Genomic DNA, 576,716 nt, shown 5'->3' on the forward strand with positions numbered 1-576,716 from the left:
TGAAGCCATGTGGGCTGGGAGCAGGAGGACAGTCAGCGTGTGCCTCCCGACAGGATGTGTGGGCCTGGGAGAAGACCCCCCGGAGTGATGTGTGCCCGGGACGGTAACCAAGGGTGAATACGTCTCAAAGGTGAGAAGACGAACTGTTGATGTGAAAGAAACAAAGGACTGTGTTGCCCTGTGAAGCTATTATAAAAGGACTATTGAGTGTCCGCTGTAGGACAAGGAAGTCTGCCCGACGGTAGGTTGGAGACAGACACTTAGGCAGGTTCCAGTTGTGAGAAGGTAGCCGCCCACAGAGGCAAGGATTTATTTTCTGTTTTATTTTATTTTGGATGTTTTGCTGCATACAGCCTGGTGAAGAAAACACCATTTAATAAACCACACTGTTTGTTTGCAAGCACTTGTCGGCTACCTCTCTGGGAAAACGCACCCCCCAAGGGGTCATCCACACCCGCCACCGAGCTAATCCCTTACATATGGTGGAGGTATGCAGTGGGCATAAGCAGAGATCCCTGCAAGGAAGTGCATATGTTTGATGAACTTTATCTGGTGCATGAGATTGCACAATCTATGTGTGCAGGAGAGAAGATCCTGACAAAAAAAAAAAAAAAAGTGTTTTAAAGAGACAGCGGTCTCAAAATTATTTGGTGAACTTTGTTGTGTCTGGTGCAAGTGACTGTACAAACTGTGTGTGCAGGAAAAGAGATCTTGCAAGAGAGAGAGAAAAACTACATGTGTTAAAGAGACAGTGGTCTGAAAAATTTTTGCTGGACTGTGAAAAATTTGTTTGTGGAGTTATTGAAGATGGGGCGTTCAAAACGCCTGAAGAATGCAAAGATAGATGAAATGAGAGACCGGATTCTATGGATGGAGGGGATGCTACCGTCTGAACCAGCCCCATCCATGCCTAAAGAGAGTCTACTAAAGAGGAAGGTTGTTGTCCCTAGCAACACTGATGAAACTGCTATGGAGACGCAGTGTGCTCAGATGAAAAGTAAACTCAAAATGGAGGAGATGTTGAAACATCTGATTATATCAAATGCAGCTCAACAGCAAGCAAATGCAGCTCAACAGCAGGCAAATGCGGATTTTCAGCAGAGCTTTGCAGCTCAACAAAAGGCTCATCAAGAGACCATGGCAGGCTGGAAACAGAGACGCCAGCAGCCAATGGAGGCCATCGGTTTGGAGGAAACCGAGTATGTGTGCAGGGCTGAGTTGGATGCCTTGCAACGGAAAATGGAAGAAAAGGAACAAGCCTTGGAATTGCTTAAAATGGAGCATAGAAACTTGCAGGAAACGAATGAACTACTCAAGTCTCATGTGTCACAGTGGGAAGAATCCACTGCTCTTCTTTTGGTCGAGTTGCAAAAACGCAGAGAGACTATAATGGAGAAAGATACCATCCTCATGGAAAAGGAAAGTGAAATTCAGACTTTGCAGAAGCAAAGTATGGTTGATATGTTGGAGTTGCGTAATCAGCTGAAAAAAAGTCTTCAGTGTTTGGAAGTTACAAAAATAGACCTGCAGGAGTCGCAGGAACAGAATGTCGCTCTGAAAACGACATTGTCTCTCAGCGACAACGAGAAAAGTGAAAGAGAGGCTAAATTACTGAGTACTGTGTATGAGCTCACCACTTTGAGCAATGTGGTAGATGAATTACGTGCAGACTGTGAAAGTTGGAAAGGTGAAGCCCAACGTTTCCAGCAGCAGTTAAAGGAGAAAGAAGCCTGTGTGGCAGAATTACAATCTCATTCCCAGAAACTAGCCAATGAGGTGAAGGCTCTTATGCAGGGAAAAGGAGATTGTGAACATAAGAGGGAAAAAGTAGAGGCACAGCTTCTGGAATCGCAAGTCAAGGTGTCAGAAGGTGACCGATTGTGTGCTAAGCTGTCAGAGAAGGCAAACCGACTGCAGGTTGAGTTGGACAATGTTATAAATCAGCTTTCTCAAGCAGACAGAAAATCTAGAGAAATTGCGGAAGATTTTTCTATCTTGGAATCGCAGCTGCAAGACACGCAGGAACTCTTACAGGAAGAGAGGTGTCAAAGGCTGAGTTTTAGCACAAAGCTCAAACAAATGGAAGATGAGAAAAATGGCTTCCTGGAACAATTAAAAGAGGAGGCGGAAGCAAAGAAAAACCTATCAGAGCAAGTCGCAACATTGCAAGCTCAGATAGCGGTTATGAAAAAACGCATGGAAGAAAGCGTTGGTTCATTACAGTGTGTTGAAGATGTGAAAAAGAAGTTTGATCAGATGCTTGGTGAAGAGAAGAATGTGTCTGCAAAATATGCAGAAGAACGCGCACGTGCAGAAACGGAGGTGCGTGATAACGAGAGCAAAGCCCTGTTCTTGGCTCGCTCTTTGGAGGAAGCTCTAGAGTGTAAGGCTGAACTAGAAAGTGTTAAACAGCTGCGTACAGAAATGGAAGAATTGGTCAGCTCCAAGGATGATGTTGTGAAAAGCGTTCAGGAGCTAGAAAAGTCTAAGCGAGCCTTAGAACAGCAAGTAGAAGAGATGAAGATTCCGTTGCAGGAACTGGAAGAGGAATTCCAGGCAACAGAGGATCTGTCCCAAAGAGGGGATAGTGTGCCTGATGCAGTTTTTAAAAGGATCAGTGTTTTGGGGTCTGTCCTGAGTGAGCCTCAGAAATGTGACGACATGTGGCTTGAATCACCCCTTTGGAATAAACCGTTCCTTCAAAAACTTCAAGCATTGGAAAATGTATCATTAGAACTTCAGCAAACAAAGGAGCTGAGTAAGAAATGTGGTGATTTCTCAGTTCAGGCTGAAAACCTAGTGGAGAAAACTAAGGCTGTTGGTGAAAACGTGAAGCAAATGAATAAGTGCCTTTCAGGGAGTGTTTCCAAAATGGAACTGGTGAAAGACGGGTGGCAGAAGTTTGATCGTGATCTTGAGATGCATTCCATGTGGAATTCAGATAGAGAAAAAGAACTAGGTGACCTTGAGCGGTCAAATAGTTCAGCAGAAAGTGCATTGAAGAAACCTGTAAAAGAATGTGTTGCAGTTCCATGCTTCTTCACTGATGCAGAGAGGAGGTCTATAATGGATACCACCCAGATCGCTGGGTTCAACTGTGTTGTTGCCTTTGACCCCTATGTTGGTGGAAGGAAAGTTGATGATGTTCTGGTTGGCTACTTCTGTGAAGAGTTTGGCAAGAAATATAAACTGAATATCAAATCAAATAGTAGGCCTTTACTGCGACTCGCTCAGGAGGGCGAAAAGTTTAAGAAGTTGATGAGTGCAAATGCTTCAGATCTGCCTATGAATATGAAATGTTTGAATGATATTGATATCTCTGGGAAAAGGAACAGGGGTCACTTTGAAGAAATGTGTGACAGCCTGTTGTCTCAATTGGAAAATCCTCTGCACAGCATCTTAGAGCAAGCAAAGCTCAAGAAGGAAGATCATTCCCTTTTACAACAAAAAGCCAATGATTGTGTACAGCTGTATGGAGAGGCAACTCAAGTCACAGAGGGATGTCAAGAGTCCCTACTTGGAACAAAACTTAGTGAAGCAAAGGTTCTCAAAGTTTTGTGGAAAACATTTATGGATCGCAGAGAGAGGCGTCTTAAGAATGTTGAAGACATTAAGACTAGCCCAATTGAGTTGCCTATGGATCACGGTCCTCCGTGGTGGATTGGACAGACGGTTATGAGGGACAAGCTGTCTGACATTTATGAGAAAGCTGTCAATGAAGATGACAGAAACGAGAAGGAGCGAAATGATGCCAAAAATGCAGTTGAAAAATGTGTATATGAGATGAGAGACAAACTGTGTGGCATTTATGAGAAATCCGTCAATGAAGATGACAAAACAGTTTCATCCGGAAGCTTGAGGATAATAGGAGGCTTATCAGTGAGTCAGCAGTGCTTGACACATGCGTGCCTGGAAATCTGTGTCCCAACCCTAGGGTTGAAACAAGAGGGGGGGGGGTATGTAACAGGAAGTCAGCTAAATCTGGGAATGTAGTCACAGGAAGGAGATACATTTCCACCTGATTTAGAGAATCCATTAATTAATTTAGGGTGTTGGCTACAGAGCTAGCCAGCAGGAAGTTGAAAGGCCTTCACCTGTTCAGAATGAGGGAGTTAAGGCTCTATAATTTGTTCAGAGAAATTCCTATTGTTTGCTGCCTCCAGAAGCTGCATCCTGAAGCCATGTGGGCTGGGAGCAGGAGGACAGTCAGCGTGTGCCTCCCGACAGGATGTGTGGGCCTGGGAGAAGACCCCCCGGAGTGATGTGTGCCCGGGACGGTAACCAAGGGTGAATACGTCTCAAAGGTGAGAAGACGAACTGTTGATGTGAAAGAAACAAAGGACTGTGTTGCCCTGTGAAGCTATTATAAAAGGACTATTGAGTCAAGGATCAGGAGATTGAGGGCTATGTTAGATGATTACAGTCACACACACCTACACAGGTTGAACTGGATGGACTATTGTCTTTATTCAACCTCGCCTACTATGTAACTATGTAACTATGAGTGTCCGCTGTAGGACAAGGAAGTCTGCCCGACGGTAGGTTGGAGACAGACACTTAGGCAGGTTCCAGTTGTGAGAAGGTAGCCGCCCACAGAGGCAAGGATTTATTTTCTGTTTTATTTTATTTTGGATGTTTTGCTGCATACAGCCTGGTGAAGAAAACACCATTTAATAAACCACACTGTTTGTTTGCAAGCACTTGTCGGCTACCTCTCTGGGAAAACGCACCCCCCAAGGGGTCATCCACACCCGCCACCGAGCTAATCCCTTACATAAGCTAGAGCAAACTGAAGGGTTGAGCTGGGGAGTAGAGAGATAGATTTGGGTGTCATCTGCATAGAGGTGGCCATAGGAGTTTATCTAGTGACCAAGGAATATGGTGTAGATGGAGAAGAGAAAGGGTCCAAGGACAGAACCTTGGGGGACCTCTACAGAAAGAAGAAGTGGAGAGGAGGAGGCAGAGCTGTAGGCAACATAGAAGAAATGCTGTGTGTAGGAGGAGAACTGGGAAAGAGAGAGTCTTGAAAGCCAAGACAGTGGAGTTTTTTTGAGGAGGAGTGGGAGGTTAACAACATCAAAGGCAGCAGAACAGTCTAACAGTATGAGTATGGAGTAGTGGCTGTTGGTTTTTGCAGTTAATAAATAATTACTGAGTTTTAGTAGGGCAGTTTCTGTGGAGTGTTGTGAGCAAAAGCCAAACTGTAAATGGTCAAGAATGTTTTTGTTAGTGAGGCAGGAGCTCAGACAGTTAAAAACAAGGTATTCTAAAAGTTAAGAGGTAAATGGGAGCAAGGAGATGGGTCTTAATTTGTTCAGGCTGGTGGTGTCTAGTGAGGGCTTTTTTAAAATGGGGGTGATAAGTGCATGTTTTAGAGGGGGAGGAAAGGTGACAGTAGAGAGGGAGAGATTTAAGATGAAAGTGAGCATAGAGAAAACAATCAAAAGGATAGAGCCAATGTAATACAAGTCAGATACTGCACCAACATCCCCATAATGTTATTAGAAGAAAGAAACAAGAGGTATCGTAGGACTTTAAAGGTGCATATATTTCATTAATATTAACACTTAACAAGACACAGGATAAAGTTTAAAAAGAGGAAAAATTATTTTCCAATTTTTTATTAAATAACTATATTAAAAAACATTTAATATGATAAATACAGACACAATACAGATAAAGGAATGTCATGCCTTTACAAAGGGCATGCAAGAAGGTGGCTTCTGAACGCTATATAGTTTTGACCGGTTTCGCCAGATCAGGCTTCCTCAGTAAAATTAGCGTGAAACAGGAATCCTTCTATCAAGTGAAACAAATATGTGTCATTACAAGCGAATTGATACATTACCCAAACATTTATATAAAGAAAACATCAAATTACAATGATGTTTATGCATAATGAGCAAGTTCATCCCATAGAGACCAAATATGAAAAAACTGATCCAAACCTGTGATTGGAGCAGATATGAAGAAAGTTGGTGTATGTGGGCCCAAGATTCTGCAGAACACAAATGTCCAGGAATCAAGCAGGTGTAACTTCTAAATGGTCTACTGCAGAGGGGGGTAGTGTAGGAGCAGGAATATAAGCTTGATATCCTAATGAAGCACAATATATTGAAATCAGCCCTTAGTATAACTACAGTTAACTAAATTTGTATAATTTGATGTAAAAATACATGTGTATATATATAATGAGAGTTACTTACTGGGTCAAATTGCATGCAACTTACATGAAAGGTTTGCTGGTCATAGAGCAGGCCATTAGGGTATTAGGGTATTACATAGTTACATAGTTACATAGTTAGTGAGGTTGAAAAAAGACATCAGTCCATTCAGTTCAACATATGATGTGCGTGTGTGTTTGCTTTTAACTGTACATTGTATACCCCTGTATGTTGTGGTCTCTAAGGTGCCCATCTAATAGTTTTTTGAAACTATCAATGCTCCCTGCTGATACGACTGCTTGTGGAAGAGAATTCCACATCCTTACCGCTCTTACAGTGAAGAACCCCTTGCGCACTTTAAGGTTAAACCGCCTTTTCTCTAGTTTTAGTGAGTGGCCACGTGTCTTATTGTATTTCCTTTCTCTGAATAGTTTGTTCCTTATGCTAGGGTCGCCAGTACAGTATTTGTACATTGATATCATATCCCCCCTCAATCGTCTCTTCTCCAGAGAGAATAGGTTCAGTGCTTGTAGTCTTTCCTCATTTTTTCCAGCTGATGTCCTCCATTCCCCTAATTATTTTTGTTGCCCTTCTCTGGACTCTTTCCAGTTCCAGCACATCCTTCCTGAGGACCGGTGCCCAGAACTGGACAGCATACTCCAGATGTGGCCGGACCAGAGTCTTGTAGAGTGGGAGAATAATCTCTTTATTTCTGGAGTGAATCCCCTTTTTTATACATCCCAGTATTCTGTTGGCTTTGCTTGCAGCGGCTTGGCATTGCATGCCACTGCCAAGGCTGTTGTCTACCAGTACCCCCAGGTCCTTTTCCATCCTAGACTCACCCAGAGGTCCCCCACTAGTGAGTAGCTTGCTTTCTGGTTTCTGGCCCCCAAATGCATTACTTTACATTTTTCAACATTAAACGTCATCTGCCATGTAGTTGCCCACCCCGTTATTTTGTTCAGGTCCGCTTGCAAGGTTTCCACATCCTGCATAGAAGATATTGGCAAGCCTAGTTTAGTATCATCTGCAAATACTGAGATTGTACTCGATATCCCCTCCTCTAGATCATTTATGAATAAATTAAACAGGATTGGTCCCAGGACAGAACCCTGGGGGACCCCACTTTCCACACCCGCCCAATCCGAGTACTCCCCATTAATCATCACCCTCTGGACTCTCCCCTGGAGCCAGTTCTCTATCCATGTACTCAGCTTATGGTCCATACCTACCTTCCTTAGTTTGTACAGTAAGCGTTTGCGGGGAACGGTGTCAAAGGCCTTTGCAAAGTCCAGATACACCACATCCACAGGCTTTCCTTTATCTAGGTGGCAGCTCACTTCATCGTAGAAGGTTAATAGATTGGTTTGGCAAGAACGATTTTTCATGAATCCATGCTGATTACTACTAATAATACCGTTTTCATTACTAAAGTCTTGTATGAGGTCCCTTAACATCCCCTCCAAAATCTTGCAGACTACAGATGTTAGGCTGACCGGCCTATAGTTACCCGGGATACATCTCGGCCCCTTTTTAAATATTGGTACCACGTTGGCTTTTTTCCAATAAGCTGGCACCATACCCGTCTGTAAACTATCCTTAAAGATCAAGAATAATGATCTGGCAATCACCTGGCTGAGCTCTTTAAGAACCCTCGGGTGCAAGCCATCCGGTCCCGGTGATTTATTTATGTTAAGTTTCTCTAGTTTAGTTATAAGTCTATCTTCTGTTAGCCATGGTGGCACTTCCTGAGGTGTGTTGTTTAGTTCGGCCTTACAAGCTGGGTTCGTGGTCTTGTATTTTTTGAAGGCCTTTTCTTTAGCACTAATATGCATTTTTATGTTGGAGTTTAGCCACCCAAGGTTTAGTTTTGCTCTTTTAAATTTATTTCCCTTTGGAATGCACTGACCAATCCCCTTGTTATGTATGCTGGTGCCGGTGTAATAATGCGAGATTTCGTCACTAGGTGATACGCAAGGGCTGCTGGGAATCGCCTAGTGACGTAATCGCCTATAAGCGGCCAGACCCGGAAGTGCGGATGAATAAAGAAGAAAAAAAGGTATTTCCTTGCAATGTAAAGTGAACTTGGTGTTGAGTTGTTCACTTTAAGGTCAACACAGAGGACAAGGGGGCACTCTTTACGTCTAGAGGAAAACAGATTTTGTCTCCAAATACGGAAAGCTTTCTTCACCGTAAGAGCTGTGAAAATGTGGAATAGATTCCCTCCAGAGGTGGTTCTGGCCAGCTCACTAGATTGCTATAAAAAAGGCCTGGATTCTTTCCTGGGTGTACTTAATATAAGTGGGTACTAATATTTATAGGTAAAGTTGATCCAGGGAATATCAGATTGCCTCTCAGGGGATCAGGAAGGAACTTTTTTTCCCCTGCTGTATCAAATTGGATCATGCTTTGCTGGGGTTTTTTTCGCCTTCCTACTGCCTTCAACTGCGGGTATAGGATTGTGTATATGGGATTGTATCGTTGGGTTTTCATTACTTTTTTTTTTTTTTATTGGTTGAGCTAGATGGACTTGTGTCTTTTTTCAACCTGACTGTGTAACTATGTAAGTGTTTCCTGTGAGTGGGTGAAGCTGCTCTCTCTCAAATGTGCTGTCCTGAAAGGCGAGGGGAGAAATTATATTTTTGGAAAGCAGATTTATATTGAGTGAAGGCTTGCAGGGATTTGGTTTTTACACCACAATCCCTCCAGTGCACGGCTTTATCTCCTAAGATTTCTGGTGTCATCAGTCTGTCAAGGTTGTAATGGTTGGGGCCTGATTCTGTATGATGAGAGGAGCAAGTGCATCCAGTTAGGATGACAGTAAACTGGTAAAGCAAGTGCATCCAGTTAGGATGACAGTGAACTGGTAACAACCTTGACCTTGTATTCTCCCATCTTTGCACTCCCATCCCTGCCACCTCACCCACACGCCTTTCCCTTCCTCTGATCCCAATCTCATTACTTTCACAGTGTCCCTGTCTTTAACCACCTATCGCTCAAAGAAGCAAATCACCTTTGCTACTTTAACCCCTCTCTTTTCTACTCTGCTACTGACCACTTCTATGAAACAATCTCACCCCTGCCCTGGCCACTTCCCCTTAATGTAATGGCTGCATAAGCAACAGAGGTTGTCCAAGCTTCATATCATTAATGGTAGATAGAAAATTATAGTTGAGCTGCACGACACGCATGTAGATTTTTTTTTGCAGTTGCCCAAAAGGCAGGAGGCAACTGTGGTTGTAACCCTATAATTTTTAAAGATAACATGCAATGCTAAATGTTAAATGTCAAGGTGGGATATAAAAAATAAGTAATCTCATTACTATAGTAACTGAGAAAAGCAACCAATTAAATGGAAAAGGGCACAAATAAAAAGGTCATGATATTATTGAAGATATAATAAAATTATATATGAAGTAACCCCTGTACACATGAATGACCCTCACCAAAGCAATTTGTGGCAAACAACATTTAAGCAAAGTAAAGAATGTTACATTTAAGTAAAGTAAAGTGAAGTAAAGAAAAAAAGATGTGCTAAGTAAAGTAAAGTAAAGAAGATGTGCTAGATATATCATCATGTTCAAATAAGATGTATAAATCCAAAACATTCATGTAAAAAAAAAATATTAGAAGTTCTACAGGTATACAAACAATGTTCAAATTATACAAATAATCAAATGTGTGAAAAAACTAAACATAAAACTGAATATAAAAAAAATCTATATACTGCATAATATATAAAATATGCAAGTATGTATAATATAGTTGTTACAAGTTGTAGAATTTGAAAGTATTTAACTACTTGACGTCCGCACTATAGCCAAATGATGGCTACAGCGCGGACCTGAATTGCCGGGGGGGTGTACGTTGACGTCCTCTCAGCAACGAGTGGCCTGCGTGCTCCCTGCGGAGTGTGCACGGCTCACTCTGTGATCGGGCGAGTCCATGAGACTCGCCTGATCACAGATTTGAGATCGGGGTCGATCCCACCCCCTTACTACGTGTTCAGCTGTCAGCCAATGACAGCTGATCATGTAAAGTAAACAGCAGCCGGCGATTAGCTGTTTTTTTTCTCCTCACGCTGTCAGTGTGAGGAGAAATAAACAACAATCGCCAGCTGCTGTCAGAGGGACATCGGTCCGAAGAGGAGAGGGATTATTTGTGCCCCCAGTCCACCCTACCAGTGCCCACAAGTGCCCACCAGTGTCGACCATCAGTGCCCACCAGTGCCCCCCTACCAGTGCCCACCAGCGCCACCTACCAGTGCCATCTGCCAGTGCCCACCAGTGCCACCTACGAGTGTAACCTATCAGTGCTCACCAGTGCCACCAATCAGTGCTCCATCATGTGTCCCCTACCAGTGCCTATCAGTGCCCAACAGTTTCACCTATTAGTGCCAATCAGTGCCCATTAGTGCTGCCTATTAGTGCCCTTCAGCGCCACCTACCAGTGCCCTTCAGTGCAGCCCAGCATTGCCCATCAGTGCCACCCATAAGTGCCACCCATCAGTGCTGCCTTATCAGTGCCGCCTTATTAGTGCCCATCAGTGTCGCCCTATCAGTGCCCATCAGTGTCGCCTATCCGTGCCCATCAGTGCAACCTCTCAGTGCCCATCAGTGCAGCCTCTCAGTGCCCATCAGTGCAGCCTATCAGTGCCCAACAGTGCAGCCTGCCAGTGCCTATCAGGGCCCATCAGTGCTTCCTCATCAGCGCACATCAATGAAGGAGATAAAAATGGAGAAGCGCTCGACCCGGTCCACAAAAGCTGACTAATTTCTATCCACCAGCGGGAGAAAGGCCTCACCAACATGGCGGCGACAGCTTCTTCACTCACGAGGCAGGCTAGACTTCTGCAGGAGCAGAGAGCAGACAAACATCGGTGACTCACCCCACTGAAGGAGCTCTCTCAACACATTCCAATGGTGAGTCCTCACCCCCTGAATCCCCAATAAGCCCTGCTAAACAAAAGAAATCCTGACAAGATCAGGAAAATGGTAGTGTGCAGCCCTTACTCAAAGTCCAAGCTGTCTCACAGATTATGAGACCATTAGAGGACTACCCCTTTTCTTCTCAGCCTGCCACCTTAGCAAACCTCAAAGAAATGCATCTTATCCCTAAAGAATCCCTGCACTTAAATATGTCAGCCATGCTTACTAACGTCACCACGGCTGTCCAGGATCTCTCAATCAGAGTGTCACATGCCGAAAATAAAATTGCCGATATCTGCCACGCACATAATGACCAATCTTCTCCTCATCCTTTGGATACGGCATTTGTCTCCTACGCCCGCTCTACTCGCAACTGTCCATCATGATACCTGCCACACATCGGGGGACCACACCCTCACTTTACTTTCCGTGAATATAAAAGAGATCAAATTGGATAACCAGTGTTTACTCCACCTGTCTAGTCAAGCAAGCATAACCCATACATCCCAATGCCATGGGTCCTAAGTTTATTTAATGTAAAAGGCCTTTATACATTATAGATAGCCCATATAAAAGAAGGGCATTAAAAAAAGAAATGATCTCCCTCCACAGAGACTTCACTTCAATTTCAACTGAGAAAATCTTTACTTCATGATAAGTGTAGATTTATAGTGCTAGTATGTGATATTGATGGTGTAACATACACATTGGTTAACATTTATACTTCCAACGTAAAACAGACCATTTTTTTTCCAACATACTCCTTAAAAACAATTCTGAATGTCTCCAGGGACACCTAATGATTAGTGGAGACTTTAATGCAGTTGCAGATCCCTCTATTGATACCACAACAAAATCAAGAAGACCCTCAACATGTCTAAATTCCTTTTTTATAAGAATGGTCTGTTTGACGTCTGGAGATGCCTCCATGCAGAGGAAAAGGATTACTCCACTTCTCACAGGTCGTTTTAAGAATCGATATGTTTGTTGTAGATCATTGGACTCTCCAAATTGTGGCCTCTTCATCAATTGAAACCATCACTTGGTCAGATCAGGCCCCCATCACAATCCAAATGACCAACTCAGAATCTCCTAAAAACGTTGCACTTTGGAGACTTAACAGATTTCTTTTATCTAACCCAGACTATAGTCAAATGCTTGAAAAAGAGCTAAAATCCTATTTTGATCTTAATGATACAAAAAATATAAACAAATTCACACTCTGGTCTGCCCACAAGGCATTTATTAGGGGTATATTAAAAAAATTAGGTGCTATGGAGAAGAAACGCAGATCTCAACGGTTTGATAATCTGACCAAAATGATTCTAGAAATTGAAGAGGCCAACAAGCGGGACCCTTCCTCTAAAAACTCTAGCAAACTCCTTAGGCTCCACAATGACCGAAGGAGCTGCTATTGTATGACCATGAGAAATCTGTCAGATACTTCAAAGTTAAAAGATATGCCCTCAGCAACAAATCCGGAGCCTATTTAGCTAAATGCCTAAAGCGTAAAACAGTAGCCACCAAAATACCCTTTTCTCAAATGCCCCAAAACTGGTGCGAAAATCCACAACCCTGCTCACATAGTTGGAATCTTTAAAGACTTCTATTCTGCCTTATACAATCTCCAAAATGACTTAGACACCCCTCAACCAACAGACAAACAAATCAACAACTTCCTCGACAACCTTTCACTACCAGCTTTGTTCCCTGAACAAAGACTACACATTTCCCAACCCTTGACATCATTTGAAATCCATAAGGTCATCAATGGACTTCCCCAATCCAAAGCCCCTGGCATTGATGGATTCCCTAATAATGACTACAAAAAATTTGCAAACACTCTTGCCCCCCACCTAACAACTATTTTCAATGCAGTTTTAGCTGGAGACCAATTCCCGAAAGAGATGCTTCAAGCAGTGATAGTAATAATCCCCAAACCAAACAAAGATCCTTCCCTTCCAAGTAATTATAGATCAATTTCACTCTTAAACTCGGATTTGAAAATTTTCGCAAAGGCACTAGCTCTCCGAACCTTGGAATTACGACCCTCACTATATCCTGATCAATTAGGATTTGTGAAGGGGCGTCAGGCATCGGATGCCACTAGGTGTATGCTTCAAACATATTGAAAATCACAACATTCTGGCTTTAGATGCCGAAAAGGCATTTGACAGAGTGCACTGGGGATATCTCAAAGCTGTTCTACAAAAAATTGGCCTTCAAGGCCCCATCCTGGCTGCCATTATGGCACTATACACACACCCTTCTGCCAAGGTCTATATATCCAGAACGCTATCAACAGCATTTGACATTACAAATGGCACAAGGCAAGTGTGCCCATTATTGCCACTAATATTCGCTGAGTCCTTAGTGTACTCGGTCAGACGTTCACCAAATATCACGGGAATCCGAAAAGATCCTATAGACAACAAGATAGGCCTGTTTGCAGATGATGTGATACTCACCTTATCAAACCCACTCAAATCATATTAGAAGTTAAAACACTCTTGGCACAATTTGGGAATATATGGTACTATAAAATCAATGATACAAAATCGCAAATCTTAGGCCTAAATATCCCCCCACCTCCAACACAAAATACAATCCAATGTGTCACACCAATAGACATCCCTCCATATCAAATATTTAGGTGCCCTCATTCCTTCGACATCTGCAAAGCTTTTCACTCTAAACTATAAACCCTTTTTGGATAATCTTCCTACAGAACTAACCAAATTGACGATTACAGAATTATCGGGGATTGGCAGAATAGCAGCCTTCAAGATGATGATCCTCCCTAAACTACTATACCTCTTTCGCACCTTTCCCATCCCTATTCCCCACATCTTTTTCACCAAAATACAAGCCCTACTTGTACTGTATATGGAAAGGAAAGAAATCAAGAACCGCTTTTTCTATCTTAACTAAGCACACCTTAACGGGAGGCCTATCCGTCCCACAAATTTTTTACTACTACTTAGCATCTCTACTGTGTTACCAAAAATATATGAGAGTTAATCTATCTCAGACAATATTTGGGTTAATAATGAGAGTTCTATGACTGTGTGAAAACTTTAACACAACAATTATTTATTCGTATAAGGTTTGCACAGCCTACGTAATTTACAACAATAATAACTATTGTACATACTACACAATGTATAATTTCCCTAGTTTAACTGAACAAATACAATGCATAGAGTATATACTCATATACACACACTATGACCGACACACAAATAAAATATACAATGTAAACTTACTCCTTAATCCATAATTGCCTCTAGTGATGGCTCTAGCTTTCCCATGCCAAAACAGGAAGTCACCCTGTCTCACCGAACCTAATATAGACCCATATCCCATAGCCTTGTATAGGGCCATTCTCATTGGTTCAGCTATCTTGCTTGTCACTTCCTGTGGGCGTATCTCTTCCCAGATTGGACCATTTCCCCCTCCCATAGTTACGCCTCGTTCTAACCACTCCTCTATGTTGGTGGGGGCCATTATTCATAACTGCGGAGTGGCTCTGGCTCCACAAAGTCTCGCTTCCAAAAATGTAATCACAGGTAATACTATCCGTAGTTGTTTATATGTAAACAGCAGTTGCCTGCATTTTAAATGGACTGGTTAAACCGGTTTCTTTAACTGAGTGCCAACTGGAAGTCACACCACTTTATATAAGTGACAATCATCTCTCAACTAAATGTAAAATCCAAAACTCAATATATCATACCTGTATATATTTACATACATATTTACAATCTCTACAATAGAGATTTATACATAATCTCCTCATCATCACAACACGGTAAAAGAAATTACGCCTAAACCCCATATGGCAACAGATGCCCGCTTGGGGCCTGCAGAAAGCAAAGGCCCCACATAACATAATGGTTTAGGTGTAATCTCCTTTTGAGCGTTTGTCACTCTATCTGAAATAAAACTAGTTGGAAAAAAAACTATAAACTCTCCGTCTCTACAGACCCACATTCCTGGATCTCAGTGTCATCAGTTCATTACTTGTTCTGGATGTAATACCTCCATAATGATGGAAGGAAAAAAAAAAAAAAAAATACTAAGAGTCCAAACCACACAAAAAAAAACAAAATGAGGATAAGAGTTCTCAATAGTCCAATAATAATAGTATGAAAGTCCATAATGCAAATCTGGTCCTGTTGCTCTTGCTTCTGGGACGGCCTTCCATGGAGATTCCAAATGGAGAAAGCATATTCCGTATAAGGCTATGGACCAGCTTTCCTGGCTTTCTGTGATTATACTTTATTATTGTGGACACAGGTAGGGAGAGAAACACGTGTACTTTTCAGACATATGCATTCAACTGACTGCTTATCTGGTAATTATGAGTAGTAAGGACCTTTGTTTAGCCTTGCTATAGATTTACTGTGACCTAATAGTGAGACCCTTTTTCCTTGAAATGTTTTTTTATCAATTTGAATGGTTACCCCCTTCAGCCAGGTGCTTCTAGATTTTCATCACCCCCTTTATTCATCCATTGTCATATGCCTGCAGATAACTCTGCCCTGCCTTCTGCTGGTTACCACTGTGTGGTGTGTGACCCTTCAAGTCTCCAGGGGGGTTCTGTTGCTACCGGCAACTCACCACTGACTCTGTTTACTGAAACTGTGTTCAGTTATCCAAACCCCGATGGGCTCTTCGCTGGTGCCACACAATTGTGGCCGTAGTTTTGTCCTTTGCTAGCGTATGTAGCTACAGTAGGAGTCATGCCTTTTGGCAGGCTGTGAGACAGAGGTCATTCCTTTAGCAGGCTCCGAACAGAGTAGGCAGTGTCAACCAAGCAGACAAAATGACGTAATGTCAAAATGCAGATAAGTGTGATGTCACCAGTTACTCGTGGCTTCAGGAATCACTAAACTAAATTACATTACTTTTAAGTACAATTGTACTATGCCGGGTCAGCTATTTGCCAATCACTATGAGTCTCATAAGTCCCAGTATATCTATATGATATGCAAGCGATGCTCTTTGAACTTCATCATGGCACCCAAAAAAATTGACAAATGATTTTAATTTGGAGAGAAAGAAAAAAAAACTGACTACATGTGATGACTGCCACATATTTGAGCTGTAGAGCGGACTTTGTGTACCATGTACAAAAAAAACAATTGTTGAGTGACTGTTGCCCAAAACCTGGTGTTATCGTTCCTATTGCCATAGTTGGTAATAGCTAAATGACAAGAGGGAGCTTCAATAAATGTATACAACACAATTATTCCATGGTGGAAGGGATACAAAACTGTTGTGAACTGGCCCATAAACACAATGCTCTATGGAAGCTTTAATATGCTATACCCATATTTCAATGTTGTCACTATAATGTTCCCCATACTCCCCTCTTTTTTTTTTTTTTTTTTTTTTTTTTTTTAGCAAAAACCCAAAATATGGAATCACCCTACAAATTAAGGTGATAAAGGAAAGAAAGAGAAATAGTTACCAAAAAAATTAGAATAAAAAAAAATTAAAAATAAAATCAATAATAAACAAATATATAAAAATTAAAGATAAAAATAAAAAAAAATATTAAAAAAAAAATAAAGATAAAAAAAAATTAAAATTAAAAACGTACAGATTTGGTGCTGGCTCTAGCTTTCCCATGCCAAAACAGGAAGTCACCCTGTCTCACCGAACCTAATATAGACCCATATCCCATAGCCTTGTATAGGGCCATTCTCATTGGTTCAGCTATCTTGCTTGTCACTTCCTGTGGGCGTATCTCTTCCCAGATTGGACCATTTCCCCCTCCCATAGTTACGCCTCGTTCTAACCACTCCTCTATGTTGGTGGGGGCCATTATTCATAACTGCGGAGTGGCTCTGGCTCCACAAAGTCTCGCTTCCAAAAATGTAATCACAGGTAATACTATCCGTAGTTGTTTATATGTAAACAGCAGTTGCCTGCATTTTAAATGGACTGGTTAAACCGGTTCCTTTAACTGAGTGCCAACTGGAAGTCACACCACTTTATATAAGTGACAATCATCTCTCAACTAAATGTAAAATCCAAAACTCAATATATCATACCTGTATATATTTACATACATATTTACAATCTCTACAATAGAGATTTATACATAATCTCCTCATCATCACAACACGGTAAAAGAAATTACGCCTAAACCCCATATGGCAACAACTGGATCAATCCAAATCCTGGTGGGAAATCAGTACCAACAAAACATGGGCCCAATTAGAAGCCGGCTCACTAGCGCCTCTAACTGCTAAAAGCATTTTACTAGCCTCGTTAGCAGACCATAAAATCCCACAATCCCCTTTTCCAGCTATCCAAGCCCCCATTCAGGCAATTCGTTCCTCCTCCAAGGAACTAAGACTAAAAAACCCACACCAGAACATACAAATTCCAATTCAATACCTACATATATTCATACCTCACATTACCATGTCATTTTGGGAAAAAGCAGGTATACACCATTTTAAAGACCTACTAGAGAATAAAAACCTCCTACCCTTTTCTAAACTCCAACACAAATATAACCTCCCTTCTACTGAATACTATTGTTACATCCATATATATCACCTCCTTAAAAAATCTACACCCCTAGCAGAAGTCACTCTTTCTCAATCGGTCTTTAAATTCTATCATAAAGAAAATGAACATACCAAAGGCATTTCCTTATTCTATAAAATCATTAGCGGCGCCTATGATTTTCAGAAAGCCACAACTATTGAGAAACGTGAAAAAGACATAGGAATCACATTCCCCAACACCACATGGCAAAAAGCTATAGCACAAACCTACAAAGTGACACTTTGCTCCGACCATTGGCAATTATACCATAAAATACTGTAGATGGTACCTCACTCCATATAGACTTTCCAAAATGTACCCTACCTCATCAGCACTTGGTTGGCGCCAATGTGGAACTTCAGTATCCTTGGTTTTGCCCATCTATTACCTCACACTGGAACCAAATCTTCAAACTGATCTCCCCGAGTTCTCCCCCCTACCCATATCCCCCAACATAGCCCTGTCACTTCTACGTCTGAACATAGATTATATCCCCAAAGAAATTAGAACTCTAACATTTCACATACTTCTATCAGCTAAATTAAGCATAACAAGAAATTGGAAATTCTGACGACCCCTAATGTTTCAGACGTAATCTCTGACCTAAATTATATATGCTCCCTGGAATGTCTATATGCTCTAAAAAATGACAATTTCCAAACATTCCACTCTGCGTGGTCATCATGGATGTCACATAATTATCACTCAAGTTTCTAAACCCTAAAATTCACATCCTTAAAAACTAATAATATCTCACATTGCCCTCATATTTATCTGAATATTTCAGGCCGCTTGACAAGAAGTTAGACCCATCCAGCAACGGACACTGGTTAATATTTCTACTACTCAATCTTCCACCCACTCATCCCTCATGGACAGCTTGCCTCCATTTCATATATGCTGTATCCCTAACCTCGGACCTCTTTGTTCATATACAATATCTAATTTCTTAATGTTTGGGCTTAATTGCATTACAGCTATAGGTAAGTCACAATATACAAAATAAGCAAAGGAAAGAGCACACTTGAAAGAGGCCCCTAAGCTTCTGGGCAGAAAGGTCTATCACCTTTATTTCCTGACATGGCAGGTCCTACTAGCCAAAAGGAGAGACTAGTAGAGGGCTTGCTACTCAGGCCTAGGCAGATATGACCTTTGCTCCTTAGATGATCTTATCAATGCTCTTCTCATTGCTGTAAATGCTGTAAGATAGGCTGTATATTGTGTACATACTGTTTTACTACGTTTTTGTTACTGTATGTTTCTTAAAACCTAAAAAAAAAAAAAAAAGATTGAAAGTAAATCACTCCCCTTTGCATATACTGTATATATGCTACAATGTATACATATCAACCAAAAACAATCACTGTCTTTTTACATATAAAATGCTACAGTGCATATACACTAACAGGCCACTTTATTAGGTACACCCACCTGTTCAATTGCTTGCTAACACAAATTGCTAATCTGCAAATCACATGGCAGCAACTCAATGCATTTAGGCATCTAGAGGTGGTGAAGACGACTTGCTGAAGTTCAAACCAAGCATCAGAATAGGGAACAAAGGGGATTTAAGTGACTTTTAATGTGGCATGGTTGTTGGTACCAGACAGGCTGCTCTAAGTATTTCAAAAACTGCTGATCTACTGGAATTTTCACTCACAACCATCTCTAGAGTTTACAGAGAATGGTCCAAAAAAGAGAAGATATCCAGTGAGCTGCAGTTGTGTGGATGAAAATGCCTTGTTGATATCAGTCAGAAGAGACTAGGCAGACTGGTTCGATATGATAGAAAGGCAACGGTAACTCAAATAACCACTTGTTACAACCAAGGTATGCAGAATACCATCTCTGAATGCACAACACATCGAACCTTGAAATAAATGGCATACAGCAGCAGAAGACCACACCAGGTGCCACTCCTGTCAGCTAAGAACAGGAAACTGAGGCTACAATCCGCACAGGCTCACCAAAAGTGGACAATAGAAGATTGGAAAAATGTTGTCTGGTCTGATGAGTCAAATGACATTCAGTCATTTGACTGAATGTCAAATGAGCGTCAGAATTTAGCATAAACAACATGAAAGCGTGGATCCATCCTGCCTTGTATCAACAGTTCAGGCTGATGGTGTAAAGGTGTGGGGGATATTTTATTGGCACACTTTGAGCTCCTTAGTGCCAATTGAGACTTGTTTAAACACCACGGTCTACCTGAGTATTGTTGCTGACCATGCCCATCCCTTCATGACTACTTCCAGCAGGATATGCATCATGTCATAAAGTTCATATCATCTCAAATTGGTTTCTTGAACAGGACAATGAGTTCACTGTACTCAAACGGCCTCCACAGTCACCAGTTCTTGATCTAATAGAACACTTTTGAGATGTGGTGGAATGGAAGATTCGCATCATGGATATGCAGCCGACAAATCTGCAGCAGCTGCGTGATGCTATCATGTCAATATATACCAAAATCTCTAAGGAATGTTTCCAACACCTGTTGAATCTATGCCAGGAAGAATTAAGGCAGTTCTGAACGAAAAAAGGTCCAACCCGGTACTAGCAAGGTGAACCTAATAAAGTGGTCTGGTGAGTGTATATTAATACCCAATTAATCAAGTGCATCCATAAATGATCAAATCTTATAAAAAAAATCAAAATGTCCAAATCAATGTGTCCACATAAAAATGATTGAAAGTGTCTGTTTATAAAAATGCCACTGTATAAAGTGTTCTGTTTGCATTTAGTTCCTTTAGTGACCCGGACTTAACCCGAACTTTTCCCCGATCCCGAACCCCATTGAAGTCAATGAAGACCCGAACATTTGAGCACTAAAATGGCTCTAAAACAAACTTGGAAAGGGCTGCAAATGGCAGCAAAATCATCTTAAGAGCATGGCAAGTGCTTTGCAAACAAATGTGGATAGGGAAATAACTTAAAAATAACATAAAAAACATAAAAATAAAAAATAATCATCTTGAATGATGTAGGAGGAGGACGAGGGCCATATGGAGTAGGAGGTTGAGGTGGCGGAGGATATGACGGTGTAGGTGGAAGCAGCGGCAGCAGTGGAGGAGGAGGACGAGGCCCATATGGAGTAGGAGGTTGAGGTAGTGGTGGATGTGGCAGTGTAGGTGGAAGCGGCGGTGGAGGAGGACGAGGAGACAATACTGGTTTTTGTTTTTAATTTTATTTCTTTTTAAATTAGGGTACACCCCAAAAGAGTGAGAAAGATCAAAAATACAACAATGGCTGGGTAAGGCCGGTATACATGTCTATTCTGCACAAGGTACGGACAAGTCCTGTGGGATCCATGCCTGGTTCATTTTAATGAACGTGAGCTTGTCCACATTGGCTCTGGACAGGCGGCTGAGCTTGTCTGTGATAACGCCCCCAGCTGTGCTAAATACATGTTCAGGTAATACACTGGATGCAGGGCAGGCCAGCACCTCCAAGGCGTAAAGGGCAAGCTCAGGCCATGTGCCCATTTGGAGACCCAGAATTTGAAGGGGGCAAAGGAACTGTATATGGTATATGGTAAGGAATGGTGATGGCGGCAGGGGGACTTTTTTCCCCCTTCTGGGTTGAGTCTGGCCTTGGAAAAGGTATGTGTCCCTGGTTGTGGGCCGGGCTCTCCCAAAGCTGTCTAAGTTCTGAGACCTTCTGGTAGGGATGGGGCTGCACTGGTCTTGCCAGGGACCGGGATTCTGAAAAGCCTGTGGTGTATGTGCCCCTGGAGTGGCAGTCCAGGGGTGCCATAATTCACGGTGGATGGCAACACTATGAGTATGGCACCAAGGACACTGCACTTCCTACACACGTTTTTCACACCTACCTCTGGGGCCGGGCCTTTTGGTCAGGAGTCAGGACCAGAGGAATTTTTTATTCCTGGCCAGAGTGCCTGCTATAGTATTGCAACATGGCACTAACCTTGCACTTCTCCACTATCCCTTTCCCCACTGTTATGTGTTGTGTGTCCCACGTTTTGTGTTTTTTATTGTGGCGGTACACTTTATTTTGCACAGCGTGATTAGTAGGGTGTAGGTCCTTGGGCCTGTCCCTGAAAGTCTTGGGAGGGGGTGGATATGGCCTTCTGGCTTGGTGTGCCCTCTCTCATGGGGTCTCTCTTCGGGAGAGCCCCACCTAGTAGTTGGGGTGGTCTGTTTCAGCAGACCTCCTAAAGAACGATGCTGCCTGGTTTCGGCCAGGTTAGCCAGTGTAAGTACCCCAGTCCCTGTCAGGAGCTTTGCGCCCCTGAGGATCAGGGTCAAGGACCATGTGTACACCCTGTGCACTTTTTGTGTTTCACTTTTTTGGTGTGCACTTTTTTATGCACCCACCGGGTGATAGTCTGAGTCACACCACGGGCTTAAAAAAAAACAGCTGGTGGTCCTGGTTGTTGTGGCATGCCAACAAAGCTTTTCCACATTTCATATATGCTAAGCCTGCCTTATGAGGTGCTGGCGGTGCCCTGGCTGCGTTGGCGGCCTCCTCCTCCTCTGCCTTCGCCTTGTGCTTCCACTGTGCCCCCGCTGTCAGGTGGGAATGCCACCAGCATTGCTTCTCGACCTTTTGGCTAAGATCAAGTGTAGTATCTGTTGTTATCAGTTATCTGGGTGCCACCCTGCTGTGAACATGGTTCATCCTCCTCCATCTCCTCCTCCTCCTCATCCTCCACCTCGTCATCCTTCAGAACTGTGCCCTTGCTGGACAATTGTGTACCTGGCGTTTGTGGGTGCAGGAACCCACCCTCGGAGCCACTTGTGAATGACTGCCCTGAAAGCCTTGGAAATGATCACTGCTCCGGATGCGGAGGCGGTAGAGGATGAGGATGAGAAAGCGGAGTAGGAGGAGTTAGCAACAGGAGGCAAACTGAAGCGCCCTGCAATCCTCGGTGGTGGAAGGAGATGCGTCAAACAAATTTAAAGGGTATATCTCACAGTAACATAATCAGCAAACACTGCAAAATTATTAATTTTCCCCTAAATAGGTGTTTATTAAATAGCAGAATAGAACAACAGTATCCAAAGGGTGTATCTCACACGTACAGATACAGACTAAGCCGCAATTTAATATCTTTCTGTCCCCTAAATGGGTGTTTATTGAATAGCAGAATAGAACAACAGTATCCAAAGGGTGTATCTCACAGTAACATATGCAGACTAGGCCGCAATCTCATATTTTTTCCCTATATGGGTGTTTATTGAATAGCGGAATAGAACAACAGTATACCAAGGGTGTATCTCACACGTACAGATACAGACTAAGCCGCGATTTAATATCTTTCTGTCCCCTAAATAGGTGTTTATTGAATAGCAGAATAGAACAACAGTATCCAAAGGGTGTATCTCACATGTACAGATACAGACTAAGCCGCAATTTAATATCTTTCTGTCCTGTAAATGGGTGTTTATTGAATAGCAGAATAGAACAACAGTATCCAAAGGGTGTATCTCACAGTAAAATATGCAGACTGGGCCGCAATTTCATATTTTTTCCCCTATATGGGTGTTTATTGAATAGCAGAATAGAACAACAGTATACAAAGGGTGTATCTCACACATACAGATACAGACTAAGCTGCAATTTAATATCTTTCTTTCCCCTACATGGGTGTTTATTGAATAGCAGAATAGAACAACAGTATCTAAAAGGGTGTATATCACACGTACAGATACAGACTAGGCCGCAATTTAATATCTTTCTTTCCCCTACATGGGTGTTTATTAAATAGCAGAATAGAACAACAGTATCTAAAAGGGTGTATCTCACACGTACAGATGCAGACTAGGCCGCAATTTAATATATTTTCCCTAAATGGCTGTTTATTGAATAGCGGAATAGAACAATAGTATACAACGGGTGTATCTCACACGTACAGATACAGACTAGGCCGCAATTTTTTTTTTCCCCCTAAATGGGTGTTTATTGAATTGGCGGAATAGAACAACAGTATCCAATGGGTGCATCTCACAGTAACATATGCAGACTAGGCCGCAATTAACTTTTTATCCCCTAAATGGGTTTTTATTGCAAAGCGGAATACAACAGTATGCAATGGGTGTATCTCACTGTACCATATGCAGACTAGGCCGCAATTAACTTTTTTTCCCCTAAATGGGTTTTTATTGCAATGCTCAATACAACAGTATGCAATGGGTGTATCTCATTGTACCATATGCAGACTAGGCCGAAATGAACTTTTTTTTCCCCCTAAATGGGTTTTTATTGCAAAGCGGAATACAACAATATGCAATGGGTGTATCTTACTGTAACATATGCAGACTAGGCCGCAATTAACTTTTTATCCCCAAAATGGGTTTTTATTGCAAAGCGGAATACAACAGTATGCAATGGGTGTATCTCACTGTACCATATGCAGACAAGGCCGCAATTAACTTTTTTTTCCCCTAAATGGGTTTTTATTGCAAAGCGGAATACAACAGTATGCAACGGGTGTATCTCACTGTACCATATGCAGACTAGGCTGCAATTTATTTTTTTCCCCCTAAATGGGTTTTTATTGCAAAGTGGAATACAACAACAGTATGCAATGGGTGTATCGCACTGTAACGTATGAATGAAAATCTGAAAAAGAATTGTCCCCTTGATTGGTGCTTGTTGAATAGCCGATTTGAAATGCAGTGTCTAAACACTGTAAGTCACAGTAAAATAAAACTAAATACTAAAACGAAATACTGAAAAATAATTATTTTCCCCTTACATTGGTGCTTTTTGAAGAGCAGGTTAGAAAAGCAGTGTCTGTCTAAACAATGTATGTCAAAGTAAAATATGAAGGAAAACAGTTTTTTTCCTTTTTAAATGCAGATTAAGCAGACACATATGCACTCAGCTTGCATGAAATGGCCGCTACACACCGCACGCCTAACAGGTTTGATACTGTTGTTGTTCTATTCCGCTATTGAATAAAAAAAAACATTTGAATGAAAAACTGAAAAATATTTTTTTCCCCTAAATACTGAAAAATAATTATTTTCCCCTTACATTGGTGCTTTTTGAAGAGCAGGTTAGAAAAGCAGTGTCTGTCTAAACAATGTATGTCAAAGTAAAATATGAAGGAAAAACGTTTTTTTCTTTTTTAAATGCAGATTAAGCAGACACATATGCACTGAGCTTGCATTAAATGTGCAGCACCGCACACCACCCACCTAACAGACTTATAAAAGGGTTTTTTTTCTCCTTTATCCTCCTCACTGGGCTCAGGTCAGGGCATAGAGATCGTGCACTGCACCCCCACACAATACAATCAATGTAGATCAATGTCTGATTAACCACTTTACCACCAGAGGATTTTGCTGTCTTACGTCCAGGACACTTTTTGTGATTCGGCACTGTGCAACTTTAACTGACAATTGCGCGGTCCTGCGACACCGTACCCAAACAAAATTTATGTCCTTTTTTTCCCACAAACAGAGCTTTCTTTTGGTGGTATTTGATCACCTATGCGATTTTTACTTTTTGCGCTATAAACAGAAAAAGAGCGTACATTTTGAAAAAATAACAATATTTTTCACATTTTTTATATGAAATTCCCCCCCAAAAAAATGTAAAAATCTGAATTTTTTTTAATTTTTGGCCAATTTGTTTTCTGCTACCTATGTTTGGTAAAAAAAATCACAATAAGCGTATTTTGATTGGTTTGCGCAAAAGTTATTGCGTTTACTAACTAAGGGAAAGATTTCTGTCATATTTGGTGTTTTTTTTTAACGAGTAATGGCGGCGATCTGTGATTTTTTTTGCGGGACTGCGACATTGCGGCGGACAGATCGGACCCTTGACTGACATTTTTGACACTTTTGGGGGTACCAGTGACATTACTACAGTAACCAGTGCTATACATATGCACTGTTACTGTAAAAATGACACTGGCAGGGAAGAGGTTAATTTTATTGGAGAGGGAGGGGTTAATGTATGCCTGGTGCTTACTAACGCGTGTGGGGGGAGGTGACTGAGTGACACAGGGACAGATCGCAGGTTTAGCTATGCTGAACCCTGCAATGTGACCCTGCCTGTCACTTAGGAGATCCGCCCGCTTTGTTTACACAAGCGGGCGGATCTCCAGATTCGATTCCCCAATGATCGGGGAAGAGTGGCGGTGATCACCGCCGCTGCTCCCTGGCCCGACTCCCGCTGTGACTGAAAACAGCGGGAGCGAGCCTCCGGCGGTGCGCGCACGCCTCCCACAAGGGGAGAAGTCCAGCGACGTAGGTCTACGTCGCTGGACGGGAACAAGCCACTTTGCCGCAGTACAGTCAACGTGACTGGTCGGTAAGTGGTTAAAGAAGATTCTTCCTATTCTTTTGTCCAAAGCAATCTCCAGCCTGCCCCTACAATAATCTCCTATCTCTCCCTCCGGGCAAAAATATTGTGCACTGCACCTCTACACAATCAAATCAATGTAGATCGCTGTCTGATTAAAGAAAATTAATTCTTCCTATGCTTTCCCTCAAAGCAATCTCCAGCCTGACCCTACAATAATCTCCCTATATCTCCCTCAGCAGCATCAGGGACCTCTCCCTAGTAGAGTTTGAGCAGAGTGGCACGCAGCGCTATGTGACTCCAGCTTATATAGACTATGGGTCACATGCTGCACTGGCCAATCACAGCCATGCCATTAGTAGGCATGGCTGTGATTGCTTCTAAGGGCACACTAGTTAAACGCTTGCTGATTGGTTGCCTTGCACCTGTTGAAACCGCACCATTAAAACCGCGCCAAAATATCAAATAACATTACCGAACAACAAACAGTAAATGTTCGGGTCCGTGTCCGGGTACCGAATACCCAAAAGTCTGGTATGATCCCGAACAATACAGTCCAGGTTCGTTCAACCCTACTAGGAATTCTAGGCACTAGGAACTAGTCAGTTTGCTCCTATGGGTCCAAGAGTTCTTCCGGATTACGACACTCTTGAACCTATGCAGGTGGATGCTATTAAAAGTTTTATTTCTACACAGGAGGAAGAAATATGATGTTCAGAGAACTTATGCCTGGATTGTGAAGAACCTGGACATTATGCAGTTAACTGTCCAAATAAATGTAAAGAACAATTGCGGCAATTGATGTTACACTGTCCAAACAAATAAACTCAGTCTCTTAGTCTGTCTCTCCTTTGATTCAGGAAGCAAATAAAGTTAATTCTTTAACATCCCATTTTGTCATCCCTATGAAGCTACTAATTGAAAGTGGTGGAATCCCTTGCCGCACTATGCTGGACTCTTGGGCTGTGGGAAACTTCATGGGCATTGAATTTGCCCAAAATAATAACATTCAAATAAGAAATAAACTCGCTAATATTGATATGAATATGTAAAGGACAAAGATGCGCTGATCAAAGAATGGGGATTGCTGCACCTATAACTCCTGAATATAGGAATAATGGAAATGGAAAAATAAAAATAAAGTGCGCTATCCTAAACATATGTAGCATCAATTAAAATCAATGAGTGTATATGTGAACAACATTTACCAGATGGTAATGTGAAAGCATGGTGTAAAAAACCAACTAAGGTTATTTGTGCAAAATGTGTTGATTCGGTGAAAAGAATCCTAAGCCTGCATGTGTATCATCAAGAGTGATCAATAAACGTTTACATAATGGTTATCTAATAACATAGTGAAAAAATCAAAAAACATAAAATTATTAACAGGTTAACAATGAGATGATTCTGTAAAAAATCTGAATCCTGTGCAGATATTTCCTATAAACAGGTTAAAATGACACTGAGTTCATGGAAATAATGGAAATAGTGTTCTGAATAAGTCCCATATACAGTCCTACTCAGTAACTCCTGTTGGATACTGACATATGAGACATCCAGGTGCTCTGAATGTGTGTGAAAAAGGTAATGGCCACTTACCAGCTGGCTGCAGGAAAGCAGCTTTAATCACCCAACTTCACAGTTCAGGAATGCGATCCCCCTCCGTTTGTATTCTTAAGTAGAGATGGATGAACATCGGCCGGGGCAGTTTGCGAACGCCAGCCGCAAATTTTCTCAAAAGTCCGTGAACCACGAGTTTGCGGCGGGCCCCATTGACTTTAATGGGAGGCGAACTTTAGAAACCTTTAGGTCATATTTGCAGCCACAAAAGACGTACTAGCTGTGCACAAATAGTCCCAGCACATGGACAATGTCATAACAGAAGTATTGCAATTGGAAAAGTTGCCCTAATTTTTTTTTTTTTTTTACAGCAAAAAATATATATATTTTTTTTTTTTTCATAAATCATCCAGAACTGACAGCAGCCGGTAAATACATGTCTAATACATATAGGGTCCATTTACACATCTGTAAAATGAGTCCGCATCCATTCCACAATTTGGCGGAACCTTTACAGACTCATTGATTTTCAATTCCATTCTGAAAAATTAGGCATTCACAGGATAAAGAAGTAACTGTCGGCCATTCCAGGCCCCAAAAATTAGCCCACATGGGTTTAACTGACAGCAAACAACGTAGTATTTGATGGCTAGAGGTACATTATGCATTTACACAGGATACAGAAGTAAGTGTCAGCCTGTATAGGCTCCAAAAATTAGCTCACATGGGTTTAACTGACAGCAAAGAACGTAGTATTTGACGGCTAGAGGTACATTAGGCATTCACAGGATACAGAAGTAAGTGTTGGCCTGTATAGGCTGCAAAAATTAGCTCACATGGGTTTAACTGACAGCAAAGAAGGTATTATTTGATGGCCAGAGGTACATTAGGCATTCACAGGATACAGAAGTAAGTGTTGGCCATAAAAGGCCCCAAAAATTAGTCCACATGGGTTTACCTGACAGCTAAGAACGTAGTATTCTGTGGCTGAAGGTACATTAGGCATTCACAGGATACAGAAGTAAGTGTCGGCCTGTATAGGCCCCAAAATTTAGCCCACATGGGTTTACCTGACAGCTAAGAACGTAGTATTCTGTGGCTGAAGGTGCATTAGGCATTCACAGGATACAGAAGTAAGTGTCGGCCTGTATAGGCCCCAAAAATTAGCTCACATGGGTTTACCTGACAGGTAAGAACGTAGTATTTGGTGGCTGGAGGTACATTAGGCATTCACAGAAAAAATAATTGTCGGCCCTGAATGGCCCCAAAAATTTACCATTCAATGGACTTGAAATGCCTTTTATGCCGCTGTATGTAGCGAAGCCAAGGACCAGGAATTGCTGTGGGTGGATGGTGGACTGGCGGATATTTGGGGCCTGGCATGAGGAATTTCAATGAAACATGGTCTACTGGTCACATGTGTTGAATTCCTCAGAGATCCATGCCTCATTAATTTTTATAAATGTGAGGTAGTCTACACTTTAATGAGCTAGGCGAGTGCGCTTATCGGTCACGATCCCCTCTGCTGCGCTGAACGTCCTTTCGGACAGGACACTGGATGGGGGGCAAGCCAACATTTCTATTGCAAATTGTGAAAGCTCTGGCCAGAGGTCAAGCCTGCCCATCCAGTGGTCCAGGGGTTCATCACTCCTCAGAGCGTCCACAACGGCCGTTAACCCAATGTAGTCGGACACCTGTCGGTCTAGGCGTTCCCTCATGCTGGATCTGGAGTACAGCTGTCGATAGTTCGGCTGAAAGAAGGATCTCATATCTGAAGTGACCAAGACATCTTCAAACCGCCCTCTTCTTGCAGGCGCTGTTGGATTGCTACCCGCAACTGTCTCTCTGTGACTGGAAATTCCTCTGCCAGTGCACGGAAAAGCAGAATGCAGCATTTCACGCAGCAAGGCCTGGAAGCCCTGCATTCTGACCGCCCTCTGTGATTGTGGTAACATTTCCGCCATTTTGTGTTTGTAACGGGGGTCTAAGTACGTTGCCACCCAGTACTGCTCCTTGGACTTGCGTTTTATACGGGGGTCCCCCTTAAAACACTGGAGCATGAAGGCCCCCATTCGCACTAAACTGGAAGTGGTGTAGTGGCCTGCTTCCAGCTCATCATGCAGGATAATGTCATCCTCGTTCTCCTCCCCCATCCACGGATAACACCAGGGATCCCAGAAAGGTTTAAAGCATGCTCTTCTTGCTCCTCCTCAACCTCCCCAGCACCATCCTCCTCTGACTCCTCTTCAGACTCCTGCTGCTGATTTGTCTCAGATGGAGTAGCACCCACTGGGAATTCATCTAACATTGCGACTTCCTCATCTTCCTGCTCCTGCTCCTGCTCCTCGACGGCTTGATCAATGACACGACGCAGAAAGAAGGCGTAAGGTATGATGTCACTTATGGCGCCCTGGCTGTGACTGATCAGTTTGGTGATCTCATCGAATGGCCGCAAAAGTCTGCATGCATCCCGCATGAGCAGCCACTGGCGAGATGAAAAAAACCCAAGCTCCCCAGAACCTGTCCTGCCGCAGAGTTCGAACAGGTAGTCGTTAACTGCACGTTTCTGCTTGAGCAGCCTATCAAGCATATGCAAAGTTGAGTTCCATCGCGTCGGACTGTCACAAATAAGACGCCTGATGGGCAGGTTGTGTCGCCGTTGAATCTCAGCAAGGCGAGCCACGGCTGTGTAAGATCTTCAGAAATAGGCCGAGATTTTCCTGGCCTGCGCAAGACGTCCTGGACCCCAGCGTATTTGCCAACGAATCGCTGCACCACCAAGTTCAGGACATGTGCCATGCATGGCATGTGTGTTATTTTGCCCTGTTTCAGCGCGCTCAGCAGATTGGCACCATTGTCGCACACCACATTACCAACTGTCAAATTCAGTGGTGTCAGCCACTGATCTGCCTGTGAAAGCAAAGCTGAAAGGAGTGCAGGACCAGTGTGGCTCTTGGCTTCCAGGCACAACAGACGCAGCACAGCATGGCAACGTCTCACCTGGCAAGTGGAGTAGGTTCTGGGGATCTTGGGCGGCACAGTGGAAGAGACGGTAGCAGCGTAAGAGTAGGAGTCCGCTGAGGAGGAGAGGGAGGATGGAGGAAGAGGAGGAGGAGAAGAAGAAGCAGGCCTGCTTGCAATCCGTGGCGGTACAACTAAATCTACACGGGTGCCACGGTTACATGCTTGACGGCCTTCAGAAGGTTTACCAAGTGGGCAGTAAAAGTGATATACCTTCCCTGCTCGTGTTTGCTAGACCATGTGTCTGTGGTCAGATGTATTTTGGCACCAACACTGTGTGCCAGAGATATATTCACTTGCCGCTGAACATGGCCATACAGCTCTGGAATGCCCTTCTGTGAGAAATATTTCCTGCCGGGGACCTTCGTTTGTGGTGTTCCAATGGCCACAAATTTACGAAAGGCCTCCGAGTCCACCAGTTGATATGGCAGTAGTTGGTGGGCTATCAGTTCCGACAAGCCAGCAGTCAAATGTTGGGCAAGAGGGTTATCCGGTGTCATCATTTTTTTCCGCTCCAACATTTGTACCACAGAAGCCTGACTTTTTCCAGAACAACGTGACAACAGAATCATGAAAGGTGGAGTGGAGGGCAGATGTGAGGAGAGAGGAGAAGGAGAAGGAGAAGGAGAAGGGACTAAACAGTGAGAGCATGGAGTGTTGCTTTGTGGGTTCTGAAGGTGTTGCTCCCACTGGGCTCGTGATGGGAGTTCAGGTACCTTCTTAAGGCGGTCGTCCCTAGGTGAGTGTTGGGCTTACCGCGACTTATGCGTCGAAAGGCTGCAGATGGCAACACTGTTGTCAGCAATGGACACATTAAAAAAAGCCCACACTGCTGAGCCATGTGCCGGCATCCTGGGAGCACCAGATGTGACTGCACATGGTTGATGGCTCGCTCCTGATACATTTGCAGTCTGCTTTGTACCTCTTGTGCAATGCAAGTTCTGCCTGCCTCTCCTCCCTATCTGCCGGTCCGTCTCTCCCTCTGAACTCCCTTCATCTTCCTCTCTTGTGGCCACCCACGAGACGTCCATAGACTCATCATCATCCACGTCCCCCTCCCCACCACTAACATTCGAGATATCGGAGTAGGCAGCAACAGCGGGGACCAACCTCCTTGGGCTGATGTGGGTACCTTCATCAGACTGCTGAGTGGCGGCTGTTGCTACCTCCTCTTCCTGATCCGATTCCAACAATGGCTGCGCATTGCAAATGTCTTGTGATGGATCGGAAAATAATTCTAGTGACTCAAGCGGAGGGTATGTGGTGGTGGTGGTGGTGTCTTTGGGAGTGCACACAGCAGAGAGTGAAGAGGGTGCAGATAGAGAGGATGAGGAGGGTGCAGAAGAGGAAGGCTGAGTGAGCCACTCAACCAAGTCTGGTGCGTCCTTTGACGTAATTACATGCGGCTTTTGAAACTTCACAGTTTGGCTCCGGCCTACTGCTCCTGCCCTACCCCTACCACCCCTGCGTACGTGTCTGCCTCTTCCTCTGCCTGTCATGTTTTTAATCACCCTGTGACAAAAGTCTCTAGAGAATCGCAGTCTATCTGGAAAAAGATAGATAACACCCTGCTTCCATCTAAGGTATTGGGGGGCCACAGGTTTATCACACCAGTTCTACAAATAATTGGCCAGTAACTGTTGTCACTGTGTGTAGCACAGTCAACACAGCAAGAGAGGCCACATTTTTGCAGGACTAAAATAAACTCTTAGAAAAGAATACTGTTAAATAACACCCCATCTCAATATGTGGTATTGGGGGGCCAATGGTCTTTCACACCAGTTGTTGAAAAAATTGGCCAGGTAGTTTGGCACTGTGTGTATCAGACTTAACTCAGCAAAAGAGGCAATATTGTTGCAGGACACAAATACACTTGTAAAAGTATACTCAGATAACACCTCACTTCAATATGTGGTATTGGGGGGCCACTGGTCTATCACACCAGTTGTTGAAAAAATTGGCCAGGGAGTTGGCACTGTGTGTATCAGACTTAACTCAGCAAAAGAGGCAATATTGTGAGAGGACACAAATACACTTGTACAAGTATACTCATATAACACCCCACTTCAATATGTGGTATTGGGGGGCCACTGGTTTATTACAACAGTTCTACAAATAATTGGCCAGTAACTGTTGTCACTGTGCAGTACAGTCAACACAGCAAGAGAGGCCAAATTTTTGCAGGACTAAAATACACTCTTAGAAAAGAATATTGTTAAATAACACTCCACTCCAATATGTGGTATTGGGGGGCCACTGGTTTATCACACCAGTTGTTGAAAAAATTGGCCAGGGAGTTTGGCACTGTGTGTATCAGACTTAACTCAGCAAAAGAGGCAATATTGTTGCAGGACACGAAAAAAACTTGTAAAAGTATACTCAGATAACACCCCAATTCAATATGTGGTATTGGGGGGGGGGGGCACTGGTCTATCACATCAGTTGTTCAAAAAATTGACCAGGAAGTTTGGCACTGTGTGTATCAGACTTAACTCAGCAAAAGAGGCAATATTGTTGCAGGACACAAATACACTTGTAAAAGTATACTCAGATAACACCCCAATTCAATATGTGGTATTGGGGGGGCCACTGGTCTATCACACCAGTTGTTAAAAAAATTGGCCAGGGAGTTTGGTACTGTTTGTAATATTGCTGCAGCAACGCTCAGTTACCACACCTGTCACAATGCTGCACAGTGCACAATAATACTACTAATCCATTATAATATGCTTTCTACAAAGTATATTATACTATGGATTACCCCCCTCCCCCCCCCCCTTTTTAGTGCACTGCACAGCAATACCAAAAAATTTGCAGCCCTTTAAATGACTTGTGGATATTAACAGAGCGATTTGTGTCACTGCAGATGCTGATTAGGGATGATCGAACGGTTCGGGTCGACCATCGGTTCGACCCGAACATTGGCTGTTCGAGGTTCGGCCGAATTTAGAACTTTTTGCCCAAAAAGTTCGGTATTCGGCAACCAGAACCGACCAAAATGCAATGGGACAGGAAATGGGCTTTAAAAGTCCATGATTGGACCAGAACCATTAGCAAAAGCCAATTGAGGGGGCAGGAGAATGCTAGGAATGTGATTGGAGTGACTAGGGGGTCCATAGGCCAATCATTAGTGAATACACCCCCCAGTATATAAGATAGCCCCGCCAAATTCCTAGCATTGTAATACAGGGACATGGAAGAGAGCGCAAGCAGTTCGTGGACTTCTGCTACAAAGTGTCATTTAGCATTTATTAGTGTGAGGAAAGGGATATCTAGTGTAGTTAGGGTGCTCTTTTACACATTAGTTAGCTTTAATAATTTAGTTTCTGTAGGGAAAGTGTTAAGTGCCAGGGTGACCGTAGTGTAGTGTAGGGTGAACTGACAGTGACTGCTATGGCAGGGTGACCAAACCCTTCCATATCAGGGTGACCGCTATAGAGAAAAGCTAGTTTCTCTGAAGTCACTTTCGCTGCAGTAATATGGCTTCGCCCCTGTCAGCTTGCTTTTTGGCTGCAGGCATCTATAGGGATTTTTTGAGCACATGTTTGGAGTCAGGCATGACATCTGAACATGTGTATAGGGGGTATATATACACACCCACGTATGTATATATACACCTGCACATATATAGGTGTGAAAGGAGCAGAAAACACTACTTGCACTAATGAAATAATTAACACCAATATAGTTACGCTCCTATCACACCTATATATGTCTAAGTGTAAAATACATATAAGTATGTGTGTATACCACTATACACAAGTTCAGATGCTTTGCCTGCCTCCAAAGAACCCAAAAAAATGCCCAAAAAAACGCTAGCGCCAAAAAAAAACGCCCAGGTGTGTTGTTGCAGGCATTTTTTTGGGGTTTTTGGAGGCAGGCAAAACATCTGAACTTGTGTATAGTGGTATATATACACACATATTTATATGTATTTTACACTTAGACATATATAGGTGTGATAGGAGCGTAACTATATTGGTGTAAATGATTTCATTAGCACAAGCATATATTTCTGCTACTATCACACCTATATATGTCTAGGTGTATATATACATATAAGTATGTGTGTATATATACCCATATACACAAGTTCAGATGTTTTGCCTGCCTCCAAAGAACCCCAAAAAATGCCCAAAAAAACGCTAGCGCCAAAAAAAAAAAAAAAAAGACCAGGTGTATTGTGGCAGGCATTTTTTTGGGGGTTTTGGAGGCAGGCAAAACATCTGAACTTGTGTATACGGGTATATATACACACATACTTATATGTATATATACACCTAGACATATATAGGTGTGATAGTAGCAGAAATATATGCTTGCGCCAATTAAATCATTTACACCAATATAGTTACGCTCCTATCACACCTATATATGTCTAAGTGTAAAATACATATAAGTATGTGTGTATATATACCACTATACACAAGTTCAGATGTTTTGCCTGCCTCCAAAAACCCCAAAAAAATGCCTGCAACAACACACCTGGGCATTTTTTTTTTGGCGCTAGCGTTTTTTTGGGCATTTTTTTTGGTTCTTTGGAGGCAGGCAAAACATCTGAACTTGTTTATAGTGGTATATATACACACATACTTATATGTATTTTACACTTAGACATATATAGGTGTGATAGGAGCGTAACTATATTGGTGTAAATGATTTCATTAGCGCAAGCATATATTTCTGCTACTATCACACCTATATGTGTCTAGGTGTATATATACATATAAGTATGTGTGTATATATAACCGTATACACAAGTTCAGATGTTTTGCCTGCCTGAAAAGACCCCAAAAAATGCCCAAAAAAATGCCTGCTACTAAACCGGCAAGGTGTGAAAAGAGAGAAGCCACTAACCTGTTCTATAAGTGACAAAATACAAACAATCTTTTTTTTTATGGTTCTGGACATGCTACAGAGCTGAAACTTCACAGGTACACTTTTTAGACCCCCCAGATACTAAATCCAAATAATTTTTTTTTTTTAAATTTTTTCAATAATTGTCTCTCTATCAAAAATGACAATTTGTAAGAACTTTTTTTTGTGTGATTAATAGTCCCTGGGGTATGACCCAGAACCCTAGGCACTTTTTAGGGGCATTTATTGGGTTTTACGGCTTCAAAATGGTGTTTTTTGATTACCAAACTTCGGGTCCCATTGATTTCAATGGGGTTCTGAAATCCGGGCCGAACTTTTGGGAGGTTCGGGTGTTCTGGTCGAACCAAACTTTTCAAAAGTTCGATCATACCTAATGCTGATCTCTAACTGCCCCTAAAGCACAGACTGGATACCTGAGCCTATACTGAAGAGACTGTAATAGACCTATACCGACATTGCAGCCCTTTAAATGACTTTTGTGGACATTTACAGAGCGATTTGTGTCACTGCAGATGCCAATCTCTAACTGCCCCTAAAGCACAGACTGGATACCTGTCACGTACCTGATCCGAGGCCGAGATGCAGAGAGGGCTCCCCTTGCGGCTGAGTGCGACACACCCCTGGGGTTGAGACAGAGGGTGTAGCGCCCACAGAAGCACTGGTTGCCAGCAGGGTCCTGATGGTGAACAGGCGGTCTCTAGCAGAGTGCTGGGCAGGAATACACCGGACAGTCCAAGGAGGAACCAGGAACAACCAGGCAGTAGGTGTAAGACCGGCCGGGGGTCAAACACAGGAAGCTGCAACAGGTGCAAGCCAAAGGTATGTTAGGAAAGCCAGAAGCAGACAAGTCCGTGGGGAAGCCAAGATCAGGTACTGGAGGGCAGGTAGACAGGAAGCAAGTCCGTGAGCCAAGCCGAGATCAGATAACAGGAGAGCCAAACTGGAGCAGGGATGGTCAGACGAAGCCGAGGGTCAAAGCCAGGAGAGAGAGCAGACAGGTCAGGAACAAGCCGGGTCAAACTGGAATCCAGGAAGTAGCAATGCACAGGAAACAGGAAGAGCTGAAGACAATCCAGCAATCTGATGGGCTGAGCAGAGCCCTTTTATAGGCCAGTGAATTAGTCTATGGCCTGAGTCCATTGCGGCCATGGGAAGTACTGGAAAGTTGCCAGTTTGCAGCACAGCCATTTCACTGACAATGAGTCTATGGCCTGAGTCCATTGCGGCCATTGGAAGTACTGGCAGAGTCGCCAGTTGCAGCATGGCCGTTTCTCTGACAGTGCCCCCCCCCAAGGGGCAGCCTCCGGATGCCCAACCGGGCCACGCTTCCCGGGAATCTCCTGTGGAATTCCTGTACCAGCCTGGGGGCATGCAGGTTACTAGCGGGTTCCCAGGAATTGTCTTCAGGGGGGTAACCTTTCCATTTAATAAGATACTGAGTTTGTCTCCCTTTCTTTCGGCAATCCAGTATGGACTCAACTTCAAATTCTGTCTCCCCTTCGATTGAGACAGGAGGTGGAGGTAGCTCGTCTCTCCCAGGAAATGGACTGGGGACAACTGGTTTGAGCAAGGAGATGTGAAAAACTGGGTGTACCTTAAAGGAGTCGGGAAGTGCCAGCTCAAAAGCCACAGGATTGATCACCCTCTTGACTTCAAACGGACCAATGAACCTTGGCCCGAGCTTCTTGGATGGGCATGAGAGTTTAAGGTTTAAGGCTGACAGCCAGACTTTGTCTCCAATCTTGAGATTCGGACCCTTCTTTCTTTTACAGTCATGAAACCGTTTATAGTCCTCCTGGGCTTTACGCATGGCTTCCTGTAGGGTTTGATAGTTGGTTTGAATGAAGCTGATCCGATCTTGGACAGCAGGAACTGATGCTTCCGGAAGGGTGTTAGGCAGAAAGGAGGGATGAAATCCATAATTTGCCCAGAAAGGGGACTGGTTGGTGGATGCATGAAGAGAATTGTTGTAAGCAAATTCCGCACAGGGGAGGAGCGAGACCCAGTCGTCTTGGGAACAGGTGCAAAAGCATCGTAAGTATTGTTCTAGAGTTTGATTAGTCCTCTCTGTTTGCCCATTGCTCTGAGGATGGTATGCAGAAGAAAGAGAAACTTCAATGGACAGGGATTTACAGAGATCCCTCCAGAACCTGGAGGTAAATTGCACTCCTCTATCTGAGACAATGTTATCTGGAAGGCCATGTAGCCTGACTATCTCCCTTATGAATATGTTGGCTGTGTCCAGGGCTGAAGGTGTGCCAACCATGGGTAGAAAATGGGCCATTTTGGAAAGGCGATCCACTACCACCAAGATGGTGGAAAATCCTTCTGAAGGGGGTAGTTCAACAATAAAGTCCATAGATATGTTTTTCCAGGGTTGCTCAGGAATGGGAAGTGGTCTTAGCAAACCCCAAGTCTTGGTACTTGACCCCTTGTTACGTTGGCAGATGGTACAAGAGCCGATGTAATCCTTGCAATCCTGCCCAAGGTTGGGCCACCAAAAAGAGCGTTGGATAAGCTCCGAGGTCTTCCGCACCCCAAAATGCCCAGCAAGTTTACTGTCATGAAATATTTTAAGAACTTGAGGTCTTACTTGGGCAGGGACAAAGATTTTATCCTGATGCCACAGCAACCCTTCCTGTTTTTTCAGGGAGGGTACTTCAGGATCCAAGCAAAGGGCTGAGGCCTGTCGGATTGCCGTCATCAGGTCAGGCTGGATAAGGAGAAAATTATGGGCAGAAAGGATGGTATCAGGTTCTGCTGTTTCTGGGGTATCTGGAAACATCCGGGAGAGAGCATCTGCTTTCCCATTCTTGGAGCCAGGTCGATAAGAAATATGGAAGTTAAACCTGGAGAAAAACAGCGCCCATCTGGCTTGTCTGGGTCTCAACCGTTTGGCAGTCCTGAGGTACTCCAAGTTCTTGTGGTCCGTGAAGATCATAATAGGATGAGTGGCTCCTTCCAATAGATATCTCCACTCTTCTAGTGCAAATTTAATGGCCAACAGTTCTCGGTCGCCAACGTCATAATTCTTCTCCGGAGGTGACATTTTCCTAGAAAAGAAGGCCACAGGATGTAGGAGAGATTTGGGCCCTTGACGTTGCGACAGGATTGCCCCGGTGGCCACTTCCGAGGCATCGACCTCCAACACATAGGGCAGAGCCGGATCAGGGTGTTGTAGGACAGGTGCAGAAATAAACAGCTGTTTAAGTTTGTCAAATGCCACTTGGGCCTCCTGAGACCACAGAAAGCGGGACTGATGGCGGGTTAACTGGGTGATGGGGGAGATGATGGAAGAAAAATTTTTCACAAAACGCCTGTAAAAATTAGAAAAGCCCACGAATCTCTGAACACCTTTCTTGTCACAAGGAGCAGGCCAATCTAGGATCGCTTTCACTTTTTGTGGGTCCATAGCGATCCCATCTGTGGAAATAATGAGTCCCAAAAACTGAATGGACCCCTTTTCAAAGTCACACTTCTCTGCCTTGGCATAGAGTCCGTGTTTTCTCAAGGTAGAAAGGACTTTTTTAACGTGAACCCGATGGAGTTCCAGTGAGGCAGAAAAAATGAGGATATCGTCAAGGTATACGATGACGAAGTGGTCAAGAAACTCCCGAAAGATATCATTTACCAGGTGCTGGAATGTGGCTGGGGCATTACACAGGCCGAAGGGCATGACAAGGTATTCATAATGTCCAAAACGAGTTCTGAATGCGGTCTTCCACTCATCTCCCTCCCGTATCCGGACAAGGTTATAAGCTCCCCGCAGGTCTAACTTGGTAAAGAGCTGGGCGGTCCGGAACCTCTGGAAGAGTTCGGGGACAAGGGGGAGCGGATACCGGTTTTTGATAGTGACCTTATTCAGCTCTCTATAGTCCACACAGGGTCTCAAGGTGCCATCTTTCTTTTCCACAAAGAATATACCAGCACCTGCAGGAGAAGAAGATGGGCGAATAAACCCCTTTTTCAAATTTTCATCAATATAGACCCGTAGGGCCTCCAGTTCCTTTTCAGAAAGGGGGAATATCCTTCCAAACGGGATCTCGGCTCCGGGAAGCATTTCTATAGGGCAATCGTAAGGCCGATGGGGAGGAAGGACCTCGGCTTTTTTCTTGTCAAAGACGTCCCTGAAGTCCTGGTAAGCAGGTGGGATATCCAGGAGTGGCTCAGGTGTTGGTTGAACAGACAAGCAACTAGCAGGCCCACTAGGTCTTTGAGGGAAGCAATGCTGCTGACAGTAGGCAGAAGAAAAGTTGAGTTCCTTCTTGGCCCAATCGATTTGGGGGTTATGGGCTTGCAGCCAAGGAAGTCCCAGTATGACGGGAAACATGGGGGAACAAAGGGCATCAAAACGGATGAACTCCTGATGACCGGAGTCTGCTGTGGTGAGGATGGGTCCAGTCTCTAGGATAACTGGTCCGGAACTGGGTAGGGACCCATCGGCGAGATGGACCTCGAGCCTTTGTGTCTTAGGGATAAGAGGAATATGGAGTCTCTTGGCCAAAGAAATGTCCAGAAAACAGCTGCAGGCCCCAGAGTCAACGATGGCTCGAAGTTGGACCTCCCCTTCCGCCACCTGTAAGGAGACCGGGAGAATAAGGTGAGAGAGCGAAAGCTCAGAAACTCGGCAGTTAAATGGGGGCTGAGAGTAAGGCTTACTGGGTCTCACGGGGCAGTTCCGAAGAAAATGTCCAGCCCCGCCGCAGTAGAGGCATAGGTTGGCCTGCCGACGACGTAGTCTCTCATCAGGAGTCAGGGAGGAACGGACCAGGCCCAGCTGCATAGGTTCCCCTTCAGATGCTCCCATGGGGGAAGAGACAGGAGGTGCAGGTGGAGCAGAAGAGATCTTGGGAAGCATGCAGGTGGGCCGGAATGTTTGGAGACGCTCCGAGCGTCGCTCCCGCAGACGTCTATCAAGTTGAATGGCGAGTTGTATGAGACCCTCAAGGGTAGCGGGGGTCTCCCCTCGAGCCAGCTCATCTTTTAATGTCTCAGAAAGTCCTTGGCGAAACTGATACTTGAGGGCAGCCTCATTCCAATCAGTGTCAGCGGACCATTTACGGAATTCAACCGTGTAGTCCTCCACTGGGCGCTTGCCCTGTAGCAGGGAGTGTAGGGCGACCTCTGCGGTGGCCGTGCGCTGGGGGTCGTCGTAAAGCTGAGCCATAGCCTCAAAGAATGTGTCCACAGAGTCCAGAACAGGGCTCTTCTGTTCCATTAAGTTATGAGCCCAGGTTTGGGGTCCTTCAGACAGCAAAGAGATGATGAACCCCACTTTCACAGAGTCCAGAGAAAAGGTCCGGGGTTGCAAGGCCAAGTATAGCAAGCAGGCGTTCTTAAAGGCCCTGAACTTCTTTCGATATCCAGAAAATCGCTCAGGCGTGGGTACTCGTGGTTCAGGAGGCGGGACTAGCATGGAATGGGCGGAGCTAGCGTGTCCTTGTTGTAACGGGGGTGAAGAGGTGCTGGCAGGCGATTTATTGGAGTCTGTAGGAGGCGAAACGGCCAGGTGTTGCAGGCGACCTTCCAACTGGAAATAACCCTCCTGGAGTCTTTGCACTGCCTGAGTGAGGGCGGTGACTTGCTGGCACAAAGCCTCAATTGGGGAAGCACCTCTGTCGGCCTCTGACATGGCTGGATTGTACTGTCACGTACCTGATCCGAGGCCGAGATGCAGAGAGGGCTCCCCTTGCGGCTGAGTGCGACACACCCCTGGGGTTGAGACAGAGGGTGTAGCGCCCACAGAAGCACTGGTTGCCAGCAGGGTCCTGATGGTGAACAGGCGGTCTCTAGCAGAGTGCTGGGCAGGAATACACCGGACAGTCCAAGGAGGAACCAGGAACAACCAGGCAGTAGGTGTAAGACCGGCCGGGGGTCAAACACAGGAAGCTGCAACAGGTGCAAGCCAAAGGTATGTTAGGAAAGCCAGAAGCAGACAAGTCCGTGGGGAAGCCAAGATCAGGTACTGGAGGGCAGGTAGACAGGAAGCAAGTCCGTGAGCCAAGCCGAGATCAGATAACAGGAGAGCCAAACTGGAGCAGGGATGGTCAGACGAAGCCGAGGGTCAAAGCCAGGAGAGAGAGCAGACAGGTCAGGAACAAGCCGGGTCAAACTGGAATCCAGGAAGTAGCAATGCACAGGAAACAGGAAGAGCTGAAGACAATCCAGCAATCTGATGGGCTGAGCAGAGCCCTTTTATAGGCCAGTGAATTAGTCTATGGCCTGAGTCCATTGCGGCCATGGGAAGTACTGGAAAGTTGCCAGTTTGCAGCACAGCCATTTCACTGACAATGAGTCTATGGCCTGAGTCCATTGCGGCCATTGGAAGTACTGGCAGAGTCGCCAGTTGCAGCATGGCCGTTTCTCTGACAATACCTGACCCTATACTGAAGAGACTGTAATAGACCTATACCGACATTGCAGCCTTTTAAATGACTTTTGTGGACATTAACAGAGCGATTTGTGTCACTGCAGATGCCGATCTCTAACTGCCCCTAAAGCACAGACTGGATACCTGACCCTATACTGAAGAGACTGTAATAGACCTATACCGACATTGCAGCCCTTTAAATGACTTTTGTGGACATTAACAGAGCAATTTGTGTCACTGCAGATGCCGATTAAGCACAGACTGGATACCTGTCCCTATACTGAAGAGAGACTGGACCTATACCGAAATACCAGCCCTGAAAAGGACTTTTGTGGACATTAACAGAGCGATTTGTGTATGACTGCTGCCAATCTCTAACTGCCCCTAAAGCACCGACTGGACACCTGCCCCTAACCTGAGAAGATACTAGTAGACCTATACCGAAATACCAGCCCTGAAAAGGACTTTTATGGATCTTCACAGAGCTATTTGTGTCTGGCAATCTCTCCCTCATGAGCACAGCAGACCTCTCCCTACACTGGCAAAAAGCGGAATGTGAAATGGCCGACAGCTCTGGTCTATTTTTAGGGTAGGGGGCATTTCCATGTGCTGAAATGTTTTAATTGGCTGTCCCGTTCCACCTGACGGCTGTGTCATGGGTCAAAGTTCTCCCCAATGTAAACTAATATGGCCGCCGCGAACAACGCCATGTGTTTGCAAATTTGGCGGGTAATGAACAGCGAACTGACCGCCGGGTGAACCGCAAGGCCATCCCTATTCTTAAGCAGGCATCTTCTCCATAGGAAAAGCTGACATGAACCTGAGCTGCCCCACAATCCGTTCCCAGTTAATGCCTGCCAGAGGGGAAAACGCATCAGACGGATTAGCTAGCAGCTGTAACATTCACATGGTCTGCACTGCAGGCGGCCGTGTTTGCTTCATATCCACTTAGTTTGGCTTTAAATCACAGCTTTTTATCATGAATGTGACCCCCCCCCCTCCTCCTGCTGCTACCACCACATCTCTGCCCTGTATCTCCTCTTCTCTGTCATCTCTCCCAGCACTCTACGATCCTCACCCCATCCTCACCATATCAACCCCAGCAGCTTCCATATTCTCCCAGCTGCTCTGATCATCTGGCACCCCCCCAAACAGAGCTGACCGCTTTTCCTCCTCTCCATCCTGTCAGCTGTCAGAAAGTGGGGAGAACCACAGGGGGATAAGGTATCAAATATCAAAAATAGATCCCAACTGCTCCAATCCCCCCTGACCAGGTCCCTCCTTTCCGCAACACCGATCCCCTGTGTCATTCCCCCCCAGCAGTGTTGCTACCACCACTGCTCTGCCCTGTATCTCCTCTTCTCTGTCATCTCTCCCAGCACTCTACGATCCTCACCTCATCCTCACCATATCAACCCCACCCCCAGCAGCTTCCATATTCTCCCAGCTGCTCTGGTCATCTGGCACCCCCCAAACAGAGCTGACCGCTTTTCCTCCTCTCCATCCTGTCAGCTGTCAGAAAGTGTGGAGAGCCACAGGGGGATAAGGTATCAAATATCAAAAATAGATCCCCAACTGCTTCAATCCCCCCTGACCAGGTCCCTCCTTTCCCCAACACCGATCCCCTGTGTTGTTCCCCCAGCAGCGTTGCTGGCTTCTCCTCATCTCCCTCCTACCAGCTGAAGCTGCCTCTGGGGCTTTGGAGGATTGGTGTCAAGATGGAGAGCGAGAGGGCCAGTAAACATATCATATTTACCAATCACTTCCTTTCCTGAAATAACACCGTGAGTAAACGGTATAGATTATATACTGTATAAAATATATACAACGTATTTTAGGAACTCTCTGATATATTTACATATTTATTAAAGTCACTTTGTACAAATGTTTTGGAATGTGGTGCTAGAACTAATAAAGGAGGAGAAATACACAATTTTAACATTTATAAATAGACCACTAAAAACATATGAACAATAGATAATAAAACATACAACCTATGCATTGTATAATAGGTGGCCTTTGAAAAGTAATCATGTAAGTTCTTATTTTGAATATCACAAGTTTGATTGCTTTGCCAAGATAACATTTATTTTTGTTCACAATGTACAGTAATATAAGCTGCATAGTAGAAGAAACAGAAAGAAGGGTCACAGGAGAGAGAATATGAAGTGGACGATTTTAATTATTATTTACTAGGCTATCAGAGACTTGATAGCCTACTGCAGATGCCGATCTCTAACTGCCCCTAAAGCACAGACTGGATACCTGACCCTATACTGAAGAGACTGTAATAGACCTATACCGACATTGCAGCCCTTTAAATGACTTTTGTGGACATTAACAGAGCAATTTGTGTCACTGCAGATGCCGATTAAGCACAGACTGGATACCTGTCCCTATACTGAAGAGAGACTGGACCTATACCGAAATACCAGCCCTGAAAAGGACTTTTGTGGACATTAACAGAGCGATTTGTGTATGACTGCTGCCAATCTCTAACTGCCCCTAAAGCACCGACTGGACACCTGCCCCTAACCTGAGAAGATACTAGTAGACCTATACCGAAATACCAGCCCTGAAAAGGACTTTTATGGATCTTCACAGAGCTATTTGTGTCTGGCAATCTCTCCCTCATGAGCACAGCAGACCTCTCCCTACACTGGCAAAAAGCGGAATGTGAAATGGCCGACAGCTCTGGTCTATTTTTAGGGTAGGGGGCATTTCCATGTGCTGAAATGTTTTAATTGGCTGTCCCGTTCCACCTGACGGCTGTGTCATGGGTCAAAGTTCTCCCCAATGTAAACTAATATGGCCGCCGCGAACAACGCCATGTGTTTGCAAATTTGGCGGGTAATGAACAGCGAACTGACCGCCGGGTGAACCGCAAGGCCATCCCTATTCTTAAGCAGGCATCTTCTCCATAGGAAAAGCTGACATGAACCTGAGCTGTCCCACAATCCGTTCCCAGTTAATGCCTGCCAGAGGGGAAAACGCATCAGACGGATTAGCTAGCAGCTGTAACATTCACATGGTCTGCACTGCAGGCGGCCGTGTTTGCTTCATATCCACTTAGTTTGGCTTTTAATCACAGCTTTTTATCATGAATGTGACCCCCCCCCCTCCTCCTGCTGCTACCACCACATCTCTGCCCTGTATCTCCTCTTCTCTGTCATCTCTCCCAGCACTCTACGATCCTCACCCCATCCTCACCATATCAACCCCAGCAGCTTCCATATTCTCCCAGCTGCTCTGATCATCTGGCACCCCCCCAAACAGAGCTGACCGCTTTTCCTCCTCTCCATACTGTCAGCTGTCAGAAAGTGGGGAGAACCACAGGGGGATAAGGTATCAAATATCAAAAATAGATCCCAACTGCTCCAATCCCCCCTGACCAGGTCCCTCCTTTCCGCAACACCGATCCCCTGTGTCATTCCCCCCCAGCAGTGTTGCTACCACCACTGCTCTGCCCTGTATCTCCTCTTCTCTGTCATCTCTCCCAGCACTCTACGATCCTCACCTCATCCTCACCATATCAACCCCACCCCCAGCAGCTTCCATATTCTCCCAGCTGCTCTGGTCATCTGGCACCCCCCAAACAGAGCTGACCGCTTTTCCTCCTCTCCATCCTGTCAGCTGTCAGAAAGTGTGGAGAGCCACAGGGGGATAAGGTATCAAATATCAAAAATAGATCCCCAACTGCTTCAATCCCCCCTGACCAGGTCCCTCCTTTCCCCAACACCGATCCCCTGTGTTGTTCCCCCAGCAGCGTTGCTGGCTTCTCCTCATCTCCCTCCTACCAGCTGAAGCTGCCTCTGGGGCTTTGGAGGATTGGTGTCAAGATGGAGAGCGAGAGGGCCAGTAAACATATCATATTTACCAATCACTTCCTTTCCTGAAATAACACCGTGAGTAAACGGTATAGATTATATACTGTATAAAATATATACAACGTATTTTAGGAACTCTCTGATATATTTACATATTTATTAAAGTCACTTTGTACAAATGTTTTGGAATGTGGTGCTAGAACTAATAAAGGAGGAGAAATACACAATTTTAACATTTATAAATAGACCACTAAAAACATATGAACAATAGATAATAAAACATACAACCTATGCATTGTATAATAGGTGGCCTTTGAAAAGTAATCATGTAAGTTCTTATTTTGAATATCACAAGTTTGATTGCTTTGCCAAGATAACATTTATTTTTGTTCACAATGTACAGTAATATAAGCTGCATAGTAGAAGAAACAGAAAGAAGGGTCACAGGAGAGAGAATATGAAGTGGACGATTTTAATTATTATTTACTAGGCTATCAGAGACTTGATTCTCAAATAGAGTTTGTTTGTTGGGTAAGATGAAAACCTGTCACTAGACGTTATTGAATAATTTTAGCTTTTAGAGGTTCTAAAAAGATCTTGGTTCTTTCAGTATTTCGCTATTGCGGTCTTTGAAGCTAGGAAAATATATGAAATTGCCTTTAGATTTTTGGGATTCATTGTATCTGTTTATTAGGAAAAGCTTCACCAGGGGAATATTGTAAGTTAACGTTGCAGATAAGGTTAATAATGAATATATACATGTCTAAAATTACTAAACTTTGAGATAGGTCAACAATGTATGAAATATTATACCTATTAGTCCATATCTTCTAACAAGTACTGAAGTTGCACCTTTTAGATTTACAAACAACTAAGCAGTGCAAGAGGCTGCTTAAAGTGGAGTTCCACCCATTTTAAATAACTTGGATTACATAGATGTATGTAATCCCCTTTAAAACTACTTTTACCAATGGAAACTTTTTTTTTTGCTAGGAAATACCTTATTTTCTTCTTTATTCATCCTCTCCTCACTTCTGGGTCCGGCCGCCAATCGGCGATTATGTCATTCGGCGATTCGCAGGGGTGCTGGGATGTATCTCATGGCATGAAATCTCGCATTATTACACAGGAGCTGAGCTGTACTGTTTGTATTGAGGCCGTGCTCTGCCCTGCCTCTGCCCCCCCTCAGTGAGCTGTACTGTATGTATTGTATTGAGGCTGTGCTCAGCCCCGCCTCCTTTCAGTGAGCGAGGACTGAAAGCATTATATCCTCACTGAGCTCACTGAGAGGAGGCTGGGCAGACCACAGCCTCAATACAATACATACAGTACAGCTCACTGAGAGGAGGCGGGGCAGAGCACGGCCTCAATACAAACAGTACAGCTCAGCTCCTGTGTAATAAAGCAAGATTTCATGCCATGAGATACATCCCAGCACCCCCTGCGAAACGCCAAATGACGTAATCGCCGATCGGCGGCCGGACCCGGAAGTGAGGATAGGATGAATAAAGAAGAAAATAAGGTATTTACTAGCAAAAAAAAAAAAAGTTTCCATTGGTAAAAGTAGTTTTAAAGGGGATTACATACATCTAAAGTTACTGAAATGGGTGGAACTCCATTTTAAGTAACTTATTTAATTTACAGTATATTCTTTCAGGTAGGCTATTTTATTTATAATATATCTATTTATAATTCTGTGTTCTGTAGCAATAAGAACAAACCCTAAGTGCATGTTGTGAAAAAGGCAGTTACATGGGTCATGCATTACATTCAGCTGCAATGTGCTGTCATTAGAAACAGGCTGACAGTGTCTTCATTGCTGTTTACATATTGGTACCACATTGGCATGGATTTGCATAATATATTGTAGCTCTATGCTCCAGGGATTTGCATTGTAACATATTGGTGGTTAATGAACTCTGAAAAAATTGATTTTCCACAGAGTAAATTAAGAAATGCATTATAGCTGTTAAAGCAATCTTAAGGGAAATCTGAGACTTCCACTGCAGCACCATGCTTAGTAAGTAATAAATTACATGTTATACTTATTTGCCTTAATTCATGCTAATTTTGTCCAATTAATGTATCACAGTAATTCAGAAGCCTGTCACAAGAGAGCTAATTATTTATTGGATTTTGTGTTCAGCTCCCTAGGAGTCTAGCAGCAAACAAACTTGCGACTGTCTACTTGGTCTTTTGGTAGCATTCTTATGCTTAACTGTGGTCATCTGGAAGCTGTAGCTGTCATCATCAGTTTAACAAAAGTGCTGCGTTTTATTTTTTTCCTTATATATATTTTTATCATGACAGATCGCTGTCACAACTGTTACAAAGTTTGCTGTCTTCTTAGTCAATATGAAAAAATAAACCATGTAAACTGTAATAAATAAAAGTAAAAAAATAAATGAACTAATATATTGATAACCATGTATACTATTTGACTGTTTTGATTTAAGATACACTGCTCACATAAATAAAGAGATGCAGGCCCATTCCATCATCTTGAGTATCGAACATCTGCGTTTCTTTGCTTATGTGAGAAGTTTTATGGTAAATAAAATGTTTTTAAAGGGGATTTCTGCACTATGAGCTTCTTTTATCCTTATAGGTGCTATATATTATTCACCCATTGGGAGTCTGTGCAATAAGGGAATCCAAGTAGTGACATCTAAGAGGATTATTAGATACAATATCACCCAATCCTGAGCCTTAGTGGCTGAGTTTGGTAAGTTTTGTGCACATAGGGATAGTATATGATGGTATGTCTTGATGGACTCACAACCTTGACACTTTATGGAGCACAGTTTAAAGTGAGCACAATTTATTTTGTTTACATTAGTTGTGGTGATACTATACTATTTTAGCTATTTTCTTTTTGAGTGATACTGAGAAGAGTAGGATTTTGGAGGGGAAGGTGGATTTGGAATGTAATGATCAACCTTTTAAAGTGGATGTTTGGTAAGAAGATAAGCAGAAGGGGTGAAAAGTCATGTATCGCTGGTGATTTTCACGCATACATGTAGGCACAATATAGTAATTCTTATGGTAATCACTGCACTATATGATTTCTTACATTTTTGGGGGGATATGCACATGATGAGATGTGGAAACACTGAAAGGAAAGCACTATTGGAAGGAACAGTGGACACAGAGACGGCAGTGTTGCAAAGCTTTATAAGACCCATACATGTGGGTCAGAAAATAGGGTAACAGTCTGGGGAAGTGAGTGGCAGGAGACCACTTAGGGTAATCCTGAGGCACCAAACTTTTATTGACTTTGACATGCCAGGGGGCATTGGTGTTTTGTTCAGCCGCTGGGGGTTGACATTGGGACCACTTGAGAGCTGGTGGCTATTTGAATTAAAGAGTTTATTGAGAGTTTCTGAAGATAGGAAGGGAAAGCCGTGGCCTCCTTCACAGCATTTCATAATTGTCAATAGTGGACATCTATTATATGCTGAGAAGGAGTGGCCACAAACAGATTCTATAGTTATTTTTCCAAATGTATATGTTGTTGGAAGTTTGAATGAAAATAATCCTTGTTTTTTTTACAGAAGAGGTTTTTATATGTTACTATATGTTACTATTCTGTATGGTATAGTACCCAATATCCACTGTATACTGTAATGTTATCAGTTAAAGTACACACAGAAATCAGTCTTAAATGCTGAGAAGAAATCTCATTTAATAGAAACTGTTCAGGTTTAAATATTGTATTGTATTCATCATTTGTTTTAAAATAAAATGTCCTTATGTATTTTATTAACCTAAAAGGTTTTTTTCACTTTCCATAGCAATTGTCAGATGAGGACTTGGCCTACAATGTTCAGAACATGAGGACATCTATTCTCAATACTTTAGTTGTACATCATTTTACTGCAAACTCCCCTTATCCATTTGAGTTAATTTGCAATTTCCCTTCCACAGTCACTCGGTTCTCCCTTCTTGACAGCACTTAAAATACACCTATCATAGCTGCAATATGTAGACTGTCATTTCCCCTTCTAAAAATACTAGGATCTTCACTTTAATGTTGATGCTTTGACTTATCACTGACCTAGAATGAGTGTGCAGACAAGCAGTTTCTGGGGGGTATTTTCAACTTTGACTTGCTACAAGGTTTTGTCTGTAACTCAGAAGTATTGGAAACAGACACAGTTAAGCAACTAGCATTTTTAGGAGGGGATCAGGAAAGTCAGCCCATGGTTTTCTCATGTTAAGTGTATTTTAAAGAGATCCTGTTAGAAACCTAAAATCCATACTTGCATTCTTTTTCTTTCCATAAATTATTTTTTATGACTTGCAATGTACCTTTGAATTTGCTAGAAAATGTAAATACAGTGGGAGAGTAAATTCCCTAGCACAGTCCCTTTCCTTCTTGCACATTATAGCCATCTCTGCTTCTGGGAATGTCTAATAACTCTTTGGGCTAACCCAGCTCCTCTGCCCCTCCCTCACTTTCTACAAATATTTTTTTATGTAGTTCTTAAAAAAGGAGCGAAAGGGAATACTATAGATGAATACTTGAGTAACAACTAAGATAGCAGTGCCTAGCAGTAGTCTCAGGGCTTTTGGATGCCTACGTAGTGGAGGCTTTTACAGGTAAATAATATGCAAAAAATATATATATTGAACACACACATAATTTTATGAGAAGGTTTTTGTTGAAAATAATGGTTTGGTGATGGGATTTATTTAATTCACCCTGTGAGCCACTTTTCTCATAGCATCAGTCTTACTTATCTTGTTGGTAGTCAATGGTGTATGCAATATGCACTACCTTGTAGCAGTAATAGTATGTTTGTGTTTTTACAGCCCAGCTTTGTAATTAAATAAATATTAAGCTTGCAATGTATTCAAATGCTTTATGTTGTATTCAAAAGGAAATCTGTGTATATTAGTGTCCTACAGTAACCTGACAATGATTTGGTATTGGTTTAATGCCAGTACTTTGGGTGTATTCAGTGATGAATTTATAACAATATGCAGTCATACACCCCACCTCAGTTCTAACATTCAAGGGCAAATTAAAAGCATCTGTTTTTGGCCACAGACAAAGAATTTAGATTACAGACAATTTACTACTTATGGGCAACTATATTATTATTAATATTATTACAGATTATATTTGATATATTGTTTTTTGATTGCATGTTTAATTTGTAATGTGTATTCTTCTGTGATGTTAGAATAACTGCTGTGCCGTGAAAATGGAATGTTTCTTAACAGCTTTGGCATGGATAATGGAAAACTGTTTTACTGAACTTGAAATGTATATTACAAAAAAATACCTAAAAGAAACTGAAAACAAAGTATAAAGGAAATAGCAATCAGCTTTTACTTTTAAAGGACTCTATCTAGCTTAAAAAAACATTGCACAACATTTTTATTTTTTTTAATAAAACCTTTTAAATATACTAATTATTTTATGTTTTGAAGAAATAAAATTTCATAACAAGAAGGATAATGAACTGATCTTTCTTCCAATTTATTTTTCCTATCCAGTGTTTTTCTTTCCCTTTTTAATATCAAAAATTTTCAAGGTACGTATTCACTGCTTTGGGCTGAATACACAAATGATGTCATTCAGGCACAGAGCACGGTTCTAATCAATTGAGCATGTAATCTCACGTGTGCAAGGGATTGCTTCCAAGAAAAGCCTATCAGGAATTATTGGAATTCCCTGTAAGCACAAAATTAAGGCTAGGGTTACAATCAAAGCTCTTTGCTAGTAAGAGATTTAAAGAGTAACTCCACTTCTGTTGAGAAAAAGACATTCACCATTTGGATGATCAATGTATATTGTACATTGTGCATGGTGAATCTGTATTGAAGTTATTTTATTATTATCAATCAGCTGCTGCACTTGCGGGGCTCAAATGAGGAAAGTGGCAGGGTTTGCATCCCTTTGGACATGATTTCCTTTGAGAGTATCTCAACTTTTATCTTGGTGCAGACTTCTGGGAAAATCAGAGGGCCAATAACACAAACAGGGTGGGGGGTGTTCTGTGCACCATTTGTGTACAGAATGCCTCCAGGTTTCCATATTGCATTGCATTATACATTGCTTTTTTTCCCATGAAAGTGGAGTTACCCCTTAAAGCAAACCACATTCCAAGGAAGTTCCCCTCATTTAGTGTAACACCCACATCCTTATTAGAACACATAAGTCGACTTAAAAAAAACACCTCTGGGGTAATTAAAGTTAGAAAATATACAGAACATATCTTTTTACCTGGCTTTTGTAGTGCAGGGGATGAGGTCACAATTCTGCCAAAGAGATGCTGAGGAGTGTTGAGTGTTTAAAATCTCAGGAGATTCTAACAAGCAATAAATCTTTCTTGGTAGTTTCTACAGTGCTGCTGCTGAAAAATAAAACTATTGTGGGGAATCTCTGGTCTTATATACGCTAGAATTGTAAAGTGTATATATTACTTGTACATATATATATATATATATATACATATTGTGGAAGATTAGTTCGGTGGCGGGTATGGATGACCCCCTCTTGGGGATTTGTTACACAGGGAGATAGCCGAGAAGGGGCTGCAAACAACAGTTTGGTTTATTCATGCAATTTTCTTCACACCAGTGCAAACGTCAAAACATCAAAATAAAAATAAAACACAAAATAAATCCTTGCCACTGTGGGCGGCTACCTTCTCACATACAGGAACCTACCTACGGAGTCTGTCTCCAACCTACTGTTGGGCAAACTTTGCTGATCCTACAGCAGACACTCAATAGTCCATGTTTTTCTTCACACAACAAATGTCCATTGAACATGTCCCTTTTCCTCTTCACATTGAACATGTCCCTTTGCTTTTCTCTTCACATAGAACACATTCCTTTGTTTGTCTCTTCACATAGCAACCATTCCTTTGCTTGTCTCTTCACATAGCAAACAGTGCATTTATTTCTTTCCACATAGAAATAGTTCACCTTGAGAAGTCTTCACACTTTTTACCCTCCTCAGCGCACATCGCTCCAGGAGGTCTTCACACTTTTTACCCTCCTCAGCGCACATCGCTCCAGGAGGTCTTCTCCCATGCTCACACAGCGTCGGGAGGCACACATCTGACTGTCCTCCTCTCCCCAGCTTCACACAGCGTCAGGAGGCAGCAATCCTTCTCCCAAGCTCACACAGCGTCGGGAGGCACACATCTGACTGTCCTCCTCTCCCCAGCTCACACAGCGTCAGGAGGCAGCAATCAATAGACTTCCTTTGGACAAATTATAGAGGCCTTAACTTCCTCATTCTGAACAGCTGAAGGCCTTTCAACTTCCTTAAGCCGTCCTAGCTAGCTTTGCAGCCGACACCCTATAGTAATTGGTGATTTGTCTAACCCAAGCAGAAGTGTATCTCCTGTCTGTGACATCATCCACAGATTTACCTGACTTCCTGTCACAATATATATTAGCAAGGCAAGTTTGGGGAGGAGGAACTTGACTGGTCTGCACAGAGTCCTGATAGAATGCCTTTGGGATGAATTACAACGGAGGCTGCGAGCCAGGCCTTCTTGTCCAACATCAGTGCCTGACCTCACAAATGCGCTTCTGGAAGAATGGTCAAACATTCCCATAGACACACTCCTAAACCTTGACCTTGTCGACAGACTTCCCAGAAGAGTTGAAGGGTGGGTCAACTCAATATTGAACCCTACAGACTAAGACTGGAATGCCACTAAAGTTCATGTGCATGTAAAGGCAGGCATCCCAATACTTATATAGTGTGTTTGTGTGTGTGTGTGTGTATATATATATATATATATATATATATATAATATACAGTATCTCACAAAAGTGAGTACACCCCTCCCATTTTTGTCAATATTTTATTATATCTTTTCATGTGACAACAGTGAAGAAATTACACTTTGCTACAATGTAAAGTATAACAGTGTAAATTTGCTGTCCCCTCAAAATAACTCAACACACAGCCAATAATGTCTAAACCGCTGGCAACAAAAGTGAGTACACCTCTAAATGAAAATGTCCACATTGGGCCCAAAATGGTACCTAGGTATGGTAATTCCAATGATTCCTTTAAATATGTTTTTTTTTACCACCTACTCCTCCCAACATTACTCAGCTAAAAAGATATTGCAGAAGCACTGGGAGGTGTTGCGTAGTGATAGAGTTTTGGGTTGGATCCTCACCTTCCTGAGACCCCCTCAGTTGTTTATGCCCCCCTTGAGGTTACAGGTAGCGCCTAATGTGATAGTGCCCCCTTAGACAATTTCCTTTTTTCAAAATATGGGTGTTTTTTTTTCCTTGTAGGAAATGTTCTATCTGTAAAACTAATGCTCAGAGAAATAGGAGGGTTGACTCTTTTGAGTCTAATACTACTCCTAAACATTTTGCTATTAATCCTTTTATTACCTGCACGTCTAAAAATGTGGTTTATCTTATCCGCTGTCCATGTGGCCTTGAGTATATTGGTGGCACTATTCGCATGCTCCAAATCAGGTTGTGGCAAATATTAAAAAGGGCTACCCTAAACACAGTCTCTCTAAGAAATATGCTATCCATCATAATAGAAATCCTGGTGAACTATGTTTTTGGGTAAAGATAAATTCACTAGCAGCTGGAGAAGTAATAATGCGATTAGAGAAGTCTCTTAACTTTAAACTAGGTGGATTTACATGGCTAGAACCTACAACCCATTCGGTATGAATATTGAATGGGATGTGAATGCTTTTATTAACAATGCTTAATTACTGGGACCTTTTGATATTGATCTTTTAATAGGAGTTGTATAAAAAAAATTTTAGGTTTTGGATAATTTTAAACATATGAATTTTATTAGTGTGAGATATTATAATGATGGAATATGTTTTGAGGCAGCAAGATGGCGCTATACCCCGGTATGGTCCTTTCAATTAAGATTAAGGTAATAATAGATATTGCCAATAATAATTTAGATATTTGTCTATTAAGGGATAATCCTAATAAATATGTTTTGGTCTGTGTCTAGTTTTATATTAGTGATCAGATGATATACGGTCTTGTATTTTAAATTGCTTTCCATTTTCGAGTGTGATTCCGGCCTTGAGCAGGTGGAACGCATCGCATGTGTTATGCAAGTGGAGGCTTCCCTGTTATGGGGTTATATTCCAAGTTCCGGTTGGTGGAACGCAATTACAGTAACAATCCCCACCCTACATAGTTGTCCCACACACATATACGGCTTAGGCGTCCGTTTGACCACGCCCCTAATGACGTGAGGAAACCCGTAGGGAGGAGCTGGAGATGCACAATCCCATTACATGCTGGGATGTGGCAGCCATCTTGTTGGCTTGAAACTCCAATTGTTTTTATACGGACATGCGAATTGGCATGCAGCATCCTGCATTTTTTTGAGTATGGATCCCTTAGTCTGATTCCCACATTCCAATCTACCTGATACATTTCCATATTAATTACTATGTTATATTTTTTAAATCATTTTACTTTATAGATTATGTCTATGCATCTACCCTTGAAGAGTGAGACTGAACTCATGAAACCGTTGGGTTACCACAGATGCTATGACACATGTACTATGTACTATTTGATGACTGTATGTACCAATGTAATGGATTTGTATACTTCGGCTAACTGTTTTGCATTATGACACCTTTTCCCAGTTTTATTGCTGGTATATATTTAATAAACATGTACTATGTTCTTATTACTGGTTGTGTGGCGCTTCATCTAAAGTACCAATGGGCAAAACTCTGAAATTGTATGTATAATAGGGGTGGAGGCGCTTCGCAGGGCACTACCAACCATATTTTGTTTCTTATGTGAAGTCCTGGAGGAGAACGATTGAGTGAGCTGGAAAGGAGGTTGCTGTTATTAAATGGCCCATCGGATTGCTGATCACTGCGCATTTAGACCTTTGTAATGAGGGTCTGAAGTGGATGGCAAGAGGCTGTAAGATCGGGTGTCAGTGGTGACCTCTGCACATATATTCAGCTACACTTTGATTTATGAATTTGTTCGGACTTTCTCTTTGGATGTGGGCTCTTTGTGAAATTTCTATTTCCTTGATTGCATAGCGCTGCACCTTTCTTTTTAAATCTCTTCAATATAGACTTGCATTCAGGATAATATACGCTACCTCCAAGGTTAGGCAGAAAGAGCTTTTGAGACTCTGTTTTTTAATGACACATGGAATTTTTACCGTTACACCATGTGAATATTTAAAAACGTTCCCTACTATACCCCTGATGAAGGAGATGCACAGCCTCTGAAATGCATCGGATGGCAGGACAAGGTCTGCATAATTTCAGTTATAGATTCCATGTATAGTTTGCAATTCTTGTTTTTTATTGATGATTTATTAATAAAACCTGTTTTATGAATATATTTGCTATAGGATTCAAGTGCCTACAAAGTCCCACAATAGGGGTATTTCCACTTCTATAAACTATCTAAAACAAAGCCTTTTTTTAAGTTGTAATGAAGTGTATTTAAACCAAACAATAATATAACAGTAAATAGAATCCATTACATGCTATATGCAAAATATACAATGTCAAAATATATTGTAGCTGATGCTGTCTGTAAGAATCTTACCATTCTGTAAGACCATATACAGATAAGGCATCTCCCAAGTACTTACCATTCCGTAAGACCATATACATGTAGCGGACCCCTGGAACCTCCTAGGGCCTGGTGGTGACCCTCAGAGGCAGAGAGGGCCTACATACCTTCTTTGGGTGTGGATTGTCAGGCATGGTGGGTAATGATACAAGTAAAAGAAACAATTGGCACCAGTCACTTTTATGCTTGAACAACAGAAGAGTTTTATTTCTTCTCAACAGGACAAAAATAAATAAAAGGGAGAGAGGGGTAGGGCACAGGACACCCTTAGAACAATGTAAAAGGCAGACTCCATATTCACAAATGACAGCAATCAGACAGCGGTACAGAAAAACAGACCTTGAGGTTCAGGCTGGGTTGGGAGGAAACTCCTCTCCCCTGAGTCCAGTCCCTTTCAGTATCCATGAAACATCAGATTGATCTGGGAGTCAACTCCTCTCCCCTAGATTTTAGTGGTCTGCACTGGCTGGTCAGCTATCTTCTTTAGTAAACAGGCAGGTAACTCACAAAGGTTGCTGGATCTCTGTGGATGCTCACTTCTATGCAGATCACTGGCTCTTCTCAGCAGAGTCCCAGGCATGTGGCTAGGCCCCAGGCTTCAGGCCTACCCAGCAGCAGCAGAGTGGCACACACCCACCCCAGAAATGGGTCCGGGTGGCAAGAGAGGGATCATAGGACTTCCCCCCAGTTGAATAGCCTCCCCCAGCATGCACCAGTTGCAATGTAATTGGCTAAGAGAGACATAAATATTCATAGCCTGTTAAATTGTATTTCTCACTCTAATGTCAGAGGCAAAAGTGCCACCTACTGACAGAAGGGCGAACTACAGCCAAACCCAGATTAAGAGGAAGTCCAATTTACCACAGTGCTATAAATCAGCCAAGCTAGTTACTGCCCAGCAAACTAAATTTCACAAGCAACCTTGCTTAAGACAAGTTACATAGTTACATAGTTACATAGTTAGTGAGGTTGAAAAAAGACATCAGTCCATCCAGTTCAACCTATGATGTGTGTGTGTGTTTGCTTTTAACCGTACATTGTATACCCCTGTATGTTGTGGTCTTTAAGGTGTCCATCCAATAGTTTTTTGAAACTATCAATGCTCCCTGCTGATACGACTGCTTGTGGAAGAGAATTCCACATCCTTACCGCTCTTACAGTGAAGAACCCCTTACGCACTTTAAGGTTAAACCGCCTTTCCTCAAGTTTTAGTGAGTGGCCACGTGTCTTATTGTATCTCCTTTCTCTGAATAGTTTGTTCCTTATGCTAGGGTCGCCAGTACAGTATTTGTACATTGATATCATATCCCCCCTCAATCGTCTCTTCTCCAGAGAGAATAGGTTCAGTGCTTGTAGTCTTTCCTCATAGCTGATGTCCTCCATTCCCCTAATTATTTTTGTTGCCCTTCTCTGGACTTTCTCCAGTTCCAGCACATCCTTCCTGAGGACCGGTGCCCAGAACTGGACAGCATACTCCAGATGTGGCCGGACCAGAGTCTTGTAGAGTGGAAGAATAATCTCTTTATTTCTGGAGTGAATCCCCTTTTTTATACATCCCAGTATTCTGTTGGCTTTGCTTGCGGCGGCTTGGCATTGCATGCCACTGCCAAGCCTGTTGTCTTCCAGTACCCCCAGGTCCCTTTCCATCCTAGACTCACCCAGAGGTTCCCCCCCTAGTGAGTAGCTTGCTTTCTGGTTTCTGGCCCCCAAGTGCATTACTTTACATTTTTCTACATTAAATCTCATCTGCCATGTAGTTGCCCACCCCGTTATTTTGTTCAGGTCTGCTTGCAAGATTTCCACATCCTGCATAGAAGATATTGGCATGCCTAATTTAGTATCATCTGCAAATACTGAGATTGTACTAGATATCCCCTCCTCTAGATCATTTATTAATAAATTAAACAGGATTGGTCCCAGGACAGAACCCTGGGGGACCCCACTTTCCACACCCGCCCAATCCGAGTACTCCCCATTAATCACCACCCTCTGTACTCTCCCCTGGAGCCAGTTCTCTATCCAGGTACTCACCTTATGGTCCATACCTACCTTCCTTAATTTGTACAGTAAGCGTTTGTGGGGAACGGTGTCAAAGGCCTTTGCAAAGTCCAGATACACCACATCCACAGGCTTACCTTTATCTAAGTGGCAGCTCACTTCATCGTAGAAGGTTAATAGATTGGTTTGGCACGAACGATTTTTCATGAATCCATGCTGATTACTACTTATAATACCGTTTTCATTACTAAAGTCTTGTATGTGGTCCCTTATCATCCCCTCCAAAATTTTGCAGACTACTGATGTTAGGCTGACCGGCCTATAGTTACCCGGGATAAATCTCGGCCCCTTTTTAAATATTGGTACCACGTTGGCTTTTTTCCAATCAGCTGGCACCATACCCGTCTGTAAACTATCCTTAAAGATCAAGAATAATGGTCTGGCAATCACCTGGCTGAGCTCATTAAGAACCCTTGGGTGCAAGCCATCCGGTCCCGGGGATTTATTTATGTTAAGTTTCTCTAGTTTAGCTCTAAGTCTATCCTCTGTTAGCCATGGCGGCACTTCCTGAGGTGTATTATTTAGTTCGGCCTTACAAGCGGGGTTCGTGTAGCCCCCCGATTCCTTTGTGAAGACTGAAGAAAAGAAATTATTTAACACTTCCGCCTTTTCTCTGTCCTCTGTGGCCATTTTTCCTTTATCATCTTTTATGGGGCCAATGTGCTCTGGCCTCGCTTTCCTACTGTTTATATACTTAAAGAACTTCTTGGGGTTCTTTTTACTCTCCTCCGCTATATGTCTCTCGTGTTCTATTTTAGCCGCCCTGATTTCGTCTTTACATTTCTTATTACACTCTTTGTAGTGCTTAAATGCTGCCAATGACCCCTCAGTCTTGTATTTTTGAAGGCCTTTTCTTTAGCTCTAATATACATTTTTATGTTGGAGTTTAGCCACCCAGGGTTTAGTTTTGCTCTTTTAAATTTATTTCCCTGTGGAATGCATTGGCCCACCCCCTTGTTAAGTATGCTCTTGAAGCACTCCCATTTTTCCTCCGTGTTCTTTGTTCCCAGGGTTCTATCCCATTTGATATTTTCTAGCAGCGAGCGCAGTTTAGGGAAATTGGCTCTTTTGAAATTCAGTGTCCTTATATTACCCTTGTGTAATACTGTAATTAATACTGAAACCAATTGACCTATGGTCACTGTTCCCTAAGTTGTCCCGTATTTCTATATCCGTGAGCAGGTCTGTATTGTTGGTAATCAGTAGGTCAAGTACCGCATTGTTTCTTGTCGGTGCATTCACCATCTGACCCATGAAATTGTCCTGCAAAACATTTAGGAACTGCCGAGCCTTGGCTGAATGCGCGGTTCCTTCTGCCCAGTCTATATCAGGATAATTAAAGTCCCCCATTATAATGACATTTCCCATCCTTGCTGTCAATCCTATCTGTAACATGAGGTCCGCCTCACCCTCCTCCCTCTGGTTGGGGGGCCTATAGCATACGCCCAATATTACCTTCCCCACCGTGCCTTTCCTTTGAAGCTCTACCCATAGGGATTCTGCCTCGTCCATAGCTCCATTATTAATATCATCCCTCATATTTACCTGTATACTGTTCTTAATATACAAACATACCCCTCCCCCTTTTTTACCTTCTCTATCTCTGCGATAAAGGGAATACCCCTGAATGGTCGCCATCCAGTCATGAGAGCTGTCAAACCAAGTCTCAGTTATCCCCACAAAATCTAAGTCCTCCTCAAACATCAGCAGCTCCAACTCTCCCATCTTGTTGGCCAGGCTTCTGGCATTGGTATACAAGCCTCGTAATTTTGATCGGTTACATTTATCCTCATTTGATGTTTTTAGGCTGCTCTCTTGATTTTTCCCCGTACCCACCCTGGGTATAGGAGCTACGAACACCCTACTGCTAATGCCCCCATTTCTGCCCTCTGAAACTTGCTTTCCACTGGCTAATTCTACATCTGTACCCTCCCCCCCATTCCCACAAGGGTGCTACATACAGATTAAAGGCATCTCAGAAGCTCTTACAATTCCGTAAGACCATATACAGATTAAAGGCATATAACAAGCATGTAATTTCCCATGTCACACCCGAAGTTACATGAAAAGGTGGATCCTCCCACCATATTACAGTATTTTGTACATTTTTTTTTTTTTTGCACTGGTACATGTCCCCTATGCCAGATCCTAGCTTCCCATGGCCTTTTTGGCCAATTCTTTGCACTTTAGCCTTGAAAATGAGCAGAACTGATTTTCAAGACCCCCTATACCGGAGTTCTAAAACTGAAGTTAAAAAAAAAAAAAAAAGAAAGGGCCCTCCTACATTTATGATCTTCACTGCAATTCTGCCCAGAGACTGAACCTCTAGTCACGGCAGCACCAACTGTTTGAACACAGGCAGAGGACCTGCATCCCTGCACAAAAAATCTTCACGGGATCTAATCTAGTTGCCTGCATAATATGGGACATACTTCATTACTGCTGAGTAATGTCACTAAAGGTGTAGAATTTTGTTTTGTTTGTTTTTTTAGTTACACTTCAACTTTAAGTTTGCATTCTCTGGGCTTTGTAATTGTTTTGACACACCCGCTCATCCCTAATATATACAATATATAGCAACAGCGCATTTTTGGGGAGCCCTTTTATAAAATGTATGTTTTCCACATTTATTTGTAAATATATACAATCAAGACCCCTGTGTTAATTAATACTTTAGAAGCTGATTTTAATTGGAACTCCTTTTCTAGCTGGTAAAACTGAATGCTGTGTAATGTGTTTTTGCACTAGTGCCATTTGTTTTGAACCTCACAATTCTCAAACACCTATCTTTGATAATGCTCGGTCTTTGAAACCTAAAGCCTTTGTTGCTAACCAAACATAGAATAAAGTGTATTAAACAACATCATATTAGTTTTATTATACAAAGTGTTATCTAGGAACCAAGTTTTGGCACAAAGGAAGTTTTGAACTAATAATTCTTTTAAGAAATAGATGCTCTCTTTTACTGCTCATTAATATTTTAACCATCTACAAGAAACCATTATTTTCAGAGAGAAAGTTTTTACCTGTTGTTTCCTAACCAACAGGATTTTCCCATTCTGAGTCGTTGTTCAGCTAAGAAAATGTTGTTAGTAATCCATCAGTTTGCCACTATTTTCTAGCCTTTTTAACAAGACATACACTTTTCATTTCCTTTCAAAGTGCAGTTCATTCAAAGGCAAATGCAGTAACAATTTGTCTCAGATGAACAACTCCCTTTTAATTCACTTCACAGTTGAGTAAAGTCATCTTTAAAATATAGTGGAATGGCAGAATGACCAACCATTAATAAATTATTTATAGATAGATGGCTAAAAGGATCCTTATAATAAATCAATAGCACAGGAGTGCCCAAAACAAGCATTTCTTCAACAAAAACACATTTCAATAAATAAAATATAGCTGCATTTACTTTTACAGAAATTACTATGGTTTAAACAATATTAAAAAAGATACAAGTAAATTGATACATTTAGACTAAACAGCATGGAGCTAATAATCACTGAAAATAATGCTCCTGAAATATCCAAAGGATATCTAGTGGTATAGCAATTTAAAAGCAGCAATTGCTGATTTGTGTTTGAGATTCTTCCCCAGCCAGCCCCCCTCCTCTTCCCCTTTCTAGTCACTGCAAAAAAAAAATAATAATAATATAAAAGCCCTAAATACCAACCTAAATCTATTATCATGTGACGTGCCAGGTCACACCTCTTCTGTCACTCACAATTCCCCTTTTTGGGAGTCCTCATAACTGCTAGTTAATAAGGAATAATAAGGTTAATAATGATAGTTCTGATTGGCTGTCTTGAGGTTGGGTTCTCTCATGTGCCAGAAGACAGCATGAGTTCATGAAATTACCATGAGGCAACCAGTTGGCAGCAGGAAAAGGAAGCAGCACTGGATCATCGGCCTTCACTCCAAAAAAAAAGGCTTGGTGAGAAACACGTGATGGTTAGGGATGATCGAACTTTTGAAAAGTTTGGTTCGACCAGAACACCCGAACTTCCCGAAAGTTCGGGTCCGGATTCCAGAACCCCATTGAAATCAATGGGACCCTTCGGTAATCAAAAAACACAATTTTGAAGCCCTAAAACCCAATAAATGCCCCTAAAAAGTGCCTAGGGTTCTGGGTCATGCCCCAGGGACTATTAATCACACAAAAAAGTTCTTAAAAATTGTAGTTTTTGATAGAGAGCCAATTATTGAAAAAATTATTGAAAAAAAATGAGATTACTTTGGATTTAGTGTCTGGGGGGGGGGGGGTCTAAAAAGTGTACCTGTGAAGTTTCAGCTCTGTAGCATGTCCAGAACTAGAAATAAAAGATTGTTTGTCTTAGAATTGCAGTAGAGCAGGGATGGGGCTCCGCTCTTTTCACACCTGGGCGTTTTTGTTTCAGGTGTTTATTGGGCTTTTTTGTGGACGTCTTTGGAGGCAGGCATGACATCTGAACTTCTGTGTAGGGGTATATATACACACACACATATATGTATATATACACATACACACATATAGTCTTCTGAGCAGCATAAAAGATGGGTGGGATTAGAGATGAATGATTGTAAACAGGAGAATCTTAGAACTGTAATGATAGCTGTAATGATTGGAGCTGGGGTGCCCAATACTCAATCTATAACTATCCAAACAGCTCTTACAATGTGGGCAGAAACTTTTCGAATGCCCTTCGAATATGGGACAATATCTGAATTCCCTACTCCTTTTTCAGTTCTCCCATGCTTTATCCCTAATGTTGATATAAAATTGTGGTTGAGAAGCGGTGTTGACAGTTTGAAAGATTTGTATAACGAAACAGAGATCTGTTCTTTTGAGTATTTGGCCCACCAGTATAGAATACCATCATCAGCACTATTGAGCTACTATCAAATACGTTCGTTTTTACAGAAGAATAATCTTTCCTTATATGTCAAACTACCAATTTCTATACATAAGTTGTATCAGGAACCATTGACTACCACTAATGGTATTTCAATTATTTATGACATATTGAACAAGCATAATACCTATTCTAAATCCACTACTGTCTTAAAATGGGAGAAAGTACTAGGGAAATCTTTTTCCGAAATTAGTTGGTTAAAAGCCTTTGATGTCACATATTTTTCATCAAAATGTATCAACCATTGGGAATTATATAAAAAAAATCCTAAATTTTTGGTATTTGACTCCCATTAAGCTGTCCAAATTCTATCCTTTAACGTCAGCACTATGTTGGAGAGAATGTGGTGAACAAGGGTCGTTATTCCATATAATCTGGGAGTGTAAATCGATTAGAGCATTTTGGAACAAAATATTCTCCATGGTTTCAGAAGTTGTAGAAAAAAAACACAATTCCAAGCCCTGAGATGGCGATTCTTCATTTAAATATATATGAGATTCTCCCTAAGTACCGAGTAGTAATTATACATCTCTTATTAGCGGCAAAACTTTTAATTACAAGAAGATGGAACTCCCAGGAAGTACCAACTCCATCTGATGTGGTTGAATTACTTAATCAACAATGTGAGATGGAAAAAATTATGGCTACTATAGGTTCGACAAAGAAAATATTTGGAGTCAGATGGAAGCCATGGTTAAATAATTTAAGATGTATAGTAACAATGGATTAGAGATACCGTATGTGTGTCAACATAGGAACTGTTGAGTAGTACGAAATTTTTGCTATGTGGTAAAAAGTGAATATGAAATGGGGGGGGGGGGATAAATAAAAAAACGTACTTCCCATTACAAAATTGATGTCGAGTGATGAGAGACTCGAGATAAAGGGTATTCTAAATATGGGAATCTCTTGGGTGCTGATTAAACTAGACTGGAAGGAAGCTTCCTCTTCTTTCTCTTCTTCTTCTGTCTCTTTCTTCTTCTTTTTCTTTCCTCCTCTCTTCTTTCTTCTTTTTCTTTTTCTAATTTTTTTGAAGGTATAATGTTATAATTGACAAGTCTATTGTAATATTGTTTGTTTATAATTTACTGCTGTTTTTTTTTTTGTATGTATGTTATTTTGGTTTGTGGAAAAAATATAATAAAAGAGATATTGAACTGTATAGGTGTGAAAGTAGCAGAACCCTATGCCTGCGCTAATGAAATTATTTGCAGGGATGGGGCTCCGCTCCTATCACACCTGTATGTGTGTATGTGTATATATACATATATGTGTGTTGTTGCAGGCGTTTATTGGGCATTAAACATCTGAACTTCTGTATAGGGGTATATATACACACATATATGTATATATACACATACACACATACAGGTGTGATATGAGCGGAGCCACATCCCTGCAAATAATTTCATTAGCGCAGGCATAGGGTTCTGCTACTTTCACACCTATATGTATGTATGTGTATATATACATATATGTGTGTGTGTGTGTGTGTGTGTGTATATACCCATATACAGAAGTTCAGATGTTATGCCTGCCTCCAAAGACGCCCAAAAAATACACAATAAACGCCTGCAACAAAAACACCCACGGCAGGTTGAACGAACGATGTGAGAGAGAACGCCGGCGGTTGAAATAGCCGCTCTGCGGCGCTCGGCGATGACGTCATCCGTCTTAAAGGTGTATGCGTACCACCTAATTAGAAAGGTGGGACGCATATTTGAAAGAAAAGTGGAAAATAAGGGTACCAGAGGTACCAGAATCTTACAGTACCCCCCCCTTAAGGCCGGCTCCGGAAGGCCTATAGCACTGGTTTCTCCGGGTATTTCTAGTGAAATCTTCGTATAAGCCTAGGTGCGTGAACATCAGTGGTATCCAACCAGGTGTCGTCTTGGGGTCCATAGTTCTTCCATCTTATGAGATACTGGAGTCTTCCTCTGTGGATACGAGAATCCAAAATCTCCTTAATCTCATATTCTTCTCCGCCTTCAACTTGTACTGGAGGTGGAGGCAAGATGGTAGGCCTTATTCCCTGATTAGGAACATGGGGTTTCAGTAGCGACACATGCAAGATGGGATGGATCTTGAGATCTGCTGGTAAGGTGAGCTGTACTGCAGCTTTTCCAATAAGTTTCTTAATTGGGAAGGGTCCCAGAAATAAAGGTCAAAGCTTTTTGCTATAGATCTTTAATCTTAAATTTCTTGTCGATAGCCAAACGAGGTCCCCAATAGCATACTGAGGAGAAGGTCTTCTACGTAGGTCGTAGTACTTCTTTTGTTGGCTATGGGCGTGTGAGATAGTGGTATTAAGTAAACCCAGAGAGTCCTTTATTTGGGTAAGATAGTCTGAGGCTACTGGGTTACTTGATGGTAGGATGCGTGGTGGAAGAAGTGTGGGATGAAACCCATAGTTCAAGTAGAACGGACTTTGCTTAGTAGTACTGCGGGTTGCGTTGTTACAAGCAAATTCCGCCAGAGGGAGAAGGTCCACCCAATCATCCTGTAGGTATAATGTGTAGCAACGCAGATATTGTTCTATACACTGGTTGACTCTTTCAGTCTGTCCGTTGGTCTGAGGGTGGTAGGGAGAAGTGAGCTTTCGCTCAATCCGTAATATTTGACAAAGAGCTTGCCAAAATTTGGAGATGAACTGTGAACCACGGTCGGATAAAAGAGTCTCATGTTTCATCAGTAGTTCCGCTGTTTGTTTGGATGAAGGTAGTCTACGGATAGCGATGAAATGTGCCATCTTTGTCAGGTGGTCCACTGACACTAGAATGGTATTAAATCCTTTAGAAGGTGGTAGTTCTACTATAAAGTCTAAGGATACAACCTCCCATGGAACCTGGGGTATTGGTAGACTGCAGAGTAGACCAGATGGTTTTGTAGTGTCAATTTTGGACCTTGCACAGATGTCACATGAAGATACATACAAATTTTTGTACAGACGTCTTCATATCAGGCCACCAAAACTGCCTAGTAAGCAAATTAAGGGTTTTCGTCATACCCATATGTCCTGCCATGGGCACATCATGTGATAACTCCAAGATCTTGGTACGCATAGTAGGGGGTATGTAGAGTTTGTCGTTGTAGTAGAGGAAGCCTTCTGCATCAGTACTTAGTTGTGGTGGAGGTGAATCCAATCTTATACTGTGCAAAATCTCTTCCTTCAGGGAACGAACAACCCCAATAATACGTTCATAGGGTATTATAGGAATAGAAGGGATTTCAGCGCAGTTATCTTCGGTTAATCGTGATAGCGCATCCGCTTTTTTATTTTTGTCTGCAGGCGTGTAGGTCACTAAGAAGTCGAATCTTAGGAAAAATAATGACCATCGTACCTGCCGATGGGAGAGAGTTTTGTTAGTCTGGAGGTATTGAAGGTTTTTGTGATCTGTATATATTAATATTGGTAACCGGGTACCCTCAAGTAGATGTCGCCAATTCTCCAGTGCCAGTTTTATGGCAAGCAACTCCTTTTCATCCACTGGGTAATTCACCTCTGGGCTGCTTAATGATTTTGAAAAGAAAGCAACTGGGTGGAGTGGTGAAGTATTTGTTGATCGTTGGGAGAGAACTGCTCCTACTGCCATATTTGACGCATCTACCTCCAGAATATATTGGAGGGATGGGTCTGGATGGCGTAGTATGGGAGCAGAAGTAAAGCTTGATTTTAACAAGCAGAAAGCTTGATTTGCTTCTTCTGACCATTTGAATGGTTTCTTTATACTTGTCAATTGTGTGAGAGGTCTCACAATGGCAGAAAAGTTCTTGATGAACTTCCTATAGAAGTTTGAAAATCCAAAGAATCGCTGTAATGCCTTACGAGTTGTTGGTATAGGCAAGTCCAGAATACAGGATATCTTGCTCATATCCATCTTAATTCCGGTTTTGGATATGATGTATCCCAGGAATAATATTTCTTCTTTATGAAATAGGCATTTTTTTAATTTCACGTATAGATTGTGTGCGAGTAATCTGGATAACACAAGTCTTACATGTTTTATATGTTCAGAGAGAGATCGAGAATAGATAAGTATATCGTCCAGATATACTACAACACAGACATCAAGTAAGTCTCTAAAGATGTCGTTTATGAACCTTTGGAAGGCTGCGGGAGCATTACACAACCCGAATGGCATCACAAGATATTCGAATAATCCGTATCTGGTTCTGAATGCTGTTTTCCACTCATCTCCGTCACGGATTCGGATTAGGTTGTATGCCCCTTTCAGGTCTAATTTAGAGAAGTAAGTAGCCCCACGCACTTGTTCAATGAGTTCAGGGATGAGCGGTAAAGGATAGCGATCCTTTATTGTAATCGTATTTAATTCCCTATAATCGATAATAGGCCTAAGACTTGAATCCTTATTGCGGACAAAAAAAAGTCCTGCAGCTGTGGAAGAAGTAGAGGGTCTGATGAACCCTTTTGTCAAATTCTCATCCAAGAATTCCTTGAGATGAGAAAGTTCATCCTGTGAAAGAGGATAAACATGACCGAAAGGCAATTTGCTGTTAGGGAGTAGATCGATAGTGCAATCATAATCCCTATGGGGAGGCAACATTTGGGCATTTTTTTCAAGGAATACTTCGGACAGATCCTGATAGCATAGTGGTGCAATCTCATCTGACACCACAGACAGGATCTTCCCATAAGATGGGAGGTTACACGTAATCTCACAATAGTGAGAAGGGAAAGACAAAGTCCGTTTTTTCCAATCTATGATTGGTTGATGTGTGTGTAACCAGGGGAGTCCCAAAATAATAGAAAAATGGGGTGAAGATAGTATATCAAAAGTGGTGGTCTCCATATGAGACTCGTTAGTAGTGACGAGGAGTGCTTGTGTCTGGTTGGTGATTGGACCAGAAGATAGTGGGATACCGTTAATGAAACTAACAGAAACAGGTTTAGGTTTTGAAATAATAGGTATTTTATTTAAGGTAACAAAACATGTATCAATATAGTTTCCACAAGATCCGGTGTCGATCATAGCCTTGGTGGTAATCCTAGTCTGGTCCCACTGTAATGTCAAATGAACAAAGAAATAGGGGTTAGAAAAGGAAGTCTTTAATCCTCCTAGCAAAACATGTGAACACTCACCCTCTTTTTTGTGGACAAGGGGACAGACGCTTATCAAATGATCCGGGGATGCGCAGTACATGCAGAGGTTTCTGGATCTTCTTCTGGCTCGTTCAGTAGTTGATAAAGGTGGGCGTATGGTTCCTACCTCCATGGGAGTAGGGTCAACGGCCGAAATCCGAGAAGGACTAGACAATGGCATTCCCATTTTCTCAGCCCTTCTTTCACGCAGTCGCCTGTCGATGTTGATACTGAGTTGTATTAAGGCATCCAAGGTGCCAGGTAAATCTGCTCGGGCGAGCTCGTCTCTAACAGCTTCTGACAAGCCGAGTCTGAATTGAGTTCGCAGAGATTTATCATTCCACCCTGAATCAAGGGTCCATCTTTTGAACTCAGCTACAAAGTCTTCTACAGGTCTCCTTCCTTGTTTTAAAGCCATCAATTGAATATCAGCAGTACTCTGCCTGTTGGGGTCATCATATAAACTAGCGAGATCCGCTAGGAATAAAGAATAGGAGTTCAGAAGCTGATCATTTTTCTCAAAGAGAGAGTCTGCCCAGGCCCGTGGGTCACCCGTTAAGTATGAGATAACGGTACAGACTTTAATTTGATCAATAGGGTATGTACGAGGTTTTAACAAAAAAAGTAATTGACATGCGTTTTTGAATTCACGAAATTTTTTCCGATCACCTGTAAACACTAGAGGAGGGTTTATTTTAGGTTCAGGGGGTTGAGCAGCAGTGAGCCGTGAAAGACGGGTTACCTGCTGTATCAGAGTCTGGTTTTCTTCTTTTACTTCAGTAAGAGCAAGCATTAATGCATTTACTTGTTGTGTTAATTGTGTCACTTGAGTGGGTAATTCTGCTGAATCCATTTTTAGTGTTCGTTCAATCTGTAACGCTCCTGCGTTTTTGTAGTAGGCTGGATTTGCAGCTGCAGAATCTCCACTCAGTAGTCATGTAGAGATGTGTTGAATAACCAGATCCAACTCTCCAGACTCATCACTGTGGGCCTGTCAGCTTCAGCATACAGATATACACACTCAATAAGATGTTCCTGGAGTGATAGGATGTATATAACAGTATGAAGATGATGTGCTGAAGGGACAGGTGTGAACAGTGACAGAGATGGCAAGCACTTGATAGAAATGTTCAGGAGAGTATTAGATGGTATTAGGTAGAATGCAGATAGGTTAGTAATCGAGTATGGTAACAGGTGGTAAGGACAGCAGATGACAAATACAGGATAGACTAACCCAGTGCAAGGATAAATGGTAGTAGACTCAAGAGCTAGCAATCTATGTAACAGTGCAGATGATAGAATTAGTATGCATAGATAGTAACAGTCCTTATGTGCAGAGGTAGATAGTGTAAGTAAGGTTATGGAGGATTCCCCTGTGGGGTACTTATCACTAGTAAAGTTAGTAGTAGCAGGGTCCAGTAGTAAGGGATTGATCCAGTAGCGAGATACAGGGATCGGTAGCGAGGTTCCGGTCTGTTTCCAAGTAAAAGGGAATAGCTGGAGGTTCCGGTAGCAAGGTAAGCTTGTAAGCATGTGGACACACGGCAGGTTGAACGAACGATGTGAGAGAGAACGCCGGCGGTTGAAATAGCCGCTCTGCGGCGCTCGGCGATGACGTCATCCGTCTTAAAGGTGTATGCGTACCACCTAATTAGAAAGGTGGGACGCATATTTGAAAGAAAAGTGGAAAATAAGGGTACCAGAGGTACCAGAATCTTACACATCCACAAAGCTCAACCACAGTGTCAGTCACAGGGCTGTGATTTATGAATAACATAGGCAAGGGAGGTAAAGGTAAAAGGTATTTAGAAGTATATATTTACAAAAATAATTGCTTTTCCGTGGTCTGTGCACTGTGGGAGACCAGATATAGTGAATGTAGGGTCTTGGGTTTAGGAACACTTGAAGTTTATACATAACAATACACAGGTTCTCTTAATTACACCCCACCCCCCTTTTCCCATACACCCTATACTGCCCTGTTCATTTGTTTGAGCCTTTAGAATCAGAGCTAACAAACACTGGCTAGGATAGACACTAACTGACAATGATGTTGCTAGTGACGCTAATACAGTGATAATCCTATACACTGTACTAATGACATTGGCTGGGAAGAGGTTAAAATCAAGGGGCAATCAAGGAGTTCACTGTGTGCCTAACAAGAGTAATGAAAATGGAGGGAGGGTCATGAAATGTACCCGCCCTCCATATATGGGGCCGTTGCTAGACAGCTGCTGAAACCTGTAAATTCGAAAAAAAATAATAAATAATTACTTACCTGTAATTGGTCTATTCTTTAACAACTGACAAGTTGGCATGAGTCACTGTCTATAAAAAGGGTAAAAAGATCCATTACAGGCAGTCGGTCAGCGGAGCACAAGAGTAAAGTTCACATTTCTGCTTTACTCCTGTTTTACCTGTCATGGATTCCTTACTTAGGCAAGTGATGGAAAGGGCTGGCGGTGACGATGGCGAGGCCTGGATGTTGCGCTGTCTCTCTCTGCCTCCGGTCGTTCACGAGCCACCGATCTCCTCTCCGGTTGTTCTGCCTTCTTCCTCCATGGCTGGGTCGAATGACGTCCTTCCCCTTCCTGATGACTCTTCGGTCACCGCTGATGCGACTTCCTTTCGGGATCAGCCTATGGCGGCTACGGATCCATCTGACCCCAATGACGATGTCTGGTGTCATCACGTCCCCCTCGCGTCTGTTGCCGGAAGCGAGAGAGGCGGACGGCAGCGAAGAATATGTAAAAGGCCCAGGAGATTTGCATCGGCTTCCCCTTCAAAGACGGGCAATGCGGACCGGGCACATACGGGAAAAATAGGTATGGGTTGTGCTCGTATTTCTACTGCTGATGATGACGTTGCTGTTTTTCAAGGTGCAGTTTGTCCGCTGCCTCTACTGCCGACTGCTGGTCTTGGGCCTCAGTTTCTCCCTCAACCGGTTCCTGTCCTGGTTTCTACGGTCTCTTCAAGCCTTCAGCATCTGTCGGTTTCAACGGTTTCTGATGGCGCAGTTGCTGTTGGAGGTGAGCCTAACAACTGCTCTGCACTAATACATCTTGCTACTATCCTGTCTGATTTATGTAAAAAAGTGGCGCCCCCTAGTGCTGATCCTGTTCCGATAGTGTGTAATCCTGCTGCTAACTCTATTTGGGGCAAAGATTTTTCGTCTTCAGGTTCTTCTGCTCGAGATATTGATACCGTGCAAAATGTTTACCCTGTGCATGCTGTCCCTACACCTGTCCCTATTGCTTCAGGATCATTGCCTTCTACTATCCCTAGACCTACAACAAGCAGTGTTGTCCCAGAAACTTGCTTTAGAGAGGTGATGTCCTGCGAGTTGTTACCACTGGGTTTCCACTTGAGTACTGCGGTCAAAGAAAAAATATGGGGGGGTCATTTTGTTGATTTGTTATCTTTGTTGCCCCATAGCAAACTTCTTAAGTCTGAGTTAAGGGATTCTGATAGATCAACCGATGATAAGGCCAGATTTTTTCCTAGAAATTTTAATAATTGGCTGCAAGCCTATTGCATTTATGCAAGCGTCTTGGGTGAGAAGAAGCCTTTTTTATGCAGTGGCCTTTTCCAGCAACTAGAGATTATACTTGAGGCTTATAAAAATGTTCTTGGTTCTATTATGACGAATCATTCCATCAGAAAATGTCTGTCCATGTCTCTTTGAAGTGGGGGACTAAAGATGTGGGGCTCTGGTTGAACTTGCTCTTACCGCAGAAGCAATTTTCCTCTGTAAAAGCTACTGTTTCCAATACCATGCGCAAAGGCATTTGTTTCAGCTTTAACAAAGGGCAATGTAAATGGCCCAATAACTGCAAATTCCGTCATGAATGCTCTCACTGTGCTGGCTCTCATCCCGCTCTGCGTTGTTTTAAAAGATTGGCTAAAATTAATTCCCAATCTTCGAAAGAGCAGCTTTTTCTTAAGAGCGGAAATTCGGGTGAGATTGGAAAAAATGCTTCCGTGGCTTCATCTTTATCCAAATAATGAGTAAGCAAATATTTTATTTTTAGGTTTTAAGTTTGGTTTTACTCTTCCTCCCTTTACTGGTGTGGGTTGCGTGGTTCCGAGCAACCTGCCCTCTGTTTTACATTTTCCCAATGTTGTTCAACAAAAGATATTTAAGGAAATTTAATTGGGGAGAGTTGCTGGCCCCTTTTCCTCCCCTCCTTTTGCAAATTTAAGAGTCTCCCCTCTGGGTGTGGTTGCTAAAAAGGAGCCAGGTGATTTCAGGCTTATACATCATCTATCCTACCCCAAGGGGCTTTGGTTGAATGATGACATCGATCATTCCTTATGTTCGGTTTCTTATTCAATGTATGAGGACTCTTTGCAGAAGATAAGAGGTGTTGGTGCTTCTGCGTTGCTTTCTAAAGTGGATATAAAATCTGCGTTTAGTTTGTTGCCCATTCATCCGGTAGCGTTTAGTTCTTTAGGCTTTCATTTTGACAATCAATTCTTTTTTGACAAGTGCCTCTCCATGGGGTGTTCACTTTCGTGTAATTATTTTGAGATTTTTTCTACATTTTTAGAGTGGGTAGTTTCATATAAGGCGAGGTCATCTAATATTCTTCATTACTTAGATGATTTTTTGTTTGTAGGCAAGGCAGATTCTCCAGAATGCCTTTATCTTTTTACCGAGTTTAGGCTGGTATGTAAAGATTTTGGTGTCCCCTTGGCTGAGGAGAAGTCTGTTCTTCCCACCACTTGTTTGGATTTTCTAGGAATTCAAATAGACACATGGAATTTAGACTTCCTATTGACAAGATTATTAAGTTAAAATTTTTGCTTGATCTTATTATTTCAAAGCGCAAAGTGAAATTGAGAACCTTGCAATCTTTGTTAGGTTTGCTCAATTTTGCATCAAGGGTAATGCCTATGGGGCGGGTTTTCTCTAAGCTCCTCTATCGGGCTATTTCGGGCATTTCATCGCCTTCACATTTTGTTAGGATAAGCAATGATATTCGTGAGGACATTCTAGTTTGGTTTAGATTTTTAGAATTTTTCAATGGTTCCTCTTTGTGGCAGGTCCCTTTCTGCTCTGCGTCAGCTCTTCGCTTGTTCACCGACGCCTCGGGAGCTTGCGGTTATGGAGCATTTTGGAACGGCCATTGGTTGGCTTCCGCTTGGCCTCTATCTTGGTCTTCCCGTGGTTTTACCAAGAATATCGTTTTACTTGAACTATTTCCTGTTCTAGTTGCCCTGGAGTTGTGGGGATCTCAATTTAGTGATCGCAGAATCCTCCTCCATTCTGATAATAATGGCGTAGTTTAGCTATAAATTGTTTGTCATCACGCTCTTTGCCAGTTATTTCTTTGATGAGACATCTCGTTTTTTTGTGCTTGCGTTATAATATCTAGTTAAAAGCTGTTTGTACCTGGTTCCTCTAACCTTATAGCTGATGCTCTGTCTCGATTTCAGGCAGACAAATTCAGGATTCGGGTTCCGGATGTAGATGCTGTGGGCCTATCCTGTCCTCCACATCTTTGGCTTTTGATCTGAGGCATGTTCCATCAGCGATTTCTGGTTCATTGGCGCCTTCCACCTGGAAAAACTACCAAGCTGCCTGGGCCATTTTGTGTGCGTTTTTGTCCCGCCGTGGTTTGTCCCAGTTTTCATTTACTGAAAATTTGATTTTGCATTTCTTGGACGACCTTATGGGTTCCAATCTCTTGTATTCTTATTTGTTGAAGACTTTAGTGGGTATTTCTTTTTACAGTCGTATGTTTGGCGGGCCTTCTTGCATGAGCTATTTTTCTGTCAAATCAGCTATGAAAGGGTATCGTAAGGCTCATGTTAAAAAAGACATGAGTAGTGTCAATTTCATTGCTTAGGGAATTGGTTTTAGCTTCGGCTCATATTTGTTTTTCACAATATAAAGTATTGCCATTTCAATGCGTTTTTTTGTTTTTATTTTTTGGAGCCTTTAGAATCTCTGAGTTGTTGGCTAGTAGTATGCGTGCCAACAACTGCGTGGCTTTTGACAGGGTCCATCTTTCAGGGGACAAACTACGTATTTTTCTGGCTAAAAGCAAAACTGATCCCTTTGGTTCTGGAAGATGGATCGAACTTTGCCGTAGTTCTGACCAGTCTTTTTGCGTTGTGTCTTTGGCTGAGAGATTTCTTTGTCTTCGGCCAGTGGTGGTAGGTCAATTTTTTATTCATGTTAATGGAACCCCTCTGACAGTTTTCCAATTTAATGCAGTTCTCAAAAAATGTTTGAATTATTTACATTTAGGTCATATGCCTATTTCTTCTCATTCCTTCAGAATTGGCACTGCTACGGCAGCTGCGGGCATGGGTTTCTCAGATGGTTTTATAAAAAATTTGGGTAGGTGGCGTTCTGACGCATACAAGTTGTATGTTAGACCTGATAATATCAGTTAATTGCAGGTTCCAAGAAAGTGGTGTGGATCGTGGGTCATTCCTATATTTTTTGGGCACATAGGAGAGCTGAAAGGAGGAACTACGGCCTAAATTTGGGTTTCGATCCATCGTTTTTCGTGCTTTATTGGTGTGGTGTCAGAGGTATGACTGTGGGAAATTCCACTCATATTTTTAATTATCTATCCATACGTTGGCCTGCTCCTGATGTTTTTATTTTTCACATTGGGGGTAATGATGTAAATCGTACTAAGAATTTGGATGTTATTTTAAGTATCAAATCTAGATTTCAATTATTCTATTCTCATTTTTCTAAATGTGTTTTTGTTTTTTCTGAAATTGTCCCGCGTCCAATTTTGATTTCAGATACTGCTAAGTACCTGGAGAAGAACCGGAAACGTGTCAATAGGGCTATTTCTAAATTCATGCCCTCCATTAATGGTTTGTCCTTTCGGCATTCCAATTTGGAAGGTGGTGTTTTAGGTTTATTCCGATCTGATTTTGTCCATTTGTCAGATATTGGCAATGACATTTTTAATTTAGATCTGCAATCCTGTGTTGATTTGGCCGTGGGCTCTGTGGTGGTGCCATGCTCGTAGTTTTTGAGCATGGCTGGTGGGGTGTTTTATAATTGGTAGTAGTTTGAGCTGCATGGCTAAACTACAGGTTTTTATGTATATTTAGATGGTTAAATATATATATAATTGTAAATTGCTGATTGTTTTAATAAAATGGCCGCGGCCTATCATACCCACAGGTTCATTTTTGTCAGATCTCTTTTATTTTAATTAATTCATTTAGTCTTAGTTTTAGTTAAAATAGCTGTTCTGGCTACGGTACCATGTGTGTTGCTTGTACTCACAGATCTGGCTGCTTTTTCTCTCCGAAGAAATAGCCAGATCACAGAATTTGTACAGAGTTCTGTGTGTTTGACACAGAACCCTGTGCTGTGATTAGCCACAGCCATTCAGCAGGTATAGAGCCAAAATCATTGGCTGAAACCAGCTGATAAACTTGTGCTGTCCAATCACAGCACGAGTTAGCATGGGGCGCGCATAGCAAATGTACACTCGGTGGGCAGCAAGTTGTTATATCTGTTTGATGATTGTTGTTGTTCAGTCATGTCCTACTCTTCATGACCTCATGAACCATAGAGCGCCAGGCTTTTCTGTCCTCCACTGCTTCCCGGAGCTTGCTTAACTTCATGTTCATTGTTTCGATGATGCTGTCTATCCATCTATTTCCTGTTGTCCTCTTCTCATTTTTCCTTCTATGTTTCCCCGCATCAGGGTCTTTTCCAAAGAGTCCTCTTCTTGCATTAGGTAGCCAAAGTATTTGAGTTTCCACTTCAGAATCTGTCCTTCCAGTGAATATTTAGGGTTGATTTCCTTCAGGATTGACTGGTTTTATCTTCTTGCCGCCCAAGCACGGCTGGCCCTACCATAGGTCCCACTGGGTCCATTGGAACTTTAAGAGGGGTGGCAAATGGGTGGCTACGATTTTTTTTCCAGCATTTTTGTGTGTCATCCAGGGGTGGCCGCTCTGCTGCCCTGCAAAAAGGCCGCTCTGCTGCCCTCTCAACAAGCATACCCATAGTTTCTGGGTGCGAGGGTGCTAGCACACTGTCTAACACTGGCCGTTAAACACCCGAGCACAAATGAAGAGCTCAGGTGTGTGTGTTGCCAGGGGTAGAGTACCCACAGGAGAAAGAGAGAAATGAAAGATCCTTTCCCCACCGGCTCCGCCAGCAGCCAATGTTCGGACGGAGCTTGTGAAGCTTGCATTTCTATTGGGTGGAACTGGAGAAGGGGATGCAGCCAGTCTTGTGCCTGGCCTGACTTCTTTTGTTCTAATGCATGTGTGAGGCTAGGCACCGAAGACTGTAGAAGCGCTGAGAGAGAGCAATAGTGAGGTAATATAAGTTAATTCTGTGTAACAGGACACAAAGGGTGTCCATCATTTTTTCTAGTAGTGGCTGCTGATTAGGGATGATTGAACGGTTCGGGTCCACCATCGGTTCGGCCCGAACATTGGGTGTTCGAGGTTCGGCCGAATTTAGAACTTTTTGCCCAAAAAGTTCGGAATTCGGCAACCTGAGCCGACCAAAATGCAATGCTTCAGGAAATGGGCTTTAAAAGCCCGTGATTGGACCAGAACCATTAGCAAAAGCCAATTGAGGGGGCAGGAGAATGCTAGGAATGTGATTGGAGTGACTAGGGGGTCTCTAGACCAATCATTAGTGAATACGCCCCCCAGTATATAAGATCGCCCCCTCCAAATTCCTAGCATTCTTGTACGGGACATGGAAGAGAGTGGAATGCTGTTCTGTTCTAATGTGTTACAAAGTGTCATTTAGCTATTTTTAGTGTGAGGAAAGGGATATCTAGTGTAGTTAGAGTGCTCCTTTACACTTAAGTTAGCTTAGAAAATTTAGTTTCTGTAGGGAAAGTGTTAAGTGTAAAGGGACCGTAGTGTAGTGTAGGGTTAACTGACAGTGACTGCTATGGAAGGGTGACAAAACCCTTCCATAGCAGGGTGACCGCTATAGAGAAATGATCATTTCTCTGAGTTGCTTCGGGACAGGAATATGGCTTCTCACCAGCCAAGCATTTTTCATGCTGCAGGGGCTGCCACTGCCAGTGCTTTTTTGAGGACATGTTTGATGTCAGACATGACATCTGAACATGTGTATAGGGGGTATATATACACATATATGTCTGTATATATACCCCTAGACATATATAGGTGTGATAGTAGCAGAAATATATGCTTGCGCTAATGAAATCATTTACAGTAATATATTTCTGCTACTATCACACCTATATATGGCTAGGTGTCTATATACATATAATTATGTGTGTATATATACCACTATACACAAGTTCAGATGTTTTGCCTGCCTCAAAAGAACCCCAAAAAATGCCAAAAAAAACGCTAGCGTCAAAAAAATAATGCCCAGGTGTGTTTTTGCTGGCATTTTTTGGGAGTTTTTGGAGGCAGGCAAAACATCAGAACTTGTGCACAGTACCACTATACACAAGTTCAGATGTTTTTCCTGACTGCAAAGAACCCAAAAAAATGCCTGCTTTGAAACCGGCAAGGTGTGAAAACCGAGAAGAGAAGCTAACCCCCTGAGCTGAAAGTGTTCTAATACAAACAATCCTTTTTTTTTATGGTTCTGGACATGCTACAGAGCTGAAACTTCACAGGTACACCTTTTAGACTCCCCAGACACAAAATCACACAAAAAAAGTTCTTAAAAATTGTCATTTTTGATAAAAAAAAGCCAATTATTGAAAAAAAAGAGATTTTTTGATTTTTACTTTGGATTTCAGATCTGGGGGGTCTAAAAAGTGTACATGTGAAGTTTCAGCTCTGTAGCATGTCCAAAACCATAAAAAAAAGATTGTTTTTATTAGAATACTTTCAGCTCAGGGGGTTAGCTTCTCTTCTCGGTTTTCACACCTTGCCGGTTTCAAAGCAGGCATTTTTTTGGGTTCTTTGCAGTCAGGAAAAACATCTGAACTTGTGTATAGTGGTACTGTGCACAAGTTCTGATGTTTTGCCTGCCTCCAAAAACCCCCAAAAAATGCCAGCAAAAACACACCTGGGCATTTTTTTTTGACGCTAGCGTTTTTTTTGGCATTTTTTGGGGTTCTTTTGAGGCAGGTAAAACATCTGAACTTGTGTATAGTGGTATATATACACACATAATTATATGTATATAGACACCTAGCCATATATAGGTGTGATAGTAGCAGAAATATATTACTGTAAATGATTTCATTAGCGCAAGCATATATTTCTGCTACTATCACACCTATATATGTCTAGGTGTGTATATAAATATATGTATGTGTGTATATACACGACTATACACAAGTTCAGATGTTTTGCCTGCCTCAAAAGAACCCCAAAAAATGCCAAAAAAAACGCTAGCGTCAAAAAAAAAATGCCCAGGTGTGTTTTTGCTGGCATTTTTGGGGGGTTTTTGGAGGCAGGCAAAACATCAGAACTTGTGCACAGTACCACTATACACAAGTTCAGATGTTTTTCCTGACTGCAAAGAACCCAAAAAAATGCCTGCTTTGAAACCGGCAAGGTGTGAAAACCGAGAAGAGAAGCTAACCCCCTGAGCTGAAAGTATTCTAATACAAACAATCTTTTTTTTTTATGGTTCTGGACATGCTACAGAGCTGAAACTTCACATTTACACTTTTTGAACCCCCCAGATCTGAAATCTCTCTTTTTTTTTTTTTTTTTTCAATAATTGGCTTTTTTTATCAAAAATGACAATTTTTAAGAACTTTTTTTGTGTGATTAATAGTTAATGGGGCATGACCCAGAACCCTAGGGACTTTTTAGGGGCATTTATTGGGTTTTAGGGCTTAAAAATTGTGTTTTTTTTTTATTACCGAAGTTCGGGTCCCATTGATTTCAATGGGGCTCTGAAATCCGGGCCGAACTTTCGGGAAGTTCGGATGTTCTGGCCGAACCGAACTTTTCAAAAGTTTGTTCATCCCTACTGCTGATCTGCTGGATGGCCAAATGTTGCATAACCTGTCATGCTCAAAAATCACTATACAGCCCTAGCTTGCCATTATACCACCCTAGCCTGCCCCTATACTATGCAGGTAAGGGGAAAAAGCCGCTCAGTTGAGGCAAAGTGCTCCGGTGCAGGTCGGATCCGTCATCCAATAGTCCAACAATTCAAAGAAAATTTGACCGCACTCAGGAGAAGTTGAAGAAAGAAGTGTTTAATCCCCGTATAATAGAATACATACAGTGCTTTACATAGACAATGGACAGGTAAGCACGTTTCACGATTCTACAGATCGCTTAATCATTACCGAACCGGTAATGATCATTACCAAACCGGTAATGATTAAGCGATCTGTAGAATCATGAAACGCGTTTACCTGTCCCGTGTCTATGTGAAGTACTGTATGTATTCTATTATACGGGGATTAAACACTTCTTTCTACAACTTCTCCTGAGTGCGGTCACATTTTCTTTGAATTGTTGCCCCTATACTACCCTTGCCTGTCTATATACTACTCTAGCCTGTCTATATACTACCCTAACCTGCCCATATACTACCCTAGCCTGTCTATATACTACCCTAGCCTGCCCCTATACTACCCTATACTGCCCTAGCCCATCCTTATACTACTCTAGCCTGCCCCTATCCTGCCCTAGCTTGCCCCTATACTGCCCTAGCCTGCCTCTATACAGCCCTATCCCAGTGGCATATCATTCATGGGTGCAATTTGTTCATTGCACACGGGCCCTGAGGGGAGGGGGGGCGACTGTGCTAACACACACTGCACCCATGGATGCCCTGGGGCGCCAAGATGGGGGAACAGTGACATGGGGGCATGTCATATAATTTTGCATATAGACAAGGTGCTGTTGCATGTAAATCTGACTTCCTGATAAATCAATTTTAGTTTTAATTATCATGATATAAAATAATGGATGTGGGGGCCTTTTGGTGGGAGTTATTTTTTTTAGGGAGGGTGGGGGGCAGCATTTCATTCTTGGACCAAGGCAGCACAATGTCTTGGGTCAGTCCTGCGTCCAAGGGACTTTCAAGAGTCTTCCCCTGAAAACACTTTCTGTCTTAGGATGACAATGCTCCTCCTCCATTGATATAGTACATTCACCCACCCAAACAAATGCAGCCACTGCATCTAGGACTGGTACGCTGCAATACAGATATATAACTTTTTTGTTCTTTGCTTTTAGATTCTTTTTAAACATGCTCTGAGGCTATCATACTTATCTTTGCTTTACTATTTAGTCACTGATGCAGAACAAGCATGTGCAAAAAAGTGTCCTGATAAGCAATATGCACATTCTTGTCCTATAGGTCAGTGTCTCACCGAATAGTGAAGGAAGAGTATGAATGACAAACCTTGATCCTGCAGCTTAAAAGCTTAAATAGCTGCTCCCATATTTCTATTCTATGGTAGGGATGAGCTAAGGTTTGACTAGAACTGAGCTTGGCCAGAACCTATATATATATATATATATATACAGTATCTCTCAAAAGTGAGTATCCCCTCAGATTTTTGTAAATCGTTCATTATATCTTTTCATGTGACAACACTGAAGAAATGACATTTTGCTACAATGTAAAGTAGTGAGTGTACAGCTTGTATAAGGAAAGAAAACTTGTTAAACAAAGGAACAGATACTGGTCCTGCTGATGGTTTAAGGACCTTCTATGGCCTCATCCTGCTCTCCTAGAGTAACTGTCTGTCTCTTGTCACATGAAAAGATATAATAAAATACTTACTTTTGTGAAATACTGTATATATATATATATATATATATATATATATATATATATATATATATACAGTAGATATATATATATATATATATATATATATATATATATATATATATATATATATATATATATATATATAAAATTAAAGGAACACTTTGAAAACACATCAGATCTCAATGGGGAAAAATCTCATACTGGATTTCTATACTGGTATGGAGTGGGTAATGTGTTAGGAAGGAAAGGATGCCACATCATTTGATGGAAATGAAAATAATCAACCTACAAAGGGCTGAACTCAAAGACACCCCCAAAAATCAAAGTGAAAAAATGATGCAGCAGGCTAGTCCATTTTGCTGAAATTTCATTGCAGCAACTGAAAATGGTACTCATTCGTTTGCATGGCCCCCACGTGCTTGTATGCATGCCTGACAATGTTGAGGCATGCTCCCAATGAGATGACGGATGGTATCCTGGGGTATTTTCTCCCAGATCTGGACCAGGGCATCACTGAGCTCCTAGAGAGACTGGGGGAGTCGGATGGATCAAAACATAATGTCAGAGAGGTGTTCTATTAGATTTAGATCGGGCGAGCGTGGGGGGCCATTCAATGGTATCAATTCTTTCATTCTCCAGGAACTGGCTGCATACTCTCGCCACATAAGACCAGGCATCAGGAACCCAGGACCCACTGCACCAGCGTAGGGTTTGACAATGGATCATAGGTGTGTACAGCCTATTGCATTAGAGTGTGCACACCAAAGCTCAAACACACACTACCGATCACTCACAATGTTCATTCAGAAAGGGAATGGGCTGGTAAATAATATATTTACTGGTCCCTTTCTCCACTTATCCTAAAACATCCCAACAGCAACAGCTGGCAGTAGAGGAGAGAAGGGAAGAAGCCAGAGCTGCGGGGGGAAGGGGGAGGGGAGCCAGGGCAGTAGGGGAATCTGTGCTACACAGGGTGATTAGGGTGTGCCTGGGCACACCTGGCACACCCTGTGTGCACGCCTATGCAATGGATCAAAAGATTTCCAAGGATTTTATCCCGATACCTAATGGCAGTTAGGGTGTCATCCATGGATATACCTCCGCAGACAATCACTGACCCACCACCAAACCGGTCATGTTGAACGATGTTACAGGCAGCATAACATTCTCCAGGCGCCTTTCATGTCTTTCACATGTGCTCAGGGTGAACCTGCTCTCATCTGTGAAAAGCACAGGGAGCCAGTGACGGACTTGCCATTTCTAGTGTTCAATGGCAAATGCCAAGGGAGCTCCACAGTGTCGGGCAGTGAGCACAGGGCCCACTAGAGGATGTCAGGCCACCCTCATGAAGTCTGTTTATGAATGTTTGGTCAGAGACATTCACACCAGTGGCCTGCTGGAGGTAATTTTGTAGGGCTCTGGCAGTGCTCTTCCTTTTCCTCCATGCACAAAGGAACAGATACTGGTCCTGCTGATGGGTCAAGGACCTTCTATGGCCCCATCCTGCTCTCCTAGATTAACTGTCTGTCTCCTTGAATATCCTCTATGCTCTTGAGACTGTGCTGGGAGACACAGCAAATCTTCTGCCAATGGCATGTTTTGATGTGCCATTCTGGAGGAGTTGGACTGCCTGTGCATCCTCTATGGGTTTAGGTATCACCTCATTCTATCAGTAGTGACACTGACCCTAGCCAAAAGCAAATCTAGTGAAAAATAGTTAGAAAAGATGAGCAGGGAAAAAAAGTGGCCTCCACCTGTAAAACCATTCCTGTTTTTGGGGTTGTCTTATTGTTGCCCATCTAGTGCACTTGTTGTTGATTTCATTAACACCAAAGCAGCTGAAATTCATTAACAAGCCCCTCTGCTACTAAGCTGACCAGATCAATATCCCAGAAGTTTAATTAACTTGATGCTATACTCGGATTAAAAAGTGTTCCTTTAATTTTTTTTTGAGCAGTATATATATATATATATATATATATATATATATATATGCAGTATCTCACAAAAGTGAGTACGTCCCTCGCATTTTTGTAAATATTTTTTTATATCTTTTCATGTTACAACAATGCAGAAATGACACTTTGCTACAATGTAAAGTAGTGAGTGTACAGCTTGTATAACAGTGCAAACTTTCTGTTCCCTCAAAATAACTCAACACTCAGCCATTAATGTCTAAACCGCTGGCAACAAAAGTGAGTACACCCCTAAGTTAAAATGTGCAAATTGGGCCCAAAGTGTCAATATTTTGTGTGGCCACCAATATTTTCCAGCACTGCCTTAACCTCTTGGGCATGGAGTTCACCAGAGCTTCACAGATTGCCACTGGAGTCCTCCTCCACTCCTCCGGGACAATATCACAGAGCTGGGGGATGTTAGAGACCTTGCGCTCCTCCACCTTCTGTTTGAGGATGCCCCACAGATTTTCAGTAGGGTTTAGGTCTGGAGACATGCTTGGCCAGTCCATCACCTTTACCCACAGCTTCTTTAGCAAGGCAGTGGTCATCTTGGAGGTGTGTTTAGGGTCATTATAATGTTGGAATACTGCCCTGCTGTCTAGTCTCCTGAGGGGAGGGGATCATGCTCTGCTTCAGTATGTCACAGTACATGTTGGCATTCATGGTTTCCTCAATGAACTGTAGCTCCCCAGTGCCAGCAGCACTCATGCAGCCTCAGACCATGACACTCCCACCACCATGCTTAACTGTAGGCAAGATACACTTGTCTTTATACTCCTCGCCTTGTTGCCACCACATGCTTGACACCATCTGAATCAAATAAGTTTTCTTGGTCTCATCAGATCACAGGACATGGTTCCAGTAATCCATGTCCTTAGTCTGCTTGTCTTCAGTAAACTGTTTGCGGGCTTTCTTGTGCATCATCTTTATAAGAGGCTTCCTTCTGGGATGACAGCAATGCAGACCAATTTGAAGCAGTGTGCGACATATGGTCTGGGTACTGACAGGCTGACCCCCACCCCTTCAACCTCTGCAGCAATGCTGGCAGCACTCATATGTCTATTTCCCAAAGACAACCTCCGGATATGACGTTGAGCACGTGCACTCAACTTCTTTGATCGACCATGGCAAGACCTGTTCTGAGTGGAACCTGTCCTGTTAAACTGCTGTATGGCCACTGTTCTGCAGCTCAGTTTTAGGGTCTTGGCAATCTTCCTATAGCCTAAGCCATCTTTATGTAAAGCAACAATTCTTTTTTTCAGATCATCAGACAGTTATTTGCCATGAGATGCCATGTTGAATTTCCAGTGATTAGTATGAGAGAGTGAGAGCGATATCACCAAATTTAGCATACCTGCTCCCCATTCCCACCTGAGACCGTGTAACACTAACGAGTCACATGACACCTTTGAGGGAAAATGGCTAATTGGGCCCAATTTGGAAATTTTCATTTAGGGGTGTACTCACTTTGTTGCCAGTGATTTAAACATTAATGGCTGTGTGTTGAGTTGTTTTGAGGGGACAGCAAATTTACACTGTTATACAAGCTGTACACTCACTACTTTACATTGAAGCAAAGTGCCATTTCTTCAGTGTTGTCATATGAAAAGATATAACAAAATATTTACAAAAATGTGAGGGGTGTACTCACTCTTCTGAGATACTGTATCTATGTATATATTACCAAAAGTATTGGGACACCTGCCTTTATACGGACATGAACTATAATGACATCCCAGTCTTAGTCCATATGATTGAATATTGAGTTGGCCCACCATTTGCAGCCAAAACAGCTTCAACTCTTCTGGGAAGGATGTCCACAAGGTTTAGGAGTGTGTCTATGGGAATGTTTGACCATTCTTTCAGAAGCACATTTGTGAGGTCACACACTGATGTGGACAAGAAGGCCTGGCTCACAGTCTGCACACTAATTCATCCCAAAAGTGTTCTGTCAGGTTGGGGTCAGAGCTCTATGCAAGCCAGTCAAATTCCTCCACCCCAAACTCGCTCATCCATATCTTTATGGACCTTGCTTTGTGAACTGGTACAAATCATTTGATGGATGGGAGTTATGGTGTGGGGTTGTTTCTTAGGGGTTGGGCTTGGCCCATTAGTTCCAGTAAAGGGAACTTTTAAGGCACAGCATACCAAGTAATAAAAAATAAAAGCAATAAATCTGCGCTCAGAACAATAAAAACTATTAACAGCTAAAGCAACGGTTGAACTATAAGTTGAACTGGATGGACTATTGTCTTTATTCAACCTCAACTACTATGTAGCTATGTAAGGGCAGCCAGCACAGAATGGCTATATTACACGCCAATAAAACACATAGAAAGAAAGGATAGCAATCAATGCAAATATGTATAATTGATGGTATATAATATTCATAGTCCAGTTAAAAGTCCATTGTAGGATAATCAACTAACCTACAACTAACCTACAAACTACAAGATACAGCCGGTGAAAGGTGGTTCGCTAAATAGACTTCTGGATATGAGTAGTTTTGATCAACATCCTCTATGTGAATACATTGGATCCAGTATAGCCATTTCCGGTATCTGGTCACAAACAAGATATCTGCTATTATTGACCTCTCTATAGTTTGAGGGTCAATATTGTCCGGAAAGAGTCCAGTTCATATTCACATGGTGTGGTGGTTGTCATTTCTTCATCCTATCTCACGGGTGGTTGGAGAAGCTATCTCTACAATGGACTTTTAACTGGACTATGAATATTATATACTATCAATTATACATACAGTATTTGCATTGGTGCTGTCTATCCTTTCTTTCCATCAGCATACCAAAACATTTTGGACAATTTCATGCTTCCAACTTTTCTGGGAACTGTTTGGGGGTGACCCCTTACTGTTCCAACATGATTGCGCACCCGTGCACAAAGCCAGGTCCATAAAGAAATGGATAAGTCAGTTTAGGGTAGAGGAACTTGACTGGCCTGCACAGAGTCTTGACTTCAACCCGATAGAACACCTTTAGGATGAATTAGAGTGGAGATTGCAAACCAGACCTTGAGAAATAAACTAAGTCACTTACATACAGTCTCTGTTTATTACTCCAACTGAATTTATGGACCATTACTTCAATTAGCTACACCCATTGATGCACTGTCAAACCTGTTGATGTAATGTATCATGCATTGAAAATTTCAGATCACTCCAATTCCCATTTAGTAGTCCTCATTTATGTGGCCTACAGTAAGTTGAGAATAATTTTTGTATGGACTGTTTTTCTTCTATTCAAGCTTCTTATTTATTATCTAGTTAATCTGTAGTGAAATCAAAGAAATGCAACTTTTTCTGAGTGTTTAACATAACTAAGTCTTTATGCCTGGCTAATGGCTAAAATAAAGTGCTATACATCCATATTTCCCAGCGTTACTTAATTTAATGATGTCTTATAGTCATTTTTTTCTTTACACTAATCAGTAACTAAAATACTGTCAAAAGAACTTTTAGATTTGAAAATGCCAAATACAATCGTCAAAATCATTCCGTGAATAAATAAGGATGGTCAAGCAGCTGCTTCCTGTTATCAGCTTAGAAAATGAGTCAGTTGAAACAAACTGAGGAAGGAAATGTCTACATTTATTTTTTACAGCTTTTTTTCACAGTTTGTTAGAAATCATGCAGGTGATTGGACAAAATTGTTTGTTTCACATTACAGTCAGTTTCTTGTAAGCTACAAATAGAACTCACATCAAAAGGGGCTTTCTGTTAAAAGCAACAAACATTAGGAGCAATTTATAGAAAGAGATAATACAGTTGAAGGTATATGTTTTACATTTTATTTTGATCACTCCTAAATTTACTAGTAAGTTAAGGGCAAATCTTTGACTAGTGATCATGAAACATCAATGTAAAAGCAAACCAGTGTAAAGAAGCAGGAAAGTGCAAATATTGAAACCAGTTCTACTGCCTCGAAGTTCTGTTTCATGCACAGAAAAGGAGAGACACAAAAAAGAAAATGAGAATAGAAGGTCTACTTTACTCTCCTCCCCCCAATATAACTGGTAAAATAAATAAAACAAATGCCTCAGCTTCCGGCAAGGGGAGTGCATTCTCTGGGGTTTTGAGGTTTTGGGTGCCCAGAGACAGCGGTGAGCAGTGTCACTCATGCCTACCATAATTGTTGGCAAATATTATTTAAAAGAATGTTTTTGTACAAGCTTGATTTTGCAATGACTTTTACGTTATTGTTATTTTTTTTTTTTGGGAGTGGGGGCTGTAAAATAATTTTTTTTTGCCTGTCTGTGACCCATTGTGGAGATTTTCCCTCACTTATTGTGCTTGTGATGCTCATCCAGGAAATGGGAGTGGGGGTGCTGGCATCAATGGCACAAAAATGCTCAGACAGCAATAAAAACATTGCCAGAAGCTCTAAAACGTATCTACTTCACCCATCACTTCCTGTACTGTGGGTGAGTGCCCAATAGGGGCACAGAAAACAATAACAACCCGGCATAGATTCTAATCTATTGCTGCACTATTCAAAATTATTTTGTCTACACCAAAAACTATTATATACAGTACATGTTTTAAATTGATGTATAATAACTGTTTTGCTATCAAATTCATTTGCAGTTTTGGTAAACTCACCTCTGTTACATTGCACAGCACCTTCTAACACCTCCCCACCACCAGCCTGCCAATTAAACAATTAATTAGGGTCATCAGCTCTGTTCAATAGGCATGGAGACTGAACCAGGATACACTACCAGGAAAGACTGAACAAGGACAATCCTCACAATGCATTGTGGCAGAGGTGTATAAGTCAAATATATTTAGTAGGTAAAACAGCAAATATGATTTATTCATAATGGAATGCAAGCAAACAGTGTAGATATATCTAAATTACAAATAAAATAGTACCAGATAGTGCTATTAGAATTATTAAGTTTGCAGAGATTGCCTTTGTTATTTGTGACCATAATGTGTGAAGCACAATGACCTTTTTCCCAAATGTCATCTTCTGTTGGCATCCAATTTTAAGAATGAATATATTGGGCCATTTGTTCACCATTGCCTATTTTCATCAATGGAACTCACAAAAATTCCCCCAGACAATTGACCCTTGCTACGCCTTGAAGTCTGTTTACACAGCCACAGATGTAATGCATGCTGCTAGAACATTAATGCTACTTCTGTTGTTTTGTATGTGTGACCCATCCCTGTTTAGTCTCAACTGCTATGAAAATGTTTGTCAACAGGTTTGACAGCTAGCGACCATATATCCATATTTTCAATATCTATGATGATCTGAGGTTTCTTTCTTGAGTACTTTACAATTAACACATTTTCAGAAACTAATGCACTATAAAATAATCAAGGGGCATTATTCAAAGCAATAAAATGAAAACATTTTTCATTTCTTTTTCTATGGCTTCAGAATTAGTGTTTGATTTTTATTAAGTATGATTTAACAATCATCACATCAGATACACTTTATGTAACGATATGAGCAATGCATACAACCTAAATGATCTCACAGAAATGTAAAATATGTAAATTACAGCCGCAGAGATAATCAGATTATAATTAACATGTGATAGCACTATCTAAAATCTTGTAGGATGTGTATTATATATTTATGCAACAGGTTTTGTTGAAATTGTTGATAGACCACAGAACACTCTCATTTTTGTTTAAATATGTTCCAAATAACATTTGCTAATAAAATCTTGCTTTAATACTGAACAGGGTAATGCAAAAAAATGTTATATAATATACATTATTACTAAAGCCTCCAATGCCAAAAATTGTATCAGCAAGTGCTGCTTGCGTCTAATAGTTTCTTGGAACTACTTATGTTTTCCTGCAATGCTACTCAATAACACTAGGGGGACTAAAACAGAACAAACAACATATTTGGTGCAGAAACAACAGTATTCTGTACAGGAACACTTACAAATCAAATCATGCATTAACAACAAGTTGTTTTTTATTCTATATGTTAGAATATTTCATGTTAACCGACCTATAAAGTATATTTAGATTCTATTTAGGATAGCTTGTCAGATGATAGAGGCCAATAGAAACTTAAAAAGGCCTACTCTTAAACACTGAAAATTACAATATTTACATAATCACTTCCAACATACTGTAAGTCCAAAGAGAGGAATTTATATATATTATTTTAGGATAGTGGGTCTTAGCCATACAAAACATATTTTTATGTCGCAGTGGATAACCATATTATCTATACCCATTTATAAAGGTTTCCAACTTTGTGGCCTTCATCAGTCTGAGGTGTGGAATGTCTAATGTGGGGCTCAGAAAGAGACTAATCAGAAGTTCTAGTGACCAAGTCTAGTTAAAGCAAAACTTTGATTTTCCCATTCAAGTAAAGCACTGGGCTTGCTTTAATGTCCTCTCCTCATCTAAGCAGCACATACAGTACTCCTCTTTCTTTGCCCCCTTAATCCTCTGTTCAGCCATGTCACTTGGGGACAAGAGACTAGAGAAACACAAGAGTTACATAGAGTTGTATTTCTTTGTTGGCCATGGCTGAAGGAATAAGTATGTGCAGCTGGGAAGGGGGGGCTTTAAAGTGAACCTTTTGTTTTGGAGTTGCCTAGTTATATTAACTTGTTGTATGTGCCTGTTACAAATCTTCTGGTTTCATACCAACAGGGATTCTTCCAACATTACAAATATTTGAGAGACTGAATAGTTGAATCACTATGTACTTGTTTAACCTCAAACTTCAGAAAACTTTGAAATGATTACGGTAATAGTTAAAAGTTTTGTTTTATGGTCTAACTTATTCATATACAAAATATTCCAACAGCTTTGGAAATAGCAAATATACTGGCGCTGGTGAGGGACAGGACTGTTGGAGGGAAGGTGAGTAAGCCTCCCTTTAGTTTCGCTTTAGGTGAAGATAACACAATTTATTTCGTGAATATACAACATACAAAGTAAAACACGGGCGGCACAGTGGTGTAGTGGTTAGCACTTGCACCAAGAGGGTAGCTGGTTCGAATCCCAACCACGACACTACCTGCCTGGAGTTTGCATGTTCTCCCTGTGCCTGTGTGGGTTTCCTCCGGGTACTCCGGTTTCCTCCCACACTCCAAAGACATGCTGGTAGGTTAATTGGATCCTGTATAAAAAATTGGCCCTAGTGTGTATGTATGTGAGTTAGGGACCTTAGATTGTAAGCTCCTTGAGGGCAATCTCATCATATATTTACATATATGTAAAGTGCTGCGTAAATTGACAGTGCTATATAAGTACCTGTAATAAATAACACATACACAAAGTAAATCAATAACCAAGCAAGTGTGACACACATGCAACTGAGACAAATTACTAACTACAAGCTAATTATGTACAAATATTCTCAGGGGTACAAACAAGACGAAGTAAGGTCAAGCAAGTGAGGTTGGCTAAGGAAATAGCAGATCAAAGAAGTTACAGGGGATGCAGATCAGACAGAATGTGAACATGTGCTGGGGCAAGGAACATACAACAGGATCAGACTAAATATCCAGCCTTAGGTGGAGATTAATTACATTTGGCTGGTGCTGGGAGAATCTCACTGGTGAACACCAAGAATGCACCATTCCTGGCCATGAACTAAAGTTCTGCTGAAGGTTCCCTCAAAGGCATCCCGATGAGAAAATGCATTGGGCAGTGCTTCATCTGTGACATCCCTTGTATTTGGTGAACCACACAGATATCTTGGAAAACAGGACGTGTTTGGTTAATAGGCTTGATATGGTGGACTGGAGCTGAAAGGAGGGGAGGTCCATCGAAGTTGCCAAAAGAGGAGGTGCTGTTTTTGAATGGAACAAATAGCACTGTCAGACCCTTATTTAATGGGCATTATGATCTGGAAAGTGTAGCACATTGGGACACATGGAGAGGCACTTTTTGGTGAGTTTGTTTACAATTGCCCATTTACACAACAATGGCATGAATTAGTTGTATGGTTTGGCACAGAAATTTAAGACATAGTAAAGAGTGAAGGTTAATTTTATTTTCATTTTATTTTATCATATTTTAAGACTGAAATAATAACACTAACAAATCATAGCTTTTCTAAAAAGTTTAATTTGGTTTTATACATAGCTTATGAAAAGCTTTAAGGTATAGTGCTACACCTATTTCCACTTGCATTGTAGTTTTCGGATCAATATTCAAACATCAGTTAGGCTTTACAGTACAGTACAAAGTTTTATCCAAACCTGATCCAAGGATCCTGGCCCTCATAAGTACCTTGACCCACAAATCTGACCTAAGAGCCTTTCCCTCTACTTGTTATCTTCTAAATAGATTGTGCAATGTCTTGCCTAGTTGACGACTGCTGCCCTATATCAGTGTCATTGTCAATGGCAATTGTAATCACACATTGCATATTTTTCTTTTTAGTTGATGATATTTCATCGTCACAGGGTACAAATCAAAGAGAAATGCTCTAATCCTGCCAAAGTTTTTTGAGAAAGATCTTTTAGTCCAATTGTATCAAGACATTGAACCATGACCAAAAAGCTCTTTTGTGACTTTACCATTCCTTCTCAAAATAAGAAAAATTGTGCTATATTGTGGTTATTCCTCTGTTGCTTTCCCATTATATTTAAAACAATTCACAACCTAAATTTAGTCTTGGCTTTTCTCATTCATTATCCAACAGTTTTACAACCCCCTCTTTGACTGTCACACCCCCCTTCCCCCCAGGTCTATAAGTTTCTCTCTGTCTTATCTCACTAACTATCCTCTGAACTGTCCTTTCAGGCCCATATTAAAATTCCTGTCCAAATCATGCCACCTTAACCTCGGCAATATCTCTAGAATATGCCCCTTTTTAACCAACGACACCACAAAACTTCTAATTCACTCCTTGGTTATTTCTCGCCTCGACTACTGCAACTCCCTTGTCACTAGATTACCTTTGCATAGACTATCCCCCCTTCAGTCCATAATGAATGCTGCTGCAAGACTCATCCACCTTACTTACCGTTCAGTGTCCTCCACTCCTCTCTGCCAATCCCTTCACTGGCTTTCTCTCACCCAAGCAATACATTTCAAAGTGCTAACAATAGTTTACAACGCCATCCATGACTCGTCCCCCAGCTACATTACTAACCTGATCTCAAAATATCAACCAAGCCGCTCTCTTCGGTCCTCCCAAGACCTCCTGCTCTCTAGCTCTCATGTCACCTCCTCCCACACTCGCCTCCAGTATTTCTCCAGAGCTTCTCCCATCCTCCTAATTTATTAATCTTTAGACAATACCTGAAAACCCTTCTTTTTAAAGAAGCTTATCCGGCCTCTAACGAATACACTGTTTCACGTTCTCCATCAGCTCATCCCCCACAGCTATTACCTTTTGTATCAATTAACCCTCCCTCTTAGATTGTAAGCTCCAACGAGCAGGGCCCTCTGATTCCTTTTGTACCAAATTGTATGGTAACTGTAATGTTGGCCATCATTTTGTTAAGTGCTGTGTAAACTGTTGGCACTATATAAATCCTATATAATCATAATAACTATCCTAGTTTAATTACCATTGCTGTGTACATTTGTTTGTGTTTTTTACTTTTTTTTTCGTTCAGAGATTGTCTTTTTTAACATTCTGCTAAAACTTTGTGAATTTAGTACTGCTTGGACCTTGAAGAAGGGGACATACCCTGAAAGCTTGTCCTGAAAAAATGTATGTTAGTGAAAATAGTTAAAGTATCACAGAGAGTACTCAAATATTTCAGTCAGAAGGGCAGTGATACGGCTACAGTCACCTCAACCATTATATTTGAATACTTGAAGGAACATTTTCATAACTAAGTTTAAACTCCAAAAGGGGAATCTTACAAAAGAAGATGCTCATTTTAGTATAAAGAGAGAGAGAATAGAAAAAGCAGTAGGAACATGTTCAGTGTTTTTTTTTTTTTATATTTAATTATGGTAAAAAAAATAGAAAATGTTATATGTGAATGATTCCCAAAGGCTTTTTAAGCATTAGATAAAAGCTATTTTGCACACCTCCACTAACACCAGTGAGCCATAGAAAATTAGATGAAGAGATATTCTTCGTAGATAAACAGAAAAAAAGTAAGATACATTAATTAATGCATAGGGATCCCAGCTGTTTTAGCATAATAGCTAATCATGGAAACCTCTAGAAGTGATTGTTAAAATACTTGCCATGAACGTTCAAAAATGATTAAAAAACCCTTACATGAAGACAGTTCCTCCTATTTCCATAACTGCATCAATATTTATAAACTGGTTTGTTAAAATAATGTAATCTTGCAAAGTTAATGGATGGAATTCAAATCAAAACTTAGAAAAAGTTAGGGCAACATCACGCAAAGGCACTAGATGCCGTGATTGCTTTTAATAAAAAATACCCATACAGAAATTCCACACCACAGTAATGACTGCTGCTGCATCCCAGAGAACAGGTTAGTGGAAAAATTCTGATCCTGCCACACATGAAACATTATTCAGGAGATGGTAGGTACCAAATCACTGTCCGGAAAACTTCTTGCCTGACACTGTCCAAAGAGATATATTGTTAAATATACTGTATATATCAACAGAATACAATGGGGGAGACTAACTAAAACTGGAGCTCTCAGAATCTTGTGCAGCTGTGCTTGGTAGCCAACCAGCTTCTAACTTCAGCTGGTTTAATTAAGATTTGAAAATAAAACTTTGAAGCTGTTTGGTTTCTATGCTGAGCTGCACCAGATTTTGCAAGCTACAGTTTTAGTTAACCCCCCCCCCTCCACCCCCACACTGTTCAATGAAAGTGCTAGTACACTAAATGATTGCCCCAAAACCTTAAGAACAATGTTAAACAGTTTAAAAATATTACAAAGGGCAAAAGGTGGTGCTTTAAAGGTGTTGTCTCTCACAAATAATGAACAGATGCACTGTTAAAAGTGTTCCTTTTTTATTTATCCAAAGAAAGGAGGATAAAATCATGGGTATAAAACCTGTGTATTAAAAATCTTCATGTGGTTATTTTAGCACCCCCTAGTGGCCATTCCATAAAATCATTCTAAGCCCTTTGGACATAATATATACCTAATGACCAAAGATTCAGTGTAAATGTACTATTTACACAAAAGGAGGGTGCGTGACTCACCGCACCATAGCCAATTGGTCTAAAACGTAACCTTTATTTAACTAATATGGAAAAAGGGATATGTATGAATATATGTAAATCCACTTAAAGGGGAACACCTCAAAAAAGGATTAATGAGAGAACAACACGGTGGTCATTTGTCTGATATGCAAACAGTACATATATACACTGTCTGCTCTTAATAATCTGGGCTGACCTAATTGGTCTAGTTCCTAGCACATAATATTTCTCTGGATTCTCACTGACTGTATTTTGAATTCTACTGCCTCTTCTGCCGTTTGCTTTCAATCAAATGTAACCACATTGCCCGTTTTGAAAAAGCCCTTTGTTTTCTGTATAGACTCACTGCCAATACTATAAAATTCCTGACAGCAATTGTAAAGATTTCACTACCTGTTTGGTAAATGGCTTACCCTATACTGACAATTCCGCAGCTTTCCTTGAATATGATCACACTCCCTGTACTAGTAGTTTAAAATTATATCTCTAGATAAAACTACTACCTAGGCTCAATACAATCACTAGCTTTGGGTTACTGCTGCCCACTTGACTGACTATGTTCGCCCCTCATTAAACCCAGGTGCTAGTCCCCCCCCCCCATGAAAGCTATGTATGCTTGCAACCAAAGTGCTCCCCCAAAAAAGGTATACCTACATGTTTCGCCTATAAAAAAGCTTTGTCAGGGTTTTAGTGCAAAAAAAGAAAAATATGGGTGCGTAGTGCAAAGAAAATAATGCAGGGGATGTGAAGCTATCAACCAATGGAAAAATCCTAAAATGGCTGCTTGTTTGTAAGGAAGAGCTTGAAAGAATGTTTTGTAGAGTTTGTAGCCCAGTTAAACATCAACAACATAGGCAAGTACTGCACGAGTAAGATTCATCATGACAGCATACATTTTTTAGAGCTCACTATTAAAAGAGAAAAAAGTGGGGCTATTCAGACCAGCATGTATCATAAATCAACTTCAACTAAAGCCCTACTCATCTGGAATAGCCATCATCCAGGATCTAATTTATAAGGGCAAAACGTAACTACTCCACTGAAGAAGCCTTCCAAATAAAAAGTGCTTTATTAGTGGAACGCTTCCACAGAAGGGGCTTCAGAACACGTAATTTAGAGAACTCCTACATCAAAGTTAAAGATATACCTAGACACAAGTCTATTGGGCCCAAAGGAGAGGAAAGCAGAGCCCCATGTGGGTATGTGAATCATAGGAACATACTCAAATCAATCAGAACAGATTTTTAACATCATCAGGCGATACTGGGGGATTTTGCATGATGATAAAGATCTATGCAAAATCCTTCCAAAGAACCATATGGCTACATACATTTGATCAACCAAAGGGCTGCTTTAAATGTGGCCATTGTAAAGCATGCAGATATATCCCCACAACTAAAGAATTATGTAACCCCAAAAATGGTGATATAATCCAATTACAGTCTTTTTTTAAGTGTAGCTCTGAAGGCGTTATCTTTGCTGCTCAATGTACGTGCCCTCACCTTTATATAGGTAAGACATTTTGCTAATTCAGGAGACGTGTCTTGGAGCATATCAATGGTATTATATTGAAATAAGAGAGAACTCTTGCAAGACATACAGTATGTGGAAAAGGCATGGAGAGAAACCATTACATTTAAAATTCAGGGTCACTGAACAGCTAAGCTCTGTTTAAACTCACAAGCCCCACATGGGTTAAATAAGGGTTTAACATTTTTACCGTTTGTACATAATTAGGGTATGCCTTTAAATGAGCTAAATATAAATATATATGGACATACATAGAGAATAGTTGTTGATTATATTGTGTGGACCGTTAAGATATAACAAAAGAATGAAAAACATACACAATGGACAGAATACATATATATTCTTTATTAAACACGATGTGACTACAGGAAAATAATAACAAGCTAAAATTCCTGTGAGAAAAGATCACTTCCTGTTGAGATACATATATAAAGAACATTGAAAACTGCTTTCTCCTTTTTTTTTTACAAGATGGCACCAAAAAGTTGACTGTTCACGCATATGCGTGCGTGATTACGCCATGATGTATATATATTATTAAAAGCAGTTATTGTATATGTGTACTGCTTGCATATCAGACAAAAGACCACCAGGTTGTTCTGTTGTTAATTAGTGATGAGCCGAACACCCCCCAGTTCTGTTCACACCAGAACACCGTGAACAGAGAAAAAGTTTGTTCAAACAAACGAACCCCATTGAAGTCTATGGCACTTGAACCTCGAGAATCAAACGGCCTCACTTTGAAGGCTTAAATGCAAGTTATTGCCCCAAAAAAGTGTATGGGGGTCCGGGTCCTGACCTGGGGAACATGTAGCAATGAAAAAAAATTTTTAAAAATTATCATTTTTAACCACTTTCCCACCGGAGGATTTTGCAGCTTAAAGACCAGACCCCTTTTTTCAACTTGGCACTTCGTGACTTTAACTGATAATTGCTCGGTCATGCAATGCTGTACCTAAACGAAATTTACGTCCTTTTTTTCCCACAAACAGAGCTTTCTTTTGGTGGTATTTGATCGCCTCTGCGCTTTTTATTTTTTGCGATATTAATAAAAAAAGAGCGAAAATTTTGCAAAAAAATGACATTTTCAACTTTGTCTTTTAAAAAATATCCAATATACTCAATTTATGTCATTTTTTTTGCCAAAATATATTTAGCTACATGTCTTTGACAAAAAAAAAAAATCAATGAGCGTATTTTTATTGGTTTGCGCAAAAGTTATAGCGTCTACAAACTATGGTGTAAATAGTGAAATTTACGCAGCTTTAATTTCTGACTGCCAATCTCATTTCATAAAGTGCTAAAATGGCGGGGCAGTACAAAACCCCCCCAAACTACCACTTTTTGGAAAGTAGACATCCTAAGGAATGTCCTGACAGGCATGTTGAGCTCATTGAATATTTCATTTTTTTGTCACAGGTGTTTGAAAAATGACTAAAAAAAAATTTTTTTTTTTTTTACACAAAGTTGTCATTGAAATGATATATTGCTCACACATGCCATGGGTATATGTGTAATTACACCCCAAAATATATTCTGCTGCTTCTCCTGAGTACAGGGATACCACATATGTGGGACTTTTTGGGAGCCTAGCTGTGTAGGGGTCCCCAAAAACAAATCACCACCATCAGAATTTCAAAGGGCGTACATTTTTCATTGCATTTTCTCACTACCTCTAACGGTTTAGGAGGCCCTGAAATGTCAAGATACCACAAAACCCCCCCAAATTACCCCATTTTGGAAAGTAGACACCCCAAGCTGTTTGCTGAGAGGCATGGTGAGTCCATGGAATATTTTATATTTTGCCACAAGTTTTGGGAAAATTACAATTTTTTTTTTTTTACACAACGTTGTCACTAAAAGATACATTTCTCACACATGACATGGGTATATGTGGAATGACACCCCAAAATACATTCTGCTGCTTCTCCTGAGTATGGGGATACCCCATGTGTGAGACTTTTTGGGAGCCTAGCTGTGTACAGGACCGCAAAAGCCAATCAACACTCTCAGGTTTTCTAATGGCGTAAATTGTTCATGTCATCTCTGCACTACCTGTCACAGTTTCGGAGGCCCTAAAATTCCAAGATAGCACAAAACCCCCCCCAAATGACCCCATTTTGGAAGGTAGACACCCCAAGCTATTTGCTGAGAGGCATGGTGAGTCCATGGAATATTTTATATTTTGCCACAAGTTCCGGGAAATATATATATATATATATTTTTTTTTTTTACACAAAGTTGTCAGTAAATGATATATTGCTCACACATGCCATGGGTATATGTGAACTGACACCCCAAAATACATTCTGCTGCTTCTCCTGAGTACAGGGATACCCCATGTGTGAGACTTTTTTGCAGTCTAGCCGAGTACATGACCCCGAAAACCAACCTCCACTCTCAGGCTTTCCAAGGGCGTAAATTGTTGATTTCATTTCTGACTACCTATCACAGTTTCGGAGGCCCTAAAATTCCAAGATAGCACAAACCCCCCCCAAATGACCCCATTTTGGAAAGTAGACACCCCAAGCTATTTTCTGAGAGGCATGGTGAGTCCATGGAATATTTTATATTTTGCCACAAGTTCCGGGAAATATATATATATATATATATATTTTTTTTTTTACACAAAGTTGTCAGTAAATGATATATTGCTCACACATGCCATGGGTATATGTGAACTGACACCCCAAAATACATTCTGCTGCTTCTCCTGAGTACAGGGATACCCCATGTGTGAGACTTTTTTGCAGTCTAGCCGAGTACAGGACCCCGAAAACCAACCTCCACTTTCAGGCTTTCCAAGGGCGTAAATTGTTGATTTCACTCCTGACTACCTATCACAGTTTCGGAGGCCCTAAAATTCCAAGATAGCACAAAACCCCCCCAAATGACCCCATTTTGGAAAGTAGACACCCCAAGCTATTTGCTGAGAGGCATGGTGAGTCCATGGAATATTTTATATTTTGCCACAAGTTCTGGGAAATATATTATTATTATTTTTTTTTTGTTTTTTTTACACAAAGTTGTCAGTAAATGATATATTGCTCACACATGCCATGGGTATATGTGAAATAACACCCCAAAATACATTCTGCTGCTTCTCCTGAGTACAGGGATACCCCATGTGTGAGACTTTTTTGTCGTCTAGCCGAGTACAGGACCCCGAAAACCAACCTCCACTTTCAGGCTTTCCAAGGGCGTAAATTGTTGATTTCACTCCTGACTACCTATCACAGTTTTGGAGGCCATGAAATGCCAAGACAGCACAACCCCCCCCCCCCCCAAATGACCCCATTTTGGAAAGTAGACACCCCAAGCTATTTGCTGAGAGGCATGGTGAGTCCATGGAATATTTTATATTTTGCCACAAGTTCTGGGAAATATATTATTATTATTTTTTTTTTGTTTTTTTTACACAACGTTGTCACTAAAAGATACATTTCTCACACATGACATGGGTATATGTGGAATGACACCCCAAAATACATTCTGCTGCTTCTCCTGAGTATGGGGATACCCCATGTGTGAGACTTTTTGGGAGCCTAGCTGTGTACAGGACCGCAAAAGCCAATCAACACTCTCAGGTTTTCTAATGGCGTAAATTGTTCATGTCATCTCTGCACTACCTGTCACAGTTTCGGAGGCCCTAAAATTCCAAGATAGCACAAAACCCCCCCCCAAATGACCCCATTTTGGAAAGTAGACACCCCAAGCTATTTGCTGAGAGGCATGGTGAGTCCATGGAATATTTTATATTTTGCCACAAGTTCCGGGAAATATATATATATATATATATATATATATATATTTTTTTTTTACACAAAGTTGTCAGTAAATGATATATTGCTCACACATGCCATGGGTATATGTGAACTGACACCCAAAAATACATTCTGCTGCTTCTCCTGAGTACAGGGATACCCCATGTGTGAGACTTTTTTGCAGTCTAGCCGAGTACATGACCCCGAAAACCAACCTCCACTTTCAGGCTTTCCAAGGGCGTAAATTGTTGATTTCACTCCTGACTACCAATCACAGTTTCGGAGGCCCTAAAATTCCAAGATAGCACAAAACCCCCCCAAATGACCCCATTTTGGAAAGTAGACACCCCAAGCTATTTGCTGAGAGGCATGGTGAGTCCATGGAATATTTTATATTTTGCCACAAGTTCCGGGAAATATATATATATATATATATATATATTTTTTTTTTTTTTACACAAAGTTGTCAGTAAATGATATATTGCTCACACATGCCATGGGTATATGTGAACTGACACCCCAAAATACATTCTGCTGCTTCTCCTGAGTACAGGGATACCCCATGTGTGAGACTTTTTTGCAGTCTAGCCGAGTACAGGACCCCGAAAACCAACCTCCACTTTCAGGCTTTCCAAGGGCGTAAATTGTTGATTTCACTCCTGACTACCTATCACAGTTTCGGAGGCCCTAAAATTCCAAGATAGCACAAAACCCCCCCAAATGACCCCATTTTGGAAAGTAGACACCCCAAGCTATTTGCTGAGAGGCATGGTGAGTCCATGGAATATTTTATATTTTGCCACAAGTTCTGGGAAATATATTATTATTATTTTTTTTTTTTTTTTTTTACACAAAGTTGTCAGTAAATGATATATTGCTCACACATGCCATGGGTATATGTGAAATAACACCCCGAAATACATTCTGCTGCTTCTCCTGAGTACAGGGATACCCCATGTGTGAGACTTTTTTGTCGTCTAGCCGAGTACAGGACCCCGAAAACCAACCTCCACTTTCAGGCTTTCCAAGGGCGTAAATTGTTGATTTCACTCCTGACTACCTATCACAGTTTTGGAGGCCATGAAATGCCAAGACAGCACAACCCCCCCCCCCCCCCCAAATGACCCATTTTCGGAAAGTAGACAACCTGAGCTATTTGCAGAGAGGCATGTTGAGTATTTTGCAGATCTCACTTTTTGTCACAAAGCTTTGGAAATTGAAAAAAGAGGAAAAAAAATGCATTTTCCTGTATTTTCTTCATTTTCCAAAAAAAATTAGAGCTGTAAAATACTCACCATGCCTCTCAGCAAATAGATTGGAGTGTCTACTTTGCAAAATGGGGTAATTTGGGGGGGTTTTGTGCCATCTTGGCTTTTTATGGACTTCAAAAGTGTGATAGGTAGTAAGGAGTGAGATCAACAATTTACGCCCTTGGAAAGCCAAAAGGTGCGCATTGGTTTTCCGGGTCCTGTACGCGGCTAGACTGGCAAAAAGTCTCACACATGGGGTATCATTGTACTCAGGAGAAGCAGCAGAATGTATTTTGGGGTGTCATTTCACATAAACCCATGGCATGTGTGAGCAATATATCATTTACTGACAACTTTGTGTAAAAAAAAATAAAAAAAATTTTTTCCCCGAAACTTGTGGCAAAATATAAACTATTCCATGGACTCACCATGCTTCTCAGCCAGTAGCTTGGAGTGTCTACTTTGCAAAATGGGGTCATTTGGGGGGGTTTTGTGCTATCTTGAAATTTCAGGGCCTCTGAAACTGTGACAGGTAGTCAGGGGTAAAATCAGCAATTTACGCCATTAGAAAACCTGAAGATGTGGACTGGTTGTCGGGGTCGCGTACACAGCTAGGCTCCCAAAAAGTCTCACACATGGGGTATCCCTGTACTCAGGAGAAGCAAAAGAATGTATTTTGGGGTGTCATTTCACATATTCCCATGGCATGCATGAGCAATATATCATTTAGTGACAACTTTCTGTAAAAAAACAACAACAAAAAAAATAATAATAATTTTCCCGAAACTTGTGGCAAAATATAAAATACTACATGGACTCACCATGCCTCTCAGAAAAAAGCTTTGGGTGTCTACTTTTTAAAAAGGGGTCATTTGGGGGGGTGTTTGAACTGTCCCGGCATTTTATGCTCAATCTTAGCCACACATCACCCACTCTTCTAACCACTTGAAAACCAAGCCTTTTCTGTGCCTTTTTGTTTACATGAAAAAATATTTTTTTTTTACTAGAAAATTACTTTGAACCCCCAAACATTATATATTTTTTTAAAGCAGAGGCCCTATAGAATAAAATGGTGGATGTTGCAAATTTTTTTGTCACACGGTATTTGCGCACAGATTTTCCAAACGCAATTTTTGCGAAAAAAATACATTTTTTTTTAATTTATTGCACAAATACACTATATAATTCCAATTTTTTTGGTAAAATTTAAAAGATGATCTTATGTCGAGTTCATAGACACCTAACATGACATGCTTTAAAAATTGCGCATGCCTGCGCAGTGGCAAAAACATACGTACATTTTTAAAAACCTTTAAAAGTCTCTACAGGTTACCACTTTAGACTTACAGAGGAGGTCTACTGCAAGAATTACTGCACTCGATCTGGCGATACCTCACATGCATGCTGCAATTGCGGTTTACATATGACACTAGACCACCGCTTGCGTGCGCCATTGCGCGCAAGCACCGGGGGAAAGGGGGGGGGCTCAATTTTTTTTTTTTCTTTTGCTTTTTTATGTTATTTTGACACCTTTCCTTTAATTTTTTTTTTAAATCATTTTTATTGTTATCACAGTGAATTTAAATATCCCCTATGATAGCAATCTGTGGTGACAGGTACTCTTTTTTAAAAAAATTGGGGTCTTTTAGACTCTAGATCTCTCCTCTGACCTTAACGCATCTGACCACACCAAAATTGGTGTGATAAAATACTTTCCCAATTTCCCAATGGCCCTGCTTATTTCTGGCAAAACAGAAGTCATGAAATGCTCGTAGCCTCCGGCATCTTAGGCCATAGAGATGATTGGAGCCATTCTCATCTCCAATTAGCTCTATGGTTAGACAATTGAACCACCGGCTGCACTCTCGGGTTAACCGGTGGGACAGGAGAGCCCGAGAAAAACCACGGAAGGCTGCGGAAGGCGGCGGTGGGGGGGGGGGGAGGCCCCTCCCACTGCATGTAAAAGCAGTCTAGCGGCCAATTACCTGCTAGGATTTCTTTTACATGTAAGCCGACCGCTGGCTGTAAAAAACGATACCAAGATGATGCCTAAATCTGCAGGCATCATCCTGGTATAACCACTCAAAGTCCAGCAACGTACCAGTACATTGCTGGTCCTTGTTTGGCATATAGTTTTTTTTTTTTTCATGCAGCCTGTGGGCTGAACGGAAAAAAAGAGAACCTATCAGAAATCAGCACAGGAATAATGCGTAGTATTACTCATCATTTACCGCCCAAACAACCACCCACTGAATTTAATGATGGGTATACACGGCACTATCCACGTATACCAAAATAGGATTTTAACTGCAGTGCTGAAATCAGAAAATCACCACATCTGCTATCAGCAAAGGTATCCATATATGCTGAGCGCAAACACTGTTTGTGTCAGAATATATAAAATCAATGCGTGGTAGCCGACGAGTACCTGCAAGAGAAACAGGTCACAAAAGAATGAAAAAACAAAGGACATTAAAAAAAAGTACAGTAGGAAGAGTAGGACATATAAAATGACTGACACAACAAAAGTTTTTGGATTCTCATCATTAACCGCCCAAACAACCACCCACTGAATTTAATGATGGGTATACATGGCACTATCCACGTATATCAAAATAGGATTTTAACTGCAGTGCTGAAATCAGAAAATCACCACAGCTGCTATCAGCAAAGGTATCCATATATGCTGAGCGCAAACACTGTTTGTGTCAGAATATATAAAATCAATGCGTGGTAGCCGACGAGTACCTGCAAGAGAAACAGGTCACAAAAGAATGAAAAAACAGACAAAGGACATTGAAAAAAGTACAGTAGGAAGGAGTAGAAGGACATATAAAATTACTGACACAACAACAGTTTTTGGATCCTTTTATTTTTCTAACTGTTTCTTGATTTGGGACTGCGATCTTCTGCGATCTTCTCTTCCAGCTTGGGTCTCTCAAAATGTCGATGGACATCCAACATCTTTCGAGACCCTGTGTTTGTGTGCCCTACACTGTGTCGTGCTGTACCCTACGCTAATACTCCACTAGTGTATGGTAGCGCTCGAAACATTCCCCGATGCAGAGACCAGGTTGGTCAGGACATTTGGGACAATAATAACGGGTGTCACGCCTAAATCCGCGCCTGCTACAGACACGACATCTTTTTTGGGGGTATCTTTGGGTAGGGGTACTCGGGAGGACATAAGGAAAATGCCTCTCATGCAGCCGGCTCACTGCATCTGGAAGGGGAAGTTGGGCAGGCATGCCTCCTGGGTACAGGTAGGCAAGGATGATCTCTTCCTGGAATTCCCGGAAAGATCCAGTTCGTCCTGACGCCCTGTATAGGACAAAGGCGTTCAGCATAGCCAATTGGTAAAGGTAAACAGACACTTTTTTGTACCAGCGTCTGGCTTTACGGGCAACTAAATACGGCGCCAAAAGCTGGTCGTTAAGGTCCACCCTTCCCATGTTAAGGTTATATTCGTGGACACAGAGGGGTTTCTCCACAACGCCAGTTGCCGTAGTGATTTGGATCGTTGTGTCTGCGTGAAGGGAGGACAGTACATAAACATCCCGTGTATCCTTCCACTTCACCGCAAGCAATTTGTCCGTTTTCAAGCAGGCTCTGGCCCCCGACTAAGACGGGAATTTACAAGCCGTTGGGGGAAGCCCCGGCGATTAGGTCGCACGGTGCCACATGCGCCAATTTGTAAATCGAGAAGGTGACTAAATAGTGGCACGCTTGTATAAAAGTTGTCCACGTACAAATGGTACCCCTTTCCGGATAAGGGTGACACCAAGTCCCAAACGATCTTACCGCTGCTCCCTATGTAGTCTGGGCAGTTGGGGGGCTCCACACAGCTATCTTTTCCCTCATAGAGCCGGAAACTAACTGTATAGCCTGTGGCCCTGTCACACAATTTATACAGTTTGACCCCGTACTTGGCACGCTTGCTGGGGAGGTACTGTTTCATAGCAAGGCGGCCAGTAAATTTAATCAGGGACTCGTCAACGCAGACAACTTGTTCGGGGGTAAACAAGGCTGCAAACCGCTGATTGAAGTGGTCTATGAGGGGCCGAATTTTGTGGAGCCGATCGTATTCAGGGTCTCCCCGAGGACGACAGATTTCATTGTCGCTGAAATGCATGAATCGCAGAATTTGCTCGTATCTCCCCCTGGACATGGAGGCAGAGTACATGCGCATATGGTGAACTGGCCTAGTGGACCAATATAGCCGCAATTCACTCTGTTTAGTTATGCCCATGTGGAGGGAAAGGCCCAGAAAGATCTTAAATTCGGAAACCGTTATAGGTTTCCAGCCGAATTGTCTGGCAAGGTGTGAATTTGGGTTGGCGGCGATGAACTGTTGTGCATATAAATTTGATTGATCCACAATCGATCTGTAAAGATCTTCCGTGAAGAACAGCTCATAAAAGTTCAGGGGCGTAAAACCAGCTGTCTCCACGTGGATTCCAGGTTGGGCGGTGAATGGGGGAAGTACTGGCGCTGTAGTATCAGTGGGTTGCCAATTAGGATATGCCAGCGCATCAGGGAGGGCACTATGGGCTCTACGGGCCTGTCTACGAATACGCGGTGGCTGCGGGCCACTACTTGTGCTAGCCACCGCACCAGCTTCAACTGCACTTAGGGGACTCGCCACGTCACCAGGTGTTACTGCAGTGCTGGTTGTACTAGGTCCAGGTTGTACTAGGCCGCTGGCGCTTGCCAGGTCGCCAGAAAAATGAGCGGCACTAGTAACCACACTCTGCTCCATACGAGCACCCTGCGATTCCTGCATCTCAACAACTTCAGAATGGGGTCGGGTACGCCTGGGTCTAACAGGGACCCATCTGTCGTCAGAGCTGTCTGTCAGGGAGCCGCTGCTGTCATCAGGTTCATATACTGACACTAATTCGGTCATTGTAGCTTCCCCTTCGCTATCAGATGACTCGGTCAGCATATAACTGATAAGCTCTTCATCCCTGTACGAACGTTTGGTCATTTTGGTAACTAAATTTACCCGTACAGTGATGCGACTCACAGGTAATAAAAGCACCTGGTTGTTGAACATTATTTCAAGCGCTACCAAAAAAACTGCTAATGCTAGCAGGGATCAGGCCTGACTCTGCTAACACAGCGGTTTTGTGTTTAGTGTTTTTTTGCAAGTGACAGTAATCTATTGATTACTACACTTGCCTGGGTGAAAGGGTTAAACGCAGGTGCTGGCCGGAATCAGTGCTGATCGTGCAAACACCGCGTTTTGGGAACCCTAAACTATGGGGGCGCTAGTATAGTTCTGATCAGATCAGATATTGATCTGTTCAAACACTATACTAGAAATGGAAGTGTATGTGCGTGCGTGCGTGCGTGTGTGGTAATCAAGGGGTTACTTCTAAACTATGCGCTGGGGATCTGGGGGGGGGGGTGGCGGGGACCCTAAACCTCCTTTGGGAAAGAAACTAGCTAGCTAGCGCAACCTCAAGTCACAATGACACTAATACAAAATACAGTAAAAACAGTATATTATGTGTGTATTAGTGCTAATGTGACAGAGGGTGTAGGGGTTAACGGGATGTGATCAGGGGGGGATCAGGGGTTTAAATCTTTATTGGAAGGGGCTGGCGGGTATCCTAAGGATAAAAGGAACGGTGGCAAGCGCTAAACCTGGTCACAAGTCACACTTATACGGGTATATAGAAAATGCTATATACTGTATACGGTGTGTGTTATGGCAGGGGGTGTAGGGGTGATCAGGGGGGGGGTCAGGGGCTTAAATCTTTATTGGGCGGGTGGCGGGGACCCTAAACCTTCTTGGGACACAAACTCAGTCGCCTGCGCTAATTCTGATCACAATGACACTAATACAAAAATACAAAACACTGTATATTACGTTTGTATTAGTGCTGATGTGACAGAGGGTGTAGGGGTTAACTAGCGGTGATCAGGGGGGGGGTCAGGGGAGATCAGGGGCTCAAATCTTTATTAGGGGGGGTGGGGGGTAATTCAAGTGGAAAAGGGGGGGTCGCAAGTGCTACACCTGTTCACAAATCACACTTATACAGGTATATAGGTAACTGCTATATGCTGTATATAGTGTGTGTTGTGTCAGGTGCTGTAGGGGTTAATCGGGGGGGGCGATCGGGGGGTAAATGTGCCTATCTAGCTGTGTGTGACTGTGTTTGGTGCAGTACTTACAGTTAGAAGTGCTCTCTTCTCCAGATGAATCCAAAAGGGATCATGGGAGAAGAGGGCACGTCTTTTCTGAGTCTGTGTTTACATTTCACAGACTCAGAACAAGATCTGATTGGGCAGGACCGATCTACAGGTCCAGGCCAAAAATCATTGGCCTGGACCTGATGACTGATCGGTTCTGAACCCAATCAAGCCATCGGTGTCGGCGGGCACGCGCAGGAGCGCGCACAGGACCGGCGGCAAGTAGCGACGTAGACCTACGTCACTCTGCCTGGCCGGGGCCGACTGCCGCAGTAAATATACTGTGCGCAGTCGGCAAGTGGTTAAAGGAGCACTGATCTACTGATTTTAATGAGGCTTAAAGTGAAACTATAAAAATGAAACATTTCTTGAAATATTGTGCCTGGAGGGTCCCCTGAATGTGCCTGTAAAGTAGTGCATCTCTACGATGTATGTAGCCTGCTGCAGCTATACTGACATTTCTAAAGCAAAAAATGTCATATACAAATATACATACAAGTTTCAAATCGCATGTACTTGTCATACAGGTGCAGAAAAATTGGGCCTTGCTTGTTGATGGTGCCTGAACACCGTAACTCCTCGCAGTTACTCTTGGTGGGTACAGGAATGGGACCTGCTGGTAAGAATTCCATGCAAATTTGAAATCGCATGTGCTATACAAGTGCCAAAAATTGGGCCTTTGCGGAAGGTGGTGCCTGAGCACCATAACCAAGGCCTCGCAGTTACTATTGGTGGGTGCAGGAATGGGACCTGCTGGTAAGAATTCCATGCAAATTTGAAATCGCTCGTGCTATGCAAGTGCCAAAAATTGGGCCTTTACGGAAGGCGGTGCCTGAGCACCGTAACCAAGGCCTCGCAGTTACTCTTGTTGGGTGCAGGAACGGGACCTGCTGGTAAGAATTCCATGCACATTTGAAATTGCATGTGCTATTGTTAGGAACACTCTCTGTGCACACTGAAGTGCTGTCATGAATCTGCCACTAAAGAGTTAACTTAGTGCAGACTAATTGCACTAATTGGCAAAAGGCTGGCCTATTTAAACACCTCAGGAACACTGAGCCTTGGCTGTCTTGTCTGCAGCTTTACCTGTACTTCCTGATCCTGAACCTGCTGTTTCCTGTTGACTTCCTGATCGACCTCCCGGCTTGTCCACTACTTCATCTGCTTGCTGCCCGCCCTGTGACCACTCTCCTGCCTTATCCTTGTCGGCTTATCTGCTTTAGATTCTGGACTTGTTCACCTCCTGGTGGGGCAACCCTGAGGACCGCGACCTGGTGTTCAGCACGCAGCAAAATCCATCCTCACCATCAGAGGCCCTGGTGAAGACCTGCTGTCACTTAGACTCCGCACCTCAGACTAGCCCATGTCTACCACCAGTGTGACCTGTCCGTGTTCCTGTTGTACCAGATCCCACGGGGCTACCTCTGCACATCAGGCTCAGCCACCAGCACCATTACAGTACAAGACAGCCATGTCGGAGCCTGCAAGAGGGGCCTCTCCTCTGGACGAGATCTGCCAGCACTTTGCAGCATTGTCGCAAACAGTCAAGTCGCTCCAGGATGGCTATGTGCACTTGGAGGAATGGTTGCGCTCTGTGACTAACCCGGGGAACCCTCCTGTTTCTTTGGTACCCCCAACTTCCACAACACCAACAGATTCGGCCTCAGGACCCACAGTGGTGATGCTACCACCTGAACCCAGGGTTCCTACACCAGAGCGATTTTCAGGAAATCGGGGCAAATTTAGGGCGTTCCATAACGCATGCAAACTTTATTTCTCACTGCAGCCCCGGACTTTCTCCTTGGAAGCCACCAAGGTTGGATTTGTCATCTCTTTACTCTTGGATGAACCCCAGTCCTGCAGCCCACACCTAGACTCCTTGTCTTCTTTTTTCGTGCCATGGCTCAATTATACGATGATCCACAGTGCACTTCCACAGCGGAAGCTGCTCTTCATGCACTCCAGCAAGGCCGCAGAGCAGTAGAGGGGTACGTCACAGATTTTAGATGGTGGAGCACTGATACCCAGTGGATCGACGCAGCGCTACATCACCAGTTCTGCTCAGGCCTATCTGAGGGTCTGAAGGACGAGCTAGCCCGAGTTGGCGTTCCAGACTCCTTAGAGGCATTGATTTCACTGGTTATCCAGATAGATCGCCAGCTTCGTGAGCGCTGTGCGGAAAGGTCTGCCCAGCACCCCCGTCCGTTCTGGATGATGCCGCGGTTCGCAACTCCGGCTCATGTCACCTCCACCAGGCCAATTCCGGCCAACCCGGCTCCTGCTAGCTTCACACCAGATGCCCCAGAACCCATGCAGCTTGGAGTTATGCGAACAACCCTAACCGCTGAAGAACGACACCGCCGGCAAAAGAATAACCTCTGCCTATACTGTGGTGAAGCCGGCCATTACGTATGTTCTTGCCCAGTAAAGTTACGCAAGTTTCTCTCCATCTCTCCTTCAAGTTATCCAGCATCCGCTGCCAGTGCTACTCACTTAGAGCTCCCTGTTTCGTTTCAACTACCGGGAGGTACAATACCAGTCACCGCAATTATTGATTCTGGAGCGTGCAGCTGTTTTATTGATCTCACGTTCGCCATCCAACAACACATCCCTCTTCAAACCAAGACTCAAGGACTTTCCATTTTTCTTGCAGATGGGTCTCATATTAAGTCTGGACCTGTGACTCAGGAGACCCCTCCACTTCCTATGGTCACTTCTTCAGGTCACAAAGAGCTACTCAGCCTGGATGCTATTGCTTCCCCTTTATTTCCGGTTATCCTGGGATTGCCATGGCTGCAGGCCCACAACCCACAAATCGATTGGATGACAGGAACGATCAAATTTCAGTCTGATTACTGCATAAACTCCTGTTTACCGGTCTCTCTCAACCCTGCCAGTACCCTGCTCTGTTTGGACTCTGACACAGATCTGCTTTCTGCTGTGCCTAAGCCTTATCATGCCTACCTGGACGTTTTTAGTAAACGGGGGGCCAAGACCCTTCCTCCTCATCGCACATACGACTTCCCGATCGAGTTACTTCCTGGGGCCGAGATTCCATTTGGTCGTATCTTCCCTTTGTCAGAACGGGAATTGGAGGCTCTGAAAGAATATGTGGATGAAAATCTAAAGAAGGGGTTCATTCGTCCATCGACATCCCCAGCAGGGGCAGGAATCTTCTTTGTGGAAAAAAAAAGACCACTCTCTCCGCCCCTGTGTGGACTACCGGGAACTAAATAAGATCATGGTCAAGAACCGTTACCCTCTTCCCCTTGTACCAGAACTTTTCCAAAGACTGAGGTCAGCCTCCATTTTCACTAAGTTAGACTTACGTGGGGCCTATAATTTGGTCTGTATTCGTGAGGGGGATGAGTGGAAAACAGCGTTTCGCACCAGGTTTGGGCATTTTGAATATCTGGTGATGCCCTTCGGCCTGTGCAACGCCCCAGCAACCTTTCAACATTTTGTAAATGATATTTTCAGAGACTGGTTAGATATCGTTGTTATTGTCTACCTGGACGATATCTTGATTTTCTCTGCATCCCTGGATCAACATCGGGGACATGTCAAAAATGTCCTCGGCAGACTCCGCCAACACGGATTATATGCCAAGCCTGAGAAGTGCGAATTTGAATGCCAGAGTATTCATTTCCTAGGTCTCATAATTTCCACTGAAGGAAATTAGATGGATCCCCAAAAGGTCTCAGCCATCTTGGACTGGCCACCCCATCAGACAAGAAGGGGGTCCAGCGCTTCGTAGGTTTTGCTAACTTTTACAGGAGATTTATTAAGGGATTCTCTGACATAATTTCCCCCATTACACAGCTCACGAAGCAGAATACCCGGTTTAATTGGCCTCCTGAAGCCCAGACTGCCTTTCTAACCTTGAAAAGGCTCTTTACAACTGCTCACATCCTGAGTCACCCGAATCCTGCCCTTCCTTACCTTCTCGAAGTAGATGCATCAGAAGTGGCCATTGGGGCAGTTATTTTGCAAAGGCAGGGTACTAAAGATCTCATACATCCTATAGCCTTCTTCTCTCATAAACTTTCCCCAGCAGAAAGGAACTATGACATTGGCGATCGAGAACTTCTGGCCATTAAGGCTGCCCTTGAGGAGTGGAGGTACTTGTTGGAAGGGGCAACGCATCCTATCCTCATCTTCACAGATCACAAGAATCTTGAGTATTTAAGAGCTGCTAAACGGCTGAGGCCACGTCAGGCACGTTGGGCATTGTTTTTCTCAAGATTTTACTTCCATATTACCTACTGGCCGGGATCTAAAAATATCAAACCAGATGCGCTCTCCCGCATGTTTGATGATCCAAAGGAAGTGCCAGTACCCGACACCATCCTGTCCGCAGGTAATTTCTTGTTATTACAGACCAACCTGATGGCCCAAATAAAGCAAGCTTCTGCAAAGAATCTCTGTCTTCCTGAGGTGTCCCTGGTACCCAGAGATGGGTTATTATGGCTTGAAGATAAGATCTTTGTCCCTGAAGAGGTCCGAGTGACGGTTTTAGGGTTATGCCATGACAACCCTCTGGCGGGCCATTTTGGTACTCATAAGACCCTGGATCTATTACAATGAACATTTTGGTGGCCAGATCTGGAACAGAGTTGCAGGGAGTATGTGAAGTCTTGTACCGTCTGTACCCAGAGCAAGTCTGTAAGAAACAAGGCGTGGGGCCTGCTCAGGCCACTACCAGTCCCTGACAGGCCTTGGAAGATGGTCACCATGGACTTCATAGTGGAACTTCCCCCCTCAGAGGGCTGTTCTGCCATTTTTGTGGTCGTTGATCGCCTATATAAGATGGCCCATTTCTTGCCGCGCAGGAATACACCCACGGCCAAGGAGACCGCAGAAGTTTTTATTAAAGAGATCGTTAGGCTTCATGGGGTTCCTGCAAATATTGTTTCAGATAGAGGGGTCCAGTTTACCTCCCGCTTATGGAAAGCTTTGTGTGACGCGTTGAAGTTTGAGCTGTCCTTGTCTTCCGCCTACCATCCTCAGACTAATGGACAAACCGAAAAAACAAACCAGACGTTGGAACAGTATATCCGTTGTTTCACCACATTTGTCCAGGATGACTGGGTGGCCCTACTACCATTGGCAGAGTTTGCATACAACAATGCTAAACATTCTGCTACAGGGCAAGCTCCGTTCTTCGCAAACTACGGTTTCCATCCGTCCCTCTAACGGATGTTCCCGCTGAACCCACAGTTCCAGCAGTACAGGATATCATTAGTTTCCTCAACCGCAATTGTAAACTGCTGCAGGATGCTATAATAAGGGCACAGGCAGCCTCTAAAAAGATTTTTGACAGGAAGAGGAGAGGGGAACTAATCCTTCAACCAGGTGACTAAGTATGGCTATCTACATGCAACCTCCGCCTAGCCTGTCCCTCAAAGAAATTGGCACCCAAGTTTATTGGACCCTTCCCGGTCAAGAGGAAACTCAACGAGGTCTCATATGAATTACACTTACCTGATTCTCTTAAAATTCATCTGGTGTTTCATGTCTCCTTGTTAAAACCTACAGTCCCTAACTCCTTCCCGGGCAGAAGCTCGGAACCACCTGAACCTGTGATTGTCGATATGGAGGAAGAATATGAGGTGGAGGCTATTTTGGATTGCAGGAGGAGGAGAGGTCAATTACAGTTTCTCATAAAGTGGAAAGGTTACGGCCTGGAAGAAAATTCCTGGGAACCGGAACGGAATATCCATGCTAAAGAACTGATCTACGCTTTCTTTCCCAGTCACCCACAAAAGAAAGACCTATTGGGCACCCGGAGGTTGCCCTTAAGGGGGGGGCAATGTTAGGAACACTCTCTGTGCACACTGAAGTGCTGTCATGAATCTGCCACTAAAGAGTTAACTTAGTTTAGACTAATTGCACTAATTGGCAAAAGGCTGGCCTATTTAAACACCTCAGGAACACTGAGCCTTGGCTGTCTTGTCTGCAGCTTTACCTGTACTTCCTGATCCTGAACCAGCTGTTTCCTGTTGACTTCCTGATCGACCTCCCGGTTTGCCCACTACTTCGTCTGCTTGCTGCCCGCCCTGACCTTGGCTCGTTCCTGTGACCACTCTCCTGCCTTATCCTTGTCGGCTTATCTGCTTCAGATTCTGGACTTGTTCACCTCCTGGTGGGGCAACCCTGAGGACCGCGACCTGGTGTTCAGCACGCAGCAAAATCCATCCTCACCATCAGAGGCCCTGGTGAAGACCTGCTGTCACTTAGACTCCGCACCTCAGACTAGCCCGTGTCTACCACCAGTGTGACCTCTCCGTGTTCCTGTTGTACCAGATCCCGAGAGGCTACCTCTGCATGTCAGGCTCAGCCACCAGCACCATTACAGTTATAAAAGTGCCAAAAATTGGGCCTTTGGTGTTGGTGGTGCCTGAACACCGTAACCCCTCACAGTTGGCAGGGCACAGGGACAGGCAGGGCCTGCTGTTAAAAATGACATACGACATTTAAATTGTATAGGGAAAAGGGGTTTGGAGCTATCCCTTGTGTGCCATAATCCTATTGACTAGAAAAAAAATTTATTGATACAACTCATTTGTTCAATGAAAAAAGGGGGGTATATAGCGGACTTTACAGGCACATGTCAGGCAGGCAAAGTTTGTTTCTTAAAAAACATATATTTTATTGAACATATATTAAAAGTATTTTTCAAGAAAAAACAAGACAAGACATAACATACACACTTTACATGTGTTTAAAAGTTCACATTTTCTATGAATCAACTTTGGGTATACATGTAGTTACATATGTAAGATAATATGATACTGGTCTAAAGAGGTCCTCTTCAGACCAGTATCATATTATCTTACATATGTAACTACATGTATACCCAAAGTTGATTATTAGAAAATGTGAACTTTTAAACACATGTAAAGTGTGTATGTTATGTCTTGTCTTGTTTTTTCTTGAAAAATACTTTTAATATATGTTCAATAAAATATATGTTTTTTAAGAAACAAACTTTGCCTGCCTGACATGTGCCTGTAAAGTCCGCTATATACCCCCCTTTTTTCATTGAACAAATGAGTTGTATCAATGAAAATTTCCTCTTTTTTTCCATTTAAATTGTATACACCTGTGTGCATAAAAATTAGGCCTTGGGGGTTGGTAGTGACCTAAACCAAAAACATTGTTGGAAGCTAGCAGAATCAAGGTAGCGGAATAGGATAGGGAGCATATGCAGTGAACTATTGAGCAAGTTCTGGCCAGTGGTCCATCCTCAAGACCCAGAAGCCAGTAAATGCACAGCTGGAAAGGTCTCCAAGTCTGCTCTTGAGCCTAGATAATTATGCACCATATGATGGAGACGCTGATGGTGGTTGCTTAAACCTAACAGCCCTGGGTGCTGCCGAGGACAAAAGAACTGTTTATAGGCATCGGTCAGCCGGCCGCCTTCTCCACCGCTCCTCCTTTGGCTGAACGATGCCTCAGAAACATGTCAGGAGAATGTTGACCTCCCAGTGTCTGGAAAGGCGGTACACAATTTTTTTTCAAGGCCTCCTCAAGATGTTTCATCCTCTGCGAAGACAGGATGAGCTCTGCAACTTTACCCTTGTAACGTGGATCAAGAAGGGTTGCCAACCAGTAATTTATCCCTCTCCTTGATAGCACGAATCCTCGTGGCCTTTTGCAGGCTTTGCAGAATCAGGGAGCCCATGCAACGTAAGTTGGAGGAGGCATGAGCTTCTGAGTGCTCTGGGTCACTAAGGATGACATTGTCAGCAGGAGCAACCTGTTCCCAACCACTTACAACTCCTGTGGTTTCTGGGGAATCAAAACTATCCCTTGTAGACTGCTGTATGCTATCCTCTTCCTCTACATCAATGCTGCCGAAATCCTCATCCTCCCCTTCCTCCTGTGTGTTTTGTAGCCCTGCAGCAATGATATCTGCATAAAGGGGGCCATGTAAGGAAAGGAAGTCTTCCTCTTCCTGCCGCTGTCCTGTCTCAAGTGCCCTGTCAATGATTCCACACAGCATGTGCTCCAGCAGGTAGACTAGTGGGATGGTGTCACTGATGCATGCATCATCCAGGCTCACCATCCGAGTGGCCTCCTCAAATGGTGACAGGACTATGCATGTATCCTTAATCAAAAGCCACTGGCGTGGTGAAAAAAAAGCCAAGCTCTCCTGACCCTGCCCTTGTGCCCTACTCACACAGGTACTGATTGATGGTCCTCTGCTGCGTGCGCACCTGCTGCAGCATTGCCAATGTTAAGTTCCACCTGGTGGGTATGTCACAAATGAGGCGGTTGGTGGGCAGGTTGAATTCCCGTTGAATGTCAGATAAGCGAGCACTGGCATTGAACAAACGGCGGAAATGGCCACAGACTTTCCTGGCCTGCCTCAGGAGGTCTTGGAAGCCCAGGTATCTGTTCAAGAAACGCTGCACCACCAGATTCAGAACATGTGCCAAGCATGGAATATGTGTCAAGTGTCCCTGTCGGAGGGCAGAGAGAAGGTTGGTGCCATTATTACATACAACCATTCCTGGCTCAAGCTGTTGTGGCGTCAACCATCTCTGAGCCTGCCCTTGCAGAGCTGGCAGAATCTCTGCACCGGTGTGACTCCTATCCCCTAGACAGACCAACTGAATCACAGCATGGCATCTTTTAGCCTGACTGCTTGCAAAGCCCCTTGAACACTTAGGGAGCACTGCTGCTGCAGAGGAGAATTGCGCAGAAGAGGACATGGAGGAAGAGGAGGAGGTGGTGGTGGAGTAGCCAGATGTGGCAGAACCAGCACCAGCTTTTTGGAGGCGTGGTGGAAAAACAAGCTGCAAGACCAAACCCTGTCCTGCATCCTTCCCAGCTGCCAGAAGATTTACCCAGTGCACTGTGAAAGAAATGTAATGTCCCTGTCCATGCCTGCTGGACCAAGAGTGCACCTTCCTGCTGACTGCTTTGTCCAACGAAGCCAAAACACTACCTTCCACACTGTAGAGAGCCGGAATGGCCTTACGCGAAAAGTAATGCCTTTTTGGGACCTGCCACTGTGGTCCAGCAAATTCCACAAATCCGCGAAAGGGAGCTGAGTCTATCTGCTGAAAAGGCAGCAACTGTAATGCTAGCAGTTTGGCCAAGCTAGCATTAAGACACTGAGCATGTGGATGGCTGGGACAGTATTTCTTTCTACGGTTCAAATACTGGTGTAGTGAAATTTGCCTGCTGCTCAAATCAAGCGGTGGTGTACTGCTAGTAGATTGGGTGCAACTCTCTGTGTCACCCATTGCTATACCATCATCCCTCTCAATGCTGGTATTTGAGAAGGCATGAGGTATAGTAGGGTTAGAGATCGCAGATGAGGAGCAAGGTGATGTGTGCTTGTTTTGATCTGGTGCCTCTTTCAGGTGCTGTTGCCAACGGACTGCAGGCAGGCAGTCATATGCCTTGTCAATCATGTGGTGTCCAAGCGGCTGGTGTTCTGGCCGCGCTTGATCCGCTTTAGACAAATGCTGCAAACAGCAACACTGTGGTCTACTGCACAGGTGCTGAAAAAAGCCCACACTAATGAACTTTTTGTAGTCCGTGGGGATTTTGCAGCACCCTGCACCTGTGGAGCTCTGTGCTGTGACGCAATAGGTTGGCTACTGCTAGGCCGGCCCATGGAGCACATCCTGCCTCATTGCAAACTACTGGGAGCGTGGGTGTCAGAGGAAGAGGAGGATGAGATGGCTTATTGATCCACTCCATCAACTCTTCCACATGTTCTGGATGAATAGCATAAGCAGCACCGGAAATAAAGGACCGGCATGCCCCGCCTGCAGAGGATGCACTATGTGGAATGTGACCACCACTTTTCACAATGGACACAGAGGCTGCTTGCCCTCTTTTCGTGGCCTGTGAGCGTCGGCCTCTCCTTGTCGGCCTTTCGGACATGATATTGATACAGATCAAGGGTACAGTATACGCAACTAACCAAAAGATACTCAATGACCTAATATGATGTAATTGATAGCACTATAGATGAGCTGTGGTGGTTATAGATGTACGCAAATGACCGATTATCAATACTCTCACTGATATCTGATGTAATCTATAATCCTATAGATGGATGATCTGTGATCCCTATAGAAAGATCTACAAGTGAGCAAAGGTCACTGTGGCTTATATCTGCAGTGATCTCTATTCCTACAGGTCTGTAACACCTATAGAAAGATCTACAACATAGCAAAGGTTACTGTCGCTTATATCTGCAGTGATCTCTATTCCTACAGGTATGTGACCCCTATAGAAAGATCTACAACTGAGCAAAGGTTACTGTGGCTTATATCTGCAGTGATCTCTATTCCTACAGGTATGTGACCCCTATAGAAAGATCTACAACTGAGCAAAGGTTACTGTGGCTTATATCTGCGGTAATCTCTATTCCTACATGTCTGTAACACCTATAGAAAGATCTACAACTGAGCAAAGGTTACTGTGGCTTATATCTGCAGTGATCTCTATTCCTACAGGTATGTGGCCCCTATAGAAAGATCTACAACTGAGCAAAGGTTACTGTGGCTTATATCTGCAGTGATCTCTACTCCTACAGGTATGTGACCCCTATAGAAAGATCTACAACTGAGCAAAGGTTACTGTGGCTTATATCTGCAGTGATCTCTATTCCTACAGGTATGTGACCCCTATAGAAAGATCTACAGCTGAGCAAAGGTTACTGTGGCTTATATCTGCAGTGTTCTCTACTTCTATAGGTATGTGCCCCCTATAGAAAGATCTACAACTGATCAAAGGTTACTGTGGCTTATATCTGCAGTGATCTCTATTCCTACAGGTATGTGACCCCTATAGAAAGATCTACAACTGAGCAAAGGTTACTGTGGCTTATATCTGCAGTGATCTCTATTCCTACAGGTATGTGGCCCCTATAGAAAGATCTACAACTGAGCAAAGGTTACTGTGGCTTATATCTGCAGTGATCTCTACTCCTACAGGTATGTGACCCCTATAAAAAGATCTACAACTGAGCAAAGGTTACTGTGGCTTATATCTGCAGTGATCTCTACTCCTACAGGTATGTGACCCCTATAGAAAGATCTACAACTGAGCAAAGGTTACTGTGGCTTATATCTGCAGTAAATTCTACTCCTACAGGTATGTGACCCCCTGTAGAAAGATCTACAACTGAGCAAAGGTTACTGTAGCTTATATCTGCAGTGATCTCTATTTCTACAGATATGTGACCCCTATAGAAAGATCTACAACTGAGCAACGGTTACTGTGGCTGATATCTGCAGTGATCTCTATTCCTACATTTCTATAAATATTTTAGAATGTTGCAGAAACAGACCAATGAATACTACTCTGCTTGGTATCTGATGTAAAGAAAGACAGCTCTCCCTACCTCACACAGGGACCTTGGCCCTCCCTACACTGATAGAAATGTCTCTCTGCACTGTCTGACTCCAAAAAAACAACTCTCTCCCTCCCTGAATTGCGTGCCTATCCCTGTCTGATCGCCCGCACAATGACACTACATGCTGTGACTGCGCGAGCAGCCTTTATGTAGTGTGGGGCGTGTACTTGGCCCCTGAGCCATGATTGGCTAAAGGCAGCCTGCCTTTAGTCCAGTCATGGCAGAGATCATTTGATTTGCCAAAGCATGAGTTCAGGGTGCATGCTTTGGCCAATCACATAACGCGCTGCACACGCGGTGCTTGTGCAGTGCCTTATGGGAAAATCTAATTTCCTGCGAAGAAGCGCATTTGTTCGTCATTCAACAAACGATCTTAGTCTCGACTGGAACTCGAAGCTCATCCCTATTGTTAATTCTTTTTTAAAGTGTTCCCCTTTAAGTTGATATACATATATTCTTACACACTCCCTTTTTCTATATTAGTTAAATAAAGCTTACGTTTTAGACCAATTGGCTATGGTGCGGTGGGTCACGCACCGTCATTTTGTGTAAATAGTACTATCTGCCAGTAGTTTCTAGACATTAAGGCACTGTTAGTTGATTTAAGTGTAAATGTACAATGATCAAATAATAAAGTAGTTATGGATTAGGCCAAACTCAATATGTTTCACTTACTGCTTCTTCAGGATTGGGGTGCTGTAAAATAAACAGCATCAAGAAATTGCTAGTAACCTATGAACAGAAAATCTCATCTGTATTTCAACATGGAGCATAAATAAATAGAGTCACAAAATGTGAGAGTATCATTACCAAAAGATGCTATCCAACAACCTTTCAACATAAGAGGCACACATCATCCCAGCCAGTGGGGAGCATTGGAGAGACATGCATCAAAATTGCGGAAGTGACGTCAGTGGCTATGTAACCCCACCTTGATGTGTTTAGGGGCTTCATGGAGATAACGATGACAGCAAAACATGTTGAGGGGGGGTTACGTAGCCACTGATGTCACTTCTTGTGACGCAATATTCAGCCAGTGACATGCATGCAGATCCTCCATGTTGGGAGTGGGAGGCTGGCATAGTACGGACTGATACACTGTTGGAATTTGCTTGGTGTTGGCTAGGGCACCAGAAAATGTCAGTGATATTTTATTACCTTTGTCCATGATATTTTAAGTATTAAACTGGTTGCACAATTATCCTGTTTCTGGCCTTTAATCTCTGCGCTGATTAGTGGTGATAAGGGGACATTGAGGAGAGAGAGAGACGCAGATCTTGGCATCGCTATACAAGTGTATATTGACCTGTACAGCACTTGGGTCAAAGCATCTGGTAAGTTTTATTGTGCTAAGGGGGAGGTGTGGAAACACAGAAGAGCACTGTTTGAAGAGCACCATTTTTGCAGGATAAAATGTGGAACACAGTCTGGGAATGTTGGATAGAGCACTATTAACACCGCTGGTGGTCTTTATATGTTTTGGACTGTTTTATGGACACTTTAGTGCTTATTATTTATGGTTTGCATTGTAAGGTTTTTTAATTTTGATACATAGAAATTGTTGGTTAATATTGTTAGATACACCTGTATTTGGACACATAATAATAACAACACATAATAATACCTAACGCCCATACCCTATTTTATTTACAGCTACAGAACTGACCACACCATGTTCTCCTGCTTAGTGTGGTTAATTTTTAATAGGAAGGCAGAGGGACTTGCAGGAACATCAGGGATTTCACACAAAGGAAGCAATACAAAAAAGTACATGGTACAGCAGGCACATAAGGATTATGAAATGTTGGGTTTACATAGTCTTTAAATATGGACATACCCTTAGATACTGTACCAGCTTTCAATTCAGAGGTGTTACAAAATTTGTGGTTAAGAAAAGAAGACTGAAGCAGCACAATATAGCCCATATATCCCATCCTGTAAAAATAGTGATGTATACTAAGAGTGATATTATCCCCCTCCAACAAAAAAATTTGGCCTTAAGTGTTCCTGTTCCAGAAAGTGTTCCTGTTCCAGAACAGAATAAGGGCCATACAAATTGCCTCTGCATAAGTTGCAAGGTTGCTGGGTCAGTCAAAGTGTCCTAAATGTCAGTCAGATTGGTATGTAAGTACCAGATCAGGCTGGCTTAAAACGATGCTTATCCTGCCCACCACATCAGCCATGTCACAACTAGGGATGCCATCACTGTGTGGGCATGCTACTGGACATGTGCTGCCCCCCCCCCCCCATCAAAAATTTGCAGTACAGCAATGGCCAAGAAACTCCCTCAAAGAAGTCACAGATATGATGGTGGACATGACAAGTGGGCCAAAAAGATCCAAAAGTCTCTCCAATAAAACAGAAGACATCTACATGTCTTACTTACATCACAAAATAAAGCTTGTCTTGTCTTGTCTTGTAGGACAGTGTTAAGACAGATTTTAAAACGATCTACTGTATCTTTTATGATGCAATGCACATGCTTTTATATTAAATATGTTCTAACCATTTATGTTTGTGTTCAGCATCTTCATTCTGTAGGAATCATTTTTAATTATGATATTAATTATTGATGTTATCATAATGTAGCCATTGGCATAATATTAATTAAAGGAAAAGCAACCTAAAACATAATTACCTTTATGTTAATGATGACAGTAGATTAATCCTATGTTGCATTTCAAAGGGATGAATTCTTAATGCTTACGTTAATTTTATTTAACGTTATAACAGCAATGTTTCCTATTAAATAAAATAATTAAGCACTGTCATAATGCTGAAGGGCAAACAGGTAGGTAGCACTAAGTCCAGAAGACCACATGTTTTGGCCACCTTGTGATGCAGATACTAGATAGCCTGTATGTTTGGTGTGTATGGTCTGGGTATTACTGCTGGAATTTACTATAAAAAAACAATAAATATTCAAAATACTTTGCTACTCCTTACAAAGTTTCCAGTAGGCAATATTGCAACCATCAAATAATAAAAATCAAAATTGCAAAACATATTACAGATAAACACAAAGTGACAAAGTGCAATAATTAAGCATTCTTTAAAAAACAAAAGTCCATAAAGTAACACATAACATAATTATTTCCAAGGAAAAGTGATATACTTTGACATCAAATAAAATCTTCATGTGTCATTCCACCCAGTGTCCACTCCACTGTGTGATACATAAAATGCTTACCAGGAAATATGTGACTCTCAAGCTGAGAAGTCAAACAGCACTTGGTTAACATAAACCCTGGGGGATAAGGCTTCACCACTTTTTACTCATGTTTGTTAGAGATGTTTAATATTATTTAAAATGATAAAAGTCTCTGAAATACCTATGAATGCTGTATTGTAATATGTTAGTTTTGAAGGTTACTTCATTATGTCTTTGTGAAGGACAGAGAAGCCATTTACTGTAGCTATGTATGTATGTCTATTTTGAGTTTCTATGTCAGTATGTTGGGTGGAGTTGTGTCTTAACTATAGACTAAAACCATACAATATATGCAAAAGGGGGTGTTACTTTTACTGTATATTTAGAATTACTACCTTCTTGAGACATACTTTTTGCTGACATCGTCTTTACATACAGTATAAGAATACACTATGTTAGGACGTTCTAGAGAGAGAGATGAGAAAAGGACATCCTACACCCTGAAGACATGTAACATCTGTCATATATCTCTCTCTCCTTCTGTCCATTTCTGTTTCGTTCTGTTTCGTATGTTTTACTTTACTTTAAGAAAATAAACAACTTTCCTGAAGTATTATGACAGCTGAGAAGTCTATTTTGAACATTTTGGTGGAGAATGCAGACCTGGATGAAGTATATTCATTCTTGACTCCAGTTAACGATCCTGCAACTAGGGGTGAGTTTTTTGTCTGTTTTCTCACCTATTGACTGCTTGCGGTTCAGCAAGGAGAAGAAAAAAACAAAAAAACAAAAGACCCAGCTTGTACGAGGTTGATTGACATTACCATTTGGACAGTGGTATCAAGTAGTTTTAGATCTGGGTTGAGTAAAAGTGTGATGTTATGTACATGATGATTTCTGCCATGGTTATAGTCTCTGTCAGAGGAAGCTGGTAGCCAGGACAAGTGAGACGTTCTCACAGGATATCGGGTTGGAGGCCTGAAGATAGTACTGTAAAAGAGACTAAGACTTCACATTATTATTTGATTAAGGGCAAGCCCACCATTATAGGAAATCCGGCAGATGTTCCCAGTTGGGAGGTCAGATTCTAAGGATTGAAGACAGAAGCCCAAGGAAAAAAGAAAGAACAAAAGGCAAAAGAAAAAAATACACTACTTATGTCTTGTTTTTCTTTAGTGCACACAGGACTGTCATTCTTAACAGGGGTGAGTGTGTTTGTTCATATAAGCAGATAAAATGGAATGGTTAACATCTCAAGCTCAGAAGTATAAACATGTCCCTGTTCTATAGGGAATTGATACTTTCCATATATGGAATACATGCATAAAGTGGTTTATGGAACAATGTCAGAGTGTAGATACACTCTTTAATGGACAAACAACTATGTTTAATGCTGCATGTAAATAATTGTTATCTGTTTATGAGTATTTAAGCCCTGAAAATGAAAAGAAAATATGTGTTATTACATGTGATCATATCAAAATCCATACAAGGGGCAGAACAAACCTTACAGGAGAATCCATTAATTGAGATTGTGGAAAGAACTGTTTGCAAATTAGATAAATGGAAAATAATTTGGTGTTTAATGCTTAACAACAAACTTGGATTTGGTTATTAAATCAAAGGTAGCAGATTGTCCTAATTTACTTTAGGCTACGCAGCAAATGTTGAAAAATAAATGTTTTGTGCAATCTGACGTTTCTAAAAGTCAACTGTTAAAAGTTTTGCAATTAGCATTTCTGGTAAAAGTAAGAACTTTGGTTGTGGGAGGAGTCTTTCTTGGGGAATTGGCCAGTCGCAGTTCACAGGCATGCCCCAGTCTGTGAGTTTCACGAGAAAATCAGTCTCCAAACAATTTACTTGTTTTTGCTATAATCAGGAAAGTCCTTTTTAAAAAGCAGTGTACAAGTTTTTTTGCAGATATACAATCAAAATCTGTCAAAAACGATAAAAACGATAAACGAGAAAGTTACCCACAGTATATTGGGATACAAAGTGTGACAGCTACGACTGACGGTAATAGATTATCTTCTGTGCTCTCTGAAAAGAATGTGACATTTAAGGCATGTACGATCAGTCCTTACAGAGCAGCAAAGATCCAGTTACACAAACTAGCTAGCTATCCCATAACAGTTTCCATTTCTTCTGTGGCTCAGAGAATGACAGATTTTTGTGTCAATCCTTCCAGATACATGGAAGAGAGTCCATGGACAAAACGAAAAGAGAAAAACAACTATTTAAAAAGTACTTTTGCCTAATAATGTAACTGTCTTAAGAAGACTTTTTTAGGCCTTGCCAACTTTTCTTGAGAATTCATTGATTTTTTTTGCAAACAAAGCATCTGTCTGAGTAAATCTGAATGAATTATGGAGGCTTACTGAGGATATAGGGCAAATATTTTTAATAGGAGAGGCCTTGTTTACAATCATTTGAAGATCTAAAGAAAACCCTTATAAATTCAGTATTTTTGATTAATGTAGATCTCTCTAAACCATTTTACATTCACGTGTATGTGGGGGATGAGACAATTTTATCAGTACTTTTACAAAAATGTGTTAAATGTGCATGGGACAATGCTACAAGCTAGACACATTGTGAGTTTTGAACCACTTGTTTTGCTAACACCTCAGGTTACACTAAAATGTATTATTACAAAGAAAAACAAAAGGTGTTAATTCACAAAGTTTTGCCTAGTGACAATTGGGTCTTGAAGAGAAAGGCTTGTCAGTTGAAGTGAGAGATACATATTTCTTGACTCAAATGATGCAATGTGAGACACAGAGCCACAGTTGTGTAATTAATCATGAAAAAGTCACTCCTTCACGTACTAGTGGACATTTGTCGGGAAGAAATTTCCTGTGCCTATATAGATGGATCCAGATATCGGCACAGTAGAGCGTATGTGATGGGATTTGTGGTTTGGATTCCAGATCAGCATCTTTTGTTACAATATAAACTTCCTGGATATGTCTGCACAAAGAGCTGAACCTGAGGCTACCGTGTGTTTGTTTTGCAGTCAGAGTAACAGTGCAAATGTGGTTCATTCACTCACATTGTATCTATTTGGTACATGAGAGGCATGGTTCGTTCTAAAAAAAAATCCACTTCAACATGATCAAGTTTCTTTCAGAAATAAAACATATAAGAAAGATTAAAATAAATCAGTGGTCCTTTTGCAAAATTAAAGCAATTGTGAGTGTAGTAGTCAGAATATAAAAATCTAAAAAGGCTACTTCTTTACAAGATTTATTTTGGTCCCAGGATAAAGAGGGGGGACACTGATATTTTATCTTAGTTTGAATCAGTGCAGACTGATAGTGGAGATAAAATGTATTGTAAAAACTTTGAAGGTCATTTGGTTACTTATAATGGCTAGAATGCTATTGAAATTGAATTATTCTCTTTTTTGCACATCCAGTACCTGATTTTTTTTATGAACTAATGGAATACATTTTTTAAATACTTATTTTTAGAGCTCTTTGTCATCAAACTTTCGAGTCTTATTTTATTTATTTATAGAACATTCCAGAAGGTAAAGGTAAACCTAAACTAAAGATTGGGTGACTTATTTACAATGCTATATTTTAGCTTAAAAGCTTTAGTATTTTCTAGTATAGGTTTGTCACTTTTTGAGTTGATGACAGGACAAAGAATGTCTATTTTTCTATCTTTTGAGATTAGCATACTTAGTTATTTACAATCTGTTGTATAAAAAGAAGTGTGGTTACAAACATTACAACAACAGGTACAAGAACTTCAGAAGTTTGCTGCACAAAAAATGGCTAGACCCTTACTAGATTTAAATAGAAATGTTGTTTTGAATAAGATTTCTACTTCTGAGTATGTCAAGAAATGTATTCCAGGAACTCAAGTTATGGTTAAGAATTACAGATCTGAAGGTACCTGGGATGTCAACTGGGAAGGTTCCTTTGTTAAGTTAATTAAGTAAATTTTTTGTTCAAAGAATGGGTAAACAATGCAGAAATGTCTATGAGCCTAGGATGGTCCATATTGATCAACGAACACTACTTAAGAAAAACATATAATTTTTTTATAAGAATTTTATACTTGTTTTCATTTCTCTTCTAGATATGTCTTTCGTTTCTAAGTTTAAAGAATATTATTTTATTTTTATTATGGATTTTTGAATTCTACTATGACCATGAGACAAGCACAACTGAACCTCTATTTGTCACTATTTTCTTGTTTTTGCTTTCATCATTACTTCCTTTCTAATTGTGCTATCAAGAACTCTCTTTTTTTGGATGGACTTCAATATTTTTCTCAAATTGACTTGTTTCATAAGAGACATACTGATCGTTCGATCATTATGAGAGGGGGAGTTGGGATGCAATTCTCATATATTAATTTTTTTTATGATTTGTCTGATATAGGAGAATATGAGTGTATAGAATTTGAAAATATTTTACACATTGTGTTGCTTATTCAAATAGAATGGATTATTCAGTTATGAGAATATTATGTGTAAAATCTGCTGTATCAATCTTGATGGTAGTGACAAGATAGAAGAAAACATAGGTGACCCTGTGTTGACATTGAAATTTGATACATTCTCCTACAAACCTTTGTTAGTCTAGTAGATCCTTGGAAGATTGATATCATAGTAACAGCTAATAATAATGATAGTAGTTTACATTATAGTTGTTACATCTAGGTTTCTTAATTATTTTACAGAAACACATATTATGATAAACTTGTAAACATAGAATTGATTTTATTTTACTAATTTTGTTAGAACACACACAACTTGGGTAATTTAGATGGATGGGTTGTTATAACAAAGATGTACACAAATTGTACATTTGAAGCATTATTACCAATTAGAGCATATATTTATCTGATTTAAAAACAAATAATAGATTTAGGAATTTTACACGACTTATGGGTTTATACTTCTATTGAAGAAGATGCTAATTAAATCTAGAGGAAAAAAGATATAGTTAAAGTACATACAGGCTTGTGTGGAAGAGAAGGGTCTGATTTAATGTGTTCAGAGTTACTGTTGAACTAAATAATACGGAATGTTGGAAAAAGAGCATAGAAAAGAGTTGCTTGCTGGTGATAGATAGATAGATAGATAGATAGATAGATAGATAGATAGATAGATAGATAGATAGATAGATAGATAGATAGATAGATAGATAGATAGATAGATAGATAGATAGATAGATAGATAGATAGATAGATAGATAGATAGATAGATAGATAGATAGATTACTGATAAACATTTTGGAAAAAAAAAGATATTACTTATCATACTTATAATTGTTTGGTGTAAAAGATCACGTATAAAGGCTTATATTGTACAAATCATTTAGTTATAGAAAATTCCTGCGATAGAAGATATTTTATTTATGAATTAATAATTTATATTATGGAGTAATATAATTTTACATATCAAAGACATTATTTACTTCTTCCTTACATTGAAATAAGAAAATAGTTATATGATATGGTCAAAGATATAAAAGTTTTACAAAAACCTAAATAAAGCTATAAAACTGAAGGAAGAAAATCTTTGATGATATTACATCACTTGGACAGAAAACTAACTAAATTGAATAAATAATATAATAATTTATAGTCTCTTGATGGAATGAAATAGTTAAATTTTTTATAGTAAAATCTCCGGGTTTTGGAGAAGCGCTTATGTACATAAGAAGGCGGTTTGTTACATATGTATTTGAAATTGATTTAATATGTTTTGAAGCTCTTTTCCTCCATTGTCCCTCACCTCCCCCCCCCCTCTTTTTATACTGAGGACTGTTTACAGGGTTTTTTTTTTCCCTTCTCTTTCTCTTCTTCACCTTCTAGGAACATGACTGACTATTTGGGGAGTCTGTGGACTAAATATATGCTCCAAATTCAGATGGATGTAAGAGGATCAAATAAAGAGGACTCAGAGATCTCACAAAGAGCCTCACGACTTAAACAACTCCTGATTTGTAAGACCATTTTTTTTTTGGCATGTTGCGTATTTCCAACAATATATTGATATATAAAGTTATACCGATTGGACTCTGGATTCAATTTTTTTCCACCATTCACTCCGCATCATCTGATTTAAAGAACAAATGGGAGGATAATCTGATGCAGTGTTCAATCGGTATGATGCAGGTTTTGAAAGAGTACTATGAAGCTGAAGCCTTTATATTGGATAAGGAAATTCTGGAGATTGTCAATAAACTGGCAGCTTTCCAAAATAAACCAATCTTCAATGAAAAAAATCTAGAAATCAAAAATGTGGTTGAAAAACATAGCGGTGAAATTATTAAGAAAAAGGACAAGAAAATGAATAGGGATCTTATGGCTTTCTGCACAGGGAGATCCTAACACTAGGAAAGAAACTCTAACAGATTTGGCAGACCTAGACCTTCCATTCAGGTCAGATTCTTCAGTTGCATCCTCCGCCTCATCACCCTACTGGGGTACACGCTATGATAGGGGCAATAAGACTAGAACTGAACCAACTGCATCAAAAAGAAAAGTTTATGAACGTAATCCCCCCTCAGGACATCCCAAGCAGCTAAAATAGCCAAAGTAGGCCAAAATGTTACCAATCTTATTTCCAACCCTGGTGAGCACTTGTCACGTTCACCAATGACCTCTACTCAAAACCATCCCAAAACACACTGTGGTACTATCCCCAAAAATAGCAATACAAAAATACCAGATGATGTTTTTTTAGAGCAAATGACATTGGGACTCCTGGGCCCCTTGAGGAAACCTCCAATGGAGGATCCACCTCAAACAAAGGAATAAATACGCTATAGGTCATTAATATATCTGGTATTGAATTACAGGAGGAAGAAGTGAGGGTTCTCCAACTTGGATTAAATTTCTGTCCATCACGGGACCTCAATAAGTTTGAACTTATCAAGGACATTAACTTATTTGGTCGTAAACTCAGATTTTAGGAATTTAATTGAAGGCCCCAAGATCAAGAAAAAACAGGCTTCTTTGTGTGGAATAATAAATAACTGTCGAGAATGGTCAACAAAAAGATTACAGAATGTTAAAAATGCTCACCGAACTTGAGGCTGAGTCGGGCCCGGTACACCGGGTGGTAGACTCACCCTCCATTTCGGAGACGTCAACCAGCAATGGCTCTCCACACTCTTTCAAGAAGAAATCTACATGAATTCCAAATCAAACTAACCCTAAGGTTGATCTGTTTGTCCATATGGTAAACGTAAAGATCTAATAATAAAACCCGCTGATAAGGGTGGAAATGTAGTGATTATGAGTGATACACAATACACTGAGATGTGTATGAAGAACATCCTTAATAACAGTTCCTGGTACTTGAAGGTGGGAGTCTCTCTTTAAAGAAAAACCAGCATGAATTTCATCAACTGGGGAACCAATATCATCTATGGGGTGTCATCACAAAAGAACTTGCTGACTTTCTTGTCATTAAAGAACCATCTTTCCTCAATGAAAGAGACTTGGAACAAAGTAACCTCAATAAGTTCGTACTTGATCTGCTTTTCTTTATTCTGATGCATAATGTCTTTGTCTTCAATGGTTCCCACTACCTCCAGGTACAGGGAGTGGCGATGGGGACTAAGTGTGCCCCATCGTATGCGAACCTGTACCTGGGGGGGGACTTTGGCTCTTCTCCACAGAGTCTCTATCTCATTTTGTGTCCCACATTGAACTGTGGAGACGCTATATAGATGACATTTTTGTCCTGTGGTCGGGTCCGCTGGAGATATTGAAAGAGTTAATTTCAGCCCTAAACACTAACACTTTCAACTTACATTTTACTAATATAATTGATCACTTCAAAATTCCATTTCTCAATCTCAAAATCTACAGAGACCCAAAAAATGTTTTGGCTACAACTCTGTTTAGAAAACCCACATCTATGAACTCTTTGCTTCATGCCGACAGTGGACACCCGAAACACGTCATCCAAGGAATCCCAGTAGGACAATATTGTAGAATTCGGAGAAATTGTTTCCGAGGATGAGATGTTTGAAACTCAGGCACAGGACTTACAGGTAAAATTTCTGCAGAGAGGCTACAGTAAAAAGAGCACGAAAAGAGCATACAAATGAGCAAAAGATAGCACGCGAGATCTACTCTTATTTCAGGGAGAAACAGACACACTCTTTAACAAAACTAGGTTGATTACTAAATATTGTGCACAATTCAACCAGATTAGAAATATTCTGACTAAACACTGGCACTTATTCGCCGAGGATAATATCCTCGGCGAGTTTGTGGACAAAAGACCGAGTGTCACATATAAAAGAAATAGATCCATTAAAGACATGCTTACAGCCATCCATTACCATAGAGGTAACAAGAAGGACCCATGCGAGAGGCTCCCTCATGGAACTTTCTCATGTGGTCACTGTGGATATTGTACACACATTGCAAATAAGTCACAACAAACTCTTCCCAATGGGAAAAAAATTATTGCTAAACACTTTGTATCATGCCAAACGATTAGGATTGTTTATTTGCTGAAGTGTACATGTCCGGCATTTTATGTCGGTAAGACGAAACGCCATTTCTGGGAAAGGATCCGTGACCATGTAACATACACGAGAGTTGGTGATCTAGAAAGCCTGATAGCAAAACATATTGTGCAAGTCCATGGATACAAATTCCAGAATCTCAGATTTTTTGCACTTGAAAGGATCCACCCCGGTCCTCGAGGGGGACCTTTTGACAAAATTATCCTTCAACGTGAGGCAAGCTGGATTTTCAACTTGAATGCATGTACTCTTCCAGGATTGAATGAGCAAGTGAGCTTTGCTCCCTTCCTGGATGGGTAGCACCTAATGAGGTGATTTTCTATCATCCCTGCTGGATATAGTGTAGCCAGCGGGGAATTTGAATTTCCCCTGCAAGACTCTATATTATGACTTATTCCTGCATTATCTCCTTTTTTTTAATGTTCTGTTCCCCTTTTTATCCTTTTTCCCTTCCACTTCCCTCTCTCCTCCACCCCCCCTTTTTTTTTTGCCAATTGATATGTAAAACGATGCAGTCCTATATAAATCACTCAAAAGCTAGAAACAGATTTCTCAAAATGATAAATGTAAAAGACCCAATGAACAGAGTCAAATAAATGTGAAGGAGAGACAGTCCATAGCTTCAGATGATGCAGGAGAAAAGAGCCCACACGTAATCTGGTGAACATACAATATGGCGTGACTTCAGTGCTCAAAACTTCCCACCACCAAGCATTATCCGCCTCTCACCTCAATGCCAAGACCCTGCAGGGTCAGAACGCTTATCAAATCAGATTCTCAGGGAACACAGCTCCAAAAACTCAGTCAGCGGGCACTGCAAACCAATCTTCAAAGCAGAACATATAACTGCTTTAGACGAAAACTCCGGAATACCTCCCATGAAAAAAAACAAAGGGATCTAGTGCTCTCTGTATATCACTAGTTTATTATAGCCAAACAATTGCACTTACATTGTATCCGTTGTTAAAAAGCATTGGTTTTGCAGAGCGTGCAGCGTGCTGTGTTACTTCCTGGTTGCTAGAGATGGCCGTGGATCACATGACCTTCCCCCGTACGCGTTACGTCCGGGTGGGGGCGGGACTTCGTCGCTGAACGTAACGCATACGGGGGAAGGTCATGTGATCCACGGCCATCTCTAGCAACCAGGAAGTAACACAGCACGCTGCACGCTCTGCAAAACCAATGCTTTTTAACAACGGATACAATGTAAGTGCAATTCTTTTGGCTATAATAAACAAGCGACATACAGAGAGCTTGGTGGTGGGAAGTTTTGAGCACTGAAGTCACACCATATTGTATGTTCACCAGATTACGTGTGGGCTCTTTTCTCCTGCATCATCTGAAGCTATTGACTGTCTCTCCTTCACATTTATTTGACTCTGTTCATTGGGTCTTTTACATTTATCATTTTGAGAAATCTGTTTCCAGCTTTTGAGTGATTTATAGAGGACTGCGCTGCACTATTGTTTATTATGTATGCTAAAGGTGTTTAGATTGCCCTTGAGTGTCAGCTGCTGGTCCGTTCATTGTTGATTTATTCAGCGCTGAATCTTTCTTATATTTAAAATATGTAAAACGATGTTGATATTCTGGGGAATGGATTAGTCACCCCATATATATTTCCATTTGAAGTGATATACGGCTGTTGACTATGAAAGAAGTCTATAAATATATATGCATAGATACCCCATGTAGGAAAATTCAGCTATGGTTACATAGATAGAGTTTTTCTTTTTTAAATCAATTAATTTCAAAATTTTTAATTTTATTTTTTTCTCTTTCCATGTGAGGACTCATGTGCACTGGATCATTGTCCTGTGGATTTTGTTTGCCTGGTACTGCATAACATAAAACTATTTATCTGTATGTAATTATGTATGATTGTCCCTTTTCTAGACGTTAATCTATGAATTTTAGTATTTAGCTTTGTTTAAGTGCCATGTTTTTTATTTAATGGGCATGAAGGGGTTAAAACTATTCTTTCCCTTTTGCTCCTTTGTTATATGTTTTTGCAAGGCATATGTGACCCTGGTGTGCTTTAATTCATCTCTGGCTGCTGTGGTCAAACATTGGTTTTGGGCCATCGATATGGCGTTTCCATTGGGCAGGATTGCCGAGTGTTTGCTGCCTTGACAATATCCCTCCTTGAAGGGTGCTCTCCTTGCCACTCCTCGATCTGCTTCTGTGCGGCAATGATCACTTTCATCGGATGTTGGGCTATTTGCAGTACACGGTATGCACGGCCGCTTCACTTCCGGTTGTCACACCGGAAGTGATGCGCCGTATTCACAGGAACGTCCCCCGCATGCCCAGTACCAGGGCGGTTTGGCGAGTAAGTGTGGGAAGCGGGAGACGTGGATTGAGGGGAGGCCTTGCGGAGACCCCATACATTATATATATATTGACATGAACATAGTATGTGAGGCACACTCTCCTACTTGACACCAGCCCTTCCTTTTGTTTTATATGCACCACTATTGATTGTTTCCCGCTCCCTTGAGCGCCTAAGAGGAAGGTGGAGGAGACAGAGCACTAATAGTTGCAGCTGGAAATCCTGTCAGAGATCCTGCATCCTTTAGCCTTGAAGGAGGAAGGAGGTGTATGGCAATATTGATTGCTAAAGCTTGTCTGACTCATTGAGATATATGGGTCAGACGTTAAGGTGAGCTGCTACTGAGCACAGTATCACACAGATCACCAGGGTATGGAGTGAGCACCAGCACTTTATATTTATTCAGCACTAAAGGCTCATTTATTTATTTTTGATATTCAATATAGACTTTTGGTAAATCTTTGTACTTTATTGGTGCACTATTTCACTTTATGCACTTTATTTATTCACCATCTATTAATTAAGTGTTCTTGCATGGCAAGACCACTTACTGTTATGACACATATATATTCTAATTATTATAGCCAAATTTACCCCCCTACCTCCTCCCACAGTTTTTACACTACATAGACAGTAATATACTGAAATGTGCGGATTGTTCCCGATTGGTGTGCTATTACTTCGTGTAACGTTTCGCCGAATGGTTCACAAAATATCGGCGTTTTTGTGGTGAAATTGGTCCCATAGGAATGAATGGCGGAATATTCAAAACTAGAGTGGGAGCTGACAAAAGCTAGAGTGGGAGCTGAAAAATGAGTACATGATTTCTAAACTGCCACCACTCTCTCATTTTCAAGCCCACCTACAAAAATCGTATATCAAAACGTTCAGCTATCCCTACTGCCACTACAAATGTCCACAGCTAAGCCATAGTCCTGATAGTTTTCACAATATGACCATTTGTTTGGAACCTACTCCGTCTATTGACATTCATTGAAACTCCACTCTAGGCACCTCAAATTTGAAGGGCAATCTCTAAACTGTGACTGTGCCTTCATTTTAAATATTTCAGAGACATACTATGCATCAAAATGTAGGTCTGGGTCTTGTGATTCTCACAGTATAAAACTCTACACAAATCTTATATCAAAACGTTCAGCTATCCCTGCTGCCACTAAAAATGTCCACGGCTAAGCCGTAGTCCTGATAGTTTTCACAATTTCTTAGCTGCTGCCACTCCCACACACACCACACACACAGCACAGCACACACACACACACACACACACACACACACCACACACACACACACACACCACATATACCACACCACACACACCACACCCCACACACCCACCACACCCCACACACACACACACCACACCCCCCCCACACACACACACCCACCACACCCCCCACACACACACCACACCCCACACACACACACACACACACACACACCACACCCCCCCCACACACACCCCACACACACCACACACACACACACACCACCCACAGACACACCACACACACACCACAACCCCCACACACCCCACACACACATCCCACACACACCACACGCACACACACACACACCATGCACACACACACCACACACACACACACCACACCACACCACACACATCACACACACCACAACCCACACACACACACCACACCCCACACACACACACACACACCACCCACAGACACACCACACACACACCACAACCCCCACACACCCCACACACACATCCCACACACACCACACGCACACACACACACACACACACACACACACCATGCACACACACACCACACACACACACACACACACACACACCACAACCCACACACACACACCACACCCCACACACACATCACACACACACACACACCACACACATACACACCACACCCCACACACACACACACCACACACACACATCACACACACCACACACACACACACCACACACACACACACACACACACACACCACACCACACACACTACACCCCCCACACACACACACACACATACACCCCACACACACACACCACACGCACACACACACCACATACACACACACCACACCCCCACACACACACACACACAAGGCAAGAACACTTCACACAATTTCCCCGGAAATTGTACGTTTTCTAGTTTATTTATGTTATTTATGATCATTGATTGATTGGCGCTGCATTTAATTTATTTGATATAATATAACAAGCAGCTAACAATATAAATGCCACTGCAAAAATAACTTAAAGTATGTGTTCATGAAAATACACTTAAATGTACAAAGCTTTTCCGTTAAGAAAGCGGATTGTTTGGTATAATTCATTTTGGAAGTGATAAAAAAGAACCATAACTTGTACTAAAGAAAAGATGCAAAAGCATATTGGTTTATAAATGAACAGAGTCGTAGTACAATTTTTTAATACAACAAGCAACATTAATATACTGTAAAAGGAAAATAACCAATAAAAAATAAAAGTATTATTTAAATCTTTTACATATGTAACATGTATAATGATTCCTAGATCAATAACGTTGCTAACATTATCATCAATTTAGTACAGGTTTACTATGTTTAGAAAGCCCTTCTGTTTGGCAGGTATAATAATGTGTATTCAACATTAGTACACATGTCATAAACAAGTGCTTGTTTAAAGCTTTCTTTAATTTTATATGTAAGTAACACAGCTTACCAGGTACCTATATTTAAGTATATATTTCCTTGATTTTCCATTTAATGAAATGTGTTATGACATTAGAAATGTATTCTATATGTATTATAAAAATACTTCATTTTTTCTATATTTAAAAAATACTACAGTTATTTATCCCAGATACACTATGAAAAGTATTTTATTTTTTATTTTTAAAATAGATAATATTTCCCCAAAATTCAAAAACAAATAAAAAACCTGCAGCCATTTATTTGGGTTAAGTTATTCTAGACGATTATAAGATACTTGATGTTTTACTGGATCATTTTACAGTGTTGTAAACTGCTCTAATCACTTCATTTTCTTCAACTTTGCTATCTGTTTTAAGATATCAGTTCCATAAAAAGCTGCTAAAATCCCTTTAGACAAAATACATTTTTCCTTAGCTGTTTTTATTAAAATGTCAGCTTCTACAATACTTTTTTTTTTCTACACAGTCTTAAAACTTATTCTAGCTCTCACATTATACTTTAATAATATTGCAAATCCTATGAACACTGGCTCACATCAGATATTTAGCCTGGATGCATAATACTTGAGAATCCACATTGATTCTCTTCACGGTCTGTCTCTACATTCGAAGATTTATGAATATTAAGTTCTGCTTGCCCCAAAGCAAAAGTATACTCACTAAGATATTTGCTGAGATCAGGAGTCTTGATTCCCCTTCAAAAAGCATTAATAAGGTGGCACTAGAAGATGTGTGACATTCAAAATATGAGGGAATTAACTTCTTAAAAAAGTGAGAAATAATGGCTTAAAGCATGGGTTTTTCCGAGACATGCAGTGGACATCATGACAATAATGGTACATATGTTTAGGTAGTAAAGTCATGCAAGTGAAAAATTATAGTCAGCAAAATTTTGAAAAATTGAAGCCAATTTTTATATGTATATATACTGTATATTATCAGTGCTGTGAAAAATCATAAAGGATAAATACTAGTTTACCAGCAGTATCACAAAAAGAACGCTTTTTCATTCCATTAAATAATTCATTATTTGTTGGAATATTAAATAATCTTTTAGACATGCAATCATTTTATTACAGTGTAAAAGTATTTAACTTTTATTCAAGTTTTTTTTGCACTGTGATCTGTCTGTGGCTTCTCTGTCCCTGCATTTTTTGTTATTGATATGCAGCATATATACTGTATTTGTGATATATATATATATATATATATATATATATATATATACTGTATATATATATATATATATAGAGAGAGAGAGAGAGAGAGAGAGAGAGAGAGAGAGTGACTGGCAGAGAGAAAGCAGTCAGCTGGTTGAAAGAAGTTGCTATTGGTATTTTTCTGACATTTAAGTAACTGTAAACTCTAAATGAATTATATGCATGTGCTGAATTCCCATGTATCATAAACAGCTGTCATTTAAAACATTTCTTTTCACTATTTTCATCTTTTGTTGCATCTTGGTGTTGCTGACCTTCTACGGCCCTATTTTGGCCTCTTTCTGTCCTCATCCATGCACTCCAGCCATGCATGCGTTGATTTCCTGGTCATGACAACAGTAGACCGTGTCATGTTAAAACAGCCATGTGTAGGCTCCATTACAAAAGAGATTAGGTTTACATATACTTTAGTACATGCTTCGGGGTATACATGGTGTTAATAAATAGTGTTTGATCATACAATGTATATAAAATTTGTTATCAAGCTCCAATAGCTTCAAGGATCAGACTAGTGGTTTTTATCTGCCAGTCCACATCCCTGAAGCTGCAGAAGCACAATAAGGGTTCATGAACGTTGAATTATGTCTACTCAACATGATCAGTTTTATAAGGAGGTCAGTTCAAGCCTGGATGTTAAAAATACTGTTAATGTAATTAAATCTAAAAAGCCTGGTATAAGAACTAAGGATGCAAGAACTAGGTAATAATGTTCAAGAGTAAAGCTAGATACACATTATACAATTTTTATTAGATTTTTTTCCTTTAGATTTACCAAAACCATATAATATGAGGTCAAACCTAAACACTTTAAATTTGTATGCAATCAGGCAGGCCCTTACACTACATAGTTGAAGGTAAATCTAAAGGAAATCTAACAACAAAAGTTGTATAGTGTGAATCCAGCTTTAGGCATTCGATAAAGGACAGAGGTAAAAAATGGCAGAAAAATAATCAAATCATAACCAGGCAAAAGTGCTTTCAGTACTGGTTAACAATAAGCTGATTAGCAGTAATTAAAGGAGTTGTAAAGCCAGAAGGTTTTTTATCTTAATGCATTCCATGCATTAGGATAAAAAACCTTCTGTGTGTAGCAGCCCCCCCAACAACCCCTAATACTCACCCGAACCCGATCTCTGTCCAGCAATGTCCACGAGTCCCTCGGCCATTCATGATTCTCACTCCTGATTGGCTGAGGCACAGCAGCAGTGCCATTGGCTCCCACGGCTGTCAATCAAAGTCAGTCAGCTTATTGGGAGAGAGATGGGGCGGGGCCGAATGGCAGCTCCGTGTCTGAATAAAAAAGACTGAGCTGCAGCTCAGCTTGGGTGCCCCCATAGCAAGCTGCTTGCTGTGAGAGCACTCGATAGAAGGGAGGGGCCGGGAACGGCAAAGAGGGACCTGAGAAGAGGAGGATCTGGGCTGCTCTGTATAAATCCACTGCAACAGAGCAGGTAAGTAGAACATGTTTGTTGTTTAAAAAAAAAAAAAAGAGACTTTACAATCACTTTAATGTCAGCAGCTGCCAAAGAAAAAATAATGAAATATACAGTATAAAAAGGGTGGTAGAAAATCTTTTACTGGGCTACTTAGTGCTTGGCATGTCAATTTAAAAATTATTATAAAATGTTACAAATCAAAGGTACAGTAAATAAAAATAGTGATAATACCTCTTGACTATTAAGTGCTGTATTGGGCTTTAAAAAGTATATCTGAGATAGGAAAGATTACAAAGTTGCGCAACCAAATAATTAAAGGGGTTTAGAGGTGTAACAAGGATAAAAGATTAGGAAAACAAAGCTCATTTAACCACTTTAAGACCGGAGGATTTTCCTGCTTAATGACCAGGCCACTTTTTTCAACTTGGCACTGCGTGACTTTAACTGACAATTGCGCAGTCATGCAATGCTATACCAAAACGAAATTTATGTCCTTTTTTTCCCACAAACAGAGCTTTCTTTTGGTGGTATTTGATCACCTCTGCACTTTTTATTTTTTGCGATATTAATAAAAAAAGAGCGAAAATTTTGTGAAAAATTTATATTTTCTACTTTGACAGTTAAAAAATATCCAATATATTCAATTTTTGTCATATATTTAGGCCAAAATGTATTTAGCTACATGTCTTTGACAAAAAAATTCTCAATGAGTGTATTTTTAACCACTTTAAGACCGGAAGATTTTACCCCCTTCCTGACCAGGCCATATTTTGCGATTCGGTACTGCGTTATTTAATGGACAGTTGCGTGGTCGTGCAACGCTGTACCCAAATGAAATTTACATCCTTTTTTTTACCACAAATAGAGCTTTCTTTTGGTGGTATTTGATCACCTGTGCAACTTTTAGTTTTTGAAAAAAGGAGCGACAATTTTGAAAAAAAAAAAACAATATTTTTCACATTCTGATATATAACATTCCCCAAACAAATTTTACAAATCAAAATTTTTTACCATTTTAGACCAATTTGTTTTCTGCTACATATTTTTGGTAAAAAAAATTGCAATAAGCGTATTTTGATTGGTTTGTGCAAAAGTTACTAACTACAGGAAAGATTTGTCATTTTTATTGTTTTTTTTTTTTTTTTTACTAGTAATGGCGGCGATTTGTGATTTTTTGTGGGACTGCGACATTGCAGCGGACAGATCAGACCCCTAACTGACATTTTTGACACTTTTGGGGGGACCAATGACATTACTACAGTAATCAGTGCTAAAAATATGCACTGTTACTGTAATAATGACACTGGCAGGCAAGGGGTTAACACTGTTGGTGATCAAGGGGTTAAATGTGTGCCTCATGCTTACTGACGTGTGTGGGGGGGAGGGGGTTGTGTGACACAGACACAGATCGCAGGTTCAGCTATGCTGAATCCTGTGATCTGTCCCTGCCGTCACAGAGAAGATCCACCCGCTTTCCCCAATGAACGGGGAAGAGAGACGGTGATCACTGTCTCTCCTCCACTGGCCCGACTCCTGCTGTGTCTAAACACAGCAGGAGCAAGCCTCTGGCGGCACGCGCGCCACCGAGACAGCAGGGAATCTAGCGACATAGGTCTACGTCGCTAGACCCAGGGCTGTCGCCTTGCTGCAGTAGCAGCAACGTGAGTGGTCCTAAAGTGGTTCATTTTGAAAAGCCTATGTCAGACATACTTTTATTTTGGATGGAATTTCTTCCCTATTCTAGTAACATCCACTATCACAGACTTCAGGGAAATTTTAGAGGAAGACCCTTATTACAATGAATCTAACATATTTGCTCTACAAATATATTCATATACAGTTTTTCGTGTTGTTTATTTGGCTTGTCCATTTATTACAACAGTTAGCATTTAAAATCAGAGTCCATATAATCAATGGTAACGTCTAGTCATTTACTAAAGGTAAATAGGCTCTTCACTTTGCATGGGAACATTTTACTTTGCAAGGGAATTTTCCCCTAGACTAGTGAATGAGGTAAGGCTCTGCTGACTTCCATCATCCAATTATGTGCACGAAAAACATACCATTCCTTCATTTTCCTTGACTGGGCATTCTTTGCAAAGTGAATTTTTTACCCCGTTGACTATGCAAAGAAAAATGTCCTTCCAAAATGAACAGCATATTTGTCTTAATAAATCAACCCCACTGTATAATCCACATCATTTTAGAACATGTAGATTAAAGTGAGCGTAAACTTCCTTGTATGATTATTACCTATACAGTAGGTAAGCCTATAATAAGGCTTACCTATAGGTACAGTAAATATCTCCTAAACATGCATTGTTTAGGAGATATTTACTTTAGATTCAACCTGTGATGTCACCGGTGCATGTGCACTGAAGGAACGGCATACCCCTGCCGTTCCTTCAGAGCCATGTCATAAACACTAACTCCCGCAGGAGTGATGTCATCGCTGACTTAGCCCTTCATATCGCTAAAGCCCACGACCCTGGACAAAAGACCTGGCGAAGATGGAAGTGCCTTTAGCGGTGACAGTGCTTGCCTGGAGGGCTTTGTTTTTAGGCAAGTCTTTCATAATGTGCTAGTATGTGATGCATACTAGCACATTATGCAATTATTTTGCAGGGGAATGTTTTTTGGGGAATTTTTTTTTTGCGGTTTACTACTGCTTTAATGAAACTCTAGAAAATAATGTTTGTATACATGCAGATAATGCTCATCACTGTATTTTAATCTATAGAATACCTGTCATATAATATTTGTGCATTAAGCAAAATTGCACTAATGGCGGCTTGTAGTAAAAGTAGTGCAACGGAAGCATATTAAAATGCTAAGCATTTTTTATTACATCATTTATGTGACAGTAGATACTGTAACTAAATATGTTTTATTTATTAAACCCATGGATCTGTAAAATGATGGCACTGTGTTTTGAGTGTGCACATGTGACCTGCACCCATACATGGCTTGGTGTAACATTTTGGCATGTCTACATAACTAATGCAATCACGCAACTCAGTTGCTACTGCCCTCCATGGACCTGTGTACATTGTGGACCAATGAGTTCTAGAGTCTGTATGATTTAGAAGTGTGAATACCCTTATCTGCTCTTTATCCACTTGTTCTCTGATGCCTACAACTATAGATGCAGTATATACATTGCTTTATGCACTGTACATAGTATAACAATATTGGGATAGCATTAGATTTTTATTGGAAACATGGAGCAAAGTATTTTTGACTTTTTCTTTAAGAATCAAACAACCAAGAAATATAGATGTGGTGGCAGCGTTATGTTTTTCAGGCTTGATTTTTGTTATTTATACCTGCAGATTCGCCTATTAACACACTTTCTGCCCAAGGGTGACAATGCCCAATTACATTCTGTGTCTATGGAGAAGCAGCATTGTCACCCTAGGATACTGTACTTACTCTTCTTAAACTACGGAACATCTCTCTTCCTCTAATAAATGATGAGACAAATGTACCTTGGTTAAATTTCGGGCAGGTTCACTGAACTTTACTGCAGTATGGGCGCCGAATCCAGACCTCTTTGAAGTCACTGGGAACCGAATATCAGGTTCCAGTTACAGCCTTTTTCAAGGCTACTAGCCATAGGATTATCAATTAAATGGCATAAGGGGCTGAGCACTTCCCTGGGAGACATGTACCGAAGAAAACATTTTTGTTTTAAATTCCACTCAGATGGAAGTAGCAATTTTAAATATTGCTTAGAGTGAAGCACTAAAAATACGCATTTCCTTTAAATACCATTCCTGGGGATGTCTGTGAAGTGACACATCTGTATGATAATGTACTGCAGAAAAACTGATATTTTCAAAGAAAAAATGCTTTTTAAATTACAGGTAAATGACAATTCTTGGCTACTTCCTTCTGCTTGTAAACAAAGTGGCCAAGGCTTCCCTTCATTTATGTCAGAGCTATACCCTAGATGGTCTGGCATAGTTGTTAATGGGGAATCCCACACAAAAAAAAATACAGCGTGGGATTCACCCTAAAAATACATGGATGTGAAGGGGAATTCTACACAAAAAAATTATTGGCGTCCTCCTTAAATTCCATACCAAACCTTTAACTGAGCATACAGCCTTGCAGTTCAGGAAAAGTGTGTGTGTGTGGGGGGGGGGGGGTGAGCATGTACCCCCCCCATCCAAAACCATACCAGGCCACAAGGCCTCCACATGGGGGGGGGTGTACTTTGTTCCCATGTTGATGAGCACAAGTGCCTCTTCCCTACAACCCTGGCAAATGGTTATAGGGGACTGAAGGTGAAGTGCTTATCCCAATCTGGAAGCCTCTTTAAAAATAGGGGCCCCTTGTGTGAATGAGCAAGGGGTACATAAGACCCCTACTCTTTCACAAATAAGTAAATAGTAAAAAAAAAACACACATGTTGACACAAAGTAATTTAATAAAAAAAAATACAAAAATGTTCCATGATATAAATCCATCGTCAGTCATGGCTTTTAGCAATGCAGATCCTTGTCAGTCACAATGAACAATGCCCAACAACTCATCTAAAGAAAAGCCCACCGGAACATCCATTTCTGCTGCCTATGACAGCTCTTGTCCTTGCTGCACTATGAAAAATTAAGGAACAGGGTCTCCCTGGTGATGTCATTAACCAAATATGGATGCAACCATATTTATTCAATGGGGACAGGGAGATGTAATTTTCAGAAGGTGAGTGACAGACAAAGTGACAAAATTTTTATTTTGGTAAAATGGTGGTCATCATTCATTGTGATTGATAAGGACCTGCACCACTGGACAAAACATGGTTGGTGATGGACTCCAGGGTATGGAATATATTTTTTTTGGGGGGGGGGGGGTGTTTTTTTCCTATTTGTATTTTCCTTGCCCCTTTGTTAACAAAGGAATCCTCAGATGAAAGCTGAATGGGCCAGGTGGGGATGAGTCACTGGTTGTGAGGACACTGGCGACTGGTTACTAGAGGAAGCTTTCACATTTAGCAGCAATAAGCAGATCAGCAGAGCAAATGAATGATCAGACATGTGGCTTGTTTGCTAAACTAACTGGCAAGTTCTTCTGCCTACCTCCTTCTTCCTGTAGAACTTCATTTTCTTAAAAAAAAATACCTTCAGCTTTTAAATAGCATGTTTTAGTAACTTGCACACTTTACATTAATTGCAGTGCAAGAAATATGCTTGCAACTGAAAAAAAATAATAATAATTGTCCACCACATGCAGTATTTAAATGGAGAAAGGTTATCAAATATTATTTGTAGGGCAATCAATCTAGCAAGGATATTGCTTGTAGCTGTAATTAAAAATGTACTTAATAACTTTAATTACTAAAAAATTATGGGTGGTAGGTAAACAATATATGCCATGGAACCAAAATTTTACAAAGCAAGTTAAGCCATCAGTTTATTTCTTTCATAATTGTGATAATGATTTTATTATTAGCCAGACTCACACCACCAGCACTGCTACCACAACCACCTGTGGAGATTGCATAACAAGCAGCTTGCTAGAGCTGACATGACACTAAGGGCATTTGAAACATATATCAACAAATGCACTTCTGGTTTTCAACCTACCTAAGTAATGTTATTCTTGACAAGGAAAGGTAAACTCATCATGCTAAATTGAAATGCTTCTGGCAGATGTCTAGTCTGCAACAATCAAACTGTGTGTTCTGCCGAAATAAGTCACTGCTCCAACTCTACAGAAGGAAAACAGGTAATATGAACAGAAGACTGAAAGACTTCGGCCAGCAAAACCGAGATGGGCTTCTTATATTACTTTTTGCACACACATTGATATTTTAGCTTAATTCCACACTTAAATAAACTTAAACTGCACATATGAAATGCAAAACAAAGTGGCATTTAAAGACTAAATACACACAGCACAAAGGTTTTCTCTTTACATGGACTAGTACTTCCACAGAACAATACATTTTGTAGTAAATTGACACATGTCTAATGTGTATCACTGTGAAGACATCTTTTATACTTAGATGGAAATATAATTTGTTTTCTCGGTCTGGGATAGAGTAATTGTGATCCTCTTCAGACCCAGAGACCATTTTCCTCCCAGAATTTTTTTTTTCTTCTGTCAAGCCCACCTTCTACCTCCATTCTTACCTAGACAAGAATTACATGTTCCTGAAGCCTCTTGGGATATACTGCACATGTCGCATATCCCAGGAGGCTTCAGCTGAGGCTTCATCACACAGCATTGCTGGCAATCAGAATAAGAACTTTTATTGCAAACGAAACATAGGGAGTGTCTTCTGCAATGAAAGTCAACCTGTCAGCATTTTTTACTTAATAGGCTTTAGTTCCATCTTAAACTGTAAAGTTAAGGTATTACTTTTTTATGGTTAGGTTAAAGCTTTAGGTTAGACTGAGATAAAAGGTTACTTTTACAGTTAGTTTGAAGAAACAATAATCAGAAAAATGTTGTATTCTGACAACTATATTACGTTTAAACATGTACAATATATTAATTACATTATTTCCTATTTTTTTACTCTGACATGCAGACTAATGTGTCCAGAAAAGGACAGAGGTTGGGATAAATTAAAACAATGCAAGGTGTGTGTGAGCATTTGTAGCCACAGGAAAAAGCTAAAAACAACAAAGTCTACTGCTGAAATGACTCTTGTCACTGTCACTTTTGCTGCACAGCTTAGTCTCTATTTTATTGTTAAATGTTTAGAGTGGACCTTCACACTTCCCAGCCACTTTCCTCTTCTCCACCCCCCTCTCCTCTTAAGATTGCAAACTGCTTTTTTTTACATTTTTTTAAATATCTTTTTTGGGGAGAAAAAAAAATCACTTATGCACTTCTTGAATTTTTACTTAGGCAAGAATGATGTGCCACTTGCCCACAGCCTAGTGGGACACTCACATCATGTATCCCAAAAGGCCATGGGGTAGGCTAATGCACATGTGCCATGGCATCAATGAGGCTGACTGTCCTCTTCTTGTACTTGCTACTTTTACAATTACACAAAATTGTCTACAGAAAAAAAAAAACATTTTATCATTATACATACACTGTATATCGACTTCAAAAGGCAGAATTTGATTTTCTCTTTTTACTGTCATGTCTGGGGAAATATATTGCATATATACATATAGTATGTATTAAGTTTGGTATATTTAAGACTGCATTCTACTCCAGCTGCAGCATTACATTATAGGTTATATGTCCTTTAATATACAATAATCTGAGTATGCATAAAAGTGGTTATATTCTGAAGACACTGGATGTCACCTACAAATATTCCAACTCACAGATAGGAAGAATGGAGATATAGAATGAAGTAAAGTGTTTAATACTTCACAGATACAGATAAAATGTAACCCATTTGTAAAGTTTAGACTTCTGGCTTTTTGAGAAGCACATCACACTGTTTTATAAAACAATGTTTATTCTTTATCAAAATCAAAAAACACAGTAAAAACCATTCTCAGACAATTTCTCAGACTATAGTATATTTAACCCAAGCGGTGCACTAGAGTAATCCAATCTGGAAAATCAATCAAACATAAGTGTTCCATAAATTGCAGCCAGCAGTTTTTATTGACTCAAACAAATAAACAGAAATATGACTGAAATAATAACACACTTTTTCTTAAAGCACGAGAAACAAAATTACTGACCTATGACTTGAAATTTTTTCATTATTTTAGGACCCTTAGGATTGAGAGAGCTTGAAGGACCCATGCTTTGGGTCATTGCATCTTGGAAAGACTGCAGGAGCTAGTTGATCATCTGTAATTAAACAATGTTTTGTGCACTCATTCTTTTTAAAATGATGACAACCATTAGGTAAAGAGCATGAGAGGAAGATGACATGCCATGGCAAGTTGCTAAACCACAGGGGTCAACTGTGTAAAGTCATACCTATTTCATAGCTAGAATAAAGAAAACATCAGTGATACATTTTCTTGGGTATGCACTTTTTTTCTGTATGTAAAGCCCTTACAATATTTTTAAAGACAAGAACATTGTACATCATGCATTCAACCATTGTTCATTAATATATATATATATATATATATATATATATATATATATATATATATATATATATATATATATTGTTGCTGTACAGTTGATCCACTTAAGTGCATTACTGGTGAGACCCACATGCTTGACAAGTTTCAAAGCAACATGACCTTACAATGTGTACTCCAACTAAATACTTCACAAAAAGTCATATTTGGGATATGAATTAAATAAAAACAGTTAATTAAACAATATCTTTTTAGCTAAGGAAAACAAACTTCTACACACATGACAATCAAATGTATACTAAATGTGTACGAGAGATTTGTTTTGAAAGAAAAATTTCATACTCCCAATGTCATTCCCAATTAAGTTCTCCAGGTAATGACCCCATTTGCATAGTGAGCTGAACCCACATGTGGGAATTTTAATGGGCACACCACCTGAGTACATTAATTGAGAGTGACACTACTTGAACTAGTTTTGTGCTTAGCCCACTGAAAATTCTACTCAAATTATTTTTAATGTCAAGCTACAAGTCAAATTTCAAGATGATGGATTTGTTCTTTTTTAAGCACAGAGTGTGAATAAAGGCATTCTGTTATGCACTGCACATCTTTCCTTACCTAATGTGTAGTTCTCATTGCGGCCCGCTCCATGTCTTGCCAGCACCTGGGATTTCATTTCTACATGACTGTGTTGTGTTTGGTTTCCATAAATTTGCACATAATTGACAGTAAATAATCCGCTTCATTACTAAAATTGCTTAAAGACATTTATTTTTCTGATTTGGTGTATGAAAGACAGCCAATTATGTATTGCATTATAATGAGTGGTAAAAAAAATCCATTATGACTGCATCTCTACATGATTACTGGTCCTGAAGATATTGAAAGATATATTACACATGGGGGGAAAATAAGCAAAGAATACCTGTAACAAGTGCTAGCTTTGCTTGGCCATAAGCAAAAACATCACTAGGTGATGTAAATAGTACAGTTCCATATAACTGTATAGGCATTCTCTTGAAAATACTTACTTCCCTTGGCCTTAGCATGCACTGACTGACACACTTCACTAATCTATATTTCTGTATAATCCTTCTAAAATTATAACAAAATGGCAGAATTTCAGAGTGTGTATTATTGCCTGGATTTTTTGGTTTAGCATATACCCAGAAAGCATAACTGGTAGCCAGTAACTATTTCCTTTAATCATTTTCCTGGCTATATCACAAAAAAAAAATAACTTTTTTGATTTTTTTTTCTGATTTTCTGACATTTTGGGAACAAACTTAATTAATCAACATGACTATCTTGGTCTAGGATAACACAGGCAGAAACTGTATTAATACCACCACTACAATCCCATGCCTTTCTAAATCAAAGTTTTCATGAATATATCTAAACATAGAAATGGCTTGCTTTTGTGCTGATATTAAAATGTACTCAGAACAATAGCTTTACAGAATATTGTATATTTCAGAGGCACTCTCTCTTCTAGGCTTCTCTTTTTATGTCAATATCATTTTCAAATCGACTAATGCAACTCCTTCCCTGTTGGCCTACCTCTACGCAGGCTATTCCTCCTTCAGTTTATCATAAATGTTGCTGCCAAATGAATTTGCTAGTTTAACAGCTCAGTGTGTACCAACCCTCTCTGCAAAATTCTTTCATTAGCTTTTACTCACTTGATGCAAAAAAATTCCAAACAATAACTATAACATATACAGTAAGTCCCCTACTTATGAACGAATTCTGTTCCAAGAGCTCGTTTGTAAGTTTAACGTGTTCGCAAGTCCAGCTTGCAGACAAAGACTGCAACCGCTGATTCATGTGTTCTGGCAAAGCCCCCCTGTCAGAACACAAAGGCACAGAAGGGTTGAACGAAAAAAACGAAGTGTGTGTGTGTGTGTATCGAGCTTCACAAGATTGGTCATGCAAACACATGTTTGCATCTTTGAAACTTCACTCAGTTGAATGTTCGTCTGTAGGGCAATTACTGTAATGTAAAATATCATCCAAACCATTCACTTCACTACTCCTAAGTACCTCTTCCTATCTAGTCCTCTTGTCACCTCCTCCCATGCTCATCCCCAGGATTTCTCCAAAGCCTCTCCCTTCCTCTAAAACTCCCTAACCCCATCCATCCAGCTATCTCTTACTCTGTCCACCTTTTGGCAATCTATGAAAACCCAGCACTTTAGGGAAGCCTATCCTACCTCTACCTAACAACTAGAATATTGCTTTCTTCATCAACTCATCCCCTCACAGTTATTACATTTTGTATCACTTGCCCCTCCCTTTCGATTAGCTCTTATATGCAATGCCCTCTAACACCCTTGAATGATTTGCATTGTAAATGCATTGCATTCCTTTATTTTGTAAAGTGTTTTGCAAACTTGTGGTGCTACATAAATCCTGTATACTATAAAAAAGTTTGGGTGAATTAATAGACACTGGGGGAAATACTCAATCTGTCATTCACCAAGCATTCACTAAAGGTGAATCTTCCAGCTGCATGTGTTTTTAAATACAGTAATTGATTTAGTGAATATTTTGTGAAAGTCCCATTCACAGCTTTATAAAGAGGCACTACGTTTTTATAACTGGCAGGTTATGAAGGCTTGATAAGAGAGTGGCCATTCTGACAAAATAGCTATAGATAATAAAAAGATCACTCTGTGGGTAAAAAACTCAACAGATTTTGAATATAATCAGTCAAACTAGGTAATAATTATCAAGTAAAAACATCTGTTACATGGTAAAGGAATGAGTTGTTTTTGTATGCCTCTTCCTTGTGCTATAGATTGTATAATCAAACACCCACACACTCTGTTGTATGTTCTTAAAAATAAATAAATAAATCAATACATAAACTATATTTTGCAAATTAAGTTATAACATCAAAAATATATAAACCTAGATGTGTGATGGCAGAAGTGATGACAAAGAGGTTCATCAAGCCTACCCTTTTTTTTTTTTTTTTTTACCTTTTTGTCTTAGTATAGAGCTATCTTTATCCAAATCTTGAATAAATTCACTTCCTATTGACTAACATGCTGTTGCTGCTAGAAGTCTGTTCCAAGGGTCAACTATTTGTGTGATAAAAGTACATTTTTAAGTATTAAAAGGTGAAATTTAGTTTGTGCATCAAAATATTAGAGGATTAAGACTCGTGCATAGGAAAACAATTAAAACTTAAATAAATACCATCTATTTTCAAATCTGTTATAGATAAAGAAGATATAACAAGCCAATTTATTAAAAGTTGATACATATTAATCAACTGAAGAAACGCAGTTAGTAAGTGTTTTCTCTAAATATGTCATTCTTCAAACACAGGACAAGCAGAGCTTAGTAAATTTTAGCAGAACCAAAACAAAAAGGCATCTTTCTAGTATTCTAGCACAATTCTCCTTAGAACTAATAGTTCAGCTTCAGCTGTACTCATAATTATTTCTGTTTTGTTTGCAAATCTTGTCACAAATAATTTGATATTAGCAAGTGTTTTCTCTAAATATGTCATTCTATAAACACAGGGCAAGCAGAGCTCAGTAAATTTTAGCAGAACTAAAACAAAAAAGGTATCTTTCTAGTATTCTAGCACAATTCACCTTAGAACTAACAGTTTAACTTCAGTTGTTCTCGTAATTATTTCTGTTTTGTTTGCAAATCTTCTTACTTAGTAATTTAACATTTTTCTTCTAATTAAAAAAAAAAACTGCTTGCCATTGTTATGTAATATTTTAAGCCCCATTAAAAAAAAAATAATAATATTGTAAAAGTTCTCTTTCTGCGGTTCTTTTGTAATGGCTCTCTTACTAGCCTTTCTGTATGTAACACATCATGTGCTCTATTGTGTTTGCAGCACTTCACAGCCTCTTTTTTTTATCTACAACTGCAGCCTATACAGTAAAAGTCCCTATAATCTCTAACTTCCCTATAATCTGTGACTCTATTAGTCAGCATCGGATTTTAAACAGTAAAAGCCTGAAAGATAATTTTTCATGGAGAAAAGTAAAAATGTTAATACTAATACGCAATGCTGTTGGTTCAGTAAGGATTCCCTCCTGAACTGTATCTACTGTTGAAACTTACTGCACTTTCAAGGCTATCAACTCCAAACTGCTTTTCTGGTTTTATTTGGAGATAGCAAGATTCATATACCCAACCACTTTCTAGATTCCTGTAACAAGCTAGCTTGACTTGCGCCATTCCTTTTCTTGATATCTACAACAAAAGATTGGCTTCACAACTATGATTTCAACATGCAACTTTAATTATTCTGGAGACATGCACATAAAACCACGCCTTGGGCCTCTCTACTCAGATGCACTTCACTCAATTACAAATGCAAACATGTAAACCAGTGTTATCAGTGCCACAGAAATATGTATGTGAGGCTAAAATAGGTTGACTATTCAAATTTTTCTTTAAATATGTGTGTTTTCTAATATATAAACCAAAACAACACAATGGAAATAATAATAATACAAAATATTCTGTAAAACAAACAATTCAGTGTCAATTGTTATTCATTGTGCACCATCCATATATACATGAAGTCCATACTATATGTTCTCTCAAGAAACATATATACAGTATGTGCTTCAAAATAGTCCCAAAAACATATAGTGTTTCCTTCTCTGTGCACATGCCTAACAAACAAATCATTGTGCTCCACTATGCAAATAAACAATTTGTGCATGGTGTGTCGTGGCCCCCTCCAAAAAAAAGACTTACCAGAGGGTTTTGATCCTTTGCAGTAAATAGGTCAAAATGCTCTTTATTTATGTTTATGGACCATGGACCTCCGCCACTCTTTTAGGTAACCACCAGACTCAACTTTTTCAGCTTTCTCTTGTCACCCTCAGTTCAGGTATGCAGGGAAAAATGCTGCAAGAGAGATATCATTGCGCACCAAACGTATTTATTGAAAGATTTCCCCATACATGTAAACCTTTAAAAATGTGTTCTCCTAGCCAAAGTCTTCACGTCCAGAACGCTTTCTAAACCCTTTCGAATCTCAAACGGCACAAGACAGGGCTGCCCCCTTTCTCCAACAATTTTCAATTTATCCATTGAGCCCCTAGCCGAAGCAATAAGAACTTCTCCCAACATACGAAGCTTCACTATTGGCAACACAGAACACAAGATTAATTTGTTCGCAGATGACATCATCTTGATGTTGACATCTCCAGAATCATCCCTACCCGCAGCCCACACTATCCTTACCTGTTCCAGTAAGATCTCTTACTATAAAGTACATAACTCCAAATCATTGGTCCTGAACCTAAATGTTTGTCCTGATACGAAAAAACAATTACTAGAAAATTGCCCCTTCTCATGGACAGATGAGAAAATATCTTATTTAGGCATTACCATCACACCTCGAACCTCTGACCTTATCCATTCGAATTTAAAACCCCTGAAGCAAAAATCTCTGAAGACCTTAAAAACTTCTCGAAAATAGACCTATCATGGGGAGCGAGAATAGCAGTAATAAAAATGACCATCCTTCCTCAAATCTTATACCTATTTAGAGCACTACCCATCCCCATGCTCAAAACACAGTTGAATGCCCTTACAAGCATTATTAGCAAATTGATATGGTCAGGGAAGAAAGCCCGTATAGCCTTTAATACTCACCGCACACAAATCCATGGGAGGAGCTGGACTACCCAACTTACAAGCTTATTGGTGGGCTTCAAGACTAGATCAAATAAAGCATTGGTTTACCAGTAGTGAAACACCACTATGGGCATCAATTGAGGAACACCTAGTGCCAACTAAAAGCCTAACACTCATGCTTCAGAGTGACTTGTGGATACCATGGAACTGGTCCAACATACCCATCACAGTCAAAGCTTCTCTGCAAGCTTGGAGAGCAATTTCCAAACTATCACCCACAGTAAACCTTTTCCACGCCTGTGATATTCCTATTAAGATATTAGAATCTAAATTTAACAAGCTCAACGTTACTAAGTTGGGAGATTAAGGTCTATCACTCATATTACAACTCTACAGAAATTGCAGGCTTAAAGAAACAGAAGATATCATCCAGGAATTTTCCCTCCCTCATCACCTGTCACTCACCATCTCTAAGATCATTTTCACTCTAGCCAAACATCCATTTTCAGAACTACTAACTAATTCCCAAACATGGAATTTCATCTCCACAGTACCGCCCCTAACCAAAGGTATATCCCTCTTTTGCTCCTGCCTCACATCTGATTCCCTCAAAACTAAATTGCCACATATGCTGAAATGGGAGAAAACGCTTAATCACTCTTTCACTCTAAAGCAATGGCAAATAGCGATCAACTCGACCCACAAACTATCACACTGTACTAACCATTGGGAAATGATGACAAAGATTGTAAACAGGTGGTATTTCACTCCCTATCGGCTATCTAAGATGAATCCCTCCCTTTCACCACTGTGCTGGAGAGAATGTGGTAGAGTGGGCACCTTACAGCACGTCCTCTGGGAGTGCCCCTCCCTTACAAGCTTTTGGAAATCAATTTTCCAATGTATAGCATCCACCACTGGAATCTTAACTCCTCCCAAACCAGAATTAGCATTTTTGAATCTAAACATTGAATTATACCCATTGACATACAGACAAATGATTATACATCTCCTTTCAGCTGTGAGAACCTTAATACTATGTAAGTTTGATGTGATTTTCTGTTTTTCATTTGTATTTGAAATTCAATAAAAATTATTGATTGAAAAAAAAAAATGTGTTCTCCCATTTAAAAGTGCCCGTACCGGCAGCGATTGATATGTTATTCCAGAGAAATACATAAAAAGCATCATGCCTACCTACATTAGAATGTTTTTTATATATGATGATAAACCAGATGTAAATGTAATATATATACTTCCTAACCTAGTGACAAAAAAAGAGATATCATATACAATTTAAAACTATGTAAAATATACTGTATACAAAAGTAAATTTATTCCTAACCCTATATTTCTTAGTTATTATAAAACACTCCCCTTACTGTAAAATATTGAGACTATCTTTATCCTAAACCCTACATTTTGACAAATATTTTAAAATCAATACATTGAAATCTTCAAGGTCTAGATTAAGACCTTCTGGGCCATAAGTGTCCAATTCCTAAATCCACTGAGATTTATTGCCGGAGAAATTCCTTTTTAAATTAGATCCCCGCCAATGTTTACTTATCCCTTCAATCCTATAAAAAGTCAAATATCTGGGGTTTCTATCATGCGCCAACATAAAGTGGTTGGACAAAAAACCCTTTAAAACCCTTACGTATACCGCTTATATGTTCTCCTATCCTTGTGGTCAACTTGCTTGTGATGAGGCCTACAAATTGGAGGCCACAAGGACACTCCAAAATGTACATTACATGCCCACTATTACAAGTAATACATTTCTTTATCGGTATTCCTTATTCTTCTTAGATGCAAGCTTAATCATCTTCCTCTCCCTTCTATCTGTTATTTAATCTAGAACTAGACTTGAAATGTTTCATAGAAATGATTAGATACAAAATCCCCCTTATTTTACAGTAAGGGGAGTGTTTAATAATAACTTTATTGTTTTTATTATAAAATCTTTTGTATATACTGTAGTAAATGTTGTATTGTTTTAAATTGGATGTAATATCCCTTTTTCCCATCCATTAGGGGGCGCTGGGTTAGGAACTATATATATATATATATATATATATATATATATATATATATATATATATATATATATATTACCTTTACATCTGGATTGTACAATCCCTTCAGGATTGATGTCATCACCTGTCTTAACTTAAACCTCAGACCTGAAACTTCCTAGACAGGCCAATGCTGGCGCAGTGAGGCTGGGTTGTTTTTGAGTTGTGGGGCAGAAGAAGTCTTCCATGATAGCATCCCCATCTACTCCAGGGACCCAGGGGAGAGGTAAGGGTTTTAGCAAAGTTGCTTCCCTGTGCTCAGTCTCTGAAAAATCTGGTGCACATTAAAAATAAAGTTGTATGGCAATTCACCCTTCTATCACTTCCACTGCTGACAGTCTGTTATCCGATAATACTGGCATTGCTGTTGCTGCTACTTCTCGGGTTGCATTATCAGATGTTGCAACTCTAGTTGTTCTGGAGCCAGCCACATTACCAACTCAGACTTCACTGCTTAAACCTTTGATTGCTGCCACAATTGCAGATATATGAGGTCCCGATCTCTAATCCCTTGGGTCAAGCTCACCCTTCTCCTATTTCTTCAGTGCCTGAAAACAGTCTTAAAGGGGCTTTGGCCTGTGAACTCTCCCCTTTGTTGTTTCATCTAAGTAATTTGATTAAGGATAAAACATGGAGAGGTGATTATGTAGATCTCCTTTCCTATTTGCCACCTGTTAAGGACAAGAGGTTAGATAAAAAAATGCAGATATGGGTGATGATGATAAGCGCAAGGGTGCTCCTCGTTCGTTTACTAACTGGTTGCAAGCATTTTGCATCTATGTTAGTATGATGGGTGAGAAACACCCTTAATTGGTCTGTTCCAATTTGAAAGTATACTGGTGGCTTATAAGAATTTTGCTGGCTTAGCTTGGTTTATCTAAAAATAAACAGTTTGCCAAAAGTTGTCTATCCATAAGAATTTGAAATGGGGCACTAAAGATGTGGCTTGTGGCTGAACCTTTTATTTTAGCAAACAAAATTGGGAAGGATGTGAAAGAGGGTATAGTAGAAGACCTATTTTATTCCCCTCTCTTTGTGAATTGTAAAGTTTCACCTCTTGATTTAATTTCTGAAAAATTACCAAATACTTTTAATTTGATTCACCATTTGTCTTGTACATTTGCTTTGTTGGCTAAGGCTGATATTAGGTCAGCTTTTTGTTTGTTGCCGATTCATCCTTTGGCGTTCAATTCTTTTGGTTTTTATTTTAACAGCACCTACTATTTTGATAAATATCTACTGATGGGTTGTTCATTGTCTTGGGGATAATTTGAAACTTCCTCTTCCTTCTCAGAATGGGCTGTGTCTCTCAAACTGGCTCAGTTAACCTGTTGCATTATCAGGATGATTTTATGTTCATGGGATCTGCTAACACTTCCGATTGCCTCCATGTTTTTACAGAATTCCGCATTTTGGTGTTCCTTTGGCTGCGGAAAGGACTGTTTGGTCTACCATATATCTCAAATTTCTAGGTGTCATGTTAGATTCTGCTACAGTGAAATTTTGTTTGCCCTCTGCTAAAGTCCAGTGATTGCATTTCTTATTCTCCTATCCACACCAAAGGTTACTTTACATACTTTACATTCTTTGTTTATTGACATTTGCAACACATATCATTCCCTGGAGTAGGGTGTTCTCCAAACATTTATATACAGCGATTTCTGGTTTGAAGTCTCCTCATCATTTTGAAGAATTACTTCTAACTTGAGGTCTGATTTGGCTGTTTGGGATAGATTTTTGACCTTGTATAACAGCTGTTCTTCTTGGCAGGCCCCCTTTTTGAAACTTCCCTCATTGCATTGTTTACTGATGCTTCAAGGGCTTGGGGGTATGGTGTTTTCTGGCATGGTCATTGGTCCGTGGCCTCTTGGCCTCAGACATGGTTTAGCATAGGCTTGACCAAAAATATTGTATTTTTAAAATTTTTCCTATATTGGTGGTATTGGAGCTTTGGGGAGAGCAGCTTCACAATTGTCATCTTTTATTATTTCATTCGGACAATATAGGTGTAGTACAGTATGGATTAAATCCCACTATGTGCCAGGTCTGACTAACAATATTGTCAATTCCTTGTCCTGATTACAGCTGGACCATTTTTATGAGTTGGTGCCAGATGCGGATCTTCTTTGTTGTCTTTGCCCAGAGCATATATGGCCCCTGGTCTACCACACATTCATGGTACTTTAATGGATTCCTTGGCCCCTGCTATGTGGGTGAATTACAATGCCACATGGCTATTATGGTGTTCTTTTTAAATTCTTTTAGCGATCCACCTCATTCTTTTTTGAAAGCATTAGTACTGTGGTTTATTAATCATTTGATGCAACATTATTATTCATACTCCTATATCGTGAAGATTCTGGCTGGTGTTTCCTTATTAATAAAATTTTCCTCCACGCTCCACTTTTTCTTAGTGAAGCTCACTCTAAAAGGATACGTAAAACTTTTTCTTACATTGATTCATGAGTGCCAAAAAACGCTTCTATTTTGTCTCTACTGAGCATTTCCACAGCTTAAGTTTGTTTTTCAGAATATGAAACTTTGCTAATTCAAGTTTACTTCAGCCTTTGTTTTTGGGGGGCTTTCTATATCTCAGAATTATTGCTGAAGTTGGTTACGGACAATGGTGGTCTGTCATAAACGGATTTGTTTTTGGAGATAGCTTTCTTAAAATTCTTTAACGACATAGTAAGACTGATCAGCTGGGCAGAGGCCACTGGATTTTTATTCAAAGGATATCGGGTTCTCTGCTCTGCACATTTACTTTGTTCTCTTGGTTTGTGCTTGCTTGCTTCTTCGTCAACATTCTGCGACTCATCTTCTTATCAAATTGGCACTGCTGCCGAGGCTACTAGGTTGGGTTTATCTGTCCCTGCTATAAAGCATTTGGAAGGTTAAAAAATATGATGGTTTTAGAACATATGTTAGATCTGATTTGTGTTTCTCCTAATTGCAGGTTCCAAGCACGTTTGAAATACAGGAAATTCTTTAATTGTTTGGGCCAAGCTTAGTGCTTCTCATTGCATTTACAGTGTCAACTTGAGCCTTGATTGTAATGACTTTCATGTTTGTTGGCACGGCAGGAGAGGCATGTTGTGGTTTGAGCTGTATCCTGCCTTTTCTTTGCTATATGTGTCCTGACGTACCCCTTATGCCATTGTTATTCATTTGTCTGGCAATGAAATTAGTTTTTACAAAACTTTAGATTTGATCTATCAAATTAACCATGTCACTTCCTGCCCAGGCCAATTTTCAACATTCAGTGCTCTCACACTTTAAATGACAATAATTTAGTCATGCAGCATTGTACCCAAAGAAAACATTATCACTATTTTTAGACAGATAAAGCTTTTCTTTGGTGGTATTTAATCAACACTAGGTTTTTTATTTTTAAATTTTTGCATTAAGTGAAAAAAGAAAGAGAATTTAAAAAAAAAAAAACATTTTTTTTAGTTTCTATTATAAATATTTGTAAATAAGTAATTTGTCTTCATTATTTAGTCTGTGTGAACGGTATAGAGTCTACAGGTTGTGCTATGTATTAGTGAAAATTGATCAATCCTGATGTACTAACTAACTGCCTCATTTCTTGAGGCCCTAAAATGCTAGGACAGTACAAATACCCCCCAAATTTCTACTTTTTGGAAAGTAGACAGTCCAAGGTATATAGTAAGAAGCATGGTGAGTTTTTTAAAGTTGTTTTTTTTTCACAATTCTTTGGAAAATTAGGAAATTAAATATATATGTGTGTATATATATATATATTTTTTTTTTTACAAAACTGCCATTTTAACCACTTTAAGACCAGAAGGATTTGCCCCCTTAATGACCAGGCCCTATTTTGCGATTCGGCACTGCATTATTTTAACGGACAATTGCACGATGCTGTACCCAAATAAAATTGATGTCCTTTTTTTCCCACAAATAGAGCTTTCCTTTGTTGGTATTTGATCACCTGAGCGACAATTTAGAAAAAAAAAAAAACAATATTTTTCACATTCTGCTATATGACATTCTCAAAAAAAAATTAAAAAATCAAAATTTTTTAACATTTTAGGCCAATTTGTTTTCTGCTACACATTTTGTTAAAAAAAAATCACAATGAGCGTATTTTGATTGGTTTGCACAAAAGTTATCGCGTCTACTAACTACGGGAAAGATTTATGTAATTTTTTTTTTTTTTTTACTAGTAATGGCGGCGATCTGCGATTTTTTGTGTGACTGCAACATTGCAGCCAACAGATCGGACCCCTAACTGACATTTTTGACACTTTTGGGGGTACCAGTGACATTACTACAGTAATCAGTGCTAAAAATATGCACTGTTACTGTAATAATGACACTGGCAGGGAAGGGGTTAACCCTATGGGTGATCAAATGTGAGCCTAGAGGAGTGATTCTAACTGTGGGGGGGGCGTGGCTTGTGAAATGACCATAGAGACATGTGATCCTATATAGAAGGATCACATGAGCACTGTGATCATTTCAGGGAGAAGAGCGGTCGGCTGTGTTTACAACAGCCAACTGTCCTTCTCCCTCAGCAGGGAGCAATCGGGGGTGTCAGGCGGCAATCGGAGCCGCCTGACTCATACATCGGCTTCCCTCCTGCTGAGTGGGGGGTGGGAGTGCACTGCCGGTGGCGCGCGCTCGCCCTCTAGCTTCCTGCACGCGAACGACGTAGACCTATGTCGGTTTGTGCAGGAGAACCACCCTGCAGCAGTAAATAGGCGGCGGGTGGTCGGGAAGTGGTTAACAAAGTATTTCTCACACACAGCATAGGTGAACTTGCAATTGCACGCCAAAAAACATTCTGCTACCACATGTGTGAAGCTTTTTCACAGCCTGACCTCATACAGAGGCCCAACATCCAAATAGCACCTTCAGGCGTTCTAGGGGCATAAATTACACATCTAATTTCCTGACAACCTTTCACATTTTTGAAGGCCCTGGAGCACCAGGACAGTGAAACACCCACAAAATGACCACTTTGGGAAAGCAAAACATCCCAATGTATTTTCTATGGGGCATAATTAGTCTTTTGAACATAATTTTTGGCACAAGTTTTTGAATAACGTGGAATAAAATGAAAATGTATTTTTGTGGTCAACTTAAAAGATATTTCTAACACACAACACGGACATGACAAGATTTACACCCCAAAACACATTCTGCTGAGCAAAGGGTAAACAAAAGATTACCTCTGGTTTCTGGTTTTAGTAGTGCAGTTATGCACAGAAGAGTGCATTAGTCCATACTGTTCATAAACAGTGCAGGGCCAGTACAGGCAGCAGGCAGAGATATATTGTCAGAACAGCCAAAGCATTGGTCCAGGCAACAGGCAGGAACATGGTTCATAAACAGGCCAGAGTCAGTACAAGTAGCAGGCAGAGGTGTGGTCAGTTTAGCAGCAGGAAGAAATATCAGGCTTAGGGCCCGGTCAAGTAAGACTTGGACACAGGGGTAGAGGATTCTTCCCACCCAAATCTCTTTAAAGCCTCCATTCTCCAGACCCTAATGCCGGAAGTACAAAACCCCAAGAAGACCCAAAAAGTAGTTTACTCCACTTGGAAAAGCTATTCTGGAGCCCCTCACATATGTGAGAGCACTGTGTTATCTTGAATCCAACTACTACAGTACTAGGGCAAAAGAAACATGGTTTATAAACAATTTAGGGTGCAGGCAGAAGCATGGTCAATAAACAGACCAGGGTTCATTCAGGTGGCTGGCAGAGGCACGGTCAGTTTAGGCACCAGGCAGAGGCATGATCAAATAATAGGCCAGGGTCAGTTCAGGAGCAGGCAGAGGCATGATGAGTGTAAAGATAGGGAAACTGCAGGAAGTCAGAGTTACGTTCACAATACTTCACTAATATTGTAGTGAAGTATAGCAATGATGGTAGCAGTCACCTATGCAGAGGCCTAGTTGGGAAGAACACTGGGGCAATAATAAATGGTGCATAATCTATCCCTTCCTCTAGATCATACCCAACATTTTTTATTAACAATTTTATCCTGTTTCTCTGGGAGGGAATTTATCTGGAAAATGGTTTCATTGAGTCTGCTCACTGCATCTGATGCTTACTGGTGGGTCTTACTGGTACACAAGGGCAGTGATGATTTCCTCCTAATATCTGAGAAAGAGTTTGGGTCTTTCAGTGGATTTACGGTAGATCACATAAGAATTATACATTTCAAAATTGAAGAGGTAAACGGAAACTTTCTTGTATCAGTGGTGGGTTCTTTATGTTGCAAGATAGGGCTGGATCATCTGATTGTTATAATAAACTCCCCCCATGAACATATTTTACTCCTGCACACATTCGGGTTTCTTGACTGGGCCATTCCTCCTGTGGATTTCCACAGCTGCTAGAATGGCTTATTCTGCCTCCTTGTCCACAGCTATTCCTGCCACAGCCCCAGCATCAGGCATGGAGGAGTCAGCTAAGTTATTTGAACACAGAGTCAACCCCTTGCTCCTTGATGATGCACAGCCATTACTTGATTCAGATGTTGGTTCTGAGCTTGAGGAAGGTAGGAACATGAGCCTACAGAGAGGGGAGAACACTGTTACACAAATAGGCATTTATGTTCCCTCAGTGTTGTCGGAAGTTTTGTTAGTGAAAACAAAGCGCATCTCTCCAGAGACTTTGTGGACCGGCTACCATTTATCAAAATGAATCAGTCCTATATTACCTGCAGCCCCTGATGCCAATGTCGCTAATAAAGTGTTTTTGGGATGTGGAATCTCTGCAAGACTTCTAGGCTGCCTAGCGTTGTGGGTGTTGATTTCATCTGGAAGAAAGCTGTCATTTCAATTTTTGACAGCAAGGCAATTTTTGCTTTTATCAAGAGTACCTCTATAGGGTTACAGTGCAAAAGCACCTCTGACACCTAAAGACCAATTTTTCCACACCTATTACTTCTATCCAAACTCTGTGGAAGAGACAACAGAATTTATCCAAAAATGTCTAATCTTGTTCCCAGTGCACTACATTGTGGCCTCATCATACAGACTGGCTCCCCAAGCCATTGTTAACAAAATAATGAAAGCTTGCAGTTAAAATTGTCATTTTTTTGGCTTTATAAATGCAATTATTGCTGCAGCAGCTTATATACACAGTACAGTGCCACTTTACAGGCAGACTACGGGGACCCCTCAGGTACTATATCGAAAGGATTTTTTTACTTTTATTGTTATTTCTCATTTTAATGCTTTAACTTTAAGCATCAGTAAATCACTGCTAATTTTTAAAATTATGTTTTTTACAAACTTTGTCTTCATTGATACATGTCTCACAGGGCAGTAACCGGACCCCCATAACCATTGTATGCCGAAATACTTGCATATGAGCCTTCAAAATGGGCACTTTTGATTTTTTCAGTTGGGGTCCCACTTTTGCGATGTTTAAAAAGTCTGGTGCGAACCAAACAGGGCGTCGTTCGGCCCATCCCTACTTTGGAGTAAAGTGTACAATCAATCTATGCATATATTGCAAATGGATTTTCTGGACTTTTATTTAGATACTAGACATTAAGCCCATTAAATTTATGGGCGCTAGAACATATGTGGTCAAACATTTGTAAAAACGGGGCGTGGCCGGAACTCGGATGTGAAAGCAGCGCGGCTCCGGAGCTCTGTCCCATCTGCCCTGATCCTTCCGTGATCCTGCTGGAACCCGACATCCTACTCACCTGATTCCGACGTCTCCTGTCTCCTGACATCCCGGTGCACCCACGGCGATGGTCAAAATAGGTCCTCCCGGTCCAGAGGCACTCGGTATCCGCCCGCCGGACCTCACGCTGCCACGATCCCAAGATGGCGCCGGCCCGGCGCGTGCTGCGGGCCCTTCCTCCCAGGTCGCTCGCTCTTCGGCTGTGCGGATGGCATCGGCCTCTGTGGAGGGGGAAGCGGTCTCTCCTGGATCGTCTCAGCTGGCGGTGACTGTAAGTGATGCCCTCTCTCCTCCCCTGGGCTCCCCCGTACCCTCGGAGCCTGCTCTGTCTGTGGATAGGCCCGAACCTACCCTGTCTGCCATAATGGACGCTATCCAGCACTGTCAGACCTCGCTTGCCACACAGATTGAGTCTGTCCAGATGGACATGTCGTTTCTCAAACAGGATGTGCACAACCTTCGCCACAGGGTGGGCAACGCGGAGCAGCGTATTAGTGACATGGAAGATGCCCACCGCCCCATGCAGTCCACTGTGTCAGAGTTACAGAGGGGTCATGTCGCTACTACGGACAAGCTAACGGACATGGAGGACCGCCTCAGGCGCAATAATTTGCGTTTTTTGGGCTTTCCGGAGGGATCGGAGGGTAAAAATCCTGAATCATTCATGGAACATTGGCTTATCGATACTTTTGGGAAGGAAGCTTTCTCCCCCTTGTTTGCCATTGAAAGGGCGCACAGAGTGCCATTGCGCCCCTTGCCGCCCGGGGCCCCACCCCGTCCTCTTCTCATCAAGCTCCTGCACTTCCGTGATAGGGAGGCTGTGCTCCGGGCCTCTAGGGACAAGGGCCGAATCCTGTATAATAACCACGCTGTATCTATCTTCCCGGACTTCTCTGCTGCGACCCAGAAACAGCGGGCCTCCTTCATGGCAGTTAAGAGGAGACTGCGGGATTTACAATTGCCGTATAGTATCCTGTACCCGGCTCGTTTGAGGGTCATCTATCAAGGTAAAGCCCACTTTTTTCAGGATCCTCAGGACGCTGCGCAGTGGGTGGATTCCTTGGGACGCCGCTCCCCTCCCTCCCAGGATCATAGGTCTCCTCGTCGGTGATCGCTGGCCTGTGTCTTGCAACTGCTGCTGGGTTTCCCTTTCTTCCTCCTGGATGTCGTTGGGATACACCTTTATATTCTATGATCCTCCTTGCAACTCTTTTTTGTGATTGTCGGGTGTCCTCCTGAATGGGGGGACCCTCCTTGTTCCTCTGGAAGGGCATTTTTGGGGATGGTTGCTCCCCTTCCCCCCCTTTTTTTCCTTTTTTTTTGCTACCACTCCTGTCTGCTTCGGGACGAGCAGATCCACGTTTCCCTGAACTACACTGTTTTCTGGTTATGGGATTTCAAGCTCTCAACTGTTGGGGACTGAGGGCCGGGTGGGTTAGGGTGGGATGGGTGTTGGGTTACTATTGTTTTTGTGTTTATCTGGGATTGTGGGGGTCTCTCCCCCCTTTTTTTGATTTGCGTTTACTCCGTCATGTCTTCTTGGACTCTTATCAGGGATTTTTTTTACGCCTAGGTGCTACGATTTTCATTTCTGCCTTGCTGTACTTGATAATATTTTGGTTCTTGTCTGTGCCTTCTCCTCCTATGCATATTGCCTGCCAGTGGTTTTGCCTGCCATATTGTGAGGTCTTGGTGCTCGGGGGGGGGCCTCCCCCTTTTTTGGGACCCCCCCGGTCACCAACGCTGATTTTTAACATATCACTATGTCTACTCTCCGTTTAGTCTCTTGGAACGTCAGGGGGCTAAATTCTAAAGTCAAGCGTTCCCTGGTTTTCGAATATTTGAAACGTCATAACCCACACATTGTTTTATTGGAGGAAACCCATCTCCAGGGGTCCAGGGTGATGGCCCTAAAGAGGGCGCATGTGGCGTACGCGCTACACTCTACGTATTCCTCGTATGCTCGCGGTACTTCGATTCTAATTGCAAAATCAGCCCCTGTCACCATCAAGCATTTGAAGACTGACCCTTCGGGGTGTTTTATTATTCTTGTCTTCGAATTTCTGGGTAAGCCCTATACCCTGGTTAACGTTTATGTCCCTCCGCCGTTTACTAGACAGTTTTTTGACCGTATGCTGGGTCTGGTCTTGGAAATGGCTGAGGGTCCCCTTATTATGGCGGGTGACTTTAATACGGTCCTCGATGCTGCTCTGGACAGGTCTGGAGCTGTCTCCTCCGCACCAACTCCTTTATGCTCCTACTTGGACAAATTGGATCTCCTGGACGCCTGGAGATGGAAACATGGGGGGATTACTGAGTATTCCTGTTATTCCAGCTCCCATAATACATTGTCCCGCATTGATCTCTGCCTGCTCCCTCGGGAACTGCTAAGTCTTCTTTCGGGTGTCAGGTATCTGCCCCGCGCAGTATCGGATCACTCCCCTTTACTGGTGGATCTCGCATTGGGGTCCCCCCCTAATTATAAACTTTGGAGGCTCAGCCCCCTGTGGCTGGCGGACCAGGCAGTGACTGACCAGGGGTCGGCGGAGATGAACTCATATTGGGCACTCAATAAACAAGCTGGATCTGAATTGTTGACCTGGGAGGCCTTTAAGGCGACCATGAGAGGTACCTTTTCGTCTGCCGTGGGCGGTGCCAGGAAGGCTCGCCAGACTAAGTTGGTTGACGCCGAACTGGCGCTGCATGCGGCTGAACGACAATATACTGATGACCCTACTCCCCAGCACCATGCCTCTTGGCGGGCCAGGGCTCGGGACTTGGATCTGGTGGTTGTGGAGCGTACACAGAAGAAACTCCTTTATCAAAATCAGCGCATTTTTGAACTGGGCGATAAGAACAGTCGCCTCTTGGCTTATTTGGCTAGGCCGGAATACCAGCCCTGTGTCATCCCTCGGATTACCAGCCACGCCGGTGTCATTGTGGAACAAACCCCCGATGTTCTGGCCAGTTTTGTTGCTTTTTATTCCTCCTTGTACCAATCTAGAGCTCATTATACCATTGTTGAACTTGATGATTTCTTATATGATATTACTTTGCCTAAGTTGTCGGCCGGCCAATCTAGTTTTCTGGATTCGCCCCTGACTGCGGATGAGATAAACAAGGCCCTAGCCACTTTCGCACACAATAAGACACCTGGCCTGGATGGTTTTCCTATCGAATGGTACTTGCACTATAGAGAATTGCTGGTCCCCCATTTACTGACTGTGTTCAATTGTGCTCTGAAGGAGGGACGTCTGCCACCCTCTATGACGGAAGCTCTCATTGTGCTCATCCCCAAGCCACGTAAAGACCCCCTTCTCTGTGAGTCATACCGCCCGATCTCGCTTATTAATACTGATGTCAAGATTCTCGCCAAAGTCCTCGCGAGGCGTCTGAATACGGTTGTCACGGACTTGGTGGGTGCGGATCAGTCGGGATTTATTCCTGGCCGTTCTACATCGATCAACCTGCGTAGACTTTTTACTAACCTTCAGACGACTCATGCATCTGTGGGGTCCAGGGTCGTTGTGACCCTGGACACTCATAAGGCTTTCGACTCCGTGGAATGGCCTTATTTATTGGAAGTGTTGGCGAAATTTGGCTTTGGGCCCGGATTTATAAATTGGGTCCGCCTTCTGTATTATCTACCTCGTGCTCGTCTTCGGGTGAACGGTTTTGTGTCGGACCCCTTTCCCATTTTTCGGGGCACCAGGCAGGGGTGTCCGCTATCTCCGCTGTTGTTTGCCCTGGCCATTGAGCCCTTGGCTGCGCAGATCCGCCTTTGTGAGGGTATTGCGGGCTTTGTGATCAATGGCTTGGAAGAAAAGGTCTCCCTGTACGCGGACGATATGTTGATATATCTGGCGGATCCCTATCAATCCCTCCCTATTCTGTTGAATGTTATCGAACGCTTTGGTCACTTCTCTGGTTTCAGGGTGAATTGGAGTAAGTCCACGCTGTTCCCCCTGGATCCCCAGGCTCTGCCCCCTTCCCTTGCCTCTTGTCCCCTCCAGGTTGTGGATCGGTTTCGATATTTGGGGATTGAGATTCAGCTCCCCTTGTCTCGATTCTTTTCCAACAACCTGGATCCCCTGGTTGCCCGTCTTAGGTCCTCGCTGCGGCTTTGGTCTACGCTTCCCCTCACGGTGCTAGGCCGGATTAATATTTTTAAAATGATTTTTCTCCCCCGTTTTTTGTATGTGCTCAGCCATTCCCCGGTATATGTCCCTAAGCGCCGCTTTCAGGCCATTGACTCGCTCCTGACCTCCTTTATTTGGGGGGGTCGGGCGGCGCGTGTGGCCAGGGATGCTCTGCAGCTGCCGGTTCTTGCGGGCGGGCTGGCTGCGCCTAACTTGCGTCTATACTACTTCGCGTCTCAATTGGCCCATGCTCATTGGTGGTTCCACCCGGAGGATGCTAATGCTGCGGCTTCATTGGAGGCGGCTATTTTCACCTCCTATGAATCACTGCAAAACTTGGTACATCGAAGGTCCGTTATGGGCAGACCGAACACTGCTCTTGTTTCTGTCACCCTGCGGATTTTCGCGGCTGCGGCCTTGGATGGTTCCGACCCTCCAGAGCTGCATTCCCCCAATGCCCCCCTTTGGAGCAATCCGCGGCTGAAGGAATTCTTTAGTCGGGATGATGGCCTTTTCTGGTCCCGCCTAGGGGTGAAATCTATTTCTCATTTGTATGTCCGGGGAACCTTCAGGTCCTTTGCGGACATGCAATCTACCTTTGGTCTGCCCCCCACGGCTTACTACCGATACTTGCAATTGAGACACACGGCGGCCGCACAGTTTGGCCTCCGTGATGTCTCGCTTGAACCGACCCCCTTGGAAAACCTTCTTTCTGACTCTTCACATGAGAAGCTGGTCTCTACATATTATACTCGACTTTTACATTCTCACTCCAAACGGCTCGCGGTGGTTGAGTCTCAGTGGCGGGAGGATATCCCGGAATTGTCGGATGAGGTGTGGCAAGACGTCCTTCCGGAACAAATACCTGTTGTTATCTCCTCTAGGGATAGGGTTATCCAATTGAAGCTTCTTTACAGGGCGTACTATACCCCAGTACTCCTGCACAAAATGGGTACATTGCCTTCTCCGCTATGCTCCAAGTGTAATGCTGCTGATGGTTCATTTTTTCATATGTTCTGGGACTGTCCACCTGTCCGGGCCTTTTGGTCGGAGGTCACAGCTTTTATTGCAGATATCTCTCAGTTGTCCAATATTTGTAGCCCCCTTCGTTGTCTGCTGGGTTATGTGGATGACGAGGACGTCCCTGCTCGTACTAAATTGTTTCTCCGCTTGACATTCTTTTATGCTAGGAAGACTATAGCTACTAGATGGAAGTCTACTGCTCCCCCTGACGTTCCATTATGGATTGCTCTCATTAATCAGGCATTGCCTCTGTATAAAATGACGTATGAGGCCAGAGGCTGCCCCAGGAAGTTCCGGAAAATTTGGTCTTTTTGGGTGGACTCTGACCGGACTGCTTCTTCAGTTTCTGACTAGGGTTCTATACTAATGGTACGGCTGACAGTTATGTATGTTATTTTTGTCATGGCTTTTGTTGTGAAATGGAGTCTTGTGTGTGTCTCTTTTGGCTCCTCAATTGACATGGTTCCGGTTATTTCTCTGTTATGTATTGTTTTGTTTGTTCAATAAAATACCTTTAAAAAAAAAAAACATTTGTAAAAACAGACTTGTTCCAGTTAAGCGAGAGCCTCTGTCAGCTCCCTGTGCGCCCCTGTGGCCCTAGCAACGTCGGGGACATGCGCAGAGCTGACTGAGCGGCTCTCGCTTATCTTGTTCTTTTTTTTCTAACAACGCGAGAGCCGCATGACGTAGCTGACCGAGCGGCTCTCGCGTGACATAGTTCGCCCGCCGCCACTTGTAAGGGGCGCTTAGCAGTAAGTCCACGCGAGCACGTGCCCGTGCACACCTGCCGCTTCATCAGTTTCGCCCCGTGTCATGTCAGATAATGCCTCCCGTCGAAGAATGTATCCGACGGACTGACATTACTCCAGCTGACTGCTCCGATCAGCTGTGCTGGCGGTGACGACACTGACATGTGCAGTTTGTCGGATGCACTATCCGACGGTAGATAGAGAGCGGAGGGGAGAGAATCTATTGTCAGATTCTGCCTCGCTCTCTGTTCTATCTATGGGGACGGATTGGATTACAGAGTATTCATTCTTATATGAGAAATGGCGGGAATATTGTCTGATTAGAGAACACAAACACAGCTCTTATCGGGGCACATTAAAGGGGAGTGCCCTGATAAGAGCTGTGTTTGTGTTCTCTAATCAGACAATATTCCCGCCATTTCTCTTGCGTTGGCGTGTTTGCGCATGTGCACGCAATCCGCTTCTGATGCCAAACGGCCTATTTAAAGCCAGTGATCACTCTGAGTCATTGCTGTGTGATCATCAGCTCTCATGTATCCTGTGCCTATTTATATCTGCTGTTCCTGTTTACCTGACCCGGCTTGTCTTTGGATTTTGATTACCTGCTGCCCGCCCTGACCTTGGCTTGTCCTGATGATTCTCCTGCCTTGTCCTGATCTGTTTACCCGCTACCGGCTATTGGTCCTGGACCTGCTCCTGGCTCACCCAGGGAATCCAGGGGACCACGACCTGGTGTTAGCAAGCAGCCAAGTCCCACCCCACCATCTGGGTCCCTGGTAAAAACCGGCTAACACTTAGACTCCGCGCCTCTGGTGAACCTGTGCCATGCCAGTTACCTGGTAAGCCACTCCTCTTACGTCAGGCTCTGCCACGTTACCCCGTGACAGTATCAAACAGCTATGACTGAGCCTGCTAGAGGAGCCTCTCCTATGGACGACATCTGCCAGCATCTTGCGGCCCTCACCCATGCCGTTAAGTCTCTGCAGGAGGGCTATACCCAGTTGGAGGGGCGTGTTCAGTCCCTAACCTCCTCCACAGACCCTACAGTGTCTGCTGCTTCCACGGCTCCCTCTGGGCATCCCTCCGGACCGACGGTGGAGATGCTGCCTCCTGAACCAAGGGTCCCTACGCTGGAAAGGTTTTCTGGGGATCAGAGCAAGTTTAGAGCCTTCCGCAATGCCTGCGAGCTATACTTCTCCCTGCAACCCCGAACCTTCTCCTTGGAAGCAACCAAAGTGGGGTTCATCATATCCCTGCTCCAAGGTGAATCTCAGTCCTGGGCTCACCGCCTGCTTGAAGAGCGCAGTAACCAGCTGGACACCATGTCGGCTTTCTTTAACGCAATGGCGCAGTTATACGAAGATCCACAGTGCACTGCTACCGCAGAAACCACGCTCACCGCACTTCAACAGGGCCGTAGAGCCGTGGAGGATTACGTCACTGACTTCAGGCGTTGGAGTAAGGGCACTCACTGGAACGACGCAGCCTTGCGACATCAGTTCCGCCTGGGTCTGTCAGAAAATTTGAAGGATGAACTGGCCCGAGTAGGCATACCCGAAACCTTGGAGGCATTAATCGCCTTGGCCATACAGATAGACCGCCAGCTCCGTGAACGCAGAGCAGAGAGGTCCACGCAGCAGACCCGCCCAGTCTGGATGTTGCCGCGGGTTCCCAATCCCGTCCACACCTTCTCCTCTGGTGCCCGTCCCAGCAGCGCTGCTCTGTTTACCCCTGAATAGGATACATCAGAGCCGATGCAACTTGGGGTTATGCGTCCTTCCTTATCAACAGAAGAACATTTACGGCGACGTCAGAACAATCTGTGTCTGTATTGCGGAGAGGCCGGACACTTTGTATGCTCATGCCCAGCAAAGATGCGTAAATGTCTTTCTATATCCCCTTCAAGTTACCCGGTGTCTGTCAACAATACCACTCACCTGGCTCTCTCCATCTCATTCCAGCTTCCAGAAGGCCCACCGCTATAATTGATTCCGGGGCATGCAGCTGCTTCATTGACCGTACCTTTGCTGCTCATCAACACATCTCACTTCGACCCAGGTCGCAAGGACTCTCCATCTTCCTAGCGGATGGGTCTCACATCAAGTCTGGGCCAGTAACCCAAGAACCCCTCCATTGCCTGTGGCCACTTTCAAAGGTCACAAGGAGTTGTTGTTCCTGGATGCCATCTCTTCTCCCTTGTTCCCTGTTATTCTGGGGTTACCCTGGTTGCAAGCGCACAACCCACAAATTAATTGGACTTCTGGAGACGTCAAGTTCCAGTCCCCTTACTGCCAGAATCATTGCCTGCCAGTACGCCATAGTGCTACTAGCACCCTACTCTGTACGGACGCTGATAAGGAGATACGTTCCTCTGTCCCAGTACCCTATCACGAATACTTGGATGTCTTCAGTAAACAGGGGGCTGAGACCTTACCCCCCACCGCCCCTATGATTGTCCAATTGAGTTGCTACCGGGGGCCAAGATCCCTTTCGGACGTATCTTTCCTTTTTGGAACGAGAATTGGGTACCCTTAAGGACTATGTGACGGAGAATCTAGAGAAGGAATTCATCCGACCCTCTACCTCTCCGGCAGGAGCTGGGATATTTTTTGTGGAAAAAAAAGATCATTCACTTCGGCCATGTGTGGACTACGGTGAGTTAAATAAAATTACAGCCAAAAACCGGTACCCCCTACCCTTAATTCCTGAACTCTTCCAGAGATTAAGAACCGCCTCTGTATTCACCAAACTGGACCTGCGGGGAGCCTACAATTTGGTCCGTATTAGGGAGGGGGACGAATGGAAGACAGCATTCCACACCAGATTCGGTCATTATGAATATTTGGTGATGCCTTTCGGGCTCTGCAATGCCCCGGCCACCTTCCAGCACTTCATCAACGATATGTTCAGAGACTATCTGGACATCTTTGTAATTGTCTACCTGGACGATATCCTGGTCTTCTCTTCCTCCCTGGCCCAGCACCGAGAACACGTTAAAAGGGTACTCCAACGACTCCGGCTACACAGGCTCTACGCAAAACCCGAGAAATGCGAATTTGAACAGCAGAGTATCCAGTTCCTCGGTTTAGTAATCTCCTCTGAAGGGGTCAAAATGGACCCTCAGAAGGTCTCCGCCATCCTGGATTGGCCCGCACCTGTAGATAAGAAGGGGATTCAGCGTTTCATAGGATTTGCAAATTTCTACAGGAAATTTATCAAGGGGTTCTCCTCCATCATCGCCCCTATTACCCTGCTCACCAAACAAGGTACCCACTTCCACTGGTGTCCCGAGGCGCAAGTCGCATTTACAACCCTGAAGGAGCTGTTCACTTCTGACCCTATCCTCAGCCACCCAGATCCGGCCCTGCCTTACATCCTCGAAGTTGACGCCTCGGAAATCGCAGTAGGAGCAGTCATCTCTCAACCTCAAGGCCTCAAGGACCTGATTCATCCGGTGGCTTTCTTCTCCCGTAAGCTTTCTCCTGCAGAGAGGAACTATGATGTAGGGGATCGGGAACTCCTTGCCATCAAGACCGCCCTGGAGGAGTGGAGGTATCTGTTGGAAGGGGCGGCACATCCCATACTCATTTACACGGACCATAAGAACCTGGAGTATTTGAGGACGGCCAAACGCCTGAGACGTCGCCAAGCACGGTGGGCACTTTTTTTTTCCAGATTTGCGTTCCACATAACGTACCGACCCGGTTCCAAGAATACAAAACCCGATGCTCTCTCCCGAATGTACGACAGTTCTAAAGAAACCCTGGTACCTTACACCATCTTGACCCAAGGTAACTTTCTGCTATTACAGTCTGACCTTCTTACCTCTCTGAGACAAGCCACAGTAAATGCTCCCCATCCTGCTGGAACTATACTGGTGCCCAGAAATGGACTGCTATGGAGAGGAGATCAAATTTTTGTTCCAGAAAGTGCCGAGTGTCCATCCTAGGACTTTGTCATGACCACCCGATGGCTGGCCATTTTGGGATCTATAAGACCCTGGATCTTGTTCAGCGCACGTTTTGGTGGCCTGACTTGGAGAAGTGTTGTAAATAGTATGTTTCCTCCTGTACTATCTGCACACAAAGCAAGACAACCCGAAACAAGGCATGGGGCCTGCTCAGACCACTACCAGTCCCTGACAGACCATGGAAGATGATTGCCATGGATTTCATTGTGGAACTTCCTCCATCAGATGGTTACTCTGCAATCTTAGTGGTAGTGGACCGTCTGTCGAAAATGGCTCACTTCATACCACTAAAGAGCACACCCTTCACGCTTGAGACGACGCAGGTCTTCATCAGAGAAATTGTAAGACTCCACGGGGTCCCGATGAAAATTGTGTCGGATAGAGGTGTCCAATTTACTTCTGACTTCTGGAGAGCTTTATGTGATTCACTGAAATCAAGTTATCAATGTCCTCCGCATACCATCCCCAGACAAACGGGCAGACTGAGAGGACCAACCAGACCCTCGAGCAATACATCCGATGCTTCACCACCTTTGTTCAAGATGACTGGGTCTCGCTACTACCGTCAGCGGAGTTCGCATACAATAATGACAAACACTCGGCTACAGGTCAGTCCCCATTCTATGCTAATTACGGGTTTCACCCATCTTTTTTGCCCTGCTTTATTCCTGAACCTACAGTGCCAGCAGTCCAGGATATCATGGAGTTCCTTAAAGAAAACAACAAAATCTTACAGGATGCCATGACCAAGGCTCAGACCTCCAATAAAGAGATCTTCAACAAAAAGAGAAGAGGTGAGTCGGTTCTTCAACCCGGCAACCTGGTATGGGTAGCCACTACCAACCTCCGATTAGCATGCCCTTCCAAAAAAGTGGCACCCAAGTTTATTGGCCCATTCCAGATGAGAAGGAGATTAAATAAGGTATCATACGAACTGACACTTCCCGATTCCCTCAAGATCCATCCGGTCTTCCACGTTTCACTCTTGAAACCTGCAGTACTTGATTCCTTTCCAGGTAGAAGTTCGGAACCACCTGCCCTTGTCACCATCAACGGGGATGAAGAATTTGAGGTGGAGGCCATCCTGGACTGCAGAAGACGGAGGAATCAGCTACAATACCTGGTTAAGTGGAGGGGCTACAGCCCCGAAGAAAACTCCACGCTCAGGACTTAATCCAAAATTTTTTCCGCAACCTTTCCCACAAAAGGAACCTTTTGGGCACCCGGAGGTTGCCCTTAAGGGGGGCAATGTCAGGGACTCAATACCATGCGCAGGCACACTGGCGTCGCTAACTGGCGAACGCCTATGCGCATGCGCCTGCGCTGAGGCTAGTTTGAGTATTTTGCGGCTATCTTGCGTTGGCGCGAACGCGCATGTGCACGCAATCCACTTTTGGTGCCAAACGGCCTATTTAAAGCCAGTGATCACTCTGAGTCATTGCTGTGTGATCATCAGCTCCCCTGTATCCTGTGCCTGTTTATATCTGCTGTTCCTGTTTACCTGACCAGGCTTGTCTTTGGATTCTGATTACCTGCTGCCCGCCCTGACCTTGGCTTGTCCTGATGATTCTCCTGCCTTGTCCTGATCTGTTTACCTTCTACCGGCTATTGGTCCTGGACCTGCTCCTGGCTCACCCAGGGAATCCGGGGGACCGCGACCTGGTGATAGCAAGCAGACAAGTCCATCCCCACCATCTGGGGCCCTGGTGAAAACCGGACTAACACTTAGACTCCGCGCCTCTGGTGAACCTGTGCCACGCCAGTTACCCGGTAAGCCACTCCTCTTACGTCAGGCTCTGCCACGTTACCCCGTGACACAAAGACTTATGAGCATTGCATCAATGGGGGGATTGGAACACGCTTCTCCTCCAGTGTGAGCTTACGTGGATTTTTAAACTGAAGGCCACCTCCCCTCCCAAACTCAGTGAGGCTGTCTCATTCAAACTATTTTTTAAACGGCTTTGTTTCAGGAGGATGGGAAGGCTAGCCTATTCCGAAGAGACATCTGCTTTTTTAGGTCTGATAATTTTGTCAACTCGTCTGGGTCACATATTTGACTCAAATGCTATTGGGCATATTAATATATATTTTTCCATCTCTTCTTCTTTTCCTTTACATTTATTGAATGGGTATATTTGTTATTTTTTCTGTTCAGTGGTAAACCATGGTCTCTCTTGTTTATTTATTCCTTTTCCTGGAATATTTAAATGTTCTGCTGCTAATTGTAAGCATTTATTTACCATCATGGATTAAAGTATAACTAAAGGCAAAACCTTTTCTTATACTTTTGGATAGAATGTAGTTGATATTGCTGTTTGTCCCCCCCCCCCCCCAGAGATTCACCCTCTCTATTTGCCTTGTTTACCCTTATCATTGAAAGTGAAAGTAAGTTGGGGACTCCACTCCTCTCTACTTGGTCTAATGTAACTTAATGCTCATAGCACTATGCAGCCTGTATATTTTGCATATACAAAGTTGGGATGGGACCCAGGCAGGGGGCTTCCGACCCTTGCCATGTCCTTCCTCGTTCCCAGCTAGGGCAACTCTTGTTGACCCACTCTGTTTCGCTCCTATTTCATGGGGCTGGGCACACTGGCTCTTCGGGATTTTTGAGAAAATTCTCATCTACGCCTCGGGCGTACTAGTTATATAACTCTTCTTGTACACTTCTCTTTCTTGCTCTCTCTTCATTTTCATTCTTCATTTTATTTTTGCTTCATCCCTGCTCCTTTCCCCCCTATTCCGGCCCTTGCCGAGTCTCTCCCCTCCTCCCTCCCTTTTTCTTCTTTCCCCAGGGATATGGCCTCCGGACGAAAAGACTCTGTTCGATTTGTGTCTATCAATGTGAAAGGTCTGAACACTCCAGAGAAGCACTTCATTGTGCTGACCGATTTGAAATGACTTAATGCTCATATATGTTTCCTGCAGGAGACGCATTTTCGTGCCGATGGGATCCCCAACTTCTGAGATTGCAGGTTTCCGACCGTATACCATGGCTGTTCATCTGACTTCAGATCTAAGGGGGTTAGTATTTTGATTAGCAATTCAGCTCCTTGGTTGTTCTCGGACCGGTGGTGTGATGGGACAGGACAGGCTATTTTTGTTAAGGGCTCGATAGGATCTAACATTGTCACGCTGGTTAACCTCTATCTATCAAACTCGAACCAGATTGATTTCCTGGAACCAATTATGACCAAATTGAGAGACTTTGCGGAGGGCGCAGTAATTCTCGGCAGGGACATGAACTTTGCCATGGACCCCGCCTTGGATGCCTCGAGCAGTGCATCCCATCTCTCATTTGCAGCCCTGAAACGGCTCAAGAAAAATTTCCAGGCATTCCAATTAATGGATGTTTGGAGGATACTTCATCTGGACAGAAGAGACTATACCTTCTATTCTCCACCTCATGACTCCTACACTCGAATCAATCTATTTTTGCTGCCACAATCACTTCTGTCAAGGGTCCTAACAGCATCTATTGGTTCGATCACGTACTCTGATCACACTCCAGTTCTGTTGGATTTGAACTTAAGGTCATCAATTCAGAAGCAGTGGAGTTTGAAATTAAATGATTCCTTGATCCAGAACAGAGGGTGACGACAGAAATCTCAAAAGAGCTCCGTCAATGTTTTGCCTCCAATATCACTCCGGATAGCTCGCCTCTGATGGTATGGGAAGCCCATAAGAGCTATATTAGGGGAGTGCTGATCAAACTGGGCTCTCAACGGGTAGCAGACTTAATGGATGAAATCAACACTTAGGAAATGACCCACAAGGAGTCGCGAGCTAAGGCAGTCTTGGGGGGGAGCAATTGCGCTCGTTGGCTTTGACCAGAGCTAAGGCCCTCTTGGTTAAGTGCAAGTGCACTTTTTACGAGCAAGGTGATAAGTGTGGGAAAATTCTTGCACGAGCCCTCAAAAATCAACAGGCCCAGGCATTTATACCCAAAATACTTTCTGCCAAAAAGAACAAAGTTCATGTAACTATTGGAGGTTGCTAATGACCAGTGTTCTTAGTGCCACATCCCTGGGACAGAATACAGAAGGAAGGGGGTTCCCCTGAGTGGGACTTTTTAGGCACAATAGTATAATATACTTATCATCAAAAATTATAATGTTCAAAAAAATAGTTTATTAAATTTATATGTGGTGATAAATAGTAATAAAAACACACAAGCAATGAGCAGATACAAGATATACAACCATGCATGTACTAGAACCTAAAACCCGACATGTTTCGAAGATATAATTTTCTTCTTCTTCAGGGGTAGTTCTTGACAGTGCTCTATCAATAGAAAGACATAATCATAAATGCCGTGCAGATAGATTTATATCAAAGTTGTATGTATTGGTCAACAAATCATATAAATACTAGATTTAATAAGAGCACTTACAGGGTTAATCTTATCTGGACTTTTGATGCTTGTGATATAATAAAAACAACTGGTTGATCGTGATCTGACTGGCGGTTTTACTTTCCTTGTAAGGAAAAGGAATTTTTATCTTTTGACAATGCACATGGATTGATGGATGAGGCCAAACGGGGGTGTCCCCAAGAGTAGGCAACCGAAGTCCAAAAATTAGGAGGCCAGAACTGATGCCGAAACTCACAGACACTAGTATTGTAAGAAGAAAAAAGATAAAATTGGGACTTTTTTCTTGAAGAAATATTGATATGAAGAAAGCATAAGGCTTTGAGTTTTTAGAGGGTCTTACATTGATTGAATAAACATTTTCTACTTATTTGAAAGTCATCAAGTTGAACAATAATAGACCGAAGTCTTACCTTACTAGGGCCAAGTGAAAATTTGGCAGTCTTCCTACAGTCTCCAACCAGCAAAAATCTGCTGTGGAGTACTGAGGATAGAGTTTATAAAGTGTCCCCCTAACAGGGAGATCGGCATCAGCTGGCGTCCAGGAAGGGCTTCCTGGATCGCCAGGGCCGGGCCCGCCCTCACCGCGCATGCACACAGCAAAGCGGCGTGACGTAGTGTGGGCGGAGCCGGCGCTTGCGTTCCACCGGCACTGGAGCTGGAAACCGGAAGTGCAAGCCGACCAGGTCTCCAGTGGTGCGCACTGTTCCGTGATCCGGAGACAGTATAAGCTGGAACACACCAATCAGATGCACCGCTGAGATAGCGGTGTGTCTCCCCGTGCCGGGATGACTACAAAAAGGGGACTACAGGGGTGACCTCCAAAAATAGAAATCTATAAAAATTAGAATCGCCATGACTGATAGCGATACAACAAATGATAGACATATCGCCAACATGTGGCAATTGTATGATTTAGTAGATCAATTCAATTAACCATTGCATTGTCAGAAGTTACATATGTATGTGTAAACACCGCGAGAGACCATGAAACCAGAATACATGGGCCTAATTATCACATACAAAGGAATCACTGGCATGATGACATCAAAAAGGGAGAATCACAGAAAAACTATATATTAGTGTTGATATTAGATATTCTATACCATACATATGCAAATAAGTACACCATTAATAGATGTCAGATGATGAAAAAAAAAAAAGTAAAGTAAAGAAAAAAAGACATAAAATTCAAACCTTTTTCTTCTTTCCCCAGGGATATGGCTTCCGGACGAAAAGACTCTGTTCGATTTGTGTTTATCAATGTGAAAGGTCTGAACACTCCAGAGAAGCACTTCATTGTGCTGACCGATTTGAAACGACTTAATGCTCATATATGTTTCCTGCAGGAGATGCATTTTCGTGCCGATGGGATCCCCAACTTCTGAGATCGCAGGTTTCCGACCGTATACCATGGCTGTTCATCTGACTTCAGATCTAAGGGGGTTAGTATTTTGATTAGCAATTCAGCTCCTTGGTTGTTCTCGGACTGGTGGTGTAATGGGACAGGACAGGTTATTTTTGTTAAGGGCTCGATAGGATCTAACGTTGTCACGCTGGTTAACCTCTATCTATCAAACTCGAACCAGATTGATTTCCTGGAACCAATTATGACCAAATTGAGAGACTTTGCGGAGGGCGCAGTAATTCTAGGCAGGGACATGAACTTTGCCATGGACCCTGCCTTGGATGCCTTGAGCAGTGCATCCCATCTCTCCTTTGCAGCCCTGAAACGGCTCAAGAAAAATTTCCAGGCATTCCAATTAATGGATGTTTGGAGGATACTTCATCTGGACAGAAGAGACTATACCTTCTATTCTCCACCTCATGACTCCTACACTCGAATCAATCTATTTTTGCTGCCACAATCACTCCTGTCAAGGGTCCTAACAGCATCTATTGGTTCGATCACGTACTCTGATCACACTCCAGTTCTGTTGGATTTGAACTTAAGGTCATCAATTCAGAAGCAGTGGAGTTTGAAATTAAATGATTCCTTGATCCAGAACAGAGGGTGACGACAGAAATCTCAAAAGAGCTCCGTCAATGTTTTGCCTCCAATATCACTCCGGATAGCTCGCCTCTGATGGTATGGGAAGCCCATAAGAGCTATATTAGGGGAGTGCTGATCAAACTGGACTCTCAACGGGTAGCAGACTTAATGGATGAAATCAACACTTAGGAAATGACCCACAAGGAGTCGCGAGATAAGGCAGTCTTGGGGGAGCTTACTTCCCTCAGAGAGCAATTGCGCTCGTTGGCTTTGACCAGAGCTAAGGCCCTCTTGGTTAAGTGCAAGTGCACTTTTTACGAACAAGGTGATAAGTGTGGGAAAATTCTTGCGCGAGCCCTCAAAAATCAACAGGCCCAGGCATTTATACCCAAAACACTTTCTGCCAAAAAGAACAAAGTTCATGCAACTATTGAAGGTTGCTAATGACCAGTGTTCTTAGTGCCACATCCCTGGGACAGAATACAGAAGGAAGGGGGTTCCCCTGAGTGGGACTTTTTAGGCACAATAGTATAATATACTTATCATCAAAAATTATAATGTTCAAAAAAATAGTTTATTAAATTTATATGTGGTGATAAATAGTGATAAAAACACACAAGCAATGAGCAGATACAAGATATACAACCATGCATGTACTAGAACCTAAAACCCGACATGTTTCGAAGATATAATTTTCTTCTTCTTCAGGGGTAGTTCTTGACAGTGCTCTATCAATAGAAAGACATAATCATAAATGCCGTGCAGATAGATTTATATCAAAGTTGTATGTATTGGTCAACAAATCATATAAATACTAGATTTAATAAGAGCACTTACAGGGTTAATCTTATCTGGACTTTTGATGTTTGTGATACAATAAAAACAACTGGTTGATTGTGATCTGACTGGCGGTGTTACTTTCCTTGTAAGGAACAGGAATTTTTATCTTTTGACAATGCACATGGATTGATGGATGAGGCCAAAAGGGTGTCCCCAAGAGTAGGCAACCGAAGTCCAAAAAATAGGAGGCCAGAACTGATGCCGAAACTCACAGACACTAGTATTGTAAGAAGAAAAAAGATAAAATTAGGACTTTTTTCTTGAAGAAATATTGATATGAAGAAAGCATAAGGCTTTGAGTTTTTAGAGGGTCTTACATTGATTGAATAAACATTTTCTACTTATTTGAAAGTCATCAAGTTGAACAATAATAGACTGAAGTCTTAACTTACTAGGGCCAAGTGAAAATTTGGCAGTCTTCCTACAGTCTCCAACCAGCAAAAATCTGCTGTGGAGTACTGAGGATAGAGTTTATAAAGTGTCCGCCTAACAGGGAGATCGGCATCAGCTGGCGTCCAGGAAGGGCTTCCTGGATCGCCAGGGCCGGGCCCGCCCTCACCGCGCACGCACGCAGCAAAGTGGCGTGACGTAGTGTGGGCGGAGCCGGTGCTTGCGTTCCACCGGCACGGGAGCTGGAAACCGGAAGTGCAAGCCGACCAGGTCTCCAGTGGTGCGCACTGTTCCGTGATCCGGAGACAGTATAAGCTGGAACACACCAATCAGATGCACCGCTGAGATAGCGGTGTGTCTCCCCGTGCCGGGATGACTACAAAAAGGGGACTAAAGGGGTGACCTCCAAAAATAGAAATCTATAAAAATTAGAATCGCCATGACTGATAGCGATACAACAAATGATAGACATATCGCCAACATGTGGCAATTGTATGATTTAGTAGATCAATTCAATTAACCATTGCATTGTCAGAAGTTACATATGTATGTGTAAACACCGCTAGAGACCATGAAACCAGAATACATGGGCTTAATTATCACATACAAAGGAATCACTGGCATGATGACATCAAAAAGGGAGAATCACAGAAAAACTATATATTAGTGTTGATATTAGATATTCTATACCATACATATGCAAATAAGTACACCATTAATAGAAGTCAGATGATGAAAAAAAAAAAGTAAAGTAAAGAAACAAAGACATAAAATTCAAACTGTTAAGTTTGTATTATAGCTGTTTATAACTGTTTTTATTGTATCACAAGCATCAAAAGTCCAGATAAGATTAACCCTGTAAGTGCTCTTATTAAATCTTGTATTTATATGATTTGTTGACCAATACATACAACTTTGATATAAATCTATCTGCACGGCATTTATGATTATGTCTTTCTATTGATAGAGCACTGTCAAGAACTACCCCTGAAGAAGAAGAAAATTATATCTTCAAAACATGTCGGGTTTTAGGTTCTAGTACATGCATGGTTGTATATCTTGTATCTGCTCATTGCTTGTGTGTTTTTATCACTATTTATCACCACATATAAATTTAATAAACTATTTTCTTGAATATTAAAATTTTTGATGATAAGTATATTATAGTATTGTGCCTAAAAAATCCCACTCAGGGGAACCATTCCCATAAACCGTTCCTGGAAGGATTTAATTCAGGGGGAATGGAGCTATAATACAAACTTAACAGTTTGAATTTTATGTCTTTGTTTCTTTACTTTACTTTTTTTTTTTCATCATCTGACTTCTATTAATGGTGTACTTATTTGCATATGTATGGTATAGAATATCTAATATCAACACTAATATATCGTTTTTCTGTGATTCTCCCTTTTTGATGTCATCATGCCAGTGATTCCTTTGTATGTGATAATTATGCCCATGTATTCTGATTTCATGGTCTCTAGTGGTGTTTACACATACATATGTAACTTCTGACAATGCAATGGTTAATTGAATTGATCTACTAAATCATACAATTGCCACATGTTGGCGAAATGTCTATCATTTGTTGTATCGCTATCAGTCATGGCGATTCTAATTTTTATAGATTTCTATTTTTGGAGGTCACCCTCTAGTCCCCTTTTTGTAGTCATCCCGGCACGGGGAGACACACCGCTATCTCAGCGGTGCATCTGATTGGTGTGTTCCAGCTTATACTGTCTCCGGATCACGGAACAGTGCGCACCACTGGAGACCTGGTCGGCTTGCACTTCCGGTTTCCAGCTCCCGTGCCGGTGGAACGCAAGCGCCGGCTCCGCCCACACTACGTCACGCCGCTTTGCTGCGTGCGTGCGCGGTGAGGGCGGGCCCGGCCCTGGCGATCCAGGAAGCCCTTCCTGGACGCCAGCTGATGCCGATCTCCCTGTTAGGCGGACACTTTATAAACTCTATCCTCAGTACTCCACAGCAGATTTTTGCTGGTTGGAGACTGTAGGAAGACTGCCAAATTTTCACTTGGCCCTAGTAAGGTAAGACTTCGGTCTATTATTGTTCAACTTGATGACTTTCAAATAAGTAGAAAATTTTTATTCAATCAATGTAAGACCCTCTAAAAACTCAAAGCCTTATGCTTTCTTCATATCAATATTTCTTCAAGAAAAAGGTCCCAATTTTATGTTTTTTCTTCTTACAATACTAGTATCTGTGAGTTTCGGCATCAGTTCTGGCCTCCTATTTTTTGGACTTCGGTTGCCTACTCTTGGGGACACCCGTTTGGTCTCATCCATCAATCCATGTGCATTGTCAAAAGATAAAAATTCCTGTTCATTACAAGGAAAGTAACACCGCCAGTCAGATCACGATCAACCAGTTGTTTTTATTGTATCACAAGCATCAAAAGTCCAGATAAGATTAACCCTGTAAGTGCTCTTATTAAATCTTGTATTTATATGATTTGTTGACCAATACATACAACTTTGATATAAATCTATCTGCACGGCATTTATGATTATGTCTTTCTATTGATAGAGCACTGTCAAGAACTACCCCTGAAGAAGAAGAAAATTATATCTTCAAAACATGTCGGGTTTTAGGTTCTAGTACATGCATGGTTGTATATCTTGTATCTGCTCATTGCTTGTGTGTTTTTATCACTATTTATCACCACATATAAATTTAATAAACTATTTTTTTGAATATTAAAATTTTTGATGATAAGTATATTATACTATTGTGCCTAAAAAGTCCCACTCAGGGGAACCCCCTTCCTTCTGTATAAAGTTCATGCAACTGAAGAGATAGCGGAGGTCTTTCAGAAGTATTATGCTTTACTTTACAATCTTCCACAACAGAACACATCGGTCACGGATCTGGACAAGCGGAATGCCATCCAAGCTTATATACACAAATCGGGCCTTCTGCACCTTTCAGAGGAGGAATTGACGGCCCTGGAGGAGCCCCTGACGCCAACTGACCTGGCGGTGGTGTTGGCACACTCAAAGACAGGTAAGACGCCAGGTCCGGATTGCTATTCCCTGCTATATTATAAAATGTTTGGAGACATACTGACTCCCTATTTCCTGTCAACTTACAACTCGGCGGGCTTGGGATCGTTCTTACTGGAGGACACCCTCCGAGCTCACATTACAGTGATAGCAAAGGAAGGGAAACACCCGCTGCTCTGTCAAAACTACCGGCCGAACTCGCTTCTAAACGTTGACCTGAAAGTATTTACTAAAATCATAGTGATGCGGCTAGCTACTTTAATTCCACAACTGGTACACGCAGACCAAGTGGATTTTGTTCCCACAAGGGAAGCAAGGGTCAATACAACGAAAGCCATCAACCTGATTCAGGCGGCCCAATCCTGGAAGATCCCCATGGTGCTCCTATCAACCGATTGTAATGTTCCGGTACCTTTGGTACCCTAAATTACACTTTCCACAAGTGTATGCGCCCCACCATTTACTTTTGGAAAGGTGCGCATACACCTTTAAGACTGGAGCTGTCATCACTCAGCGCCGGACTAGATGACTTGGATGCTAACCTTGCTTGAAGCTTCCATGCTTGCAAGCTTACTTCGCTGACGGAACCTCGCTGCGCTGATCCCTGTATCCCGCTACTGGATCATCCGCCTCTCCTGAACCACCCTTTGGCTGTATCGCTAATAGTGCTAAGTACCCCTCAGGGGATTTCTCTATAAACTTATACTAAGCTTACACTATCTAGCTCTGCATAGTAAAGACTGTTTATCACATCTGCATAAACTAGATTGCTAGCTCTTGAGACTACTGCTACTTTTCTGCACTGGGTTGATCTCTTTTGTATGTCCACCTGCTATTCTATCATCTGCTATCATACAACATTGCTAAACCTTCCTGCATCCATCTGCTACTGTCTCACCTTCAAGTGTCTATCACCTGCCACTCAACCTATCTCTCAACCTTCATCATTGTGTTACCACATACATAAAGTCACTCTAGGAACCAGCTTGCTAATTGTGTGTATTTACTGGCTGAAATAAGACCTTCCACACATGATGAGTCATTGAGGTTGGGAATGGTATCTCAGCATATCTCTTACATGACTACTGACGTGGAACTATTTCTGCAGCTGAAAATCCACACCATATAAGAAACGCAGGAGCGTTACAGATTGAACGAACCAAAAAATGGATTCAGCAGAAATAGCCACTCAGGTGACACAATTAAAACAGCAAGTATCTGCGTTAATACACGCACTTGCTGAATTAAAAGAAGACAATCAGGCTCTGTCGCAGCAGGTAATTAGACTGACACAACTTACCTCTGCTCAGTCCCCTGAACCCAAGATAAATCCCCCTTTGGTATTTACAGGCGATCGCAAAAAATTTCGCGAATTTAAAAACGCATGTGAGTTACTTTTTTTGCTAAAACCTCGTATCTACCTTACTGATCACATTAAGGTTTGTACTATTATTTCTTACCTATCAAGCGATCCTCGAGCCTGGGCAGATTCTCTTTTTGAGAAAAACGACCAGCTTCTCAACTCCTATGCCTTGTTCCTGGCAGAGCTCACTAGCCTATATGATGACCCCAATAGGCAGAGTACTGCTGATCTTCAGTTAAGATCCTTGAAACAAGGAAGGAGGCCTGTAGAAGACTTTGTCGCAGAGTTCAAGAGATGGACCCTTGATTCAGAATGGAATGATGCATCTCTGAAAACCCAATTTAGGCTTGGCCTATCAGAAGCCGTTAAGGACGAGCTCGCCCGAGCGGATCTGCCAAAAACCCTGGATGCATTAATACAACTCAGTATTACCATAGATAGAAGACTACGAGAAAGAAAGGCTGAAAAGATGGGAATGCCATTATCTGTTTCCTCTCGGAGTCTGGCCGTTCCTATGGAGGTAGGAACCATACGCCCACCGCTATCAACTATGGAAAAAGCCAAAAGACGAAATGAAAATCTCTGCTTGTACTGTGCATCCCCGGATCACAAGATAAACGTCTGTCCCCTAGTCAACAAAAAGAAGGGTGAGTGTTCACATGTCTCCCTAGGAGGATTGACAACTTCATTCACTAACCCCTACATTTCTGTTTTGTTGACATTACAGTGGGACCAGAACAGGATTACTACTAAGGCCATGATTGACACAGGATCTTGTGGAAATTATATGGATATATGTTTTGCTGCTTTAAATAAAATTCCTATTATTTCTAAACTCAAACCTGTCTCAGTAAGTCTTATTACCGGTGTTCCGTTATCCTCTGGTCCGATCACCGATCAGACACAAGCACTTCTAGTCACTATTAACGAGTCTCATAGGGAGATTTCTACCTTCGATTTAATACCATCACCCCACTTTCCCATTGTGTTGGGACTTCCCTGGTTGCACACACACCAACCAACCATAGATTGGAAGAAACGGTCCTTGACCTTCCCTTCTTGTTATTGCGAGGAAACGTGTAACCTCCCGTTTTCCGGGAAGATTCTGTCTGTGGTGACAGATGAGATTGCACCACTATGTTATCAGGATCTTTCTGAGGTTTTTCTTGAGAAAAATGCTCAAGCATTACCTCCTCATCGAGACTATGATTGTAGCATTGATCTACTCCCAAATAGCAAATTGCCGTTCGGTCATGTTTATCCTCTTTCACAGGATGAACTTGCCCATCTCAAAACCTATTTGGATGAGAACTTGGAAAAAGGTTTTATTAGACCTTCCACTTCTTCCACAGCAGCAGGACTCTTTTTTGTTCGCAATAAAGATTCAAGTCTCAGACCTATCATCGACTACAGGAAATTGAATGCTATCACAATAAAAGATCGCTATCCTCTACCGCTTATCCCTGAGCTCATTGAGCAGGTGCGTGGAGCTACCTATTTTTCAAAATTAGACCTGAAAGGAGCATACAATCTCATTCGAATCCGTGATGGACACGAGTAGAAGACTGCATTCAGAACTAGATACGGATTGTTCGAATATCTTGTGATGCCATTCGGCCTATGCAATGCCCCTGCAGTTTTCCAACGATTTATAAACGATATTTTTAAAGACTTACTAGATGTCTGTGTTGTGGTATATCTGGACGATATACTTATATATTCACGGACCCTGTCTGAACACATAAGACATGTAAGACTTGTATTATCGAGATTGCTTGCACATAATCTTTATGTGAAGCTGAAGAAATGCTTGTTCCATAAAGATGAGGTACTCTTTCTAGGCTACATCATATCCAAAACAGGAATCGAGATGGACATGAGTAAAATATCCTGCATTCAGGATTGGCCTACACCAACTACACGCAAGGCGCTACAGCGATTCCTGGGATTTTCAAATTTCTACAGGAAGTTCATAAAAAACTTTTCTGCTATTGTGAGACCCCTCACACAGCTCACTAGCATAAAAATACCATTTAAATGGTCAGAAGAAGCAAACAAGGCTTTCCACTTGTTAAAGACAAGGTTTACTTCCGCTCCCATATTACGCCATCCAGACCCATCCCTCCAATACATTCTGGAGGTAGATGCGTCAAACATGGCAGTAGGAGCAATACTCTCCCAACGACCTACCCACACTTCACCACTTCATCCAGTCGCTTTTTTTTCTAAATCCCTGAGCAGTCCCGAGATAAATTACCCCGTGGGTGAAAAGGAACTGCTTGCTATAAAATTGGCTCTGGAGAATTGGCGACATTTACTCGAAGGCACCCAACTACCAATAATTATATACACGGACCATAAAAACCTCCAATATCTTCAGACTAGCAAAACTCTCTCGCATCGACAGGTACGATGGTCACTATTCTTTCTAAGGTTTAACTTCCTAGTGACCTACACACCTGCAGTTAAGAACAAAAAGGCAGATGCATTATCACGACTAACTGAAGAAAACTACTTTGAAATCCCTTCCGTTCCTATAATACCTCACAAACGCATTATTGGAGTTGTCCGTTCCTTAAAGGAAGAGGTTCTGCATGGTATAAGTTTGGATTCACCCCCACCACAACTAAATACTGATGCAGAAGGTTTCCTCTACTACAACGACAAACTTTACATACCACCTACCCTACGCACCAAGATCTTGGAATTATCGCATGATGTGCCTATGGCAGGACATATGGGTATGACAAAGACTTTCAATTTGATTTCTCGACAATTCTGGTGGCCTGACATGAAAACATCTATACAAAAATTCGTCTCTTCATGCAATGTCTGTGCCAGGTCCAAAATTGACACTACGAGACCATCCGGCCTACTATGCAGTCTACCAATACCCCAAACTCCATGGGAGGTTTTGTCATTGGACTTCATCGTAGAATTGCCTCCTTCCAAAGGATTTAATACCATCTTGGTGTCAGTGGACCATCTGACAAAGATGGCACATTTCATTGCTATTCGCAGACTACCTTCGTCCAAACAAACGGCAGAACTCCTGATGAAACATGTCTTCAGATTACATGGTATCCCAAAAACTCTTCTGTCTGACCGTGGATCCCAATTTATTTCTAAATTCTGGCAAGAACTATGTCACATACTACGGATTGAGCGGAAGCTCACTTCTCCTTACCATCCGCAGACCAACGGACAGACTGAAAGAGTCAACCAATGCATCGAGCAGTATTTACGTTGTTACACTTCTTACCAACAGGATGATTGGTTGGATCTTCTCCCCCTGGCAGAATTTGCCTACAACAACGCAACTCACAGTACAACCAAGCAGAGTCCGTTCTACTTGAACTATGGGTTCCATCCCTCTATTCTCCCTCCACGCATCCTTCCTTCAAATAACCCAGTAGCCTCAGACTATCTTACCCAAATAAAGGATTCTCTGGGTTTACTAAATACTACCATTGCACACGCTCACAGTCAACAAAAGAAGTACTATGATCTTCGTAGAAGACCTTCTCCACAGTATACTATCGGGGACCTCGTTTGGCTCTCAACAAAAAACTTGAGACTGAATATCCCTAGCAAAAAGCTTGGACCTCTGTTCTTGGGACCTTTCCCAATCAAGAAACTTATTGGAAAAGCTGCAGTGCAGCTTACATTGCCAATGGACCTAAAAATCCATCCCATTTTCCATGTGTCGCTACTAAAACCCCATGTTCCGGACCAAGGAATAAGGCCTAATATTCCACCTCCCCCTCCTGTACAAGTTGAAGGTGGAGAAGAATACGAGATAAAAGAGATTCTGGATTCTCGTATCTACAGAAGAAGACTTCAGTACTTGGTTAGATGGAAGAACTATGGGCCCCAAGACGACACCTGTCTAAACACCTCTGACATACATGCCCCTAGATTAATCCGCAATTTTCATGCGAGATACCCAGACAAACCAGCTCCAGAGGCCTTCAGGAGCAGGCCTTAAGGGGGGGGGGGGGTATTGTAATGTTCCGGTACCTTTGGTACCCTAAATTACACTTTCCACACGTGTATGCGCCCCACCATTTACTTTTGGAAAGGTGCGCATACACCTTTAAGACTGGAGCTGTCATCACTCAGCGCCGGACTAGATGGCTATTTAAGGCGTCGGTTCTCACTCACATGTGTTCGTTCAAACACCCTTACTTGGATGCTAACCTTGCTTGAAGCTTCCATGCTTGCAAGCTTGCTTCGCTGACGGAACCTCGCTGCGCTGATCCCTGTATCCCGCTACTGGATCATCCGCCTCTCCTGAACCACCCTTCGGCTGTATCGCTAATAGTGCTAAGTACCCCGCAGGGGATTTCTCTATAAACTTATACTAAGCTTACACTATCTAGCTCTGCATAGTAAAGACTGTTTATCACATCTGCATAAACTAGATTGCTAGCTCTTGAGACTACTGCTACTTTTCTGCACTGGGTTGATCTCTTTTGTATGTCCACCTGCTATTCTATCATCTGCTATCATACAACATTGCTAAACCTTCCTGCATCCATCTGCTACTGTCTCACCTTCAAGTGTCTATCACCTACCACCTCCACTCAACCTATCTCTCAACCTTCATCATTGTGTTACCACATACATAAAGTCACTCTAGGAACCAGCTTGCTAATTGTGTGTATTTACTGGCTGAAATAAGACCTTCCACACATGATGAGTCATTGAGGTTGGGAATGGTATCTCAGCATATCTCTTACATGACTACTGACGTGGAACTATTTCTGCAGCTGAAAATCCACACCATATAAGAAACGCAGGAGCGTTACAGATTTAACGAACCAAAAAATGGATTCAGCAGAAATAGCCACTCAGGTGACACAATTAAAACAGCAAGTATCTGCGTTAATACACGCACTTGCTGAATTAAAAGAAGACAATCAGGCTCTGTCGCAGCAGGTAATTAGACTGACACAACTTACCTCTGCTCAGTCCCCTGAACCCAAGATAAATCCCCCTTTGGTATTTACAGGCGATCGCAAAAAATTTCGCGAATTTAAAAACGCACGTGAGTTACTTTTTTTGCTAAAACCTCGTACCTACCTTACTGATCACATTAGGGTTTGTACTATTATTTCTTACCTATCAAGCGATCCTCGAGCCTGGGCAGATTCTCTTTTTGAGAAAAACGACCAGCTTCTCAACTCCTATGCCTTGTTCCTGGCAGAGCTCACTAGCCTATATGATGACCCCAATAGGCAGAGTACTGCTGATCTTCAGTTAAGATCCTTGAAACAAGGAAGGAGGCCTGTAGAAGACTTTGTCGCAGAGTTCAAGAGATGGACCCTTGATTAAGAATGGAATGATGCATCTCTGAAAACCCAATTTAGGCTTGGCCTATCAGAAGCCGTTAAGGACGAGCTCGCCCGAGCGGATCTGCCAAAAACCCTGGATGCATTAATACAACTCAGTATTACCATAGATAGAAGACTACGAGAAAGAAAGGCTGAAAAGATGGGAATGCCATTATCCGTTTCCTCTCGGAGTCTGGCCGTTCCTATGGAGGTAGGAACCATACGCCCACCGCTATCAACTATGGAAAAAGCCAAAAGACGAAATGAAAATCTCTGCTTGTACTGTGCATCCCCGGATCACAAGATAAACGTCTGTCCCCTAGTCAACAAAAAGAAGGGTGAGTGTTCACATGTCTCCCTAGGAGGATTGACAACTTCATTCACTAACCCCTACATTTCTGTTTTGTTGACATTACAGTGGGACCAGAACAGGATTACTACTAAGGCCATGATTGACACAGGATCTTGTGGAAATTATATGGATATATGTTTTGCTGCTTTAAATAAAATTCCTATTATTTCTAAACTCAAACCTGTCTCAGTAAGTCTTATTACCGGTGTTCCGTTATCCTCTGGTCCGATCACCGATCAGACACAAGCACTTCTAGTCACTATTAACGAGTCTCATAGGGAGATTTCTACCTTCGATTTAATACCATCACCCCACTTTCCCATTGTGTTGGGACTTCCCTGGTTGCACACACACCAACCAACCATAGATTGGAAGAAACGGTCCTTGACCTTCCCTTCTTGTTATTGCGAGGAAACGTGTAACCTCCCGTTTTCCGGGAAGATTCTGTCTGTGGTGACAGATGAGATTGCACCACTATGTTATCAGGATCTTTCTGAGGTTTTTCTTGAGAAAAATGCTCAAGCATTACCTCCTCATCGAGACTATGATTGTAGCATTGATCTACTCCCAAATAGCAAATTGCCGTTCGGTCATGTTTATCCTCTTTCACAGGATGAACTTGCCCATCTCAAAACCTATTTGGATGAGAACTTGGAAAAAGGTTTTATTAGACCTTCCACCAAAAAAAAAAAAAAAAAAAAAAAAAAAAAAAAAACCAAAATCCTTTTTCTTTTCCCTTCCCCCTCCCTCTCAAATCTCTCCTCCCCTCTCTCCTCCTCTCCCGAACCTCTTCCTTATACTTATTTATCCATTATATCTAATTCTTTCTCTGTGTTTTAAAGTTGTCCTTCTCCTGAGTTTACGTAATCTATCCATTGTTTCCATTTCTTCTCATATTTATCCGTTTGTTGGCGGGCGGAAGAGACCAAGCTTTCCAAGTTATTTATTTCCTCCACCTTCCTAAACCACGTAATTATATTAGGTGGCTCAGTCTCTTTCCACCTGAGAGGAATACATGTCCTGGCTGCATTTATTAAATGTGGTATAATAGATTTATTGTAATTTTGTATCGGTATGCTAGAGACGTGGAGCAGAAACAAAGCCGGTTCTTTGGGGATATAGCTTTTCGTAATTTTTTGTATTATCTTCAGAATCTGTTCCCAATACATTTCTAATTTAGGACATGCCCAGAATATATGAAGCATTGTGCCTCTCTCTGTCCCACATCTCCAGCATCGGTCTGTATTCGCTATAGAAATTTTATTCATTTTAACCGGAGTGTAATACCACCTGGAAAAAATTTTATAATTCATTTCTTGAATTCTAGCACACATTGAGGTAGCAAATACTGACTTAATTATTTGATTTTCTTGTTCTGGTGAGAAAGTAGTGCCCATTTCCCTTTCCCACTCCCTCAAGAAAGGGAATTTATGCTGTACCACTGATGTCATTAACAAGGAGTACATTTTGGATATAGTATGTTCCAGTATTCCATTTTGGGTGCATATTTTTTCATAGGGTGTTACCTCTTTATCCCCCTGAGGGGGGGCTTTCAATGTTCCCAGAAAGTGGCGTAACTGAAAAGCCCTCCATGAGTCCAGGCCGAAAGGGCCTGACCCATCTGTTAACTCATCTGTGGTCACCCATCCTGTGTCTGAGCGGAAATCAAGAATCTGAAAGATTCCCCTTTCTACTAAAGCCTTAAACTTCCTGTCTTGACACCCTGGCTCAAAGAGGGGGTTCCCCAGGACCGGGTATAGTAAGGAATTCTCCCGTATAAGATTGTCTTGTTTAAATATTTTTGCGCATATTTTAATCGTGTTTCCTATAACAGGGTGATTCTTAATAGCTGTTGGCAAGTTCTTATGACACCAGGGGGCTCTTTTCAGTGATACCTCACATTGTGCCTGCTCTATGTTTGGCCATAACTTATATTCTCTATGGCGACACCAATCAATCATTCTGCCTAATTGAACGGCATGATAATATCTCTTCATATTCTGAATCGCCAGCCCCCCATCTGTTTTGAATCTAAATAAATATTTCTTCCCTACCCTGGGGCGTTTTGATTTCCAAATAAAATCCATTATCATGGTTTCAATCTGGGACAAGTATCGAGGTGGAATGTGGATGGGAAGTGCCTGGAAAATATACAGAAATTTTGGTAAAACACTCATTTTAATTATATTGCACCTTCCCATCCATGAATACATTCCTCCTTTCCACTTTTGTAATAATACATTTATGGATTTTAATAGGGGGATAAAATTCATCTTAAACAATTGTGAGATTTTTGAAGTAATTGACGTCCCTAGATATTTTAAAGCCGTCTTTGTCCAATTCAACTTAAAATTTGCCCTTAATTGTTGTTGAGGTGTCCCTGCTAGTTCTATTCCCATTGTTTCGGATTTAATAAAGTTTATCTTCATATTAGATTGGGTTCCGTACTTCCCTAATTCGGTTAATAAATTAGGAAGTGATATAACTGGTTTTGTAATCGAGAATAGAACATCGTCGGCGTACGCTGATAATTTATATTGGTCCTTCCCCACTATGATACCCGAAATGTCTGGGTTCATTCGGATTCTACACAGGAACGGTTCTAATGATAATACGAACAGGAGCGGGGACAGGGGACAACCCTGTCTCGTTCCGTTTGTGATTAAAAACTCTGTAGAAAGAGTTCCATTTACTTTTACTTTTGCTGAGGGGGTTGAGTAACTTTGTTTTATCCATCTTAACATTTTTTCCCCTATTCCTATGTAACGAAGGACTACGAACATATACTCCCACCTTACCCTATCGAACGCTTTCTCTGCGTCGGTGTTAAGTAGAACGGTTGGTATTTTATTTTGGTGGATTATATGTAATAGATTCAGCAACTTGGTCGTATTGTCCCTCGCCTCACGGCTTGGGACAAATCCCACCTGATCCAGATGGATCAATTTCGTCAAATATTTCTGTAGTCTAACTGCTAGGATCTTTGTAAAAATTTTAAAATCCGTGTTCAACAGGGAAATTGGTCTGTAACTTTTACACGAGGTGGGGTCTTTCCCCTCCTTGGGGATTACCGAAATATGTGCATGTATAGTTTCTTTAGGGATTGTTTTCCCTGCCCCCCACGCATTAAACATATCTTTCATGAATTCTTTCAGGTATGGAATTAGTTTCTTATAATAGTGAATCGTAAACCCGTCAGGTCCCGGCGCCTTCCCAACTTTCGTATTTTTTATAGTCTCCATTATCTCTGTTAATGTAATTGGTGACTCAAGTATCTTAAGGCCCGTACACACGTACCGATCGTCGGCATACAAACGTCGGTGGACGAAGGATCTGCCGATTGTACGCGTGTTAGTATGGTGCCTCCGACAGATGTCTGTGCACAATCCGCGGACAAAAGTCTTTCGTGCAAACATGAAAATATTTGTATGCCGACACCAGAACGGACGATTGTTCGCCTGTCAGTACACAATTCGGCCGACAGACCGCAGATTTGCAAGACTGGGCATGCTCAGAAAATAGAAAACACAGGGAAAGTTAACCATTACATGACATCACTTCTGCAGTCGGCGGACAAAATTCTTGTGCTGTCCTTGTGCTGTCTTTGCACTTTTCAGCAGACACCGACATCCCGGGGAGAAAAGAGGAACATTTGTAAGCCGACCATCGGTACGTGTGTACGGGGCTTTACTCTCCTCTTCAGACAGCTGGGGCATTTGTGAGATTTGTACATACTCCTCCATTTGAGATTGTGGGGTTATGGGGGTTTTTAAATTATATAATGTTTCATAATATTTTTTGAATTCCTGAGTTATCTGTTTAGGGTATGTGAGTTTCTGTCCTGCATCCGTTACTAAATGTGGAATATAAGTCGTCAAGTTTTGATCTCTAAGTGATTTTGCTAATAACTTCCCACATTTGTCCCCTGATTCATATGTGATCCTTTTCGTTTTTTGAATTGCTGCTTTAACTCTAAAGGCTAGAAGTTCGTTGATGTCCCTTCTTATCTTCAGAAGTTCTGCCTTTCCCTCCTCTGACGGTGCATGTTTATGTTTCGCTTCTACTTTATTTAGCAGTTGGAGTAACTGTTCTAGTTGTTTAGTTCGTTGTTTTTTGATCCTAGCCCCATGCTTAATAAAAATACCTCTTATAACTGCTTTATGCGTTTCCCATATTATCCCTGGGTCTGAATCTACAATAGTATTGGTTAAAAAAAAGAATTCCATTTCTGATTCAACTTCTGTCATTGTCGCCTGGTCTTGTAAAAGGTTTTCATTCAATCTCCACGTTGTTTCTCTCCTTTCTCTTTTGTCTGGTAAGTCATAGGTTATTGTAATTGGGGCATGGTCTGACCAAGTTGCTGAGCCTATCACTATGTCTTTTATTGCATGTAGTTGATTATGCGGGATTAAAAAGTAATCTATGCGGGAATATTGTTGATGTAAAGAGGAATAGAATGAGTAATCTCTTTCTCTTGGGTGCATTATACGCCATGCGTCTATTAATTGTCCCTCCTGTAATGTCTTAGCGAACTGCTTTCTTACTCTAGGCGGAATTGATGATATGCCCCTTGATGTGTCTTCTGAAGGGATCAAGGGTATATTCATATCCCCCCCTATTATTAAATGGCCCTCTCTGAAGTCATTAAGTGCATCCATGCTCTTCCTCAAGAAGCAATCCTGTTTTACATTTGGGACATACATGTTAACTAGTGTAACTATGGTCTCTCTTATAGTCCCTTTCACAAACAAATAGCGTCCATTTGGGTCGCTCATAATTTGGGTACATTTCCAAGGTATGTTCCTTGATAGAAGGATGGATACGCCCTTTGACTTTGCCTCCCAGTTGGTAGAGTGGTATACTATGGGGAAGGAATTATTACCAAGCTTTGGACATTTATCCTCCCTGAAGTGTGTCTCCTGCACCATTGCAATATCTACCCTAGATCTATTCAGATCGTCCAGCAAGATTCTCCTTTTCTCTGGAGTGTTCAGGCCTTTTGCATTAATGGATAAAATTTTTATGTTTTCCATTGCTCAATAGGAGAGGAGTGGAAGAGAGAGAGAGGATAAAGGCAAAAAAAAAAAAAAAAAAAAGGGGGAAAAATTTCTCCCCTTTCTCTTTTCTTTTCCCTTCTCTAAAAAAAAAAAAAAAAAAAAAAAAAAAAAAAAAAAAATTAAATTTATGGAGGGCAGGTGGGGAGAAGGGGAGATACCCTCTTGGCCTCTCAACTTTAGAGAGGTCGCTAAGTAGCTTTGCGCTGGGTAGCTCATCCAAACTATGTTGGTTCTATGAGCTAATTCCTAAATGGGGTTATGGTTGGATTGGATCAGAGAATACCACTCTCCCTTCCCTCTCCCAAACCCCGACACTGATCATTTCCATAATCTTCGGCATGTCTAAATTCATTCCTTTTTTCTGTCTACTTCTCCCGGCCTATTTTCCTCCCGACCTTCCTCTGTATCACAATAAAAGGAGGAGGGGGGAAATTGGAAATAAGCGTTACGTTGCGCCTATGCCCCCGGGGACAACAAAAAAAAAAAATAAAAAAAAAAAAAAAAGGAAAACAAAACCCTTGATAGTAAAGAGAGAGAGAAATGGGAGCTACTAAGTTTAATATGAAAATGAAAGGGGTCTGTATGTTACCCCCATTCTACTCCGTTCCCCTTTTCCCTAATATGATGTCCCCTTCATTCCATATACTGTTTCCGATACCTACCACGCCCTCTATTGGCTTATCAGCATACTGGTCTCAAGGAGAAGGAGAAAAAAAAAAAAAAAAAAAAACCCCATGGGAAGGGGGCCCCATTTCTGTCCTCTCTTTAAAATCATTCAGTCAGTTAAATCTTGACTTAAGCAATTTAATGGCTATTCGCCTACGATCCCTAAAAAAAAAAAAAAAAGGGAGAAAGGAGACAGAGCCCTCGATAGTAAAAAGAAAGAAAAAAAGGAGCCAAATAAATTTGATTTGTAAATGATAGAGGTCTGTATATTACCCCCATTCTGTACCGATCCCCTCTTCCCTAATACAATGTCCCCTAACTCCAGGTACTGTTTCCAGTCCCTGTCACGCCCTCTATTAGTTTATTACATGCTGGTAGCAGAAACAAACAAAAAGAAAAAAACAAAAAACAGAAAGGGTGAAGGGGAAGGTACGGAGAGGGGGCGAACTCCTCCGTCCCCTCTCCCCCCCCCCCCCTCCTCTCTCACAATGCTACAACTATCACTCCCTCTCCCCCCCTACAAGTTCTTCAGACCTACAGGTAATTAATTGACTCTTTCACCACCCTTCACACTTTCTGAAAAATATCTATAATATACTGCTATCCCCGGGGCAAAAAAAAAAAAAGGGAGGTAACCTTCCTTCTCTCTCCGTGATCTTCACCCTTCTTAGGGACCCAAAAAAAATGGTCCTTTAAGCATATGTATTCCATATGTATTCCAAAGGAAAACCCGTAGTGCTAATCGTGACTCAATTTTACAACACTTTGCCATATTATGAATGTGCAGGCAGCTCCCTGCTGTCTTACCCCACCTACTTCAATTAGAAGATCATCTACTAATTGTGTGCCCAAAAAAAAAAAAAAAAAATTTAATATATAGCTTCACACAACCTAAACCAATAAAACACCCTCAAAAGAGGGGGAGAAAAAAAAAAAAAAAAAAAAAAAAAAGGGAAAGAATGTTATACAACAAACAAAAACACAGACCTTTCATAACCCATAAGGACCCCCTACACTCTCCACACTCGTGATTCGTGACTCTTGTGCTCTATTAAAGTAAGTACAAAAGAAAAAATCAAACAACACCCCAAAGAAGGAAGGGAAAAAAAAAAAAAAAAACCCCTCTTTTCCAAGTGTTTAGAGAAAAATACGTATCAAGTTCACTGAGAATAAGTTTTATACGGGGGTGTGGAGGGGCGAGTGTCTCTTGGTTCCTGTCGTAGGAAGGAGTTTATATTGAAAATTAAAAAAAAAAAAAAAAAAAAAAAAAGGAAAAAAGGAGCCCAAAAAAAGAGTCCCTATGGTGACATTCCTACATCATTTTTCATTTCCGCTCTCTCCTTCAGCTTGATCCTCCAGTCTCTCGAGCCTCTTGGAACCATGCTTTCCTATTTCTGTTTCCATTCATCCCCCCTTTGAGGGGGTTCCAGTTTAAATACCCCGTTTTCCTAGGGTCAATTGCGCACCAATCCTCCACCCGGATAGGTTCAGTACCAAGAAATTCGAATAAACTGGGTAGATCTGTCGGGGTTCGCAGTACAAACATGTCTCTTTCTTTGAAAAAGGTTACCACCAGCGGGTAACCCCATCTATATCTAAAACCCAGCTGCTTGGCTCTGTCCAATACTGGCCGCAGTAGTGTTCTGCGATATAAAGTATTTTTAGACAAGTCCGGGAGTATTTTTATTTTAGACCCTGCGATTTCGATTATGCCTATATCCCAGGCTTTGCGAAGGATCTCCTCTTTTTGTGTATAGTGATGGATCTTGCATACAATATCACGAGGTCTGCTAGGGTCTATTTGTCTGTACCCTGCTACTCTGTGGACCCTGTCTATTTCCAAGGGGGCCGCAGGGTGGGAGGTAGGGGCAAGCACTTTTAAAAAAATGTCTCTCACCTTCTCCTGCAGGTTTTCCCCTTCCACTTCTGGTACACCTCTCAGCTTTAAATTTCCTCTGCGGCTCCGATCTTCTATATCCTCAATACGAAGCTGCATATTAATAGTGAGCTCTAGAAGTGTCTCTGTGGTTCTCTTTACATCAGCCACTTGATCTTTTACACGTATGGTTTCCGCTTCATTTGAGGTAACTTTGTTGGTCAGTTGGGTCATATCCTTGCGGAGCTCCTGTATGTCTCGCTGGTGTGTTTCCTCAATCCTTAAAATCAAAGCTTCAATCTCTGTTTTTGTCGGCAGAGCTTTCAGTAAGTCCTTAATTTCTGGGCTACTACTCTCTTGCTGGTTACCGAAGGCTGCTTCAGCTTCTCTCCCCATCACCACAAGGTTTGCTGGGCTCTCTTCCGACAGCTTTTCACCTTTCTCTGCTCGCTGCTGCACGCTCTGTTTGGGCTGTACACCCCCACGCGCGGCCGCCATCTTTGTTTCAGGTGCCCCGGGTAGACAATTTTGGAAGTATCGCTGAATACCGCCGTCCGACTTCCTCTGTGACTGGCGCCTGTCCGCCGCTGGTCGTTCGCTGGTCGAGCGGGTCACTGGGCGGTTCCTGGCCGTGTTAGTCGTTAGCATGCCGCTATAGCTGTGCCGTGTCGGGTAGGTCCGGGAGAGGGGTTAGCGGGAGCTCCTTCTCACACGTCCTCACATCTCGTCCTCTCTAGGCCACTCCCCCCAGGAGTGAAGTCCAGTTCTCAGTCTCAGAAGTACCGGTCCTTGTAGTTCTCAAACCCTCTGGCCAGCAGGACTCTTTTTTGTTCGCAATAAAGATTCAAGTCTCAGACCTATCATCGACTACAGGAAATTGAATGCTATCACAATAAAAGATCGCTATCCTCTACCGCTTATCCCTGAGCTCATTGAGCAGGTGCGTGGAGCTACCTATTTTTCAAAATTAGACCTGAAAGGAGCATACAATCTCATTTGAATCCGTGATGGACACGAGTGGAAGACTGCATTCAGAACTAGATACGGATTGTTCGAATATCTTGTGATGCCATTCGGCCTATGCAATGCCCCTGCAGTTTTCCAACAATTTATAAACGATATTTTTAAAGACTTACTAGATGTCTGTGTTGTGGTATATCTGGACGATATACTTATATATTCACGGACCCTGTCTGAACACATAAGACATGTAAGACTTGTATTATCGAGATTGCTTGCACATAATCTTTATGTGAAGCTGAAGAAATGCTTGTTCCATAAAGATGAGGTACTCTTTCTAGGCTACATCATATCCAAAACAGGAATCGAGATGGACATGAGTAAAATATCCTGCATTCAGGATTGGCCTACACCAACTACACGCAAGGCGCTACAGCGATTCCTGGGATTTTCAAATTTCTACAGGAAGTTCATAAAAAACTTTTCTGCTATTGTGAGACCCCTCACACAGCTCACTAGCATAAAAATACCATTTAAATGGTCAGAAGAAGCAAACAAGGCTTTCCACTTGTTAAAGACAAGGTTTACTTCCGCTCCCATATTACGCCATCCAGACCCATCCCTCCAATACATTCTGGAGGTAGATGCGTCAAACATGGCAGTAGGAGCAATACTCTCCCAACGACCTACCCACACTTCACCACTTCATCCAGTCGCTTTTTTTTCTAAATCCCTGAGCAGTCCCGAGATAAATTACCCCGTGGGTGAAAAGGAACTGCTTGCTATAAAATTGGCTCTGGAGAATTGGCGACATTTACTCGAAGGCACCCAACTACCAATAATTATATACACGGACCATAAAAACCTCCAATATCTTCAGACTAGCAAAACTCTCTCGCATCGACAGGTACGATGGTCACTATTCTTTCTAAGGTTTAACTTCCTAGTGACCTACACACCTGCAGATAAGAACAAAAAGGCGGATGCATTATCACGACTAACTGAAGAAAACTACTTTGAAATCCCTTCCGTTCCTATAATACCTCACAAACGCATTATTGGAGTTGTCCGTTACTTAAAGGAAGAGGTTCTGCATGGTATAAGTTTGGATTCACCCCCACCACAACTAAATACTGATGCAGAAGGCTTCCTCTACTACAACGACAAACTTTACATACCACCTACCCTACGCACCAAGATCTTGGAATTATCGCATGATGTGCCTATGGCAGGACATATGGGTATGACAAAGACTTTCAATTTGATTTCTCGACAATTCTGGTGGCCTGACATGAAAACATCTATACAAAAATTCGTCTCTTCATGCAATGTCTGTGCCAGGTCCAAAATTGACACTACGAGACCATCCGGCCTACTATGCAGTCTACCAATACCCCAAACTCCATGGGAGGTTTTGTCATTGGACTTCATCGTAGAATTGCCTCCTTCCAAAGGATTTAATACCATCTTGGTGTCAGTGGACCATCTGACAAAGATGGCACATTTCATTGCTATTCGCAGACTACCTTCGTCCAAACAAACGGCAGAACTCCTGATGAAACATGTCTTCAGATTACATGGTATCCCAAAAACTCTTCTGTCTGACCGTGGATCCCAATTTATTTCTAAATTCTGGCAAGAACTATGTCACATACTACGGATTGAGCGGAAGCTCACTTCTCCTTACCATCCGCAGACCAACGGACAGACTGAAAGAGTCAACCAATGCATCGAGCAGTATTTACGTTGTTACACTTCTTACCAACAGGATGATTGGTTGGATCTTCTCCCCCTGGCAGAATTTGCCTACAACAACACAACTCACAGTACAACCAAGCAGAGTCCGTTCTACTTGAACTATGGGTTCCATCCCTCCACGCATCCTTCCTTCAAATAACCCAGTAGCCTCAGACTATCTTACCCAAATAAAGGATTCTCTGGGTTTACTAAATACTACCATTGCACACGCTCACAGTCAACAAAAGAATTACTATGATCTTCGTAGAAGACCTTCTCCACAGTATACTATCGGGGACCTCGTTTGGCTCTCAACAAAAAACTTGAGACTGAAGATCCCTAGCAAAAAGCTTGGACCTCTGTTCTTGGGACCTTTCCCAATCAAGAAACTTATTGGAAAAGCTGCAGTGCAGCTTACATTGCCAATGGACCTAAAAATCCATCCCATTTTCCATGTGTCGCTACTAAAACCCCATGTTCCGGACCAAGGAATAAGGCCTAATATTCCACCTCCCCCTCCTGTACAAGTTGAAGGTGGAGAAGAATACGAGATAAAAGAGATTCTGGATTCTCGTATCTACAGAAGAAGACTTCAGTACTTGGTTAGATGGAAGAACTATGGGCCCCAAGACGACACCTGGCTAAACACCTCTGACATACATGCCCCTAGATTAATCCGCAATTTTCATGCGAGATACCCAGACAAACCAGCTCCAGAGGCCTTCAGGAGCAGGCCTTAAGGGGGGGGGGGGTATTGTAATGTTCCGGTACCTTTGGTACCCTAAATTACACTTTCCACACGTGTATGCGCCCCACCATTTACTTTTGGAAAGGTGCGCATACACCTTTAAGACTGGAGCTGTCATCACTCAGCGCCGGACTAGATGGCTATTTAAGGCGTCGGTTCTCACTCACATGTGTTCGTTCAAACACCCTTACTTGGATGCTAACCTTGCTTGAAGCTTCCATGCTTGCAAGCTTGCTTCGCTGACGGAACCTCGCTGCGCTGATCCCTGTATCCCGCTACTGGATCATCCGCCTCTCCTGAACCACCCTTCGGCTGTATCGCTAATAGTGCTAAGTACCCCGCAGGGGATTTCTCTATAAACTTATACTAAGCTTACACTATCTAGCTCTGCATAGTAAAGACTGTTTATCACATCTGCATAAACTAGATTGCTAGCTCTTGAGACTACTGCTACTTTTCTGCACTGGGTTGATCTCTTTTGTATGTCCACCTGCTATTCTATCATCTGCTATCATACAACATTGCTAAACCTTCCTGCATCCATCTGCTACTGTCTCACCTTCAAGTGTCTATCACCTACCACCTCCACTCAACCTATCTCTCAACCTTCATCATTGTGTTACCACATACATAAAGTCACTCTAGGAACCAGCTTGCTAATTGTGTGTATTTACTGGCTGAAATAAGACCTTCCACACATGATGAGTCATTGAGGTTGGGAATGGTATCTCAGCATATCTCTTACATGACTACTGACGTGGAACTATTTCTGCAGCTGAAAATCCACACCATATAAGAAACGCAGGAGCGTTACACCGATGCTTAGTAGATTGGGTCTTCCTGACCGAAACCTTGCGACATATAGGTCTGGGTCAGAGGATTATGCATTGGATCCAGGCCCTCTATTCACGACAATCTGCTCGGGTCAAGGTGAATGGGTCGCTCTCAACCTCCTTTAGCATTACCAATGGCACACGACAGGGATTTCCCCTGTCTCACCTGATTTTTATCCTTACCCTTGAACCTTTCCTGAGAACGGTCTGCTCCAATACAGATTTTTCTGGTCTACCGGAAGATGCCACACTCTCTCCCAAGATAGCGGCATATGCTGACTACCTCTTATTCTTCTTGACTAAGCCTTTGATCTCTTTACCCAACTTACTTGTGGAACTCAAGTCTTTTGAAGCGCTCTCCTTCTATAAGGTCAACCAGCAAAAGCCATTACGGTTTCAATGTCAGCCTCCATGTCAGCACTGCTTAAGGAAAATTTGCCTTTCAAATGGACGGCTACTTATATAAAATGCTTAGGCATCTTTTTCCAGGCAGAATTGAAAATATTTTTGACTCTAACTTTCCCCCTCTTATAGCTATGATTAGAAAGGACCTGTCAGACTGGCAGCGGGGACTGTTTTCTTGGTTCGGCCGGTGTAGTATAATCAATGAATATCATGTCTCGCCTGCTTTACGTATTGCAGGCCCTCCCAATATCTGTTCCACATTCCTTTCGGATCAACCGGATCTTTGGTGATTTTCTTTGGGCTCAGAGCCCATCCCGTTTGGCACAGAAGATCCTGCGGATGCCAAACAGAAGGTTTGGTTAGCCCTCCTAGATGCTATTTTATACCACTCGGCCTGCCACTTGACCAAAGTACTGGACTGGTGCTGCCACAGCTCTTTTAAACAATGGGTACAGATAGAACAATCCTTAGTAGGAGTCCCACTGGAGACACTCCTTTGGTGCTGTTCTAACCTGCCTTCCAGGGTTACCTCACATCCCACGGTGGGCACAATGTTGAAGATTTGAAAGAAGGCATGTCAGGATATTTCGTTTGCCCCGGCGCCTTCAGCACTCTTTTCGGTGATAGGCAATCTGGCCTTTGAGCCTGGGATGATGGATCCCCGAAGACGGGGATATATCAATCCCGAAACTTTATTGAAACCGGTCAATGGCTCACCAGACATCAAATTCGAGACAGCCCAGCTTTCTTGAGGATCTTCTTTTGGCAGAAAATTCAATTATCATACTTCCTCGGTTCTTTACCACCTGCGGAGGCCTTTGGGAGGTGACTTACCCTTTGAGACTTTGTGTTCAGACTACTCCCCCCTGCGTCATGCAGTGTCTCTGACTTACCAAATGTTGACAAGCCCACCTCCTGCATATAGACCCTCATATATTACCAGATGGGAACGAGACTTGGGATTGTCCTTCACAAATGCACAGGTGGACAGAATCCTGTTCTTTTCCTACAAAACATGAATATGCTCCAAGTACCAAGAATCAGGATATAAGATCTTAACAAGATGGTATCACACCCCGATAAAAATCCATAAGATGTTCCCAAATTGCTCTGATATGTGTTGGAGGTGTGGAGAGGAACCGGGCTCTCTTCTCCACGTCTTCTGGTCCTGCAGGCTTCTGAGGCCCTATTGGGCCGAGGTCATGAAGATTACACAAATATTCCTAGACCACACTCTCACTTTGGACCCTGCTCTTTTCCTGTTGCACCACCACTGGTTCTCAGGTTCGTCCTATAGGAAAAACATCTTGCCCCTATTGATTACGACAGCGAAGAGCTGTGTCTCTTTGTTCTGGAAGCATACACAGACTCCCTCGGTGGCCATGTGGTTAAAAAGAATGGCTAACATAAATGAAATGGAGGATCTTGTGGCCACAGAAAAAGGCACGGGGGAGCGGTTTCTTGAATGGTGGTATTATTGGCACAAATTTGTTTACTCTGAGGAATACAAAAAGATTATATCGTAAATTGGCTTCTGCCCAGAGGTGCTAGAGTGCGGTCCCGAGATGTTTGGGGATGATCCTGGCGGATCACCCCCCCCCCTCTTGCCATACTGGCAGCCTGCACCCCCCCCCTTTTCTTTTCTCTCTCCCCCTCCTCCACTCCTTTCCTTCCTTCTTCTCACTGTCTCTTTTTCTCATTTCTGCGACACTCCCTGTATCCCCTTTCTGTTCTGAAAACACTTGAAAATGCCTTTTGGTATGCTTGCCTTTATTGGTAGAAATATCTTGCATATACACAGGACTGCCCATGAGAGCAGGGGTTCATTGCCTCCGTATATCGGCCAGGAAATTGATGCCGGTGGAGGCTGTGATCCTGCATGGAGATTCATGAGTTACTCACATCTTTCTGCCTTCGTTCACTGCATATCAAGGAATGTTGTTACATTTACCTGATGTTTCGCAATGTATAACATGTTTCGCTTGTGATCTGATGGGGGAATATGAGTGGATTGATATTGATCAGCTCACGTTGGTGTACCTCCAGATAAGTACCATATTTAACAGTTATGCAAACTATGATGCTATGCTATATTACAGTTGATGTATATTTGGCATACCCTTGAATAAAGAATTTATAAAAAAAAAAAAGAAAGTGAAAGTAAAAGTAAAATCCCATAATTTGGGTTTTCCCCAGAAAAGTAATAGAGGGGAAATCTTCCAAAAGGGACACTAGTTCTGGTGACCTGGGGGTCCCCAAGAAATTCCCTTAATTAGCAGGGATTTCCTCTTACTTCCTGTTTGGCTATGGGACAGGAAGTAAAGGGAAATCTCTGCAATGGGACTTAGATGGTGAAAGAAAATCTGGCAGGGGTTATAAAAGCCCCTTACTCTATCCAAAACCAAAAATAAAATGTGCCTAAAGTTCTACTTTAATATGTCTATTTATTGTAAGCCAATATATATATATGCTTTGGCACATTGTATATGTTATTGCCTTCTTTCTTTTTCCCACTGGGGGGAATTCTGGGTAGGACCAAAGGATCCGTGGCTACCTGGCGCACCAGGGCCACTTCTAATCCCTCCATGGGTTGCAGTTAGCAGCCTTTATCTGGCCACAGTATGGGAGTATGGGAAACAAGCATGGTTCCATCTGAGATGGAGGCTTGGTTTGCACCACCACCTGCTCTGATGTCCATCTGTGGCCTTTGGTGTGTCCGTGGGCCGGTGGCATGTAATGTCATTGTGCTGGGTGGGTGTGGTCGTGTAGTTTTTCTCTTATGGCACTTTTCCACTGCAAGTACCGGCTCGGCTCTACTCAGCCCTGCTTGGCCCGGTTTGCATTTCCACTGCTGGTACCGCATGGTACGGTGTTGGAACGGTTCGGTACGGTATGGTTTGCTTTTCCACTAAAGTAGTACTAAAGTTAAGTGAGTGGGATAACAACGGGGTGGGTGGGATTCTCTGACCAATCAGTGGCTAGTAGTGACTGCATGCAAAGGATTGTGGGATATGGTACCGGGTATGGTACCTCTTGGAACCACAATCGAGGTGGTACTGTTTTTGAGAGCCGTACCGTTCGGTTCCATGCAGTGGAAAATCACCGCTGTACCGTACCGAACCGTTCCTACACCATACCATGCGGTACCAGCAGTGGAAAAGCACAAAAGCAAGCCGAACCGTTCGGTTCCATGCAGTGGAAAAGCGCCATTATAGACCTTATGTGGAATAAATAGCATGTGGCCTTAATACAACTGATACATTTCAGCATCACATTCCAATTCAGCAGTTCCACTTTATATCTGGGTGTTTACACCTTTGACGACAGGGTATGTAAGTGCAGCTGATTTCTTTATTGATCATATAATACCTCAATGCAAGCATATATTGAGATTGTCTTATATTTTTGTTGTCAGCTATTACCTGGATATATCCAGCCCCTTCTGCCAGCTGGTGGCCCCAGTAGTTGGGACTGTGGGTTTCATAAAATGGCAACAGCATACATCAATTCGTATTTTAATATATGCTCTACAATGTTGAAGGAATTCTATTGTACTGTAAAACTTATGTGTAATGATATTGTTACTTTGTAGAATATCCTTGAATCTAATATATGGGCACCCCTGAAGTAGAACCATAAAGCCCTATCTTGAAACTTGTCGGGTGCTTACAGTCACGGTTTCTTAATTATTTATGACTGTGCAAGTGTACACATGTGCTAATCAGCCGCCTTTTTTTGGATTTTATATGTGATTATTTATTAAACCTGTGCACCGCAGAACTATTAAAACTGTGCACCACAAAAAAAAAAAAAATAAAACAATACGATAATAAAGACACTTGCTGCCACCCATAAAGTGTGGAAACACTTAAAAAAGCGTTCATGTGAAAGATGGGGGAGGGGGGGGTGGAGGGGGGTAGTGGTAAACCAACCTACTTCCTATGATGTATTTTCAATTACATGTGATTATAAAAATGAAGAATAAAGATATAAACTGTATTCATAAATTATGTGGTCAAAATTGCAGACCAAAATGGATTCAATTATGTGCATACATAAAAATGCTAAAATACACAATTTGAAAATCCATGTATACCGCTACCAAGATTGTGTAAAAGAAGAAATGGTTATCTAAAATAATATATATAATATAGTCAATAGTTGAATCTAACTCAAAATGTCTTATCCACACCAGCAAGCACACCCAGTCACCAGACGGCCAGTGACCGCTTAATCAGTAAGCGTTTTTTTCACCTCCACATATTCCAATCAGGAATCAGCTTAGATAGTTGGGGGATGTTCCTTCCATGCATCTCGCACATATATAAAACCGGCTCAGGAGAAGAAGAAATGTCTCATAGTGTAGTACATATAGAGCATAAAGACAAATAGATGGCCTCTGAAATACAGTAATTAATTGCCCGCGCAGGACTAATACAGTCTGCAAACAAAGAATAGGAATCCACTCCCCCATAACCAGGAGCCGGTGTGTGTTCCAATCACATGTGACAGTGACATACCAGAAGCTGTGCCTCTATACATTTTGTCACATTGACATCATCAGGACGCACGAGTGGATGCTGGGTGTCCTTGCACAGTGTGGATAAGAAATTTTAAGCTGGATTCATCTATGTACTATATTTTATAATTTTTTTAATAATCATTTCTTCTTTTGCCCTATTTGGTAGTGGTATTCACGGATTTTCAAATTGTGTTATTTATCCTTTTTATGTATGCACATGGTTGAATCCTTTTTAGTTTCTTATTTTGGACCACATCATTCAGGAATACAGTTTCAATCTTTATTTTTCATTTTTATTATCACATGTAATTGAAAATACATCATAGGCAATGGGTTGGTTTACCACTATTGCCCCCTACATTTCACATTCACTTTGGACTGTTTATGTTTTTATGTTTGTACCAGTAAAGTTGTAAATGATGGGTGTAGTGTTGCGTTACCCTTAAAGTGCTACATAAAATATGCTACCTGCATAATAAAGTGCAAAAACACATGAAAAATATATATTGCATAGCCAAAGTAATAAATAAAAAAAAAAAAAATATATATATATATATATATATATATATATATATATATATAATATATATTATAATATATATTATTATAATATTTGGAGTTTGCATTATTGCATGGTACATATTGCAGATGTGTTTTGCACTGTTTTTCCACTTTATGTCATTATGATGGTTATCATTAGGGTTGAGCGGACACCTAGATGTCCGTGTTCGACGGGTTCGGCCGAACTTTAAAAAAAAGTCCGGGTCCGTGTCCCGGACTTTTACCGAACTTTTCCCGGACACCGAACCCCATTGAAGTCAATGGGGACCCGAACTTTAAGGCACTAAAATGGCTCTAAAACACCAAAGGAAAGGGCTAGAGTGCTGCAAATGGCAGCAAAACGTAATTAAGAGCATGGCAAGTGCTCTGCAAACAAATGTGGATAGGGAAATAACTTAAAACAACAAAAAAAAAACAGAAAAATAAAACAATGTTCTTCTTCATCTCTGAAGGACGAGGCCCATATGGAGTAGGAGGGAGGTTGAGGTGGTGGTGGATGTGGCGGTGACATAGGCGTGCGCACAGGGTGTGCTGGGTGTGCCTGGGCACACCCTAATCACCTAGGGCACATAGCATTGCCAGTGAGGAGATGGGAAAGATCTCCCTGGGACCTGCTCTGCTCTATTTCTCCTTGCCTACAGGTACATGGCCCCGATACATTACTCTCCCTGCTGGCAAACACATGCATGTGTATTTCAACTTTGGGGTGCACACCTTAATGCAATAGGCTGCGCACACCTATGGGCGGTGTAGGTGGAAGCGGCGGTGGAGGAGGACCAGGGCCGGATTAACAGCATCATGGGCTTGGTGCTGAGGATTTTGAAGGGCCTTAAGGGCCGTGCCTTGCCATGCACCCAGAGGAGGAAGGGTGCAGCCATGCATGCCTAATTCAACATGGGATGCTGTCTCTGAAGCCCATAAACACATCCATGCATCGCCAACTGTCCCTCCTTGTCCGGCCTTCACGCTGTGTGGGGAGGTTCTGAGGGTGCTGCCTGGGGAAGCGAGCATAGAAGCCAGACTTCTGTGTTTACAAGTGACAGAAGAGCGGTAACAGTGAATATGGCCAACCCGGGGCCTATATAAAAGGTAGGGGCCTGGAGCTGCAGCTCCAATAGCCCCTACATTAATCTGGCCCTGAGGAGGAGGACGAGGTAGCCAACACTGCTTCTTTTCAAAAATTTTAAATGAGGGTACACCCCAAAAGAGTGAGAAAGAGCAAAAATGGAACAATGGGTGGGTAAGGTCGGTATCCATTGCTATTCTGCATAAGGTACGGAAAAGTCCCGTGGGATCCATGCCTGGTTCATTTTAATGAACGTGAGCTTGTCCACATTGTCTCTGGACAGGCGGCTGCGCTTGTCTGTTATAACGCCCCCAGCCGTGCTAAATACCCGTTCAGATAATACACTGGCTGCAGGGCACGCCAGCACCTCCAAGGCGTAAAGGGCAAGCTCAGGCCATGTGCCCAATTTGGAGACCCAGAAGTTGAAGGGGGCAGACCCGTCATTCACTACATGTAGGCGTGTGCACACATACTGCTCCACCATGTTGGTAAAATGCTGCCTCCTGCTAAGACGTTCCATCTGAGCTGCTGGTGCTGCTGTTTGTTGTGGCGTGCTGACAAAGCTTTTCCACATTTCGGCCATGCTAACCCTGCCTTCTGAGGTGCTGGCGGTGCCCTGGTTGCGTTGGCGACCTCCTCCTCCTCCTCCTCTGCCTTGTGCTTCCACTGTGGCCCCGCTGTCAGATGGGAATGCCAGCAGCATGGCGTCTACCAGCGTGCGCTTGTACTCGCGCATCTTGCGATCGCGCTCCAGTGAGTGAATTAAGGACGGTACGTTGTCCTTGTAACGGGGATCCAGCAGCGTGGCCACCCAGTAATCAGCACAAGTTAGAATGTGGGCAACTCGGCGGTCGTTGTGGAGACACTGCAGCATGTAATCGCTCATGTGTGCCAGGCTGCCCAGAGGCGACGAAAGGCTGTCCTCTGTGGGAGGTGTATCGTCCGTGTCCTCTGTATCCCCCCAGCCACGCACCAGTGATGGCCATGAGCTGGCCTGGGTGCCACCCTGCTGTGAACATGGTTCCATCTCCTCCTCCAGCTCCTCCTCCTCCTCATCCTCCTCATCCTCCAGAACTGTGCCCCTGCTGGACAATTGTGTCCCTGGCGTTTGTGTGTGCAGGAACCCACCCTCGGAGCCCCTTGCGAATGACTGCCCTGAAAGCCTTTGAAATGTTACCTCTTCATCCTCCTCCTCCTCCTCCTCATCCTGTGCCACATCCTCTTCCATCATCGCCCAAATTGTTTTTTCAAGGAGGCATAGAAGTGGGATAGTTAAGCTGAGAATGGCGTCATTGCCACTGGCCATGTTGGTGGAGTACCCAAAACAGCGCAACAAGGCACAATATATGCAAATGTCAAATATGCAAACTATGCCGCAATTTAATGTTTTTTACACCAAAAGGGTGTGTATTGAATAGCGGAATAGGATAAAAAACTGTGTATCTCACACGTACAAACACAGACTAGGCCCGATTAAATTTTTTCCTACACTAAAGGGAGGATGAGGAAGAGGAGTATGGAACATGCAGCACCCTCAAATCTTCAGAAGTATGAGATGAACCCCAAAAACTTGGAAAGGTGGATCTCTCTCACACGTACCAACACAGACTATCCCCCAATTTAACTGATCCCCAAAGGTTTTTGATTAAATAGCGGAATAGAAAATATGATCCAAAAAAAGTGTATGTATATCACACGTACACAACCACACTAGGCCCCAATTACTATTGTTTGTACCCCTAAAAGGCTAGATGAGGAGTAGGGGGGGTATGGAACAGGCAGCACCCTCAAACCTTCAGAAGTATGAGATGAACCCCAACAACTTGGAAAGGTGGATCTCTCTCACACGTACCAACACAGACTATCCCCCAATTTAACTGATCCCCAAAGGTTTTTGATTAAATAGCGGAATAGAAAATATGATCCAAAAAAAGTGTATGTATATCACACGTACACAACCACACTAGGCCCCAATTACTATTGTTTGTACCCCTAAAAGGCTAGGAGTAGGGGGAGTATGGAACAGGCAGCACCCTCAAACCTTCAGAAGTATGAGATGAACCCCAAAAACTTGGAAAGGTGGATCTCTCTCACACGTACCAACACAGACTATCCCCCAATTTAACTGATCCCCAAAGGTTTTTGATTAAATAGCGGAATAGAAAATATGATCCAAAAAAAGTGTATGTATATCACACGTACACAACCACACTAGGCCCCAATTACTATTGTTTGTACCCCTAAAAGGCTAGATGAGGAGTAGGGGGGGTATGGAACAGGCAGCACCCTCAAATCTTCAGAAGTATGAGATTGTGTTCACTGTACCCCACAAAGATTGAGTTCACTGCACCCCACAATGATTGTGTTCACTGCACCCCACAAAGATTGTGTTCACTGCACCTCACAAAGATTGTGTTCACTGTACCCCCCAAAGATTGTGTTCACTGCACCCCACAAAGATTCTGTTCACTGTACCCCACAAAGATTGTGTTCACTGCACCCTAAAAGGATGTTGTTCACTGCACCCCACAAAGATTGTGTTCACTGCACCCTAAAAGGATGTTGTTCACTGCACCCCAAAAAGATTGTGTTCACTGTACCCCCCCAAAGATTGTGTTCACTGCACCCCACAAAGATTGTGTTCACTGCACCCCAAAAAGATTGTGTTCACTGTACCCCCCAAAGATTGTGTTCACTGCACCCCAAAAAGATTGTGTTCACTGTACCCCCCAAAGATTGTGTTCACTGCACCCCACAAAGATTCTGTTCACTGTACCCCACAAAGATTGTGTTCACTGCACCCCAAAAAGATTGTGTTCACTGCACCCCAAAAAGGATTTTGATCACTGCACCCCAAAAAGGATGTTGTTCACTGCACCCCAAAAATGATTTTGTTCACTCCACCCCAAAAAGATTGTGTTCACTGCACCCCACAAAGATTGTGTTCACTGCACCCCAAAAAGATTGTGTTCACTGTACCCCCCAAAGATTGTGTTCACTGCACCCCACAAAGATTCTGTTCACTGTACCCCACAAAGATTGTGTTCACTGCACCCCAAAAAGATTGTGTTCACTGCACCCCAAAAAGGATGTTGTTCACTGCACCCCAAAAAGGATGTTGTTCACTCCACCCCAAAAAGATTGTGTTCACTGCACCCCACAAAGATTGTGTTCACTGCACCCCAAAAAGATTGTGTTCACTGCACCCCAAAAATGATTTTGTTCACTGCACCCCAAAAAGGATTTTGTTCACTGCACCCCAAAAAGGATGTTGTTCACTCCACCCCAAAAAGATTGTGTTCACTGCACCCCAAAAAGATTGTGTTCACTGCACCCCACAAAGGATTTTGTTCACTGCACCCCAAAAAGATTGTGTTCACTGCACCCCAAAAAGGATGTTGTTCACTGCACCCCAAAAAGGATTTTGTTCACTGCACCCCAAAAAGATTGTGTTCACTGCACCCCACAAAGGATTTTGTTCACTGCACCCCACAAAGATTGTGTTCACTGCACACCAAAAAGGATTGTGTTCACTGCACCCCAAAAAGATTTTGTTCACTGCACCCCAAAAAGATTGTGTTCACTGCAGCCCAAAAAGATTGTGTTCACTGCAGCCCAAAAAGATTGTGTTCACTGCAGCTCACACACAGAAAAATGGATGTGGATCACTGACACCTGCCTATCTCCAATCCCACACCACACAGCAATATCGATTGTAGTTTGTAGAACACAGTTTCCCTAAAATTCAGCAGACTCTGTCCCTAACAGGATTGAGAAGAGATCGTAGATCAGGATTGAGTGCAGATTCACCCCACCCCCCACACAGCAATATCGATTGTAGTTTGTAGAAGACACTGACCCTATAATTCAGCAGACTCTATCCCTAAAATGCCTACAACTCGCCCTGCCTAAACACTCCGACCTGTCCCTCAATTCTATCCGGACACAAATGGTTTTTTCCTGCCTATCTTTCCCTAATCAGCAGCCAGCACATTGATGTGTGCTCTGTCCCTTAGCTAAGCAGCAGAATGACGCTGCTGCGGCGGCTGCCTCGAACTTATAAAGACTTGGTCACATGCTTCAGACGGCCAATCACAGCTACTAAGACATTTGCAGGCATGGCTGGGATGGCTTAAGGCACACCAGTTAAACGATTGTTGATTGGCTGTTGAAAGCCCGCCATGAAAAGAGCGCCAAAGCATGCAAAACCCAGAAATAAAACGACCGAACACGGATTTTTACCCGAACATACAGTAAAGTGTCCGTGTCCGGGTAAAAAAAATCCAATTATTCGGTACGAACACGAATAATACAGTCCGTGTTCGCTCAACACTAGTTATCATATATCTTTTCATGGGATTTTGCACTGTATTGTTTAAGCTACCATATGTTATCTTATTTATTACTTTGGCTACGCAATATATATATATATATTCATGTGATTTTGCACTTTATTTATGAACTTACCATATTTTGTGTAGCACTTTAAGGGTAGCGCAACACTACACCCAGAATTTAATTATTGCAACGGTGAGTATAAGTATTAAAGTGTTAGCAGCAGTCTCTACTGGTTATTTTATGGTTGATTTATTCATATACACTCTTGATTTATACACTGATAGCGGGAGAGTTTATTACATGTACCAATAAAGTTGTTACATATTTTATATGTAAGTTTACTCATGTCTTTTGCCTATAATAGTCCTAACCAACAGAGGAAACTTCTGTCTGTAATGAGCATTGCATTAGTGTGCCCACAGTATAAAGCATTTGGTGAGAAGCCACAGCTTGAACCTCATGACATGCAGGGGAAGGAAAATCCTCTGCTATAATATCAGGGTCCTTAATACTTTTCTCCATAATATCCCAAGGAAAGTAGGTTCCAAATTGAATCTTGTATAGAATAAGGGGGAATGTCAGGAAAGGGCTCACCTGCTGGTTGCACTGTGGCTTCCAGGTCCATGGGCTGCAGTTCTGCTGTCCACCAGCGGGTTCCTCTCAGCAGCCAGAAGATAATTTCATGTAATCAGTCATCACCTGATGCTTGTTGCAGGATGTTTATTTAAACCCTGTCCATGCTCTTCATTCCTGCCTTGGTGTTGTCTCCATGTGCCCCTGACCTGCCATCCTGTATCCTGATCCCGACCCTGCAGCCTGATCTCTTGCCATCTGCTCTCTCCGTCTCCTGTTACCCTCTGCCTGTCCTGTGCCCAGCTCCCTCTGCTTGATCTCCCGCATATGACCTTGGCTCTGTTTCGATTATGCTCTACATTGCCTGTTTGCTGTATACAGTATATTTGGTTTAGGCAGTTGTTCCTTGTGTGTCACTATTTGTTTGGTTTTCTGGTTTGTTTTACTGGAGATATGTTTACGTTTATCTTGTTCACTTATCTTTTAAATAAATTATATTCTTTTACACTGTATTTGTGCCTGACATTCTCTGTGGAAGTGCACACATTTCTGGTCACACCAGCAGCTGACAGGGAATATAGAATGTCAGACAGGCTGCGTGTTGTGTGCCTGAGACGGAGCCAGAGTCAGATAATGGGAGCAGTATCATAATCCGACGTTGCTCCAGGACAATTAAACAGCCATCACCCTGAGCAGTGGTTATAGTTTACTGTAGACAATCTGCAGAGCACATGCCATTCAACCCCTTTGCCCCAGTTTCCTTGCACCTGTGATCTTCAATTGTTAAGTGATGGGATCCCTAGTAAGGTATTCACAGTTATGAAGTGTTGAATGGATGGGGTTGTGCATGTCTGGATATATGAGCCGCTATAACCCATGTGCTGAACGTGTTCCTGTGGTTGTGTCTCTGTAGATGGCAGCATGAATGCAGCAACATGCTGTGTGCAATTCAGTGGAAAAGGTGGGTGGCAAGGTGTCATCCAGAAGGTGTAATGCATTACCTCATCCTCCTAAAGCCTGGCACAGAGCCGCTGTACTAACCATGCAAGGTTAGTTCAGCCATCTCCCTGCTGAGCTGTTGTGTTCTGACAGGGGGATGCCCCCCCCACCTGCTAGAACATTCCGATCAGTGCTCTCTACCATTGGATAATAGTGCTTATAGGGCTGGTTTTCCAGCTTGCACATCCGACAGTAGCCTGCTGAACTGTCGGACAGACTGACATACACATGAACTGAATGTTGGTTGTTTTTTTTTTAACCAGCCGTTGTTTCCCAACATTCAGCCCGTGTGTACGGGGCTTAAGATTAAGTCTGAAAAAAGAAAAATTGCCAAGTTTAAATTGTTTGTACCATAAAACTTTAGAAACAAAATGGCAGGGGTTACAACAATAAAGTGAATCACCAAATCGTCTGCCTATATAACCCTGTAATGCACTATGTACTGCTGACTGTATTAGTAATAGCCAGGAATTTGTGTAATTACACAGGGAAACCCTGTCTTGCCTTATCCTAATAAAGGTCACGATGGACACACCAAGGAGGTCTTCAGGGTTCTGGGAACAATATAAATGGATCACAGCCTTGGACCTGTAAAGCACCCACGGTTAACTAGACACATTGTACTACAAGCCAATGTGATTGTCTAATGCAGGATTTACAGCCCCAAACAAGCATTACAGACCAACCCCTCACAGGAGGGTCCAGGTTCGCTCCCTAAGGGGCACACCGAGAGTAAAATTAACTCACTGTGCTCAACCCAAGTAGTCCATAAAGATATGGAAGGTATTCAGTGTAACGGCTTAGGCTGTTTTGCTGTATCAGTAACTGTGCAAATGAAAGCCAGCACTTGATCCCAGGATGGCTAGAAAATCTATATTATGGGGAAGGGTTACATGATGCACCCTGGGGCAGCCCTAGAAAGTTTTTTGCCAGTGTTCAATCACCTAAAATGTAATGCATGTAACCCATCATCCTTTATTGGATGATTAAAATAATATAATTTTTTAAATATCTGTAAAATACTTATCCTGGAGTATATTACAGAACACAGTATCTTGGTCTTGATGACTGGGTTATGCAGCTACCTTCAGGTGTTTGGACGCTGGCAATCTAAAGCTGTAAGGACAGATCCAGCAGGCAATAATGTGAAGTGAAGCGTGAATCATAGGAAAAGAGGGAAGGGCGGGACCTGTTTCCTGTGATGTACTACAAGAAAATAATTTTACAAGTACAATGAAAAACCTAATTTCTTAATCATATACTACAGAACACAGGATCTTAGTTATGGATGATTTTGATGTCCACAACCGATACAACTGAGGGATGAGCAACACAGCAAGAAATTGCAAACAGGCTCATAAAAAAAAAATAAACAACAGAGGGCTTGAAATTCAGACAGCAACCTGATGCACCTTATGACATAAACAAGCATCAAAAAAGGCTTTAGCATGCACCTGGTAAAACTAACAAGTGAACAGGAAACCAGGTGGCAGCCTTGCAAATCTGGAAAAGAGATTTGGTAGAGTGCCTTAACAGGTAAGGGAAAAAATCTTATCCTTCAGACTGTAGGCTCAGATGTTGACTTACACAATTCACCTGGCAATTGGGGAGCAAGAGGCAGGATACCTATTGGAACCCACAGGAATGCAAGGTAAGGAAAACATACACAGCATGTACCACATCCAAACAGTGGAGAAAAATCTCCTTGGAATGTTTTGGAGCGCAACATAGGGAGGGAAGCACAATGTCCTGGTTTAAGCAGAGGAAGGAAATTACCTTGGGAAGAAAAGAGGCCTTAAGCCACAAGAACTTATCCCTGTTTAACTCTAGGAACCTGTACAGTACCAATTCGGGATAAGGCCTCTAACTCTGGAAACATCTCACAGAGGTGACAGCCATAAGTAAGGCAACCTTCTGAGAGAGGGAAGACAGTGGAAAATCCTGATGGGTTTTAAAGTAGGTTTCTGATGAAAACATTAAATCCAAATTTAGGTACCATGGAGTCACAGGGGAACATACCAAAAGTGAGCGACATCTTGCACAAAGGCTTTCACAGATAAGTGAAATGCCAGTTGTCTCTGGAATGGCTAGGACAAGATTCAGCACACAGAATTTCCTATCCTCAAATAAGGCAAATTAAACCTTCCAGGTCTAACAGTAGACTTTGCATTAAGTCAATTTCCCAGCTTTTAGGACAGTTGGGATTGCTGAGTTCAAGAAACTCTGCCTCTTAGAAATTGGGCTTCAACCACCAAGCCGTTAAATTCAATAACCAAGGAGCAGCATGGTGAATGGTCCTGTGGCAGAAGATCTGGCCAATCTGGTAGGGTCCACAGACAGTCTGCCAGGAGTTTAATGAGGTTTGAGTACCACATCAGCAGAGCAGATAAAGAAGTAGTGTTAGCAGGGGAAAAGCATGGATCATGGGGAATCAATCCCATGGAGACACCATGGCATCCTCTGTGAAGGCTTGATGATTCCGTGGTCCTGATAAGAAACCTGTCCAGCTTGCTTGGAGTTGAATCTTGACACCAGAAGCTCCATGTCTAGTGTCCTACACCTATAAGAGAGCTCTTAAAACACCTCTGTTTTAAGACCATTGCCCTAAAACCAAAGGCTGATGACTACGAAAATTTGGCTGCCAATTTTCAATGCCTGGAATATGCACTGACAAGGCCAGCTTCTCTTTGAGCTGTGTGACTTCTTGTGCCCCCTTGATGGTTGAGTGGCTTTGTAGAGGAGAGGTCCAGTGTTGGAGGTACAACTGAATCACTATAGGTTCCAAGATGTTGATTGGAAGCTTGTCTTCTGCTGACAACCAAGTGCAATGTACTGAGAGAGTCTCCAAGACCACCCCAGCCGGACAGCTAGACAAGCTGAAATTTGAGGAAAACTTTTTACTGGGTTGTGTCCAGAATTAGGCCCAGATACTCCAAGTTGTGAGTTGGTTCAGCTGACTTCTGGAAATTTATGATCCATCTTAACCTCTGCAGTGTCTGATCAACACTGGCTGACAAGGCATTGACTGACTGTTGCTTAAGGAAGAGATTGATTAGGTATTCCATGATGGAAAAACCCTGAGTGTATGGCATACCTAGGATGGGAGCTAACATCTTGGTGAAGACCTGAGGTAATTTAGACAGGATGAATGGAAGAGCCATAGGAAAAAAGAGGAAACATGGGGATGTGCAAGTAAGCATCCTTGATATCCAGAGAGGCCAGCAGATACCTGGCTAAAGAGGAGAAATGGCTGAGCTGGCAGATTCAAAATAAAATGTTTGAAATCAAAGGAACTGGATTAGAATTTTTAGATCCAGAATGGCTTGAATACCTCCCTTTGCTTTGGGGGACAGTAAACAGGTTGGACCAGAACCACTGAGACCCCCTCCATCTCTGAAACTGTGGCATTGACTCCCTGCTAGAGAGCAGGGTGAAGATCTTCACTTATCTGTGGGGAGCTCGGCAAGTTTGATAGCATGAAGAGAGGTGGAAGGGCTGGAACTCGAGGCATCTGAAATGTCTCACGTCCAGATGGCTGACAAGTGTTCCCCTACTGTGACAAATAGGGGTGCCTCGTATTTGAGTGACAGGTTTGTTCCTGATGTGGTGGGCTCAGACTCCAGGCCTTGTGGTGGAACTGTGAGCTGGGCTTGGTAGAGTAACTGGATGTCTGAAGCGAATGGAGCTATTCTTTGAGTCAAGGATTGAAGGATTTCCTGTAGGTGCTTTTGCCTACTTGCTCTATTAGAAGAGGGTATACTTAGCCCCTGCTACTTACTTAATTTAAGTGTTCATCCAAGGAGTAACTAATAGGCATTATCCTTTAAGGGGCATCTGAATGAGACACTTCTTGCAGGAAAGCTCTTCAAACCAACTTAGCCAAAGGATCCTTAACATATGCATGAAAACATCCTAAAACACAGTAAAGTAGGACAATGGGCAGAAGCTCCAACTAATGGAGGACAGGTGGATCCATAAGAATGGAACCAATGTTAAGGGCGGTGCTCTGGACAATCAGATTCAGGGCTTTTTGGGGAGATGCTGCAGACCCACCCTGGCCATTAGACGAGTGGTACTCAGTACCTTGGCCATGAAAGTGGTACTCATAACCCGTGTGGTACAGTAAAAGGATATGCCTACTGTGACCCAGAAAGTCTAAACATCACTCTGCTTTGTAGCCAGAAGAAGACAGGAGTGGAGATGTACCTTCCTGTAGTGGCCATCTGTGTACCAATAGACCAAAGTGACACATACCTGTGGAATAAGTACAATGGGAATATGGCAAAGCAAATGCTTAATGCACCCCTGATCAAAACAAGAGTGCAGGAGTAGTGAGGGGAAAAATGGCACCAGTTTAAAAAAAGGGCAGTGGCCAAACACTGCCCCAAACTGCGACCAAAAGTGGCGCAGCCCGATCCAATATGCTTCTTACATTGGAAGAAAATTCTTCCGCTGTGCAATTTTCCTGCGAAATGGCTGTTACTCCCACTGTGGGCTGCCACCAAAGAAGGTGCAGTTCCAGCTCCCCAAATTAACCTCTAAGAGACTGTGGGGGTGACACTCTCAGTTTTCTTGACAAGGGTGCATAGGACTAATTTACTGCAGTATTTTGCGGTCCTTCCAGACAACAGAAGATAGGGACAGGGTCGCTCCAGCTCTTCACCCTCCTGGTGGACATATCCCATAAAGGGGCCTTTAGGGACAGGATCACTGCTGGCAGCAGTTTCATGGCTCTGGGCCTACATAGCACCCTGCAGCTAACTCAAAGGGTTGCACTCCATGCCAAAGATCCACGCAGAATTTATTGTCTGAAGCAACATTACAAGCCGGTCCCACATCTTCTTCCTGGCAAGGTCCAGGTACCATTCCCCAGAGCACAGGTAAGCCAACTGATCCAAAAAAACTACTGAACGGAAGTAAAAGTGCCTATGAGCAGCTGCAGTCTTGACATAACATTTATCAAGTAAAAGACAGAGAGAGAAAACATCTGTACAGCTAGCAAAAAATTGAGGCTTGCTGGAAGTGGAAGGGGTTTTGCTGGGGCAGTCCTTACAGCCTTAGAGGCCTTTTTGCAAGCACTACCTATTCCTCATTTGTGCTCATCTGTTGCCAACTTGTGGCACAAGCTTCCAGTGGTAAATACAACTGCCAATTTCAGTACACATTGTGAAGGCAAGGACCACTGCTGCCACTACTGGGAAACTTGCGAGGCAAATGTCATGCAAACATTACATACTGTGAGAGAATGTGATTGCAGAAAAATTAACAGCACATATGTATCATCCTCCTAGGTAGGTGCTAGGAAAAGCATATATGTGCCCCTGTCTGCTTATCGGGGTGGCCCGATTCAGTTAGTGAGGCTGTCATGTGTTTACAGGTGTGGTCTGTTGAGTCTGGGGAGTCTCCCCACTGTGTCCAATGAGGGCTCTTATTGGACAGTGGAGGAAACCTGGCCAATAGCGCACCAGGGCTTATTGCTGTCTCAGTGGGCGGAGTTTGCTGCAATGCACCCTGGGATCGGATATTAGCCTGAGGGGAGCATGTGACAGGAGGTCTTTGGTGGGAAGCAGAGTCCCAGGAGGAGACTGACGGCTGTCTCTCCTCCTGTCAGAGAAAGTGAGGGTGTCCTGGGCAGTCGGCCTAAAGGACCAGAGGTTGAGCTGGGCTGCAGGAAGAGGATCCAGAGTGTTGCTGACCGAGTGGAGCTGCTGGGCAAAAGTTTCCAGGAAAAACAGTATTGTCAGTACTCGAAACTGCCCAGGGGTTTGCCTAGGAGAGGGGGCCACTCCAGAAGGTCAAAGGGATTCGGGAGCCAGCTAACCAGTAGAGGAGGTTTCGAGAAAGGGAGTGCCAGTGTCTAAGCCCTGAAGATAATTGAGAGAAAGGGGGCACCGGTGTGGGCCCTGAAGTGTTCAGCAGTGCAGCAGTATACAAATAGCTACCTCAGCAAGAGTGCTTAAGGGAGCTTAAAGAGGACTTCTTTAGTCAGAAAGCAGTCACAAGTCAGTTCAGCGTTAACAGGCATCCGGCCAGCATTAACCAGCGTCAAGCCAGCGTTGATAGGCATTTAGCCAGCATCAAGTCAGCGCCAAATAGCATTTTCCAAGTGTCCCCGCCAAATTGCCCTCGCGCGTTTCGTCACAGCGGACTTCAACTGAGGGCACTCTCAGTTGTGTGCCTGACGTCACACCGACACCTGGAAGTCCGGTGGCGGTTTCCAAGCCGCGGTCCCGACCTACGAGTAGAGGACGGTGTGGTAATCAGGTAGCCCTGACGGAGATACAGTTTGTTGATGAGCTTTATTGATTTGTAATTTTGTGAGTGCATATTATTTGGGTTTTTGGTTTTAATAAACTTGAGTGTGAATACGGATTTACACTATAAGCCCATTATTTAATTGCATGGTATGTGATAAATATGAGGATTGATCCAGCCATCAGATTTGTGGAGATCTAAAGGAGTCCTGTGGTTCAGATGTCCTGCTTGGTCCATCATTTTGGCGTAATACTCCCCACTTTGAGGTACGTGGGCACTTCTTGGGGGGCACGCCGGTGAGGTGGTGGTGCATGCCAAAATTCAAGGACTCTGTGGATGAACACTGTTTGGACTTTATTGCTTGTGATGTGTATTGGACTTTCACTTACATGATTATTTATAACACACATGGCAAGATTTGTTACACATGTGATAGCGCTGTTAGTGTATACATAGGATTTGATATATTGAATTAGATGTACGCACCTTGTCCATATATCAGTAATATTTCAATTGGTTTCATGTACATTTAAATAACAAATGTAGGTTCTGTGTACTTTACAATGAGTTTTTTCAACCAAGCACAAAATATTATTTGAATTGGAAGACCAGCACAAAGAAGAATCAGTCTGCAAGTCCTTAGCATGTCACAATAGAACAATTCTTTAGTAGAAATAGCATAGAACAGTCAGTTATGTAAATCTTTTTTATTTTTAAAAAATATACAGATATGTAAATAATTTTTATTTTTGAAATAATGTTTACTATGAATCCAGTTAACAAGGTTAAAAGGCAATGGAACAGTTAACGGTCTGCCGTTATAAAAAAAAAAAAAATACAACATAAAACAAGTAAACACAAACAGTAAGCATTGGTTAAAGACTACTACATCTGGAGCTATAATATTGATACGCTTTTCACATTGTTAATTGTTTGCTTATTCATATTAAATAAGGTGTCAGTTCTGTATGTTTTACTGAACACACCTTATTCAGAAATAAAAGCACAATATAAATATAAAGTGAAGTATTTTAACGTATTTTTATTCTCTGCTACAGAGATAAATATCACAAACTTGCTAATAATTCTAGTGCAGAACAGTAGCATTATACAATGATTTTGCAAGACAGAAGTCACATAGTCAATGACTATATATGATAACTAACAGTTTTAGAAAGGTTTGATCAAAAAGGAAGACAGTATTTGTAATATAACGCAATGACATCTTATGCAATGTAATAGATCATCACTAAATAAGAGACTAAAAATAAGATATGGTCTTGCGAAGTATCAATGTACAGCAGATACTTTTTTTTAATAATTTGACTAACAAAAAATTAAAAACAAAAAACACTTGTCCAAATTTCCAGATAATAATTCTCTCAGGGAAATAGTGAATGCCTATCTACTATGTTATCAATTTCAAAAGAATATACTTGTTATAGTATAGACGATGACATTAGTAATACCATGCTAAGAAGTAAAATGTAAATACCTTTGAAGTCCCTGTATGTTCAAAGAGAATTTTTCCATAATGAATACTCAATTTAATGACTAGACATCACTGTATAGAAAAAATCAGCACAGGGAATACATAATAATCTTCTTGATGACTGGTTCACTTACATTTACTTTATTTCTTAAGCAGATGAAATCTTTACATTTTTTAAACATTAATTAAACACATTGATTATAAACAGTCTAGCAGATAGACTTCTGGAAAAAAACACAGTACCTTTTGTTTTGTTCAAGTTACTCAACAAGTAATTCACGTCATAACTGGAGTTCTACAGACAAGACCTTAAAGTTAACCTTAACTTTGCCCATAGTAAGCACAGGAACAGGTTCACCTTACAGCAGGAACAATAATCCTGCTGTACCTAATTTTTCTGTGTGCCCATGCCGTCCTATTTTGCCACCAGAGGCCATGAGAAATACTCAGTACTTTCAGGAGTAGGGGTACATGTAAAACTTTCCTCTGCTTCCCACAATACAGTGCTCAGTGTCTGAACATCTAAACACTAGGCCAGGCAGCTATCACATAAACAGCAAGGGGAACATGCATAGCCATGTGTAAGCTTTGGTTTTCTCAGGTAGTCCAAATGTGAACCTGTTACTTTGCCAACTAAACAGTAAAGCAATCTATTCCGTGTAAAAAAAGCAAAGTTAGCAATACATCATGAGAATTACCAGTAACAGTTAAATAAAATATCAGTATCGTGCATATACCTGCAATTTAGGCAACAATATTTTTGCAAGAAGGGATTTCTGGTTGTTCCTTCGGTTAATAAAGAGCAGCAAATATGTGAACATTTTATTGGCAAAACATGTTTAGTGTATTTTCCTAGATTCTTCAAATTTTGTCAACTGCATCTTACAAAATTACACTTTTTGAAATACAAGCTTCCTTAGATTGACACAATCAGTTCAAGAGCGAATGATCTGTCCTGATAACATGCTTGTTCCTGTGGCCCATAATACAAACATTAGAAAGCAACAGTATGACGATTTTATTTTAAACAAACATGATATTAAACATCGCAGATTTACCAATCTTGCATATTGATACCTGGGATCAGTCGAATTTTGAGGGAAATGGCTAAAAAGAAAATTAACTTTTGCCAATTAACAGTTCCTGCAAAACATGGGGTGTCTTTAGTGTTGCGTGCTGGTACCCAGAGACATAAGTTTCCAATTTGACCAAGATCACCTGATTTGGAAAATAATCAAGTTATTGGTATAGGGATACATTTCTTTCAGATAATTGTCTTTTTACACATCACTGATGTTCACCTATTCTTTTGCAAGGTCATTTGTTTTATGATGGGCAGTTGTAGATAGTGATACTAGGTCAACATGTACCCCAAAAGCATGTATCTTAAATGGAATTCAAGGTGTGTATCAATGTAAGAACGTTTTTTTTTAAGTTATCTATGATATATACATATACATATATGTGATGGCAAGTTTGCATGTATCACTTTTATCTGTAGCCATGACTACTACCAAAGATATTGTGTCCAAGACATGTCATGTGGAAGTATCACCTGTATGCTAAAGTTTAAAATAGAGTTATTTCTGGACACAAAATGTGATCAAGTTATGGATGTAGAGAAAACTTTCTTTCAGATAATTGCCTTTTATACACATCGCCAATTTTTATCTATTCTTTTGCAAGGTCATTTGTTTATGATGGGCCGTTGTAGATAGCGATACCAGGTCAACAAGTACTCCAAAAGCATGTACCTTAATGGAAATTGTCACCACAATATGGTAAGCAAAGAGGAGTGCTGAGTTGCTGGAGAGGAAATGGTTTGAACAAAATAACCTTGCACTTTTACACCATCTCCTTAATGGGATAAGCTTATGAGTTCTGTTCTCAATAGCAGCAGGGTAATGTAGCCCAACATTCACCATATATCTTTCAGATATTAGCAATAAATGGTGTGCCTGTTATAGCTGGCGACTTTTAATCTGTTACATTAACTAACAAACTTTTCTTCAATTCTTTCCCACCTGTTTTTATCCAAGTATGATATCCAGTAAAAGTAGAAAATAAAAATATGTAGCAGTGCAAATAGGATAAGACCTACAAATCTAAAAGTCTTTTTTTTTTTTCAGCTTAAATAAAAATCACATAAAAACTCCAGTTGTTTTCAAACAGTCACAGCTTCATGATGGAAAACAAATTCCACAGCATTCCATGCAAATTTCCAAACAGTCTGAAGATTCACAGCAGGCATCCATTATGCCACAATCCATGTCACAAGGACAGTTGCAGTCATCTCCTATTTCTTCACCACAGCAACAGCAACATGCTTCAGAAGTGCAGACTCCACAAGACGCTTGTCCCAGTACAATGTTACAGAGTGTCAGAAATTCGCAGAATAAGCATGCTAAGATACAGTGAACACAGCAATCTTGATCGGTTGAGGAAGCCAATGGTAGGTGGTGTATATGAAAGGAAAAAAAAAAACAAAGGCTTTAAAATAAATATTTAAATATATAAAACAAACAATGCAGATAAAAAATATATACCACATAAAAAAGAAAAACATTAACGAACATTAAACAAACCATTTATCATATTTCTGTAGGAAAACATGAGCAGTTATGAAGGCACTCACTTATCTTACAGTTTATTTTGCCTTACCTTGCATTTTAACAATGTACACTAATTTCAGTCAAAAAGCATTCAGCACAACTTACACTTGTGTTACTTAAAGCATATTTTTGCACAGTATGTGAATATGTGATACTTACCTCTCCTGCTGCTCTTCCACGTGTTCATAGCTGCATGTTGGCTAAAACAATTTCAGCATACCCATACTTACCCCATGCCTAGGCCCCCATTGTGAAATGTGATTTCTTCCTGAGGCCTCTACCTCACTACTGTGTCTTGTACTAAAGAAGGGTCCAAAAAAAGGAATAAAAGCGTGCATAGGACCATGCATCTTGTAGTGTTGGATACTAAACATGTTTAACCACTTGTCTATCAGCGGCCGTAGCTTTGCAGAACCGCTAGTGGGGGTGGCGCACATGCTGACTGGCCACGGGAGGAGTCAATCAGCAGGGTCGGCAGCCGCAATGTCTGCCGGGCACCCGCGATCGCTCCCCGTGGAGACAGAACAGCGGTCTGGTATTGTAAACAGGGCAGACTGCTGTTCTGTCAGTAATGAACACAGGGATCCTGTGTTCCTCTTATTTAGGAACACAGGTCTCTGTGTTCATTTAGCAAGCCCATCCCCCACACAGTTAGAAAGCACCCCCTAAGGACACATTTAACCCTTTGATCGCCCCTTGTGTTAACCCCTTCCCCGCCAGTGTCATTAGTACCAGTGACGGCCCGTCAAAAGGGGGCCCCCCCCAAGGCTAGTCATCCTAGTCATCATTGTTAATAAATAAATAAATCAGTTTCCTTAAGTGTGTGATCTGCTCCCTTAAGTGTGTGCGGGGCGCCGGACACACTGGTGTCTATGGAGAGTGAAAGGGGTTTTGTCATCACGTGACTGGGTCTGGGAAGCTCATTGGCCGCCTTGAGACTGTCCTCTGGGCGCAAAGCGATGCGCCCCGAACACTCCCACTGTTGCATTGGCTTCCTGTGATTGGTCCATAGGACGTAGTAGGGCGGTGCTTTCAGCGGAGCCGCGTCACTTCTGGCTGGCGGAAGGCGCGTCACTGTCTTCTTCCCGCAGTGGAACTGGAGCATGGAGTCTGCCTGCAGCCTGACGGCCTCTGAGTCGGACAGTAGCACACCAGGCACCAGCAGTCACGCTCGCTGTCCCTGACTACCTCCCTGTGTGTTGCTGCTGCAGCATCTTCTCGTGTGACTGACGTGTCTCAGACTCTGCACTTCTGTTCTGGACTGGTAAGTGACTTTCTTGTCTGTGTGCTCTCTCTGTGGGAGAGGTGATGGGGAATATCTGAATATATTTGCATTGGGCAATTCTTGTACTAATGGGGAATATCTAAGAATAAGTATGTTGAATGGGGCAATTCCTGTACTAATGGCCCATTAGTACAAGAATTACCCCATGCTATACTGTATATTCATATATTACCTATTAGTGCAGGAATTGCCCCATGCAATATATTCCCCATAGTACAGGAATTGCCCCATGCAATATATTCAGATATTCCCCATTACTAATGGGGAATATCTGAATATATTGTATGGGGCAATTCCTGTACTAATAGGTAATATATAAATATATAGCATGGGGCAATTCCTGTACTAATGGGCCATTAGTACAGGAATTGCCCCATGCTACGTATTCATATATTACCTATTAGTACAGACAGCAATTGTCCCATGCAATATATTCAGACATTCCCCATTAGTACAGGAATTGCCCCATGCTATATATTCATATATTATCTATTAGTACAGAAATTGCCCCATGCAATATATTCAGATATTCCCCATTAGTAATTAGCCAAATGTTTTTGCCGCAAAGCAATGCCTATGGACCTCAAAAAGTTAAATTTTTCTGTTTGCGCCCCCCCCCCCCCCCCCCAAAAAAAAATTTTTTGAGCACCAGCCACCACTGATTAGTACAGTAACAGTGCATATTTTTAGCACTGATTACTATAGTAATGTCACTGGTCTCCCCAAAAGTGTAAAAAATGTCAGGTGTCCGATCTGTCCGCCGCAATGTCGCAGTCCCGATAAAAATTGCTGATCGCTGCCATAACTAGTAAAAAAATAAATAAAGAAATAAAAATAACAAAAGTCTTTCCCCCAGTTTGTAGATGCGATAGCGTTTGCGCAAACCAATCAATATACACTATTGGGATTTTTTTTACCAAAAATATGTAGCAGAATACATATTGGCCTAAAATGATGAAAAAATTAGATTTTTAAATTCTCTTTTTATTGGGAATGTTATATAGCAGAAAGTAAAAAAAATATATATATTTTTTTGAATTCTCGCTATTTTTTTGTTCATAGCGCTAAAAAAAAAAAAAATTGTAGAGGTGATCAAATGCCACCAAAAGAAAGCTCTATTTGTGGGGAAAAATACACATCAATTTTGTTTGGGCACAGCGTCGCATGATCGCGCAATTGTCAATCAAAATAACGCAGTGCCGTATCGCAAAAAATGGCCTGGTCATTAAGGGGGTAAAACCTTCCGATCCAGAAGTGGTTAAAGAATTGTAGCTAGGGAAGACAGATGAGATCACTGGGGGTAGTGGGGCAGTAAGTATTTACCCTTTTATTTACAGTCATGCCTCTGGTTTTGGGTTTTAAAACGTATGTTGTCACATAAATGTATGACTGAGATCTTGGGTGTTGTTAAAAAATAAATATAAAAGCTGAGAGAACATGCATAAAAGCCAAGCTATCGTGCATGTAGAATGAACTTGTCTTTACAAGTTTACAGCTACATATTTTTAAAATGGTTGAGGGCAAATAATAAATTACAGTAAACCGTAAAATATGGATATTAGGAGAAGTCATCAGCTTATACCATAAATCAAACAGCAGCATGAGGCCAATCTTCATCCAAAAACCAAATTGAACTTTGCAATGTTTTAAAATTAGTTCCTCCAAAAATAAGATTTCATTGGAATCTCTGCATGTTTGTATCAATGAATTTGTATAAAGAGAGCTAGTAGACCTAATTGGCTAGATGTATTTTTTACATGTAGGTACATGAATATTCAGCACCCTTTTCTCTCTCTTTCTGTAGAACTTAACTGATTTTATCATTTACTGAAGGGGTTAGATGCTTTACACCTTACTAAATCTTGACTGTTCATTATATTGGTTGCCTTGTATTTGAATAAGTGAATATAAGGATTCCTTTGATTGGCAAAGGTGGAGAGGCGTGTGGATGACAATAAAAAACGGAATTTTTGTAAAATCTTACCTGTAAAATTCCTTTCTCTGAGTCCTCCGACAGTCGCCGCCTCTTCATATTCGTCACATATGGGGTATTAGACTTTGCTCCGAAGGAGTAGCTAGGCAACAGAATATGTTAACATTAAAGCTTTTAACATATCCCACCCTCAAGGGGTGGTCCCCTCAGTCAATACCCTCCTACTTCCTGCAACCATATCTCAGTTTCAGTGGAATAGCAGTAGAGTATACAACCAAACCCCAAAAGAGGGGCGGGGCGGCGACTGTCGGAGGACTCAGAGAAAGGAATTTTACAGGTAAGATTTTACAAAAATTCCGTTTTCTCTTACGTCCTCCGACAGTCGCCGCCTCTTCATATTCGTCACATATGGGGACGTCCCAAAGCAGTGCAAACATGAGGGGTGGGAAACGCATCCGCGCCGAAAGGCAACGCAGTCTCCGCATCAAAGAAAGGAACCTTACCAAAGGAAGGAAACCAGCTGGGCTACAGGAAAAATAATTGCTCAACAGGAGCAACAACCCATGAAAAGACAAATAACCAGGTGATAAAACGTATCCCAACAGCCAGAGGTCCCCAACAAGGGACCCTAGGGAATTGCCGCACTAAGAACCTTGCGGCCAAAGGAAGCATCCGCCGATGCCTGAACATCTACTTTGTAGAATTTTGTGAAAGTGTGCACGGTCGACCAGGTCGCCGCCTTACACACCTGGGCTACAGAAGCCCCATGACGACAGGCCCAAGACGTACTCAGAGATCTAGTAGAGTGCGCCTTCACAGGCACAGGGGGAACCTTCCCCCGCAAAGCATAGGCCTGTTCAATGGTCTGCCTAATCCATTTGGCGATGGTAGAGGCCGACGCCGCCATGCCCTTCCGAGGACCCTCTGGAAGAACAAACAAGGAGTCCGTCTTTCGAAAAGACTCAGTCGATTTAAGGTAAACCCTTATCGCCCGAACAACATCCAAAGAATGTAGTCTCACCTCCTTTGGATGTTTAGGCTTCGCGCACAGCGAAGGCAAGACAATATCTTCATTAAGATGGAATTCCGAAACTCGCTTCGGAAGAAAAGAAGGATTAGGTCGTAAGATCACCTTATCCAAATGAACAACCAGATAGGGAGACTTGCAGGACAAAGCCGCCAGCTCCGACACTCTGCGAGCCGAAGTGATCGCAACCAAAAAGGCGACCTTTTTGGACAACATAGACAACGAGATCTCTCTGATCTGTTCAAAAGGAGCACGTTGTAACACAGATAGAACGAGATTCAAGTCCCAAGGGGGCAGAGGATCCCTCCTAGGAGGAACCAGATGCCGCACTCCCTGAACAAAAGTGCCAACCAAGGAGTTGGAAGCCACGGGACGTTGAAACAGAATGGCCAGCGCAGACACCTGACCCTTTATCGTAGCCAGCGCTAAACGCTGATCGACACCTGTTTGAAGGAAGGACAGCACTCGGGAAACAGAGTACGTGCGGGGTGAAAACCCCCTGGACTCACACCAGGCAAAATAGGCCTTCCAAGTACGGTAATAAACCTTCCCCGAGGAAGACTTCCTCACGTTGATCAAGGTATGAACGACCTCTGGGGAGAGACCCTTCTCCTTCAGGACCTCGGTCTCAACAGCCAGGCCGTCAAAGCCAGCGACTGTAAAGCAGGACGGTATATCGGCCCTTGAGACAGGAGATCGTCTCGAAGAGGCAGATGCCACGGGACGTCGACCGCCAGATTCACGAGGTCTGCGTACCAGGACCGGCGAGGCCAGTCCGGTGCCACAAGAATCACCGTGCTGCGTTCTGAGTGTAACCTGCGAAGGAACCTGGACAGCAACTGAATCGGTGGAAACGCGTACATCAGCTTGTACTGATGCCACGGGGCCACTAACGCGTCCGACGCGTCTGCCCGAGGGTCGCGCGTCCTTGCCACGAACCTTCTCACCTTGTTGTTGAGACGAGACGTGAACAGGTCCACATCTGGAAGACCCCACTTCGCGCACAACATCTGGAAGACAGCCGGGTGGAGAGACCATTCCCCCTGATCCAGGGTCTGGCGACTCAGATAGTCCGCCTGCCAGTTCTCCGCCCCCGGAATGTGCACCGCCGTTATCGCCGGGACATGAGTCTCGGCCCAAGACAGAATGTCGGCCACTTCTCGAGCCGCTCGGGCACTCCTGGTACCCCCTTGGTGGTTGATGTAGGCCACCGCCGTGGCATTGTCCGTCTGCACCCGAACCGGGCAGCCCTGCAGCCGGTCCGTCCAACGATGAAGACAGAGATTTATCGCACGCAATTCCAGAATGTTGATCGGAAGGGAGGACTCCCCCTCCGACCAAGTTCCCTGGGAAGACAGAACGCCCAGAACACCACCCCAGCCCGACAGGCTGGCATCCGTGGTGAGTACCATCCACGAGATAGGACGAAACGACTTGCCCCCGGACACCATCGGGGACTGGAGCCACCACAGAAGGTCTCTTCTGGTGCGATGACTCAACGAGATTTGAAGATCCAGAGATTGAGGTCGCCCGTCCCACATGGACAGGATCTCCGCTTGGAGACCCCGCGTGTGAAACTTGGCGAAGGGAATCGCCTCGAAGGCCGAGACCATCAATCCCAGACATTTCATGCACGTCCGCAGAGACGAGTGCGGAACGTCCCTGAGGGACCTGATTTCCTCCTGAAGAGTTCTGAGTTTGTCTTCCGGCAGGAAGACCTTCGCCTGCACCGAGTCCAGGATCATTCCCAGGTAGGGAAGACAAACCGACGGACTCAGTGTCGACTTTGGAAAATTTATCGTCCAACCAAACTCCTGCAGAGTTTGCATCGTGACAGACAGGTCCTTCTCCAGACCCTGGCTGGTCGCAGACCGAACCAGAATGTCGTCCAGATACTCCAGGACAGAAATGCCCTGGGCCCTCAATAATGCCAGAACCGGTGCAAGGACCTTGGTGAAAACCCGCGGAGCCGAGGCGAGACCAAAAGGCAACGCCACGAACTGGTAGTGATCCTCCGCAATGGCGAATCGAAGGTACCTCTGGTGACCCTCGAAAATGGGGATGTGAAGATACGCATCCTTCAAATAGATGGAGGCCATGAATTCCCCCGGAACCAGGGCAGCCACCACCGACCGCAGGGATTCCATGCGGAACTTGCGAACCCGCACAGAGCGGTTCAGAGCCTTCAAGTCCAGAATTGGACGAACCTTGCCCTCCTTCCTGGGCACGGTGAACAGATTGGAATAAAACCCCCGAAATCCGTCCCGATGAGGCACCGGAACCACCACTCCCTGAGCCCTCAGGTCCCGCACCGCCCGGTGCAGGTCCCGTAAACGCTCTGGAGACAGTTGAAGATTTGAGGGAAAAAATCTGCTCTCCGGCCGAGAGAGAAACTCGATCTTGTAACCAGATCGAACGATCTCCTGAACCCATCTGTCCCGCACGCGGGCCAACCAGGGTTGAAGAAACCGAGCAAGCGTCCCCCCACCCCAAAACTGGGTGAGGGCGCCCCTTCAGGCCGCACTGTTATGGGCTGCGGATCCGGATTGACCGGACTTCTGTTTCCCAGACCAGGGCTTCTTCTGAGAGCCTTGACCTTTGAACGGTTTGCCCTTGTAGTGCGACCGAAAGGCACGAAAGGACCCCTGAGGGGGCCGAAAATTAGCATGCTCCTTCCCAGAAGCCCCCTTAGCCTTGGGGAAATGGGGCAAGAGAGTGCTCTTACCCCCAGTGATCCCCTTAATCAACACATCCAAGGACTCCCCAAAAAGGCGAGACCCATCATAAGGCAGATTGGCTAAGGTCTTACGTGAAGATTGGTCCACCGACCAACATTTCAACCAAACCAGGCAGCGAGACAACACCGCCACGCTGTGCACACGTGCAGCCAACGGGACTAAGTCCAAGTCCGCATCACACAGATACATGACACCCTGGTGGATTTGATCCACCATATCCAGGGTCCCTGGCGAGGCCGAATCGGCCACTAGGACGCGCCTAAGCATCTGCGTCCAACTTGCGACAGCCTGGGCCGCCATGAGAGAGGCAAACAGAGCCTTAAGCATAGAACCCGTAACAGAATAAGTATGACGGGCAAGAGACTCCAATCTCCTACCCGTGGCATCACGGAACACTGGGGAATCCTCTGCAGGAATCGCAGTGGATTTGTTTAAAACCGCAATTGCGTGATCCACAGGGGGTGGCACACAACACCGTTCATCAATGGAAGGCGAAAAAGGATAACGCAGCTTGAACCTACTTGGTACAGCAAAAGGTTTGCGTAGATTGCGCCATTGTTCCTTAACAGCGCGCTGAAAATCATCATTGCAGGGAAAAACCTGCGGCGTCCTGCGTTTTCTCTGCGTCCCATAAGCCGCCAAGGCAGCGGGGGGACACACTTCATCCTGCAAACGCAGCGTTTGTTTTATGGAAGCAATCAATTCATCCATGATTGCAAGCTCTTCAGGCGAGCCAGGGGGAGAATTATCAACCCCTTCAACTTCAGGCTCCACCTCGGACCCCGCTAGATCCAGGGAGGATCGGGACCCCGATAAGGAGGCCCCCGCCATAACAGCCCCATCACCTTCACCCTCAGAATCAGAGGAAAGAGAAACTCTGGGTCTCTTAGTAGATTGAGCAGCCACCAGCATCTGCACCTGAGCAGCAAGGCCAGCCACAATAGTGGCTAAATCCCCCCCTGGGGGGGAAACAGCGGTCCCCTGGCTTTCCACCAAGGCGGTAGGAAATTTGCCCTCCTGAGAATCCATTGCCCCAATATCAAATGCTGGATAATAAAGGGTTAACTGCCCCTTTAACAAGCGCGGCGAGCGCAGCCCACCGCACCACACACAAGCACAATGAGACCCCCCACAGGGACAATAAAACTGACACAGGCAATGGATAAGAAGGATATAACCTGAGGAGACCCTCGCCGCTGCTGCTGCCTCGATCGGTGTATCCGGGAGAAGAGAAGTGATGCGGCCAGGGCGCTCTATTAAAGCCTATGGGAGGCTACAAGAAAATGGCCGCCATGCATGTAGAACATGCGGCCGGAACGAGTGTAGGCAAAATGGCGCCGTTTGGCGCCGAAACCGCCGCTCCACAGTACAGTAATGCACACATTTCATCCATATATAAAAAAACATGGTAGATCGCCGCAGCGATCGCTGTATAGTGCCCAAACATGCCACAAAACATGCCCCACAGCACACAGCTTCTCACACTGACAAAGCTGACACAGACAGTGTCACACAGCTCCCCCCCCCCCCTTGCAGCCCACAGCATGCAGCCGAGTGATAGGGAGACAAACAGTGAGAACAGAGGCAGGTTACACAGTCCCAGACTGACACCCCCCCCAGACAGACAGGTCCCCACATAGATACACTTACCTCACAATGGCGTGGGGGACCCGCACAGGCGAACAAGCCGCTGCACATGAGGCAGGGAGAGTCGCATACAAGACGCACAAAATGGGGGTTAAGAAACCGCACAGCGTCCAGTGAGGTAGCCACCTCACCAATCATCCCTGCACCGAACAGGGATGGGTCGTTCACTGTGCCAGGAGCGTTACCTGGCTGAACGCTCGATGGCGGGCTGGGAAGCCACTGACCCACGACCTGCAACCAGGGGGATCAGCCCGAGACCCAGCCCGCATGATCCTCTTCATCAGAAGAACTAACTAATGCTGACAAAAAGAACAGCTAAGTAAAGATAGAGAGAAAACTCAAAAAAAAAATCAAAAAAGAAGAAAGAGTCTGGGGCACAAAGCCCCAGCACAGAGAGAGCCAGCCACTCCTGACAAGCTAGACATTGAAACTGAGATATGGTTGCAGAAGGTAGGAGGGTATTGACTGAGGGGACCACCCCTTGAGGGTGGGATATGTTAAAAGCTTTAATGTTAACATATTCTGTTGCCTAGCTACTCCTTCGGAGCAAAGTCTAATACCCCATATGTGACGAATATAAGAGGCGGCGACTGTCGGAGGAGGTAAGAGAAATATATATTGAATGACAGAGAAGTACTTAGCTCAAATCTCTAATACTGGTAGCAGTTGCGCGCGACATCCCACTTACTGTATGTAGCTAATCCATCCACAGTCCATTACAGCATACGGCAGCCAAATCGTTCTGTAAAAAATGGATTTTTGTAAGATCTTACCGTAAAATCCTTTTCTCTTAAGCTCATTGACAGACGTAGTCTTCTTGATTCTCAAGAGCTGGGTTATGTTGTCTCCGCAGGAGTAGGACTAGGCAGAAAGACAAAACGTTCTGGCTCCACCTTAGGGGCAGTCCCTGAGGGTATATCCTCCCTCTCTCTGCTACAGGGAATCAGTTCTGTTCTAAAGCAGTAACAGAGAATTTAACCCAACCCAACTCAATGATAGAGGGGCGGGTACTACGTCTGTCAATGAGCTTAAGAGAAAAGGATTTTATGGTAAGATCTTACAAAAATCCATTTTTCTCTATCGCTCATTGACAGACGTAGTCTTCTTGATTCTCAAGAGCTGGGACATCCAGAAGCAGTGCCACAAATGAGGGGTGGGATTGACAAAAATAAAAATCCAATCTAGAAGGCCCAACCGGTGCCAAACTAGAAGTTTTAAAGGCTCATTATAAACAAAGAATGAGACTCAAATAAAAATTCCAACGGATAAAACCCTCGAGGTAGACCACTGGTCTCCTCAAATGGCGGCCTGCAAAACCTTGCGGCCAAACGAGGCATCAGACGATGCCATTACATCAACTTTATAATGTTTTGTAAAGGTATGCACCGACGACCAGGTAGCCGCCTTGCACACCTGGACCACTGACGCCTGATGGCGAAAGGCCCATGACGCACTAAGTGCCCGAGTGGAGTGCGCCTTAACAGGGAACGGGGGCTCCCGACCCTTAATAGAATAAGCCTGTACTACCGTCTGTCTGATCCATCTGGAAATGGTCGCGGCAGATGCAGGCAACCCCTTTTTGGGTCCATCTGGGATCACAAAAAGTGAATCCGTCTTGCGAAACGAGTCTGTCGTTTTCAAGTATACCCTGATCGCCCGGACCACATCCAAGGAGTGTAAAGCAAACTCCCGAGGATGACTGGGCTTAGGACACAGGGAAGGTAACACAATTTCTTCATTCAGATGAAATTCTGAAACCACTTTTGGTAGGAAGGATGGATTCGGACGAAGAACCACCTTATCTCTATGAACCACCAGATATGGTGAACGACAAGATAATGCGGCCAGTTCTGACACCCTGCGTGCAGAAGTAATAGCCACCAAGAAGGCCACCTTCTGGGACAACGTAGGTAGAGGAATCTCCCTAATATCTTCAAAGGGAGGTTTCTGAAGAACCGACAACACTAAATTAAGATCCCAGGAGGGTAACGGCGCGTGCACTGGCGGAGCCAGATGTCGCACCCCCTGGATGAAATTCCGCACCAAGGAATGAGTAGCCAAAGGCTTCTGAAAGAAGATAGCTAATGCTGAGACCTGACCCTTGATAGTACTCAAGGCCAGTTTCTGCTCAACCCCTTGTTGCAGAAAAGCTAATATTCGACTAATCGAATAAGACCGAGGACGGAACCCCAAAGGTTCACACCATGCAATGTATGACTTCCATGTGCGATGATAAATCTTTCTGGAAGTCGCTTTCCTTGCTTCAACTAGAGTAGGAATAACTGAAGCTGACAATCCCTTGTCCTTCAGCACCTGGGTCTCAATAGCCAGGCCGTTAAAGCCAGCGATCGTAAAGCAGGATGGAAGATCGGCCCCTGAGACAGTAGGTCCTCCCTGAGAGGAAGTCTCCATGGGACATCCGCCACCAGTCTGACCACGTCGGCGTACCAAGCTCGACGAGGCCAGTCCGGAGCTACCAGAATTACTGGAATTCCTTCCTCCTCTATCCTGCGAAGAAGTCTTGGCAGTAACGCGAGAGGAGGGAAGGCATACATTAGCTGGTATTGCCCCCACGGGGCGATCAGTGCGTCTGCGGTTTCTGCTAGAGGATCGCGGGAGCGAGCCACGAATCTCTGAACTTTCCTGTTGAATCGAGATGCCAACAGATCCACATCCGGGGTGCCCCACCGTAGGCACAACTGGTGGAAAACGTCTGGATGGAGGGACCATTCCCCCTGATCCAGAGTCTGACGGCTGAGATAATCTGCCTGCCAATTCTCCACCCCCGGAATGAACACCGCAGAGATTGCTGGAACAAATCGTTCCGCCCAGCGAAGAATGCAAGCCACTTCTTTGGCCGCTCGGACACTCTTGGTGCCCCCCTGGTGATTGACATAAGCCACGGCCGTGGCATTGTCCGACTGGATCCGAACCGGGCTGCCCTGGAGCTGCTCAGTCCAGTGAATCAGACAAAGTCTGATCGCTCTCAGTTCCAATACATTTATCGGTAACCTGGATTCTTCCGGGGACCAAAGTCCCTGGACAGATAACTGACCGAGAATTCCTCCCCATCCGGATAGACTGGCATCCGTGGTCACTGTCGTCCAATATATTGGCAGAAATGACTTTCCCTGGCTGAGCATCGGAGACCGAAGCCACCAGACCAGAGACTCTCTGGTCTGTTTGCTCAATCGGATCTGATTGTCCAGGGATTCCGGATTCCGATTCCATCTGAGAAGAATCTCTTGCTGAAGAATTCGGGTATGGGACTGGGCAAATGGGACTGCTTCGAACGAAGCCACCATCAACCCCAGAACCCTCATGCAAGTCCGAAGGGAAGACCAGCTGTTGGACAGTAACAACTGGACTGCTGATTGAATCTTTCGGAGTTTCCCTACCGGAAGAAAAACTCTTGTCCTGACTGTGTCTAGAATTAGACCCAGATATTCGAGCCTCTGGGTGGGAACCAGAAATGACTTTTGCTTGTTCACCAGCCACCCGAATTCCTGTAAAGAAATCATAGTAATTTCTATGTTTTGTAGCAAGGTCTGAGGAGACTCTGCATGAAGCAGAAGATCGTCTAGGTAACCAAGGATCGATATGCCTCTTTGGCGCAGAAGTGCCAACATTGGGGCCAACACCTTCGTGAAGACCCGCGGAGCCGTGGCGAGACCGAAAGGTAACGCCACAAACTGATAGTGGTTCTCTTCTACGGAAAAGCGTAGAAACCGCTGATGTCCTGCGAAAATGGGAATGTGAAGATATGCGTCCTTGATGTCTATGGACGCTAGGACATCCCCTGGATGCAGGAAGGCTGCTACTGTGCGAATGGACTCCATTCTGAATCTTCTTATGTTGACAAAAGAATTGAGTGCCCTTAAGTCCAGAATTGGACGCACTTTGCCCTCTTTCCTGGGTATTGTAAATAGGTTTGAATAAAACCCTTGAAACCGTTCTGTCCAAGGAACGTGGACTACCACTCCTTGTTGTAGTAAATCTGTGACTGCTCTCCGCAGATCTTCCAAACGATCCGGGGATAGTCGGATATTGGAAGGGAAGAATCGCGCCGGTGGGAGAGATCGAAACTCGATCTTGTACCCTGACCTTATGACTTTGCAAACCCATTTGTCCGGGATTCTGGAAAGCCATGGATCCGGGAACCGGCGAAGACGTCCCCCCACCCCAGTTATGGGTGGGGGCGCACCTTCAGGCTTTGGACGGTTTATCTTCAGGTCTGGAGGGGGCGGGCTTTTGCTTGCCCGACCAATGACCCCTGACGCCTCCTGCAGGAGCTTTGGAGGACTTAATTTTTTCACCCGCGGGACGAAAAAACCTCTTGTGAGCAGAAAAAGAAGGCCCTCGTCTTTGACGAGTTCCTTTACCTTTAAAATTTTGCGGTAAAAAGGTGCTCTTTCCACCCGTGAGATCCTTAATGATCTCATCTAAGTTGGCTCCAAATAGACGCTCTCCTAAAAAGGGGATATTAGCCAATGCTTTTTTGGAACCTTGGTCGGCTAACCAACCTTTTAGCCACAGTGTACGCCTGAGAACCACTGCTGAGACTGATGCTCGCGCCAATAATGGAGTGGCGTCTAACGTAACCCCTGTATCATTTGCTCACCATACCGAACCGACAGGCACCCTCTCTTCACAATACCCTCTCCACCGGGGTGGGGGTTTGTGGACCACTCCGGACGCCTCGACTCTCTGGTTCCTGGCGTCCAAGCGAGACTTTTAACTCGCAAGGTCAGTCCCTCCACTGGGACTCCGTCGCGGCCGACCCAGCGCGGAGCTCTGGTCTGCACGCGCTCGTAGGCAGAAACCGGGGTGACCACTGGATCTCAACATCCAGCCCGTCGCCCGGCCCCGCATACTTACTTGAATGTGTCGCGGCCGACCAAGCGCAATGCCATGGTCTGCGCGCGCTCGTAGGCCGGCTGGGGTGACCACAAGTGTCGCCCAGTCCGGCATTTTTGCTTGAAGATCTCACAGGAAAAACACTGGAGAAAAACTACCTAAAAATGTCTTTTTCTAAAGAAAAAAGTCTTGCCAGGACCAAAAGATCCCAGCAAGGAACTTAGGTCCTTACTCCTGACTAGACAGAAAAAAACTGATTCCCTGTAGCAGAGAGAGGGAGGATATACCCTCAGGGACTGCCCCTAAGGTGGAGCCAGAACGTTTTGTCTTTCTGCCTAGTCCTACTCCTGCGGAGACAACATAACCCAGCTCTTGAGAATCAAGAAGACTACGTCTGTCAATGAGCGATAGAGAAATGGAAATTGTTTGGGCTATACAGTGGGGAAAATAAATAATTGATTCCCTGCTGATTTTGTAAGTGTGCCCACTTACAAAGAAATAAAGGGTCTATAATTTCTATCAAAGGTTTATTTTAAATGATAGATATAGAATATCAACCAAAAATCCAGAAGAAAACATGATACAAATGTTATAAATTGAGTTGCAGTTCAGTGAGTAAAATAAGTATTTGATCCCCAAGCCAAACATGACTTGGTGGAGAAACCCTTGTTGGCAAGCACAGAGGTAAGACGCTTCTTGCAGTTGGTTACCAGGTTTGCACCAATCTCAGGAGGGATTTTGATCCACTCTTCTTTACAGATATTCTCCTTAAGGTTTTTGGCTGTTACTTGGGAACTCAAAGTTTCAGCTCCCTCCAAACATTTTTTATAGGATTAAGGTCTGCAGACTGGCAAGACCATGTGCTCCTTCCTGAGCCATTTCTTTGTTGCCTTTGGGGTATGTTTTGGGCCATTGTCATGCTGGAAGAACCATCCACGAACCATCTTCAGTGTTTTGGCTGAGGAAAGAAGGTTCTCATTCAAGATTTTACAATACATTTTCCCGTCTATTGGCCTCTCAATGCCGCAATGTCAGTCTGTACCTTTAGCAGAGAAACAGCCCCAAAGCATAATGCTTCCACCTTCATGCTTGACTGTAGGGATGGCATTCTTAAGGTCATAGTTAGCGTTTTTCTTTCTCCAAACACGACAAGTCCAGTTAATGCCAAAGAGCTCACGTTTGGTCTCATCTGACCACAGCACTATCTCCCAATCCTTCTGAATCATTTAAATGTTCATTGGCAAACTTCAGATGGGCCTGGTCACGTATTGTGTTACCAATGGTTTGTTTGGTTACTGTGGTCCCAACTGCCTTGAGGTCATTCACAAGCTCCTCCCGTGTAGTACTGGGCTGATCCCTCACTTTTCTCATGATCGTCCTTACCCCATGAGGCAGAATCTTGCATGGAGCTCCAGACTAAGGGCGATTTATAGCTTTTTTTGTATTTCTTCCATTTGCGAATCCTCGCTCCAACAGTTGCCTCCGTCTCACCAAGCTTCTTGCTTATGGTCTTGTAGCCCATTCCAGTCTTATGCAGGTCTACAATCTTGTCCCTGATATCCTTTGACAGCTCTTTGGTCTTGCCCATGATGGTGAGGTTTGAATAGAAGAAAGAGATTCTGTGGACAGGTGTCTTTTATACATAGAACTGACAGGACCACTTTGTGTATCACATGAGCACATACTGTAGCCAGTCTGTGGGAGCCAGAATTATTGTTGGTTGGTAGGGGATCAAATACTTATTTTACTCACTGAACTGCAACTCAATTTATAACATTTGTATCATGTGTTTTTTCCGGGTTTTTTAGTAGATATTTTTTCTATTTAAAATAAACCTATGATAACAATTTTAGACCGTTTGTTTTTTTGCAAGTGGGCAAACTTACAAAATCTGCAGGGGATCAAATAAATATTTTTCCCACTGTACTACTATATTTAACGAGAAATTAACCTGAAATTCACTGAAGCAAAACATCCTGTTTCTTTTTTCTAGAGTGAATTTTACCTATAATTATACAAAAATACACTAAGGTTTAGTAAAACCAGGATTAAGATTTTACTAAGCCCCTGAAGTATTTTTCACAGCAACAAAGGAGAATGCACTCTAGGGAAGAAAATCAGGATGTCTACATTCCAGCCTTACCTGCCATACCAAGAATTGGAGGAGGAAATCTGTCCACGGGGATCAAAGTCCACCAAACATTAAAAAAAAAAAAACATTTTAAACTAAATTCTGTTTTCAAAAAGGATTTTTGCTGTATCTGTAAAATCCTTTTCTTGAAGTAACAGTACAAGACAGGATTTTAGTAATAACCGTTGATTATAGGCGATTGGATGATTGGACACCTTTGTTAAAAAAAAGAAAAGCTGCAGAAAAACCTCTCTATAACCCTTCCCACTCTCAGCTATCCCCAGTTTTGTACCAAACAATAGGGAGATCTGAAAGTGTGGCAACAGACATATGTCCTGTACCGTACTCAAAGAAAATGATTTTACAAGTATGTTAACCACTTAAGCCCTGGAGGATTTGGCTGCTCAAAGACCAGGCCCTATTTTGCGAATTCGGCACTGCGTGACTGTAACAGACAATTGCGTGGTCGTGCGACGCTGTACCCAAATTAAATTGATGTTCTTTTTTCCCCACAAACAGAGCTTTCTTTTGGTGGCATTTTATCACCCCTGCGATTTTTACTTTTTGCGCTATAAACAGAAAAAGAGCGACAATTTTGAAAAAATAACAATATTTTTCACATTTTTTTATATGAAATCCCCCCCCAAAAAATGTAAAAATCAAAATTTTTTAACATTTTAGGCCAATTTGTTTTCTGCTACATATTTTTGGTGAAAAAAAATCGCAATAAGCGTATTTTGATTGGTTTGCGCAAAAGTTATTGCGTTTACTAACTACGGGAAAGATTTATGTCATTTTTATTGTTTTTTTTTGTTTAACTAGTAATGGCGGCGATCTGCTTTTTTTTTTTTTTGCGGGACTGCGACATTGTGGCGGACAGATCGGACCCTTGACTGACATTTTTGCCACTTTTAGGGGTACCAGTGACATTACTACAGTAATCAGTGCTAAAAATATGCACTGTTACTGTAAAAATGACACTGGCAGGGAAGGGGTTAACTTTATTGGTGATCAAGTGGTTAAGTGTGTCCCTAGGGGTGTTATTCTAACTTTCAGAGGGCGTGGCTGGTTAGATCATCACAGAGACATACAATCCTACATAGCAGGATCGTATAGCCTCAGTAATGATCTAAGGGAGAATGACAGACGGCTGTGTTAACATCAGCTGTCCGTCTTTCTCCCTCTCCTGAGCTCGCTCGCGAGTAGCCGGCGGACATCGGAGCCGCCGGTCACACGCGCGGGGAAGGCGGGGAACCGGCATTAGCGCGTGCTCGCCCCCTACAGGCTCGTGGGCGAGTGACGTACCCATACCTCACTTTGCCCAGGAGAGGCTGACTGCCGCAGTACATAGTCGTGCGGCAGTCGGCAAGTAGTTAAAATCCTACTTCTTTAAGGTCTACAATAAGGGACCAACACAGCAGATAGTAGGTTTTGCAGATGATTTACTTTTCTTTCTCACCTTTGCCAAAACCTCCTTACTTAAGCTGGATACCCACTATCCAACTTTTGTGGTTAGATTTCTTTCAGATTTACCTTTTCTATGTAGTGCTAGGGCCTGCCAGATTGCATACAAATTGAAAGTGTTTAGGTTTGACCTCATATTATATGGTTTTGGTAAGTCTAAAGGAAAAAGTCTTCAGAAAATCTTATAGTGTGTATGGCTCATTAGTCTTCTGACAGAACTTGGAACCTAAGTTGCATTATCCAACTTTAAAGAGGAGCTCCAGTCTCCTCCAAAAACATTAAGTCATCAGCTACAAATACTGTAGCTGCTAACTTTTCTTATAAGGACACTTACCTGTTCAGGAATCCAGCGATGTCAGCACTCTGATTCTTCAATCGGCTTCAGGTGCAGGCGCCAGCTTCTTAGGTAAGGGAAACAGTAGTGAAGTTTTCCGACCTCACAGCGGGTCTCCTACTGTGCATGCACGAGTCATGCTGCAGTTTGTGAATAATCCCCCACTCTGCTGGGACCTGTGAGTGCCAAAGGGTTGCAGGGTGAAGGAGGAGGGGCCGAACATCCTCGTAGATCATCGTGGTAAAATGACCCAGAAGCAGGAGCGGGTACCTGTCAAAACCAGGTACCTGTTCCACCTTCCCCAAAAAAGTGCCAAATGTGGCAGTGGCAGGAGGAGGGGGGTGGAGGGTGCAAACAAGCAGAGCTTCCCCTTTTGGGTGGAGCTCTGCTTTTAGATCAATCTAAGGCCCTAAACCTTAATATCTCTCAAAAGTCCATTTCAGTCCATTCCCCATTTAGGCCCCTTTCACACTTGTGCGACTTGTCCTGCAACTTGGACTGCAACATCAGATGACGAGTCATGTCCCATAATTTCCAATGAGAAATCGTTCATATCTGTGTAACTTCAAGTCGCAGTGACTTCGAAGCAGAGCCTGCACTACTTTGGTCTGACTCTGATGCGACTTGAAATTACACAGGCATTGCTTCAAGTTGCAGCAAAGTTATGCAACTTTCAGGTCACACAAGTGTGAAAGGGGCCTTAGCCTCAGTTCACACTAGAACATGGTGCTGAAAACCCACCATCCGTGCATGTTTCCTGCCCCTAGTTTAAAATTCACTGCCTTTGTAATCTGCAGCCAGGGTCAGTAGGGTCAGATAACCATACCCCAAATGCAGGTTGAAAATGCAGTGCATCTGCCTGCACCAACTTGATTGGTACAAAAGTACCATGCAATCTGGTTGCAGTGCATTTCCAAAAATAATGGATAAACTACTTTGGTGCGATTTGAGTCCATTCCCTATGCCAGGAGTCAGAAGATGCTATAATAATTTCTACTATTGGGTCAGTTCGATGCCATGAGGATCACTGGAATGCACTCAAACTTGATCCTGCAAATAAGAAGAGGAAGTGGCTGTAGAGGAAGACAGGCATAGATCAAGTGGAACTGATCCCACAGGGTCACCAAAGCATTTCCTGAGAAGGCACGAGGGTCTCTGGACCTGCCAAAAAATATGTCTAACTTGTTGCTGAACCTGCCAGAAAATTTCCCAACAGGAGGGAAGCAATGACTGACCTAGTAGTTTCCATGTGGAACTTCAAGTTTCAGGTGGAACTTGGGCAATAACTCCCTGTGAGAGAAGCTGCTGAAAAGCAGCTTGGAGATCTGTCTGTCTTTGCAAAGTGGAAGGCAAATTGGAAAGCATGAAGCAGTAAGGAGATAGAATCTGAAACTACAGTTTTCTAGGCTCTGGTGTCCCACTCTGTGTTGCAAAGTTTGGTAATAAGCAATGCTTATATTATTACACAGCTCTAAACTACATGGCATGAGACTCTTTATCAAGCATTACTTCTGCACCTGCCCTTTCTTCCTGTTTTCATATTGGTGACCCCTTAATAGAACTGAATTTAAGGGTTCAAAGGAAAGGCCAGCCTCCCCTGACCCTAAGAAACCACACATATCTCGGGCTAGCGCAGTCTGATGATATAAGCCAGGGGAAATAGCAGGCCACAACAGTAGCTACAGACTCTGCCCACTGTCCCCTCTCTGCAGGAGGATGGAGACTACCTGCTGCAGGACATGGAGAGCTTATCCCCTTTAAATTTGTGTGCACATGGACTGGGTGAGACAGCTTTCTTGTGATTGTATGTATGGCGTGAGCTTGTTTGCGTGTATAGTTTATGTTTGTGTATGTATGACAGGGCTATGCATATACAGTATCACAAAAGTGAGTACACTCCTCACATTTTTGTAAATATTTTATTATATCTTTTCATGTGACAACACTGAAGAAATTACACTTTGCTAAAATGTAAAGTAGTGAGTGTACAGCTTGTATAACAGTGTAAATTTGCTGTCCCCTCAAAAAAACTCAACACACAGCCATATATGTCTAAACCGCTGGCAACAAAAGTGAGTACACCCCCAAGTAACCATATTGGGCCCAATTAGCCATTTTCCCTCCCCGGTGTCATGTGACTCATTAGTGTTAAAAGGTCTAAGGTTGAATGTTAAATGCAGGTGTGTTAAATTTGGTGATATCGCTCTGACTCTCTCATACTGGTCACTAGAAGATCAACATGGCACCTCATGGCAAAGAACTCTCTGAGTATCTGAAAAAAAGAATTGTTACTCTACATAAAGATGGCCTAGGCTATAGGAAGAGTGCCAAGATCCTGAAACTGAACTGCAGCACCCGTGACCAAGACCATACAGCGGTTTACCAGGACAGGTTCCACTCAGAACAGGCCTCACCATGGTCAACCAAAGAAGTTGAGTGCACATCCTCAGCATCAAATCCACAGGTTGTCTTTGGGAAATAGACATTTGAGTGCTGCCAGCATTGCTGCAGAGGTTGAAGGGGTGGGGGGTCAGCCTGTCAGTGCTCAGACCATACGCCCCACACTGCATCAAATTGGTCTTCATAGCTGTCGTCCCAGAAGGAAGCCTCTTCTAAAGGTGATGCAAAAGAAAGCCCACAAACAGTTTGTCAAAGACAAGCAGACTAAGGACAAGGATTACTGGAGCCATGTCCTGTGACCTGATGAGTCCAAGATAAACGTATTTGGTTCTGATAGTGTCAAGCGTGTGTGGCAACAACTAGGTGAGGAGTACAAAGACAAGTGTGTCTTGCCTACAGTCAAGCATGGTGGCGGGAGTGTCATGGCCTGGGGCTGCATGAGTGCTGCCGGCACTGGGGAGCTACAGTTCATTGAGGGAACTATAAATGCCAACATGTACTGTGACATACTGAAGCAGACCACGATTCCCTCCCTTCGGAGACTGGGCCGAAGGGCAGTATTCCAACATGATAAAGACCCCAAACACACCTCCAAGATGACCACTGCCTTACTAAAGAAGCTGAGGGTAAAGGTGATGGACAGGCCAAGCATGTCTCCAGACCCAAACCCTATTTAACATCTGGGGTCTCCAACATCCACCAGCTCCGTGATGTTGTCATGGAAGAGTGGAAGAGGACTCAAATGGCAACCTGTGAAGCTCTGGTGAACTCCATGCCCAAGAGGGTTAAGGCAGTGCTGGAAAATAATGGTGGCCACACAAAATATTGACACTTTGGGCCCAATTTGCACATTGTCACTTAGAGGTGTACTCACTTTTGTTGCCAGCGGTATAGACATTAATGGCTGTGTGTGGAGTGATTTTGAGGGGACAGCAAATTTACACTGTTATACAAGCTGCACACTCACTACATTACATTGTAGCAAAGTGTCATTTCTTCAGTGTTGTCACATGAAAAGATATAATAAAATATTTACAAAAATATGAGGGATGTACTTACTTTTGTGAGATACTGTATATGCGCATCGGTGTATAGTTCAGACTTTGTTTGCCTCTATGCATAGTGAAGGGCTATATGCATGTTTGTGTTGCAGAATGCCTGGACTGTAGGCTTAGGATACTTTCCGGGTTGTGGCTTTTGGAATACACCTCACCTGCAGGTTTTCTGTGCTAACTTTTGTTTTCTGCATCTTCCAAGCAAAGGAGAATGAAGTTAAAGTGGCGGCAGTCTGTGGCACAGGTTTGCTCCAGGGCAGCTGAACAGGAATTGATGGTGTCCGTTGACTCCTCCAGGGTGACCACACTGGCATCCAGGTTGGAGACTTCCTGCCTGACATCTGTAGTTCCTATCTGCAGGGTTCCCTCTACTCTTTGCACCACAGATTTCATGTCCATCTGTGTGGGGAGGGAATCTAGATCTTGCCTGGTCGGCCGTGCACAGAGGATAGTTTTAAGGTGTTTCTGGCAACAGACATAAATTATTTCCTGTGGTGCATTGTGATTGTAACAATCTATCACTGACGGTACTCCTCAGACTGACTGGAGTATTGTTGAGTGGGTGTGAAGAGTTGCCCAAGTTAAATATATGTTAGACATCATCCTCCTCACAGACACTTGTTAATGACTCCAACTGCAATCTAACAACATCAACGGCCTTGCGGATCAGTTTATTGTGTCTATTAATGTGAGCCACACTAAGCCTGTTTCCCCAACATGCCACTGCATACTGGCCACCACAAACTTATAAAACATCTTCAGCATTGTCCGCCACATGTTTAAAGACCTCAGCCTGCTGAAAAAATAAGGAAGCTCTGGCCCTTTCAGTAGAGTACTTCAATGTCCTTACTCTAGTCCAGTTTATTATCTATGTGCACCCCAAGATACTATTGATATTGATTGAAGATATTATCTGCTACATCAATGCCAAATTCTCAAATTAAGCAGGGGTCACAGAAGCCTTCCTTCTTCTTAAATCCACAACCAGCTCTTTTGTCTTAGTCACATTTGGATACAGATAAATATTCTCACACCATCTGACAAAGTTCTCCACCACAGTTCTATTCTCAGTCTCTTCACCGTCACCAATGCATCCCACCACTGCAGAGGTATCTGAAAACTTTTTTGACCATACTTCTCTTCTGGTTTACAGGAGTGCACTTATTTCTGCAGTCTTGTGACCCAGATTCAGAAGAAAGCAGGTTAAAAGTCGCTGTCGGCTGACATCATAGAGCCAGCAAAGGCTCTGGAAGGATCCCAACTTTCATTTGCTCAAAGCTAACCAAGAACTGCACTATCAGTGGCCATGTTATCACTGAGTTCTCAGTCTTAAAGCAATTGGTGGACTGCTGCACCATTGGACTGAAGCTGAACCGCTATAGGTGAGTATGGGTGCTTATTTTTTGATTTCCCACACTTCTTTTTTAACTTTTTTATTTTTAATCTTTCATCTGAAGCAATGTAAGGCCCCCTTCACACTTGTGTGACTTGTCCTGCGACTTTGGACTGCAAAGTCGCATGACAAGTCATACTCCACGATTTCCAATGTGTACCGTTCATATCTGTGCGACTTCAAGTTGCAACAACTTCAAAGTTGTCCCTGCACTACTTTGGTCAGACTTTGATGCGTTTTGAGGTTCATAGACATAGGCATTGCTTCAAGTCCAGTCAAAATTGCATCAAAATCGTGCGACGATTAGGTCACACAAGTGTGAAAGGGGCCTAAAGGAAACTCACACTGAAATTTAAGTTTAAAGCCCAGCTCCAGGCACAGACATTTTTGGCAGTTCTTATGTGTAAACAAATGTTACCTCTCTTTAGGTATAAGCCCCCGTTCACATTAGGTCGCTCCGACTTCGGAGGCGACCTGTGAAGTCGCGTGCAGCGCAACTTCGGCGCGACTTGCACGGACTTCACATAATGGAAGTCAATGCAAGTCGCCTCCAGGTCGCCCGAAGTAGTACAGGACCCTTTTTCTAAGTCGGAGCGACTTGTGTCGCTCCTATTAGAACGGCTCCTTTACTACACAGTGGGAGCGACGGTGCACGACTTGTCAGGCTGACCAAGTCGCCTGACAAGTTGTGCCAGTGTGAATGGACTCTTAAAAAATGTAAAAATACAAATTGTTTACATAACACACAGCATTTTGGGAATAGCCAAAGAGAGAGGGGGCGGATAAACAATATTAGTTCTTCGGTCCATGTGACAAAAAGCTCTAGCAGAGGGAGAGAAGTATACTAACGTAAAGAAAAGTAGTGGAATTAAAATACAGTGCCGCAATGTGGACATTTATTACACCTGAGCAGAGGTAATATTTGTTTACACATAGGAACTGACAAAAATCTTTGGGTCGTCTTTAGCTTTGAAAATACAGTTAAATGATCAGTATTTAGGTATGAAATGTACACCTGCAAAAACTATATAGCAACTCTATCTGTTTGACCTGGCAGACTCTAAAAGCAGAATTCTGACACTGGCTAAGGTTACACTGGAGTTTTTTGGGCTTGTGAATTTCTTCAGTTAATAACACTTCTTTGATTTTATGAGACAAGATTATCTTCTCCCAAAAGATGCGACATGTAGTTCCCTCATCTGACAAGATCAGAGCTTTAACACTGACTTCCATGCAAAGATAATAGAACATTTGCCAACTCAGTCAGGAATTTGAACACTGCAATTTTCATTTACAAAAAAGACAGGAATGAAAATCTCTCAGATGAGCCTCGCTAAAGAGAATTTTGCTGTTTGACTTGAATAATCCACCTGTTGCACTGCGCCCTTGAGGACTGCTGGAAAATACACTTTCGGGTCCCCCTGAGTTACTGTTAGCAACTCTGGTATACACAATTTAACACTTTACTTGTTGGCTCAGTCAATGATCAGTCCAGGGATTTGTAGTTTTTGATTTTATTTTAAATAGGGATGGGAGAAGGGAATAGTGGGACACTCCAGATTAACTATTCACAAGATATGAGGACTCCTGTCTGATGATGCAGCCAGGCAGCTGATTTCACCCTGCCACTAGGTGAATTTGGGTTAAGTCTCTATCCAGAAGACTTAATGAACTATTTCTCTTCAGGATACTCTCCTAGTATCCCCTTTTCACTTGCCACCCCTCCTCTGACTATCCTATTCCAGGGTGGCCCCCCTCAGGTCAGGCCACTAGACATGAATCCCTGTACACACGACACTGTTTTTCGAGGGTCTCCAGTGTCTCTCCCCCTCTAGTCAGTTCTCCTGGACCTCTGGGTTCAGTTCCGTTCCTTTGATCCCCAGGCCGACCGCCTGCGACCATGTGCCACCACTACAGAGGAGGAGGCAGCCGCCACCCTTCCTCCAGGACCCTGCTCATCAGCCAAAGACCCCGCAGCACATGTGCTCCTGGCTTTTATACAGTATCCCAGAATGCACAGAGAAAGCCTGTCTCCACCAATCACCAGGACTGTATCAAAGCCTATGTATCCATTGGTCAGGTTTCCTCCCACTGTCCAATATGCCTCCCTATTAGACCAGTGTGAAACACTCTCTAGAACCAATGGATCACATACTGGGCACACTGAGCAGACCTAACTCACAAATCCTGCTCTCTGGTCAGCAGAAAGCAACAGATTTGCCTGCTGCTCCTCTGATAGGCAGACAGAGCCAAAAACTATACTCTCTCACTAGCACCTACCAAGGAGGGTGAAACACACCTTTCGTGAGATCCACAAAACAAAAACACAAATACAACATAGTGTCTGCCAAGCGATAAAACATAGAACTGGTTTATCATTGCACTCAAAATGCAAAATGTAAATAATCTTATAAAGTTTACAATCCACCTGTGTGACCTTGACTTCCCAAGAATGCAATCAGCTGTGCCTAGTGCATTGATGCCATGAGGGTGGTAGAGCCTTAAGTCAACACTAAAAACATTTCCATCTAGATTAGGACAGACCTTCTGGTTTATTGGGCAGCGGCTAACATCAGTAATGCTTTAAATATATAAAAATAAAAAAAATTAAGATCACCTGCAGTTCTTTTATTGTCTAGTCATTTATTGTATCTACAGTGGAATTTTTAGTAGGAGAAAAGAAGCTAGTGAGAAACAAGATAAAATAATAAAACTGAGTGGATATAACAGACCTGCCAAATGTACTGTACAAGAGATAAGAAGTAAGAAGCCACAAATATCATTACGCACAAAGCAGCTTTGCTGTGCTAATATTTTTCCAGCAGTATGAAGCAAAGCACATCTCATGAGGCTTTTAGTGATTTCTATGTATGAAATGAGCCCATTCTACCTTTTTTATTCCAGAGGCAGTTTTTGGTGATTACATGGCTGAGTAGCCTAAATTTTAGGTACGACCTGTGAACCTGGGTTACTAAGGCTAAGTTCATACTGGCATTAAAAGCAGGCATTGGAGGGGTGTTAAAGTTAGGGGGGGGGGGGCGGCCGTGGCATGCTTAACAACCCATGAGTCATCAGCGGTCAGCGGGTTTCCCTGCTGACAGCTGAATGTAAATAAAAAGTTGCAATAAAAAAAAAAAAAAAAAACAGGGAAAAAAACGGCAGGGGATCAAAATCATACCAGGCCTCAAACCATACCAGGCCCTTATCCGAGCATGCAACTTGGAAGGTCAGGAAATTGAAGGGAAGAGTGAGCGCCCCCTCCTGAACCATAAAAGGCCACATGCCCTCAACATTAGGGGGGGTGTGCTTTGGGGCAGGGGGGCTCTGCACCTTGTCCGCATGAGTAGGGGTACAATGTACATACTCATTCACATGGCGGGCCAGGATCTGGGGGCCCCCCTAATAAAGCCCCCTGCCTGCAGACTGCCACAACCACCGGCAAGGGTTGTGGGGAAGAGAGGCTCTTGCCCCCATCATGAAGGAACAAGGTGGTTTAGGGTGAGTGGCTCAGAGCCCCCCCCCCCGAAGCAACCCCCCCCATGTTGAAGGCATGTGACCTTGTGTGGGTAAGGAGGGGGGGGCGCTCGCTCGTCCCCTCCTTTTCCAGAGCTGCAGGGCTGCATGCTTGGATAAGGGTCTGGTATGGATTTTGGGTTTGGGGGGGCCCACACCATTTTTGCCCGCTCCTTAGCAATCAGCTATTGTAGGCATTTGTGTTGTGGTTTTAACAAGCCCAAAACGCTACAGCGTTTGGGGGAGCATTTTTAAAGCTCATTAAATGCTTATCAATCACACATATTAATGCGCATTAACGCTAAAGGCGCGTTTTTATAAGCGTCAGTATTTTGAGCAAGTGTGAACAAGCCCCTAAAAGCTGAAATCCAGGCAGATAAATTACTGCAATGTTTATAAATAAATCTTTTTTTTTTTTTTTTTTAAATGCAAACAGTGCATAAACTCAAATTTTAATTGCTATAAACCTCTGCAGTTTATTGATCATCACAGCTAAGACTGGAGAAGGAAAAGCAGCACAAAAAGCCAATACGTTGGGTTGTAATTTACATTTGCTAGCAAGAAATATGCTGGCAGGAGAGGAGGACAGAGTAACAAGAGAGATAAGCTCATGAGTGGGCTCATTTCATTTTACAGTCCAGTCAAAATCCAGGGGACAGATAAGACCCGTAAGCTTTACTTAAAGTGGTACTAAAGGCAGAAGGTTTTTTTTTTTTACCGTAATGCATTCTATGAAGATAACAAAAACCTTTTGTGTGAGCAGTCCCCCTCATAGTGATCTAAGCACCATCTCGATCCAGCGATGTTGCAGGAGAGACTTGGCTGTCTTGGCTCCCTTCTGATTGGCTGAGACACAGCAGAGGGCACCATTGGCTCCCGCTGCTGTCAATCAAAGTCAGTGAGCCAATAAGGAAAGGGGACGGGGCCATGCCAGGGCTTTGTGTCTGAATGGACACACAGAGCAGCGGCTCATGCTTGCTATGGGGGTGGGAGGGAGGGCCCAGGAGCGCTGGCGAGGGACTGGAGAAGAGAAGTATCTGAGCTGCTCTGTGCAAAACCACTGAACAGAACAGGTAAGTATAACATGTTTGTTATTTTTAAACAAAAAAGCAAACTAGACTTTAGTATCACTTTAAAGAGATATATGGCTTTTCAAGAAAATAAAAATGTATACTCACTTATGTGGATGCAGCATCAATCCAATGCTGCATGTGTCCCCTTTCAGAGAACTAAGTGATCAAACACTGCTGTTTTTCCCTCCGCTCTGAGCAGAGAGCAGTGATTGTCAGTGCAGCACCCATAGCAACAATGATTAAAGTGAGAATAGTTTAGATACTCACACAAGCCTGTGCACATCCTCCTCTATTTGGTTTGTTTGATTGAAAAGGCTGATTATTGGGCTTGTTTCTGGTACCTTGCACCAATGGCCATCAATGTTTCAAAAATGATTCAATGTATAAAATTCATAATAACTGGGCTCATGGCCATTTCTATTTTAGAGTTATGGAAAAAAAGAATCTACTGTATAAAAGGATCAAGTAAAAAGGCAACAACTGTTTAAAAAAAGAAAAAAAAAAAGCCCAAATGCAATTTATTTGTATGCTGTTATCTTAAAATGTTTGAGCTCTCTACCCTGTCCACAGGCAGTAGTGTAAACAACCAGGAATGACACCAGGAAGTAAAAAGAAGACAGAAAGATCATATTGTGACCATGGCTTCAGTTGTGTAAAATGGGCATTTGGATAGTTTTTGTTTTATACCAGAGATTAGTTGGAGGGTTGGGTGTTGAGGGGTTTGCTAGAATTGTGGAGATGGGCCTTAAAGCACATTCACCAAGAAGATTCACCTGCAGTGAATAGTTTAGTAAATATTGGATTAATTGATTTATACATATTTTCCTAAGTTTGTTAAGGCATACTTTAAAAAAAGCATTTCTATTACATTTCTTGTAGAACTCTCTGTATGGGAAAGGGGTGCAGGATGAACTGCACAGAGGTAACATTTTATCAGTAGAAGAGAAAAGTTTTGATAGAAGTACAAATGACATATAACAGGCACAACTTATACCACTTCCATGTCTACCAGAAGACTATTCCCTCTGTGTATTTGCCATGCTCCTAAAGCAAGGTCTGTGTACTTACAGCTACAAAATCACTCACTCTCATGCTGAAAGGGAGCCCAACAGCTGTGCTCAGCATTATACATTGGTGAATTGTAAGCTCATAAGTCTCTCATAGATTTTTTTCACAGTTCCATGAATCTTACACACTATATTTAGGAGCTGCATCTTTGTTCTTTATCTCGTCTAATTAATTAATAAAATAACCTTTTTTGTTCTACTTATCTTTAGGATCACAGGAGTACATTTACTATTGTACCCCTGTGATCCAGGGTCAGCTGATTATGGCTATTGCCCACTATCAGTTGACAGGGCAGAGCCATAACAGAAATGGGAAGGATCCCAATAATATTGTTAGGATCCACCCAGTTACCTGATTGACAGCTGGCTCCACCTTTCAGCATGTGGCTGAGAGCCAGAGACAAATTCACTTACCTCTGCTCAGATGGAAGCTAGTGAGCGCTGGCAGAGCAGAGTGGAGAGCAGTGACTGACACTTAGCGTTTTCCACTTCAAGCAGACCAAGAGCTGACTGATCAGTGGTCATGTGACCGCTCAGCTCTCAGTCTCAGTGTGGGACAGCTGCAGCGTTGCACTTATGCTTCAGCATGAAGATGAGTAAGTATGTTTGTTTTTTTAATAATCCCACACTTGTCCTTTAGCACAAAAGCACATTTCAAGAGATTCAATTTTGTACCATAAGAAAACGTTATAAAAAAAAAAAAAACAGATGCGCAAGAGAATTTGGTGAGTTAGGTGAAATAAAAAGAAACTCAACAATTAAATAAAAAAACACAAAAAGATGCAAAAGTGCAATCCTTCATGCATGAGGCACAAATTAACCATGATCAACTACATTGACAAATTAAGCGGTTGGCCTTGAGACTTCACAGTAAATGGGGTTTTAAAGTTCATAAGCACTGAAGCCATTTAGTATAATTTAATCTTTAACATTTAAATTTTTACCTAAAAAATTAAAACCAAGTTACTTAAAAAAAATGTTAAAATACAAAACAAGGTCTGTTAAACCACTTAATGTTACAGTATTAGGATTTGGTAAAATTAGCACCTTTTCTGTTGTTGGTTAGATATTCATGTGAGTCTTAAGTCAGTGCAGCAGTAAATAAATGCACTTACTGAACATTGACCTTGGTCATCCTTTCAGCTAACTATATTCACAGAGTTCAGAACACTCAAAACAGATCTCCAGGCACTCAGCTGTCTCACAGCAAGAATCAAAAAGGGCAAAGTCACAATCAAAGTGGTAGTTGAGGTCCTCAGCAGGAATTTCCTCAAGGCCCACACAGACATTGGAACAGTAGCCACAGCAGGAGTTGCAGGCCTCATGCAGACAGGAGCAAACCTGATGTGGGCCAAGGATGAACTCAGTGCACTGACAGAAGAGACAGGCCAAAATCAAAGAAGCACAGCAGTCTAATGCAAACAAGAAAGAAGGATAACTAAAATGATGCTATAGAGACAGAAATAAAAAGCTGAAGTAGGAGCAAAAAAAAAACATATAACATAGGATACAATTTTTATACGTTTCATGAAATATTAATCTTCTTACTGTGGAATTCAGTATTTGAAAAGAAACAAACGCTCCAGCATTTTACAACACAGTAAATCTTCCAGAATGACAGATAATCCTACATTAGCTAAATTATCAATGTTAACATGCTTTTATAATGTCCACTAATTAGGAACAGAAAACGTGTTTAATAATAGTATTTTCAGCAGAAAATGTGTATTTTTATCCCAGCAGAGTGAAGACTGTAGACAACAAAAACATTAGAAAACTGAGTATCAAAAGTAGCCAGAACTTGTTTCCTGTGTTCTGTTCTTTTGTGTACAAGAAGGTAGGCTATTCGGGATTAAACCTGAGCTAAAAAATTTGCATTATATATATATATATATATATATATATATATATATATATATATATCAATATAATAATATAATAATCTTTGCTCTAAAAAAAAAAAAAATCTTGAAAATGCAAGTTAGAAATTCTGTATGTCACAGACTGGCAAATCTGTTTTACCTCTTGCAATATACAATTTCATATTATCCACATGCCATCTTGTCTAGTCTGGTAATCAGCATTTGTGGGAGCTGATGAGGGCATTGCAACCATCAGAGGGAAGTAATATATTCATTCCCTCTGTACCACCTTTTTCCCCATATTATTTGCTGCCAAAACTGGTGTGTAATATGGCTGTTCTTCACTCTCTCTTGCTCTATCATCAGACACTTGTTACTGATTTTAAAAAATGTACTTGTCAACAAATAAGAAGATAGAACACAGGGCAGGACTTGAAGGAGTCACACTGCAGGTGCTCTCTGTCCCTTACGCAAATACAGGAGCAAATACAGTATCTAAAAAAAGTGAGTACACCCCTCACATTTTTGTAAATGTTTTATTATATCTTTTCATGTGACAACACTGAAGAAATTACACTTTGCTATAAAAGTAAAGTAGTGAGTGTACAGCTTGTATAACAGCAGAGCTTCACAGTTTGCCACTGGAGTCCTCTTCCACTCCTCCATGACGATATCACAGAGCTGGTGGATGTTAGAGACCTTGCGCTCCTCCACCTTCCCTTTGAGGATGCCCCACAGATGCTCAATAGGGTTTAGGTCTGGAGACATGCTTGGCCAGTCCACCACCTTTACCCTCGGCTTCTTTAGCAAGGCAGTGGTCGTCTTGGAGGTGTGTTTGGGGTCGTTATGTTGGAATACTGCCCTTCAGCCCAGTCTCTGAAGGGAGGGGATCATGCTCTGCTTCAGTATGTCACAGTACATGTTGGCATTCATGGTACCCTCAATGAAATGCAGCTCGCCAGTGCTGGCAGCACTCATGCAGCCCCAGACCATGACACTTCCGCCATCATGCTTGAACGTAGGCAAGACACACTTGTCTTTGTACTCCTCACCTGGTTGCTGCTACACACCCTTGACACCATCTGAACCAAATACGTTTACCTTGGTCTCATCAGACCACAGGACAAGGCTCCAGTAATCCATGTCCTTAGTCTAATTGTCTTCAGCAAACTGTTTATGGGCTTTCTTGTGCATCATCTTTAGAGGAGGCTTCCTTCTGGGACGACAGCCATGCAGACCAATTTGATGCAGTGTGCAGCGTATGGTCTGAGCACTGACAGGCTGACCCCCCACCCCTTAAATCTCTGCAGCAATGTTGGCAGCACTCATTCATCTATTTCCCAAAGACAACCTCTGGATATGAACCTGAGCATGTGCACTCAACTCCTTTGGTCGACCATGGCTATGCATGTTCTGAGTGGAACCTGTCATGTTAAACCGATGTATGATCTTGACCACCATGCTGCAGCTCAGTTTCAGGGTCTTGGCAATCTTCTTATAGCCTAGGCCAGTGATGGCGAACCTTGGCACTCCAGATCCATGATGCTCATGCACTCTGCAGTGTAGTTGAGCATCATGGAAAATGTAGTTCCAAAACATCTGGGGTGCCAAGGTTCACCATCACTGGCCTGGGCCATCTTTATGTAGAGCAACAATTATTTTTTTCAGATCCTCAGAGAGTTCTTTGCCATGAGGTGCCATGTTGAACTTCCAGTGACCAGTATGAGAGTGATAACACCAAATTTAACACACCTGCTCCCCATTCACACCTGAGACCCTGTAACACTAACGAGTCACGTGACACCAGGGAGGGAAAATGGCTAATTGGGCCCAATTTGGACATTTTCACTTAGGGGTGTACTCACTTTTGTTGCCAGCGGTTTAGACATTAATGGCTGTGTGTTGAGTTATTTTGAGGGGACAGTAATTTTACACTGTTATACAAGCTGTACAATCACTACTTTACATTGTAGCAAAGTGTAATTTCTTCAGTGTTGTCACATGAAAGATATAATAAAATATTTAGAAAAATGTAAGGGGTGTACTCACTTTAGAGAGATACTGTAGATTTGACATTTGGGTAGTTCAATCTGCTGAGTTGAAGCCAACAGTCCCTGCAGGGAGACTTTCTAGAACACAAGACACATAGTTATGAAATGTACATGCATGAGCTATTTCTAACTTGTAATTGTTTTTACTGTAATTATCAGCAATTTGTAGAGCAATCCATTTAAACTATCTGACAGTTATTTATCAGGTTTCTGGGAAACTTAAACATTTCATATGTGTGTGCATTTCAGTTGTGTGTTCTTCATTTCATTTTAGCTCAAAAAACTTTGTATTACCGTATTATTTTTTCATTATGACTCACTTCTAAGCTGTTAAGAAGTATCGTACTTAACCTTTCCACACTCTTAAAAAAAAAGGTTTTTTTTTTGCTCTCTGCGTCCTCAGTGAAGAAATTTAAATTGAGTTCCTATCCCTGTAAACCTCTGTCACCGGGCAGGAATTTAGGAACACACAATAAAAACCTTACCCAAGTTCTCACTAGTTTGTGAGTGAACTGGTTCAAAAACAAGATGAATTGGTGGATCTATGAATTGCTATTCTTTTTAATTATTGTATAGCTCATATAGCAAACCTACTAGGATAAATAAATTGTAAGATTCTCCACAGGTCAGACAGATCTACATGCATAAATTCAGACAAATCAAGAAAAAAAGGGATCTTTTCATTTCAAACTCGCTGATTTAATTTTAATGCAGATGCCTTTGAACCTATAGCCTTTTTGATTTTATTTTGTACAGATATGAAAAACATCAGCTAAATCTAAATCAAGGGGCTGCTAATGCCTCAAAGCTCTGTTTGTATGTATAGTTTGTAATTATATAATATATATATATATATATATACATATACAGTGCCTTGCAAAAGAATTCGGCCCCCTTGAACTTTGCGACCTTTTGCCACATTTCAGGCTTCAAACATAAAGATATAAAACTGTAATTTTTTGTGAAGAATCAACAACAAGTGGGACACAATCATGAAGTGGAACGAAATTTATTGGATATTTCAAACTTTTTTAACAAATAAAAAACTGAAAAAATGAGTGAGGTTGGATGGAGAGCGTTTGTGAACAGCAGTTTTCAGTTCTTTCCACAGATTCTCGATTGGATTCAGGTCTAGACTTTGACTTGACCATTCAAACACCTGGATATGTTTGTTTGTGAACCATTCCATTGTAGATTTTGCTTTATGTTTTGGATCATTGTCTTGTTGGAAGAATGGTCCTGTATTTGGCTCCATCCATCTTCCCATCAATTTTAACCATCTTCCCTGTCCCTGCTGAAGAAAAGCAGGCCCAAACCATGATGCTGCCACCACCATGTTTGACAGTGGGGATGGTGTGTTCAGGGTGATGAGCTGTTTGGCGTTTGTACGCCAAACATAACGTTTTGCATTGTTGCTAAAAAGTTCGATTTTGGTTTTATCTGACCAGAGCACCTTCTTCCACATGTTTGGTGAGTCTCCCAGGTGGCTTGTGGCAAACTTTAAACGACACTTTTTATGGATATCTTTAAGAAATGGCTTTCTTCTTGCCACTCTTCCATAAAGGCCAGATTTGTGCAGTATACGACTGATTGTTGTCCTATGGACAGAGTCTCCCACCTCAGCTGTAGATCTCTGCAGTTCATCCAGAGTGATCATGGGCCTCTTGGCTGCATCTCTGATCAGTCTTCTCCTTGTATGAGCTGAAAGTTAAGAGGGACGGCCAGGTCTTCATAGATTTGCAGTGGTCTGATACTCCTTCCATTTCAATATTATCGCTTGCACAGTGCTCCTTGGGATGTTTAAAGCTTGGGAAATCTTTTTGTATCCAAATCCGGCTTCAAACTTCTCCACAACAGTATCTCGGACCTGCCTGGTGTGTTCCTTGTTCTTCATGAGGCTCTCTGCGCTTTAAACGGACCTCTGAGACTATCACAGTGCAGGTGCATTTATACGGAGACTTGATTACACACAGATGGATTCTATTTATTAACATTAGTCATTTGGGTCAACATTGGATCATTCAGAGATCCTCACTGAACTTCTGGAGAGAGTTTGCTGCACTGAAAGTAAAGGGGCTGAATAATTTTGCACGCCCAATTTTTCAGTTTTTTATTTGTTAAAAAAGTTTGAAATATCCAATAAATTTCGTTCCACTTCATGATTGTTGATTCTTCACAAAATTTACAGTTTTATATCTTTATGTTTGAAGCCTGAAATGTGGCAAAAGGTCGAAAAGTTCAAGGGGGCCGAATACTTTTGCAAGGCCACTGTATCTCACTTAAAAAATCTGTCTGATTGAAAACAGGCTTTTTGGGGTTGGTTTCCTAAAGCGGGGGTTTCCAAACTACAGCCCACTGGTCAAATTTGTCCCTCTACAGGATTGCATCCAACCCACAGCTGGGGCCAGATTCCCCTTGTGGCTCTGTCTTTCTCCAAGTCTGGAGAAGGTGGAACTTTTTGCATACCTGCTCCGTCTCCTGCCCTGTTGCTACGCTGGCTACAATCATGCTATATGCAAAGGTAAGGGCACAACACTGACAGAAATCTGAGGTAAGGAAGCTCTGATTGGAACCATAAGGTATGGTGTGGGGGGTCTGATGTGAGGGGGACCTGATTGGGGATCCCAATGTAAGGGGGGCTTTCTGAGGTAGACTCTGATGTAAGGGTGGCTCTGATGGGGATACTGATGTAAGAGGGACGCTAATAGGTGGTAATGGGAGACTTTGCTTTGTTTAACTGAGGTGCCTTCTCTTTTGCAGTAAATCATGCGAATTCCAAAAAGGAGCAAGTAAAACATATTAATTTATATATTATTCATTGAATAACAGTGATTTTTTTCTTTTAGCCTGCAAATATTTGTAAAATAAAATAAAATAAAATAATGATAATAAAATAAAATAAATTAAAAAAGTGATAACTCACTTTGCTAAGAAAAGAACCTCCACTGCTTTGAATCTCTTTCAAAACACATGGCGATTAGAATTGGAGGGGGGGGGGGATACTAAAGCTCAGAATTGATTCTATGTGAAAGCCAGCAGCTGGCTGCAATTGTGGCCAGAAAACAGTGTGCATTGCTGCCAACATAAGGGCTCTTGCACAGGGCTGTGCAAAGCAAAATACACTTGTTGTTTTGGTGCCCGGGACCCACAGCTGCAACAAAATTTTGACATGCATTACAGAATACGCTGTATGTCGCTATACATGGTTGAACCCAGAACACATGTTTACACATGCACACATTTAGGTATAGCTTTCAAAATGTAAAAAAAGGCATAGTTTATTCTGTAGGTCCGTGTGCAAGAGCCCCAATGACTAGGTCGCCTGCAGCAAAAGGGTTATTCATAAGTCCACTTCGAAAGTGACAGTTATTAGTTACATTTGTAAGAAGAAATACACTTTTTGGAAACAATGCATACTTTCATTTTTGGTTAATTCCCCTTAAAATATGCATCAAAATGAAAATTGCAGTGCAAATCTCTCAGCATCTGTGGAAATTCACAAATATCAGTAATACCTAAGAGAAAGTAGTGCGAAGAACATTCAACCAGAAGAGCTGAAGAACATTAACACTATAGACTATAAAAAGCCAACCAGAAGAGGAAATAATTAGAAGAAGACCTTAGTAGTGTTAACTAAGGGGTATATTAAAAAAAAAAAAAAAAAACCTGCAGTTTTTTATATTCGTCCTGTGCAAAAAAACAATGTTTTTTGGCTATTTTCTGTCAAGCTCCAATGTTTTTCATGTGTGAGAATAGGATGAATTAGGAAGATACTGTATTTAGACCACTAGATGGGGTGAATGATCATAGAAAATACGTATTTAAAGTGACTGCAAGCCCTCACATGTACCCAGTGAAGTGACAAGCTTTAGGTGATACACAGAGATAAAACAACTCCTCCTACATATGTTGTAGCTGTGTATCTGCACTATTTTTTCTGAAGATCTTCTGAAAACACACAGAAGAAAGGATTTCTCTTTATTTCCATGACCCGGGGGAGGGGATCGGAAGTCTTTACACAGTTGATAGCACTGCCCTGATTGGTGGGAAGGGACACACACCCATTCTCACAGTACAGAGAACATGTACAGCTGTGCACAACAGCCAGAGGCTGTACTGCTGCTCCCTCACTGTCACTATTTTAACTCTTGGTGTCAGGAAAAGCAACCATAATTGAGTTATGCTGATAACAGAGGAAGGAGGAATGCATGTCTGAGGTTTACAACCACTTTAAGTGTAATGAATCAGCTACTAGAGACAGTGAACTGAACTGATACAGAAATACAAAATTGATACAATGTTACAGACTATAGAGTAGAAAATTTAATTGAGGCACTGAGGACTTACATGGTACAGTATGAACAAAAAACACAGTGATTATAAAGAAATGTACAAACGTTTAATACATTAATGGATATAAAAAAATAAAAAAAAAACACCCATAAAAGGGAAAAATGAACATGAGAAATAATTGTCCACTTAGGGTCAGACAAACAATAAAAATAGGGCATAACAAAATTCCTCTAGTACAGATTGGATACAAACTAAGGTTCCCAATCCCAATCATACTCTACATGTTTCGTGGAATCTCCATTTTTTCAGGACTCCTAAAGAAGCGGTCATTCTGCAAAATGTACAGTATGTTTGGAGACATACTATTAGAGGTCCCCACACTTGGGTGGACACCTTATTTAATATCCAATCTGTATTAGAAGAATTCTGTTGTGCTCCATTTTAATTGTTTGTCTGTCCCTAAGTGGACAATTTTTCCTCTTGTTCATTTTTCCCCTTATGGGTGATTTTTTTAATATCCATTGATGTAATAAACTTTTGTATATTTCTATATGATCACTGTGTTGTAAGTTCATACTGTACCATGAAAGTCCTCAGTACCTCAATTCAACTTTCTACTCTATATGTGAATAAATAGGGGGAAGGTACATTTCTTATTTGTTAGTTAATGTAGCACACACTTTATGTTAAATGTTGCAGACTAGTTATTTGACAAGTGTTTGACAAGTTTTAGGGCTGGTTCATACCAGATGCAGTTCAGTGCATTTTTTATTCTGCATCAAAAACACTTGAACAGTGTTTAACATGGATTCCAATGACTATAGTTCAATGTGTTCCAGTGCAGTCAACAAAAGTAGAACAAGGTATAATACAACGTTTTGACCAGCGCTAGTGAAATGTCATGTACGTTGGGTGCATGCCTCAGAGTGCATGACCATCAGAATGTTCAGTCTCTGTAAGATGATACACATATAGTTCAGTCACTGATTTCTTAGGAATAGATGGATGTGGTGGCTGCAGGCTCCAAACAGAGCTAGATGGACTCTGTAATAGACAAATGGGGGAAAAAACCAGCGCCATCCATCTATATGTAATAAATCACTTTTACTACTGCACTGAGGGGGCACTGCTTTTTTTCCCTCACCCAACAAAAGTAGAACATGTTGCATTTTTTTCTGTTTGGAACACATCTGGAATGCAGCACAATGCATAAAAAACACACCCAACACACATGTCCCTCAATTGTCCTTAAAAAGGGGAAAAACGCACTGAAACACATAAAAAACATACCCACACGCATCACAAACGCGTATGCAGAAACTGATCTGGAGGGCAGACATTGTGGTGTTTGATTCATTACATTCTCTGTACACTTAGCAGACGTTTTCTTCATATCTTTTCCTCTTCTGGATGAATGTTCTTAGCCTATAGCAGTGATGGTGAACCTTGGCACCCCAGATGTTTCGGAACTACATTTCCCATGATGCTCTACTACACTCCAGAGTGCATGAGCATCATGGGAAATGTAGTTCCAAAACATCTGGGGTGCCAAGGTTCGTCATCACTGGCCTATAGTGTTAGGCTTTTTTTGCTATTGGTCAAATGTTCTCGGCTGTTTTCGCTTAGGAAGGAATGTTAGGGAATGTTACATTTGCCCTGTGAAAGGCAGCAAATTGAAACTGACATTTTACACATATCACAAACATTCCGGGCATTAATTGTGACTTCCATGCTAAAACATTTGCACAGCAATTTTTTGCAAACAGACTTGTGAATTTACTCAATACGTGTTAGGATATTGTACCGCTCTGTCATGTTAATTATAAGAAAAGATGATAGAATGTATGTTTATTAATTAAAAAACCTCTTCTACTGGTCACAGACTCATTGGGTGACATATATCAAGCAAGGTGGTGGAGGAGTAGGAGGGTAAGTGGGAGGGTAAAGTCTGTGACACTCGGGGCCACTGATGACATACCCGGAAGTGACAACATCAGTGCACCGAGCGTCTCTAAGTTTACCAAGAAGGGCTGGGAGCCACCAGCGCACCCAGACCTCTCTAGCCACCGACACACCAGCGTCTACCATCCGAGAGTAGAGTGGATGAACGCCACATTAATCATTTATGCAGGATTTGTTTTTAACCTGGTGACTGTATTTCTTATCATTTATACATTAAAGAGGTAAAGCCTTAAGAGTTTTTCTCCTTAATGCATTCTATGCATTAAAGTGAAAAACCTTCTGTGCTGCAGCTCCCCGCCCAGACCCCCCTTTTTCTCACCTGAGCGCTATCTGATCCAGCAATGTGCATGAGTGCAGCGGCTCAAGCTGCTGTCGCTCTCCTCTCTGGACAGATTGATAGCAGCAGAAGCCATTGGCTCCCACTGCTGTCAATCAAAAGCTGTGACACGAGAGCAGGGGGGAGGCCTGAGTCCCGCTGTCTGTGTCAATGGATGCAGCGGGACTCGGTAGCAAACCCGCACGGGTGCCCCCATGGACAGTGGCTTTCTTTGGGGTCACCCGATGAAGAGGAGGGGTCTGAAATGCTGGCAGGGGACCCCAGAAGAAGAGGATTATTGCTTCTCTGTGCAAAACAACAGAGCATGTCAGTATAGGCATGTTTGTTATTTAAAAAAAGAAAAACAACGTTTAAAACCACTTTAAATTGTGGTCATACTGCACTTAGATGGCTCTGCTCGCTCTGTCTTGACAGGAGGGTGACAGCTGACGGGAGGGGAGAAGGCGGCGGGGAGAGGAATCATGTGGACAGATGAAATGTAATTGGTTGTTAAGGACGCGGCGGCCCTGCAACCAATAACTGCCGGCATTCTTTTCTTTACATTTGAGCGGTTAGCAGGAAAATTCCTACGACAGCTGAAAGAACCTAACCAGAAGGTATCAGTTTTGGGTATCGGTGTATTTGCACGAGTACCGATACCTGTGCAAATGCCTAGTATCGGCATCGATACTGATGTATCGGTGCAACCCTAATTTCAACGCACAAAAATGTATCTGGGTATAATGTTTGAGTTTTATCTCCTGTTTAAATTTACCTTAATTTATAAGCATTTATATGTGTTTATATAACTTTACATGCATTCAAAATATCTAAACTTCTCCTGGACAGACAGATTTCTATTTTACTTTCCCCCTCTTCTTGCAGTCCCTGCTGCAGCTGTAGACTCCTCTCCTCCTTTGGGTGCTTCCTGTAGCAAGTCAGTTGCTAAGAAAGCACACGTGACATAAAAAAGCCCAGTTACAATATGACCAACAACATCTTGAGACAACTCACTGGGCTTTTTTGTGGCATTGGCATAGCAAAGGCTTACTTCTGGCAGCTTGACCATGTAGCTCAGTTTTGTTCACATTTTATCATATTGTGCTCCTTGAAACAACCACGCCATCTTTTTCAAGAGCAGCCTTTATTTCCCCTGAGGTTACCTGAGGGTTTTTCTTTGTTTCCCAAACAATTATTCTAGCAGCTGTGGCTGTAATCTTTCTTGGTCTACCTGACCTTGGCTTGGTATCAAGAGATTCCCAAATTTTCCACTTCATAAGTGATTGAATAGTACTGACTGACATATTCAAGGTTTTGGATATCTTTATATATCCTTTTCTAAATTTATAAAGTTCCATTACCTTGTTATGAAGGTCTTTTGACAGTTCTTTTCTCCCCCCTATGGCTCAGTATCTAGCCTGCTCAGTGAATCCATGGGGGAGTTAGCAAACTCATTGCTTATTTATACACAGACACTAATTGCAATTTAAAAAAACACAGATGTGGGAAATTAACCTTTATTTTCCATTTTAAGCTGTGTAAGTCACCTAGTGTGTCTGTACCAAGGTCAAACATTCCAGGGTATGTAAACTTTTGATCAGGACCAGTTGGGTGGTTTTCTATTATCATTAGGATTTAAAAAGGAGCCAAACAACTATGCTATAATAAATGGCTTCATATGATAACTATCATTAAACAAAAAGCACGATCAGTCATATTTTCAATATGAATGCAAACATTTTGCAATTTCTGCTAGGGTACAATTCTATATGCAGAGCTTAACATATAGTACCCCCCCCCCCCCTTAATTTAGATGTTTGGGGCAGAATCAAGGCTTGGAACAGGCTTATGCTATCAGCTATGGGGAGAGCAAATGTTTTCAAGATGATCCTGATGATGCTGCAGTTGTTATATCATGCCCTGATTTCACCAGCAATAAAAATGTTTATGACCATTAACATAATATTCCTGGGAACTTCTGTGGAAGAAAATGGCACCATGTGTAGCACTAAAGCCTTTACAATACACTAAGTAAGAAGGGAATATTGCATTCCCGAACCCCTGCGTGATTTATTTTTCTTTCCAGCTCCAACCCCTTATCTGGCTGGAGGGACAGCCTGCTAAGAATACCCAGATGGGTTCATCTATATAACTTACATGCCATTAAACATGCTCTTCCAATCTGTATGAGGCTCTTGCGGTGAACAGAGTAGCCCTTTTGAGGAAGCTTTTTCCAACCTATGATCTAATTCATAAGATTTGGTGGAAGTCCTTGGCTACACTGACTATTCTCTCTGGTATAATCCTAATTTCAAAGAACAGAACAGGTAAATTACCTTATGGGGAGCAGTGGCAAAAGTTTTCAGTTTGGAGAGTTTCTCAATTATTATGCCAAGGAGAGTTGAAGCCATTTGAACAGTTGCAACATTAGTACCCAGTTTCTCAAAACATGTGGTTTAGCTTATAGATAGGAGCAACGTGCTTATGGTGCCCAGGTCAAAGAGCAACTATGTACTCCAAAGCCTATTTTTACTTTAGTAGCTTGGACTTGTATCACTAAGTTTGTGGAGTAAGTGGCTTACATCTCCTGGGCTGCCATCCCTGGTGTTATTAAGCACCCTTGCAGAGTGAACATGCCTTACAGTGCTGATCCCACACTTAATCCAATTAGATTAAGGTGGCAGCTGCCTTTGCTTATTTATTGAAGATTTTTTCCCACTGCGAAAAGGTCCTTGTGATTAGATTGTTGTAAGAGACAAGCTCTCTTTATTTCCAAAGTACTTTGGGTCATGGGATAGAACCTGTACAAAGCTGATTGACAAATGTATGTGTGACTGTAAGGTCCACTGTATTTTTTCTGTATTTTTTTATGAATTGTAAACTGAAGCTGTGGTAAATTAGAATAAAAGTTGAATTAAAAAAAAAACATATTTTGATACCGTCACAACCAGAATGGTACAGTAAGAAAACATTAACCATGAGTTCGGGACAATGTCACTATTACCAAGTCTTGGAAGAGTCAATGTAATTTTCACTTGGATTCAAAAATAATAATAATTCTGCTCTGTTTATTGAGTGCAGAATTCATAAAAAGCATCACTATGTGACACATTTTGGAGGATATACCTCCTTTCTCAGACCACACTGCATAATGTTTTATGGTATTTACACGCAATAAATAGATGCAGAGCGGACATAGACACAGCCCGCTGTCCTCTATTGGCTGTCTGATGGAAATGAACAGCCGACTCCGATCCGATTTGATCCACCAGACGTCTCGGATTGGATGTACATTGAAATCTGCCACTCCGTAGAGAGCAATGGATGGTCTAATCAGGTCCGGCTAAAAAACTGACAGGTGAACCCAATCAGTCCGTCCGCATGAAAGGGGCCATAATCCTGTCTGTGTCTCTGACAGGAGATATATTATTCTACTTTCTGCTCTTGTAATCTAGAAGAAAGCAAAGATCTCTCTCCAATGGGGACATGGACAACAATAAATATTGCCATAGCCTAATTCATGAAATAGTGATTTTAAAAAACTTGTGTGACTCTTAAAAGATATCTCCTCTCATTTCTTGTCTTGATGACACACAGAGCAATAAAAACCTTATCATAGGGTTTAGTGATTCCCCCTGATCCCACTCCCTGTCAAAAAAAAAAAAAAAAATCTTCCTTAAACATTGATTTTTAACAGATAAAAGGATGTACCGTAATAGTAAATCTCCTCAATACTGTAATACGAGCAAGGAATGTTTGCAGGAACAATTCTTCTAGGGATAATTGATATTGATGACAATTATGTAACTGAAATTCCTGATCCCTGAAACCCACTAATTTAGTCCTTTTTTCAGGGCCCTCTTCTGTAAAGTAAACGTGTACTCCCCTGCAGTAAGAAGATTATTACTGCTCATGACAAAGCAGATATAAAAATGTAAAGAGCTTAGACGGAAAGAAAGAAGGTCTCAAATTGTTTCAAAGTAATTACATTCAGAAAATGTAAAAGGCATATGATTGTCAATTCATAGTATTTAGTCTTAAAGTGATTTTGAAGTCTTGTTTTTTTTTTTGTTTAAAAATAACAAACATATCATACTTACCTGCTCTGTGTACTGTTTTAGCACAGAGTAGCCCAGATCCTCCTCTTCTCGGGTCCCTTGCCGACGCTCCTGGCCCCTACCAAGTGCGGAGTGCCCCCAGCTTGCTATGGGGGACATCCAAGCCAAGCTGCTGCTCTGTCTGTCCATTCAGACATGGAGCCACAGCTCAGCCCCACCCTCTCTCACTCCTTTTTGGCTCACTGACTTTGTTTGACAGCAGCGTAAGCCAATAGCGGGAGCCAATGACTGTATCTCAGCCAATTAGGAGGAAGAGCCCCAGACATCTGAGGCTCTCATGCAACTTTGCTGGATCGAGATGGGGCTCAGGTAAGTGTTAGGGGGGGCTGTCACACACAGGTTTTTATCTTAATGCACAGAATGCATTAAGATAAAAAAGCTTCAGCCTTTACAACCACTTTAAGGCCCTGTTCAGATGGGTAGATGCCAAATACCTTACATTTTATATATTGCAGCTTACCAATCAGATGTGGTGGCTGAATTAATTTTCTATTTTTTAGGCTTTTTTTTCCCCCCTGTTTTTTTATCTGGTGATCTGGTTAGTAACACACCTCCTGTATTAAAGTGCCCCCGACTCTGGATGAAGGAGCACATGGGCTCCTTTGGACAGCAGAATTGTTATTCTGGGAGAGGGAAGCGTCAGATGCACTAGCAGATTTAAATAACACTAACAAATTGAAGCTGAACTCCAACTAACTCTTTATAAGCATTTACAGCAAACGGTTGTTTTCCTTTTAGGATAAAGGTTTTACATGAATAAAGGGCTGGTTTCCGCTGCAAAAATGCACTCCAGAAGCATTCCGGATGCATTTTTGCTTGCAGTTCACACTTAAAAAACGTATGCATATGTGTTTTGATGTGCTATTGATACGTTTTCAATGCATTCCAGTGCGTTTTTCCCGCTCTTGATTTTTATTTTTTTATTTTATTTGAAAGTTTCCCAGGGTTTTTTCTGTAATGCATTCCAGTGCGTTTTGATGCATTTTACTGCAGTTCAGTACAGTTCTGTACATAAAAATGCTGCATGTTTTACTTTTTTTCTGGAATTAAAATGCACTGGAACCGACTTCACTGGTGTGAACTCTGCCATTGGAACCCATGTAATCTACTTTTCTTGTGTTAGTGATCCTTAAAAAAACGCACTTGACTGCATCTGGTGTGAACTGGCCCATACAAAGGCTGATCATTGTAAGCACCCTGGTCAGTAGTAAAGGATTTGTCTCAACCCTGTAATGCTACATTTGAGGAACAGCTTGTTCTGATAAAACAACAGATTTACTGGCAGGATCACCAGGTGAAAATAAAGGAAAGAAAGCCTAAAAAAGACAACTAATGCAGTCACAACATCCATGAATGGGTAAGCTGCAATAGAATCAATATTTGCTTTAGGGTTTAATGCCGCTTTAAATTTTGCTGTGGCGGCCATGCCATGTGTCCAGTCCTGTAGCCTTGATCAGCTCAATCGCCTGTTTTTATGCCCTCTGGCTCTCCATGTGAATGAAGCCTAAAAGATAGTTAACTTAGGACACCTGCTTATACTGAGCTGCTAAGGGTTCACAAGGTGGTCCTATGCAAAATTCATGGAGTTCTATCATTTTATAAAGTCCTTTTTCTCACCAACATTATTTGTTAATTAGTAAAATGACACAAATTCATGACAAACTCATCATCATCTAACCACTTGCTGACCGTTCTATAGCCGAATGACGGCTACAGCGCAGTCGTCCAGTTCTGGGAGGATGTCAACAGACGCCCTTCTAAATTTGGATGACCGCTGCGGCAGACGCCCGGAGTGCTCTGCGATTGCTGTGTCCTTAGACACAACTGATCACAGATCAAGGTAAAGAGCAAACCACAGCGGCTCTTTCCCATGTGATCAGCTGTGTCCAATCCCAGCTGATAACGACATAAACACACTTGCCGGTTATAGGCATTTCTTTCCTCGCACTGTCACAATGTACAGAGATGAGAGAGCAGGTAATCAGCTAGTGTGAAAGGGGACATCTGCATTGATAATCCAGGGCACTGATTATCAATACAGCCCCAAAAGTGCTGCCTTTCAGTGCCATGCAGTGCAGCCTCATCAATATCACCTCATCAGTGCCTAGCAGTGGCACCTCATCAGTGCAGCCTATCAGTGCCTATTATTTTTTTAGATTAAAATAAAAGCATGTCATACTTATCTGATCTGCAGCCTTGATCCTCCTCCTCTTCTGGGCCTGTGCTGGCACTTTTGGTTCCTCCCCCTGCGGAGTGCCCCCATCGGAATCCGCACACACAGCTCAGTTCGGCCCCGCCCGCTCACAGGTTTTGACTGACAGGAGTCATTGGCTCCTGCTGCTCTCAGCCAAGCTTATGAGAGGCGGGAGAGGGATAAAGAGCGGCTCCAGAGTGCACAGCACTGGACCCAGTTCAGGCTCAAGTGAGTATTTAGTGGGAACTGCAGGGGGAGCTGCACTTAAAATGATTTTTATCTTAATGCATAGAATGCATTAGGTAAAAACGGCTTACCTTTAAAACCACTTTAAGTGTACCAAATAAATGTATAAACTTGTATTTCAGAATTTGGTGACTTAAAATTCTTTTTAGGTATTAGAACTTTTATTAATACGTTTAGTAAATCTACCTTGTAAAAGTGCAATGTCTGCTGAGTTTGTGCTTGATTTTAATTATGAGAAAGGGTAATTTGGTTATAATTGCCCACTATTTTCCTGCTACTAATTTACTAAGGGCAGTAAATGTATTGCAAATAGTGATTTTCAGCATACACTGATACAAATGAATATACTACAAAATGAAATCAAACTTTGTATTTCACTATGTTTCTTCTTAAAATGTCAGTAGGTAATTTTAGAATAATAAGAATACCAATCTTTCCATAATTTAGCTTACCTTCTGGTGAAGAGGTGGGTTTCTGAGAATATGTGGAGCTCATTTTGCTTTTTTTACTTCCATCACTGCTCACAGACAAACTGGACTGGATCTTCCTGTGCATTTTTTGAGAAACAGGAGCTGATAACTTTCTGTGATCTGCAGCAACATGTTTGACCCCATTGTGGATTCCATTGATATTACTCAGACCTACATGACCATTTTTTATCTTGCTAGTTTCTTCCTCGCTCTGTTCCAGTGCTGAAGTATTTGGCTGAGGCAAGCTCTGAGGTTGGGCTTAAACATAAAGGAGAAAGAGATGAAAAGATTAAACAGAATTCTCTAAAACCACAGCCAGAGGAAATAGGCTAAAAGATACTTTAGAAAGAAAACAGGACAGAAATGTTCACAGAAGAACATGAGACTTATGTCATCTTTCAGTCCAAAAAAATTCAGGAGTGTGCTATTGAAAACATACTGCAGCTACAAACATATAGACTTATAAGCAGTATTACACCAAAAAACAAACATTTATTATATTGAAGCATAGTAAATCTTTGATGTGATGGCTGTTTTCGTTTCCTTTTTAGGCTTTCTTTCTTCTAATTTTATATGGTGATTGAGCCAGCAAGTCTGTTGTTTTTTAAATACACAAGCTCTCCAGCAGAATGTATCAGTTTTCATGGGTGAGACAAACCACTGGCAAGGATGATTAAAATGAACAGCTTTTATTTATTTATGCAAAATCTTTATCCCAAAAGAAAAAAAAAAGCTGTTTGCTGTAACTGATTATGAAGTGTGAGTTGGAGTTTGGTTTTAATTTCTTAGTGTACATTTAACACTATCCCCCCCCCCCCCCAAACTGCCATTGCTGCTGTCTGCTGTGTTTCTTGTGCTCATTCATCCTGAGTTGTCTCATCTAATTATCGGTATGCTGCAATATATTACATTTTTGGTTTTAGGTTTAATACCACTTTAACTAAAACAACACGTCCTGTAACCTTACGCGGCATTATTATTCTCTGTGAGGAGGTATGTTCATTGGCTTTCATTGGTAAAATGGTCAACCTGTACAAAATGTGCTCCAAATGATTAATGGTGCTCATAAATATGCTGTAAACAACTAACATCCAATTGAGTTGATTTACTAGTGGCAAATAGGCTGCTCATTTTGCAATGGAATTTTCCCTTAGCTTAGTGAATGAGGTGAAGCTTTGCTAACTTCCATCATCTAATCAAATGCAAGGGAAAATTTTGTTTTTTTTTCCCTTGCATGTGACTGGGCATTCTTTGCAAAGTGAATTTTCATCACATTCACTAAGCTAATGCCCTTTCAAAGTGAACAAGCCTTTTGCCTTTAGTTAATCAACCACAGTATTTTAGCTTGCTCTGGCAACAGTTAACAAAAACTACCCATGGAAGATATTTTTTTAAAGCGGAGTTCCGGGCACAGATGTCATTTTTTAATGAACATACCCCCGGGACAGTCAGGGCTAGCACATTCCACAATGGCTAGCCTCTGATCTGTCCCGGTTCGCACTTACCTTTTAGAAGAAATACTTACTTATAAAATTTCTTCCACAGCGTTTCCATCTCTCTTGTGGGCAGCTGAAGCCGGCGCGGTCCTCTTCTGCATCTTCTTCCGCGTCTTCTTCTCCCAGAATGCGCCGCACCGGCCCCTTTCGTCACTTCCGGTGCGGCGCCGCATTCCTAAACAGCTTCTGGGCATGCCCAGAAGCTGTTTAGCAGGGGAATGCAGCGTCGCCCAGAAGTGACGAGCGGGGCCGGTGCCGTCGCATTGATTCCTGGGAGCGATGACGTTTAGCTCCCAGGAATCATCGCAGCGCAGGAAGTGACGGGGTGAGCCGCGGCTCCGAGGGAGGAAGTACCCTGAGGTGAGTATTTACGATCGTCAATTACAAGGTGAGTTTTTTTAAAAAAAAAATCTAACTATCCAATTCCTTTTCAGGTTAGGCTGAACTAGCGGACGGGCACAAAAAAAAAATATCGATTTTGTGCCCGGAACTCCGCTTTAAATCAGCTAATTTGTATCGACAACAATCTAAACTCACATAGTTCTTAGTTTAGATTTTGTTCATCAAAAGCTGATTTAAAATATACATTTGATGAATTCTTAAATGAATTTAAAGACTGATAGTAAAAATGAATGAAACTGTTTAAGCAGGGGGATTGTTAAGACCTATTCACATTATGTGTGTGTTAAAAAACTTGTGTAAATGTAACTTTGGGGTTGATTTACTGGAACTGAAGAGTGCAAAACCTGGTGCACCTATGCATGGTAGCCAATCAGCTTCTAACTTCAGCTTTTTCAAGTAAGCTTTGACAAAAAAAAAACCTAGAAACTGTTTGGTTTCTATGCAGAGCTGCACAAGATTTTAAGCATCTAGTTTTAAGCTTGGTACACATACTTTTAGCCCAGCGGGTTGAATGAAAAAAACCCATCAGCTCCGGTCGGAACTATGCAAAGTTAGTATAGCGATCTCCCTTTGCTGAGCTATTGGGTTCTGACAGGGGGACGGCCTTACTGTCAGAACACTCTGATCAGCGCTCTCTTCCATTGGCCAAGAGCGCTGATCGGGAGTCGGTCGGCTGCTGGTTTCACAGCATGTACGTCCAACAGAAGCTTCAGACCAGCATACACATGGGCCGAATGTTGGCTGTTTTTTTTTTTAACCACTTCAGCCCTGGAAGGTTATGCCCCCTTAATGACCAGGCCATTTTTTGCGATTCAGCACTGTTACTTTAATGGAAAATTGTGCAGTCATGCGACACTGTACCAGAATAAAATTGATGCCCTTTTTTCCCCACAAATAGAGCTTAATTTGGATGCGATTTGATCACCTGGGCCATTTTTATTTACTGTGCTATAAACAAAAAAAGAGTGACAATTCTGGAACAAAAAACAATATTTTTCACTTTCTGCTATATAACACCCCCCCCACCCCCCCCCCCCCCAAAAAAATAAAAAAATCAAATGTTTTCATCATGTCATTTTAGGCCAATTTGTATTCTGCTACATATTTTTGGTAAAAAAAAAATCCCAATAGGCGTATTTTGATTGGTTGGTGCAAAAGTTATCGTGTCTACAAAGCAGGGAAAAGATTTACGTCATTTTTATTTTTTTTACTAATAATGGTGGCGATCAGCGATTTTTAGCCAGACTACAACATTGTGGCAGACAGATCGGACCCCTAACTGACATTTTTGACACTTTTGGGGGGACCAGTGACATTACTACAGTAATCAGTGCTAAACATATGCACTGTCACTGTAATAATGACACTGGCAGGTTAGGGGTAAACTCAGAGGCGATCAAAGGGTTAAGTGTATGCCTGGGGGGTGTTTTCTAACTGTGAGGGGGATGGGCTTGTGGAATCAACACAGAGACCTGTGATCCTAAATAGGAGGATCACAGGCGCTCTGTGTTCTTTCCAGAGAGAACAATGGTCTGCTGTGTTTACAACAGCTGACCGTCAATCTTTCTCCACGGGAAGCGATCGTGGGTGCCTGGCAGCAATCGCGGCCACCGGCCCCATCGATGGGCCTCCCCGCTGCCTAATGGGGGTGCGCAGGTACATCGATTTTTGCAGCCGAGCCAGCCTGCCACAGTATATCTGTGGCGGGTGGTCAGCAAGTACTTAACCGGCAAATGTCACCCGACATAGTAAATCAACCCCTTTATGTTTTAAGCCAGCTTATTCATTGAATGAGCTGGCAGTGCACGTTAACACAGTAAATATTGGGCAAGTGGGCCATCAAATTTACAAGTCCCTGCATAAAACTTCAATGAAATTGAACAAGGCTTGTAATGGTGAACAGACAAAATAGCCAAACAATTTCAATTATTCTATTACAATTTATAGAAAATCCCACTAAACCATTGCCGCATGGAGAAAGAGAAAGAGAAACAGACCCTCAAGTATTCACACTTTGCCTCAAGATAGTAGGCCTACCATCTACCTCAATGGACCTCGCGCAGAACATAGAATCCAGGCCCAGACTATATGCTACCCAATATTGCAAATCATTCACTCTAGAATTAGCCAAATTTTTTCTTGCAGCCTTTAATTATTTTTCATTATCGCCCTCCTTACTTCTTGAGGTTTACAGGATGGTAATGATTTGGCGTTATGTGCCAAATACAGACTTACCTTTTATCTAAATGCTGATTTCAAAATGTTCACAAAAATTATCAAAAAGATGGCACCCTATGCTTCCAGATTGATGAGCTTTATGGAAAGCATAACATTAAACACTAATAAAGTGCATCTTTGCCCCTTTTTTCAGTTTTGGATAGAATGGGTAAATGGTAGAACCTCTCTCAGGTTTTACGGTTATCCAGGGCTCCATTGGTGAGATTTATCCATACTTTCTCTTCTAGGGACAACCGTTTACTACACAAGAAGTAAAGCAGATGACAAAAAAAAAAGAGCAAGAGTTCCTCTAAAAAAATAAATAAGTGAATAAATAAAATCTTTTACTTCTGCCTGTGATGATGTTAGAATGATTTCCCCTTGCTTTCTGTCTTCCTGGGACAATCAGACAGGAAGTGAAGGGATCCATGGCTGTAAAATCTGACAGGTGTTCTAATCAAAATAACATCTTGCAGCATAGCTTACAGATAACTGTATTTCTAAAAGAGTGGGATATCAGTATTTTTTTTTTTTTTCATTTTAAAATTATTATCCCTAATTTATAAAGATCCAATACATTACATATCACTTACACCTATAGGTAAGCCTTTAACCACTTTAAGACCGGAAGATTTTGCTGCTTAATGACCAGGCCCTATTTTGAGATTCGGCACTGCGTTACTTTAACGGACAATTGCGCGGTTGTGCGATGCTGTACCCAAACGAAATTGACCTCCTTTTTTCCCCACAAATAGAGCTTTCTTTTGGTGGTATTTGATCACTTGTGCAATTTTTTATTTTTTGCGCTATAAACAAAAAAAGAGCGACAAAAAAAAACCAATATTTTTCACATTCTGCTACATAACATTCCCCAAAAAAAATTAAAAATCAAAATTTTTTAACATTTTAGGCCAATTTGTTTTCTGCTACATATTTTTGGTTAAAAAAAAAAAATCACAATAAGCGTATTTTGATTAGTTTGCGCAAAAGTTATTGCGTTTACTAACTACGGGAAAGATATATGTAATTTTTATTGTTTTTTTGTGTTTTTTTTACTAGTAATGGAGGCAATCTGCAATTCTTTGCGGGACTGCGACATTGCGGCGGACAGATCGGACCCCTAACTGGCATTTTTGACACTTTTTGGGGTACCAGTGACATTGCTATAGTAATCTGTTATAAAAATATGCATTGTTACTGTAATAATGCCATTGGCTGGGAAGGGGTTAATACTATTGGTGATCAAGGGGTTAAATGTAAGCCTAGGGGAGTGATTCTAACTGTGGGGGGGTTGGGCTTTTGAAATGATCATAGAGACATGCGATCCTATATAGCAGGATCGCATGGTCTCTGTGATCATTGCAGGGAGAAGGAGGGACGGCTGTTTTTATATCAGCCGTCTGTCCTTCTCTATCAGTGGGGGGAGATCGGGGGATGTCAGGCGGCAATCGGAGCCACCTGACACACGCACTGGCGGGAGCACGCCACCGGCGGCATGTACTCGCCCCCTAGTGGCCTCCCCGGCAGATGACGCCTATTAACGTGATTTTGCCTGGGAGAGCCACACTGCCGACGAGAATAGGCAGTGCAGCGACGGCAAGTGGTTAATAAGGCTTACCTATAGGTACTCTAAATATCCCCTAAACTTGCATTGTTTAGGAGGTATTTACATTGCAAGCAGCCAATGACATAATCGGCGCATGCGCTCTGAAGAAACGGCCGCCCGTGCAGTTTTTTCAGAGCCCTGTGCCGTGACCGACGGCGCGGGAGTGACATCACATTGTTCTGGTCAGTAATACAGCTGGAGTCCGCAGACCTGGAAGGAAGAGGGGTGAAGATGGATGCAGTCGCCAGCGGGGACAATGCGGCCTTCGTTTGCAGGTAAGTGTCACATAATGTGCTAGTATGTGATGCATACTACCACATTATGCATTTACTTTGCAGGGAAGAAAAAAACTGAAAAAAAAAACCTTTACTTCCTCTTTAATAATAATAGATCAGTTCAAATGCAACTACAGCTTCAAACTGTTCCAAGTTCACTTAATTCACTGTTCAAATTTCCTAAAAAATACCCATGTTATAACAACATCCCAATTATGCTTAGTGTTTAAGATTATTTTAATAGTTTTGATTATCAATACCTCAGTTAAAGCAGGTGCCAGGATGCACTAGAGCAGTGATGGTGAAATTTTGGTGCCCCAGATGTTTTGAAACTACATTTCCCATGATGCTCAACTATACTGCAGTGTGCATGAGCATCATGGGAAATGTAGTTCCAAAACATCTGGGATGCCAAGGTTTGCCATTGCTGCACTAGAGATACTCAGGGACATCAAACCTCAGCCGTTTTTAAAGCCCACTTTCAGTCAAAAATGAAATTGAAATAGTCTTGATTGTAAAACCTCTTCTTAAAGCGGAGTTTCACCCTGGGAATACTTTTTTTAATAAAAATACCCTAGGGACAGTCAGGGCTAGTACATTCCACAATGGCTAGCCTCTGATCTGTCCCGGGTTGCACTTACCTTTTAGAAGAAATACTTACCTTGAAAAAGTATTGTCCAGCGCTGCCATCTCAGGTGTGGGCAGCTTGAAGCCAGCGCGATCCTCTTCTGCGTTCCTCTTCCGTCTTCTTCGGTCCCACGATGCACTGCACCGGCCCCGCCGTCACTTCCGGTGCCGCAGAGTCATCCCTGCACAGCTTCTGGGCATGCCCAGAAGCTGTTTTGAAAGGTATGACGGCGCCTGCACCGGAACTGACGTCGGGGCCGGTGCAGGCGCATTGATTCCTGGGAGCGATGACGTTCAGCTCCCAGGAATCATTGCAAAGCCAGGAAGTGACGAATCGCCGTGGCCGCCGAGGGGAGGAAGAAGGAAGTAAGGTGAGTATATTTTCTTCTAAACGAGGTAAGTAAAAAAAAAAAAAAAAAATTGCGATTATCCATTTGTTTTTCAGGTGACCCGGAGCGAGAAGATGGAGGTAAGTATAATTTTAGGGTGGAACTCCACCATGTCACCCTGCATGCAGTGTAATTGTACAAAGTCACAGTTTCCTATATGAGTCAAGGAAATTTCCTGTCCTGGGGACAAGGCATTTTCCCCCACTTGTTATCACTGGTTCACTATTGTTCACTAGTCCCCTCACTGCTCCCTTTAGTTCATCTGCCTCTGCAGTCTATGAGAGAGGACCCTGGAAGCACCGCCTCTACCAACAAAAGGTATTCACATCATGCAGGCAGTAATGTCAGCAGAAAAAAGACCCCAGGAGGTAAACAGAAGAAAAGAAAAGAATTGTCACATGACCATGAATTCAGGTAAAATGGGCATTTTTTTAAATAACAGCAAATAATTAGGAAGAGGGTGGGAGGGGATTTGCTAATATCCTGGAGTTGGGCTTTAACATAAATCTAGCAGCCATTTTCTCAGCTGCCAGTTCTGAGTGTATCCCCCACCTCCAGTGCCTTATTACTAATTATAATAGAGACAAGACAGAGTAAGAGGCTGTCATAGATTGTGACCATGGAAGCTGATCACTATATGCATATTAGACACCCCAGTGTTTGGGAGTCACAGGTTGCTCTACAGGAAAAGCAAACTGGCTTCATGGCACCTAAAGGGACTGTGATAAAATGTGTCAGGGTTAAACTTTTCATCCTGACCGCACAGAAAACTGTTATGTTTAATTATATTATATGTAAGATAAAACATTTAATGCAAAAACAACAAAAAGGAATATAATAAGCTGGATGGCTATTCTGAGTGACCAGTACAGAACCACCTTTAATGCTGAAGTGGATATTTAGCCTACTTTTTATGCAATGGTGACCTATATATTGAGCATATATTAACATGACATTCTAATCCAACAAGGGATTAATGTCATGTGATACTTTTAGTTTATTTTGATCACTAATTAGGAAATAACACACACCACTAGTTATACTGGCGGCCAGGTTAAAACAACATCTTCATTTGTGCTAATAAAATAACTGGATGATTAACTACAAATGATGACAATTATAAACTACAGCTGTGCACAGAGGTTTTGGAATTATATTACAAGTTAATATAAAATTTAATTTGTAAGAGGTTATTTTCCATAAAACTAAAAAGGTTAAAAAGAACAATAATTCTTTTAAACCTAAGATGCTTTCTAACTGAAATACATACACTAAATAATGGGGGCTATCAGCTCTAAATGTTTCCTAACGTACTGCTGTAACAATTATGATCTATTATTCTCAATAAGTAGTCTTTCTTGTGGGCACGTGACAGCTCGGAAAACTAGACTAAAGACCATTTGGCATTTTCAGAGGTGTAACTTGTGCAAATTCAGCTCTATTGGGAGAACAATGATATCTTCAGTCAGAGATATAAAAGACACAGTGCATTGTTGGACTTATGACTTGTTTTGAATTATTCATATTTTGCCTGTATATTCAAGAAATTTTTACAAACTCTGCATTTTATGCTACATAATCGCACATATTAAACGCACAAAGAAACTTTTTGACAACCTTTTCTTTCAAAAAGTGGCATTTTAATGTTAACTTTCAGCATTTGCTATATCATTCTTAAGAGACTATTCCCTTTTACAAAAGATCCCATTTTACACTCTTTCGTACAAGCAAAAAATTGTATTCTTAGTATTCAGCAACAAATGCAATACATGTCAGAATGTAAAATAACAGTGGTGTGAACACAGAACATCAGCGCCAAAGAAAGGCTATATGCCCCGTTACCAAGAATTCTTAATTTTCTGTACTTTATAAGAAAAGATTCCCATTTGACATTCACAATGAACAGTTTCAAATGTTTTATTAAAAACGGGCTTTAAAGGAAAACACAGTATACCCAGCTGATTTCAATATTTTATACTTCACTGATTACACAATTGGGTTTAAGATATAGAATTAATTTAAAGAATCACTGTTATCCTTAAAAAGCAGTACAGCCAGTGTGAATGTCTCACCAAAGCTAAATTCACAGTTCAGTATGGCAGGGTGAAATAAAACAAGCATTTTTTTGAAAGTAGTGAAAAGCAGAGTTCTGTGATCCAACTATATTATTAAAATTCAATAAGAGATTTGGGTTCAGGGACAAAATATATTTGAGGCTTGAAATGTGTAACACATTGTTACCACTTAACACACCTTTACAATTTTTGTTCCGTCATACCATATCTAAAGATATAATTTATTTTTTTAGCTTTGGACAGAGTAAAGAAGATTTAGGATCCCTGTATTTTTTTTTTTTTTTTTTGTCCTATTAGGCAGAGTCACATTCTGTCTTGTAGAGACGATGCGAAGTACAAGGGAAGTCCTTTTTTCGACAGCTGTACCATAACAAAAATCCCAACTAGAAGACTTCCGCTCTAATGGTCAAATAGAGCCAAAGAGAGACAGCGAATCGCACCTATGGTTATGGTTGCACCTTATACCTGACAGGGTTGCTAACCATTCCCTACTCTGTCAACAATGTAAAAAGTATTGGCTGTAGTTACACTTTAAAATCTCCACTGACAGGGTTTTATTTATGAAGTCTGTGAGCTAAATTTCATTGATGACTTATGGTAAACCTGGACATGAATTACTCTCTTTTTTCCTTTTTTTGACCAGCAAGCAAGCTGAGCAGAAAAAAAAAATCAAACTATAAAAGTAAGGTGGATTGAAGAATCCTTCTGTCTGGGGCATTGTATTCTGATAGTGGAACTTTCCACTGTCAGAATACACTGATCAGTGGCTGCATCCAGCTGACCAAGAAAAGATTTCCAACAAGCCCGTTCAACAAAAGTTGCTCCAACAATCAATTCAGCTAGGGATTTTTCATATGTGGTGGCAACCCTGTCAATGCTCAGTTTTCAGTGAGTTAAACATTTCCTCCCTAAGCAGTCCATGTGACTTTAGATTCGCACATGTGGGTGCAGGGCCGCTGATAGGCCAGTACAACTGGCCCTGTTGTACCGGGCCCTGTGTTCTCAGATCAGCAGGGGGGCCCGGGCAGCTTAAGAGACAGTCTGATAGTCTTCGGGTAAATGCCTGCATCAATGGCAGAGCTCCCAGAACGTCCAAGTCCCGCCTGTCAAAATGATTGGTTGCTGGGCCCGTCTAGCATCCCAGCAACCAATCAGGTGCATGGAGACCCCGGGATAAGGAAGCTGTAACTTCTTGTCTTGAGCTGCTCCACCTCCACCTTTGCTGTACTTCCCACTGACAACGGAAGGGCTGGGAGTGTGAGGAGACATGCTATCTGGATGGGACAACTAATGTAAGTGAGAAGAGCTCCTGCCATAGCTGCACACAGAGGAGGGGGGGGGGGGAGGGATCACACAGGTCTATTTTAGAAGCAGAGGGAGGACAGGCTTCCCCAGAGCTATTTACACTGACTGCAACCACACCACCCACAGTACTTGTACTATGCCTGCAGTCTCTTAATGTCTCCTGTATGATGCCTGCACTCTATTAATGTCTCCTGTATGATGCCTGCACTCTCTAAATGTCTCCTGTATGATGCCTGCACTCTCTAAATGTCTCCTGTATGATGCCTGCACTCTCTAAATGTCTCTTGTATGATGCCTCCACTCCCTAAATGTCTCCTGTATGATGCCTGCACTCTCTTAATGTCTCCTGTATGATGCCTGCACTCTCTAAATGTCTCCTGTATGATGCCTGCACTCTCTAAATGTCTCCTGTATGATGCCTGCACTCCCTAAATGTCTCCTGTATGATGCCTGCACTCTCTTAATGTCTCCTGTATGATGCCTGCACTCTTAATGTCTCCTGTATGATGCCTGCACTCCCTAAATGTCTCCTGTATGATGCCTGCACTCTCTAAATGTCTCCTGTATGATGCCTGCACTCTCTAAATGTCTCTTGTATGATGCCTGCACTCCCTAAATGTCTCCTGTATGATGCCTGCACTCTCTAAATGTCTCCTGTATGATGCCTGCACTCTCTAAATGTCTCTTGTATGATGCCTGCACTCCCTAAATGTCTCCTGTATGATGCCTGCACTCTCTAAATGTCTCCTGTATGATGCCTGCACTCTCTAAATGTCTCCTGTATGATGCCTGCACTCTCTTAATGTCTCCTGTATGATGCCTGCACTCTCTAAATGTCTCCTGTATGATGCCTGCCTTCTCTAAATGTCTCCTGTATGATGCCTGCACTCTCTAAATGTCTCCTGTATGATGCCTGCACTCCCTAAATGTCTCCTGTATGATGCCTGCAGTCTCTTAATGTCTCCTGTATGATGCCTGCACTCTCTAAATGTCTCCTGTATGATGCCTGCCTTCTCTAAATGTCTCCTGTATGATGCCTGCACTCTCTAAATGTCTCCTGTATGATGCCTGCACTCCCTAAATGTCTCCTGTATGATGCCTGCAGTCTCTTAATGTCTCCTGTATGATGCCTGCACTCTCTAAATGTCTCCTGTATGATGCCTGCACTCTCTAAATGTCTCCTGTATGATGCCTGCACTCTCTAAATGTCTCCTGTATGATGCCTGCACTCTCTAAATGTCTCTTGTATGATGCCTGCACTCCCTAAATGTCTCCTGTATGATGCCTGCACTCTCTTAATGTCTCCTGTATGATGCCTGCACTCTCTAAATGTCTCCTGTATGATGCCTGCACTCTCTAAATGTCTCCTGTATGATGCCTGCACTCCCTAAATGTCTCCTGTATGATGCCTGCACTCTCTTAATGTCTCCTGTATGATGCCTGCACTCTTAATGTCTCCTGTATGATGCCTGCACTCCCTAAATGTCTGCTGTATGATGCCTGCACTCTCTAAATGTCTCCTGTATGATGCCTGCACTCTCTAAATGTCTCCTGTATGATGCCTGCACTCTCTAAATGTCTCCTGTATGATGCCTGCACTCTCTTAATGTCTCCTGTATGATGCCTGCACTCCCTAAATGTCTCCTGTATGATGCCTGCACTCTCTAAATGTCTCCTGTATGATGCCTGCACTCTCTAAATGTCTCCTGTATGATGCCGGCACTCTCTTAATGTCTCCTGTATAATGCCTGCACTCTCTTAATGTCTCATGTATGATGCCTGCACTCTCTAAATGTCTCCTGTATGATGCCTGCCTTCTCTAAATGTCTCCTGTATGATGCCTGCACTCTCTAAATGTCTCCTGTATGATGCCTGCACTCCCTAAATGTCTCCTGTATGATGCCTGCACTCTCTTAATGTCTCCTGTATGATGCCTGCACTCTCTTAATGTCTCCTGTATGATGCCTGCACTCTCTTAATGTCTCCTGTATAATGCCTGCACTCTCTTAATGTCTCATGTATGATGCCTGCACTCTCTAAATGTCTCCTGTATGATGCCTGCCTTCTCTAAATGTCTCCTGTATGATGCCTGCACTCTCTAAATGTCTCCTGTATGATGCCTGCACTCCCTAAATGTCTCCTGTATGATGCCTGCACTCTCTTAATGTCTCCTGTATGATGCCTGCACTCTCTTAATGTCTCCTGTATGATGCCTGCACTCTCTTAATGTCTCCTGTATAATGCCTGCACTCTCTTAATGTCTCCTGTATGATGCCTGCACTCTCTAAATATCTCCTGTATGATGCCTTCACTCTCTAAATGTCTCTTGTATGATGCCTGCACTCCCTAAATGTCTCCTGTATGATGCCTGCACTCTCTAAATGTCTCCTGTAGCATTTTTTTTAGTCTCTGTTGCAAGAGAGAGCTCGGGGGGTGACACCATGGTTTACCGCACCAGGTGACACCAACCCTAGTGACTCTTACTAGCAGGGGTGTAATTGCCATTTTTGGGCCCCTCTCTGACCTCTGTGCTGGTGCGAAAGGAGGGACTTTTTTTTAGATATTTCGGACACATGTGTATTCCGGGCCCAATCCTTATGATGGCTCAATTTCAGGTCCCGGCTGCCTGCCGCCTATTTTCTTCCCTTGCAGAGTGATCTTTCTCTGCTCAGCTCTGAGTTAGGCCTGAGACAGAGAGCGAGTGGCTGTGCGGCGGGCAGAAGCAGCTGATTGTCCGTTGTGAGTTTTATACTGCATTGTACTGCACATATTTACTATGGATGCCAATATGGCATGGTGTGGTGATTGTACTGCGCTCTGCACATATTTACTATGAATGGCATGGCGTGGCATGATAAATTATCACTTGAAGGCAAACCTGCACTTTGTTTCAAGGCGGGGTCTGGGGAGGGGCCAGGGGTGGGGCTGAAGGGGGCCCCGTCAGGTAGGCTGTACGGGGCCCCATGATTTCTATCAGCGGCCCTGTGTGGGTGTATACACAGTGGTAAATGACTGCCTGCAGACAGGCTTGGAAATATCTGGATCATGTGACAGCTGTGTATCAATTAGGCAAAAGGTACTGATGTTTTGTTTTTTTAATTAAAATAATTAGTGCCCATTCACACTACCGCAACTTGTCAGGCGACTGGTCAGCCTGACAAGTCGCGGTCCATGCAGTGCTACGGGAACCGTTCTAATAGGAGCTACCACTTATAAAACGTGCATGTGCAAAATAGAAAGTGCATATAGTGCTAAAGGTGCACACAATGAATATAAATATATATATATATATATAAAGTGCTACGTGCTGTTTATGGGCTGTGCCTTGTGTACCATACTGTAAACATCATATGTTATGCATATACTTATACAAATAAAGTGCCGAGTGCTAATATTGCCAAAACCCTGTGTAGTGATTAAGAAATCAAACAAAGTATGGTGTCGGTAGGTGATTCACCGAAAACACCGCTGCTTACCACACTCTTTTGGCCGATACCTCGACACTTCTTCGGTCACTAAAATAAAGGATAAGCCTCCATTGCGTAGCATATGTTATGTCCAGACAAACAAACGTAGCATCCACTCACAGTTAGGGAGTTCACTATCAGCTTGGAGAGGTGTTCGCCGGACCGCTTCCGCGTTCCACCGGCTCAAACCACCGTTCCCGGAAGTGACGTATTGACGTACGTGAACCACGCCCTACGCGTTTCGTCATACGACGTCATCTGGAGCGTGCCGTCCATCTCTACTCCCGGTCTTTTTATAGGCTGGGATGGCGCCATCTTGGTGTACCTACTTTGCGACCGAACACGGCGGCCATCTTGGTATACCTATCCCGTAGCCTAGATAATATTTACTCATCATGTGAACTCCCTTCATGCTGTGTTTGCCGTACTTATAAAACAATAATCTTTATTAAAACGACAAGTACAACTAAACATAAATGACTATTGGTAATTAAAATGAAATTAAAAGTTTATAAAAATGAAATGTGCTAAAAGTGATGTGTCTGGTTTAATCGGTAGTGAGCCGATTCCCAGTGGTGCCGTGATACAAATAAAAGTACTCAAAATAATTTTATTGTGGTGACATTGTGATCTAGTGGTGTGTGTTAATTATACTTAATATAATATAAGCCCGTGGGCCCACGTGTCTACGCAAAATAGTGCTAGACTATAAAGAAGGTGCCCATACATATACCAATCTAATCGATGAGATAGAAATCGTGCTGAAAAATATTTTTGTTTTTTTAAAAACAAGATTAATCTTTTAAAAGGCAATTCCTCAGTAAGTCCATCCGCTGTGCTGTAAGTCCATATCTTTGTAAACTTTGTTATTCTGAACGGGTATGTAGTAGAAATCCATTATAGATCCAAGTTTTTCCAGAGGACCCAATAAATGTTATATAGGGGACCATATACGATAAATATTCCAAAATAGGTAAAAATGATAAAAATGGGAAAGATATGTATAAAAAATGTGTATACAGGGGAAAAATTATATGTATACTCAAAAGTATGTCCTTAAAACTGTATCTTTAAAAGACAAGAGGCTGTGATTCGTGAATTTCCATACAAAGGAGGACTATTTCCTAAACAATTCCTTAAAAATCCTTAAAAATCCTTAAAAACCCTTAAAATCCTTAAAAAACCTCAAAACCCCAAAAAAAACCCCATACAAATTGAGGGCCTATAGGGAGGTTTATATCAAAAATCAAGGATAAAAGGGGGGATAAAAGGATTAAAAGGAGAAGGACTAAAAAGGAGGACTATAAAAGGTCAAAGGAGGATCCAACAAAGGGGGGGACCCAAAAAGGAGGCCACAGGCTTAAAAAGTTAAAAATCAGTAATAAACCAGTTCAAGTCTATGTCGATATTCAAGCCTTTAGGTTGGAGGGTCTGCATCTGATATATCCACTTCGTTTCGTTCCTTGACACATCTATTTTCTTGTTACTTCCTCTCCAGTTGTTTTTGATTTTGTCGATAGCGTAAAAAAACATTACGGTGGGGTCTTGGGAATGATGGAACTTGAAGTGTCGTGACAGACTATGTTTCTCAAACCCTTTTCTGATATTCTTTACGTGCTCCCTAATGCGGACAAATAGGGGTCTGGTGGTGCGGCCTACATACTGTAATTTACAGGGGCACTCCACCACATAAGTGACGTGAGTGCTTGTGCAAGTGATGGTTTCCTTTATCTCATACATTTTTCCTGTGCTTTGTGCCATAAAAGTTGTTTTCCTTTTCTTTTCCTTAGATGTTTTGCATGGGAGGCATTTTCCACATCTGAAGAAACCCTTTAGGATGGTTGGAAGATTTATTTGCTTAGGAGGATCAACAACGTTGTGCACCAGCCGGTTTCTTAGGTTTGGTGCTTTTCTATATATGAAAGTGGGTTTTGCAGGGAGGATGTCTCTAAGTGTTGCATCTGCTTGTAAGATAGGCCAGTGTTTTCTCACAATTTTCTCTAAGGCCTTATGCTGAGTATTGTATCCAGTTAGAAATGCAAATTCAGTGTTTTTATTTCCGCTGGTTTTATTTGGCACATCCTTTATCAGGTCTTCTCTGTTCATTTTTTCTACTATTTTCTTGATGTTAATTAATTCACTTCTTTTGTATCCTTTTTCCACAAACCTGCCAATCAATAATTCTGCCTGTGTTTCGAAGTCTCTTATATCGCTGCAGTTCCTTCTGATTCTCATCAGTTGCCCTTTGGGAATGTTCCCTAGCCACTTGGGATGGTGGCAGCTGCTTTTTGGAATGTATCCATTTCGATCGGTTTTTTTGAAATACGTTTTACTGCTTAATCTTCCTTCCTTTTTTGTTAATTCCAGATCCAAAAAGGCAATATGTTCATGGTGAAAATTTCTTGAAAAAGTGATGCCATATATATTCATATTGATTTCGTCAAAGAATTCCTGCAAGGATTCCTCACTTCCCTTCCATACGATGATAATATCATCGATATATCGACGGTAATACTTCAAATTATTCCTTGGTATGCTAAAAACTTGCTCCTCCTCCCACTTCTGCATAAACACGTTTGCCACACTGGGGGCATACTTAGCCCCCATAGCTACTCCTTTTTTCTGGACAAAATAATTGCCCTTGTACCAAAAATAATTTGATTCCATCGCTGTTTTTAATCCTTCCAGTATGTATCCAATCTGCGTCTCCTTCATGTCTGTGTGGGTGTGCAGGGACCAATCTACCGCTTGTAGACCATCTTTTTGTTTAATATTAGTATAGAGGGAGTTTACATCGATTGTAACCAAGATGTCACTCTCCTCTATTTCCAGATCTTTGATTTCCGCTAGCAGTTGTTTGCTGTCCCTCAGATAGGATTTACCTACTGGGACTAGAGGCTGTAGGAACTGGTCTAAATATTCCCCTAGCCTCGAATGCACAGAATTAATGCCACTTACAATGGGGCGGCCTGGTGGCTTCTTGTCATCTTTATGTATTTTTGGAATATAGTATATGACTGGGGTTTTTGGTTTTTCCAAGCAAATGTATCTAGCCTCCTTCTTATTTAAGATTCCCAAGTCTTCTCCTTTTTGCACGTATTTATGTAAAGTTTTTTCAAAATCTTGTTTTGGGTTTCTTCTTAGCTTGATGTAGGTATCTTCTATATTGAGGAGATTCTCCATCTCCTCCTCGTAATCTTTTTTATTTAAGATTACAAGTCCTCCTCCCTTGTCCGCTGGCCTTATTATCACTCCTTTTCTTTTTTCCAATTTCCTAATGGTGTCCCATGTATTTTTCTCTTTTCTATTTTGGATCCTTAATGCTCTTATATCCGCTTCCACCATTCGTTTAAATACCTCCAAGTTCTCATTCTGAGGGTTTTTGGGGTTAAACTTGGAGCGATTCTTTAATGACGTTTGCTTATACTCTTTGTGTATGGGCCTTTGTATCTGCTTTTGTTTCAGAGTGAAATGTTTCTTTATATTTAGTTTTCTGACATATTTATTTAGGTCTATGTAGGCCTCGAACTTGTCTAAGTTTTTTCCTGGGGCATATTTCAGACCTAAATCCAAAACTTTTAACTCCTCCTCTTCAAATTGTATGTCACTCAGATTATAGATGCCTTTCCCTATTGTCTTCTTCTCCTTTTTCTGTCGTTTCTTTCCTCCTCGTGTTCCTCGTGGTTTTCGTTTCTGTCTCTTTCTTGATGTCGAGTTATGTCCTCCCTGTTTCCACGGTGTTCTCCTTGTTGTCGCTGTTCCATCCATTGATCCCCTCGGGGTGGTGCCCGATGCCAGTTCTGTTGCCAGTGACCCCATGGTCTGCGTGGGCCTCCTCTCCCTCGTGGGGGTCTCCCTCTGCTGCCTTGTTGAAAAAAAACCCTCCTAGGGGGAGGTGGTGGTCCTCGATTGTCATAGGTGGGTTCCGTGTAATGTTCTAACGGAGCATATCTGTTGTAGGACTCATACCCATAATTGTTAACGGGTGTTCTACCTCCATACCCATTATGATTATTGATTGGAGTTCTGTTTTGTGAGTTCCAATATCCATTTCCATTTCTAGGTGTTCTGAGCCCCTGGTGCTGTGTATTGGGCCTAGATGTACCTCTTTGTGGTTTGGCCTCTGTATATCCTCGGGTATTTCCTCTTGGTGTGTCTTCTTGTGCCCCGACTTCCATCCAAGTATCATCCTCTTCTCGATCTTCACTGGATCTTCAAGAGGATCTTCAATGTGAACTGCCGATATTGCCGGGACATGAGTCTCGGCCCAAGACAGAATACTGGTCACTTCCTGAGCCGCCCGGGCACTCTTGGTGCCCCCTTGGTGATTGATGTAAGCCACCGCAGTGGCATTGTCCGTCTGCACCTGTACAGGGCGGCCCTGGAGACGATCCGACCAATGGAGCAGGCACAGCCTGATCGCTCTCAATTCCAATAGGTTTATGGGGAGTGAGGATTCCTCCACCGACCAAGTGCCCTGGGCAGACAGGTTGCCCAGGACTCCACCCCAGCCCGACAGGCTGGCATCCGTGGTAAGAACTGTCCACAGCAACGGCCGGAAGGATTTTCCGTCTGCCACAGCTGGGAGCTGAAGCCACTACAGAAGATCCATTCTGGTTTGGTGACTCAGAGACACTCTCAGATCCAAGGACTGAGGGAGCCTATCCCATCTGGCCAGGATCTCCGCTTGGAGAGACCCCGTGTGAAACTGTGCAAGCGGTATCGCCTCGAAGGCTGACAACATCAATCCCAGTGACCGCATACAGGTCCTGAGTGATGAGGATTCGCTGTCCCTGAGGGCCCTGACCTCGTTCTGTAGGGTCCGGAACTTGTCCTCCGGCAGGAACACCTTTGCTTGAGCAGAGTCCAGAACCATTCCCAAATATGGGAGGCGAATCGAAGGAGACAAGGTCGACTTCTGCACGTTGATGGTTCATCCGAACTCCTGAAGCGTCTGAACTGTAGTGGACAGATCGCGCAGCAGGCTCTGACTGGCACTCGATCTTAACAGGAGATCGTCCAGATATCCCAAGACCGCAATGCCCTGCGCCCGTAACAGGCCCAGAACGGGAGCCAGCACTTTGGTAAACACCCTAGGAGCCGAAGCGAGACTGAAAGGCAACGCCACAAACTGATAATGTTCCTCCGCGATAGCGAATCGGAGGTACCTCTGATGACCCTCGAAAATGGGGATGTGTAGATACGCATCCTTCAGGTGGATAGAGGCCAGGAACTCACCTGGACTCAGGGAGGCTACCACCGAGCGAAGCGATTCCATGCAGAAATTCCAAACGCGTACAAAGCGGTTCAGAGCTTTTAAGTCCAGAATAGGACGCATCTTGCCCTCCTTTCTGGGCACAGTGAACGGATTCGAGTAAAACCCCAGAAAACTGTCCCGATGAGGCACCGGGACTATCACCCCGTGGGCGAGGAGATCTTGCACCGCCTGATGCAGGTCCTGTAACCGCCCTGGGGTCAAATGAAGATTTAAGGGAAAGAATCTGTCCGCTGGCCGCGAAAGGAATTCGATCTTGTAACCTGATCGAATGATTTCCTGAACCCACCTGTCCGGAATTCGGAGCAGCCAAGGTTGGAGGAAACCGCACAAAGGTCCCCCCACCCCTGAAATGGGTGAGGGCGCCCCATCAGGCAGAGGCGGACTGGGCCGCCGCACCAGCTTGGCCGGATTTAGGTTTGCCCGCCCAGGGCTTTCTCTGGCCACCATGGCCCTTGAAGGGTTTTGCCTTGTTCTGTGCCTTGAAGGCACGAAAGGACCCCTGATTTGGTTTAAAGGAGGGGCCCCGCTTACCGCAGAAAAACTTGCCCTTAGGATTCTGGGGCAGCAGAGTGCTCTTGCCCCCAGTGACCCCTTTAACCAATTCATCCAGGGATTCCCCAAACAGACGAGAACCCGCATAGGGGATGTCAGCCACCGTTTTCCTTGAAAATAGGCTTTAGCAGGGAACCTGCCACCATGTAGGCATGACGGGCAAGGGATTCCATCCTCCTATCCGTAGGATCCCTAAACACCGGAGAGTCTTCGGTGGGTACCAGAGTGGCCTTGTTTAATCTGGCCACAGTGTGATCCACCTGAGGGGTCACACACCAGCGCGATTCCGTAGGAGTCGCAAAGGGATTAAGGAGTTGAAACCTCTTAGGCACCACAAAGGTGCGTTTTTAAATGACGCCATTGATCATTCACAGTAGCGTGAAACTCAGCGGGGCAAGGGAACACCTGAGCCGCCTTGCGGGTCCTGTGTGTACCAAAAGAGAACACAATGCCCGGAGGATTGGGCTCATCCTCTAAATGTAGTGTTTCCTTGATGGCAAGAATTAGTGCATCCATAGCTGCGCGGTCCTTGGCCGTCCCAGGGGGGAATCATCCACCCCTGCAACCCTCAGACAGAGAAGAGGGAGGCCCTTCAAGGGGCACGCCACCTATGGCAACCATATCCGATTCAGAATCAGAAGACAAGGAAAAGCGAGGCCTTTTTCTGTCAGCACATTCAGTCATCAGAATATCCACTTTGGACACCAAAGTCGCCACTGCAGCAGACAGAGTAGACAGTGCAGAAGATTCAGAGGAACCTGAATCCCCCACTAAGGCTGTGGGAAATTTGCTGTCCTGAGATTCCATAGTAAAATTTTTTTTTTTTTTTTTTTAAGGAACTGGCCCTTTAAGCGCGCCGCGGACCCCCGCAGCACACTGCTACAAGACTGTGACAAAACAGACCCCTGAGCAGGATAAACTGATAGCCAGAAGTATTAGAACACAAAAAAAGGACAGCAGACAGACCCCCACAAGTGTTACCACCGCAGTCGATCTCTTCTGAACAGAGGGAGGAAGTGATGTCACCGCAAGAGACTGAACTGAGACTGCAGGCCAAGGAAAAATGGTTGCCTATAGAAAGTAATGAGAGGCTTCGGGAAGATGGCTGCCAACATGTGCTCGCCAAAAACACACCACATACATGCTGTATAAGCGCCCACAGTCAAGCCAGACATGCTGCCCACACCTAAAATGGCGGACCAGCGGTGTTTAACCACACGTGTCTGTACCTCCAAAAAACACCCTAAAGTGACCAGGAGAGGGACCCCCATAAACCCACACAGCGCACTGGCTGTGAGAGGAACCCCCGCAGGGACCAGGATCAGGGAGCCCAAAAACGCACAGACATGAGGGGATAACACAGACACACAGGACTGCCAGCCCCAGATAGAGGCCCCACACAGAATGTACTTACCTGTACTCGATGGCGTGGGGTGCCTCTCATCGACGGGAAACCGCCCACCCTCAGATGGCAGGGGTGCCGTCAGCCAAAAAACGCAGGACGCCAACCGTGTACGGAGAACCGTGGATGAGGCGTCCAGGCGAGGTAGCCACCTCGCAGGCTGCATCCCTGAGGACAGGGATGGGTCGTTTGCGAGGCCAGGGCGAACACATAGCCTGCTAAACGCTCAATGGCAGGCTGGGATTCCATAAGGCCCTCTGTCCTGGAAAACCAGGATGACCAGTCCGACTCCCAGCTCCGCAAAAAAATGCCGTCTTCATCCGAAGATCCGACTAACTAACGCTGACAAAATAAACAGCTAGTAGTGCAAGAAAAAACACATTTGCAGCAAAAAAAATCATAAAAAAGGAAGATGGCTGAGACTGAAGCCCCAGCACAGGGAAGCCTATCTTACTCCTTAACTAGGCAGAAGACAAACTGAGTTGGGATGGCTGATCGCAGGGGGGTATTGGACCAGTGGGACAGCCCCCATAGGTGTGTCTATGTAAATGCTTTGTTTTTTAACAAGTCTTCTGCCTAGTTACTCCTGTGGAGATTAAGTCAATACCCCATTGGTGAAGACTGAATGAGTGGGCGGCGACTGTCGGAGGACGTAAGAGAAAAAAGAACATCAATTTTTTTTTGGGCATAGCGTCGCAATTGTCAGTTAAAGTAATGCAGTGCCGTATAACAAAAAATGGCCTGGTCATTAAGGGGTAAAACCTTCCTGTCCAGAAGTGGTTAAATTACAATATGGCTTGTGTAGCAATTGTATATGCTATATTATTTTTTTTTATATGCAATATTTTTTTCCAACAAAAGGAGAGTTACCCTTTTAGGATACAGATCTAAGCAGACCTCACACAATTATAGAGATTTAAAGTGGATCTAAAAGAAGAATGTTTTTTTTTTTTTTACCCTAATGCATAGAATGAATAATAATAAAAAGAAAAACTTCTGTGTGCAGTCCCCCTACAATCACTTTAACTATTCACTTATTTTATAATAATTGACCCCGAACAGACTCAAGGAGTGATCAAACAAAAAAACATAATTGGTTCCCCCCTATGCAACACTTTAAATACATATATTTTAAAATAGATACCTATGTTTTCTCTGTGTTTTTCAAAAACTTGATATTTTCTCCACAAATTTACTTTAGAATCTGTACTACTGTTATAGAATTTGGCAAACAGGCTGGTAAAATTGCTGATGATGTTCTGAAGAGGAGGAAACAATCCAGGGATCTTGGCTTCCTGCATGTTGGTCTCCACTGTAAGGGTCCATGTACACGGGACGCTGGAAATGGTCGTTTAGGAGCAGTTGGGCGTTTTTTTTCAGAAGCCCCTGAACCCATCTACATTTTATCTTATCTGTCCATGTACACCAGGTCGTTTACAGTAATTTGCAGGCAGTTGCATTCAGGGACTTTTTTTAGAACGCAATTATTTGCATTCGAACGTGTGTTTCCCGGCGTTTAAAACGCACAAACGCGTCCGAACGCGTCTGAACGCGATGACCCGCGTTTAGCGTTCGCGTTTTTCCATTTTAAAGGGGAATCATTTTTTGACCTCTAGGAACGCTTCTAAACGTAAACGCCCGCTAAACACCCGCTAAACGCCCACTAAACGCGGGTACAAACGCGACCGAACGGACGTTTCAAACGTCCTAAAAATTCCAGCATTCAAAGGGACTATTTTTTTTAAATCAAACGAGTCTTTATTGTACAAGTATCCGTAAATAACAGTAACAGAGGAATGCAGTGAATCACAGTCAATGAAGTGAGCAATTCAAGGTACATCTGAACATAAGTATCAAACAGGGCGTAATAAAATAAAAGAACAAAAACAAAACACAAACATGAACAGTGCGAAAAGTGTGTCAAGGAGGCGTCTCCTGTGTGGAACCAAATCCAAATATAAAACACGAAGACCGAGGCATACAATAGCCGGTCGACAGACCACCTGCACAGCACAACATAAGAGGGGAACCCAGACTAAACACACGTTTCCGGGGCCTGCGTCCATCTGTCCCATATCTTATTAAATTTTGTGGGGCAACCCCGATGTGTGTACAACAGCTTCTTGTAGGGCACAGCAGTATTAACTTCCCTAAGCCAGTCATGAAACGTGGGGGGTCTATCACGCATCCATCGGCGCGCTATCAATTTCCGGGCGGAGAATAAAGTTTCGTGCAAGAATATAGTAGTAAATTTATTCATACTGGTATCAGGAAAAATTCCCAACAAGCACGGTTTGGGGAGCAGGGAGAGGGGGGAGCCCATAGTGTCATGAAGGAATTTAACTACCTGAGTCCAGTAACCCTGGATTTCGGGGCAGCTCCATATCAGATGATAAAAAGTACCCCGCTCTCGGCTACACATAGGGCAGGCGTCCGCGGCGTCTCGTCGGTATTTGGCAGTCAGCAGGGGGGTAAGGTATGCCCTATGTAAGATGTAAGTCTGGGTGAGTCGGTCGGACAGTTTAGGGGAGACTAATTTACAGGCATCCAGAGCGTCACTCCACTCGTCATCCTCCAAGGGACCCACATCCTCCTCCCACTTAGTCTTAGGTGCATACGCAAGGACCGTGGAGGCCGGCTCGTGTAGCATAGTGTACAATATCGAAATAAGATGACTAGGATTCGAGCAACTGACCACTTCAAGTACTGGGACCGGGGGCAGAGCCGGCACCGGTTGAGGGAATTGCGTGTGGAACGCATGCCGCAGCTGAAAGTACCAGAAGAGCATAGTACGCGGGAGGTGAAATTGAGCGGCCAGGGACTCAAAGCTCCTAAGCGTCCCATTCGCAACGATATGAGTCAGAAAGATAATACCGTGTCGAACCCACACATGCACATCAGGGATAGTTCGGAATTCAGGGAGGGACACGTTGTTCCACAGCGGGGTATAGTCATGGAGCCCAGGGAGAGCCAGTTTGCTCGAGACAACGTCCCACAACCTCCTGTATTGGTATAGCATTGATGCCCGACCATCCCTGTGATCCGCTCCCCGGATCCCCGATACAATAAGAGAAAGGGGGTCTGTGAGTGCATGGGTCCGAGTCGGTGCCAGAAGTGCCAGAAATCTATCCCTATCAGAGGAATTATAATGGAAAAAATGAGACAGCTGCGCTGCAATATAATATAAGTTAAAATCAGGGAGAGCCAAACCACCCAAATTGGTAGCGTTCTTCAGCTTCCGCCAGGACAATTTGTGCCTGGAGGTTCCCCAGACAAACGGTTTGAGGAGAGACTCCAGCTGGAGAAAATAACGGAGCGGAAGATAAATTGGGGAATGCCACAGCACATAAAGCAATTTAGGAAGCAACACCATTTTTATCAGGTTAACTCGACCCATTACCCCCAGCGGTAGTCTAGTCCACGTCTGAGTCCTCGCTTTAATCATAGTAAGGAGGGGTAGCAAGTTGTCCGACACATAGTCTGTCGGCCTCACCGTGACCTGAACCCCCAGGTATTTAATGCGATCTACTCTGCACAAGGGGAACTCGGGATCAGAAGGGAATGACGAAATATCGTCAATAGGTAAAATCTGGGACTTGTCCCAGTTGATCTTCAGACCAGAAAACTGGCCATATCGACCAATCAGGGAGAGTGCAGTATTCAACGAGGGCCCCGGGTCGGCGAGAAACAGCAACGTATCATCAGCGTACATACTGATTTTCTCCTCCAGGGGCCCAACGTGGAGACCTCTGATACCCGGGTGATCCCTAATAGCAATAGCCAAAGGTTCGGCGACCAGGGCATACAATAGTGGTGACAGCGGACAGCCCTGGCGAGTCCCTCTACTCAGAGGGAAACTATCAGACGTCCAGCCGTTGGCCAGCACCCTAGCCACCGGGGCCTGGTAAAGAACCTGCACCCAGCGGACAAACCGCGGGCCAAAGCCATAGCATTCCAGACATCTCCATAGAAATCTCCATTCCACAGAATCAAAGGCCTTGGCCGTGTCTAAGGACACAACCACCCTGGCTCCCACATTGTCATGAGTGGCCTGTAAATTCATGAATAGCCTTCGCAAGTTGAATGAAGTATTTCGGCCAGGCATAAAGCCCGATTGATCAGTGTGTATTAATGAGAGAATAATCTTGTTGACCCGAGTAGCCAATATTTTCGCCAGAATTTTAACGTCTACCTGGAGGAGAGATATCGGCCTGTAGGACTCAGGTCGTTGCGGATCCTTACCAGGCTTGGGTATCAGGACCACCAGAGCCTCCCGCATGGACGGGGGTAGGGAAGATGTCTCAAAGATATCCTCAAACAACGCTAGTAGGCGTGGGGCAAGGTCTTCAACATACATAGAATAGAATTCTATCGGGAGTCCATCCAGGCCGGGTGACTTAGCCCTTGAGAACTGTGCTATGGCCTCCGATACCTCCTCCACCTTGAGCGGGGCCTCCAAGGACTCAACCTGCTCGGCAGTCAATTGGGGAAAGGCCACCGAGGCCAAAAAGGCGTCCACGATAGAATCATCGGCCGGGGCCGTGGAAGTATAGAGGTCCTGAAAAAATGCCCGGAAGGCGTCTGCCACCAGTTTTGGGTCAGTAACTAGGGTTCCCTGCGCGGAACACAAACGAATCACCACAGGGGGCCTATCCTCACAATGAACCAAATAAGCCAGGAGCTTACCCGCACGCTCCCCGTGTTCAAATAATTTCTGTTTCTGGAAAAACAGCTTCCTACGGGCCCTATCATACTCCAACTGTGTCACCACTCTAGTGGCTAGTTTATACTGTGCAGCTCCCTCCTGCGTAGGAGCCGCCTGAAAGGCCCGCTCCGCCGCGGACAGATTGCTCAGGGCCCTGTGATAGCTCTCCAAAGAGTCGGATTTGAGTTTGTTAATTGCAGCTGTCAAGTGGGACCGGACGTGGATCTTGAACGTTTCCCAGACCACTAACGTGGACGCAGAGTGAATATTGTCTGTAAAAAACTGTCGCCAAACCGATGCTAGATCCGCCTCCACTGGGAGAAGCCCAAGCCAATGGGGGTTGAGCCTCCACGCTGGGAGGGGGCGGTTACTGCCAAAACCAATCTGCACCCAGTAGGGGCAGTGGTCCGATAGCCCACGAGCCGAAAACCCAGCATCCACCAAACGTGGGAGGAGGGAGGGGGAGACTAATATAAAGTCTATGCGAGACATGGACTGACGAGCAGAGGAGTAACAGGAGTAGGCCCGTCTGTCAGGATACCTGGCTCTCCAGGAATCAAACAGGTTAAATTCCATCAATAGTCTAGCAAATCTGGTCGTGGTAGGCAAAGGGGATGTCGGAGCTGTCGTGTGTAATCTGTCAAGGGAGGGGTTCAAGGTATTGTTGAAGTCGCCCAACCAGATCACCGGAATATGGGGGTTAGATAACATGAAGTCTAGGCCTTCAGTAAGGATAGTGGATGAGAAAGGGGGGGGCACATAAAACGCCATGAGCAGGAAGGGCTCTCCGCATAGCAACACAGAAAGAAAAACGTATCTACCCTGAGGGTCTACTAGGGATCCCCGAAGCTCAAACTGCACCGATTTGGCCACTAAAATCGCCACTCCCCGGGAATGGGAAGTAAACATGGAGTGGAACGTCCAGCCGATCCACGGGCGTCGAAGCGCCATCTGAAGACGGCCCTCCAGATGGGTCTCCACCAGCACCACCACATCCGCACGCTGGCCCTTAAGATAGGCAAACACTGCAGAGCGTTTAATTCTATCGCCCAATCCCCGGACGTTCCAGGTAAGAAATTTAAGTTGAGCCATCAAGTACTAGGAAAGATGGGTAACATAGGAGCCTCGGGGGTCCCGTTTGACGCGACATAATAAAGGTCATAAAGTGCATTAAATGAGTAGCCTCGGTCAGGCAGGCATATAACTGTTCCTGAGATAGTGCATCCACACGTAAAAAACATATCAGAATATTCGATATACATTCCCATAGACATAAAACAAAAGTGAACAATAAAGAAAACAACAACACCCCCCACCCCGCCCTGCACCAACCCAAACACGTGCGGGCATACCATTTCCCAGTCCAACCACAGCAAAGACCGGACCTGCAAAACATAGAAACATAATAACAGCACGAAAGTAAATGAGACAAGCAGGTCCAGTATTTGGCCCAGAGGAACAACAATCTGAGCATAGGCCCCCACTGACCACACAGACAGTGGAGGGGTGGTTGGTGCGTAGCTCTGTCACTCACAGAGCTTGCGGGCGAAACTTCGCTGGGTAGCAAAGCACAAGTGTAGGAAAATACTAGAGAACCAGAAAAAAACACAGAGACAAAAAGAAAAGAGGAAGAGGGGGAAGGGGAGGAAGATATACAGCCTAAAGCCACATAGAGCCAGAAGACCAGCAGAGAAAAAAAAAAAAAAAAAAAGGGGGGGAAAGAAAGGGAACCAGTAGGGGAAACATGTATGGTGAAAGAAGAGACGAGAGAGAAAAAAAGGGGGGAAGAGAAAAAAAGACCAGGGCTCGCCGGCCATAGTCATGGATAGCAGCATCCGGAAGGATAACTCGAGACATCTAAGAGAAATGTAGAGAAGGCAGGGATAGTTCAGAAGGAAAGAGATGGCAAGGACCAGGAGGTAGGGACGGAGGGAGAATGCAGGCATAGGAGGCAAACGAGTCACCATGGAGAACAGCAAGGTCCTCCTCCAGACTGAGTAAAAACCGGAGAGATGACAGGTGGCCGGAGGGTGTATAAGTGAGGCATGTCCATTCAAGCCAGTGCTTTCACAGCCACTCCGCAGATGGAGGTGCAGAGCCTCCCTCCATACCGTAGACCAATAGGCAGTAAAGGATATTGGGTAGAGAACAGTCACCAGCAGGCATCAGGGGTAAAAATCGTGCTGGAAAGGAGTTCAGTTCCGAGTGTCCAGGCGTTCCAACCATGATATGACAGCCTCAGGATCATCAAAAAATTGCACTCTCCCCTCCCCCTCAACCCGCAGTCGGGCAGGGAATAGCATAGCATATTTGATATTCTTGACGCGAAGTCTGCGCTTGGCCTCCAGAAAGGTCTTGCGTTTCTTTTGTACTTCGGCCGAGAAATCGGGGAAGATTGCGATCCTCCCGTTCCCAAAGGGGATATTGCCCTTTTCCCTGTTTAGGCGCAGAATGGTGTCTCTATCCCTGTAGTTAAGCATCTTAGCAATAAAGGTGCGGGCAGGCGCCCCTTGAGGAGGGGGCTTTCCCGACAAACGGTGGGCACGTTCCACAGTGAATGTGGGGGAGAAGGCCTCCCGGCCATAAGTATCGGTCAGTAGACGTTCCAAAAAATCAGCCGGGTCCCTGCCCTCAGCCCCCTCAGTTAGCCCGATCAGTCTGATGTTACAGCGTCTCAGACGATTTTCCATGTCATCTTGCTTGACTAATAGCTGGCTCACCTGAAGTTGGAGGCGATCAGAGACATGCTGCAGGGGGGGCAGGGAATCCTCCACACCACTGATTCTGTGCTCAGCTTCGTCGACCCGTTCCCGCAGCTTTTGCTGGTCCTGGCGGAGCAGGGATATGTCCATCTTAACTTCCTCAATCTTCGCCGTAAGGGAGGCTTGGCATACCGAGATTGCATCTAAGACACGGGTAGTGTCTGCAGCCACCACGCTCCCCCCCGCTCCCGCCTCGGCGCCATCTTGGGCAGCACTGTCCTTCTCCTGACGGCGGAACTTATCGAGCTTCGCTACGGTGTCTGTAGGCTTCTTCGGCGGCGACATGATACCTGTGGCGTCAGGACACCGGCAGGAAGCTGTAGAGCCAAAAAGTAGGGTCCGAGATGCAGGATAAACGGGGTAATAGGATAATCAGCCGGCGGAGCTCCGTGCACTAGCTTCCTACTTCATGCCGCTCCAGGCCACGCCCCCCCATTCAAAGGGACTTTTAACAACGTCCCGTGTACATGGAGCCTAAGTCTGCAATCTTAGCTAATATCTTCAACTGGATTTCCCATGGTGAAGACAACCCGTCAGTCAGGATTTTGATTGTGCTTTCTCTTTTTGTCGCCCTACAGTGGGTTCTCCCCCTTTTAAAAATGATAATTCCTCTTCCCTATTTGTATTTCCCTACTTTTGCAAGTCTGGGATTATGCAACTATGCAATTAAATATCTGGCTATCCTCCTCTACATGGGACAAATTATCCCAATTATAGAGAACATGGCCTTTCCTGCCGGCACTTCAATGTCCCTTGTTTATCTGTTGGGTTTGTAGATCCTCCACTCCTATAGTAAAATAACTTCCCATCAGTTACCTTCAATCTTAGCTCCTGCCCTGTCCATTGGGCACAACATTTTTAAATATAAGGATTTCTAACCCTCATCATTAGGAGTTACAGTATATGTCTCCATAAGGAATGTCCCTTGTACCTAATTTCTTTGCTTTATACACTCTTGCTTCATGACTCTAGTCCCACCACAACCTCTCTATGAAAGGTTGCAGGACTCTCTATGAAAGATACAGGAAACAAACTTCAAAAGGATTTCATCCTCACCCATAAGGCCTGAAGATCAGTTACAAGCTTCTCACATGGAAGTATAGATGCTCCTATGAGCTTTGCAAAATTTTCCCCTCAACATCTGATCACTGCTAGGGCTGTGAGAAGGAAATTGGTATTATGCTACATTTATGGTGGTATTTCCCAATATTTAAACCCTTTTGGTGTCACTTTATAAAACAGCCATAGGCACAGCCATTTCGTCTGTGCCCAGAAATTGCCCTTCTCTCTCCATGCTCCAGCTCTACAGTCAAAAAAGCCCTGTTTACTTTTTCTTGGTAGCTGCCCCTGCAATGAAAGAAGGTCTCTGAATGAACAATTCTTCAGCCCAAAAGAAGAGTTGACCACCCAATTATATGATTGCTACACTAATTATATGGCCATAGGGATCATTTTGCCATTTGGATCCTTTTACAGTTTTACTGTTTAAAGATGCCTTGATGTGGCGTTTTAATAATAAGTCTTCACTGTAAAAAAAAAAAAAAAAAAACTTTAGAGTGAGACTACAGTTTGACATTGAACATATAGGCAAAAAACAGGCTTTTTGGAATAACGTGCTGTAGACCAGTCAAAGATCAAAGAGTTGTTTGGTCACAGTAACAGTATGTTTGTTGCGCACCGCAGACAGCATTTCAGGAAGAACGTCATAACAACTGTGAAGCATGTGGGTGGAAATGCTATGTGTTCAGGTTGCTTCGGGGCCTGGGCAGCTTGCAGTCATCAAGTCAACTATACATTTAGGATTAATGCAAAAAAACAAAGGAGTTGAGTGAAAGCCCTGGTGTGAGGGTCGAACACAGACACCTTGTTTGAAGTGAGGAAGGTCTAGAAATAATGAAGGAAAGGAATGAAAATAGTGAAATTTGGCAGAAAAAAGGAAAATGGGGAAAAGTTGAAAGAAAAAAGGAAAAGCAAGAGGGCTGAAAGAAAAATGGTGGAGGGGAAAGAAGGAAAAAGAGGGAGGGAGTAAAGGGAAAGGGGGAAATAGAAAAAAGGAAGGAAAGAGGAGGTAGGAGGGGGGGGGGGGGGAAGAAGGAAAGGGGAGGAGAGGGAAAAAAAAGAAAGGCAGAGGGTTGGATGGGGAGGGAAAGGGGGAAATAGGAAGGAAAATTAGTAGAGGGCTAATGGGATTTTAACGGTACTTAAATCAACGATGGAAAAACCACCATGTATAAAAATATATAAATTTTATTATTCCATTAAAAATTACATACAGAAAGAAGAGAAAAAGATTATTGTAAAATAAAAAATTGTACAGAATAGATTACCATCATAGTCATATCAATTACATACAGTTCTGAACATTGCAGGCAGTATCGATGTTATGCAAGCTCCGATAGCCCCAAATCAGGGTACCGGGCATTAACCCAACATGTTTCGCGGGTTTCAACACTCCGCTTCTTCAGGGGTGTAAAATTGTACACTATATTGGTTGCCTTAGAGTTCCTGTGCAATAGAAATATGTTATGAGAACATTGTAATCAACAGTTTTATGCAGAGGGGTTATTTGCATGCACAAACACATACAGGTCCAGGGTTCCCACCACCAAAACACATGCAGGGGTATCCACCCAGTGAACGCCTTACCCACGGATGTGGAGGGGGTCATTAGGGTAGCGTGATTTTAATAATAGAGGTTATGTGTGACATTGTCACAATACCTGTATGTGATAGTATCAGTATCTGGTAGGTCATAGAATGCCCATGAGGTTGTATGGCCAGACAAAGTGGCACTTCTTTCTGTTGAGCATAAAAATATTTATGTAATACCGTAGCCAAGGGGGGGCTCTAGGCCTTTAAGGACACACAGCTCCATTAAGATTAAAGCTTACCAAACTTGAGTTGGAAGTATACAAGTGTATCTATAAATACATCATGATGTCCCAAGTAGTTCTTTTTTGGCTCCAAGTTTGCATATAAGCAATTATGGAGGGATGTATGGGTGTTCCGGATAAAGGCTCCCTTTAAAGAGGTAAGAGGCAATTGAATGCCTGTATAGTAAAAGACAGATTGTATATAGATTAGGAGAGCATGAATCTAGGCATATGCAAGTCTGTCATATCCAAAGAATGGCTCCCCAGCGCTTACCTTGTGTCTGGTCTGCTAGTGTATACCCCGGCATCTGCAAGGGAATTGTTTGCCCGCCACCTTATGAACATCCCCTCAACCCGGCGTGTATGCGCACTTCCGGGCGGAAGTGACGACATCGCGTCGGGTCAGGTCTCTAACGGCGCTCGCCAATGCGCAGGCGCGCGCCGTGCTGCGTAATCCACAACCGCAAGAGCAGCTGTACGCAGCCACATGATCAGACATGGGCGGGGACATAGCCCCATAAGTCTGTCAGTCCAGAGACCACACATCCGTTGGGAGTGCTGAGTGATATCGCCCCCCGCAGTTGGATAGTGGGAAGTAGAGGACAATGAATGTGCATACCAAAGCTCCAATGCGGAAATCAGATCCTGTATAGGTGGAAAATGATTCTTATGAATATTAGAAAAATACAACAATATGACAATAATATATACATATATGAACATGAAACACCAATACTGAAGAAATATTTGCAAAAATACATATATTAAAGGGTATATTGTAGGATGCTGAGATTGTTCCCAATCATAACAGCACCAACAATAACTAGTACTAGGCATCACACAGAAAAAAATTTTTTGTGTGGCCTGTCATATCAAATTATTACAACATAGTCTAAATTTTGGCTGCTGATCTGTAATAAAGAGTAAATATTAGCAAATCCAGGGAAAATAATAAAATGAGAATATGAAGAAGAAGAGGGAAATAAACAAACATATATTGTAAAGTACAATATATGTAAGGTAAGATTGTTTAAAGTGATCCCTCGATTGAATGTAAATCGAGGGAAGCTCTCATGGTCCAAATTTGTCCCATATACATGCAGATCGCGGCTGCAATAGGCGGCCCTATGGATCCCTCCATGGGGGTCCCGGATGGTACTATGCAGAGTACAAGATGTGGTAATGTGCCACCTATTCAGCCAAGAAATGGTTTATAAGTAATCATTTCGTTGATACCTGGGGGTTGTGTAGCATTCAATGTTTCAATCCAATAGCATTCTTTTTGAAGAATGCGCTTGTCCCAATTACCCCCACGGGGATCCTGGGGAATAACTTCTAGGACAAAAAATGATACAATAGAATTATCAAATTTGTGGTACAGATTAATGTGTCTAGTGACACTGGTTCGATAAGGTTGTAATGACTGCTGATCTATAATTTGAGCTTTCTAGGGATTTTCTATTCATAAGTTTACATATTTTGATATTATAATTTAACTTCTTTTGATATTTCTATTCTTTATCTCTCACGTTCAAACGCTCTTTTCCCAGTACTGTTGATTGACGGCTGTATATGCGGCCATGGACCTAATGGGGAATGCCTGGATGGGCTTTATGGCAGATATTCAGTCCAATTGTGGGGTACGAACCAAAACTGAGGAAGATTTACAGGTATATTTAACAAAAATGCACAGTTTACTAAAACGTAAGTCTCATTTGTACTGGCACACCGAGTTTTTCTTAAAGTATATTAATGATAATATCAGCCCCCAGGGACTCAGGATACATAATTTACCAACTTTACGAGATCCTACAGAAAGTTTCAAAAAAGAATGGGAGGGCATTCTAAATACATGTAGCACAGATTTAATGAAGGCTCTGGTGACCCAGCACAAATCAGACATGGTAGTGCTGGACAAGGAGATTGAAGTCATGAACACTCAATTCGAACATGTATTTGATATACCTACCTTTGTCACTAGTTGGCAAGAGGTCAAAAACAAGTTGGAAGCTTTAAACAAGGAAATTTTTACCAAAAAACAACAAAAATACAATAAAGATAAACAGGCCTTTGTAGAAGGCTATGCCTACAGATGGACCACAAAGAATCACCCCTCACGGTCACGTAGGCCCCCAACACGTAACACCACAGAGAACACAGAAGAACACATGGAGTCTGACTCCTCACTTTCCAGTTCTGTATCACATTTATCACAGGGCTCAAGACACAGTGTCACAGCCACACACAATCGCACTAAATCACAAAAACGTGGAAGGGGAGGAATGGGCCCCTCACCTAACCAATCTAACAAAAATAGCAAGAAAAAACCAGACACTCATGCACAACTTCTCACACCCTCACAAATGCCAAACCTGACACCGACTGTTCAAAAAATCCTCTCAAAAGGCCTTAACTCCAATACTCAAACTGAAAATGATGATGGTTTTTTAGTGCTACCCCAAACCCCAATCACCAAGATTTCCAAACAGGGCAACCTGGATATCTATATAAAACCACAAACAAATTAATTTCCTGTTCAAATACTGACAACACCAAAAAAAATTTTAATATCATTAATCTAACTGACTTCAATCTCACAAAGGCACAAGAAGATGTTCTAGGGTTAGGCCTTGGCTTTTGTCCTTCAAAATCCATCGACACCCCAGAAACTATTAAGGACTTGCACCTTTTTGCAAGAAACCTTACGTTTAGATACATATTCGACACCGATAGGAAACAAAAACAATTTGAACGACAAATAGCGGAACAAACTAAACATCTTACCATGGCCGAAAGCAGAGCCCTCAAAGATTTGGTTCTCCTGTATGAGGAGGGCAACACAGAGGTGGTCTCTGTCTTTGATGCCTCGACCTCCACTAAAAAACCCCCCCACACACAGGGTACCTTGATCCCTAAAAAAACTTTCAAACCTAAATCAGAAAAATTTCCTGATCTAACCATTAATCCTCACATCTGGACTTTCGTCCAAAGGGTTTCCCAGGACCTGAAATCTACTTCTTGGCCACCTGTAACTAGCAATTTAACACACGAACAAGAAACTGCATTAAAACAGTTAAAAGCAAACAAAAACATACTGATAAAGCCATCAGACAAAGGTGGCAACATCGTGATCATGTCACCTTGTCAATATGAACAGATGTGCATGAAGGTCCTGGAAAACCCTGATTGGTATCGTCCCATTCAATCCACACGCATTCAAGGATTTATTGAAGAATTTAAATCTCTTTGCAACAATGCTTATACAGCCGGATTAATAGACAAAGACGTGTACAAATTTTTAAACGTCAAGTTTCCAAAAACTCCTACGTTCTATACGTTACCGAAAGTTCATAAAGACATCTCATCCCCTCCAGGTAGACCGATCATATCCGGTAACGAATCACTAACTGAGAATGCCAGCAAATTTGTCGACTCATTCCTCACGTATGCGGTTTACCTTCATACATACGTGATACCACTGATCTTCTCAAACATTTGGAAGAGATTCAAGTTCCTCCGGATGCCCTGCTCGTAGCCATTGATATCGAGGCTTTATACTCGAGTATCCCGCACGAGCAGGGCATCCGGATGACTGAATCCTTCTTAAAAGAACAAGACCATACCACCTGGCCCCTTATGGATTTTGTCCTTGAATTACTCAGATTTATTTTGACTAGAAATTATTTTACTTTTTTAGAACAGATATATTTGCAAATACAGGGGGTCGCGATGGGCACTTGCTGCGCACCGTCCTATGCCAACCTTTACCTTGGTGGCTGGGAGCGTCTGGTGTTTTCCAATGAGGACATGGAGCAATGGCTGTCCCATGTCCTCATTTGGTACAGATTTATTGACGATTTACTACTGATCTGGACAGGCAGCAGAGAGGACTTAGAGAAATTTTTATTAGCATTGGACAACAATGATCTTAATTTAAAATTTACACACACCATCAGCCATCATCAAATTTCTTTTTTGGATCTCAATATCTCTCTGCTGCCTAAGGGCCATATCGACACAGATCTGTACCGAAAACCCAGCGCAGGCAACACCATACTGTGCGCAGCGAGTGCCCATCCCGCCCCCCTGATAAAAAGCATACCATATGCGCAATACCTCAGAATTCGTAGAAATTGTGCAACCGACATGAAGTTCCATACTCAGGCCAATCATCTAAGATCTAGGCTATTGGCCAGAGGCTATTCAAAAAGTCTCTTGAGAAAAGCATTTAACCGGGCAAAGGCAAAATCAAGATCTGAACTTCTGTATAAAACCGCCTCTAGGGATGACCAAGAGAATGTGAAGTTCATCACGAGATTTTCCGCACATGAGGAAATTCTTCGTGATGTCCTGCGCAAACACTGGCCTATCCTCACACAGGATTACACGCTAAATAAATATGTCAAACCTAGACCCGATTTAGTCTTCAGAAGAGCCACATCCCTCAGGGATAATCTTGTTAAAAGTCATTATACAACTCAGAGCCCTTACTATGGTAATAAAAAAGGCACATACCCCTGCGGATCCTGCAGTAGATGCCCTTGGATCCACAGTGGTAATGGTATCCGCCTGCCCAATGGCCAATGGCTAAAATCTAAACAATATGCTGACTGCAATACACAGGGACTGGTTTATTTAATGACTTGTCGATGTGGCTCTTACTATGTCGGCAAGACAATTCGCAAACTAGGACAAAGAATTGGGGACCATGTCTATCATTCGGAGGGAGGCACTTATCAAACCAGTGTCACTAGACACATTAATCTGTACCACAAATTTGATAATTCTGTTGTATCATTTTTTGTCCTAGAAGTTATTCCCCAGGATCCCCGTGGGGGTAATTGGGACAAGCGCATTCTTCAAAAAGAATGCTATTGGATTGAAACATTGAATGCTACACAACCCCCAGGTATCAACGAAATGATTACTTATAAACCATTTCTTGGCTGAATAGGTGGCACATTACCACATCTTGTACTCTGCATAGTACCATCCGGGACCCCCATGGAGGGATCCATAGGGCCGCCTATTGCAGCCGCGATCTGCATGTATATGGGACAAATTTGGACCATGAGAGCTTCCCTCGATTTACATTCAATCGAGGGATCACTTTAAACAATCTTACCTTACATATATTGTACTTTACAATATATGTTTGTTTATTTCCCTCTTCTTCTTCATATTCTCATTTTATTATTTTCCCTGGATTTGCTAATATTTACTCTTTATTACAGATCAGCAGCCAAAATTTAGACTATGTTGTAATAATTTGATATGACAGGCCACACAAAAAAATTTTTTCTGTGTGATGCCTAGTACTAGTTATTGTTGGTGCTGTTATGATTGGGAACAATCTCAGCATCCTACAATATACCCTTTAATATATGTATTTTTGCAAATATTTCTTCAGTATTGGTGTTTCATGTTCATATATGTATATATTATTGTCATATTGTTGTATTTTTCTAATATTCATAAGAATCATTTTCCACCTATACAGGATCTGATTTCCGCATTGGAGCTTTGGTATGCACATTCATTGTCCTCTACTTCCCACTATCCAACTGCGGGGGGCGATATCACTCAGCACTCCCAACGGATGTGTGGTCTCTGGACTGACAGACTTATGGGGCTATGTCCCCGCCCATGTCTGATCATGTGGCTGCGTACAGCTGCTCTTGCGGTTGTGGATTACGCAGCACGGCGCGCGCCTGCGCATTGGCGAGCGCCGTTAGGGACCTGACCCGACGCGATGTCGTCACTTCCACCCGGAAGTGCGCATACACGCCGGGTTGAGGGGATGTTCATAAGGTGGCGGGCAAACAATTCCCTTGCAGATGCCGGGGTATACACTAGCAGACCAGACACGAGGTAAGCGCTGGGGAGCCATTCTTTGGATATGACAGACTTGCATATGCCTAGATTCATGCTCTCCTAATCTATATACAATCTGTCTTTTACTATACAGGCATTCAATTGCCTCTTACCTCTTTAAAGGGAGCCTTTATCCGGAACACCCATACATCCCTCCATAATTGCTTATATGCAAACTTGGAGCCAAAAAAGAACTACTTGGGACATCATGATGTATTTATAGATACACTTGTATACTTCCAACTCAAGTTTGGTAAGCTTTAATCTTAATGGAGCTGTGTGTCCTTAAAGGCCTAGAGCCCCCCCTTGGCTACGGTATTACATAAATATTTTTATGCTCAACAGAAAGAAGTGCCACTTTGTCTGGCCATACAACCTCATGGGCATTCTATGACCTACCAGATACTGATACTATCACATACAGGTATTGTGACAATGTCACACATAACCTCTATTATTAAAATCACGCTACCCTAATGACCCCCTCCACATCCGTGGGTGAGGCGTTCACTGGGTGGATACCCCTGCATGTGTTTTGGTGGTGGGAACCCTGGACCTGTATGTGTTTGTGCATGCAAATAACCCCTCTGCATAAAACTGTTGATTACAATGTTCTCATAACATATTTCTATTGCACAGGAACTCTAAGGCAACCAATATAGTGTACAATTTTACACCCCTGAAGAAGCGGAGTGTTGAAACCCGCGAAACATGTTGGGTTAATGCCCGGTACCCTGATTTGGGGCTATCGGAGCTTGCATAACATCGATACTGCCTGCAATGTTCAGAACTGTATGTAATTGATATGACTATGATGGTAATCTATTCTGTACAATTTTTTATTTTACAATAATCTTTTTCTCTTCTTTCTGTATGTAATTTTTAATGGAATAATAAAATTTATATATTTTTATACATGGTGGTTTTTCCATCGTTGATTTAAGTACCGTTAAAATCCCATTAGCCCTCTACTAATTTTCCTTCCTATTTCCCCCTTTCCCTCCCCATCCAACCCTCTGCCTTTCTTTTTTTTTCCCTCTCCTCCCCTTTCCTTCTTTCCCCCCCCCCCCCCTCCTCCCTCCTCTTTCCTTCCTTTTTTCTATTTCCCCCTTTCCCTTTACTCCCTCCCTCTTTTTCCTTCTTTCCCCTCCACCATTTTTCTTTCAGCCCTCTTGCTTTTCCTTTTTTCTTTCAACTTTTCCCCATTTTCCTTTTTTCTGCCAAATTTCACTATTTTCATTCCTTTCCTTCATTATTTCTAGACCTTCCTCACTTCAAACAAGGTGTCTGTGTTCGACCCTCACACCAGGGCTTTCACTCAACTCCTTTGTTTTTTTGCATTATTATTAGGGATGTTGGTACCATAATACTATTATACAAACAAACATCTGTCTATACATTTAGGATTAAATAAAAGTGTGTTTGAGGAGTGGCCTCCTGTCCAGAAGTTGAGCTGGAAATCGGTCTTTCAAGACGAGAGTGATCTGACATACAAAAGCAAATCCATCAAAAAATGCTCATAAAAAATAGAGGGTTATGGACTACCCTAGTTACCACCCTGATTTGATTACCATTGAACTTTGTAGGGGACTTTGAAAACCATAGACATCTTGGAACTGTGAAAAGTTTGCATGAAGTGGTAAAAAATGTCAATTTCACCATTACATCTATTGATATTTTGGCTGAATAAATGTCTGAAAATGGAAAACTTCCCTGTGCTTTTTTTATTTTCTTGTTAAACTATATCACTTTTATCTGTAGAGGCACTGTTTGATAAAAATGTAATGTTTGGTTGTACCAATGTGCTGAAAAGGGTCAACCATTTCAATAGGGTGTACCCATTTTTTCACATGACTAATACTGAATAAACCTTATAAATACGTGTACATTTAAAATTTAGATAATCTGACACAGGTAATGTATGTGTAAAGCAGGGGTGGGGAACCTTTTTTCTGCCAAGGGCCATTTGGGTATTTATAAAATCATTCGGGGGCCGTGCAAAATTATCAACTTAAAAATGTGCCTGTTATATTTGGTCAAAAATTTTATTAACTTACCCCTAATGTGATGGCTGCAACTGCTTCTCTTTGGTGAGGTGTGTGATGTTAGCTGGTATTGATGATGTTGCTACTCGCAACTGGTTTTCCAGGTTTGCGTCGGTCAGTCTGGAGCGCAGTCGACTTTGTGGTGGTAAGTTTTGAAAAGAACTGCTGGCGTATAATGCTGGTGGGTATAGCTGGCTGGTACTGCTGGCTCAGGCTGGTACTGCTGGCTTGTACTGTGGGTACTGCTGGCTCAGGCTGGTACTGCTGTGGGTATTGCTGATTCAGGCTGGTACTGTGCTGTAGGTACTGCCTTGGGTACTGCTGGCTCAGGCTAGTACTGTGCTGTGAGTACTGCTGGCTAGTACTGCTGGCTCAGGCTGGTACTGCTGGCTGGTACTGCTGTGGGTACTGCTGGCTGGTACTGCTGTGGGTACTGCTGGCTGGTATTGCTGTGGGTACTGCTGGCTGGTACTGTGCTGTAGGTACTGCTGGCTGGTACTGCTGTGGGTACTGCTGACTCTGGCTGGTACTGCTGTGGGTACTACTGGCTCTGGCTGGTACTGCTGTGGGTACTGCTGGCTCTGGCTGGTACTGTTGGCTCTGGCTTATACTGCTGTGAGTACTGCTGGCTCTGGCTGGTACTGCTGTGAGTACTGCTGGCTCTGGCTGGTACTGCTGGCTTTGGCTGGTACTGCTGGCTCTGGCTGCTACTGCTGTGTGTGCTGCTGGCGGGAAATGCTGGCTAGCAGCGGCGCCGCGCTGGAGGAAGAGGCGATGTTTCCTGTATTGGTCACAGGCGGAGTGCATTTGATATCACTCCGCCTGTGACTCACTCAGACTGTCAGAACGGAGCCGGAACTATACAGGAAGCATTGGCTCCGTTCTGACAGATCAGCTGAGAGACACAGACTCAGCTGCACGGGGGGCCAGACCAAATGACTTTGAGGGCCGCATACGGCCCCCGGGACGTAGGTTCCCCACCCCTGGTGTAAAGTTTTGTCTTTAGCCAAACAAAAAGTAATTATTTTCCAGGGGATTGGTTCACAGCAGCACATTGCTAAAAACTCTAATCTTTTAAATCTAAACTCTAAAAAAAACAAATTTGCCCCTTTTTACATATTAAGTGTTTCGTACATATTTTCTTTATTTATTATGGTCAATGCTTAAATAAATGCAACTGTTGAACAATGCATTTTTAAATAATCAGGTAAACATAAAATACTGAATCTGTATTTTCTTTTCTAGTCAGTGGAAAGATCTCTTTTTTACTGTCAATATATAGCTGCTCTGTTGAAAAAAAAAAAAAAAAAAAAGCTTGTTCAGAGACCTCAACAGCTAAAACTCAAAATTTAAACCTTAGAAGTGATTAGTACTTCTCCCTTTCCAGCTTAAAGATGCTTTGGTTATGATTTTTCTTTAGAAAGTCTGTAGTGCCCTGTAAAAGATGTGCCATGGCTGAGCACCATATTAAAGCGGAGTTCCAGCCATTTCACTCACCTGTCCAACGGTCCAGCGATGCGGCCGCCCGAAGCCTCGATCCTCTCCCTCGGCGCCGGCATCACTGGTGTGGGCACCCGGCTGTGACAGTTTGTGGCTTCACAGCCGGGTACCCACTGCGCATGCGTGAGTCGCGCTGCGCGCCGTGATTGGCCGGCAATCTTCTGGGTCCTCTGACATGTCCCAGAAGATTGCAGGGAGGGAGGTGGAGAGGAGAACTTCCGCTCAGGGCGCCGCTGCGCTCCGAGCGGAAGTGGGAGCGGGTACCTGTCAAAACTAGGTACCCGCTCCCCCCCCCAAAAAATGACATGCCAAATGTGGCATTTCAGGGGGTTAGGACCACCTAAAGCGGAAGTTCCACTTTAAGTACAGTATATATTGGTAAAACAAGGAACTTGTATAAATAACTTATACATAAAAAGGATCAGTTTAAATACAATAAAATAATAATACAGAGTGAAGAATAAAACTGACCAAAGTTATTATAATAAAAGACATTACTGGTTCCATAAAATAAATTACTTTAATATGCAAAATCACATAAGATGCGGTTTTGCACATTAAAAACATATTTTCATGGTTTCTCCCAACAAAGTGGTAAAAAGGTCTCGAATTTTATTACTGAAAATCCTAGCGGATTAAGGGGTGAGATTCCCATCTGCTTGTCTATCCTGATTATCTCAGTTAATGCAAAAATAGTAACCACATTTCCGACAGTGGTGGTGTACCGACAATATGATTAATCTATCAGACAAATTAACATTAGCATATATAAAACACGCAACACTTTAAAAGTAAACCACAATGTACATAAAAGAGGAATTTTGACTTACTTCTAAATTCCATATATTGCAGTAAAGTACAGGGCACAGGCAGAGTATTCCCACACTATGGGTTATAGGTGTGTACATTCAGGTGATTGGGCACTGGCAAAGCTTAAGAGGACACACTTCTGGGCACCTCCCTTATAAACCCACCCCACTTTGTGAGTTTTCAATTTTGTACACCCAATGCAGATTAAACCAAGGAATGGAAGGCCTGTGTTTATGTACCAGTCTCTGGGATATGGAATTTACAGGTAAGCCAAAATTTCTCTTATCTTAACCGTGCAGTACAGGACACAAGCAGAGTTTTTATACACTATGGGACATCTCCAAGCAGTGGGTTTACGCAGGGTACTCCGGTTTCCTCCCACACTCCAAAAACACGATTGTAGGTAATTGTCTCCTTTCTAAATGGGCCATAATTAATGTATGAATGTGAATTGGAGACCTTAGATTGTAAGTTTATTGAGCGCAGGGACTTATGTGAATGTAATATATATATATATATATATATATATATATATATATATATACAGTATATATATATATATATATATATTTATTTATTTATTTTTATTTATACACACACACACACCTCAACAAAAATTAAAGGAACACTTTGAAAATACAATAGATTTCAATATGGAAAAATTTCATGCTGAATATCTATACTAAAGTGGACTGGGTAATGAATTAGGAAGAAAAGGATACCCCATAGTTTGATGGAAATTAAAATGATCAAACTACAGAGGGCTGAATTCAAAGACACCCCAAAAACCAAAGAGAAAAATTGATGCAACAGGCTAGTTCATTTTGCTGAAATTTCATTGAAGCAACTCAAAATGGTACTCAATAGTTTTTATGACCCCCACATGCTTGTATGCATGCCTGATGTCGGGGCATGCTCCTAATGAGACGACGGATGGTGTCCTGGGGTATTTCCTCCCAGATCTGGACCAGGGCATCACTGAGCTCCTGAACAGATTGAGGTGCGACCTGGTGGAGTCGGATGGACTGAAACATAATTTCCCAGAGGTGTTCTATTGGATTTAGGTCAGGCAAGCATGGGGCCATTCAACAGTATTGATTCCTTCATCCTCTAGGAACTGGCTGCACACTCTTGCCACATGAGGAGGGCATTGTCATGCACCAGGAGGAACCCAGGACCCACATCACCAGCTTAGGGTCTGACAATGGGTCCAATGATGTTTATGTTTTATCCCAATACCTAATGGCAGCCAAGGTGCCATGGTCTAGCCTGTAGAGGTCTGTGCATCCCTCCATGGATACGCCTCCCCAGAGCATTACTGACCCACCACCAAACAGGTCACGCTGAACGATGTTACAGGCAGCATAACATTCTCCACAGCTTCTCCAGACCCTTTAACATCTGTCACATGCGCTCAAGGTAAACCTGCTCTCATCTGTGAAAAGCACAAGGCACCAATGGTGGACCTGCCAATTCTGGTGTTCAGTGGCAAATGCCAATTGAGCTCCACGGTGACTGTCAGCCAGCACAGGGCCCACTAGAGGATGTCAGGCCCTCAGGCCACCCTTATGAAATCTGTTTCTGATTTTTTGGTCAGAGACATTCACACCAGTGGCCTGCTGGAGGTCATTTTGTAGGGATCTGGCAGTGCTCATCCTGTTCCTCCTTGCACAAATGAGCAGATACAGGTCCTATTGATGGGTTAAGGACCTTCTACAGCCCTGTCTAGCTCTCCTAGAGTAACTACCTGTCTCCTGGAATCTCCTCCATGCTTATGAGTCTGTGCTGGGAGACACAGCAAACCTTCTGGCAATGGCACATATTGATGTGCAATCCTGGAGAAGTTGGACTGCCTATGCAACCTCTATAGGGTTCAGGTATCGCCCCCTGCTACCAGTAGTGGCACTGACCCTAGCCAAATGCAAAACTAGGGAAAAACAGTCAGAAAAGATGAGTAGGGAAAAAAAATGTAAGTGGCCTGCACCTGTTAAACCAGTCCTATTTTGGAGGTTGGCTATTTGTTGCCCGTCTAGTGCACCTGTTGTTAAATTCATTAACACCAAAGCAGCTGAAACTGATTAACAACCCTTTCTGCTACTTTAATTGACTTTAGGCTACTCTGATTAAAACGTGTTCCTTTACTTTTTTTGAGCAGTGTATAAAGTGCTCAATAAATTGATGGTGCTACATACCTACCTGTAATAAATAAATAACAAATAACTGTGCCAACAGGCCCAAACAACAAGGGTCAGAATACCCAACTTCGGAGTGCTGCTTTGAGAATCTTGAGGCGAAGGCTGCTTTTGCAGAAAATTAGACATCCACTTGGTAAAACTTTTAAAAAGTAGACAGAAGACCAGGTGTCTGCCTTGGGCTACAGAGGTTTGATGCTACAATGTCCAGGAATTCTGCCGCTCTGGTGGAATGGGTATGTAGGAAGGAGATCTTGCATTCAGATTCCTTCATCGCACAATAGCAGATTTAAAGCAGGGTATCCCCTTGCGAGGTGAAATAGTGAATCTGTCAGGCTGGAGTAGTAGCTTTGAGTTATACTCTAATGGTTCTAACTAAATCCAAGCAATGTTGAGAGATTTCCTTATGATGCTTAGGAGCAGGGCATAAGGATGCTGGGACAATGCCCTCATTCAGGTGGAATAGTGAAATCACCTTCAGTAGAAAGCGTGGCCTTAGGAATAAGACAACCTTGTTATTGTAAAGTATGAGGAAAGTTACTGTAAAGCACGATGGAATAGGTCTTGAGTAGATCTGGAATGTTGAAAATAAGCCAGGGGTTGTCTGCTAGAACTCGAAGTATGTTTGTATACCAGGGCCAGTCAGGTGCAATTGGGGTCACCGTTTTCCTCTCTTGCTCTATTTTCTGGAGCAGAAGAGGCAGAATTTGGACTGGGGGGGAAGGCAAAACGTAGCTTGAATGGAGACCAGGGGATTATTAAGGCATCTGAGGCTAGGACTAGAGGATACCTGGTTTCGGCAACAAGGTAGTTTGTTGTTGATTCTCAAAGCTAGGATGTCCACATGCGAAATCCCCAATTTTTGGCAAACCAGATTGAAGATAGCTGGATAAAGAGATCATTCCCCTTGATCCATTTGGTGGCAGCTGAGGTAATCCACCTTCCAGTAGTCCCATGCAGAGATCACTGTACAGTGACTTTTTTTGTCCTGGAGAATAATTGGTTTGCTTCCTTCAAGACAGACATATTTCTGGTGCCCTCTTGATGGCTGATGTAGGCCACAGCTATGGCATTGTCTGACTGCACCCTGATTGGGTTCAGAAGAGGGTCCGGTGTTGCAGGGTCAACAGAACTGCTCTGAGCTCTAAGATGTTGATCATGTTCCTTAGACTGTTAGAGATTGGAACACTCCTTCCCAGGCTGAGAGACTTGTGTCTGTTGTGATACCTTTCCAGTGATAGGAAAAGAAGGACTTCCTAACTGTTACGACTTGGGCAGTGATCCACAAAGATAGGGTATTCCTTGCTTGGCTGGACAGGAGCATAGGTAAATTGAGAGAAGGAGCCTGTTTTTTCCAGGTTGCCATGACATTGAGTTGGAGAGTTCTCAAATAGAATTGGGAAAGTGGTACTGCCTTAATGGAGACTACTATTTGGCTGATAACAACATTATACTGGTGCAAAAGGAAAAAATTATAATGGCGCAAAAGGAAAAAAACTAAGGACATTTCAAACGTTTATGCCAGAGAGAGACATATTGGATAAATAGTTTGAATACTTCGGTGCTCGGAGGACTTCATGAGGAAATTGAAACTAATTCTCTTATATAACACATACATTAATCATTTGTTAATTTTTATTTTTAGTCTTAACTTTCCATTGTTATTTAAATGTATTATTTATAAAAAAAAATTTCTTTTTATCTTTATTTTTAGAATTTACTGTTATCATCTTTTTTCTATTTTTCATTATCTTCATTATTATTATTTTAATTTTCATTTTTTATTATGTATTTTTATTTTCATATTTTATTTCTATATTTTTATATTTTATTTTTTATAATTATTTAATATTTTTTATTTTTTTATTTTTATATTATTTTTCATTTTATTTTTTCCAATGTGTGGACTAACTTTAACTTTTAATTATGGATTCTTAAGTCTTTTAACATATATATTTATTTATGAATAGGAACATTTTGGAATCTGTATGCTTATAGAAGTTTTGCCATAGGGATGTAGATCGCATTGTCTTAATTCAGAGGAACCGCAGGTTATTAGGACCCAGCGGCTCCTGACCAGCTTTATATAAATCCCCTATCCAAAATGGCACCATATAGGCCTGTGGAAGGAGCGCACACTCCGCAAACCCGTCGCCTGCGCCATCGCGTCAGATCCGGTAAATGACGCAAGGAGGAAGCCCCGTGCGTTCCAGGACCCAGGAAGTGCCGGTAACCACCGGCAAAGACTGCGGGAGCTGTGATCGCTGGAGGCCATCCTGAATACACCACTGGATTGACAGTTTCTTACTATGGATATTATGGATATCACGGATAATGCTTTATATCACCTTTGTTTGTGAGTACCATACCCTGAGTTATATCCAATAAACCTTTCATGCTGCACTTAGATTGGCACCTGTGCTCTCTCTACAGTTACTATTTGGCTGAGAACTCTCATGGAGAATCTCATAGATAAATGTCTCTTGGATTTCAATTCTCAAGCATGTACTCTTAAAGAAAAAAAACTATTTCTGGGAGAAAAACTTTTACTTGAGATGTGTCCAGGACCAGACCCAAATATTTCAGGTGAAAGGAAGGTTGGAGATCAAATTTGTTGTAATTGATCATCCAGTCGAAGACCTGGAACATGTGAATTGTCATGTGGACATTTCCTGATAGCTGATAGGGAGATGGGTCATATAAAAGAAAGTCATTGGAGATAGCCAGTGACTTAGATGCGCTGAGTTCTAAATAGGGCAAGCCGAGGGGCTAAGACCTGTGTGAACACTCTGAAAGCAGTGGATAGGCTGAAGAGCAGTGTAAAAAACTGATGTGATTTTCTGCCACTGCAAAGCACAGAAAATGCTGAAGAGGTGGGTAAAAGGGAACACGAAAAAAGGCATCTTTAACCACTTCCCACCCGGCCTATAATAGAATGATGGCCGAGCAAGCGAGCTGTCATCCTGGGTGGACTTCATATGACGTCCTCCCAGGATTATGCCTCGTGTGCTGCCCATGAGCCGCGCTCCTGCATGATCTGTCACCTACTGTGTCCACCGGACACAATGGATGACAGATCATTGTACCGGGCTGCTGCCGGTACCATGTAATCTCTGAGACCATCACAGCAGATCACGTGGCAACTGTACAAATGAATGGCTTTCATTCATACAATTCATTTTGTATTATTGTGTTGATCTCTGTGATTGGTCACAGTGATCACATGGTTACATCATCTGTATCATGTAATAGCAGTGGCCAATCACAGCTTCACAATAGTACACACTGAACGAATGGAAGCCATTCATAAAAATGGTTGCTTATAACAGTTATTATCACTGTATTAAGCAACCATAGTGTGTAAAAAAAAAAAAAAAAAAAAATCTGATCACCTTCCCAGAGTAGTACGGGGTCACTTTGGTGAAAAGGGTATTTTTATTTGTTTACATACTGTCGCCAGACAGTATCCCTGATCACCAACACCAATTATATGATGACACTGTATTGCACTGGTGACAGTATGTAACAAAAAATTGTGAATAAAAATAATTTTGAATTTCTTAACTTCCCAAAAAATTGTGACAAAAAATTACAACTTCAAAAAAATTACCATACCTCTTACTACTGTAAATACTTTGGACTGTCTACTTTCCAAAACTGGGTCATTTGGGGGGTATTTGTACTGTCCTGGCAATTTCAGGCCTCAAGAAATGAGGCCGTCAGTACATCAAGGCCGATCCATTTTAGAATATATTGTAAATATCATAGTCCGTGGATAACTTTCCTAAAGACTAAATAATTTACACTGATTTGGTTATTTTTACATAAAAAATGTAGCAATAAACATTTTGGCCTAAATTGATGAAGAAAGATTGCAACATGCAACATTTTATAACAGCAACGGAAATTAAAAATTTTTGTTTTTAAACATTTTGTCTTTTTTAGTTTATTTAGCAAAAAATAAAAAACCCAGTGGTGATTCAATTCCACCAAAATAAAGTTTTATTTGTGTTAAAAAGATTTTAAAAAAGCATATGGGTACACTGGGTACATTGTTGCGTGCATAATTGTCACTCGAAGTGTGACAGTGGTGACAGCTGAAAATTGGCCTAGGCAGGAAGAGGGTGAATGTGTCTGGTAATGAAGTAATTTATGTCTACGAATGCAGTGTGTTCCTCTTGCCTTAGAGAGGCAAATACTGACCTTGCAGATTTAATGCAAAATTTTGGAATCTGAAGGAATCTGTTGAGGGATTTTAAGTCCAAATAAGACCATAAACAGGTCTAAATAAACATGTCAGAATCCTTTAAACCTTTCTTGTGACAGTATTGGCACAATGACTCCCTGGGACAAGAGATGATTAAAGTCACATTTGTTTTTACTTGCAAAAAGTTTTTTATTTATTCATTAATCAAAAGAACAAAAACAGGTTCAACTTCGAGGACAATACAAAGCATAAGAATGTCGCAGGAGAGAACTTATACAGTCAAGTAACATCCGAACCAGGGTGTTATCATGAGTTGGAAGTTAGAGCAAAACTGTACATTTTAACAGCATAGGAAAATAAAACAACAAAGTTTTCAGTCAGGGGGGAGGGAGAGGCCCTCCCCAGTCTCAGGAGACCCCCACTGGGAACACTGACTGTCTCCAAAGAGAGGGGGGGGGGGCGCCACCAGCATTCAACCATAAAGTTTCCTTAAAGTGAAAAAAATACAAAAGACTGCAGTGATTATCCCAGAGTGTGTATTGACTCTCAGGAGTCTGTTCCTAAGGTGAGCTGCTAATCTGTCACTAGTCACTAGGAGCACCTGGAGTGAAGCATGCAGCACTTTTGATCACGTTTGTGGATGAAGATTTTTGATTTTCTTTCAGGCACTATTTTCACTGAGGATTGGGACTATTAATATTATTGATTTTATAATCACGGCTCAGAAATTGATTTATCACTTTAGTATCACAGTTGAAGGACTGATTTAGTGTTATTGTGATAATATTTTGTACACAAAACATATTTATTTATTTATCTCCAATGAAAGACTTGGCGCAGCAATATTATTTTCTTTAAAACATACCAAAGTGTCTTCATGGATAATATTCTTTATCTGTGCGTTAGTGAAAAATTGGATAGGGTTTAGCCAGCAATCAGTTAGCCAATAAAAGCGGTCTGTGCTTATAAGGGTCTCAGGATACAGAGGACTGCGTCGGACACAGCTGTGACACAGGTCGTGACCAGGGCTATGCGTCCTCGCGAGACGTTTAACTGGCCCGCCAGCCCCCAACCAGTGGGACTATGTCACGGCCGACCTAGCACGGAGCTGCATTTGGGTCGCACTCGCTGGCCAGACTCAGAAGACCGTAAGGATCTAGGATATCCAGTGCGTCGACCATTTCAGCAGTTGATTGTAGTTCAGTAAATAATAAAAGAAAAAAATTATATTTAAAAAGGAAAAAAAGCCATTACCAGAGATACCAGCAAGGAACTAGGTCCCTACTCCTTATTTGGCAGAAAAAAAAACTGAAGTTCCTTAGCAGGAAGTGGCAGTATACCCCCTAGGACTGTCCTATGAGCGTAGTCAATTTTTCTCCGCCTAGAGTCCTACTCCTATGGACAGCAGCATAACTCAAGGGTCAAAGAAGATATGGAGCTGTGTCCGTCAATGAACGAAAGAGAAATGCTGTTTTATTTCCTTGCATGTCCCCCTCGGATCTACAGCAACTACACTTCCAAGTGCACTCGTAGTACACTTGTAGTGCAGAGTGGATTTGCCTTTAGTAAATAAACTCCATTGTGTATTCGAAAACATAGGTTCTCAGAATAAAGAACTATAGCTTGAAATCACAAAATAATACTAAATCCCCTAAAAGTTGTCCGAGAACATCATCATATCCACACAACCTTTCACATAAAGACATTCAGGGCAGCACAGGATACAGTATTTAGTCTCAGTTGTGCCACTGGCTGTGTACACAACCTGTATTCTCATTACAGGGATCAATGACTTTTTAAATCTACCAGAACTGTAATAAATTGTGATAAATGGCAACACAATGTACTACATCTCAGAAAAAAAAAATGGTACCAAGAAGCCACATACTCTTTGTAGTATACTCTTTTGCAGAAGGCAAATAGTCATTATGCTTCTTTCCATGTCAAAGAGAATAAACGTTTCAGAAGTAAAGTATGTGGTGGATGCATTCAAGAGATAATAAGATACGCGGATAAACTGGGCAAGTCTCCACATACTTGAATAAGATTCCACCTTTCCCAATTTTCCTAAAGCCTTACGCCTATGCTTACTAAGGAATATTCACAGATCTATATAGGTCATCTGCATGCATTCCACCTTCCAGATATCTTCAAATTTAAATGGTATTAAATCTAAAACCAAGAAATGTATTACATTGCAGCTTACCAAGCATTAGATGTGGTGGCTGCATCCATTTTATTTTCTTTGGCTTTTTGTTTCCCGTTTTCACCTAGTGATCTGGACAGTAACACACCTCCTGTATTAGTGAGACACAGCTCTGGAGGAATGAGCACAGGAAATACAGCAGACAGCAGCATTGTAAGTCAGGGGAAGGGAGGGGTAGTGTTAAATGTATTAGAAGATTTAGATACGCTAACAAATTAAAGCCAAACTCCAGCTCATACTTTATAATCAGTTACATCAAACAGTTTTTCCTTTTGGGATAAAAGTTTTGCATGAATAAATAAAAGCCGATCATTTTAATCATCCCTGCTAGTGTTAAATGGTTTGTATTATGCATTTAAACTGATACATTCTGCTGGAGAGCTTGAGCTTGTGAAAAACAACAGAATTGCTGGCTGGATCCCCAGATGAAAATAGAAGAAATAAATGTTTGTTTTTTGCAAATGCTTTAGGCATTTTGTACAAGGTATTATTACATGATTTATCTGTTCTTCTTCTCCCCCTTTTCAAATGCTTTACATCATGGGATCATCATATAGGGGGTTAGTGTCAAGTAATATCGATATCAGTTGTTGGTGACTCCACAGTCGGATAGTTCACAAAAGCATAATTATATGATTAATTAGGAACAGATATTGAATGAACAATTCTTTAGAGTGGAATGTGATTTGCTTAGCAGCTCAAAAAACTTATATCTGCACTGTTTATAAAGAAAACCAAAGCTACTATTTGTATCATACCCCCACATTTCTACATACAATTAATGATAATACATCAGAACACTGTTGGAGGTGTCAGAACCAACTAGGAACATTATGGTTGATTTACTAATAAATGATATAACCGATTTACTGGGAGAGTGCAATGTCTGGTGCAGCTCTCTCTAGAAACCAATCAGCTTCCAGGTTCTTTTGTCAAAGTTTAACTGAACAATCTTAAAAGTTAGAAGCTGATCGGCTACCATGCACAACTGCATCAGATTTTGCACTCTCCAATTTTAGTATATCTACCTCATCACATCATAAATCCTGGACATTCTCAAAGATCCATCTATTTTGGCAACAGATGGAGAGTTTGGTCTTTATTCAGTTGCAAATTTGAATTTTAAGGGATCTCTCTGTGTACCTGCAGTATCTTCTCCCACATAAGGTATCCAAGGTTGCTAGAAGGTCATTTGCTTATGTGCTAATGGCTACCAGGTGCCTAATTGTCTCTTATTGGAGGTATACATCTGGACCCATATTTGAGACGGTAAACTTATGGAAGCCTTTACAGTAAGAATAAATATTACCTGTATGAATTCTGAGCAGGTGTGGGGTCCCCAGGTTTGCTTGGATATCTCTTTATAAATAATATATTGAGAGTTAGATCAGAGTTAGATTTTGCCCAGTTGTCATGATCCCTCTCATTGGGTTTTGCTCCGTTTTGTGATTTGTTTTGGGTAGCGTATTTTTGTAGCATTTGATTTGGGATATTTTTTTCTCCGAAGAGGATGTTATGAGTGTATTGCTAAAGGTTTTAGGTTCATTACATGTATTTTATAATTAAAAGTTTTTTTTTTTTTATATATACTGATGTGTTTGCCTATTTGAGATAAAAAGAGCAACAATAACATTCACTTTCCTCAATGTTTCTTTTCCTTTTGTTTTGTTTTCTGGCCTAGTTGCATTATAACAATGATCAAGTGCAAGCTTTTTTCATTAAGTATGTTGTACTAGGACTTCTGAACTGGTACATATTTCTCATTTGCATGTGCCTTTAAACTACATCAATAGGTGATTCTGCATGGCTAATGCATTAACATTCAAATTACAAGGTATATGTCGGAGTTGCTTTAAGTTGCTTTGTGAAGTGGCTTTTGTCAGCAATTATTTTTGAACATATTCAATGTGGTAAATAGCATATACTGCATCTTCTTTAACACAGAAAGCATACATTAACATGATAACTAGGCACAATCCTTTAAGTCTTTTTTTCCCAAGTCACTGAATTTTTTATGTCTTTTTGTTCCTAATAAGAAAACAAAGCATTCAGTAACATCATCAAACTGAAATGCTTTGGAAAAAGTGTTCAGGTACAACAAAACAGAAACTTAAAAGAACTCTTCAATCTGCTCTAGAAAAAAATACTCAGAGCTTTGTGATGAAAATAGATGACTCTGTTTTTTTTTTTTTTTCAAACAGAGATGTGCCTTTACTGTTTCAGCAAAAGAAACTGAAGGATTCTATGGAGATCATTAAAACCATTTATGGAAGCCACTTTTACCAACACCAGGTTGTCAACAGGGACAATTTCAGTAGCTCACAATGTCAATAAACTTGAAAACATTGATAATCATAGTAATAATAGAAATTCAACTGACTGAAACAAATTTTAAAGTTAAACCTAATGCCTGGTATACACGATGAGAATATTGGACGAATAGTCGTCCATTTTTTTTTTTTTTTTGCATGCTAATATCATATAGAAAATGAAGAGGTTACAAAAGTTGCGAAAATTCTCGTATTACAGAATAAAAAAAATTGGAAGTGATGTAATGTATTTGTATTGTAATTTCGGCCGAAAACTGTACTGGTTAAACGAAAATCGTACGACCTGGTATTGTACAAGAATTTTTTTTTACGTTTGTCCCCTTGGATAATATCGAATGACCTATTGTGATAGGCTCTCAAAAGCTGTGTATTAACGATCAGATTATCGTACGATCGCTTCAAAAGTGGTATTTGTAGTACTTTTATATTTTCTGAACGCGTGTATGGGGCTTTAGGCATATTAAAAACAAACCACCATTAAATCCAGTTATTTTTTCATTCGAAAATATAAAAAACAGGCTTTTGTACACAATTTGCATATGTACAATAATTTTTGTTGATATGAGCCTCCTGTTTTCCCTGCACAGCTGCACAGGAATAGGGAGGGTTAGCACTGTCAGTGGATCAGGCTCTATTACATTTAACAGTGCTATCAGTCACAAACATAAACAATAGATTGAGTGTCGGTTCACACTTCCGCGTGTGCGGCGATCGCATGTAATATCGGAGCGCACTGCTCCTTCATTACATGCGATCGGATGTGCAGTGCGAATTCAGCCATACACTTTGTATGGCTAAATTCGCACTGCACCCGCACAAAAGTCGCACACGAGGCATTTTTTCAGCCGCATCAGGATCGGATCGCACAGTGGTTCACACATAAGGTTATGTTTTTTACTACACCTCCCTCAAGCCACTAGAGTCACTATCATATGTGTTTGCACCTTACGCCACAAAATCACTTTACTGGGAGTTACCAAACCATCTGTCACTAAGCACTTTATGATCATATTACTGCATAATTCATTTATATTTTGTTAGCGATTTTTTGGATGCATTTTCTCAATTGTATTATTTATTGTTGTGGTGCACACTTTTATAACTAATTTATATGTGGGCATAAAACACAATATTTATATATTTAACATACCACCCTCTTGATATACTAGAGTTAATTTGCTTTATTACCCATTACTCACTTGGCAGCGCCATATTCCCTACCCTTACCCACTCACACACTTGATATAGTCTTTGGCTATATTTTAGGGAGGCTGCAGCCTTTTCTCCCCTTCCCCTTATTTCCATAGCACGGGACTTTCCAACACATTGACAGGGTAACCCTGCCAATTCTGACGCCCTGCGTGCAGAGGTCAAAGCCACCAAAAAGGCCACCTTCTGGGACAGGGTAAGCAGGGGAATCTCCCGAAGATTCTCAAAAGGAGGCATCTGGAGGACAGACCACCAAATTGAGGTCCCAAGGCGGGAACAGAGACTGAACTGGAGGGGTCAAGTGCCTAACTCCCTGAAGAAAAGTACGTAGCAAGGAGTATGTGGCCAAGGGCCATTGAAAGAAGACTGCTAGGGCCGACACCTGACCCTTGATAGTACTCAAGGCCAGTTTCTGCTCAATCCTCTGTTGAAGGAAGGACAAGATCCGAGTCACCGAAAAAAGAGGGAGCATGAAACCCAAGAGACTCACACCACCCAATGTACGTCTTCCACATACGATAGTAAATCTTCCTAGAAGTAAATTTCCTAGCTTTTAACAGTGTTGGAATCACCGACTTAGATAAACCTCTATCCATCAGCACCTGGCGTTTACCAGCCAAGCCGTCAAAGCCAGCGACTGTAAAGCAGGATGGAAGATTGGTCCTTGGGACAGCAGATTCTCCCTGAGAGGAAGCTTCCAAAGAATGTTGGCGACCAGCCGCACCGGATCAGCGTACCAAGCTGGCAAGGCCAGTCCGGGGCCACTAAGATGACTGGAATCCCTTCTGCCTCAATCCTGCGTATAAGTCTTGGCAGAAGCTTGAGAGGAGGGAAGGCGTAAATCAGAAGATACTGACCCCACGGGGCCATCAGTGCATCCATGGCGTCCGCCAGAGGATCCCGTGACCGTGCCACAAACCTCTGCACCTTTTTGTTGAGCCAGGACACCAACAGAATTACCTTGGGGATGCCCCACTGGAGACACAACTGATGAAACACCTCTAGATGAAGGGATCACTCTCCTTGGTCCAACGCCTGTTGACTGAGGTAATCTGCCTGCCAGTTTTCTACTCCGGGAATGTGTACAGCAGAGAGGGCTGGAACGAACTGTTCTGCCCACCTTAGAATGCTGGCTACCCCCAGAGCCACCAGGAAACTTCTTGTACCCCCTGGTGATTGACATAAGCCACGGCCTTGTCCGATTGAATGCGCACTGGACCTCCCTGAAGATGACACGTCCAATGTTCCAGGCACAGTCTGATCGCACGGAGTAACAAGAAACTGATCAGTAGTCTGGACTTTTCCAGTGTCCAGATCCTCTGAGCAGAAATTTTGCAGAGGACGCCTCCCCAGCCGGATAGGCTGGCATCCGTGATGACCACTGTCCAAAACAAAGGGGAGGAAGGATTTGCCCAGCCGAAGCAACGGAGAATGAAGCCACTATATCAGGGACTCTTTCATTCCCCGGCTCAGCCGGCTTATCTGATTGTACAGAGACTGCGGATTCTTGTCCCATTTGGACAGAATCTCCCTTGCAGAGACCTCGTATGGAACTGTGCAAATTGAACCGCCTCGAAGGTAAACATCATCAGGCCCAGCACCCGCATGCAAGTCCAGAGGGATTACCATCTGCTGGACAGCAGGAGACAAATTACAGCCTGCAGTTTCTGGAGTTTGTCCAGAGGAAGGAGCACTCTGGCTAAGGCCGAGTCCACAGTCAGACCCAGATAGTCCAGCTTTGTGGACGGAACCAGAGCAGACTTCTTAAAATTCAGAATCCAGCCAAACACCCTCAAGTTTGTATGGTAATCTCCAGGTTTTCCACTAGAGTAGTAGGAGACTCCACTCACAGAAGGAGGTCGTCCAAGTAGCCCAGTACTGCAATCCCCAATTGGCGTAACAGTGCTAGCACCGGGACGAACACTTTTGTGAAGACCAGAGGAGCAGAAGCGAGACCAAAGGGTAACTCCACAAACTTCATAATGCTCCTCTCCCACGGCAAAGTGGAGGAAGTGCTGAAGACGGACGGACTCCATTCTGAACTTCTACACCCACACAAAGTAGTGCAGCTCCTTGAGGTCCAGAATTGGATGCACCTTGCCTTCCTTCCTGGGGACTGTAAACAGGTTTAAGTAAAAAAAACTCTAAAAATGTTCCGAAGTCGGAATGGGACCATCACCCTTTAAAGTAAAAGGTCTGCCCCAAAAAGAGCCTGTAAGCGGACCGTAGACAGTCGCACGTTGGAAGGAAGAACCCTACCGGAGGGTAAGAGTGAAACTCGATCTTGTAGCCAGACCGAATTACCTGGTGGACCCACCTGACTTGTACCAGGGGAGTCCACGGATTTGGGAACCAGTGAAGATATCCCCTCACCCCAGATACGGATGAGGACGCACATTTATGCTGAAGGGGCATTGTCTGCAGGTCTGGAGAAGCTCTTGACTTGCATGACCAAGTTCGCTTGGATCCTCCAGAGGAGGCACCGAAGGGCTCCGATCCCTTGTCAGTCGACCCTGAGGGGCGAAAAAACTTCTTATGAGCCGAGAAGGAGGGCCCGCATCTACGAATAGAGTCCTTGCCCTCAGTAGCCTGCGGAAGAAAGGTCCTCTTTCCCCCAGGAGATCTTTAATGATGTCATCCACGATAGCACCAAACAGGCGATCTCCTTGAAAGGGCCTTTTTAGAAGTCTGATCCGCAGATCAGCATTTTAACCAAAAGACATGCTGGAGGACCACTGCTGAAACAGAGAGCCAAGCCACTAGGGGAGCCACATGCAAAGAGACCTCACAGATAAACTGCAGGCCCTGGACCAGCTGGTTCGCCAGCTCAGCAAAGGAAGGTGGGAGCTACTCCCCCTCCAAGTCACAGCTCAAAAGCCTAGCCCATTCAGTCAGAGTCTGCGACACCAGGCAATGGCAATATCGGCCTCAGTGCTGAACCAGTCAGGGTGTACATATTGCGAGCCACAGCCTCCACCTTCCTGTCAGCTGGGTCCTTAAAGGCCGGGGACTCTTCAACCGGAACCATGGTTGCCTTGTTCAATCTGGAAACCGGAGGTTCTTAACCACTTAAGCCCCGGAGGATTTGGCTGCTAAACGACCAGAGGGCATTTTGCGATTCGGCACTGCGTGACTTTAACGGACAATTGCGCGGTCGTGCGACGCTGTACCGAAACGAATTTGGCGTCCTTTTTTTCCCACAAACAGAGCTTTCTTTTGGTGGTATTTGATCACCTGTGCGATTTTTTGATCACGCGCTATAAACAAAAAAAGAGCGTAAATTTTGCAAAAATAGCAATATTTTTCCCTTTTTTTTATATGAAATTCCCCCAAAAAAAATGTAAAAATCAAAATTTTTTAATATTTTCGGCCAATTTGTTTTATGCTACCTATGTTTGGTAAAAAAAATCGCAAAAAGCGTATTTTGATTGGTTTGCGCAAAAGTTATTGCGTTTACTAACAAAGGGAAAGATTTTTGTCATTTTTGTTGTTTTTTTTTTTAACGCGTAATGGCGGCGATCTGCGATTTTTTTTGCGGTACTGCGACATTGCGGCGGACAGATCGGACCCTTGACTGACATTTTTGACACTTTTGGGGTTACCAGTGACATTTCTACAGTAATCAGTGCTATACATATGCACTGTTACTGTAAAAATGCACTGGTAGTGAAGGGGTTAACTTTATTTGAGAGGGAGGGGCTGTGTGTGTCCCTAGGGGCGTGATTCTAACTGTGATTGGCTGTGGCTTCAACTGTATGCAGAGTGATCAATGGATCTACATAGTAGATCCATGTGATCAGCTCTCATACAGAGAGGAGAATGACAGGCAGCTTGTTTACACAAGCTGCCTGACTATCTCCCTCTCCCCCGCCGATCGCAGAGTGGCCGGCGGCGATCGGGTCCGCCGGTCACGCGCGCGGGGGGGTCCGTGACCACGCGGGAGCGGGAGCGCGCCTCCGGCGGCGCGCGCTCGCTCCCTAAACCCTCACAGGCGAGCGACGTAGACCTACGTCACTTTGCCTGTGAGGGGCTGACCGCCCACGTAGATAGTCGTGCGGCGGTCGGCAAGTGGTTAAGAAGGGACTCCTCATAGGGGTATCGCCTAACAAAATCGCTTAGGGACCCCAAGGGGTAACTTTGGTCGTCCCCACTATTTAGTGACAATTCTGTCATAATAGGAGGGGAAAAGGAAATTGGAAATATAACAAAGTCTCTTAAAGCGGAGTTCTGGCCTCAAAATCGATAAAATCGATTTTGGGCCATCCGCTTGCTAAGGGGAACCTGAAAAAGAAATGGATAATGGCGATTTTTTTTTTTTGGTCACTTACCTTATTATAGAAGAAAATATACTCACCTTCCTTCCACTTCCTCCCTCTGCGGCCGAGGCCCGCGCCTCCACTTCCGGTTTGCGATGATTCCTGGGAGCTGAATGTCATCGTTCCCAGGAATCAATGCGCCTGCACCGGCCCCGCTCGTGCAGGCGCGGTATTCACTGCTAAACAGCTTCTGGGCCTGCACCGGAAGTGATGAGCGGGGCCAGTGCAGTGCATTGTGGGACTCCGACGTCACGAAGAGGACACGGAAGAGGACACGAAGAGGGCTTCAGCTGCCCACACCTGAGATGGCAGCGCTGGAGAAGAAATTTTCAAGGTAAGTATTTATTTTTTCAGGTAAGTGTGACCCGGGGCAGTTCAGAGGCTATCCATTATGGAATGTACTAGCCCTGACTATAGCCAGCATATAGATTCCTGGACCAAGACAGAGTCAGAATGAGGCTCTGCCTGACCGGTTTCGTCATCAAAAGACAACGTTCGAAGAGTGCTCCTAGCAGAAGTGCATAGTCCCTTGGTCCGTTGGAACTTTCATCTGTATCTGTAGACCAATAACAGGGTAGAGGTATGGATGAGGCAACTGGATGGATGAACAGGAGAAGGAAAACTGGAACCTCTGCAGCTGCCGCAGAAGGTCTGGGTAGGATCACCCCAATGTGCAAGAAAATATTTGTTTATTTATTTCCATTGAGTGTGATAAGGAGGTGAAGTGACCGGATATCTGCTGACCGGGCATTGGATTTACATTCTACGCCTATCTGACCTGTCATTGATTTGAGGGTCTACGTTGTTTGGTAAGAGTACCCCTGTTATTTTCACGGTGGTGGATTATCATTCTACTGTGGGAGCGGCTTCTTGTCATCACCTCCTTTCATCTTCTTAAGAGACTTTGTTATATTTCCAATAAGTGACTATATACCATCTATGTGTATAAACCTACAATGACTATCTTAGGAGATTGCTGCCAATCAATCTCCTTTATGATTATTGCTCTTATTTAATATATTCAATTATATTTTTGTGTTACTTCATATTATTAGGCACTGCACTGTTTTTCTTTTTATGCATTACGGATATGGTTTTCCTTTGTGCTGGCTACCATTATCAGTTATCGAGATATTGAATTGTGGTGAATATTTTATCTTTTTCATATGCTCAATTTGTTGATCGATTCAATTTACTCACATGTTCATTTGGGACTAGCGCGGCTTTCCAACCCCTTTTAATGCCAGAGGGAACCTGTGCCTCCGCTGCAGCTTCAGCTGCATCCTCCATCCTTATGGTCTCATGCACAGCTACAATCAGTGCGTCCACCAGTGCAGTTGCAGAAATGGAGGAATCCTACCCACTATCTGAGGATTTAGGGTGCGTGGTCGCAGACCCAGCAGGGTGACCCACGTCAGCGGCGGCTGAATCAGTTTCAGGATCTGATGAGACAGATGAGGCAGGGGAAGAGGGGGGGGTGCTTTTTGTCAGCCCGTCGCCCAAAAGCCACTTTCACCTAGGATACCAAGGACTCCAGGACCACCGTCAGTGCATTGATGGATGGATGGGACCCAAAGGGCCCGGCAGCCACAGAGAGGGGATCAGGTGGGAAGACGTGCTCCAAAGACTCTATGAGTCACCAGGGGGACCCCACAAAAAACTGTAAAAAACTGCTAAGGGACAACCCCCACCGCTCTGGCAGCACCACCTGGTTGCCAGCCACAGAGCACTAATCGATCCTCAGTAGAGAGAGAAAGCACCCCACCAGACTCACCACCCCGCAGAAACCAGGCACCGCAGCTACCAGGAGAAGCTGCACTGCACGAACGGCGATCAGGAAAGGGAAAGTTCCAGGAGTCAGCACCAGGAGATGAGAAGGAGCTCCCACCACCTAAATCGCCACTCAGAGGGCTCCACTGTCATGGCCGCGGCTATTTTCAATGGCAAACCACCAAAAAATGGCATTAAGCACACAAGCTACAAGAAAATGGCGGCCCAACATTTTGAAAACCATTTATCATTTTCCTTCCAGTTCACAATTATGTGCCACTTTGTGTTGGTCTATCACATAAAATCCCAGTAAAATACATTAACGTTTTTGGTTGTAACATGACAAATTGTGGAAAATTTCAAGGTGTAACACCCCTATGCTGAGTGCTGGCCAATCAGCTACTGCCCAAACTTTTTCTTTCAGAACCAGGCTCTGCCTCAGGCAAAGAGGTAATTGAAGCTTGCCAGGATCTACCCGCGGCCACTGGGAGGAGAAGAAAGCCTGCTTTATGTAGGTACTTCTTCTCTCCTCAGTCAGACTATAGTGCAGGCTGTGCAGCGAGGGGGGGGGGGACAATCTTGCTCACTAGTGACTACTAGAACACCCCCACCCCCACCAAACCGCAAGCAATAGCACATATCAGCTCCCCCCCCCCCTGGTGTACGAGCGGCGGGGGGGGGGGTGGCGGCTTGTGGCGGTGAAGATCGGGAGCCATTGTTTTTAAAGTGTGTAAGGGGGAAGCGGTCCCCGGGCCCCTGTAGAGGCTCGGGCCCCTTACACCAGTACTGCCTGTACCCCCGTGATGGCGGCCCTGGGTATGAGTAATTTTTCAAGGCACTGTATATGAAACAGGAAGGTGGGCTAAGCTCTGCAAAAAGCCTGCAAGCCAGCAGAGATAGCATTTAGCCTTCCCTAACCTGGGCAGACTAGCTGGCTCACTAACATGATACATTCCCTTTACAGCCGATTTCAGCCTGCCTACAAACCACCTACTGCAAAGAATTAAAATATGCAGCTACTGTATATGCAGTTATGTGCTGGGGGTTGCATTAAGCATTCCTATAGCCATATGCACGAAACACACACTATATGCGGTGCAGCATACATCCATGCGCAAGCGGATGCTTTACATAACCCCCAGGCATTAACTGTGTACAGCTGCATATTCTAACTTAACTCAATGGGTGGCTGTATGCAGTAGCTGTGGGTCCCAGGAGAATGATTACAGAAGCTCTTCAGGTTGTACAACTCCTGCATGGCCTTGTGCATGAAGCCTAAAGTGTCAGTTTGTTTTTCTCATAAGAAAATCACCCAGTCTGCTTTAGTTCACCTAGTGTAGCATATTGAGAGTAAAATAAATATAATAAAACTAGCCATATTCTGAACAGAGTTTGTGTAATTGGAACGCTGAGATTTGAAGCTATTAAGCACGGCTCCCACAAAGTGTTGCAATTAAACAAGTGTCTGAATTTTTTATATCGTAAATTTTAAGCAGATACGTTGCGCTGTAACAGCTGTGAAAAAAATAAGGAAAGAAAATGTACATAGACATTCTACAGCTGGAAACACTTGGACCATGACATCAAGAAGCTAATATCAAATTACACACACAGAACCAAATGTATGTGCAGCTGAAAAATACAAACAGTATATTTTATTTAGTGATTAAAAAGAACTGTTTATGTCATAAAAGCATAAAGTGGCTCAGGTTCAAGGATGGGCATCTAGACTCAGGCCCTGTTCACACTTAAGCGGCGCTACCACATTGTGTTTTTGGGTATTTTTTTGTGTGTTTTTTAGAGCAGCACTATTTATTTTAATAGGCCACCTTTCACTCCAAAAATGCACTAAAGAAGCATCTTTTAGGTTAGAACTGTGGAAAAAACAAATTTTGGACATGAGCCAATCGCACTTTGCTTTGCACATTGCTGTGTTCTATCGTGTAGCAAAATGTGTGACTGCTACCCGCATTTGCGGGTGCCATTAAGAAATAATGACACCGCAAGTGCGCTGCATACCGTAGCACATTATTCACGCATTTGCAGAAACGCAGACAGAGATTCTCATTTCTGCCTGTGTTTCCACTATGCCCAAATGTAAACGGGGCCTCAAGATGGACCTGAAAAGGAAAAACAAAGCACTATGCTGAACAGCAGTCCTTCTCTTGCTTTAACTTTCAGTGCAACACCCCCCTAAATTCCCAGTGAGGATACTGAATGTTAAAACCTGCACATGGCAAGGCAAATATCCTCTGCCTCCCATGGTACAGCGCTCAGGCCTGGAAAATTTCTGCTCACACCCTGAGTACTGCATTGTTGGAGGGTGTACACATTTTCCAAGATATCAGGAATTACTTCATATCTGAAAGGACAATGGCGGCAGCAGCTGGCAGTGGGGGGGGAAGAGGGGAAAGGCAAAGTGCTTGCTATGCAATACCATGGTTTCTTTTTCTATAGATGGCAATTAAAGTGGACCAATCAGTAACTTTACAAGTCTGCATAAATGAATTCCTGATATGTCATAATATATAGCAACATGATAAGGTTTTAGAAAATTAAAATGCTTTCAAATCCCTCACCAGATCTATTGCTATAAAAATCATACGGGCTCAATTTACACAGTGTATAGTCACAAATGTTTTACTGCATTATAAAACATCTGTCACCGCAAAGACACAAAGGAAACAATTGTTTCCTATGTGTCCCATCCACAGTGCAACGCAGCCTAGGATACACAGGAAACAATCGATTCCTATGTGTATCCTCTACAGTGCATCGCAGCCTAGAACACACAGGAAACAATTGTTTCTTATGTCCCATCCACAGTGCAACACAGCCTAGGACACACAGGAAACAATTGATTCCCATGTGTACCATCTACAGTGCATCGCAGCCTAGGATACACAGGAAACAATTGATTCCTATGTGTACCATCTACAGTGCATCGCAGCCTAGAACACACAGGAAACAATTGTTTCTTATGTCCCATCCACAGTGCAACACAGCCTAGGACACCCAGGAAACAATTGTTTCTTATGTCCCATCCACAGTGCAACACAGCGTAGGATACACAGGAAACAATTGATTCCTATGTGTACCATCTACAGTGCAATGCAGCCTAGGACACACAGGAAACAATTGATTCCTATGTGTACCATCTACAGTGCAATGCAGCCTAGGACACACAGGAAACAATTGATTCCTATGTGTACCATCTACAGTGCATCGCAGCCTAGGACACACAGGAAACAATTGATTCCTATGTGTACCATCCACAGTGCAACACAGCCTAGGACACACAGGAAACAATTGATTCCTATGTGTACCATCTACAGTGCAATGCAGCCTAGGACACACAGGAAACAATTGATTCCTATGTGTACCATCTACAGTGCAATGCAGCCTAGGACACACAGGAAACAATTGATTCCTATGTGTACCATCTACAGTGCAGCGCAGCCTAGGACACACAGGAAACAATTGGATTTTTGTCTTATCGTAGAATCCTTTTCTCTGAAGTTCATTGACGGTTGCAGTCTCTGTTCTTCATAACAGTAGGGTTATACTGCCCCCTACAGGAGTAGGACAGCGACTGCGTCCGTCAATGATTGATAAAGAAAATTGGATTTTTGTCTTACCATAAAATCCTTTTCTCTGAAGTTCATTGAAGGACGCGGTCTCTGTCCTACTGATGTAGGAGTCAGTATAACCCTACTGTTATGAAGAACAGAGACTGCATCCATCAATGAACGATAGAGACAATCCATATCCTATGTGTACCATCTACAGTGCATCGCAGCCTAGGACACACAGGAAACAACTGATTCTTATGTATACCATCTACAGTGCAATGCAGCCTAGGACCACAGTTGTGTGCTGCGATAAAATGCAGACATGCTGCATTTTATAGCAGTGCACCTTACAGAATCACATGGCACTGTACAGCAGCGCATCGCATTCAAAACATTTATCATACCTTTCGCTTTTTTTTTACTGGAAACCACAATATAGTTGTCTTGAGCACACTGTAGATCATACAGTTACAAATTAACTACACAGCTGTAGTATGTTAGTTCATACCAAAATGAACCAAGCTTTGAATCCCATCTGGGCTTCATTATATCCAGATAATGTTAACAACACTCCAGAGACTGGTTACAAAGAGGAAGCAAAAAAACCAATCACCTAGATTTTGGGGCCAGGCAACCTTCCTCGAAGTGTAAACATTTAAACAAGTATAATATATAAGTTCAATATACTGCATATGCATGCAAGAAAAGAAAATCACAATGTCATAAAAGGGGGGTATTGTTCTTTTGGTGATGAAGAGGTCACTTGTAGAGCTTTCTTTACAGCCCTAATTGACTTCATGACTGTAATTTACTTTATGAATGAATGTTATTTAAAAGAAAATGCAAAGTTTTGTCAAAATTATTCTCTTAATAGGTGGCATATGTAATAAGCCAATAGATGCTGCTCTCTTTATACTGTATATGCACAAAACACGTAGGAAAAAAAATCCAAGAGCACAAAGAAGCACCTATCTGAATTAACAAGAAGAAAATCAACAATTTGCCAAATTATTGGTTACCCCCAGATTTACTTTGGGATTCCTCTAGGGCTCAATTGGATAATTTTGCTATCAAGCTTCCCACTTTATTCTATCTGACCATCAGCTCTTCATAGGAGACAACACAAGTAAATAGCCCTGATGCCCTTGATCTCTGGCAAGTCCTGCAACCTCTGCACTTCCCAAATGCTCTGCTTTTCCTGGTGTCTCTCCCATTGCATCTTCCTTTGAACAATTATGTTGTGGCTTAGGCCCTTCCAGACAATCACTATCTATTCTATATGCATGCATCTCCGTACTGAAACAGGGATTTAAACACCATACCTGACAATAAAAGCAAGTAGGTTATGGTGAGAAGGGAATAAAGCAATCAAAAAGCCTTTACTCTAACTATTACTCTTTTCAGAACAGAGAGCAGAGCCATGTACTGTATATCATTACTTTTGGCCAGATACACATCCAAAACTGTTGGTGTATAGTGCAAATTTATCTTAAAAAATTCAGAGCCATTTCCTCCAAACTGCAAACAGTTATTTCAGACTATTTGGTCATGATTAGTGCAGTGTATAAAAACAATGGCTTCTAGGAAGTAGGGTTATGGATCCAAGAAGTGGGTAAAACCATAGAAGATCTGGCATGACGCAACAAACCCTGTATCTGAAACTGTAGGAACTGGACCTACGAACATCTTTTATCCAAGCACAAAGCCAGAGGTTTCCTTACTTTTCCATCACTATCAAACTCCAAGATACCGAATTCTTAATTCTAACCAGATGGTACAGAACACTAACTGTCCTCCCCTTTTGTCCCCCCCCCATAAGCCTTTCTGGAGAAATGTCCTTAACAGATCACAAAAATTTACAGACTACTCGCTTCTGGAAGGTTCTTCCTTCTTTCTCCTACACAACTCTCATATGAAAACATACCACAGATCTGTCATCCAACACCTCCTCGAAAACGACAAAGCCTGTGTCCCACTGAAATGTAGGGACTCCTCTCCCTACTCAATACGCAAGTGGAGGAGATTAGTGAAATGGAGGACCTCATTCTCTCCTGCCAAAGTAAACACAACATGTATTGCAATACATGGTTTTATTGGATTTATTTCATTTTCCTAGATAAAGGTAAGACTGATTCTCAAAGGTTCCTGAATTCTGTTGCCCCCCTTATCCACAGCCCCTTTGTCTCACCCCTTACTTTTTTAAACACTTTTCCTTACCCCTTACTAGTCTCCATTTCTTCTATAACTCTGTTTTTGACCTGCCTTTCTCCAACCTGACACCCCAAACCCCCTTACGCCTCTTATCTCCAACCCAACACATCTTTCACCCTCACATTTCTCATCAATTATGTTGTTTATCCTTTACCTGAAAAACAGAAAGCAGGATCATTGTGCCCTCTGCTTAGTTCCCTTGCTTTTTCTCCAACCTCCTACACATTTTTCTCTCTGACCTTTGTGAATGATGACTGGAAGTGGTATGTTGGAGGTGATAGGCAATGAAAACTCAGTTGTTGCAACCACCACTGTCAGTCCAAGGGCTGAGCTTTGTTTTCTTTATATTATTCTTACTTAAGCAAACCATTCATGGAAACTTTACTCTCTGCTATTCCCCATGCAAAATTCATATAAAAAAAACACTGGCAAAAAAGAAAACAAAAATTACCTTAGACCCAGACGTTTGGCCTGTTTCCATAAGTACTAGTGAAATTACTAATACTCACCACAGTCTACTGGGAATGCTGAGGATTATAAATCTCACAAGAATGCTCTCTTGCAAGGACAGTACAAGGAGGACACTAGTGAGGAAGGCCACTGTCAGGAAAGTTGAGTTCATGGCTACGCTCAAAGAACAGACCACAAAACTGTGCAACAAAAAAAATCAGGGCTGTATGCGTGCACATTAGCATGCATGTTTAAATTAGCTTTGGCGTCTAGTGGCCTTTTTAAAGCACTGCATGACTCAAGATCATTGCCAAGTAGTCATCAACGCCTGTGACCTAAGACCAGACCCTGCGTGGATCCATAAAGACATTAATGAGCAAGTTTGGGGTGGAGGAACTTGACTGGCCTGCACAGAACCCTGACCTCATCCGGATAGAACACCTTTGGAATGAATTAGAGCAGAGACTGCGAGCCAGGCCTTCTCGTCCAACATCATTGCCTGACATCACAAATGCGCTTCTGGAAGAAAGGTCAAACATTCCCATAGACACACTCCTAAGCCTTGTTGGCAGCCTTCCACAAGAGTTGAAGCTGTTAAAGCTGTAATGGGTGGGCCAACTCAATAATGATAACTACGGACTAAGACTGGGATGCCATTAAAGTTGATGCGTGTAAAGGCAGGAGTCCCAATACTTTTGACAACACACAGTAGTGTATCTCTATAGGTCTCTTCCCAGAATTACAGGGGAAGTAATAAGCATGCTACCAAGTAACACACCTGTGCTGTACGAGCAAGTTGCTGTTGTATACATAAAAGTTTAAAATACTTACATTGAATTATGGTATCACTTTTATTCCCCAAAACAGAACCAGCTTCTAGATCTGTCTGGACACCTTTATTCTTGAAAGATTGATTTGTATCTTCCACATCCAAGTTTCCATTTTCACATTTTTCTAAAAGAGAAAGCGATAATTCAGAATTGATTTGGCAATTCCTTATTGAGCTATTGCTCATTAGTGCTGTCTATTGATGTCCAGAGCTGTCTATTTCTACCAGCATCTGAACTACAAGAACAGAGAAAGTCCAACTTTCTATTGAGAAGACGTTTATGCAACTAAAGCCCCGTACACACGTACTGATCATCAGCCGAAGGATCGGCCGTCTTTTGTCCAGGGCTGTCGTGTCTGTTGAAAACTGCAAAAGACCGCACACGAATGTTGTCGGCCAATAACAGCCGACTGCAGAAGTGATGTCATGTGATGGTTAACTTTCCTTGTCTTTTTTCTTCTCTGAGCATGCCCAGTCTTGCTAATCTGCTGTCTGTCGGCCGAAATCTGTACTGACTGGCGAACAATCGGCCGTTCTGGTGACGGCCAACAAATGTTTTAAAGTCTGCACGACAGATTCGGCCGAAAATGCGCTGTCGGCTGTCGGAAGCATCATACTAACAAGCCTACAATCGGCCGATCGGTCGGCGGCCGAATATTTACGGCCGACAATCGGTACGTGTGTACGAGGCTTAAGGGGGATCTATTGTCTACTAAAAAGAAATTGGGGAAAGAGAGAAAACTTCACCCCAGAAAAAGTGGTTACACATAGAAAAAGTATAATTAAAAAAAACACCATCTTTACCCCAGAGACAAAGTTGTCTCCAGGGTGGTGGTGGTGTTTTTTTTTTTTTTTTATTTATCATACTTTTGCTATCTGTGATTAGTATATTTTTAATAATAATATTGATTGAAATAAACTACATATTTTTTTCACTCAGTCTGGATATACATGCACAAATAGGTCCAAGAAGTAACCGCTTTTCTAGAGTGAAGTTTTCTGTCTTTCCCATTAATCTTTTTTGTAGGTTGTTGGTTTGGTTACAGGGAACTACACCCAATGTGTGTATGCGGCCACCAGATGACTCTATTGCTCTAATGTATTAATTTTATTTATTATTTCTGATCTATTGTCTGCAATTAAACAGAAATTAAGCTCTGAAATTTTATTTTCAGGTATACAGCCATTTTTCGCAATAATAGTTTATTGATCTGTACTTTATTAGGCTTATTTAACAACACAAAGAACTATGTTCAGAGTACATTGACCCAGATCAAGTTATCTGAATGACTGACACAGACTGCTGCAATTTGCACTATAGGATCTTAACCACTTAAGCCCCGGAAGATTTTACCCCCTTCCTGACCAGGGGGTATTTTGCGATTCGGCACTGCGTGACTTTAATGGACAATTGCGCGGTCGTGCGACGCTGTACCTAAACGAATTTGACGTCCTTTTTTTCCCACATACAGAGCTTTCTTTTGGTGGTATTTGATCACCTGTGCGATTTTTTGATCATGCGCTATGAACAAAAAAAGAGCGTCAATTTTGCAAAAATAACAATATTTTTCACATTTTTTTATATGAAATTCCCAAAAAAAATGTAAAAATCAAAATTTTTTAACATTTTTGGCCAATTTGTTTTATGCTACATATGTTTGGTAAAAAAAATCGCAAAAAGCGTATTTTGATTGGTTTGCGCAAAAGTTATCGCGTTTACTAACAAAGGGAAAGATTTTTGTCATTTTTGTTGGTTTTTTTTAACTCGTAATGGCGGCGATCTGCGATTTTTTTTGCGGTACTGCGACATTGGGGCGGACAGATCGGACCCTTGACTGACATTTTTGACACTTTTGGGGTTACCAGTGACATTACTGCAGTAATCAGTGCTATACATATGCACAGTTACTGTAAAATGACACTGGTAGTGAAGGGGTTAACTTTATTTGAGAGGGAGGGGCTGTGTGTGTCCCTAGGGGCATGATTCTAACTGTGATTGGCTGTGGCTTGAGGTGTAGGAACAATGATCAACGGTCCTACATAGTAGAACCGTATGATCACTGTTCCTACACAGGGAAGAATGACAGGCGGCTTGTTTACACTAGCCGCCTGCCTTTCTCCCGCTGTCACGGACGATCGCAAGTGAGCGGCGGACATCGGGTCCGCCGCTCACATGCACGGGGGGGTCCGTGACCGTGCGGGAGTGGGAGCGCGCCTCCGGAGGCGCTCGCTTCCCAGAGCCTCACAAGCTAGTGACGTACCGGTACGTCACTTTGCCTGTGAGGGGCTGACCGCCGCAGTATATGTACTTGCGGCGGTCAGAAAGTGGTTAAGCAGAACCACTTTTGATTCTGGTAGAACCTATGAAGCTTTCTAAATATCAATGTAATATATTAGTTACAAATTTTATAAAAATCATTCTTAAAAAAATACATTTTAAAGCGGAGTTCCACCCTGGAGTTTTTTTCAGGGTGGAACTTTATTAATACCCCCGGGACAGTCAGGGCTAGTGCATTCCACAATGGCTAGCCTCTGATCTGTCCCGGGTTGCACTTACCTGTTAGGACAAATACTTACCTTGAAAAAGTCTTGTCCAGCGCTGCCATCTCAGGTGTGGGCAGCTTGAAGCCAGCGCGATCCTCTTCGGCGTCCTCTTCCTTCTTGTTCGGTCCCACGATGCCCTGCGCCGGCCCCGCCGTCACTTCCGGGCGCGCGTGTCATCCCTCCACAGCTTCTGGGCATGCCCAGAAGCTGTTTAGAAGGGAATGACGCCCCCCCCCCCCCCCCCCGGAACTGACGTTGGGGCCGATGCAGGCGCAATGATTCCTGGGAGCGATGATGTTGAGCTCCCAGGAATCATTGCAAATCCAGGAAGTGACGACGGGCCGCGGCCGAGGAAGGAGGAAGAAGGAAGTAAGGTAAGTATATAAGTATATTTTCTTCTCTACGAGGTAAGTAAAAAAAAAAAAAATGCGATTATCCATTTGTTTTTCAGGTGACCCGGAGCGAGAAGATGGAGGTAAGTATAAAATTAGGGTGGAACTCCACTTTAACCACTTGCTTACTGGGCACCTACTGTACTGTATACCCCCTTCCTACCCAGGCCAATTTTCAGCTTTCAGCGCTCTCATACTTTGAATGACAATTGTGCGATCATGCAACACTGTACCCATATGACATTTTTAATCATTTTTTTTACACAAATAGAACTTTCTTTTGGTGGTATTTAATAAGCAGTGGGTTTTTTTGTTTTTTTTTGCTCAAAAAACAAAAACTGAAAACATTTTTCATATTTTGTTATAAAAATTTTGCAAACAGGTAATTTTTCTCTTTCACTGATGGGCACTGATAAGGTGGCACTGATGGTGGCACTGACAGGCTCACAGCGTGAGGAAAAAAAAAAAGTGAATACCTGGCTTCTGTTTACATCATGTGCTAATAGCTGATCATGTGGTAAAGGTCCCACTGTGATTGGCCCTTTACCCTGCTCTGTGATCAGCCGAGTCCCAAAGGGCAGTGCGAGAAAGGTAGGATGTCCATGTGTACCCTCCCAGCATTTTAAGACAGCGCTGTAGCAGTCTTCGGCTATAGCGCGGGTGCCAAGTGGTTGAAAGCCTAATAGGCCCCATACGCATCTCCAGCCTGTTTGTCTTCCACTCAAGAATAGAGCCACACTAACCAACCCAATCACCACACATTCCCTTATATATGGGAAGGAAAAAAAAACTCCTGGCTGGTTTATTATCCCCACATTTGTCACTCCTTTCCATTCTTAGCAATCCATCCCCCCGTGGGACTTTTCAAATTCAGGGCCTTCTATACCTACACACTTTGACTACCCCCACCAGCTCTAAATCCTTTCAAAGCCTCCAAGAGAACCCTTACTTTGCCCACACTGAACGTTTCTAGTATGTACAAGTTAAACACTTCCTACAGTCAGTTGTCTCCTATCCCATCACACAAGCTTGCTTATTATCAATGAATAGTGATACAGTATTTAACAAAAGTGAGTACACCCCTCACATTTTTGTAAATATTTTTTTATATCTATTAATGTGACAACACTGAAGAATCGGCACTTTGCTACAATGTAAGGTAGTGAGTGTACAGCTTGTATAACAGTGTAAATTTGCTGCCCCCTCAAATTAACTCAACACACAATCATTAATTTCTAAACCACTGGCAACAAAAGTGAGTACACTCCTAAGTGAAAATGTCCAAATATTTTGTGTGGCCACCATTATTTTCCAGCACTGCCTTTGACATGGAGTTCTGAGTTTTGAGAATGGACAACAGGTGCTCAATAGGGTTTAGGTCTTTAGACATGCTTGGCCAGTCCATCACCTTTACCCTCAGTTTCTTTAGCAAAGCAGTGGTCATCTTGGAGGTTTGTTTGTGGTCGTTATTATGTTGGAATACTGCCCTGTGGCCCAGTTTCCGAAAGGAGGGGATCATGCTCTGCTTCAGTATTTCACAGTACATGTTGGCATTCATGGTTCCCACTATGAATTGTAGCTCCCCAGTAAATATAAAAATAATAACTGCGCTAAGCCTAAGTAAAAAGCTGCAGCTGTAGTGGGAGTCACTAAAGATCAGAAATAAGTAAAAAGAGCTGCGCTAATTGATATCACTTGATAAGAAGTCAAGTAGGTGTAAAATCGTGAACCAGTATTAGCTCGTTCACTAAACAACAATCATTAAATTGTTAAAAGTTCATCAGACAATACTGAGCCAGAAATATATCATATAAATCATAAAATTCAAACATATGTAAGTCCATCAGACAAAGGAGTCCCAACAAGGCATGAATGGGCAAGCAGAGAGTGTCCGGTGTAGAAAGGAATCCTTCACCACATCTATGTGTCTAAAACCACATTCCGTGCCACATGCAAAGGGCTCACACCAGGCTTACCAGAGCTCATTAAATGTAGGCATATCACTGTAATGGATCCACTCGAGAGACTGACACCTCTTCCCAGCTGATCCCATGTAATCTCTTTAGCGCAGCAGGAAAGAGCACTCTGTACCGCTGGAGATCATGTGCAACCACACCATACAGATCCTACCTGACCTCTCACCGATCCACGAACCAAATGTAAAGGAAAGGGGAGCAACAATGGTGTAGTATGTATGGATAGTTTATTCGTAAGAAGGCTAAAAACACTTACATTCAAGTAGATTCAAAAGCGCTTGTCTAACAAAGTTGTATACCGCTGCCGCCCGGCTTCCGGGTTCGTCGCGGTGACGTCAGCACGCCTTCCCATGTAGCTCCCCAGTGCCAGCAGCACTCATGCAGCCCCAGACCATGACACTCCAACTACCATGCTTGACTGTAGGCAAGACACACTTGTCTTTGTACTCCTCACCTGGTTGCCGCCACACACGCTTGACACTATCAGAACCAAATACGTTTATCTTGGTCTCATCAGACCACAGGACATGGTTCCAGTAATCCATGTCCTTAGTCTGCTTGTCTTCAGAAAACTGTTTGCAGGCTTTCTTGTGCATCATCTTTGAAAGAGGCTTCCATCTGGGACGACAGCCATGCAGACCAATTTGATGCAGTGTGCAGCGTATGGTCTGAGCACTGACAGGCTGACCCCCACCCCTTTAACCTCTGCAGCAATGCTGGCATCACTCTTACACCTATTTCCCAAAGACAACCTCTGGATATGGCGCTTAGCACGTGCACTCAACTTCTTTGGTCAACCATGGCGAGGCCTGTTCTGAGTGGAACCTGGTCTGGTATACAGCTGTATGGTCTTGGCCACCGTTCTGCAGCTCAGTTTTAGGGTCTTGGCAATCTTATTATAGCCTAGGCCATCTTTATGTAGAGCAACAATTCTATTTTTTAGATCTACTCTTTTGTGAGATACTGCATAAAGACAACCCCTACTTTGCTGGTCCGATCTTAGAGATTTACTCAGCCCTCTTTAAGTAGCAATAAACCCAAAATACAAACATTTATTATATTGCAGCTTACCAATTCTTAGATGTTGTGGCTGCATTCATTTTCTTTTTAGGCTTTCTTCACTTTATTTTCAACTGGTGATCTGGCCAGTAAGTCAGGGGTTTTTCACTAGAACAAGCTCTCCTGCAAATGCATCAGTTAGAGTGTGGAGACAAGCCATTTACCACTGGCAGGGGTGCCCCCAGTGATCAGTTTTTATTTATTCATGTAAAACTTTTATCCCAAAAGAAAACAAAATGTTGCTGTAACTGCAGTGTGAGCTGGAGCTTGGCTTTAATTTTTTTTAGTGTATCTACTGTAAATCTGCTGGTATATCTAATACCCCCCAGACAGACACTGCTGTTGTCCAAAGTTGCCCCTGTGCTCCTTCATCCAGAGTCAGTACACTCTAATACAGGAGGTGTGTTACTGGCCAGATCATTAGGTGAAAACAGAAAAAAGCCTAAAAAAAGGAAACGATGCAGCCTCCACATGTAAGGATTGGTAATCTGCAATATAATGAAAGAGATGTATGTTTTCTTTTTAAGATTCATACTTACCTAGGTACTGCAGCATCGGTCTGATGCTGCATCTATCCCCCGGTGCCTCTAACACTGATAACCGAGCGATTAAACACAACAGATCGCTTGGTTCTCACAGCTTTGTGTCTCTGCTCTGCCCCTTCCCTCACTGGAGCATTGGGCTGTGGAAGGGGAAGGCTCAAGCTGCGAGGCCGAGCCGGGTGCAGGTCCAGGCATGTTGGCGGTTCCCGATTCCATTGTCTTGATCTTGCCTGAGCCTAGACTGCCTCTGTGGCTTCAGCCCGCTGTCTGCTGAAAACAGGTCACAGGAGTGCAGAACAAACTGCACTCCTGTGATTCACAGGAGAAGTACAGCCAAACAAGCTTCTTTAAGTTTTGGCTTTGGTTTTGGTTTTATTACCACTTTATCCACATCTTCCACCTATCTTCGTAGCCAAATGGAATTCCATTGGGCCTCCACACTGTTTGAAACTGTGGAATCCAATTACGAGGTACTAAATAGGCTGGTACTGTTGTCATTGAAGAACACAGAACAGAAATGCGAATGTTTTAAATCAACTTTCTGCAAACACACGGAACAATGTATTCCTATTGGCAAAAAGGTTAAAAGACTAAAAATAAAACCTATGTGGTGATTTCCAAAGTTAAAAAAGCTATAAGGAATAAGAAAAGGGCATTTAAAAAATACAAAAATGAACAAATGTTATCATTTGACAGGTACAAAGAATATAACATAATTTGTAAAAAAGAAATAAAGACTGCAAAGAAAATCAAAAAAGAAAAGAGTATCAGTATCATGGGTAGGACAGACCCCCAAAATTCTTCAAACATGTTATTAGTAAAAAAAAAAAAAGTCAGGTCTGAGCATGTAAAGATAATAGAATTTAGAGTTGCTGACTAGTGACAAAGAGAAGGCAAATTTATTAACCCCTTTCCATCCAGGCCAATTCTGACATTTCTCTCCTACATGTAAAAATCATATTGTTTTGCTGGAAAATTACACAGAGTATAACATGTTTGTTATTTAAAAAAAAAATAATAATTGCCTTTTTATATTACTTTAAGTAAAACCTTAGACAAAGGGGGCTGTAAGACTAGTATACCAGGACTGTACAAAACATTAGTAAGACATCATCTGGAATATGCGCCTCAGTTTTGAGCACCAGTTCACAAAAAAGGTATTGGGGAACTGGAGAAATAGGAGAGAAAAGTAACCAAAGGTCAAGACAAAAAAAAAAAGGGGGGGCATTCTTTACACTTTTAATCTTTACATTAAAAAAAGGCTTCCTCGCAGTAAGAGCTGTGAAAATGTGGAATAGGCCTGTCAAGAACTAAAAAAGGGCAAAAAAATAACTAAAAAAGGATGGATTCACTGTCCTTTTTCAATTTGACTACCCGAGTAACTATGTACCAAGTTGGCTAGCTATATTTTCCCTAATCATCCTCCCATGTACTTCGATGGCTGTTTAGAAACAGGCGCTTTCCTCCATAACTGGTGAACTTTGCGACCTTTTGCCACATTTCAGGCTTCAAACATAAAGATATAAAACTGTAATTTTTTTGTGAAGAACAAATAAAAAACTGAAAAATTGGGCGTGCAAAATTATTCAGCCCCCTTAAGTTAATACTTTGTAGCGCCACCTTTTGCTGCGATTACAGCTGTAAGTCGCTTGGGGTACGTCTCTATCAGTTTTGCACATCGAGAGACTGAAATTTTTGCCCATTCCTCCTTGCAAAACAGCTTGAGCTCAGTGAGGTTGGATGGAGAGCGTTTGTGAACAACAGTTTTCAGTTCTTTCCACAGATTCTCGATTGGATTAAGGTCTGGACTTTGACTTAGCCATTCTAACACCTGGGTATGTTTATTTGTGAACCATTCCATTGTAGATTTTGCTTTATCTTTTGGATCATTGTCTTGTTGGAAGACAAATCTCCGTCCCAGTCTCAGGTCTTTTGCAGACTCCATCCTGTATTTGGCTCCATCCATCTTCCCATCAATTTTAACCATCTTCCCTGTCCCTGCTGAAGAAAAGCAGGCCCAAACCATGATGCTGCCACCACCATGTTTGACAGTGGGGATGGTGTGTTCAGGGTGATGAGCTGTGTTGCTTTTACGCCAAACATAACGTTTTGCATTGTTGCCAAAAAGTTTGATTTTGCTTTCATCTGACCAGAGCACCTTCTTCCACATGTTTGGTGTGTCTCCCAGGTGGCTTGTGGCAAACTTTAAATGACACTTTTTATGGATATCTTTAAGAAATGGCTTTCTTCTCGCCACTCTTCCATAAAGGCCAGATTTGTGCAGTATACGACTGATTGTTGTCCTATGGACAGAGTCTCCCACCTCAGCTGTAGATCTCTGCAGTTCATCCAGAGTGATCACGGGCCTCTTGGCTGCATCTCTGATCAGTCTTCTCCTTGTATGAGCTGAAAGTTTAGAGGGACGGCCAGGTCTTCATAGATTTGCAGTGGTCTGATACTCCTTCCATTTCAATATTATCGCTTGCACAGTGCTCCTTGGGATGTTTAAAGCTTGGGGAATCTTTTTGTATCTAAATCCGGCTTTAAACTTCTCCACAACAGTATCTCGGACCTGCCTGGTGTGTTCCTTGTTCTTCATGATGCTCTCTGGGCTTTAAACGGACCTCTGAGACTATCACAGTGCAGGTGCATTTATACAGAGACTTGATTACACACAGGTGGATTCTATTTATCATCATTAGTCATTTAGGTCAACATTGGATCATTCAGAGATCCTCACTGAACTTCTGGAGAGAGTTTGCTGCACTGAAAGTAAAGGGACTGAATAATTTTGCACGCCCAATTTTTCAGTTTTTTATTCGTTAACAAAGTTTGAAATATCCAATAAATTTCGTTCCACTTCATGATTGTGTCCCACTTGTTATTGATTCTTCACAAAAAATTACAGTATTATATCTTTATGTTTGAAGCCTGAAATGTGGCAAAAGGTCGCAAAGTTCAAGGGGGCAGAATACTTTCGCAAGGCACTGTAGTTAGCAGTGTGAATAGCAAACTTTTGCAAAGCTTTTGGCAAGCTTTAAGCAACTTTCTCTAATGCCCCATACACACGTGCAGATTATCTGCAGACTTTTGTCTGCAGACTTACCTTTTCTATGTAGTGCAAGGGCCTGCCGGATTGCATACAAATTGAAAGTGTTTAGGTTTGACCTCATATTATATGGTTTTGGTAAGTCTGCAGACAAAAGTCTGCAGATAATCTGCACGTGTGTATGGGGTATAAGTCTTTAAAGCGCCCTTCAGATCCTGTTTGGAAATATTTAGAAATGCTATACACAGATTGTTATGTGAGTGCTGATTGTCACTTTAAACAAGCTGCTAGCAGAGTTTCAACAAGCTTTAGGTAGTGCTGAAGCCTGCTAGCAGCATATTTAAAGTGACAGTAAATATTCCCATTAGAATCTGGGTCCAACTTTTACAAACTGTAGCTAAACAGTATTTTAAAAGCTTAAAAAAAAAACTGGCTAAAACTTAAGTACATGCTGTGTAAAAGCTTGCTGTTCACACTGCTCTTTTACAAGCTGAAGCCGGTGTCTTTGCACTCTTTTGGAACACTGTCTTTGTCAGGAGTCCATCTATCCACATATAGTCAAACTCTCCTCAGTACTTAACCTAAGCCTAGTACAAATCACCATTTCTCACATACCAATCACCATCACTAACATAATCAATCTAAATCAATCAAACCGTCTCATTCTACTGTCCAGTCCAGTGGTATAATTCTCACCTGCGTTCAATGAAAGCAGTCTCGCAGAGACTAGAGTGAAATTAGCGCCGATATGGCATGACTGTCCATTGTCAGGCATGTAAAGACTATTTTTGTGTCCTTAAGGGCAAAATTGAGACTGCTGGAACAAACTTTTTCAAAATTGACAGATTATTAAAACCTCACAGTCCCTCCACACTGCAAGCTTCAACAGAGCTCTGTAACATATTCCTGGATTTTTTCTCCTCAAAAATTTACAAAATAAGACACCAAATTCTTACCACACCACATGATTATCCACATCACTTCCGGACCCACCTAGTTTTACTGGCTCTTCTCTCTCCCACTTCTCTCTACATGACTCTCCATATCTAACTAAATTGGTCTCTAATATGAAATCCTCCACCTGCATACTTGATCCTTTTCCCGCCCATTTATTTAAATCCTGTTTTGGTTCTCTAAGACCCATGGTTCTCAATATCATAAATGACTCCCTTAGCACCAGTTTTGTACCAACAATCCTCAAAACTTTTACCATCACTCCAGTACCAAAAAAAAAAAAAAACCCAAAATGGCTCTGGACAATATAAACAACTTTTGCCCAATATCTATCTTACCCTTCATTGCTAAGATCCTTAAGCAGGCTGTGATACGTGTTACATAATCACCTGATGTTAAATAATCTATTTGAAGCCTTCCAATCTGGCATTCGACAACTGCACAGCACAGAAACAGCCTTGGTTAAAGTCACTAACGACCTCCTGTTAGCTCCTGATTCTGGGTCACTAACTATTCTAAATTTACTGGATCTTAGTTCTGCCTTTGATACTGTAAACAATCTTTTACTCTCTTGCCTTGAAACCATATTTGGAATCTCAGAATTGGCTTTAAAATGGATTAAGCCATATCTCACTGATCGCTGTTACTTTGCTTCCCTTGACGGATTTCAGTTTGAAGCTGGTCCAGTCAAGTACGGTGTTCCCCAGGGCTCAATATTGGGTCCCTTACCTTTTAGCATTTATATGTTTCCACTTGGCCAACTGCTTAGATCACACAAGCTCAATTATCACTTCTATGCTGATGACAAATATACATCCAAACAAAACCAGATTCTACTCTTGCTGCTTTTCTCCTATCTAACTGTATTTGTGATATAAAAACTTGGATGACCCATAATTTCCTTCAATTAAACTGTGACAAGACTGAAGTCATGCTTGTTGGCACCCCCCATTAATTACATAAGGTCATTTCTTTTTTTTTTTTTTTCCATAAAATTTTTTTTAATTGAAAACCAATAAATACAACAGCATATGAAACAAAATGTAAATCAGAAGAACAGCAAGCAGGTTGTCAAATGGTACAGGCCTTACTTCACAACAGATATGAAAATTCATAAGGTCATTTCTAATAGCTTATCTATAGATGGCACTGTACTTGAGCTTCAGTCTAAATTGAAAAATCCAGAGGTGATATTTGATGCTAGTTTAACCTTTGACCCACATGTACAAAACGTTGTCAGAACATCTTTTTTCCACTTGAGAAACATTGGTCGGCTGCATTCTATGCTATCATACACAGTAGCTGAAAAGCTGATCCATACAATTGTTGTGTTCTTCCGACTTGACTACTGCAATGCTCTACCCACTGGTGTATCTAAATCCATTGTAAATTGACTTCAATATGTTCAAAATTCTGCAGCCAGAATCCCCACTAGGTCTGGTACAAGTTATTATATCACCCCTATCCTGGAGTCCTTGCACTGGCTACCGTCAGGTTTACATGGATTTTAAGATGCTCTTGCTCACCTAAAAGGCTCTTCATGGCTTGGCATCCCATTATCACATTATGTTCAAAATTCTGCAGCCAGAATCCCCACTACGTCTGATACAAGTGATCATATTACCCCTATCCTGGAGTCCTTGCACTGGCTACCATTAGGGTTTGACATAGGCTAAGGCTTTCATGGCTTGGCATCTCATTATCTCTCTGAACTTTTATCAACGTACTCCCCCCTCGTAACTTCCACTCTTCAGATTCTGGTTTTCTGTGTGTCCCCCCCTACACCTACACTCAATGGGGGACAGAGCCTTCTCCTCTCCTGCTATTCTCCAAAAGTCTGGAATTCACTTCCTAAGAACATCAGAGAATCATCTTCTCTAAACTCATTCAAATCAAATTTAAAAAAAGTTTTTCTTTAGACAAGTTTTCATTTAATTGTCCCTTTTTCCTTTATGTTATCTTGCGTATTTCATGAAAAACAAGATGGGATAAATGAAGGTGTGTGAAAAACAGCCGGTCCCTAGTTTGAAATACACACACTATTCACAGGGATGGAGACACTGAGCAGTGCTCGCCAGTTCTCACATAAAGTCCCAAATTGCCCATTTCTTGTATCTTACTAGGGATGGAGACGCTTGCTTTACAGGCGGGTGTCTCACTCAAAGTCCCCATTTGCCTATAACATCTTTATTAAAGGGATGGGGGTGTGTGTCTCCCAGCTGATCACATTTAGTTTGCACCCCATGGTTTTTTACACAGCCATGCATTTTTCATTGCCAGTCATGGATTGGAGCAGGTGGGGGAGGATTGGGCGGTCTCCAATCCCATCTGTTTCCCATCCATCTATTAGCAAGCATGTACTTCCCTTTGTGAAGACACTTGGACACTCAGGTTGAGTAGTGTTATTTAGTGTTAGGTTCTGCAAGTAACGCAGGATGCCTTGTCGTTGGCCTTGCAGCTTCCGCATGCATTTGCAAATATGTGTTATCTAAACTCCTGCTTTTAACTTATATTGTTAGACAGGTTTATTTTGGTTTGTTAGCAGACTGGTGGGTAAGTATTTCAAACTAGGGACCGGCTGTTTTTCACACACCTTCATTTATCCCATCTTGTTTTTCAATTAACTATTCACAGGGATGGAGACACTGAGCAGTGCTCGCCAGTTCTCACATAAAGTCCCAAATTGCCCATTTCTTGTATCTTGCGTATTTCTTGTGTTTTCCTTGTAAAGTGCTTTGAGAAGCCACCTTTGATGGCACTATATAAAATAAAGTTTAAAATAATAATATTATTATAAAGGCATACTGTATATGTATGGTTGTTTTTGTATTGATGCTGATAATTTTTTAAAGATCTCAAAGGCAACGCTTGAATGCTAATTGAATAGTAGAGAGCTTAGTTGAGCAGTCTACATGAGTAAAATGTGTCGGCCTTCTGGAGATAAAGGCAGATGAAGGCATGGCCAATGAACTGTGATAGGTATGGCGTTTACATTTTTAAATCATTAAATGCCATAAAATGTCCTATTTCTCCTATATAAACTGCTTTTATGTACCTATTTAAGTCAAGAGGAATACTAGTAGAACAAACAATAAAACTGAAACAAAACATTGTAGGCACAAGAAAAATCAATTTCCCATAAAAAAATAAAGACTACTGCACAGGTGCCTAAAATTTTTTAGTAGATGCAGTTTCACTTGCTTCTGGGCCTGGGGTTTGCATGCACTATCCCAAGGTCAGGGCTTGACAAATTTGCTTTGAATCTAGGAGCCAGCTAAAAAGGTTAGGAGCCAGTTTTTTTCTTAACATAGTGTGTGCTGTCGGCATCTGGTGCAAGGCAAGTAATTTGCACCCCCTAACCCTAACTTACTTACAACAGAGCGGCCAGTCAATAACTCAAAAGTAACAACGTTACCTCAGGGCTATAGGCTGGCCAGAAAGAATGACATTAAAAACTCCTTATTTTACCGAATGCATTGTCACTGCGGCATGTAAAACACCCTCATCTGCTGCCTATTGCAGCTTAAAGGTGGCCATTGCTGGGTGGCAAAAACATGTCTCTACTTTTACCACTCAATTACCACTCAACTGCACATCTAAATGAAGCCATAGTGACACTTTAAATAAAATACAAAAAAGGATAAAATAAGTATCCCAGCGCTGCTGATCTTCTGCTGTCTCTTTGCTGCCACTTTCTGCCTACATGTGTGTCCCCTGGGGTGACCCTATTCATTACTCTGGTGGGTTTCTGGTCACCATAAAATACTGGAGCCCAGCTGTACATAAAGATTGGTAATTGTTGATGGTACACAGAGCTTTACCAGGGAACATAGAAGGATTTTCTAAAGCATATCCACCTACTTCATCTCACAGCATACCATACACTTTCAAAGGAGTGCCAGCTCAGCATGTTACAGCAACACACATCCCAGGCAGCTACCCTGCTCCATCCTCCTTTAGAAAACCTCCCGCTCTCGCTGAGAGTACTCACAGTCCGCCCGCTCAGTCAGGTGGAGGCTACACAGGGTGCCGGGTCCCCCTCCACCTCACCCTTCACTGAGGCCTGCCCTCCCCCACTGTGTAGGTGGGCTCTGGGTTTTGGGAGGAGGAACGCCAGTTTGGTGGTGATGCGGCATGGGCAGCAGAAGAGAGAAGTCTTTTATCCTCAGATTCTACATGGACATTGGGGAGCAGAAGAGAACAGCAGCCGCCTAAAAAGAGGATGCTGGCCCCCTCCCATGTCACTTACAGCTGGAATTAAGACTGCTGCATGCCTCCGGGGAAACCACAGAGACCAGGTGGGGTGGGGTGAGCGAGGGATCATCTTCCCGGCGCCCTGAGCTGCATATCCGGGTTGTCAGAAGTTGCAGTGAGTGGGCTAGTGGCGGCCTAGACACCAGGACGCAGTTTCTGGTTGCCATGGTGACCTGGCGCCTGGGGTTTGTCGAGCCCTGCCCTAGGTTAACCACTTTACCACCAGAGGATTTTCCTGCTTAACGTCCAGGCCACTTTTTGCAACTTGGCACTGCGCGAATTTAACTGACAATTGCGCAGTCATGCAACCCTGTACCCAAATGAAGTTTACGTCCTTTTTTTCCCACAAACAGAGCTTTCTTTTGGTGGTATTTGATCACCTCTGTGCTTTTCATTTTTTGCGATATTAATAAAAAAAGAGAAAAAATTTTGCGAAAAAATTGACATTTTCTACTTTGACAGTTGAAAAATATCCAATATATTACATTTTTGTCATATATTTAGGCCAAAATGTATTTAGCTACATGTCTTTGACAAAAATATTTTTAACCGCTTTAAGACTGGAAGATTTTACCCCATTCCTGACCAGGCTATATTTTGCGATTCGGGCGCTGCGTTATTTTAATGGACAATTGCGCGGTCGTGCGACGCTGTTCCCAAATTAAATTGATGTCCTTTTTTCCCCACAAATAGAGATTTCTTTTGGTGGTATTTGATCACCTGTGCGATTTTTAATTTTTGAAAAATAGAGCGACAATTTTGAAAAAAAAAACAATATTTTTTACATTCTGATATAGAACATTCAAAAAAAAAATGTATAAATCAAAATTTTTCAACATTTCAGGCCAATTTGTTTTCTGCTACATATTTTTGGTAAAAAAAAATCACAATAAGCGTATTTTGATCGGTTTGCACAAAAGTTATTGCGTTTACTAACTAAGGGAAAGATTTGTAATTTTTATTGTTTATTTCTTTTACTAGTAATGGCGGCGATCTGCGATTTTTTTTGCGGGACTGTGACATTGCGGCAGACAGATCGGACCCCTAACTGACATTTTTGATACTTTTGGGGGTACCAGTGACATTACTACAGTAATCAGTGTTTTAAATATGCACTGTTACTGTAATAATGACACTGGCAGGGAAGGGGGTTAACTTTATTGGTGATCAAGGGGTTAAATGTATGCCTCATGCTTACTGACGTGTGTGGGGGGAGGGGGTTGTGTGACAGAGACACAGATCCCAGGTTCAGCTATGATGAATCCTGTAATCTGTCACTGTCTGTCACATAGGAGATCCGCCCGCTTTGTTTACACAAGCGGGCGGATTTCCTCACTCGATCCCCCAAGATCGGTGATCACCACCTCTCCTCCCCTAGCCCAACTCCCGCTGTGTCTGAATACAGCGGGAGCAAGCCTCCGGCGGCGCACGCGGCGCCGAGAGATGGGAGAGTCTGGTGACGTAGGTCTACGTCGCCAGACCTTAACGAGCCACTTTGCCGCAGTAGCAGCACAGTGAGCAGTGGTCAAGCAGTTAAAAAAGAAATGTATTTTTTACAATGCTTGATCAGCTTTGTAAGCAGTAAAAGGCTCCAGTTTTTCCACACTCCACTTACGATCTCTACCTTTTGGTTTTACACCTACTTCCAGACATATTCTAGTTACCATACCTTTCTACAGTAAACCAATGCAACAAAAAGGGAATAGAACAGATAATGTGAAGCAGACATGCTAGGTACTGAATAAAGTATACAGCTGCTAGACCCACTATAACTTTGCATGGAAATAATTTAGTGGACATAAGACTTTTGAGCAAGGCTTACACAACTGAAGTACAAATAAATTCAGTACAAATGTAAACTTATATTAACCAGGTCAGTTCTGGACCACCCTATAGCAAATTTACTGTTACAGGGTGGTCTTCCTGTGTAGGATCATGTCTATACACCTGATTCACTTCCACCCAGGGGGCGTGTGCTACCGGTGGGCCGCTTCTGCTGTGAAAAATCAGAGAAGAGGCCGATCTGCAGGTGCCTGGTGGTAAATCACTCAGAACAGAGATCTGCCTATGTAAACCCTTTAAACACCCTGGATGTTTAACCCCTTCCCAGCCATTGTATTTTAGCACTAATCACTGTATTAGTGTCACTGGTTCCCAAAGTGTCAAACGTGTCTGATCGTTCATTGCATTATCGCAGTCCCACTATAAGTAGTTGATCGCCTCTGTTACCAGTATAAACAATAAAGAAATAAATAAATATTTCATAAATATATACCATAGTTTGTAGACGCTATAACGTTCACGCAAACCAATCAATATACGCTTATTGGGATTTATTTTACCAAAAACATGTAACAAAATACATATTGGCCTAAATTTATGAAGAAATAACGGAAAATTTATATCAAATACTTACCATAATTTTCCTTTCCTGATGGACTCCATGGCAGCATACGTATCGGGTTTGGCCCCGCCTCCAAACCTACCCATAGGATCTCACTCCCATAAATCTTTGCTCCTGTTCAGCACACGTGTTCTGTAACTATCCTCCACAGAAATCCGGGAGGGAACTCCTGCTGCCATGGAGTCCATCAGGAAAGGAAAATTACGGTAAGTATTTGATATAAATTTTCCGTTTTCCTGACAGACTCCATGGCAGCATACGTATCGGGAAATAACTCGCCGTACACACAGGGTGGGCAGGTGCTGAACAGAAAAAATTTAATGCATTTTGTCAAACAGACAGGACTTGCAAACCAAAATTCACAGACGAAAGAGCCGCTGGCTCAACACAGTAATGGGACAAAAACGTGTTAATAGAGGACCATGACGCCGCTCTACAGATGACTTCAGGAGCCACGTGTCTGGATACTGCCCAGGAGGTAGAGATGCTTCGCGTTGAATGAGCTGTAACTAGGGTCAAGCCCTTAGCCCTATAAGCCCACTGTATGGTCTGAATGATCCAAGATGCAATAGATCTGGTCGAGGCCCTTGAACCCTTGTTTTTACCATAGAAGGTCACGAAAAGATGTTCCGATTTTCTAAAAGAAGAAGTGACTTCCAAATATTTCTTAATACACCTTCCAACATCCAGCGGATGAACCGAGGATTCTTCTTCTTGTCTAAAGGTCGGTAACACCGTTTCAATGTTTTCATGGAAAACAGAAGTCCTTTTTGGTCTCGCATCCAGCATGGGAATGAGCACCACTCTGTCAGGAAAAAATGTTAAGAAAGGCTCTTGTGCCCCGAAGGACCCAATCTCTGACACTCCTTTCGCTGAGGTTACAGCTACCAGAAATGCTGTTATCAGAGTAAGTTCCCTTATAGTCATGGATTCGGACGTGTCTTGAATCTGAACCGACAGGAAATCCAGAACTAGAGGCAGATCCCACTTGGGAAACCTAGGTTTTCTTTGAGGTCTGATTCTTACTGCTCCCTTAAAGAATTGACGAATTAAGGCATGACTGGCCCAGGAGATCCCCGTAAAGGCGGAAATAGACCTGGACTCTCAGCGAACTCACCGATAGCGGCAAATCCAACCCTGATTGCAGAAAGCTCAATACGTCCTGTATCTTAATGGAGGAATGAGGATCAGGCCTTGCGGCCAACTGTCCCGAAAATTTTTCCCAGATTCTCTGATAAACTCTGTTCGTTGAGTTTCTTCTAGCACTAAGCAATGTAGAAATCGCCGTTTCTGGACAGCCTAAGGCCTGTAACCTCCTCCTTTCAACATCCAGACCCTCAGATGTAGACGGGCCGGGCATGGATGGAGTACGGACCCCTGGGACAACAGATCCGGCCTGAAGGGTAGCGGAATTGGGTCTCGGACACTGAGTAGTGTCAGAAGGGGAAACCATGGCCTATTCGGCCAGAAGGGAATCACCGCCACTACCTCAACTGGCTCCGACCTGAGTCTCCGAAGAAACTGTAACACAATCGGAATTGGTGGGAAGGCGTATGCCCTGTGGAATCTCCACTGATCCGAGAGTGCATCCATCCCTGATGCTTGTGGATCTCTGAATCTCGAATAGTACTTCGGCAGTTTGTAGTTGCAGGGGGAGGCGAAGAGGTCTACCTCTGGAGAGAACCCCAATGTTAGGATCCAGTCGAACGTTTCCTCGTGAAGGGACCACTCGTTGTTGTCCAGGTCCACTCTGGACAGGAAGTCTGCTTTGACATTCTGGACTCCTGGAACATAAACCGCTGAAAGATTTGAGAGATTTCTCTGCTTTCAGGACATAATCGGTTCCACTTCCCTCAATAGGGACCAGCTGCGCGTTCCCCCTTGCTTCCTGACATATGCCACTGCTGAGGTGTTGTCCAGACGTAGCATGACAGGTTGGTCTTTTGTTAGGTGAGAAAATGCCCGAAGAGCTTGGAACGCTGCTCGGAGTTCCAGTATGTTGGATACTATTCCCCGAGTGGAAAACTCCCACCTGCCCTGTGCCACCTCCGACAGACAGTGGGCACCCCAGCCTATGTTGCTGGCGTCCGAGGTGACCACTACCCACGGAGCTGGCTTCAGAGAGTGGCAGTTCAGCAGGTGGTCTCTGCACAACCACCAAGGGAGACTCGCTCTCATGGAAGGGGTTAAGAAGATGCGTTGATCCAGATGCCACGTATCCCATTGCTGAAGGAATCCCTTCTGAAAGGGTCTCATCCTCCACAGGGCCCACTTCACCATGGGGACTACTGCGACCATAGTCCCGACTACCTTCAGGCATTGCCGTGCCTGGAGATGAGAGGATGAGAGGGCAAAGCGAATCCTGTCTCGAAGTGTCCCTATTTTTTCCTCTGGAAGAGAGATAGTCGCTTTCTCTGTGTCGAACAGGGCGCCCAAGTAGATCAGGGACTGAGTTGGAATCAGGTGGCTCTTCTCCTTGTTGAGTAACCATCCAAACTTCTGGAGAGTGGACACGACCTGCTCCAGATGAACTAATAGTTGATCTCTGTCTTGGGACAACAGGAGGAGATCGTCCAAATAATGGTGAAGTCGGATACCTTTCAATCTCAGTAGGGCTACCACGGCCAATAAGATTTTTGAAAAGGTCCGTGGAGATGTTGAGAGCCCGAATGGGAGACAGATAAATTGAAGATGTAAACCTCCCACTTCGAACCGGAGAAACCTTTGAAAATCTTCGTCCACAGGGACATGAAAGTAGGCGTCTTTCAAGTCGATGGACACCATCCAGTCTGCCGGCTGGACTGATTGCTGTATGGACAACAGGGTCTCCATTTTGAACCTTTCTTTTTTTATGAATTTGTTCAAGAAGGTCAAATCTATTACTGGTCTCCATGATCCATTCTTCTTTTGGACCAGAAAGAGCGGAGAATATATTCCTTGGCCTCGCTCGGACTCTGGAACGGAGATAACAGCCCCTTGAGCAATGAGAGCTTCGACGTAAGAAAATAAAATCTGACGCCTTTCTTCTAGGAATGTTATGGCAGTAGGCAGGAACCTTGAGCCTGGCCTCTCCTTGAAGACCCACTTGTGGCCTGAGGACACCGTCCTGACGGCCCAGGGGTCCTGAATCGAAGCCGCCCAGACATGACGGAAGGAGCGTAGACGCGCACCCACCTGACACATCTGAGCGGGCCCAACTTCAAAAGGACTTAGTGGGCTCACGGTCCCCTGAGGAGACATTCTTTGTCGTCTTCCTGGAAGACTGTCTTGATCTCCAGTTTCGATTGAACTCACGACCAGGTCTATAAGAACGAGCTTCCCTGGCCCGGTCAGGAACAAATTTTCTAGTAGGCTGTCCTTTCTTGACGTTGAACTGGCGCCGATCCTGGGGAAGAAACCCAGACTTACCGCCCATAGCCCGGGTTATGGCCTCGTCAAGTTTATTCCCGAAAAGGGAGGACCCCTCAAAGGGAATACGGCACCAAACTTGCTTTGATGCCGGATCCGCAACCCAAGGGCGGAGCCAAAGAGCTCTCTTAGCTGTGACCGAGGACAGCATAACTCTTGCCAACAGACGGATCAGGTCTATGGAAGCCTCCCCAAGGAACGACGAGCCCAGCCTAAGCTCCTGGATTGGAGCGCTTCTGGCCACCTCTTCCGACACCGATCTGACCGATTCGTCTACCACATCAGCCCAAGATTCCATGGCCTTGGATAGAGCGGCTAAAGCCAGGACTGGCTTGCAGGCCATACCTGCTGTGAGATAGATTCTCTTCAAATCGGAGTCCATCCTTCGGTCCAACGGGTCTTTAAATGAGACCGTATCTTCTAAAGGAAGGGTCACATGCTTGTCCAGTCTCATGACTGCTGCGTCAACTAGAGGAGGAGACTCAAGATGTTTCACATCATCCTCTTTGAAGGGGTAAAGTTTCGCCATCTTAGATACTAAGGAATTATTTCGTTCCACCTTTCTCCACTCCTCCGAAATAACTTCTCCCAACTCTCCCAGAAAGGGAAAATTAACCCGCTCCTTGTTGAGCTGTTTAAAGTACTTCTTTTGCTTGGGAGGGGGAACAGCTGACTCTTCCCAGTTTAAAGTCTCTCTGACCGCTTTAACTAGGGAAGGCACCAAAGCATATTCGAAACCCAAGCAGGGATCCTCATCTTCAGAGTCACTACCTGACAAGAGCACTGACTGATGGCTTGTCTGGGCCGACTCGAAATCTTCCTGTACTTGAAGTGCTACAGGGGAAGGGCTTGGGGAAGCCGTTGCAGTGTCTTGAGAATGACTGACACCCATCTCAGCCAAAGAGTCCTTTACTACTCTCTTGACCAAAGCCTCAATGCGTTGATCAGAAGTATCCCTCTCTCCCGCAGCCTGGGAGAAACATCTGTCACAGAAAAACTTCCTCTCCGGGACACTAGCGCCACAGCCCTTGCAACCTGCTTTGTCAGGTCTCCGTGCGTGGCTTGCTGAAGTGGACGCTTTACGATGATGGGAACCCGAACGGGATTTCCCTGTAGAGTGCCGGTGGCGAGAACTCGAACGTCTTTCACTTCTTTGAGAAGAGTGTCTAGTCTCTGAACGAGGAGGGCTGTAAACAAAGGAAACAAAGAAAAAACAAACAGGAAGCTAGGAACACTTGAGTTCCTACCCCCACCCCCTATAACCCACACCCCCACCAAGAAGCCCCCAATACCTGTTAGGGGCGGGCTGACCACCGGAGGGCAAAGTAGCTTCCATTCTGATGCTGACCTACAAGAATGAGCCGGACAGCAATGTCAGAAAACCAGCAAAAAGAGGGGGGGGGAGGGGGGGGCGCTCCCAAACTGGGGCCAGTACTCACCAAGACCCAGAGGTTAGCAGGCAGAGCGGCAGCGAACAGCAGGCGTCCAAAAACCGATCGGTTGTGGTATATAGAACACCCAGTATCAGCAGTGTGTATAAACACAACACTGCTGACAGCTCTGGGGTTTAAATATGGCGCCCGGTGACGTCATCAGCGATCGCCACCAACGCCGCCTTACTGCGCATGCGCCGAGCTCCTACTGCGCACGCGCGAGAGCCAAGCCTCGTTCTCGAGGCGCCGCCCATGCGCAGTAGCGTACCGCACCGGCGGCCGGTCAGGAAGTGAATCGCTGACCGGCCCCAGACCACTAGCCACCAGGGAAGGCAGGAAAGACCAGGTAAGAACAAATAAACATAACCAGGCAATACATAAGCATTTAAGCATACAAAATAGCTGCCATGGAGGACTTGCTACTCACGAACCGCAGACCACCAGGGATGGATGCACACCGGACTTATCTCTTCTAGGGTACCGGCCACCCGCAGCAGCTGGGCTTTTTGGCCAAGGCTGCATGCATACATCTTCGCCCCTACTCCATACCCCGCAGCAGCTGGGGCTTATTGGAGAGCACAATACCCGACTGGTAGAGTCACCCATCACCCGGAATCCATCTTCAGGTAGGATATCAGGTAATCCTTTGGAGGACAAAAAAAGAACACGTGTGCTGAACAGGAGCAAAGATTTATGGGAGTGAGGTCCTATGGGTAGGTTTGGAGGCGGGGCCAAACCCGATACGTATGCTGCCATGGAGTCTGTCAGGAAAGGGTTTTTTTATTGGATATGTTTTATAGCAGAAAGTAAAAAATATTGTCTTTTTTTTTTTTTTCAATATTGTCAGTCTTTCTTTGTTTATAGTGCAAAAAAAATAAATAAATGCAGTGGTGATTAAATGCCACCTCTATTTGAGGGGAAAAAATTACATACATTTATTTTTTGGGTACAGCGTTACATGACTGAGCAATTGTCAGTGAAAGTATCGCAAAAAAATGGTCTGGTCATGAGGAGGGGGTAAATCTTCCAGATGTCAAGTGGTAAATTTCCATAGGTTGATTCATCTGAATCAACTTTGCCAGGTATTCACTTAAATAATAAACCAGCCCAAAATTTGCCCAATAAATGGCCCTGTCAGCTCCCTCCCACCCGACATCCTTTGATAAACTGAAGGAGTTCAGAGAAAATTGTCTCCAGAATAGTGCCTTAATTTAACCACTTCCTGCCCATGCTATGGCCGAAAGACGGCTACAGCGTGGGCTTACTTTGCTGGAAGGGCGTACATGGACATCCTCCTTTCGGACTCAGCTGATCACAGATAGGGGTAAAGAAAGAGCCAAATTACAGAGGCCCTTTACCACATGATCAGATGTATCCAGTGACAGCTGATTACGGATGTAAACACAAGCCTGGTATTGGAGGAGAGAAGAAGACAGCTGATAACCGACATGTGTTAAAAGGACATTGGCACTGATTATCAGTGTCCTGATTATCAGTGCAGTCCCAACAGTGCCTGTCAGTGGAGCCAATCAGTGGCTCCTCATCAGTGTCACCTATCAGTGCCCCATATTAGTGCAGCCTCATCAGTGCCTCCTCATCAATGCCCATCAGTGCCACCTATCAGTGCTGCTTATTAGTGTCCTTCAGTGCCGCCTACCAGAGCCCATCAGTGCCAACTATCAGTGCTGCATATCAGTGCAGCCTCATCAGTGCCCACCAATGCCACCTATCAGTGCTCACCAGTGCCACCTATCAGTACCCATCAGTGCCGCATTATCAGTACCCATCAGTGCAGACTCATCAGTGCACATCAGTGAAGGAGAAAGTGCCCGTTTGCAAATTTTTATAACAAATTATGCAAAATGTTTTTGTTTGTTTTTTTTCATACTTTTCGGTCTTTTTTCATTTGTTTAGCAAAAAAAAACCCAGTTGTAAATAAATACCACCAAAAAAAAAAAAAATAAAAAGCTTAATTTAGGTGAAAAAATTATAAAAATTTAAAAATTTTATATGGGTACAGTGTTGCATGACCGCACAATTGTCATTCAAAGTGTGACAGCTCTGAAAGCTGAAAATTGGCCTGGACAAGAAAGTGCCCAGTAGGCAAGTGGTTAATCATATTTTGACCAGCCACATAATTGCTGGAAACAAAATGAAAAAATGTTAAAAGTTAAGTTCCTGGGGAAAAAACCAACACAATATTTTATATGAAACATATAGAATTAGTAGAACATAATCAATAAATATTATCTGTCTTCAAAAACGTGTTGACTTATCATCTTTCAAACGCAGGCTTCATTTTTAGCAGGCAGATGAGTATAAATGATTACATGGGAGTAATAGTGAAAGTAAAGTTAGCACACAAGTCTGTGAAAGGTCCAGGAAGGGGTTTGCATCTGTAATGAAATGTCTTGAAGATTTATGCATGTGAGTCATAACATTGGAACTTGGTACTTCTGTAAGATGAAGAGGCTCTGTCATCTAGCAGTTAAGCAGTTGTTTTCTTATTAGGCACAACACAAAAACGTAAGACTTTGAGCATATTGTTTAAATATGAAACATGGAAGCATTCAGTTATTTGACTCTTGAAAATCTATCAAACTAAAGAAAATGATGTTTGACTAATTTAATGTAACATACAGTTAAGCTCCTGGAAGTTTTTGAGATGCAACATGAATGGATATTGCTATTTTGACATGTAGATTGAAAGTACTTCAAAGCAAAGTCTTTACTTATGTTTTTTTCAAGTGAGAATTAATTAATAAGAGGTTATGCTCGTTGCAAGGTTATTCATGGACTTTACTTACACTTATTCCTAATTGCTCTATAGCTTATTTGTTTATAGAGTTGGATATTATTTGTATTGATAGCTGTTACTTCAATGTTTTACATACAGTATCTCACAAAAGTGAGTACACCCCTCAAATTTTTCTGTCAATATTTTATTATATCTTTTCATGTGACAACACTGAAGGAATGACACTTTGCTACAATGTAAAGTAGTGAGTGTACAGCTTGTATAACAGTGTAAATTTGCTGTCCCCTCAAAATAACTCAACACACAGCCATTAATGTCTAAACCGCTGGCAACAAAAGTGAGTACACCTCTAAGTGGAAATGTCCAAATTGGGCCCAAAGTGTCAATATTTTGTGTGGCCACCATTATTTTCCAGCACTGCCTTAACCCTCTTGGGCATGGAGTTCACCAGAGCTTCACATGTTGCCACTGGAGTCCTCTTCCACTCATCCATGATGAAATAACGGAGCTGGTGGATGTTAGAGACCTTGCCCTCCTCCACTTTCCGTTTGAGGATGTCCCACAGATGCTCAATAGGGTTTGGGTCATGAGACATGCTTGGCCAGTCCATTACCTTTACCCTCATCTTCTTTAGCAACGCAGTGGTCATCTTGGAGGTGTGTTTTGGGTCGTTATCATGTTGGAATACTGCCCTGCAGCCCAGTCTCCGAAGGGAGGGGATCATTCTCTGCTTCAGTATGTCACAGTACATGTTGGCATTCATGGTTCCCTCAACGAACTGTCGCTCCCCAGTGCCAGCAGCCCTCATGCAGCCCCAGACCATGACACTCCCACCAACAAGCTTGAATGTAGGCAAGACACACTTGTTTTCGCACTCCTTACCTGGTTGCCGCCACACATGCTTGACACCATCTGAACCAAATAGGTTTACCTTGGTCTCATCAGACCACAGGACATGGTTCCAGTAATCCATGTCCTTAGTCTGCTTGTCTTCAGAAAACTGTTTGCAGGCTTTCTTGTGCATCATCTTTAGAAGAGGCTTCCTTCTGGGACAACACCCATGCAGACCAATTTGATGCAGTATGCAGCGTATGGTCTGAGCACTGACAGGCTGACCCCCCCACCCCTTCAACCTCTGCAGCAATGCTGGCAGCATTCACACATCTATTTCCCAAAGACAACCTCTGGATATGATTCTGAGCACGTGCACTCAACTCCTTTGGTTGACCATGGCTGAGTGGAACCTGTCCTGTTACACCACAGTATGGTCTTGGCCACCGTGCTGCAGCTCAGTTTCACGGTCTTGGCAATCTTCTTAAAGCCTAGGCCAGTGATGGCCAACCTTGGCACCCCAGATGTTTTGAAACTATATTTGCTATGATGCTCAACTATACAGCAGAGTTCATGAGCATGATGGGAAATGTAGTTCCAAAACATCTGGGGTGCCAAGGTTCCTCATCACCGGCTTAGGTCCTGTTTATATAGAGCAAAAATTATTTTTTTCAGATCTCCAGAGAGTTCTTTGCCATGAGGTGCCATGTTGAACTTCCAGTGACCAGTATGAGAGAGTGAGAGTGATAACACCAAATTTAACACATCTGGTCCCCATTCACATCTGAGACCTTGTTACACTAACGAGTCATATGACACCGGAGAGGGAAAATGGCTAATTGGGCGCAATTTGGATATTTTCACTTAGGGGTGTACTCACTTTTGTTGCCAGTGGTTTAGACATTAATGGCTGTGTGTTGAGTTATTATGAGGGGACTGCAAATGTACACTGTACACTCACTACTTCACATTGTAGCAAAGTGTAGTTTCTTCAGTGTTGTCACATGAAAAGATAAAATTCAATATTTTCGAAAATGTGAGGGGTGTACTCACTTTTGTGAGAAACTGTACATGTAGATTAACAGTCACATTAATATTGCAAGCATTGTTTAAATACCGTTTTTACTTGCTGTGAAAATAAAGATGTGGTGTTGCTGCGTGTTCCAACATGTACAACTAAACAGTCAACTAAACAGTCATCTTATCAACCCATAGCAGGATGCAGGGAGATTTTGTTTTGCTTTGCTATGAAGTTATGTCTATGTAAATATTAAAGATAATCTGTCCTTAAGAAACACTATATGAATCAGCATTAACATGGCATAGCATGACACCATAAGGTACTTCTTTTTACCTTTGTTTTGTCTAAATATTCCGCCAAAGTTTTCTTTGAGCCACCAAACTTGTGTCAATGCTGGAAATAAAACTATTTCTAAAGTCAAAAGCCCCGGTTCACATTTGTGCGATTGAGGAGATCGCATGTAATTCGGAGCGCACTGCTCCTAAATTACATGCGATCTCATGTGCGGTGCAAATTTCAGCCATACACTTTGTATGGCTGAATTTACATCGCATCCGCAATAAACACGCATTTGAGGCTTTTTATTATCTGCAGCAGAATCGGATAGCATAGTGGTTCACACTAGTGCGATCGGATTCTGTGCGAACTTGCAGATCGCAGTGCGATATGCGATCGCAACTGGGGGTGTCGTTAACTTTTAATTGACACCCCCTGCGTATCGCGTATGACAGTGTGAACTGCCAGAGGTGCGGATGCGATGCGGGATCACGCTGCATATTCGCAGAGAAAAGAACCTTATCTGAACCAGAAAGGTAAAACACTGGGTAACAGGAAAGCTCAACAGGAGCGAACAAACCCAGGAAAGCAAAATAACCAAGGGGTAAAAAATCCCAACAGGAGGGGACAGGCGAAAACGCCATGTCTCCCCTAAGGCATTGCCACACTCAGAACTTTGAGGCCAAAGGAGGCATCTGCCGATGCCAAAACATCAAGTTTGTAAAATTTTGTAAAGGTGTGCATGGACGACCAGGTCGCCGCTTTGCACACCTGGGACACCGACGCCTGATGGCGGAAGGCCCAAGATGCACTCACCGCTCTGGTAGAGTGCACCGTGACAGGGAAGGGCGGAACCCGTTCCCCAAGCGAATAAGCCTGTACAATCGTCTGTCTGATCCATTTAGAAATGGTTGCCGCAGACGCAGCCATACCCTTCTGAGGTCTCTCAGGAAGGACAAAAAGAGTATCCGACTTTCTGAAGGATTCAGTAGACGACAGGTACACCCTGATCGCCCGGACTACATCCAAGGAATGCAAGGCAAACTTTTAAAGAAAAATTGATGAGGTTGCAAGACCACCTTATCCCTATGAACAACCAGGTAGGGGGAGCGGCAAGACAGGGCCGCCAACTCCGACACTCTGCGAGCAGATGTGATCGCCGCCAGAAAGGCGACTTTCCGTGACAGCGCAGGCAGAGGAATCTCCCGGATGTTCTCAAACGGAGGACGTTGCAAAACGGACGGAACCAAATTCAGGTCCCAAGGAGGCAAGGGTGCCCTCCTAGGGGGAGCCAGATGATGCACCCCTTGAATAAAGGTGCGGATCAAGGAATTTGGCGCCAAGGGGCGCTGGAAAAGAATGGCCAGTGCAGATAACTGACCCTTAATAGTGGTCAGCACAAGACGCTGGTCCATCCCAGATTGCAGGAAGGCTAACACCCTCGCCACCGAAAAGGAGCGAGGATGGAAACCCTGCGATTCACACCAGGCAAAATAAGCCTTCCAGGTACGATAATAAATCTTACTGGAGGAGGCCTTTCTAGCCTTGAGTAGGGTAGGAATGACCGCCGACGAGAGACCACGATCTCTCAAGACCTGGCTTTCAACAGCCACGCCGTTAAAGCCAGCGACTGTAAAGCAGGATGGAAGATCGCCCCTGAGACAGCAGATCGTCTCGTAACGGGAGCCACCAGGGAGTCTCAACGACCAGTTGCATGATGTCCGCGTATCAAGACCAGCACGGCCAGTCTGGGGCCACTAGAATCACCAACCTCGGTTCCGAGACCAACCTGCGAAGGAACCTGGACAACAACTGAATCGGGGGGAAGGCATAAATCAGGCGATACCGATTCCAAGGCACTACCAACGCGTCCCAGGCGTCTGCCAGAGGGTCGCATGTTCTTGCCACTAACCTTCCCACCTTGTTGTTTAGACGAGACGCGAACAGATCCATGTCCGGGCATCCCCATCATGCACACAGCATCTGAAACACCTCCGTGTGTAGGGACCATTCCCCCTGATCCAGGGTCTGACGGCTCAGATAGTCGGCCTGCCAGTTCTCCACACCTGGAATGTGAACTGCCGAAATCTCTGAGACCCGCGTCTCGACCCGGGACAGAATCTCGGCCACTTCCTTGGCCGCCCGGACACTCCTGGTTCCCCCTTGGGGATTTATGTAAGCCACCGCAGTTGCGTTGTCTGTCTGCACACGCACAGGGCAGCCCCAAAGATGATCTGACCAACGGAGCAAACATAGTCTGATCACTCGCAGTCCCAAGACATTTATAGGTAGGGAGGATTCCCCCTCCGACCAAGTGCCCTGGGCAGACAAAATGCCCAGAATGCCACCCCAGTCCGAAAGGCTGGCGTCCGTGGTGACCACCATCCATAACAACGACCGGAAGGATTTCCCTTCCGTCAGAGCCGGAGACTGGAGCCACCACAGAAGATCCTCTCTGACTTGGTGGCTCAAAGAAATCCTCCTTTCCAAGGAATGCGGACATCTGCCCCACCTGGCCAGAATCTCCGCTTGCAGAGATCGTGTGTGGAACTGTGCAAATGGTATCGCCTCGAAGGCTGACACCATCAATCCCAGGGACCACATGCAGGTCCTGAGCGAAGAGGACTTGTTGTCCCTGAGGGACCTGACCTCGTTCTTCAGAGTCCGGAGTTTGTCCTCCCGACAGGAAGACCTTCGCCCGGGCGGAGTCCAGAACCATCCCCAGGTAAGGGAGGCGAACAGAAGGAGACAATGTCGACTTCTGAAAATTGATAGTCCACCCAAACTTCTGGAGCATCGTCCAGATACCCAAGGATTTCAATTCCCTGCGCCCGCAACAGGGTCAGGACAGGAGCCAGCACTTTGGTAAACACCCTTGGAGCCGAAGCGAGACCGAAAGGCAACGCCACAAACTGATAGTGCTCCTCCGTGATTGCGAATCGGAGGTACCTCTGATGACCTTCGTAGATGGGGATGTGTAAATACACATCCTTGAGGTCGATGGAAGCCAGGAAATCTCCTGGACTCAGGGAGGCCACCACCGATCTGAGGGATTCCATGTGGAACTTTTGAACCCGCACAAAGCGGTTTAGAAACTTTAGGTCCAGAATTAGACGCACCTTGCCCTCCTTTCTGGGCACCATGAACAGATTTGAGTAAAAACCCAGAAACTTGTCCCGATGTGGCACCGGGACGATCCCCCCCTGGGCGAGGAGATCCTGAACAGCCCATTGGAGATCTTGGAAACGATCTGGGGTCAAATGAAGATTGGAGGGGAAGAATCTGTCTAATGGGCGTGATAGAAATTCGATCTTGTACCCTGACCGAATGAGTTCCTGAACCCATCTGTCCTGAATCTTGGCCAGCCAAGGTTCGGGAAAACAGCGCAGACATCACCCCACCCCTGAAACGGGTGAGGGCGTCCCTTCAGGTAGAGGTGGACTGGGCCGCCGTGCCAGTGTGGGCGTCTTTTGACTTGCCCACCCAAGGCTTCTTCTGGCCACCAGAGGCCTTGAAGGATTTGCCCTTGTCTTGTGCCTTGAAGGCACGAAAGGACCCCTGGTTAGGTTTAAAGGAAGGGCCACGCTTACCGCGGAAATACTTGCCCCTGGACACCTGGGGCAGCAGCGTGCTTTTACCCCCAGTGACCCCCTTCACCAATTCGTCCAGGGAGTCCCCAAAAAAGCGATTCCCTGCATAAGGGATGTCAGATACTGTCTTCTTGGAAGACTGGTCGGCCGACCAGCTTTTCAACCACACGATGCGACGGATCGTCACTGCGACTGCAGATAAGCTCGTGACTAAAGGGGCCTCATCCAGGGCCGCGTCACACAGGTATAAAACAGCCTGAATAATTTGGTCCACCATCTCCAGAGTAGCAGGAGGGTAGCAGGAGGGGCAGAATCAGCCACAAGGGTGCATCTTAGCACCTTAGTCCACTCCACCACAACCTAAGAGACCATTACTGAGGCGAACACGGGTTTCATCAAGTAACCTGCCACCAGATTGGAGTGGCGGGTAAAAGACTCCACCCGCCCGCCTATCCGCCGGGTCCTTAAACACCGGAGAATCCTCCGCGGGCATCAGAGTGGCTTTATTTAACCTGGATACAGTGTGGTCCACTTTAGGGGCCACAGTCCAGCGCGAATCCACCAGAGACGAAAAAGGGATAACGGTACTGAAACCGCTTAGGCACCACAAAATTGCGCTTTAAATTGCGCCATTGTTTGTTCACTGTTTTGTGAAACTCAGCGGGACAGGGAAACACCTGAACCGACTTCTGGGTTTTGCGGGTCCCAAAGGAAGACCGCTTACCCGGCAGGTGGGGCTCATCTTCTAAACGTAGCATGTCTTTAACAGAGCTAATGAGCGCAGACATTGCAGCGCGTTCTCTGGCCGACCCGGAGGGGGAAACCTCCACCTCCTCCTCCCCCCCATCCAACTGAGAGGACTGAGACCCCTCAGGGGGTACACTGTCCGTGGCAACCATATCTAGCTCCGAATAAAAAGATTGAGAAAGCCTGGGCCTTTTCATAAAAGCCCTCTCAGTCATCAACAGATCCACCTTGGACGCTAAAGTCGTAAGTGCAGCAATAAGTGAGACTATTGCAGAGGATTCAGGAGTACCTGAACCTTCCACCAGAGCTGGGGGGAATTATTCTGGGACTCCATCAGAAACACTTAGAGATTAAATGGCGCTGGCCCTTTAAATCGGCGAGGCGGTTCCCACCGCAATGCGCCGCAATGAGTGACTAACCTGTGCTACTAAGCACTGAAAGATAATAACTGCCAGCAGAGATATAACCCAGAAAAAATAGCAGAAAAGCCCCCAGAAGTGTGTCTATACTGTACCCACACTGCCAGCTCGATCTGTGTGCTTGGAAAGAGGAAATGATGTCACGCCACTAGAGGCCGAACATAGGTCTGAGCCACAAGAAAATGGTTGCCAATGTAAGTCTATGGGGGAGGCTCCGAGAAAATAGCCGCCGAGCACATGAGGAAAAACATTGCCCACATCAAAAATGGTGCCCGAAAGGGCGCCAATACATTACAGAAAATGGCTGCTGCCCTCACATGAGGCCAAAACAGCATGCCCACACCTGAAATGGCAGCCCCGCGGTTTTACACCGATGCGGCCCCCACAAACATGTCTGTACCCCCAAAACGTTGCACAAGCATCACAAGGGACTCAGGGACCCCCGCAACCCCCCCCCCCCCCACAACCGCAATATTGCCCCTGCAGGGACCGTGAAGGGACACATGGGAACCATACTGACAGACATGAGGGGGATATCACAGACTCCACATAGACTGCCATCCCCATAACAGAGGCCCCACATACACCCCCCAACAGATAATGCCATAGATAGAGGAGTAGCATGGTACTCACCGGTTCAGCGGAACCGTGGGTACCGCTCTGTGACAGAAGGCCTCCCACTCCGGGTGGGGGTGCCGTCAGCCGAACAGGACGCTAGCAACACGCGGCGTACCGCAGTGGAGACATCCCAGCGAAGTAGCCACTTTGCAGGCTTTGTCCCTTAGGACAGGGACAGGTCGTTTGCGAGGCCTGGGCGTACGCATAGCCTGCTATCGCTCGATGGCAGGCTGGGATTCCGTAAGGCTCTAGGACAACCAGTGCAAATCCCAGTTCCGCAAACGCTGTAGTCTTCCGAAGTCTTACTAACTAAGCGCAGGAACAAATAAGTGTAAGCTATAAGTGTAAAGAAAAATCACTTTTGCAGAAATAAATTTAAGAAGAAGAAAAGGCTGAGACTGCAGCCCCAGCCAAGGGAAGCCTGCCTACTTCTAACTAGGCAAAAGACAAACTGAATTGTGAATGCTGCTAGCAGGGGGGTATTGGACCAGAGGGACAGCCCCCTGTAGGTGTGTCTATGCAAAGTTTTTGTGAATGTTTCTAACAAAATTTTCTGCCTAGCTTACTCCTGTGGATAAGACCAATACCCAGTAGTGAAGACTGTATGAGTGGGCGGCGACTGTCAGAGGACGTAAGAGAAATAACTAAAGTACAACCTGTGTCCTATTTTTCACATTTTTATCAATAGAAGCAACTTCTCTGACTACTTCTAGTCCAAATCTGGGCAGAAAAACCTTAACAGGGTTAAAGCTGAGCTCCAGGGAATTTTTTTCCCCCATGCAGTGGGGGGTGTCCCCTCACTACAAGGGTTAACTCTCATTATTCTAGGGGATAGGACAGCGGAGATATACTTACCTGATCTGCTGATCCACCAAGCACAAGACGGGTCTGGCACCCCCATGCTCCAGTGGTCTTGAAAATAGACTATTCTTGACGTCAGCATGCTCCATAGACAAGAACAGTCCACTGCTGGACCGTGGGGAGTGGGTTTTCCTGGGGATTGGCGAATCAGGTGACTTTTAGCTCACCCCTAGAAAAAACGATCAGTTGACCCATGCAGAGTGGGAATAGAACCCACTGCATGGAAAAAGCAAATTGCCTGGAGTTGGACTTTGAAGCATTAAAACATTCCTTTACCTTAAACAGAAACACTCGTCATAGAGGCTTCTATGTCATTTAGATGTTGGGATTAGCAAAGCTTCCTCTTGTACTTCTGAGCCTATCCTAACGTAAGCACAGCGAGTTGTGTCTCCACCCCTCTCCTCTTGACCAGTCACAAAATGGAGTCTGAGGTTGTGGGGTTGATTTAATAAAACTGGAGAGAGCAAAATTTGGTGCAGCTCTGCATAGAAACCAAACGGCTTTCAGTTTTTTTTAGTCAAAGATTAATTGAACAAGCTGAAGTTAGAAGCTGGTTGGCTACCATGCACAGCTGCACCAGATTTTGCACTCTCCAGTAAACCAACCCCTGTGTGATTTGTGATTGACCAGAAGGGAATGGGGTGGAGATATGACCACAGTGCTGGGGTTTACAGACCTGCAGTACGCACATCTATAGCATCCCAGATGTACAGAGAGAGCTGTACTAATCAAAGTATCTAAACAGACTGATTTGCAGACATAGAAGATGCATGAAAAGGCAAAGAAATCTGTTGATGCTCTAAATCTGGTAATTTAATCATGCTCAGAGTTAAGTGGGATACAAGAAAATCAGGCGATTTTCCTCGTTGTTTCAAAGCAAATCGGAGCCGAAGAACGAAAATTAGTTTGAAAATTCTCGTACAACAAAGGCTTTTTTTTTGCTGTTTATTGTTTCTGATCATGCGCAGTCTTTCTTTTCGGATTTTTCTTGTACAAAAATCGTACGAAAATGGTACACATTAAACGAAAATCATTTGTTTTTTTCCTGTACGAGAAACATTTTGGAGTTTGCCCCTTCGAGAATTTTCATACAAAAATTCAGAATCGGCTGTTGAAAGTTGTGTATGCACTATATGAAAATCGTACAAAAATTCTTTGGACGAAAATGTTCGCCCAATTTCCCTACAGTGTGTACGAGCCTTATGGCTTTAAACATACATGTCAGATCTTTGACTGGACTAACAGACTCATGAAATCCGAATTAATTTGTCAATCCCTAATATAAATTTTCTGTGTTTTTTCTGCTATCATTTCTGCATCATTTCCCACTTTCCTCTGTTATACACAAAACATAATAACATAATCACACCACATCACATGTGGCCTTGTCATAACATGACTGAGCTGGTTCCCGAGTCTCAGAAGACCAGCACACTTGTTTATTGAATCTTTGAGCTGCTGGGAAAAGTTTCTTCTCTCCAGAAGAGCTGAAGAGAACTCATCCGTAAGTGCTCAGACCCTACTAACACCGTAAAAAGGCAACAGAGAATACAGACAACAGTTGTCTAAGTTTTATATCAAATGTTCTAATACACAGATTCTTTAAACACACAGCAGTCTTTAAAGTAACAGAATCACAAAACTGCATTTACTACAATAAAACAAAAGATCCAGTGATATAATTTTCACCATTTTGTCACTGCCAGACATTGTTGTGAAATGTCTCCTGTTAACAAAAACAGCTTTATACTTTATAAGCGCTTCAGTTACAATTTAGATCAGTCTACATAATTTGCAAATAAACAAGTTTGTGAATACCCCCTTGTGAAGTTTTCTGTGATGCAGAGTCTGCAGAAAAACATTGGTGTGGTTTTATGTTTGCTCACTCAAGGGACTCAAATAGCTTTACAGCACAGTTTAGAATGACTTAGAACTACAACTCATGGAAAACCACCAATGTTAATTTAACAAATCTGAAAAAATCACAAAATCACAATTTGGTTTAATACAATCATATCTGATAATTTATTATACGAGAATGAGTAAAAGTATAGTGTTAACAGACACGAATAGTCTTTTAAATGTTTTTTTTTAAATAACATAAAAATGAAATTCATGCAGATTACCTCATTGAATGTAGATAATGTAAGAAATCTTCTTTAACCACTTCAATACCACCATACGTATATTTAAGTACGGCCTTGTATTGAAGCAATTATATCAGAATTATGGTTAAGGCTACAACCATGATGCCGGTATCATTTTGTACAGTGATTCCCTTCATGGCTTTACAGCCACTGGATTACTTTTACAGGCGGTGGAAGAGGATCCCCCCCCCCCCTCTCGTCTTGGATGTGACTGGTGGCAGCAGCTGCCCAGGACACAATAAGAGGAATTTATGTTGTTCCTCCCACTGTCTGACATCAGCAACGACAAGGATTTTCCGGTTTCATTTTGTTTTTTTACAAGCCACTGCCGGCCTGGAGATTAGAGGAGAGACCTTGGAGGTCAGAGGAGAAATCTGGTATCTAGACCTCAGATCTTCCCATAAAGAGCTATCACAAGAGATGTTATTTAATCCCTTGTGATAGCAACAAAAGTAGTAAAAAAAAAAATGAAATAAAATAAAAAACATTTTTAAAGTGCCCTGTCGCCTCATGTTAACACGCAAAGGAGAATGCATACATCGGTCAGGTAGGCATATGTAAACAGCGATTGCACCACACATGTGAGGTACCACAGAACATCAGAGTGAAAGCAATAATTCTAGGATTAGACCTCCTGTGTAACTCTAAACTGGTAACCTGTAAAGGCTTTTAGAGTGTCATCTATGGATAGGTACCATCATTTGCCACCGTTCCACAGGTGTGCGCAGTTTTAGAGTGTGCCATGTTTGGTATCTATTTACTTGGTATAATACCATCTTTTATATTTTACAAAACAATTGGGTAATATATTGTGTTTGTGTTCACTAAAATTAATTAAAGTGTATTTTCTTAAAAAAAATAAATAAATTGCGCCTCCGTAAATAGCATGTGACATATAAAAATTCAAAGGATAATACACTATTTGGAGCTCCATTTTTTTTCATATCTTTGTCTGGCGAGGGGAGAGGAGACAGAGGGGGACCTTATCACTTCACCTGCCCTGAAGCAAGCCAAATAGATTGTTTTAGCCTGGAAGGCTATACAAGTCTGATAGGTTATGGTGCTATAAGGCACACATGACCCACAACGTCTGGTGAGTGATCGAATCTTACCTTTGTCATAGGATTCACCATCGCGCTGGGCACCTGCACTTTTGTTTAGAAGTTTTGCACAGAGAAATCACTTTATTGCACACTTATTGGAATTTTCATTGGGAACCTTTTGCACTAAGGACTCATCTTAATTTATATTGGTCATTTTGAGTATGGACTTTTGAAGCAACATTGTTTTATGGAATATTAATTTAACACTCTATATACTATTTATTTATGAAGTTTTATATATTTACTATTTTAGAGCAAGCGCTATAGGTAGCCTTTTTAGACTACTTACATACACATGATTTTTTTTACTATAGCAGCTGCTAAACAATTTTCACTATATTTATTTATATATAATATATTTTTTTTCACTAAAGAGCAACCACTATATTTATTGAAGTCCTATTTATTCACTATTTAATTTTAGAGCAAGCGCTATAGGTAGTTTTTTTAGACTACTTACCTACATATAAAAATTCAACACCCACCATTTTATTCTCTAGGGCCACTGCCTAAAAATATATATAATGTTTTTAATGTTGGGAAAAAAAAGCAGACTTAGTGGATTTGTTGACTTTTTTCAACACCTATTAAGAGAGATTCAGATTGAATTTACTGGGCCCCAGAGAGCTCCCTCTACTAGGTAATCTTTAATCCTGTCCAGTTTGTGGTTTAACCTGAATGACAGAAAATCCAGTTCAGTGCCCTGCACCTGTGGCAAAGGCTTTAAAACATCTTCAGATGTAGAGCCTATTCCCCTGGATCCAGACACTGATGACTGAGAGTGTTTGCCTGAAAGCTTTACAAGCCCGGGATGTGGATGGCTGAAAGGGCAGAAATGTGCCATTCTGCCCAAGAAGGTCCACTTCATTTTGAGCGGTGTGATTTTTGGTGTCTCCTTGATAAATAATGTAGGCCACAGCTAAGGCATTGTCCAACTGGATTTGTGTTAGGTGTCATCAAAACAAACAATTTCAGAGTTAAAAGGACCACTGCATCACTTTGATCTTCAGAATGTTGAAGGGAAGGCTAGCCTCTGATGATGACCAAGTCCCCTGTACGAGATGGCATGCAGGACTGTGCCCCAGTCTTATATGGCATCTGTCATGAGAACTGTCCAAGTTTTTCAAGGAAAGGGCTTCTCTAACTCCACTGCAGAGTTTAAAAATCCACCACACTAGAGACAGTCTGGCCTTGAGGGGTCAGATGCATGAGGCTTATCAAGGATAGAGTAATTCAGGCACAAAGTGAGGGCTTCCGATGGGCCCAAAAAACCTTGGGCACGACAGTGGAGGGAAAGAAGTTTGTCTTAAGGAAGGAAAGATTGACAGGTGTCAGGCCCAGGTATTCCAATCTGGGGGATAGATCCAGCATGTTGACTTCCTCAGACTGACGACCCAACTAAAGCTCTCCACAGTCTGCATGGTCTGCTAGATGTTTTATAGGCACATGGAGGACTGGTCTTTTAACAGGAAATCACCTAGGTATCCCACAACATAAATTGCAGAGCAGAGCCAAGATTGAAGCAAGCACCTTGGGAAAAACATGGGGGAGGGGGCATTGGAAAGACCAAAAAGGAGGGCAACAATTGGTAAGGCTGATAACCCCCTGCTAAAACACAGATAGTGTTAATGAGGCATAAATGTGAGAATAAGCATCCTGGATATCCACTTAGGCCAGAAAATCCCCTAGATAGAGGGATTCAATTACAGACCTTGCCATTTCCATTACGAACGTTTGCACCTGTATGAACAAATTGAGAGTCTACAGATCCAAAATAGGAAGGAATCCTCCATTTGGTTTGGGATCCATAAAAATGTATGAGCAGAAGCCTTGAGAAGTATTTCTGCTGATGCAAGGTAATGACTTCTCGGGACAAAAGTTGCTGAAGAACAGTAAATAATCAGCCTGCTGTAACAGGAAGAGAGGCAAATTATAAAGCATTAAGCAGGCAGGAGGCAAAGTATAAAACTTTAGTTTGTAGCTCCTGGAAATTACATACTGAACCCAGGCATCTGACATTTTTTTTGACCAGAAGGCTGAGAAACCTTGGCAGGTTTGGAGGACTATGTCTTCTTATGAAATTATGTTTCCACCTTAGATTCAGAACTGGAAACCTGACAGGGAAGAAAATAAGCTTTCCTAACCTCAGGAACAGAATTCCTACCACAAGAGGCGCAATCCTTTCTCTGGGTGAGAAGAGTACTCTTACCCTCTGCAAGATCTTTGATGTACTTATTCAAGGAGGTACCAAAGAGGAATTCACTTTTAAAGGGTAACCACTAAAGGTGCTTCTTGAACAAGAGCTCAGCTAACCAGCATTTAAGCCAACGGATCTTGCACATGTGGGTGCAGAAAAGACTTATACTTTTGGATATGAGTGTAGAAAAACAACAATAAAACAGGTGATTTAAAAAAAAAAAAAAAAAAAACAAATAGAAAACACTTTTTATTCCCTGACATTTTGCTATTAGGACAGTTTAAATTTTCATGCAAAAATTTCTCTTGGGCCTATATCCTTGTATCACTCCACAAGATATTGGCCACACAAAAGACTCCATCCAAACCACATAATCAGTATGGCAAACATTGTTCAGACAAACCGACTTTCCTTTAACATCAGAAATTTTAGCTCTAGTCCTGTGTCTATCAATTTGTGGGTTGCAAGAACACACCAATAGTTCACAAAGTAACATTCTAACTCTCTCAATGATCAGTCAGTTAGTAAACATAACTATTTACAAATTAACATTTTCTAGGAAATACAATCATCACCATCCTCATGTCATCAGAATTATTTTTCTATTATAGAGGGTCAGTGATATTCGGAAGGTACAGATAGGATCATTTAAAACATATATAGGGCTATGATTAAACCAAACAGCAACTTGTACCCAGAATGGAATACAAATAAATAATACTTGATTTACCAGTATTAGAAGATTTGATATTTCTTTAAATATTTTGTGAGGATAAATAAGGCATAAAGCCAACGCAGAAGAGAAAGCATTAAATTTGTATTTTTCAAGAAGCCTTATACTTTTATTTGCACAATAGATTACTTCTAGGGCTATGCAGTCCTAGTATCTAGGAAATATGCTTAGGTATTGTTGGTAATATAGCTCACCTTCCTTACTAAATGCCAACCATAAATAACTGTGTGTTCCAAAATCATGTTCTTTTCTTAGTTTTTGTGATTTGCAAAAAATATATAGGTATGTACACTTGCTAAGATTGCTGTGACAGTGTTAATTTTGGCAGCAAATTTCAATTTAGTTTTAGTCTTAGTCTTAGGACTAAAATGGCATTTTAGTTTTAGTCCCATTTTAGTCTTCTGCAAGTGTTTTAGTTTTAGTCGTATTTAGTCGACTAAAACTCCAATATATTTTAGTCGACTAAATGTCTTACATTTTAGTCGACTAAAGCTCATTTTAGTCATCTATAATCGAATGGGTGTAGTTCAGTTGTAATTTGTAATGCATTATTTAAGCATTTCTCTACAATTTCCAAACATATTATATACTACTGCTGGTCCTGGAGTGAAAAATCTAATATTCAAAATCTAAATTTTCATTTAGTTTTAGTTAAGTCTTTTGACTAAAATGCCATTTTAGTTTTAGTCGTATTTTAGTCTTAAGACTAAAATGCCCTTTTAGTTTTAGTCGTATTTTAGTCTTAAGACTAAAATGCCATTTTAGTTTTAGTCGTATTTTAGTCATCTGAATTATGTTAGTCGACGAAAACGTTTTAGTCGGTTTTAGTCGACGAAATTAACACTGTGCTGTGAGGCATTTAAAGACTGCAAACATTTTGCATAACACTTCAATAGAGCTTTAGAAAGTACGGATAGTATCAAATGAATCAGCTAAGTTGTTCCACCAAAAAAAAAAAAACTGTATATTACAAGCTGCATTTGTTTAGAAGCAATGAGTCACAAAGAAACTATGATAATTAATATCTGTTGTAAATACGTTGGAGCAGACATAAGAATAAGCATATGTTGGCCTCTCTGATTAAAAGGTTCCCAAATAAAAATTCAGTTGCACTGGAAAACTATCTGCAAAACATTAACATAAAAAACCTAAAAAGTTATTTTGAAGCAACTCACATTACACTAGAAAATTGAAACCAGAGACCAACATTAATTTTTATTAGCCTACCCAGAAGGATACTTGGTTTCATAAAGAGAAGTGTATGATTAAAAAACACGATTCTTGCATCGTAGTAGACAGACACTGTTTTGTAATCCAATGTTGTGAAGCCTTAGGGGTAAAATTTAAGGATATGTCTCAAAGGCTGTCAAAGAGCAGCTGTACACTGTAAGACAAATAGCTACCGAAAAATAGAAATTCAAATCATGTGCCTTTTCCCTGCATTTGAGTGGTAACCAGTCACAATGTTTTAGAATATCTATCTTAGGATGCACAATCGAAAATTTATTTGGTGAATCCACTGTATGCCGCAATTTAAAAATATGAGGAAGAAGAGTTTTCTATCAGAAGAGATTTGCCTTCTTAAAATCCACTGGCCTGTCTCCTAAAAATGTCTTTATATAGTGACACTGCCTGTGGGGAATGGATAGTGCAGTGTAAATTTCTGGTCCATTCCCGCAATATTCGTGGCATATGTGAGCAACAAGGACAACCTTAATATGTCATATGCCTGGGACTGCTGCATCCAGAGGATTGCAGTGGTTCATTTTTTTCAGTGCAGGATATTAGGTGAAGTAAAAACTGTAAAATCAGAATCCCTGAAATAAATACGTAGGACACAAAGATGGCCCCTGACGTTTCCATAAACAGAACCTTTCTCCTCCATTGTATACAGCACTGTCATGATGTCCTATGCCCCCTGTAAAACTCCTAAACGTACATTTTTAAATATTGAATAAACAATAAATACTCAATATAAAACAATACACACAATTAGGGCAGAATAGGAAGGTGCATTTGCTCCCATATGTTAATTCTCACCCCTTTTTAATGTTATATAAAATTCTACGAGAGAGATGAGCATTCTTATGGGCTTTCATAAACACAAAATTGTCTATAGGTGCCAGCACTTGGAAGAAAAAATGACAGGCTAGGGCAGTGGAAGGCTGTGGAGTCTGGTGGCATATGAAGCAAGTATCGTAGAACGTAGAATATGATTTACAATTTGGAGCATGTAATGTGGATGCTTTATTATATATTTCTATTTTTTTCAATAAAATCATAATATTTTATAACAATATTATTACCATAATATATAACTCTATAGGTACTTTCAGTATATATATATATCATTTGGGGCATCTTTTTTTCATTTTTTTTTAAGTCTATAATTGAATCCTTTACACCCAGCGACCTACCTGTTTTATTGATAAAATCAATACATTCATTCAAATCTGTTGATTTCATGGTAATTCCACAAATCACCCTTTTTACATAAATCTTAAGGGCCTCTTAAAAATTGATGTTTGCCTCAAAAATATCTATAGCTGCCCTTAGGCTTTATTCACATTAGCACGTCTCCAAAGTCGCACAATTTCCCGCACGACTTTAATGCGACTTTTGGTGCGACTCTAATCCAACTTTACATTCTCTGGACAAAAGCCGCATAAAAGGCACACCAAAGTAGCACAAGCACATTTTTAAAGTCGTTTGAACAGGTGCCATTGAAAAGAATAGGCTGCGACTCCTCATGCAACTTCGATGTCCAAAGTCGCATGACAAGTTGCGCAGGTGTGAATGGAGCTTTAATGTCCACCAATCATAAATGACTAACTGCCTAACCATCAACAGACCCTCCATTCACAGAATGTAACAACAATGTAAAGAAATGTAAGCAATCAGCCTGCTGCAAGCAGGAGAAAGAATTTCCTCACAAATCACTTATACAGACTAATCTCACCCAATATTCGTTTAATATATTTTTATTGAAAAAAAAAAAAAGGGAAATGGCATTGTAATGAGAATAACAGTACTTAATGGCAGTACTCTAGCCACCTATATTGTGAGTTTCATCATACTCTCCTGCCATTTAACATCTAATACATTCGAAATTTCACAAATATGCATAGAAGAAAATTTTTATATCAATGCCAGCTTTTTTAGGGAAAAAATAGGTCAGGATAAATAAAAAATAAGAAAGTGAAGTATTGAAGGAAAGAGAAAAAAAAGGGGGGGGGGGAGAAAAAAAAAACAGTAGAGTAGCATCCAGCAGAGGGGACCATCATGCAAGTCTGTCATCAATAAAAATTCAATTATTATATCTAATGGTGTCTAACAATGGTGGCTTGACCAAATATAGTTTGCACAAATAAAGGAGAGACAGTGACTAACTATCTCATGTAGGATAAGAATAAGGGAAATTCAAGAAACTCCACCCATGGGGTCCACACTTCCCTAAACTTAGATTTGTTTTTGTTTACTGTGGAAATGAACTCTTCCATCCGCATAATGTGGTTCATCTCGGCTACCCATTCCCATAGAGTTGGTGGAATGTGTGATTTCCCGTGTCTTGGAAGTAAAGTGATTGAAAAGTCTCTTTTTTCTTTCAATAAAAATATGCTTCCTTCTCTGTGCAGTTGGTTTTGCACAGAGCAGCCTGGATTCTCCTCTTCTCTGGGTCCTCTTCGGCTCTCCTGGCCCCTCACTCCCTTTAGGTGCCCCTACAACAAGCAGCTTGCTATGGGGGCACCCCAGCCGAGGCACAGCTCCGTGTTTCCATTTAGACAGGGAGCTGTGATTCGGCTTCGCCCCCCTCTCATTGGCTAACTGACTTTGACTGACACCAATGGGAGCCTATGGCGCCAATGAAGAGGGGAGTTCCCAGACGGCTGAGACAGTCATAGACATTTCTGGATCAAGAGGGGGCTCAGGTAAGCAATAGGGGGGCTGCTGCACACAGAAGGCTTTTTATCTTAGTGCATAGAATGCATTAAGATAAAAAAAACCTTCAGACTTTACAACCCCTTTAATTCTCTGCCTGCCATCAGCAAGAATCTGAATAAGCCGTTTTTAATGGATTTAATTGATTCAGGGATCATAGAGAGAAGCTCTATCTCTGGGGTCTCTGGCCTTTTTTTGCCTGTGACCAAATGGCTAAGTTTGAATATAGCCGACCAATATGGTGTTATTACCTGACAGGACCATCACAGGTGTAAAAGTGTGCCTCTTGATTTGCCACACCTCCAGCATTAGTTGGATCCTGCCAGATTAACCTTGTTTAGTAGGATTGGGCAACAGTACCATCTCGTTAAAATCTTGTGATTGCGTTCCTGCTAGTAAGAGGCTATTCTAAAATGTAGGGATGCGCCGAAATAAAAATTCTGGGCCGAAACCGAAAATGCAGGATGCCCTTGGCCGAAAACCGAAACCGAAAATGACTTTTTTCCCCCAAATAATTTTATAATAGATAGAACAGGGGCATACACCAAAAACAGGCAGGTGTACACCTGTAGCTGCCCCCCTGTCGCAGTATAGTGGTTAATTTAATTACCAATGGTATTTGTATTATGCAGCATGAGGGGGTTAATGTATTGCCACTGCTGGTCACTGATGAATTAGTGACTGACCAGTGACAGTTAATTAACCAATTTGTACTGCATTAGTGCAACCAGTATCAGTGTTAATTAACACTGGTTGCACTGATACTGGTTGCACTAATGCAGCACAAAGGGGTTAATTAACTGCCACTGGTCAGTCACTAATTCATCAGTGACCAGCAGTGGCAATACATTAACCCCCTCATGCTGCATAATACTAATACCATTGGTAAGCTCGCCTCAGTGTCCCCCCCCCTGCCTCAGCGCCCCCCCTGCCTCAGCGTCCCCCCCCCTGCCTCAGCATCCCTCCCCCCCTGCCTCAGCGTCCCTCCCCCCCCCCGCCTCAGCGTCCCTCACAATCCCAATGCAATCTCCTTATTCTCAGCTCTAGTCCTCCTGTGTCCTTCCTTTCAAAAGACCCGCCTCTGGCCGGCGGCCCGTCTCCCGGTGATGTCACTACTACTACGATCTGTGCATGAATGAACTAACACACCGGGAGGGCGGGCGAGAGGCCGCTAATAGCTATAACTACGTGAGCCTTCACTTCCCTGTCAGCGGAGATACATGCCTGACAGGTAAGTGAAGCGCTCACATAGTTACAGCTATTAGCAGCCGCTCGCCCGCCAGCCCGGTGTGTTAATTAATTCATGCACAGATCGCAGTAGTATCGGCATATTTAACCCATTTTTGGCCGAAATGGAATAAGCCCATTTTCGTCCGAAAATTTCGGTGGCTGAAATTTCGGTGCATCACTACTAAAATTAATTTGTGACAGGGTTACAGGATGAAAGAAAGCAGAAGGGAACTTCTATAGCAATAGAAGATCAGGACAATTAGGCTATAGAGGCCACTGGATCACCCATACTGCACGAGTTTAGACAAAAATAAATTTGCTAGTCTGTTAAATTTCAATTTTTTGTAACATGCAAAGTGTAAGGTCAGAGTTTTACATACTTGGTGAGAATCCAAAGGCCCAACCTATTTTTGGCACCAGGTTATACTAGTGTCGATTGTGTAGTGGTGTTTCAGATGTTTTCATATCACACAATTTGCCCCTAATATCAACTAAATATTATTTTTTTTTATTAAATATTTTATTAATATTATTAAATTGCCATGCCACACCTAAGCATTGTAACAATGTATAACATTTTTTAGGGTCCATTCACACATTTAATAAACTGAAGCTGCAAGCTAATTGCCTACTAAGCACAGCTGCACCACATTTTGCAGTCTCCAGTTTTAGTAAGTCAACCCCAAAGTGTGTAAGTGTAATTTCTTTTTAGTTTTAGATAGGGACAGAGTTTAACACCTTTCTGTTTTTTATTTATTGCTGTCTGCGCCCCTGTTAGGGAGCTTCATTCTCTTTATATGTCATGTTTACAGTTGTCTTTGAAAGTGAACGTAAATTAAATTATTTTTTTTTGCTTTGACATCAGATTAGTAAGGAGAAGTTAGTTAGTATTAGGAGAAATCTTCCAATCGGGACACTAGTTCTTGTGACATCCCACTTTCACTTTGAAGGGATTTCCTCTCACTTCCAGTTTTGGCTATGGGACAGGAATTTAGATAAAATCTCCCCCACGGGACACCCACAAAAATGTGTAATATTTTCAATAACATTTATTGCACAAATTTGTGCGCATACGCTGCTTTACGTGTTTAAACGCAAGTAATTTACTGAGCATTATGCAGGAACTTTTCTACTAGAACACACGTATAATACCATCAGTAAACATTTTACAGTCCTGTGAATGAAGCCTTCAGCCCTCATTCACATTGGAGCAGGTTGGACAGGTCAAATTGCATGACAAGTCGCACCCTATTGCCGGCAATCGCACTGTTCAAATCAGTGCAATATTGACTTTGCCGTGCCGCACCGATTTGAAAAAGTAGTTCCTGCACTACTTTTGGCAATTTCAGGTGCGACTTGCATTGACATCTCTGCATGAAGCTGTACAGATGTCTTCCAAGTCGCACCCGAAGTCGTGCTGACATGCGGCTTTGAAATTGTGCGATTTCAGGTGAAGTTGAACAATTTCAAGGAACCTGCTATAGGTGTAGGTGAACACACAGTACAGATAATACAGAACACATTTGCAAATGAGGGCTGTAATAGCACTCCTACAGTGCAGGAATCTGTCATAGGTGTAGATGAGGAACACACGGTACAGAAAATACAGAAGAACACATTTCTAGAGGTCTGCAGCTGGGGGCTGTGATAGCACTCATACAGTGCAGGAAACTGTCATAGTTGAAGAACACACAATGTAGAAAATACAGAACACACTTTCAGGGGTCTGCAGCTATATAATGGCCATGATAGCACTCCTACAGTGCAGGAACCTGTCAAAGGAATAGATGAGGAACACACAGTATAGAAAATACAGAACACATTTCTAAGGGTCTGCAGCTGAGGGCTGTGATAACACTTCTACAGTGCAGGAACCTGTCATAGGTGTAGATGAGAATTACACAGTACAGAACACATTTCCAGGGCTCTGCAGCTGTCTGATTGCACTTTTCCAGTGCTATCACAGCCCCTGGAAGTGTGTTCTGTATTTTCTTTATTGTGTGTTCCTCATCTACACCTATGACAGGTTCCTGCACTGTAGGTGTGGTATCATGGTTATCAGACAGCTGCAGACCCCTAGAAATGTGTTCTGTTTTTTCTGTACTGTGTGTTCCTCATCTACACCTATGATAGGTTCCTGTACCGTAGGAGTGCTATTACAACCCTCAGCTGCAGACTCGTGGAAATGTGTCCTGTATTATCTGTACTGTGTGAAGGATCTCTGATCCAGACATATGAAGCCATCAGCCCTGTATCAGTAGGGGAGGTGATGATGAAGATGACAGGAAAGGGCCACAGGGGGCCCCTCACCTGCAACTCCTACAATGTGGCCTGTCAGAGATCAGGAACTCACCTGGCTTCACCTCCTCCCTGTAGGTCCAGGCCAGTTCCAGGGGCAGGAGCAGCAAGAGGCAGCCCAGACACCGGCAGATCATCCTGGCCCCTCTCGCACACATTGGCCCCTGAACTGTTCCTGCCTGCTGGGTGAAGTCCAGCTCTGAACATGCTACAGGGGGCGCTCAGGTGGCTGCTGTGGAGACCTGTCCGGGTTTGGGGCAGTGCTGTAGTCGGACAGGCATAGGAGGATCAGGCAGTGTATCAAGCTGGAGACGGAGCGGCGCTCGTCAGCGCCAGTCTGAAACCCCTAAGCGGAGCCGGCCTGACACCCCGCCAATGTGTGGCGCCCGGAGGGACCACCCCCTATTGATATGCCACTGGGCCACTGAGAGTATATGATAAACTATTCTACTATATATGACTTCACCAGTTTTCTCACAGTATTTTCAGGTATTTAGATGCTAGAGTGGCCACAATAAACAGTGCTGATGTTTGCCATGTATTTCCTACAAAAAGAATGGTTGGGATCTAAGCCATATATTTAGAACCCAATGTAAACAAAGCTATTCATTTGTACAAGAATTTTTAAAATAAAGTAAAAAAATGGGATGGTTTATAAATCCATAAATTGTGCACTGCACTGTTACACTGTTATTCCTTCATTACAATGGCAGCACTGGGGAAAAAGAGCAATTTTTATATTATTTGCACATATGTAAAAAATCTGCATTTTTATCCATAAAAATCCCTCCCTCCAGAACCAGAAATACTTTGTAAAACCAGGGGCCTTAAAGGTGGTAGATTAAAAAGATTGTAGCTGCAATTTTCTATGTTGAACAATAGTTGCATAACCATTTATAAAACATATTTTCAGGAAAAAAATATAATGAAATTAATTTTAGTGCACACAAACAAGCAATTTTTTGGTAAAATATAAAAGAAGGGGTTGCGTCAAGTCAATAGAAACCGGCCAAGTATTAAAATGGCGTGTGCCCGTGATAATCGCAAAAAACTTTCACTTCATAGGCAATGTTTAAAAGTAATTTACAGCTCAACATTTAAGAATTATTGCTCTCAATCCGACATTCACGGCGATACCTCACATGTGTGATGAGATTGTGGTTTAGATAAATGTGAGCACCCAGAGCCACGTCTGTATTTGTGGGTGTGGGCAGAGCAACAGCCAATTATTTTTTAGGAGGGGATTAATATAATTTTATTTATTTTTTAACTTTTTTATAATTTTTTTTTATCTAATGTTAAAGCGGATTTCCATCCATAATTTGAAAGTTCCTCCTGTCCCCATTTTCCCATTTTTGTTTGCTTTGTTTACCTTCTTTTTTTCAGAAAAAGGGTTCAGTCCTGCCTCCAATACACGTCATTTGCCTACGCGAATGATGGGGACTGTACCTGTTGTGTGAAAGATGGTGTTGCGCTAATCACAGTATAAATATAATCCAACTGACAGCATGAGTCCCATGTGCAATAAAAGTCCAAATCTATCCGAAGGAGTGCAGAGAGAGAAGGATCCACCACCAAACAGAGTCACTAAACACTCTTACCGGCTGCTTAGACCCAAACAAGGATCACACAACGCCCAAAGTGCTGATGTATACATGACAGGTGGGATCCAATAGCCTCTAAAGATCTCCTGCTGTTGCGGACCGGTAACAACTCCAATAAACTTTTGCTGCACTCAAAAGACATAAAAAAAGGATCCCCTCATGGTGTAGTAAATCATCACAATATATTAAGGTATAAGGAAAGCAGCTTACATGGTAGATATCAGTTGTCAGCATTCGGTTGTATAACAAGATGCGATCCTTGGTTTTCCCACCAACAACATGGCCGCTGCGTCCCTCGTCTGCGCATGCGTCAGCCAATTCCGATGTGTTTCATCATCCAATGGCGTCGTCAGGGGTGTGGCTAGACGGAGACGCCGTACCATTATATAGCCGAGGGAGGCGGAGCAGCCAAACGGAACCTGGATGTGGACGCTCATCACAAGCGTTCCACCAACCGGAAGCCACCGATACTTCACAAAGGAGATTGGCTAATTTGTTTATGGCCAGGTGGGAGGAGGATGTCCTTGGCGGTGTACCTGTGCCCGAGCTGGTGCTCTGGCACAGGTACATTGATGACATTCTCCTCCTGATTCTGAATCTTTGAGTCGATTCATGACAATTCTTAATCCCAATGACAAGGGCATTTCTCTGCAATATGAGTGCAGTAGGTCAGAGATACACTTTCTGGACCTCAATATTAAAGTGGTCGATGGACAACTTGTCACTTCAACTTTCTTTAAAGGAGACTGACAGGAATGGATTTATGGAAACAACCAGCTGCCATCATGCGGCATGGTTAAAATCCGTTCCTGTCAGTCAATTCCTTAGACTCAAACGCAATTGCTCCAACCGGAGTGATTTTTTGAGAGAAGCATCTGTGCTCCGGGTTAGATTCTTGGAGAAAGGCTATAGTGAGGTTGAATTGGATAATGCTTTTTTAAAGGCTGACCAATGAGAGAGGACGGATCTGTTGCAGCCGAGGGTGAGAGAGAAGAATGACTCTTTCCAACACGCCTTCTTCTCGTCATATTCTGTACAACACTATTCTGTCAATATATAAAATCTTATGCCCCCTTCGGCCTCAATATCGACTGGGACATAAATGCATTTATTAGTAATTCCTAAATGCCTTGCTCCCTCCCAGGACCTGTATTCCTTCAGAGTATTTCATTATTTATTCCCTCCTGAATTTTCCCTGCTTTGATCATCCAGCCTTTTAGAATATCTAGTTGTACTGTTTTAAAAATGTTTTATCTAACTCTTAGTCTAACAAAGTGGGTATTATCACCATTTTGTATTTGAGCATTTTATATTCATCTTTTATTGTTGATTATTATGGCCTCAGCATTTTTATGTGTTTTATATGTGTATATGCATTGTCACTTTATCAATTGATTGTGCACTATTGTTTTCCCGCCACTAGATGGAGCCGCTTCCCGGTCTGGGCTATGTTATAATAATATTATTGGGATGTGCTTATCTAATATATATTTATTGCGGCCCATTATCCATTTGAATATGAATTGGGTTCCATTACATAATTTATTCTTTGCTGCCTAATAATCTCCTTTGTGAAGTATCGGTGGCTTCCGGTTGGTGGAACGCTTGTGATGAGCGTCCACTTCCATGTTCCGTTTGGCTGATCCGCCTCCCTCGGCTATATATTGGTATGGCGTCTCCGTCTAGCCACACCCCTGACAACGTCACTGTATGACGAAACGCGTCAGGATTAGCTGACGGCTGATGCATGCGCAGACGAGGGACGCGGCGGCCATCTTGTTGGTGGGGAAACCAACGATCGCATCTTGCTATACAACCGAATGCTGACGACTGACATCTACCATGTAAGCTGCTTTCCTTATACCTTAATAAATTGTGATGATTTACTACACCATGAGGTGATCCTTTGTTTATGTCTTTTGAGTGCAGCAAAAATTTATTTGAGTTGTTACCGGTCCGCAACAGCAGGAGATCTTTAGAGGCTATTGGATCCCACTTGTCGTGTATACATCAGCACTTTGGGTGTTGTGTGACCCTTGTTTGGGTCTAAGCAGCCGCTAAGAATGTTTAGTGCCCACCAGCTGAACCCATAAGAGTCTATGGGCCTTTTGAGGATATCACGCACAAACATGGCTGTGCGGGACCCGAGCGGCAGCTGCTAAGAGGATCTCGGCAGGACCATGCTGGATCTGCTGGATGGGTGAATATCCAAACTGTGGAGAACCCAATACAAGGTAAGCAGGGGTAAAAAAGAAAAAGGAAGCTGAAGATCTGCTATAACAAACCCCTTGGGATAGTATTGGGGATGTAACAGGTACTCTTTATGGGGAAATTGGGGTATAATAGACCCTCAATGTCTCCCCTGCCTTCCAAAGGATCTAACTGAATAGAGATCTGCTCGAATACACGCTTCCCTGGCTGATGCAGCCTGGGAATGATGGCTCTGAAACCAGAAAAGACCAAATTATCATTGCTTCCAGTTTCCTTTAGCTCAATGTGGTCTTGGGCTCCCGGTAAAAGCGGAAGAGCCCAGGAAGCATGCAGGAAGCATGCATGTGGGTTTCAGCAGGGAAGGGGGGGCTGCCTTGCCCACACTGTGAAAGTGGTCATCAGTTCTACATCAGATCACTTTCACTTTACTTCCAGAAGCCAGCTACAGAAACCAGGCAAAAGCTGATAGTTGCTATTGCAGCCATCAGCTTGTGCTTAACCCTTCACTCTTTGGATGTACTACTAAATAATTACACTGTTCCCCATATAAACTAACTCCTTAAAGCAGGGTTCCTCTGGGCTAGCACATTCCACAATGGATAGCCTAAATACTTACCTTGAAATTTCTTCTCCAGCGCTGCCATCTCGGATGTGGGCAGCTGAAGCCAGTGCGTCCTCTTCTGCGTCCCCTTCTGTGTCCTCTTCTCCCAGAATGCGCCTGCACCGGCCCCGCTCGTCACTTCCGGTGCGGACGCGTCATCCCTCCACAGCTTCTGGGCATGCCCAGAAGCTGTTTAGCAGGGAATGAGCGTCGGAAGTGACGAGCGGGGCCGATGCAGGCGCATTGATTCCTGGGAGCGATGACGTTCAGCTCCCAGGAATCAATGCAAAAAGGAAGTGACGGCGCGGGCCGCGGCCGCAGAGGGAGGAAGTGGAAGAAAGGTGAGTATATTTTTCTTCAATAACAAGGTAAGTAAACAAAAAAAAAATCGTAACTGTCCATTTCTTTTTCAGGTGACCAAAAGCAAGCAAATGGTCCAAAATCGATTATGTCGATTTTGTGGCCGGAACTCCACTTTAACGTGCAACTACGAGCTAAATAAAAACAACATACAGCATATTACAGTTGCACAAATTGTCAGAAGCTTCACCATAACAGTCTTTGTTTTTCTGAGTCCCCCTTTAACATATAGTAGTTTATTACTTGGTAATCCGGCCAGTATTTCTGTTGTTTTAACTTACTTTAACAGACCAAACTGTCCAGCAAAGGTGGCAATTGGACGGCTAAGACAAATAATTTAACAATGACAGAGGCATTTACAATGGTCAGCTTTTGTACATTATTTATCCCAAAAGAAAAAAAAGAAAAAATATTGCTGTAAGTTTTTTAAAGCAGAGCAGCTAAGAAAGTACCTTCTGCCCTCCACCAGACAAAAGAAAAAAAGAAGGCCATTAAGACTTCTGAGATGTATGACATCATTTTGGCCTAGGACAGAAGCCAGGAAGCAACTGAAGAAATGTAAAAAAAAAAAGTGTTAGTGGAGATGGGCTTTACATTGTTAGTCACTAATGTAAAGTCAATCTAAATCTAACAGTTCATCGAACACCACCCTCTCCAGTGATTGAAAATGCTGTTGTCAAAGGGTGAGTTACTAGCCGATCACCAGCTGAACATAATAACATAATAAAAGATAAAAAAAAATAAATAATGCAGTGACCATGCCCAATGATTGGTAAGCTACAATATATTACATTTTTGTTTTTGAGTTTAGTTATGCAAAATCAACCTAAAATAGATTTTATGCATTTGGTAAAGGGTTAAATTCCTCAGTGTATCACTGCTAAAGGGGAACACTGCAGCAAAACAAACCCCAATGGCCATGATATCTAAATTTAAAATGTTTTAAAGAAACCACGCTTGTGTGTAATCAAAATAAGCAAAAAGTTATTTTGGGACTTTCTGATATAGGGATGGAGACGCTGGGCATTACCTGCTGGTGTCTCACTTAAAGTCCCAAATAGCCTATATTGTTCATGTAACCAGGGATGGAGGCGATGTGCCTACAGGCTGGTGCCTCATTTAAGGTCCCACCGTACAATTTCCGTGTGTTTTTGGTGGATGCAGTTTGATTTGACCTCAGTTTTTTTCATATACAGGGATGGAGACCAATAGCATGACCTGCTTGTGTCTCATTTAAAGTCCCAAATATTACAAAACTTTTCAAACGTACTTAACCCCCCACATGGTCAGATATTTTAACAATATACACTCAGGCAACCCACTGGATAAAGACAGTAATTCAGCCTTCATCTCAGTAATCCCCAAGCCTGACAAAGACCCTGGTGAGGTAAGCAATTATAGACCAATATCCCTGATAAATAACGACTTAAAAATACTAACTAAAATCCTAGCTAATAGGTTATCCTCTTTTATAACTACATACATCCATAAGGACCAGGTGGGATTTATGCCAGGCAGGCAAGGTCCAGACCAAATTAGAAGGGCTGTGGATGTTATCAGTTCTTCAATCAGGGTGGGACGGGTCGAGGCACCAGGAAGGACTGCTGCTTTCGGTGGACTTACAAAAAGCGTTCGATTCTGTGGAATGGCCATACCTTTTCGCGCTGCTAACCAAATGGGGATTCGGACGCAAATTCATGGGTATTATGCACTCCCTATATTCGACACCCACAGCTAAAGTTAGGTATCAGGGGTTTTACTCGGAACCTTTCCCTATCTCAAAAGGCACGAGACAGGGATGTCCTCTCTCACCTTTAATCTTTGCAATAGCTATAGAAACTTTGGCATTGGCAATCCGTGCGGATCCCAACATCAAAGGAGTCTTCTGCGGGCCATCTGAACACAAGTGTGATCTATTTGCGGACGATCTTCTTTTATTTGTCACATCCCCCACGACAACCCTCCCAAACATCTGTTCCTTACTAGACAAATTTGCGAAAATCTCGGGACTACAGGTGAATTTCGCTAAATCCTCCATTCTTAATGTCTCCGTCAATTCCCAGGAAGCCCTTAGCCTCCAATCTTCTTTCAAGTTTAAGTGGAGTGAGTCTCATATCAAATATCTAGGCATAAACTTATCTTCCAGAATAGAACAACTCCATAAATTGAGTTACACAGCAATCTATCAATCCTTGGGGAGAGAACTGGCGGAATGGTCTGCTCATAATCTATCCTGGCTGGGCAGAATTAACTCGATCAAGATGAATGTGCTTCCGAGATTATTATATCTTTTTAGAGCTTTGCCTATCCCTGTACTCAGGGATCAGCTAAAAAAATTTCAAAATACAGTAATGAAATTTATTTGGGGTAAATCGGGCCATAGGCTGCAACGCAAAGTACTATTTAGGCCACGAAAACAAGGGGGACTGGGAGTCCCGAACTTCTGGGCTTATTATCAGGCTGCGAGGCTAGCTCAACTCTCAATAGTATACTCGCGGTTTGAAAAACCAGATTGGGTTCAAATGGAGAGACAGGCGGTACCGACGTTTACATTGGACTTCCTTCTTTGGGTCCCTTCTAAATTAAGACCGCCTATCCTAGCTCCTACGCTATCGGCTTCTTTTACACTCTGGGATTCCCTGAAAACTCTACCAGCCCTGATTTCCTCTCTTCAACCGCTCTCTCATATTTTCAACAACCCAAGATTCCCACCAGATATGAACATCAAAGCATTTCAATGGTGGCTAGATAAGGGTCTATACCGTATAGGGCAATTCTTTACCTCTAGGGGCCCGTACTCCCTGACACATTGCTGTGATAAGCTAAAGATGCCTAAGTCGGAAACCTTCAGGTTTCACCAAATCCTTCACTTTTTACAATCAATTTCAGCAGGGATGGTTCCCCCAATGTCATTTACGGTATATGAGACGTGGTGCGGAAACTCGGAGGCACAAAGGGGTGGCATTTCCTTGATATACATGGCTCTAATGTCTGATGGATCTAAACTACCCTACATGGAAGCATGGGAAAAGGACCTGGCGGAGTCATGGGAGGCAGAGGAATGGGGAAATATGTTTTTTCATTCTTTTAAAGGAATCAAAAACATATCCCTGATTGAGGCAAACATAAAAGTCTCAACTCGCTGGTACTTGGTGCCTACGAGACTTCATAAAATGTTTCCCTCTTCCTCTCCACTATGTTTCAGAGGCTGCCAGAGTCCTGGTAATATGCTCCACGTGTGGTGGGATTGTCCACAACTGAGAGGCACATGGAATAGAGTATTCCACATGATATCCAAAGTCATTGGACTCAGAATCCCTAGACAAGCGGCCATTGCATTACTAAACGCCAGAGTACCTAAAATACCCAAACATACGCAACAACTATTGTTTTTTGTTTTTCTGGGGACCAAAATGACAATTGCGGCAGCATGGAAGCAACAAACGGTGTCTATCAGAAAAATCAGAAATAAAATTATGTGGATCATGTCACAAGAAAAGATGGTAGCCAGCCTAACGGACACAGTTACTAAGTTTGAAAGGATCTGGGAACCATGGGCAGCCTATTTGGGAATATCATTTGTTCCGCGCCTGCCTTAAACTACCAATTCTGGGCGTGCCTCTCCGGTTCGCAGCTGCTTCCTCCCTCCCCTTCTTTTTCTTTCCCCCGCTCTTACCCACTCTCCTTCTTTTCTCTCTATCCCTCTCATTCTGAACTGGGTCGTTTAATCTTCACAAGTTTTTTTGCCTGAGTTTGTCTACATGAATTACAACCTCCTCTCCTGGATCTGCCCGGGGAGGGAGGGTCGTGGATGGGGTATTGTAGTCTCCCTTTTTTTTTTTTTGTCTTATCCAGTTTCGGGACGTTTTAAGTCTTTTTGCTCAGGGTCTAGTCTGGACTTGATATATCCTGGATGTTCCCTTTCTTTGGATCACCTTTTATGATCATAGCCAGTATCCTAATTCTTGGAAATGTTATGGTTTGATGTCCTGTTGCTAGAGCAATTCAAGCATTCCGAATGTTTTCAGAACCCTTCTCACATGTTATTGTAGTTTGTAACCCAGTTCATATCTGCTATGCTTGTTGTTGTATTTGTTGTGTTCTTGTTCTTATTACAACAAAATAAAAAATTTTGAAAGTAAAGTCCCAAATATTTTATGAAATTAGGGATGGAGGCGCTGTGCTTTACAGGCCAATGCCTCATATAAAGTCCCAATCTGTGATTTATACTGTATCCACCAAGGGGATGGAGGTGTATGCTTCTCAGCTAGTCCTTTTCAGTTTTGTACCATCGCTACCATCGCTACAACATAGCTATTAGAGCTATGATATATTAGACCAGTCATAGATGGGAGCGGGTTGGGGGAGGTTTGGGCTGTCTCCTTCTCACCTGTCTCCCATCTATCTATTAGCAGCCATGTGCTTCTATTGTGGAGACACTCAAAACAGTCAGTGTTAGGACTGCAAGTAACACAGGGTGCCGTGTAGAGGCCTTGCAGCTTACACATGCATTTGCAAATGTGTGTCAACTAAACCCCTGTTCTTTATTTATATTGTGAGACAGGTCTACTTGGTTGGTGGCAGACTGGAGTGTGAGTACATCAAACTGGGGGCTGGCTGGCTTCCATGCACCTCTTTTAATCATTTCAATTTTCAGTTTTTTTTTTATATAGGGATGGAGACACTGGGCATTACCTGCTGGTGTCTCACTTAAAGTCCCAAATAGCCTATATTGTTCAAGGAATTTTATAGTAGTCCTCCACCAAACATGCTCTCAAATAAATTAATATAGGGATATAGAAACAGAGTACTCCAATAGTATAAAACCCTTTAACGTAGCTTATTAAAAATGTAAATTTGCACTTACATTAGGGTGTAAATAATAACGCCTAATATCTTGAAATTCATAATCTTTTAAGTGTGTGTAATTATATTTATAGCTTGCTTCATTCTGTAGGTGTGTTGAGGTGCCAGTCAAAATAAATAGAACACTGAGCAAATGAGAGATATACTAATGTGAATGACACCGCAATGCAAAACATATTGTTCATTGGGGTAATGTGTGGTAAAACCATGTGAATGGGCCCTATAAGTGATGAGCAAGCCTGTGCCAGTTTTGTGCAAAGGTCAGACCATAACTGTCAGAATTGAAAATGTGCACAGCACATTCAAAGAGCTCGGCACAGCCATTGCATTTAGCTTATCCCATCCTAAATGTGTGGAGGGCTGCCAGCACTGCAATGGTTAGCAACACATATATCAGGTTTCCTGAGTGAATGAAGTACTATTTCTGAGGTTCCCAGTGATTTTTAGAGCTATTCCATATGCTAAGACACAAAAGGCTGCAATACTGTCACATACTTGCCACATGTGTGTAATGGGTTTTGTTAGGGGATTTCTATAAGGTATTTCCTTAGTGTGAAGTACTGATCAGATTCTCTGCATCACAAGATGCTGGTTTATCAATTATCTGTTTAACCACTTGCCGACTAGCCACCGTAGTCGGCAGGTGGGCTTTGTCCCGCGAAACAACATACATGTATGTTGCTTTGCGGGAACGCTAGTGGGGGCGCGCATGCATTGATTGGCCACAGGGGGAGCCAATCAGCAGGTCCGATGGCCGCGACTGCCGCTGGGCTTGCATTACAGGAACCAAACTCTGGCCAGTAATGGCTATACTGTTTATAAATAACATAGATCAACATGTTTTATAAAAAATTTTTGTTAGCTTGCTAAGCTGTTGGGGGAGCTGGATAGTGACACCAGACTGGAGGTAGTCAAGTCAAGCAGAGACACAGGAACAGCATTGAACAAGCTGAAGTTAGAAACTGATTGGCTACAATGCACAACTGCACCAGATCTTGCACTCTCCATTTTTAGTAAATCAGCTCCACTATGTTGGAATTATCTCACAATCCCGGGATCTTGCTGTTTCAAGATTCCAACATGATGTTAAAAATGGGTTCTTGATTTAATCAGAACTTACTGTATAGCCAGAATGGCTGCAGATACAAAAATTTCAAAAAGACCTGACCATCCTGAATTATCTTTTTCCAGATGAAGTTGAAAAAATAAAAAACTTAAACTTCAACCACTAAAAGTTTCTGAGTTGTTGAGTTGGAAACCCAGGCACGTTGCACTTTTTTGCATCGACAGTTTAACCCATTCCCATCAGATGTTTGCATTTTTTTTTTGCTTAGCTTTATATACAAAAAGAAAACAAAAAACTATATGTAGCCAAGTGAGGAAATCGCTTCCAGCATAATTAAGGCTGAGGTACTGTTTCTTTAAGTTCGCTGTTTTGTTCTGAGGTTCTCCTGAAGAGTGGCGTGTTGGATTATGGGATATGTGGTCCAGAAGAGGATGAAGACTGTGTGAGATGGCCGGAGGGACTATACTCCAAGGGAGCCACGAGTCCCACAGGGGATTGTGGGGAGGTCTATAAATAAGGGGCGGAGTCAGAGATTCGCTCTTTTGCCTAGGGGACCGCCTGTGAGGTGGACAGAGCCGAAGACCTGCTGTAGGGAGCAGAGGGAGTGTGTGAGACTGAGGCCTAGTGCGGAGGCACTAGCGGAAGATGGCGGAGGTCACTGAGAAGTGATTGATCCAGAGTGACAACGCCTGCGAGTGGTAGCAAACATTGCGGAGGAGTGACCGGCCCAGTGCGGAGGACTGCTGGAGAGGAGTACTCAGGAATCGGGTGAGAGATATCCCATTGTAGTGGGTACAGCAGCTCACGGACACAGAGAGAGGGCCTGTGACACAGTATAATTACAGTGAGAACTAGGAGTTAGCGGAGAGGTTGCCAAGAGATACTGCTGAGTCTGCCTAGTGCGTGTGAACCGAGAGACTGCCTCTACATACATACAGCGGATCATACTGTTTATTTTAGTCAGAACCTGGATACAAGTACCCCTTTCCCCCGTTGGATTACAAATATTCTTGGAATGATTTGAGCTCCTTCTGCCAGCGAAGACCAGCAAGGCCTTGCTCAGAAAGAGACTCACCTAATTCAGAGACGAAGGGGGCCCCCTATAGGTGATAGAGTGCACTCTGTCAAGTTACACTTGTTATTGAAGTATATTCCATTGAGAGTTATTCATGCAGCTGAATTAGTTAGATCTGACTGTCTTATTATTAATTAATATAGAGTCAGATATCTGATTTGTCACTCTCACACTTTTATAAGCAGAATTGCACTATTCTTGCAACCATATTTATACGTTTCTTCAGTTAGATATCATTATATCTATTTGTTTCTGATATTATTGAAGTAAAGGATTCTGAGTCTTGGGTTACCTTGGGCTTTATGGGACTTCAAGACTCAGATTCTCACTCTGGTCCTAGACTGTCATAATTCCTGTTGTGTTGAAATCGCATATGTTCCTTTTCCATTTAAAGTCAGTAAAGCTGATATACCTATATCTAGGTGTCATTGTTGTGTTTTCTGAACCATCATTTCAGAACCCATAGTGTCAATCGGGTTGGAGGTGCCTCTGGGTCAAGGAAGTGAGGAGGAAACGAACATACTCAGCAGCCCCTGTAGGGGGCGTGCTACATGTATATAACCACTATAAGAGAGGGAATGATTAAATAGGGATACTAAATACCATCTAGTCACCAAAACAATGAATAAAGCATTATTTTCATTACGTCTAACTTCCTGTTCAAATGTATTTTCTAAAAAAGAAGTGTTTATTATTACATTTTTACAATGCAGTATTTAAAAAAGAAAATGAGTGATGTACACTCAGGTAGCCGCGCATAGGAAATCACTATGATCACTAAGTATGTGGGGGTATGGTTGTGTCAATCAATATTGTGAATAAATAAATAAATAAATAAATATGAGCTGCTAGTCCAGACAACAAAAGTTGAATAAAGTGCAAAAGGGTATAAAGACAGTGCTCAAGTGCTAGTGCATAAGAATACTTCCCCAAATATAATGTATGAATATATATATAAAACAATATAAATTCATCAAATAAATTATAGCATAAATTAATTAAATAAATAAATTAAACACCATAGTGCTCATAACCATATGACATAAAGGTAAAGTGACTGTGCACTATGTGAATATTTATGGACTCATTAACACGTCCTAAGTGCATATGCAAATACTGTATAAAAAAATCTTAAAAGAATATATATATGGTGTTTTAAACGTGAGTTTTTAGCAGTATTTTTAAAAAAGTGCTCTTGTGCTCTGTTGTGGTCAAACAAGCAATGATGTGGTGACCATGAAACATCCAAGTGTAAGCTTGAGTGGGGGGTCCTTCACCGTAATAACAGCCCACTTACCAGATGACCCCTTGGGGTCAAGCGTAGGTAAGTGGTCCTCTTTAATCAGCTGTCGGAAGTCCCTCTAGGTACCACGGTAAAATCGGGGGCGCCTTCCTCTGGGATGGGGGATATCCTCTGGGGGGCTCCGCTGTATTTCCTTGGTATTGATATATTATATGGGGGCTGTGTGGGATCCCTCTATAATCCACTTCTAAACCTCATTGGTGGTGTGGTCTCAGCAGAAAACCATGAGAGAAGTAGGGAGGCCCATTGTGTAGTATTTTTGGTATACGGTTTATTGAAAAAAAGTATCACTTACATAACAGCAAGGAAAAGCCAGCTGGATCGTGGAGATGCAATGGTACCCAGTACAATGGTACCCAGTACCCAGTCCTCTAAAGTGGGGGGGTGGATGCTGAGACCCAAATGATAGCTAACATTCTGTGTGTCACAAACAGCAACCTGGAACCTGCCAGACTCATATTCATCAAAAGGAAACGGGTCCAAGCTACCCAGAATTTACTTTTTGGGGTTAGTATTTACTGACGTTCCCATTACACTAGCATGATACCCCCAGACCAATATCTTTTAAATTTGGAGCATCTACACAAATGTATTAGATCTTCGTGAGTTCTGTTACATTTGCTGCAACAGAAATTAGGGCGTAAACCTATATAAAAAAGAAAGTTTGCTTTTAGATATACTCTGTGTAAAATAAACAACTGAGTAAGTCTATGTGAAGAAGAGAGCATTAACGGCAGCATGCATTCAGGAATGTACGTCCTGAATGCAGGTATCCTGCTACAGAAGTTTGACTCTTCAAGTGTTTTTAAAACCTGCTACCCCCTCTGCAAGCTTTGGTTTCTCTCAATGGCTTGTACATTCTGTAGTGCCATAAGAGCTTATGAAAGAAACCACAGTGTGCATAAGGAGAGCACGTATTCTACATACCCAGAAGTGTAAAATATATACAGCAGTCAGAGAGCAATGAAGAGGCAGCTCTAAGGGCATGTTCAAATGTCCTTTCACTCTTGCCACTCGTGCACACCCTGTGATTGCTGTGTCCCTCAGACCAAACACAACAATCACATATACAACATGAACAAAGGCTGCATGTTGCAGCCAGCACTCTGTTTCTTCTCACACCAATCAGCTGTGAGAGGAAACAAGAGTTTTTTTCCCAGTGATTATAGAAGCTTTTTTTATGTTTCTTTTTTGTATTAGCATGGCACAGTGTCACCAGAGCAGCCTGCCAATGTCTCTGACCACTAGCCACTCTGGTACAGTGTCGCTATGGTGACACTATACTATGATGGGTAGCTATTAAGGACACTGGCGGGCTGTTTTGATGACACTGTATGCCAATGCAGCCAGCCAGTCTCCCTGATCGCTAGCTACAGTACATCAGGACTGTGTCACCATACCAGCCAGCCGCAGTGTCCCTGATCGCCACTTCACCAGTCACAGCTTCACCAAACCAGTGCAGCCAGCAACAGTGTTCCTGATTACTGCCAAACCGGACTGCTGCAGCCAGCAACAGTGTTCCTGATTGCCACCACACCTGTCCCAGTGTCACTAAACCAGTGTAAGCAAGCAACAGAGTTCATAATCACTGCCACACCTGTCCAGTGTCACCAGACCATTGCCAGCCAGCAACAGTGTTCCTGATCGCCCCCATACCAGTAAGTGTTCCTGATCGTGCGACACCAGTGCCAGAGTCACCACAGCCAGTGCAGCCCACACCAGTGTTCCTGACTGCCACCAAACCAGTACCAGTGTTGCCAGACCGGTGCAGCCATCAACAGTGTTACTGATCACCGCCATACCAGACTCAGTGTTACCAGACCAGTATAAGCCATCAACAGTGTTCCTGATCACTGCCACACCTGTGACAGTGTCACTAGACCTGTGCAGCCAGCAACATGTTCCTGATAACTAGACACACCAGTGCCAGCGTCACCAGAGCCAGTGCAACCATTAACAGTGCCCTGATTGCTGCCAAATCATTACAATATCATCAGAGCGAATGCAGCCAGCTACAGGGTTCCTGATTACATCCACACCAATGCAATGCTGCCTCTGCCTGCTGCCTGTATGGACTCTGAGCTGTAAATTTACCATGTTTAGGCCTGCTGCCTAAGCCAATTCTTTGCCTGTTTATTGACCACGACTCTGCCTGTTGCCTAAACTGAACCATCTGTGTGTAAAAAATAAAAATTATTTTCTTACCACTTTTTTCAGAAATGTGGTAAAATATAAATCTTCAGAAGACTCACCATGCCTAAAAAAAATAAATAAATAAAAATACCTTGAGGTAATATTCTTCTATTTCCGATCATGAAGAGCGAGGATTTGGGAGTCGCACACGAGTTGCAAGCAATGAAGGATAACATGAAATGAAAAGTTCCCCTCTGTTTGGTCTCAATTGTCATTGAGTGAGCTTTTCATGCAGCCTATTCAGGATTTGGTTATGATTATGAGTGGATTTCTCAGCTACCTCAGCAACCTTTAGCCGGATTGGAGGCAAGGTGATTATGGATGCCACTTCCTAACTGTGGGAACGATCTTAGTTGTCGTCATATCAGTACTTGTTGGATTGGATGCAAGGCATATTTCTATCCGATTTCTGGTGAGTGCATTGGCACGGTGGAGGCGAGCACTTTATGAGCTTTGTTTTCTTCATTTGAGATGTACTGGTAGTCACTTCACTTGAGGTGTATACACAACCATTGTGCCTCCTTTTCGTCATCTACATTTGGTGACTGTTTGACACGTTGCACTTTCTACGTATTTATATTTCACTTGTTGGATCAAGAATATTATGGACTATTGATTTTATTATAGCCTGTTTTGTGGCTACTGCTCACATTTATCAACATTTGTTAAAGCACTTGTTTAGATATTTTATTTCACTGTGTTTCAATTGAGATCACTTAATAGGGACTGCACTTTTTTGTTTACATACCTTGGGGTTATTACTCTCCAAAATGTGGTCATGTTGTGGGTGTTTCACCTGTCCTGGCACTCCAGAGCCTTCATAAATGTGAGGTAGGTAGGTAGTGTGGAAATTAGATGCACAATTTATGCCCGTTAAAAGCCTGAGGGTGCTCCTTAGATTTTGGGTCCCTTTACATGGCTAGGCTGCAAAAAATGTTTGTCTTACCATAAAATCCATTTCCCTGATTTTCATTGATGGACACAGCTCCTGATCTTCTTAACCATTGGGTTATACTGCCCCCTACAGGATTAGGACACTAGGCAGAAAAAAAGCTTGTCTACACCTATGGGCATGCCCAGGGAGTATACTTCCACTCTCAGCTATAGGCACTCAGTTTTGTTACAAGCAGTGTCAGAATAAATCCAACAGAGGGGTGAGTGCTGATCTTCTTAACCATTGAGATGTCCCAAAGCAGTGTTAAACATAAGGGGAGGGAACAGCAAAAAAAAAAATTCCCTAAGGCTAAACCATAGCAAACTAGGTAACATGGAGCTCAACCAAGAACAACTGGAGCTCACCTGAAAAAATCAATACACCCTCAAAGAGGACCAGGTCCTCTAAACAGCAGCTTGCAAAACCTGGCGGCTAAGGGAAGCATCCGTAGATGCCAACACATTCACTTTATAAAATATTGTAAAGGTGTGCACAGACGACCAGGTAGCTGCCTTGCAAACCTGCATCACTGATGCCTGATGATGGAAGGCCCAGGAGGCACTAATTGCCCTAGTAGAGTGCGCCGTAACAGGGAAAGGAGGAATCTGACCCTTAACTGAATAGGCTTGAAACACTGTCTGTCTGATCCATCTGGAAATGGTCGCAGCAGAAGCGGACAACCCTTTCCGAGGTCCATTCGTGAGCACAAATAGTGAGTCTAACTTCCTAAAACACTCCGTAGCTGCCAGGTAAACCCTTATTGCCCGAACCACACCCAAGGCATGCAAGGCAATTTCCTTAGAATGTTTTGTCCTGAGACACAGGGAAGGAAACACAATGTCTTCATTCAAATGAAAATCAGAGACAACCTTTGGAAGTAAAAACAGACAGGGGCGAAGAGCCACCCTATCTCTGTGAAACACCAAGTAAGTTGAATGACAAGACAAGACCGCCAGCTCCGACACCCTGTACGCAGAAGTGATTGCCACCAAAAAGGCCACCTTCTGGGATAACGTAAGCAGGGGAACCTCCCTAAGATTTTCAAAAGGAGGTTTCTTGTGGACTGAAAGCACCAATTTGAGGTTCCAAGGTGGCAATGGAGACCACACTGGAGCAGCCAAGTGTCGAACTCCCTGGAAAAAAGTATGCACCAAAGAAAGTGTGGCCAATGTTCGTTGAAAGAAAACCGCCAAGGCTGAGACCTGGCCTTTAGTACTCCAGGCCAGGCGTTGCTCAACCCCCACCTCCCCCCGTTGGAGGATGTTTAAAGTCCGAGCCACCGAAAAGGAGCGAAGATGAACCCCAAGAGACTCACACCACACAAAGTACGACTTCCATGTACGATGGTTGATCTTCCTAGAAGGTAGATTTTCTAGCTTTTAACAGCGTAGGAATCACTAAATCAGACAAACCTCTATCTTTCAGCACTAGGCTTTCAACAGCCAAGCCATTAAAGCCAGCAACTGTAGAGCAGGATGGAAGATTGGCCCTAGGGACAGCAGATCTTCCCTGAGAGGAAGTCTCCAAGGAACACAGGCGACCAGCCGTACCAGATCGGTGTACCAAGACCGGCGAGGCCAGTCTGGAGCCTCTAAGATGACCGGAATCCCCTCTGCCTCAATCCTGCGCAGAAGTGTTAGCAGAAGCATGGGAGGGGGAAAGGTGTAAATCAGATGATACTGACCCCACGGGGCCACCAGCGTGTCTGTGGCGCCTGCCAGAGGGTCCCGAGACCATGCCACAAACCTCTGCACCTTCCTGTTGAGACAAGAGGCCAAAAGGTCCACCTCTAGAGTATCCCACCAGGGGCACAACTAATGAAACACCTCTGGATGAAGTGACCTTTCTCCCTAGTCCAATGCCTGTCGACTGAGGTAATCGGCCTGCCAATTTTCCACCCTTGGAATGTGTACAGCAGAGATGGCTGGAACGAAACGCCCTGCCCACCTTAGAATGCCGGATACTTCCCGAGCCACCAGGACACTTCTTGTGCCCCCTTTGTGATTGACATAGGCCACAGCCGTGGCATTGTCTGATTGAATTTGCACTGGACACCCCTGAGGATGATCCGTCCAATGATCCAGACAAAGTCTGAACACGCGGAGCTCTAGTACATTGATCCGCAGACTGGACTCTTCCGGTGTCTAGACCCCCTTAGCAGAATATTTTCCAAGGACGCCTCCCCACCCGGACAGGTTGGCATCCATGGTGACCACCGTCCAGTACAGGGGGAGAAAAGATTTGCCCTGGTGAAGAGCCGGAGAATAAAGCCACCAGATCAGGGACCCTCTCTTACCCTGGCTCAGCCGGATCAGATTGTCTATAGACTGTGAATTCTTGTCCCATTTGACAATAATCTCTCTTTGCAGAGATATCGCGTGGAACTGTGCAAACAGAACCGTCTCGAAGGCAGACACAATCAGGCCCAGCACCCGCATGCAAGTCCAAAGGGATTACTGTCTGCTGGAAACAGAAGTTGAATTGCTTCCTGCAGATTCTGGAGGAAGGAACACTCTGGCTAAGCCAGAGTCCAGAGTCAGACCTAGATAGTCCAGATTTGTGGACAGAACCAGAGCAGACTTCTGAAGGTTCAGGATCAGACCAAACACCCTCAGAGTTCGCAGAGTAATCTCAAAGATGTCCACCAGAACAGTCGGAGACTCCACTCGCAGCAGAAGATCGTCCAGGTACCTCAGGACCGCGATCCCCACTGACGCAATAATTCCAGTACCGGGGCCAACACTTTTGTGAAGGCCTGAGGAGTGAAAGCGAGACCAAAGGGTAACGCCACAAACTGATAACGCTCCTCTCCCACGGCAAAGCGGAGAAAGCGCGGGTGACCAAGACATACTGGAATGTGAAGGTAAGCGTCCTTGATGTCGATAGAAGCACCCTCACAAAGCAGTTAAGCGCCTTGAGGCCCAGGATTGGATGCACCTTGCCCTCCTTCCTGGGGACTGTAAACAAGTTTGAATAAAACCCCTGAAAATGTTCTGAAGTCGGAACCGGGACAATCACCCTTTGGCTCAGCAAATCTTGCACTGCCCCAAAGGGGATCTAGGGACAGGTGCAAGTTGGAGAGAAAAAACCTTTCCTGAGGGTAAGAACGAAACTCGATCTTGTAGCCGGACTGTATGACTTCGTGGACCCACTTGTCTGGTCCAGAAACCAGCGAAGATGTCCCCCCACCCCACATAGGAGTGAGGTCACCCCTTCATGCTGAGGGAGCCTTGTTCACAGGTCTGGAGAAGCCTGCTCTCGGCTTGCCAGACCAGGTGCGTTCGGATCCTCCAGAGGAGGCCTTGAAGGATTTTGATCCCTTGTCTTGAGACCCTGAGGGACGAAAAAACTTCCTATGAGCCGAGAAGGATAGACCAGGTCTACGATGGTGCTTTTTGCCCTTTCTAGCCTGTGGAAGAAAGGTACTCTTCCCCACTGTGAGATCCTTAATGATGTCCCTTAATGAGGGAAGCTCCAAACCGGTGATCCCCTAGGAAGGGGAGATCAGATAAGGCTTTCTTAGAAGTCTGATCCGAAGACCAGCATTTAGGCCAAATAACACGCCTAAGAACCACTGCTGAGACAGACAGACTCGCAATCAGAGAAGCCGCATCCAAAGAGACATCACAGACAAACTGCAGCAACAACCAGTTCAGCACAGGCAGGGGGAAGCTGCCTGTCGTAAAAGCTTGTCCCACTCGGTCAGAGTTTGAGACACCAGGGCAATAGTAAAAGCTGGCCTATGTGCCGAACCAGCCACAGTGTACATATGGCAGGCCACAGCCTTCGCTTTTCTGTCAGCCGGGTCCTTAAAGGCCGGGGACTCTTAAACTGGAATTATGGTTGCTTTGTTTAACCTAGAAAACAGAGAGTCCACCACAGGTGGGACAGTCCACTTTTTAAGCAGGGAGTCCTCATAAGGGTACTGCATAGCAAAATGCTTAGGGACCACAAGGGGGCATTTTGGACAACCCCACTGTTAAGCGAAAATTTTGTCAAAGTAAGCCAGAAAGGGGAACACCTTTGCCTCTCTTGAGGGCTTGTGGGTGCCAAAAGAAACCAATGTCTCCGATGCTGCATCAGCCACATCCTCCATTTTTAAAGCCTCATGCACAGACACAATCAGTGCATCCACCGGCGCCTTTTCATGCACGGCTACAGGAGCAGAGGAATCACCCTGACTATCTGAGAAATTAGGGTGACTTGTGTTTGTTGCGGCCGAATTAGATTCAGGATCTGATGACACAGATGAGGCAGGTGAAGGCGGGGGATGTTTTTTGCTAGCCCGTTTCCCCAGGACCAAATCCACCTTGGACACCAAAGATTCCAGGGCTGCCGTCAGTGCAGTAAGGGATTGTTGGGACCCGAGGGCCCGGCAGCCTCTATGAGGGGGGTCAGGTAGGAAAATGTGCTCCAGGGACTCCATGAGTGAAAAAGGTGGACCCGCAAAAAAGGTGTAAAAACACTGCTAGGGACCCCCCGACTGCGCTGGCAGCACCACAAGTCGCCAGGCACAGAGCACCAACTGATCCTATAGCAGAGAGGGAGAAGACCCCACCAGACTCACCACCCACCGATGAGGCACCGCAGCACCAGGCTATCTGCACACACATGCGGCGATCAGGAAGAGAAAGATCCAGGAGTCAGCACCAGGGGATAAGGAGGGGCTCCCACCATCAAAATTACCACCCATATATGCTTCACAGTCATGGCAGCCGCAATTAGCAATGAGAAACCACTAGAAAATGGCAGCCGAGGCTGCACAAACATGGCCACACAGGCTACAAGAAAATGGCAGCTTCGTGTGGCTCCTGGGAGCCCAGGAGGATTCCCAAGAGCCCCGAAAATGACACCAGCAGGAAGGGGGGGCCCTGACAGAAGCCCCCACCAGGTACAGCCCCCTCCCAAAAGCCGATTGTCCGATCCCTCCCCCACCCCCATTGCAAGCTCAGCACCCCAGACTGACCTAAAAAGGTAGTGTAGCCACCCAACGGGGAAGGGAGGAAGGCAGATGGGGGACCACCAAGAGAGGTGGGACGCTGCATGTGAAGGAGGGGAACTTGACCATCTAGGGGGAGAGAGGGGACAGCTACTTACCATACCAGGAAAAGGGTGGGCACAGTTCCAGACAGAACCTCCTCTCCATCGAAATGTGGGGCTGTCGACCAGAAGGAACGCTGCAACTCAAGCCGAGGCCAGGTGTCGTATGCGACCTCACAAGACTTTTGATTCGCAGGCTAGCCCCCGTCCAGTGGGGCTATGTCGTGGCTGATCTAGTGTGGAGCTGAGGCCTGTGCGCACTCATTGGCCAGACTGGGCTGACCACTGGATTTTAAAAACTATCCAGCCCGTCGCCAGTCCGGCAGTTGATTGTAGATTCTCACAGGAAAAATAGAAAAATCCATTAAAAAGGAAAAAAAATTGCCAGGGCCAAAGATCCCAGCAAGGAACTGGGTCCTTACTCCTTACTAGGCAGAAAAAAAACTGAGTGCCTATAGCTGAGATTGGGAGTATACCCCCTGTGACTGCCCATAGGCACAGTCAAGCTTTTTTTTCTGTCTAGTGTCTTACTCCTGTAGGAGGCAGTATAACCCAATGGTTAAGAAGATCAGGAGCTGTGTCCGTCAATGAACGATAGAGAAAGTGTCCTATATGGTATCCCCATACTTAGGAGGGCTAGCGGAATGTGTTTTGGGGTGTAATTCTAAGTATGCCCATACTGTAGTATGCCCATACTACAGCAATATCATAATAATTGATAACTTTCATTTTCCTTCTTCATTTTCCAAAAACATGTGACAAGAAATAAAATCTTTAAATATTTGCCATGCCACTTAAATACACTCTGGGTTTTTGCTTTCCAAAATGTGGTCACTTGTGGGTGTTTCCACTGTCCTGTTGCTCCAGTGCCTCAAGAGGTGTGATAGGTAGGAAAATCAGGAAATCACATGCGTTATTTATGCCCCTTGAAAGCCTTAAGGTGCTCCTTGGATTTTGAGCTCCTCTATGTATCTAGGCAGTGAAACCGTCTCACATATGTGGTATATCAATACTCGGGGATGTAATGTAGCAAAAAACATTTTGGCCTAAAATTATTAGGGAACAATTATTTATTTTCAAAGTTTTATAGCAGAAACTAAGGTAAAGAATTTACAGCCTTTTTTCCTCTGTGTAGAAAAAGAAACCCAGTGGTGATTAAATACCACCAAAAGAAAGCTCTATTTTCACAAAAAGTTGATATCATTAACCATTATTAATTAAATAAATAATGTAGGAGCAGAGTTGCATGACCAAGCCTATATTTGTATTTTATTTTTTAATGAAAGGCCTCCTTTAATGTTTATTTATATTTACTGAATAAAGTCTAAAGCTGAAATGTCAAATATGGGAATAAAAATGATACCAAGTGTGAGCAGGCAGACAACGATAGTCAAATAGAGCCGTTTAATGTGAGTAGCTGAACATTTCTCAAAAACAGTGATTCATCGGATGTAATGATTCACAACACTTCTCTTTTCAAAAAAAAGAGAATCACTTTAGGCGGAAATGGAATGAAAAAAAATACAAACTATTTCTGCACCCAGTTAAGATGGTATCGCTGATTAGCTGGTTTTAGCATAATAAAGCACCAGTTTTGAGCAAAATGCCTCCTCTAAGGATTAGTTTCAGTGTTGTTTCAACATTGCTTATCAAAACAATAGAAGACTATATACAGAGAGAACATGAAAGGCTGGAACAACTGCATTTCTAATGCAATAATAATAAACATTGCCTAGCTGTATCTAACAATCCAGAATACTCATTGAAATTATGAATTATTGCATGAAAAATTATATGTGTGAGGGACAGACAGTGAAAGACAGAAGGAAACAGGTAGAGAGATCGTACTTTTTAACTCCCTCTCCATCTGTAAAAAGCCCCCTAAGGGGCTTTCACAATTCGGCATCACATGAACGCATGTCTTCTGCGCTTTTTTGTGCATTTTGACGCCATTTTGAATGGGCTGCCCTACGTGCAACAAACAAATCGAAGAAACTCCTGCATGTTTTTACGTGCATCCGCTGGCCGCGTTTGGGGTGCCATTAACCACGAATGGCACCACAAGCATGCTTAGAGGTGAATGGAGCATATATGTTTCATAAGGATTGCCCTATAGAGGCCCATTTCATTTAGAATATAAACTATAATCTAAATACAAGAAACCTAAATACTAAAACCAGGTCTATCAGTAACTTTACAAGTGTGCTTACATAAAATTACAGGGGAGCTACACTGCATCCGAGCACTGCAAACCAATAAAAAATATTGCATTCATTTTTAATATTCAAAACAAGCTCACCCATTAATTCATGTCTCCATGCTTTATTTTGCTGAGAAATCACTTTGAAAGACACCCCTACCATTTCCAGCCCTGGCCATCTTGAGTAAGGGCAGATTATTCACATAGCATTTACTTTCTGGAATTCTTCTGCCTTTAGCTCAGGCATGCAGGCAGGAGGGCATGCTTTGCAGAGAAATCCCTCCTCCCCTCCTGAAGACTCCTAGGATGTATAACATCATTTGTCTAGGCCTGGAAACCAGGAAGTAACTTAAGAAATGTAAAAAAAAGTTTAAAACAAGTAAATAAGATATACTTTACTATCTATTTGCTAATGCTAGCAGCATAAGGGTTAAATATACTCAATGTTGATTGAAAGAGTGAAGCTTCACTTTAATGTGTTTGTGTGATGTAAGGTCTACTTTAAGATTCATTTTCAAGCTTTCTGTACTACTAAACAGGAATTCCAAGCAGCGGGCAAAAGGAATCATCTACCAATGCTATAAAATCAAAAAGTCTATTCAGTTTTTTTTAAAGTGTATGTCAAGCCAAAACTTTTTTTTTAGTTTTGGATTTAAATATTTCTCCACACTTACTGTCCTGCTGACAACAGTTTTACTGAACAGGAAGTGATTAAACCTCCAAAAGCAACAGAGGCAGAAATATATTTTTTAATGCTATGTTTCTTTTGTGGATTTTCCCTCAATTTAGCTTTCTGGTAAAACCATTAACAGGCAGACAGTAAAACCTGCCTGATAACAGAGCTCCCGACAGCAGTAATAACTGGACAGAAGTTCTAATCATTCCCCACTCTATCCAGAATTAAATTTCCCATTAGATTTTCCCCAAAGCGACCATTTTTCCTCCTATAATACACTCTGCTTCTCGCCTCTTAACCCGACCTCCACTCCTAGCTCACAACATTACTCCTCTCTGCTCTAACACTGCTGGAGAAACAATAACAGTCAATAATTTAAACTGATGCTGGTTGGGCTAGCCATAGATGATTTGATTTTCTTGACCATGTGGTTGCAGGAAAGAAAATCGCTCCATCAACACAGTCAATGTTGATGGGGGAATGCCTACTGCAGCCCTATTGTGTTCTGCCAGCAGTAGGACATGGGGAGCCGTCCCGGGCAGCAGAACACAATGATTTCTGTTAGCGGCTTCAGCTGCAGGCAGTAATCACAATGCAAATATCTGACAGCCTGGTTGTACTGAAGTCGATCAATGGATCAACTTCAGTACAACCAGCCTGCCCATACATGGATCGAATCTCACCCGGTCCCTGATGAACTGGCCAAAATTCAGTCCATGTATGGCCAATTTTAATCCCAAAGCAGGAGAGGGGATAACCAAAAAAAAAAAAAGGACACATAGTAAGCAGCACTACCCCTTATGTAGCAGGATAGGGCAGAGACTCTAAGCTGCTGTCCTGTACAGTGGCACTGTACAGCACCTCTCCATTCTAACACTCTTTTTAACACTACATGACTGTGGCTCATGAGCTAAACCCAGGCAATAAGTAATAGCAGTAGAAAGACCAATCAAATAGGGCTAGTGAAGACACTGACATCTGCAGTTTAAATGCACTTTACATATTTAAACAGCAAAGAAATATTATGAAAATACTACTGTCTGCTGACCTTTAAAATGACTCAGTAACAAAGATATCTTTGTCTATGATAACTACATTACAGCATAACTCATCTCTTCTAGAAAATAAGAAAATTACACACATCATTTTTGTTAAGATGTTGTTTCTGAAAACCTTACAGCAGATTTAGAGCCACTAGTTAAGCTGAGGACAGCTAGTTAAAAGTATGAAAATTCAAATGAATCTGCTAAACAGATGCAGGTTTCTAATTCTACCTTCGACACACTTTGCCTGTGCAGAAAACCTCCCCATTTAAATGGGAAAATCTCCAGGCAAACACAGGCAGGAGTGATCAGGACTAGAATGTCAACAGATCTCTACTTGTTTGGTCTCATACACACGGGCAGAAAAAAATGGCACTTTTAAAAGGTATTTTTTATTTTTTTATGTCCCTGAATTCAGCTGCATTTCAGCCTATGTGTCCTTGCACATTGTGGTGTTTTGATTCATATTTTAGGACAGCATTTAGGGGCATAGAAAAATGCCTAATACCGGCATGTGGAGAGGAGCTTACTGGCATAATTTAACCATATATGTGCATAAACACACATATGTGTGTAAATTGAATCCAGTGGCTAGAATAAATTAATTTTCTAGCCAGAAGAATGAGCTTATGCACATGCGTTTCTAAAAAAAACGTACGCATCTATACATACACTCGAGCCAAAATTAGAATTCTTTACGCTTGATTTTTCTGCCAGCTCCTGGCAGAAAGCAGTGTAGATAGGAGTATTTTAATATACCTGTGTGCATAAAACCTTAGGGGCAAACACTTTTCCCTCACCTTACCCTAATATTACCCTTTATTTTTCCTTTGTTTCATTTGTATGTTAAAAAAAGAATGAGAGGCGGGGGCGTGGCTGCCGGCGCGGAAGATGGCTGCTTAGTGAGCTAGCTCCGCAAGCCACCCGAGACACACGCCGCAACCAGGGCTTTCCGGGCTCCACCACTTACCTCCACGGGACTGCACACTCCCGATGACGCCCCCGGGATGACCCGCCGCAAGAAAGAATCGGCGCAAACGTCCAAACTTTCGGGCTACTTCATCTCACAGGCGCCCGGTCTTTGCCAAAATGGTGCCGGAAGCCCGGGACGCACTCAGGGCTCCAAGCAGGGAGGCGGCCTGCTCCACAAGCTACCACCGCTCCAGCTGCCTCTCCCACAGCGTCAGAGGATTGGAAATCCTGACAGCGGCCAGTCTTTAGGCTCTCCTTCGCCACCATCGCCATCCTCCAGGAGCCCTGCTAAAAACAAGCAGAGAAGGGACTCCCCAACGCCTGGCTTTCCTGAAGCACCAGGTACTTCCCACACTTCCCTGCACTTGCAGCGCACCTGCCTTCCACTACAGACCCCTTGACTGCACACTCCTCAGGGGGTAACGCCATATCTGAGGCCACAATGAGAGACATGCTGTTCTCCCTGCAGACCTCGATGCAGGCAGACATACAGCTGCAGACCAAGCAGATCACTGCGGAAATTACAGCACTGGGGTCTCGCATTGACCACGTCGAACACTCTGTTCAGAGCCATGCTGAATCTATTAATTCATGATTGACAAGTTGAATTCCCATACTGAGGAGATCGCACGTCTGCAAAACAAAGTGGCAGATCTGGAGGATCGTTCCAGACGCAACAACATTAAACTGCGAGGCATTTCTGAAGTGGTCTCTCCTGACCACCTGCTGCAACATATCACTTCGCTATTCAAACTACTGGTGCCTTCCCTGTCTGAATCGGATCTGATTATCGACAGAATCCACTTCCACATTAGATGCCTTCCTGGAATCTAATGTGCCAAGGGATGTCTTGCTCGGGGTCCACTTTTTCACGGTGAAGGACAAAAATAGAATGACAGAAACTAGAAGCCTGCCATTGCCGTGGTCTCCTTCTACAACCAAAAAGCTAGTCTGTCTGTCATCTGCTCACTCTAGTAATTCAAAACATTACTAGTAAACATAAATGTAGGTTAAACATACTGTAGTTTGTTTTATGGGTAATTAATAAAGCTGACCTCAAGGGTAAATAAATACACAACTGAATTGCATATACTATATGTGAAATGTCTTCACTTTCAAAGGATGTTATTCTTTTTAATACGTGCTATTACTTCAAACCCCTGTTTGAAGGCAAAGACAGGACTTGTTTCTCAGCCACATCCCTAAAAATGACACTACAGCTCCATATTACAATCTGTTATAAATTCCACCCAAGCCTATGACTGGACATTAGAGAAGCAGTATCAGCACACTGATGAGTCATCACTCCCATGAAGCTTCCAGTGTTAAATAGACAGCATTGTGCAAAGCAACAGAGACTTGTCTGACTTACAGAGCTGCACTTTTCTCTCCAGGTTTTAGTGTTGCTCTGCACAGTATTATAGGAGGCTGCTGTTGAAGGAGATGTAGGTACTTTTTCCAGCTGCCCATATAGAAATACATTAAATGTATTTTATTATGAATAAGATAAGATTGCATTTTTATTCTACCTTGGAAAAAAATATATATTGTTTGCCAGTCTATGTGAGCAGTAGATTAGTTGAATGTAGGATTTTATGGTGTTAATTTCACATAAAGGATAAACTCAGTTAAACATAAAACCAATGTGTGGAATACAAGACAGGCACATAAATGTTTCAGAGTTTTACCCAAGGGGAGAGAGATCAAGAGGCTGTCTTCGGCTGAAGCATCATGTTCAGGCCCTACAGGCCCTGGAGGAAAAGGTTCTTTCACTTGGGACATCTGCCAGGTCTCTCCACAAGAAATACAAATTTAACCAAAGACGAATCTCCAGCAGGCACTGCATGAGAAAACAAGAAACATATGACTGTACATAGACATCCTCAGACTTCCTATGCAAGGAACAAAAGCACCAGTGAAATATCATGCTATGAACTTGCAAGCATTTATACTGCTACTATTGAAACTGCAGAAAAGACAGAATGTGCTTTTAGATCTCAAAATGAGTAACACTTTATGTGATAATCATAATGAAAGAATTTTTAAGATGCAGTCTAAATTCTTATTTTTTGCTTGCTGCATATACTTAAATTAACAAGCATGAAAGTATATTTGCCATGCGTACATTTGCCATGATCATTTTACGAGTATTTACGGTCCATTTAAAATGTATGAGATTAGAATGGGAAAGAAGTATACAAAGTATATACATTGCATGTTTGCACTGTAATTTAAAATGAAGTACTAATTTCATATAGACCTTACTTTTGTATAAATATTCAATACTCAAATGGACATTTTAATCTCAAAAGTGGGGATTCAGTACAGACTGATTTATTATAGCGGTACCTATTAATTCACCTCTTCAGCGTAAGCATTTGTGGATTCTGCCAGTTCTGTTACTCACAGCCTTCCCTGTAAACTAGTGTGTGCACAAAGACGTACAGTATGCTCACACACAGCCACACAACTTTAAAAATGAGTGTGTGCACAAAGACGTACAGTATGCTCACACAGCCACACAACTTTAAAAATGAGTGTGTGCACAAAGACGTACAGTATGCTCACACAGCCACACAACTTTAAAAATGAGTGTGTGCACAAAGACGTACAGTATGCTCACACAGCCACACAACTTTAAAAATGAGTGTGTGCACAAAGACGTACAGTATGCTCACACAGCCACACAACTTTAAAAATGAGTGTGTGCACAAAGACGTACAGTATGCTCACACACAGCCACACAACTTTAAAAATGAGTGCATGCACAAAGACGTACAGTATGCTCACACAGCCACACAACTTTAAAAATGAGTGTGTGCACAAAGACGTACAGTATGCTCACACAGCCACACAACTTTAAAAATGAGTGTGTGCACAAAGACGTACAGTATGCTCACACAGCCACACAACTTTAAAAATGAGTGTGTGCACAAAGACGTACAGTATGCTCACACAGCCACACAACTTTAAAAATGAGTGTGTGCACAAAGACGTACAGTATGCTCACACACAGCCACACAACTTTAAAAATGAGTGCGTGCACAAAGACGTACAGTATGCTCACACAGCCACACAACTTTAAAAATTCTAAAAATGCAAGCAATGGTATCTTCAGCCATCAATTGACACCTATGAAAAATAAATTACAGCATTGCTAAGGCTTTACTGGCCATGCACCTATAGAAGTTGGGCAAAGACACATCAAAATTTAGCCAATCCATGGCTGTAGCCAATCAATGTCAGAATACAATGTGCTGGTGGGAGGAATCCTCCATGCAACTCGTTTGTGAGGATGGAGGAATATTATTATTAATTTTTTTTTCTGTTTCAGCTCGCTGGCTGAATGGAGAAAGAGAAAAATTTATTTGTGCCCAGCTCAAGGTTTTTTCCGGCTGTATAAATATCAATTTTTTTGCTAAGGCTTTACTGACCATAATCATACAGATTTCCTCCATTTGGCCTGCAGGCTGAACAGAAAATATCTGACATCCATGCTGCATTGTCACAAATGAACAAATCTCCTGCTGCGGCTATTGTATTTGACATCAGGTCCCACCAGCTGTCAAAATACCCAAACAGCTAGGTGCTTGCAACTGGTTAGATGAAGTCTCCGTTTTTCTACCTTGCTCCTTCGATTTCTCAATCAAAGTATGCCAGACAGGAAGCAGCTGACAGGACCCCCCTCTGAGCACATTTTGGGCCAGTTCATCAGGTATAGGATGAAATTTGCTGTGTATAGCCAGCTTAAGAGCTGATAAGTTTATTTACCCTGCAGGGGATAGGTATGTCACCAGCACACTGAGGATCTCCACAATCGTTCCAAAGCTTTAATCAGCGATCACATCATAGTTACAAAATTGACTTTTCGGAGCCTCGCAGGACCCCTTCATCAGGCATGTGACGTCTTGCAAGCAGAGTTGTATAAATTACTCGAAAACCATACTTGAGTAAAAGTACCAGTGCTCGATCAAAAAGTGACTTGAGTAGAAGTGGAAGTGCTCGATCAAAAAGTGACTTGAGTAGAAGTACTAAAGTATTCAACATTTTTTGTACTTAAGTATTGCAAGTAGTTTTTTTTTTAAATTTTGCTACTCAAGTACTGAAAGTAAAAGTACCAGTAGTTTTGACAAAAAATTGCTACTCAAGTACTGAAAGTAAAAGTACAAGTACTGTGTTATGTAGTTATTAAAGAAAGAAGTCAAAAGTTTGAACATCATATTGTTTTTTATTATTTCAAATGCAGCTTTTATTTATACATACAGTAGCATTTATTTTCGTATGCGCTGATAATACACATGTTTTGAGCTTCATGAAACCTGCCATCTACTGTTCTGGCAGTGGTAATTTTTATAATTGTAACGAGTAACTATGCAGCACAAAAAAAAATATCGGAGTAGAAGTATTGAAATCATCGAAAAAATGTAGTGAAGTAAAAGTGGAACTAGGAGAAAAAAATTCTACTCTAGGAAAGTACAGATACCGCCTTTCGGTACTTAAAGCGGAGTTCCACCCAAAAGTGGAACTTCCGCTTTAGGGAGTCCTGACCCCCCGACATGCCACATTTGGCATGTCATTTTTTGGGGGGGGGAGCGGGTACCTAGTTTTGACAGGTACCCGCTCCCACTTCCGCTCGGAGCGCCGCGGCGCCCTGAGCGGAAGTTCTCCTCTCCCCCTCCCTCCCTGCAATCTTCTGGGACACGTCAGAGGTCCCAGAAGATTGCCGGCCAATCACGGCGCGCAGCGCGACTCGCGCATGCGCAGTGGGTACCCGGCTGTGAAGCCGCAAACTGTAACAGCCGGGTGCCCACAGCAGTGATGCCGGCGCCGAGGGAGAGGATCGAGGCTTCCGGCGGCCGCATCGCTGGACCGTTGGACAGGTGAGTAAATGGCTGGAACTCCGCTTTAAGTACAGTAGTGAAGTAGTTATACTTAGTTACTATACATCTCTGCTTGCAAGGCTCCAAAATGTGTAACTTTGATGTGATCGCTGAATAAAACTTTGGACCTGTTCTGGAGGTTCATAGAATGCTGGTGACATACTTCTTAATTTAAATGTCTTCGGTTTCCAACCGGTGGTCTTTCCCTTACATTTACAACCAAATTCAGGAACATGTACATTGGAAATATTGCTCCATCAAGGGATAGGGAAGACACAGAAAGTACAGTCAGCTAAGCAAGTATAAGTGTGAATGTAGTATCCAAGGGTTAGGGCTCATTCACACTGTTCGTTGAACTGCACCAATTTGAATGGATCCGTGGTGGTGTGCACTGTGTAAAACTACATGTATGCGTTTGTTTGTTTTTTTTGTTTTTTACTTTTTAGTCCCCATTCACACTAGCACGACTTGTCAGGCGACTTGTGGGTCGCCTGCCATTGATTAGCACAGGACCCATTCTAATAGTAGCGACACAAGTAGCTCCGACTTAGGAAAAGGGTCCTGTACTACTTTGGGGCGACCTGGAGGCGACCTGCATTGACTTCAATGATATGAAGTCCGTGCATGTCGCGTCGTTGCTAGAGCCCAAAATATAATCATTTGCCAAACAGGGAAGGGAAAAATGCAAAGATAAAGTGCAAAGTGCAGAACACCACAGCAACTAATCAGAGATCAATTTTTCTTAATACTATAGAATAAAATTGTTTGGTTTTTATGGATTATTTCACTTGACACATCATAACTACATCATAGCTACACTATACATTTCTGAATAAGACCAATATGACCAATGGTTCTCAACCTCCAGGCTGTGGCTTCACTCCTGTTGCGCTGTCAGCTCTTTCTGCTCTGACAGCTACTAGTGTCACACCACTGTCCTTCAAAGTGGGCAATGCCAGATGTGAAGGAGCAGGAAAGGGGCCGACCAATAAGCGGCCTGCAGCAGTCAGCACTGCTTCAGACTGTCCACTGTGATCAGTGAAGGGGGTCCAGTCCACAACAGGCAATGAATAGTGGATGGCAGCACTGCAACTGAACAATACACCAGGCCTTCCAGTGATGTCTCCTCCTTCATAATGTTCTTGTCACCATGGCAGCAAACTTTCTCTAAGCCCTACACCTACATATACAAGCATTGTGTCACACTATCAGTTTATTGCCCCCTCAGTGTCACATATCAAGGTGCCCAAGGCTCGACATGCTGCAGGACTCAGGAGAAAAGGAGCATTAAAAGCTCTGGAGTCCTAAACTAGTCTGGCAATTAAAAACAATTTTGCCCGTAGCCCATTTGTAGCCAACAGTACTCCAGAGGAGCTAAGTGAGCATCAACCCTCTTCCTGCACCTGGGATTCTCAGAGGCAGTTTTGTTTTATCTGGTAAGTGTTTCAATGAACGGAACATTTGCCAGAGAGAATTTGCTGGGGAAAGATGTGGGTGTTTGCTCGTAGATGACGTTGGGGTTGAATGTCATGCTTGCTATATTGTTGTACACATATTGTCCTGATCGCCTGTTTGTTGCTTGAATATTGTCATGATTGCCAGTTTGTTGTCCCTATATGATTACAACTGCCATTTTTACCACGTATACTGTCATGTTTGTTCCTGATTATTGTCACAATTTAGTCCCCTGTAGACCTGTCCTTATACTGTAAAGGCATATGGCTGTCCACCATATCAGGTATGTGCACCAGTATTAAAGTGATTATAAAGAGGTTTTTTTTGTTTTGCTTTAAAATAAAAAAGAGGGTATACCTACTTGCTTTCTGCAATGATATTGCACAGAGCAGTCACTTGCTTCCTCAGGAGTTCCCTACTGCTAAATGCTGCCCACTCCTTCCTCCATTGCCCCCTCAGCAAGCCATATGTTGAGAGGGCTCCCGTGTGGGCACGCTCCTGAGCCAAGCTGTGTGCATCCATAAACACATAAAGCGCAGCTCAGCTACACAACCACTGCCTCACAGGATTCAACTGATAGCAGCGGCAGCCAGGAAAAGAGAGCAGCAGTGCTTCAGCTGGGAAAGTGCTGAAGTGTGAAAAGACTCAGTTAAGTGTTTAGAGGTGGGGGTTGGGGATTGGGAACAAGTAGTGGGGAGTTTTTTTACCTTATTGCAGGGAATGCATTACTAAGTGGTTAGCACTTCTAGCAGCACAGGGTCGTCGGTTCAAACACCAACCTCAACACTACCTGTCGGAAGTTTGATCAGAAACACGAAAATAACCCGGAAAAAGCCTGGCTGCCATTGTTTCTGTTTTGCACTATTCGATACGTAGCTACGCAACCAGGAAGCTTTTCCAGAATCACACGAAAAAATCATACATTTAGTATGCATTCCTGAATTCGATACTAGTATCATGCAACAAAATGCAAACGATAAGTCATTCGATTATCTGATCGTGTGTATGAGGCATAACACAAAGCGTTTGTTAACCCAAAAAAAAATAAAGATCCTGCTCCTTTGAAGCATATTATACAGCACAGTGCTTGTGTTGTGTAATTTGGCCCCCCGGTATCACCTAAAATACCTGGCTGACCCTGCGTGGCTATACCCTCCCCCCTGTACACTGACCATGGTGTATCATGGCTGCTGAGTCCTGACACTGTGGTCAGTTTATGTGCCTCCGTCATCCGCAGCCCTGCTCTGTCCTTCTCTCTCCTCCTCTCCCCCCTCCCCTCCCTACCTGTCTGCTCATATCAGTGCACACCCCTCGCCTCCTTAAATAACTTTTGAACCTGGATGATCTCTGGAAACAACCTTTCCTGAAACCACCTCCAGGAAACACAGAGATGACATCCACATTTCAGGTCACCATATTCACATATGTCACAGATTCTTTTGAATCTTTCTTCTACTCCTTCTTTCACTCTTGGGCCCTTAACCCAAGCACCAAGTTCAACACATTATATATGTATTTTATGTATACCTTATGTAAATAAATCCATTGCTTTTTACATATATTGATGTACATCATTACTTGCCCATAAAGTCCCACCTCTTTGGCCTGAGGCACCAAATATTCCCCATACCACAAAGGACAAAGGATACTGTAGAAATGACAGTATCTTGACCTGGGACTCAGGAAGCCAAACCTGAGAGAGCTACTGATGTGAAGTTTGCTTTGGGAGAGAGAGAGAGTAAAAGCCATATACTCCGGAGTCATTCCTGGATCTATGAATAGGCGGAGGATAACTGAAGTGCAAACCTGGTCTGTTCGTGCAGAGAAGAGAGTCCAGCCCATAAGAGCTAACATCTTATACTTTCAGTGGCCTTTCCATTAACTTGGAGGCCCACGCATTGTGGTAAGCTGCCACCTTGTCTATCTGCACGGGTGCCTGTTTTCCATTCTGTTTTCCACATCTTGGGATCTTCATTCTTTAAGTGGACTCTTTATATCTCCATGTGCTGAATGGACTCACGTTTTTGATGCATATTATGTCACCATATTGCATTTGTTTATCCTTTTTTAAGCACAATTTATTTTGTTGTTCATAGCGCTGCACTACTTGATATATATATAAAGGATACTGTAGGCCAGCAAGTCATGGGTGTTCATGGGCAATTAGTTAGTGAGTCTCTAATTGCAGATGAGTTCAGGGCATCACAATCAGCCCTTCTAACCAAGGAGACCCCAAGCCGATTACAGCCACTTTTGTTCCCAGCTCTGAGGGCACCTATATTCAAGCCATTCATCCCTGCCTTTTACCTGGCTACACCAGAGGTAGAAGCGGGTCTGTCATCCTCCTTGAAGAGGTTAAGCAGGTTTTGGGTGTCTCTTGTGTCTAGTCCTTTATTAGGGCGGCTAAGCAGGCCCGGAATGGGATGACCCAGATGACTGCCTTCGAACCTTCGAAGTCAGAACATACTTCACATTTTCGAGACACATCCTTCGGTACTCCCCAATGAATGGAAAGGTGAACAGGCTGATTCAAGAGGAGTGGCATTAGTGATATTAAGTTTTACATAATTAAGCAGCGGCAAAATTATACCCTACTTCTGAGGGAAGTGCCGATTCTCTTGTCAAAAGAATGGCACTGCATCAAGCTAACGCACTTAACATGCTTTGCATTAACACACACTTTACAGCACTGCACCCTACTGCAAAGGTATGGGGATGCTATCATTATGCATTTTGTCAGGAGTGTTATTCTTCCCACGGAAGATTCAGTTTCTACCACCGATGAATTGAGGGATATCTGAGAGATTCATGTTGAGAAGCAGGGGGCGTTTGTAAGCCAGCGATCGCAATACTTTGTGACCAATACAGTTGGGACCCAGAGTGGAAGTCTCCATCACCTATCAACTGCTAAAAGAGCAGATTTTTTGTGCTGTTGGTGAGCTTAAATGCTCGGTGGATTTTGTGGATGAATAAGCATTTGTTATTATCAATGTTCCCCTAAGGCAATGCTGCATTCATTGACAATGAAGGGGGCTTTAAAGCCCAGTTCTTGATCAAAAAACATGTCCTCAGGAAGGGTAGTCATAAGTGCCTGCATGATGACAAGTTTTTTCCTAGAAGTTTTGACTATTCCAAGAGACTCACCGCCGCTCAACCCTAAATGCCCTCAGTTTGCTCACACTCCGCTCTTAAAGAGGTTGTAAACCCAAATTTTTTTTTTTTTTCTCAAGCTGAAAGAGAAACACATAATGAGCTAGTATGCATCGCATACTAGCTCATTATGAAATACTTACCTTAGAACGAGCCCCCGCCGTGCCGCCCGCTTACCTGTATGACAGGCGACATGTTCAGTCGTCCATCTTCCAAGATCGCAGCATCCGGCCATTTGATTGGCCGGAGCCGCGGTGACGTCACTCCCGCACACGCGCGTGGGAGCCGACGGTCACAGCACGGGGCTCTGAAGGAAGGGCACCAGCGGCCGTTCTTCAGAGCGCATGCGCCAGTAACGTCACTGGCTGCATGTAAGGTAAATATCTCCTGAACAGTACATGTTTAGGAGATATTTACAGTACCTATAGGTAAGCCTTATCATAGGCTTACCTATAGGTGCAAGTTACAGAGGAGGGTTTACTTCCTCTTTAATTTCTGTATAACAGTGTTTAAAATTCATAGAGTGGCACACATCCTTGCAATGATGAACACGCTTTATTGGCCACATGTTCATCCCAATGCTAACCACTATTCCAGGAGCAATCTCTGGTTAGTTTGGCCTTCCTCCTCATAGGATGCCGAGGCTCTGGTGAGTTTTGCTAGTTTGGTTTACTTAATATACTTTTGCCAGAATGGAAAACCTCAAGAGCGAATGGAAGGGTGTGCAAGGGCACCTTTCTGAATGGTGCACAGCCATGGTCCTTTTCAATTCCTCAATCCCCTACAGGAATTTGGTTGACAGGAGACCGCCTCCCAAGGCTAGGGGACCAGGGTGGCCCAATGTGCGCACAAATGGTAAAGCACATTTTTTGGGATATGTGGGTGCCATCTACAGTAAAACTCTGTTACTTTTGGTGCTTCAGACATCGCCCTCTAGACCATTTCTTCATCCTGACCAGAATAGCACATTCCGCTAAGGAAGTGGATGTCTGCTCTGATTACATTATTATTATACGCAATGGAGAATGATTTTACGCCCTCCCTCTGAGAAATTTACAGGCTTTATTTTCCTCTGTGTCTCATACAAAGAAGACCGGTGTTGAATTTTAAACAAAGTCTCGGTGTGAGATGGGTATTTCCAGTTCATGTGTCTTCTAATCTCAGTGTAGCCCCTCTGAGGAAATGGGGGTGCTTCAAATCCATTATTACTTGGATGGTATTTTATGGTTGGCTCAGAGTCCAGATGACCAACTAGTTCAAAAGATGATTTTTCTGGCTAGCCTGAAACGTTTTGGCTGTAAAGGAGGTGTCATGACAGTTGAAGCAGACCTGACAAGTCATTGGCACAGAGGCTCAGTTCAATGCTCACACGAGCACTTTTCTCCTCCCTCTTTAAATGAGCCAAGCAGTTGTCAGCTACTCAATGCAGGGGTCTCCTGGAAACAATGATGTCTTGCATCCCTATGCTACCCTGGGCATACTGGATTCTATGGATGTTTCAAAGAATTTCCTTTTTGCAATGCAGAAGACAACACTTGAGCTGATTCAAAGTGCTTCTCCCCAGATGCGCAGAAGCCTATGGTAATGGGTCCTCTCTTGCCTATGGTAATGGGTCCTCTCTTTCAGGCAGAGACAGTACCTAGCCTACACTGGATGTACCAAGTGTCTAAAATTCCTACATTCAAGCAGTTTCCTAGGTAAAATCCTTCGGAAGGCTATTTGTGTTTCCATCAAGCAAATTAAGAGGAGGAAACTACGGCAAAACCTTATCCTCTTGAAGAGTCAAGGTCATCCAGAAAACAAATCGTGTCCATCCTCACCCGGGCCAGTTCTTCACTGGTCTTCAGGTCCCCAGTGGCAGCATGTTTACTGTGGGAAGCTGGCTGACATCAGGAAAGGAAAATTATGGTAAGTATTTGATACAATTTTCCATTTTCCTGATGCCAATATGGCAGCATACATATGATAAATAATGAGCTAAACAGGGAGGGCTAAAAAGTTTAATCAAACTGTATTAAAATGGACATGGAAGCCTGAACAGTCATTCCATTGAAGTCCATTGATGTACAAGCCCTTGGATCTTCCCTGTAGCACCTGAGGCAGGTGCACTGTACCAACCAGCCTGCTACTTTGCAGGTGTCTCCATAGGCAAATGCCAGAATTTAGAGATCTAAAAATGTACCTAGCTTAATGAGCCTGTATCACTTCTGGAGGCTCTTGCCTGGCCACACTCACATTATGGACATATTTGTGTTGTTGCCTTTAGGCCCTCAAACACACTGGACATTAAAAAAAAAAATGTAAACGTAAAAAAAGCTTCATCAGCCTCTATATTAGCCTATGTGGCACTGACCATGCACACATTGGCGTTTCATGCATAATAGAAGAGGTGCATTTAGAGCCTGAGAAAAAAGTAGTAAAGCATTTGAACAGAAAAAACACTTGACGCACCAAATTTATGTAAACGCACCTAAACGCTGGGCATGTTTAGCGCTTGGGCGTTCATTCATTCTAATGGCCAGAAAGAAGTAATATTCTGGCCAATGAAATGAATGAATGTCCAAATACTTGAGGTGCCTAAGCGTACGCCTTTTGGCGTGTTTATTTTCAGCTGCTTTTTTCCTGTCAGGAGAAAAGGGGTGTATGAGGCCTAACAGTGCACAAAAAAAAAAGAAAAATGAAAATGCCCACACACACATACACATGAACATTTGAAAGCTGTTATACAAACAAAACAAGCTAAATAAACACATTCCTTCTGCTTTACCAAAATAAAAAAGCATAATTACTAAATTCTTATTCACAACTAACAGCATGATATTGTTTCATTAGGCATCATTTTCCCATTGTCTGTACAGCTCTCCACACATGCCTGCTGGCTGGTTACAAAATATTATCAACAATTTGCAATCTGCTTGTTAAAGAAAGGGCTCCTGCACACAGCCATATGGGAGCCGTACATCGTCCAAAGTGAGTGTAAACACTTTTCTGGGAACCTCGGCTGCTGCGTATAGCTGCCTATAGACATCAACTAGAAGATGTAGTTAGTAAGGCACATAAAGATTTTTTTGGGGGGAGCAGGCACCTAGTTTGGATAGGTACCCACTACCACTTCCGCTCGGTACGCCTAGGGAGACGTCACAAGTCCCAAAAGGCTCCGGAACCATTTACAAAGCGCAGCGTGGCTCATGCATGCACAGTGGGAAACCAACTGCGCGGCCACAAAGAGTCCCAGCCAGCTTCCCACAGTAAACATGCCGCCACCGGGGACCTGAAGACCGGTGAAGAACTGGCCCGGGTGAGGACGGCGCAGGATCTCTGGACCAGTAAGTGCCCTTTTATTAGCAGCTTGTGTATTTGTAGCTGCTGAATTTTCTTTTTTTTTAGGGTGAAGATCCACTTTAAAGTGATATTAGTCTTATTTTTCTGGTTTAAAAATAACAAACATGTCAAACTTACCTGCTCTGTGCAGTGGTTTGGCACAATGCAGCCCAGATCTTCCTCTTCCCGGGTCCCTCACCGGTGGGTGCTCCTGGCATCCCCCTCCTGCTGAGTGCCCCCACAGCAAGCAGCTTGCTATAGGGGCACCCAAGCCAACCTGCTTCTCTGCGCATCCATTCAGACACAGAGCCCTGGGTTGGCCCTGCCCCCTCCCTCTCCTCATTAGCACATTGACTTTGACTGACAGTAGTGAGAGCTAATGGTATCAATCAGAAGTGAGAGTCCTGGACAGCCAAAACTCTCGTGCAACATTGCTGGATCGAGATGGGGCTCAGGTAAGTAGAAGGTTTTTTATCTTTATGCACAAAATGCATTAAGATAAAAAACCTTCTGCCTTTAGAACCACTTTAAAGCGGAGCTCCACCCAAAAGGCAAAGCTCTACTTCTCTGCATCCTCCCCTCATTGCCATATTTTGCACCTGAGCTGGAAGTCCCTCTTCCCCCCACAGCCTTCTTGGACACTTTGCAGGTCCCAGAAGACTATGGCCCATTCATAAAGCACAGAGCGCTTCACGCATGTGCAGTAGGAAATCGCACGGCTTCACTGCCGGTTTCCCTTTGTCAAGATGGTGATGCCAGCACCCGATAGCCGACTGAATTGAGCCGGCTGGATGCCTAGACAGGTAAGTGCCCTAATATTAAGTCAGCAACTACAGCATTTGTAGCTGATGACTTTTTCTGAAGCAGCCCGGAACTCCTCTTTAACAAACAATGCATCCGTGTGTCTTTAAAGCCTAGAAATACACTGAGGCCGAAACTTGTAAATCCAGAAGACCCAACACACAAATTCAAGCAACTTGATATACAGTATCTTACAAAAGTGAGTACATCCCTGACATTTTTGTAAATATTTTATTATGTCTTTTCATGTAAAAACATTGAAGAAATGACACTTTGCTACAATGTAAAGTAGTGAGTGTACAGCTTGTATAACAGTGTAAATTTGCTGTCCCCTCAAAATAACTCAACACACAGCCATTAATGTCTAAACCGCAACAAACGTGAGTACACCCCTAAGTTAAAATGTTCAAATCAGGCCCATTTAGCCATTTTCCCTCCCCGGTGTCATGTGACTCGTTAGAGTTACAAGGTCTCAGGCATGAATGGGGATCAGGTGTGTTAAATTTAGTGTTATCGCTCTCACTCTCTCATACTGGTCACTGGAAGTTCAACATGGTACCTCATGGCAAAGAACTCTCTGAGGATCTGAAAAAAAAGAATTGTTGCTCTACATAAAGATGGCCTAGGCTATAAGAAGATTTCCAAGACCCTGAAACTGAGCTGCAGTATAGTGGCCAAGACCATACAGCGGTTTAACAGGACAGGTTCCACTCAGAACAGGCCTCGCCATGGTCGACCAAAGAAGTTGAGTGCACGCGCTCAGCGTCATATCCAGAGGTTGTCTTTGGGAAATAGACGTATGAGTGCTGCTGGCATTGCTGCAGAGGTTGAAGGGGTGGGGGTCAGCCTGTCAGTGCTTAGACCATATGCACATTTTGGACACAGAGGGCAACTTTTTCACAAGAGGCATGAAAGAGGCCATCTACATCAAACTCTTTTTCAGTCAGATGGCCCACTTATAGACAAAAGCGGTCCCAGCGGCGGATTTGCCACAAGATCACTTTTTTAAGCAGCGGGAGAGGGGTCCCCCCTCCGCTGCTTCCTGGTGGTCTTCATGCTTACCAGAGCCGTCAGTAAGCCCTGAGCTGATCCGATTCCTCCGATGCCTGGGCAGGAATCCAAGTGAGGGCAAGATAGCCCCCACGCGGCTCTATGCCCTTGGAGGACCAAGGACTTAAGAGGATTTTTTTGCTTTAAAAAGGTAAATGAGAGATCTGGGGTCTTTTTGACCCCAGATCGCTCACTGAAGAGGACTTGTCATGCTTATTTCTATTACAAGGGATGTTTACATTCCTTGTAAAAGAAATAAAAGTGATCAAAAAAGTAAAATAAATAGGAAAAAAATGAAAGTGCCCCATCCCTCCGAGCTCACATGCAGAAGCAAATGCATACATAAGCCACGCCTGCATATGTAAACGGTGTTCAAACAACACAAGTGAGGTATCGCCGGGATCGTTAGAGCGAGAGAAATATTTCTAGTGCGAGACCTCCTCTGTAACTCTAAACAGGTAAGCTGTAAAAAATTTTCAAGCATCACCTACAGTATGTAGATTTTTAAGTACCCTAGTTTGTCGCTATTCCAATAGTGTGCGCAATTTTAAAGCATGGCATGTTAGGTATCCATTTAATCAGCATAACATCATCTTTCATATTATACAAAAAAAGTTGGGCTAACTTTACAATTTTGCTTTTTTTTCTAATTAAAATGTATTCCCCCCCCCCCCCCAAAATGCATTTGAAAGACCCCTGGGCAACGACAGTTTGACATAAAATATTGCAACGACAGCCATTCTATTCTCTGGGGTCTCTGTTAAAAAAAAAAATATATATATATATATATATATATATATATATATATATATAATGTTTGGGTGTTCTATGTAATTTTCTAGCAAGAAATACAGATTTTTTTTCTTGTAAACAACAAATGTCAGAAAAAGGCCTGGTCTTAAAGTGGTTAAATGGGCTGGACCTCTTCACTTTCATTATTCCAACTCCATGCTCATATACTTCCTTATTTTTTTAATGTATGAGCCACCTATTAAAATAGGTCAGAACTATTAACTCCTATTATTTCACGCCCGTGCTCATATACTATACTTTCTCTAAAATGTCTGAGTCATCTGTTAAAAGCTGAAATCAAGTCTGAACAAAGGTTGTCTAAATACAAGAGGCATTTAAAGTCTTATGTAAAGCTGTAATAAGCCCCAAACCAAAATGTAATATATTGCAGCTTACCAATAATTACATGTGGTGGCTGCATTTGTTTTCCTTTTTGGGCTGTTTTCACCTGGTGATCTGGCCAGTAATGCACCTCCTGTATTAGACGAAGGAGCAACAGAGACACCTTTGGACAGCAGCATTGTCAGTCTGAAGGGGGGGGGGGGGAGGGGGTAGATGTACTAGCAGATTTAGATTTAGGTTTCTCTGCAGAATTGTGACTAATTTTGCCTTCTAGGGGTTTATTTACTAAAGCTAGTGTCAAAGTGGTTTTTACAAACATAAATAAAGTCCAGTGCAGATTCAATTAAAGTGGAAGTTCAGCCTCAGACCCCGTTCACACTGGGGCGATCCGACTTGCCGGGGCGACCTCACAGGTCGCGGTGCGCAACTCGCACCGCGACCTCGGAGCGGCCGGCACGGACTTCATAACATTGAAGTCAATGCAGGTCGCTCCAGGTCGCCCCAAAGACCCTCCGGACCATTTTTCTAAGTCGGAGCGACTTGTGTCGCTCCTATAAGAACGAGTCCACAGCTTCTCTATGGCAGGCGACCTACGGCGACCTGTCAGGCGACCAGGTCGGCTGACAGGTCGCCCCAGTGTGAACGGGGTCTGAAACTATCTTTAAATCGACTGGCAGTCACATTCTAAGACTAACCTATCTAACCCTGTTAAGCAAAAATGTTGTATACATACCTTTTTCTGAAGTTTGGTCTCCAGTAGCGGATTCTGTGTGCATGAGACAGCCGACAACAGCTGTGAAATGTCTGGGAAGTGACGTCCCCCATAGAGTTACTATGGAGCTTCCATTGTCGGCTGCCTCTTTTGCACACTCACACACAGAAGCCGCCGTTGACAGCTCAGCGTTGGACCAGACCTGATCGGCTTCAGAAAAGGTATGTATAGCGATTTCTTCTTTACATGGCAAGGTAGGTTAGTCTTAGAATGTAGCTGCTAGTAGATTTACAGTTAGCTTTAGGCTGAACTTCTACTTTAAATTGTCCTAATTGCATCATCCACAGAGTGATATTCAACACATAATATCCTGATCCAAAAAGTTTAATGCCCCGTACACATGTGCAGATTATCTGAAGACTTTTGTCTGCAGACTTACCAAAACCATATAATACGAGGTCAAACCTAAACACTTTCAATTTGTATGCAATCCGACAGGCCCTTGCACTACATAGAAAAGGTAAATCTGAAGACAAAAGTCTTCAGATAATCTGCACGTGTGTATGGGGCATTAGTGTCCAACAATCCACACACGCTTGCTCCACCCAAAATAGAAATGTCACTTGTGCTCCATTTACTATGAACAAGGTGATATGAATCCCATGTACACCATTTTGGACAGTTTGAGCTCGCCAGAAGAGTTGGATCCTTACAACAAAAGTCAGACACACTTTATAGAAAATGTGATGTGCTCTCAATGCCCTGAGACCTTCAAAATTCCACTCGCAGGATAAGGAGAAAACAAGGAAAGACTCATTGCATAAAACCGTAGAAAATTTTTATTTAAAAACAAGTAATACACTCACATTTATTGGTGCCTTAATGTAATCAGCACTGTTGTTCTGGGAGGACGTCATATGTCGTCCTCCTAGTACGCGCCTCTCGCAGAGCAGTGCAGCCTGTCACCGCTGGCTGTGTTGACTGATCACTGTACCGCCCCACTGCCTGTACCATGTGACCACTGTGACCAATCACAACAGATTGCATGACAATTGTAAACAACAGATGGCTTCCTTTCATACCATCCATTGTATACGATTGTGTTGCTAGCTAGCTGGGATTGGTCACAGTGCTCAGATGGTACAGACAGGGTGAATCACAGCCCATCTGTACTATGTAATTAGCTTTAGCCATTCACAGCTAATCACAACAAAAGGGACTGAATGAACGAGTTTCATTCAGTAAAAAAAAATCTTCTAGATTGTAAGCTCTAACGAGCAGGGCCCTCTAGTTCCTCCTGTTTTGAATTGTATTGTAACTGTATTGTCTTCCCTCACATTGTAAAGTGCTGAGCAAACTGTTGGCGCTATATAAATCCTGTATTATAATAATAATAATAAAAATGGTTGCTTATGCCAAATATATTCACTGGTATAAGCAATCATAACGTGTATAAAAAAAAAAAAAAATCCTGATCACTTCCCCATAGTACAGTGTTCCTATGGTAATTGCATTGCTCTGGTCACAGTCCGAAAAAATAAAGTGAAAAAAATGATAACCTTTTTTTTTTTTTTTTGCATAGTGTCCCTGATCACCACTATACCAGCTATATTTTAATGCTGTACTGCACTAGTGATAGAATATTAAAATAATTTTACTGTTACTTGTTTTGATTACTTGAATAAAGCATCTTTTTGTGAAAAAAATAAATAAATAAAATAATTGCACATTTTTTTTTTTTTTTTTTTTTTCAAAAGTATTTGGACAAAAAAATTACAACTTAAAAAAACTCACTATGCCTCTTACTAAATACCATAGACTGTCTACTTTCCAAAAATAGGTAATTGGGGGGATATTTGTACTGTTGGCATTTTCTTTTCAGGCCTCAAGAAATGAGATTGGGTGTCAGTCCATCAGGATTGAATAATTATATATATATATATATATATATATATATATATATATATATATATATAAATATATATAAACCAAAGAGAGTGGCACTCGCAGGTCTTGAAAGATGAATGGACAGTGACAGTTTAATCGACGTTTGGACGAGGCACAAGCTCGTCTTCCAAGGATGAGCTTGTGCCTCGTTGAAACGTGGATTAAACGGTCATTGTCCATTCACCTTTCAAGACCTGTGAGTGCCACTCTCTTCTTTGGTTTATATGCGCTGTCTCTCCTGTGCAACCGGGCCCATCTTTTATCCCTGATTTGTGTGCAGTGGCAACCATTGGATATTTTATATATATATATATATATTCATATACATCATAGTTTGTGGACTCTATAACTTTCCTACTGACTAAATAATAAACATTGATTTGGGTTATATTCACCAAAGAAATGTAGCAGAATCCATTTAGGCCTAAGTGTACGAAGAAAGATTATCTATTTGTAAAATTTTATAACCGAAACGAAGAATAACGCTTTAAAAAAAAAAATAAAATCAGTCTTTTTTCACTTAGTTAGAAAAAGACCCAGTGGTGATAAAATACCACCAAAAGAAAGCTCTATTTGTGTGAAAAAAAAATTATAAAAGCTGAAAAGAGGCATGGGCAGTAAGGAGGTAAATATGCCTGGTATTAAAGTGGTTAAAGGTATTGTAAAGTCTCCTTTGTTAAAAAAATAAAAATAAATAACAAACATGTTATACTTACCTCCTCTGTGCGGTAGTTTTGCACAGAGCAGCCCAGATCCTCCTCTTCTTGGGTCCCTCGTTGCTGCTCCTGGCCCCTCCCTCCTGTCGAGTTCCCCCACAGCAAGCAGCTTGCTATGGGGCACCCGAGCTGAGCTGCAGCTCTGTGTGTCCATTCAGACACAGAGCTGCCATTCGGCCCCGCCCCCTCTCTCTCCTGATTGGCTAACTGACTTTGACAGCCACTGGATACAAAGGCCACTGGATCCAATGGTGCCGCGGCTGTGTCCCAGCCAATCAGGAGAGAGAGTCCTGACGGCCGAGAGACTCATGGACATCCCTGGACAGAGAAAGACTTTAGGTAAGTATTAGAGGGTGCTGGGGAGGCTGCTACACACAGAAGGTTTTATATTTTAATGCAAAGAATGCATTAAGATAAAAAAAAGAACCTTGTGACTTTACAACTCCTTTAAGGTAGTAGCTGTCAGTTTTTCCTTTGTATTGAGTTCACATTAAGGTTAGCACTGTCTGACTCTATATATCAAAAAACAACAGACTTACTGACAGGACCACCAGGTGAAAATAAAGTAAAGAAAACCTAAAAAAGAAAACGCAGCTGTCACATCTAAGAATTGGTAAGCCGCAAAATACTACCTTTTTGCTTTGGGATTAATACTGCATACCTTGGTGTCCATTGTGTATTTCTTCCAGAAATATTTTTCAGTATGAAACAACTCCCACTTTGCCTCTATGCAGGACTTTCCTATAGAAAAGACCAGTCACTGCTGATATTCTATCCACCTCACCCCCTTTGGTTTTCTATAGACCAGGGCTTCCCAAACTTTATTAGGCCAAGACCCACTTCTGAATACAGTTATTTTTCAGGACCCACTTGCTTGTAATTGAATATTGTAAAGCGCTACAGAATTTGTTGGCAGGCTATATGGCACTCACCCTCCTTCCTCTCCCAGCGGTCCACAGTGAAGGTGAAGCCCCTGTTTGCTCTCTCCAGGGCCCAGCACACCTCACCCAGAGTCTCCATGATGCGGAGCTCTATGCTGATCTTGGTGTCCTGGCTCTTCTCCTTCAGATCCTCTACTGGGGTCACAGAAGCTCCCATGAACTCCTGACACCGCTGGACCACCTGGTCCTCCTATGACACAGAGGCTGCCGTCTCTGTCCGCTATAGCTGAGAGAATCCCGCCGCCAGTCTAGCCACCATCGCTGCCGCCAGCAGGACCAAGGAGCTGGCTCTGCACCCCATGAACATATCCTACATAACAACCCACATATGTACTCACTGATGCAAGTATCCTCCTCGCGGGAAATGCAGACAGCCTCCATAATCCGCATGGGCGGGGTGCTGAATCCATCGAGATTTGACTGCTCTGGCTCTCTGTAATTTGCGCAGGCTCACACGGCACAATTTAAGCGGGCCCGCTCTCAGTGATTTCCAGCTCAATGCGACCCACTCAAACACAGCTCGCGACCCACAGTTTGGGAACTCCTGCTATAGACAGTCTGAGGTGGGTGGATCTGCTGGGTCCTTCCTATAGCTCTGCTCATTTTACATGTTATATGTAGCCCAGTGGTGCACAACTACTTTTACAAGGTAATATCAGAATTTGCAAAGACCTTTGGTGAACACAAAGTATATTTATACTTTGCAGCTATTTAGAAATATATTTAATGCAAGGTTTGCTTATCTTGAAGCCCCTGAAAAAAAATATTATAATATGCTCCCAAGCACTAATGGATTATATTCTCAAAAGATTTGGAAACCTTCGCTTTCCCAAGACTCCACAGTGACCCCCGATGTTACCAACACCTACAGGGAGCATCAGGGTGTAGTGCAATCTTTTTTTCAATCTGGTATAAGGAACTCTTAAATGTGTAAACCTTGCACTTTCCTGCAAAGTCTGTTGTAAAGCTGAACCCCAGGCAAACAGCTATTTACACAGATAAAATACATACAAGGGAGGCAATATCATTTTTTAAAGGATTTGTATTTGTCCATCCAGTCCTGGGATTTACACAGCTCTGTCACAGTGCACAGCACTGGCTAACAGGATACAGTAACCTTATATTTTGTTTTATAGTGGACTGTCATTCGTCTTTAAGGGCTCTTTCACACACTGAGGAGTCCATTGGACTGACTTTTTCTCAGCGGGGGGATCGATCCGCCGATCCCCTGCTGAGCAGGAGGATGACAGCTGTGTCTCCGCGCTGTGTGCGGAGACACAGCTGTCAGTTCCCCATGCATCTCTATGGGGGAAATCAGATGGGAACAGACCGTCGGTCCGTTCTCATCCAATCCCATCCGATCCGATGGACGGATGGAAAATAGGGTTTCCATCCGTCCAGATTTGACGGATCGGATGTCAGCGGACATGTCTCCGCTGACATCCGATGCCCCATAGGGATGCATGGGGGACCATTCAGATCCGCCAAAAAAACAGACAGTCGAATCTGAGCGGTCCGCCTGTGTGAAAGGGGCCTTAGACATCACATCAATTCTAACCTTTTCAACTGATACTTGCACCTACTCCCTCATTCCTTACCTAGGCGAGGATGAAGTAGCCCTCGGTCTGCCCCTTCCCCTCAAAAGCCTCCTTGGATACATGTCATACATCCCAGGAGACTTAGTTCCGGTTCACACTGAAGTGGCACGACTTCGGGGACGACCTGTGAAGTCGCGCACTACTTCGGGCGACTTCCGCACGACTTGCACGGACTTCATAAAATGAATGTCTATGCAAGTCGCCTCCAGGTCGCCCCAAAGTAGTACAGGACCCTTTTTCTAAGTCGGAGCAACTTGTGTCGCTCCTATTAGAACCGTTCCTGTACAACACTATGGACCGCGACAGTGCACGACTTGTCAGGCTGACAAAGTCGCCTGACAAGTCGTAGTGTGAACCGGCACTTCAGGACAGTTTTTTTTTTTTGTTTGCTTTTAAAGTATAAGAGCCGGTTCACACTGAGGCGACACGACTACGGGGGGGCCTCCTGTGAAGTCGCGTGCACCGCTGTGCACCGCGACTTTGGCGCGACTTGCAGGGACTTCACATAATGGAAGTCTATGCAAGTCGCTTTGAGGTCGCCCCGAAGTAGTACAGGACCCTTTTTCTAAGTCGGAGCGACTTGTGTCACTCCTATTAGAACGGATCCTGTACTACTCAATGGACCGCGACTGACCGCGACTTGTCAGGCTGACAAGTCGCCTGACAAGTCGCGGCAGTGTGAATGGGCTCTAACTAAAAACAAAACTTTGTTTGTTTTGGATAAAATGGAGAGGGATTAGAACCCATTGGGTTTTTATTGTTCTGTGCCCCCGTTAGGGAGATTCACCCTCTCTATTTGTCTTTTTTACCATTATCATTAAAGTGAAAGTAAAAGAAAATCCCACATTTTGGGTTGTCCTCAGAAAAGTAATCGAGGGTAAATCTTCCAATGGGGACACTAGTTCTGGTGACTTGGTGGTCCCCAATTGATTCCCTTGATTTTCAGAGATTTCCTGGCTAAGGGACAGGAAGTGAAAGTTAACCAGTTCTGGACCGGAAGGATTTGCCCCCTTAATGACCAGGCCATTTTTTTGCGATTCGGCATTGTGTTACTTTAATGTAAAATTGTGCGGTCGTGCAACGCTGTACTGAATTAAAATTGATGTCCTTTTTTCCCCACAAACAGGGCTTTTTTTTGGTGGTATTTGATCACCTGTGCGATTTTTATTTTTTGCGCTATAAACAAAAAAAGAGCGATAATTCTGAAAAAAAAAAAAACAATATTTTTCACATTCTGCTATATAACATCCCCCCCCCCCCTAAAAAAAAAAAATGTAAAAAATCAATTTTTTTTTTTAACATTTTAGGCCAATTTGTTTTCTGCTACATATTTTTGGTAAAACAAAAAAAAAAAATTACAATAAGCGTATTTTGATTGGTTTGTGCAAAAGTTATGGCGTCTACTGGCTAGGGGAAAGATTTATGTCATTTTTATTGGGTTTTTTTTTTACTAGTAAGGGTGGCAATCTGCGATTTTTAGTGGGACTGCGACACTGCAGCAGACAGATCGGACCCCTAACCGACATTTTTGACACTTTTGGGGGGACCAGTGACATTAGTACAGTAATCAGTGCTATAAATATGCACTGTTACTGTACTAATTACACTGGCAGAGAAGGAGGTAACACAGTGGGTGATCAAGGGGTTAAATGTAAGCCTAGGGGAGTGTTTCTAACTGTGGGCGGGGGGGGGGGGCTTTTGAAATGATCACAGAGACCTGTGATCCTACATAGAAGGATCCCAGGCACTCTGTGATCATTCCAGAGAGAAGAACGGTCAGCTGTGTTTACAAAAGTTGACCGTCCTCTCTCAGCGGGGAGCGATCGTGGGTGCCCGCGGCAATCAGAGCCGCCGGCTCCATGCATCGGAGTCCCTGCTGCTAAGTGGAGGTGGGAGCGCGCCAGCGGCAGCGCACGCTCGCCCCCTAGCTGCAGGTTCGCGATCGACATAGAGCTATGTCAGTTCATGCAGGAGGGCCAGCCTGCCGCAGAAAAACTGCAGCGGGCGGTCGGGAACAGGTTAACATTCGATTTTGGAATAAATAGACTTTCAGAACAAAAACCACATACACTATAAGAAATTTGTTTGAGGTCAAATTTTCTCATCACTGCAGTAGAAAGCAAACGTCGATTTGACTAAAGTTTAGAAAAATAAAAAAACTTTCTTCTAACATCCATTTTCTACGAATTTTCATTCCAAATTCTACCCATCCAGCCCAATTATTATAAGGTCTAAAAACACATCTCATACAGCATGAAACACTTGCATTCTAAATAAAAATGTATTTTATACAATTATTGCAAAAACAACCAAATGCTTTTTTTTACAATTATTTTAAACTATTTTAAAACCATTCAAAAATTGCAGGACACTTGTAGAGTCATTTAAATTATTGCACAATATTGGATACCCACTCAATCTATTTCCTTTTAGAGATGCACTGAATCTTTGGCAGTCAAAAACGGTGTTGTCGGCATATAGACGATAATGGCCCTGAAAACGCATGCAATTTTGCTGTGCTTATGGTGGGTTTTTATAGGCCATGTAACTCAAAAACTGCATCAAAAATGTAACGCGGGTGCGTTATTGATGCGTTTTCAATGCATTTGATCATTGAGGTATGTTTTTGGTGTTTTTTTTTTTTTTAACTGACCGTAAATTTAGCAAGCATGATTTTTAACACCACGACGGAAGTGTAACAGACCAGTGTGAAGACAGACATAGAATTTAAAGGAATGGATTTTTCTTGAGCTTTTCTTGCGCTAAATGTACCGATAGTGGCCGACCATAAATCGATGATATTAAATAAAAAGTTGAACATAATACAATTATGTATAAAAATATATATATATATATTAAAAACTGCATTTTCGGTTTCGGCCAAGTGCATCCTGCATTTTTGGTTTCGGCACCAAATTTTCATTCAGTGCATCGCTAATTTCTATACAGAAATATCTAATCAGGACTGTCTGTACACTGTAAATATTGGGACTTGGCCTGCCTGGGAGTTGTGTGGTATTGTTTGTTGGTTTTATGTCCTTATTGTGGTGTTATTATTATGTTATGTGTATTATTAAAGTGTATATAAACTATAACAATGGACTTTCCTCTTATTTGTTTTCTTTGGTTTGGTTTTACACCCCGTTCACATTAGGTCGCTCCGACTTAGGGGGCGACCTGTGAAGTCGCGTGCAGCGCAACTTCGGCGCGACTTGCACGGACTTTACATAATGGAAGTCAATGCAAGTCGCCTTCAGGTCGCCCCGAAGTAGTACAGGACCCTTTTTCTAAGTCGGAGCGACTTGTGTCGCTCCTATTAGAACGGCTCCTGTACTACACAGTGGGAGCGACGGTACACGACTTGTCAGGCTGACCAAGTCGCCTGACAAGTCGTACCAGTGTGAATGGAGTCTTAAGGCCCGTACACACGTACCAATTGTCGGCCGAAAAGATTCGGCCGACGACCGATCGGCCGATTTTCGGCTTGTTAGTATGATGCTTCCGACAGCCCACTTTCGACCGAACAAAATCTGTCGTGCAAGCATTAAAATTTTTGTATGCCGACACCAGAACGGCCAATTGTTCGCCAGTCAGTACAGAATTCGGCCGACAGACAGCAGATTTGCAAGGCTGGGCATGCTCAGAAAAGAAAAAACACAGGGAAAGTTAACCATCACATGACATCACTTCTGCAGTCGGCGGACAAAATTTGTGTGCAGTCTTTTGCACTTTTCAGCAGACACGACAGCCCGGGGACAAAAGACGTCCGATCGTTCGGTCGACGATCGGTACGTGTGTACGGGGATTTAGTCTGTTAAATCTACTTTAGTATAGCTAGTATAGCTGTCAAAAAAAAAATTCAGGTCTGTCCTGTGCACTCTGTAGGCTTATCCTTATGCCCCGTACACACGTGCAGATTGTCGGCCGAAAAGATCCGGCTGACGACCGATCGGCCGATTTTCGGCTTGTTAGTATGATGCTTCCGACAGCCGACAGCGCACTTTCGGCCAAAAAGAATCTGTCGTGCAAGCATTAAAATTTTTGTATGCCTACACCAGAGCGGCCGATTGTTCGCCAGTCAATACAGAATTCGGCCGACAGACAGCAGATTTGCAAGACTGGGCATGCTCAGAAAAGAAAAAAAAACAGGAAAGTTAACCATAACATGACATCACTTCTGCAGTCGGCTGTAGTCGGCGGAAAAAATTCTTGTGCAGTCTTTTGCACTTTTCAACAGACAAGACAGCCCTCAGACAAAAGACGGCCGATTAGTTCGGCCGACGATTGGTACGTGTGTACGGGGCTTAAGCAGTGTTATGAGCCCTGTCCAATTATCCTTTGTAAGCTAAAAAACACCTCCCTCCCATGTTCTAGTTCATGTAGAAAAGAATAAGGGTAGATATTCAGTAGCCTGTCCTAGGGGCGATAAAAATGTGTTTTAGCTGCATTTTTACCACCTCCCCAACTGCTTCCCCCTATGCAACCATATAAGGGTACACACAGATCACAATATTTTGTATCAAGGAGTGGCAACAACTATCCCCACTGTCATGTTCAGTGGGCCCACTGAAGCGATAGCTTGGGCTTGAAGGGGTTAAAACAGGTGGTGTGGAAGTGGCATAAGTCCTTGTCGCTGCCTGTCAAGCACCCTCCAAAAAGCTATCCATCATTAATTACTCTTCAGAGAACCAATGTAAGTGTCAACAAGCCCTAAAAGAGTTGTTTACATGGGAGAACTGAATTAAAAAAAAAAATGTGGCTTAGCTGCAGTTTTACTTCCCCTCGACTGCCAACCTCAGGCTGCAATGACAGCTTGGATGGGGTTCACATGCTACAGCTGTGATGCTTTACTTCATGCCCATTAACAATACAGTGGAACCTGTATGTAGATTACAAGGGCAGTGCATTCACCTGCGGTGCAGGAAACACGTGCGGAGTGCGCCTTTTCCACGCCGTGCTTTGGTGTGAACCAGCCCTGCATGACATCAGCCGACAGCAGACTTTAGCCCACTGTCAGCTGATTCTGGGTCACAGGAGAGCACAAGCAAGTACACTCCTGTGACCTACAAGAGAAGTATGACCAAAAAAGCTTTGACCATACTTCTCTTTTAGGCCTTATGCACACTGGGAACTTGACTGTATTTTTTTTTTTCAGCCTCCAAACCCCCCCTAATGTTAGCCTGTGTCCATGCACACGTTGGCATTTACAAAAAAAAAAAGAGTCAGCGTTTTAAGGAGAGGAACATTTTTGCAGAAAATGTGTAAATGGGTCTAAATGCGCTTAAACGGTAGGCATGTCAAGCACTAGAGCGTTCATATATTTCAATAGCCATAATAAATTAATATTTTGGTCAATGGAATGAATGAATACTCAGGCCCTTGACCTACATTTCCAGAATTGTGGCTTTAAGTCGCGTGTTGGAGAAGCCAAGCAAATGACCAGTGTGCAAAAGGCCTTAAAAAACAGGCCCTGCAAGTTTCTAAGAATGTTACCCGGTGTCTTGTGACATATCTGTTTCTTTTTGCAACATTTGTATACAATGCATTTTGTTTGGAATCCATCCTGTGAGGGATGTGATAAGTGGAGACTTGATATTACCTAGGCTCGGTTCACACTATTGCATGGCGATTTTAAAGTGATTTGCAGTGCAGTTATGTAGTGCGACTTTAATGTGACTTTGGTCATGTTTTGTATCTGGTTTGCGTATTCTATGGGGCCAAATAGCACTGTAAAGCCTAGTACACCCAAGTCGTTATTTTAGTTCAATCCAGCAGGACTGAACGAAAAAAAAAACTGACAGCTCAGGAGGAGACGCTGTACTAACAACCATTAGCATAGCTATCTCCCCTGCTGTTCTATAGGGATGGGACAGGGGGATGGGACAGGGGGATGGCCCCCCAGCCAGAAATCTCCGGTCATTGGAGCCAGTTCCCACAGCTCCGTGTCGGCCACGGTCCAGTTTGCAGAAGGGTCCTGTGCGTCTTTGTCCTTGTTTCTGGTCCGAATTCTGGCAAAAATTCGGACCTGATTCACCCCTGAATTGGAGAATGGGGAAACACTGAACCCCCTGCTGTGAGCCACTCTGCAGTGTGTGTGAACCCAGCCTGAACCAGCCGATACTGCCCAGCATTTGGCCCATGTGTACTAGGCTTAAGAGCCCCTTCTGTTCCCATCAATAGGGGATCTATCCGCTGATCCTCTAAGAGTAAATGGACATAAGTATGTTTACACCCACCTGTCTATAGGAACGCATGGACCTTCTGATCATGTCCACCTGAAAAACTGACAGGTGGACCTGATCAGATCATTCGTGTGAAAGGGGCCTAAAACTCACCAAAGTAGCACAGGACCCTTTCCCAAATTGCATTGCAGCTGCGCTACATTGATGTGAACAGGCACCATTGGAAGCAATGCTATTTTCATTGTCATGCCATTCAGTGGCACCAGGCCCAGAATGGGACAAAGAATAGGCCCAGGCATTTTAGACTGAGCAGCCAATGTTTCAAGGAACTGAGGGGAGGGGGGGGGGGGTACATTTGTGGGGGTGGTTGGTAACAGGATATTCAGGAAGTCTGTCCTCTGCACTGTAATGTAAAGGGGCTCTGTGATATAAAGGGGACTGCACTGCAAAGGGGCAATGTAATGATTACAGGGCCCCCTTCATTACAGTGCCCCTAGTAATCACAGCCCCCCATCATAGTACCCTTTGCCTTGTACCGGACAGATGTGCCCAGTCTGCATAGTACACTATAGTAGAAGTTCTCTTCCCTCAGAGCCTCGAGCCGGACACTGTACCCGGACAGATGTGTACAGTCTGCATAGTACACTATAGTAGAAGTTCTCCTCCCTCAGAGCAGGACACTGTACCCGGACAGATGTGCACAGTCTGCATAGTACACTATAGTAGAAGTTCTCTTCCCTCAGAGCAGGACACTGTACCCGGACAGATGTGTACAGTCTGCATAGTACACTATAGTAGAAGTTCTCCTCCCTCAGAGCAGGACACTGTACCCGGACAGATGTGTACAGTCTGCATAGTACACTATAGTAGAAGTTCTCCCTCAGAGCAGGACACTGTACCCGGACAGATGTGTACAGTCTGCATAGTACACTATAGTAGAAGTTCTCTTCCCTCAGAGCAGGACACTGTACCCGGACAGATGTGTACAGTCTGCATAGTACACTATAGTAGAAGTTCTCTTCCCTCAGAGCAGGACACTGTACCGGACAGATGTGTACAGTCTGCATAGTACACTATAGTAGAAGTTCTCTTCCCTCAGAGCAGGACACTGTACCCGGACAGATGTGTACAGTCTGCATAGTACACTATAGTAGAAGTTCTCTTCCCTCAGAGCAGGACACTGTACCGGACAGATGTGTACAGTCTGCATAGTACACTATAGTAGAAGTTCTCTTCCCTCAGAGCAGGACACTGTACCCGGACAGATGTGTACAGTCTGCATAGTACACTATAGTAGAAGTTCTCTTCCCTCAGAGCAGGACACTGTACCCGGACAGATGTGCACAGTCTGCATAGTACACTATAGTAGAAGTTCTCTTCCCTCAGAGCAGGACACTGTACCCGGACAGATGTGCACAGTCTGCATAGTACACTATAGTAGAAGTTCTCCTCCCTCAGAGCAGGACACTGTACCCGGACAGATGTGTACAGTCTGCATAGTACACTATAGTAGAAGTTCTCTTCCCTCAGAGCAGGACACTGTACCCGGACAGATGTGCACAGTCTGCATAGTACACTATAGTAGAAGTTCTCCTCCCTCAGAGCAGGACACTGTACCCGGACAGATGTGTACAGTCTGCATAGTACACTATAGTAGAAGTTCTCTTCCCTCAGAGCAGGACACTGTACCCGGACAGATGTGTACAGTCTGCATAGTACACTATAGTAGAAGTTCTCTTCCCTCAGAGCAGGACACTGTACCCGGACAGATGTGTACAGTCTGCATAGTACACTATAATAGAAGTTCTCCTCCCTCAGAGCAGGACACTGTACCCGGACAGATGTGTACAGTCTGCATAGTACACTATAGTAGAAGTTCTCTTCCCTCAGAGCAGGACACTGTACCCGGACAGATGTGTACAGTCTGCATAGTACACTATAGTAGAAGTTCTCCTCCCTCAGAGCAGGACACTGTACCCGGACAGATGTGCACAGTCTGCATAGTACACTATAGTAGAAGTTCTCCTCCCTCAGAGCAGGACACTGTACCCGGACAGATGTGTACAGTCTGCATAGTACACTATAGTAGAAGTTCTCCCTCAGAGCAGGACACTGTACCCGGACAGATGTGTACAGTCTGCATAGTACACTATAGTAGAAGTTCTCTTCCCTCAGAGCAGGACACTGTACCGGACAGATGTGTACAGTCTGCATAGTACACTATAGTAGAAGTTCTCTTCCCTCAGAGCAGGACACTGTACCCGGACAGATGTGTACAGTCTGCATAGTACACTATAGTAGAAGTTCTCTTCCCTCAGAGCAGGACACTGTACCCGGACAGATGTGCACAGTCTGCATAGTACACTATAGTAGAAGTTCTCCTCCCTCAGAGCAGGACACTGTACCCGGACAGATGTGTACAGTCTGCATAGTACACTATAATAGAAGTTCTCTTCCCTCAGAGCAGGACACTGTACCCGGACAGATGTGTACAGTCTGCATAGTACACTATAGTAGAAGTTCTCTTCCCTCAGAGCAGGACACTGTACCCGGACAGATGTGTACAGTCTGCATAGTACACTATAGTAGAAGTTCTCTTCCCTCAGAGCAGGACACTGTACCCGGACAGATGTGTACAGTCTGCATAGTACACTATAATAGAAGTTCTCCTCCCTCAGAGCAGGACACTGTACCCGGACAGATGTGTACAGTCTGCATAGTACACTATAATAGAAGTTCTCTTCCCTCAGAGCAGGACACTGTACCCGGACAGATGTGTACAGTCTGCATAGTACACTATAATAGAAGTTCTCTTCCCTCAGAGCAGGACACTGTACCCGGACAGATGTGCACAGTCTGCATAGTACACTATAATAGAAGTTCTCCTCCCTCAGAGCAGGACACTGTACCCGGACAGATGTGTACAGTCTGCATAGTACACTATAGTAGAAGTTCTCCTCCCTCAGAGCAGGACACTGTACCCGGACAGATGTGTACAGTCTGCATAGTACACTATAATAGAAGTTCTCCTCCCTCAGAGCAGGACACTGTACCCGGACAGATGTGCACAGTCTGCATAGTACACTATAGTAGAAGTTCTCCTCCCTCAGAGCAGGACACTGTACCCGGACAGATGTGTACAGTCTGCATAGTACACTATAGTAGAAGCTCTCCCTCAGAGCAGGACACTGTACCCGGACAGATGTGTACAGTCTGCATAGTACACTATAGTAGAAGTTCTCCCTCAGAGCAGGACACTGTACCCGGACAGATGTGCACAGTCTGCATAGTACACTATAGTAGAAGTTCTCCTCCCTCAGAGCAGGACACTGTACCCGGACAGATGTGCACAGTCTGCATAGTACACTATAGTAGAAGTTCTCCTCCCTCAGAGCAGGACACTGTACCCGGACAGATGTGCACAGTCTGCATAGTACACTATAATAGAAGTTCTCCTCCCTCAGAGCAGGACACTGTACCCGGACAGATGTGTACAGTCTGCATAGTACACTATAGTAGAAGTTCTCTTCCCTCAGAGCAGGACACTGTACCCGGACAGATGTGTACAGTCTGCATAGTACACTATAGTAGAAGTTCTCCTCCCTCAGAGCAGGACACTGTACCCGGACAGATGTGCACAGTCTGCATAGTACACTATAGTAGAAGTTCTCCTCCCTCAGAGCAGGACACTGTACCCGGACAGATGTGTACAGTCTGCATAGTACACTATAGTAGAAGTTCTCCTCCCTCAGAGCAGGACACTGTACCCGGACAGATGTGCACAGTCTGCATAGTACACTATAATAGAAGTTCTCCTCCCTCAGAGCAGGACACTGTACCCGGACAGATGTGTACAGTCTGCATAGTACACTATAGTAGAAGTTCTCTTCCCTCAGAGCAGGACACTGTACCCGGACAGATGTGTACAGTCTGCATAGTACACTATAGTAGAAGTTCTCCTCCCTCAGAGCAGGACACTGTACCCGGACAGATGTGCACAGTCTGCATAGTACACTATAGTAGAAGTTCTCCTCCCTCAGAGCAGGACACTGTACCCGGACAGATGTGTACAGTCTGCATAGTACACTATAGTAGAAGTTTTCTCCCATTACCAGCGTCACGTGACCACCCTCCAGCTAATCGGCCGCTTAATGAAGGAGAAGCTGTGTAGTGCACCGGTAAGTGAGCTGGAGGCGGCGGGTTATCAGCTCAGTGAAGGAATGACACGACATTCCATTAGATAAGAACTCTCTCGCTCTCACACACACACACAGGACACCATTACAGCCCCTCAGTTTTACCTTACTTCAATCTTCTTTTCTCGTTTTCTATCCTTATTTTCATCATTTCCGGAGCCTTCAAATCATCCCACTCTGGCAGCCAGCCGACCGCCCTAAAACAGAGAAAGGAGGAGGCTTCGGGTGCCGCCCCCTCCTGGTCCTTCAGTCAGAAAAGTTCAGTGTGAGGAGGAAAGTTATCAGCCGAGTGCCATAGAGTAGAGGGGCTGTGTGTGCGGGAGGAGGAGGCAGGGAAGGAATAGAAGCTCTCACTCGCTGACTGACTGACTGCTTGTCTACCTCCATACACACACCTCCAATGAGCCTGTGAACTCAGGGTGTACCCTGCACAGCAGCTTTCTGCCTCATCCTCCCAATGCTCCACACCCATCCTGTCTGTCCTGTGAAGAGGAGCACTAGAATATTCATAGGGTTGTGGGGAGCACAGCCTAGGATTGTCAATCTTATGCTGGCCATACATGCTTCACTTTGGCCCCTTTCACACCAGCGTCAGAGGGACTCAATCAGACCAGCCATTGTTCTCTATGGGACAGCGGACTAAAAACCGGCAGAAGGGAATCCATTCCCCATCCGTCTATTGGATCGGATTAAATTGGACAGTCCGCTCCCATCCAACCGCCCTATAGAGAACAGTGGGCTGTGTCTGTGTCTGCTCTGCATAACGGAGCAGACACAGACCGGTCATCCGCCTGCTCAGTGGGGATTAGCTGAGAGATCCCCAACCAAGCAGGCAAATCCGCTTTGGCAGATTCCGCTCTGTTTGAAGAGGGCCTAAGTAATCATTTTCTCTTCCTATCCTTAGTTGACAGCCAATCTATCAGTGTATTACACATGGGGAAGTAAAGCCTCGTACACACGCAACGAATTTCCGCCGACCGGTCGTCTGTCTTTTGTCCAGAGTGGTGTCTGTTGGTTGGAATGTGCTCTAGACTGCACACGAATTTTCCCGTACGACAGAATTCTACTTCAGAAGTGATGTCATGTGTTGGATTGCTTTCTTTGTGTTCTTTCATCTCTGAGCATGCCTAGTCTTGCTCATAAGATTTTTCCCCATCGAAATCTGTACTAATGAGACAAAAATCGGCCGTGTTTTGACGGTCGACAAAAATTATATAGCCTGCACACCAGGATTTTTTCGGCCGAAAAGTCGGAGTCGGTTGTAGGAAGCATCATACTAACAAGCCAAAAATCGGCAGATCAGTCGTCGGACGAAAATTCCCGGCCGAATTTCTACTCTTGTGTACGGGCTTTAATTTGGATTTATAGTTCCCAAAAAACACGTCCTATGCAGGTAAGTATGTGTAGCTAAAAACAAACTATGCAGCTCTGATTAAAGTTGAATAATGACCTTGTGATAGGTGTATTCCATTTACATACCTCATGAAGCCTGACTGAAAAACTACCTGCGATGGCATCATCCCATCCTGCCTTGTTGCTAGGACGTTGCTAAGAGACTCACTGTTAACCACTTTACCACTGGAGGATTTTGCTGTCTTATGTCCAGGCCACTTTTTGCGATTCGGCACTGTGCAAATTTTACTGACAACTGCGCGGTCGTGCGATGCTGTACCCAAACGAAATTTATGTCCTTTTTTTCCCACAAACAGAGCTTTCTTTTGGTGGTATTTAATCACCTGTGCGATTTTTACTTTTTGCGCTATAAATAAAAAAAGAGCGTTTATTTTGAAAAAATAACAATATTTTTAAAAATTTTTTATATGAAATTCCCCCCCCCCAAAAAAAAATGTAAAAATCAAAATTTTTTTACATTTTTGGCCAATTTGTTTTCTGCTACCTATGTTTGGTAAAAAAAATCACAATAAGCGTATTTTGATTGGTTTGCGCAAAAGTTATTGCGTTTACTAACTAAGGGAAAGATTTCTGTCATTTTTGGTGTTTTTTTTTTTAACGCGTAATGGCGGCGATCTGCGATTTTTTTTTTGCGGGACTGCGACATTGCGGTGGACAGATCGGACCCTTGACTGACATTTTTGACACTTTTGGGGGTACCAGTGACATTACTGCAGTAATCAGTGCTATAAATATGCACTGTTACTGTAAAAATGACACTGGCAGGGAAGGGGTTAATTTTATTGGAGAGGGAGGGGTTAATGTATGCCTGGTGCTTACTGATGTGTGCGGGGGGAGGGGACTGAGTAACACAAGGACAGATCGCATGTTCAGCTATGCTGAACACTGCAATCTGTCACTCATTGTCACTTAGGAGATCCGCCCGCTCTGTTTACACAGGCGAGCGGATCTCCAAACTCGATTCCCCGACGATCGGGGAAGAGCAGCGGCGGTCGCTGCCGCTCCTCCCCTGGCCCGACTCCCGCTGTGACTGAAAACAGCGGGAGCGCTTCCTACAGGGGGAGGAGTCCAGCGACGTAGGTCTACGTCGCTGGACGGAATCGAGCCACTTTGCCGCAGTACGGTCAACATGACCGGTCGGCAAGTGGTTAAAGACCAAGCCTATTTCTGACATTTGTTGAAGTTAAAATCAGCATTTTTTGTTAGAAAATGACTTTGAACCCCCAATCATTATATATTTTAGCAGAGACTCTGGAAAATAAAATGGCAGCTGTTGCACTATTTTATGTTGCACATCGGTCTTTCAAACGCTATTTTTTTTTGGAAAAAATACATTTCACTGAATTAAAAAAAAAACAACTAAACAGTAAAGTTTTTTGTATACTGTGAAAGATGATGTAAATAGATACTAAACATGTCACGCTTTAAACTTGCACACACTTGTGGAATGGCGACAAACGATGGTACTTAAAAATCTCCATAGGTGACGCTTTAAAAATGTTTTACGGTTACCTGTTTAGAGCTACAGAGAAGGTCTAGTGCTAGAATTATTTCTCTCACTCTAATGATCGTGGCAATACCTCATATGTGTGATTTGAACACTGTTTACATTTGCACACTTACGTATGCGTTGTCTTCGGCGTACAAGCACGCGGGCGCATCAAAAAAAAAATTATTATTATTTTTTTTTTTTTTAAACTGTCACTAATATTCCTCTCACAAGGAAACATCCCTTTCAGTAATAGGCAGTGACAGGTACTCTTTATGGAGGAATCCTGGGTCTAAAAGAGAACCCAAACCCCTCCACTGCACTTCATAGTATTCATAACGCCAAAATCAGCATTTTGAATACTTTGGATTTTTTTTAAATCAGCGCTGTTGGCTAGCAAGTAAACCGGAAGTGACGTCACTTCCGGGATACTGCAACAATGACCTGATTGAAGCCGGCTGGTCGCTCAGGTCTCCCAGTGGGACGGGAGACCCAGGCAGAGGGGCAGAAGGCAGCAGGAGGCGGATGCTTCCCTCCTATGTTTCTCAAATGAACAAGCGCTTTGTGTGTAGAACCAGTGGTCTCTACACGGGTGGTTTCGCCTGCCTTCTTATTGAGGTAAATGGATGTCTCTTATTAATGCTCCATCATGCGTGCATGTATAAGGAGATAAAAGCCATACAAAGCTCCAAAGTGTCATTTTTTTAAAATTTATTTTAGTTAAAATGCATTAAAAAACAATTAGGATAGATTCACATTAGGCAAATGCTCACATTACACAAGCTAAGATCACATGCAACAATGTCCCTGGCATGTAATACTCATCTGAATTCCAAATGCCAGAAGCGTGTAAGCAGATTTGACATTAACAAGCCCTTCTGACACGTTTCGTCACAATGACATCATCAGAAGTGGCGCCATGACAGTGCACTCTGCTGCTGATATACCGCTGCTAATATACCATGGGATTGGTTAACCCTTAGCATGATTTTACTCAACGAAAAAAGCAAGCTGCTTACTATGGGGAGCACTGACTGAAGACGAGGTGTGTGGGTGGGAGAACCGAGAAGAGGAGGATCAGGGCTTCTCTGTGCTAAACCACTACACAGAGCAGGTAAGTAGGACATGTTTGTTATATTAAAAGAAATGAGCCTTTAATATCAATTTAACTCTTCACTATCCCAGGGGTGAGCTCTCAAATGCTGAGCTCAGAGCTACTGCATCAGGGGAGAGAATGTGCATGTGAAGGGGTTTGGATCAGAGAAAGAGCTTGCTGCTGTGATGGTGGAGGTGAGTACTAATGACTAGGCCTCTCTAAGGTTTGCTTCACATGGGCTTTAGCTTGTATACGTTTGTAAATAATGAACACAGATTCTAATGGGAGTGCTGATTGCCACTTTAAGCAAGCTGCTAGCAGGCTTCAGAATTTCTTGAAGCATTTTAAAAGCCTGCTAGCAGCTTGCTTGAAGTGGCTAGCAGCTTGCTTGGAGTGGCAATCAGCACTCCCGTTAGAATCTGTGTTCAGCATTTACAAACTGGAGCTGAATGGTACTTTAAAAGCTTCAACAAAGTTTTCTGTTCACACTGCTCTTGTATGGTATCCCATCAGCTAGTAGCTAGGTGCCAGTGGCCCTCGTCCCCAATATATTGGACAGAAAACTACCCCCAATGGAGTTGGGACTGTGTAGACGACTGTGCACCCAAAACGCTGCGGTTGCCTACATAGTCCCAACTCCATTGGGGGTAGTTTTCTGTCCAATATATTGGGGACGATGGCCACTGGCACCTAGGTACTGGATGCTTTTATACAAGCTAAAGCCCATATGAAACTGGCCTTAGCAACATCCTAGCAACAAGTCAGCAGCTGCTGATCAGTGTATTCTGACAGTGGAGAGTCCCTGCCCAGAATACACTGATCAGCCGCTGATGCTCACCATGAAATCTCATGATCGTCTTCATGAGAAATATTGGGTTTTGATTTACTAAAACCGGAGAGTGCAAAATCTGGTGCAGCTGTGCATGGTAGCCAATCACCTACTAACTTCAGCTTGTTCAATTAAAGCCCCGTACACACGTACCGATTGTCGGCCCTAAATATTCGGCCGACGACCGATCGGCCGATTGTAGGCTTGTTAGTATGATGCTTCCGACAGCCGACAGCGCATTTTCGGCCGAACAGAATCTGTCGTGCAGGCATTAAAATATTTGTTGGCCGTCACCAGAACGGCCGATTGTTCGTCAGTCAGTACAGATTTCGGCCGACAGACAGCAGATTTGCAAGACTGGGCATGCTCAGAAAAGAAAAAAGACAAGGAAAGTTAACCATCACTTGACATCACTTCTGCAGTCGGCTGTTGTTGGCCGACAAAATTCGTGTGCAGTCTTTTGCAGTTTTCAACAGACACGACAGCCCTGGACAAAAGACGGCCGATCGTTTGGCCGACGATCAGTACGTGTGTACAGGGCTTAAGCATTGACAATAAGGCCCCTTTCACACAGGCGGACCGTTCAGATCCGCCTGTCAGTTTTTTTGGCGGATCTGAAAGGTCACCCCATGCATCTCTATGGGGCATGTCCGCTGAGATCCGATCCGATCTGATCTGTCAAATCTGGACGGACGGAGAACCTATTTTCCATCCTTCCAGCAGATGGGATCGGATGAGAATGGACAGACGGTCCATTCCAATCCGATTCCCCCATAGAGATGCATGGGGACCTGACAGCTGTGTCTCCGCACACAGCTGTGAGAAACAGCCGTCAACCTCCCGCTCAGCGGGGGATCGGCGGATCGATCCCCCGCTGAGAAAAACAGATTTAGTCTGGTGGACTCCCAGTGTGAAAGGGCCCTAAATCCTGGAAGCTGATTGGTTTCTATGCAGAGCTGCACCAGGTTTTGCACCCTCTAGTTTTAGTAAATCAACCCCTTCCATCTAAACTGAGTCTAATGGTGGCCACACAACCCTAAATATATGATTAATTTATTTTCCAATTTATCTCTTTCAATAGATACACAATATTTAACACAATACACAATAGTGTGAGTAAGGCCCCTTTCACACATGTCTGTTCCACCCACGGACTCCGTTTTTCTCGGCGGGGATCGATCAGCCGATCCCTGCTGAGCAAGCGGGTGACAGCTCTGTCTCCACTCTGTATGCAGAGACGTGGGTGTCAGATCCCCGCTGTCCTCTATGGGGGAATTGGATGAGAACGGATCCGCCAGACGGATGGAAAATAGGGTTTCCATCCGTCCGATTTGACGGACAGGATCGGATGTCAGCGGACATGTCTCCACTGACATCCGCTGCCCCATAGAGATGCATGGGGCATCCATTCAGATCCGCCTGAAAAACTGACAGGCGGATCTGAACGGACCGTATATGTGAAAGGGGCCTAAGTGTTGCCAAAGGAAGTGCTAAAATATTCAGCATCAGACACTTCTAAGTGTGTCAGATACCAGCATAGCCTAACAGCCCACTGGGGTTCCCCCTCTCAGCATATACGTCATGCATATGTCTCTCCAGAGCAGGATTTCTCAGCCAGGGTTCCTCCTGAGGTTTGCTAGGGCAGGGCTCGACAAACCCCGGGCGCCAGGTCGCATTGGCGACTAGAATTAGCGACCTGGCGCCTGGGGTGCACTGCAGGAGGTGTCCTGTCCCTTTTGCGCCCCCCCAACCACTCACCAAGTGCACGGACTATCGCGCCGTATGAAAATTGAGGCTGCGGCTTTTCGGCCTTCTTCAATGAGAGAACGGGGAACTGGCGCTCTCTTGTGGTGACCGGGAGTTTGACAAGCAGTAACTAATGGCCGTTTCCCCTGCCTGTTCTCAATGCCTGTCCATCTCCTTCCCCAAGAGGAGATGAGATGGAAGTTTTTGCAGGCTTCATCTCCCTGTCCACTTACCTTTGCTTAAAAGGTAAGTGGACAGGGAGTGTGGTTATTATTATTATTAATTATTAATTTATTTTTTTAAATTATTAAAAAAAAAATATTATTATTTTAATTATTATTAAAAAAAAATATTTTTCTTTTTTCAGTTATGAAAAAAAAAACAGAAAATGTATTTTTATATACATTTTTTTTCAATTAAAAAAAAAATATACAATAATATATAATTTTTTTTTTTTTTTCCCTCATCGCCATGCCACAGCCAAAGGCCCCTTTCACACGGCTGTCTGATCAGGTCCGCCTGTCAGTTTTTCAGGCAGACCTGATGGGACCCTTCAGAAACAAAGAGGAGAAGCGCTCTAAGTGCAGACAGTTTATTATAGTATACAAGGCAATGTATGTGGTAACTCACAAGATATGAATGAAAGTCGAGCTGTGTAACACCATTAGATCTTGAGACATCCTCTGGGGGGAGGGGGGTGTGTGAACCATCCACTCCAAGGCGCCGTCCGTGACTGAGTCAGTGTTAGATCGGAGGAAAGAAAGCCGGCTGCCTCCCGCCTGAGTGCACGATAAGCGGTCAGATGGAGATGACCGGCGGCTATAAGATTCCGTGGGTGGATGGGCGCTCTCCCGTCACCAGGGGTGGTGTACTCCAACAGCGAAAAAAAACGGCAGGCACGACGCGTTTCTGAGCATGCGCGGGGTCAGTTTACCCGGCGCGCTCTTTCTTCAGGTGCTGGAGCGCCGTAGACTCTACAAAGTTTATATATGGCTCAGTTGATTAGCGATTCACCACAGCTGGGAAAAGGGGGAAATGGCTTGAAGATAAAAGGATTTGGAACCAGAGCTAAAAAGCAACCAGTTCATTAAAAAACACAGCAACTTTAAAAACAATTATACATAATTGCACAGGATTAAAAACATATGTCAAAGGTGGAATTGTACTCGGTTGGCTGGCCACAATTTCACGTGTATGGGACTAGAGCAACAATCTCTCATAAGACTCAGATATATGCTATAATGGATAGTAGATGATGAATAATGATAATAATAAAAAATGAAAGGGTGAACAAGAATATAATAAGATTTATATATCCACTATTTTATTAATGTTTATGACTTTTTATGATTTTTTTATATATATATATATTTGTACTTTTGTTATTTTTAGGAGTCATGATCAGTTCTTGTTCACCCTTTCATTTTTTATTATTATCATTATTCATCATCTACTATCCATTATAGCATATATCTGAGTCTTATGAGAGATTGTTGCTCTAGTCCCATACACGTGAAATTGTGGCCAGCCAACCGAGTACAATTCCACCTTTGACATATGTTTTTAATCCTGTGCAATTATGTATAATTGTTTTTAAAGTTGCTGTGTTTTTTAATGAACTGGTTGCTTTTTAGCTCTGGTTCCAAATCCTTTTATCTTCAAGCCATTTCCCCCTTTTCCCAGCTGTGGTGAATCGCTAATCAACTGAGCCATATATAAACTTTGTAGAGTCTACGGCGCTCCAGCACCTGAAGAAAGAGCGCGCCGGGTAAACTGACCCCGCGCATGCTCAGAAACGCGTCGTGCCTGCCGTTTTTTTTTCGCTGTTGGAGTACACCACCCCTGGTGACGGGAGAGCGCCCATCCACCCACGGAATCTTATAGCCGCCGGTCATCTCCATCTGACCGCTTATCGTGCACTCAGGCGGGAGGCAGCCGGCTTTCTTTCCTCCGATCTAACACTGACTCAGTCACGGACGGCGCCTTGGAGTGGATGGTTCACACACCCCCCTCCCCCCAGAGGATGTCTCAAGATCTAATGGTGTTACACAGCTCGACTTTCATTCATATCTTGTGAGTTACCACATACATTGCCTTGTATACTATAATAAACTGTCTGCACTTAGAGCGCTTCTCCTCTTTGTTTCTTTTGCTCATACAGAATTTCCTCTTGGTCTGTGGAAGAGCGGCTCAGTGCATATGGACTATCCTCCCTTGCCAACACGCTGATCCCATACAATACAGTAATTTCCTTTCATTAGTTTTATTTATTGTCCAGTCCTTTGTTTCCTTTTTGTCCTTCCCCCCCCCCCTCCCCTCCTTGTTTTGCATTTGATCTATCACACACATCTCCTGTGTTGGAGGTCTTTAGCGCTCTGGTCATACATATATACACTTGATGGGACCCTTCAGTCTCCTCTATGGAGCAGTAATCTGCCGCCATCTGATCCTGTCTGCCAAAAACAGACGGATGGTGGTTCTATTTTCTATCCATCCCGTGGATCGGATCAGATGGAAACAGACAGACAGTCTGTTTCCATCCGATTGCGCTATAGAGGAGAGTGGGGTTCTAGTAGTCTTTATGTGTAAATTTAGTATGTTATTTTTTTGGAAATAAAGCTTGATTGTTTGTTTAAAAAAAAAAAAACTGGCTCCTAACTTTTTTAGCTGGCTCCTAGATTTCAGGAAAATTTGTCAAGCCCTGTGCTAGGGGTTCCTTGATAAATGGGCAATTTCTGCCTCTACGATAAGTTCCCAATGACACCAAGGGGGTAATTCTTCTTCCCAATGATGACAAGAGTAGATAGCATTCTTCCCACTGACTGTCACACTAATGTGTCATGACTTGTAGATTTTTAATTTTTAGCAGGGGTTCCCCAAGACCAGAAATTTATTTCAAGGATTCCTCTGTGTTGAAAAGGTTGAGAAAGGCTGCTCCAGAGTGACATAGTGGCCCAAGGAGACACAAGCATCTGACAAACCTGGAAGCGTCAGACATGGTAAGTATTATAGATGCTTTTTAATCGGTAGTAATAACATTCAAATGTTATATCTAAACCACCTCCAGAGTACTACACAGGGCTGCAAACGATAAGCACAATTTGGATAACACTTTTTTTTAAGCAAATATTCATTTTGTGTGCTTATTTCAAATATATATATTAATAATATACTGTATATGCAAAGAGATCAAACCACAAGTATGTAGAATAATGATGGATATTCGTCAGGGAATGGTGTTGCATGACCTTTTAGTACTTGTTATCTTGTGGACCCCATGTGGAAAGAACACTGTCACTGAACAAGCTACAATTGTTTGCTTTTTAGAACGATTATCAGTGCGTCATTAAGTGTTACACTAAGGTTTGCCATACAAGACCCTCAAATCTTTTCTGTATTTTTACATGGTCATCTGGCTAGTAACACACTTACAGTTTTAGGGGGGGGGGGGGGGGTTCCACTCTGGATGGTGTATTAATGGTCGCAGCGATGTACAGCAGCATTGTGAGCCTGGAGAGAGGGTATCGTTAGATGCGCTAGCAGATTTGTAAGCTTGACTAACAAAATAAAGCTGAATTCCAGGTAACACTTTTTGAGCAGTTACAGCAAACAGCTTTTTTCCTTTTGCGAAAAAGGTAATGCCATTTAAGTACCCCAGTACATGTTAAATGGTTTGCTCCAGTTCTCTAACTGCCACTTTGGCTAGACAGCTTGGTCTGTTAAACAAAAAAAAAAAACCCTCCTATTCTTTGCAGCTAAGGAAGCTGTCCTCTTAGCCTCTGTTTGGTCTGCAGTTGCCATGGTGCTGCATGTGTGATCAGTTATGACACCAGCCACTTGATGTCTTGACAGATTGGTTAAGAGCACAAGCAAATGTGACAGTTATCAATCAGAGCATGACTTTAATGTTACTGTTTTGGGAAACAGTTAAAAGGAAAGGTCTGCTTTAAAAGAAGTTGAAAAATAACTGACTGGATCACCAGGTGAAAATAAAGGGGGAAAAAGTCTAAACAAAGTTAAATATTGCAACCACTACATCTAAGGTCTTACTCACATGCAGCGTATCATGCATACGCCCATGGGAGGCCGTGTGTAATGGAACAGGGCACCCTGGACCGGGTACCTCCGTTGACAGATGCTCCTAGTGCTTCCCGAGTGCTCCAAGCACTCCGCCACCTTGGCATCTCCTACCCACCCTGGACCTACGACAAGGCTCCAGGTTCCTGTGGGTGAACCTCCTTTCCCCAGAGAGTGCAGCAGAACAAGCTCTTACACAAGCTCTTACAAGAACTTAGTGATTCTCTAAGGGAGTATGGAAGACCATAGCAATCCCTTGCAGCAGATTCCCCCAATAAGAGACAGAACTCTAGATTGAGGTGAAGGAACTCTACAACAACTTTATTGAACAAGACTTATATACAGAATTTGGAACATCCCGCCCCCAACAACCGCTTTCCTATTGGTCAATTGTAAAGTACCTGCAGTTCCCCTTCAGGTCCTCCTTAGCCATGCAAATGAGGACTTGAAAATGAGTCAGCAATGATTGGTCCGATAGCTTGACCAGAAGGACTGTTATGTGTAATGAGACAGAAGCCCCCAGGGGGCAATCAATGTACACAATAGCCAGACACAGAACAATGGGAGGTCATTAGCACTTACAATGAGACAGGGCAATCCACATTCCCAATACACAAACAAAAGGAAAGCCTTGCTGACATTGAAAGATATGTAATATACACAGCATTTAGGAATTACAGATTTCATGGCAAATGGGAATAAATCTTAATATTTCTATATGGAGATATTGCTGGCAAATATGAAGTAATCCAAACCATTACTTATCTGTCTTTAAATTCCGGTCATGGTGAATACCGTCACACCGTGTTTATGTGTACAGGGATGCACAGGAGTTCCATGCATCCTTGTGCAAGCAGTGCCATTGATGTGAATTTGCACTCAGTGACTGCACAGACACAGCTACTGCTCCCAATCTAACATCTGTGTAGGTGTGGATGCATGGCCCTGAATGCACACTGTGTGAGTTTGTGGACTGGCACCCACATGGATGTCAGACTGAGAGCAGCAGACGTACTCGTACAGGTACCCCTGTGCATCCCCGAGCAGGTAAATGCAGCCTCACGTGGGCGTACGTATTGATATACCCCGTTTAAATGAGGCCTAAGAATTGGTGAGCTGCAATATGATACATTTTTTGGGTTTAATAACACTTTAGGATCACATTGTATCACTTGCAATGAAGTTGAATAGCCTCAGTTTCAGTGTCCTGGAACTGGTATGCCACAAGCTAGTAAGAGAATGGTAGCATCCATTCTGCTTATCATTTAGCTTTACTCTACTTAGACTGAAAATCTCATAACTATATGGCAGGGCACAAGGTAATAAGCAGTGGTTTAAAGGTTGCTCTGTGAACTAAGCTCAGAAGTAAAAATCTGACAACATACTGTAGGTATGTGCATGGGGTGTGGCAGGTGTGCCTGGACACACTCTAATCACCCCATACAGCACAGATTCCCCCTGCCCTCCCTCCCCTGTTCACCCACCCCCAAATCGCTGCCAGCTTCCCTTCTCTTATGCTGGCTGCTGCTGTGGGCACACAGAGGGATGTTTCAGGATGAAGAGCAGGGAAGGGGCCAGTAAATGATACACTGTGTTAACTCATAATGGAAGCATAGTAAATTGTGTTTCCTATACTTCAGTTTATGAATGAACAGGAAAACACTCATAACAAGGCACTTCCCATTTATTCAAAGCCCAGTGCAGCTAAGGCTGCAGAAAAAGAGACTGGGGGATCTCTGTCCTCAATCCCTTTCTTGGTCCCAAAAGTGAGATATCAGGGGTCTGTTTAGACCCCTGATATTTCACCAAAGCCCCCCCCCCCCCCCCCACACACACCATTTTTAGGGCTCCTAAAACTTGGTAAAAAATAATATTGTTAAAAAATAATAAAATATACAATTGTAAAATATAATACAAAAATAAAATTATAAAAATAAAAAAACTACTGACACTGTCCACTGACCTACTGACACCAACCTTTGTTCTTCTGACACTGTCCACTGCCCTACTGACACAAATATACATACAAACACAAGCATGTGTGTTTGAGTTTTGGGGTGCATACCCTAAAGCAATAGACTGCGCACACCTATGTCTGACAGCCTCCTCCCCTCATCCGATCACACTGCTAGAATAGAGATTGAATTGTGATTACCAGTGCTGGTCTCTGGCAGCAGGGATCACTCTTGAGACCATTGTTGCTTATCGCTAGGGATGGGCTCAGATGTGTTCGGATCGTAGTCCCAGCCCACCTGAGCAATCCCACCAGGAAACCATCACTGCACACCAGCAATCACAGGCAGTAAGGCATTTCCCGGCCCACAGCTGCACATACACATGTCCTGACTAGGGTGCTCATGATTTGCGGTGTGCAGGGATGACTTCCTGGTGGGATGGCTCAGGTGGGTTGGGACTAGTATCCCTACACGGCTGAGCCCATCCCTATTTATCACCAAGATCACACAACTTGCGGTGCTGTGTGTCTCTTTGCAGCTGCATGTAAACATACCCAGAAAATGGTTCACACATCACAACAGTATTTAGTGATTTCTTTTTTGTGAATAAATGATTAATGCTGTCTGGGCCAATGCCATGTATGACACAACACTGCAGGTCTGCCTTTTCAGGTATTATAAGTTTAATCTCCTGCGATCAAGTACTGTCTTAAAGGGATGGCTGTATTGCTGGCATTTAGGCTTTTGCTGCCCTCTCAGGACGATGGGTATCCATATGGATTGAAAACATAGAAAACAAGAGAAGGGCGCACCGACCTAGTGTAATATCACAAGACATTTAATGGAAAATTAAAAGAAATGCCGTACATTATACTCACAAACGTATGCTGAAAGTATGCATATAAAAACTCCTTTTGCAATCAGGAGACCTCCAGGTCAAGGATGCTTTTCAGTAAAGCAGGAGGACTAGAAATCATCCGTTGTGATGGGGTTGACGCATTTCAAGGGAGAACCCTCTTAGGCTCCTTTCACACAGTGTGTCCGTCAAACGGACTCCGCTTTTCTCAGCGGGGGGATCAAGCCGCCGATCCCCCACTGAGCAGGAGAATGACAGCTGTTATCCGCGCTGTGTGCGGAAACACAGCTGTCACAGCCCCATAGATCTCTATGGGGGAATCGGATGGCAACGGACCGTCAGTCCGTTCTCATCCGATCCCATCCGCTGGACGGATGGAAAATAGGGTTTCCATCCGTCCAGATTTGACGGATCGGATGGGGTGTCAGCGGACATGTCTCCGCTGACATCCGATGCCCCATAGAGATGCATGGGGGGACCGTTCAGATCCGCCAAAAAAACGGACAGGCGGATCTGAATGGTCCGCCTGTGTGAAAGAGCCCTTAATCAGAGCCTCATGATTGGTGGTGTTTAGGGATGGCTTCCTGTTGGGATTGCTCAGGTGGATTAGGATTAGGATCCAAACATACCTGAGCCCATCCCTATTTATCACCACGATCACACAACTTGCGGTGCTGTGTGTCTCTTTGCAGCTGCATGTAAACATACCCAGCCAATGGTTCACACAGCACAACAGCATTTAGTGATTTTTTTTTGTGAATAAATGATTAATGCTGTCTGGGCCAGTGCTATGTATGACACAACCCTGCAGGTCTGCCTTTTCAGGTATTAAAGAGCAGCACTGTATGATCCATCTGCCATGGATATGTATGTGTACAAGTAGCCACATATAGATACACAGAGCTGCAAATCTGAGAGATCTTTTACTACTATGAATGAACAATCAGCACTGCCACTGATTCTTTATACATAATAGAAAAATAACAGTCATCTTAGAGAGAGGATGGAGTTCAGTGCTGACTGTACCCTCTCCCCACCCCAACAGGAATGCCCATACATTGGTATTAAGAATGGGGTGGAGCTGTAACCAGAAAATGAAGGACTGATCTGATAAAGGTTCTACTTTATACCAGAGTTTACTTGCCAACTGTGTAACCTCATCACCTGTGCCTTTCTGTTGCTGGCCATTAGCAAGGAACAGATAGTGGAAAAAAAGGCAGGGCAATATGGCAACCAGCAGCCATGCAAGGTTCAGTTAAAGTTAACTTTATAGAACACCCCAGGAGTTTAGGCCACTTCAGAACTCTGCAAATGTAGCAAAAAAAATGTGCAGTCATGTAACAATGACTTCTACATGAATATCTTACTACCTTTTAATCAACTTAACAGGTTTGCTTAAAAAAAAAAAAAAAAAAAGTATCTCTATTTTACTAGTAAAAGATTCTGTTTCTCTGAGTCAGTATGTAAAATCCAGTTATAATGATACACAATTAGTGTTAAGGCTGTGGCCAACAATGACTTCTTTTCCTGCATTCCAGAACACAATTTCATGAAAATGAACACCAAGTACAAATCCAGTGTAAGCACACCCAGAATCATCTTAGAAATGCCCCTTTTATTACCATATTTCTTACAGTCACCAAAATGCAGGGACGTTCTGGGAAAATCTTTGCCTGCAATTAGCTCTTCTCTCATTAGTACAGTATAAGCAGTAACAGCTTTCATTTTTTTTTTCTATAATTTGGTCACATTTGCAGCAGATTGCAATGTTATAGCTGTATTAAACTCCAGAACAAAAATATAATATATTACAGTTTATCAATTCTTAAATGTAGTGGCTGCATTCGTTTTTTTTTTTTTTCCCCCTACATTTTCACCTGGTGATCCAGCCAGTAACACACTTCTTGTCTCAGTCCCAGTTCACATATGTACGATGACAGACATCGCATGTGATTCAGAGCGCACTGCTCTGCAAATCAAATGTGATGTTTGTGTGATGCAAATTCAGCCATACAGAGTGCGTGGCTGAATTCGCATCGCATTCGGACACAACTTGCACAAGACCCTTTTTTGGGTCCGCACCAGAATCGGATCGCATGGTGTTCGCACCTATGCGATCCGATTCATGTCTGAACTGACAGTTCGCACTGCGATATGCGAACTGATCGGGGGGGTGTCGTTAACTTTGTATTGACACCCCCAGCGTTTCTGCCTGTGAGTTGAATGCGACGCAGGAACCCGCAGTGGATTTGCAGGGTTCACGCATTGCATATATGTGAACCGATACTTAGGGTGTCTTCATTCTGGATGGAGGAGCAATGAAACAACCTTTAGAAAGTAACATTTTAAATCTGGGATTAGGATATTGTTAGTTGAAGCACCAGATTTAGATTTCCCTGACTATCAAATTAAAGTCAAACTTCATGTAACGCTTTTTGAGAAGTTACAGCAACACTTTTTTCATTTTACCATTGTAAGCACCCCTGTCTGTGTTAAAGGGTTTCTCCCAACCTTATAACTTCCACTTTTGTTGGACAGCTTGGTCTGTTGAAAAATAACAAACTTACTGGCTGGATCACCAGGTGAAAATATTATTTAAAGTGGTTGTAAACCCACTTTAAAGACTTTTACCTATAGGTAAGCCTATATTAATATCTCCTAAACATGCACCGTTTAGGAGATATTATAGTGCATGAAGCCGTGCCGTTCCTTCAGAGCCCAGTGCTGTGAACGGCGGCTCCTGCGTGCATGCACGGGAGTGATGTGATCAGATGGCCGGAGGACGCGATCCAGAAAGCAGGACATGTTGGCCGTCCTGTCGGCACTGCGGGGGCTTCGTTTTTAGGTAAGTACTTCATAATGAGCTAGTATGCGATGCATACTGGCTCATTATGCCTTTGTCTTTTTTTCACATTTTTTTTTCAGAGGGTTTACTTCCTCTTTTTAAAAAAAATGCTGCCACCACATTTAGGAGTTGGTATGCTGCAATATATTATACATTTTTGTTTTTGGGTTTAATACCAATTTAATTACTGTATTAGTAAAAAAATTCACATGTTGCACACAAGTATTCAAGAAGTACATACTTATACACTGTGTAGCAGTATTGAATGATAGGCTAACTTTTGGCAGAATATTAGGGTAAACCTTAGCAATATTATACTGTATTTGTATTTGTATACTGCTATATAGCTTTTGTATACGCTATAAGCTTTTTTATACTGTATATAAAATGAATGACATAACTCTTCCAGTTGTTCATTATATATTCTTCAGAGGTCTTTACAATGTAAACCTGTATCTAAACATATTCTGCTTACATATACAGTATATATACACATTTGATTCCGTGGACTATGTTGCCTATGCTCCATATTACTTTGGACTTTGTTGTAAAATCTCAATTAAAAATTACAATTAAATAAATAAATAAATTGACACGCTTTCCAAAACAGGAGTTACTCTTCCTATCATACTGTACACATAAAATCCAAGTTTTCTATTTAACCTTTTTGTATATAAATCATTGCATGTTATTTACAAGCTAACATCATTCCATCAAATATGATATACTGTACATTTAGGTGATCTTTTGCTTTAAGAGGCTTTGGATGGTTAAAGTTTTTGGCTGTTACAGTCTGTGCCCATTAGAGAAGTGTTCCGCAGCTATCTCCAGTATATCATAGATTTATCCAAATATTTTAAAGGCCTTGGGTTTCTGATAGGGCAACGTTTAGTCATTCATTTTTGTAGGATGTTTTTAAACAAATCTGTATTTTTCAAACATTCAGACAAATGTTATGCAAGATCCATGATTATTTAAACATTACAATACTTTTCGGCATTACTTAATCCTTCTATTTAATCATTTGCCAATTATGTGTTGTATTTAGAGTACAGTGTCTTTTTTTTTTATGAGGGGTTAAAAAATTGCTGACACACATATTCCTGGAGATAAGCACCCCCAATCACACAAACACACACAGTCTGAGGCAATACAGTTTTTATAAGGAAGGAGAACATATTTCTTTCTACGTCTTCCCCTTTTCCGATTACCGTAGATTGTACTCACAGTTAGTGATGGTGACTGGTCCAGCTGAATTGCTTGCTTCAAGAACTTTGATTTTCCTGTATACAGATGTTTTTTTAAGCTAGATGACACATTAACTTGCGCTCCCTCGATAAACAAAAACTTTCTTCAGCTCTTTGGCCCAGTTATATCTTGCTCTGCATGTTTAAACGCTTGTTCCCACAGGGTGAATCACAGGAACACATCACAGCAGGTCATGGCTATTTTGCAGTTCAATATGTATTATTCTTCAGCACATACCAGATGTACAGTCACAGCTTGATTTCCAAACACATACTGCTTCTGCACTCTTACAGTTAGCAGCCATTACAGAACTCTGCTCCAAACTTCACATACTGTCAGGCACACAAACACCCACACAAGCACACACACATACACACACGCACACATACCATCACACGCCATCTAGTGCTTAGCAGCTTATACATAACTGTTTTAAAGACGGAATAGAATTACACACACCCGTCTGACAGTAGATGAAGTGCGTCTGACAGCTCTCAGAAGAATTAATTTTTATTAATAAGGATGTGGCAAAGAAGCAGGGATTGGTAATTTGTCACAATAAAATAACTACCTCTAGTAAATCTTTGATTTATTTAGGTCAGTAAGGATTGTACGCAATATAGTGGGACAGGGCTGATCTTTTTTTTTTTCTCATGCAAAGTTGATTTTAAGTTAAGGCAGCTGTACAGGGCTTGAATTTCATGCAATTCAGCAAATTAGAGTCATTGGCGGCCCTTGCCAGTTTGACAAAAGTCGATTGTTTAACCACTTTAAGACCGGAAGATTTTGCTGTTTAATGACCAGGCCCTATTTTGCGATTCGGCACTGCGTTACTTTAACAGACAATTGCGTGGTTGTGCGATGATGTACCCAAAAAAAATTAACAACCTTTTTTTCCCACAAATAGAGCTTTCTTTTGGTGGAATTTGATCACCTGTGCAATTTTTATTTTTTGCGCTATAAACAAAAAAAGAGTTACAATTTTGAAAAAAAAAACCAATATTTTTCACATTCTTTTCTCAAAAAAAATTTAAAAATCAAAATTTTTTAACATCTTAGGCCAATTTGTTTTCTGCTACATATTTTTGGTAAAAAAAATTGCAATAAATGTATTTTGATTGGTTTGCGCAAAAGTTATTGCGTCTAATAATTACGGGAAAGATTTATGTCATTTTTATTGTTTTTTTTTTTTACTACTAATGGCAGCGATCTGCGAATTTCTGCGGGACTGCATCGGAACCCTAACTGACATTTTTTACATCTTTGGGGGTACCAGTGACATTACTACAGTAATCAGGGCACTGTTACTGTAATAATGCCATTGGCAGGGAGGGGGTTAATATTATTGGTGATCAAGGGGTTAAATGTAAGCCTAGGGGAATGATTCTAACTGTGGGGGGGTTGGGCTTGTGAGATGACCATAGAGACATGCGATCCTATATAGCAGGATCGCATGGTCTCTGTGATCATCTGAGGGAGAAGGACGGATGGCTGTGTTTACATCAGCCGTCTGTCCTTCTCTGTCAGCGGGGAGAGATCGTCGGTGTCAGGTGGCAATCGGAGCCGCCTGACACCTGCACTGGCTTCCCCGCTGAGGAGCGGGGGCGGGAGTGCACCTCCTGTGGCACGCGCTCGCCCCCTAGCTCCTCCCAGGCGAGTGTCGTACATGTACGGGATTTGGCCTGGGAGAGCCAGCCTGCCGCAGTACATCTGTGGTGACTGGTCGTCAAGTTGTTAAATGGACTTTTGTCAAAAACAGCACCTAAATCCAATCAGATGCAGATACTGTTCGGTGATTCAGAACCAGCTGTCAGAATACAATATTCGGCAGGGGAGATTTGTATATACATACTGTTTAAATGGGCTCTGTCAATTGTTCCTTCATTGAATCAACAGCTCACACTGTTGAGATGCACTAATCCTGGCTATTGCCTCCTACTTTTGGCAACCTATGTTGTTCACGAAGAAAGACAGTAGCAGCCTTTTATAAGGCGCACACTATGGGGGAGATTTACTAAAACTGGTGCACACAGAACCACAGTGCATAGTAACCAATCAGCTTTTAGGTTTTATTGTCAAAGTTTAGTTGAACAAGCTGAAGTTAGGAGCTTATTGGTTACTATACACAGCCATACCAGTTTCTGTGTGCCCCAGTTTTAGAAAAGCGCCCCCTATATCTGCTTTAGAAAAAGTTGTCAGGCTCTGAGCATTTGGAGCTCCTTTTGGAGACTGTCAACTTCTCCATATCTTGGTAAGGGCAGGAGCCTAGCTGAAGGAATAGAAGAAATAAAAATATAACCCCCCATAATTGACAGTTGGAAGTAAAGATGATGGACTGAGACAAGATATGTTTGTAAAAACCCATTTAGAAAGGTGGGAGCTGCAGCATTCGGGATTGGCTGCAGGCTGTGTCAGTCAGGAGAGTAGAATGGCGGAATCCTAAATAGAGAGAGTGGGAACTGGAAGGGGACTTGTGGAGTTATGAAGTGGAAACTGATACCTTTTCCTAGACATCTTAGTGAAGCAAAACATCCAGACCATGTGAGTAAAGCTAGATATTTAGAAATTTACAGTATCTCACAAAAGTGAGTACACCCCTCACATTTTTGTAAATATTTTATTATATCTTTTCATGTGACAACACTGAAGAAATTACACTTTGCTACAATGTAAAGTATTTTATTATTATTATTAGCGTAGCCCCTGGTGGACGGACGCATGCGCAGTCGGGAAGTTCGGTAGCCATCTTTCTGGTTGGAAACACCACGCCGGCTCTAATACACTATGAGACGCTGCTGCCACTCTGCATTTGTGTAAGCCTTTTATCTTGATGTCTAAATATTAGAAGTTTGAAGCATAATGTGCTATGAAGGTTTCTTTTTTGTCTTTGAGAGATTTTAAGATTGGCAAGTGGTATTACAGTATCTGCTAAAGAGTGAGAAGATTGTGTCTCACATCCACGGTATTATCTGCTGTTTTGCTCCCCAAGACCTATCCAGGTCTATTGGTCTGGTAAGGGCATATCAGATTTTTTCAGGTGGTGGACTCACTTTTTCTCCTCACTATCAAGTTCGCTGGTATGATGTTTTAAATTTCACTTGGACTTTTTAAAAAAAATTCTCTCTTATAATTATTCTTTGATGGACTGATTATACAGGCTATTGTTATTAGCGCTACACCTCCACCTTTAATTTTATTATTGATTTCTTTTCAAAGATCATTTGTGTAGCTGCTTCATACACTTATTAAGTTTAATGTTGTTTTATTAATTTATATTCTTAAATTAGTGCAGCAATATTTAGACTTTTACAATGTAAAGTAGTGAGTGTACAGCTTGTATAACAGTGTAAATTTGCTGTCCCCTCAAAATAACTCAACATTAATGTCTAAACCACTGGCAACAAAAAAGAGTACACCCCTGAGTGAAAATGTCCAAATTGGGCCCAATTAGCCATTTTCCCTCCCCAGTGTCATGTGGCTTGTTAGTGTTACAAGGTTTCAGGTGTGAATGGGGAGCAGTTTAACATGGCCCCTCATGGCAAATAACTCTCTGAGGATCTGAAAAAAAGAATTGTTGCTCTAAATCAGGGATCCTCAAACTACGCCCCATCCAGCTGTTGCAGAACTGCATGTCCCATGAGGGATTGTAAAACTCTGACATTCAGTCATGACTAGGCATGATGGGAATTGTAGTTCCTGAACAACTGGAGGACCATAGTTTGAAGACCTCTGCTCTACATGAAGATTGCCTAGGCTATGAGAAGTTTGCCAAAACCCTGGAACTGAGCAGCAGCACTGTGGCCAAGACCATACAGTGGTTTAACAGGACAGGTTGCACTCAGAACAGACCTCACCATGGTCAACCAAAGAAGTTGAGTGCACCTGCTCAGTGTCATATTCAAAGATTGTCTTTGGGAAATAGACGTATGAGTGCTGCCAGCATTGCTGCAGAGGTTGAAGGGGTGGGGGTCAGCCTGTCAGTGCTCAGACCAGATGCCGCACACTGCATCAAATTGGTCTGTATGGCTGTCACCCCAGAAAGAAGCCTTTTCTAAAGATGATGCACAAGAAAACCCGCAAACAGTTTGCTGAAGACAAGCAGACTAAGAAGATGGATTACTGGAACCATGTCCTGTAGTCTGATGAAACCAAGATAAACTTTGGTTCAGATGGTGTCAAGCGTGTGTGGTGGCAACCAGGTGAGGAGTACAAGACAAGGGTGTCTTGCCTACAGTCAAGCATGGTGGTGGGAGTGTCATGGTTTGGGGCTGCATGAGTTCTGCCGGTACTGGGGAGCTACAGTTTATTGAGGGAACCATGAATGCCAACATGTACTGTAACATATTGAAGCAGAGCATGATCCCATCCCATCCCTTCAGAGACTGGGCCGCAGGGCAGTATTCCAACTTGATAACAACCCCAAACATACCTCCAAGACAACCACTGCCTTGCTAAAGAAGCTGAGGGTAAAGGTGATGGACTGACCAAGCATGTCTCTAGACCTAAACCCTATTGAGCATCTGTGGGACATCCTCAAACAGAAGGTCGGGGGAGTGCAAGGTCTCTAACATCCATCAGCTCCAAGATGTCATCATTGAAGAGTGGAAGAAGACTCCAGTGGCAACCCGTGAAGCTCTGGTGAACTCCATGCCCAAGATGGTTAAGGCAGTGCTGTAAAATAATGGTGGCCACACAAAATATTTCCACTTTGAGCCTAATTTAGACATTTTCACTTAGGGGTGTACTCTTTTTTGTTGCCAGTGGTTTAGACATTAATGGCTGCGTGTTGAGTTATTTTGAGGGAACAGCAAATTTACATTGTTATACAAGCTGTACGCTCACTACTTTACATTGTAGCAAAGTGTAATTTCTTCAGTGTTGTCACATGAAAATATATAATAAAATATCTACAAAAATGTGAGGTGTATACTCACTTTTGTGAGATACTGTATATAAAACCTTGCGCTTGGTTTAAATTAATCCTGCATCTGAAAAATCCTGAATACCGAACTCAAAGTAAAACCATATAAACAAAAAAGTGTGCTGTCCCTTTAAATCATAAATGTTATGTATCAGCAAATCCTTATGTAATAAAGTGAACAATCAATACATTTTAAAAATAAATAAATAACAAAAGTATGAAGGATCCTAAAAGTCCATAAAACATGTGAAAAGTCCAGATCCACACAAGGTCAACCGAGTGCCATGAAAGTGCTCAGTGCCCATATGTAAACAAACTTGTGCTCCAGTGTTCAAATTGTTAATTCTAAAGGCTGAGGCTCTTACCAAACTGGAATGATCTCAAATAAAAGAGATCATAGGCACTTTTTTCTAAAATAAGGACCTGATCACCATCAGACTTCCAAATATGTTTGTGACCCCACCAGAAAGATGCAGCAATGATGTCCCCACAGCAGGAATATGCAGCTAACTCTCAAACCACCAAGTAACTCCAACAAAGGCATCAGTTAAAAGCAAAAAAGAAGAAGCCTCATAGTGTAGTATTTATAAGCAACACTTTAACATGACGGTTATTGTACTTATACATTGAAGAAATAAGGCAAGCAGTATAACAATCCAGACTGCACAGCTGCGGGACCCGCCGTCATACCTATGCATGATTACATGTTTCTCAGTAATAAGTGTTCTTCTGCCTCACCGCTGTTTAAAAGTTAGATTGTCATATGCTAACCTTGAATTTTCCATAACTTTAAGGGAGTATATGAAGTCATTGCCAATATTGTTTTCTTTATTTAATAGGTTCAGAACTAAAATAGCTATAATCTGCTGATCGTAGGTGCAATGCTCTGCAGGCTCCTAAGAAAAAAATGCAATTTCTTTTACCTGCAAAAAAAACATGCATTTTTTTTTTTTTTTAAAGTAATCTTAGCCTTTAATGCGGTAACTGTATATGAGTAAGCCAGCATAGGGTACTGGAGTGGAAAGTAAGAAGAAAGAACATTTTGAGTAGGAAGGAAGAGCATTGAATGGTGATACGGGACTAAAAAGAGAAAAGAGTATTAGAGGGCTCTTAGGGTTTTACCCCTGCACGGTATAGGGACATCTTCCTAAATGTTTCTTGAGTTTGTGCATGTAATCTATTGGCAAATGTGCAGGGGACATTTTGGTAAACACCCTAGTGCTGTAAGCCTACCTTGACAGTCTTCTTTGGAAAGTTTGGTTAGGCAAGAAATGTAGGGAGCACAGTAAAGATGCAATGGGCAGGTTTGGACTTGCAGTGGGGCACTGGATCTGTGGGTGCCATTATAACATCCTTGAATATCTCTTATTTAGGAGTATTTTATACTGTCAATAACAAATACTCTCATTTAGGTTAACTATAGGTTAAATATATTGCCCCATAGTTGTAAGTCAAATAGTGCATACACTTTGTAGCAACCTAAAAGGTGAAACAACTGTTTGTATTGGTAAATTAAGGTTGTATTGATGATTTCATCAGTTTATGTAGCTTTCGTATTGATTTTGCTCATGGCACACAGGCTTAGCAAAGAACACTTCCTGTGTTTAACAAAAATCTATCCATGAGACAATCTGATGAATTCAGTATTCAAATCTGATCAAGCTGATTGCTTGTGCTTTGTGACAAAACATTCCTGACTATTGTGCATCCATGTGCTTACTGCATTACTGCATCAGGCAAGCACATGATCTCTCGCAAGAGATTATAGCCTTTACCAGGAGCCTAAGCAGCAGTCAATAAGCAGAAATTATGGGTTTTAAGACCCGTACACACGTGCAGATTGTCGGCCGAAAAGATTCGGCCGACGACCGATTGGCCGATTTTCGGCTTGTTAGTATGATGCTTCCGACAGCCGACAGCGCACTTTCGGCCGAACAGAATCTGTCGTGCAAGCATTAAAATTTTTGTATGCCGACACCAGAACGGCCGATTGTTCACCAGTCAGTACAGAATTCGGCCGACAGACAGCAGATTTGCAAGACTGGGCATGCTCAGAAAAGAAAAAACACAGGGAAAGTTAACCATCACATGACATCACTTCTGCAGTCGGCGGACAAAATTCGTGTGCAGTCTTTTGCACTTTTCAGCAGACACGACAGCCCGGGGACAAAAGACGGCCGATCGGTCGGCCGACGATCGGTACGTGTGTACGGGGCTTTAGGCACATCTTCATATAAAACCATAAGGAACCTCAGCTGACACCATTTTATGTATGTTGCAGGAAGAGAGAGGATTTGAACTGAACCAGTAAATGCATTATAGGCCTGCATGTTATTGGCCAACAGTACTGCATAGGGCTGTGGGTTTAGTTTTGGCAAAAGCTGGGGTCAACAACAGTGGACAATTTTACATTTTTATTTTACTGTGCCCTGCCAAACAGGGATTGTCAGGCAATAATTTTTTTTACAAACATAGAGGCTAGTAATAACATCAGGTGCAAAGATGTGTTAAGATGTGTTAGTGCCATCTCTCCTTTTTTCTTCTCTAAATGTGAAATTCAAGTTGCAATTGTGAAAAAAAAAAAAATGGAAATGGTGAAAAATCAAATAACTGCTTCCAAAAAATAGCCAAACAGTTTCCTATGCACTTCCTTCTGTTCATGTTCTGGGAGAACTAATTAACCCTTTGTGATTGTTGTGGAAACTGTATTCATTTAAATGAAAATAGCATTTAGAAGAAGGAAGACAGCTGCTCTAGGGTGAAAGGAATTGCCTCATCAGTACGTTTTTGAATTCTGGGATGATTCTGGGGTATCCATTACCCAAATGGGATCCTCTCAAACACAAGAAGGATTTACAATCTCCATGCAATTGCTATGGATTTTAAACCAGAACCCCAAGGAATACAGGATCACAATAGTACCTACAATGAGTGCGTACAATAAGTAAAATAATTCCTGTTGGAAAAAAATAATTTCAGGACTTTAGTAAAATAAAAAAAAAAATCTTTTAATGACTAGTCAAAGGTATTCACTTTTGTGACTACATTATATTTTATGAGCATTTTATTAAGGCAGGCCATACTCAGCTCAAATTCATACTGCGAGATTTACTTGTCCTATGCAGAGATACTGTAGATTTGAATATGTGCTCTTGGAAAATGATCAGTTTCATCAATACATCTGCCAAGGAGAAAGTCACAGAGTCCCAGAAATGTGGTGATCCAGAGGAAGGGAAGCTCCCTCACCAACATTTTCCTCAGTGACAGATCAAGTAGACTGTTTAATTGAAAATAAATGCAAAGAATTTAAAGCCAATTAAAAGAACATTTTTTATTTCAGAGCAGAAAAGTTTGTGTTTTTTTTCTTCTTCAAATATATTTACTCACCATGGTATCTAAGCACCATCACAAGTTGTGCCTAAGTTGTTCTCAATGCAAGCTTTCACAGCACAGAAATTTGGCAGCTGCATTTCTTGGCTGTAATACAGAGGAACATTTAATGTACTTCTATATACTCCTCTGTAATGAGTAGTTCTTTAAGGGCTTCAGGCCATCGGTAAACTTAAAGGGAATGTTTCTGGTTCAACTGCTCAAGTACAGGTAAAGGCTTGAACGAACAGCAATGTGCTGCAAGTTGTGACTAGGCTGTGCATTGGGATGAAATTGCAGGTCAGATATAACACTGTAGATCATATGATAATGTAGCAACTGTTTTAGCTGAAAGTTTTGTTATTATGTGCTGGCAAAGCTTTGCATTCCAGTGACTTTGTTACAAAGTACAGTCTTTAGTGGAATTGTATGTAGCATAACACTGTTGATTTAGGGTTCCCTTACAGGGACATAAATATTCAAGATCTTTATGACAACTGACCTGCACTGACTTTCACAGCTTTTGGATGTTTGTTCTTCTTTATCCATCTATGTGATTAATAAAAACTTACTGCAGGGCCACATTAGCATACCAAAAATGCTGTGCTATGCTAAAATGTGTTAGTGAGTAAAAATTGTTAGTCTTAAGGGCTTCCTTCCTTCAGGCTCCGAGTCTAGCAGTTTATATAGCAAAAAAGTCATAAACCATGGTTTCTCTCTAGTTGGGTCTACATAGCCTGGACAGTTTTAAAGCAAAACTAAATATTTTTTTATTATTATTAATATTAATAATACAATCTCTGCTACATATTAGGAAAAAAATTGTCATCTTTGCAAAATTGCAAATATCTTTCACATTTTCTTTTTTCAGCAGTTATTTTGTGGGTGCTGCAGGGGGACTGAGCCTGTTTATGGCTCTTCCCACTCCCCCCTAAAGCCTGTGTCTGTGCTCTTTGACCATGCCATACATTGTGGATGCAGTCTCTGAAGAAATCCCTGTAATTTTTACCCCCACCCCCATACAAAGCATCTCTGTGATGTGCCACTGAAAAAAAAAAAGAATAAAAAAAAGAAAGAAAAAAAAATACTGGCTTTATAGTTATCCAAAATTTATAGGTAAGGTGGCAAACAAGGGAGAAGGAGTAGAATGGTGGTAGAACCTTCATAATACATACCCAATTGCTGGTATTAAAAATGAAAGTAGTTGCTGGAGATTAATTCCTGCAAAGGAATAGGGTCCTTCTCATCAACTTAGCGGTGAATTAACAAGGACAAAAGTCTTTCAGGTATGCATGCATGCACAAATTTCCCTTTTTTACAGGAATTGCATAAACAAAATGAAAAGTTCAGTTCTGCTTTTAGATATGTGGGACCAGGGCAAAGACAACTGGTAAATTCCTCTGGCTTGGTAAAAATAAAAGTAAAGAGGAACTATAGTGTTTCATTTGCATTACTGCCAAAAAAATCTAGCTGTCAAAGCACGTGTTCACTCTAAATTAAACATTGCAGTAATAATTCACTGAGTACATTGAAAATACCAAATAGATTTATATCAATCTTTTGCTCACCCAGCCTGATCGCCCTACCCTTAACAATTTACTCATTGCTTACATCCCCTTTTCCAATTGGGTTCCATCTGCCCACCTGTCTTTCTCAGCTCTGCCCAATTTGCACCCGAACCAGCTTACTCTGTCTGCCAATGCTTTTAACCTTGACCCAATCTGCCTCGTACATTCTTTACCGTGGTTTAATCCCCTACTAATCCCCCACTCTCTTTACCTTGGCTTTGGCCTTTCCTTTTTATTCCCAATTTTTTTCCCATTCAGGCCCAATACTTCCTCCTGCCCATCATGCAATAAACTCTCACACCCTCCTACACAGCCAACCAATGCTAACAAGGTACTCTATGTCTGTAAGTGTAGGGATGGGTGAATGGTTCAGCCTGCATGTTTATCCTGGTATATTTCAATGCGTTAGTGCGCATTTAATGCAATATATTTCAGTGTGTTAGTGCACGTTTATCGCAGTAAATTTCAGTGCGTTAGTGCGCATTTAACCTAATATATTTCAGTGCGTTAGTGCACGTTTAACCACTTAAGCCCCGGAACCCCCCATTCCGACCAGGGGGTATTTTGCGATTCGGCACTGCGTGACTTTAACGGACAATTGCGCGGTCGTGCGAAGCTGTACCTAAACGAATTTGGCGTCCTTTTTTTCCCACAAACAGAGCTTTCTTTTGGTGGTATTTGATCACCTGTACGATTTTTTGATCACGCGCTATAAACAAAAAAAGAGCGTCAATTTTGCAAAAATAACAATATTTTTCACATTTTTTTATATGAAATTCCCCCCAAAAAAAATGTAAAAATCAAAATTTTTTAACATTTTCGGCCAATTTGTTTTATGCTACCTATGTTTGGTAAAAAAAATCGCAGAAAGCGTATTTTGATTGGTTTGCGCAAAAGTTATCGCGTTTACTAACAAAGGGAAAGATTTTTGTCATTTTTGTTGTTTTTTTTTTAAACGCGTAATGGCGGCGATCTGCGATTTTTTTTGCGGTACTGCTACATTGCGTCGGACAGATCGGACCCTTGACTGACATTTTTGACACTTTTGGGGTTACCAGTGACATTTCTACAGTAATCAGTGCTATATATATGCACTGTTACTGTAAAAATACACTGGTAGTGAAGGGGTTAACTTTATTTGGGAGGGAGGGGCTGTGTGTGTCCCTAGGGGCGTGCTTTCTACTGTGATTGGCTGTGGCTTCAGCTGTAAGGACACTGATCAACGGATCTACATAGTAGATCCATGTGATCAGTGTCTTTGCAGCGAGGAGAATGACAGGCAGCTTGTTTACACAAGCTGCCTGACATTCTCCCTCTCCCCCGCCGATCGCCGAGTGGCCGGCGGACATCGCGTCCGCTGGTCACACGCGCGGGGGGTCCGTCACCACGCGGGAGCGGGAGCGCGCCTCCGGGGGCGCGCGCTCGCTCCCTAGACCCTCACAAGCAAGCAACGTAGCCCTACGTTAGTTTGCCTGTGAGGGGCTGACCGCCGACATAGATAGTCGTGCGGCGGTCGGCAAGTGGTTAATGCAGTCAATTTCAATGCGTTAGTGCATATTTAACGCAGTATATTTCTGTGTGTTACTGCACATTTCACGGAGTATATTTGTGTGCGTTACTGCACATTTAATGCGGTACATTTTTGTACATTACTGCACGTTTAACGCAGTATATCTCTGTGCATTACTGCTCATTTAACGCAGTATATTTCTGTGCATTACTGCGCGTTTAACTCAGTATATTTCAGTACGTTACAGTATATTACATGCCATTTAACACAGTATTTTTCAGTGCATTACAACACGTTTAACGCAGTATATTTCTGTGAGTTACTGCACAATTTATGCAGTATATTTCTGTGAGTTGCTGCTCATTTAATGCAGTATATTTGTGTGCATTACTGTTTGTTTAACGCAGTATATTTCTGTGTGTACTGCGTGTTTAATGCAGTATATTTCTGTGCATTACATGCCATTTAACGCAGTATATTTCACTACCCTTAACAATTTACCCATTGCTTACATCCCCTTTTCCAATTGGGCTCCATCTGCCCAACTGTCTTTCTCAGCTCTGCCCAATTTGCACCCAAACCTGCTTACCTCTGCTCATACTGTCTGCCAATGCTTTTTACCTTGACCCAATCTGCCTCGTACATTCTTTACCCTGGTTTAAACCCCTACTAATCCCCCACTCTCTTTACCTTGGCTTTGACCTTACCTTTTTATTCCCAATCTCTTCTCATTCAGGCCCAATACTTCCTCCTGCCCATCATGCAATAAACTCTCACACCCTCCTACACAGCCAACCAATTCTAACAAGGTACTCTATGTCTTTAAGTGTAGGGATGGGCGAATGGTTCAGCCTGCATGTTTATCCTGGTATATTTCAATGCGTTAGTGCGCATTTAATGTAATATATTTCAGTGTGTTAGTGCACGTTTATCGCAGTAAATTTCAGCGCGTTATTGCGCATTTAACCCAATATATTTCAGTGCGTTAGTGCACGTTTAATGCAGTCAATTTCAATGCGTTAGTGCATATTTAACGCAGTATATTTCTGTGTGTTACTGCATATTTCACGGAGTATATTTCTGTGCGTTACTGCACATTTAATGCGGTACATTTTTGTACATTACTGCACGTTTAACGCAGTATATTTCTGTGCATTACTGCGCATTTAACGCAGTATATTTCTGTGCATTACTGCGCGTTTAACGCAGTATATTTCAGTACGTTACAGTATATTACATGCCATTTAACACAGTATTTTTCAGTGCATTACAACACGTTTAACGCAGTATATTTCTGTGCGTTACTGCACAATTTATGCAGTATATTTCTGTGAGTTGCTGCTCATTTAACGCAGTATATTTGTGTGCATTACTGTTTGTTTAACGCAGTTTTTTTCTGTGTGTACTGCGTTTTTAACGCAGTATATTTCTGTGCATTACATGCCATTTAACGCAGTATATTTAACTACCCTTAACAATTTACCCATTGCTTACATCCCCTTTTCCAATTGGGCTCCATCTGCCCAACTGTCTTTCTCAGCTCTGCCCAATTTGCACCCAAACCTGCTTACCTCTGCTCATACTGTCTGCCAATGCTTTTTACCTTGACCCAATCTGCCTCGTACATTCTTTACCCTGGTTTAATCCCCTACTAATCCCCCACTCTCTTTACCTTGGCTTTGACCTTACCTTTTTATTCCCAATCTCTTCTCATTCAGGCCCAATACTTCCTCCTGCCCATTACACAATGAACTCCCACACCCTCCTACATGGCTAACTAATGCTAGCAAAGTACTTTATGTCTGTAAGTGTAGGGATGGGCAAATGGTTCAGCCTGAGCGTGAGTTTGCAGTATATTTCTGTGCGTTACTGCATGTTTAACCCAGTATATTTCAGTGTGTTAGTGCTCATTTAAGACAATACATTTCAGTGCGTTAGTGCACGTTTAACGCAGTAAATTTCAGTGCGTTAGTGCATGATTAATGCAGTATATTTCTGTGCATTACTGCACATTTAATGCAGTATATTTCTGTGCATTACTGCACATTTAACGCAGTATGTTTCTGTGCGGGACTGCATGTTTAACACAGTATATTTCCGTGCATTACTGCACGTTTACCGCAGTAAATTTCTGTGTGTTACTGCGCATTTAACACAGTATATTTCAGTGCGTTACATGCCATTTAATGCAGTATATTTCAGTGCGTTGCTGCACGTTTAATGCAGTATATTTCAGTGTGTTACGTGCCATTTAACGCAGTATATTTCTGTGTGTTACTGCACATTTAACGCAGTATATTTCTGTGCGTTGCTGCATGTTTAATGTAGTATATTTCTGTGCATTACTACATGTGTAATGCAGTATATTTCTGTGCGTTACTGCACATTTAATGCTGTATATTTCTGTGCGTTACATGACATTCAACGTAATATATTTCAGTGCATCAGTGTAGTTTTAATGCAGTATATTGTAGTGTGTCAGTGGAGTGTGTCTGTGTAGTGGGTACTCAGGTTAACCACTTCAAGACCGGAAGGATTTGCGTTGCGCGGTCATGCGACACTGTACTCAAATAAAACTGACGTCCTTGTTTTCCAACAAATAAAGCTTTCTCTTGGTGGTATTTGATCACCTGTGCTATTTTTATTTTTTGCGCTAAAAAAAAAGCGACAATTTTGAAAAAAAAAAAAACAATATTTTTCACATTCTGCTATATAACATTCCCAAAAAAAATTAAAAATCTAAATTTTTTAACATTTTAGGCCAATTTGTTTTCTAAAATATATTTTTGGTAAAAAAAAAAAAGAAATCGCAAAAAGCGTATTTTGATAGGTTTGTGCCAAAGTTATCGTGTCTACTAACTTCACTAGTAATGGCGGCGATCTGCATTTTTTTTGCGGCACTGCGACATTGCGGCGGACAGATCGGACCCCTAACTTACATTTTTGACACTTTTTGGGGGTACCAGTGACATTGCTAAAAATATGCACTGTTACTGTAATAATGACACTGGCAGGGAAGGGGTTAACCCTGTGGGTGATCAAGGGGCTACATGTGAGCCTAGGGGAGTGACATGTGACATGTGATCCTATATACAAATCCGATTCCAAAAAAGTTGGGACACTGTAAAAATTGTGAGTAATAAAGGAATGGACTAATTTACAAATCTCATAAACTTATATTTGATATAGATAACATATCAAATTTTGAAAGTGAGACATTTTGAAATGTCATGCCAAATATTGGCTCATTTTGGATTTCATGAGAGCTACACATTCCAAAAAAGTTGGGACAGGTATCAATAAGAGGCCGAAAAAGTTAAATATACATATAAGGAACAATTTGGGAGGACCAATTTGCAACTTATTAGGTAAATTGACAACATGATTGGGTATAAAAAGAGCCTCTCAGAAGTCAAGATGGGCAGAGGATCACCAATTCCCCCAATGCTGCAGCGAAAAATAGTGGAGCAATATCAGAAAGGAGTATCTCAGAGAAAAAATGCAAAGAGTTTGAAGTTATCATCATCTACAGTGCATAATATCATCCAAAGATTCAGAGAATCTGGAACAATCTCTGTGCGTAAGGGTCAAGGCCGGAAAACCATACTGGATGCCCGTGATCTTCGGGCCCTTAGACGGCACTGCATCACATACAGGCAGGGGCGTAACTACAGGGGTTGCAGGGGTTGCAATTGCAACCGGGCCCCATGCTCCAGGGGGCCTGTGCGGCTCCCCTGTACACCTGGATAGGAGGGGCGGCGGGGGCAGCATGTAGAGAAATCACTGTCCTCCTTTTTCCTCCTGTAGCTGCAGGAGGAAAATGGAGGAGATTGGTTCCTCTGTATACTGCCTCTGCCACTCCTATCCAGTTCACTTGTATTCTCCTCCCCCCCCCGCCCTCACTGTGCTCCCTCCCCTTTCCTGCCAGCTGCTGCAGGGGATGTGTCACAATAGAGAACCAGGAAGGGGTCGGTAAATATATAAATTTACCAGCTCCTTCCTTTTATGAATGGACAGAGTCATAGTCAGTAACAATGTAAAAAAATTTGAAAAAATAAAATACAATAAAAATACCAAAAAATAAAAACGACTGACTCCAGTGGGTAAACTTCCAAGATTGCAAAGGTCACACTTGTAACCGGGCCCCAGGATTCCACCACCGTGGAGAGGCCCCAAGATGGCAGGAAGAGGGCCCACTGCAGAACTTGTGAAAGGGTCCCGCTGCAAGAATGTAATAAAGGGCCCCGCAATGAGAGTAAAGGGCCCCAGGATCAGTGGGAAGAGCCCCAGGCTTGAAGGGAAGGGCCTTGGCCAGGGGTTCAGGGGGCCCTTCATGGTTTCTTGCACAGGGGCCCTGAAGGTTCTAGTTACGCCTCTGCATACAGGAATGCTACTGTAATGGAAATCCCAACATGGGCTCATGAATACTTCCAGAAAACATTGTCGGTGAACACAATCCACCGTGCCATTCACCGATAAAACTCTATAGGCCAAAAAAGAAGCCATATCTAAAATTAAACCAGAAGCACATGCATTTTCTCTGGGCCAAGGCTCATTTAAAATGGACTGTGGTAAAGTGGAAAACTGTTCTGTAGTCAGACAAATCAAAATTTGAAGTTCTTTTTGGAAAACTGGGACGCCATGTCATCCGGACTAAAGAGGACAAGGACAACCCAAGTTGTTATCAGTGCTCAGTTCAGAAGCCTGCATCTCTGATGGTATGGGGTTGCATAAGTGCACGTGTCATGAGCAGCTTACACATCTGGAAAGGCACCATCAATGCTGAATGGTACTGTATATACACGTTTCCAGAACAACATATGCTCCCATCTAGATCTTTCTGGGAAGACCTTGCAATTTCCAACATGACAATGCCAGACCACATACTGCATCAATTACAACATCATGACTGCGAAGAAGAAGGTTCTGGGTACTGAAATGGCCAGCCTGCAGTCCAGATCTTTCACCCATAGAAAACATTTGGCGCATCATAAAAAGGAAGATGCTAAAAAAGACCTAAGACAGTTGAGCAACTAGAAGCCTGTATTAGACAGGAATGGGACAACATTCCTATTCCTAAACTTGAGCAACTTGTCTCCTCAGTCCCCAGACATTTGCAAACTGTTATAAAAAGAAGAGGGGATGCCACACAGTGGTAAACATGGACTTGTCCCAACTTTTTTGAGATGCGTTGATGCCATGAAATTTAAAATCAACATATGTTTCAAATGACTTTTTATTGATTAAAGTGCATCCACATACACATTTCCACATACATTTTATTAAAAAAGCACCCCCCCCCCCATCATGTCCTCAGACAGGGCATCATTTCCTCTGTTTAGTGATGTTGCCCATGCTATTTAGCCACAGCATGCAGAGGAGGTGGTGGACTGGCTTACTAGACCATCCTCATCCTCCGTCACCCAAACAGAGACTAGTGCACAGTTCACTGCAGCTGCCAGAGTGGCTTATTCTGCCTCCTTATCCACAGCTATTCCTGCCATAGCCCCAGCATCAGGGTTTAGGGGCCAGCTGAGTTATTTGAACACAGCATCAGCCACTTGCTCCTTGACAATGCACAGCTAATACTTGATTCAGATGTTGGTTCTGAGGTTGAGGAAGGTAGTAACATGAGCCTACAGAGAGGGGTGATCACTGCTACACAAATTGGCAGTCATATTCCCCCCACGGCAGTGTATTGCCAAGTTGTCTCCAGTGATAATGAGGATGGAGGAGATGATGTTGACATGGGTGGATAGAGCAGAGGAGGAAAGTGATGGTGAGGCACAACCCCAATGAGGCAGCCATCATGGAAGAGTAGAGAGCAGCCACCCTATTCCATCGCATTGTGGATCTATTATCTCCCGGCCTACTTCCCACAGCTCAGCTGTCTGAGTCTTTTTTAGCACATGTGCAGCCGATCGCACTGTTGCAATTTGCAAACTTTTTCTCAAGCACATAAAGCCTGGCAAAAACACCAGCCATTTAGGTACCACATTCTTGATGAGGCATTTAACCTCCCACCACTTAGCCCATTGGCAAGAGCACCTGAAAGCCCCACAAAAGAGACGCAATTTTGTTCCTCCTCCTTACTCACCTCAGTCTACCCCCCGCTATACCTCATGACCTCTCAGCAGCCTCCAATGACAGGGATGATAGTATAGTGCAGGGTGTCCCAGGTCCTTGTAGCACATCTGCCAGTAGTACACCACCAGCTGTAGACTATAGCCAATAAATTTCTTTGCCTCATCTGCTGCAGCAAAAAATAAAATACAGTCATTGCAACTCTCATGCCCAGCGTCTAAATGCAAGCCTGTCAAAGCTGCTGGGTTTACAATTTCTGCCTTTTCCCTCTGGTGGATTCTGCCCCCTTCTATGAATTTTCATAATGTGTTCTACCACAATGGCAGGTTCCCAGTCACTTTTTCTTTTCATGTAAAGCAATTCCAGCTCTGTACCATCACGTGGATGGCAATGTTGTGGCATTATTGGGCAAGGCAGTCAGCCAAAAAGTCCATTTTACTGCTGACACGTGGTCCAGCAAGCATGGTCAAGGATGATATATTGAGTTCACAGCATACTAAGTAACTCTGCTTGTAACTCAGAAGGATGCAGGACAGGGCTCAGTGCCGCAGCTTGTTGTGCTGCCATGTCTCCATACAGCTAGTGGTGATGATGCAAGATTTGTCAGCTTCACCCTACCCTCCTCCTCCTCTTTCATACCTTTGCTTAATTGTCCGATGATCCAAAAATATCCCCTAATCGTTCAAGGGGCTATTCGATGAGTTAGGCTAAAAGGTGCCATGCAGTGCTTTAGCTGGTATGTCTAGGGGACAGGACCCAAACTAGAGCAGAGAGCTGGAGCCAGGAATGGTGGGGTGCGATAATGGCACAAACTTCCTGCCCGCCCTTAGACAGGGAAAGTTGAAAAATGTGCCATGCCTGGCACATGTCCTCAATTTGGTGGTCCAGCATTTCTTAAATAGGTACCCAGGGTTATAAGATCTGCTATAGAAGGCCAGAAGAGTTTGTAGCCATTTCAGGTGGTCATACACAGGCAGAGCTCGGTTGGCTGAAATTCAGCGAGTATTCCACCTGCCCGTAAACTGCCTGATTTGTGACATGCCCACCAGGTGGAACTCAACTTTGGCAATGTTGCAGCAGCTGCACAGGCAACAGAGGGCGTTCAACGAGTACCTGTGTGAGAATGGCACAACGACACGCTCATGCTAATGGTTGCTAATAATGTACTGTCACCATTTGAGGAGGCAACAAGGATGGTGAGCCGTGACAATGCATGCATCAGTGACACAATCCCTGTTGTGTTTCTGCTGGAGCAGACTCTGTGTGGCATTATGAACAGGGCACTCGAGGCAGAGCAGTGGGAGGAAGAGGAGGACTTTCTTTTCTCTTAAGGCCCTCTTTATGCAGACACCAATCTTGCCACACCACAGAACACACAAGAGGAGAAGAAGGAGGAGAAGGAGGATTCTGGCAGTTTTTGAGGCATTGAAGCAGAGGAAGGCATACGTCAAAATTTGAGAGATGGTTTTCCTTCCCCAGAACCCTTTGAAGTAGTACGTGGCTGGGGGGAGGCAGTTCCAGATACTGTAATCCTCAGTGACCCAAGAAGTCTGCTTCTTATGCCTCCACAAACTTGCCGTGCATGGGTTCCCTCATGCTTCAAAGCCTGAAAAAGGACCCAAGAATACCTGGCATCAAGGAGGAGGATCACTATTGGTTGGCAACCCTCCTTGACTACTGTTACAAGAGGAAAGTCTCAGAACTCATTCCATCCCCCTGGAGGGAGCTGAAGATGAAATGTCTTGAGAACACCTTAAAGAGGAGTTTATCTAACGCTTTTTCTGACTCTGGTAGGTTACAGTGTCCTGGAAAACATAGTTTTGAGGCTTCTGTTGGTCAAGACAGGAGCGGTTAAGAAGGGTCTGCCTAAGTGATGTATTTCACAATTTGTTTAGCCCTTGGCACCCAGGGCTGTTAGCTTCAACATTCCATCTGCAGTGTCTGCATCGTATGGTGGACGATTATCTAAGAGCAAAAACAGAGATGAAGAGCTTTCCAGTTGACCATCCACTGTGTTACTGGGTCATGAGAATAGACCACTGGCCAGAACTTGCCCAGTATGCAATTGAGCTGCTGGGCTGCCCTGCATCCAGCATGCTTTCCAATTGGGCGTTCAGTGCTGGTGGAGGTTTGGTTACTGATAATAGAGCACGTCTGTCCACAGACTCCATGGACCGGCTGACATTTATCAAAATTAATTTCTTCTGTATTACCAGCAGCTATGAAGCCCCTGATGCCGATGCTGCTGATTAAGTATTTTTGGAATGTGGAATCTGCAAGACTTCTAGGCTCCCTAACGCTGTAGGTGTGTCAAGGTCTTACCTTGCCCTCCTGTTGGCAGCCATCTTGGACATGTGCAGAATGCTGCCCCTTATAAACTGCATCATCACTTATAAATTGCATCATCACTTGCCTGCTGCCTGGGTGTCACACAGTGATGATACGGATGATGCTGCACACCTGACTATATCTATCAGCTGATGAGTTACAGTCCTTGCCCTTGCGTTTGTGCTCCTAGTTGCATCTCTGCTAGCAGTCTTCTTTTCTCCATGTTTCTCCGTGTATGACCTGGCTTGGCTGATGACTCTCTTGGCTCTCGACCCCACATCGGCAGATGACCCCACATCGGCAGACTACCCGTTTCTGGACTCGACCCCGGCTTGGATGACTACCAGCTTCAGGACTTGTCCCCGGCTTGTTCCTAAGCTTGCTTCCTCACTCTTGCTGTGCATTTATTGTTGTTTGCTTCAATAAACTGCTCTATTTTACCTGCATTCCCATGTGGTCTGGTTTAGTGGCAACCTGACAAGGTGTTGATTTCATCTGGAAAAAATATTTTGGTGTAGGTTTTAATGGGCACAATTAACACTCAAAAAACACATTTTCTACACCTGTTTTACAGGTGCATATCATTTCAATTCCTGACAGCAAGGCCAATTCTTGCTTTCATCAAGAGTACCTCTATAGGGTTACGGTGTAAAGGCACCACAGATGCCCAGAGACCAATTTTTCCTGCACATGTTACTTCTAGAGTTGAGCAGACACCTGGATATCCGTGTTCGGCGGGTTCAGCCGAACTTAAAAAAAAAATCTGGGTCCGTGTCCCAGACTTTTTCCGAACTTTACCCGGACACCGAACCCCGTTGAAGTCAATGGGTACCTGAACTTTCAGGCACTAAAATGGCTCTAAAACACCAATGGAAAGGGCTAGAGTGCTGCAAATGGCAGCAAAATGTAGTTAAGAGCATGGCAAGTGCTCTGCAAACAAATGTGGATAGGAAAATAACTTAAAATAACAAAAAAACCCAGAAAAATAAAACAATTTTCTTCATCTGTGAAGGACGAGGCCCATATGGAGTAGGAGGGAGGTTGAGGTGGCGGTGGATGTGGCGGTGTAGGTGGAAGCGGCGGTGGAGGGTAACGAGGTAGCCAACACTGCTTTTTTTCAGTCATTTTAAATTAGGGTACACCCCAAAAGAGTGAGAAAGATCAAAAACATAACAATGGCTGGGTAAGGTCGGTATCCATCTCTATTCTGCACAAGGTACGGAAAAGTCCTGTTGGATCCATGCCTGGTTCATTTTAATGAATGTGAGCTTGTCCACATTGTCTCTGGACAGGCGGCTGCGCTTGTCTGTGATAACGCCCCCAGCCGTGCTAAATACACGTTCAGATAATACACTGGCTACAGGGCACGCCAGCACCTCCAAGGCGTAAAGGGCAAGCCCAGGCCATGTGCCCAATTTGGAGACCCAGAAGTTGAAGGGGGCAGACTTCACTACATGTAGGCGTGTGCACACATACTGCTCCACCATGTTGGTGAAATGCTGCCTCCTGCTAAGACGTTCCATATGAGCTGCTGGTGCTGCTGTTTGTTGTGGCGTGCTGACAAAGCTTTTCCACATTTTGGCCATGCTAACCCTGCCTTCTGAGGTGCTGGCGGTGCCCTGGTTGCGTTGACGACCTCTTCCTCCTCCTCCTCTGCCTTGGCCTTGTGCTTCCACTATGGCCCCGCTGTCAGGTGGGAATGCCAGCAGCATCGCATCTACCAGCGTGCGCTTGTACTCGCGCATCTTGCAATCACGCTCCAGTGAGTGAATTAAGGACAGTATGTTGTCCTTGTAATGGGGATCCAGCAGCGTGGCCACCCAGTAATCAGCACAGTTAGAATGTGGGCAACTCGGCGGTCATTGTGGAGACACTGCAGCATGTAATCGCTCATGTGTGCCAGGCTGCCCAGAGGCAACGAAAGGCTGTCCTCTGTGGGAGGTGTATCGTCTGTGTCCTCTGTATCCCCCCAGCCATGCACCAGTGATGGCCAGGAGCTGGCCTGGGTGCCACCCTGCTGTGAACATGGATCCATCTCCTCCTCCATCTCCTCCTCCTCATCCTCCAGAACTGCGTTTATGTGTGCAGGAACCCACCCTCGGTGCCGCTTGCAAATGACTGCCCTGAAAGCCTTGGAAATGTTACCTCTTCATCCTCCTCCTCCATCTCATCCTGTGCCACATCCTCTTCCATCATCACCCGAATCGTTTTTTGAAGGAGGCATAGAAGTGGGATAGTTAAGCTGACAACGGCGTCATCGGCACTGGCCATGTTGGTGGAGTACTCAAAACAGCGCAACAAGGCACACAGGTCTCGCATGGAGGCCCAGTTATTGGTGGTGAAGTGGTGCTGTTCCGCAGAGTGACTCACGCGTGTGTGCTGCAGCTGAAACTCCACTATGGCCTGCTGCTGCTCCCACAGTCTTTCCAGCATGTGCAAGGTGGAGTTCCACCTTGTGGGCACGTCACATATGAGGCGGTGAAGCGCTGACAGGCGAGCAGCAGGGTGAGAACGCCGAAAGTGTGCACAGACGGCCCGCACTTTCTGCAGCAGCTCTGACATATCGGGGTAATTTTTAAGGAACCTTTCAGGGTACTACCAATATCTTGGCTAATCAGCGAATTCGCGCATTGGCGCGAACACGCATGCGCGCCCAATCACGGGCGAACGCAGTCTGAAATGTGCGTGCGCCAGTGCGCACGCGCATACGCAAGTGCGTAATGGCGCTTGGCTCTAAACGGCCTATTTAAAGCCAGCAATCTCAACAACTAGTTGCTGGATGATCAACAGCCTCCCGTGTTCCCTGTGCCTTGTAAACCTGCTGATCGTGATTCCCTGTTGCCGACCCGGACTGTCTGACGTTGTTTCTCCTGGCTCCTGACCCCTTGGCTTACTCCTAGATTCCTGTTGTCTTCTCCTATACTTGACCTCGGCTTGGCTCTTGACTTCTCTACAGCATTCTCCCAGTCTGTTCCTGTTTGCATCCTGCTACTGCCTGGCTTGCCAAAGTGTTCCGGACCTGCTTGGAACTTCACAACAAGCTTTGTTCCTGCCTCCATCTGGTCATCCCAACCGGCAACCCGTGCAACTTCGGGCACAGCACTCCCTGTCCCACTTTCAGGGGTGCTCTGCACCTAGCCGCAAGGGGGAGCCCTCTCTACACTCCGGCTTCGGATCAGGTATGTGACAGTATCATCCAGCCATGACAGAAGCCGAGAGAGGTGTCTCCCCGTTGAAAGCTTTATGTCAACAAGTAACAGCATTAACCCAGGCGGTTAAGAACCTCCAAGATGGTTACTTCCAGATAGAAGGTCGCCTCCAGAACCTGTCAGCACCATCTTTGCCGGCAACCCCTGGTCCATCCGCTGCAGTCTCCGCCTCCGCTCCTTCAGCTTCAGGACACTCAGCACCTGCTGTGATGGCTCCTCCCCCTGAGCCGAGGGTACCCACTCCGGAACGTTTCTCTGGTGACCGCAAGAAATTCAAGTCGTTTAAAAACGCTTGCCTGCTATATCTGGCTCTACAGCCTAGAACTTTTGCCTCAGAGACAGTTAAAGTGGGGTTTGTTATTTCCTTATTATCCGATGAACCCCAATCATGGGCCCACCATCTGTTGGAACAGAAAGACCCTGCCTTGAACTCTATAGATGTTTTCTTTGCTTCTATGGGTCAATTGTATGATGACCCACAATGCACGGCCACTGCTGAGGCAACCCTCCACAAGTTACAGCAAGGCCGACGCCCCATGGAGGACTATACCGTGGACTTTCGTAGGTGGGCTGCAGACACGGGTTGGAATGAGGCCGCCCTCAAATATCAGTATCGGCTAGGCCTATCCGAGACCCTTAAGGATGAGCTAGCAAGAATAGAGACCCCCACCACATTGGAAGGTCTCATTCAGCTTTCTATTCAGTTGGACAGACGTTTACAAGAGCGTCGGTCGGAACGTGCACAATTATTTCAGCCATCTTGGATGCTGCCCAAAGTTCCGCCAACTCCGGCACCGCTGCCCACTGCTGCCAGTCCGATTCCCCCTGACAAACCGATGCAGATTCGGGTGGTCCGCGCAGCTTTAACTCCTGCTGAAGGACTTCGTCGCCGGCAAGCAAACCTGTGCCTTTACTGTGGAGGAGATGGACACTTCCTTTGCAACTGCCCGGTGAGACCAAGTAAGGCTCCTTCTCCCAGCTTCATGCATCTCCAGATTCCGGGACCTTCCCCAATTCACCTAGTCCTCTCTGTGTCTTTGCAGGTTTCGGAAGGGGAAGTCAAGCTGCCCGCCATCATTGACTCCGGAGCCTGCAGTTGCTTCCTGGATATCTCTCTAGCAAAGGCCCTTCATATCCCGCTTCAGACTAAAGGCCATAAACTAGAGATCCACCTTGCAGATGGCACCACGCCCAGATCAGGGCCCATTACTCAGGAAACCCTACCCATCCTTTCCACAACTGGCCCCAACCATCAGGAATTCCTTCACTTCGATGTTCTTCCTTCACCCATGTTTCCCATAATTTTGGGAATTCCTTGGTTACGGGCACATAACCCACAGATAGACTGGCTCAAGGGGGAGGTTTCCTTTAAATCAATGTACTGCCTCCAACACTGTATGCCATCTGGAATCCCGCAGTCTACAAGCTGTCTCTCCATTCAGCCTGTCTCTAATGCCAGCCAAGAGGTCCCTTTGGTTTATCACGACTTTCTGGATGTCTTTGACAAGAAAAAAGTGGACGCACTACCACCTCACCGTCCCTATGATTGCCCAATTGAACTGTTGCCCGGTGCAGAAATTCCCATTGGGCGTATCTTTCCACTTTCAGAAACAGAGCTTGAAGCCTTACGTCCCTCAAGAAGGGATTTATTCGTCCTTCTTCTTCCCCGGCAGGAGCTGGGATCTTTTTCGTGGAGAAGAAGGATCACACTCTCAGGCCATGTGTGGATTACAGGGACCTAAATAAAATTACCATTAAAAATCGGTACCCTCTTCCCCTCGTTCCCGAACTCTTTCAAAGGTTCCGTACCGCCCGAGTTTTCACTAAACTAGACTTGCGAGGGGCCTACAACCTGGTACGTATCCGCGAGGGTGACGAGTGGAAAACTGCCTTTCGAACCCGTTTCGGGCACTACGAATACCTTGTCATGCCCTTCGGGCTGTGCAACGCCCCGGCCACTTTTTAACACCTAGTGAATGATATCTTCAGAGAATTTTTGGACAATTTTCTCATTGTTTGTTTACTTGGATGATATCCTTATTTTTTCTGCCACCCTGGAATTGCACAGAATGCACGTAAGGAAGGTACTGGCTACTCTAAGGAAACACGGACTTTATGCAAAATCAGAAAAGTGCGAATTCGAAAAATTGTCTATACAATTCCTGGGCTTGATCATCTCAAAAGATGGAGTGGCAATGGATCCTCAAAAAGTATCTGCCATCCTGGAGTGGCCTGCCCCCACAGACAAGAAAGGCATCCAAAGGTTTGTGGGTTTTGCAAACTTCTACCGGAGGTTCATCAAATACTTTTCTCGCATTATTGCTCCCATTACCCAAATGACCCGGCAACACACCCGTTTTCAATGGTCCTCTGCAGCTCAGATGGCATTTGACAAGCTCAAAGCCCTATTTACCTGTGCCCCTGTGTTACAACATCCGGATCCAGCCTTGCCTTACGTCCTAGAGGTCGATGCTTCGGAAGTGGCCACAGGAGCAGTTCTCTCCCAACGCCAAGGACCCAAGGCGATGCTTCACCCAGTTGCCTTTTTCTCCCGGAAGCTCAGCCAACCTGAAAGGAATTACGATGTGGGTGATCGGGAACTGTTGGCCATTAAGGCTGCTTTTGAAGAATGGCGGTATCTGTTAGAAGGTGCAGCACATCCGATAATGATATTCACCGACCACAAAAATTTTGAATATCTCAGATCGGCCACCAAACGTTTGAGACCTCGACAAGCCAGATGGGCATTATTTTTCTCAAGATTCAATTTTCATCTCACGTACCGTCCGGGCTCCAAAAACGGGAAGGCGGACGCTCTCTCACGGATGTTCCCTGAAACCCCTGTGGATGCCACCCCCAGCACTATCCTGTCCTCCCAAAATTTTCTCCTAATGCAACCAGACCTTAGGTCTACCCTGGAATCAGCCTCTGCCCATTGTTTTGTTCCTGAGATCTCTTCACTCGAGAAACGAGGAAAACTTTTTTGGCACAAGGACAAGATCTTTGTACCTCAGGAAACCAGACTCGCAGTCTTTAAAGCATTCCATGATCACCAACTAGCTGGCCACTTCGGGGTCCGCAAAACTCTGGAACTAATCCAACGAGCCTATTGGTGGCCACAGCAGGACTGTCAAAATTACGTGAGCTCCTGTACAACCTACCCTCGTAACAAAGGCAGCCACGTCCAAGCCTGGGGTCTACTAAGACCACTTCCTGTCCCAAGTCGGCCATGGGAAATGTTGTCTATGGACTTCATAGTAGATCTACCTTCTTCAGACGGATTCTCCACAATCATGGTGGTGGTGGATCGCGTATCAAAAATGGCCCACTTCTTGCCCATGATAGGTACTCCTTCGGCCATGGACACGGCACACACTTTTGTGAAAGAGATCTTAAGGCTACATGGTCTACCCGGCAGCATCGAGTCCGATCGTGGGGTACAATTTACCTCCAGATTCTGGAGGGCGCTCTGTAAGGTCTTAAACATCCAGGTCTGCTTGTCTTCAGCTTACCACCCTCAAACTAACGGCCAAACTGAAAGAACTAACCAGACATTGGAGCAATACCTCCGCTGCTTTTCTACCTTTTCCCAGGACAACTGGGCAGTCTTACTGCCATGTGCGGAATTCGCATATAACAACTCCATCCATGCCTCCACTCGTCAGTCTCCATTCTGGGCGAACTACGGATTCCACCCATCTTCTCTGCCTACACCTATGCCCGAAGCTACTGTACCTGCCGTCCAAGACAGGGTAGCCCTTATACAAGAAAACTTCCTACTCTTACAGAAAACCTTGCAAAAAGCACAAATGGATTACAAGGAATTCTATGACAAAAGGAAGAAGGACAGTCCAGCTCTGAAGGTAGGAGACAAAGTGTGGCTCTCCACAGTGAACCTTAAGTTGTCCTGCCCATCCAGAAAGCTGGGTCCGAAGTTCATTGGCCCCTTTTCGATCAAAAGGATGATCAATCCCGTGGCCTTTGAACTTTGTCTTCCAAGCACATACAGGATTCACCCAGTCTTCCACGTCTCCTTGCTAAAGCCTGCAAATCCTGGCCCCTTTCCTGGAAGAGATGACTTGCCTCCACCTCCTGCTACGGTAGATGGAGAAACTGAGTACGAGGTCGAATCCATCATGGATTGCCGGAAAAGAGGAAGGCAGGTTCAGTACCTGATAAAATGGAAAGGCTATGCACCTGAGGAGAGTTCGTGGGAACCGGCGGAGAACATACACGCTCCCAGACTCCTGCGAGTATTCTTCAACAGATTCCCTGAAAAGCGATCTTACTTGGGCATCCGGAGGCTGCCCCTCGGGGGGGCACTGTCAGGGTACTACCAATATCTTGGCTAATTAGCGAATTTGCGCATTGGCGCGAACACGCATGCGCGCCCAATCATGGGCAAACGCAGTCCGAAATGTGCGTGCGCCAATGCGCACGCGCATACGCAAGTGCGTAATGGCGCTTGGCGCTAAACGGCCTATTTAAAGCCAGCAATCTCAACGACTAGTTGCTGGATGATCAACAGCCTCCCGTGTTCCCTGTGCCTTGTAAACCTGCTGATTGTGATTCCCTGTTGCCGACCCGGACTGTCTGACGTTGTTTCTCCTGGCTCCTGACCCCTTGGCTTACTCCTGGATTCCTGTTGTCTTCTCCTATACTTGACCTCGACTTGGCTCTTGACTTCTCTACAGCATTCTCCCAGTCTGTTCCTGTTTGCATCCTGCTACTGCCTGGCTTGCTAAAGTGTTCCGGACCTGCTTGGAACTTCACAACAAGCTTTGTTCCTGCCTCCATCTGGTCATCCCAACTGGCAACCCGTGCAACTTCGGGCACAGCACTCCCTGTCCCACTTTCAGGGGTGCTCTGCACCTAGCTGCAAGGGGGAGCCCTCTCTACACTCCGGCTTCGGATCAGGTACATGACAGAACCTCTGCACCACTAAATTCAGCACATGGGATGCACAGCACAAGGGATGTGCGTCAAACCGGCTAGGCCCAGAGCTGCTATGAGATTTCGCCTGTTATCGCACACCACCAGGCCGGGCTTGAGGCTCGCTGGCAGCAACCACTCATTTGTCTGCTGTTCCATGCTCCTCCACAACTCCTGCGCGGTGTGTGGTTTTTCCCCCAAACAGGCAAGTTTTAAAACTGCCTGCTGTCGTTTACCCCTGGCTGTGCTGAAGTTGGTGGTGAAGGTGTTACGCTGACCGGATGAGGAGGCGGTAGAGGATGAGGAAGCGGAGTAGGAGGAGTTAGGAACAGGAGGCAAACTGAAGCGCCCTGCAATCCTCGGTGGTGGAAGGACATGCGCCAAATTGCTATCCGCCTCAGGCCCATCCGCCACTGCATTTACCCAGTGTGCCGTTAGGGAGATATAACGCCCCTGACCATGCTTACTGGTCCGCGTATTGGTAGTTAGGTGGACTATGCCACAGATAGCATTGCGCAGTGCACACCTGATTTTTTCCCCCACTTGGTTGTGCAGGGAAGGGATGGCTTGCCTGGAAAAGTAGTGGCGGCTGTGCACAACGTACTGTGGGACAGCCACCGACATAAGGCTTTTAAAACTGTGCGTCTCCACCAGACGGAATGACAGCATTTCAAAGGCCAAGAATTTTGAAATGCTGGCATTCAGGGCCAGGGATCGCGGGTGGGTAGGGGGGTACTTCCTCTGAAGTGTTTGGGAGATGGAAAGCTGAACGCTTCCACGGGACATTGTGGAGATGGTTGGTGACCCAGGTGGTGGTGTTGCTGACAGATCGTCTGTTTGCAGGGTGGCAGGTGCCGGTATCACTACAAAGGTGGATGAAGAGGCCGAGACTGCAGCAGAAGAGGAAGCAGGAGGAGCCAGAGACGTTTCTTGGTTTTGAAGGTGTCTACTGCACTGCAGCTAGTGCTTTGCACTTAGATGCCTGATCATGCAGGTTGTGCTCAGGTTGAGAAGGTTTATGCCTCGCTTCAGGCTCTGATTGCACAGGGTGCAAACCACTCGTGTCCTGTCATCAGCACATTTTCTGAAGAACTTCCACACTAGAGAACTCCTTTGAGCTGGCTTTGGTGCGCTCGGTCCCTTGCTGCGTTGGGCAGTAGCAGGCGTAGTGTCTAGGGCACAGCCGCTCCGCTTCTGCACCCTGCTCCCTCTTCTGCTGTACTGGTGGCTCTGTGCGACCACCGCCTCTTCCTCCAAACTACACAGGTCACCCGCATGACCTTCATTCCATGTGGCGTCGAGGACCTCATCATCCTCCACATCATCTTCCACCCAGTCTTCACTCCTGCCCTCCTTGTTGGTCTCCACAATTCTGAGTGCCGCAGCAGTTGGCACCTGCGTTTCGTCATCATCGGAGACGTGCTGCGATGGTCCTTCCATGTACTCATCTTGAGAAATAAGTGGTTGGGCATCGCTGCACTCAATCTCTTCCACTTCTGGCGCAGGGCTAGGTGGATGGCCCTGGGAAACCCTGCTGACAGAGCATTCAAAAAGAAGAAGAGACTGCTGCATGACTTGGGGCTCAGACTGCTTGCCTGATTTGCAAGGGGGTGAGGTGAAAGATGGTTGGACATCGGCTGCAGGTGCCAACTCTGACCTTTCTGCAGTAGACTGGGTGGGAGACAATGTGAAGGAACTGGATGCACTGTCAGCAGCAACCCAATCTACTATCGCCTCTACTTGTTCTGGCCTCATCACTTCTAGAGGCGCATGATGCCCTACCAAATACTGCTGCAGGTTCTGTCGCCTACTCACAATTGAGGAAGGTGTTTCACTTGTGCGTGTAGCTGGCACAGATCGACCACGTCCTCTCCTTGCAACAGGAGCTCTACCAGCAGCACCACGACCCAGGCCACGGCCCCTATTTGACGGTCTCCTCATATTTCTGTAATTTATGATCTTGCCCTAGAAAGGTGTTTATTGAATAGCGGAACAAAACAACAACAGTATCGCACGGGTGTATCTCACAGTCAAATATGCAAACTATGCCGCAATTTAATTTTTTTCACCCCAAAAGGGTGTATATTGAATAGCGGAATAGAAAAAAGGATACAAAACGGTGTATCTCACACGTACAAACACAGACTAGGCCCCGATTACAATTTTTTGTACCCTAAAGGCAGGATGAGGAGTAGGAGGAGTTCGGAACAGGCAGGAGGCAAACTGAAGCACCCTGCAATCCTCGGCGGTGTAAGATGCGCCCCAAAAATTGGAAAGGTGTATCTCACACGTACCGATACAGACTATGCCGCAATTTAATTCTTTTTACCCCAAAGGGTGTAGATTGAATAGCGGAATAGAAAATATGATATCAAAAGGTGTATCTCACACGTACAGACCCAGACTAGGCCCCGATTACAATTTTTTGTACCCTAAAGGCAGGATGAGGATGAGGAGTAGGAGGAGTTCAGAACAGGTAGGAGGCAAACTGAAACACCCTGCAATCCTCGGCGGTGTAAGATGAGCCCAAAAAATTGGAAAGGTATATCTCACACGTACCAATACAGACTATGCCGCAATTTAATTATTTTTACCCCAAAGGGTGTAGATTGAATAGCGGAATATAAAATATGATATCAAAAAGTGTATCTCACATGTACAGACCCAGACTAGGCCCCGATTACAATTTTTTGTACCCTAAAGGCAGGATGAGGAGTAGGAGGAGTTCGGAACAGGAGGCAAACTGAAGCACCCTGCAATCCTCTGCGGTGGAAGATGCGCCCCAAAAATTTGGAAGGTGTATCCTAAAGGCAGGATGAGGAGTAGGAGGAGTTCGGAACAGGCAGGAGGCAAACTGAAGCACCCTGCAATCCTCGGCGGTGTAAGATGCGCCCCAAAAATTGGAAAGGTGTATCTCACACGTACCGATACAGATTATGCCGCACTTTAATTATTTTTACCCCAAAGGGTGTAGATTGAATAGCGGAATAGAAAATATGATATCAAAAGGTGTATCTATCTCACACGTACAGACCCAGACTAGGCCCCGATTACTATTTTTTGTACCCTAAAGGCAGGATGAGGAGTAGGAGGAGTTCGGAACAGGAGGCAAACTGAAGCACCCTGCAATTCTCGGCGGTGGAAGATGCGCCCCAAAAATTGGAAAGGTGTATCTCACACATACCGATACAGACTATGCCGCAATTTAATTCTTTTTACCCCAAAGGGTGTAGATTGAATAGCGGAATAGAAAATATGATATCAAAAGGTGTATCTATCTCACACGTACAGACCCAGACTAGGCCCCGATTACTATTTTTTGTACCCTAAAGGCAGGATGAGGAGTAGGAGGAGTTTGGAACAGGCAGGAGGCAAACTGAAGCACCCTGCAATCCTCGGCGGTGTAAGATGCCCCCCAAAAATTGGAAAGGTGTATCTCACACGTACCGATACAGATTATGCCGCACTTTAATTATTTTTACCCCAAAGGGTGTAGATTGAATAGCGGAATAGAAAATATGATATCAAAAGGTGTATCTATCTCACACGTACAGACCCAGACTAGGCCCCGATTACTATTTTTTGTACCCTAAAGGCAGGATGAGGAGTAGGAGGAGTTCGGAACAGGAGGCAAACTGAAGCACCCTGCAATTCTCGGCGGTGGAAGATGCGCCCCAAAAATTGGAAAGGTGTATCTCACACGTACCGATACAGACTATGCCGCAATTTAATTCTTTTTACCCCAAAGGGTGTAGATTGAATAGCGGAATAGAAAATATGATATCAAAAGGTGTATCTATCTCACACGTACAGACCCAGACTAGGCCCCGATTACTATTTTTTGTACCCTAAAGACAGGATGAGGAGTAGGAGGAGTACGGAACAGGCAGGAGGCAAACTGAAGCACCCTGCAATCCTCGGCGGTGGAAGATGCGCCCCAAAAATTGGAAAGGTGTATCTCACACGTACCGATACAGACTATGCCGCAATTTAATTCTTTTTACCCCAAGGGTGTAGATTGAATAGCGGAATAGAAAATATGATATCAAAAGGTGTATCTATCTCACATGTACAGACCCAGGCTAGGCCCCGATTACTATTTTTTGTACCCTAAAGGCAGGATGAGGAGTATGAGGAGTTTGGAACAGGCAGGAGGCAAACTGAAGCACCCTGCAATCCTCGGCGGTGTAAGATGCGCCCCAAAAATTGGAAAGGTGTATCTCACACTTACGGATACAGACTATGCCGCAATTTAATTATTTTTACCCCAAAGGGTGTAGATTGAATAGCGGAATAGAAAATATGATATCAAAAGGTGTATCTATCTCACACGTGCAGACCCAGACTAGGCCCCGATTACTATTTTTTGTACCCTAAAGGCAGGATGAGGAGTAGGAGGAGTTCGGAACAGGAGGCAAACTGAAGCACCCTGCAATCCTCGGCGGTGGAAGATGCGCCCCAAAAATTGGAAAGGTGTATCTCACACGTACCGATACAGACTATGCCGCAATTTAATTCTTTTTACCCCAAGGGTGTAGATTGAATAGCGGAATAGAAAATATGATATCAAAAGGTGTATCTATCTTACATGTACAGACCCAGACTAGGCCCCGATTACTATTTTTTGTACCCTAAAGGCAGGATGAGGAGTAGGAGGAGTTCGGAACAGGCAGGAGGCAAACTGAAGCACCCTGCAATCCTCAGCGGTGGAAGATGCGCCCCAAAAATTGGAAAGGTGTATCTCACACGTACCGATACAGACTATGCCGCAATTTAATTCTTTTTACCCCAAGGGTGTAGATTGAATAGCGGAATAGAAAATATGATATCAAAAGGTGTATCTATCTCACATGTACAGACCCAGGCTAGGCCCCGATTACTATTTTTTGTACCCTAAAGGCAGGATGAGGAGTATGAGTAGTTTGGAACAGGCAGGAGGCAAACTGAAGCACCCTGCAATCCTCGGCGGTGTAAGATGCGCCCCAAAAATTGGAAAGGTGTATCTCACACTTACGGATACAGACTATGCCGCAATTTAATTATTTTTACCCCAAAGGGTGTAGATTGAATAGCGGAATAGAAAATATGATATCAAAAGGTGTATCTATCTCACACGTGCAGACCCAGACTAGGCCCCGATTACTATTTTTTGTACCCTAAAGGCAGGATGAGGAGTAGGAGGAGTTCGGAACAGGAGGCAAACTGAAGCACCCTGCAATCCTCGGCGGTGGAATATGCGCCCCAAAAATTGGAAAGGTGTATCTCACACGTACCGATACAGACTATGCCGCAATTTAATTCTTTTTACCCCAAGGGTGTAGATTGAATAGCGGAATAGAAAATATGATATCAAAAGGTGTATCTATCTCACATGTACAGACCCAGGCTAGGCCCCTATTACTATTTTTTGTACCCTAAAGGCAGGATGAGGAGTAGGAGGAGTTCGGAACAGGCAGGAGGCAAACTGAAGCACCCTGCAATCCTCAGCGGTGGAAGATGCGCCCCAAAAATTGGAAAGGTGTATCTCACACGTACCGATACAGACTATGCCGCAATTTAATTCTTTTTACCCCAAGGGTGTAGATTGAATAGCGGAATAGAAAATATGATATCAAAAGGTGTATCTATCTTACATGTACAGACCCAGACTAGGCCCCGATTACTATTTTTTGTACCCTAAAGGCAGGATGAGGAGTAGGAGGAGTTCGGAACAGGCAGGAGGCAAACTGAAGCACCCTGCAATCCTCAGCGGTGGAAGATGCGCCCCAAAAATTGGAAAGGTGTATCTCACACGTACCGATACAGACTATGCCGCAATTTAATTCTTTTTACCCCAAGGGTGTAGATTGAATAGCGGAATAGAAAATATGATATCAAAAGGTGTATCTATCTCACATGTACAGACCCAGGCTAGGCCCCAATTACTATTTTTTGTACCCTAAAGGCAGGATGAGGAGTATGAGTAGTTTGGAACAGGCAGGAGGCAAACTGAAGCACCCTGCAATCCTCGGCGGTGTAAGATGCGCCCCAAAAATTGGAAAGGTGTATCTCACACTTACAGATACAGACTATGCCGCACTTTAATTATTTTTACCCCAAAGGGTGTAGATTGAATAGCGGAATAGAAAATATGATATCAAAAGGTGTATCTATCTCACACGTACAGACCCAGACTAGGCCCCGATTACTATTTTTTGTACCCTAAAGGCAGGATGAGGAGTAGGAGGAGTTCGGAACAGGAGGCAAACTGAAGCACCCTGCAATCCTCGGCGGTGGAAGATGCGCCCCAAAAATTGGAAAGGTGTATCTCACACGTACCGATACAGACTATGCCGCAATTTAATTATTTTTACCCCCAAAGGGGGTAGATTGAATAGCGGAATAGAAAATATGATATAAAATTGGTGATTTTTCAATAGCACATGTGAACACAGCAGTGTCTTATGTTTTATGTCACAGTCAGCTCTGCAGCAGGCTATGAAGGGAAAAAAAAGAAAATTCCCCTTTAAGTTTGTAATTTTTAAATAGATTAGTACAGACTATGCCACAATTTAATTTTTTTTAACCCAAGAGGGTGTATATTGAATAGTGGAATAGAAAAAAGTGTATAAAATTGAAAATCACTCAATAGCACATGTGAACACAGCAGTGTCTTATGTCACAGTCAGCTCAGAGTCAGCACTGCAGCAAACAGGCTATGAAAGGGGGAAAAAAAATCCCTTTTAACTTGTAGTAAAATATAGCTGATGAACGCTGCACACAACTGACTGATAAAAATAGATTTTTTTTCTCCCTCCTCCTCCTCCTCCTCAGTGGGCTCAAGTGAGGGCAAAAAGATTGTTCACTGCACCACCCCCCACACAGCAAAATTGATGTAGACTGTCCCTGCCTAATCTCCAGCCTGGCCCTAATATGCTCAATAAGATCGTTCACTGCACCACCCCCCACACAGCAAAATTGATGTAGACTGACCCTGCCTAATCTCCAGCCTGGCCCTAAAATGCTCTAATAACTTTCCCTGCCTGCACTCCGACCTGTCCCTGCATTCTTTTCGGACACAATTTTTCACAGAATCACTGTCTGTCCCTAATCAGCAGCCAGCACGTATGATGTGTGCTCTGTCCCTAAACTACAGCAGAATGACGCGGCGCGCTGGGGCTCTCGAACTTATAAAGACATGGTCACATGCTTCAGATGGCTAATCACAGCTACTAATACATTAGTAGGCATGGCTGGGATGGCTTAAGGCACACCAGTTAAACGCTTGTTGATTGGCTGTTGAAAGCCCGCCATTAAAAGCACGCCATTACATACAAAACAGGAAATAAAATGACCGAACGCGGATTTTAAACCCGAACATACAGTAAAGTTTTCGGGTCCATGTTCGGGTAACTAAAATCCAATTATTCGGTACGAACACGAATAATACAGTCCGTGTTCGCTCAACACAACTTACCAATAGTGATGTCGCGAACATAAAATTCGCTGTTCGCGAACGGCGAACGCGAACATCGGCGAATGTTCGCGAACCGGCGAACATTGCGAACCGCCATAGACTTTAATAGGCAGGCGAATTTTAAAACCCACAGGGACTCTTTCTGGCCACAATAGTAATGGAAAAGTTGTTTCAAGGGGACAAACACCTGGACTGTGGCATGCCGGAGAGGGATCACACAAAAAAAAGTTCTTAAAAATTGTAATTATTTGATAGAGAGCCAATTATTGGAAAAATTTTAAAAAAATAAAAATAAAAAATTTCTTTGGATTTAGCATCTGGGGGGTCTAAAAAAGTGTACCTGTGAAGTTTCAGCTCTGTAGCATGTCCGGAACCAGAAAAAAATACGAATTAGGGTTAGGGCTAGGGTTAGGGTTAGGGTTAGGGTTAGGTTTAGGGTTAGGGTTATTTTTATGGCTAGGCTTAGAGGGTTAGGGTTATTTTTATGGCTAGGCTTAGAGGGTTAGGGTTAAGGTTAGAGGGTTAGGGTTATGGTTAGAGGGTTAGGGTTAGGTTTAGTGTTAGGGGCTAGGGTTAGGGTTACGGTGAGATACTTAGGGTTAGAGTTAGTAGCCCTACCCCTACCCCTCTAACTCTAACCCTAAGCACTAAAAATAACCCTAACCTTAGCCCTGACCCTAACCCTAGCCCTAACCTTAGCCCTGACCCTAACCCTAGCCCTAACCCTAACCCTAACCCTAGCCCTAACCCTAATTCTATTTTTTTTCTGGTTCTGGACATGCTACAGAGCTGAAACTTCACAGGTACACTTTTTAGACCCCCCAGACAATAAATCCAAAGAAATTTTTTTTTTTTTAAGTTTTTTTTTTTTTTTTTCAATATTTGGCTCTCTATCAAAAATGACAATTTTTAAGAACTTTTTTTGTGTGAAGTTTCAGCTCTGTAGCATGTCCAGAACCAGAAAAAAAAGATAATTTTTCAGTAGAGCAGGGATACCTGGACTGTGGCATGCCGGAGGGGGATCCATGGCAAAACGCCCATGGAAAATTACGTAGTTGACGCAGAGTCGGGTTTTGATCCATAAAGGGCATAAATCACCTAACATTCCTAAATTGTTTGGAATAACGTGCTTTAAAACATCCAGTGTGTGAATACGATCAGGTATGATGTTTTATCGGTCAAGTAGTGTAAGGGTTACGCCCGCTTCACAGTGACAGACCAAACTCTGACAGACCAAACTCCCCGTTTAACAACAGTCAGTCAGTCCATTTGCACAACCGCAAACTCCCCATTTGCACAAGGTTGGATACCAAGCTAGCCATGTCCCGTTCCTTGTCCTCACTGACATCATTGAAGGTCTCTTCCTCCACCCAGCCACGTACAACACCAAGGGTCCCCGAAAGGTGACAACAAGCCCCCTGGGACGCCTGCTGTGGCTGGTATTCCACCTCCTCAAAGCCACCTTCCTCCTCTGACTTCTCTTCTTCAGACTCCTCTCTCTGCGTTGCCACAGGTCCAGCAATTGACAACGACAAGGCTGCTTCTGGTGGTGATGGGGACCACAACTCTTCCTCTTCATGCTCATCTACAGCCTGATCCAGTACTCTTCGCAGGGCACGCTCCAGAAAAAACCCATATGGGATGAGGTCGATGATGTTGCCTTGGGTTCGACTGACCACCAGGGTTGTCACCTCCGCAAAAGGACGCATGAGCCTACAGCCATTGTTCATGAGCATTCAGTAACGCGGCCAAAAAATACCCAGCTCCGCAGAAAGAATGAAAGAAAATGAATGTTTTTTCTATGAAAAATTATCCTGTGGATCGCTTTTGGTCTGTTCACAATGAAGCAACGACCTTATCATCTGGGGTATGCCAACACACTCCTAGAGGTGATCGCTTCATTGTGATACGCAAGCCCCTTCACCACGACAAGGTAACGATCACGAAGGGGAATTGACACATGTATGTGCCTTTTTTTTGTTTTTTGTTTTTTTTGCAGCCACAGTGTAGCACCAGAGGCCAGAAAAATTAGGCATGTACACATGCATGAAAAAGTAGGTATTGTTGCAGCCGCTGTAGCAGCGGCCTGAAAAATTGAGGTTTTCAAGGCAGAAAGTGCACTAAAACATTGCGGCTTGAACCGTAGTTGGTGGCGGAGACGTCACATAAGTCATCCGGCATGCAGAGAATGATTAAAGACAGCAGCGTGTGGACCATTTTTAGGCCAAGGCATCTCAGTCATCACCAGGCCTTTTTTAGTCAAATGCATCACCCACTGTCAGTCCCTTCGGGATCCATGCCTCATTCATCTTAATAAACGTGAGGTAATCAAGACTTTTTTGACCTAGGCGACTTCTCTTCTCAGTGACAATACCTCCTGCTGCGCGGAAGGTCCTTTCTGACAGCACACTTGAAGCGGGGCAGGCCAGAAGTTCAATGGCAAATTGGGATAGCTCAGGCCACAGGTCAAGCCTGCACACCCAGTAGTCAAGGGGTTCATCGCTCCTCACCAGCTATCAGTGGTCAGATGGACCCTTGCCCCAACACTGTGTGCCAGACGTGACATGATTTCCTTTTCCACAATAGAGTACAGGTTGGGGATTGCCTTTTGTGAAAAATAATTTCGGCCGGGTACCTTCCACTGCGGTGTCCCAATAGCAACAAATTTTTTGAAGGCCTCAGACTCCACCAGCTTGTATGGTAAAAGCTGGCGGGCTAAGAGTTCCAACAAGCCAGCTGTCAGACGCCGGGCAAGGGGGTGACTCTGTGAGATTGGCTTCTTACGCTCAAACATTTCCTTGACAGACACCTGACTGTGGGCAGGTGAGCAGGAACTGCTGAAGGTGAGAGGCGGAGGGGCGGGTTGTTGATAGGGGGCATGGAGGACAGCAGTGGTTGACGTGGCTGAAGATGCTGGACCAGGAGGAGGATGGTGGCTTTCAGTTTGTGTGCTGCTTTTACTCATGTGTTGATCCCATAGGCGTTTGTGATGTGAGATCATGTGCCTTCGCAAAGCAGTTGTACCTAGGTGGGTGTTGGACTTCCCACGACTCAGTTTCTTTTGGCACAGGTTACAAATGGCATCGCTGATATCAGAGGCAGACACACAAAAAAAATGCCACACTGCTGAGCTTTGCAAGGACGGCATTCTGGTGGTGGCAACAGCTTGCGTTGATTGGCGTGCTGTCTGGCTGACCCCGGGTGCCGAATCTACATGCTGTCTGACTGCGCCACTAGCTCCTTGCGATGACCTCCTCCCCCTGCTTCCAACTCGTCTCCTCCTCCTCTCTGTCTCCCCATCTGAACTTTCCCCCTCTTCTTCTGCTCTTCGAGCAGGCACCCAGGTGACATCCACAGACACATCGTCATCATCAGCCGCTTCACTTGACAACTCAGCAAAGGCAGCAGCAGCAGGTACAACATCATCATCATCATCATCACAATGTACGTCCATGTGTATAATGCTGCCTGACTGAGACATATCCCCGTTATCTACATCCTCTGGCACTAATAGTTGCGCATCACTTATTTCTTCCAACTCATGTGAAAATAACTCCTCTGACGGATCAAGTGAAGCGGCTGTGGTGCTAGTGTTGGTCGTGGTGCCGGCGGGCTGGCGAGTGGTAAATTGAGAGGTGCCCGAAGCTGAGCTGGAGGAGGATGGTGCATTAAGGTTCCGAGCGGAAGCTGTAGACGATTGGGTGTCCTGTGTAAGCCAGTCAACTATGGCCTCAGAATTTTTTGAGTTCAGGGTCTGTGGTGGCCTCTGAACACTGGGCATTATTCTAGGGCCTAAGGAAATCACAGCACCACGACCACGACGGCCCTTGCGGGGTGGCCTGCCTCTGCCTGTCATTTTTTTTTTAATGTGTTGTTACTGTTGTACTATGAGTGCAAGGTGCTGTGCCACCCCTATAGGAGTGTTGGGCAGTGGGTACAGTACACTCTGTGGACCTGACAGTCACTGGCAACCAGGCAACTGCAATTAAAAAATATATATATTTTTTTTTACTTTGCAAGCTGCTGTGCCACCTTATATATCAGTGGTGGGTGGGCAGTGGCACAGTACACTCTCTGTGGACCTGAAAGCAGTCACTGGCACCCAGGCAACTGCAATTAAAAAATATATATATTTTTTTTTTACTTTGCAAGCTGCTGTGCCACCTTATATATCAGTGGTGGGTGGGCAGTGGCACAGTACACTCTCTGTGGACCTGGCAGCAGTCACTTGCACCCAGGCAACTGCAATTAAAAAAAATATATATATTTTTTTACTTTGCAAGCTGCTGTGCCACCTTATATATCAGTGGTGGGTGGGCAGTGGCACAGTACACTCTCTGTGGACCTGACAGCAGTCACTGGCACCCAGGCAACTGCAATTAAAAAATATATATATATTTTTTTACTTTGCAAGCTGCTGTGCCACCTTATATATCAGTGGTGGGTGGGCAGTGGCACAGTACACTCTCTGTGGACCTGACAGCAGTCACTGGCACCCAGGCAACTGCAATTAAAAAATATATATATTTTTTTTTACTTTGCAAGCTGCTGTGCCACCTTATATATCAGTGGTGGGTGGGCAGTGGCACAGTACACTCTCTGTGGACCTGGCAGCAGTCACTTGCACCCAGGCAACTGCAATTAAAAAAAATATATATTTTTTTTTACTTTGCAAGCTGCTGTGCCACCTTATATATCAGTGGTGGGTGGGCAGTGGCACAGTACACTCTCTGTGGACCTGACAGCAGTCACTGGCACCCAGGCAACTGCAATTAAAAAATATATATATATTTTTTTACTTTGCAAGCTGCTGTGCCACCTTATATATCAGTGGTGGGTGGGCAGTGGCACAGTACACTCTCTGTGGACCTGACAGCAGTCACTGGCACCCAGGCAACTGCAATTAAAAAATATATATATTTTTTTTTACTTTGCAAGCTGCTGTGCCACCTTATATATCAGTGGTGGGTGGGCAGTGGCACAGTACACTCTCTGTGGACCTGACAGCAGTCACTGGCACCCAGGCAACTGCAATTAAAAATATATATATTTTTTTTACTTTGCAAGCTGCTGTGCCACCTTATATATCAGTGGTGGGTGGGCAGTGGCACAGTACACTCTCTGTGGACCTGACAGCAGTCACTGGCACCCAGGCAACTGCAATTAAAAAATATATATATTTTTTTTTACTTTGCAAGCTGCTGTGCCACCTTATATATCAGTGGTGGGTGGGCACACAGTGGCACTGCAGTGGGCACAGTACACTCTGTGGACCTGACAGTCACTGGCAGCCCAGGCAACTGCAATAATAAAAAATATTTTTTTTTTCAATTTATTGCAACAAGATGCTGTGCCACCGTATATATATCAGTGGTGGGCAGTGCACTGCAGTGGGTACAGTGCACTCTGTGGACCTGACACAGCACTCACTGCAATTATGACAGAGGAAAAAAAAATATTTTTTAAAATGCCAGGTACTGTGCCTGTGCCACCCAAAATGAGTGTGGTGTGCACACAGTACAGTCTGTGGTAGGTCTGTGGCCTCTCACACACAGCGGGCAGGCAACTGCAGTCACAGTGTACAATATATATATATATATATATAGAAAAAACTCTATTACCTTACCAGCCCTTAAAAGGGCTTTTGGGGACACTAGATATATATATATATATATGTATATAAATAAATAAAAAAAAAAACCTCAATTACCAGCCCTTAAAAGGGCTTTTGGGGACACTATAAGAAGAAACAACTCAATTACCAGCCCTTAAAAGGGCTTTTGGGGACGCTATATATATATATATATATATATATGTATATATATAAAAAAAATTACACAAATACCAGCCCTTAGAAGGGCTTTTTGGGGTGCTGTCCTTACAGCAGTAGTGGACCAAGAACACTGCAAGACCAGGAACACTGACTAACTGTCCCTAGCTTAACAGCAGCAGCAGCTGTCCCTACTCTCACTACACACACTGCTTCAGAATGATCTAAGATGGATGCTGCCCTTGCTTATTTATAGGAGGTGGGAGGGTGTGGGAGGGAGGTATGCTGATTGGCTGGAAATGTGCCTGCTGACTGTAAAGTTCAGGGTCAAAGTTTGCCTCAATGATGTATTATGGGGGGCGGACCTAACATCGCATATGTTCGCCCGCAGCGGCGAACGCGAACATGCGAAGTTCGCCGGGAACTGTTCGCCGGTGAACAGTTCTATACATCTCTACTTACCAATCCTCCATGTCAAAATCATTATCAACCTTCCTGTCACATGTAGGAAAACTGCACTTGCTTTGACTACAACTTAGATTAGCACAGATACACATCACCCTAGCTCACAATACATGTGAGAATCACATTCAATGTACTTACAGTCTGGTTCAGGGGAGTCGGACAAAAGTGTTGCAGAATTATCCTCCACCCCTGGAGTGGGGGACAATTGGGGAGACCCTGCATGGGGTGATGGTGTTGAAGATCCTAGAAACACAAAGAGAAGAATACAATCATTGAACAACAGCTATTTTCTAAAGGCACACAGAAAGTAGTTCCTAAACATTGAAGGTAGTAGTTACAGTGGACTGGATAAGCAGCGGCCCCTCTTCCCAAGTCCTCCACAACAAACATCCTCAATGTCAGCTGCTACATAGCCCCAAAGTCAAAAATATACATTACAGCCCTTATAATTTCCAGGACACATTGAACACACAAACACATGTAGAGTACTTACTTCCCATTTGAGGACAGCTGTTGTCCTCATCCTCATAACTGAGGGACAATTCTGCATTGTCCTGGCCACCCACTTCCTCATGGTCCCCATGGTCCTGGCCCTCCTGCCCCTGGGCCACGTGACTTGGGCCTGCCTGTTCCGGCTCCGCTATCGCTGAAGCTACATCAACCACAAAAGAGAACAAAACAAAAATTCATTCCTCAAAGTTAGACCAAACACACAACACACCAGCACATCCACATTACTTACAGTGGGCCTGAGAAGGCTGAGCCTCCAGCTCCTCGTCACTTGTTTCTAAAAAGAACAACAGAACAATTTACACACTATTTTAGGACACAAATACGCAGCAACCTCTTAACATGCTAGCACCATACTCAATGCCCCTACAATTCTGCACATATAAGAGCACTTACATCAATGAGATGCATTGACCATGTTTAGAAACAGGAGGCCAACATGTAGCTGGCCAGCTAGAACCTGTCCTAGGTTGCTAATATGACCTACATGCATATACAGCTAGACCTGTTAATAACCTCAATACAGTGCATATGTGTATATGTGAGAGACAAAAGCAGAGTTATTTACTGTGATTTCATGTTTGGATGTCACATAACAGTTGTATGTTGTGTTCACAGAAGCAAAAGGAAATTTGCCTGTAAGATTCATTTATATGCCTGTAAGGTAAGCTCAGACACAGCAGAATTTAAACCAGAAAGCACAGAGTTAAACTTTATTACCCATAAGGAGTTTGTGGCCAATCACAGCCAATCTCACACTCAGCAACAGTCTTGGCCAATCACAGCCAGCCTTACACCCATTTTTTCTCTGAAGCCTCATGCTTTCAGCCAACCTTCTCATTCCACTACAGAGCAAGAGAACTGAATAGACACACAGATCCACAGAGCAGTTTTACGGAAGCAAGTGGCCAAAAATAGGTAATTAACAGTTATACATGTTCCTATTGTTAGTAATGTGATTAGAGCTGTATACTGAACTAGTTATGTGTTCACTTGTAGTTCCACCAAACAAACAAACAAACAAAAAACAAACTATCAAACTTCAAAAGTTATATCGAATTCAAACTAACGAACAAACCCAAACAACTCTAACAACTCAAAACCAAACCCAAGCAAACAAACTCAAACAGCAAACAGCAATAGAGAGAGAAATATATCCACCATTTGTTATACTGTATTCAGCACATGTTGTACATGGACTGTCTGCTGCAAAAGTATCACTGTTATCTATGAAGAAAAGTTGAAGTTAATAAAGAAGATACCTTAAGCGTTTGGTGTGCTCTTTAAACCTACTGCTTTCCATAGAATGGTATTAGAGGAATTTATAGAGTAACAGACAGTCTGGTTAGACTGAAGTCAGAGAGATCCAATTCTTCTAATGCCACAGCGCATAAGGCACTTTGTAGTGCTGCGCCTGCCAGAGTGGAACTATTTAGCCCTTTAAGGGCAAAGTAATAGTGCTCCTCAACTTGCAGAGTAAAGAGCGCATTTGAGCAGCGGAGCTACATAGAGGCCATAACGTGTGGTTTTAGTCAAACTACAGCCGACTCTTAAAGTGGCAGAACGGCAAAGGCAAGATAGACACAGAAAGAGCGCCAACCCTCCTGCGATTCCTAGAGAGAGAAAGAGACGCATGGTGGGAGGCAAAAGTACAGAGCTAGAGTGCCTGCACCGCTACCCACGGAGAGACCACGTACTGCAGCCAGCTAGTTTCCCGCCACTAGGCCCAAAGCCTGCAGCACAAAGCATCGCAAGTCAGCGCAGAGCATCGCAAGTCAGAGCAGAGCATCGCAAGTCAGAGCAGAGCATCACAAGTCAGCGCAGAGCATCGCAAGTCAGCGCAAAGCATCGCAAGTCTGCATAGAGCATCAGATCAAGAAAAGACAAGTCTCCTTTAAGACTGATATTTGTTCCAGCAACCTACAGATCGCAGTATCCTGCTCTTCAGAATAATGTCAGAACTTTCCTTTATTACTTATCATTGCAATAGGCTTGACAAAAAAGAGACATTTTCGTGTTCAGGAATAAAAGGACTGTAAGTAAAAAATAAGGGGCAGTTGTAGTACACAGACTCTAAAGTATTTAAAGTGAATGTCATTTTTTACTGCCTGCACCTATTGCTATTGCATTTAAAGTGAAAGTCATTTTTATTGCCTGCACCTATTGCTATTGCATTTAAAGTGAATGTCATTTTTTACTGCCTGCACCTATTGCTATTGCATTTAAAGTGAACGTCATTTTTATTGCCTGTACCTATTGCTATTGCATTTAAAGTGAAAGTCTTCTTAATATTCTTATTGAGTGTTATAGCATTTAGAGTAAAAATGTCTAAGTCTAGTATTGCTATGCCACTGTTAGAGGATACAAGGATAGATAAGTTAGAAAGTGAAGAGCAAGGGAACCTGTCTGAGGTAAAAGAGTCAGATGCAGCATTAGTCTTGCCCCAAACTGATATATCCCAACCAGACGAACTAAGACGTTCAGAACGTATCAGAAAACCGACCGCAAAGATGCTGGAAAATTTGGAGCAAGAAGCAGCATTAAAAGGAAAAAAGTTCACCAGAATGTATGATAAGTGGAAATTATACATTAAAGATGTTTGTAGAAGGCTAAAGCAAGAAAGTATAAAAGGAAACTTGAGTGATATTGTAGAGACGATAGAAGAATCTGAATCAGAGCTCATGGCAGCATATGTCAATCTGCGGTCATCCACGACACCTTCCCAGGATATTTTAAGGAACATGGACACGTGTACTGCAGTCACTAAAGGTTTAGTAAAGCTCATGAGAGAACTATCATCTGAAGCTAACTATGATGAAGTTAAGGCAAGAAAGAGAATAAACAAGCTCTTTATGAGAGACTATGCTAGGTCCTTAGGGGGAACCACAATCTCAAGTGGGACTTCCTTCACTAGCAGAAGTGCCAGTAACATATCAGAGTCCTCAAGTACCTTAATAGCCAAAAGAAAGGAACTGGTCGAACAACTTGCTGTCAAGAAAACAGAAATTGAGATGGAATCTGCCATTGAGGCGCAGCGCCTACGAAAAGTTGAAATGGAAGCTAAAATGGAAAGTCTGGAAAGGCTGAAAGAAGTCAAGATTATAGAAGCCAGACTGAGAGTACACGAAGAGGACCTGAATAGTAATCATAAGTCAAGAACAATATAAAGGTGCTAGAAAGGAGTGACATTACGGATGGGATGAGCATGGATTTAGAATCTGTGTGGGTTGAACTCGATAGGGAAGAAGATAAGGGAAAAGTAGTTGTGGGGGTTTGCTATAGGCCACCTAACCAAGGGGAGGAGGTAGAGCTGGAATTTTTAGCACTAATAGGTAAAGCGGCAAAACTAGGATCAGTCATCATATTGGGGGACTTCAATTATCCCGACATTGACTGGGAAGAGGGGACTGCACACTCGCATAAGGCCCGGCTATTCAGGGAAACCTTACAGGATAACTACATGTCGCAGTTGGTGGATTCCCCTACTAGAGAGAATGCTATCCTGGATCTATTGATCACTAATGACCCAGACATAATCTCGGAGGTAGGAGTCCAGGACAACCTGGGCTCTAGCGATCACAGGATGATCACATTTAGTATAAATAACAATATAAAAAGGCAAGTGGGGAACATAAGAACCCTAAACTTCAGAAGGGCAGACTTTCCAAAATTGTACTCATTGATGGAAAGGGTAAACTGGGACCAAACCCTGGGATCACTGACCACAGAGGAAAAATGGGAATGCTTTAGAACAATATTAAGCAAAGGCATCTTGCAGTGCATTCCTATGGGGAATAAATTTAGAAGAGACAAAGCCAAACCTGGCTGGCTAAACCGTAGCGTTAAAAAACTTATTAGGGGAAAAAAATTGGCCTTCAAGAAATATAAATCAGAGGGCACCGTATCGGCCTTCCAGCAATACAAGGAGGAAAATAAGAAGTGTAAACACGAAATCAAGATGGCTAAAATCAACTTTGAGAGACAAATAGCGGAGGATAGTAAAAAAAACCCAAAGAAATTCTTTAAATATATCAACAGCAAAAAAACTAGGGCAGAGCATATTGCACACATAATTAGCGATGATGGGAGGATGGTTACAGAGGACACTGAAAAAGCAACCGTGCTGAATTCTTTTTTCTCGTCAGTCTTTACGCAGGAAAAGGAAGGGTACACTGACCATGACTGTATGGTTAGTAGTAATACACAGGACTTGCCACTATGGCTAACAGAGGGGGAAATCAGGGAAAGACTGGATAAACTTAACACAAACAAATCACCAGGCCCGGATGGCGTACATCCGAGAGTGCTCAAGGAACTCAGTATGGTTATATCTAGACCACTGTTCCTGATCTTTGCTGACAGTATTAGGACAGGAGATGTACCAGGGGATTGGAGGAAGGCTAACGTGATTCCGATATTCAAAAAGGGCCAGAGACATATCCTGGGAAATTATAGGCCTGTCAGTCTGACATCAATAATATGTAAACTTTTGGAGGGGATGATAAGGGACAATATATCGTAGAGTATGCTAAAGACAACAACATCATCAGTAGTAACCAGCACGGGTTTACAAATGGGCGATCTTGTCAAACCAATCTCTTAGCATTCTACGAGGAGGTGAGCTGTGAGCTAGATAGGGGCAGACCAGTGGATGTGGTGTACTTGGATTTCGCTAAGGCGTTTGATACAGTTCCCCACAAGCGCTTAATTTATAAAATAAGGTCTGCAGGTATCGACAGCAGGGTTTGCTCTTGGATACGGAATTGGCTAAAAGGCCGTGTCCAAAGGGTAGTAATAAACAGCGCATACTCAGACTGGTCTGAGGTAGTAAGCGGGGTGCCCCAGGGCTCAGTCCTGGGACCAACCTTGTTCAATTTATTCATAAACAGCATTGAGGACGGGATCAGTAGTTCGTTATCAGTTTTTGCAGATGACACAAAATTGGCCAGGGCAATAACTGCACAGCATGAAGCAGATATCCTACAGAATGACCTGGACAAAATTACGGAGTGGGCAACGACATGGCAAATGAGGTTTAATGTGGAGAAGTGTAAGGTTTTGCACTTGGGGACCAAAAACATAAAAACACAATACACGTTAGGAGGGGAACCCTTGGGGGAATCAAAAATGGAGAAGGATCTGGGAGTCTTAGTTGATGATAGATTAGGCAACAGCATGCAATGCCAAGCGGCAGCTTCCAAAGCCAACAGAATATTAGCATGCATAAAGAAAGGGATGTATTCCAGAGATAAGACTATAATCCTTCCACTTTATAAAACTCTGGTCCGACCGCATCTGGAGTATTCTGTCCAGTTCTGGTCGCCAGTCCTCAGGAGGGATGTGTTGGAGCTGGAGAAAGTCCAGAGAAGGGCAACTAAACTAATTAGGGGGTTGGAGGACCTTACCTATGAAGAGCGGCTGCAATCGCTCGATTTATTTTCCCTGGAGAAAAGACGTCTGAGAGGGGACATGATAGCAATTTATAAATATCTTAATGGGGATCTCAGCTTAGAAGAAAAGCTTTTCATTCGAAGGAATTGCATGAGGACTCGAGGACATACAATGCGATTAGAGGAGAAGCGTTTTAACCTCAGGCAACGTGGGGGGTTCTTTACTGTTAGGGCTACAAGATTGTGGAATTGTCTACCACAAGAGGTGGTTTCTGCGGGTAGTATGGTGACTTTCAAAAGACTCTTAGACTTACATCTCAAGGATCAGGAGATTGAGGGCTATGTTAGATGATTACAGTCACACACACCTACACAGGTTGAACTGGATGGACTATTGTCTTTATTCAACCTCACCTACTATGTAACTATGTAATGTAACTATAAGTCCAAATCTGTACTAAGTGAAGATGCAGACTCCTACTTCCTTTCATACGCCCAGGAGAATGAAAGGAAATCACCTGTATGTAGTGAAGAAAAAAGTCTGTGCCCTTCTATCCCTGCTCAGAAAGACAAAGAGAGAGACTTACCTAATTCAGAACTAGGTGAGAAAATAAAACTAGATGATCCCATTCCTAGATGTCACTGCAATGATCAGGAAAATGTTGCAACTATTGTCCCAGCAAGACGACAGAGAACAGTCCCAGCAAGACTGCCCGTTCCAGAACCTGCTGTATTTTCAGGAGACATACTGAAGTTCATAGAGTGGAAGGTGAGTTTTGAAATGATCATTGAGCACTATTGCTCCAGGCCAGTTGACAAGTTATTCTACCTTCAGAAATATGTTGGTGGAGAAGCAAAGAAAGCTCTTGAAGGTAACTTCTATAGAACAGACGAAGAAGCCTACAAGCAAGCTTGGGAAAAGTTAAATGCAAGATATGGTCATCCTTTCTTAGTACAAAGAGCCTTTAGGGAGAAATTGAATAACTGGCCTAAGATAGGTCCTAAAGAACATTTCAAACTCCAAGACTATGGTGACTTCCTGCAAGCATGCAGCAATGCCATCCCACATGTACGAGGACTAGAAGTACTGAACGACTATCTGGAAAACCACAGGATGCTAGCTAAACTACCTGAAGGAGTGGCTTCTAGGTGGAATCGCTATGTGACTGAACAGTTAGATCTAAATAAGGACTTCCCAAGTTTTGAAAAGTTCTCTGAGTTTGTAAATAAGGAAGCACGAATAGCATGTAACCCAGTAACAGCATCTTATGCCTTAAAATCCTTAGAAGAAAGGCCTGCGAGAGATATAAGACGTTCAAGAGCAGCTAGCTTTGCAACCAACACAGCAGCTAAAGGTCTAGATACCTACGAGAGCAAGTTCAAAGTCACTACTGGGATCAGTAGAGAGACAGAACTGACAAATCCTCAGACTACCTTTAAGTGTATGTTCTGTGGAGAGAACAACTCCATACACAAGTGCCAACAATTGAAAGAGAAGTCCTCAAATGAAAAGAAAAAATTTGTACTTGATAATCAACTGTGTTTTGGATGCCTAAGAAAAGGACATATTACTAAGGAGTGTAAGAAAAGGGCCACATGTAGTGTTTGCAAAGGACGCCATCCTACACCACTACATGAAGAACGTCCAAAGAAGGATGAATCCTCAATACCTAAAGATGCTGAGGAAGAAAAGAAAGTATCAGTATTCTCTTGCAGAGTAAGGGAAGGAGAAAGCAACGGCACATCAATGGTCGTACCAGTGTGCATTTCAAATCCTAAAAGGAGGAATAAGAAGGTATATGCCTATGCACTATTGGATGCCCAAAGCGATGTTACCTTCATTGATCAAGAAATCTGCAAGAAATTACAAGTGGCTACAGAACCAGTGAAGCTCAAACTCACCACAATGACGGGGAGAGATACATTAGTGAACAGTCAAAGAGTCAAAGGATTGAGAGTTAGAAGACTTCATTCAAACCTCACATTAAATCTACCTCCAGCCTATACGAAAGACGATATACCTCTAGATCGAGATCGCATACCTACCTGTGAAACAGCCAATAAATGGGAACACCTATCTGTCATATCACATGAAATGTCCCCGCTGAAGGAGTTTGGTGTTGGACTGTTGATAGGCTACAATTGTCCCGAAGCTTTGGTACCACGAGAGGTAATCACAGGAGGAAAAGGTGAACCCTACGCTGTTCGAACTGATCTAGGAAGGGGTGTTGTTGGAGGAAAACAGCAGATAGCAAACTCAAGACAGGTGACAGGATTGTGTCATCGAATATCCGTCCAAGAGTTACCAACTGTAAGTTCAACAAAAGTAATCAAGATCCTTGAGTCTGACTTTGCAGACATAAGTTCTGAAGAAAAGAGTGTATCTCAAGAAGACATAAAGTTCGTACACACTCTAGAAGAAAGTATTCAGCAGAATCAACAAGGTTATCTTGGAATGCCCTTACCCTTTAGAGAACGACCTTGTATGCCAAATAACAGAAATCTTGCCCTAGCAAGATTGAAATGCCTGAAGAAAAAGATGGGAAGAGATCCCAAATTCAAGCAAGATTATTTTAAATTCATGGAAGGCATCCTTGAAGAAGGACATGCAGAGAAGGTGAATAACCAACCTAAAGAAGGAGAAGTGTGGTACATCCCACATCAAGGTGTTTACCACCCAAAGAAACCAGATAAGATTAGAGTAGTATTTAATTGCTCAGCAAAGTATGATGGTGTTGCATTGAACGATCATCTACTAAAAGGACCAGACCTTACAAACACTCTGCCTGGAGTACTCTGTAGATTCAGAAAGTATCCCGTAGCGGTCATGTGTGACGTTGAAAAGATGTTCCACCAGTTTCATGTGAAGAATGAAGATAGAGACTTCCTGAGGTTTCTATGGTGGGAGGACGGAGATACAGATACAGAGCCAGCAGAATACAGAATGAAAGTACACTTGTTTGGAGCAGCATCGTCTCCAGGTTGCGCCAATTATGGTATGAAGTACCTGGCCAACAAAAATGAAGAGTATTGCCCATCAGCAGCAAATTTTCTTAAGAAAAACTTCTATGTAGATGATGGTCTTATAAGTCTAGAGTCCACAGAATCTGCAATCAAACTAGTAAAAGAAAGCCAAGAGTTATGCGCAAGAGGAAATCTGCGCCTTCATAAATTCATCTCAAACAACAGAGAGGTACTGGAATCCATCAGTGACTCTGAACGTGCATCAAAAATGAAGGATGTAGATCTCAATTATGATCATCTTCCAGTTCAGAATGTACTTGGATTGGGATGGAATGTAGAGAATGATGAGTTCTTCTTTGAAGTATCCTTTGAAGAGAAAGTTGCAACTAGACGTACCATTCTTTCCGCAGTGGCTATTATATATGATCCATTGGGATTCTTGGCCCCAGTGATCCTCAAAGCAAAAGAAATACTACAAGAATTATGCAGACGGAAGTTGGGATGGGATGAACCCATACCTGAAGATTTGAGGCCAAGGTGGGAGGCTTGGATAAGAGACTTGCAAAATTTAAGAGAAGTTCGGATACCCAGATGTTTTGTACCTCATGATTTCGGAGAGTACAAGAAACTAGAACTTCATCACTTTTCAGACGCCAGTAGTTATGGTTATGGTCAGTGCTCCTACATCAGAGTGATAGGAGAAGGAAAAATACACTGTGCCCTGGTTATGGGAAAGACCAGAGTTGCACCTACCAGTATTCAGACAGTACCAAGACTTGAACTGACAGCAGCTGTTGTTTCAGCATCAGTAAGCAAGTTTCTGAGAGAAGAATTAGAGTTAAAAATAGATGAAGAATACTTTTGGACAGACTCACGAGTTGTCCTAGGATACATAAATAACGAAGCTCGAAGATTCCATGTCTTTGTCGCCAACAAAGTTCAATATCTATCAGAACAGTTTTGGAATAGATGGAGGAAAGAGTACTTAGCCAATTTTACGCTAAGAAGTAAATGGCAAACACCCAGAAGAAATGTCCAAGTTGGTGACATAGTATTAGTGAAAGAAGAAGATTTACCTAGAAGTCAATGGAAATTGGCTAAAGTTCTAGAAGTTCAAAAGGATAAAGACAGACTAGTAAGAAGAGCGTTGTTACAAATAGGAGACTCAAAACTTGACAAAAAGGGAAAACGTCTCACTACTCCACTCAAGTTGGAACGTCCTATACAGCAGTTAGTTGTTCTACTTGAAAGTGATAAAAGACACTTGGAAGTTGAGAACCTGATAGAAAATTCCCCAAATTCATGTTCAAATCCTACCATAGAGAACATAGAATTATAGGTAATTTTGGTGGGAGTGTAGCTGGCCAGCTAGAACCTGTCCTAGGTTGCTAATATGACCTACATGCATATACAGCTAGACCTGTAAATAACCTCAATACAGTGCATAAGTGTATATGTGAGAGACAAAAGCAGAGTTATTTACTGTGATTTCATGTTTGGATGTCACATAACAGTTGTATGTTGTGTTCACAGAAGCAAAAGGAAATTTGCCTGTAAGATTCATTTATATGCCTGTAAGGTAACTCAGATACAGCAGAATTTAAACCAGAAAGCACAGAGTTAAACTTTATTACCCATAAGGAGTTTGTGGCCAATCACAGCCAATCTCACACTCAGCAACAGTCTTGGCCAATCACAGCCAGCCTTACACCCATTTTTTCTCTGAAGCCTCATACTTTCAGCCAACCTTCTCATTCCACTACAGAGCAAGAGAACTAAATAGACACACAGATCCACAGAGCAGTTTTATGGAAGCAAGTGGCCAAAAATAGGTAATTAACAGTTATACATGTTCCTATTGTTAGTAATGTGATTAGAGCTGTATACTGAACTAGTTATGTGTTCACTTGTAGTTCCACCAAACAAACAAACAAACAAACAAAAAACAAACTATCAAACTTCAAAAGTTATATCGAATTCAAACTAACGAACAAACCCAAACGACTCTAACAACTCAAAACCAAACCCAAGCAAACAAACTCAAACAGCAAACAGCAATAGAGAGAGAAATATATCCACCATTTGTTATACTGTATTCAGCACATGTTGTACATGGACTGTCTGCTGCAAAAGTGTCACTGTTATCTATGAAGAAAAGTTGAAGTTAATAAAGAAGATACCTTAAGCGTTTGGTGTGCTCTTTAAACCTACTGCATTCCATAGAACGGTATTAGAGGAATTTATAGAGTAACAGACAGTCTGGTTAGACTGAAGTCAGAGAAATCCAATTCTTCTAATGCCACAGCGCATAAGGCACTTTGTAGTGCTGCGCCTGCCACACAACATCCATTCACAATGGGTCACACACCCCCCCCCCAATATCATGTGTTCACTCTGCAGTCACATTAGTCAGAGTTCCAGAAAGAGGATGATAACGTTTGTTAATCTGCCCTTGATTTTACACATTGACCATGTAAAGGTTATTTTAGCAAAAAATAACCAATGAACCATGGACACATCTACACACTTTTCGAGTATTATACAATGACTATAATTTGTCGACATTGCTAATACTCCTCCACTCCTGAGTAGTTTGCTGTTACCATGTTGCTCTAACACAGTTCAGCATAAGTTGAAATAAATGCACCGACATTATTAGTCCTGATCACTAACCCCCAAAAGCTTTCTAATTTAAATTTCTACAATTAAAATGTTTCTGCTTACGATCAACAATTCTGAGACGGTCTAGCGGCTCGCTCCCAGGGACCACGTACTCCAGTGTGGCAGTCCTCCTCGTCCCCTTCTTTACCAAACACACCACCGGTTTGCGTCCGTCCGCTGTGGCTAGAACCAGAAGATAAAGAAGAAAAATTTCAAAGACCAATGTTTATAGTAGTAAAAAAGGTTGTGAAGAGACACTTGATGGAGGTGGCAAAGGTAGGGGGCAAAGGGAGGGGGGAGGGAATTGTTGCATACCTAAACACAGGCCCGCCTACCCTAAAAATAATCACAGATCTGGGCACATGTAATGTATATCTTTACTTACCACAGATTTGGTCCGCAGCTTTTCGCAGCAGTCTTGGAGAACTACGCTTGGCATCACTCCAAGCCTCCAAGCAGGTCCACAAACAGGGCACGGAACCGAAATCTCCGCCGCAGCCTCATCCGGACACGACACAGTATGGTGTGTTTGGTATGAAGGTGGGTGTTGATGTTATCATAATCCCGGAGGAGGAGGAGCTGTGGAAAGAGCAATGTATGTTTGAGTCAAACTATGTTCAAAAATGTAAATTCTTGCAAAAACATGCTAGATCCTCTTTTAGATATTGTAGAACAAAGAATCCCATTTCTGGTGATACATATACATCTATGTCCAAATCTAGCTCCATGACATAGGTCGACCCACACTGGTGATTACCTCAACATGATGTTGGCATTGTGTCAATTGTCCATTCAATACCCACCTCAAAGTATCATAACAACATGTGGAGGCTTATACACATCACCATGGCTAGTGTTTGGGGAGGGGGGCGGCTGTTTTTTTTTTCACATAGGCTGAAGCCCCATTACAAATCTGACAAGCAGATCCTGTCCCCACCCCCCACAAACAAAAGTCTACTAAGTACTTTAGTTATGTGTTACTTAACACAATCCATACTCATTCACAGGAGGGAGGGGCATTTGAAATGGTGATATGATAGGTGAACACACTTTTTTAAGGAGAAATTACGACATCTCAAAGTCTCATAGACACTGAGATGAGTAAACCCTTTAGGGGCCTTCCCTGGAAGAATGCCCATGTCCAAGATATGGACACGCTTATTTAGGTTATTGGTGACAGGGCGCCTAGAGATGTTAGTTTAGAGGGGAGCTCTGACATTCCCTGAGCACAACTTTTAGCCTATTTATTACTTCCCAAAAGCTAGACAAGCAAGAAAGGGCACAATATCTATTGTTGGTGCCTTTTAAGATGTTTTATTTTTGAGGTGTTTTATCATGTACATGCTAAAGTGACTCTTTACCCATCTTGGAATCTGTACCAATGGAATTTTTGGGATCACATGTTAGAGCTAACATTGAAGTCTCAACACAAACATACATTATTGATCAAGCTAATGATGTGTTGACGCCCTTTTCACACTGGGATGACTTGTGTGATGACTTAGGCTGGCCATACACAATACTATTTTATTATAATTTGCTGAACAATTTTGGAAAAAATGTAACTTCAAATATGTAGTACAAAGGCCTGCGTAATTAGATACAAGTGAAAGTGTTGTTTATCTTTGACCTCATATTATGTGGTTTGTGGTAAATCTAACAGAAAGTGTACAACAAAAGTTGAACATGTATGGGCAGCCTTAGTCGCCTGACAGGTCACACTCCATTGTGTGCAATGTAACCCTTCTAAGCAGAGTGACTCAAGTTGCTGCACCGTCTTAAAAAATTACTCCACTACTTGTGTGCGACTTTGGAGCAGCTCTTACTGCCGGCTCACACTCTTGCTATGACAGACATCAGATGTGATTTGGAGCACAATGCTCCTAAAATCACATGCGATGTGTGTGTGTGTTGCAAATTCAGCCATACAGTTTGTGTGGCTGAATTATCAACACAATCACAGTCAAATCACACAGAATCCTTTTTTGTGGTCCACAGCAGAATTGGATTGCATAGTGGTTCATAGCAGTGCCATCCGATTCATGTGCGACCTGTAAAATCCCAATGCGATCTGATCTGGGGGTGTTGTTAACTTGCAATGGACACCCCCATGGATTCACATATGCCAGTGTGAGATGCCTGTGCTGTGAATGCGATCCATGAACACGCAGGCAACTCGCAGTGTTATCACATCAGTATCAAGTGAACACACATTCATGTCTTGCCTTTTTTGCTTCTTTATCCAATGCAATCCTTTGGAGACATGACCAGGCCATATTTTCGTGCTCACTCATTCCATCTCTGGTGAACAAATTAGCTGCTGTCTGCACATCCATCTTATGATGGTGACTCTCAGCCAACCGTGTTGACCACCAGAGCTTGCAGTGTGTATGTATGTATGTATTTATACCTAAAATTGTGTTTCAAATTTATTTAGGGAATATCATGTTTCAAATCATGCATCTATGAAAAGGGGCAATCCATTTGTGTTTATATAGACAGATTCTAAAATGTATTAGCAATATGTAACTTTTTTGTTGTTTTATATTTGTACAAAACTTAAATATTATCATATATAATACATATATATATATATATATATATATAAAAAGATTTTATATATATATGTATATATATATATATATATATATATATATATATATATATATATATATATATATATATATATATATAAAAATATATTTATAAATATATATATATATATATATATATATATATATATATATATATATATATATATATGTATATATATAAATATATTTATAAATACAATTTTTATATATTGTATATAAAATTTTAATATATTGTATATAAATAAATATATATATATAATGATTTTAGATATATTAAAAAAATATTTTATTTATATATATATATATATATATATATATATATAATTTTTGTAGATATATCAAAATATGTTTATATATATATATATATATATATATATATATATATATATATATATATATATATATATATATTTTTTTTTTTTTTTTTTTTTTTTAAATATATCAAAATATGTTTAGATATATATATATATATATATATATATATATTTTTATCATATATATTTAATTACTATTAAATAAATGGAAAATTTTAATTCTATTTCTTTTTGGATTTCGGAAATCAGAAAAAAATTTAAAACAAATTATTAATTATATATAAGATCTTAAATAATTTTGTTGTTACATATATATATACACACACACACACACTCACACACACATATATGCGCATATATACACATACACGCAACATAGAGAAAAATATAATGTAACTATAGATATAGGAACAGGTTCACATACAGGAAGTTTATAGAATAGGGGAACTGACGTATACTAGGCAGGAAGTGCACGCGTGGGAAACTACACTAAAGAAGACTCAACTTGGACACCCGCTAGATAGGCGACAGACCCCCACTAGCTAACTGAGAGATCTCGCACATTCAAATGTGTACATTTTCACACACACACACACAAACACACATCTTACCTTGCAGATAAACACCACAACTGCTGGAGTGTATAGTGATGGCGCCATGTTGCTCAGAATTGCGAGAGGAACTGTACACATTCCGGAAACGTGTGCACCCAATAATAGTGTCGTTTCCGGTTGATTTTGGAAATGTGATTACGCATATTAAAACGTTAGCGAATTCGCGCACACGAGTAAACATTGCCTATACACAATCAGCATGTCTAACAAACATTGCAAATAATAATATAACAAACATTTGTGGAGACCAAAAGACATTTTTATTTATACACATAATCAATGTTTTGAGAAGACATTTGAAACATGCCCGCCCACCACCATCAATGTTTATTAAAAACAGAATACACAGCTCAAACATTTCACATCACGTTTTTTTTCCCAGTATCAAAGCCTGAAGCCACACAAATTTTAGATATTTTATAACATTAACTTCTTACAAAATTTACAGCACATACATCAACAAAGATCCAAGACAATTAAGATACATGTGCAGATTGAGTAACCAATACACAATTATGTTAAAACAAACAAATACTTACAGAGAGTCAAATATTCATTCCCACAAATACTGGCCTGGGCTATGTGTCATTAGACATAACAGACAACACAGCCAAATCCCACCTCCCACCTAAAAATAACAAAGGCCTCCAAATTTTTAACATAAAGCATGTCCCACGCACAATATATTGGACCTGTTGCCAGGCCAAATCTTCTCTCATGTCTGAGTGTTTTTTATAAGATAATGTAAGCCACACACCCAGTAATGGTAACGCCCAGGAGAAAATTTAACTGTCTGTGTCCTGGAAGCAAAACAACATAAGTGCAAATGCTATTTCGAGGAGGATGTAAGAGGGATAATTTGCCAAGCTTTGGAGCATGCGTGGTTTATTCAAAAACACAATAAATCATCTAAATGTTCGAGCATGCCCAGTTGAAATAAAATGGGAAATAGAAATCGAGAGAGAGATATATAAAAAATATATATATATATGTATGTATGTATGTATGTCTGTGTATATATGCGAAATTACAAATGTATTTTAGGGATTACAAAACACTATTTCTAATGTTTATATAGAGGTATACATACATATATATATATATATATATATATATATATATATATATATATATATATATATACAAGTACATGATATATACATATATGTAGGTATATATATATATAGATATATATATGTATATATATACATATAGTGTGATGTGAATCTAGCGCTATCCAGAGGACTAGTAAATATGAATAAAACACTCCTTAAAGCTGCGTATACCCGTTCTGTGGACCAGACAGTAGTAAACAGTTAATGGAGGGGGGAGGTACCGCGCTTCAGGGAGAATAAATCTCTTAAAATAGTGAAACTGTATTATAGTGGTGTTAAACTCAAAATTATCTCTGTAATGTGTATACAATCAATACAAAATAATAAAGTTAGAATATGAAATGACCTACAATCAATACAAAAAATAAAGGTGTATATACTTCCAGTATATCATACAATATGCGTAAAGTGCTCTCGTGCTAATACCATAAAATTTATAAATCTATATACTAAGCTTGCAATACATCAAATGAAGGTGAATAAAGTGACAGGTGCTTATTCAATCCGCTTAAAAACAAAGCAGATACATAAAGTGCTTATAAGTGAATAAAAGTGCTTAGAGTGCCCAAAAAATGTCCAAATCAATTCAATTAGCCCGTATAGGCGAAATTCCTTCTTATTTCTTCACTGTTTAACCTCCACCTTTCACCAAGTGATAAAGGGGGTGCTCTTTAGTCTTTAGACCCCCTAGGGGTGCACTAGCCGCTCACCTCAATATATAAGGAAATGCGCCTTATAATTATATGGTTCTCCTTTTCCACATCTCCTCTTAGCCACTCCACAGACAGGGGATGAAAATGGTCTTTTATCTGAGTCGGGGTGAATTCTCACAAGATGATCCACGGTATCTCAAAGAAAAGTGCTTATATAGTGCAGTATTTCCATAAAATCATTTATTGAAATAAAGATATATTACACTCACATATAAGCGAAGGTTTAAAAGCCTTAAAACCGAGCTTCACTGCGGACTCTTTCTCCGCGTCTGACATCACTTCTGGTATACCGCCCTACGCGTTAAGCCACTTCCGGTCACGTGGCTTCTTCTATAAATATATATATATATATATAGAGAGAGAGAGAGACAGAGACAAAAAAAATATATATATATATATGTATGTGTATATATGTGAAATTACAAATGTATTTTAGGGATTACAAAACACTATTTCTAATGTTTATATAGAGGTATACATACATATATATATATATATATATATATATATATATATATATATATATATACAAATACATGATATATACATATATATATATATTTAGGTATATATATATATATATATATATAGAGAGAGAGAGAGAGAGAGAGACATATATATATATATATATATATATATATATATATATATATATATATATATATATGTGTATATATTTATATATTTTTTGTTTAAAGTTCAAAACCAAATTTGGGCTTTGAAATTATTTTTGGGGGGGGGGAGCATTTCTTTTGGGGTTCAGGTTGTTGTTTCAATGATTGAACATGTAGCTAAGACAATAATCATGCTCATCACTCATAAACATCCTTAATAAGTTTGGAGTTGTAAGGACTGAGGAATAGCACAATGATTAGGGAGTCTGCCTTCCTGCTCTAGGTTTGTGAGTTTGAATCCAGAATGAGCCCTTTGTATGGGCAACAATTGAAGGTCTCTAACCCTCAAAATGTTAGCATCAATACTTTTGCTATTGTTTGACATAGGCATGTGTATCACCAAACTCTTAATATAAAGACGTTACCTAAATAAAAAATATGCCACATAAATTTGGGCCTGCCCATGCAATGGTGACAAACTGCATACATTTTTTAAAGTCTTTAAAAGCATTTAAAAGCCTTTACAGGTTACCACTTTAGAGTTACACAAGTGATCTAGTGCTAGAATTACTGCCCTTGTTCTGGCATTCGCAGTGATACCTCACATGCATGGTGCAATTGCTGTTTACATACCACAAGAGACCTTCACCTTTGTGTACGAGCATGGGGGGACAGGAGTGCTATTTATTTTTGATTTTATTGTTCTCACAGGGAAATTAAATATCCCCGGTGATAGCAATAGGCAGTGATCGGTACTCTTTTCTGAAAAATCTGGGGTCTATTAGACTCCAGATCTCTCCTCTACCCTTAAAGCATCTGGCCACACCAAGATCGGTGTGATCAGATGCTTTCCCAAATTTAAAAATGGCACTGTTTATATCTGGTGAAACTGAAGTGATGAAATGCTCATAGCTTCTGGTTTCTTAGGCGATAAAGATGATTGGAGCCATTCCAGTCTCCAAACAGCTCTATGGTCAGCTGGCAGAACCGCCGGCTGCATTTTTCGGGTTCCCTGGTGGGATAGGAGAGCCTGAGAAAACCGTGGAAGATGGGGGGAGGGGAGGGATGGGGGGGGGGCTAATTAGCCGCTAGAATTTCTTTTAGCTGAAAGAAAACAATACCAAGACGATGCCTACTCCTGCAGGCATCATCCTGGTATGACCACGCAAAGTTCAGTAACATACCAGTACTCTGATGGTCCTTGTTGGGCATATATGTAATGTTCTTTTCATGCAAACTGTGGGCTGAATGAAAAAAGAGAACCTAACAGATTCCTCTATTCCTCTATTCACATCGAACAATGAGGATAAAGAAATCTCTGCAAGAAAAATTGTGTGGTATGCCCACCATTAGAATATACCAAGCTGCATCCACCCACTTCTAATGATGGACATGCATGCAATTTTTTCAACCCATGACCCACTGACCACCCCAGGCCCCAATGCTTCGGCATATACACTCTTTTTTTAATTGCGAAGGAGAAATCTCCTCCTACTTCGATGCAACCACTGATGTATGTATGCTGAAAGCACACCCTGCTTCTGTCAGAATAGATAGATCAGTGCTGCAGCTGATTGGCATTCCTGCAAAGCAAACAATGGTTACCAAAAAACACAGCAAGAAACGAACATTAACTCAATAAAAGGACCTTTTTTTTTACTGAAATCTGTGCCAAAAAAATGAAAAATATATATATGCCGAAGCATTGGGGCAATTCGCCCACTGACTACCCCAGGCCCCTCATGCTTGGGAATATGCATTCGTTTTTTTAACTGCAGAGGAGAAATCTCTTGCTAAAGTGCTGCAATCATTCACGTATTCATGTATGTATTCTGAAAGCACACCCTGCTACTGTCAGAATGAACAGGCCAGTGATGCAGCTGAACGGTGTTTCTGCAAATAAAACAATAGTTAACAATAAGACACAGTAAGAAGTAAACATTAACTCAATAAAACTTTATTTTATTTTTTTTTTTACTTTTTATATTTTTTGTTTTAACTTTTTTTTTACTTTTTTGTAACTTGCAAACTGCAAACTGTAAACTTTCCAGGCTAGGGTCTCTTAAATTGCAATAGCCAGTTTTCTGACGATCTAACATCTTTTAAGACCCTGTGTAAATGTGTGCCTTAGACTGTGCCCTGCTGTACCCTATACTAATACTCCACTAGTGTGTGGTAGAGACAGAAGCCGTCTTTGAGGCAGAGACCAGGTTGGCCAGGACAGGAGGAACAAAAAAAGTGGGTGTCTCTCTCCGTGTCTGCTACAGAGGCAACATTTTTTGGGGTGACTTTTGGGTCAGGGTACCAGGAATGGCATAGGAAAAATGCCTCCCATGCAGCTGGCTCACTGCATCTGAATTGGGAATTTGGACCACAGCCCCTTCTGGATACAAAAGGGCCATGATAATCTCTTCCTGAAAGTTTAGGAAGGATCTGCTTCTTCCTGACGCTTTGTATAGTACAAAAGCGCTAAACAGAGCCAATTGAAATAACTATACTGTCACCATCTTGTACCAGTGCTTGGCTTTTAGGGAAACTAAGTACAGCTTCATCATCTGGTCGTTGAAGTCCACCAATCCCATGTTAAGGTTGTAGTTATAGCCACAGAGGGGTTTCTTAACAGCACCAGTCGTCGTTGTGATTTGGACTGTTGTGTCTGCGTGAATGGAAGACATGGCAAAAATATCCTGTTGTCCTTCCACTTCACTGCAAGCAATTCATAATTTCTCAAGCAGGCTTTCTTTCCCATCTAAGTTGGATATTTACAAGCCGTTGTGGGAAGCCCCAGCAATTCGGTCGCACAATTCCACATGAGCCAATTTCCAATTAAAAAAGGTGTCTAAAAAGTGTATAAAAATGCCTACATACAAGTGCTACCCTTCATAAAACAAGGGAGACACCAAGTTCCAAACAATCTTGCTATTGCTCCCCATGTAGTCTGGACATCTGGTGGTCTTTACACGGCTATCTTTTCCCTCGTAAATCCAGAAACTACATGTATAGCCTGTTACCCTCTCCCAGAGCTTATGCATTTTGATCCCATATCTGGCACAGTTGCTGGGAAGAAACTGTTTGAATGGAATGCAGCCAGAAAAGTTAATATGGGACTCATCTATGCAGACATTTTGTTGGGGCGTACACAAGTCTGCAAATTTTTGGTTAAAGTGATTTACGAGGGGCCAAATTTTGTGGAGAAAATCATATTCAGGGTTACCCCAAGGATGACAGAGTTCATTGTCTATGAAGTGCATAAATTGCATTATATTTTCGTATCTCTGCCTGGCCATGGTAGGAGAGAACAAAGGCATATGATGAATCGGGTCTGTGGACCAATATGATTCTTTTTAGTAATGCCCATGTTGAGGCTTAGGCCCAAAAAAGTGTTACTGCATGTCTGGTGTGTTTGTTGACCTTAGCAGGAACCTCTTCTCCATCATCTGAGCTATCAGTCAGGGTGCTGCTGCTCTCTACAGGTTCATATTCTCTGCCTGATTCTTTCAGTGAGGCTTCCCGATCGCTCTCATCTGCATCTGACATGCTCACTAATGTAGTCTTCATTGGACATTTTAGCCACTAAATTTACAGGTACCTAGTGGGACTCATGGGTAAAAGAGCACCTGGCTGCCAGACACTGCTTGAACCGCTACAAAAAAAAGGACTTGCTAGTGCTAGCAGACATCAGGTCTGATCTTGCTAACGCTGCGGTTTTGTATGTATCGGAAGTGACAGTGATCTACTGACACTGCACTTGTTGGGGGGAGGGGATGCTGAATGCAGGTGTTGGCAGGTTTCAGGGCTGATCCCGCTAACGCTGCATTTTTAGGGACACTATACTATTGGGGACGCTAGTATAGTTCTGATCTGACCAAAGATATTGATACATTCAGATATTATACTAGTAATGTATAGTGTATCTGTGAAGGTGCTACTAAAAAAAAAAAAAAAAAAAAGAAGAAAAATCCACATTTGATATAAAATTAAAGTAAATGAATAACAATCAAGTGTAGAAAAAAAACAGCTGCTTTACCAAAACTATAAATAAAAGAATAAGTGCAGCACTAGTGAAATGATACAAAATGACAAAAATGTAATTAATTGTGAAAATAAAAGTGTCTATGAAAGAAGAGTGAAAATGATATATTCCAGTGTTAAAAAAGAGCATTCTCCATAGAAAAGGCATCACAAACCCCAGCATGCATGAGAGAGCCAGTCTTCCCAGGTCCTTTGTGTATAAGCACCAACACTGAAAAGTAAAGGAATGTCCGCTTTCCAGAATCAAATGGCTTCCAAATTAATTGAAAAGCATGTGACGCTTTTAGGGAATAGAATCCCAAAATGCATGAAAACATTAATTCCGTTCATTCCTGTAGTAGTGTTACTGGCAATCAAAGGATTAAAATGTATTAGAGTGAATATGTGGCGGGCAAACTGATGCTATCTGGGATTGACGCTAATACTATCTGGATTCACCTGTGACACTAATACAGTGATCAGGAAAAAAAATCTGTGCCCTGTAATAATGACAACGTGACAGAGTAGTGAAAAGGTTAACTGGGGGCAATCAATGGGTTAAAATGTATTCAGGAATATGTGGTGGGCAAACTGACGCTATCTGGGATGGACGCTAATGTTATCTGGCGTCACCAATGCCACTAATACAGTGATCAGCTGATCAGCAAAAAATCTGTACACTGTACCTAATGACACTGTGACAGGGGAGTGAAGGGGTAATTGGGGGTGGGGGGGACGATCAGGGGGCTATATGTGCCTAACTTTGTGTCTTACTGGTGTGACTGTGTGCTGCTTAAACTCACCTCTTCTCTCACAGAACAGAAAAGGGCTCCAGGAGGGAAGACCTCGTCATTTCCTGTGACTGTGTTTTGTAAACAGAGGCACATGCTGATCACTGAATCGCCAGATACAATTAGCAGGTCCTGGGCAAAAATCATTGACCTGGAGCTGTTAAATGATCGGTGCTGCAGCCAATCACAGCAACGCCAGGACCGGCGAGCACGCAAGTGCTTGCCGCGGCTCAGGAACCTGCAGGGAGCGTGGATTATGTATAGATACGTGATCCAGCACAGAGCTGTCACTCTGTAGCAGTAAAACTGCTGTAGGGCAGTGAGCAACTGGTTAATGCATGAAAAAAATATGAATTATAATTCCTGCAAAAATGCAATGCACTAAAACGAACAGGTCTAAACAGCTTTTAAGGTAATATTCACACTTCCACATTCCGGTAGTACTCATAACATGCATAGTATTTTTAATGAATACATATCTTGCTTTAACCGCTTTCGGACCGCCCGCCGCAGAAATACTGTGGCAGGCTGGCCCTCCTGCACAAACCGCCGTAGGTATTCGTCGGTCGCGTGCCTGCAGCTAGGGGGCGAGCGTGCACCGCCGCCAATGAGGAGGAGAGTCCCAGGCAGCTTAAAAATCCCTTCAACATTGCTGGATAAAGAAAGGCTCAGATACATATTAGAGAGGCTGAGGGGGGTTGCTGCAAGTAGAAGTTTTTTATCCTAATGCATAGAATGCATTAAGATTAAAAAAAACTGCTGCCTTTACAATCCCTTTAATTAGTGACAAAAATAAAAGAATCATGTAATCAAAAGTCCATCGTATATCTCAAAACAAAAAGTCCCATCAAAAGATCCACACTACTATGTGATAAGTGAATGACAGTTCATACAGTATCTCACAAAAGTGAGTACAACCCTCACATTTTTGTAAATATTTTATTATATCTTTTCATGTGACAACACTGAAGAAATGACACTTTGCTACAATGTAAAGTAGTGAGTGTACAGCTTGTATAACAGTGTCCTCTTCCACTCCTCCATGACAACATCACGGCGCTGGTGGATGTTAGAGACCTTGCGGTCCTCCACCTACCTTTTTGAGAATGCCCACAGATGCTCAATAAGGTTTAGGTCTGGAGACATGCATGGCCAGTCCACCTTTACCCTCAGCTTCTTTAGCAAGGCAGTGGTTGTCTTGCAGGTGTGTTTGGGGTCGTTATCATGTTGGAATACTGCCCTGTGGCCCAGTCTCTGAAGGGAGAGGATCATGCTCTGCTTAAGTATGTCACAGCACATGTTGGCATTCATAGTTCCCTCAATGAACTGTAGCTCCCCAGTTTCGGCAGCACTCATGCAGCCCCAAACCATGACAATCTCACCACCATTCTTGACTGTAGGCAGGACACACTTGTCTTTGTACTCCTCACCTGGTTGCCGCCACACAAGATTGACGCCATCTGAACCAAATATGTTTATCTTGATCTCATCAGACCACAGGACAGGGTTCCAGTAATCCATGTCCTTAGTCTGCTTGTCTTCAGCAAACTGTTTGCGGGCTTTCTTGTGCATCATCTTTAGAAGAGGCTTCCATCTGGGATGACAGCCATGCAGACCAAGTTGATGCAGTGTGTGGCTTATAGTCTGAGCACTGACAGGCTGACCCCCCCCCCCCCACCCCTTTAACCTTTGCAGCAATGCATACCTCTATTTTCCAAAGACAACCTCTGGATATGACACTGAGCACGTTAAACCGCTGTATGGTCTTGGCCACCGTGCTGCAGCTCAATTTAAGGGTCTCGGCAATCTTTTTATAGCCTAGGCCATCTTTATGTAGAGCAACAATTCTTTTTTCAGATCCTCTGAGTTATTTGCCATGAGGTGCCATGTTGAACTTCCAGTGACCAGTATGAAAGAGTGAGACCAATAACACCAAATTTAACACACCTGCTCCCCATTCACACTCTGCCCTTGTAACACTGAGTCATATGACACTGGGGTGGGAAAATGGCTAATTGGGCCCCATTTGGACATTTTAACTTAGGGGTGTACTCACATTTGTTTCCAGCGGTTTAGACATTATTGGCTGTGTGTTGAGCTATTTAGAGGGGGCAACAAATATATACACTATTATACAAGCTGTACCCTCACTACTCACTACTACTACTCACTCAATGTGTCTTGTGAACCACCACCTCAAGGTGAAATGCCTGTCATACACAATGAATCTTAGCTTACTGATGCATACAACATGAAATACTGCATGTGGTGGTGTTACCACAGTACAGTGGTGTGAATGGGCCCTAAAAGTACTTACTAAGTGCAGGAATCAAAATGTACCAGACAGTTAAGGCTCCAGATTACCTCTCAATACCTGTGTAGCTCCATATATTGAAATCACAGTGTGATGTTTTTGCTGTCATACAGCTGCACCTTCATAATGAGCCAAAACAAATGATAGTGCTGCTATAGACAGTTGAGATGCTCACCAGGAACATTACTGCTCTGGTGATTATGACTAGCTAATCACAAGTGCTATGGGGCGAAATTTGACTACCCAGCAACTGTTTTTTGCATATAGGCAACAGGAGGCATGGTCCTCTTAGATCCTTTAAAAGATGTTTTAAGATTTTTTTTTTTTTTTTATGTATATCAATATTATTAGGTTATTTTAAGAAGCTATGTTAAGGGTTGAGGGAATAGGACACAACCATTTAAAAGGTAACTTCACTTATGTGGGACAAAGAAATAGCAAATTGCGACAAATCAAATCATATTGTAATTGAATGTTATTAAAAATAACCTTTCCTTTTCAATCTGCAGCCGCTGTCATTTTCTGTAAAATGCAATGCAATATGGCTACCTGGAGGTGTTCTGCACACAGAATGTGCATAAAACGCCCCCCAGAAACATAATTTCCTGCTTGTGTGATTGGCTCACTGATTTTCCCAGAAGTCTGCACTAATATACAAGTCATATTTCAGGCATCCCCTGCCACATTTGTGGTGAGATACTCCCAATGGGAAATCACATCTAAAAAGGATGTGTACCCTGCAGTTTTCCTCATAAGAGCCCTGCAAATGCAGCAGCTGGTTGATAATTATGAAAGCACTCCAATTAGATTCACTTTCCCACATGGACACAGACTAACAAACAGGGGTTTCTTCAGAATAACAAAAGGTAGGAATCTGCAACAAAGTTTGCTAAAATCCTTGCAATGTAGAAAGATCGCCCAGAGGGGAATGTTTTTACTGAACAAAAGAGGAGTTACTCTTTAACTGTTTTTAGCATTTATTAAGTGTAACTCCAGCTTGTGCAATTTTTAACCACTTTACGTCTGCCTGCAGTAATATTACTGTGGCAAAGTGGCTCGTTATCGTCTGACGACGTAGTACTACGTCGTCAGGCACTCCCCATTCTCGGCGGCGCGCGCGCACCGCCGGAGGCTCGCTCCCGCTGTGTTCAGTCACAGCGGGAGTCGGGCCAGGGGAGGAGCAGCAGCGATTGCCGCTGCTCTTCCCCGATCGTTGGGGATCTAGTGTGGAGATCCGCCTGCTTGTGTAAACACAAGCAGGCGGATCTCCTAAGTGACAGGCAGGGTCTGATTGCAGGGTTCAGCATAGCTTAACCCTGGATCTGTCCTTGTGTCACATAGTCCCCTCCCCCCACACACGTCAGTAAGCACCAGGCATACATTAACCCCTCCCTCTCCAATAAAATTAACCCCTTCCCTGCCAGTGTCATTTTTACAGTAACAGTGCATATATATAGCACTGATTACTGCAGTAATGTCACTGGTACCCCCAAAAGTGTCAAAAATGTCAGTCAAGGGTCCAATCTGTCCGCCGCAATGTCGCAGTCCCGCAAAAAAAAATCGCAGATCGCCGCCATTACACGTTAAAAAAAAACACCAAAAATGACAGAAATCTTTCCCTTTGTTAGTAAACGCAATAACTTTTGCGCAAACCAATCAAAATACGCTTATTGTGAATTTGTTTTACCAAACATAGGTAGCAGAAAACAAATTGGCCAAAAATTTAAAAAAATTTAGATTTTTACATTTTTTTGGGGGAATTTCATATAAAAAAATGTGAAAAATATTGTTGTTTTTTCAAAATTTACGCTCTTTTTTTGTTTATAGCGCAAAAAGTAAAAATCGCACAGGTGATTAAATACCACCAAAAGAAAGCTCTGTTTGTGGGAAAAAAAGGACATAAATTTCGTTTGGGTATGGCGTCGCACGACCGCGCAATTGTCAGTTAAAGTCGCACAGCGCCGAATCGCAAAAAGTGGCCCAGACGTAAGACAGCAAAATCCTCTAGTGGTAAAGTGGTTAAAAAATACATAGCCTGTCACAGGTTGAAAGACAAGCAGCTTTCTTCAATCCACTTTCTTTGAACCCAGGTTGTCATAGACAAACTCATGAAAAAATAACATCAACAACCAAGGTTTAAAGACATCCTGTCCTTGTGACAAAAGTATTGCAGTTGTTATCTCCGGATCAGGAAGGCAAAGACAGCTATAAAAACATTATCAGAAATGCTATCCATCCTGAATAGCCACGGTCCAATATTCCCACGGCTGGTGAGGTCTACGCCATTTGTGGGGATAAGCTGGTCATTGTGGCTTACCTATGGCCTGGCGGAATGCTTTGGATTGGCTAACTGCATATATATACATGTTAAAAGATCACGTATGTCTATGGAGCTAATGTAGCCATATTTATGGTTCCTGATGAAGCAGCTGTTGGTTATCACCAATTTGCAAAATGCATTGAACCAGCATATCATGTCCTTGCCTACAGTCTATGCAGTCTGTATATACAATCTGTCTTTCTAAATATTATTGGATGTAACAGTTTTTTTTTATATGTTTGTATTTCTAATAAAATTATATATTTTTTTATTTTTTGGTGCTTATTTGTCTTTTGACAACTCCATACCCTTTAAAGTCCTAGTGTATTGAGAAACAACATGACTAGGTCCCACTGGCCATGCTATGGTTCTTGTTTCCCTCTCTCTATTCTTGTTGTATTATCAGAACTTTAACCTTTTCTCCGTGTATTTAAAATGTTTTTATGTTTTAGTTGCCCACAGGGTTAGTGCCTTTGTCAGTTATTTTGCCATATGCAACACAATTTAAAAGAGAAAGTTCTCAGGTCCTTTCAAATTTACAAGTGGCCCTGCCTTTTTGTTAAAGTGTTTTTCAGATGATCTACCTGATTCATTGTCCAATTAACATAACTCAATTACCTAACTTGTGCAGAAGTTTGCAAAAGGGTACCACAATTGATGCTCCTTTATTCAATAAAATTAACTAAATATCTTTTATGGTTATGGGGTTTTGCATTATTTTATAAAACATTTGGAAGAGTTATAAAGAATACATTCATTGCAGCATAACCTAGTTCTAGAAATCACATGGATAATCACCCAGCCACAAAAGCCATACTTGTATATTAGAAATTTTAAATCTATATTTTTGACAATACACTGATGACACAAAGGACATTTGCATTTGTGTGCTGTAATCTAAAAATCTAATTTTAAAAATCTATTTACAGTATATAGCACACATATAAAAATAGGAATCCATTTACAAAATAATATGTTGAGATAATTGAAAGTGGTAATTCTATGAGGAATATATGAAGGCAATAAATAGATTTTGTTATGTTCTTTTGCAATGTCATTGAAACCTGTTCTGTATATATTTATATTAGTCCCAGGATGCTGATTAGTATTTGACAACTTTTTTTTTTTTTTTTAAGTAGAACAGGGGAAATCAGCTTTTATTCACTTGGGAAACTAGTACTACTTCATGTCTGTACAATGTAGCCCACTTAAACAAATATCTCATACAATATAAACTGGTTTACCCTTGCTGTAATTGCTTGTTGTACTGACCTACTAATGAAATTATACTTTGTTGATCATAGAAAAAAAAGGATTGAACTAAAATGTGTGAACATTTTGGATGTTAGAAATGTTGTGGATACTCATTGCAATAATCACAAATTGATAGAGCAAAGTGCAGTACCTATAGCACAACAAGGAAAAAAGGGGAAAGGTATGTAAAAAAAAAGAATCTTTGTTCTTTACAGGTACCTTTTTCACATACGTTCAGTAGGCAAGTTTTACTTAAAGGAGGATGCCTGGATATTACCGGGTGACTTTGCATTGTACTTGCATTGTACCGCATTGTACTGTAAGGTCCACATTAAATTAGAGGTGTACATTCCCCTACCTCTATACCATACTCTAAAATAGAGGGACATCTGTGCAGGTTTTTGGGGATTCTTGGAATGTGTTTTGTAGAAATCAGGTGCAATGATATTATTTGTCTGGATTCAATTCTATTGGAGTATTTGAAGAGTTTTTTTTATTTCTACTGGCTCTTGCACTGTGTGACCTTCCTCTGACTAGCAGGCTTTCTGTTTATTGCTTACCTTTCCGTGTGACCATTTTCCTAGCATTTATGTGTACCTAGTGTTCCTTGTTCCTGTTTTGGCTTATCTATTTTGATCCTGCTCCATCATTTATTGGTGTAATCAACCATGCATCTGAACCATTGATGCACTTATTGACCTGATTATATCTTTTCCTTTCATGACAACTTTGATTCCATTATCTTTATTACTCTTTATTACCGATTACTCCTTATTGTTAATGACTTGGATCTACTTATCGTTTCTGAATACTGAACACTTCCAATACCCCCATACGTTACTGTCCTCAAAAAAAAAAAAAGCATGGAGCAAGAAATGTCCATCCTTTCTACTAGTTTGAGCATTTTGGCTTCCTCCGATAGTATTTTGTTTTTATAAAAATATTTCACATAAATTAAGGTCACACATACTTTTCTCTATGTTAGACCCTACTCTCTCTTCTCTTTTAGAGAATAGTATCTTCTCTTGAAGTTTATTTATCTTTAAAAAATTGTTAAAACATAAAAAAATAGTTATTGGAGCGTTATGTGGGAAGTGTTTTTTTCCCTTGCATATAATAATTGACTCAGCCACGTGAATTCCAGCCTGTAATACCCTTTAAAGTGTTACTAAACCCAGGAGCCTGCATTCACTATATATGGTCTCCCACAGCACACAGAACACAGAAATTAAATTATTTTAGTAAATAGAAACTGCTAAATACCTTTTCTCATTAGCAGTAAATAGCAGTTTTGTGACTTCTATCAGTGTCTGGTTGAGCACGGGTTAAAGCTTGTAGGAGGAGTTTTATTCTCCTCTGACTGTCCTATTAGGCTGCATGGCCGCTGACCCTCTGTCTGGACAGTGCAGTTTGGCCCTGTACTAATCACATGCACCCTCCCAAAAAAAATAAAATAGCAATACACACCAAACTGAGCATTTGTAGAGTGCCTCCAAGGCTCTGTACTATCAGGAGATAGATTGAGGACAGTAAAAGAAGGGGGGGGGGATCAGAGAAGACCGGATCAAACTGTTTTTTTTACACAAGGCGGAGGATTAACCCCTAGGTTCCACAGTGAGTATAACAAGCATGCTTTACTGCATTTACTGATTTTACTGTTGTGGGTTTATTAACACTTTAATTAACAGGCCATTTTTCAGTTTACAGTGTTGTAATACTTAAACTTGCAATCAGTTAGTCATGCAACATTGTACCCAAATATATTTTAGATAATTATTTTGCAACATCCATCTTTTCGTGGTATTTAATGACCACTGTTTTTTTTTTATTTTTTATTGTTTGGAAAAAAAGTTTTGCTTATATTTTGTTAAAATAGAAATGCCACTAAAAATTATGAACACCCCCAAAAGGACCCCTCTTTAGAAAGTAGACAATTCAAGCTGAACTCTGAATTTTACCACAGTTATTTGGAAATAAAATAAAACATGCTGGTATTGAGGGAGATAAAACATGGCGCTTGATAATAATGCACTAGATACAACACATACAGGCCATACACAGAGGGAGGTGGATGAGAGTGGGGTAAAAATACTGGTCTCATACCCCAGAAGGGTGAAGATAATAGGGTTAATATCCAGATGTGCAGGTAAAGGGGTAATACAAATAATATGGAGAGACAACCTGGAATTTAGATGAGAAATGGTGTAAGATATAAACACAAGCCTGTATGCATCAGTAACATTTTTCTGATTTTTATGTTTATCACATTGCAATGGAAAAAACGTGTCGTATCAAGATCTCCATTCACATTTTAAAGGGTAACTCCACTTTTGTGGGAATAAAATAGCAAATAAAAAAATAATATAGTAAATACAATTGTGGCTCAAATCGTATTGTAATGGAATGTTATGGAAAATGTCCTTTCATTTTCATTCGGCAGCTCTGTAATTGTCTGTAAAGTGCAATGCAATATGGTTACTTGGAGGTTTTCTTTACACAGAATGTGTACAGAACGCCCCCCCCCCCCCCAAAACATAATTCCCTGCTTGTGTGATTGGCTCACTAATTTTTCCAGAAGTCTGCACTCAGATACAAGTCAGATTTCCAGCATCCCCTGCAACAAAAATTTTATTTTTGGTGAGATACTCCCAATAGGAAATCCCATCTAAAGTGATGCAGACCCTGCAATTTTCCTCATTAGAGCCATGCAGGTGCAGCAGCTGACTTGTAATTATGAAACCACTCCCATTAGATATACTTTCCACATGGAAAAACGTACATGGATTTCTTTAGAAAAATAAAAGGTAGGAATCTGCAACAAAGTTTGTTAAAATCCTTGTAATGCACAAAGATCATTTAGTGTGGAATTTTTTTTCTCAACAAAAGTGGGGTTACTCTTTAACCACTTGCCGAGCGCTCACATGGAGCGTACTGTGGCAAAGTGGCTCGTTATCATCCAGCAACGTAGAACTCGTGTATCGAGTGAGGAGATCTGCCCGCTTATGTAAAAAAAGCGGGCGGATCTCCTATGTGACAGGCAGGGACAGATTACAGGATTCAGCATAGCTGAACCTGCGATCTGTGCCTGTGTCACACAGTCCCCTCCCCCCACACACCTCAGTAAGCACCAGGCATATATTTAACCCCTTGATCACCAATAAAGTTAACCCCTTCCCTGCCAGTGTCATTATTACAGTAACAGTGCATATTTATAGCACTGATTACTGTAGTAATGTCACTGGTACCCCCAAAAGTGTAAAAAATGTCAGTAATGGGTCCGATCTGTCCGTCGCAATGTCGCAGTCCCGCAAAAGAAATCACAGATCTCCACCAGATCGCCACCATTACTAGTTAAAAAAAAAACAATAAAAATGATTAAATTTCCCGTAGTTAGTAGCTGCGATAACTTTTGCGCAAACCAATCAAAATACTTATTGTGATTTTATTTACCAAACATATGTAGCAGAAAACAAATTGGCCTAAAATGTTAAAAAATTTTCATTTTTACATTTTTTGTTTGGGGAATTTCATATAAAAAAATGTGAATAATATTGTTATTTTTTCAAAATTGTCGCTCTTTTTTTGTTTATAGCGCAAAAAGTAAAAATCGCACAGGTGATCAAATACCACCAAAAGAAAGATTTATTTGTGGGGAAAAAAAGGAAATAAATTTAAATTGGGTACAGTGTCGCACAACCATGCAATTGTCCGTTAAAATAACGCAGTGCCAAATCGCAAAATATGGCCTGGTCAGGAATGGGGTAAAATCTTTCGGTCTTAAATCGGTTAAAAATACGCTCATTGAGAATTTTTTTGTCAAAGACATGTAGCTAAATACATTTTGGCCAAGATATATGACACAAATTGAATATATTGGATATTTTGTTACTGTCAAAGTAGAAAAATATTGTTATTTTTTCAAAATTGTCGCTCTTTTTTTATTAATATCGCAAAAAATGAAAAGCGCAGAGGTGATCAAATACCACCAAAAGAAAGCTCTGTTTGTAGGAAAAAAAGGACGTAAATTGCGTTTGGGTACGGCGTTGCATGTCCGCGTAATTGTCAGTTAAAGTCGCACAGTGCCAAGTTGCAAAAAGTGGCCTGGACGTAAAGCAGGAAAATCCTCCGGTCCTAAAGTGGTTAAATCTGTGTTTTTAACCACCTCTGTACTAAAACAATAGAGAGTATTTAGACATCTGTTTCTAGAGTAATGTTTTTAAATGCCACTCCAGAAAAAGCCCTTCAGGAGGCTGCTCCACTTGTTATTGTCAGCGAACCGAGCCATCCTTGGCAAGCACTATTCGCAGGCACAGTGTGCAGAACCAATCTAATCAGTTCTGATCACTATGATTGGTCATAGAAGAGGACATCATATATGGAAATGAAAATCAATGAAGGTCAACATGTACAGTATTTGTTTTTTCTGTTCTATTACAGGTTGGTGATAGGGTCTCCTTTAATCAGTATTGTCTCAGGCAAAAATAATTCTGAATCCTATTAGACTATATGCTAAACAGATCTGTATAAAAGCTTTTATTTTCACTGGATTGCTTTTGTAAAGCTTAAACGAGTAAAAAGAATGGACATTTCTTGCTCCGTGCTTTTTTTTAGGCAGGTAGATGCTGGAAATATATTTCTGCATCTACTTTTCACAAATACCCTTCGTAAATAAATCTCACTTGAGTAAATGATGAGTTTTGAGAATATTAGAACATAATCTCTGTAACGGGTCCCTTATATAGATTGTAAAATGCTTGCTTTTATTTTGCCCACACTTTGTCCTTTTTTACAGCTAAAATAAACAATAGACAATGATCCAATTGAAAATATAAGATTGTGCCTGGTTTAGTGTACCTTAAGCTTTCAGCATTTTACTTCCAATGTTGCAGAAATTCTTTATAAATTGTAAAAATTACCTACAAGCACAGCCTGAGGAATTCATTTGACTATATTTACCGTAATATTGTTAAAAACAAGTTTGCATAATTTAGAAGGTGTAAGAAAAATGAGCAGCTTTGCGTACACAAAAATGTTACAAAATGGCAAAAAAACAATGTCATCTTTACAAACAGACTCCATAGAGTAAAAAGCCCAGAATGAAAAAAAGAAAATCTCATGGTAAAGATTCTAAGCAGGAAAATGTTGGCACTGAATCTGGCAAACATTAAGTACCGAGGTGCCCATTTCCTGAATCTTGTATACTGCCAAGATGCTTTAAAGGCTAAGTTCATCTTTTCAGGAAGAATTTCACTTTTCACAATAAACAACAGCCTTTACTAATGTCTTGTCTGCCCAAACCATCCCAATGTGCTTATTTCTTTCTTACCTAGTCCATGGCAGCTTTAAATTTTCACCTCTCAGTTCAACATTTTAAAAAATGCTTTCTGAGTCGTGACTTCCTGTATTGCACTACCTTACTGCATCACAGAATAGGGTGTTTAACTCTCTGGACCACACCATCCTCATTACTATACCACCTCTTTTTTATTTCCACCCATTTTCCTACTACTACTCCCTTTAGGGAGCCATACACCATACAATCTAATTGTATAATCTCCTTTAGATCTATCATCGACTATTTAGTGTAAGTGCCTGCCTGATTTGATACAATATGTATAGATTGTTCAGGTGGGTCCTCTGTTTCCAAAGTTTTGGTAAATCTAAAGGAAATTGTAAAGATTGTACTATCAGATGACACATTTTATGGCCAGCTTTATACAAGTACATGGGTGGGAGACATTCAGGAGTCAATGTTCTTGTAATCCAGGTCTGCCTCAGGGAGGGGAAGGGTGTAAACACCCCATTTTCAATTTCAGGCCCCATTCATACAGAATAGTGGGAGCACACTTTTTTGGGGCTTCTTTCCACATAGGTCAGTCCATTGATTTCAGTGGGCTTCCCAGCAGTTGACAAATGCAGCAAAGTAGCTCATGGGACATGGTGGCACCTTGTGATTTGCACATTTTTATTGCGTGTTTTTTGCACATTTTTGCACCAGACAAAATGTACTGGTGCCGTTTACAGTTAGTGGCACCAAAAACACAACTAGTTCATTTGAAGTGTATAAAGGTGGCCATACACTTTGCAATATGATTGTACAATCTCTGTACAATTTCCTTTTAGATTTATAGAAACTTTATTAAAGGAGGACACGCCTATCCAATCACTCTGTAGCCAATCAGGCAGACCCTTACATTACATAGTTAATGTTAGATCTAAAGAAGATTGTACAATCAATTTGTATAGAGCACAGTGAGCTTTAATGACTTACAGGGACACACTTCCCCTGTTTCAACTACTGCAGCTCTGCTCCACATAGGCTGTTATGTGATCGCTCAGGTCACCCCTGTTTTGACGCAAACTGTTAGACAGGTCAATTTGGTTGGTAAGCAAACTGGTTAGCAAAGTGAACTGGGAAATTTTTATCTGTATTTGTCTCATCTGCGTTGCCTTCCATGTGTTCTTTGCTATGAAGGCCAGTTATAGGTGGGGGCAGAGGCCATTTTCTTTGTTGTTCCTGTATACTGATGAGTGGACACACTAGATGCCTTTGCTGTTTTGCCATAGGCTGGGCGTCTATTGTGCCCCCAAGTACCTTTAGGAGGGTTGGGCTACCTCCAGGCTCACCTGCCCCTTATCTATCCATTAGCTAACATGTGCTTCCACTGTGGAGACTCTCATAAATTTACAAGTGTTAGGACTGCAGGTAATACAGGGTGCCATGGAGTGGCCCTGCAGCTTACACATGCGTTTGCAAATGTGTGCTTAATAAACCCCTGTTTTGACGCAAACTGTTAGACAGGTCAATTTGGTCGGTAAGCAAACTGGTTAGCAAATTGAACTGGGAAATTTGTATCTGTATTTGTCTCATGTGTAGTAATAAGGCCAGCTGCCAAAGTACTTCCTTAGTTTATTAACAGTTTTCCCATTCCAAATACCAAATACCAGGATAGGTAAGGGTGGAGTTTTCTATAGGAGACTGGAAGGTCAGGTAAGATCTTTCCTAGAATTTAAAGAAAGCTTTACTTTTCTGCAACTGAGTTACATTAAGGGTATATGAATACACAGGGAAGTTGGTATTTAGAAAAAAAGGTGAACTTAGCCCTAAAGCTGCAAGTCCATTCTAGTTTTATTTAATCTTTTTGTATTACTGGACTGGATAATGTGGGATGCAAAAAATACAACATATTTTAAACATTACATTCACCAGTGCAGTGTCACATACCTGATCCGAGGCCAAGGTGCTAAGAGGACTCCCTTTGTGGCTAAGTGTGGTACACCCCTGAAGGTGGTACAGGAGGTCTAGCACCTAAAGAAGCACAGGTTACCAACAGGGTACCAAAGAGCTGGGCCAGAGATCACCTGGTGAATGTTGGAGATGGCTGGATACACCGCAAAACGGATGTCTCTCGGGGAACTCCAGATGTACAGTACTTGACAAACAGTGCACAAAGGAAATAGAAGTAGAAGCAAGGCTGATGGTCAACACAGATGATCAGTCAGGAGGCAAAGGCAGGTAGCAGAAACAGGAACTTGGCTGAGGTCACAACAGGAATGCAGGCAGGTAGTAGTAGCAGAAACCTTAATGTAAGCCGGAGTCATACACAGGAAGGCAATCAGGTAAGTAATAGAAAAAGTCTGTAAAGCAAGCCAGGGTCATACACAGGTGATCAAACAGGAGCAAGGATGGTAGAGCAAGCCAGGGGGTCAACGCCAGGAGAAGAAACCAGACTGGTCTGAAACAAGCCAGATCACAACAGGAAATCAAAGGAATATACACACACAGAAGCTCAGGAACACAGGAAGGCTGATGACAATCCAGCAATTTGGTGGAATCCGCAGTAGTCCTAAGTGGGGTACGCACTATAAGAAAATCAGGCGAAAGATCCAATTTTCCTCATTTCACAGCAAATCGGAACCAATGAATGAAATTTCGTGAGATAATCTCGTATGAAAAAGGCCTATTTTTTTGTTGCTTATTGTTTCTGATCATGCAAAGTCTTCCTTTTCTGATTTTTCTTGAAAATCGTACGAAAACAGTACACATTAAGCAAAAATCGTTTGTTCTGTTCCCGTACGAGAGAAATTTTAGAGTTTGTCCCTTTGGGAATTTTCATACGAAAAGTCGGAATCGGCTGTCGAAAGTTGTGTACACACTATATAAAAATCGTGCGAAAATTCTTTAAACTAAAATGTTCGCCCGATTTTCTTATAGTGTGTACAAGCCTTAATATAGGCCAGCAAGTGGCACATGTGTCACGTTGTGCGTGCGCACGCTCTTTCGCAGATTTGCACTATCGCACACCTGCGCACGCCAGTTTGCCATTCTTTTGCCCATGCGCATGCGCATGGGAGTGTGCTGGATGCTCCCACCTCTAGTATTGGCAGTATTGCCAGTTCTTCCACGGCCATTTCCCGGACATGCAGTCACCTATAACTACGTTATATACCAGTGGAAAAACACACCTGACGTTTACATACAAGAGACATTAGAATACAGTTAAGGGTTTAATGGCTCTCAGTGGGTATTCACTTTTTTATGTTCATTAACCTGTTTACTTAATGTGGGATTTATTATTTGCTTTTAAAATGGATATTCAAATGTAGATCATCAACCATTCATAGTTATCTATTCAAGATTTTCAAGGTTACAAGACCTTGGTGTTAATTAGGTATATGTCTCGGAAATGAAACAAAAAAAAAATAAGTCTCTCTGTATGTATACATGTTGATATTCCCAAATGCAAAAACAATGTATTGCCAATGGACAATAAATATTCCAGAACTTATAAGTCGTTTTCCTAATTATACACCCTTCAGAAATCCCTTAGCAATAAGGGGAGTGATGAAAATGACACATTTTTCTCTTCTGTTCTGTGCCCAGATGATTCAGATGATTCAGCTGTAGAAAAGCTTACACACTATTTGCAAATGTGGTGATCTCTTCTGAAAGACAGAGTGCATACTCTAAAGTGGGATACGCACTATAAGAAAATCGGGCTAACGATTGTCTGATTTTCCTCGTTTTTTCACAGCAAATCAAAACCGATGAACAAAAATTTGTACAAAAATTCTCGTACGACAAAGGCTTTTTTTTTTCTTGTTTATTGTTTCTGATCATGCGCCTTTCTTTTCTGATTTTTTTTGTACAAAAAATTGTACGAAAACGCTACATATTAAAGGAAAATCATTAGTTTTTTCCCACACAAAAAACATTTTGGGTTTGTCCCTTTGAGAATTTTTGTACAAAAATTCAGAATCGACTGTAGAAAGTTCTGTACACACTAAACGAAAATCGTCCAAAAATTCTTTAGACAAAAATGTTTGCAGGATTTCCATATAGTGTGTATGAGCGTTGAGTGCCGGTTCACACTTGTGCGATGCAGGAACGCTGCGAATATGCAGCGTTATCCCGCATCGCATCCGCACATCTGGCAGTTCACACTGCCATATGCGATACGCAGGGGGTGTCAATTAAATGTTAACGACACCCCCAGTTTGATCCCATATCGCAGTGCAATCTGACAGTTCGCACAGTATCGGATCGCACAAGTGTGAACCACTGTGCGATCCGATTCTGATGCGGCTGAAAAAATACCTCATGTGCGTGTTTGGTGCGGGTACAGTGCGAATTCAGCCATACAAAGTGTATGGCTGAATTCGCATCCGCACTTTAGATCGCATGTAATGAAGGAGCAGTGCGCTCCGAATTACATGTGATCTCCCAAGCCGCACACATGTGAACCGGCACTTAGTGTCTCACACTGCTGTGTTGGCTGATCTTTCTCGCAAATCATCTTAACCACTTAAGGACTGGGCCTATTTCTGACACTTGTTTACAAGTTAAGCTCAGTATTTTTTGCTAGAAAATTACTTAGAACTCCCAAACATTATAAATATATATATATATATATATATATATATATATATTAGCAGAAACCCTAGAGAATAAAATGGAGATCGTTGCAATACTTTATGTCACACCGTATTTGCGCAGCGGTCTTACAAACTCAATTTTTGGGGAAAAAAATACACTTTTTTTAATTAAAAAATAAGCAAACAGTAAAGTTAGCCTAAATTTTTTTATAATGGGAAAGATAATATTACGCCGAGTAAATTGAACTAAGTAACAAAGTAAACATGTCATGCTTTAAAATTGCGCATGCTCGTGGAATGGCGACAAACTTTAATACTTAAAAATCTCCATAGACGACACTTTAAAAATTTCTACAGGTTACCAGTTTAGAATTAAAGAGGAGGTCTAGTGCTAAAATTACTGCTCTCGCTCTAAAAATAACAGTGATACCTCACATGTGTGGTTTAACCACTTCCATACAGAGCAGCTTCACCCCCTCCTTGCCCAGACCAATTTTCAGCTTTCAGCGCTCTCACACTTTGAATGATAATTACTCAGTCATGCAACGCTGTACCCAATCAAACTTTTTATCATTTTTTTCACACAAATAGAGCTTTCTTTTGGTAGTATTTAATCACCACTTGGTTTTTTATTTTTTTGCAATATATGTGAAAAAAGAACGAAAATTTTGAAAAAAAAAAACATTTTGCTTTAGTTTCTATTATAAGTATTTTTTTTTTTCATAAATTTGGGCCAACATTTTTTACTACTACATATCTTTGGTAAAAAAATAACCCAAATTAGTTGTTATTATTTAGTCTGTGTGAAAGTTATAGAGTCTACAAGCTATGGTGCCAATCATTGAAAATTGATCACACCTAATCACACCTGATGTATCTCATTTCTTGAGGCCCTGAAATGTCAGGACAGTACAAATACCCCCAAATGACCCCTTTTTGGAAATTAGACATTCTAGGGTATTTAGTAAGAGGTATGGTGAGTTTTTATAAAGTTGTAATTTTTTCCCAGAATTCCTGGGAAAATGAAGAAATATTTTTTTTATTCTTTTACACAAAATTGTCATAATAACAAGTTATTTCTCACACACAGTATATGCATACTTGCAATTACACCCCAAAATACATTCAGCTACTCCTCCTGAGTATGGCAATACCACATGTGTGAGACTTTTACACAGCCTGGCCTTCAGGTGTTCTAGGAGCATAAATTACACATATAATTTCCTAACGACCTATCACACTTTTGAAGGCCCTGGAGCACCAGGACAATGGAATTACCCACAAAATGACCCAATATTGGAAAGCAAACACCCCAACGTATAAATTATGAGGGATAATGAGTCTATTGAACATGTTGTTTTTTCCACAAGTTTTTGGGAAAATGTGGAAAGAAAATGAAAACATTTTTTTTTTTTACACAAAGTTGTCAATTTATAAGATATTTCTAACACATAGCACGTACGTAGGGTACTCCGATGACAGGTACTCGGGTACCCTGATGACAGGTACTCGGGTACTCAGGTACTCTGATGACAGGTACTCAAATTACTCAGAGTACCTGTCACCAGAGTACCCGAGTACCTGTCACCAGCCCATCAGAGTACCCGAGTACCTGTCATCAGAGTGCCCAAGTGCCTGTCATCAGAGTACCCGAATACCTGTCACCAGCCCATCAGAGTACCCGAGTACCTGTCAACAGCCCATCAGAGTACCCGAGTACCTGTCATCAGAGTACCTGATGGGCTGGTGGCAGGTACTTGGGTACTCTGATGGGCTGGTGACAGGTACTTTGATGGGCTAGTGACAGGTACTCTTTATTGGGGGGCAATCAGTGTGTGTTTTGGGTATACTGTAATTGGTAACTAGCTGTTACCACAATCTCCTCCTCACACAGGATCAGTGTGTGAGGATGAAAACACGGTGACAGCTAGTTACCGTGTTCTTTGTTGACATTCTGTGACCTGCTGTGATTGGACACAGCCGGTCATGTGGTAAAGAGCAAATTTCATTGGCTCTTTACCCTGATCAGGGATGGACTGTGTCAGAGTGACACTCTCCATCCCCGATCGCTGCTCTGCGCGCCCCTGTGGGCGCGCGCGAGCGGTGTGCACGAGGGAAGTGCATGTGGCCGGCTGTGATTGGACACAGCTGGTCACATGGTAGAGAGCCATTTTTTTATGGCTCTTTACACCGATCGGGGATGGGCTGTGTCCCGACAGACACGCCGCATCCCCGATCGCCGCGCTGCGCCCACCCGGATCGAGGGAGTGTTCCTGCCGGCATCATTTGTCTATGGCCCTGTAAGGAAGTGGTTAAACACCGTTTACATATGTGGGCATGACTTGCATATGCTTTCTCTTCTGCGTGCGACCTTGGAGGGACAGGGCGCTTTAAATTTTTTTTCTCTTATTTATTTTACTTTTTATTTTTTTGTTTACACTGTTCCTTTAAAGACACATGTTTTGATTACTTTTATTCTTATTACAAGGATTGTAAACATCCCTCGTAATAGAAATAAGCAGGACAGGTCCTCTTTAATTTGAGATCTGGGGTCAAAAAGACCTCAGATCTCACATTTACAATTAAAAGCAATTAAAATAAATAAATTGGTCCTTAAAGGCCGTTGGGCAGAAGTGAAGTTTGACGTTGCTCCAGTCCTCCAAGGGCATAGATTCGAGTGGGGGCCATCTTGCCGTCACTCAACTTCCTGCCCATCAGCACAGGGGATCAGATGATCGTTTCCCCCGATACTGACCGCTTCGGGAATCGTCAGGAGGGGGCTGGGCACCTCTCCCGCTGCCCATGCAAGTGATCCTGTGGCAAATCCTCCACTGGGACCACTTTTACATGAAAGCGGACCGCCTGTCGTTTAAAAAAAATACTGAGGTTATGGCAGCTATCTGCTGCCATAACCCCGGTATTTAACGTCAAAGTAGCAATATAAATACAAGGTGGGCGGTCCGGAAGTGTTTAAATACAACAACAATGCATGCATATAGTAAATAGTGCTCACACATAGCACATCCTTAAATAAGGAATTTTATGAACCACTTCATTCTTAGCTCCCTTTTAAAGTAGCACTGGGATCAGGGGCTTTTTAACATACATCTGGCTGCTAAAGCAGCCTCCCTGCAAGTGTCCCTACCATGTATGCCATATTTCCCATGCCACTGGCAGACTTGGGACTGGCATTGGGGGTGCTACAAGGTAGAGGGGAGGTACATCAGTGAGCATCCCATTACTGGTCTCCCTTACCTGTTACTGACCTGGAAGTGATGTGAAAAATGTCACTTTCAGGTCCCCATGTCACTTTCCTCAGCCAGTGTGACTGAGGAAGAAACTAACGGAATGCGAGCTCCTTTCCATTAGCTTCACTGGAAGAAAAGTGAGACATCAGGGGTCTTTTACACCCCTGGTGTCTCATTAAAGAGAACTTGTCACACAAAAAAAGTTTAGAAAAACAAAAAACAAAAAAAAGCGTACACCCAAGTACCTAAACTTTTAGAGCCCCTCACATACATGCATGCATGAACCTAAATGCATGTGTTGGGGGCGCCCACGCACAGGAACGTCTATTGCGCTACACATCTGCAGAGTGAGGGCAATAATTCTGGGCTTTTCTAGGAGCTTTTTAACCATTACCTATGAAAAAATACAAGGTACCAAAAATTGTTGCTGTTTCACAGGTGCACACAATTTTAAGTTTGGCATGCTGGATATCTATTTACTCAGAGCAACCTCATATTTTAAATTTGACCACAAATTGTTAACTAAAATATACTTTAGAGTATTTTTTACTGAAGATTTGTGTTTCATAAACCATCGCACTAATATCATGTCACATAAAAATTGGAGCTACCGCTATTTTTTCTCTAGGGTGTCTGCTTTCTTAACATTTTTATTGCATTGGGGTTTTAACTAATCTTCAGGCCTGAAATCATTTTTTAAACATGAAAACAAAAAAAAAAATAAAGAATGGCTTTGGGACTGAAGTGGTAAATAAATAGTAACAGTCTTTGCTTTTTGACCCCCTTTTCATTCTATGAATGTTGGATTTGGAGACAGGCAAGGCTGTGGTGTCTGCAGCACACCAACATTGGATGTGGGCTAAATCTCCTAGCGGTGGCAGAGTTTTTTTTCCTCTTGTTTATATTGGAACAAACTTGGAGTCTGAGAGCAAGATGCCATATTTGTACACCGAGTATGCAAATTTCCAAACATCCCCTGAGTAAAGGCAATGGGGCACTGAAAATCATTGTGCTTTGCTCAATGTGTTTCAAATATAAAAATTATGAATATCATTTACTTAAAATCAAGAGCCAGACCAAGAGAAAAAGTACACTTGCTGTGTATTATCTAAAACGGAACAAAATTCAAAGGACATGCAAGTTGTGCACATAGAATTAGTCATGCTAACCAATTAGAACACTTCTTCGTCATATGATTTCATATATGATTTCATATACGCTTTTGCTAACTGAAGTCTCTCCATGCATATTAACATTCTCCTCCAAAATGTTATTTCAAGCTTTAAACATTGTAAATGTTTCATAACTGCCATAATATTCATCCATACACATACAACCAAACTCCATAAAATACAGCAATGCATTAAAGTGCTTTTAACAGGCCACCGATACCTTTTGAGAGCACTTAGAGAATATATGAGGTATAAGCAGATATATTTGCTAAGTTGCCTCAGGATTCAGTAATGATTTGCCAACTCATTTGAATCCTGATACTTTCAAACTGATTGCCTGAGAGGGTATTTGTCAGCTTGAATGGCTTTAAATGGGTCAATTACAGTCAATAAAGGATGATACTATTATAGAAATACTTGCTTCAATAGCATCCCAAGCTAAGAATGGGTTTATCAGTAGTACCTGTTCTTAGTATTGCAGCCAGTCAGTTCAAAATGAAGATGTGGGGACATTTTGTAGCCAAATTTAACCCTGTTTTTTTTGCACGGCAAATAGCTGATTATTTTTAAAGCTTAATCACCTTTTAACTTTATTGAAAAATGTAATGATCAAATAAGAAATATAAAGGAACTTCTGAGCTATTTACCGGGTAAGCTGGATCAGCAAATGCACACAAGCGTAATAGAGCACAGTGCATCTTCAGCATGGCTTGGTAGCTTTTAAAGAGCTTGTAAAGGCTGTGTTTTTTGACTCCCTTCCTCTTGAAAATCTTGAGAAACAGCCCAATGCCCACACACACACATATGGGTGGCTCCCAGGATAGAGAAGATACTTCAAATACTTCATACTTCAATTAGTACTGATTAAAAGGTGCAAAAGCAATACAGTAATACCTTGGATTGCGAGCACAATTCGTTACGGAAACATGCTTGTAATCCAAAGCACTCTTATATCTATGCAAAAAGCCCCATAAGAAATAATGGAAACTTAGATTATTTGTATGCAGGCATCCGGGGAAAAGCTGTTCACATAGACCATCCTCCACACCGCCAGCTCTCACAGCTGTCAGTCTGCAATCAAGACTGGGAAGACTACCCTGCCGTAGAGCGCTCTGAAAGCGAGGCTTGAAGCACTCGTGGAGTGCAGTGTGGAAGGGATGACGTTGATGACGGTGCAGAGGACGATCTATGTGGACAGGTTTCCCCGGATGCTTGTATACTTAGATGTGCCTGTTTTAATCAACCACGTGAGTTGCTAAATATTGTACCTTCATTAAATGTAACCATATTGCTACACTTAGAGGCACAGTAAACATTACCATGCATTTTCTTTAAAAAAATACATTTGCCCTAAAAATATATTGTCACAAGATCTCTTTCTTTAATTTTGAATAAAGAGGACACAGTTTCTGCTTTGAAAACTTATTGTCTTCATTAAGTGAGCTACATCTCTGACCTTTGGAATGGTATCATGAAAAACTCAACATTTGTAATTACAAATTACTTAGAGTTAATGATAATAATAATGTGATTCAGCCTACATTTTCAACAAATGGTAGCCAATGAAACCAAAGTTAGAAGCATGCACTATAGATTTTGTCATGCTTGGGGCCTAAGAATATGCATGCATCATACATATTAGGTGGAGTAAAACTGGAGGAATCCATAGCGGAGAAGGATCTGGGTGTTCATAAGCTTAATAATAGCATGCAATGCCAAGCTGCTGTTTCCAAAGCAAGCAAAATCCTTTCTTATATTAACCACTTAAGCCCCGGAGGATTTGGCTGCTAAAAGACCAGGGGGTTTTTTGCGATTTTTTACTGCATGATTTTGACGGACAATTGCGCGGTCGTGCGACGCTGTACCTAAACTAATTTCACGTCCTTTTTTTCCCCACAAACAGAGCTTTCTTTTGGTGGTATTTGATCACCTGTGCGATTTTTTGATCATGCGCTATAAACAAAAAAAGAGCGTAATTTTTGCAAAAATAACAATATTTTTCACTTTTTTTTATATGAAATTCCCCCCCAAAAAAATGTAAAAATCTAAATTTTTTAACATTTTCGGCCAAATTGTTTTACGCTACATATGTTTGGTAAAAAAAATCGCAAAAAGCGTATTTTGATTGGTTTGCGCAAAAGTTATCGCGTTTACTAACAAAGGGATAGATTTTTGTCATTTTTGGTGTTTTTTTTTTAAACGAGTAATGGCGGCGATCTGCGATTTTTTTTTGCGGTACTGCGACATTGCGGCGGACAGATCGGACCCTTGACTGACATTTTTGACACTTTTGGGGGTACCAGTGACATTACTGCAGTAATCAGTGCTATATATATGCACTGTTACTGCAAAAATGACACTGGCAGGGAAGGGGTTAACTTTATTGGACAGGGAGGGGTTAAGTGTGTCCTAGGGGCGTGTTTCTAACTGTGCAGGGACATGGCTATTGGTGTAAAAGCAAAGATCAACGGTTCTACATAGTAGAACTGTCAGATCTTCATTTTTACACCAGGGAGAATGACGGGTGGCTTGTTTACATAAGCCGCTCTGCATTTCTCCCTTCACAGGAGCGATCGTAGTGTGACCGGCGGACATCGAGTCCGCCGGACACACGCACTGACTTGTCTGTGAATGAGCCGCGGCGGGCGCGAGCCGCGGCGGGCGCGCGCCCGCCCGCAATAGGCTCGCAAGTCAGTGACAGGCGAGTGACGTATCGATACGTCACTCTGCCTGGCCGGGGCTGACCGCCGCAGTATATAGTCGTTCGGCGGTCGGCAACCGGTTAACAGAGGCATGGACTCCAGAGAGAGAGATATCATTTTGCCCCTGTACAGATCATTAGTAAGACCTCATCTGGAATATACAGTTCAGTTTTGGGCACCAGTTCTTAAAAAAGATATTGGGGAACTGGAGAAAGTGCAGAGAAGGGCAACCAAACTGATAAGAGGCATGGAGGACTTCAGCTATGAGAAAAGATTAGGACTGAATTTATTCTCTCTTGACAAGAGGAGATTAAGGGGGATATGATCAACATGTATAAATAAATAAGGGGTCCATATAGTGAACTTGGTGTTGAGGAGTTGTTCACTTTGAGGTCAACACAGAAGACAAGGGGGCATTCTTTACACCTAGAGGAAAACAGATTTCGTCTCCAAATACGGAAAGGTTTCTTCACCATCAGAGCTGTGAAAATGTTGAATAGACTCCCTCCAGAGGTGGTTCTGGCTAGCTCACTAGATTGCTTTAAAAAAGGCCTGGATTCTTTGTTTGTACATAATATAAATAGGTACTAAAGATTTTTTTTAGGTAAAGTTGATCCAGGGAATATCCGATTGCCTCTCGGGGGATCAGGAAGGAATTTTTTCCCGTGCTGTAGCAAATTGGATCATGCTTTGCTGGGGGTTTTTTTTTTGCCTTCCTCTGGATCAACAGCGGGTATAGGATTGTGTATATGGGATTGTATGGTTGGGTTTTCAATACTGTTTTTTTTTTTTTTTTTTTGGTTGAACCAGATGGACTTGTGTCTTTTTTCAACCTGACTAACTATGTAACTATGCTATAAAGTCTTTATTTTAATGAATGCTTATTAACTAATTATTTTATGATTAAATTGTGTTTATGTATTATTGTGCAGTCCTTAATTCTACCCTCAGCTTCAGATATAGAGTCACATTTCCTACACTGGTTCAGAAATGTAATCTGCAATAATTAATGTGAAGAACAGGTGAAGATTTAGATCATGAACTAAAGACCACCATGCGATTTACAAATCGTACCCGAAGTAGCATCTAATATATTTGTGTCTATATCAGCACTACTTGAGCCTCAAAGAAGTGCTACTTTGCTAGTTAAATTTTTGTTAATAACATGACTTCAAAATCAGATCCCTGCATAGCCTTACCATCACTGTTCCTTCCTGTGACATGGACAGCCCCTCCCCTCCAACCTTTACACATCCACATGTAGCTACGTGTCACATGGTCAGCAGTCAGTGGTGTGTGAGGAAGAGGACAGCAGCAGGGCTAAAAAAAAATTGAGTGGTGCTTTCTTTTTTTTTTTTAATTTATTTATTGTTTTCAAAATACAGAAAAATTGCAAATTCTTATCAAATATAAAACAATATATCAGAGTGGTGCTTTCTAATGAGGAACTAATTAACTTGATTCATGAAAAGCCATCTCTGTATGATTCTTCAACTGCAGACTACAAGGACTGCAGAAAAAGGATGCAACATGGCTTGAAGTTGTCACAATCTATTTCCACCACTGGAATACCACTGCTGTCTGAAGATAAACAGCCCTAAAAAAGTAAGTTCTCATCATTTTACAGTGCCTTGCAAAAGTATTCGGCCTATTTGCGACCTTTTGCCACATTTCAGGCTTCAAACATAAAGATATAAATCTGTAATTTTTTGTGAAGAATCAACAATAAGTGGGACACAATCATGAAGTGGAACAAAATTTATTGGATATTTCAAACTTTGTTTTAACAAATAAAAAACTGAAAAATTGGGCGTGCAAAATGATTTAGCCCCTTTACTTTCAGTGCAGCAAACTCTCTCCAGAAGTTCAGTGAGGATCTCTGAATGATCCAATGTTGACCTAAATGACTAATGATGATAAATAGAATCCACCTGTGTGTAATCAAGTCTCTGTATAAATGCACCTGCACTGTGATAGTCTCAGAGGTCCGTTTAAAGCGCAGAGAGCATCATGAAGAACAAGGAACACACCAGGTAGGTCCGAGATACTGTTGTGGAGAAGCTTAAAGCCAGATTTGGATGCAAAAAGATTTCCCAAGCTTTAAACATCCCAAGGAGCACTATGCAAGCGACAATATTGAAATGGAAGGAGTATCAGACAACTGCAAATCTACAAAGACCTGGCCGTCCCTCTAAACTTTCAGCTCATACAAGGAGAAGACTGATCAGAGATGCAGCCAAGAGGCCCATGATCACTCTGGATGAACTGCAGAGATCTACAGCTGAGGTGGGAGACTCTGTCCATAGGACAACAATCAGTCGTATACTGCACAAATCTGGCCTTTATGGAAGATTGGCAAGAAGAAAGCCATTTCTTAAAGATATCCATAAAAAGTGTAGTTTAAAGTTTGCCACAAGCCACCTGGGAGATACACCAAACATGTGGAAGAAGGTGCTCTGGTCAGATAAAACCAAAATCGAACTTTTTGGCAACAATGCAAAATGTTATGTTTGGCGTAAAAGCAACACAGCTCATCACCCTGAACACACCATCCCCACTGTCAAACATGGTGGTGGCAGCATCATGGTTTGGGCCTGCTTTTCTTCAGCAGGGACAGGGAAGATGGTTAAAATTGATGGGAAGATGGATGGAGCCAAATACAGGACCATTCTGGAAGAAAACCTGATGGAGTCTGCAAAAGACCTGAGACTGGGACAGAGATTTGTCTTCCAACAAGACAATGACCCAAAACTTAAAGCAAAATCTACAATGGAATGGTTCACAAATAAACATATCCAGGTGTTAGAATGGCCAAGTCAAAGTCCAGACCTGAATCCAATCGAGAATCTGTGGAAAGAACTGAAAACTGCTGTTCACAAACACTCTCCGTCCAACTTCACGGAGCTCGAGCTGTTTTGCAAGGAGGAAGGGGAAAAAATTTCAGTCTCTCGATGTGCAAAACTGATAGAGACATACCCCAAGCGACTTATAGCTGTAATCGCAGCAAAAGGTGGCGTTACAAAGTATTAACTTAAGGGGGCTGAATAATTTTACACGCCCAATTTTTCAGTTTTTTATTTGTTAAAAAAGTTTGAAATATCCAATAAATTTCGTTCCACTTCATGATTGTGTCCCACTTGTTGTTGATTCTTCACAAAAAATTACAGTTTTATATCTTTATGGAGAAACGAGGGAAATATGCAGTCAGACAGCAGAAATCTGAGCATATGGGGAAACCAATAAATAGTGCCACATCCCTATTTTAATTAGAATATGGAAGGATTGGGAAGGCAAGGACTTTAATGGCACGGAGGTATTAAAAAGTCAATTTTTATTGATAAATTCTTACAAAAACAAGGAAGGGTTTCTTTGTACAATAAAATATGAACATTAGCCTTAAATAAGGCACACACTGATTTGCTGTAACAGTGGAGTTAATAAATGTTTGATACAGAATATCCAACTATATACGGACAAAAATTCTTAATAATAAAGTAAAAAATAATACTTCACATCAAGGGGATCTTAATGAAGAGTGACAGAAGATGAGACTGCCGTCCAACAAGATCAGTTGATGCTGTATTCAATTGTTCACATTGTTAGTATTCACATTGCTCGACATGTTTCGCTACAATTAGCTTAGTCTGGAGCGTTATAATAAGGTATTCTGTATACAGTAATCCCCCGCTCCATCGCGGTTCAGTTTTTGCGGTCCCGGTAATTCGCGTTTTTTTTTGTAATGTTATTTTACTATATAAATCATTAAAAATGAAATATTTTTGTGTTTTCCATAGCTCTTGCTATGTCTCTTAGTATCTTTTATGTGTTTAAATGAGTTTCTATTGTTTTAAAAGTGTGTTTAAAGGCCTTAAAATGCTTCTACACGTACAGTGACAGTAAAATAAACATGCCTACAATGCATTTTAATAGGGTTTTTCTATTTCGCGGAATTTCACTTTTCGCGGCTGGGTCCGGAACGTAACCCCCGCAATGGAGGGGGGTTTACTGTAATGCTGTGGAGGAAAATAACGCAATAGTGCCAAATGTAACTAACGAGGAGTGTGTCGTAGATCAGAACAGGAGTAGGTGGAACATGTAGCAAAATGAGATCTTAGCCGCATAGGAAATAGCATCCAGGGGTTAATGGATACTTAGCTGACATCGATCAGCCACAATGGAAATAGATAATGGGGCACAAATCCAAACTATAGATCCAAAAAGTGGGTACATGTATACGCTCCTGTCTGGACAAATGAACAACCTCCCCAGATGGGGATCCGCCACCATTAAGAATTACAGAAGTAAGTAGCATTGTAACACAACAAACAAAAAAATTGTTGATAAGGAGATCATAAAGGGCATGTAAAAAATTAGGTAATTTTGTCAACCTGTCATGACAGCTCACCAGCTAGGGACATTAAAAATGTAGAAATATTGTCTCCAACATGGGCACCACTGCATGGGCCCCTACTAGCAGACAAATGAGAACCCTCAAGAGTAAGAATTTGGGACTCATCATAAAGGTAGCAGTTACGTTGGCCTACCAAATTATGGAGGACACATGCAGTTTCCACAACACATACAGCATTCTCCAGATTCATACTGATAGCAGTGTGAAGCACGCACCACTTGTTAGCCAGAATTCCAAAAGCGCACTCCACCATTCTACGTGCCCTGGTAGGACTTTAGTTTGACACCCTCTTCTCTACATGGTTGGCGGTTGGAGTATGGCCTTAGTAGGTGTTCACCCAAAGTGAACACCTCATCTGCTATGAAATTATAGGGTAGAAGATGATCATCAGTTCCTGGGAGGGCACAGTTCTCCGGAAGGTCAAGTTTATTTTACCTTAACATTTGACCAAAGGAACAGCGACTGAAGATAAGTGAATTTGAGCTTCTCCCATATGATCCAATGTCTAATGTAGGTGAAACAATAGTTTACGTCTGCAACTGCTAACAGCACGAATGAGAAAAAATGTTTTGTTATTAAAAAATGTGCTTCCACTGGCAACTGTTTTTTTGACGCGTATATGCTTTCCGTTGATTGCTCCCACAAAATTGGGGAAGTTACATTGCTCCCAGAACACTTTGGCTATTTTGACCCATCCCTTTACTACCCTACTACTAAACGATTACTGACCAACCCACAAGACCTTGCAAATGCTTTCAGTGACTACTATTTATCCCTCTATAATTTAGCAACTGACCCCATCACCCCCCCAATCAACAGACTCTCTTATCCAAAAATGTATGTCGTCAGTTGATCTGACATCCATCACCCAGGACCAACTTCATCAATTGTCCCAGCCCTTCACAAGTGTTTACATCCTTAGTGCGATTAAAACCCTTCCTCACAATAAATCCCCTGGAGAAGAGGGCTTGGTCAATGAATACTATAAGCAATTTGCCAATATCCTCTCCCCCACATCTCACTAAGCTCTTAAACTCTGTGGCCTCCTCAAACTAGATATGTTACGTTCGATTGTCACAACTATCCCTAAGCCAGATGAGGACCCTACCACTACAACTAACTACAGACCTATCTCTCTCCTTCACATAGATGTTACGCTACTCACCAAAGTTGTTGGCATCCAGACTGATGCCCCTCCTCACAACACTAGTTCATACAGACCAAGTCAGATTTGTGCCTGATAGACAAGCACCTGATGCAAGTAGGCGAGTCATCGGTCTGATCCAATAGGCTAACCAATCCCAAACGCCTTCTCTGCTTCTATCCCTGGATGCAGAGAATGCGTGTCTGGTTCCAATCAACTCTCCTTATACAGTATTCCAAACCCTCAGCTAGAGTGCTGACTGAAGGATCACTCTCCAAACCCTTTGGGACCTCCAATGGAACCTGACAAGGCTGTCCTCTCTCCCCCATTATATTTGCCCTCCTGATGGAAACCCTAGCATCTAAAATTAGAAATGACCAACGTATCTCTGGAATTTCTTGTAATAGTACTGTCCATAAGATTTGTTTCTTTGCAGATGATATCATCCTCATGATCTCCAACCCAAATTGCTCCCTGCTGGCAATTTAGGAAATTCCCTGCCAAGTTAGTATAGTATCCCTCTACAGACTTAACTCCTATAAGTACCTAATTCTTGCACTGAACCTCTCAGATGGACAAGAATCTGTGCTAAAATGAAAACTTCCCTACACATGGGCTAATCAAGCTATCCCATACCCAGGGATTCAATTATCCTAGTCCCTATGCCAACTCTACAATTTAAATTACAGAACCTTCCAAAAACAACTGCCCCAAATACTTAATCAACTACGAGTTTCTGGTCTGTCAAAATTGGGGAGAATAGCTTCCTTCAAGATGATTATTCTGCACAAACTTATATACCTTTTCTATACTACATTGATGCCGGTCCCTCAACCCATTTTGGGTAGAAGATCTGTGGAGTCGCTTTGTGGTTGTTTTAGCTGGATATTCTGCAGAGCTGAGGGATCAGGCAGCCATCCATCGTGCCATCAAGCCACGCCCCCTGCTGTTTGTTTTTTTAACAGATGCAGGTTTTCATACAGATAACATGTGCTGACATTTGGATGGATGCACGCAGCAGTCAAGTGGGCTTTACATAAGCTAATTTGATAAACAAAAAATGCATCTACATGTTGAGAATGAGCATACAAACTCACCTAGTTATTGACATTCGTGTGTAATTGTAGAATTTGTCAGGATATGCACGTAGGTACTCGTAAATGACCTGGAACTGTTTTCTTGTTTGACGATTGGTAATGACTGGATGGATACAGTAGTGACGCCTTTGTCTCATCCTTCTCTTACATTCCTCCTCTTTTTCATCAAGTACTACAGCGACAGCAGCCCTAACGACTGCTGCTGCAATGTAATGCATAGCAAAAACTGCTGCTTAGCACAGAATGAATAATAAAGAAGTAACAGGAAAGGGAAATTGTGCTAGAAGGAACCAGAATTCTGTCACACACTGTCCTTTTTTGATTGGACAAGGCCAAGTAGCAGTACATTAAAATCACAACAAATCGCACTGAAGTCATTATCAAATCATTACATATTTCACAGTAGTGCTGAAATAGTGTTGAAGTAGTATTAAATCATAGTTGAAGTCAGGCTTTAAATCACACCACTTTAAATTGTACCTGGCGTGACCACAGCCTTAACATAGGAAAATGTAAATAAATAGGAATTAAAATAAATTTAAATTAAATAATATGATTTATATATATTTATATAACAAATGCAGTGAATATAAACTTCAGTTATATATACTTTTATTTCTTTTCTAAGAACATTTTTTATAGTAGCATACATTCTCACTAATATGACAGTAACTGTGTGTGAATAAATCTCCTGCCTTTTATCTGCTTACTATTTAGAGCGACATCTCTTCTTGTAATCCTCAGTTTACATCATTGTCTGAATAAATTGGACAATTATTTTTAAATATTGCAGCACATGAAAATAAATATAGTTTGGTGAGAAGCACAGCTTTAAGCTTTTAAAATGAAGTCTGATTTACATGTGTTGGATAACTGCCAGCCAGACGTGGTCATTCATTAAATGTAAGTGTGTTTTACATTTGGCTTACAGTGTGAAAGATACCAGATACTAAAGTTATATATCAGTAACGATAGTCTTTTCTTTGTAATAATATTACTAAAAGAAATTAGCTGTGACTGCTTTCCTTTCAACCTAATTCTTCTTCTTTTTTTAATTAACATAATACTTTGTAAAACAGAAGTTTTGTTTTACCCAGTAAACAGCACATAAAGAGGAGGCCCTACTGCAGACCAAAGAAGACATAAAACCATTCAATTTATGTTAGGTTCCACTAAATAAATTATAGTAAACAGTGGGTATTGAGGTTCCTTATTTAAACATTCCTAGCTCTAAATTAATATCAAACAAATTGATCCAAAAGCTCTCTATGCAAGTTCTCTGAGCAGAGGGCATCAATATCTACATGTCCCCAGGAAAGCTATACTATATCCTCTACACACATTTACATTGGTGATGAGGGCCTGAGTTCATTTTCCTATGGAAATATCATGTCTGGGGTGTTTGGCATATTTTCTTTTCTGGGGCAAGGAGATCAGCACAAAGTAATATGTTCTATCTTTATTTTTCTAATAGTTAAAAGAGAAGTGTAGAATTTAAAAAAAAAAACAAAAAAAAAAAAAATTCCCTTGTCGCCTCAAAGGCCGAGAACCTTAAGAGCCGGTTCACACTTGTGCGGATGCGCTGATCGCATGTAATTCGGAGCGCACTGCTCCTTCATTACGTGCGATCTCCTGTGCGGATTTGTATGGCTGAATTCGCAGCGCATCAGCAGCAAACTCACACATGAGGCATTTTTTGAGCCGCCTTAGAATCGGATCGCACAGTGGTTCACACTTGTGCGATCCGATTCTGTGCGAACTTGCAGATTGCACTGCGATATGCGCTCGCAACTGGGGGTGTCGTTAACTTTTAATTGACACCCCCTGCGTATCGCATATGGCAGTGTGAACTGCCAGATGTGCGGATGCTATGACGGAACACGCTGAATATTCGCAGCATTCCCGCATCGCACAAGTGTGAACAGAGCCTTAGAGCCCATTCACACTAGCTTTACTTGTGAGGCGACTTGTGTAGCCCCAAGGCACTTGACATAACAAAAGCAATGTTAATCAATCAGTGCCGTCTTAATTGGCACTACTGAAGTCGCTCCGACTTCAGAAAAGGGTCCTGTACTACTTTGAGGCGACCTGTGATCCGATGGTCCCATGTACTTCAATGGGAGTCGCCTCCTTATCTTAATTGACACGACTTGTTATCAGACTTTCCAGGAAGAAGAAAGAGATTAGCCAGGCATTCCCCACAGACAAAGTCGCCTGTCTCTTCAAAGTAGTGCACAAGTCTCTTCCTAGTCTCCTCCAAGTCTCTAAACAAGTCTCTTCAAGTCACGGGGCGACTTTCTGGTCCTGATAGTGTGAACCGGCTCTAAAAGACCACTAAAAATACACTGAAATTATTATTGGTAAATACATGCATGGCAAAATTTACAAAATTGCTAACTTCTTACTAAATATAAAAGCTAAAACTGTTTTGAATTAATGAATGAATTACAATTATTTGTATAATTTTAAATTGCACCTTTTTGTGAAATGGTGCAAACTGAAGGTGTGCAAAACTGTAAATAAAAACAATTTATTCAAAAAATCTGGAGGTTATCATGTTTCAATTACAGCTTTCATAGTTTGTAAAAGACCCCCCAAAACCATACATTTTCTGAAAATACATGACCTGTAGAATAAAAAAAAAGCTGCACAAATGTTTATCAAATCGCTATTTTCACTAAAAATACACTAAAATCATTATTAATGGACAAGGTGTCCTGGGCATTCCTGTGCAGGCATTCCCTTTGATATCCCTTGGAATGCAGAGGTCTGCATGGGCACAGCCTCTGCTAGCAACCTTACATCTGTGTGGGTGTGGGTGCACAGCTAAAAACAGAGACAGCTTGAGCTCAGGGACATGTACCCAGACCCACATGGACTGTGAGCAGCGGCTGTGTCCATGCAGTTGCTACATCCCAATTGACATCAATGAGACTGCCAGCACCAGGATGCACAGAACACCTGTATATCCCTGTATGGGTAAACACAGCCTCACATATTTTTAATATTTAGTACATTTTTTAGGGGGTGTGGGGGGGGAGGGATTGGTGAGATATCAGGGGTCTAAACATATCCCTGATGTCTCTTTTTTTGAGACAGAGAAAGGGACAGAATACATAAAGTCCTCAGTCCTTTCTTTGCAGCTTTTGTTCCACTGCAGATGAATGAATAGACATTTCTGCATAGAGACTCCTATTTATTTACAAACTGTATTTTTTTTTTTTTTTTTTTTGCAGGCTAGCTGATATATGTGCTGGGGAATCTTTGTTTGTTATGTGTGTTGCCCTTCCATGTGCACCTTACTGTTAAGTCAGGCCATAGATGATGTGATTTTCTTTCCTGCAACCACGGTTATACTGTATGTGCTCCAACTTTAAAGATTCCAAAAATGATAGAGCTAGGACCCCAGTACACAGAGGAGCGTTAATGTGGGCACTGTGGGTCAGTCACCACTCTTTACTCTGTCCCTCCAGTGCTCACTGGAGAGCCGGGCTGGAGAGGGGTGGGCACAGCTGGTTCCACCTCTCAGCTATCCGCTGAGAGGCAGAACTAGCTGTCAATTAGGCAGCTGGATGGATCCTGACAATATGATTGGGATCTTTCCAGAGTCTGTGACATCAGCTGAGAGTGGACTGTGACCTAGAAGAGAAGCTTGGCCCAAAAAAATGTGGCTATAATTCTCTTTTAAAATGGATGCTCTTTGCCTTTAAAGTGGTTATAAAGCCTAAACATGTTTTACCTTAAAGAAGGAGTAAAGTATTCTTGCTTAATTGTACCTACAGATAGGCCTTTAATAAGGTTTACCTGTAGGTACTGTGAATATCTCCTAAACTTGTTTAAACACAGTTTAGGAGATATTCAGAGTGCATGCAGCCGATAACATCATCAGCGCATGTGCTCTGAAGGTCCGGCTTACCGTGCCGGAACCTTCTGGGCCTGTGTCGCAAACAGCAGCTCCGGCACACATGCGTGGGAGTGACATCATTGTGGTTCCAGCCACTCACAGCCCACAAACCCGGAAGAAACACCAGGGAAGACGTCAGTCATCTCAGCGGTGTGCGGGCACCGCTGGAGGGCTTCATTCTAAGGTAAGTATTTCATAATGCCTCTGTCTTACAGGGTTTATTTTCCCTTTTTCCTCAAGGTTTACAACCTCTTTAATGCATTCCTTGCATTAAGGTAAAAAATGTTTACGCTTCAGTATCCCCCCTCACCCCATCTTCCTTTTACTTACCTTCCTTTAACTTACTGAGCCCTCATTTAATCCAGCACTGTGCACGTCTGCATCTCTTCTCTCTCCCCACTTCTTGGTCTCTTGTGCTTTGCAGAGTCAGCAGGAACCATTGGGGAGTACATAGTTACATAGTTACATAGTTACATAGTTAGGTTGAAAAAAGACACCAGTCCATCCAGTTCAACCTATGATGTGTGTGTGTGTTTGCTGTTAACCGTACATTGTATACCCCTGTATGTTGTGGTCTTTAAGGTGTCCATCTTATAGTTTTTTGAAACTATCAATGCTCCCTGCTGATACCACTGTTTGCGGAAGAGAATTCCACATCCTTACTGCTCTCACAGTGAAGAACCCCCTGCGTATTTTAAGGTTAAACCGCCTTTCCTCTAGTTTTAGTGAGTGGCCACATGTCTTATTGTATTTCCTTTCTCTGAATTGGTTTTTCCATATGCTAGGGTTGCCAGTTCAATATTTGTACATTGATATCATATCCCCCCTCAATTGTCTCTTCTCCAGAGAGAATAAGTTCAGTGCTTGTAGTCTTTCCTCATAGCTGATGTCCTCCATTCCCCTAATTATTTTTGTTGCCCTTCTTTGGACTTTCTCCAGTTCCAGCACATCCTTCCTGAGGACCGGTGCCCAGAACTGAACAGCATACTCCAGACGTGGCCGGACCAGAGTCTTGTAGAGTGGGAGAATAATCTCTTTATTTCTGGAGTGAATCCCCTTTTTTATACATCCCAGTATTCTGTTGGCTTTGCTTGCAGCGGCTTGGCATTGCATGCCACTGCCAAGCCTGTTGTCTACCAGTACCCCCAATAGAAGGTTAATAGATTGGTTTGGCAAGAACGATTTTTCATGAATCCATGCTGATTACTACTAATAATACAGTTTTCATTACTAAAGTCTTGTATGTGGTCCCTTAACATCCCCTCCAAAATCTTGCAGATTACTGATGTTAGGCTGACCGGCCTATAGTTACCCGGGATATATCTCAGCCCCTTTTTAAATATTGGTACCACGTTGGCTTTTTTTCCAATCAGCTGGCACCATACCCGTCTGTAAACTATCCTTAAAGATCAACAATAATGGTCTGGCAATCACCTGGCTGAGCTCTTTAAGAACCCTTGGGTGCAAGCCATCCGGTCCCGGTGATTTATTTATGTTAAGTTTCTCTAGTTTAGTTCTAAGTCTATCTTCTGTTAGCCATGGCGGTATTTCCTGAGGTGTGTTGTTTAGTTTGCCCTTACAAGCTGGGTTAGTGTAGCCCCCCAATTCTTTTGTGAAGACTGAAGAGAAGTAATTATTTAACACTACCGCCTTTTCCCTGTCCTCTGTGGCCAAAACTCCCTTATCATCTTTTATGGGACCAATGTGTTCTGGCCTCACTTTCTTACTGTTTATATACTTAAAGAATTTCTTGGGGTTCTTTTTACTCTCTTCCACTATATGTCTCTTGTGTTCTATTTTAGCCACCCTGATTTCATCATTACATTTCTTATTACACTCTTTGTAATGCTTGAATGCTGCCAATGACCCCTCAGTCTTGTATTTTTTGAAGGCCTTTCCTTTAGCATTAATATGCATTTTTATGTTGGAGTTTATGTTGGAGCCACCCAGGGTTTAGTTTTGCTCTCTTAAATGTATTTCCCTTTGGAATGCACTGGTCAATCCCTTTGTTAAGTATGCTTTTGAAGCACTCCCATTTTTCCTCCGTGTTCTTTGTTCCCAGGGTTCTATCCCATTTGATATTTTCTAGCAGAGAGCGCAGTTTTGGTAAATTGCCTCTTTTGAAATTGAGTGTCCTTATATTGCCCTTGTGTTTACTATTACTATAATTAATACTGAAACTAATTGACCTATGGTCACTGTTTCCTAAGTTGTCCCGTATTTCTATATCCGTGAGCAGGTCTGTATTGTTGGTAATCAGTAGGTCAAGTACCGCATTGTTTCTTGTCGGTGCATTCACCATCTGACCCATGAAATTGTCCTGCAAAACATTTAGGAACTGCGGAGCCTTGGCTGAATGCACGGTTCCTTCTGCCCAGTCTATATCTGGATAATTAAAGTCCCCCATTATAATGACATTTCCCATCCTTGCTGCCAATCCTATCTGTAAAAGGAGGTCCGCCTCCCCCTCCTCCCTCTGCTTGGGGGGCCTATAGCATACGTCCAATATTACCTTCCCCACAGTGCCTTCCCTTTGAAGTTCTACCCATAGGTATTCTGCCTCGTCCATAGATCTATAGTAGAGTAGAGGGCAGGGCAGGGCCAAGCCACTTTGCTAAGTCTCTTCCAATAAGTGCTTATTTGACTAAAAGATATGGTCCGGAATTCTGTCTGTATCGTATAAACATGCTGGCTTATTCTTAGTGCAGTTCTTGATTAATGTATTCTTGAGCATACAGGGCTCCATTCACAAAAGCATCCCGCATGAGATATGACGTTATCCAGACACATTTTCCGTAAATACCACATACAGTCCTGAAACTATCAATTCACTATACTTTTCTGCGGTATTTACTGCAAAATGCTGAAAAAGCTTGGTAAATACCACATGAACAGGCGTTGATCCCAATTCACTGAGGGAAATAATTACATGCATGCGGTAATTAAGTAGCGATCAAGGCATGCAGTATTTATTGAATGTTTCAGCAGCTGCCGTGCCCTTAACAACCGATGAGTAAAAAAAATAATTTACAGCAATGAAAAAATAAGAAAACAAAACAGAGTGGGGTCCCCCACCTAATCCATAACAGGTTTTGAGGGGAACCTTCAAGCCAAAATTAAAAACAAATGGCGTGGTGTCCCCCCCAAAATCTGTTCCAGACCCTTATCCAAGCATGCCGCCTAGCAAGTCAGGAAAATGGGAGGATAAGCAAGCAACCCCCCCTCCTGATGCATACCAGGTCACATGCCCTCAACATGGGGGGGTGCTTTGGGGCGGGGGGCTGGCTTTAACAAGGGCTTCCAGATTCAGATAAGCCCCCTGCCTGCAGACCCCCAGAGCCACTGGCTAGGTTTGTGGGAAATAGTCCCTTGTCCCTAACAACATAGGGACAAGGTGCTTTGCGGAGCCCCCCCCCCCCCCTACTCCAAAGTATCCCTCCATGTTGAGGGCATGTGGCCTGGTATGTTTGGGGAGAGGGGGGCACTTTCTCATCCCCCTCCCTTTCCTGACCTGCTGGGCTGCATGCTCAGATAAGGGTTTTTGGAATGGATTTTGTAGGGGACTCCACGCTATAAACTTTTAAAATTTGGTATGGGGGTTCCCCTAAAAACCCATACCAGACCTGAAGGGCATGATATGGATTGGAGGGAGGACCCCACAACTTAATTTTTTGTTGCAAATCTTTTTTTTTATTCAATTGTCAGCAGGGAACCCCGCTGACAGCTGATGACTCATCGGTTGTTAAGGATGCTAAGTTAAGTTACTGGTTATTAAGGACACTGGCGGCTGCACACTCCTTAATAACCAGCTATTTACATCCTGTGTTAAGAATGCCAGCTACAGTTGGCAGTAAAATACTGCAAGCTTTCACTACTAGAATACTGCATGACTTAAAAAAATAACTTATACGTTATTTTAGTAGTATTTTTTAGTGAATGGCAAAAAACATTTTTAAAAACGTTGTGCGGTATCCTACCACGTACTCAAATGCAGTAACACACCGCTTTGTGAATAGAGCCTACAGTCTCTATCTTGGTGTAATATCTATCTATCTATCTATCTATCTATCTATCTATCTATCTATCTATCTATCTATCTATCTATCTATCTATCTATCTATCTATCTATCTATCTATCTATCTATCTATCTATCTATCTATCTATCTATCTATCTATCTATCTATCTATCTATCTATCTATCTATCTATCTATCTATCTATCTATCTATCTATCTATCTATCTTGTTGCTAGTATTTATTTTTTAGTTATACTAATTATATCCTGTATTATAATCAAATAAGTGTTAAGAACATCTCTTGTTAACAACAAAGAGATATAATGAAAGCTTATATTCACTTTTTATTCAAATGCAAAGCAGCAAATGTTATGTAAAGAAGTCAAGGTCATAAAGAGTGAGTAATACATATGTGTACAGAGGTAGCAAATGCTGTTGCACTCGCTGAAGCATGTTAATGTAATGTGCTTAAGGGTTGCAGCGTGTAATCGTAATTCAGGTAAAAAAAAATCAGACATCAGAAATGTGCCTTTAACTTAGTGTCAAAATGTTATTGTCTTAGTCCTCCATGTAGGTCAGTAAATGTATAAGCAAGAGAGAACAGCTACAGTATGTGTGTTCCCTTTTCACAATTATTTTAATTAATATAAAGCCGGGCTGGAAAAAATTCTTATATTGTTGCTAATTACAGATATATCTATATTTACCTATATATATATGTGTATATATATATATATATATATATATATATATATATATATATATATTTATTTATATATATACTATGTTAAAAACAAATGTAAAATCATATTAGTAAGAAACATTGGAAAGTACCGAAGGACCTTGTACATCATAAATTTAAATATTCTGATTCCTGTTCTCAAATGCTAGAGGCTTTGTCTTTCATAACTAATGAGGTGGCACAAAGTACAGGGATAATATTAAATCACTCAATATCCCACAAAGTGCATGGTGATGTGATAGGATGGTACTTTTTTGCTATCATTAAATCACATTTTGGATTTGAAATAATTGTGTCATATCAAATTAAAGATCAAGATATAGAAATCCATGCACTTACCTTCAAGGCTGCAAAAATAAGGATAAAAAAGACCCTGTAAACTAGTATTTGTGCAAGTGGGGAATAAGAAACATGTTTAGAGCCAGGTTTAATCCCTGATAGAACTACAAGCAGAAAGTTAAATCAGTGGATGCATAGAAAGGATGTAAAAAAGGGAGGTTGTATTCTGAATAAATAGACCAAATGTCCGTGCCAGTAATAACAGTTTATACAGAAATGAAGGTAAAAAATGTGGTCACCCTTTAGCAAATACTAATAATATTTTTGAAACAGAGATGGTCTTTTCTTTTACTGAAGATCCACAGAACTGCATTCTCTTTCTTGGTTAGTCTCACAATATCTTGAGCATATTATTTATTCATTTATCCTTAGCTGATACACACCTAAATCCTACTTGCACATTTTATTATACAAAATGAACAGAATTGTTTTGCGCCCATGTTGGAAAATCACAAAGAACCTACAAAGGGCAAATTCAGTGATTGATCTCAAAAGGGTAAAATAGTCCCAACAGACCAAAAGCATCTTGAAATTGCTTGTACAAAGGCAGAGAGCAGGTTTTTCTACCATTTGTGCCTGCTGTAGCTAACATGCAATAGAAAAACACACTAACTTTCACTAACAGCAGCCTAAAATATGCACCATATCTAGTTTGCTAAAGCATTGTGTATAAAGAAAAATGGCATGTTTCAAATAAAATACTTGTTTTCATCTTTTTTCATCCTGCCTTACATCCCACAGCCTCTTTGCAGCCACTTCCTATCTGTATGCATACATTCTAGCAATGGCAACTTGGCATTTCTCAGGGCAGGATTTTGATAGTGAAAACGGTGGGCCATAGCCACTGGGCTTGTGTATTTTACAGTATGGTAAAAAATCAATTTCTAGTCTCTAGTCTCTAGACTGTGTGACCGAGTGACATGACAGGAGCAAAATTGGGAGGCTGGATTTATATATATATGTTAAGCTGTAAGCTCTCATCAATACTAAACAAGGGGCCTGTGAGTGTTTTTTGAGTAATAACAAGCTCTTAGCTCTGTAAAAGACCAGTGCAATCCCTGTCTCACCTTCCCTCAGACTTACATTTCCAAAAATAAAAAACTTACAACAAAAAGGAACGAAAAATCAAAATGCTGCAGTACTTTTTTTTAATCAAGTTGTCCTAAGATGTATTCTCACAACTTCTACACAATGGTACTGCACAATGGTATTAGATTATGGACATTTGAAAAAAAAAAAAAATAACCTCTAGAAAAGTGTAAAAAGCTTCACTCAATCACTCAAAGTTGCATTTCTTTTTTAAAATTGAACTCTAGGCAGACATAAAATAAACAAATTAAAGTAGCTATGTGGCTTTCATTCCAATATTATATTATATACAACAGGGCTTGGTGTGGGGGAGGGGAAATCGGCACAAGAATGGAATCGGGAACATGTGAGAAATCTGTAGGTGAAAGTGAAACTGCAGCAGAGAAAAACGTTCAGTATGTCCATTTTTCCTCCAGCCATTGATGGATGAAAAAACGGACACCAATGTATTTCTATAGGCAAGCAGATGTTAGCGGATGATCATCTGTTGACATCCGCTGTCATCCACCTTCGTTAACATCCATTTTGAGAAATGGAAGAAAATCCTATTTTAATTCTGTTAAAAAAAAATGGAAGTGGACCTAAATGGATGCCAACGGACAAATGATTTGTTTTTGCATTGGTTGTTAGGAGCCATCATTTAATTCTTCTTCCAGCATTCTGAAATCTAAATCCTTGCATCTACAAATGCTAATTTGTTTATCAAAAATTTTATCAAAGTGATCACATCACAACAAAGAGTTGTGATGTTATAGGGCCATGCAGAACCCCTCATCATTAAACGGTACACCCCCTGGAACTCCTCTGTCAGAAAAGACTGCACCAATTTAGCCCAGCAGCCTCTGGGCCATGCTTTGAATGAAGCAGCATTCTCAAACTCAGCCAAAAAGTCCTTAATATGGTTAGAAGGCCACATAGGCTGTATGAAGTCAGCAGCACAGATTGCTCCTTTGTTGCCACGGGCAACAGTATCCATCTTTGCATTCATGCACACAACAGTTCCCTCAAAAAATGTTTTGCATACTGTCTCTTTAGGGCTGCAAGACAATACACCTCTAGCTGCTCACCCAGCAAAGCACAAACAGACAATCTCTGTCAACTCAATTTTTTTGGAATGCGAGAATCCGGAATCCACCATCTTCTGCCCCCTGGCATTCCTTCACCAATTGTGACAAGTTAGGGATTTTGTAGCTCATTGGTAGTGCCAAACAGTGAGTTATCTCCAATCCAGAAGTACCTTTTTAAGGGATTTTTCTGCCCACTTTTATTTCAAAGTAACACCTACTGTAGGTCCACATGGATATCTTCCCATGCAAGGGGTTCTCACCATTAATACAATAAGGAAAAACAACATTCACCCCGGGGCTCCCTTTGCAGCTCTACTGCTCAACTTAGTAGTTTTGGTCTTCCTGACCATCAAACACATCCAGTGCTCGTGAACACACAAGCTGTAAATCAGCTCTATTTCTTTTCTGCAGTGTCCTAGCTGCTCTGTCTGTCCCAGACTGTCTCTCTCTCAGGCTCGTGCCTCAATCTGTCCTGGACACTATGGTGCAATGTGCACCTCTCGCACATCCCTTGCAATCACTGAGGCATTTTTTCAAAATAATGTCTACGCTCTTTCACATGTTCATTCCTTTGAGTCACAGTTGCTCATCCATGGTGGTTTGAGCAGGGGGAAGGGAGGATTTTGGACATTGAGAAGGGAGAAATCATTGAGGGGAGGTACATTTCTCTAAGGTTTCTGTCTTATGTGAGAAACTAGCATTCTTGAGGTTCTACTTTGTGTATGTTCTGATCCTGTCTGTGTTTTTGCTCCCACACACCTCTAATCAGAATTTTTGCATTTTGGATTAAGTAAAGAGGGTTAAAACCCCTGTCAAGCGTTTTTTTTTATCACATATGTCCCATTGGGGGAGATTTGTATTCACGTTCTGTTGAGAGAAATGAGAGAAGAAGAGAGGAAAATCTCTCCCTTGTCTTCATTGGAACACTTTACTTTTTTGTTTCAGGTATTTTATTGAATAATGCAAGCGAGTAACAACGTTTGACATACAGAATAATGCGGAGTAGCGTAAACAAAGCTTGGTAACATAGCATAACCAACAACTGGAACTACAGTAAAGTGTGAGGGTTGGTAGACAAGGGGCGGTAAGTAGGGTGGTCTCGAGAGAGCGGTGATTGGCACTGCCAACCCACAGGCACCCCATAAAGGGAGCACACTGTGCCTAGGCGGGGAGGCGCAACCAATCAATTGTTACACTAAAAGGGAACAGTACCCAAGTTTACCGTACCATGTGGGAAGGGGCAGGAGGATGTAAGGAACCTCATGGATATCAATCAAACAGGTGAAACAAGGGCTACAGTCAATCAGAATGAGGTAGTAGGTTGAACAGGTAACCAGTCAACTGCAGTAAAAAGGACAAGGCAGAACCAAACTTAGACGTTGTAGGTGCTACAACAGATGTATGCAGAAGGGAGGAAGTAGGGCGGGTGGGGGGGGGGACAGGGAGAAGGGGTAACAAAAGGGGACTAGGAGAAAAGGGGAGAGGGGTTGATGGAGGGGGAAGAGGGAGGGAAAGGATCACTGGGGGGGGGGCTGAACACTTTACTTTTATTCCTGTTCTGGTGAAAACTAAAAATTTGGGGTTTTCTTTGTTTTTCAGTCCCGTTTCACACTGGTGCGATGCGGGAAACCCTGCGATTCAGTGCCAGTTCCCACATTCCACCTGAATCGCACACTGGCTCACACTGACATCTGCGAACCGATGGGGGTGTCAATGTATAGTTAATGACACCCCCAGATCGGTTTGCAGATCGCAGTGTAAACTGTCAAATGGTGCAGGAATTGGATCACATAGGTGTAAACACCCATGCAATCCGATTCCAGTGCAGACCAAAAAAGGGTCCTGCACCATTTTGGTGCAAATGCAATGCAATTTTAGCCATACAGTTTGTATGGCTGAATTTGCATCGCACAGACAATGCACAGCAATGTGGTGTGAATCACATGCAATGTCTGTGATTGCACAAGTGTGATCCCAGCCTTAGTCCCATTGACAGTGGTTGTCAGGGCAAACAGAGAAGTTAAATCTACCCAGTGGGGGCAAAAACATTTGAAATCAGACAGTGGTTCTAACTCCTCCCATTCATTTTTAGTCAAAATAAGCAGATAAAATAAACTGCAACAAAAGAAGGAACACTTCTATGTACATAAGGAGAAGGACAGCGGTGTGCTAGTGAATTAGAGGAGGATAGGGAAGTGAAAACTAGAGGAGATGAAAGTAAATGGCAAAAAGGAAGGGGCAAAAGAAAAGAAATACATCATGGAGCACCACAATACAAGATCATATACAGTATACAAATAGACAAAATGATAATTAAAAGTGCATTGGAAAGGTGAAATTGGAAAGGTGAAAATAAATCTTACTTAAAAGAGAAGTTTGGGTTTCTTTTTACCTTATACTTACCTAGGTGGATGCAGCATCGATTTGATGCTGCATCTGTCCCCCGGCGCCTCTGCACTGAGAACCAAGTGATCGAACACTGCTGATTGCTCGTTTCTGACAGCTCCCAGAGCAGAGAGCTGCTCACTGTAAGTCACAGCTCTCTGCTCTGCCCCCTCCTTGCTCATTGGAGCGCTGGGCTCTGTAGGGGCGGGGAGTGGCTGGCTCAGGCTCTCAGTGGCTTGCTGAGAGCCTGAGCAGGTTGTCAATCCAGAGACCTGGCAGATCCCGACTCCGTGGTCTTGATGACGTGGTGCCTGGACCAACTTCTGTGACCTTGGCAGAGAGCGGACGTCAGACCACTCTCTGCTGAAAACGGGTCACAGGAGTGCAAATTGTACTGCACTGCTCTGATCCATAGGGGATGTACAGCCAAACGTGCTTTGTACAGCCAAACGGGCTTTGGCTGTACATCTCCGTTAACATTAATCTCCCATGACAACTTTCTTCATAACCTTAAAACAGTGATATGGTCTGCAAAGTATAAGACCCCATTCAGACAGGGGTGACGCGACTTGCTGGGGCGACCTGTGAAGTCGCGGTGCACAGCGTACACCGCGACCTTCGCGCGACATGCACGGACTTCATATCATTGAAGTCAATGCAAGTCGCCTCCAGGTCGCCCCAAAGTAGTACAGGACCCTTTTTCTAAGTCGGAGCGACTTGTGTAGCTCCTATTAGAATGGGTCCTGTACTATTCAATGGTGAGCGACCCACCGCGACTTGTCAGGCGACCAAGTCGCCTGACAAGTCGCGCTAGTGTGAATGGGGTCTAAATGTAGTGTAACTCTGTGTTATATTAGTTTAGATCTTGTTGGATATTAAGAAAATAAACTTCTTCCAGTATCAAATCGCAAAAGTGAGTCGGCGCTGGTGGGAAACAATCTCAAACGGGGCTCAAAAATGAGTTCCCTATTCGCATACGTGTAGTACAATTTTCTTCTGATAAAATATGGTGGAAATTATCATGTACACAATTCTATAAAAATTGTAGGAAAATATAAAACTACTAAAATGACAAAGTGAATCCGACTATAAGAAAGTCTAATATATTCCGAATCACAAAAGCTTAATTTCCGGATCCTAAAACAAATAGTGTATATATCTTCAATATAAGTATAAGGATAAAATTCTGAATCCTAAAATATGTGTCCAACTCTTACAAACAGAGATATTTCTGATAAAAGTTATAAAAGGTATGTATCCAAATCCTAATAACTTTTATAACTTTTATCAGAAATATCTCTGTTTGTAAGAGTTGGACACATATTTTAGGATTCAGAATTTTATCCTTATACTTATATTGAAGATATATACACTATTTGTTTTAGGATCCGGAAATTATGCTTTTGTGATTCGGAATATATTAGACTTTCTTATAGTCGGATTCACTTTGTCATTTTAGTAGTTTTATATTTTCCAACAATTTTTATAGAATTGTGTACATGATAATTCCCACCATATTTTATCAGAAGAAAATTGTACTACACGTATGCGAATAGGGGACTCATTTTTGAGCCCCGTTTGAGATTGTTTCCCACCAGCGCCGACTCACTTTTGCGATTTGATATTGATTGGTATTGAGTGAATTTACCAGGGCTGGCTGCAGGTGGGATAGGATTTTATCCTAATCTCATCACCAGTTGCAACACATTTTAGGAATTCTTCCTTTTTGAGTACCGAAGTGACAGCGCACATATCACCCCCCAATCTTTACAAACTTTTTCCAGTGCTTTCTATGTTAAATATGAGCCAAAACATTCTACAAATTGTCCCCAGTCAACAAAGTGTTACTCTGTAGTCACTTATTTTATATAAAATAAGAAATGCTGGGTTCAGTGGAACTTCTAATTGGGCAGATTTTAGATTACTGGTACTGGTTTACTGGAGTAAAAAAAGGAGAGCTTGAGTAGCTGGCTTCTCCTTCACTGCCTTGTCTACAGTCTACCATTACCTGCCACTGGCTGATTTGTCCATATTTATACATGTCAGGCAGACACCATAAATCCCAAGAAGCACATGAAGCTCTTACCTGGGTGAGGGGTTGTGACAGGCTTCTGTGATTTCAGACATTTTCACATCAGTAAAATCAGGCAGTTATTTAAAGCCAGGGATCATAAATACAGCAGTGATGTGATGGGTGAGTTAGTGCTGCTTACTAACAGCATGAAAAATAGACATGACAGAAATTCTATTGCAAGATAGACTGTTTTACACAACACTATGTATAAAAATAAATAGTTGTTTGTTTGTGTGTGACTTTTGTGGACATCAGTAAATTCAATGATTTAGAGGCTTTTAAAGTAGAACTGATGATGAAATGAGAAGGAAATTACAGTATTCCTATTGGTTTTTATATTATAGATGGACAAATAAATAATTTGGAAAGCAAGAGCCTGTGAATGGCTGCTCTTTTTCCTTCTCTAACTGATACTTCTTGAAAGCGACTCCCCAATGCTTTATTTTTACATGTTCTTTTCTTTTTAAACAGCCTTTTTTTACAGACATATTTATTGTCTTTTTTATTGACAGTCGATGAATATAGGCAATTGGAAACCCTGCTCATTTATAGTCATCATAGTTGATTGCGGTTCTTCATTTTATCTGATGATGATTGTAGAACATTATACACACTGCCTGCCAAAAGGGATGTGCCCTGCATGATAAACACACTATATTACTAAAAGTATTGGGACTTCTGTCTTTACACGCACATGAACTTAAATGGCATCCCAGTCTTAGTCCGTAGGGTTCAATATTGAGTTGGCCCACCAGACAAAAACACATGGTTCTGAACAATGGAACCATCAGGTAAATGGAAACATCCATCAGGTGCACAGGCTGAGGTGATCTCTCCAAACACTATGGAATACAATGTCAAGCAATAAGGCAGTTGGCAACTCTGTAAATCTTCCAATTCTTTATTGTCACACCAAAGTGGGTAAAATAGACAAGGTGGTTTAGAAGTGTGTCTATGGGAATGTTTGACCATTCTTCCAGAAGCGCATTTGTGAGGTCAAGCACTGATGTTCGAGAGAAGGTCTGGCTCGCAGTCTGCACTCTAATTCATCCCAAAGGTGTTCTATCAGATTGAGGTCAGGACCCTGTGCAGGCCAGTCAAATTCCTCCAACCCAAATTCACTTATCCATGTCTTTATGGATCTTGCTTTGTGCACTGGTGCACAGTCATGTTGGAATTGGAATTGTTTCCACAAAGTTGGGAGCATGAAATTGTCTAAAATGTCTTGGTATGCTGATGCCTTAGGAGGACATGGCCAACCCCCGAAAAACAACCCCACACCATAATCCCACCTCCCCCAAACGATTTGTACCAGTGAACAAATCAAGGTCCATAAAGACATGAATGAGCGAGTTTGGGGTGAAGGAAAATGACTGGGGGCGTGGCTGACCAGCTCATGTAGAAGGACGTGCATCGCATCGGCTCCGGCATCCTGTACCTTTATTATCCTGCATCCAGACCCTAATCACCATAAAAATCGCCCGAGTGCTCCGCAAGCGAGTCTGCCTGGCTCCGGTAACGTTTCCAGCGTTCCGGTCCGCTCCAGCACCCATGACTTGGAGGAAGGAGGACAGCCTGCCGGCACCCAAGCAGGCCCAACATGGCGGCGCCACGCAGCCACAGCGGACGGGCAAAGACAAAGTACCTGCAGCGCTCTCTAAGCTGGAACAATTCGCTCATGTCCCTGCCTCACATAGAGCGCTGCCCAAGCCGATCGCTGCATCACCGGACAAGCAGCCCTGCCGCTCTCCAGCGAAGCAGACCTCCTCTCCCCGGCGGGAAGACGCAGACACGCCACCCCCTGAGGCTGCAGTGAGTACTCCCACGGGGCTCCGGAGGGAGGACGACAATCCTGGGGGCTCTGAACCTCCTGCTCCTACCATTCAAGATGTGCTGACGGCTGTAACACATATGGCGCTTCCCTCGCAGACCTGACGGTCGAGGTGAAGAGCATGAAGGAGGGTCTGCTGCATATGCGGCAGGACATGCAAAAAATCAGGGAGCGGGCCACGGCCTTAGAGGTCAGAGTTAGTGTGGTGGAGGATGAACTGCCACCCCTTATACAAGACGTCAGGATGAATTCCTCGGGGGTCTCTGAGGCAGTGGCCAGGCTGGAAGATATGGAAAACCGGCTGCGCCACAGTAATCTACGCCTGGTGGGAATACCAGAAAAGGCAGAGGGCAAAGCGCCGGTGGAGTTTATAGAGCAATGGCTGCTATCTACCTTTGGGAAAGACAACCTTTCTCCTTTCTTTTCTGTGGAGAGGGCACACAGGGTCCCCTTCATGGCTACGCCACCAGGGGCTCCCGATCGCCCATTTTTACTGAAACTACTGCACTACAAAGACAGGGACACCATTCTGAGACTAGCCAGGCAACAACCTCGCATGGAGATTCAAGGATCACGGATTTCTATATACCCTGATTTTTCAGCTGCACTCCAGAAGCAACGTGCAAGATTCACTGAAGTCAAAAAACGTATGCGTGCCATACCGTTGGTATACTCCATGTTATACCCGGCCAAGTTGCGAGTGGTGGCGAACGGTGCTGTTCATTTCTTTGAAAATCCCACCATGGCGGTTAATTGGCTGGATCGTCACGAACGCCAACTACGAGATGCTGCAGTCTGATGTTACATAGCGGAGTGTGCTGCTTTACTTTGCAAGTGGGTCTCTTATTACCCTAATAGGAGCTGAACTGTCTCCCCTTTGTTTGCTACGGTTTGCATTTTCAAAGTTGTCATTCTACTTCAAGCTTTGTTTGGAATGGCTTACTGTTCTGGACTTTACGAGTTCAGGCCCTCTTTACTTTACCCCCCCATGCCCTCTGGGCTAGCCGATGTTTCCCTGCGGGGTTTGGATGGAAGCCGCCCTCCGGGCTCTCCATCTCACGTTTGTTTTTCAATCGTTTGTACTCTGTTCGTTTTTTTGTTGTTCCTGTCCTTAGTTTCTCTCTATTATGGTGCACCTCCACGACCCGGATGGCTCGGACATGCTGCATATGATCCACCCGGGCCTCTGACCCCCCTCCTCGGGACCATGCTGTCGCTCCCCTCTGGACTACCTCGTTGGCGGCTCTTCTCCTGGCTTGCTTGTGGACTGCGGGCGGCCCTTCCTCTGATACGTGCTCACCATGGCTAATCCACTTGGAACTCTTATCTCCTGGAACGTCCGTGGCTTAGGAGACCCTCGCAAGCGTACTGCTATTTGGAACTCTATGTCACATTATAGTCCTGCAATTGTCTGCTTACAAGAAACTCACCTGACTAAGGACTCTGTGGGTAATGTCCGTACATCTAAATTCCCAGTGCAATTTCACTCATTTCATACCCAGTACTCTAGGGGGGTTTCCATTCTAGTGTCAGCTTCAGCAAGATTTGAGTCCCTTGCCTCCTTGATCGACCCTCAGGGTAGATTTATTTTTCTTGTGGGGGTGTGGGATACTCTTAAATGTATTATCGCTAATATATATGTTCCTCCTCCATTTGCGTTTGAGGTGCTGGAGTGTCTGTCCCGGTTTATTGGTGCTCACCCCCAAATCCCGGTGTTGGCTGTGGGGGATTTCAATAATATCCTTGACTCATCCCTTGACACCCTTAAACGGTTTTGCCCCGGAGGATCCAGGTCTCCCACTCCCTTTGCTAAGTTTCTGGGGGAGTTGGGACTTGTGGATATCTGGCGCAGCAAACACCCCTTGGAGGCGGGTTTCTCCTGTCATTCTTTGTCTCACTCCATATTGTCCCGTATTGATTTGGCCCTGGGCTCTCACCTACTATTTTCTTATGCACCCGAGGTCACCTATCTGGCGCGTGGCCTCTCTGACCACTCCCCGATGCTGGTGGGCCTTCGGTTCCCGGGGCCCAGTTTGCCTAGGCAGTGGAAGCTGAACCCATTCTGGCTTCCACTCTTTCCGGACCATTCCCAGATTACTGACCACCTTTCTAATTTCTTTGCTGATAACAGACACTCTGCAGCTCTGGGAATGATGTGGGATGCCATGAAGGCTTTCGTTAGGGGTATTTGTATTAAAGAAATCTCGACTGTTAAATCTCAAAGCAGGCGCTGGGCCCGGGATGCCAGTGATGCGGTGCTCCGGGCAGAGCGTGCCTTCCTGGTGTCTCCCACGGTGGAGAATCAGAATTGCTGGCTGGAGGCGCAGAGATTTTTTCGCTCCATCCAGCAACAGCAGGCTGACCACAAACGTTTTTTTATGTCACAGGCATATTTTGAAGAAGGGGAAAAGACTGGTCATATGCTAGCAACTATTTCGCGGGCGCAGAGGCCTCCCCCGATAATACACAGATTGACGCTCCCCTCTGGGGTTGTGGTTTCGGATACCCTGTCTATCTTACAAGGTTTCAGTACATTCTTTAGGGATCTCTACGCTTCCAAGGTGTCCTATGATCTGAGCGATTTGCTGGCATTTCTGCAGGACCTCCAGCTGCCGCAGCTTACTGCTGCTGATAGGGCTCTTCTGGACTCCCCCATTAAGTTGGAAGAACTCCAGGAGGCCTTGGCGGCTTATCCTAATTCTAGGGCACCGGGCGTGGACGGGCTCCCTATTGAATTATATAAGGCTTTTAGTGGGGTGCTGCTGCCGGAACACCTACACACACTTGAGACCTCCTCGGAGGTGGGGGCGCTTCCCCCCTCTATGTATGAGGCGGTGGTGGTTGTTCTATTGAAGCCCGGGAGGGATCCGACCCGCCCTGATTCGTATAGACCTATTTCCCTCCTCACGTCAGATCTAAAACTTTTTGCGAAAGTGCTGGCCAACCGCCTTCCTCAGGTGATTTCTAAAATTGTGCATGGGGATCAATCTGGGTTCATTCCGGGGCGATGCACGGCCACCAATATACGCAGGCTGTACTTGAACATGCAGATTCCACCAGATAACTGCGGGAACAGAGCGATACTGTCACTCGGCGCGGCTAAAGCTTTTGATAGCGTGGAACCGCAGTATCTCTGGGTGGTTCTGAAGCGACTGGGCTTAGGGCCTCAGTTTATAGCGTGGATTAAACTGTTGTATAACGCCCCCATGGCATGTGTGAGGGTCAAAAATATGCTGTCTCTGGCATTCCCACTGCACAGGGGCACGCGGCAGGGCTGCCCCTTGTCGCCCTTGCTGTTTGCCCTGGCGGTGGAACCTCTGGCGGCAGCAGTCAGGGCCAACCCGGCCATTCATGGGTTCAGACTGGGGGCGGGGGAGGAGAAAATTGCATTATATGCCGATGATGCATTGTTGTTCCTTGGTGATACTTCGGGCTCTTTGGTGGAATTAATGACTCTAATTGCTAAGTTTGGATCCTTCTCGGGCTTCCTGATCAATTGGGACAAGTCGGTGCTGCTACCGTTGGACCCACTGGGGACTGCTTTACCGCCCCTGGCGTCTCAGGTTCAGGTGGTGGCCGAATTTCGGTACCTAGGAATTATTGTACATCCTGATTTGCAGAAGTATGTTAAGCTTAATGTTGTCCCGTTACTGGGTCGGTTCAAGAAGAAGCTATCCAGCTGGGTCAGGTTGCCGCTGTCAGTGGTAGGCAGGTGCAATCTTATAAAAATGATCTGGAATCCACAACTATTATATGTTTTACATAATGCCCCCGTCTGGATACCGATTCATATTTTCAAACAGTTTAACACTATCTACCGTGCACTTATATGGAAAAAGCAGTCTCCTCGGATTCGCCTGGAGACATTGCTGGAAACTAAGGATAGTGGGGGCTTAGTGGTTCCCAACCCATTCTACTATTTCTTAGCTTCCCAATTACAACATCTCACGGGGCTGGTCACAAGATGATGACGGCGACCCGGTTCGCCGGATCCTTGTAGCATGTCTGGAGGGGGAGTCGCTGGTGGAGTCCTTGGAGAGTGGGGAGCTGGGTACATTTCCCCAGCATCCAACTCTGCTATTGATAGATAAAGTTTGGCGCAGGGCTCGGGGTCACTTTGCCTATAAGGGATTCTCCAAGTTCTCCCGCATATTACGTAACGCTAACTACCCTGAGTTGGACAGGCTCCGGGATACCCTACAATGGGCTAGATATGGCATTCAATTCATTTCACAATTGTACAGGGGGAATATTCTCAAAGACTTCCAGACCATCCGGGCTGAATTTGGGCTACTTAACACCTTATTCTACCAATACTTACAGTTGCGGCACGCCATTACAGCGCAGACCAGGGATTCCCCGTGGGGCCTATGTAATCCAGTCATACTCATTAGCTTAGTAAATTCTACAGTGAAAAAGGGACAAATTTCCTCCTTATACTCTTCCTTTATGGAGCAGGTATCGAGAGCCATGACGTATGGATGCAGAACTGTCTGGGCGGACGAACTGGGGCCTCTAACATCGGAAGAGTGGTCAGGAATACTCGACAATGTGCTCAAGGTATCCCTGTCGGCTTCACAACGACTCACACAACTATTCATACTGCATCGCACTTATCGGACTCCGCAGCGACTGCATAGCTGGGGCAGGAGGGACTCTCCGTTCTGTCCCCGCTGCAAGATACATGAGGGAACGCTACTACACATGCTTTGGAGATGTCCAAAACTACACCGTTACTGGACTGAAGTACTTCGCTCCATTAACGCTATATGGGGGCTGCAGCTCCCTCGAAACTTTGCATTCTGGGTTGGTTAGACGAAGAATTGTATACCCCGGGGGTGTTTGAGGCAGTCCTTAGGACCCTATTTCTCGCCCGCAAATTGATAGCGAGGAAATGGATTTCTCCGTCTGCTCCCACTCATGCGGAATGGACGGAAGAGGTTAAATCTCTGTTGGCCAGGGAACATTTGACTTACCTGCATAGGGGGAGCCCCATGAAGTTTGAGCGCATTTGGGGACCATGGTTGGATGTGCCAGGCCTGGCTCCTCCTCACCTGGTCACTAATAGATTCCTGGGGGGAGTAGTTTCTTCAGCCCCTTGAGTCTGTTGTAGACCGCATTAATCATTTTAGATTAGGGCCTGGACGGTTATGTTATGAGCATGGGAGGACCAGAAGACATAGGACGGTGAGGTTGTCCGTGGGGGGGGGGGGGAATTGCGTGTGTCCCCCCCTTGTGCTTGGAGATTGCCCCACCTATTGCTATCTTTCTTTTTTCTTTTTCCTCTGTGTTTCTACCTTTATTTTTTTTTTTCCTTTTTCTGTCCAGTTATGATTCCCAATATGGCAGGGCCGGTTTCAAAGATGCTTCGCTGGTCACAGATCCGACTGAAGGCACTGATACGTGCACTGGTACACTCTCCTTGAACCTAGGGGGATCCCTGATTTAGAGGTGATTCTTACATCAACCATACCTGCTTTCCCTGGGTTTGGGACTATATGCCTGTATTTAATCCAGTGTCATTTACTGTTAAGTGCTATTAATACCCAGCTAGGGTTCACTGTGTTGGATGTAAATTTCTCTTTTTGTTTCTCTGTTATTTGTAATGAAAAGTTTTTCTAATAAAAATTATCTGATTTAAAAAAAAAAAGGAAAATGACTGGCCTGCACAGAGTCCTTACCTCAACCCAATAGAACATCTTTGGGTTGAATTAGAGTGCAGACTGCAAGCCAGGCCTTCTCTCCATCATCAGTGCCTGACCTCACAAATGCACTTCTGGAAGAATGATTAAACATTCCCATAGACACACTCCTAAACCTTGTGGACAGCCTTCCCAGAAGAGTTGAAGCTGTTATAGCTGCAAAGGGTAGGCCAACTCAATATTATACCCTACGGACTAAAACTGGGATGCCATTAAAGTTCATATGTGTGTAAAGGCAGGTGTCCCATTACTTTGGTAATATAATATATGTATACCCTGTTCTTGTCTTGGACTTTACCTGACTGATGTAAGCACATTTTTTTATGTCATTGAGACTGTGTGAGCCTGACAATGAGAATTTTGAATTTTATTTTGCTGTAATGGACTTTGCTGCATACAAGCCTTTTAAATAATACCTGATTTCAAGAAGCCTGTGTATTGAGATGTAACTGACTCCCAAACATTAAAACACACATACTAGTCTATTAAACCACGAATCTGACTTTTACTAATCATTTACTGGTAAAGAACCAGATACTGTCATTTAAAACACTTGGATTCTTTTGCATAGAATGTGAGATTCAATGCTATATAAATATTTCCTTACTGTGTACATACTCTGATCTGCTCAATTCACCAAGGGTTTGGCATATCCTGTTTGAAATTCCTCAAACCCAAACTTAGCAGCAAATTTAATTGAAGTTTCTAGAGGGCAAATCCTGTTAATAAATTCTGGCCATTTTAGGTCTACTAAGTAAATTACAGCCCTACTACTGGGGAGTTGGGCACTGCCATAAGGGACATGTCATTTTTGAAAAAATACCATACAGTTGGGAGAGGGTCTTTTCATGAGGTTTGAAGGCAATATTGAAAATACACAAATCCTTTAAACAACATGCCTGAGGATGCCTAAAAGCTGTAACCCAATCTGATTAATTTCACTTTGAAAAAAGGCTTTGTTAGGTGGTTTTAACAGCAACATATGCTTTTTCATCAAGCATAGGTCAGGTTTGACCGGCAGATAGAAACTTTCCAGTAGTTTACTGAGCATCTCCTAGTCCTAGTTGGCATCAACTGTGTTTCTCTGTACCCCACTGTGATTGTATTGCTTTTATGGATGCAAACATGACACAAAGATGTATTTTAACTGGATCTGAGGAGCGCATCTGTCTGGATTTGTGTTGGGTCAGTCTGTCCTAGTTTCACTGATGCAAAACCATCTCACTGCTAGCCAATATCTATCAAACTTTCAATAAAATTAAGACACCACAGATGATACTGCAGTATAAAAGGTAAACCTTTATAAAGTTTTTATTTTTAACATACGTTTGTTATGGATAGGACAGCAGCTGAAAAGTAATTAATGTATACAACAAAAAGGTCCCAGTGCTGAACTCTGTGGCGCCCACCCTGTGTATTGTCACAAACCAATCCAGTGCAGCCGTCAAAATCAGTACAAAATGACCATCCAACAGGCAACCAGGAGAGACAGCGCTATCCGTATGTTGGTACTTTAATGGCAGTTCTTAGATAATGAACACGCCCAAAAGATGAACTACTTGTGCAAGAGTAGTCAATAAAGCTTAGGCATATCTCACTTCAATTCTCCACTGCTATGGCATCAAGGATCTTCAATAAAACAGCATATACTACCATATATAGACTCTCATGATAGCTACAGTATATGTAACGATAAGCAGAAAATAACCTAATTTCGCAGTATTACTCATAAGTAATTATTTATTGGTAAGATCCAAAATATTCACAAACAGAAGCATAAAAACCGCATGTAAGTCCTCAAATGATAGCTGATGTTTCCATCCAACAGTATGGCTGACTAACCAGCGTGGTGACGTCACGTGACCTAGCTCATTCCGACGTGTTTCATCATAAGCAGATGTCATCGGGGGCGTGGTGACGTCAATAACGCTCAATGAGGTTCTTTTCTGCTTATCTTTGAAATATCTATCATTAGAGTCTATATATGGTGGTACTGTATATGACGTTTTATTGAAGATCCTTGATGCCATAGCAGTGGAGAGTTGGAGTGAGAT

At 42.7% G+C, this 576,716-nt stretch overlaps 1 protein-coding gene across 3 annotated transcripts; it reads right to left on the minus strand.

Annotated features, from left to right (window-relative positions):
• Nucleotides 1–221,946: 221,946 nt before the first annotated feature.
• On the minus strand, nt 221,947–458,461 carry MDFIC (MyoD family inhibitor domain containing). Of its 3 annotated transcripts, none has more exons than XM_082257112.1 (6): nt 458,052–458,461; nt 410,124–410,275; nt 335,511–335,633; nt 268,539–268,814; nt 252,160–252,456; nt 222,806–222,943 (listed from the first exon to the last, which is right to left on the minus strand). In XM_082257112.1, exons 2-5 carry the CDS (start codon nt 410,215–410,217, stop codon nt 252,188–252,190), a joined length of 762 nt encoding a protein of 253 aa, XP_082113238.1. In that variant the 5' UTR covers nt 410,218–410,275; nt 458,052–458,461; the 3' UTR covers nt 222,806–222,943; nt 252,160–252,187. The 3 variants fall into 3 exon arrangements, with proteins under 3 accessions (XP_082113240.1, XP_082113238.1, XP_082113239.1); XM_082257113.1 differs by lacking the exon at nt 458,052–458,461 and adding an exon at nt 440,624–440,843; XM_082257114.1 differs by lacking the exon at nt 252,160–252,456 and having other exon boundaries at nt 221,947–222,943; nt 458,052–458,459.
• Nucleotides 458,462–576,716: the final 118,255 nt, after the last annotated feature.

The sequence above is a fragment of the Pelophylax lessonae genome, assembly GCF_965119305.1.
Source record: "Pelophylax lessonae genome assembly, chromosome: 4".
Taxonomy (NCBI): Eukaryota; Metazoa; Chordata; class Amphibia; order Anura; family Ranidae; genus Pelophylax; species Pelophylax lessonae.

Coding starts and splice junctions, on each gene's coding strand:
- MDFIC (XM_082257112.1), bottom strand. CDS start 410,217: ATGTCCCAAGTGAAAGAACCTTTTCCTCCAGGGCCTGTAGGGCCTGAA. Junction 268,815..335,510: donor AAGTGATACCATAATTCAAT/GTAAGTATTTTA, acceptor TTTATGTTTAAG/CCCAACCTCAGAGCTTGCCT. Junction 252,457..268,538: donor ACCCACCTCTTCACCAGAAG/GTAAGCTAAATT, acceptor TGTTTGCATTAG/ACTGCTGTGCTTCTTTGATT.